The 576,716-nt window shown below is 44.1% G+C and overlaps 1 protein-coding gene across 2 annotated transcripts; it reads left to right on the plus strand.

Annotated features, from left to right (window-relative positions):
* The first annotated feature begins 86,582 nt into the window (after positions 1-86,582).
* On the plus strand, positions 86,583-448,554 carry RGS13 (regulator of G protein signaling 13). 2 transcript variants are annotated; one of them, XM_086964496.1, is made up of 5 exons: positions 86,583-86,701; positions 330,257-330,325; positions 395,654-395,715; positions 397,549-397,715; positions 447,050-448,554. In XM_086964496.1, the coding sequence occupies exons 2-5, from the start codon at positions 330,261-330,263 to the stop codon at positions 447,227-447,229; spliced, it is 474 nt and encodes a 157-aa protein (XP_086820622.1). In that variant the 5' UTR covers positions 86,583-86,701; positions 330,257-330,260; the 3' UTR covers positions 447,230-448,554. The 2 variants fall into 2 exon arrangements, with proteins under 2 accessions (XP_086820622.1, XP_086820618.1); XM_086964492.1 differs by lacking the exon at positions 86,583-86,701 and adding an exon at positions 302,149-302,336.
* The last annotated feature ends 128,162 nt before the right edge of the window (positions 448,555-576,716 follow it).

Below are 576,716 nucleotides of genomic sequence, written 5' to 3' on the forward strand. Positions count from 1 at the left end.
ACCCAGATTTACTTGCATCTTTTCTAAAATGTATATAACCATTTAACATCAGGTTTTCACCAGCCAAACAGGTTTCCTGGAAAATATTTAATTTTCATCCCACACCTTAGGGAGATCAACTGTCTTTAAAAAGTGACTTACCCCATCTACGTTCCAAGAGAATGCACACACGTTGCCTGGTGTACCTGGCACCTAATCCACACGGCTAGACAAAAACAGTCATCCTTATGGATTGAATTTAACCCCTTGGGTGCTGATGACGGCCCCCGTCCGTCATGCACCGCGGTGGTCGTGTGCTGATGACAGATGGGGGCCGCCATGAACCCGCCCACTGCGGAAAATGCCGCATAGGCGCAGAAACGCGGCCGCGCCCAAGGGGTTAAACAGGCAAAACAGTTAAAAAGGCCACTGGCTTATTATCCCTTAATGAGATATCCCATAGGGAGGGGCATTTCCAAAAGGCCTTCGACAGGTTAGACCTACTCATGGACTTACATTTGTTTGGTCGTTGTTTTCCATCCCTTCAGCCATTTAGGTTGATACCAGTATCGTTCGTTTTGAACCTTTGGAATGTATTTGACCCCTTTGAAGTTTCTTCATGGTACATTCTTTTCACAAGGGTCCTCCCAGTAGCCACTTTTTCATTTCTTACTACCCTAAGGGCCCTTTTGCCAATGTTGGAATCTCGAAATATCTTGCTGTATTCCCAGAATTCCTTTGTTACTCTCTCTTTAGACTGCTCTCCTTTCATACCAAGAGGAAAACATCCAGCATAAGTGATGGGCCAGAAGCCGAAGTCTCCATGCTAGAAGTTCAGAGAAGACTCTCTTGTGGAACAATTTGAGATGTTTTAACATTCCTTGGGGTAGTAACTCTTGCCAGAAACCTGCTTATATTCTAAGTTAATTTGACAAGAGAGTCACTCAGAAAGTCTGTGCAACTCTCCGTACCAAGAGTGTGAGCTCTTTTACACTGTGGATAAAAGAGGCACATCTATAGGGGCTGTAAAAACATGGTGGGAACGATACCCGAGGTTCTGCAAAAACAATGCACAAGAGTTCCAATCCATCCTGGTATTACACCAGAAGTCATTTTGATTGCATTGCCAATTGTGGAGATGAAGACATTTCATCAGCCCACAATGTAGAAGAAGGGAGTGACTCACCCACATTTTTAATTTTAAAATATTTGCCCACAAAAACCATCCTTTATTGAGAATGCAAAAGATACAACTGGTGCACAAACTTTGGAGGTGAGAGTGGAAGGAACTTCTTTCTGATGAACATCAACACCACTGCATTTACTCTCCAAGATCGCAAGAGCTTATCTTCAAGATCCTCCTTAGATAAGCCTGTGGTACCATTTATACCGGTACCTCATCTCCACAGATGGTTGGTATTTGGCTGGTCTGTGTGAGCAGCTGTTTCTAGTCCTGCACACTAATGCTTATTGAAGCTTTGAGCCTTTAATATCTGCAAAATGACTCATAATGGTATGAGCCCATGCTGTTTTAAGACATTTTAGGACAGATTGCAGTGGATTTTATGTCTGTATTTCTTTCATCCAAGAGTAAATAAATGTATTGTATAAGAGAAGTTCAAAAAAAGAACCCCTCTATGCCCAAACAGATGGTTAGGAAAAGCAGGGGTTGGTTTTCCAACTCACCTTACTTTGCTTAAATGTTAAATTAGGCTGAGGGAGAAGTCCAGCTAAAGGTGGAAAGAATGCCCTGGTAAACTTGAATGCCTCGTGGGGTTAGAGAAGAGATATGCCCGTGCCCTCAGAAAGGGTAGGCTAAATGTGGGCAGGGAATGCTCTCAGAAGGCCACAACCACAAGAATGATCTCGTGTTACTGCTGAACTAGATTCCATGCTTTCTACAGTGTGCTAGAAAAGCATAATTTCATTCTTAACATTCCCAAGTACCCTTCTTTTCTTGCTATACATAAACAAGTCCTAAGTCAAAGGCACTGAGCAATTCTGCTTTTCCCTGAACAAAAGCAGGTCATTGTAAAGTGGGTGGAGTCCAGATGCAGATTTTTCAAAGTATGAGGTACTTTTATTGATGCACAATAACATCTGCTGACCACTATAAGAACCTACAAGGCTCTTCGACCATGAAATGTTTTACGACAAATGCCATAAGTGAAATATTCAACGAACACCACAGTCTGGCAAACATTTGTTTTAACATTCTTCTTAAAAATGTGCCCTTGTGTGGCTCAACAGCCATGGCCATGTATGTGCAATTTATTAGGTCTGGCAGGAGTAATCCTGTCGTGAGGGCAATGTATGTTGAAAAAAAGGGACTCTTTATAAATGAGTATGTAAATATCACGTAGCAACAGAAATTATGGGGTTTTGATGTGTATTCATTTTTAACATGAACACGTAAAGGATTCAGTATTTATATTGAATGCTGACCCGTCAGGACTCCCTTCTTTGCTATTATCGGCCTTACCTGGTTTTGGGATAACCACTGAAGAATAATAGTAATGGTGCCTGGTGTGCAGCCTACAGACGTCACTTCATGAATAGTCAACTCAAAACTAGAAAACCATTTCTGCACTTGTTATTAATCAAAATCACACTGCTATTTTAGGGTGGTCGATGTCGAATCCGCCTACAGGAAAAGGAAGGTGGAGAGTACAAACAAACATTGTACAACATCGGCGGAGCACATATGGCAACTGTAAGGAGTTTCGTTAACGGTAATTGGTTTGTAACGAAAGCAAAGAGTTACATTGAGTGGTGGCATCGCCAAAATCAGCAATTATTACTGTTATATACAAATAAAGGATAATTGAACCTCACAGCTGGCACGTTTCGTCCTACTTGTTTGGACTTTTTGGAGATAGCATGCTGGGTAAAGCACATTATAAGAAATGGACACAACATATGAATTTAACAAAAAGGTTTTAAAATAAAATTCATTTTACAAAGTAGGAAACCACTGAACGTCAATGAGATAATACGAGGAGAGGCTGCCTGTTGCCTTGGTGACAGGTAGATTCATTTCTGTGTGGAAGTATAATTATACTTATTTCTTAGTGCTGAAAGAAGAGCAGTGTGACCTCAAGGAAAGTCTAAGGTGGAAGGCGAGATAATCCAGTGTAGAGAGGATTTATTAAAGAAAAAAGCTCAGTTTGATCTTGGGATTGAATCGTAACCATTTGTCTGATAGAGATTTGCGGAGCTCTCATTTACTCCAATTTAATACTCTTCTAAGTTGTATAGTGAATGATATTTTAAGACTTTTTTGTCGCAATTTACAATTTATTTGTATATTATGGTGATAACCGTAAAACCGTTGATTAAAATGTGAATAAGCAGGCAATACTTTTTTCAGAATACTTGTTGTAACCTATTGTTTTTGTACAAACCTATTGCCCTTCCTCTTTAGATTTGCAGTGCGCACAGTCCCAAATCAAGCTGGGATTTCGTTTTCTGAAAAACAAAACGAATGCGTTCGCATTATGGGAGTTTTTCCCATGCTTTGTGGGTCATTTAAACATGTTCACTGTTCTTTATCACCAGGTTTTCATAGTGGTAAGGGAGAGTAAAAACTGGCCATGTGACCATCCATCAACTTAGATGGGCGATATATGTGGGGGTATGTCCGTAACAGAACTGAGGTAGGCTCCATTGCTGATATACTTATGTCCCCCGCGTGCAACTCAGGCGGTGGACCTTCCGTTTCGCCAACACTGCACTCCTTTGCAGTTGCGACACAGTGCACCCTCTGTCAAACTCTAAATCTAGGCCTTTCTCATCACACTACTTTGTGCCAGATATACAATGACACACTGAATTCTAAGGAGAAAAAGCCACCACACTGAACCTCATACTGAGAACACTAACCCACCAAGAAATGCTACAATCACCAATGAATCACACTATACTGCATCTCAAGGACACCAATCCACCACAGTGACACTAACAAATTACACCACATTGCATCTTGGACACCCCAACCCACCATATAAAGGGCCTAATTCACAAGTGTAGGGTTTAGTATATGTTGTGAATCTTTACCAAGTATGGAGAGAAGAAACAAAACCAGTTGTCTAGTCAGAAATTATTTTCCTTATGTTTTGCATTGCTGCCACCAAAATTCCTGTATGCTCCTTACTGTGGAGGACCAATATTCTATGTCGCTTTATTCTTCCTTTGTAAGCCTGTACTTTTATAGTATGTTTGATTTATATTAGTCTGGCTTTGAGTTTGTAGTACACCTTTTAATTTCAAGTTACTGACTCAGACTTTTATTGTGTGGTCCTAATGATCAAACTGTATCTTAAGATTAAATTTTTTTGACCAGCGTTAAATTGGAAGACCCAGAGCGTTCTCAGGACACAACTGCTACACTGCACTGACCAAATGCCATATCTCAACATACTTCTTTATAGCCGTCAGACACTGCAGAAACTATCACACTGTATTACATTTTATGAAGATTAACTAAACAAACTGCACAGCTTCTAAGAATATTAATGAAATTCCCTGCAGAACATCCTAAGGATGGTAATCACCATAATGCACCACATTTTATGACACTAATCCACTACTGTACAACCAGTGAGCAATAACAACCTGCACATGATTCTTGGGACAATAACCAACTACACATTACTGTTTTCTAAGAGCACTAACCAGCCCCTCTGCACTGCTTTCTGTAGGGGCACTTACTAGCCAAATGACACTGTACACTAAGGACAGCAAATCAGTCAGTTTCCTGGGAATTCAAGCCCTTCCCTGTGCACTGCATCTTATGGACACTAGCTCATTCATCTACAGTGAATCTGAGGGACTCACACACACTATGGTGCATCATAGGGACAGAAAACCAGAGCACTGCAGTTGGGGGACACTGAAGTACCATAAAAATAACATAAAGGGCTATACCTACCAATAGCCCCAATCCCATTACCCAATAATCAGTCAGTTGGCAGTGAAGAAAGTTCAATCATTTAGTAAGCAAAAATACTCTATAGAGGACCCTCTCCAACCCTCACACATCAGGTGCGTGGAGAAGACTGTTGGCTCACATTCAAACATGAGGTTATATACTTTTCAGTTGAACACATATAATCACTGTAAAATGAAAAACACCAGTTGGCCCTCGAGCTCCAGGAAAGGACCATATATGGCACACATGATTAGTTCAAAGATTAGCTATTTATTACTGGGGAGGTCAGGAGGGGTGACTCCCTTTCGTCTTGGTGCCCGGGTGTGTAGGCACGGCTCCTCCAAGAATGCGCTTATCGCACCCAAAGCCAGATGCAACCTTGAGTCTCAGGACAATCGAGTAAACAGCCTAGGTTCAGCTGCTCCCAGTAATTCAGATGAACTGGGGCTTGACAACTGCTGGAGACTAACGGGTGATCACAGCCCGTGTTCGAGCATAGGTTCAGAAAATGGCGTCTGTATGGTTCTTGGCCTACTCTGTTGGCAGTGTTAACGCAAGTAGATGCTGTCCTCCCTGCAAAAACTATATATATATATATATATATATATATATATATATATATATATATATATATATATATATATATATATATATATATATCAAGAAAAGAGGGTACATATAGATGCATCATGCTAACATAATAACATAATATGGTCTGATATTCCTTATGTAGGGGAAATCTATTTTTTATCCCTCAACACTGATGCACTACTTATCCTCTACATTAAGCCACCTCATTACACTGCATCCTAGGAACACCCAGGGATCTTTTCAAGTGGCAGTTTTGGTGTATATGGCCATGATCAGGCCATTAAAATATACTAATGTGTGGTGTGGCTCACTGGTTAGAGGCGGCAGACCCAGGAGCAGAAGGCAGCTGGGACCAGGGTTCAATTCCCGATGCGGCAGGGTCGTGGACTTGGGTCAGCGGACTCGATAATTCTCGCTTCGGTGCCCCCTCTAATCAGGGGTCCCACTCAGAAACTCTGAGCATTAGCTTGCCTAATCTCCACAACGGCCCCATCAACGCTGGGGATGCTTGGCTCCACCTTGGGGTCTCCCAGCAGGGACCATCCCACAGGGAAAGCCAGGACGGGTTCCCCAGCGTTATACAGTGCCAGGAAACCTGCCGTTAGCAGTGCGCTTTACAAGCTCAAACATTAATTAACATTACTTAATTAAAACATTCATTAACATTAATGGGGGGTGTGGCTTGGTGCTGATGGGCATGGCTGCCTCTCTGTAGAGATCCGCAGTGGGCTGGGAGAGTCTAGCCCCTTCTGACCGGACGTTCCATCTGGCTCCACTCTACTTAGCCTCATGCAGGCATGAAGTCACCCACTTCTGTTTGCAGCTGCTGAAATCTTTCCTGGCACTAGCAGTGAGCAATATTTTTCTTTCTTTATCGGGTTGGCGCATTTCCTCACAGGACTCACACCCGCCATTTTGTTTTTCACTGCAGTAATGATTTCCCTCTACTAAGCGGGAGAGATGATTTTTCCACTCATTATTTTCAATGTCTTCTGCTCACAACAATGTTTTTTATCACACCTGAACCTAATCATTAAAAATGACTGCCTGAATTTTCATTAAGTGGATTCCTGTATCAATTCCTTCCTCAAAGGCATTTCTGTTCTTGTTTGGGACCCCTAAGGTCCTACTTCCTTACGTTTTTGCTGCATCTGTGTTTCTTCTAATCATTTTCCTTTGAACATCATTTTATTGAAGAAGACGAAGGAACATTATTTACTTTATAATCTGATTTTTCAAGGCACATCTCTCTAGTATATAGAGCTTGTTACTTCTTTAGCTCCTCTGTGTATGGGAAGAACAAAGTCTGTCCTTTGTGCTGGTAGTACCTCTGCTGCCCCTCTATCAGTGGTGAATTATAATGTATCAAAGCATTTCCTAAAGAGAGGGGGTTAGGGAATATCAGTGCCCGTGATCCTTGGTTTATGTCACAAGCAAAAATTAGGTTTACTGTTCCTAAATAGAAAGAGGAGATAACGACAGGTTGTGCAGGACTCAGGCATATGCACCGTGTCAGTCAGCAGGATTGTTTTATGTTTTACTATCTCCTTCCGAAGACAACAAGGATCCTAATTTAAGCAAAAGGTATAGCCCTGATTTCCTTAATTAATTTAGATTATAAGATATTTGCAAAAAATCTTACTCTACGTTCAGATGCTATCTTACCTCATCTAATTGAAAAAGAACAGTGTGGTTTCATTAAAGGTCGGCACCTTTCTGACAACACTAGATTATTTTTTAATGTTCTTAGTATGTCTAAATCATATAAATCTCCTTTATCAGCAATATCTTTGGATGCGGAAAAGGCTTTTGATTGGGTCAATTGGCATTTTATTTTTTCCACACTTTTCTGGTTTTGTTTTAGTTCTAAATTCATTAGTTATGTCTCTTTGTTGTATTCCTCTTCTAAATTTTCTATTTCAGCTAATGGTCTTATGTCCCCATTTTTCCTTCATTATAGAGGTGTTCGACAAGGTTGCCCTCTTTCTCCTGTATTATTTATTCTGCTTTAGAACCTTTTTTTTATTAAAAATGGGTTCCAATATAGATATTACGGGTTTTGTTTATGGTGATAACCAGCTCAAACTTTCTGTCTACCTTGATGATATTTTACGTTTTATTTCTCATCCACAAAAATCTTTACCAGCTTTTCTTTTAGACATGAAAAATGTTGCAATTGTTTCAGGGTGTAAGTTAAATGCTGATAAATGTGAAATTCTTACCTTAAATAGACTATGTGTTCAGGCAGATTTGGTTCCTCTTCTTTTCGCTGGAAATTGGAAAAAACGAAATATCTTGGACTGTGTTTACTGATTCCATTAAATATACTGTCTCTTTAAATAGTCACCCTTCGAGCATCCCACCGTAGAGTGAACCAAACAGAGGAACAAATCGCTTCCTTACCGGTGAGTGAAATTAAATTATAATGATAAAATGCTAGAACTTAGATGGAACCATTAAGTACAGAAGAAAATATAAAGATCACCCCTATCACTTTTTCCTTAGTGATTCCAATTGAAAAAAGGAGTCCTTAATAGTATCAACAAAGAGCAACCCACTATAACAAGTATCGGTGGCTCCTCTATACCAACACAAAAGGACAAGGCAATTATAATAAGGTAATGACCAGAGAGACTGAGGATTTTTATCTAACATCAGTAAACCTTTAGAATAATTGCATTTAATACAATGAAGTTTCTGTTTGTCCTTGAATTCTTTAAAAAGGTCTTGCCTCATTCCAACGTACAATAGCCAAAACGAGACACCATCATAAAAGAGGGTCTTGCCTATAATGAAGTCTTCTATTCGAAGGTAAATAAAGAACTTGAAAATTAACTCCAGGTTCATCAAATTCTAGAAGAATAGGCTGCATGAAAATAATGAGAGCCTTGTTTTCAACAAACTATGGGGTGTAGATAATGATATGCAGTGGGTGGATAACATAGGAATACACATGAAATGTAAATAAAATACAGGAATAGGTATCTGAAATTTGTTATTCTGTTTCCAGATTTTGATGTAACCCTAGTCAAAAAACGTCCTGAAGAAGGTGAAACCATTATAGCAACCACCGAAACGCCGCGTCGACTCCTGTCTTTTTGACTTTGCATGACTATGTATATTGTGTCATTTGTAAATCATAACAACATTGTTTTTATTGTTTTTAAAGTTTTTATGTTAGAATGTAACCCTGTTTAAGGGAGGTACCTAATAAATTGCTATATTTTTTATATACATTTTAGTTTAATTTGTTCCTTTCTGCATTACCCACTTCCATGAATGTTGAAATACTGCATAGATACCCTAGTCTTTCCTGAGAGTTCACCCTAAAATCCTGATATTACACTGTCCACATACAGTAGACCTATTGGTCAAAACAGATTGACCATTTAACACACAGGGTCTCCCAATATTTTCTTTGTATTTGCTCCCCTCCCTTTGACTGAACCAGGGGAACCTTCCAATTTAGTTTTTTGGTCTTTAAATAGTAGATCATTACTTACTGCATTAAATACATTGTGCTCTCGCTGGAATCCTTTATTTTTTTTATCTTGCAGAGGTCGTTTGGTCACTATAAAAATTATGTTAGTTCATATAATATTATTTTATCTCTCGAATACGCTGATGAATATTCTCCACTCTCACTATAAAAGAATTACCTCCATCCTATCTAAATTCTTATGGTATAACAAAAAACTACAGATGTCTCTTCAAAAAATTAGAGACTTAAAGATTCAGGGGGTTAACATTCCGTTTTTCTATACATATCATTTAGATTTTTTCCTTAAACAAACTTCCATTCTGTTACAAGAGGAAGATTCTTTACAATCTCCCTTATAGATTGATCTTGAAAAACTTTCTTTCATCCTTTCTCACTTATGGAAGTTTTGTCTTTTACGTCCAGGCCTTCATCCATTCCAATTTTTAAAAATATATGCAAAGTATTTCAACCTATTTTTATCTCCTTTAGAACTCCTAAATAATTGTTTTTACAATCATCAATTTGGCATAATATTCTTGTTAAATTGAATAATAAAACAATTTCTTGAAAAGATTGGTATGCTCAAGTCTTCAAATGGATTTACCAGTTTTCCAGAACAATGTTTCTATCCCTTTTTTAGTAGCTCAGTCTCGCTTTTCCTCGCCACTTTCATATCAAACCAAATACATATCCTTAATTTCTGTAATTCAATCCTCATATTATAATCTTCATATTTCTAATTCTTCGCCTCCAATATCCAGTCGGAATAAACTTTAGTATACATCCCCTCCTGCATCTCGATTATGTAAACATTTGACCACTCTCCCGGATGGTAGGGATAAAACAGAGGTGAAGCATTTTTGGAAAACTGACTTGCAAACTACATTTTCAATGTTGTCCTGGAACAAAATTTGGAATAACATAAGGAAATCTGCTGAAGCAGCTAACATTACCCAAACCTTAATTTTTATGTACAATAAGCTCTTAATCACTCCTGCTGCACTGCATAAGATAAGCCCTGCTATCCCATTTACATGTTGGTCATGCTCAGTTGCTCCAGCAGATCTTAAACATATCCTATTTGAATGCTCTCATGTTCATCAATTTTGGTTACAAATTTAGAAACAGATCAAAACTATTTTTCACACATACATTTTTTGTCAATTCTATTAATATGTTTTTAGGAAGCGTTTCAGAGGATTGGGACACTCAGTCTAAATCTGTTAGTATAATTGATTTAATTCTTGCGGTTGCCTTTCAACAAATTATAAAATCATGCAAAGATGCTTCAAAAGCATCTTTTCAGGCTTGGTGGTATGAAGTCTGTTATAATGGCGGACTAAACAGAGCATATGTTTACCCAATTACTCTTGCTATTTAAAGAGATCTCTTATGGTTACCCATAACACCTTTTTTGAACTGCTCTGCTCAAAGATCATATTTCTCTAATCCTCAGATTGAAGTCTCTAAACCTTCATTCATTTTCTTTAATACTATTGTTATTACCAATAAATGTTGTTGCCTCTGATTATTCATAGATTTTTACATTAAGGTTCTGTAATTATTAACATTTTCAAGATGGTATATGAGTATTTAATCCTCTTTTTTCTTTTTTCCCCTTTCTTTTCTTCTATATATTTAAATATTTATTTTTCTTTGCATAATGACTATCTTTTGTATTATTTTCTATAGTCAATGCACTTTTGTCTCAATAAATTATATTTTTTTATACTTAAGAAAAGTAATAATGCATGAATAGAGAAAACACAGTTTGTGAATTATTTTATATTTTTAAGTAGAGATAAGAACATTTAACCACACCAGAGCAATGGACATTTCATTTCTGGTGCAAATACAATAGTACATATTTTGCACTTTAAAAAGTGAATTCTCCACCTTTTAAATGTGGGCACTAAGGCATACTTACAGAGGATGTGAACAGAATGCTGCCTCTTGTTAATGAATTTCAAGCTTGATTGTATTAGACTGTGCTAATAATAGTCTCCACACTTCCTTACTGACAAACCTGATAAACATGTCTTAGAACCGGCGAAAGCTAAAGAACAAACTTTTAAGAATGAATTTTGCTTTCTTTTAAAAATATGTGATCCCTGTAACAAAAAGAGTAAGAGATCGAAGTTTTTCTTAGTAGTCTATTATAAGCACCACCAAATGTTTGGGAAAGGAAATACCAAGGTTGCCTTCTTTATATGCCACTTTACACCACTTTCTTCACCTTCCACTTTATCAATATTTATCTCAGTTTTGCAGCGTCTTTTTCATCACCACTTTCTTTTCCGTTTTTGCTCAAATTCTAATGCTGAAAATGACGTCCCAAATCCCAAAAATGAGATCCAATGCCCCGCACCTGCAACGACCTACATAAATTAAGTAGTCTCTTAGATTGCCTACTTGGAACCTGTTGAAATTTGAGAACAGGTGTTGCTTGCACTGCAGCATTGTTCAATAGCTGGAAAAGACTTAAAGTAAGCAGTGGAGAAATTTTAATGACACCAGCGTAATTTACAAAATGTTGGTAATTTCATGTGATGAAATTGACTTGAAATGACGAAGATTAAGCCATTACGCAATGTTGCACAATGGGACACATGTTCAGGGAGAAATTGCAAAGCTAGTGTTTTGAGTGTGAGCATCACTTCATTTACCATGGACATTTAAGAAACATTTTAGGTGAGTTTTTTACCTAAGTGTCTTGTTCAGGTGAAGATTGAGCGTGAAACTTCAAATCCGAAGGGAGTGGCAATTTTTTTAATGAGAATGGCAGTTCCTTTAATGCAGGTAGACAACACACGTTTCATGTAGATTTTCACCCAGGCAGACTGTTTAGGTAATTTGTGAGTGCAAAACTACAAATCTGATTACAAACGTCAGAGTCTGAAATGGGAGCTACGAGAAATTTTATTTTTTAGTTGAATTTTTACCTGAACAGATTGTTTAGGTAATTTCTGAGTGTGAGACTCATTCACAAAATTATGAAGTAATTTTTCATAATTACACTACAGCAAATTATGCAAGATAAGCTCACCTCTATTTACAACTAGCATTGGCAAAGCCAAAAGGTTTCATCTTTAAAAAGCCAAGCATTTGGTTTTGACACTGCATGTTTGCATTAGCAAGAAAATGCATGCGTAACAATGCATGCGCACGCATCTTCAGAAATCTTAGAATGGGTTCCTCTCAGCAAAGGAAACTCATTCCAAGATGGCTGCCTTCCATCATATTATGGCATAACGATGCATAAGCACAGATGTGTCATGAGCCATGCATGTCTATGCATCATAACGTGTCTGTTCGCAACTGCTTATGCATCATGATGCAGCAGAAATTTTGATTCATTTTTTATATACCAGCAATCTATCTGGGAGCGGTACTTTAAAAAAATGTATTACAGAAGAGTGAAATTGCATTTTAACTAAGGACTCGGAGCTGCTCAGCAGTTTCTGTATACTTTAAAAAAAAACATCAAAAATAGATGCTATGATAGAGCAGGCATGGGTAGGTAGAAGTAAACACAGCTATTCAACGAGTGCAACTGGGAGCACAACAGAGGATTTATATATATTTTTTTAAAATAAATAAAGAAGTAATAAAACAATAGAACACAAGACTGTTAGGGCGCAGAAAGCAATGTTTGAAGGGGGGGGTCAGTAAAAAAATGCAGCACACTGGATCAAGCAAGAAAGATCCATTAAAGCCAGATCAGTAAAGCATGTGCACTTCCATGGAGTGCTGAAAATAAATACAAAATATAGAGGCTCATTATGATAGTGATGGAGCAAGGTTTCATACGTAAATAGACTTGCTCGGATTCAATCCTCTCAAAATAATATGTAACCTATTAATCAACATGTTTTGTATTACTAATAATTGCACCACACAACATTTATAGAATGTAGGGGAAGCCTGCCTATTTGCTTTTTACTAACAGTAACTCGAGTGACCTAATATTGCCGCCGAAAATGCAGGAACTCTTCTACGCATGCGTCTGCCACATGCACATGGTGTGACGTATCTATGCTTTGGTGGGAATTTTTTGCAGCTGCGCACTAGTATTAAAGATGGCCGCTTTATGTCTCACATACTAAAGCACCTGCTCCTGCTTTAACTAGCTTTGTTAGTTCTGCTTAACTATTAATGCTATAGTTAAAATAAGGTAATGGGAATGGAGTAGAGATAAGTGGTATACAGTGCATTCATTTATTTTCACATTCTAATGTGTCTCTCTTTGACTTTATTATTAGCTCATATTTGAGCCTGAAAGATGATCCTAAACTCCATTTTGGAAAGGCTGCGTCTGCGAACTGAAACTCATAAATCCTTGAAAATGCTGACATTGACAAGCAGCCAAGCCCTGACTTACTTGTAATATTCCTGGGAAGATGACTGCCTGACCTCTCAAAAGGAAGAAAATATGAACTGAAGTTTGTCGTATGTGACACAAGTTCAGTAAACTTATTAGGTAGGAACTTGTTGTACAAAATGAACTGCACAATATTTTGCACCCATAGTGGTGTTGAAATTCAGACCCCAGACGAGGATGGAATCTATAAATGAATGTTAGCTAAACAGGAAGCTGAAATTAAAAAGATTACTATGAAAGATTTACCAGAAGAGCTGCAGAATACCATAAATCCTGATGTGTGAGATTTTACGGGAAAAGAAGTAGGACTAATGGCAAATGTAGACCCGATAAAAGTGACAGTGAAAGAAGGTGCAGTCTATCCGAATAGTCGACAGTACAAAATGAGCCAAGAAATAAAAGCAGGTGTTGCAGCAGAAATAGAGCATTTGGTTAAGCAAGGCATTGTAAAAGAAATAATGAGCAGTTCATGTAATTCACCTATAACTGCCATAAAGAAACCAAGTGGAAAATATAGGGTCATGCAAGACCTTCATAAAATTAATTAAATTATTGTCCCATGTTGTCTAGTTGTGCCAAATCCTGCAGTGATTCTGTATCAGGTACGGTGGGGAGCAGCCCAGGATGGTTTACTGTAATTGATTTATGCCATGCATTTTTCTCCATTCCATTGCATCCAGACAGTACATTTTTATTCTCGTTCAAGTTTGACGAACAAGTCTATGTCTGAAATAGTGTTCCTCAAGAAAACACTGAAAGTTCATCGATTTTTAATCAAATTCTGAAACAATTTCTTGAATCTTTGGTGCTGCGAGGACAGTCTGTTCTGGTGCAGTGTATTGACGACCTATTAGTCGCATCCAAAACACGAGAGGACTGCATTGTTGACACAACTGCATTACTGAATCATTTGGCTGAAGGAGGAAATAAAGTGTCACCTGAAAAGCTACAATTTTGCACCACATCTGTGAAATATCTGGGGCACCAGATAGAGAGAGGTGTCAGAAGAGTAACTTCAGAAAGAATCAAAATAATTAGAGACATGAATCTGCCTCAGACACAAAAGTAAATTATAATGTTTCTCTGAGTTGTAGGTTACTGCAGACATTGGATTGTGAAATTTGCAGTCCTAGCGAAGCCATTGATACAAATGACAAAGAAAAGAGTGAGAGACCCAGTAGAATGAGATGAAGAGAGCATGACTGCTTTTCTAAAATTACGATGCTGCTTATGTTCAGCTCCAGCATTAGGGATGCCTGATTATTTAAAATATTTTGCATTGTTCTGCGATGCACAAGACAATTGTGCACTTTCAGTTCTGACCCAAACTGCGGGTCTAATGCGACGTCCTGTGGCATATTTTTCAGCTACACTGGATCCCGTGGCATCTGCTTTGCAGGGATGCCTGAAAGCGGTAGCCGCAACCTGCATGAGTTTAGAACAAAGTGAGTCTATCATAATGGGACATCCTGTAACTGTGTATGTTCCACATGCAGTTGTGATATTATTGACAAGAACACACACTCAGTACCTGACTCCTAGTATGCTGACTAAGTACGAATTAGTCATTCTAGGTGCAGAAAATGCAACAATTGCCAGATGTACTTTCCTCAACCCAGCAACACTATTACCTAATTCACATTTTGAAGAGGTAAGGGAAGAAGTTGAACATGATTGTGTCAACCTCACAGAATACTGTACTAAACCACACCCAGACATACAGGAAGAGCCATTAAAGGATTCAGAGTATGAGCTATTTGTAGATGGCTCATACATGCAACATGAGGAAGGAGGATTGAGTGCTGCTTACGCTGTGTGCATATTGAGTGGTATAGTTGAAGCATCCTATTTACCAGGAGTCAAATCTGCACAAGTAGCAGAATTGTTCACTTCAATAAAAGCTTGCAAAATTGGGAAAATTTGGAAAGTGACCATATACAACGATAGTCAGTATGGTTACGGGGTTTTGTATGACTTTGGCCAACTTTGGATGCAAAGGGAATTCATGACCTCTTCAGGTACTCCTATTAAAAATTTACATTTTGTGAAGAATTGCTTGAAGCAATTCAATGGCCAAAAGAAGTGGCTGTGGTCAAGTGTGCTCCTCACCAATCTGGAAATGACAAAGTGACAGCAGGTAAGAGTTATGCTGATCAGGTAGCCCAATATTGTAACAATTACCAAATGACAGTAAACAAGAAAATCGATGCATGTGGAATCAGCTGCCAACAAAAGTGAGAGACTTACAAAATGAAGCAGAACAAAAAGAAAAGGAAGAGTGGGAGAAAATAGGTTGTCAGAGAAGGGCTGAAGATGGTGTTATTGTTTACTTGGATGGGAGACCTGCATTACCAGACTGTATACTTGCTCCTATGGCTAAGATGTATCACGGGGAAACATGCAATGATAAGGTTGTTCAGACACACTTGGTTCAATGCGAAGTTCAGAAATGTAGCAGAGAGTTTTTGCCAACGGTGCTTAATTTGTCAACAAATGAATCCTGGTAGGAAAACTGTAGTTTGCTCTGGGAAGATTGGAAAGGCAGAAGGCCCATTTATAAGACTACAAATTGATTTAATTCAACTAGCTCCTTTTCGAGGATTGAAATATGTCCTTGTCTTTGTCTGCCTATTTTCAAAATGGGTGGAAGCCTACCCCACCCGGAGGAATGATAGTTAACTGTAGCCAAGCTCCTATTTAGAGAGCTCATTCCTCGTTTCGGTTTTCCAGTAACAATTGAATCAGACCGAGGGTCTCATTTTAATAATGAAATAATTTATCTAATCTGTGAAGCATTCCAAATTGAGCAAAAACTGCACTGCGCATGCCGCCCAGAGGCTTCTGGAGTTGGAAAACAACTGAATGGCACAATCAAGTCAAGATTGGTAAAGATGTATGAATCTACCCGATTGGAGTGGCCTGATGCTTTACCTCTTGTTCTGATGGGACTCAGAAGCATTCCAGACAAGAACACAGGCTTGATTCCCCATGAGACACTAATGGGAAGAGCAATGAGGCAAGCGTGGGTACTAGGACACAAGCTTATAAATATAACTGATGATTTAGTACTACAGTACTGCAAAGAACTGGCTGATCAAGTGCGCTCTATCTCTCACCAGGTTGGGGAAGATGCTGTGGCCAGACAATCAACTCCAGCACATGCCCAGGTGACTGGGTAATGATAAAGGAACACGCCCGAGAATCTTGGCTAGCACCACTGTGGGGAGAGCCACAACAAGTAATATTGGTTACCACCACAGCTGTAAAGTGCAAGGGAATTCCAAACTGGATCCACACTAGTCACACTAAAAGAGTGACAGAACCTGATGAAGTAGAAGCTGAAGGTTGTACAGCTGAAGGGTTCCAAGAAATAGATACTGAAGTAGCTGATGAGGAACAACAGAGCACCAGTCAGGATGAATGGATTCCAGTAGTCAACATACCTGAAGAGATTGTAAGAACCAGAAGTCAAACCTATCTAGATAGACAGAGTGATAGTGAGGAAGAGACAGGAATAGAAGAACACACTCAGATTACAGAAATCAAAGCCAACAGTATCTCTGAGGAGGATCATATAAGGAAAGATCAATGAACTCAGACATCTGAAACACCCACCAGTACTCCTGAATATGAGAGACAGACAGGTATTAGAGCAAAAGTTCAGGCGGAAGACAATCTAGAGATTAAAAGACCTGAGCAGGACCAGATAGGGGTAGAAATATGTGTTCAGGAAGAAGAAGGTGAATAAAGTCAAGGTCAAAATCAAATTCAGCAAACTCCTGAACAAGGTCAAATTAATCTAGAAGAACACATCCAGGCAGAACTGACAAAAATAAGCCCTGGACAAATTCAGATAGAGAGGAATTCAGAAGACAGCCAAGAACAAATTGTGCCGCAACTGAATAAAAATAAAAGAGCATCTGAAGGAAATCAAAGAACAGTGCCAGCTAAAAGACTCAGAAAGGGAGAAAAGTGGCCTGGGTTTATCAAAAGACTAAAGTTTTGCCTTAAAATAATAAATGAAGAACCAGAACAAGTAAATGAAATAACAAGCCAAGCCGCACCATCCACGGAAAACTCAGAAAGGAGTAGTCCACGATTGAAAAGACTGAATACTAAATTCAAAGCACCTGAATGGACCTAAGTCATCCTTGGAGACTTCAAAAACGTAGAAATAAGTGATGAAAGTGATGACAAATTAATTATTGATCAGATTGATGAAGAAGTGAGACCAATCTGAAGGAAAGTCACAGATTATAGTCTGTGTAAAGCTACAAAGAGGGGTTAAAGCTCCTTAGTCACAAATGGCTGATTATAATGTTGTTGGAAAACCAAAAAGAACGTGTATAAAACATGCTGTAGACTATGTACATGTAGTATATTGATGGTACTCATAGCATGGCTAGGACTGACAATAGCTATATCTTATATATATATGAGTGAAGATAGACAAAATGACACTAGCACACATGGAAAGGTAGATAAAATTAAACAAAACAGAATATAATTAGAAACAGCAGAAGAAGTAGAACTACATTATAGTAGAGCTAAAAACAAAACAGATCTAAATGTATTTGCTAATTTGCTAGTACACTATATAGGAGCCATGGGAGTCAGTGATTGTTATGTGTGCATGAAATTGCCCACATTAGTAGCAGAAGGGGTTACCTATCATCCTTTTCCCCTGACCTATGGTATCTCATGTAGTATTTTAGCTAGTCTATTTTACAGAACTGGAAAGTTGCAGTATTACTATTCTAATTTTGATGTTGTTTTTTCTGAAGTACCCCTACATAGAAATATGAACCCTGTCCTTAGTATTAGAGACTCAACACATTTTATGGGTGCATATTTTCTTACAATAAAAGCAATATACATAGCAGAAACGCACAAAGACAATTTAACATGTAAGCTACATTGAAAAAGAGAAAGCATTTTTGAATCTAGTAGAAACAAGGAGACAGGATTTCCATAGAAAAGCCGCTGGAACGAACCGTAAGATGCCTAAGTGGGCTGAAAGTAATGAATGTACCGCAAATGTCAAGACTCATGCTGCTATGTTACTGGACTTCGAGAAGAAAGGGGAAATCTGTCTCCATAGAGAGAAAACTGACTATTATAATAATATATTCATTGGTTCCAGTGAATGTGAACACAATTTTAAAGTAATCGGAAGTTGGGGTTTTAAAGACGGAACTGAACCAGTATTTCCTGGAATTTATTATATTTTTGGGAACAAGGCATATAATAAACTGCCTGTTCACTGGTACGGGAGTTGCTATTCAGAATAGTATTCCCAAAGGTATATCATGTAAAAAGAATCACTGGAAGCAATGGAGAAAATAAGAGACTAACACAAAATTAAAGATTTAGTTTTGCTTCAATTGTAGAAGATATATTTACAGCCTGATTCATCAAGATGATATGCGCTCGCAAAGGGACAGATTCTGAGAATCTGGCCCTTTGCGAGTGCGATTTTCGCATTTGGGATTCATCATCCCAAATGCAAAAATCGCTATTACCGAAATCGCATATTTGCGAGGAATTGGATTTAAGGAATCTCTAATAGAGATTCCTTAAATGCAATTCATCAACCATTTAGAAATTGCGAAATCGCAATATTTGGTCGCAATTTACCACCAAGTCTGACTTGGTGGTAAATAGCGAAAAAGAGTAAAAAGCACTTTAGTGCATTTTTTTCTTTTGCATGTTACACACACACATGTCCTTTGAACATGTGTGTGCGCAATACCTGTTCAAATGTGCATTTAAGGGGTGCTACAGGGTGTCCTTTGGACACCCCTGGCACCCTTCAAATCGCAATCTTATTTGCGATTAGCAAATTGCTAATCGCAAATAAGGAATACTCCCCATTCATTCCTATGGGACTTTTGGCCCATAGGAATGAATGGGGAGCTTTTCCTTATTTGCGATTAGCAATTTGCTAATCGCAAATAAGGAATGTGTAGGAATCGCATATTTTTTTGCGATTCCTACATGAATACCGTTTTGCGAGTCTGGAATAGCGATTCCTTATGAATCGCTATTTCAGACTCGCAAAACGGCCCAATGATGAATCAGGCTGAATGTGCATTGATACCTTCAGTGGGAGTGGTTCTGAATACACAAAGAATTTGCAAATTGTCAACAGTAGTGGATCGCTTATCGACTGACACTGCTGGAGGATTTTTGATGATCAATACCGAATTTGTTGCGGTAAGGTCAATCGTTTTACAAAATCGACTTGCTCTTGATTTATTATTGGCAAAAGAGGGCAGAGTCTGCAGAATGCTGAAAACGCAACATTGTTGCATGTACATTCCAGATGAAAGTGTTGAAATTGGGACGTGTGCTAGAAATATTACACATTTGAAAGAAGAATTGAAACCACTGGAGGTTGATAGTGCATGGAAGAGGCTGACTAATGGTCTCTCCTCTGTAGGTAGTTGGTTTTCTAACATAGGGAAAAGTATTGTAGGTAGAATACTGATGCCAATAATGGGAATAGCCCTACTGATTTTAGGAATAATGATTTGGTGCAAGTACTGCAGAAACAAAAAGTCGTATACAGTAAACAAGAAAGGAAAGAAGATGGATTTTGAAGAAATTGAGCTTGAAGAATTGAATGGGAATTTATATAAGAAAATGAAAAATTTCCAAATGAATAATGAAAAGAGACCTAATAGAATAATTGAAGAAATAGAATTGGGGAAATGTTAAAGTTGGCATGTGGTTCTGTAATTAGTGATGGTATAGAATACCATCAAAGAGCGGATTGATGGACCGAGGTTTCTTACTTAAAGAGACTTGCTCGGATTCAATCCTCTCGAAATAATATGTAACCTATTAATCAACATGTTTTGTATTACTAATAATTGTACCACACAACATTTATAGTATCTAGGGGAAGCTCGCCAATGTGCTTTTTAAAAACAGTAACTCGGGTGACCTAATATTGCTGCCGAAAATGCGGGAACTCTTCTGCGCTTGCGTCTGCCACATCCACGCCGTGTGATGTATCTATGCTTGGGTAGGAATTTATTGTACCTGCGCACTAGTATTAAAGATGGCCACTTTATGTCTCACATACTAAAGCACATGCTGCTGCTTTAACTAAACTTTGTTCGTTCTGCTTAACTATTAATGCTATAGTTAAAATAAAGTAATGGGAATACAGTAGAGATAAGTGGTATACAGTGCATTAATTTATTTTCACATTCTAATGTGTATCTCTTTGACTTTATTATTAGCTCGTATTTGGCCCTGAAAGATGATCCTAATCTCCATTCTGGAAAGGCTGCGTCTGCACACTGAAACTCATAAATCCTTGAAGACGCTGACATTGACAAGCAGCCAAGTCCTGACTTACTTGTAATATTCCTGGGAAGGTGACTGCACGACCGCTCAAAAAGAAGAAAATATGAACTGATTGAATACATTGTATACGATATTGAAACATTTATTGCTGAGTGGAATAAAAGTACATGGGAAAGTAAAATTATGATCTCATACTGGTATGGTGTGGTGACCTCTCCTTGCCTTTTTGACCAATGAAATCAAGGGAAAATACGAATTTGCAACACTGGGAGGTGGTATATTGCCCTGGAAATGGTATAACTAAGGTAGGCTTGGCCAGTTAGATTGTCCGACTTGTTGCAGACCTGTCACTGACTCAAAGTATGCTGAAGGAGATCGAGAGCAGAGGTGCTAGTCGAGCACTCTGTCAGAAGAATCGGGAATTGCTGAGCGAGAAGAATCGATGACCCAGTTGGGGTTCAAGTGTTAGCCACAGAGAGAGAGGGGTGTGACGCTGCTGTTGCACTTAGCTGAGGTCCTGTCCTGAACTGCACCTGTCCTGTCCTAATCTGTACCTGTCCTGTCCTGTTGGCATCAGATTTGTGAGGAGCCCTGTTTCTTTGCCCATCCCGTGGCTAGGGTTGGTCTTGACACCATTCTAGGTAAATATAATCTGTGTGGTATGTCATTGTATTGTTTCCCTGTCTCACCCTTCCCAGGTATCAATGTCTAAAAGAAATTTAGTAATATATCTACACATCATTGCATTAGTTATTATTTTCCGAATTGAAAAGGCTTTAACTGCTCCTATATGGACTCTGATATTCAGGATTTTGCATTGATAAAGTGTTTTAAACTTTCCGGAGTCTGTGATGATTTATGAAGGTAAATGTTATTATCTACCTATTATGCTAACTCCCTTTCCGATCCTTTAGGACTTTGAATACAGGTGACAAGGATTGGTAAATCAATGCGTACAGGTATGAGTCCTAAAGTGAATAAAAATCCTGATAGGAAATAAAGTAAAGCGGGATTACCTGTTCAAAGTTTGTATGTTATGGGCCCATGAGAGTATGGTAATTGAGCAGGTAACTCCACGGGCATTAGTATTTCTTTTGTAGCAGAGTAGTGGTTAGGGTTTAGTTAAGATGGTGAAGGGACCGCCACCACCAGCCGTGCGGTGGCAGGCCCTCCGCCATCTGGCAGTAATGTTCCCCCTGCCAGATTATGATGGGATTACGATATCCCTTTCCGCCTGTCTTTTTGGGGCGGACATCTCACCGCGAAAGGACAGACAGAAAGGGATTTTGGGGCCCGTAGTTGGCCCTCCTTGTTGTGGGGGGGGGGGGTGTTGCTGCACCGGGGGGTACCCATGGAGCCTGCCACGCAGTACAGGGAAATGCAGTGCATGGCATTTTAACATTGCGTACGGTGCTACAGCCAGCAGCATCGTCCGCAATGTTAAAGGCCCTGGATGTGCCTGCCACCCGCTCGGGGGCATCCGAATTGCAGTGGGTGGACTGCTGCATATCTGCCCGCCATCGGAATGAGCTCCATAGTTCCCTGAATGCAAGCAATGTCACCACTGCAAGAGCACACAAAAAACAATCAGAACAGGGGTTAGCAACACATTTAATCTTAAGGTACAGTGTGACCATTAGCACCACACAATAAAAGTCTGAGTCAATAACTTGAAGTCAGAAGATTTATTACAAACTAATTAAACAAATTAACTAATAAAACCTAATTTCAACATGATAGCAAGGGAAGCAGAATTGACATCATTCATGACTGCATCCCCTTCCATCAAAGGAAACAATCCAATTGACATCACAAGAACTAAGCCCACAGTCTTTGACTGATAAACTCACAGTGACACTCACCATCTAAAAATACATTTCAGTTTATCGAATAACTTCAAAATCTCACAAGAAGCCAGAAGTGACAGTCATAAGAGCTGCAGTGGCATAGTTCATATGACCAATGTGCCAGGTCTTAGGAATGGAGAAGGGCACATGACATCTTCTGCGACTCTATCTGAGAGTATTCGGGTTTGAGGGGATGCTCATCCGAAGGTCAAACATTCTTAGGGAATAAGGATCACTGTGATATTTATAGGGGTATGAAATCCAACCGTTCTTCAGTCTTAATATTGTCTCTGTCTTCCAGCTATTTAGAGTCATGTGCCTTCACGATGCCTTGAGAATTCGTACCATAGAGGCATGACTGGCATAGGGACTTATACATGAGGTAGGAGACTTTGAATTGTGCATGACAATACAGTTGCAAACTTTCCAAATTATTTAGCACCGACTTAATAAGGTCACTCACCAACCCGAATGCACAATGCTACATTGTCCACATAGAGGCCAGACACAAATAGTATATTAATGCCAGGAATGAGTTCCCACAATCAAGCCTGAATAGCAAAAGAAACTGTGAAACAGATGAAAAACCAGAGGATAGGTATGATGTACATATACATGTACTATTTGTTACAGCAAGGTTTTTGGCGTGGATGGTCAGGCATCTATGCATCAATCCACTAGGTATTTCCTAACAAGAAAGTATAAGTTGGAAGTTCTAATATCTTCCTAGCACTCATGAGGAACTCATACATATCAGATTTACACTTTAAAAATTGATTGGTCCATACCATAAACTTCAGGAGACAATGGCAAAGAATTATGCTTTCATTGAAAGCTGCATAGCATCACTATGTTGATGAATAGTAACACTTTGCGCGATCAGATTTCCACGGGGACAAGATTAGGCCCAGGGCAAATTTATATTACATCAGTGGCTTTTTTGAAAATGTCGTATTTGCTTGTGCCACAAAAATGCCTGTCCGACTAGCACACTAGAGTTCCATCGAAGCCGACGATTGCTCCCAATGCCCCTCCGCCACAGAAGCCGCCAGAATAATATAAATCTTGGCAACTGCTGAAGCAGCAGGGAAAGGGGAAGTGGACAGAGAGAGACACAGCCAGATAGAGAATACGCTTCTCTGGTCTTCTATCTTCGCTGGTGTAGTGATACTGCACCTGTGGAAAGACAATACTTAACACTTGCACTCTAATTGAAACTCTATTCTTAATACCCCATGGGAAACTTGTGCTACCTGCAAAGCCTGGCTTGTAGCTTCTCCCCCATATAGTCTAGACTGACTTCTACACACAGTTGTTGTGAGTTTTCTGCGTCTGTAAATACATATGAGGGTTATCTATATGAGCTTCGCTACTTCACCACACCTTCCCAACCCAGAAACCTTAACTTACCAATTTGGTCTAGACTATGGCAGTGAAAAAAGTTCCAGTAGAATACTTCTTCTACTACTGTAAATGTTCAACCGAATAATACTGTTGCTGCCGTCACAAAATGATAACACCAGATAGCTAAGATACTTGAACCAGTCTTTGTAAATACCTTCTGAATATGCCTTCAAAATAAACAATGTCTTATTTTACCAGCTGGAGATGCTCAGGATGCTACACCCAGCAGCCGGTAACTCACGGTTCCCCAAGTTGCTCTCGACTCAAGGAAAACTCGTTCGCTGCTTGACAGTTCTTACTCCCTCGTTGCGCATGCGATAAAACTCTGTAGAATAGGTGACTTGAACTCTGACAAATTTGTTCTACAACTCTGAATTCATATAGCTCCAAAACAAGAACTGCAGACTTCAATAACGCACGCTCTAGGTGCGTAGTTCAGTTGAAGTGCGCAGTTCCAAATTCCTCCTCAGTTCTTAAGCGGATCAGCAGTCGCGCGACCACTACCGCTAGACTGCGACTTTTGGATTGCGTGTTCTGGACATTTGGCGGCCATACTGGTAGTAATCACCAGTGACCGCAGACACTGCCTAAACATGAATTTGGACACTATAAACATTTTCTTCCAGCGTGGCACCATTCTTAACCTACTAACTCTTGGGAGCTTTACCTGTGCTTTCCCCTTAAACCTGGTGGCTGCAATGAGGTTCCTTACAGGACCTCCCTCCAAAGGGGGCCCTCCCAATGTTGGTTTAGTAGGATAAGTTTTATGAAAAAGTCTCACTAGTCTTGGAGCATGGACATTAGTTGAGGGTTCCCAAGACCTTTCTTCTGGACCCAATCCCTTCCATTCAACTAGGTAATGCAGCTTATTCCTAGAAATCTTGGAGTCTAAGATCCTGCTAACCTCAAATTCCTCCTCAGACTCTATTCTAATTGGTGCTGGTTTCCCTTTATACCGGACAGGTGGAGGGTTTCTTTTTAGCAAGGAAATGTGAAAAGTTGGATGGATTTTTAAACTTTTCGGAAGTTGTAGCTTCACTGCCACTGGATTTATGATCTTTTGAACCTTAAACGGACCGATAAACCTTGGTTGAAACTTCCAATTACCTTTCAGCCTTAAGTGCTTAGTGGATAACCAAACCCGATCCCCAACTGCAAACTTACCACCCACACGTCTTTTCCTGTCTGCCTGTTGTTTATATGATAACTTTGCCTTGGTAAGGTTTGCTTGAGCTTGCTGATAAGTTCTTTTAATACCCGCTATCCACTCTACCACCATAGGACTCTCCTCAGCCAGTTTCCCTAACATTAAAGTTGGGTGTCTACCATAATTCAAGTAGAACGGAGTGAACCCAGTGGATGCATGTATGGCATTGTTATAAGCGAACTCTGCCGACCACAACAGGTCCGACCAATTCCCTTCCTGTTCCATCAGATACAATCTCAAGTATTGTTCTAACTCCTGATTTACACGCTCGGTCTGCCCATCAGTCTCGGGATGGAAACTGGTGTTGAGACGAACGTCCACACCCAGGCTTTGCATATAGTTTTTCCAGAACTTGAACACAAACTGAGCTCCTCTATCAGAGACTTTGATTTGTGGAACACCGTGAACACGAACCACATGCTGATTGAATAACCTCGCCAACTGGGGAGCAGTAGGAATTTTTTCCAAGGGAACGAAATGACTCATCTTAGAGAATGTGTCCACCAATACCAGAATGGCTGTATACCCTTGACTGTTTGGCAGATCAACTATCAAATCTAATGATACTGTGTGCCAAGGACCTGGGGCATTAGGGAGGGGTTGTAATAATCCCTGTGGGGACTGTCTGGTAGGCTTCCCTTTTATACATAACTCACAGGTTGCGACATACTGCCCCACATGAGCCACCATGCCAGGCCACCAAAATTATCTTCGTATCAACTGCAAGGTCTTCTTAGCTCCTTTGTGGCCCGCCATTGGATCATCATGACAACCTTCTAAAGCCTTTTTCTGTAGTTCACTGGTGGGCAAATACAAGGCATCATCGTAATACGGCAGTGAATCCTTAATTGATTTTTTCTCATCATCTGCCGCCCATTTTTTCGAGATCTTGAAGAGGACATTGCTGCCGAATTTCCTTAGTGAAATCTTCCAACTGAATTATTTCTACAATTTTCTCCAACGGAATTATTGGCTCTTCCACTGGAATTCTCTTGTCCCCCGAACAATTCATTCGTGACAAAGCGTCTGCTTTACCATTCTTTACTCCCGGTTTATATGTGATAACAAAATCGAATTCTGAGAAATACAAAGACCACCTCAATTGGCGTGGAGTAAGAGTTTTGGCGGACTTTAGAAATTGCAGGTTCCGATGGTCGGTATACACTGTCACCTTGTGCTTAGCCCCCAGTAAACAGACACGCCAATCCTGGAAAGCCTCCTTGACCGCCAACAGCTCCTTATCCGCAATCGGATAATTAAACTCTGTCTCCAATAGTTTTCTTGAGCGAAAAGCCACCGGGTGGAGTTGTCCAGTCTGTTTATTCCTTTGTGACAGAATTCCTCCTGTGGCGAAATCGGAAGCATCCGTTTCCACAAAAAACTCTTCCACAGGATTTGGATGCATCAAAATTGGTGCCGATACAAACGCCTTTTTTAGAAACTGAAAGGCTTCCTCCGCTTCGTCTGGCCAGATGAACGCCTTCCCTTTTTTCAAAAGTTGCTTGATAGGTTGGACCTTGGCCGAGAAATCTGGAATAAATCTCCGGTAGAAATTGGCAAAGCCAAGAAAACTCTGGATGTCCTTTATATTTCTGGGTGACAACCAATCCTGAATTGCTTGCACCTTCGATGGATCCATATCTACCCCGTCAGCCGACAGTATGAATCCCAAAAATTCCACTTGGTTCACATGAAATGAGCACTTCTCCAACTTGACGTACAGATGATTCTCTAACAGCTTCTGCAGGATAGCTCTTACTTGTGAAACGTGATTCTCCATGCAATCTGAAAAAATCAATATATCATCAATATAGACGACTGCCACACGATCCAAAAATTCTCTTAATACGTCATTCACAAAATGTTGAAAAGCTGCCGGAGCATTGCTCAAACCAAAAGGCATCATCTGATATTCGTAGAGGCCATACTTGGTGCGAAACGCCGTTTTCCACTCTTCACCTTCCGCAACTCTCACCAAGTGATAGGCACCGCGAAGATCCAGCTTAGTATAAACCTTTGCACCCTTCACTTGATCCAACATCTGAGAGATAAGAGGTAGAGGATAACGATTTTTGATGGTCACAAGGTTCAACGCTCTATAATCTATACAGGTGCGCAAGGTGCCATCCTTCTTAGGCCGGAAAAACAGCGGCGAGGAGACTGGCGATTGCGATGGACGTATGAATTCAATTTTGAGATAATCCTCCAAGTATTTTTTTTAAGAACTGGTTTTCCGCCTCGGTGAGGGCATAAATGCGACTGCACGGCAGCTTGGCTCCGGGTTCTAATTCGATCCTACAATCATACTCCCGATGGGGTGGAAGTTTCTCCGCATTGCCCTTATCAAAAACACTCGCCAAGTCCTGATACTCCACTGGAATTTCTTTGGTTTCCAAAACACACACTTGACGAGTAAGTTGGGCCAGTTCTCGAGCAGGCGTGCTTACTGTTTTTTGTGGACAAGTCGTAAAACAGTTTCAACGGCAATGTTCTGAGGACATCTCCACAGACCTGCTTGCCCAATCAATTTGTGGGTTGTGCTCAGTAAGCCACGGCAATCCCAATATTAATTGAAATTGCGTTGCATCAATCAAATTAAAACGCAGGAATTCATGATGACCCTGAAGTCCTACTAGTTCCAAAGTTTCAGTTTCTTCTGTAATTAGTCCAGACGTGAGGTTAGTGCCATCCACAGCCTTCACTACCTCACTATGTTTTTTCTTTAATGCATGTATGCCCATTTCCTTGGCATAGGACAGATCGCAAAAATTTCCAGTAGCTCCAGAGTCGATCATTACTGATACATCTTTCACCTCCCTGGTTCCGAATCTCATGACAAATGATACCGTTAAATGTGGCGCCGCCAATTGAAGAGTGTTTATTAACTGTTGTATTTCGGGAGCCGATTTCCCTTGATTTCCCACCAGAGCAGCTCCTTCTACTGCTGGGATTTGGCTTTTAAAGCCACACCAATTTTGGGTTTCTTGAGGCAATCTTTCACAAAATGTCCTGATATCCCACAATATAGGCACAAATTATTAGCGCTTCTTTTCTCTTTCTCCTCCTTGGACAAAGGCCCTCTAATCGAGCTGATCTGCATGGGTTCTTCCCCGACACCATTTTCTTTTTGTGAGACTTCTGATCTTGCTCTATCAAGCCGTGGGAAGTAGGGCCGAAACTCTTTCTTCTTTTCAGATTTTCTTTCAGACAGTCTATGTTCAAGCTGCAACACCAGGTCAATTAGTTCTGATATCTCCCGTGGCCGTTTTGGAATCTGAGCAAGAGCGTCTTTGAGTTCATCCCTTAATCCTCGGTAAAAAATAGCAGCACGTTTACTCTCTGGCCACTCTGTCTCCACAATTAATTTGTTAAATTGAGCGATATATACTATCAATTCCCGATTGCCTTGTTTCAAATCCAAAAGTTCGTTATCTGTAGCTTGTTCTGCTGTTCTTCGATCAAAAATACGTAAAAATTCCTTCTTAAATACATCAAAATTGTACAAGGCTGGGTCATCTCTGGAAATCAGCGGCATAGACCAGGCAGCGGCATCGCCACTCATGTAAGACAGCACGAACGCAACCTTTACCCTGTCATCCTTGAACACTACAGGTCTGCACAGAAAATGCAATGAACATTGGGTCATGAATATCTGTGCTTTGTGCGGGTCCCCCCCCAAACCTTTCAGGATTAGCCAATGGAACAACTGGCGCCACTGAGTGAATTACTTGCGTAGTCGCCTCTGAAGCGGAACCCCGACTGGAGTCTAAAGACCTAACCGCCAAAAGCTCCTCCATTTTAGTTTTAATTATATGGTTCTCTTGTTGGGACCTTTTTATTTCTTCCCTCAGTGCTCTATTATCCTCTGCGGATTGGGTTAACTGACTTTGCAGTCCATCCAAGATTCCCGCCAGAGTCTTAAGGTCTAACCCCTCTGCCATCGTGGCTCAGACGGAAACAGTGGCACTTCAATCTGTCAGACTAGCACACTAGAGTTCCATCGAAGCCGACGATTGCTCCCAATGCCCCTCCGCCACAGAAGCCGCCAGAATAATATAAATCTTGGCAACTGCTGAAGCAGCAGGGAAAGGGGAAGTGGACAGAGAGAGACACAGCCAGATAGAGAATACGCTTCTCTGGTCTTCTATCTTCGCTGGTGTAGTGATACTGCACCTGTGGAAAGACAATACTTAACACTTGCACTCTAATTGAAACTCTATTCTTAATACCCCATGGGAAACTTGTGTTACCTGCAAAGCCTGGCTTGTAGCTTCTCTCCCATATAGTCTAGACTGACTTCTACACACAGTGGTTGTGAGTTTTCTGCGTCTGTAAATACATATGAGGGTTATCTATATGAGCTTCGCTACTTCACCACACCTTCCCAACCCAGAAACCTTAACTTACCAATTTGGTCTAGACTATGGCAGTGAATAAAGTTCCAGTAGAATACTTCTTCTACTACTGTAAATGTTCAACTGAATAATACTGTTGCTGCGGTCACAAAATGATAACACCAGATAGCTAAGATGCTTGAACCAGTCTTTGTAAATACCTTCTGAATATGCCTTCAAAATAAACAATGTCTTATTTTACCAGCTGGAGATGCTCAGGATGCTACACCAAGCAGCCGGTAACTCACGGTTCCCCAAGTTGCTCTCGACTCAAGGAAAACTCGTTCGCTGCATGACAGTTCTTACTCCCTTGTTGTGCATGCGATAAAACTCTGTAGAATAGGTGACTTGAACTCCGACGAATCTGTTCTACAACTCTGAATTCATATAGCTCCAAAACAAGAACCGCAGACTTCAATAACGCATGCTCCAGGTGCGTAGTTCAGTTGAAGTGCGCAGTTCCAAATTCCTCCTCAGTTCTTAAGCGGATCGGCAGTCGCGCGACCACTACCGCTAGACTGTGACTTTTGGATTGCGTGTTCTGGACATTTGGCGGCCATACTGGTAGTAATCACCAGTGACCACAGACACTGCCTAAACATGAATTTGGACACTATAAACCTTTTCTTCCAGCGTGGCACCATTCTTAACCTTGTAACTCTTGGGAGCTTTACCTGTGCTTTCCCCTTAAACCTGGTGGCTGCAACGAGGTTCCTGACAATGCCCATAAATGACACAATAATTACAGTGAACGTGCTTAAATAATGTGAATGGCTAAAAAGCATCAAGCTGTTGCTTTTGTGTTTTTCACACTATTATTTTACTATGAAATACTTCCACGTTTCAAAATATGACAAGAGGGTGCATTTTCTGCTTAAATATGGCGCTAATTGACAGATTAGACAGGGGACGCTGTGCAGTTTAGCCGCTGGGGACTATCTTGACCACAAGTCTCTGTTTCCTGAGTGCTCCCAGGAGGAAGGAGCCCTACCTGCTATCCGTGCTCACAAGCGCCTGTCACCACCGCGGCAGGGGACGCTGTGCAGTTTAGCCGATGGGGACTACCTGACCACAAGTCTCTGTTTCCCGAGTCCTCCCAGAAGGGAGGAGCTCTACCTGCTGTCCACGCTCAAAAGCGCCTGTCACCACCGCGGTACTGGACGCTGTGCAGTTTAGCCACTGGGTACTACCTTTACCACAAGTCTCTGTTTGCTGAGTCCTTCCAGGAGGGAGGAGCTCTACCTTTTGTACTCGCTCAAAAGCAACTGTCACCACGGCAGTGCGGGACGCTGTGCAGTTTAGCCGCTGGGGATTACCTTGACCCCAAGTCTCTGTTTCCTAAATCCTCCCAGCAGGGAGGAGCTCTGCCTGCTGTCCGCGCTCAAAAGCTCCTGTCACCACCGCGGCGCAGGACGCTGTGCAGTTTAGCCGCTGGGGACTACCTTGACCACAAGTCTCTGTTTCCTGAGTCCTCCCAGGAAGGAGTAGCTCTACCTGATATCCACGCTCAAAAGCGCCTGTCACCACCGTGGCACGGGACGCTGTGCAGTTCAGACCACAAGTCTCTGTTTCCAGAGTCCTCCCAGGAGGGAGGAGCTCTACCTGCTGTCTGCGCTCAAAAGCACCAGTCACCACCGTGGCATGGGAGGTGCCCGGGCAAAGCCTGAGCCAAGGTCGGTCCTGTCCTTGCCCGTCATCGCCAGGGAGAGGCAGTGCAGTGCTTGTAGACCCCTGTCTGCGCTCAAAAGCACCAGTCACCACCGCGGCCTGGGAGGCGCCACGGCAAAGCCAGGGCCAAGGGCGGGCCTGTCCTTGCCAGTCATCACCAGGGAGAGGCAGTGCAGGGCTTGTAGACCCGGGCTTTAATAGGTAATGTTACACTTATCAGGACAGCCTGGGCTAGTCATCTGTGTGTCCTTCTACAGCCAGTTCACCACCAGTAACTGAGTTTTGTCCTGTGGGGTAGTCTGTGCATACATTTGGTTGGGAACGAACCTTTCCCCACTGTGTCCAAATTGATATTATAATCTCTAGTAACTATTTGTTATTTGCCATATATCTTAGTCAGGCATGGGCAAAAGGAAGGTGATGGAGGCTACTGGGGGAGGAGTAGTGGGGAAGCGCAAGAAAATCAAAAGGAAGGCCAAACATTCTTTGCCCATGAACAGAAATTGTGTTATGACACGTATTGAGAGTATTATTAGTGATTGCGAGGAGATTTTTTCTAATCCTGTGGGCACTAAGCGTGGTTTACTCGGAGCACACTCGGTTGGGCCCTCTGACATCTCTGAGGCAACAACATCTATTCCAGAAATGTTTAAGAAACAGACACACAAAAAATCCTTACCTCAAACCCAGGCGCGGGAGACCCCAATAGAGCACATTGTTAAACCATCATTGCTAATGCTCCCAAACAAATCTAACACAGTTGACTCTAAGGAGGGATTTGTGATCGAGTGTAGCAACCAATTTGCCCCACTTATGGCCACAGCTGAGCCAATTCGGCTTATCCAACCTACAACACAAAAAGATCTTATAGGTGCAAATGAGGCTTCTAATATGGAGGCGGTAGATAATGGTTGTAATTGCTTACACACGTCACCCTCTAGATAGCTTTAAAACCCACATCAGCTTGCTCATGGAACTTGCTAGCTCCTTGAAGCAACTGGTTGTGAGGCTAATAGATACATAATAGATACACTCCAAACAACAGTGCACAACGTAGATTGAGAATCCCTAAGACCAGTACAACCAAGATGACTCACTGATAGAAGTGTACCACCATTGACTCCATTTGGAGGCATGCGCTCAATTAACTTTTCATCGGCAGAAACAAAATCCAATACTACTAAAATGTCACAGTCTAACACCGGTAGAGCACATTATGAAAACCTATTTGAACCCAAATTGGCTGGCCCAAGTGAGAATATTTATCACAGCTCCTCTCACACCCTAGTACATCAAGGAATCATGGCATGCTGTTATCTAAGGATCAGGGTCTTTCAACCTCACATACGAGTTGCTTCCCCACAGCTCAAGTTTTTTTAATTAATGTTCCCAAAATAACATCAAACTAATCACGTGAAAATGAGCAGGATCTGATAAACAAAAGTATCCACTGGTTACAGTGATAGAGCGCGCAGGTCGCCCGACTCTTAGTTTACCAGATTTCACGCACTTGGGCCCATGACGTGTTTAAGACAGTATTTTTGTGAATCGAGCGAGTTTACACACCACCATCAGTAATTCTATGTGTTTTTCTTACCACTATTACCAGCGTACCTGACTTACCACAGGCACCTAATTTCCTGACAGATCAGGAGCTAGCAGTGGGACAGGAGATAAGAATAACCATAATAATTTATACATTTAATAACACTTTTATACCTTTATAATGACCACAGACACCTGAAGGGTTTTAAAGATTTTATATAGTAAGTTTAAAATCAGAATGACATGAGAATAAAACTAATACAGATTAGAATATCAATAATCAGGATTATAACTATAATATAACTGTGAATGAGCAAAAAAGCAAAAGCGCCTGTCACCACCGCGGTACTGGACGCTGTGCAGTTTAGCCACTGGGTACTACCTTTACCACAAGTCTCTGTTTGCTGAGTCCTTCCAGGAGGGAGGAGCTCTACCTTTTGTACTCGCTCAAAAGCAACTGTCACCACGGCAGTGCGGGACGCTGTGCAGTTTAGCCGCTGGGGATTACCTTGACCCCAAGTCTCTGTTTCCTAAATCCTCCCAGCAGGGAGGAGCTCTGCCTGCTGTCCGCGCTCAAAAGCTCCTGTCACCACCGCGGCGCAGGACGCTGTGCAGTTTAGCCGCTGGGGACTACCTTGACCACAAGTCTCTGTTTCCTGAGTCCTCCCAGGAAGGAGTAGCTCTACCTGATATCCACGCTCAAAAGCGCCTGTCACCACCGTGGCACGGGACGCTGTGCAGTTCAGACCACAAGTCTCTGTTTCCAGAGTCCTCCCAGGAGGGAGGAGCTCTACCTGCTGTCTGCGCTCAAAAGCACCAGTCACCACCGTGGCATGGGAGGTGCCCGGGCAAAGCCTGAGCCAAGGTCGGTCCTGTCCTTGCCCGTCATCGCCAGGGAGAGGCAGTGCAGTGCTTGTAGACCCCTGTCTGCGCTCAAAAGCACCAGTCACCACCGCGGCCTGGGAGGCGCCCCGGCAAAGCCAGGGCCAAGGGCGGGCCTGTCCTTGCCAGTCATCACCAGGGAGAGGCAGTGCAGGGCTTGTAGACCCGGGCTTTAATAGGTAATGTTACACTTATCAGGACAGCCTGGGCTAGTCATCTGTGTGTCCTTCTACAGCCAGTTCACCACCAGTAACTGAGTTTTGTCCTGTGGGGTAGTCTGTGCATACATTTGGTTGGGAACGAACCTTTCCCCACTGTTTCCAAATTGATATTATAATCTCTAGTAACTATTTGTTATTTGCCATATATCTTAGTCAGGCATGGGCAAAAGGAAGGTGATGGAGGCTACTGGGGGAGGAGTAGTGGGGAAGCGCAAGAAAATCAAAAGGAAGGCCAAACATTCTTTGCCCATGAACAGAAGTTGTGTTATGACACGTATTGAGAGTATTATTAGTGATTGCGAGGAGATTTTTTCTAATCCTGTGGGCACTAAGCGTGGTTTACTCGGAGCACACTCGGTTGGGCCCTCTGACATCTCTGAGGCAACAACATCTATTCCAGAAATGTTTAAGAAACAGACACACAAAAAATCCTTACCTCAAACCCAGGCGCGGGAGACCCCAATAGAGCACATTGTTAAACCATCATTGCTAATGCTCCCAAACAAATCTAACACAGTTGACTCTAAGGAGGGATTTGTGATCGAGTGTAGCAACCAATTTGCCCCACTTATGGCCACAGCTGAGCCAATTCGGCTTATCCAACCTACAACACAAAAAGATCTTATAGGTGCAAATGAGGCTTCTAATATGGAGGCAGTAGATAATGGTTGTAATTGCTTACACACGTCACCCTCTAGATAGCTTTAAAACCCACATCAGCTTGCTCATGGAACTTGCTAGCTCCTTGAAGCAACTGGTTGTGAGGCTAATAGATACACTCCAAACAACAGTGCACAACGTAGATTGAGAATCCCTAAGACCAGTACAACCAAGATCACTCACTGATAGAAGTGTACCACCATTGACTCCATTTGGAGGCATGCGCTCAATTAACTTTTCATCGGCAGAAACAAAATCCAATACTACTAAAATGTCACAGTCTAACACCGGTAGAGCACATTATGAAAACCTATTTGAACCCAAATTGGCTGGCCCAAGTGAGAATATTTATCACAGCTCCTCTCACACCCTAGTACATCAAGGAATCATGGCATGCTGTTATCTAAGGATCAGGGTCTTTCAACCTCACATACGAGTCGCTTCCCCACAGCTCAAGTTTTTTTAATTAATGTTCCCAAAATAACATCAAACTAATCACGTGAAAATGAGCAGGATCTGATAAACAAAAGTATCCACTGGTTACAGTGATAGAGCGCGCAGGTCGCCCGACTCTTAGTTTACCAGATTTCACGCACTTGGGCCCATGACGTGTTTAAGACAGTATTTTTGTGAATCGGGCGAGTTTACACACCACCATCAGTAATTCTATGTGTTTTTCTTACCACTATTACCAGCGTACCTGACTTACCACAGGCACCTAATTTCCTGACAGATCAGGAGCTAGCAGTGGGACAGGAGATAAGAATAACCATAATAATTTATACATTTAATAACACTTTTATACCTTTATAATGACCACAGACACCTGAAGGGTTTTAAAGATTTTATATAGTAAGTTTAAAATCAGAATGACATGAGAATAAAACTAATACAGATTAGAATATCAATAATCAGGATTATAACTAACCCTGGGCGTAGTTCGCGTAGCCGCACTCCGCGGAGCTACGCGAAGATGCACTTGCACTCCGCGAACTACGCATAACTCCGCGAACATGCGTAGTAGCTTGCTTGACCTGTTCGCGAGCCGTTTTTCATCTTCGGGAGCGCCGTGGAACTCTGGAACCTGCTCGACACCACATCTCCAGATGTCGCCTTCCTCACGGAAACATGGAGGAATGCCTCCTCAGCGCCCGACATCGCCGTCGCCATCCCGGACGGATACAAGATCACCCGGAGAGACCGCGTCAACCAGACAGGAGGAGGCATCGCCATCGTCCACAAGAACACCATCCGCATCACGACCAACTCAGACAACACCCTCACAGCCGCCGAACATCTTCACTTCCAGATACACACTGACCCCAAGACCACACTCAGAGGCACCCTCATCTACAGACCCCCAGGACCTCGCACACAATTCAGCGAAGACATCGCAGACTTCATCAGCCCGCACACCCTCGCCTCCGCTGACTACATCCTCCTAGGGGACCTCAACTTCCACCTGGAGAACAACAACGACAACAACAGCACCACCCTGCTGGACAACCTCGCCAACCACGGACTCAAGCAACTGGGGAACACCCCCACCCACTACGTCGGACACACGCTTGACCCAGTCTTCTCCTCCAGCAAGTACATCTCCTTCAGCCACTCCACCGGACTCCACTGGACAGACCTCAGCTGCGTCCACTTCAGCTTCAGAAAGACCACGACTCACCACCACCCGCAACAGGTTCCCAGCAGGAGCTGGAACAAGATCACCACCGACCAGCTCACCACTTCACTGAGCCAGAACCCTCCCGCCAGCTCAACGGACCCCACCCAAACAGCCAACAACCTCACACAGTGGATCACCAACTGCGCTGACGACCTTGCACTTCTGAAAAACCATCCCAGCAGGTCCGGCAGCAAGAAAGCCTCCTGGTTCAACGACGACCTCAAGAACTCCAAGAACTGCCATACCCTCGAGAAAGCCTGGCGAAAAAACCTAACTACAGACAACATGACCGCCCTCAAGCACGCCCCCCGCTAACACCACCAGCTGATCCACACCACCAAGAAGACAGCATTCAAGGAACGTCTCGACAACAACGCACACAACAGCAAGAAACTCTTCAGCATCGTCAAAGAGCTCTCCAAACCCAGCGCCGGAAACAACGACATCACTCCCTCGCAAGACCACCGAACCGACACCCCCCACGACCACCCTCCGCGACTGGACCCCGGTCAGCACCGAAGACACCATCCACACGATGAACACCATCCACTCCGGATCACCAACCGACCCATGCCCCCACCACGTCTTCAACAAGGCCGACTCCGTCATCGCACCCCAACTCCGGGACATCATCAACTGCTCCTTCAGCACCGCCACCTTCCCGGAGAGCTGGAAGCATGCCGAACTCAGCGCCCTCCTGAAGAAACCATCAGCGGACCCTGCCGACCTCACGAACTACCGCCACATCTCGCTCCTCCCCTTTCCTGCCAAAGTCATCGAGAAGACCGTTAGCAGACAGCTTGCTGCCTTCCTCGAGACGAACAGATCCCTCGACCACTCGCAGTCCAGCATCCGCGCCCACCACAGCACCGAGACTGCCCTCATAGCAGCCACTGACGACATCCGAGCCCTGCTCGACAACGGGGAAACAGCGGCCCTCATCCTCCTGGACCTCTCCGCAGCATTCAATACTGTCTGCCACCGCACCCTAGTGCAGCGCCTCAGCAACATCGGAATCCAAGAGAAGGCACTGTAGTGGATCATCTCGTTCCTCACCGGAAGAACCCAGAGAGTCCGTCTCCCCCGTACAGATCCAAGGCCACCGAAGTCATCTGCGGCGTACCACAAGGATCATCACTCAGCCCCACCCTCTTCAACATCTACATGAGCCCCCTCGCAGCCATCGTACGCCAACACAACCTCAACATCATCTCCTACGCCGACGACACCCATCTGATCCTCTTCCTCACCAATGACCCAGCCATCGCCAGAACCAACCTACACGAAGGGATGAAAGACGTAGCCGAGTGGATGAGGAACAGCCGCCTGAAACTGAACTCAGACAAGACGGAACGGAAGTCCTCATCCTTGGATTATCACCCTCCGCCTGGGACAACTCCTGGTGGCCCCCTGCCCTGGGCAGCGCACCGAAACCAACGGATCACGCACGCAACCTGGGCTTCATCCTGGTCTCCTCCCTCTCGATGACCAGACAAGTCAACGCCGTCTCATCATCATGCTTCAACATCCTACGCATGCTCCGAAAGATCTTCCGATGGCTCCCCACCGAAACCAAGGAAGATGGTCACACAGGCACTCGTTACCAGCCTACTGGACTTCGGAACACCCTCTATACCGGAACCACAGCCAAACTCCAGAAAAGACTCCAACACATTCAGAACGCCTCCGCACGACTCATCTTGGACATCCCCCGACACAGCCACATCTCCGGACACCTGAGAGACCTTCACTGGCTCCCCGTCAGCAAGAGAATCACGTTCCAACTCCTCAACCGCGCACACAAGGCCCTCAACGACCTGGGCCCCAGGTACCTCAACAACCGCCTGACCTTCTACACTCCCACCCACCAGCTACGATCGACCAGCCACGCCCTCGCTGCCGTGCCACGCATCCGAAGATCCACCATGGGAGGAAGATCCTTCTCCTACCTGACAGCCAAGACTTGGAACTCCCTCCCCATCCACCTCCGCCTGACCCAAGACCACCTCTGCTTCAGTAAGCAACTCAAGACATGGCTGTTCGAGCAGTAGCGGACCCCCCCTCCCCCAAGCACCTTGAGACCCTCTGGGTGAGTAGCGTGCTATACAAATATCCTGATTGATTGATTGATTGATTGCCTGCATGCTCGGGATGTGTAGCTCGCGAAGTTACCCATGAGGTTTGTCCCGCCCGCTCGCGTCCCCTTATTTCCGGTCACTACTAACGTGTTCGTGAGTTATTCTGTGCCAGATTGCAGTTTCTGCGTGTTCGGCAACTCGATCTTACCGACAAGCATCCTCGCGCACGCGAAAATGCTATTGAGCGCGCGAGAACTACGCTACGCAGCAGTTTGCGGAGTATTCGACAACTTCGCGTTCTCCGCGGAGCGCGGAGTTGCCGAAACTCCGCAAACTCCGCGAACGGAGCGTAGTTCTTCGCCCAGGGTTAATTATAACTATAATATAACTGTGAATGAGGGCAAGCACCATTGAGTGCGAGTGGAAAACTACTGGGTAAGGGTAACAGGGAACATGCTATTCAGTTTCAGGCTTATACTAAGGTAAGTGAGTTTAAAACATATTAGTCAGTGAATTGCTAAAGTCCTACCAGTGATTCAAACTGATCTTAGTCTAACTGCTAATTTAAGCTTAGATTCTAAACACAAGTAAAATTAGAACACACTAATTAAGTAAAACAATTTCAATAATGTCCTACAGGTAGGGGGAAAAATGGAACATAGCTAATAAACAGTTTTGCATGTAAGCCTTTTGGAGATGACAGAGAGAATACCATGGGCAAGGATGCTTTATTAAAAGGAAAGAAGGAAAAAGAATAGATAGACGGACACCCACAAATGTATATTTACCTAGGACAGGAATGAGGACTAACCCTGGCCACTGGTCAGTTTGGGAAAAGGCGAGGACAAAGGACCCTCAAGGACTTAGGATGCCAGTAGGTGAGCAGGTACAGCTCATGGACAGTCAGGACAGGATACCCCTCAGGATTTGGGTCAGGACTGGGCTCACCAAAGGGCACGACCAACACCGGCAGCTTCAGATGCAACGCCTGCGCTACTCCCTCTCTGCACGGAATCCGCCAGTAACCCCGATTGGGTTCTCGAATCTCCCAGCAAAGTGCTTCGCCAGCACTTAAGACTATTTCCACCCCTTGGAGTTTGTGGAAAATTTCAGACAGAGTGCTCCGCAGCTCTCTGTATCATTCACCTATAGAGTTCGTAGGGTCGGTGACAGGTCAGCTACTCAGACAAGTCGGACAATTTCTCTAGCTAAAACTAGGCTATTTATACTGTTTTCGAGTCCCTAGACCACCCACAAATGTTGCAAGTGACAGGATCCCCAACTTAGGATTGGTCAGGAGAGGTGGTTAGGTCATTGTCACCACCTAAAATTCTGTGTTCCCACCATGAATATTCAATTTTCGTACCCACCCCTTACATTCCAGTTCCCATGGCATGTGTGTAAAGAGAACAATGGAGCACACAAACATTATCTCACAATTTGTTACAATTCAGGGACAAGTCGAAGTCTTCTCCCAGGCCAAAGAGCAGGTTTCCAGGAGCATCTCAGCTTCAGAAGCCAGCTGGCTTGGTTTTACTTCTGCGCAGTTCGGGCTTTCCCTCATCACGTGATTAGGGTGACATGGGTTTCAAAGATGGAGCGGCTCCCCACTCCCAGGCCCACAGATACGCGGTACATGAAAAGTAAGCGAAAACAAATTAGAAACACAGAAAAAATGAATACACTGTATACCATGATTAGCTACTCTGCACCCCTTACTTTATAATATCTATAGCATTAGAGGTTACGCAGAAATAGACAGTTGAGCAAAAGCGGCAGTAGCAAGCGGAGAGCATGTTAAAGACAAAGCGGCCATATTAGCAGTAATGCGCATGAGCGAAAAAATCCCTCCAGAACTACGAGTGCGTCACATCACATGGGTATGACCGTCGCATGCGCAGACTAGATTTCTGCGAAGCAGCGATTCTGTAGTATGCAAGCCTCATTAGGATTAATAGACACATAGGCAAGCATCTCTGGGACACCCGCGTGTAGTGTGAAAGTGCAATATTAATGACAAACAGGTTGATTAATGACATTATAGATTAAACGAGGTTCTTTAATGTGAGCAAGTTGCTTTACGTGCGAATCCTTGCTCCATCAACAGTATGTGAGGAGTTGTAGATCAGTTATAAGAGAGGACATATATTCTGCGACAAAATATGTGATACATGGCTCAAGCACCGATTATGTGAGTCTTGGGCTTAACACCACTGCTCTTGTAGATAACTTAGTATCTTTTGACCTTAGAACATCTCACCTGGCCTCTTCTAATATAAGAATAAAACATAGCCCCCCTATACCTCAAAGTAGAACTGATATACAGTCTAAAATCCCCACAACAAAAGAGGGCTCTATCTTGGACATTGTAGATTGATGCCTAAAGAATGGTCCTATAACTTTGCAGTATGAAGCTGTGCTTGATACAGGGCGAACACAATGACTAGTAAAATGTGCACGTCACTTCAATAGAGGAATATAGCACTATCACCAATCCCAGTATTACTAAACGGACGTTTTCTCTAGCTTCCTGGAATATAGCTGGATTGAAATCTAAGCTAGCATGATATCCGGACTTTTCAGGAAACCTGGACAACAGCTCTGACCTTTCGCCCTAGGTATTTAAACTTTTTGAAACCAGCCATTGCCGGCAAAAAGGGAAGGCCTGCAGGTGGGCTTACTACATGGGTTAGGCATCATCAAGGCTACAGGGTTGAGGGGATCTACATTGCTACTCCATACATTCTGGCCATTATTACACACCCCAACCAAGGATTTGGGGGCATATTACCAACGTTAAGCGATACTTATCGCTAACGATGCTTAGCAACAAATTTTTTAACGCTAGGCATCGCCGGAAATTATCTCAGAGATAACTTGCTATTAGCAAAGTTTATCTCAGAAGTGATAAAAATCCTCACGCTAACTGCCAATTGAGAGATTATTGCTGGAAAACCAATGATAATCTCTCAAAGTTTGGCGTTAGCTTGATGATAGGGGCTCACAAACTTAGCCGTGATATCCACCTTCCATAGGATTTCATGGCTAAGTCAGGAAAGTACCAGGTGTAAAAAAAGCAGTGCTAACCGCGGTTAGCACTGCTTTTTTTTAATCACTATACTGATAATAGGAGAAATGTCGCTTAACAACATTTCTCCTATTATTTTTCTCTGGAACGCCCCCTTTGCATCTCATTAGAGATGCAAGGGGAAGCGTAGAGAAAAAGGGTGTTAACATGCAAATTTGCGTGTTAGCACCCTGTTGCTGATAGGGAGTTAATTTTATCTCCGCTTTCTTGGCTTTTAAAGCCAAAAAAGTGGAGATAAATCCCTTGATAATGTGCCCCTTGGTTTGTTAGTTGTTATTATTTATGCCAGAGGGATGGCTGGAGGGATACTCTCCAACACAGTTACCCTGTTAGAGACCTTTTTAGATGAACCGAGAAGAGACTACAATATGGTGATAATGGGTGATTTCAACTGTACCTTCGAGCCCCTAACACACAAAGAAGGTGCTAATGGTAATGAAGAGGATGCACAGTGAGGCATTCCATCCTTAACCTTCCAGCCAATAAAGAAGTGGATCGAGGCAGTCCTCCAATTGAATAGCCTGTGTCTTGAGAAGGGCTTAAGGACAGTAAATGGCAGGTCTTTATATGACTGCAGTGGATCACCTACATAATGCAATGGTATGAGAAGTAGTCGGATTGACTATATTCCTATCAATATGGAGATGTGGTCATGTGTTATACATATGGAGGTCTCAAAAAGAAGTGAGAGTGATTAAGATCCACTTTTGCTAAAATTACAGGTTCCGGGGACAGGCTTACAGCCCCAGATAATTGAAAAGGTGACAGCAGATGTCTTCCTTGAGAATAATATGAGAAGGGTGAAGTGGGCAACAATATTAGAGAATTATAAATCCCTAGAGCACATGAAGAATTCAGTGGAGCACACTCTCAAGACTCTTTCTTCTGAAACCCAGGTTGATATTAATGCAGCGATTACGAAGGTGCATGAAGAACTATTTATAGCGCTCAAGAGTTTTTTTTATCAAGGCACGCAAACCCAGTAACACAGTCATTGCAAAACCTTCTAACTGGTACAACAATGATTGTAGAGTGGCATATCTGAAATTATCCCAAGCCCTTAAAACAAAATCAATGGAAAAAGGAAAACTTGCCAGGGTAAACTACAAGAAAATACAACACAAAGCCAAGAAGGAGTTTGATGACAAACGATGGGAGGAACTCCTGCACGCAAGTAGAGAAAAAAGGATGCAGAAATGTTGCCAAACAGTAAAATGGGGTAGTGGGGAGCATAGACAAGTCCCCGTCAATTATGTAGCACCAGATGAGTGGATTTCACATTATCAAGCCCAATTTGCTGCTGCAACTGATAGTACGACTCAATGTCCAATTCTAAGATCTGATAAAATTGTAACCTTTGATCTAGGGGAGGTAGAAAGAGCTCTAGACGCGATACCCAAAGGTCAAGCACCAGGCCTGGATTGCATCCCGGCTGACTTGTTGCGGCATGATAGAGATAACTGGCTAAAATATATTTATATTCTTGCTAATGCAATTGCCAGTGGGGCTCCAATCCCAGAATCATATTGTGGGGTGGAAATGTTACCAATATATAAAAGGGGGATCGCACATGCCCGGGTAATTATAGGCCAATAAGTCTAATCGACTCCTTGCAGAAGATTATGGCCAGGCTTGTGTTGAGTAGGATCTAATCATGGGAAGGTGAAAACAATGTTTTATCCCCATTTCCGGGTGGTTTTCGCCAAAAAATGAGCACAATAGATCAGGTCTTTAGGTTTATGATGGTGTACTGGCACACAGTAGTGATTGCGGGGGGTACCCTTTTTGCGGCTTTTAGAGATCTTAAATCCGCGTTTGACTTGGTGCCGGGCAACAAACAATGGGGAGTACTTACAGATCTTGGGATGCCAGTTGAACGTCTTGCCTTGATCGTCAAGCTCCATGAGTCTAACTTTGCGCAGGTACGCTGGGGGTCACAGGGCAAGGTCACAGACAGGGTTGAGGTATCAAAAATGGTTCGGCAGGGGTGCGTTATGACCCCTACACTCTTTTCCTTGTTCAATAATAGGGTTGTACATTAGTTCTCGTCACATCCAACGGATGCCCCCTCTCTCACGGGTGTGAAAATACCGCTACTTATGTTTGCGGCCGGCACCCTTATCCTAACTAAGACACAAGTTGGGTTGCAGTGTGGTCTGAATAGATTTGAAATATTCTGTAGGGACCATGAGCTGGTGGTCAATGTTGATAAAACTACATTTATGACATTTCACAAACACAAAATGGTACAAGGGAGAGTATTCATGAATATTGTTCAATTGGAGAACACAGATGTGTTTATTTACTTGGGGGTGACCCTGGCCAAGAAGTTAAGTTGGAAACCTCAGATAGATCTAATGACGCTTAAGCATGTCTAACTAGCAGGTGCCCTATTGAAAGAACATAGACTGTCCCAAACGAAACCAGTAAGCCCAGCACTAACAATTTATAATGCAAAGGTTAGGGCCTCTATCCTATATGGAGCGGAGTTATGGGGCTTCGAAAATGGTTCCTCTCTAAATGTAGCGCAGAATACGTTTTTGAGAACTCAAACAGGCCTCCCCAAATCTGCCCCCCTCAAACACCTGTATCAAGACCTATGTAGTTGCTCCCTTGAGGACATTGCCCGATTCAGGCCACTAGCATACTGGAGAAGGATTTGGACCGCTCCGGAGCTGGTTCATTATGCTGATGCTCTGAAAGATGTAAGAGGAGCAGATGCTTCAAACAGTATTACATGATTACAAGAAACTGGTGGAAATGGGGTATAGACATCTGTGGGAGAATATGGAAAGTAAACTACTTCCATCTAAAAAAATATTTATTGGGCATTGGTAAAAACAAGGTCCATGTTATGCACCAATAACTCTTCACTTTCTGGTGTTTGGATGGAACATAAACAAGATACTAAGCTTGAGAGTTATTGGACTTTATACTAAAACCCCCTAGACAGAAAATAGTTCCACCAATTTAGGGTTGGCTCTCTTCCGATGGCAAAGTCCATCGTCCACCAGACGCGATTCATGTTTAAAGCAGGATGAAACAGTTCTCCACATCTTGTTAGTATGTCCAGCCTACAAGCGCCTCAGGAACAAATGGCTCAGGCCCATTTGAGTTAATATGGGCACAAGATCAAGTATTGTTGCATATTGTATACTGAAATCCAATACACATGAACCCATAGCAGTGGCAACAGCCAAATTCCTGAGCTGGATGTGGGAAATCAGAGCTAAGTGCCTGAAGAAATAAAGGAACATCGAGGCTCTTCAGGAGCCAGGGGTGGTTGAGCCCACATAATTGTTCGCCCACTAGGGTTTAGTGTTCATTAGCATATGTAGATAACTCTAAGATGGTTTGAATTAATAAGTGTTTTTATGACCAAGCACATATGAGATAGTTAGATCTTGAGATGTGACATTGATCGTTGTATTTTATAGTTTTATTGTTTTTAATACTAACTTATTAACTTATTCAATAATCTCTTATGGATTTTTTCCTTTATGAGTCACAGTCTTTCTAAAATCGGTGTATTTTTGTATGAATCTTTTAATTGTTGTGTTGTTATTATATGTGTCTTTAATGATTGTATGAATCAAAATAAAGACTAACAGCCAGATTCATCAATGTCCTGATTTGCGAGTCCTTAATAGCGATTATTAAGGAATCGCTATGAATGACTCGCAAAACGGGATTCATGTAGAAATCGCAATATAAATTGCGATTTCTACAGCTTCCTTATTTGCGATTAGCAAATTGCTAATCGCAAATAAGGATTGACTTCCCATGCATTCCAATGGGCCTAGAGGCCCATAGGAATGAATGGGGAGTAATTCCTTATTTGCGATTAGCAATTTGCTAATCGCAAATAAGAATGCGATTTTAAGGGTGCCAGGGGTGTCCAAAGGACACCCTGTAGCACCCCTGAAATGTAAATGTAGACTGATGTTGCGCACACACATGTCCAAAGGACATGTGTGTGTGTAACTTACAACTTTGAAAAATGCACTAAAGTGCATTTTTCAAAGTTTTCGCTATTTACCACGAAGTCAGACTTCGCGGTAAATAGCGGCCAAAAATAGCGATTTCGCAATTCAAAAATGGTTAATGAATTGCATTTAAGGAATCTCAAATAGAGATTCCTTAAATGCATTTCCTCGCAATTTAGCGATTTCGCAATTTGCGATTTTTGCATTTGGGATGATGAATCCCAAATGCAAAAATTGTGCTCTCAAAGGGCCAGCTTGTCAGAATCTGGCCCTTTGCAAGCCGATTTTACAATGATGAATCTGGCTGTAAATTGATTGACAGATTTGCATATTATATAATTACCTGTAACTTCACCTACTTTTTCTGAAATACCTTGTAATCATGCGAAAACAAAAAAAACTGGAATTTTCCTCACCTCTAGACAAAGAACAGTTTAAGATACGTCAGCAAAGTTATTCCTCACAGCGGTGACCTTAAAAGCTTTGGGAGAGTTGCCGACCAGTACAAAACCCAATCATTCAATGACGATTTGACAGATGCAAATACGGTGCCAGCCCCCCGTACCTGCACCCCACACACCTAGGGCAGATTTATGTTAACTGGCGCATCCCTCGGGATGCGCCAGTTAACGTGCGCCACAGTGCGCACACACCTACGCCACCCATGGTGCGCCTCATTTATAATGCGGCGCACCATGGTGCAAAAACGGCACAGATGCGTGACGCATCTGTGCCGGAAATGTGGCGCATTGCTGGAGTCGCGTCGCAAGCGCGACGCAGCTCCAGCAAGGCTCGGGGGTGCCCCATCTACACAATGCTGCATCAAGACCTACGCCTGCTTCAAGCAGGCGCAGGGTTTTGACGCAGCATTGGCCAGAAAGTGACTGAGTGAAATCTCATAGATTTCACTCAGCCACTTTCAGGAGGCGTTCCTGCGCAGGAACGCCCCCCCTGCGCAGGAACGCCTCCTTATGGCGCAGGGCTTTACAACGTGACGCATCTCCTAGATGCGTCACGTTGTAAATAGGGCACATTGTTTGCGCCGCAGTTGCATCAAATAAAATGACGCAATTGCGGCGCAAGGGCATCATAAATCTGCCCCTAAATACCTGCAGTTTCACTCTATCAGCAGTACGAGCCAGGACACAATTATATTTTATTTTATTTGGAGTATATATAAAACGAGAACGAGCCCCAAATAGAAGCAGCATGTTGTGCATAACAACAGGAAGTAAGACATGCAGGTATGATAACAGGTACTGAGGACGATCTTAAGGGTCTATCTGAGAAATAAAGTGAATGCCCTTCACCTGAAATTGTAAGTTAACTGCAAGTTTGCGATTACGAAGGGTTCTCAAATTAGAAGGTTTGGAAATTGCACCCAATTACAAATGCATGCAAATAGTGGATATTCTGGCAGATGCATCAATGTAGCCTTTTGCTATTCCTAAATGGCGATTTTTAAGGAATCGCTATTTAGGAATAGCAAAAGCCTATGCATGTAGGAATTGCTATTAAAATAGCAATTCCTAAACATTCCTTAATTGCTACTCGCAAATTGCTAGTCGCAATAAAGGAATGCTGTCCCATTCATTCCTATGGGCCTACAGGCCCATTGGAATGAATTGGAGATTGCATGAGCAATTTGCGAGTAACAGTAGTTACTCGCACATTGCTCATGCAATTTTAAGGGTGCAAGGGTGTCAAAATGACACCCTGTTGCACCCCTGAAATTGATCTCTGCACATATGTTGCACACACACATGCCCTAAGGGCATGTGTGTGCGCAACATGAAACTTTGAAAAATGCACAAAAGTGCTTTTTTCTAAGTTTTAGCAAATTACCATGAAGTTCAACTTCATGGTAATTTGCTACTCCTATTAGCGAATTTGCTATTTTTTTGACTTTCATGCATTCCATTTAAGGAATCTCAATTTGGGATTCCGTAAATGCAATCGCAATTTAAGGAATCTCAAATTAGAGATTCCTTAAATTGCGATTTTTGCATTTGGGATGATGCATCCCAAATGCAAAAATACCGAGAGCAAAGGGGAAGATTCTGAGAATCTGCCCCTTTGCTCCCGGTATTTACTTTGATGCATATGCCTGATAGTTCTGCATTTCCATATGTACAAATAGCGCATTTGCGCTATTTGTTACGATGATTTGTGCAAGACTTCCTCCAGCCACCAATGATGGGAGTAAACAGTGTATTTTGCACTTATATATTAATCCTATTTTGGAGATAAATGGAAGTTTGCACCTCAAAATGGGATTTTAAACTGAATCATGATTGGCGCCTACAATTTTCCCCTCTTAGCCCATTGTACATGTTCCTTTAGAGTGCATCACAAGAGCTTCAAGGACATCAAATGCATTTATGCATGTACTTTCAAAATTAATTTCTGTTCTAAGGGTAGTATTTTTAAAATGGCCATAATCTACGACCTATTTTATATTTATAAGGCTTTTGTAGCATCGAAAAGGCAGGCACCCATGATTCTTCTCCTGAAGTGTTCTCTCGTCCTTTGCTGACTCCTTTGCCTTCCTCCTTCCCATCTGTGGCACTTGTCTGAGGTTCTGTGGCACTTCTGACATCTTCCTCCTGCTTCGATGGCACAACCCCCTTGCCTCAAATATTTGTGCCGCCATTTTCCACAGATCCACAAGTATGTTGCTGAAAAGTAGAATACCTACTACAAACATCAGTCTACTCATCAGAACACTTTGATATCAACATAAAGAACCATGTTGACAAATTAGTAATCTAATGATGGGCACACATGAAGCATTGGAAGATAATATAATTCCTATGGCAACCACAACGGTAAATATCCAAATGTTTGCAGGTGAAACTATTGTGTACAAGAAGTGCCAAACTCAAATGTTAAATTCCAAAGTCAAATAGCATAAATCATCCCACACTGTTGTGTCACACAACAGAACACAACACTAACACCAGCTCACATGCCCGGAAAATATCTACAATTCTCTCAGAGCTAACTGAAGGATCCGACTGTTAGAAATTGGGTCTCTAGTTGGCAGAGGTTTGCACCTGACCAAGCAGGGACCACACTCCTAGTCAGGGTAAGTTAGATACACACTTTAAATTAACCTGTGCTCACCCTCTGGTAGCTTGACACAGAGCAGGAAGGCTTAACTTAAGAGGCAATGTGCAAAGTATTTGTGCAACACACACATACAGTAGCACAATGAAAACACCAGAAAAAGATTTCACCCAGGTTTAGAGTGAAAGGGAATATGTATCTCATTAAATTAAGACCGAAATGACAAAAGTCCAATCAGTCAAGGTCAAGATATACATTTTTAAGGAATAAATGAGAATATAGTGCTTAGAAGTCACTAGCAATCAAAAGGTTACTTAAAAAAACATATAACTGCATCCTCGTCGAGTCACACCCAGTATCGTCATCGCGCCACACAGGCTGTGGGATCACTGTAGTCACATAGCCTCTTGAATGTAATCCGTCGATTCCGACAAGCACAGTGGTGATGATGCGTCGGTTTTGTAGCCTAACAGGTATCAAACCCACTTTTGAGGCCCAGGACTGAAGGGGGCACCTCAGGCAATGGTAGGACTCACAAATGGGAGAGTCCAGCAGCACCAGCAGGATTTCAGGAACTCTTCGGTGTTCCTGAGACTTCATAAAACAGGTGGCAAGCCAGCCAGCAAGCCCTTGGAGTCACTCTGGGTTTTCAGCTGACATGCGCCCATTCCATGTCCTTGGCAAGGCAGAGATCAGCAGGTAGCAGGGCAGCTCAGTAAAGCAGAGAAGCAGTTCCTAACAGCAGCCAGTCAAAGCAAAGTGGCAAACCTTACAGCACAGAACTCTTTACTCCAGCAGAGTTCTTCCCTGGTTAAGTTGTCTACTGATTTGGTAGGATTAGAGCCACAAAACGTATACCCAAAAGTGCCTTTGGTGTAGGCGGTGACTTTAAACAACTCTCTGTAGAGGTCTAGGATCCCTTTCAACCCTGCTTTGTCTGCAAGGCTGTCTGTGGGAGGTGAATCAGTACGTTGTGAATGGTCATGACACAACAAATTGAAGTTTAAGTGTCAGCCCCCCTCCCATTCCTCCCTGCCCAGGAATACTCATCAGAATGCAGATGAATGCAGATGAGTGCTCAGAATGCTCAGATTGCAGATGAGCCTCACCTTCCTGTGTTTGTGGATGTCTAGAGGAAATGCTCAAAGTACATCAGCTTGGATGGAGCTAAAGTTCAACCAGCAGAAGTTACAGTTTTAGAATTTAAAGGATGCTGATGGGATGTCAGCGCTTATGTCAGACACATGTTTGAATTCCACTGTGACATAGGGAGCCACAGGGGCTATAGCCAAACAGGGTGCTGCCTCAGCTTTTCCAAAAGTTGACTCCCTGAACATACTTGAGTGTCTCTCAAACCCCCATGAACTTTTCTCCATCCAAGATGGCACTGGTAAATTCAACAGTGCACTTCCAGGTTGAGACAAGCAGGAGTTTTTGAACAACGTTTGCCCATTTGCAAATTGTCGAGCAATTTTGTGTTTTGGTGGGCTTCCTTGCTCTATGCACTAGATTTTACTCTGATTCCTCTTTGAAAAGCACCATTTTTATCTTGTGGCACTCCTCCCAGGTTTCCAAATGCCATATAGGGGCACCGACATCCTGAAGGTCATCCAAAGACCTTTGTTAATCTGTCTTTCTTGCTGTATATAGATTTAGCTACCCAAGTACTGAGCACTGTAGACTCTAGACAAGCAGCTGACTGCTGGATCTACCTCAGTACCTTGATCATGACAGAACGGTTGTTTGTATATTGGTATGTGACAAAAAGAGCAAGACCACATAGTAGCCATGTACAGCTCCTGGCACTTGTATAGGAACAACCTAAAGAGAGTACAATACACATGTGTTGGAATTTTGAGTATGTATCAAGGAAATTATGAACTCATGATTTGTAGATGTGTAATGAAATAAAAACAGCCATCGCTGACATTTTAAATTAATTAATTTGCTCAATGATTGTGTCTATTTCGACACCATAATCAAAATCTTAACATCAATATCATAAAGATTGACTTTCACCTACAGTCGATCATGCGGAATGCTGCAAGAGTTTACCTTACATTTTAGTGTATTCTACCATAGAATATGTACATGTAGATGTTGTCAGTACAATAAGTGAATTTTTTGTACTATTTACTTATTTATAATATATGCATAGTGCGATCAAGACCCTTGAGGGTATCAGAGCGCTTTACAATGTTCAAGATGACACATATAAAAATAACATCATCATCAAGGATGGGACATGGAATGGGTGAATCCCCTCAAGAGAACACCTAAGGTCCTAGACATGCAACTACCTAAAAGATAAGTACAATGTCTGAAACAAATAAGGATACAAGCAATTATAGGGTAAATCTTGTTCAATGTGTTCATTAGTACCTTTTTGACATCTTTCTTGAATGACATAGTTTATTTATTTATTTTATTTATTTTTAAGTTTTTATAAAGAGCTAACATGACCCTTGCGGGTATCAGAGCGCTTTACATGGGTCGAAAGTAGGAAACAAAAAGAACACAGGATTACATACTTAAATCTTGTAATACAAACATCAGTTGATTGCCATATGTACAATGTTTCATGAGAATTTCCTTAAATGTAAGAGTTTTTACTTCTTTTTTAAAAGAGGTAAAAGAAGGATTCTGTCATGTTTCCGGGGGCCGGGAATTCCAAATTTTAGGAGCGATTCCAGAGACGGCACGTTGTATGTTTTCTTTTTGGCAAAGCGTTGTGGTTTCAGAAGAAGATTGCTGGTACTTTTGGAGGATCTATTGCCACTGGAGAGCGCCAATTTCTGGGCCAAGTAGCTCGGAGTATATTGATGTAGGACTTTGTGAGTTATGCAGCCGACTTTTTGTTGAATTCTGGTGCCGAAAGGTAGAAATTGAAGTTAAGAGTTTTGTGAAGCGCTCGATCACTGTGCGGTTTCTTTGCGCTGAGGACGGATAGACTCAGATGGAACAGAGGGGGCCGCCTAGGGCGAAAAGGCACGTGAGAAGAGGAAAGTCTTGAGGGCTTTACGAAAGTCGGGATAGATTGGAATAGACCTGATAGTGGATGGGAGGGCATTCCAGAAGGGCGGAGCCAAGGTGGAAAACCTCATGCCCCCAAATATTTTTCTCCTAAAGCGGTGGACACATAGTAGGAGCTGGGAGGAGGAGCGCAGGTCTCTGTTGGGGACATAGGCTTTGATTTTAGAATTGATAAAAACTGGTGCAGTGCCTGCCAGGGCTTGAAAGATGGTGCAGCCCACCTTGAATAAGGAGCGCTCAAGGATGGGGAGTCAGTGCAGGGTTTTTAACAGAGGGGTGACATGGTGGAATTTGGGAAGTTTTTAGATCAGTCGAGCTGCCTGGTTTTGAATCAGCTGGAGGCGCCGAAGATCACAAGCAGGCAAACCTGTATACAAAACATTGCCGTAATCAAGGCGTGACATGATCATAGCAAGGAGAATGAGTTTAAGGGCTGCATAGGAAAAGAAGCGGGAGATCTTGCGTATGGTACGGAGTGTCAGGAAACATGATGATACCACAGTGCTGATCTGAGAGCGCATTGTGAGATCGTTACTGACTTTAATCCCCAGGGTCTTTACAGAAGAAGAGGGTGAGGGGGGGAGCCAAGGGAAAGGGGCCAGAAAGTAGAGGTCCGGGGACTGGAGGTGTCACCTGTGAGTACCAACTCGGAATTATCTGGGTTTAACTTGAGATGGTTGACTTTCATTCAGTCGCTGATAAAGGTCATGGTGGTTTGAAAATTAAGAATAGAAGCTGGGAGAGGAGAGAGATTGACGATCAACTGGAGGTCATCGGCATAATTGAATACCGTGACATCCATTTGTTGCAAAGCAGATATAAGAGGGAGGATGTAAAGATTAAAGAGGAGGGGAGAAAGAGAGGAACCCTGGGGAACCCCACAGTGAACAGAACGTGTAGATGCAGAGAAATCTGTTAGCTGAACAGCCTGTGTACGGTTCCCTAAAAAGGAGGTGAGCCAGGCCAAAGCGGGTCCCCTGATGCAGGCGCCTCCGACACGGTCGAGAAGAATGGAATGGCCGACCGCGTCGAAGGCGGCGGACAGATCAAGGAGAACCAGTGCCTGGGGAGAGTCGGTGTTAGCACCCCCTCTGAGCTCGTCCAGGACAGAAAGAACAACAGATTCTGTGGAGTGTGATGGACGAAAGCCTGCCTGATGGGGAGCTAGAAAGCGGCTCTTCTCAATAAAAGCACTAAGGCAGCTGGTAACATGGAATTCCAAAATCTTTCCCAAGAACGGAAGCAGGGAGATAGGACGGAAGTTAGAGAGAGAAGTGGGATCAGCGCCTGTTTTTTTTAGCATAGGAATTATTTTGGCTGATTTGTACAGATCAGGGACAATTCCCTGCATGAGCGAGGGAGTTATTGAGGAGAATTAATGGAGGCTCAGGGCAAGCATAAAAGATCTCTCTTAGTATGTTAGGCAGCCGTCAGAGGAGGACCCTGATTTAACCTTCGTTAACAAAGTAGAAAAAGCTTCCTTAGAAATCTAAGGAAATTGATCTAAAAAAAAAAAGGGTTGAGCGGGGGTTGGGGACATGACAAGGAGGGGGAGGGCGGGGGAATATTAGACTTCATAGTTGCAATTTTCTCAATAAAATAATCATTAAGGGAGTCACAAAGGAATTGTGAAGGAACTGGCTTGAGAGTTGCTCTATCAGAGGAGGCTAGTTCATGGATGATAGAGAATATTTCCTTAGGTTTGTTTTCAGCAAGAAGGATCTTGTAGGAAAAATGTTCCGATTGTGCATGTAAAATAGCTCTTTTATAGGCCTGGAGTAGAGTAATGTACTGTAGTTTTAAAGCAGGACAATATCCACGCCTCCAGAGATGCTCCGCCTGCCTCAGTGCGAGTTTTTTATTTTTAAGCTCGATGGTGAACCATCTGTTAGCCTCGTGGGCGTGTCGAGTTCTGACGCGTTTAAGAGGAGCCACTTGGTCGTACGCTGCAGAAAGCCAGCTGTTGATGGCAGCAGCCTGGGAATGAGGAGAAAGGTCAGCTAGATTGGGAAGTGAGGCTGAGAGGGAAGAACAAAGTGTGGCTAAGTCCACATGGTTCCAGTTGCGTGCCCAAGTGTTACTGGGAAGTGGGGACTTCATGGCGAGTCCTTGGTCAAGGGAAAGGGAAATAAAGGAATGGTCAGACCAGGGGAAGGGAGTGACCAAGGGGGGGAGATTGGTGTATTGGCTGAGCATACCTGATCCAGGATATGGCCGTGAGTATGCGTTGGGAGGTGAGAATGTTAGATGAAGTTCAGATTGCGGAGCAACTCTGTAAAAATCTTTGGACATATGGTCTTCATGAGGGTCGGTAGGCCAGAAATTAAAATCGCCGAGTACCAAAACAGAGGAGTTGTTGACTACCAAGGTGGCAAACAGTTCCTCTACTGCGGAGATGAAGTGGGGTATTGGCTGCGGCGGTCGGTAGAAAAGTACACAAGTGAGAGGGACCGTAAAGGAGACAGATCGAACAACCAAAAAGTCGACAGCGGTAATGGAAGGGAATGACAGCAGTTGCAACTGAAGATTAGAGCGGACAATCAGAGCCACCCCACCTCTGACCTTCCCCACAGGGCGGTCAGTGCGCAGAGCATAGTAGGAATGAGGAAGAGCCGCTAGTAGCCAGTTAAGAGCTCTAGGGACGGGGGTATTATGACAATTTCTTTTTGAGCCCATGATGAGCCAAGCCGTTGAGTTGAAAGAGGCCCTTAGAGGGGCGTTGATGTTCTTCGAAGACCGCAAAGTGTTGCACTCCCATAGTCTATTCTTGGGATTAATAATGCTTGAACTGCTAGTTTGAAGTAATTTGCGGGAAGGAGTGGTTTTAATTTTCTCAAGCTGTTCATCTGAATGTTTGCACCTTTTGTTGCAGCACTGATATGTTTCTGCATATTTAGATTTCTGTCAAGTGTTAATCCCAGCAATTTTGCTGAGTCAACAATATAAGGTTGGCAGTTTAGTGCTGTTAGTTGTTTAAACCATTCTTCGATGTTGGTAGTTTGGTTGGGAGGACTATTAGGAGGGATTCAGTCTTGAGGGTGTTTAATTTCAAGTGGTTGTCTGCCAGCCTAGTCTGGGTTTTTTGAAGAGTTGAATTGAGAGTTGTGATATTGTCCAGAGAGGTGATCTTTAAGTATAGTTGTTTATCACCAACATACATGTAATAGTGGATGTTGAGGAACTGAGAATTTTGGTGAGTAGTTCCATGAAATGGTTGAAAAGTGTGGGCGAGAGGGATGAACCCTGCGGTACTCCTAAAGTGACTGGGATGGCCATAGACAAGGATTGATTGATCTTGAATCTTTGGGATCTATTTTGGAGGAAAGAGGTGAACCAATTTAGAACTGATCCTGATAGGCCCATTCTATATTTCAGAAAGTCCAGAAGATTGTCATGTTTGACGGTGTCGAATGAGAAGAGAGATGAAGAAGGATTAGCAGACAGGCTTTGTTTTGATCAACCATTTTTAGTGCTTCTTCTATTATGTGAGTCATGGCCTATTCAGTACTCTGCCCAGCGCGAAAGCTGGATTGGTATTGGTTGAGCAGGTTGAAATGGTCAATGTGGGTTCCCAGCTGGCTGTGTAGACATTTTTCTAGGAGTTTGGCCAGAGTTGGGATATTAGAGATTGAGCGGTAGGTAATTAGGTCTATATGTTCTGCTCTTGGTTTCTTTAGGATGGGTGACACCTGCCCAGATTCAAGGCTTTCAGGAATAATTCCTTGAAGCAGAGAGGTGTTGATAATCATGGTCCATAGAGGCAGAAGCAGGAGTATGAACTCTTTTAGGTAGTTGGCAGGAAGAGGATTGGTGAAGTGGTAGAGGGGTTGAGTGACATGAGCGCTTTTAAATGTTGCATCTTTTGTGTAAAGATTGAAGGAAGACCATTCTGCATTATTTTAGAGGGCAAACTTTGGAGTGAGTGGGCTGGGGGATGTTAGAGAGAGAGTTGGGGTGCTATTGGGAGTGCATTTGAGAGTTACTAGGGCCTAGGGCAGAGGTCTTCAAACTTTTGAGGCGTAAGGACCCCCTCCTGACAAAAAATTCTAAACCTGTAGGCAGGGCTACTAGAATTATGAGGCAAGTGAGGACCAAATTACGCGACAGGCTTGACTTAATTGTGTGGGGAGAAAATGTAAGTGAAGTTATGTGATGCCGCGTATTTTGGGATAGCATTGCTTCATTATTTTGACATTATTACACACAGTAACACTGAGGAAAGATTTCACCCCATCAGTACCAGTTTATAACCAAAATACAGCATTAACATCAGAAAGATTTCTAGTCAACCTTTGAGAAGGGCCTTCCACTCCGCAGGAATACAGGCTGCCACATTGGAAGCTCACCTGGCCCTGGCATGGAGAGGCAGGGGTCCCTTAAAAACCTGGCGGTTTTGTGCAGAGTTAAGCAGTTTACCCATGCAGCTTTCCTCTCACCCCCTCCCTTCCATCCCTCTCTCCTCTCCTAACCCCATATCCTTCTCTCACTTTGCAGGCCATTTTCTTTCACCCCATTTTACAACATCTGAACTCTCCCCATTCAACCTCTCACTTTAACAATGCACCTCATCTCTCTATAGCACCTTTCTGACAAACATTTCATTTTTTATAGCTCTACTCATAGTTTACTCACACTCAGTTCTGTGATCTGCATGGTACACGTTTTGTGTAGCAGGCACATTAACCCTCTGCACACTGTGTGGGTGAAAAGAGTGCCCATGTGAGTGCACGGTGAGCGATGCAACAGTGCGAGAGTAGGGTAAGAGAAGTGACTGCAGGGTGAGTGAGGTGGGGTATGGATTTGGGTGCGGATGCCAGTTCATAATGGAACAAACGAATGTATGATTACTGATGGAATTGTTTGAGTGAGTTGCTTATTGAGTATTGAGGGGGTCAGGTGAGTGAAGTGTCACATGAGTGCAGGATGAGTAGTGTACTCGTGTGACTGCAGGGTGAGGTATAGGGTGAACAGCGCAAGTGCATTGTGAGTGCAGAGTGATCACTGTGAGTGCAGGGTGAGCAGGTGAATGGTGTGAGTGCATGGTGATCAGTGAGTGTGCATTGTGATTACTGTGAGTGCAGGGTGAATGGTGTGAGTGCAATGGTGATCAGTGTGAGTGCACGGTGAGGGTGAAAGTGAAGGGGCGAGAATGAGGAGCGAGTTGTCTGAATGCAGGGTGCATTTCCATACACTTGAAGTAACTCAGCATGTTCTTGACGGCGGCGTAGGGTTTAAGATCTAAGTTAAACTACTGCAGCATTAATCGGGGATCGCAGGTGGAGGAAATAAATAATGTGCTGATCCTGCAACAAACTTACAGTCCTACGGTTAGGGTTGCCAGCAGATTATTTTGATGGCTCAGTCTGTAGAAAAATAAGCAGACACCTAAAGCTGTATTTTAAGCACTTATCTGTGCATACTTTGAACAACAAATATAAATGGAAAGCACTTTTAATTGCGTTCTAGGGCTGCCTCAATGATCCCTGACTGACAAAGAGAAAAAAGACAGAAAAGTCACATAACTAATGCATAGGTACTTTTGTATTTAAATGTCTATTTAGTGTCAAGAGGAGATCTTTGGAGGCTCTTTAAACAAAACAGGCAGGCATTTTTCGTTTGGCAAACCTTACTTTATATTCCTTTTCATTAAATACATTTTCACACTACAGCAGTAATTGTAAAATACAAATGTGAGGAACAAGCACAGTGGGGGCCCAGGGGGTACTGAAACCAGGAAAAAAACGAAGCCTCTGTAATCAGTTTACAAAGGCATGTAAATATGCAAATAGTCTTTAAAGACCTGTGAAAAATTCAGGCATGTTGGAGATGACTCCAGATACTGCCCAGCCCAGCCCACAGCTCGAGTTACACTGCAGCAGCAGCCGGGCTGAGAGACACGACGAGGGAGGAGTGGGGCTGAAGCCCTTGGTCCTGGGAAGAAGTAGGACTGTGAAGGCGCGACCCCCTTTGCATTGCTCCACGGGCCCCCTGGGGGCCGCGCCCCACAGTTTGAAGACATCTGGCCTAGGGTCTGTTTTTATGTTTTGTCTTTTAGTAAAGAAGGAGGCAAACTCTTCACAGCTGGGTTGAGGGCTAGGACCAACGTGTGGGAGTTAAGGTAAGCCTTTAGATTGTGCTTTGATTAGTTCAAATAGTTCTTGGGGCCTATTTTTGGCTTGGTCCAATTGGTTCCTAAGAAAGATTGCTTTAGATCTTCTGATATTTCTGTAATAGGAGTTTCTAGTAGCTCTTAGCAGCTTAAGTTGGTCAGGGGATGGAGATGATCTCCATTGGCGCTCATTTATTCTTAGGGAGCATCTGTCCTTATTGAGTCTGCCGTCATACCATGGTTTGGAACCTTTTGTGGATACTCTCTTCAACTGTAGTGTGGCAACGGTGTCTATTACCATGGTCATAGAGGTAAAGTAGTGGTTTGTCAGTGCTTGGACATCCAATAGATCTGCAGGGGGCAGCAAGAGGCTGGCATTAGAGAATGAAAGTAGATATGTGCTGGAACTTGTTAGGTTTCTTTTCCATGTTTTGGGTTTTGTGGGTTGGGCTGAATGTATTTTTAATGATTCTTTAAAGAAGAATGTGATGCAATGGTGGTCGGACCAATCACAGGGGAGGATGTTGTTCAGTTGAATGGAGTTGGCATTGGAAATTACCAAGTCTAGGATGGAGACCTTGTCATGTTTGGGGCTGTTGCACATTTGTGTGAGGTCTAGGTCTGTGAGGAAGTCTTTGACTATGGGGTCATTGGGGTCATTCCAGTGAAGACTGAGATCTCCGAGGAATATTTGGGCACTCTGTAATTCAGTGTTTGTAATCTATGAATTGTTCAACGAAGATGAGATTGTCTCCTAGTTGAGGGCTTCATTCTAATTACAGGGGGTAGTGCATTCCAGATTCTCAGGGCAATGCTAAAGAAGGCTTTATGGGTTATACAGGCAATTTTCAAATGAGGCTTTGCCTCATATGAAAGAGATTTCAGATCAGGAATGATGTTAATATTTCTATTCGATCCAGTATTGAGCCTAGCAGCAGAGTTAGGAGATGCCCTAAGTGCTGTCAACTTAGCTCTGGGTAGACCACAAAGCGTTGCACTCCCATAGTCCAACCTGGGAATCACTAGTGCTTGAACAGCTGACTTGAAGTCATCCGGGGGTAGAAAGGGTCTTATTTTTCTTAAGATGTTAATATGAAATTTGATTTTTTGGTGGCGGAGCTGATGTGCTCCTGTATGTTCAGATTCTTGCCCAGCGTTATTCCTAGAGATCTTGTTAACTCTATAAAGTGTGGTACGCAGGTCCGCGCTGTTAGTTGTTTTATCCAATCTGTGATGTCCTATGAATGATTAGGTCATTTTTAGAGTGCTTACTTTGAGGTGGTTACCATCAACCAGTTTAATGATTTTTGTAGGGCTGAGTTTAAAGAATTCAGTTAGAGGTTCCAGCAATAAGTTAAAGAGATTGGCTGAGGTCCAAGACCCCATGAGGGACCCCTAAAGTGACCTATATGGGGTTGGATAGGGACATATTGACCTTGATTATTTGAGTTCTGGTTCTGTTGTAGAGAAAAGAGGCAAAACAGTAAAGAACTGACCCCTTTAGTCCCATCCTATGTTTGAGTAGGTCAAGGAAGTTTTCATGTTTAACGGTATCGAAGGCTGATGAGAGGTCAAATGAGGATAAGAAGGCAGGATTCATTCTTATCCAATATTCCTAATGCATCATCAACTGTGTTTGTGAGCGTCGATTCAGTGCTGTCGCCATAGTGGAAGCCAGATTAAAATGTATCTAAGAGATTGAATTTATCTATGTTATTGCACAGTTGTAAATGTACACAGTTCTCAAGCAGCTGTGCTGTGCTGTGTAAGAATGGGCAGAAGTTGTTTACGTCTGAGAGGTCCACCATTGTTTTTTTTAAAAAAAGGATGTTACCTGCCGAGTCTTAAGGAAATCAGGGATTGATCCTTAAAGTAGTGAGGCATAAACTATTTTAGTCCAGAGAGGGATTAAGGACATTTTGATCTCTCAAAAGACTTTCATTGGTAAAGGGTCTCTAAAGTGGTTTGAGGGTTTTAGTGCTGTAGTATTTTAAGAATGGTGCGTTCCTCAAAGGATTTGAATGTGTTCCACAAAGCATTGTTTTTAGGCATTTGAGCTGAGAGACATTCTGCATCAGCAGTCTGGTGTGCTACAATTAGAGGTGAAAGGAAGGTGCTCCGTGGCTGGCCAAAGGTCATTTTGGATCTTTCTTGTCTTCCCATGAAGAAGGAAGCAAAATCCTCACAATTGGTTGTGGATAAGATCCTGTTGGGGACGTGTTGGGTGCTTATTGCACTGTAGCTTGACCAGTTCATATTGTTTTATTGGACAATTTCTAGCTTTATCTAATTGGCTTCTAAACAACTTCCATTCCAAGCTTCTGATACGTTTGTTGTAGATGTTGCTCATGCATCTTAGTAGTTTAAGGTTTTCGAGGGACGGGGAGGATCTCCATGCTCGCTTAGCTAATCTAAGCTAATGTCTTTCTGCATTAAGACTGCCTTTTGACCAAGGTTTGGAGTCTTTGGTGGACATTCTTTTTAGCTGAAAGGGTGCTATTGAGTCCAACATGTATATCATGAGTTGTTGTAGTAGTTTATGAGGTCATAGACATCTGCCAAATCCAAGGGAGGAGTCAAGATGTTATTGCTGAGGGATGTCAGATCGTTCCAGTTAATACTCTGAATGCTCCTGTTCCATTGTGTGGGTTTCTTTATTTGAGCCTTTCTTGTCTTTACTGTTTCTGTGATGAGGAAAATGATGTGGTGATGATCTGTCCAGTCACAAGGGATGATAGTTTCCATTTGGATGATATTACTCTATGCAATTATCAGGTCCAAGGTCGCAACCAAGTTATGTGTAAGACTGTTGCAGAATTGAGCCAGGTTCAGATCCTCTAGGAAGTGTTTAAGGCCATTGACTGCTGGGTCATTAGTGTAATTCCAGTGGAGGATGAAATCTCAGTGGAAGATGTGGGTGCCATGTTGCCATGCATTGATTGAGATGGTTTCCACAATTTGTTTTATAAATGGGATGTTATCACCTGGTGGTTGGTAGGTTGTGTGCAATTTGCACACTGGACTGTTGTTGCTCAAAATGTCAATGCAAAGGTATTCCCATGAGAATATGTACATTTTATGTGACTGTTTCATTTCGAGATTGTTTCTGTGTATGCAAGCAATTTCTCTGCTAGGTCTAATTAGTTTTTCTAATCTACTGATGTTGTGATTAGGTGGCACTAGTAGGTCCAGAGTAGGAGTGGAGGCATAATTTAACCAAGTTTCAGACAGAATTAGTATGTCTATGACCTGTGTAAAGAGGAGTTCTACAATGTCCTCAGCATGTTTCACTGCTGATCTCCAAGCATGTATTTGAGGTGTGGTTTGGTGTCAGCAAAAGATGACTGAGTGATGGGCTCTTGTTTACGGTTCGACTTGTTTACAGCTCTGTGTGGGTTAGTAGGAACTGTTTGGATTTGGGCAGCATCACTACTGTTTATGGAGTAAGTACAGTTATATGAGAGCAGTAGGAAGTGAATGTCCCTATTGGAAAGGGGATCCTTCAGTCTAAGGGGCCAAGAATAGGCATCGGGGTAGGGTATTGTTTGCCATCTGAGGTGGGAATACGAGACAGTAGAGATCCCATTGTCTGTAGGATGTGATTTATGTCTAGTGTTGTAATTAATATCTAGGGTGTGGTTGAGTCTATTCCTCTTAAATGTTATGTTGTTTCCTCTGTTGTGTTGCTTATAAGGCTTTATAGATCTGACTTAAGCAGTTGTAGGTTGTGTGCCATAACATTAGGTCTCGCTTCTAGAGATGTGTGAGAACAGGTGGGTGAGGATTGCGTCCATAGGCCATGAGGGGGGTGCACATGCCTATGTTTTTAGTGTGCATCTGGCCTGGGAGAATCAGATGTTATGTTATGTTATATGCTGTTTTATACCGCGCTCAATTACTACCGGAGTATCCTGGCACGAATAGACCGCTGGGGAACCTGTCCGAGCTTTCCCTGTGAGATGGTCCCGACTGGGTATCTCCAAGGTGAAACCAGGCATCCCCGGCGTATGTGGGGGGCCGTTGTGGAGATGAGGCAAGCTAATGCCCAGAGTTGCCGAGTGTGATCCCTGGTTAGAGTAGGCACCGAGGTGAGAATTATCGAGTCCGCTGACCCTGGTCCATGACCCTGCCGCGTCGTGTGGGGAGTTGAAGTGGAGAGCAGGTGAGCAGGTTAGGTTGGAAAGCTTGGGTCTTCTGGTGTATTATATTGTTCACATTATTGTTTTCAGGCATGGCAGAGGCAATCGTTTGGTATACGTGGGGTTCCCTGAGCGCACTTGAAGTATCCACAAGTGTGTGTTCAGATGAAATGGAGCTAATTGTAGTGAGGTTGTTGTTTTTGTGGCTGTGAGTCTCTTTTGATCGCTCCTCTAGATGTGTTATAAGGACTTCTTCTATATTGTTGATTCATGAATAAAGTCTCAGGTTTCCCATGTTGCAGATGAAGTGTTGAAGTTGTATGAGTTTTACACCCTGGGTAAACTGTGGGTGGAAGGGGCACTTCGTCCGGCTAGTACATGAGGGGGCAGTATTGGTTGATTCTGAGGGACAGCTGAAGAGACAAGACCGCTTTGGTCGGTGGCCTGATCATTATTAGATACAGGATTATTGGTAATGAGAAAGGTTTAATCAAAAAATGTTTAGGTGGTGATCTAACACTTGTATGAAGATAATCACATTAGTGTATAAAGTGATGGTGGCATCAGCTCTGTAAGCTTGAGAGACCAGGAACCTAGAGAGCAAGGCTTTTCTCCATTGTGCTCTTCTTTTTGTGTAAAATATCAGATCGCTAATTATAGCCCCTTTTTGGCGCAGAAATAGGGACCCAAAATCAGCATTTCTGGTTGAGATTTGAGAAATCTGTGTTTTTGTGTTTTGGATGAGTTTTTAGACAGATTAGGAGGATATATAAGTTTAAAGGCACTGAAGCCTGTCTGTTCCAAAATACTCTCAGGAGCTCTGGTGGGTTACTCTCCATGTCTAAGTGACCAAATTGAGAAACCGCTTAATGGACGGGGTCAATTGGAATCGAGTTCTAAATGTTAGTGTAGTGTTCAGCTTTTTTTGTGCCTTAGCCGCATCCACCTGGGTTTGGGTTGATGATGGTTCTGCTGCATAGTAGTCTTAGCCACCAAAGGTGTCCTGAATTGGGTTAACAATGGTCCTGGTGGGTGAAAACCACAATCGCCCCAGGCAGCAGGAAAAGCAGATAAAAGCTAATCAAATATTATGATGTGTGTAATGGGGGGAGGATACAGAGGCACTGTCCAATTTCTCCTAGGAGCTCAGGCCCTCTGGAAATGCATCTACATGTTCAACAGAAAGATATGGTATGTGTTATGGGGATGTGGAAAATATAGTTTTTGCAGATCACAAATTTGAACAGGAAGAACTTTTTACTTTGTAGCACATTTAGCAAAAAATATGGTTGCCATGTCATCCTCTAGAATGTGCATGTGTGCATACGTTCGAGATAATGTCTGGTTCTGTATCATCCATAAGATTTTCTCTCTATGTTATATTTGAGATTGATATGGACACATGCATATTGCCTAAATGTTGACTATACACAAAGCAGATGTACAATAACAGTGGCTTTGTTTACAAAACAATTGTGTCCCAGTTCCTTACATGAGTTAAGATGGAGATTCAATTCAATTCAATTCAGTTTTATTAAAGTTTTGGGATTCTAATGAGGTCCACTTAAAAGGATACATGCCAATTAATACATAAAATACAATAAAGCCATATAAAAATACAAAATAATAAGGTGGTCCGAGAACAACATTTTTCGACATATAGCAGTATCAAAAAATAAAAATTTGAATTTAGCAGCCAATATGAGGAAACAGCAGTATCAGGGGATAAAATTTCAAATTTAGCAGCTGACAATGAGAACACAGATCATATCATGAATTGTGGAAGTAACAAATAGGTAGCAACCAGGACACCATAGATCACCTTCATGGATCAAAGTTTACAATTAGCAGCAGAAAATAAGAAAACAGGACATATCCGAAAATATTCAACTGACATATAGAAAGCAACCGATTCAAATTGCAAATTTGCAAATTAAAAATTAAAAATTAGATGAACACAGAGCCTTTAGTGTAGAAGACACAATAGTGCGAAATACCTTCAAAATTAGGAGAAGATACAACATCTAGATAGGAGGTCAATGATTCAGAAGTTAAATCCCACTTGGGAAATATACAGTTAAAAGATATACATAAATTAGTTAACCAATTTTACAAATACTGCTTCATTTTTAGGATTAAAAAGAAAATTGCGAGCAGAAGCTACATTCTTAATACCATTTGGAGATTCACTGACAATGAAATAGAGGTCATGTAGGATGCTAATGTGAGAGTGGATACCAAGCTTCTTGGTTTAGAGTTACAGATCGCCAGCCTCCGTGAACACTGGTGAGGACTTGATTTGCGGGCAGAGTCATTATTAATTTCACATTCATTGAGACACAGGATGTCATTGGAAATTAATGTTTCTTCTAATAGGATCAGCTTGCCAGTGGACTCTGCAATTGTCCAATTCTGTGGCAGAATATTCATTGAGTAGAAGAAATGAGGGAACAACAGCTGTGAAAGCCAGACTTCTGTCAGAGGAGGATTGAAGAGGTATCTTGGATTTACATTGTCCCTGTATGATTGCAGAGTTAGCCTGGACAACGATGATGCCACAGAATTGAAATATGCCATCATGTCCACCACAGCCCCTATCCATTCTAGGATATTGAGCATCAGCATCTCACTCTCCAGCCTATCAATTTATTGCACTTCCTTTGAGCTCAGCAGTTGTTACTAAGACAGCATTTGTGTACTCAGCAGTTCCCTGTTATATACAAAAAAACCCACTTGGAGAACCAGTAGTTACTGCTCCTCCAAGCACACTTTGGCAATAGATTAATTTCCCACCTCAGATACATGTAGCATGCCAGGCTGACATATTGATACTTGTCCATGGTCTTGTTGGGTTGCTGCCATGTATTAAGGTACAGCGTACCTGGACTTATCAGCTGTGGTAAGTATCGTGATGTTGGTAATGGCAGCTAACACTGATCACAGGTCTATGCAAATAACTATATTGATGTTTCTTGTTTTCTTGTTAGCAACATGATGCCCTCTATGGCTGACTAGAGGCACAGCTAGGTCCACCCTGTTTGGTACTTATGCTTTTTCAGGGTAGGCAGACAAAATATCGAAATTAAAATATCGATATACAATAATATCGATGTTTTAATTTCGACAGTATAGAATATCGATGTCCAAAATATCGACAGACAGAATATCATTTTTTTAAGGTATGTATGTTACTAATATCGAAAAAAAATTTAGTGTTATGTATTTTATTATGTTGTTTATATGTTTGTTAAACATGTTTTGTAATGTATGTTTGAAAATTTGTAAATTTGTTTACATTTTGCGTTTTAGTATCAGAGCGGGTTGTGGGTTTATAGGGGAATAGGGTGGGAAGTAATTTAATAATAATTAATTAATTAATATATGTTTGTAAATATTTTTAATTAATAATTAATTGGTAATTAATTAATATTAATTAGTTAATTAATTAATATAATTTTGTACATATTTTTAATTAATAATTAATTGGTAATTAATTAATATTAATTAGTTAATTACATTAATTAGAGTAGTTTTTTTATATATATAATATTTTGTTATTGTTAATTAATTGGGAAAAAATAATATTGATTATTAAATTTAATTAATTACAGCTAATGTGCTAATATATTTACTTTATTGTTATTGTTAATTAATAATTAATTGGTAATTAAATAATATTAATTAATTTGGGGTAAAGGAGTATTTTTAGGGTTCAGGGTCAGTTTTCAGTTTTTGGGTACTGGGGTATTTTTAGGGTTCAGGGTCAGTTTTCAGTTTTTGGGTAAAGGGGTATTTTTAGGGTTCAGGGTCAGTTTTCAGTTTTTGGGTAAAGGGGTATTTTTTGGGTTCAGGGTCAGTTTTCAGTTTTTGGGTAAAGGGGTATTTTTAGGGTTCAGGTTCAGTTTTCAGTTTTTGGGTAAAGGGGTATTTTTAGGGTTCAGGGTCAGTTTTCAGTTTTTGGGTAAAGGGGTATTTTTAGGGTTCAGGGTCAGTTTTGGGTTTTTGGGGTACAGTCGTACAGGGTAAAAATAAAATAAATTTAAATTAAATCAATTAAATGAAATTAAAAAAAATAAAATTACATGAAATTATTAAGTTTTTAATTTATTTTAAATGTATATGTATTAGTTTAAATTTTTAATTATGTTTTAATATTTTTATTTAAAATTTGTAAAATTATATGTATTTTAAAATTATTTTTACATTATTATTATTACATTTAAAAAAACGATATTTTTAATTTCGATATTTTTGTACTACGATATTAATTTTTCGATATTTTTGTACTTACCTTTATGAAGATATGACTCCGATATTTTTGATTTCGATATTTTTGTGTCGATATTTTTGTATGTAGATATTCTGTCTGTCGATATTATGTCAGACATTCCTTTTTCAGATTGTCAAACAGACATACATGTGCAATGAAAAGAATGATATGGCTATCAGTCATGGTCTCTGTACTAGGATATATATAGCATGGTGAAGATAATGGGCAACTTCAGAACTCTAGATGCATGCTTTCTGAAGAATTTTAATATTTTGTCAGAGTGTTGCTTAGACACTGATGTGCAGGATCACAGTTCTGGAGGGGGTGAAACGTTCTTTCTATATATAAAAGTGTCAGTTACTTCATAGTGTTGTAGCGGTCAGTAGGCATGCAACTGTTTGGCTACAACGGACAACCCATTACAGCCACAGAAATGTGATACAACATTACCATATGTAACACATTTCTAATTTTGCAGCTCACTAAACAACCATTGGTTGTCCTTTATTCTTTGTGATATGCACTACTTACATCATGTGTAATACACTCTACGCACATATGCATATGTCAGTATTCCTATGATCTGACGCAGACAATAATCATTTACATGTGCCATGCCAAAGAGTCAGACCTTACCTGAAATGCTGAAATATTTAAGTTGCGAAAGCAAAGTTACGAACATGATGCCTGTATAAAAGTAGGATCTACTTCAATGGTTACCCCCACTTTTTGCCTAGTGCTAAGCTGTATTTCGATTAGTCTGACTGGAATCCTACTAATCAGGACCCCAGTATATCTGCCTTTGCCATAAATTGTTGCTTGGAGTACTTAGGTACACTCCAGATTGTATACTGTGGTACCCTTATCAGTCCGTAGTATATGGTACTAAGGTACCCAGGGCATAGGTACCCCAGAGGTCTCCCTTGGGCTGAAGCATGCATTATGCCATCCATGGGAGACCATGCAAAATGGATCCACAAGCCTGCCATTGCAGCCTGTGTAAGCTGGTGTGCGCACCACTTACTTAAGAAATAGGTTTCCTATATCTAAGGGTCACTGCACTTAAAACCTATAAGTCACCCTTATATCAGGCCTTTGCAATCCTGAAGGCAGGGTGCTTGGTTCTAAGTGAGAGGGTGCCCCTGCATGAGCAGGACATCCCTGCAGCCTACGGAGTCCATTCTCCTGGGTTGTCAGTGAAGTACCCATATACAATATAGAGGGGCACCGCATAATTACGTAATGACCACATCAAAAACAGCTGCAACGAATCCTATCATGTTTGCTATCAAACATGTTGGAATCAAACCCCCACACCGTAAACAGTGTGAGGGGTATGATTCCAAGCAGAGAGGTATGATTCCAAGCACTGGAAGAGCCCTCTGTTAGGCTCTTAGTGTTTCCGATACCAGCCTTTTAGACCCGGACAGCAAAAAATGGTTGCTGCCCTCCTGTTGCTGAGAAAGCTCAAGCAGAGGAAGGTGGAACAATAGGATTTAGTGTATTGGGACCGGGTGGATGCTCTTGCCAGCACCAGAAAGACTGAATGAGGGGCACACCTGGTGTCCCTGTTCATAGCCCAGTTCAAACCAGTTCTGGGAGCCGTTGGATCCTGCTCTGTTGCAAAACTGGACAAAGGACATGGAAGTAACCTCCCCCCCATCCAGACCCTCCCCTGGGAGGGTCCCCTGAATCTCCCCAACCCTTTCCCTAAAGTTCTTAAGGCTTACCTGGGTGTAGGTCCCTGGATTCATCGTGGGATAAGATTCAGATCAGACACCGTCATGGCACTCTGGACTTCGCAGGACTTCGTTTGGGCCTGACTGACTCTCTCTTCCAGTCTGTTGCATCGTCTGTGCCTGTGGATCATACAGGAACCTTCCAAGGCCTGTGAAGCATCAAAGACACCTGAATAAATCTCCCTTGGAGTGAAGAAGTCACTCCCCTGCATTTGCAGGCACTGCAACAGTCTGTATATCCTGAGGTCCTCTGGACTCTCTGGTATCTGCAACATAGGTGGTGGTTTTCCATAGCTCTTGAGGCCTGCCCTGCCCTCTCACCACTTTGAGGCCAGTATCCCTTGTGGGGGTTGCAATAACTGGACTCATGTGCACTGCGTCCAACTTGCTGTTGCAAATGCTTCTTGGCTTCTTTGCAAGAAGATCTTTGGGTTCCAAATAGCCCCAACCTCCAGTGATCAGAATCTTCAGCCACACCGCATTGTGTGCATCGTGGCCAGTATCTTTTAATGAGCTGCTTGAGGTCCTCTCGCGACTTTAGTTCCTCTGGCCTGTGGGTCCACTTGAGGGTCTTTCTTTAGGGGTCCTTTGCTTGCTCGGGCCTGCCCTAAATGCCCTGCTGTTGGCGAGTCCCCTGGACCTTGCTGGTCCTGATGTTGTTCCTTAATTCCTGCATTGGTTGCATTTGCCAAGTCTTGTTGGTGCTCTCGCTGGACACCGACCCCTCAGCACTTCACATCCTTCAAGGAACAGCCAGTGTGCAGCTCTTGATCATCCTAAGCGTCTCTTGGTCCTCACAGTTCAAGAGTCAAGGTCATAGTCATCCATCCTGCAACATCCGACATCGGAAGGCCTTTGTCTTCCAACTTTCCTGGTCACCCCTAAGTGACATAGACTCTGCCCCCTTTGCTTGCAGGTACTTCTCATCAAGAATCCATCCTTTGATTCCACCGGACACTTCTTCCTTCTTCCACAGCAGCACTTTCCTGAAGTCCTCCATTGGGCTCGACGGCAGTTTCCGACACCACCTCACACGTATGCACCTGGCTTCCCTGGTGTAGGTAACGTGGGTACTAGGCTATCTCAAATGTTCTGTCTTCCACAGGGTTTCTTCAGGGTCCTCTGAGAAGGGTCCTCAATCTTAAAAATTCCAACTGCGACTTGCACATAGAGTTGGACAGAGCACGCTGTCGTGTTCCACACTGCACACGGGATCCCTTTCTACTCACCTTGGGGAGGGTCCTTTGGATCCCAGAACTTCTACCTTCTCTCGACAATTCCTTAACTTGAGTTGTGGATCTTATAACACTTTCTTAGTATATGGTTTGGTCCCCCCTGGGGCCACTGTGAGTTTTGTGCTATTTACTGTGTTTCTTTGCTAGAGTATTGTGTGCATTGTGTTTATCTCTGTGTTGGAGATATTGTAACGTACTAGAGAGTATTATATAAAAAATGCATATTTTTTATAAATACTTGGTGTGGTTCTTTTTCACTTAATCTGTACTATAAGGTGCATTCTGGTAAAAAAAAGATGCTTTACACTCCTTCTGAACTAAGCCTGAATGCTGCTCTACACAGCTACTACTTAGAGAGCTTTCTAAGGTTATCTAAGACCTCTTAAATCACCATAAGTGATGTTTAGACTGGTGCAAGGTGCCCATTTACATAAGTGGACATCATATACCAGGCCAGCTTCTCACATTGCCTCTTTACCAGGGGCCACATGACAGGCATGTGAGCACATCTGTTGGACACACCAAATTTAAATGAATTACATGTTGCTATGGCGAGGCTTTAAATGTACATAATATTCTTGCCTGACAATTTAAGGGTTGCATATCCGTACTGCATTTGAATACTGTGTATTGACTTTGACTGGAATTGACATGAAATATAGAGCATGTCACACAATGATATACTTGCAAGAGATTTTATTCATTTCTTTGTGTCCATTCACTCCAACAGCCTTTTATTTACATCAGTTATATGATGCTTATGGTGGATGACATAGGCCATGATGAGTAGGTGCTAGTGGATGGCATTGGTCATGATGTCTAGCTGCTAGCCATGGTGGACAGTCCCTGAAAACAGGCAGTCATGTTCGCCCATTGTTAGTATGGAGGACATGGAGTCATGCCAGACAGAAAGACATGGCGGACGGACATGGCAGAAATCATACAGTGGATCGCACCCATAATTTGGTGATATCCTCTGAAATGTCCATCTATGTATGAAGAGAGGTGAGCTATGCATGTATGATATTCACGTCACTGTTGGAGTGTTTGAAGGTGGGGTGAGATATGCCTGTAGAATAAATATTTTCTTTCTGGGGTGGTGGTTGTGATTTTGATGTCAAGCATGTGGTGCGTTGGTCATAGTAAACATTTGAGGTGTCCCCCTACTAATCATTATTATCCAATCCGCCATCACTGCCAACTGTATTTTCCATCCTCCTGATGCCTGTGACCTTGTCCTTCAAGGACATCAAAATGAGGTGCCCTCTATGTAATTGTGCTCTAGAGCGCTACAACTTGGATGCTCTGCCTCTTAGACTCATTCTAGTAGCAGCAAGGAAGTGAGTGCCTTTCACAGTTCTGTGCAACATGGACTGTTCATTGGTAGGTTGAAATTATTTGTGGGTGATACAGCAGATACCGTTCATTCTTGATGTTATGCAAGTGTGTTTCATGGCAGAAAATTCTAACGCAGATGCCAGTAACCGTGTAGTGGTTTTTCCACTCATATGTTGTCTGGTCTGACAGGGCTTTCATCAAGCCACGGTGGAGGGAATTTTAATCTACAGGACATATGCTCCACAATAAAGGTTGGGATGGAGGCTGATGATAGCAGATGTGCTCCTTGTTGGTAAGTTGGCCATCGTAAATATCCTTCAAATGAGGGACATATTGCTGTGTCCCCTAAAAGATTGGAGTCACACCTGGCAAAGGGCCCAATTTAGCATTTGGTGGATGGAATATGCATTTGTAAACATGACATATAGTCCGTCCAGCTTATTACAAGTGTCTTAGGATATAATCAGTACCACTGAAACTTTGCAGCAGGGAAAAGCCATATTATGCAGGAGCATTGACTAAATTATGCAGCAAGAAAAGGCAAATGATGTGGCAAAATGTGGCACATTTTGTGATAGTATTGCTTCATATTTCTTAAGGTTTAAACATGCTAACACTACCTATGGAAAGGTTTTACAAATTCCACACCCAAATATTGCAATGAGCAGCAGAAAGTTGATACTCAACCTTTACTAAGCGCATTCCAAAACATGTCACTGCATTTTTAGTAACTTTTGATCGGTTGGAGCTAGAAATATTTTTTTTGTTAAAATCTGCGGATTATGCAGGAGATGATGGATTATGTGGCAAACTGATATTTGTACAGAAAATGCTGCTTCACCTGCGTCACCTAGGATACCACCCACACCTCTCAAATCAGCCACTCAACTCCAAATTCATACTGCTTGTTGGAACAACTAGGTTTTCAGTTGTTACCTAAAAGCCAGTATATTCGTGGCTTGCCTGAGCGAGAGAGGCAGCTTGTTCCAGATTCTAGCCACTTGCACTTGGAATGAACGTCCGCCCGCCGGGCTCTAAAACACTTTGGAATGAAAATTAGATGTTGGTGTGCTGACCTAAGGGATCTGCCAGGTACGTAATATGAAACTCTTCTGCAGATGTAATGCACCCCCATGCCATGCAGAGCTTTGAATGCTAGGACCAGTGCTTTGCTATTTTACAATAAATGTATATTTATGCTTTATTCTCCAACAAATAAATAACAATTATATCCATATATATCAATAACTCACGGCCACGTGTCAGAAGCCTTTTTGAGTTTCCAAAAGGGCTGATTCATTGAAATGTCCATTTATAAATGCAAAAAGGCATTTTGACATGCACCGAACGCAAATAGTTAGTATGCAATATGGTATTAGGAAGGGGGAGTGTTGAGGGCGTCCATGCCTAACATGTATGAATGTTTTGAGACAGAAATGTGGTCACAAAGCATTAACATTTTTCCACCAAATTCAATTTCGTGGTAATCCATTAGCAAATTGGAAGGGGTCCCCTTCCCATTAGTGAATATTTGTAAAAAGCATTTTTTAAGAGCAGGCAATTGTCCCACGGACCACTGCTTACTGCCTAATCTTAAAAAAAAATATTTAAATGATTCATTTTTGTTTTTGAAACGCAGCTCGTTTTCATTTAAGGAAAACAGGCTGCTTTAAAAAAAAAAAAAAACAAGATTGCTTTATTTTAAGGAAATCATAGTCATGGTGGCCCCAGCAGGCCACCATTCCTGTGATTTTAGCGATTACCAATGGATTGGAAACTGAAACCTAGCTCATTAATTTTCATGAGGTAGGCCTATTTGAGACCCACTGGAAATCGCGCATGAAACAATAAAGAGTTTCATACATTTGAAATAGAGATTTCCTAATTGAGATTCGCAGGAAATCGCAATTAGGAACTTACAGCCTGATTCATCAAGCCGAAATCGGCTCGCAAAGGGTCAGATTCTGAGAATCTGGCCCTTTGCGAGCGCTATTTTTGCATTTGGGATTCATCATCCCAAATGCAAAAATCGGTAATAGCGATTTCGCTATTTTTTTCGAGGAATTACATTTAAGGAATTTCTATTTGAGATTCCTTAAATGCAATTCATCATCCATTTAAAATTTGCGATTTTGCAATTTCGGCCCGCTGTTTACCGCGAGGTCAAACCTCGTGGTAAATAGCGAAAACTCAGAAAAATGCTTTCAAAAGCATTTTTCTGAGTTGCATGTTGCACACACACATGTCCTTTGGACATGTGTGTGCGCAACACCTGTTTAAATTAGCATTTAAGGGGTGCTACAGGGTGTCCTCTGGACACCCCTGGCACCCTTTAAATTGCTATCTCATTTGCGATTAGCAAATTGCTAATCGCAAATAAGGAATACTCCCCATTCATTCCTATGGGCCTTTTGGCCCATAGGAACGAATGGGGAGTCATTCCTTGCTAATCGCAAATAAGGAATACTCCCCATTCATTCCTATGGGCCTTTTGGCCCATAGGAACGAATGGGGAGTCATTCCTTATTTGCGATTAGCAATTTGCTAATCGCAAATAAGGAATCTGTAGGAATCGCATTTAATTTTGCGATTCCTACATGAATCCCGTTTTGCGAGTCTGTAATAGCGATTCCTTATGAATCGCTATTTCAGACTCGCAAAACTGGTCTTTCATGAATTTGGCCGTTACTATTCCAAATGTTCATACTTGTGGACCTTAGATGCAAGTTTGAATTAAAGGGTGAGCCCTTAATATACCTAATCATATCTCATTACACATCTCTAACCAACTAGTTTAATCTCTGCCTATGTTATATTTATTTGATTTACAGCATAGTTTTGTTTAGAAAATATATGCAGAGCCATGTGCAGCACCACATACCTTTGTGCCATAGATACTAAAGTTAAAGATGTGTTTATCAGGATCCCTCTAGCAACTGGTCAATGTGTCTTGCACCACCCCGATTACCCCCAGAATCTTTTATAACTTTTTCTTACCTGGTAGTCTATGGATCAAAGAGGGTTTTGCCAACGCTCATCTCGCGTTTCTATTACACTGATTTCAGGAGGCACCTAGAAGCTGGTACACTTGTATCCTTAGTTCCACTGGTACAAAACTATGAAAGGTTGTTTATCTTTATAGAGTAGATCCACAGCTACCTCAATAATAAGCTGGTGTAGAGAGTGGAAAAAATCATGACAAATGAGCAAAAATAACGTAAAGGGCTAAGAGGCCCACATTAATATTGAACAGGCCTAAATTGAAGGCCCTCAACTACTGTCATGCACTAAAATTAATTGTACTCACAACAGCCACATTAGCATGCAGCACGGCCTGCACTTTATGTAACATCACATCAATATTTAGCAAAAGCTACGCCACACAAGCCAACATAGCAGTAACACAGCAAAGAGCCAGCTCTGTTGGTTGAATTCTCACTGACTCTATATGCCAAGCAATGATCTACAATTCTAGCAGAGGTGCTCATTGCACCATTGAAGTAGAACCATTGGCCCTCTTCCAAATTCAGAATGAGGGTCCAAGTCATTAAAAATGCTTTGACTGGACATTGAGTTCATTGCTTATAATCACTTTCTTTTGTTTTGACATATTTGAGGTCCAAACACTCTAGCACCTCCTGGAGCAAAATGTAACTCCACACTCTTTCTTCCTCTCAAGAGACAAGCAGACAAAAAAGTAAGATGATTATTCAATAGCAGTAAAGTCCTACCTGAGACCTGAGACCTGTGACACCAGTGGCAAATGATAATACAAAGTATTAATGGCCTTAAGAGGTTTCTGCAGGACATTCACTCCATTTCCTTCGGAGTCTCTCTGCACTTGCTATCAAATATGTTTTTACTGTGTGCCAGAATCGAATTGTAACATAGATTTTATTTTGTCATTTTGGTCCAAATTGCAAAATTGTAAAATGTACCTGTCAGGCTGTTCTGTTTTGTTGAGCCAGAACTCTCTCTCTAAATCGATAGCGGGAACTTTACGGGTGCGGGTGGCAGCAAATTCCGGGTTCTGCAACTGGCCTTCCAGGACGCCATCTTGGGAAAGGGCGAGCTCTAGTCTTTAGGGCTGTTGAACTGTTTAAAAATGCATGCGGCGCATGCTTGCAGCGGACGCGCCTAAGACAAGCCTGTGCGTGCCCGTCCGCGTCCTGGTTGCTGCCAGCGCCAGCCATGCTGCCGGTTGGGAGGATGGCCGCAAGGGATGTATGACGTTAAAACACATACTTTTACCATGCATACCATTAAAACGCAATATTTACAACGCAGGATCCTTTACAACGAATACCTTTACAACGCATGACATTACATCGCAGATACTATTACAACGCATGCCATTACAACTTAAGTATAGGTAAGTATATTATTTTTTAATATTATTATATTATTTTTTTTTTAAATGTAAATAATAAATATTTAATTAATTTTATTTATTAAATACATTTTATATTAATGTCATTTTAATTTTAAAATAATATATATATATATATATATATATATAAACTTTTTTAAATAAATATTAAAATTAGTAAAATAAATTTATTTAATTTAATTTAAGTATTTTTTTAAAACTGAACCCTTAAAATACCCCTGTACCCCATAACCCAAACCAAGCCCTGAACCCTAAAAATACCCCTATACCCCATAACCCAAACCAAGCCCTGAACCCTAAAAATACCCCTATACCCCAAAATCCAAACCCAGCCCTGAACCCTAAAAATACCCCTGTACCCCAAAACCCAAACCCAGCCCTGAACCCTAAAAATACCCCTGTACCCCATAACCCAAACCTAGCCCTGAACCCTAAAAATACCCCTGTACCCCTAATATTTTGGTAATAAAAAAAAGGTTAAATAAAATGATATACTTACCTATACTTACGTTGTAATGGCATGCGTTGTAATAGTATCTGCGATGTAATGTCATGCGCTGTAAAGGTATGCGTTGTAAAGGATACTGCGTTGTAATGGTGTGCGTTGTAACAGTATGCGTGGTAAAAATTGCGTGGTAACAGTTGCATACCGGCTGCTAGGGTAGGTTGAGCTACACGGGTATTACCTTGTGAAATATTGATATTTATAGTTGTCCCTGTATAGGTAACTGGGATGTTTTGGCTAGTAGGGACAAGGTATGCCCGACTTGTGGGTTTAGGCTGACTTCAGGCATCATTACTTCTGCTCATATCAGCACCCCTTCCCATGAGTCCATGAGGGTTCCCTCAATCACGGCTGCTCTGATTAACGTCATATTCCTCAGGAAACACTAGGCCGAGGTCTTTGATCTCCTTGATGTCAGTTCTCCTGATCTTTTGTTCATCACGGAGTCCTGGCTAGATGCCTCGTCTGACCCCATTGTCACTCTTGCTACTCCTGTCACTTATAAGATCATTAGAGCGGATCGCCTAGAAGGTAGGAGTGGTGGTTTAGCCATCTACAAAGGTAAGTGGGAGCTGCGGAGGGAGGATTTCACTGCATGGGGGGGCCTGTGAAGCCCTGGATTTTAGTATTCGATTTTCGTATCTCTTCACGTTGGGGGCTCACTTATTTATAGGCCCCCAGGGCAGTCAAGTCCATTCCTACTGGCCTCTGGGGAGGTTATTACATCTAGAGCACTACGATTCTCCAATTGTGCTATGCTGGGTGACCTAAACATCTATTTCGATCAGGCTCAAGCTACAGAAACGTCAGACTTTTGGGATACTTTGCACTTAGCACAACTAATCCAGCGGGTCGGGCTCTCTACTCATCTGATTGGGCACATTTTGGATCCAATCTACACCAACTTCCCCATTGTGATGAGGAACCCATGTCAGGTCTCCTGGTCCGATCACTTTCTGATATATTTTTCTTGGGAGGTGCGTGATGCTAAGCCTCCATTGTGATCCGTTGCCCCTGGTGCTTTTATTCATACTTTGGAATCATCTAGACCCACTCTCTCGGGTGACCTGGAGAGCCGACTAGATGAGTTCACCAGCTGGGTTTCAAAGGCTGTCAGTTCTTTTTCCCCATTGAGTTCAATGAGGCCTGTCAGGGGTTCTCCTTCTAAGCCCTGGTACAAGCTAGCACTTAGAGAACTGAAACATGAATGCAAGACTCTGGAGCGAGCATGGCATCGCAGTGACTACTGCCTGGCTGCCAAGCTGAAGCTCAGAGCCAAGCAAAAAGTCTATTATGAGGCCAGAGCTCAGGCAAAGAAGGAATTTCTCACAGCACGCATTGACTCTGCGAAAAACAATGCTAAAGAATTTTTTTCAATAGTACAGAGCATTACGTCGCCCCTAGCCCAGGGGAAGCCATCTCCTTCTTCAGATGCCTGGTGCAAGATTCTGTCTACGTTTTTTTGGGACAAAATCCACAAGATTCAGGCATCTTTCTTACCAGGTGTTAACGAGGCCAAGGCTCTGCCCCATACTCTTCCGTTGGACATTATATATGGCCTGAATGCCTTTATTCCAGTGAACTTCGGTGACTCACTTAAAATCCTCAAGGGTCTAAAGTCGGGCTCTCCCTCTGACCCTTGCCAAGACTATTAATGCTGAGGTTAATAGTATTGTCAGTCTGTCCCTCGGCACAGCTAGCGTCCTGGTGTCCTGGAAAGAGGCCAGTATCCTACCACTCCAAAAAAAGCCATCTCCAGACACGCGCAGTCCAGGTAATTACAGGCCTATCTCTCTTCTACCTGGTATGGCCAAGGTATGTGAGAAGGTTGTCACCAAACAACTTACTGAGTTTGTCAAAAGAGAGGGTCTGCTGCATCTCGCTCAGTCAGGGTTCCATGCAGTTCATAGCATGGAATCAATGCTGGTGGAGGTTGTGGAGGCCATTCGGGAATGTTTGGATGCCGGCGGGAGGGCTGCATTGATTCTGCTTGACCTCTCGGCTGTGTTCGATACGGTCCCCTACTCTCTTTACTTTCGCGTCTGGCCAGCATAGGTGTGTCGGGTCGGCCTGGAATTGTCTCAGGTTCTTTCCTGAGGGTCGGGCCCAGCAGATCTGGCTGCCTCCATCGGCCTCCCTCCATCAGGCTGTTACAACAGGAGTCCCTCAGGGGTCCTCTCTCAGTCCCCTTCTTTTTAATATCTACGTGACTCCCCTGGTTTATTTGGCTGAGATCTTGGGAGCTAAGGTGATAGCTTACGCCAAAGATACGCAGTTACTCTTCACCTCGGACAAGGATGATAATTCGGTCACTGGAGTCCATCATTGTCTCTCTTCCATTTTTAGGTGGCTCTCGGGAGCACAGCTAAAATGCAATGAGGAGAAATCGGAGAATTCCCTCCTAGGTTTTGGGAAACTCTGTGACCTCTGGACTTCCCTGTGCCATCCTCTGACGGGAAGCCGGCGAAGAACTTGAGGATCTGGTTTGACGAGAGTCTTTCCTTTTCTGTCCACATCTCGAAGCTGGCTGGTACATGCTTTGGCCTTCTCAAGACTTTGAGAAAATTCTTTCCTCTCTTGCCTCAAGCAGCAAGAGAAACGTTTACTCGCGCCATTATCCTGTCTCGGCTGGACTATGCCAATGCACTTTACATTGGTATCCATGGTTATCTGATTAAAAAGTTGCAGGTTGTCCAGAACTCAGCAGCCAGACTTAAGCAGGCCTTCTCCTCCAGACATAGCGTGCAACACCATCTGTACTCACTGCATTGGCTTCCCATAGCAGAGTGGGTTAAGTTCAAATCGCTGGTCCTGGCCCATCGTGCCCTTCATGGCATTAGTCCATCCTATTTGCAAAAGCGCTTTGTATTCTACATGCCCTCAAGACTGTTGCGATAGGCATCTCTTTGATTAGCAACGGTTCCCCAATTTCAATTTCAGAGGCTGGGCAGCAGGTCTCAGACTCGGAGGGCGGCGGTAGGGTGGAAGGCCCTTCCCCTGGCTCTCCGCACGATTGAAGACCTGGCTGCTTTTAAGAAAAATCTCAAAACGCATCTTTTCAACTGCTAGATTTTTGCTCCCCTTAATTCAGTGCACCTGGACACTCATAAGTAGCCATGCGCGGTACAAGTACAATTAACATAACATAACATAACAGGAATAGATTAAACTTTCCTGCTCATTACCTCTCATGCAATGCACATGAATGTCTTTTGGGAGTAGCCAGGGGTCGCAGCTCCGACCTCTAACTTGCTCTCTGCCTCTCCTGGCACTTCCTTTGCGACCTCTGGCCTCGGAGGAGCCAAAACATTTGTCCAGGTGTAGTGAGGAGCAAATTATACGTCGGAGCTGCGACCTCTGACTACTCCCAAATGACGCCCATGGCAACGCAGCACTGCAACTTTAGATGTTGTGCTGCAGAGTGTGAACATTTTGTTAATCTGGGCCCAAGACTGTATGGCCCAGATTAGCCAGCATTTTGCATTTGGGCTATTGTCACAAAGGTGACACAAAGCTGTGCAAAATGTATTTTTTTTTCATTTACTTTCCAGCGCAAATCTTGTTTAGCCCTGGAAAGTTGCCTTAAAGTAACACAAATCAGCACAAAGTGCTGCTTTACATTACTCTGTGTTAGAAATGGGATCTCTGGTTGGCTAAGGCTTGCTCCAAAGCCAGTCAGAGACCACCACTCTAGTCAGAGCAAGGGAGTTACACGCCAAAGACAACCCCTGCTCACCCCCTTGGTAGCTTGGCACAAGCAGTCAGGCTTCTCCTGGAGGCCATGTGTAAAGCATTGCGTATGCACACTGCCAACACACTCCAAGCACACTACAACAGGAACTCCACAAAAGGTTATATCAAAAATAGCCTTTGTATTCTCAAAACACATTAGAATAGTAAACACATAATGTACATGGTGCCACATGGCACTGGGTCATATCTACAAGGGATTATTTACACCTGACAGGGCCCACTGGACCACTGTCAGAACCATCACAAAGTGAACTTAGTAAAAGTAAAACAGGTCATAAACGTACAACCAGTAACCACTGGTAATAATTGTACTTAGCATCAGCCTGTTACATAAACTACATTATTCACATTATCACATCAGGCGCGAATTACATTCTGCGCCAACCTCACCAGCATAAACACATTATGCAATCATCTTACAAGTCTAAACACATTAGATCCTAACCTCCTAAGTATAACTTACATTCGGAAATAATCACACAGTGGAACATAATCTCACTAGCATAAACCATAATAGGCAAAACAACCTCATAATCATAAAAACACAGTTAGAGGTGTCAAACAGGGTGCATAAAACATAGTAGATACATTACATTTCCTAGCACCCTATAAATCACATCAGGGCCTGGGACCCTACAAACCTAACAGTCCCCCTGGCCAAGTGGCCATCTCAGAAAGGGGCTCAAATGCCCTGTGTCCAGAATGTCAGTGCTGCTGCCAGCAGCTAAATCCAATTGCACCATTGCGCAAACCTAAACGGTGCAGATGGCACTAAGTGCTACACAGCTGTGAAGAAAAGGGGATGGCAAAGGAGTGCATCTCACTCCTACCTTAAAAGACATGTCCCCCTATGAAAGAATAACCTAAAAGCTGCAGCTGCCCACTACTTGCTGGGCAGCTGTGTATCTCAAAATGAGGACGGGCACCACTGTGCCTTCTGGAACAATTTGCCAACGTTGCAGCTGCCTACGCTGTTTCGGCACAGCTGTGAGTAGGGAAAGGGGCTCTGCCCCCCCCCCCCCAAGATGTTGCAGCTGCCCTCTAGCCTAACAGGGCAGCTGTAGAAAAATGGCCAGAAATGCCCCTAAACACTGTGCCCCTCAGGGGCCCTCTCAGGGGCCCAAAACTAATGTTCCCTCGTTGGAGAGCGCTGGCTCCTAAAACAAAATATGCCCCACGAAGGAACCACACAGGCTCTAAAACAACACAGGCCCACAAGGTGCAGCCGCCCTCTGTGAGTGAGGCAGCTGGGACAAATATGCAGCTATGGGGCCTGGGCACCTCTGTGCCCTCATGTTGGAGTGCACGGGCTCTACAACAACCCATGCCCATGTTGGAGCGGCCCACTGTCAAGCGAGGCTGCTCAGCAGATTGGCACCGGCACTGGTGTCTCTTCTCTCACCTCCCTTAGAGCCATCACTCACCGGGCTTCCCTGGCACCAATCGGGGTCTCCGTCTTCCTTGCTAGGACTTCACATGGAGCTTGTGAGGCTCTGGATGGCTGCGGGAACACTCAGTTTCTCCCCATCGCGGCGCAGCCACACGCCGGGCTCAGTCTTCCACACAGGAGCCCCACCAGGATTCTCTCCACGTTTCAATGTCCAGCGCGGGGTGGGCTTCCACCTGGATTCTTTGGTTCCTTCACCCGGGCCATCCTGTGGCGGCATCCATGAAGGCAGGGCCGGCTCCCTCCAGACTCCAGCAACCTGCGGGACTCCCACAGCTCACGGGAGCCCCGGTCACTTCCGGTTCGCGCTCACCAGGCCCTGTCCACAACCAGGCAATAGGGCCGCCTTGCAGCAGCCAGGCAACTTTTCTTCGGACTAGGGCTGCGGCAGTTATTGCATTTAAGAGACACGGGGTGGGCTCCCGCTCACCAATTAAAATCAACAAGCGGGGTGGGCTCCGGCCATTTCAAAGGTGCACGATGCAGGGTGACACCCGCCATCGATACCAAAAAGCGGCAGAAACACGGGGTGGGCACCCGCTAATGAGCTCACCAGCGGGGTGGGCTTCCGCAAAAGGCACAATGCGGGAGAATCCCAACGGTGCGGATTCCCTCTAACAGGGGCTGCAGCTATGCCACGGCAAAGCCCACACTCAGCTGGGAAACTTAAAAGATAGTGCTCCCAGGCGCTAGATGAAGCAAAAGTCCAGGAGTAAAGAGAGTAAGTCCTTAAGGTTTTTAGGGGGCATAGCTGGGCCCAGGAACAGAACAGCAACCTTTTCATGGGGTCACAGCCCCTATATTTATATGCCCCTTTTCCATTGTGTCACAGCACAGGGATTGGGGATACCAGTTAGAACTGGTTTAGGGGAGCTTTGGAGCACTTTGTTTTGCTCAGCTCCTCTCTCCTTTGTCAGGTGGGGGCTCAGGGATTAGACACACCACATGGGGTTGGAGCCGACATTGTGGAGGAAAGGCACAGTCCTGTTCAGGTCCCAGGTGCAACTCCTCCCTCCCATCTACATGCAGATCTCCCTATTCACCACTGGGCGGACTCCCCCTGGCGCCTGGAGCCACCCACACCTCTCAGCTCCTCTCAATCAAAAGCCAGACATGCAATTCACATCAGGCAGGCAGACACTCAGTACACAGAAATGCCAACTTCTAAAAGTGGTACAAAAGGGGGTGGTAAAAAAGGGGCATTTTTCCACTAGTCACCATAAATCTGCGCACACCATTGCGCAGCATTTATTCACACATGTTCATACATACCAAACTCGTCCCTGCACTCCTCTCATGGACACACACATCCTCCATGCATTCCTATAGGAGGGAAGGCCAATCTCACCACACGCACTCAGAGAGCGCACGTACTTTACACTGGGCCACAGTACTAAAGTGCGCAGAGGCCAAAAATCACTACCACTGTGTCAGAGCTGAAGGCAAAAAGTTCAGGGGTGAACCGGCCAAAAGGGCCAAGTCCAACACTCTGCGTCATGGGGACTTTCCATTGGTGGTACATGGGTGTTCCCATGTAATCACAAATGGCTTTTTAACAGAAAGCCCTTTCTACTAACAATAGTAGAGAGGGTCTTGCTCCAAAAAATACGGCTAATTCAAAGCAGGTATTAAAAAAAATGTTTTTCTTTCTGCTAACTTTTCCTACTTTGCATGTGTGCTGCTCTGTACAGCACTCTTCGGGAGTTAGAAAAGTTTTAGAATTTGAGTAGGCATAGTATTGTGTACTGTAAGGGACGTCCTCTAGTACAAAACCTATGCTAGACTTATCTAGTTACCTTTGCACTATTGTGTGGGATGATTGGCAGCCTAATTGTGTGCCAGCCCTAGGGAGAGAGCAGGATAGTGCTATATTTTTGTAAAAATAGTGCTTTCCTGCGCTCTCCTTCTCATGCAGTGCAGCAACTTTGCTTTTCGGAGCTGCATTGTTTGAATGTTTGTTAATCTGGGTCTGCATGCCTTTAGACAATCTGTGGCTAGAGATATGACATCTGAAGGCCATCTGAAGGCCAGTAAAGGTACTTCATAAGGTTTTTCATAAAAGACGCATGTAAGGCAGGCAGGCAATGTGTGTGTTTCAAATAGTACCTGAAATTTGAAATGGGGGCAGTCCTTTAAAGTACCACTGTGCCGTGGGAATGTGAGTATATTTCAGTTGGCTGAGTGAAAGTGGCAAGAGGGAGAGTTTAATTATATTGCAGATGTATCTGAAAGCCACTCAGAAAATGCACTTCCAAAGGAATAATAGAGTACCAAGTTTTCTTCTCAGCTACAAAAATCTCATGCTGCTGAATTTTTAATTGGAAGCTCTGGAGCTGATACTGTCGAGACAGAGTTCTCAGACTTAAGTTGTGTGCAATGGAGATTTTGAGAACTGCCAATGTAGGAGCTTCTGACCGCTGATCAATCTAGACACCTTCTGTCATAGCTTGGTCTAAAATGGCCGCAGGTCATTGACCTTTGGCAATTAGTGGGAGATAACTTTGACAATATATTGCCTTTCCCTAATCATGTTAACACTGTTTGGGGTCTGCTTCTCTGTGATCAAGTTCCTAAAAAGATTTTTGACTTCCTTTCTCATCTCAGAAAGAAGGACAGATTTTCATGCCTTGATCACTTCAAGACTTGATTACTGATTTAGTATTTTCTTGGGTTTGCCCAAATATCTATTACAAAAGCTGCAGGTGGTTCAAAATGCGGTAGTTAGATTAGCTTATAAACGTCCTCGCAAAAGCTCTACTGCCGAGAGTTTAAGGGAACCAGCTTCCCGTTGGAAAAAATCATTTGAATCAAATCCTTAACTATTGTGACACTGCATTTCATCAAACTGGACTCATAATTCCTTCAGAATGTTTTGTTTCCTACTCTCCCCATACAAAGCTTAGATCTGCTAATAACAAACTTCTAATGATCCAGAAGTCTAGGCTACAACAATCTCCTGCAGGCTCTAAAACAAGCTGCCATCGTTGACACCTTCAGAAAGACCCTCAAAACCTTGCTTTTCGCTCAACCTTAAGTATTCTCTCACAAATTCTCGTAGGGACAGGCTTCTTTGTTCATTGACTCGAGCACTGAGATGCCTTTGGGGTGATTGTTGCGATTTATAATACCAAGGGCCAGATGTAGGAGCCCTAATCACGGTCGGAAACGGCTGATTTCGGTCATTTCCGACCGGTATTAGGCTTTTCAGATGTAGGGGGCCTACCGAATCGGTAATTTTACCGATTCGGTAATTTTACCGATTCGGTAAATATACCGATTCGGTAAAATACCGAATCGGTATATTTATCGAATCGGTAAATCCATATGTAGCTGACACTCCTAAGAGTGCCACAGGCCCTTAAGAGTCGGTATTTTACCACACAATCCTATTGTGTGGTAAAATACCGAATTCAGGTGTGCATGCACATCTGTGATTGTTGCGCTTTATAATACCAAGGGCCAGATGTAGGAGCCCTAATACCGGTCGGAAACGGCCGATTTCGGCCGTTTCCGACCGGTATTAGGCTTTCAGATGTAGGGGGCCTACTGAATCGGTAATTTTACTGATTCGGTAATTTTACCGATTCTGTAAATATACTGATTCAGTAAAATACCGAATCAGTATATTTATCAAATCGGTAAATCCCTATGTAGCTGACACTCCTAAGAGTGCCACAGGCCCTTAAGAGTCGGTATTTTACCACACAATCCTATTGTGTGGTAAAATTCCGAATTCAGGTGTTCATGCACATCTGTGTATGCACACCTGTGCGATGTGACACACAAGCCTGTACTTGGGGTGCTAGAGGGTGTCAAAGTGACATCCACTGTGGAGAAGTGTGGCTCAATGGTTAGAGGCGGCATACCCGGAAGCTGAGATCGGCCCGGGACCAGGGTTCGATTCCCAACGCGGCAGGGTCTTGGGTCAAAATGTCCGCGGGCCTGATAATTCTCGCCTCGGCGCCTACTCTAACCTTGGGTCCCACTCTGCAACTCTGGGCAATAGCTTGCTTAATCTTCACAACGGCCCCTTCAACACGGGGGATGCCTGGTCTCACCTTGGGGGTGCCCAGAAGGGACCATCTCACAGGTAAAGCCAGGACGGGTTCACCAGCGGTATACAGCGCCGGGACGCCTGCGGTGTGGGCAGCTGTGCGCTTTACAAGTATACAACATTTACATTCACATTTACCCTTGCTGGATTCGGTATTCACCGAATCGGTAAATACCAAATCTTACAGATTCGTTATTCCTAAATTCGGAATTACCTAAATCTGCCCCCTTCCCATTTACAGACTCTTAAATACCGATTCGGTAAAATTCGGTATTTAAGAGCCTGTAAATGGGAATTACCTACATCAAGCCCCAAATTCGTAAATTCAGTCATTCATGGCTGTTCTTGAATGGCAAATCTAGTAGGGAGTGGTGGAATTCACAGAATTTGATTCAACATAGTCACGTGGAATTACATCAAAATGCAGCCAGATTCCGCAATGGTCAGACTAAGCATTTGGCACTATTTTCGTGTAAAATGCACCCTGGCGTCCAAAAATGAATGTGAGGATGCATTTTGTCTAACGAAATAGCAAAACCAAATACCAGTTTGTGTCCTTGCATGCTCCTCAGTGATTAAATGATTTTATCACTGCAGAATATGCAAGGCCTCCGAGCGGTGTGCACGGATTCTAACTTTAGAAACCACTGTATAATTTTTAATTCAGCCGGCAGAGCGGCAAAAGTTTAATTTATCAATAATTTAACATTACAGAGTAACACAGAATTACTAAAATTCCTCTGGTTCTGCTGGCAGAATTGAAAATTTTGCCCAGATCGAAAGACTAGTTAGTCCAGAGAAAAGGAGCATCTATGGAGCAGTAGAGGGAGTTCTCAGGCTAAGCTAGTGCTCCACTGTGAGTTAGTGATGCAACACCTAGAAATCTTATAGAAGAATTAACACTCACTACAGATTTCAAGATGGTAGTTCTGAAGGCGTTTGATAGGTATTTTGTTAATGAATTATCAGGCAGTGAGTTGATGGAAGAAAAACAAGCATCGTTTCTAAATGAGATCTGGATCAGTGAAAAGTTGTGGTTGGATACTGGCTTTCAATTGCTTGGGGTGAAAATAAATGAATATAACGGAGTTCCGCGTGTTACTGCAGTCTTGCAATTCTATAGCACTATTCACATCAGCTGCTACTTTGACTCAATTCACTGACCTCAGAAGGATGAAATGCAGATTTAGGGACATTATGATTTGAAATGTAAACTGCAAATTACACAAACTTTCAGCAGTCAGCTATCATTCCACTGAACTTTCTTTCCTGTCAGCTTTTTAATGTGCACGTGTGTGAAGTACATGCAAGTTGAATTCTACTGCTTCAAGCTCTCTCATAGTGGATGGCTAGTGGGTGCTAGCAGCGCTATTTCGCAGGATGAAATCCCTGAACAGGAGGAGTTGCATGGATCTAATGGTGTGAAAGGGTATGAAATAATAGGTGTGCTTACTTCACACCAGTTCTGTGAGGGAAGTTTTGGAGGGAGGTCGGATCCAGGCTCTGTTGACCAAACTTGAAAAAAACAGGTGAGGAGTAACTTTTAAGCGTTCTTATGTCCACACAGATTTACTAAGTCAAGTACCATTATATTTTGTGTTAAATACCTAAATTCGCTGTGAACCCCTCAGCCTATATTTATTTGTAACACGTTATTGGACAAACAATTTGATTACATTGGGCGGCCATTTTGGTTTCATGGGGTGTTCTGAAAGCTCATATCTCACATTGTTCTAGTTGCCATTTCGCTCTGGAGTCGGGAACAAGGTGCACATATGAGGATTCAGGGCACCCTCACATTCTCTTCTAAACATGGTAGTTAGTGTGCCTGATATTTTTGTATACATGCAGATTAATTTGTTGTTTTCCATGGTTGTTGGCAGAAGAAGGGGCATGGGAAGGAGTGGACATGTTTCCATATATTGTGCTTATTTCAGCCCTTGGTTCTAAAAAACCGGAAGAAAAAAAACTAGGCAAACGCCCAACCCGGACTTTCTGCAACTGATATACGTGTCCAATAAAATATAGATTGCAAATGTGTCCAACCCTGAGCAAACCAAGTGTCTCAGCACTGTCTGAAGCTCAGTGTGTTGTAGTTACAACTGTATTTATCTTTCCAGCTGTGAAGACACGCTTGATGTTGTCCAGCCCTTTCCGAACAAGGGCGAAGCTCAGCACACATAGGCAGGACTGCTACACGGAACAATTCACAGAAGGATGAGGTGAACCAGGGTGTTCAGAGCCAGAGGAGTCAACACGCCTGATCACATGGCTTTTTCACAGGTTTGTTTGCTGACATTTCACGTCGTAATAAACGTTGTGCTTTTTAAACATCCTTTGTGTATGCCTATCTGGTAATGTTTGTAGTGGTCTCACAGCTTTTCTATCAAGTGCTGTCTTGGCGGCGCCTACATTTTTCACTGAACCAACAGAACCATTCTATATATTTTCTGTTCTGTCGGAAACTTTGAAGGACTGCATTATATTCATAATCAAGGCTGAAGATTGAGTCACACCAAACAGGAAAATCAAGGTACAGTTATTAATGAAGTTCTTTCCAGGGAATTGCATTTTGATACCATTTGCATAACTCTGCTGTGAGTTGTTTGGTTTGCACTTGATTGTGACGCCATTTTGTTTTTGACAAGCGATGATATGATTCACTTGCTCTTCGTCTGAGCTAGCGTGAAGTATAACATCTTTTTTACAAACTTATTTATTTAAAACATAATTTTTTGGTGGGTCATTATGTTTGTAGAGAGTGTCGTTGTGATACTGTTCGTTCATTTGCAAAAAATACATTGTAATTTATTAAACTCCAAGGGATATTTATTGTGACCGCATGAAGCTGGCGTTCACATTTATTGGCATTACATCAGTCAATTGTTGGACGTTATATTATGCTATGCTATTTTATGTTATAATAAGTTTTGTTCTGGTGATTTGTATAGCTCACTAATCACCTGAGACCGTATCCAGGCTGGACTCTTTTCTTACAGTTGGGTTTCAGGTGACCTATATCGACATCAGTAAATTATTAGAATATCTTGTTTAGTCAAGGCACAGATTTCTTTACATTGAAAAGAACTACAGAAGGGTAGCTCCAATTCTTGAATATAATCTTTTTTAACAACATCATTTGTGAATATTCAAAATTCTTCCTTGTGTTTTAGGGATATCAAGAAACGGTCTGTTACCCCGAAGGCATTTGTGTATTTTTTAACATAATACATTTTGATTGTAATCTTGTGAGCATTAATAGTAAAAACATATTTCCTTTGGGAATGTGTGACATTTGCACAATTTCCTTTTCACACGAATATGCAAAAGTTCTGAAAAAATGTGCAAAATGATGCTAAATAAGACAAATCTATCATTTAGAGCTATATTTTAGTATGAAATGTATCCTCCCATCATTTTTTGTGTTGCAAGTACACATTTTGTGAGAAAAAAAAACAGGAAAAACAGAAGTGGTGGGAGAAGCATCCTCTGATGTTCTCGTCAATCTCATTATTCCTGTGAGCTTGCTGTAAAACTTTACCAGGAACATTGTTTAGTTAGGAGATATGGAGTAATGGTTTCAATTTGGGAATTTCAAGTAACAAGCATAACACGAAATTCCCCAAATTACTTGAATTGTCCTAGTGTAATTTAACTTTCTCCTGGGCCTAATTGCTGTGCTTTTTTTTTACAAAGAGTGAAAGATATCTCTTGAAACCAGCATAACATATTATTTTGTGTAATACCATTAATCAAGCATTCAATGCTGAGCCTTGCATTCACACAGTGTTAAGTTGACATGAGCTTATTAGAAGTTTAAACACCATTTTTCCTTTCTGCAGCCTTTTGCACACGGCACACACTTTATTAAATGTTTAGAGTTTAGCAGAGTGTTTTGCTTCACACGAGAATAACATGTTTTGCTATATTACCAGCCTTGCTTGGTAAGCTTAGTCTGAACAGTGAGTGCCGAGGCCTTCTAGGTTATTTCATTATTTTTTTTTTAAAAGATTTTTATTTGCATCTCATGGCACAAGTACATAATCATTTAATCAGAAAAAAACATGATAAAGTCACTTATTCCATCAAAGGAGAAAGCAAAGCAACCATAATCAATTTTTCCGCAAAGTAAAACGTATCTCCAAGAAGAGGGCATAACAATAACAAAAGACATAAAGAGAGACAAAGAAAAAGGGAAATATCATGACATTATCAATCCCCAAATCCTTTCCACTTTCAGCTTAGCCTGAATACCCCGTGTTGTAGCCAAAGCAGATTCCATATGATAAATTTCCTTAGCTAGGCTCCACTATTCGATAACTGTCGGCGGGTTGTGTTGTATCCAAGCCCTTGCCATTACTAATCTCGCACATGCGAGCACGATATTAAGTAAGTGAATGTTAGTTTTATCCCCCCCGGAATAACCGACAAGCACGTCTACGGGTGTCAAATCAATAGAGCAAGCTAATTTCGTAGACATAACTTCAGTCACGTCATTCCAATATTCACCTAATTGTGGGCAGGAGAAAAACATGTGAGTTATGTCCGCTGCACTCGTATTGCACTTTGGGCATTTTGTGCGCTCGTTAAAGTTATTATTGTTTGCCCATCTAAGAATCCTATCTGGTGTATAATATAGTTGACATATAGTTTTGAATAATTGTAATTTTAAATTGGAGGAGTGTATAGATCGGTGGAGGCTGTTTAGTGAAGAAGTAATTAGATTAGGAGCCACAGCAATTCCCAGTTTCCTAGTACATTTTTCTGCAAGTTTGACAGAGTCGTCGTTTCTATGGCTGATAAAGATTTTATAGCCTAAACTAATCCATGCTTTATCATTTTCTTTATAAATACAGTCCCACAAATCTGAATCCTGAATTTTCAATAGTCCTAGTTTCCGTACCAGATAGTCTCTTATTTGAAAGTATTTAAAACGGACTCCCTCCGATATGTTATAACAAGCTTTCAGCTGTTCAAAAGAGCAAAATCCGTTGTGATCAAACAGATCTCCCAAGCTTTTAATACCCACTTCGACCACCTAAGGGCCCATAGATCATGGAATATTTCAGGTAAACCCGGGTTAAACCACAGTGGGGTTTTATGATGAAAGTTAGAAGTCTTGCATTTGACCAAAATGGAACGCCAAATGTTAACTCGTATAGTCTTAAATTTAATGCGTTTAAAGTAGTTGGGGTCGTTTATTTTGTAGAGGAACATATTTACATCCTCCCCTAACACAAATTTGTGGAAATACATACTTTTATCTGGAATTATTAGGCTTTGGAAACAGGTCAGGAAAGCAACCAGATAGTAAGCTTTTATATCCGGTAGGCCTAGTCCTCCTTGGATAAATGGAAGTTTAAGGAGTGAGACAGCGAGGCGGGCTTTCTTATACCCCCAGATGAAACTGCTAATAATTCCGTCAAATCTATTAAAATAAGAATTTTTAATCCGTAGAGGAATTGAGCGAAAAAGATATAGATACTTAGGTAGTATTTTCATTTTTACTAAATTAATTTGGCCTATAATACTTAATGGTAGTTTATGCCATTTCTTGAATAATATACCTGTTTCCTTTAATAGAGGCTCGTAGTTTAACGCCAATATTAAATTAACATCTGAAGAAATCTTTACCCCCAGGTATGTAGCCAGATCACATACCCCTTGTAGTGGATTTGATGGTCTGTAGTTCATAACAATTTGAGTCTTAGTACTATTTAATCTATATCCAGATACTGAGCCGAAATCCCCAGCTTCTATTAGAATACCCTTTAACGCTTCTTCGACATCAGTGGAGTATATCGCTATATCTTCCGCATATACAGTTATTTTGAGTGAGTCTGCTCCATTAACAAAAGGGGAAATCTGATCCCTACCTTGTAGTGCGATCAAAAATGGTTCCATTATAAGGGCAAATAATAAAGGGGATAGAGGACACCCTTGTCTGGTCCCCCGTTCAATCGGAAAGGTAGAGGAGCATTTGCCCATATAACAAACTTTACCAGTGGGTTTATCATATAGTGCCTGAATCCAGTTCAAGAATTGACCCTTTATACCAAAAGCAAGTAATGTGGCCCATAGAAAGTCCCACCCCACTCGGTCAAATGCCTTTTCTGCATCTAATAATATCATACCGAGTGGGGTTGACTTAATCTGCGCCACATCGAAAGCCATAATAGCCATATTAATATGAGCCGTTGTGTCCCTTTTAGGGATGAAGCCGTGTTGTTGAGGTGATACCATTTGTGCCATTAATGGTGCCAGCCTAGTAGACAGTATTTTTGTGAATATTTTAGCATCGCTATTTATGAGGGATATAGGTCTATAGGACCCTCTTTCAACAGCTGGTTTGCCTTTTTTTAGGAAAAAAATGATTTGTGTTAAGTTTCATGACCTGGGTGCTTGCTCCCCTTTCCCAATAGCCTGAATCACTATAGACAGGAGTGGTATTAATTCCTCCGCGCATGTTTTAAATAGCTCTATAGGAATCGAGACTTCCCCTGTGGCTTTCCCTGATGCCAGAGAGTTGATGGCTATTCTAATTTCTGTCAGTGTAATGTCCCCAGCTAATTGATCAGATTGCTCCGGGTCAATAGGCAAGACTTTATTTAAGTTTAGGTAGTTCTTAATTTTGTCATTATCCACCTCTTTCTCCGGGGTATATAGTTCCTGGTAGTATTGTGCAAACTGGTTTAAAATAGCCTTTGTGTCTTGAAAGATTTGATTATTGGCCCCCTTTATTTCTTTAACGGCCGTCTATGCTCGATTCTCAGCCACTCTATATGCTAATATTTTCCCTATCTGTTCCCCACCTTCATATTGGCTTAGTTGGTATTTCTTGATTTTAATTATGCTTTTTTCCTAAGAACCTTTTTTAAAGCTGATTTGAGATCAATTAATTTGAGACGTAATGCCTTCTCGTCATCTCCTTTTATAAGCGCTTCAGATAATAAGTTTCCCGTATTAAGTATATTGTTGTCATTTTCTCATCTTGATTCCTACGTTCCTTATTTTGTTGTCATATATACTGCTGGGAAAACCCACGGATGCTGGCTTTACATGTATCCCATACTATCCTTGGTGCTGCAGAGTGAATATTGAATTCTACAAACTCCTTTATAAGTTCTTTTAGTTGGCCTAAAAAGATGGTATCTGAAAACAAATATCTAGGGAAAGAGAAAACACGGGGAGCTTGTCTTTCCGTTGTTATCTCAAACGTAAGCATAATAGGGTTAAGATCGGAAGTGACTCTAGGGCAGATTACCACAGTGCCATTTTCAAGGATAAAATCGGAGACCCAAACCATATCTATGCGTGAGCATAGCTTGTGTGCGGCAGAGTAGTACGTGTAGCCTGCTACATTGGGGTATAGATATCTCCAAGCATTCTTGATTAGATGAGTTGCTGCTAGATCTAAAATTGCGGCCCTAGTCTTCTGCATCCTTTGAAAAGATCCCCTTCTGGTTGTATCTAGGTTATAGTCCATAATGCAGTTAAAGTCTCCGAGCATAATGAGTTCCCCTTCCCACACAAACAGTTCCAAATTAATTTGATCAATAATCCGGGGTTTGTCCACATTAGAAGCATAAACGCCACAAATAGTGTACTTAGAGCCTTCAATTATTACTTGTGCCATCGCCCATCTCCCAGCTTTATCAGTCAATGACTTATTTACCTCTACTCTAAGTTGTTTATGTCTTAGAATTGCAACACCCCGGATAGAACCATTAAAGTTCGTAGATACTAGGACCACATAGCCAAGCTGTTCAAGTAGTTTCCTATCTTTGTATGCTATGTGAGTCTCAGTTAGTACTATAATTTGAGGGTTATACATTTTGAGCTCTTCAAACACAAGGTTCCGTTTAATTTTACTATTTAAACCAGATACGTTCCACGCTAAACACTTTAATTGAAACATTTAAAATAATAGATTTTACTATCCTTGATTACGATGTATTCTAGTGCTTTCCCTTTACTTCCCCCTTCACTTGTCTCACCTGAATTTGTAATATACCAAATGTACCAAAAAATATCAGCCTTGCTTATCTTCCAAACCAGTCCTTTTATCAGTTTACTTGCCCTCGAGATGCTTTTTTCCCCTGAGCCACAACCCCCCACCACCCCTTTCTAACCCCACCCCCTCCCCTTCTGTTTCTTCCTGCGGGCCCCCCCTTTCTCCTTGCTGCCGTTGTAATGGCAGCATGCGCAGAGTCGTAGCGCAGAGGATCCGGTACTATGACCAAGCTAAGTAACCTATACTATCCCACAGTCATTAAGAAGAAAAAAAAAGCATAAGCAATATTGAATCAATAAGCAATCAATAAGCAATATTGAATCAGCCTAAGCTGCAAGTTAAGTAAGAAGACAAATAGGTGAATTCAAAAGTTCAGTGATTCAGTAATTCATCACGATATAACCAAAAACTTCAGTGGCAGTGGACTATGCAGTTTCAGCTACAATATCAATATCAATGTTCAGGTCCATGTCCACTTTTCTCCACTTTCCATTTGCCTACAATGTGCTCCACCTCCTTTGCTTCAGAGAAATAATATGTTCAACCATTCTTTAGAACCGTTAGTTTAGTCGGTTCTTGCAGAAATGCCTGACCGCCCAATTCTTTTATCAGGTCGATAAATTGTCGTAGCTGTTAGCGCCGATCCATAGTTAGCTTGCTTAAATCAGATCTAACAAAAAAAGTAATTGAGTCCGTGGTCACTGGAGTATTTGGTCTTGCCTTTAATGAGATCGCTTGTCGTAGTAAAAAGTTACCGATGTAGATCAGAATAGGTCGTGGGTATTGATTATTTTTGTTCCTTTGAACCAATGGGAGTTGGTGGGCCCGTTGTACTTGCGAGTCCCAGTCCCAGTCTGAGAGCTCAGGAAACGCCTTCTGAAATAAATGCACTATGTAGGCTCTAGCGTCCGCCCCTTCCGCTCCCTCTCCTATGCCAAAAACGCGGAGGTTCCGCCTCCGCTGTCTATTTTCTAAGTCTTCAAGTTTGGTCTGCATATGAGAGAGTTGAGTCTCGTGTCTATTCAAGACTGTTTCAGAATGAGCTCCTGTTTCCTCTGTTGATACAACCCTCTGCTGTAGTTCTTCCATATCCTGAGACATAGTCCCAAGTTTGCAAGACATCTCGAGAAACGTAGATTGAGTTTTGTTGCTATCTTCTCGCATCTGTTGATAGTGATATTGAGTTTCCTGTTTTTGCTCATTAAGCAACTGCAAAATCATCTGAAAAGATGAAGAGACTTCCCCAGGCAAAGTCCAGTCAGCAGGTGTATTCCTTTGAGTGAGAGTGTTATCGGTATGATCAGGCCTTATATGGTTTAACATATTGCCCTTTACTGGTTCAACCATTAGAGATGAGCATGAAGATGAGGATGAAGATGCAGGTAATGCGACTTGCACAGGGGTAGTCCGAGATGGTGTTAGTACTGATGTTAATGGGGGAGTTACCCCTGTTACCCCTGAGTAAGCATGGGCGGAAAATCCGTTTCGCTCGCGGATTTTGCGGATTTTCGGTAAATTCGCAATCCGCGAGATTCGCGAATCTCCCGCAAAATCCGCAAATCCGCGAGCAGCGGATTTTGCTCGCACTGCTCGCACTGTTCGCGTGAGTTCGCGGCTTCCCAGTACAACTTCGCGCCCCGCGAATAAGTGCAAAATTACAGAAATACGATCTTAGCAAAACTGAAACTACTTACCAGGTTCAAAAGTTCAGGCTCATCATTAGTAGCCATTTCCTGTAGTGCTTCCTGAGGGGCCCCTCCAGAGTTCAGTTGCCAGTTGCAACTATTATGTGACCCTGCTCTGAACCTCAGAATAGTTACACATATGCCACAAAGGTCCTGAATTACAGGTAAGGGAGACAAGCAGGAGCCAGGCTGGAAGTTCAAATCCATTAATCAGCCCCTAATTCATTATTGTCAGTTGGGGCAGGGCAGGTGTTGTAACTAATTTTGCAACAATGAAAGCACTTAGCAAGTGCAAAAGATCACTAATCAGGAAGCACTAAGGAAGCAGGTGCCAGCTAAAAAAATATTCTGTGACACATTAATCAGCCCCAAATTAATTCAGGTCACTTGAGGCAGGGAAGGTGTGCTTGCGTTGCCACAATAATGTACACTGACTGGACAACCAGAGGGTGCTGTGATGAAACAGAGGGTGGCATGGGTGGGCCAGAGGGTGGCATGAGTAGTCAGAGAGTGGCAGTGGTGACAGAGAGTGGCAGTGATGAAGAAGAGTGCCCCAAACAGGCTGGACACGTAGAAACAACAAGTTCGCAAAACTTGCGACCCAACAGGTAAGTTCGCAATTTGCGAAAGTGTACAAAACCCTCGCGAACTGGCAGAAACCCGCGCAAACACAAAAAAAAAAAAATCCGCGAATTCGCGAGAATTCGCGGATTTTGCGGATTGCGAGTTCGCAAATCCGCAAAATTCGCGAACGCGAGATTCGCAAAATTCGCCCATGCTTACCCCTGAGCCCCCTATATGTGTGTCAGAGGTCAGAGGAGGACCTCCTGCCATTCCTGTCGCTTCCTTAGTTGCATCGGATCCAGTAACAGCATCCTCCAGTATATCCACTGCCGCTATCCCTACCGAGATTGCCCCCCTTGGTGTAGTGCCTGTTTCGATCGGGCTGTTCCCGGACAGTCTCAAGGCCTTTGTTTTAACACCCCCTTTTGCCTGTACCCACTTTCTTATAGGACTGTTTTCAGCAATCATTTTCACCGTTGTTAGATTTGGTTTGCTCGTCATTTTTGTAAGTTTATTTTTTACTTTTACTTTCCCTTTCCTTATACCGTTGGTGTTTCCTTTGGCTGAGTGCAATGGCGTGGAATTACCCTGGTCTGGACAATCACTATAATTCTCATCCGTATCCGACCCATCTAATTACTCAGTCGGTTTAATCTGATCGTCTTGCTTTGCCGCCCCTATTGCCTCCAATTCATTCCCCAGTAGTTGGTCAACCTCTAATATCGATTTTTCATCTTCAGTCAGGTCACAATCAGAGATATCTTCTATGGCCTCTGCTGGTACAGAGGTAGAGGGGCTCGATGACGGCGGTGAAGAATTTATATCCTTTAAAGTTTTAGTGTTGAGCTGCGACCTGGCGTCATCATCAGTTGCAGGCAGGGTGACTGAGTGAGTCTGTATATCATTACCGCCAGTAGAAGCAGCAGGAGCATTTAGAACAATATCAGTGTTGGTGTCGGTAACAGTGTCAGTGTCAATAACATTATGCTCCCCCCTGCTAAGTTAGCTTTACCTTTCGGTTGAGTTAAAGAATCAGTAGTAGCAAGGCTTGGTATGCATTTGTTAGGTGCCACATTAAGGATCAGGTTAGAGTTCAGATTCAGATTTTGCGTGCGGGGAAGCGTCTTACCAGCATTCAGGCCAGATTTCTCCTGTCTGCTCCCTTTCTTGCCGCCGTCTGGGATTAAATCCGCTGCCGCTACTACTACTGCCACTGTCGCCACTGTTGCTGCTGCTGTTGTTATAGGGGGCAGTACTTCGGGTTCCACAGTGTTTCCTCCCGCCTGCTTTGTAGTTCTTGTGCTCCTTACAGGGTTCTTAGGTGCCATCATGGGCAGAGTTGTTGCGACAGTTGTTGTAGGGCCAGACCAGTCAAAACCTATCTTCCAATGAGCCAGGAAGCCTAGCCGGGTAAGTATCGTCCACCCCTGTGAGGTCTTCGAGGTCAGCCGCTGGAGATTGATTGTCCGGAAAATCTCTCTGACCCGGTTCTCGAGGGATCGCAGTCGTAGCATCCGCCACAGGTGCTACTCCCACTCCGCTTGTTCCACAAAGCAGTTTTCCTTCCCAGGCTTCTTTTATAACCACTGTGGGTAGATTGTGGAAAGGTTTTGGGTGAGTCTGCGATTAAGCCAAAGGTTGATACACACAAAAAAAAGGGGATTGGGAGGGGAAGATTTGCCAAATCCAAGTACTCTGTTTGTCTCTGCTTTTAGCTTGTTTAATCCAGTTCATGTGCTCATTCTGCCGCTCACTCTGCCATTCTGCAGCTTTTCTGCGTTTCTGTGTTATCTACGGCACCAGCTCTGGCTCTGAAACCGGTTCGCCCGGTTCACCCAAGAAAAGAAAGCCAGCACGCTCCCGCAAGCTTTCCCGCGTCTTGCAGGCAAACCGTCTCCTCGGTCACGCTGAGCCTCCGCCGTTCAGTTCCGTGTGTTTGCCACTGCTGCAAATCCGCTGTGTTGTGAGTCAAGTCAGCTCCGGCGCTCCGCTCTGGTGCTCGGAAGTCGCAGGGCTTTGCCTCACTCCGCCTCTGCCTTGCTCCGCCTTCACCTCCCCGCTCCGTGGCTCCCTGCTCCGGCTCCCTGCGCGGCTCCGGCACCGGCTCCTCCAAGAAGCTGCTGTGTAGCCGATACGCTAGTACGTTAGCGGGTAAGTCGGTTCCTCTTGAGCTCCCCCGTGTCTTTTCCGCTCAGCCCCAGCTTTGACCGCAGAGTGTAAAGTCGAAAAGAGTCAGCTAGCGGCCATAGCACTGCTGGACCTCTGCAGCTACTCTCTGCTCTGGCGGCATCAGTCCGCCATCTTGCCTATTATTTACTTCTAGGTTATTTCAACACAGTGGTTGTTGTTCGGACTGATCAGTGCACGTTCTAGACATAACACATATACAGCTGTGGCCACCTATGAGATTGGCGCTGTTTAATAATGCACTGCGTAGGCATGATTACACACACTTGGAGAACATTTGTATGCTGAGAGCTGGTGCACAATCTGATGAGATCCATTTCTGTTAATACCAGAGGTATGGGGCCGCCTTTGTAATCCCAAGAGACCTTCTCTAGATATAAAATAACCTACTAGCTGTTTCCATTTAGCATTATAACATGCTTTCTCCTTTTGTGTTTTATGGAATAGTAACTATGCTGACAATCTTGTTTCTGATAATATGTCTGCTTGTATTATCTAAGATGCTGCTCATGAGAACACAGCGTTAGAAATAAATATTTCAAACATGCACGTGTCTACTTTTACTCCCTGTTTTGAACTGGTATGAGAGTATAACGAAAGAGTGTTCATGTTTACCACATTGCCTGAGGTAACCTAAGTCTCATGTTCTGGGTTGTCTAATCATTGGTATTTTGGAAGAGTCAATGAGACACTGATGCTAGTCTGGTAGGGGATTTTGGGTACAAAGGTGAGTTTTGGCACACCCTAATTCACTGCGGTCCCAAGTCTCTATGCACAGTTCTGTATAGGAGCAGAAACCCTGCAACATGGCGCCCAAAGATGGTGGTATTATTTCATGACGCTTGAGTAGTACTTCTATCAGTCCTTAGCCCCTTCACTATTGTTTCCCCGGTTAACAGTGGTGTTGGATAAACCTACCTATAGTTACATAGGTCTTTTCAAGCTTGAATCTATCAAAATGGTTTCCTTTTGAATTTCTACCCAGTTGTGCTACATTGTTTTACATTGTACCTCTTCTCCTCTGTGTCGCTATGGCTAACGTTGACATACTGCAGCATATTCACATTGTGGTCCACAATCATTTGCAGGCTTATAACTTTGGATTGGAGGGCATGGCAGTTATTTTGGTGGTGAGTGCGGAGGATGCTTACCCGTTTGAGATTTTCCACTCATGGGTGACGTTTCCTCCAGTGGATGCAGCTACGCAGGTGTTTCACACTTACACTCACACAGCCGTGCCCATGGAATACGTTCCTTATAGGACACAGGAGATTCCAATTTTAGCGTGGCACCACCGTGTTTGGTTTGATGGCGCCCTTCCCCACAGTGTAACGGTAATTAGATTGGGTCCTTTGTCCATTCCAGGCGCTCCTTGGCCTGTTTTGTCTGGATTTACCCCGCATCTTCGTGCGGGGAGTCGTCCCCGTTGCTGAAATACGGCCCCTGTATAACTCTGCAATCAGTGTTTTCCGGGCCCTAGTTCAATATATCGCCCGCAATTTCCAGGGCGGGGCCCCTGATGTTGCGGCTCTTCCAGCTGGACCGAGCGGAATGAAGCTTAGTCCTGTGATGGTTAATGCGGTTATGGGCAAGCGTCCCCAGGATAAAGATGATATGCTTTTTTGGCTTGCCGAGAAGTTTGACCAGCTGGAGGCGGTTTTTCCTAATTCGATTCCCGTAGAAAAACAAAGGATTCTCACAATTAGTTTACCCAAGGGCTTGGTACCAGAAGCCGGTGACTGCGAGTCATGGGGTAGACTTTTTGCGGCAGTGTGCACGAGGTGCTTCGGCACTCTGTCAATGGCTGTCCTTCCGACGGTCATTAAGCGTGTTCAAGATGAACACGGACCGGAGGCTGCGCTTGAGTTGGGAATGAGACTTGTAGGCACATTTGACGTAGTTTCCGATCTTGTCCTTTCTAATATAAAGGGAGATGCAGTGAACTTTCAAGTGGCTAATGCCTTGCGCTATGTCCCTGATGCCGAAAAACCCTGGCAGTTACCGAAAATTATTGCGGAGGCTTATAAGATCATTAGCCGCAATAGTTTAGGTGTCAAGCCCTTTTCTGCTAAAGATAAAAAGCAACCTCAGGGTTCGAAGTCTGAAACGGACGTTCAACCCAAAGCTCCAAAGCTAAATTGGAACAGAAATAAGAAACAGGGGAAACAGCAAGAGAAATAGGAGTCCCGTCCGCCATCACCAGTGCCTGCGTCTACGGAGCACGTTTATGATTTGTGCGACCGTACTACGATTAGGTCACCTGATCGATTTCAGGTTCCTGTTCTACGCTCTCCTCGTTCTTTACAGGACACATCGGCCTCTTCCTCTGGTGGTGGAGGGGCGGCAGAGGTCGGGGTGGCCAGCAGAGTCGCGACCAGCCCTGCCCGAAAGACGGAAAAGGCAAGCAGGACGATTCTTCACAGAAGAGACCCCAGTTTCAGAAAAAGAAAGCTGCCGCTTTAACAGCGAGATATGCCACAGATAGTGAGAACACAGCTTCGGAATCAGACATGGGCACTGACGTTGTTGAACAGCTCGGCGGAGATTACCATAGTACGAGAAGCCCTGCGTCCACTACTGAAGGTGACAGTGACTGACCAATTTGTTACTAGAGTAGCTCCCCCTGATAGGCTTTTTGAAATTGATCTTTTGATTGAAGGTGACATACAACGTACCATAAAAGGGCTATTTTGGGAAAATCTTACAACTACCTATGACATTTTGTTAGCGGAGGCAGACTGACCCCCACCTTTTGTTCTCGCAGCTCCGAGAGGGGAGGAGGTGATCCTCCCTAGTTTCGCGCACACAGTGTCTAAGAGCATGCACTGAATTTTGCAGAAGAGTGGGCTAAGGCCCTCGCGCCGGCTTTGTACCATACTTACTGTGGTTGGGATAAATTCTCCCCCCACCCCGAGATTCCCTTGCGGTCTATGCCACAGCCTCAACCTCAATATCCCATGCGGCATGAGGCAAAAGCTTCCGTTGCGGAAATCCTTGACCAATTGGAATATCAGGGAGTGATTGAAACGTGTGTCACTGATGAATAATCCACTTTTTACTGTGACCAAGCCTGATGGTTCGTACCGTTTGGTATTGGAATACCAGCATTTAAACTTGCATTGCCGTACCTGTGCAGTACAAAATACCCATGGCTCTGCTTTAGTGGATGGTCTTGTGCGTAAACGGTTCAAAACCACACTTGACATATCCAACGATTTTTTGCCCACAATCTGTCTGGTCTGAGTTCCCAATGGACCAGTTTTACAAGTGGTGGCAAACAACCCAAATTTAAACACCTGGCCATGGGCTATAAGAATTGTCCGGGTGTGTTTGCTGCCCGTATAGTCTCTCTCTTGGAGAGAGTAGACCCAGATGCATGTTCATAAGTGGATGACATCTATCTCACAGACGACGAAATTTGGGCGCATCTGTGCGCGTTTAACGCATTATTTGTAATTTTGCGGACTTCAGTTACAAATTCAACTTTGCAAAGTCTCACATTGCAGAGTACACAGTCTTGTTCCTGGGCTATAAGCTCAATAATGAAGGTTGAGGATTGGCTCCTCACATCTTGGAGAAATGTGCACAGCTGCGAGCTCCTACAACACTGAAAAAATTACAGTCCTTTCTGGGATTTTTGAATTTCGAGCGTACATATATTCCCGAATATGCCCAGCGTATCAAGCCATTGTATGCTTTGATGCAACCTACGTTTACCAAATCATGCTGGCTGCCTGAACATTCAGCCATTTTGCAATCTTTGCAGGCTGACCTTCTAGAATCTAAATTCTTACTGATTTGTGATAACCACACCAACCTGGTGATAAGAATCATCCCTGGGGCGGTGGGTTTCACATACCTTACTTTCAACAAAGGTGACACAGTACCTATCGCTTACAACTCACACTTGTACACTTCGGCTGAAATGCGGTTTTCCACTGTGGAAAAAGTTTTGATAGCAGTGCAAATGGCGATTCTGAAGGAACGTGCACTGTCGCAGGGAAAACGTATGTTGGTTGTAACCCCGTATCCTGCCCTAGAGGAAGTGACGAAAGCCAGTGTACCTAATTCTAAAGCTTTCCACCCACGGTGGATACAATGGGCTTCGTAATTGAGATCTTCGGATGTCACATTCATTTTTTATGCCTCCTTGCAATCACAAGAGTTTTGCAGTATGAATTTGTTCATCCTGCTCCGTTTACTATGCAGCCTTTGGAGGATTTCCACTGTATCATTTACACTGATGGTTCAGCGCAAATTGCGCATGGATCTAAGCACGCATACGTTTCAGCTTGTGCCATTGTGGTTGGTACCATGGTGAATGATGAATTGAAGTCCGATGTTGTACATACGCAGACATTAGGGGACTGTACCGCCCAATTGGCAGAGGTCCGTGCTCTGATGCTTACATTGGAGTAGGCAGATCCTGGTGTGACTACTCTCATTGTGAGTGATTCTTACTACTGTGTCCATTCTTACAATAAAAACCTTTTCTTTTGGATTCAGAATGATTTTCGTGATTCCAAGGGTAGCACAATAAAACATAAAATGATCTGGGTCCGAGTGGCTGAACTTAAAGAGCAGCTGCCACTCGTGTATGTAATTCATACTCTTGGTCATCAACGTGTGGGAGTTCATGCTGTTGGCAATAGTGTGGCCGATGAGGCCGCAAAGACAGCAGTTTCGACATATTTGGTTGCAGCAGTTACACGTTCCAAAAGTAAGATTGATGATGACATCTTGGCAGCAATTGCCACTACTGAGAAAGAAAATAATGTCCTACTGGGTTTCCTTCAAAGTATACTTATCATTTAAGTCCTGATAATGTTCCTTATGTGAAAATACCGGACGTTGGTGAAAGATTCTTTCCAAACGCGGACCGCAGGTCCACACTGATTACAGCTACCCACGAGGGTGTTGCGTCTGCGCATGCAGGCGTTTCGGCTACTGTGTCTCAGTTACAACAACGTTTCTGGTGGCGGGGACTGTACAAACAGACACGAGACTAAGTCCTTCAGTGTGACACTTGTCAGCAGATAAAGCCTTCGACTGCAATGCATCCGCCACAGACACAGATGTACATTTCTAATAGACCACTTGGTTGTGTTTATTTAGATCACTGCAACCCTTTTTCCTCTGATACTGCGTATAAGTACATCTTAGTTGCAGTTGATTCTTGCACAAGCTTTGTTTGGGTCTGGCCACACCACAGTGCTGATTCGCGAACTGTCATAAGAGACTTGCGTGTCTTTGTGGGAATTTATGTCTGTGGCATCTTCCATTAGGATCAGGGTCCGGCGTTCCCCTCTAAGGCGTACAAGGAAGCCATGAGTTTGTTGGGGGTCCAAATCAAGTTTTCGTCTCCATACAGACCTTTGGGTAATAGTGTTGTGGATCGAATGAACCGAGATCTAAAGCAGTCTTTGACAGCCAGGGTTATTGGTACTGGCAGGAACTGGCTAGCCCATCTCAATAGCGTACAACGTGCACTTAATAATCTCCCTAGAAGGTCTCTGGGTGGGCGAACCCCATACAAAATGCTCTTTGGTATCAAAATGTTCGTCCCGGACCTTGAAGGTCTAAACCAGGCGGCCGCTGCTGCCCCCTTTGACGTAGATAAACATTGTCATGTTTTACAGAAACTACAAGAGACGAGAGACAGTCTTGCAAAGGAACGCTTGCCCTCCACATCTGATGCTGCGTTGCAGATTCCGGTAGTTGGCTGGCTACCCTGAGTTGGAGAACTGGTTTGAGAGAAGATCGAAAACAAGAAAGAATTTGGTCCCTCTTATCGAGCTCCTGTTCCTGTACTTGGCGTGCAGGGCACAAGAACAGTAATTTTACCACCACTTCCAGGTCGTAAAGAGAAAAGGTACATCTCCATTGACGGTGAGCTTGGGGATCAACTCCTCTAGCATAGCTGCACATGATCCCGCTGTGTCTTCTGTCCCCTCCGGCACTCCCAGGATCCTTACGTTGCCTCTTCTTGCTCTGTCGTCCTTCTCAGCAAGCTGTTTTTGTATGGCTTTCGTGGTTTTCTGCAGCTCGGCTATGGCCTTGGTGTTGTCCCTTGTCTCATCCTCCACTGCACTTATTCTACCTTCTGTCATCTCAATTCTTGTCGTAGCTTTGTGGAGGTCCGCTCTTATAGCCGCCATCTCGAGCTGCATGTTCTCCACCTTGAGTTTTGTATCTTTCCCCACTTCGATCCCTTCATTTACTCTCCGCAGGATCGCTTCGAGGGTGGCCGTCTCGCTCCTATTGTTTTTCAGAGGCGATCCTTGGTTGTCAATCTTGGGCTTTTTTTGCTCTCCAGCTGCCTTACCCTCATTGCCTGCCATTGTTGCAATACCCCTCCTTGACAGGACGTTTCCTAGTCGCCCTTCCGCTAGGGACGTCTTTGGTAGGCCCGTTGTCTTTGACGCTGGTGTCGCGATGCCCTGCAGTCTGTATCTGCTAGGCTCTCGGATGTGCCTCGTTCTGGTCTTTGCCTTAAGACCTGCCAGCGTGTGCCTTGTCCCGTTCACGTTTTGGCCAGCTCGGGTTCACTGCCTAGCGTCTAGTGTTCTGGGGAGTAGGCTGGTGTTTGGAGCAATGCTTGTTATCTGATCCGCCTGCTACCTCACCACTCTCTCATGCACTTGCTGTGTGTGTTTTATTGTTCTTCTAGCTTGACCTTGGCTTTGTTGTGGCGCTTACCAGCCTCTGACCTCTTCACAGCTTTAGGCTAGTTGCCTATCTGCCTTGTCGTTGCTACGTTGTGGCCTTAGGGGGTCTTACTCTTTGGCGAGCTCTCTGCGTGTTTCTGGCTTTGCTCGCTTCCTTGTTGGTCTGACCTGGTCTACTGACCGTTGCAGGGCAGGCTGTTGCAGGCTGTTGCTGAGCTTGTTTGCTCGTTCGTGACTTTGCCCCTTAAAACGCCTCCCCACGCTTGGTGCAGCGCTCGCCCTGCACTCGCGCTGTCTTCCCAGTGTTGCACCGTTTGTTTGCGTGTTTTTTCTTATTCCTTATTGCACCTTCGTTTTCGTTTCCCGCTTTCTTCGCTTGCCCCCGTCAGTAGCCGCCCTCCGCCGCGCGCGTGCGGCGCTTGGTAATGCGCTGTCAGGCGTTAGCGGACCTCTCCTCACTTCAGGGCTGTAGCGCGACTCACCACTCTGCTGTTTCTTTTCCGGCGCTCGGGGACTGACGTGCATCCGCTTCCGGTCTCGGACTTCCGTCTGGACCGGAGAAGACTTCCTGTAATGGCGCCTTCTCTCCTGCCACTTCCGGTGCCTGTCCTCCTGTCTCTTTTTCGAGTCGCTCAAGGGGTCGCTGGTCTGGCGGGCTTACCTTGTTACACCGCCTTGAGAGTCCGCCTTGTCTCCGGAGGTGGGAGAGTCCGTGCCGCTTCTCTGGTGAGTGCACTCGGCTCAAGCGCTTTCTGTGCCCCCCCTGTTTGCTTCCTGCTTTCCCGCGATTTTCGTGTTTCCTTTCTTTCCTCCGCAGCTCTCCGCTTGCATCTCCATTGACAATGTCAAATTACACAATGTGGCTGACTCTTCTCAGTATGAGGCTTGCGGTCTCCTGTCCATCTATATTGAGACACTTTGTTTTGGCTCCGGCTCCTAACACCAGGACTGACGTTGCCATCAAGATGCCTGTGGTTTCCAGTCCTTTATTGAGTTCCCCACCTGCTGGTCATCTTGATGATACTCAATATACTCACCCCACAGATTTATTGATGCCCAATTTGCAAACTTGTTTGGCTACCGAGTCCATATTTTCATTTGACACTGACTCTACCACATCGAAGACCCCTTAAAAAATTTCAGTTTTTGCTACATGGTTTAAAAAACATTTTTTGATTCCTCCTTCGACCTACATTTGGTTGGTGCTTTTTTTAATTTTTTTGTTCATGTCAATTGGATTCATGGTGTATTTTTTCCATCTTGTCAATGGACACTAAGTGGAGGAGAGAACATCTATTCGACACATTAATGGAACTTTGGCAGCCCATTCCTCATCACACAGATTGAAGAGGGACCTGACTTTTGTAAACATTGCTGCTTGGCCCGTCTTAGATGGGATTGTATGGGATGCTGTCAGATTTCAAATCCATGGTCCCACAGAGGTTATAAATGTCCAGATTGTCCTAAGGGTTTCTATGGGGGATGTGATTAAACAAAATATACGTTCTGATGATTGGGATGTTCAGGCCGTAGAGGCTTTGTTTTACGATTTGAAATATTATGCTGCTTTTGATGCTGAGGATTTATATTTAGACTCAACGAATTATGGTGATTTGTTTTGTTATCAACACTTTGGCAATCACTACCTGCATAAGGCAAACACCAGGAGGAATATGGTTAATTATACCCAATGGGAACATTGCCCCGCTCCTGTTGAAGGTAGCTCCAGTTCTCTTTTAAACAGGTTCACCTATTTTACTGATTTTAATCAGTCAAATCCAAATGCATTTTATTTTAAAATGACCGAGAAGTATACTTCCAAAGTTAGACTTACCCACACAAAATTACTATATTCTAAGTCCTTTCTTGACCAATTGGCTGTTGGGAGCTATGAACTGTGGAAGGATACAATTGATCTTAAATCTGTTTGGGGTTCTAAAAATTGGCAAGTGCAAGGCACTGAGGCTTTGCATTGTGCATGTCTTATCCCGAACCATATGTTGTTTTTGAATTCTACAATTTCACAAACGACTTGCTTTGGATTGGCTACTACTAAAAAATTAAATGCTCCTACTTTTCCAGGATTGAAAGAATACCCCGGTTGGAATAATAATACTAACTTATCTATTAGAGATTTGCAAACCTTGTTGCTTAATTCTTCTTTTAACATATCCAGTTTGGATCCTAATGGTTGGATACTGTGGCACAGAGGTGCAGATTCTTGCCAACATCATTTTCTGGTTTTAGCTCAAGGCTACACACAGGTTAGAGTGGATCCTCGTTTTGAAAGTTGCCATTCTGTGACTACCTATTCAGTAGGCAAATTATGTCAGAGTTGGCTCCAACATTCCACATTAGCGTCAGTTAATCTACATTTGTCTAAATTGACAGATGATGTTGATCTAACTGATTTTGTCAAGGGCCCAGCTTCTGGCAGATCAAAAAGGTGGATATATTCTATTTACAGCGAAGTTTGGAAACTGTCCCAGATTGAGGCTGCTTCCCGCTTATGAGCTACAGATCAAGCAAATTTAGAAAAAGTGCTAGCAGTTGTAGATAACAGCATTAACACGCGTTCTTCCTGCATTTACACTTTAGATAATATTGTTTCATCTGGTGTTGGTATTGTGCAAGATGATGTCTCTGTTTTGTATCATGGTCAAAATCAATTGCCTTCCATTATGCAATTTGCATTGACTTTGCAAACGTTGAAAGCAGGAAAAGTGCCCTGGCACTACATGAACACATCATCTTTAATTGGCCCTTTTTTTTGACTGACAAGCAACGTTTTATGTCTATGAAGGATGCAAATTTTTCTATGCTACATATTGAAAAGTTAGAACCTTTACCATTTTCTATAGTCGAGACAAATTCTGCTGTGTGGCTAGTCCATGGGTTGATAACATTACCTTTCCCTCTGTTCAAGTTCGAAGCTTGCAGGAAGTACTACGCAATAGGCAGATATGAACCTCTGGGCACCGCTTATCTCCATGAAGCTTGGTCACTTCCTTTTACCTATAGGTGCCTGAGGGAGGGAAAAGAGGTTTATTTGAATGGTAAGGATTGCACAATAACACCGGATCACTCATTAGTGTGTAGGAATATCCAATTGCATGGCTCATGCAATCAAAATGCGCCTAATCTAGCCTGTGTTTGGAGAGGTACACCAACGCCTGCTATCCTACTGACATTCACAATACTAGCAAACGGTAGTTATTTACTTTTAAATAATGAGGATTGCTGTGGGATGTTAGCAGGCATTCCTTACGTGGTTACAGTCAGTGAACGAGTAGTCTGCTGTAAAAACGTCACGTTTCCTCCTCCACATGGGAAGCTGGATGTTTCCATCTGGCTGTCGATTCCGACCTTGAAAGCCGATTTCAACAAGATGAGTCGCTTAAGAGCTCTTTTGTCTCAAAAAGAAGTTGCCCTCACATCTGCTTGTGAAACATTTGTCCTTCACGTGGCAAACACCCGCACAGAAGTGCATGCTTTATTAAATACGGATTTGCCCTTGCATTTTAGTGAGTTAATTCACACTATCTTTAATGCTTCCTCCACCACAGGGCTGGCTCACTTTTTTTAAAGTTGTTAGTAGTGGCCTTGTGACTTCTTTTCAAACTATGTTTGGTGTGTTCCCAGCATTGTTTTATTCAATTTTTTCCAGCCTCTTTGGTGGGTTTCTCTTGATGCTCGCTTTGGTTGCAGGCGTACTTCTATTACTTTGTTTATTTCAAAATGGATGCAGGTCCTGTGTTGCAAGACGATTTGCCACGTCTGTGGCTGCTCTGCAACCGAATGCTTGATTTTTATGGAGTGCTGCCTCTTGCTACATTGAGTGCAGTTTATGGATTATCGCTTCGATTTTCCTTTTTTACATGCGTTCAACCTGTCTTTCATTGCCTGAGCTGCGATTTCGACAAGGGCCCTGGATATGTGTCTCTGCAATATGGTGTCTCCCGAAGCCGATTATGATCAGCTGTTAAGCCCCTTAGTTGCTCATGAATTGTTTTGTTCTGGCGGAGGGATTATGGCCTTTGCAGCGATGCATGGAGTCCTGGGACATTGGAATGTTTTTGCAGCGGTACATGATTTCTTGGCACGTACTTTTATTGAAGAAATTCCGAGTTGTCCTCTGATCGTGCTAGAGGCTCCAGTTACTGAGGAACATGCATGTTCATTCCCATTGCTGAACTGGATGACTGAAATGTTTTCAAACTTCCTGTTGGAGGCTGTTGCAACGTACTTTACATATACATTGTTGGAATGAGATGTATCGTCGCTTCTCTCTTTTCCATGACTGAGGTCTCATATTGGACATCGGATTTTTACATTTTTTTTGTCTTCATTTATTCACCCCTAGGCACTATTGACTTCCCTATGCCTGTGAAAAAAATTCTTGAATAGATGTGTTTTTAAAATTTGGAGTTTGCTCCCGTTTTTTCGCTGTGGCAATTTGAACTTGGTTCTGACTCTTGTTCCTGAACTCTGCCTTCCAAATTTGCCCCCTTCTTATCCGTGCTCAAATAAAGAGAGGGTGTCGTGGGGCTGAGCCTTGCATTCACACAGTGTTAAGTTGACATGAGCTTATTAGAAGTTTAAACGCCTTTTTTCCTTTCTGCTGCCTTTTGCACACAGCACACACTTTATTAAATGTTTAGAGTTTAGCAGAGTGTTTTGCTTCACAGGAGAATAACATGTTTTTCTATATTAGCAGCCTTGCTTGGTAAGCTTAGTCTAAACAGTGAGTGCTGAGGCCTTCTAGGTTATTTCAACACAGTGGTTGTTGTTCGGACTGATTAGTGCACGTTCTAGACATAACACATATGCAGCTGTGGCCACCTATGAGATTGGCGCTTTTTAATAATGCACTGCGTAGGCATGATTACACACACTTGGAGAACATTTGCATGCTGAGAGCTGGTGCAGAATCTGATGTGATTCATTTCTGTTAATGTGAACAGGAGTGTGATCAGTTGAAAACTGATAACATCCCTTAGAGCACTCCAGATTATGGTGAAATCCTCCTCTGTTATTCAAAAAATAATTTTAATGGTTTTTTGAAGAGTTTATTTTCTCCTTTTTGAGTATAAATACTGTATCTCCAAAGATCAATAAAGTTTCCATTGAAAACATGTATTCGATTCCATTTCATACATAATCAAATCAGCTCCAATGCATTTCGGGCTATGCCCTTCGTCTGGGAGCATTGTAACGACCGGGTTTTTGGACCAGATAGAATCAGCTCACCAGGACACCACCAACCCAGCCGAAACGTATTCACCTCCCTCCTCAGTACCTACTTACCAAGGCACCTGGGTACCTACCTAAGGATGGGGAATTAGCAATATACAAGCTTAGATCTTCTAAAACACCACACTCATACCTTATAGTCTCGCGGCAACATAGGCCCAGACCAGACTACCCTGAGGCAGTTCCAATTACTTACCATTACACACTGATCACAATCAGTGCTTGCACAAGCCACAATCCTGTGGGTATAGGCACTGTATCCCCCCGGTGCTCTCACTCTTTCACACAAGCCACAATCTTGTGGGTATACACATTGACCACAGTCAAGGTTCTCACTAACGCCACTTTCACTGTCGGCGATCTCACTACGCACCGTATCCTTCTGGTGCTCTCACAAGCCACAATTCTGTGGGTATACACATTGATCACCATCAATGTCCTCACTAACGCTGCTACTCAACGACGATCACTGTCCTATGAATACCTTCAGCTCTCTCTCTCTGTTGGGGAGTTTCTCTATATATCTAATATCTCATGGGGATGTAATATTATAGATTATGTGATAGATAGACAGTTCAATCCTCTCACACAAGAATGGCCAAATTACAATATGCAAAGGTTATTGTCTAATTCAAGTGCTCCATGCTCCCTTGCTCAGTTACCATTTACCCGGACGGGAGACGCATCCGTCCACATAACAGCATCTGACTAGAAGAAAGGTTAACTTTATTATGAGAAAACAACTGTTACACAATGGTTCACTAAGAACTGGGGTCCCTTTATTAAACAATAGTAAATTATAACACCAATATAATACTGCAATATAACATATAGCCTGAAAAGCAAAAGAAAGAATTAGAATGTGTGTGCACACTAATAAGAACGGGTCAACGTCACCTTATGAGTACGAAGTCTGGACTCAGTTGTCATCTGGGTTCCCTTCTCGTCTGTGCCTTGGCTCATCTTAGGATCACCCCTGCAGTCACGGTTACACGTCTGCACCGCTATGCTCTGTCGCCTCTGCTCCCCTCCAAGTCACTGGAACCTCCTTCTTATTCTCTGTTTCGTTTGTTTCACTCTCGCTGTTCTGCACTACTCCTCTCTCCTCTCAATCACGGACTATCTTCACCTTCCAACTTCGATCTTTAACTTAGTTTCTACCTCTCTGGAATTTGTTCGCTCCGCTAGCTTCTTCACTCTGCATGCTCTGATCTCAGTATCAATATTTAACAACAAGGGGTGGTGATGGACAGAGTTTCTGAATTAAGCAGAATACTCTAACCCAGTCAAGAGATCAGGGCTATATCCAACACCGTTTTTTAGCTCACTGCACCATCCCAGCTCAGAACCTGGCTATATGCAAATTAGTCTGTTCCTGTCCCAGTGAATGATGGGAACAGGGCAAACCAAACTACCAAGCCAATTCTTACACTGGGAAGGAAACAAGCTTCCGGGGGCCGGTTTCTGGCATTACATTATAATCCTATCCCATATTTTTGGGCGCTCTGAACTGACATTCCATTTGGCCCATCATTATGAACTCCATATGTAGTACCTTTTAATTTCCTTTATATTGTCACTATAATTTTCACATTACAGTATGATCTTTATTTAGAAGTTATTATTGTATTTTTGCACATTATACCAATGTATTTCTGATGCATTCTTGATGCACACTAGCGCGACTAACCTCAGTCCTATTTCTATAACCACGTTCGTTTACCCACGTGATCGCATCAGTTCCTGGTTTCTTTTACGAAACCCAACTAGGACCTTCCTTTTGGAGTCAACATTCCCGCGAGCTTGCCGACCATGCTGTCTTCCATTTAATACACCAGTAAGTAAAAACTGCTAGACCGCTCCCGCACATGACCGCTCGTCCTATTTGGTTACAATTGCCGCCTTCAAGGCGTTTAATCTTTACATTACTGCTTGCGTAAACGCTTCACAGCGTGACATTTACCTTTGTGGACCGTGGGACCCTCACTAGTAGCATACATCAGATTCTAACACTTGATGAACCGGTTTTACATTGCATGATACTGCTGCTTTACAACCCTACATTACCGTTATTTAAACGCGGTACTGCATGTTAATCACCCCTGTCGATCACGAAACCTCCCGCAGCATGATTCATTAATTTATTTTCTTTTACCTTTACCACATTATACTCACTTTATTCAATGTAGTTTATTGATAACATTGCTGGATTAAGATTATACTTCTTTGTTACACTTATTACTATTTATCAGATTACACTTGCTATGTATCTATTTACATGTGTGATACTATACTTAGAACCATATATGTCGTTTTTTGTTTAGATGCTCCCCGACGAAGGGCATAGCCCGAAATGCATTGGAGCTGATTTGATCATGTATGAAATGGAATCGAATACATGTGTTCAATGGAAACTTTATTGATCTTTGGATATACAGTGTTTATACTCAAAAAGGAGAAAATAAACTCTTCAAAAACCATTGAAATTATTTTTTGAATAACAGAGGAGGATTTCACCATAATTTGGAGTGCCCTAAGGGATGTTATCAGTTTTCAACTGATCACACTTCTGTTCACATTTCAATTCACTCGCCCAAGGGTGGCGGGCGACACCATAGGAGCACCTATTTGAATGCTCAAAAAGTACTATTGAACTTTATATAAAGACAGGCAGTGCACGAGTCAAACACATTTCATTCCATTTTTGTTAATACCAGAGGTATGGGGCCGCCTTTGTAATCCCAAGAGACCTTCTGTAAATATAAAATAACCTACTAGCAAAGGAGGGTGAAATATAGGTATATTTTAAACCTGTTTCCATTTAGAATTATAACATGCTTTCTCCTTTTGTGTTTTACGGAATAGTAACTATGCTGAGAATCTTGTTTCTGATAATATGTCTGTTTATATTAGCTAAGATGCTGCGCATGAGAACACAGCGTTAGAAATAAATATTTCAAACTTGTACGTGTCTTCTTTTACTCCCTGTTTTGGACTGGTATGAGAGTATAACGAAAGAGTGTTCATGTTTTCCACATGGCCTGAGGTAACCTAAGTCGCATGTTCTGGGTTGTCTAATCATTAGTATTTTGGAAGAGCCAATGAGACACTGATGCTAGTCTGGTAGGGGATTTTGGGTACTAAGGTGAGTTTTGGCACACCTTAATTCACTGAGGACCCAAGTCTCTATGCAAAGTTATGTATAGGAGCAGAATCCCTGCAACACTGCATATCATCTTGCATCATCACTTGTTCATATAATTATTGTGACAGCAAAGTGAATTAAGTTTAGTGCATTATATCTAAAAGATGCATGACAAAACACATTATGCAATACGTACCTGTGATTTTGAGAGCTTTATATGAATTTCAACACTGTTTTGGCATCCTCAAAAAGCTTTCCAAAGGCACTCTACAGGATATTGAAACAGAACACCTGAAATCATTGACAAATTAGGATTGTTGGAAGAGGGGGTCCTTATTGCTGACCGCTGCCACCAAATGCTGGAGGCGGACATCCCCGACCCCTCGCTTCAACGTTAGGCTAGGTAAGGACACTATCTGAGATATCCCTGCTCACCCCTTAGTAGCTTGGCATGAGCAGCCAGGCTTATCTCCAAGGCATGAGTGTTCATCATGTGCACCCAGGCTCACAGCAACCCCAAGATGTCACCACAAATAGACTCCACACGAGTTTTGATAAAATGATTATAATCTTTATATAAGCAATTATACAATACAACCACACAATACAAAATCAACATATAAGAATGGGTAATATTCTTTCCGGTGGGTTAGTAGGTTCTTATCCCAACCACCACTTCTAACCAACAGTTAAGCTCACTTCTAACTGTTTCTAACAGGTTAGGCCAGTCGTATTGTTGGAATCAAACACGCTGCAATAGGAAACAAATACTGCAATGCGTAACAATATTCTCTTATGCTGTGCAACAGAGAAACAATGCCATACGTAGCGCCACAGACAGGTACTTGGCAATTGAAGGAATACTGCAATGCGTATCACTACCAGCATGCCCTGTACCAGGAGAAAACAAGCAATGCGTCACGCTACAATCCTGTATGGTGAAAGGAGGAAATAATACACTGTGCCACGGTATACTCTATATACTGTGCACTGAGAAAATAATGCAATGCACCACGTTACAATCGGGTAAAATGCAAGAAAAAAATAACGCAGTGCGTAGCGCACCAAGCATGTAGTTTGTCATGCACAAATGAGGTCAGGCGTCATACAGAGGCGTTTTAAGGCAAGGGCAAAGTGGGCTCTGGCCCAGGGCAGCAGCCTCTCAGGGGGCCCCTGATAGAGCCAGCTGTGTTCTGCAGAGTCTTGCCCTGGTGATACTGAATACATCTTAAGCAGATTGTTTAAAATACCAATTTCCTTCAATTTATTATAATGTGGGTTATATATGAGAGTCTTTTACAGACATTATGTAGAGAAATGCTGTGTTTCATTTCCTGCAACATCCATAAGATGTTTCCTTCAGATCAAAACAGGACCTCAGATATAAGAAATGGGAGGGTGCCACAGAGATTCTTTGCAGTAATATTAGTGTGCTGCTGCTGGGTTACAATATTGAAAGCACACTATCATTATCCCTGAATATTAGATGGAAACACATTTCAAATTTGGACTAGTGCGACTGTGCACTGTCAGTGACTTGGCCAAAGGGTGCACGAAAGAGCTGAAATTGGATCATAAATTCAAAGAAATTCCAAGCAGGGGCCCCCAAAATGTGTTTAGCCCAGGGCCCACAAAACCCTTAAGATGTCCCTGGCATCATACGACAGTTCAATAGTTTGTTAGCAGCAATAACGCAAAGTGTAATACAGCAGTTTTACATGCTCCGCTACCAGTGCCCCCATTATGGATCAAATGATGTTACAAAAGTACTGCTTCCCACTCTGCCCCAGCACTACCCCTCCTGGGTCAGCACGGGCCGGGATCCGAGCTGAAGCAACGGCTCGCACAGGGGCCTGAAACGGGAGGCCGAGAGAGTGTCCCTACAGGCCCGCACCCCACCCCAGGTGTTGATCCACGTTACCTGGGGGGCACGACCCCACTGTCAAGCCCGACATCAGCGACTTGGGCCTTGATCCAGAACTCCGTCACGGGTTGCAGTAGACTCGGGCCGGTGGCTCAGCTGTTCTGGAACTTCCGGTCCGGGCCTCTGCGGTTGAGTCCGAGGGCCCAATGGCTTGGCTCTTCTTCCAGCAGTCTCAGTCCACACGAGATCCGCCCTCAGCACTGTAGAGACTTTACTTCCAATTTGGTGCACCCTCTACTCAGGCACTCCTCACCAGAGCCTCAGGTTGCACTTGGACACGCACACCACACATCCAAGACTAGCCTCTTTTATGGTGCTTACAACGATCCAACGCTCTTCACCAACGCTCTGCTTGCACTTCAACACACACCCTGCTCGTTCAAGTCTATCCTCTTTTCCCAGTGCACACGATGTCCAGTCGCTCTTCACCAATGCCCTGGCTGCACCACAACACACACTCTGTGCGTCCGAGTCTCACCTCTTCTCCTGGTGCACACAATGTCCAGGCGCTCCTCATCATCTCCCTGGCTGCACCACGACACACACCCAGCACGTCCGAGACTTACTTCTTCTTTTGGTGCCTATGAGGCCCAAGCGCTCCTCACCAACACCCGGGCTGCACCACGACACGCACCCAGTGTGTCTGAGACTCACACCTTCTGTTGGTACACACGATGTCCAGGTGCTCCTCACCAACGCCCTGGCTGCAACACGACACACACCCAGGGCGTCCGAGTCTCACTTCTTCCTTTGGTGCATACAAGATCCAGGCACTCTTTACCAACACTCGGGCTGAGCCACGACACACACACTGCACATTTGAGCCTCGGCTTTTTTCTCCATGCACACCACGACCATGCGCTCCTTACCAACGCCTTGGCCTGCACTTCAAGATGCGTACCCCGCTTCCGGGTTGTAGCTTAATCCTGCGTGTCCACGATCACACAGCACAACTTCTGAGGGTCTCAAGCTGCAACAGCACGCTCACACCGCGTTGCTTGGGACTTCTCTGGAAACTCTTATGATCCTGTATTTCCAAACAGGGAGCCAGCTCACCCCGGGCCCTTGGAGGTTACTAGACACAGCACAAAGCACAGTCTTCTCACAGCAGGGGGACCCAGCACCTCCAACCAAAGTCCCAACAGCCTTTCCCTTAGTTAGAACAGCAAACTGCAGACCAGGCCCAGATCGTGAAGCAAGGATTGGTCTGTCCACAGCAGTCTATTCAGTTGTTCCTTCTTTAGAAGAGCTTCCTCTGGACCACAAAATGGGTCCAAGCCTTTACAGTCTCAATCCATATCTGTTTAATTCCCACTTTCAGGGGTTTCAACTCTCCTAGTTATATCCCTTAATGTCTTTGAAGTCCGTATGTGCTCAGAGGTCTCTGACCCGCCCCTTAAAACAGTTCTGGGTGTCTCTCTCCCAGTGTCACCTCTCTCTCTTTGATACTGGGGATCTGGATCCTTTATCACACAGCAGGAGATGGGTCAATTGGTTTATAGCACCCGCCCAGGCCTTTTCACCTCCCAGGCTTCTCCTCCCCCTACTCTCCAGACGCAGGGCAGCCTGGTGCCTTCTCAACCCCTCCCTGGGCCAAGACCTCTCCCAGCTCCTCACTCCTTTCAGTTCCCAGACAGACAATCCACATTCCAGAGACCACAGAAATGCTCAGAGCACAAAACTCAGCCACTTTCTAAAAGAGTGGTTTATGAACACACAGTGACAAATCCACCTTCACAGAAAGATGTGTTATGACACTGTGAGTTCGTACATACTAATCTTCACCTCTCCAATATAAACTGAAAGTAAACTAGGCTAACAAACAAAACACACAGCCTCTCCCTTTCTTTCCTATGGGCAGGACGGCCTTACAGCAGTGAAAAACGAAATGGAGAGTTTTTCACTGTCAGAACATTGCACACACCTCAGTATATGTTCTGCCTTTTACCTACACTGCACCTTGCCCAGGGGTTACCTGGGACCTACCACAGGAGTGCCCAATGTGTATGTAAAAGAGAAAGTCAGGCCTGACAAGTAGTTGCACTTGTCAGGACAACATGCTACGAGCAGGCCCTACACTGAATGCCGAAGTTCCCTTCTCTATATGCCCTTGCATTACTAGCCCTTGCACACAGAGTGCACATCACTAAGGACTTTTGCTAGTAAGGCAAACATACCAATCAAGGTCAAGCGATCACCATTACATTTTAAACAGGGAACTCTGGTACTTTGTCACTGGTCAGTAGTGGCAGAGTACCCCCAGCATCCAAAAGCAAAGGTGGTAGAGGCAAAAAAGGCAGGTGTAATCACACCAAGATATGCCAGGTCTAGCAAGGATATTCTCAGATATCTCTCCTTAAGGACATTGGTTGTGCTTAAAAGCTTTGTTTTAAGTCTCATTGTACCTAATAAAATATAGGATTTCAATTTAGCATGTGCTGGAGTTTCATGATATTTTGACTCTGAGTAGAGATTGTTAGTAACTAATACCTTCGGACCACTATGGTCAAATTTACAAGTTTGAAGACAATGCAGATTCAGGTATAAAAATGTTGTTATACCATCTGCAGTATTATACTGGATTATATGCTGTATGAATGCAGCTGTATTTTCTGGGGAAAATGTCACTAGGTAAAACCTAGCAAAACTTATTTTTTAAAAATTATACAGATTTTCTTAGGTGTGGAAATAGGTGCCCCAAACCCTCTGCAGATGCAAATGACCTCAATAACTTCCGCCCCATCACCAATCTGCAGTTTCTTTCAAAGATCACAGAAAAATATGTTGCAAAGCAACTCTCCCAACACATTATGGACAATAGTCTCCTTGACATGTTCCAGTTGGGCTTTATTCAAAACTACAGCACTTAAACAGCCCTGCTACAAGTGATCGATGATGCTCTGCATATTCTCAATTCAGGGGAATCGTGCCTTCTGATTCTTCTTGACCTCTCTGCAGCTTTTGACACTGTTAATCACAACACCCTCCTTAACATTCTTCAAGAGAATGGGCGTGGAAGGCTCAGTACTCAATTGGATTGCCTCTTTCCTCTCAGACAGATCCCAAATGATCAAGATTGCAAATAGTCTCTCGTCTCCACTGGTGGTTGGTCAAGGCGTCCCTCAAGGTTCTATTCTTGCTTCCACTCTGTTCAATCTCTATCTGGAACCATTAGGGAACCGTCTAAGCAAATCTGGAATCCTCTACCATCTCTATGCGGATGACACCCAGATCTACCTCAAGGTGTCTCCCCCTCATGATCTCTCACTACTCAGCTCTACTCTCAACACTATTAACAACTGGATGCTAGTTCACCAACTCATTCTCAATCCCTCCAAAACTGAATTCATCCTCATAGCTAGCTCTCTCTCTCCGCCTCCTGTTCAAGCCTGTATGGATCAATCAAATCTACTCAACAGTAAACCCATCATAGTGGACTGCGCTAAATCCTTAGGTGTCATACTTGACAAAAGACTCAACCTAATCTCACACATCAACTCCATGGCCTAGAGCGAAGGTTATGAACTGCAACTTTTATGGGGATTAGTCGGTTCTTCCTGGAGAATGACCTAAAAACCTTGGTCCAATCGCTAGTTATCTCTAGACTTGACTATTGTAATTCCCTTCTGACTGGCCTTCCCAAATCTCACCTCTCCCACCTCAAATCCGTCCTCCATTCAGCAGCTCGCTTCATTTCAGGGTCCAAACGAAGTGACCACATCACTCCTATCCTGTCTTCTCTCCGATGGCTTCCCATCGAGGCTAGAGCTATCTACAAAACAGCATGCATCACCCACAAAGCTTTGCACTCTTCCTCCCCTCGCTATCTGGCAAATAAACTCAAACTGTCTGGAGGCTCAAGACCTTCTCGGAATGCGGAAAAGTTCCTTCTTGAACCCCCCTCCTTCAAAAGAGAAAAATTGTCGGCACAATCGTTCACCCTGGAACTCGCTTCCTCCTTCGCTCCGTGCCATCACCTCCATCCAGATCTTCAAAGCGGACCTCAAATATCTTTTATTCCAAAGACACTTTCAGAACTAATTCCCTCTTTCTTAGACCCCGCCAGGAAGTTCTTCAGTCATTGTAAATTTGTCACATATGTTTATATTTTTGCTTGTACATCCTGGGCTTGCTGCGTTTGAAATTGTGTTCCTTTTGCCTGCATTGTTTTGATTCTATGGCCTGCTATTGTTCGCCAGGAAGTTCTTTAGTCATTGTAAAATTTGTCATATTTATTCTTACTTTTGCTTGTGCAGTCTGTTCATGCTGTGCTTGAGATTGTGTGCCTTTTGCCTGCGTTGCTTCGACTCTATGGCATGCTATTTTTGTTTGTTCTATTCCTGCAACAGTTATCTCATGTAACGTAACTGGTTCTATTGTACAGTGCTCTGACACCTTCGGGTAAAGTCTGCGCTTTATAAAAATAGATTAAATAAATAAATAAATAAATTCCATAGGGGGAAACTCTGAATTCTGATTCCAGGAATACCGGTCGCCGTGATATTTCTGGATATTGAATTATTTCATCAGTATTCCCTCTAAACCTGCACTGGTGACGGTGTCTACATTTGTAGCATTAATATATTTTAGTACTTGACATTCAGGTCATCTGATTTTCCCACAACTTCAATCAATCAGTGTTGGATTCATTTTGGCATTTGAATCCAGAAACTACTATCCTATAATTGATTTTCCCCACACCGCTGTTTATGCCCAAGACCAGAAGGTGATCCTAATAGTGGTGTAGTGGCCCTTAAAGCTGATTCAAATACAGTGTCACCAGGCTGTAGTAGTTCTCTGGACAGGAATGTTTGAAATAAGTCTAACCCCTAGGAGTAATAATGATGAACATAGAGACAGATGTTTGTAAATGGTGATCTGGGTAGACAATGGGCAGACTTTTCTAGATCTACGGCAATATCATTTCAGCAATATCCATAGTTACAATGAATGAAGATAGTATTAGGTAATAGGTAACAACAGAGCCAGGTGATGACCACATTTTTGGTTCTTGAATAAGGAGCACATTGAGGACTGTTTCGAATTTTTGGACAGAGACACATGCTTGGTTTACTTGTTCAATTGAATTCTAGTTCTGGGATTCTACACAATGAAATTATCTGAATCTAGATACAGGGCATGGTGAGTGACTTTGGTAATGTGACGAGGAAGGATTTGGTTGATTGATTGGAGTGGAATGTAATAGGTAATGGATTTGCAAGTGTATTCATCTGGTTGTTAATAGCCTGGAGTTTTTAGTAGGCCCTATTTTTGCTAGAAAACAAGCTTCCAAAATGGCAAAAAGCCGAGGTAGATGTGTGCTTTGGGAGGCAGTGAACTTACCTGGTTACCTTTATGGAGTGGGATGATGGAATATTGTGGGAGGCCCACTAGTAACATGTAACAATAGTCTAGATAAATGTGTAATTGTGAGTTGATCAGTGTTCTTGCTGTATAGAATGGAATGAAGGGGTGAATCCTTCATATATTTAGAACTTGGCAGGGTGCTGCGTTAGCTGTGATGGTGAAAAATGGTCAGTGAATTTCTGCTTCCAAAACCTTTTACATTACAACTTTCGGTATAATTTTATAATGCTATCAGGAGTGAACCAAGGAAAAGGTTAACATAATAGGTAGAAGGGGTTCTTACTATTGCTGAGAAAAAGAGGTTGCAAAAATAAAAATTGATGGACAGAATGCAGAACAATGTTATACATTCACTCCAGTACAGAGATCTGGGCCTAAATCCATTGTTTTTTTGCTCACCATGCCATTCCAGTTTGGACCCATCCATATGGCAGTTCGGTCTGCACTGTTCCCAAGAGGCACAGGATCAAGACTGATTTGCAAATGGCTGGGTCTAAACTGGGGTGGCATGGTTAGAAAAAGAACAATGGATTTAACCCAGATCTCTTGACTGGGGTGAATATATGACTTATCCAGCATTCCGTCTATCATTTGGTTGCGTAGCACTTTTCACCCTAAGTGGGATGGGTGTGCCCAGATGTGGTTCCCTTGCTCACTGTGCCACTGGATTCAAGCTAGCCTGGCTGATGAAGGGTAATACCCAGAAACCGGTCCCAGGATGCTTGTTTCCGGTCCAGGGAGGACCTGGCTTGGCAGTTTAATCCGGACTGTTCCCATGAGCAGGGCCAGACTGGCTACCGGGAGTTTTGGCATGCTGCCGAGCTGGGGGATGATGTCACTGCACTGGGGACTAATTTAGTTGATGGAGACCTGCGTGTGCTTCAAAATAAACAAAGTAAAAACAATATCAGCCCCCAGCTCAGCAGCATGCCAAAATGCCCGGTAGCCAGTCCGGCCCTGCCCATGAGGCATAGGGTCAAGACTCATTTGCATATATGGTACTACCCAGAATCCGGTCCCAGGATGCCTGTTTACAGTCCAGGGAGGACCTGGCTTGGCAGTTTGGTCTGGACTGTTCCCAAGATTCACAGGCTCAAGACTGATTTGCATATATCTAGGTCTAAACTAAGGGTGGCATGGTGAGCAAAAGAGGCATGGATTGAACCTAGATCTCTTGACTGGCGGTGAATGCATGATTTATTCAGCATTCCGTCCATCATTAGTTTGTATAGCATTTTTCACCCTAAGTGGGATGGGTATGCCCAGACATGGGTGCCTTGCTCACTGTGCCACTGGATTCAGGCTAGCCTTGCAGATGAAGTTAATACCCAGAAACCGGTCCGAGGATGCTTATTTCTGGTCTAGGGAGGACCTGGCTTGCCCGTTCGGTCTGGACTGTTCCCTTGAGGCACAGGGTCAAGACTGATTTGCATATGCTTGGGTCTAAACTGGGGTGGCATGGTGAGCAAAAGAATGATGGATTTAACCCAGATCTTTTGACTGGGTGTGAATGTATGATTTAATCAGTATTGTGTCCATCATTTGTTTGCATAGCACTTTTCACCCTAAGTGGGATGGGTACGCCCAGATGTGGGTCCCTTGCTCACTGTGCCACTGGATTCAAGCTAGCCTGGCTGATGAAGAGTACTACCCAGACACCGGTCCCAGGATGCGTTTTTCCGGTCCAGGGAGGACCTGGCTTGGCAGTTTGGTCTGGACTGTTTCCATGAGCAGGGACAGACTGGCTACCGGGAGTTTTGGCATGCTGCCGAGCTGGGGGCTGATGTCACTATGGTGGGGGCTAATTTGGTTGATGGAGACCTGCGAGTGCTGCTTTGAAATAACCAAAGCAAAATGACTTTCATTCAGCACACGCAGGTCCCAATCAATGAAATCAGCCCCCAGCTCAGCAGTATGCCAAAACACCTGGTAGTCAGTCCGGCCCTGCCCATGAGGCACAGGGTCAAGACTGATTTGCATATGGCTGGGTCTAAACTGGGATGGCTTGGTGAGCAAAAGGACAATGGATTTAACCCAGATCTCTTAACTGGGGGGGGAATGTGTGATTTTTTCAGCATTATGTCCATCATTTGTTTGCGTAGCACGTTTCACCTTGAGCGGTATGGGTAAGCCCAGGCATGATGAGTGCCATGCTCACTGTGCCACTGGATTCAAGCTAGCCTGGCTGATGAAAACTAATACCCAGAAACCGGTCCAAGGATGCTTGTTTCCGGTCCAGGGAGGACCTGGCTTGGCAGTTCGGTCTGGACTGTTCCCAAGATTCACAAGTTCAAGACTGATTTTCATATAGCTGGGTCTAAACTGGGGTGGCATGGTGAGCAAAAGAATGATGGATTTGACCCAGATATTTTGACTGGGGGTGAATGTATGATTTTATCATCATTCTGTCCATCATTTGTTTGCGTAGCATTTTTTACCCTAAGTGGGATGGGTATGTCCAAATGTGGGTCCCTTGCTCACTGTGCCACTGGATTCAAGCTAGCCTGGCTGAAGAAGGGTAATACCAAGAAACTGGTCCCAGAATGTTAGTTTGTGGTCCAGGGAGGACCTGGCTTTGCAGCTCGGTTTGGATTGTTCCCATGATTTATAGGTCAAGACTGATTTGAATATGGCTGGGTCTAAATTCGGGTGGCATGGTGAGCAAAAGAACAATGGATTTAACCCAGATCTCTTGACTGGGGGTGAATGTATGATTTATTCAGCATTCAATCCATAATTTGTTTGTGTAGCACTTTTCACCCTAAGTGGGATGGGTAGCCTTCAAGATAAAGGACTGGTTGGGTGTTGAATTAGAGATGATTTGAGCAGAACATATACCTATTTTCAAATGTTCTTAGCCTAGTGAGGTTTCTAACCTCCACAGATTTGCCACATAAGGAGCACAGACTGAATTGCCAGCACATACAAACAAAGCTGCAGAAAATGCAAAGCCTGTAAATTCTCCTTGAAGCTCCTAAGTGTCCGAATAGACAGGATTGAGGGCGTGTTATGGGCTTTTCATTGTCCCCCTGAGAAACAATGGATACCCAATTAAAAAACAGGCAAATGTGCTCTTATAGTTTCTGATCTAAGCCAATTGTTTAATATTGCTTACAGCAATGATCCTACACCTCTTGGCATTGATGACAGATTATACTCTCTCTGCAGAATGCCTTAATACCCATTTGAAGGTGCAAAATACTATTTTCAGTCCGGGATATGGAACAGCATTGTACACAGAGAATTAGTGGGATCAGAAATCCAACCATTAGGGGAACAAACACGCAAAGAGGTTTTAATTTAGGAGCTAATTTGTCAGTATTAATATTAATAAGGTGCACCCCTAATGGAAGCCAAACTTTACCCCTTTACCAATGTGGCTGTCTACTGTACCTGCTCCATCCTACTCCATTAGACTTTACTCATTATCTGCACAAATAAGAACCTATCTCATTCACACTAGGAGAATGCCGAGATCAAATATTGCTTGAAGCAGTTTTCATCTTTCCGCCTTATCAAAGGCATTCTTTAAGTCGCAAAATGTCAGCTGTAATAAATTAGGTTATTGGTTGAGGGAGGTGGAAGCCTCAATCGCTGTCAGGGTGAACCACAAAAGTCAGTAAATTAACCTGTGCCTATCTCTATGGTTGCTTGGCACAAAAACAGGCAGGCTTAACTTAGAGTCAGTTTGTAAAGTATCTATGCAGCACACAAACAGTAATGAAAGTGAAATGACAACACAAGAAAAGTCCCAAACCAATTTAACACAATGGAGTAAAATTAAAAAAATAAAATGATGCCAGAACAACAAAAATTCAATCTGTAGAACCAGACATATTCAATTTTAGAATTGTTTTTGAAAATAGCACCTAAAAGCACAAAGCGCCACTTAACGGTCATCTGCTCATGCTAGATCAGGGAAAACCAAAGGTTAAGGCCTACTGGGAAGGAGCGAGGGTTGGATAAAGGGACTGGGTTAGTCCTGCTGAAAGTTACCTTTAAAGTCTTGCACCAAGAGTTCCGTTTGTGGTGGAGGAGGCCTCAAGGAGGAGGCTGAGCATCACGGATGGCTATCAGTGTAGTGGGAAGAGCCCATCAAGTGTTGTGGATATTGATTGATCGAGCTTTGCATTGGGGGTCTTCACATGCTATTATTGCTGTAGCTCAAAGGGCAGGTCTTTCATTGCCGGTCATCACTGGTGATTGCTGTTGGTGCAAAGAGCAAGCCTCACCTGAACTTCACGCTGGTAGTTGCTATGGGTGGCAGGGCACTAGTGCAAAAGGACCCATTCGCATTCATGAGGAGAACAAACTTTTCATCTTTTCTTTAGCTGAAGTACACTCTGATACCATCCAAAAGTCCAGGAACTGGGGAAGCACATCTAAGAGATAAGGAACTCACTCCAGCAGAGACCAACATGGCTCAGGCAGATCCAGTTACAGGTCCAAGCAGGTCTAGTTGCAACATATGAGATGGGGAGTTGCATGAGGCCTCTAAAGCTTGTAGTGTCCCTGTAGTTCACACTGTAGGTCACACAACTGACCTTCTGAGTCACTTCAGCTAACCTGGGATGAAGGAAAATTGGTCCAGTCTCTCTTCTCAGAAAGCAAGGCAGTCCTTTAAACCTTGCAAAATAAACCATTTCCCAGGCCTACACCTTCCTTTTTACAACATATACCCCACCCCTAAGGTACGCATAAAAGGCTCATGGTGCAAGGTGCAGTGTATTTAAGAAGTATGTGCTTAATTTTGACCTCTTCTAGCAGTGAAAAACTCCTAAAGTCGTTCTTCACTGATATGCAGCCTATCTCTCCCTTTGACTAACACTGGGCTACCTGATTACATTTAATAAGTGCTAACTTTAGGTTGGAAGCAGATTGAGATTTGCTATTTACACTAGAAATGAATTGCAGTGTATAACCCCCTTTAATGGTAACATCAGATTTTAAGTAAGAATGCTGAAATGTCCACTTTTAGAAAGTTGGCAATTTTTGTCTAGACCATCAATGATTTCTACCAGTGTCCTGAGTCACATGACTGTGGATGGCTCTTCTGTTGGGATTTGTGTTTTGCTCCAAACAATTACACAAATGAGACTTAGATGTGGACCGTATCAGCCATCCTGGCAAGATGACAGGGGAGGGACTGTTTTCAGCCCCACTTACACTTCAAAGGGGATTGCCTCCTGCACACACATAAAGGAACATAACACCATTCCAGCCCTGCCCTTTGTCTCCCCCAGACAGTTTGGAGACTTAGCATCAGAAAAAGAAGAACTCTCCAGAACCAGATGTTGGGGTGGGACAGGGAGTCTCCAGACACAAAGGCTGGAACAAGTATAAATATTGGACCTCCAGAGCCACTCTTCAGAACACTCCTTGAACCTGTGGAATTTACAGAAAAAGGACTGCCCTGCTGCCTGGGGACTACCATGCAGCTTAACCCCTTGCATGCTGCCGCGATTCTGCGCCTGTGCGGCACATTCCGATCACGGGTGCGGTCATGACGGCCGGGAGCCGTCATCAGTACACGAGCACTGTGTGCCATGATGGCTCCCGGCCGTCATCAGCATGCAGGGGGTTAAGGAGGGCTTTGATTTCGGCGTGCTTCCAGCTTTCCGGGAATGTCGCAGTTTCAAAGGAGATGTTGATGACCTTCCGGAGTTGGGGTGCGATGGCTGCGTCTGCTTTGTGAATACATGGTGTGGGCACGGGTCAGACGGAGATCCTGAGTGGATGGAGTTCATGACCTTCCGTGTCTCGTCGCCGTTGATGTTTGAACAGGAGGTCAGGTGGTTGGCGCTGGTGGTGTTCACAGGGGAGGTGGAGTCTGGCGAAGTCGGGGCGGTCGTGGTGTTGAAGCTGTCATGGATGTCAGCGATCTTGCGGTGGAAGAAGATGGCTAGTGAACCGCACAGTTCTTGTGAGGGCATGATGTCGTTGCCATTGGCGCTGGGGTTGGAGAGTTTCTTTACGATGCTGAAGAGCTCATTGCTGTCGTGTACGTTGTTATCCAAGCGGTCTTTGAAGGAGGATCTCTTGGCTAATCTGATGAGGTGGTGTTGTCTGCGAATGGCATCCTTGTGGGCTGCGTGGTTGTCCGGTGTGCGTTCATGGAGCCATGTCTTCTCCAGTTTACGGCATGCGCGTTTAGAGGTCTGGAGCTCGACGGTGAACCAGGTGGCTCTCTTGTTGGCTGTTGAAGGTTTCTTGAGCGGGCGAGGTGTTGGCGCAGTCGTCGATCCACTGTCTGAGGTTTCAGGCTGCTGCGTCTGGGTTGGTGGGGTCGGTGGGTGGGTTCTTGGCAAGGGAGGTGATCAGCTGGTCTTCTGTGACTTCGCTCTAGCAGCGGCGAGGCAGCTTTTGGGTGCGGTGGTGCGTGGTTGGTTTCTTGAAGGTGAAATGGATGCAGCGATGGTCAGTCCAGTGGAATTCGGTGGTGTGGTTGAAGGCGATGTGGGAGCCTGTGGAGAAGACGGGGTCCAGCGTGTGGCCGGCGTCGTGGGTTGGTGCGGCGACGAGTTGACTGAGGTCGAGGTTGGTGAGGCTGTCGATCAGGGTGGCGGAGTTGGCGTAGTTTTTGTTCTCGAGGTGGAAGTTCAGGTCCCCAAGGAGGATGTAGTCCGTGGAGGCGAGTGCGCGGGTGCTGGCGAGGTTGGCGATGGAGTCGCTCAACTGATCCTGAGGTCCGGGTGGTCTGTAGATGAGTGTTCCTCTGAGGGTGGTGTTTGGGTCGGTGTGGATCAGAAGTGCAGGTGTTCGGCGGTGTTGAGGGTGTCGTCTGCGTGGGTGGCAACCTTGACGGTGGACTTGTGGACGATGGCTAATCCTCCTCCGATTCCGTTGGCACGATCCCTGCGGATGATCTTGTAGCTATCTGGGATGGCTAAGGCGATGTTGGGCGCCGAGGAGTCGTTCCACCAGGTCTCGGTCAGGAAGGCCACGTCTGGGGCGGAGGTGTCGAGCAGATCCCAGAGCTCGACGGCGTGTTTGTGTGCGGAGCGGATGTTGAGGAGTATGCAGTGGAGGTGGTTGGGTCCAGTCCTTGGAGGTTTGGTGGTTCTGTCGCAGGTGAAGCTGCAGGTGTGGCAGGAGAAGGGTCCCTGGGTCCGTTTTGGGGTGGCCTGGAAGCAGGTGTGGTTTCGGCTGGCATAGAGTGCATGAGGGTTCTGGCATCGTAGTGGATTCTGGTGTCGTGGCATTTGCGGGGTCCAGGGGTTCTTGCGCTGGGTGCGGTCCAGGCGCGGACGGCCGCAGATGGGCTTGCCTTAGGCACGCCTTTGGCGCGCCATCGGTGCGGCCGCTTCTCGGCCTGCATATGATGTGGCTTGGGAGGGAGGAGCAGCTGGGAGGCGGGATCGGGGAGGCGAATGGGTGTGCGGGGGGGCCACAGGGAAGCAGCGGCGGGAAAGGGCCGGATCAGGAGCGGCGGGGGGGGCAGGGGGAACTAGCTCACAGGGCAGAGGGGAGGGAAAAACCCAGGAAACAAGGAGGCAGCAGGGAGGCAGGAACCAGGCAGTCAGGTGACGAGCAGCGGCGTGGGGGTGACCTGCCTGCGAGCAAGGTCAAAGGTCACAAAAAAACACAGAAAGGTAACCAAAAACGGAGGGAAACGAGTGGCACAGAGGCAGAAAGGTCACAAGAAAGGGCAGAAAAGGTCACAAAAAACGGGGGGAAACGAGTGGCACAGAGGCAGAAAGGTCACAAGAAAGGGCAGAAAGGTCACAAAAGACGAGGGAACGAGTGGCACAGGAGGCAGAAATGTCACAAGAAAGGGCAGAAAGGTCACAAAAAACGGGGGTAACAAGTGGCACAGAGGCAGAAAGCTCACAAGAAAGGGCAGAAAGGTAAAATAAAATGGGGGAAATGAGTGGCACAGAGGCAGAAAGCTCACAAGAAAGGGCAGAAAGGTCACAAAAAACGGGGGGAAACGAGTGGCACAGAGGCAGAAGGGTCACAAGAAAGAGCAGAAAGGTCACAAAAACAGGGGGAAACGAGTGGCACAGAGGCAGAAAGCTCATAAGAAAGGGCAGAGAGGTCACAACAAAATGGGGGAAACAAGTGGCACAGAGGCAGAAAGGTCCCAAGAAAGGGCAGAAAGGTCACAGAAATGTTGGGGCAGCTAAGCAACAGAAGGCAGAATGGGCAGAGACACACAGGGGCCGCGAGGGGAGCAGAAGGAAAAACTGGGCAGAGAGATACGGGGGCTGCGAGGGAGATAACGGGCCCAGGCGGTGCTGTGCGGAGGGGGAGCGACCTACCTGGAAGGGTCAAGGGTCGCTGTGAACATTGCAGAAATTCTGGGCAAGGGAACTTGATAAACCACTACCTCTTTATTTAGGGCCCTGAGATCCACATATGGCCTCTCTTTATCAGCTTTACATGCTACCAAGATGGATGCCAGCCACTCCGTGGCTTCTGCTGGTTCAATATCATCTTGTTTGCATACGTTTTCTAACTCTCTTTTCACAGCATCTTGGACATTTACCAGGAGCCTTCCCACCTTGGATACTACTGGAGTAGTATTATTTTTCAATTTTATTTTGTCAATGCATGTTTTAAGACACCCTAACTTCTCACTGAAAACTTCTAGGAACGTGTTCACAAAGCCATTTTCTTGGATTGTTTATATTTGTATTTGCATTTGAGGACAGGCATTTGGGTCTAGATCTATTCCTAAGCTCTTTTGGACAGGCCAACCTAAAACATTGGCAGTCTTCTCAAATACATATACTTTTGTTTGGGACTTCTCTTCCCTGCTACTGAATTCTCCTGATGAAGTATGGGGATGTTTATAGGTTGGCGCCCATACCCACCAGGCTGTATGTTCATTCTGTTTAGTGGGGTTCTATTTACTTTTCCTGAAAGAGCCTTTTCAGAAATGGCAGTTAGCCTAGAACGGGACTCAAACATTGTCTCTACGTTTATTTCTTCTATTTTCACAATATCGTTGGGATTCCGCTCATCTGTGTGATCCATCTGCAATTCTATTTTATTACCTATTTCTGATACCTTGGAGCTTTTTTTCCATACTTCTTTCTTTCACAGCATGTAAAAAAGTGTCCCTTCTTGCTCCAAAACCTGCATGCAACCCTCCACACAGGAGATTCTCTCTAATTAGCCATATGGCCTGTCATTCCACCTCTGCAGCATTGCCCTTTAAATATCTTGTAATTTGCTTTAAACTACTCTCTCTTTTTCTGTTTCACAGTATTTACCTCCTCCTTTTCTTCACCTCTGTTACATTTAGCCTAAACAGTTCTTTTACATGGGATAACGTGTTCTACGTGCTTCGAAACAAAGAGAACTTAATTCAAGGGAAGGCATCTTTGAGCCATAATACTAATTTTACTCTTTCGATGTTGCATGCTAACAAGAATTGGTCATGAACACGTGTATCTAATATTCTGAGGTCAGATACAAACTCCTCTATATTTTCACATTCCTTCTATTTTCTTTTCCCAAAATAATATCTCTCCGGGGTAAAAAATTGGTTATCTAGTTTCTTTAAGCCTATTTCAAATGTTTTTAAATCCATTGCACATCCTCAGATAGCTCCGGTAAGTGTCCTAAGGTTTCTTGCCCGCTGCACCCAAACAATGTAACAATAATGCCACTTTTCTATAAATACTCACATTAGGACCACACACCATGAGATAGTTATTGAAAACGTGCTACCATTTATTTGGCATAATTTGTGGTTCCCTCGGAGTAGTCATAAAGAGGAGTCTATGATAGAGCAGACAGGAGCCGGTTAACCATTCCTGCACAAATTCCCAAACAGGCAGGATCACAAGGTAATAAAAGACAGACTCCTCAAAGTGGTACTTTCCTTTAAACTTATATGACAGTCTAGAAAGACACAACGATACTGTCTCACCAGTGTAGCTCAGCTTTAAGTCATCTCACAAGTTTTCCTTAGCCCAGCTCAATGTGCAAGAGTGAAGTATAGCTCCTCCAATCATAAGGAGTGCTCTGACTGCACCAGCGTGTTGCAGTGTCGGCCATCAGCAATGCCATCCTCATTGCCAGTGTGGGAAAGCGAGATGGCATCATCACAAGGAGCCCAATGTAGTGAAGACATATGTGTTTTGCCAGCCACCCCAACCACAGCTAAGAGAACCAGATCTGAATTACGGTTAGCCGCTGATGGAAACCCGGTTAGGGAACATTCCATTGTAAATGAAGGGGGTAAGAAACAGGGGAGTAGACACTTGGAAGATACCATAGTCAGCCAAGCCTCTTCTGGATGAACATAGGTAAGCATTGGCTTGCCCTTGGCCTGGGCCTTGCTCTGGCACTTCCCGCACAGTAGGAGAAGAGGTGGTACCTTAGAGAGATTAGAGTCTATGGAGTTTGGAGTTCTGACGCAGAATGTCAGTGTCCTACATAGGCGGAAAAGTGGTGGAGCTTTATAGCACTGGCACAATTAGGTCTAAGGTCCTCTGCCTCTCGCAGTGTCTCCTGGGACGTTGAGTCTGTTAGAACTGGGGGTCTCTAGTTGGCAATGGTATACACCTTTGACCAAATAGGGACCCTTGCTTCAAAGTCAGGATAAGGGGATTACACTCCTAGATAACCCCTGCTCACCCCCCTTGGTAGCTTGGCACGAGCAGACAGGCTAACCTCAGAGGTAGTGTGTTAAGCATTTGTGAACACATACAGTAATACAGTGAAAACGCTACAGATGGACACCATACACAGGTTTTTATAAAAATCTGAATTCTTTATATAGACTTAACACAAGACCATGAACAACAAAAATCCACAATACGTACTCAAAGTTGACTTAAAGATTCAAGTTGGTGATAAATGCGACACAGTCCTCACAAAAGTACCTGGATGCGTAACGCAAAACAAACAAAAGGCTCGCAGAGTGGGAGATGCGTCGGTTCCGTGCTTCGGGAGACCATGTGTCACTCCTCAAAGCTTGCGCAGAGTAGCGGATGCGTCTTGATCCTTACCGGAGTGGAGGTGATGCGTAGATTCTCGTCCTGCGGCCCGGCTGCGATGTACAAGATGGTGCTTAGATGCGATGCGGCGACCCGGTGCGATAAAATGGCGCCCTTGATGTGACGATTTAAAGACGATGCGTGCACGCCCTGACGGCTTTGCAGTGAACTCTGTACTTTGGAGCCGCAACAGGCCCTGCGACAGGCTTCTCTGGTGATGCGACGGCAAACAGCTGCGATGAAGACATGCTTCTCTGGAGATGCGATTTACAAAAAGGGGGGTGGTGATGAACAGAGTGTCTGAGTTAAACAGACCACTCTTACCCAGTCCAAAGATCAGGGCTTGATCCATCACCGTTATTTATCTCACTGCCCCATCCCAGCTCAGAACCTGGCTATATGCAAATCAGTCTGTCCCTGGCCCAGTGCATCATGGGAACAGGGCAGACTAAACTACCAAGCCAATTCTTCACCAGAAAGGAGACAAGCTACCGGGGACCGGTTTCTGGCATTTCAGCCTTCTTCGGCCCGGCTTGCTTGAATCCTGATGGAGCAGTGAGAAAGGGACTCATGTCTGAGTATACCCTGCCACACCTATAGTGGCCAAAAACGATTTACAAAAAGGGGGGTGGTGATGAACAGAGTGTCTGAGTTAAACAGACCACTCTTACCCAGTCCAAAGATCAGGGCTTGATCCATCACCGTTATTTATCTCACTGCCCCATCCCAGCTCAGAACCTGGCTATATGCAAATCAGTCTGTCCCTGGCCCAGTGCATCATGGGAACAGGGCAGACTAAACTACCAAGCCAATTCTTCACCAGAAAGGAGACAAGCTACCGGGGACCGGTTTCTGGCATTTCAGCCTTCTTCGGCCCGGCTTGCTTGAATCCTGATGGAGCAGTGAGAAAGGGACTCATGTCTGAGTATACCCTGCCACACCTATAGTGGCCAAAAACGATTTACAAAAAGGGGGGTGGTGATGAACAGAGTGTCTGAGTTAAATAGACCACTCTTACCCAGTCCAAAGATCAGGGCTTGATCCATCACCGTTATTTATCTCACTGCCCCATCCCAGCTCAGAACCTGGCTATATGCAAATCAGTCTGTCCCTGGCCCAGTGCATCATGGGAACAGGGCAGACTAAACTACCAAGCCAATTCTTCACCAGAAAGGAGACAAGCTACCGGGGACCGGTTTCTGGCATTTCAGCCTTCTTCGGCCCGGCTTGCTTGAATCCTGATGGAGCAGTGAGAAAGGGACTCATGTCTGAGTATACCCTGCCACACCTATAGTGGCCAAAAACGATTTACTAAAAGGGGGGTGGTGATGAACAGAGTGTCTGAGTTAAACAGACCACTCTTACCCAGTCCAAAGATCAGGGCTTGATCCATCACCGTTATTTATCTCACTGCCCCATCCCAGCTCAGAACCTGGCTATATGCAAATCAGTCTGTCCCTGGCCCAGTGCATCATGGGAACAGGGCAGACTAAACTACCAAGCCAATTCTTCACCAGAAAGGAGGCAAGCTACCGGGGACCGGTTTCTGGCATTTCAGCCTTCTTCGGCCCGGCTTGCTTGAATCCTGATGGAGCAGTGAGAAAGGGACTCATGTCTGAGTATACCCTGCCACACCTATAGTGGCCAAAAACGATTTACAAAAAGGGGGGTGGTGATGAACAGAGTGTCTGAGTTAAACAGACCACTCTTACCCAGTCCAAAGATCAGGGCTTGATCCATCACCGTTATTTATCTCACTGCCCCATCCCAGCTCAGAACCTGGCTATATGCAAATCAGTCTGTCCCTGGCCCAGTGCATCATGGGAACAGGGCAGACTAAACTACCAAACCAATTCTTCACCAGAAAGGAGACAAGCTACCGGGGACCGGTTTCTGGCATTTCAGCCTTCTTCGGCCCGGCTTGCTTGAATCCTGATGGAGCAGTGAGAAAGGGACTCATGTCTGAGTATACCCTGCCACACCTATAGTGGCCAAAAACGATTTACAAAAAGGGGGGTGGTGATGAACAGAGTGTCTGAATTAAACAGACCACTCTTACCCAGTCCAAAGATCAGGGCTTGATCCATCACCGTTATTTATCTCACTGCCCCATCCCAGCTCAGAACCTGGCTATATGCAAATCAGTCTGTCCCTGGCCCAGTGCATCATGGGAACAGGGCAGACTAAACTACCAAGCCAATTCTTTACTAGAAAGGAGACAAGCTACCGGGGACCGGTTTCTGGCATTTCAGCCTTCTTCGGCCCGGCTTGCTTGAATCCTGATGGAGCAGTGAGAAAGGGACTCATGTCTGAGTATACCCTGCCACACCTATAGTGGCCAAAAACGATTTACAAAAAGGGGGGTGGTGATGAACAGAGTGTCTGAGTTAAACAGACCACTCTTACCCAGTCCAAAGATCAGGGCTTGATCCATCACCGTTATTTATCTCACTGCCCCATCCCAGCTCAGAACCTGGCTATATGCAAATCAGTCTGTCCCTGGCCCAGTGCATCATGGGAACAGGGCAGACTAAACTACCAAGCCAATTCTTCACCAGAAAGGAGACAAGCTACCGGGGACCGGTTTCTGGCATTTCAGCCTTCTTCGGCCCGGCTTGCTTGAATCCTGATGGAGCAGTGAGAAAGGGACTCATTTCTGAGTATACCCTGCCACACCTATAGTGGCCAAAAACGATTTACAAAAAGGGGGGTGGTGATGAACAGAGTGTCTGAATTAAACAGACCACTCTTACCCAGTCCAAAGATCAGGGCTTGATCCATCACCGTTATTTATCTCACTGCCCCATCCCAGCTCAGAACCTGGCTATATGCAAATCAGTCTGTCCCTGGCCCAGTGCATCATGGGAACAGGGCAGACTAAACTACCAAGCCAATTCTTCACCAGAAAGGAGACAAGCTACCGGGGACCGGTTTCTGGCATTTCAGCCTTCTTCGGCCCGGCTTGCTTGAATCCTGATGGAGCAGTGAGAAAGGGACTCATGTCTGAGTATACCCTGCCACACCTATAGTGGCCAAAAACGATTTACAAAAAGGGGGGTGGTGATGAACAGAGTGTCTGAGTTAAACAGACCACTCTTACCCAGTCCAAAGATCAGGGCTTGATCCATCACCGTTATTTATCTCACTGCCCCATCCCAGCTCAGAACCTGGCTATATGCAAATCAGTCTGTCCCTGGCCCAGTGCATCATGGGAACAGGGCAGACTAAACTACCAAGCCAATTCTTCACCAGAAAGGAGACAAGCTACCGGGGACCGGTTTCTGGCATTTCAGCCTTCTTCAGCCCGGCTTGCTTGAATCCTGATGGAGCAGTGAGAAAGGGACTCATGTCTGAGTATACCCTGCCACACCTATAGTGGCCAAAAACGATTTACAAAAAGGGGAAGGGTATACTCAGATGTGAGTCCCTTGCTCATTGCACCATCAGGATTCAAGCAAGCCGGGCCGAAGACGGCTGAAATGCCAGAAACCGGTCCCCGGTAGCTTGTTTCCTTCCCAGTGTAAGAATTGGCTTTTTTAGTTTGGTTTGCCCTGTTCCCATCATGCACTGGGACAGGAACAGACTAATTTGCATACAGCCGGGTTCTGAAACTGGGATGGTGCAGTGAGCTAAAAAACGGTGTTGAATCTAGCCCTGATCTCTTGACTGGGTGAGAGTATTCTGTTTAATTCAGAGACTCTGTCCCTCACCACCCCTTGTTGTAAATATTTTTGTCCACCCTAAGCGTGGAAGGGTATACTCAGATGTGAGTCCCTTGCTCATTGCACCATCAGGATTCAAGCAAGCCGGGCCGAAGACGGCTGAAATGCCAGAAACCGGTCCCCGGTAGCTTGTTTCCTTCCCAGTGTAAGAATTGGCTTTTGTAGTTTGGTTTGCCCTGTTCCCATCATGCACTGGGACAGGAACAGACTAATTTGCATACAGCCGGGTTCTGAAACTGGGATGGTGCAGTGAGCTAAAAAACGGTGTTGGATCTAGCCCTGATCTCTTGACTGGGTGAGAGTATTCTGTTTAATTCAGAGACTCTGTCCCTCACCACCCCTTGTTGTAAATATTTTTGTCCACCCTAAGCGTGGAAGGGTATACTCAGATGTGAGTCCCTTGCTCATTGCACCATCAGGATTCAAGCAAGCCGGGCCGAAGACGGCTGAAATGCCAGAAACCGGTCCCCGGTAGCTTGTTTCCTTCCCAGTGTAAGAATTGGCTTTTGTAGTTTGGTTTGCCCTGTTCCCATCATGCACTGGGACAGGAACAGACTAATTTGCATACAGCCGGGTTCTGAAACTGGGATGGTGCAGTGAGCTAAAAAACGGTGTTGGATCTAGCCCTGATCTCTTGACTGGGTGAGAGTATTCTGTTTAATTCAGAGACTCTGTCCCTCACCACCCCTTGTTGTAAATATTTTTGTCCACCCTAAGCGTGGAAGGGTATACTCAGATGTGAGTCCCTTGCTCATTGCACCATCAGGATTCAAGCAAGCAGTGCCGAAGACGGCTGAAATGCCAGAAACCGGTCCCCGGTAGCTTGTTTCCTTCCCAGTGTAAGAATTGGCTTTTGTAGTTTGGTTTGCCCTGTTCCCATCATGCACTGGGACAGGAACAGACTAATTTGCATACAGCCGGGTTCTGAAACTGGGATGGTGCAGTGAGCTAAAAAACGGTGTTGGATCTAGCCCTGATCTCTTGACTGGGTGAGAGTATTCTGTTTAATTCAGAGACTCTGTCCCTCACCACCCCTTGTTTTAAATATTTTTGTCCACCCTAAGCGTGGAAGGGTATACTCAGATGTGAGTCCCTTGCTCATTGCACCATCAGGATTCAAGCAAGCCGGGCCGAAGACGGCTGAAATGCCAGAAACCGGTCCCCGGTAGCTTGTTTCCTTCCCAGTGTAAGAATTGGCTTTTGTAGTTTGGTTTGCCCTGTTCCCATCATGCACTGGGACAGGAACAGACTAATTTGCATACAGCCGGGTTCTGAAACTGGGATGGTGCAGTGAGCTAAAAAACGGTGTTGGATCTAGCCCTGATCTCTTGAATGGGTGAGAGTATTCTGTTTAATTCAGAGACTCTGTCCCTCACCACCCCTTGTTGTAAATATTTTTGTCCACCCTAAGCGTGGAAGGGTATACTCAGATGTGAGTCCCTTGCTCATTGCACCATCAGGATTCAAGCAAGCCGGGCCGAAGACGGCTGAAATGCCAGAAACCGGTCCCCGGTAGCTTGTTTCCTTCCCAGTGTAAAAATTGGCTTTTGTAGTTTGGTTTGCCCTGTTCCCATCATGCACTGGGACAGGAACAGACTAATTTGCATACAGCCGGGTTCTGAAACTGGGATGGTGCAGTGAGCTAAAAAACGGTGTTGGATCTAGCCCTGATCTCTTGACTGGGTGAGAGTATTCTGTTTAATTCAGAGACTCTGTCCCTCACCACCCCTTGTTGTAAATATTTTTGTCCACCCTAAGCGTGGAAGGGTATACTCAGATGTGAGTCCCTTGCTCATTGCACCATCAGGATTCAAGCAAGCCGGGCCGAAGACGGCTGAAATGCCAGAAACCAGTCCCCGGTAGCTTGTTTCCTTCCCAGTGTAAGAATTGGCTTTTGTAGTTTGGTTTGCCCTGTTCCCATCATGCACTGGGACAGGAACAGACTAATTTGCATACAGCCGGGTTCTGAAACTGGGATGGTGCAGTGAGCTAAAAAATGGTGTTGGATCTAGCCCTGATCTCTTGACTGGGTGAGAGTATTCTGTTTAATTCAGAGACTCTGTCCCTCACCACCCCTTGTTGTAAATATTTTTGTCCACCCTAAGCGTGGAAGGGTATACTCAGATGTGAGTCCCTTGCTCATTGCACCATCAGGATTCAAGCAAGCCGGGCCGAAGACGGCTGAAATGCCAGAAACCGGTCCCCGGTAGCTTGTTTCCTTCCCAGTGTAAGAATTGGCTTTTGTAGTTTGGTTTGCCCTGTTCCCATCATGCACTGGGACAGGAACAGACTAATTTGCATACAGCCGGGTTCTGAAACTGGGATGGTGCAGTGAGCTAAAAAATGGTGTTGGATCTAGCCCTGATCTCTTGACTGGGTGAGAGTATTCTGTTTAATTCAGAGACTCTGTCCCTCACCACCCCTTGTTGTAAATATTTTTGTCCACCCTAAGCGTGGAAGGGTATACTCAGATGTGAGTCCCTTGCTCATTGCACCATCAGGATTCAAGCAAGCCGGGCCGAAGACGGCTGAAATGCCAGAAACCGGTCCCCGGTAGCTTGTTTCCTTCCCAGTGTAAGAATTGGCTTTTGTAGTTTGGTTTGCCCTGTTCCCATCATGCACTGGGACAGGAACAGACTAATTTGCATACAGCCGGGTTCTGAAACTGGGATGGTGCAGTGAGCTAAAAAACGGTGTTGGATCTAGCCCTGATCTCTTGACTGGGTGAGAGTATTCTGTTTAATTCAGAGACTCTGTCCCTCACCACCCCTTGTTGTAAATATCTCTGGAGATGCGGCATGCTTCTCCGACGATGCAACGACAACAGCTGCGGCAGCGACATGCTTCTTCTCGTTGCGTCGCGCTTCCAGCTCCGACTGACATGCAGGCTGCTGCAGATAGAATTCCCAGCAAGGAAATTCAGTGGGGAACTGGCAGTGAAGTCGTGTAGCCCTGAGACTTCAGCAGGAGGCAAGCTCAATTTCAAGCCCTTGGAGTAATATTCTGCAAGATGATGAAAGTTCTGTAAAAGTTCCTTCTCCTTTCCTTGGCAATAAATAACCCACTGCAGGCCAACTCAGTAAACAGCACACTGGCAGAGGGAAAGTCCAAACTCCTGCAGCATCCTTGGTTCCTTGGTTCTTTTCCTTGGCAAAATGTTTGGCTTGTTCCCAGACGTGATCTAAAGTTCTTGGGTCTGGGTCCCAATATTTATACTACTTTTCTCTTTGTTCTTTGAAGGTAGAGACACCTCTGCCTAGTCCAAACCAGTTCTGGTCAGTCCTGGAGAACTTTGTTGCCAAGACTCCTTCTTTCCTTTCACACAGTGTAGGCCAGGGACATCAGACACTCCACAGGAGGTGGAGCCAGCATTTTGGAGGGAAGGCACAGCCCTATTAAGGTCCTAGGTGCAACTCCTCCCTCCCATCTGTATGCAGATCTCTCTATTCAGCACTGTGCTGACTCACCCTGTCTCCTGGAATCCTCCAGCCCCTGTCACTCAAATTCCAGACAAGGAATACACAACCTAGCAGTGGCAGGTTTGGATAGTTAGGCAAGAAAATACCTACTTTTTAAAAGTGGTATTTTCAAACACAGAATGTTAAAATCAACTTCACTAAAAGATGTATTTTAACAATCTGAGTTCAGGCATACTAAATTCGTATTTCTACCATGTTCCCTGAGTCAGTTAGGATTATAAGATGTAATAATCAAACTGCCCATTCTGGCCTATGGAGAACAGTAGCCTTGCAAAAGTGAAAAACGTAAATGGCTGTAATTCACTATTAGGACATGCCACACACACCAGGGCATGTCCTACCTTATACTGACAATGCACCCTGTCCTTGAGCCTACCTTAGGGGCGTCTGATATGAAGAAAAGGGAAGGTTTAGGGACTGGCAAATGGGTGCACTTGCCAAGTAGACATGGCAGTCCCAGACTTCATACAGGCCTTGCAATGGCAGGCCTGAGACACACTTTACAAGCTGCTTCTGTGGGTGGCACAACCAGTGCTGCAAGCCCATCAGCAGCATTTGATTTACAAGCCCTGGGCACACATGGTGCACTGTACTAGGGCCTGATAAGTAAATCAAATAACCCAATCATGGAGTCACTGATCAATACATCAATTTAATATAGGGAGTACTTGCACTGTGGCACTGAATAGCAGTGGCACAGTGCCCAAAGCATAAAACCAGCAAAACAGATCAAAAACAGAGGAGGCAATCAGTAAAAAATGGAAGGGAGATTCACAGCAATGATGCCAGGTCCAACACGTGTCCCCTCCAGCTGAAATGTGGGAGAACTACCCTTCCTCTTGGGAGTTCTCATCACTAAGGCGGAGGAAAAATCTGGACAGACCATCAGCATTGGCGTGTTCTGTTCCAGGGCAGTGTTCCACCGTAAAGTCCATCCCTTGTAGGGAAATGGACCACCTCAACAACTTTGGGTTCTCGCCCCTCATTTGCATTAACCATCTGAGGGGCCTGTGGTCGGTCTGAACCAGGAAGTGAGTCCCAAACAAGTATGGTCTCAACTTCTTCAGTGCTCAGACCACAGTAAATGCCTCACGCTCAATTGCACTCCACCTCTGTTCCTGTGGAAGTAATCTCCTACTGATAAAGGCTATATGTTGGTCCAGGCCCTCCAAATTAATCTGTGATAGAACAGCCCCACATCATGCTCTGATGCATCCATTTGAACAATGAATTCCTTTGAGAAGCTAGGTGCCTGAAGCATGGGTGCTGTGCATATGGCAGTCTTCAGGGCATCAAAAGCTTTCTGACAGGTGTCAGTCCAGTTAACATTCTTGGGCTGCTTCCTGGAAGTCAGCTCAGTCAAGGGTGCAACAATGTTGCCATACCCCTTGACAAACCTCCTGTAATACCCGTGAGTCCTAAAAAGCCTCTCACCTGTGTCTTTGGGGGTTCCCATGCCAGGATGGTATCAATCTTGGGTTGCAGGGACGCCACCGGGCTGCTCCCTACCTGGTGCCCCAAGTACACCACGGAACACTGCCCGATCAGCCACTTACTCGCCTTGATCGTGAGGCCAACCTTTCGCAGTGCCATCAACACTTCCCAGAGGTGGCGCAGGTGTTCTTCCCAACTTGTACTGAACACTTCAATCTGTTCCTAGAGGGAGGGCTCCGGGGCATGATTGCATTCCAGCTGACATTTTCACCCATGATATACCAAACTGGGCTGAGTATATACAGATTGTAGCAAACGCTGTGACTAGTGGCGCACCAACGCCAAGTACGTGGGCAGGAGCGGTAATACTATCAATTTTTAAAAAAGGAGATTGTTCAATGCCTGGGAACTATAGGCCCATTAGCCTACTAGATAGTACACAAAAGGTCCTGGCAAGAATGATCCTAAATAGACTCCAGTCCTGGCTGGACGAATACAACATCCTGTCCAATCTGCAGGCTGGGTTCCGGTCGTGCACAAGCACTGTAGATCAGGTGTTTAGATTTATACTTGTATATTGGCGTACTGTGGTAATAGGGGGCAGCACTTTATATGCTGGTTTTGTTTACTTGAAGTCAGCGTTCGATCCTGTTCCCCGAACTAAGATGTGGCAATGCTTCTTGAAGTTAGGTATTCCCTGGGAGATTGTGGTTCTGCTGGTTAGGCTACATACTGCAAGTTATGCGCAGGTGATATGGGGTGCTGAGGGAAGTCTCACAGATAAGTTTCCAATAGAAAAGGGGGTCAGGCAGGGGTGCGTCCTGGCCCCAAAGTTGTTCTCTTTATATATAAATGGGGTGGTGAGTTATTTTAAGGATTTTCCCACCGACGCCCCCTCTCTAGCAGGGACAAGGATCCCCCTACTTATGTTCGCCGACGGCACCCTCATCCTCTCAAAGACTAGAATGGGCCTCCAAAGAGCCCTCACTAGGTTTGAGGTGTTTTGTATGGACCATGAACTAATTGTTAATGTGGAGAAAACAAGGTACATGGTCCTTCACAAGCACAAGCGGATTGTTGGTAGTGTCGGTATGACGGACGGGCAATTGGAACAAACTGATACCTTTTCTTATCTGGGGGTTCACATAGATCGCAAAGTAAGTTGGAAACCACAAGTAGACCTCCTTACAGCTAAGCGTGCCCAATTGTTTTGATTAAAGAGCACAAATCATCACACACGAAACCAATAGCCCCGGCACTCCAAATTTATAATACTAAAATTGGTGCTTCCATTCTTTATGGGGCGGAAATATGGGGCTATGTTAATCTGGATAATTTGGTTTTAGGGCAAAACAAATTTTTGCGGTCCCTAACTGGGCTCCCTCAGTCCACTCCACTCTTACCTTTGTTCTTGGATCTGAGCTGCCACTCCATTAAGGACGTGGCAAAGGTTAGGCCAATTGCTTAATGGAGGAGGATATGGGTGACTCCTGAGCTAAAACATTATGCGATGTCACTAAACAATGTCAAGAACTCTGATGTTTCAAATAACATTTTATGGCTTAAGTGTGTGAGGGATACACTTAATGAGATAAGTATGAGCCGATTATGGACAGATCCAGTGAACAGGTCAACACTTTGGTCTATTTTACTGAGTTATGGTTTGGACCAATTATTGGTCCATTTTTTAGCTTTTATACACACTGACCTGAAAGCACGAGTGAGGATAGGAATGGGAGGGGAACTTTCAGGACCAATTAAGATAGGAAGGGGAGTAATACAGGGGTGCGTTTTAGCACCTCTGCTTTTTATTATTTATATTAATGGTCTGAGTAACCATTTGGAAAGGTCTACCCCTGACTTCCCGATAATAAATGGCAAATCGTTACCCGTACTTCTTTACGCAGACGATGCGGTCATAATGGGCCGCACGCCTAATTCTCTGCGCACCCTAGTAAAAAGCTTCACAGAATACATGGATGGACTAGATTTACGGGTGAATTTTAATAAGTCATTTATTATGTCATGTGGTCCAGGGAAACGTCAACTTAATTCCATACTAGTAGGGGATAACAGACTTACTTCCACTCAAAATTTCCCATATTTTGGGATGGTCTTTGCTGCGAATGGCTCGTGGACTGGGCATTTGGCCCAGTCAACGAGCAAATTCTCAAAGGCCATCAATTAAATTTTAAGTATTCCCCGATCTAAGAAATTAGGTGCCATTGAAGCAATTTTAAACATTTTTAAATTACAATGCAGGACTAACGAAGGACTCCTGAGGCGGAAGCCGGGAGCGCCGAACTTTGCTTTTTAAAATATTTGTGTGATACTTTGCTTTTATATGTACCTGGCATAGCTGCACTCTCTGGCATTTCCCTCAAACAGCGGGCTTACGCTGCAACGATCCATTACTTCAGGGCGCCATTCACGAGGGCGAGGTGTGCCACGTGACACGCCCCCTCGGTTGGCCACGCCCCCTCACCATCTCTATATATAGTGCGTGCAGCTGTCATAGCGCGACACTAACGAAGGACTCCTGAGGCGGAAGCCGGGAGCGCCGAACTTTGCTTTTTAAAATATTTGTGTGATACTTTGCTTTTATATGTACCTGGCATAGCTGCACTCTCTGGCATTTCCCTCAAACAGCGGGCTTACGCTGCAACGATCCATTACTTCAGGGCGCCATTCACGAGGGCGAGGTGTGCCACGTGACACGCCCCCTCGGTTGGCCACGCCCCCTCACCATCTCTATATATAGTGCGCGCAGCTGTCATAGCGCGACACTAACGAAGGACTCCTGAGGCGGAAGCCGGGAGCGCCGAACTTTGCTTTTTAAAATATTTGTGTGATACTTTGCTTTTATATGTACCTGGCATAGCTGCACTCTCTGGCATTTCCCTCAAACAGCGGGCTTACGCTGCAACGATCCATTACTTCAGGGCGCCATTCACGAGGGCGAGGTGTGCCACGTGACACGCCCCCTCGGTTGGCCACGCCCCCTCACCATCTCTATATATAGTGCGCGCAGCTGTCATAGCGCGACACTAACGAAGGACTCCTGAGGCGGAAGCCGGGAGCGCCGAACTTTGCTTTTTAAAATATTTGTGTGATACTTTGCTTTTATATGTACCTGGCATAGCTGCACTCTCTGGCATTTCCCTCAAACAGCGGGCTTACGCTGCAACGATCCATTACTTCAGGGCGCCATTCACGAGGGCGAGGTGTGCCACGTGACACGCCCCCTCGGTTGGCCACGCCCCCTCCAACGCCCCGACCACCCAGCATAAATCATGTGTCTTGGGAGGAAGCGCAGCGGACGAGCGCAGCGGGCGCGACGACTGCGCGCCGAAGGCGCGCCTAAGGCAAGCCCGTCTGCGCCCGTCCGCGACAGGCCGGGACTAGGGGCGCTTCACTCTGCCCCACCCATCACCTACACCCCGGACCTACTACGTAGCTACCAGGACCCCTGGCCCATCTCGGCCACAACCAGCTTCCTTATCACCACTCTTGGCATAGCTTCCCCTACTCCTCTTTCTCACTCCCCTCCCACAGTCACTTCTTCTCCCACTAACTGTGGAACTGCTACTCCCCTTACCCCTAAAAACCTCACAGCTATCTATCTTAACACCCGATCTGCGGTCGCCCATGCGCACGAACTTTCGGTCCTGCTGGACCTTCACACCCCCGATCTCCTCTTCCTTACTGAGACTTGGTTCTGCGACGACTCCCTCCCCGCACTTCTTTCCACCTTACCGGCCTCCTACTACGCCCTTAGGGCTGATCGTCCATCAGGCAGAGCCGGGGGCGGCGTGGCGGTCGTCGCACGTACCGATCTCCCCTTTCAAATCCTATCCCTACCTACCATTGCTACCACTGAATTCCTAGTGATCCGCACACTCTCCACCTCTCCCCCCCTAACCGGCTTCCTCACTTACCGTCCCCCCCAGTCCCCCCTGCAGTTCCTCCCCGACTTTCTGGAGGTCCTGGCCACTATTACTGTCAACAATTCCTCTATCTTACTCCTTGGCGACTTTAATTTCTGGCCTTCCGATCCTGCCGAATGTCCTTCATCAAAGGAATTCTCCGAAACCCTTCACTCTCTCAACTTTACATCCCATGTCCACTCCCCTACCCACACCAAAGGTCATCAGCTTGACCAGATCTGGTCCCTGAACTGCCCTGTGGAATCACTCTCTATCTCCCCTTGCCCTTGGTCTGACCATCACTTGATCTCCTTTCTCCTTCCCATTCTTCCCCCAGCTAAACCCCTCCGACCCAAAAACACCTGGGTCCGATCATGGAGTCGTGTCAATCTTGAAAATTTCTCCTCCCTCCTGACTAATTCTCTTCCCTCTCTCCAGGGCCTCACCACCGCTTCCCAGGTTGATTCCATTAATCAATGGCTCACTCACAGCTGCGACTCTGTTGCCCCGCTCAAACGCATCACCTCCAAACGCGACAAAGACGCCAATCGGTGGTTTAATAATGAGCTTAAAACCACCAAATTAACTGTCCGTCGCGCAGAGCGGGCCTGGAGAAGAAACTACTGCCCCACTTTGAAACTGGAATACACTAACATCCTGAGCCAGTATAAAACAGCCATCTTGGAGGCCAAAACTTCCTACTTCTCTTCGAAAATTCTAGCAGCAGAGAACCAGTCCAAAGAGATTTTTTCCATCGTCCACAACCTGGCGTTCTCGGACAGAACTACTCTCAAACCAGCCCCATCCGAAGATCTCTGTCTCTCTCTTAACGATTATTTTATTCACAAAATTACCACCATTAAGGCCAACATCCCCCCTCCCTCCTCATCTTTTGTTGATCCTCAATGTCCTCCCCCAAAAGGTGCACTAACCTCCTTTCCCCCTATCACTCGGGAAAGTCTGACCTCTGTAGTGCCACTGATCAAATCCGGCTCTCCGCTTGATCCCTGTCCTGCCCACATCCTCCGCCACGTCTTTGCCTCTTGCCCAGACCCTCCCCTCCACCTCCTCAATAGTTCCCTCTCTCAAGGCATAGTTCCCAACTCTATGAAATCCGCGGTCATTGTGCCCATTCTGAAGAAACCGGGGGCAGATCCTTCTGTCCCGGCCAATTTCCGCCCCATTTCCCTCCTACCTTTCCTGGCTAAGGTGCTTGAGCGCCATGTCACCTGCGCTCTGAGTTCCTTTGTGGAGGAACACGGTGCCCTTGCCCCCCGTCAAGCCGGTTTTCGCCCCGCACACTCTACGGAGTCTGTTGTTATGTCGGTCCTTGACACCCTCAGGGAGGGTATGGACACCAATCAGCACCAGGCGCTTGTGCTCCTCGATCTCTCAGCCGCTTTCGATACGGTGGACCACAACACCTTACTCTCCCGTATCGCGGCGGCGGGGATCGGGGGGAGTGCCCTGGTTTGGTTGTCCTCCTTCTTGAGTGACCGCACCCAGGCTGTCCGCCTGGGTGACTACACAGCGGACACCCGAAGAGTTCAGTGCGGGGTTCCCCAGGGTTCCTCTCTCTCTCCCCTCCTATTTAATCTGTATATTGCCCCTCTTATTTTCTCTCTTCAACAGATGGAGGTCACCGTATTTAATTATGCGGATGACCTCCAGCTGGTCTTCAATCTCTCTTCTCCTTCTGCCACACTTAACTTTCAAACTGTTATGCTTCATATCAGGGACTGGATGAACCACAACCATCTTAAACTCAACCCTGATAAAACAGAACTGGTGTTGACGGGTGGTTCATCCAGTCCCTGGTCCCCTCTTTTCTGGCCCCCTTCTCTTGGTCCTTCTCCTGTTCCCTCTCCCTCAGTCAAAACTTTAGGCATAAAACTCAACTCTCAACTCACCCTTCACTCCCAGGTTAGCTCTGTGGTATCTTCTTCCTTTCTCTCACTGCGTACTATTCGCAGGGTGTCCCGATTCTTCACTTTCTCCGCACTTAAACTCATCATCTTGGCCATGGTGGTGTCCCGCCTGGATTACGGGAACGCCCTGTGTGCCGGCATTCCTGCATACAGCCTGCGTCGCCTTCAACAAATACAGAACCAGGCGGCCCGCCTGGCCTTCAATCTCCCTAAATTCCATCACTCTACCCCTCTTTTGAAATCACTGCACTGGCTCCCCGTGCGAGCTAGAATTCAATTCAAGCTCGCATGCATTACTTTCCTGGCCCGCTCTAGTTCGGCGCCAGCCTTCATCTCCTCTGAGATCGTCCCTTATGTCCCCACTAGGGCTCTACGATCCTCCACCCAGTCCCTCCTTACCATCCCACGCTTCCGGAGAAAGAAGTGGGGTGGATCTAAATTTGCTGTCCTCGCCCCTACCCTCTGGAATTCCCTTCCCCTTGAACTTCGCTCCATCCCCCTCTATTCGCAATTCCGTAAAAGCCTCAAAACCCATCTTTTTACAAAATCCTTTGACTAATTGCCCGCTTTGACCTCCCTACCTTCACCCTCAGTCCCTGTTAGCTTTAGCGCCAAGAAGCCGCTGGTATACGTGCGCTTAACAAGAACTTTTAAACTCAAACTCAAACTCAATGCATCCCCGTAGCTACCTACGGGGCTGAAGTTTGGGGAGCGGCGAAGAAGGAGTGTATACAGCGGGAAGAAAATCGGTTCTGCAGAAAGCTGCTGGGAGTACCGATTTCTACTTCCAAATATATTTTGCACAAGGAATGAAATGTACATTTCATATCTGATTTTATTAGTGCTCGACCCGTCCTATTTTGGCACTCTGTTTGGAGGAATCAACTAGCGACCAAAGAAATTATAACTGATTGCTTAAAATGTGAAAGGGGAATGGAGATCCCCTGTCTCTCCGGGGTCTATAAAAGTCTGTGCAGTATTGAAAAAGGTAGCATCTTCACTGACCCAAGTGAAGTTAACTTGGTACATAAGAAAGAATTGAAGAAGGCACTCTATGCACTTTATAATACGGACAGAATTAGGAAAGAATCTGAGAAAACCACAGTTGTTACTTACATGGGCAGGGAGTTATACAGAAATCCCCTGGCGTTATACTTGACCTTGCCCATGACAAGTTGGGAAAGATGTCTTTTGTTCCGACTGAGGGCTGGAACTGTCAGATTCTTGTTAAATTTTCCTCTGGGCCATCACTCAACCTTAGATAACATGAGTTGCCCCTGTGACGGGGTAAGCAAATAAAACGATTTACACTTTTTCTTCGCTTGCAGGTTTTATTTGAAATATGTAAAATGGCTTCTAATTCCCCTCTTTAAAAAACATAGACCTATTACCCTGGAGGAATCATATCAATTGCTGCTTTTTCTGGACAATGAGGAGATAATCTGTCGCACTTGCACTTTCTTGAGAATTGCTGCTCGAGCCCGGAAAATGATGGACAATGCCTGAGTCTTTTTAATCTGTATAATTATGTCTTTCTGATTCAATCAATTTAATATGGATTTTATGATAATTGTGTAAATTGTGTTTTGTGCTTTTATGAATTCTTTGAATTCGAATAAAGATTATGAAATGAATGAATGACAGATCCAGGGGCTGCTGTATTTCCATCTAAGGCAGAGTTTAAGGCAGCATATTGGAATATGGTTGTATCGACGCGTTATGCGTCTTCCACTGGGCTGTCTCTGTCTACAGCATTTCTTGATCGAAAACATGAAGCCAAGTTTGAGGGCTATTGGGACTTAATTATTGTTCCTAACCATAGAAAATTATACCACCAATTTAGGGTGGGCTCTCTACCCACCAAGGAATTCACAAGGAAATGCAAAGGTACAAACAACAGTGCCTGTCCCTATTGTTTAGATCTGGTAGAGACAGTGGCTCACATTTTAATTGCTTGCCCAGCCTATCATAGACCTAGGCAAAGATGGTTGAAACCTGTTTGTCTGAACATGAGAACCAGGATGAGCAATGAAGCTGTTAGGATTCTAACCACTTCATTGGAAGAGCCGATAGTGATCGCTGTCGCTAAGTTCTTGGGACGGGTGTGGGATATTCGCTCAAATCTTAATTCCAATATCTATCAACGGGTTCCCATAATAACCATTTAAAACTGGATACCTTGTGAAAAGTAATCCCATGTAATCGTACTCTGCACAATGCACTTTAAAATTCTTGCCTGAGCTTTTGCACATAGTTTGATGGCATTTCTGTTTTGCTGCGTTGGAGAATGAAATGCTGTAAATGCTCCACTGATTAGGGTTCCTCTATGTTTTATTATTGTTTTAATGAGTTTAGTGTATATTCTTGGCATGAATTTGCACAATAAGTGAATTGACGGTTATTTATTCATTTGATGGATTGTCTTATTGTATTTTCACCACTCTTTTGTCATGTATCAACTTTTGTGATTTTTTTAATCGAAATAAAGTTTATGAACTGAACTGAGCAATGTCATCCAGGTAGGCGGCACTGAAATCTTCCAGTCCAGTCAATACCTGATTGATCAACCTCTGAAAGGTGGCAGGGGCACTCGTCATCCCAAAGGGCATAACCCGGAATTGGTAGTTCACATCTGGTGTGGAGAATGCTGACCTCTCTTTGGACCCATCAGTCAAGGCGATCTGCCGTTACCCAGACGTCAAATACAACGTGTTGAGGTACCGTGCAGCCCCTAACCGATCAATGAGCTCATCAGCTCTGGGGATGGGGTGCGGGTCAGTCCTGGTGACTGAATTGTGTCCTCGGTAGTCCACACAGAACCGGCGTTCGGTGTGGCACCAGGCGCAGCAGCCTTTGGGACCAAAACCAATGGGCTGGCCCATGGACTGCTAGAGGACTCAATCACCCCTAAGGCAAAAATCTTGGAGACTTCCTCCTTGATGTAAGCTCTGACCTCTTTAGTCACTCTGTAAGCTTTGTGCTTCACATGAGGACTGTCCCCGGTGTCCACATTATGGACGCACCACTCTGTGATACCAGGAATCAAGGAAAACAAATCAGAGAATTTCCCTTAACAGTTGCCGACAATCTTGCTGCTGATCAGGGGTCAGTGTGGCAGAGATGCTGACACCACCCACTGACCCATCTTGCTCTGTTTCAGACAGGATGTCAGGAAAAGGCTCGGTTTCCTCCTCCATTCCATCATCTGTCACTAGGAGCATGCCCACTTCGGACCTTTCTAAGTGGGGCTTCAAGTGGTTAACATGCAGGACCCTCAAAGGGTTGCTAGGAGACTGCAAGTTCACCAAATAGGTTAAATCACTTTGGCACTCCACCACCTCAAATGTTCCGGTCGACCTGTCCTGGAGCGCACAAGGCTCTACAGGGGCCATGACCCAAACTTTCTGTCCAGGCTGAAGGTCAATCAGAGTGGCATTCTGATCGTACTGCTGCTTCATGTCCTCCTGGCTGGATTCCAGATTCCCCTGAGCGAGTTGTCTAAATCGCCGAGTCTGGTTCCTGAAGGCCAGCATGTAACTGTATACATCCGGGGGAGGTTTCCTGGGAGATTGCTCCTAACCTTCCATGACCAGACTCAAAGGTCCTCTTATCGGGTATCCATACAACAGTTCAAAGGGGCTGAACCCTAGGGACTTTCGTGGCACCTCACGGTAAGCAAACAGAAGGCATGGCAAGAGGACGTCCCACTTACGCCTCATAGGTTCCTCAAGACCCATAATCATGCCCTTAAGGGTCCGGTTGAATCTCTCAATCAGCCTATTACCTTGAGGGTGGTAAGGAGTGGTGAACTTATAGGTAACACCACACTCCTTCCACATAGACTTCATATAACTGTAAATTAAGTTTGTACCTCAGTCAGACACCTCCTCTCTGGTGAACCCCACACGGGAGAAAATCCCCATCAGTGCACGTCCCACCACGGGGCTTGTCACTGACCTGAGCAGGATGGCTTCCGGGTACCGGGTAGCATGGTCCACAAAGACCAGGATAAGCCTGTTGCCCATGGCTGTCTTGGGATCCAGTGGCCCCACAATGTCAATGCCCACCCATTCAAAGGGGGTACTGACTACAGGGAAAGGTTGGAGAGGAGCCTTGTGCTTCCTTCCCCTTTTCCCACTTGCCTGGCAAGTTTGACAAGTCCTACAATTAGTATCTGAACTCTTCTGCGTCTGAGGCCAATAAAAGAGGGTGACAAGCCTTTCAAAGGTCTTGTCCTGCCCCAGATGTCCAGCTAAAGGCATGTCATGAGACAACCCCAGTAGGAAGGCTCTGAAGCACTGGGGTACCACCAGCACACAGGCTGACCCAGGCTCAGCAACCCTAGGCTCGCTATACAGGAGGTCATTCTCCCAGTAGATCCAATGTGATCCAGACTGATCACCTGCTGCCTGGTTCGTGGTCTGTTGCCTCACACCCACAAGAGAAGTGCACTTCTTCTGTTCTGCACAAAATTCCTCCCTGGAGGGCACTCCTTCTTGCTGCTAATGGTTTAGCTCAGGTAGGTCCCCCAGTTCAGCAATTTGCTCCCCTGTAGGTTCCAGGGTATCCCCCTCAAGATCTGCCTCCTCCTGGACGGTGCGAACAATGGGGGCTGGTTTCCTGTGCCCCCTAGCTCTTCTCTTTAAGGCAGGTTCCTGGGCCATGCTTTCAGGCTCCAGGATCTCTTGAACACCCTTAGCTGCCATAGACTGAGTGGTCACACACACCCACTCAGGCAGACCCAACATCTCTAAATGAGCCTTCTTCTCCACCTTAGCCGAGGGGAAGCTTTCCAAATCATTGCCCAACAGACAATCAACAGGCATAGCTGGTCTCACAGCTACTTGAGGAGTACCAGAGACCCCCCCACTCAAAGGGAACCTGAGCCACCTTGCAATGGCTCTCTGTATTGTCAGCAGCAACAACTGGGAAGAATGCATTGGGGACCACCTGCTCTTCAGACACCAAGTGACACTTGACAGCTGTCACACTGGCTCTGGTGTCTCTAAGAGCCTCCGCTCTATGGCCATTGATGGTCATCCACTGCCTGTACTTTTTAGTGTTATCAGGCAGATGAGTCTTAGGGACCATCTCAAAGTCTCCTAATGAGACAAGGGACATTTCTGCGGGACCCCACCCACCTTGGGTGCCCATCTGCTCCCCGCCCAGGGCTACACTGGTCATCTGACGGGGTGGTGCACGGGGTGGCACATACTGACCCTTTTGGGGACACTTGGATCATACCAACGGTGTCCCACCTGCTTACACTGGAAGCAGGTAGCTGGCCCCCTGTGAACAGGTTTACCCGTCAGGGGCTCTGACTTCTTCTCAGGGGAAGGCTGGGAACCCTTCCCTTGGTTCCCTTGGGCATTACTTTGGGGCCCTTTATGGAACTCCCTCTGATACCCTTACCCCCCCCCCCCCCACTCTTCTGCTGGAGACCCTGCCCACCTTTTGCGGAGTCTCCCACATGACCCTTCTGGACCCTGGTACTGACCCAGCGGTCCCCCTCCTCAACAAGCTTCTTAGGGTTAGTCAACTTGCTATCAATAAGGTGCTGGCGTAGCTCTGGTAAACAATTAGCAGACAAGTGCTCCCTTGCAGTTAAATCTTAAAGCGCTTCAAAAGTATCCACTTTACTACCCTTCACCAAACCATCCATAGCTCTGCAAAAGAAAGATACATATTCTACCCAAGTGGTTCCCTCCAGCTTCTTACAAATCCTAAACCTCTTTCTATAGAGTTCTGGGGTCAAACCATACCTTGTCATCAGGGCTTCCTTCACATGGGCATAAGACATGCCATTTTCACTGGGTAGGTCTAACAAAGTATCCCTCCCCTCACTCACAATGTGGCCCCACAACCCCGCTCCCCAATCTTTCTCAGGGACCCGGTGGGCCAACATTGATATTTCATAGGCTGCAAACCACTGCCCAATATCTTCATGCTTATTGAAATCTTTGATGACATCCTTGGGGATATATGCCCTGCCTTCTGAAGGCACAGATGGTGCACTGCTACCAGAGGGATTGATCTCTATTCTCTACTTCCCTCTGACCCTCCATCTTAAGCTTAGCCATCTTCAGCGTGTGTGCCCTATTTCTCTTCCTGTCTTCCAGCTCTCTGAGGGACAGGTATTTGGAAGAGAAACTACTACTAGGTGGGGACGGTACCCCTCCCCTGGCTGGAAACACTGACCTATCCAGTTGCCCATCTGCATACCCAGCTGGATCCACCACCAATTCAGGGGCATTTCTTGCTTCTACCCATGCCCTCAGCGCCTTTTGGTAGTCATCCTGTTTAGAAATGCCTGGTGTAGCAACTTTCAATTTCTGACAGAGATGCTAGAGCTGCTTCAAAGTGTAAGTTTTCAACCTCTCTTCCTCAAAATCAAGATCTGTAGGTGCAACAGATGCTGGTCTACTCATGGTAGTAAGAATTGGGAGTTTTCAGGAAAAATAACAGACAAAAAGAAAATCTTTGACCAAATAGGGACCCTTGCTTATAAGTCAGGATAAGGGGATTACACTCCTAGATAACCCCTGCTCACCCCTTGGTTGCTTGGCACAAGCAGACAGGATTATCTCAGAGGCAGTGTGTTAAGCATTTGTGAACACATACAGTAATACAGTGAAAACCCTACAGATGGACACCACACAGGTTTTATAAAAATCAGTATTCTTTATATAGCATTAACACAAGACCACAAACAACAAAAATCCACATTACTGTACTTAAAGTTGACTTAAAGATGGTAGAAGTTGCTTAATTCAAGTTGGTGATAAATGCGACACAGTTCTCAAAAAAGTACCTGGATGCGTAATGCAAAACAAACAAACAAAAGGCTCGCAGAGTGGGGGATGCGTCGGTTCCGTGCTTCGGGGAAACGATGTGTCACGCCTCAATGCTTGCGCAGAGTAGCGGATGCGTCTTGATCCTTACCGGAGCGGAGGTGGTGCATAGAGTCTCGTCCTGCGGCCCGGTTGCGTTGCACAAGATGGCGCCTAGATGTGATGCGGTGATCCGGTGCAATGCGATAAGATGGCGCCCTTGAGGTGACGATTTGAAGACAATGCGTGCACGCCCTGATGGCTTTGTGGCGAACTCTGTACTTTGGAGCCGCAACAGGCCCTGCGACACGGTTCGCCGGTGATGTGACGGCTACCCCCGCGTTAGCGACATGCGTCTCCGGTGATGCGCCGGCAAACAGCTGCGACGAAGACACGCTTCTCGTGAGATGTGGCGGCTGCATGCTTCTCCGGCGATGTGACAACAACAGCTGCGGCAGCAACACGCTTCTTCTTATTGCGTCGCGCTTCCATCTCCCAGCAACACCCATGATTCTGCAGATAGAATTCCCAGCAAGGAAATTCAGGGGGGAGCTGGTAGTGAAGTCTTGTAGCCCTGAGACTTCAGCAGGAGGCAAGCACAAATTCAGGCCCTTGGAGTAATATTCTGCAAGATGATGAAAGTGCTGTAAAAGTTCCTTCTCCTTTCCTTGGCAATAAAGAAACCACTGCAGACCAACCCAGCAAAAAACACACTGGCAGAGGTGCAGTCCAAACTCCTGCAGCTTCCTTGGTTCTTCTCCTTAGCAAAAGGTTTGTCTTGTCCCCAGAAGTGATCTAAAGTTCTTGGGTCTGGGACCCAATATGTATACTACTTTTCTCCTTTCTCTGAAGGCAGAGAGACCTCTGCCTAGTCCAAACCAGTTCGGGTCAGTCATGGAGCACTTTGTTGACAAGACTCCTTCTTTCCTTTCACGGTGTAGGCCGGGGACATCAGATACACCACAGGAGGTGGAGCCAGCAATGTGGAGGGAAGGCACAGCCCTATTCAGGTCCCAGGTGCAATTCCTCCCTCCCATCTCAATGCAGATCTCTCTATTCAGCACTGTGCTGACTCACCCTGTCTCCTGGATTCCCCCAGCCCCTGTCACTCATACTCCAGACAAGGAATACACAACCTAGCAGAAGCAGGCTTTATAGTTAGACAAGAAAATACATACTTTCTAAAAGTGGTATTTTCAAATACAGAATGTTAAAACCAACTTCACTAAAATATATATTTTATCATTCTGAGTTCATACTAAATTCGAATTTCTACCATGTTCCCTGAGTCAGTTAGGATTATAAGATGTAATAATCAAACTGCCTATTCTCGTCTATGGAGAACAGGTAGCCTTGCAATAGTGAAAAACGAAAATGGCTATAATTCCCTATTAGGTCATGCCACACACACCAGGGTGTGTCCTACCTTATACTTACAATGCACCTTGCCCTTGGGCCTACCTTAGGGGTGCCTGATATGAAGAAAAGGGAAGGTTTAGGGACTACCAGTCGCTCCTGAGCTGCCAGTTGAAGAACCTTGATTTAAAGAACTTATTTTGAAATATAAATTAGACTAATATCTAGGTTGGATGAAGCCCCATATCAAAATACAGGGCCTCATTTATGAGGCCGTGCGTCACTTTTACGCTGCCGGTGTGTCACTTTTTGTGACGCACCGGCAGCGTAAAAAATGTGCCTTGTTGCACCATATATTCACAAAGTGACGCATCTAGGTAGATGCGTCACTTTGTAAACCCCTGCACTACATTATACCTACGCCAGGTATAATGTATGCGGGGGGGCGTTCTGACGCAAGAAAGGGTCATAGAAGTGACGCAGTGAAATCTATAAGATTTCACCGCACCACTTCTAGGACACAAATGCGTCAATTTCTTACGCCTGCCTCACAGCAGGCGCTTTCACATGGGGGACACATTGCTGGAGTTGCGTAACTTTTGTGACACTCCAGCAATGCGTCACTTTTGCGCCATACAGATAAGTCGGAAATACTGACGTATCTGTAACTCCTTGCGACATGATGCGTCATACTGTAAATATGACGCGTCATTGGTGTCGCAAGGAGGGCGCAGTGAAAAGTGACGCATCGCTGTTTTCACGCAGCGATGCGTCACTTTTCATAAATGAGGCCCACAGTGTTTATTCCTCGTAAAAAGTTTTAAGGCATACACATTCCGGGAGGAGATTACCCAAAGTGGACGGAGATTTTATAACATTTCCATGCTACTAGATCAAGATTGGAAGATTATTCAAATTCTACGCAACTTCCCCTTCTCTTAGCCCTGTTTACAGATGCAGAAAAAGAAGCTAAAGGTACTGTTACCTAACCAGCTGTCTCTACTATACAGTTATTGCTCTGGACCAGCTGGCATCTTGCCTAGTATCACTATTTTGCTTTCAGTCATCAGGACTGATTACAATGTGTGCTTTGTTTTAGTGTGTCACGCCTTATCTAGAATAAGACTTTCAGATAATTGTTCCAAATGGAGAGTAAATGGAAGAGTCAATTTAATGAATTCCTGTTCAACAATTCTCCTCACGAAACAGTCTTTTGTCAAATTACAGAGGCTATATCACCTGACCTGGCACAGTGATCATTGTGGAGCCCTAGTAGGCTGCGCTTGATTTCCCTGGTGTTTATTAGGCCTGGGTGAAATTTCCTTTATGCTTTCGTATTATTGCATAATTTACCATTATGCTTGTTATGAGATATTTCTGAAAATAGTTACATCTTTACGCAATATCATGTAATAACATGCTGTTTACAGCAAAAAGTTTGGTTAAGCGCCTAGGAACAACGTACACAACCAGAACACGAGCCGTTGCTGTTTTTGTGCTATATTTGTATATACATACTAGCGTCCAAATTAGATACAAGTGAATGTTTTTTAGTAAAATGTTTGCATTTCATGTAATCAATGTAGTTTTGCATAATTTTGCAAAAATGTCATGCAATCGCCTAAAGGTAATTATGTACATTTTGCACGCCCCTACCATTTCTTAAGGAACTTATGTATGAAATTGCTACAGGTGCCTGAACTCATGAGCCCAGGTAGAACACAGTTAATTTCTTTCGGTTGCATTTTTCAGGGAAACTATGCCTTTTCGTCTGACAAGCCCAATATCTTTTGCCACATTTAGCTGACACAAGAAAAAAGTATCAATCAATCAATCAATAGCGCACCGCTTCGCCTCTGCAACTCGATACAGGTATTACACGGGTCCAATCCCCCACAACCTGTTTGTTGTCTGTGTCTGTACGCCGTCTGTGAACTTATTAGTCCTGACTGCCTCCGTTCTTGCCTTTTCAGAATACTACCTTGATTTGCAGTCTACCTCTACTCGTGCAGCCTTCGTGCTGGCTGTGCAGGTAAATTGCCTTCACCATTTTGTGTAGAGATAGAGAGGGCTCTTTTAGTGTGACAATATATATTTGACACCATCCCTTAATTCCTTTTACAGATACGTTCTTATCCAGTCCCTGTCCAGAGGAGAACCTACAATATTCCCGGTTCGAAACGCGTTGACCTCCAGCCTGTGACAAGAAAGAAGGGTGCAGCTAGGGACTAACTAATACCACTTTTGTGGGCCTTTGCTGGCAATCTTATAAATATTCCATCACAGGTGCTCTGAGACAGGCAGGCAACTTTATTCCATCTTTAGATCCGCCTGTCCACTGGTATTCTAGTCAAAGGACTGGTTCCTTCCCATGTGTAAATATCGTTCTCTGTGTAAAGGTTGTTTATGTCGCAATCAGTTTGGAATGTAATTATTTTTGTATTAAGCTTCATGTTGGTGTTGTGAAATCTTGAGTATTTACCGTAAATGTCTGTATATTTGTATATATTGTACACATAATTGTACGTTTTTTGAACTGACTGTTTTGACAGAATTTTCCTTTGATGTCATTTTTGGATGAACCAATGAAATTTGATTATAAATTTAAAAAAAATCTTTTGTAATATAAAACTGTTGGCCATGCAGTACATACGGGCTGTGTGGGTCCTGATCTTCCTTGAAATAATCCTGATCAGCCATTTTGTTCTGTTTATTAACTATTCAATATCTTTTGGGGCCAGGCTCATGAGGCTGAGCAGTCTGCGGTTAATTCTTAACATAGACCCTGGGGTCTATAGGAAGTTGAATGGTACTAAGAGGGTGTTCCTTTTAAATGACAGTTTCACTCACCCACCCGAAGGTGGTATGCTTCATCATCTTCGAATTGTGAATATAGTCACAATGGGAGCTACAGCCCCCTCTCTGAAATGGACAAGCTCAGGAATGTCTTCTTTGGTAAAAAGAGGGATACTAAATCATGTGTGAGCAGGGCCTGCTGATGAGTGAAAAGGAAAAGTGCAAAATGTGAGATAAAAGTACCTCCAGGGTGCGCAACAAATTTTATTGAGGTGCCCCTGGGACAAAATTAAAGTAAGACTATGATAGAGGAGATTTATTCTTTCACAGAGGAGTAAAATTGGTCGGCATGTTTCAGCCTCATACCCTCAGCAGAGGTGTGGCAGCTTTCATCTGTACCTTATGTGTGTAATGTAATATATATGACCAAATGCAATGTAAAGTAAGCAAAACATAATAGTAGTGATATACAGTCAGTCAGTCAGTCAAATACTTTATTCGCTAAATTAATATCATAAAAAGACATAGTACAATACAACAATTAATTACACAGAAAAAACATCATAGACAAATAATTCATTATGTCAGTGTAAAACAATATAAATATGTCTACAAATATGATAAAAAGTTGCAGGGACTTTTGTCCTATAATAAAATCATGGAATAAAAAGACAGACAATCTAATTCATAGGATATCGTCAGGGATAGGTGTGACCTTGGCAATCTTATTCCTTATCCGAGTAGCAGCAACTAGAAAACTAGCAACATGAAATATTATTTGTGGGGTATTTAATTGTTTTAAATACAAAAGGGCTGGCCTGACCTGTATAAAACAAAAACGTCGTTCTGATTTCTCGATAATGTTCACAGAACATAATAAAATGTAAGGTGTCCTGGTTCGAGAAATCATCATATTGACAAGGATCTGCCCGCTCTGGGGGCACCAATTTTTAAAACAGCCTAGAGAGAAATGAATCAGATTAAAACAAAATCTAGTTAGAAGGTGCCGATGAAAGGGGTGATTAACTATGGTGAGGTAAGGTTCAGGGCCTGGGGAGCTAATTAGGGCATAATTAGTTCTGACGGTTGTTTTCATCAACTCTACCTCTTCCCGCTCCAGAGAGAGTAAGTTCATCATAGCATTTTTGGTCAATCCGATGTCCTTCCTCACTATGGAATCTGGAGATGAAAAGAGTTCAGGACGTCCCAACTTGTGAAAGCCCGATTTTATATAGGTCAACCAAGGAATTTTATTAGACTTATCCAGCTTCAAACAGTATAACAGTATGGTATGGTTCAAAGTAATTTCTTGGTTCAACCATGTTTTCAACCAACATATTAGTGGAGCTATTTTGATTTGGTCTGTTACGTATCCAAGCCCCAGCTCAGTATGAATAGAGAATGTTGGAGAAGACTGAGGGACAGTCAGAACTGATCTGAGGAATTTATTCTCAATGATCTGGATTTTAACTTGGGGCGAGTAGCCCCATATCTGACAACCATATGTGGCTACCGCTAGGCATTTGGCTTTATAAACCTTAATAAGGGCTTCTATCGGCCTAGCACCTAACTTTTTTGAGAAGCCCAAAAGTGAAGATGCGGTTCTAGTGAAAGCCATACTACGGCTGTTTTTTTCAGAGCCCCAGTTACCACCTTCATCAAAAAGAACTCCCAGGTATGCGAATGTGGGTACCCTACGAACTACTTCCCCACAACAGTAGAAGGTTTTGACCTTTGAGTCCCTACGGGCCTTTCCTGTAATCATGACTTGAGACTTTTTTGTGTTAATTTTCAAGTTTAATTCCTCCATAAAGCTGCCAAAGGCATCTAACAGTTTTTGCCGACCCACCCCTGTGCGAGCCAGTAGGACGGCATCATCCGCGTACAGGAGAACTGGAATAACCAGTTCCCCAATACACGGTACATCATGTGACACGTCATCCAGAGCAGTCTCCAGGGCGTTAATGTATAGTGTAAACAGGAGGGGGGCCAGAATACACCCCTGTCTGACCACCCTCTCTGTCCTGAAAAGACTTGTACATCGCCCCTCAGTATTTACTCTAATTGCAGCTAAAAGACCAGAATGCAGGTCAGCTAGAAAGTGCACTAAAGGTGGGTCGATACCCATGTTTAGTAATATTTGCCACAGCTTTGACCTATTGACTAGGTCAAATGCTGAGGAGAGGTCCATGAACCCCATATAAAGTGACCCCTCCTTAGCTATAGTGTACTTGCTGATTTAAAGTTGGAGGTTAAGACATTGGTCAAGGGTACTCCTTTTGGCTCTAAAACCGTATTGTGCATTGGACAGGACCCCTCTTTCAGACAACCAATCTGTTAATTTACGTAGGACCACACGGCCCAATATTTTTAAAGACGAATCAATAAGGGAAATCGTCCTGTAGCAGGACGGGTCCTGTCTGTTCCCCTTCTTAAAAACTGGAATTATAATTGAGGTGGCCCAGGTAGCTGGCAAACTATTTGGTCCCAGAGAATTAAACACATTTAACAAACTTTTGGACCAAAAAGTGTGGATCAGCTTTAAATAGATCAGCAGGGACCCCGTCAGGGCCCGGGGCCTTATTCTGTGACATTTCTCCGATGGCCCTTTCCACTTCGGTGACGTCAAAGACCTCCGCGGGGGTAGCATTCTCTGGGAGACTATTGTCTGTTCTATGGTCGTCTCCTGGCAGCCTGTAGATTTTCTCAAAATGAGCAATCCAGTCACTATTGGGAATATTACAACTCAAGGGGGAATTTTCATCATCTGAGAACAGGGGTTGGTTTATTATGGCTCAGAATTTCCCGCTGTCTCGCAACATTTCGGGAGATAGAAGTTTAATTCAGGCCTCCTCCTTCAGTTCCCGTTTTCTAGTTAATAATGCCTGTTTATAAGCTGATCTAAGGCTGGCTATGATGCCCCTGTCCTTTGGAGAAGCTTTTAGTGCTTTAAGAAGGGCAGCATGGGCTCTGGTACAGCTGCTATTGAACCACCTCTTACCAGTATGAATTGTCTGCCTTCCCTCTCTCTGTAGGCTTAGATTATTTGTTGACAGATGATACCAAAGGCGTTGATTGTATGTGCACCCTGTGACTCAGTATCCAGACATATATTAACCTCCCTTTCCACCTTGGGTAAAACCTCACCTAAAAAGCTTTCGGGGACCACTTTATACCATCTCAGTCTTCTACCTTGGTGTTTCAAGGTCACATCTTTCCCCACCTTTTGCAGAGCATCCTTAAAACAAAGGATGTCTCCCGGTTCCATCTCTAGTATCACAGGGTTGTGATCACTGTAGACAGAGACCTCCGTAAGATAACTTAAAACTCTACACAGCATGAAAGATGTTAGGAAAATATAATCTATGATTGTCCCTATGTCTCTCCCCTTAAACGTTGGGGTCCTAGTACTAGCCTTCCCACAGCAGGACTCATAGGGGTTCCAGCTAGCTAAAAATAGTTCTAGGTCCTCACCCTGCTTTGAATGTTCAAAATGAGACAGGACTGAAAGCGGGGGACCCTCATAGCCTTCAGAACCACACAGTTTATCACAGGGGTGAGTATTGAAGTCTCCCAGAAATATGATCTTGAATGTATTGGACTTTAATGAATACGATAAAATAAACTTTTCTAATAGCGCTAAGTTATTGTCTCCGATATCCATAGAGTTATAAAAATTTATAAATAGTATTTTTTTTGTCCCCAATACTGACAATTCCACTATTAGACTGTTATCAGAACCCATATCGAGTTGGGTAAACAAGCCCTTTATTTCTAAGGAGAACAGGCTTGTCAGGCCCCACTTAGCTCTGCTCGCCCTACTACGTTGAGCTGGGATGGAAAAGTGCTGGTAACCATCTAAGGAGAAACAATTTGTTGGGTCCCAGGTCTCCTGAAGTGAAATTATGTCAAACGTTTTCAGGAACCCCACCCATTTTTCATCCTCCATCTTTGCCCTTACACCTGCTACATTCCAGCTTACAATTCTGCAGGGCAGGACTAGCTTCATCGTATGGGTTGCAATGTCTATGTTACCATTTAGTCAGTCGTTTTTGTCCATTCCTGATAAGGGAGAAAAACGATTGGATAATGGCATTCCCAGATTACTGGGGGTCTTCACAGCCGGCAGTGAGTTCCCTGGTAAGTTGTGCTGTGGGTAACATGGGGCGTTTAGGGGGAGTATAGGGGTCTAATTGGCTGAGCATCCAAATTCCGCCCCATTCGTGTAGATGGTGGATAGAAAAATCCCAGGGGAAGAGGCCTAATACCTGAGTTTGTCAGTTCGCCATGTCCTGTGCCTTAAAATGAATGACTGTTTGGGCTGGACTGTTCCCATGAGGCACAGGGTCAGACTGATTTGCATATAGCCATGTCTGAACTGGGGTGGCAGAGTGGGCTAAAGAACGATGATGGATTAAACCCAGATCTTTTGACTGGGTGTGAGTGTTTGATTGATTCAGAAGCTCCGTCTATCACCACCCCCTTTTGTACCGCTTTTGGCCGCCATAAGTGTGGCAGGGTATGCTCAGACGTGAGTCCCTTGCTCACTTTGCCAGTGGATTCAAGCAAGGCGGGCTGAAGACGGCTGGAATGCCAGAAACCGGTCCTCGAAGCTTGTTTCCGGTCCAGGGAAGACACGGCTTGGTAGTTCAGGCTGGACTGTTCCCATGAGGCACATGGTCAGACTGATTTGCATATAGCCATGTCTGAACTGGGGTGGCAGAGTGGGCTAAAGAACGGTGATGGATTAAACCCAGATCTTTTGACTGGGTGTGAGTGTTTGATTGATTCAGATGCTCCATCCATCACCACCCCCTTTTGTACCGCTTTTGGCCGCCATAACTGTGGCAGGGTATGCTCAGACGTGAGTCCCTTGCTCACTTTGCCACTGGATTCAAGCAAGCCGGGCTGAAGACGGCTGGAATGGCAGAAAGTGGTCCTCGGAAGCTTGTTTCCTGTCCAGGGAAGACATGGCTTGGCAGTTCGGGCTGGACTGTTCCCATGAGGCACAGGGTCAGACTGATTTGCATATAGCCATGTCTGAACTGGGGTGGCAGAGTGGGCTAAAGAACGGTGATGGATTAAACCCAAATCTTTTGACTCGGTGTGAGTGTTTGATTGATTCAGATGCTCCGTACATCACCACCCCCATTTGTACCGCTTAAAATTAATGACAACACTTTGCTTCCCAATGGGCCACAGTATGATGAGTTCCGGAAATGTGTTATGCCCCTGCCCCTGCGATGGACAAAGCAGGCAAAATGATTTACACTTCCTTTTTAATTGTAAATTTTATATGAAATACATCAAATGGTTTTTAGTCCCATATTTTAAAAAACAAAGACCAGTTTCCCTGACTCAATCCTACTCCATGCTTTTAAAACTAGAAAGCGATGAATTGATTTTTCGTGTAAGTTCATTTCTGAAAGTCATCTTCTTTACACGCAAATCGATGGAATCTCCCTGAAATGCTTATGTGCCTTACAGTTTCCCATGCCTTCGCACTTTAGTAAATTGGACTGCACTTTAGCAATTGAATCTCATTGAATGTTTACATTAACGCTTGTATAATATTTGCAGCCTTTAATTATTAGTGGAAGTTTTGTAACTATTTTAAATGTATTTTTGTAAAATGTGTTGCTTTTATGGATTTTTTGCAATCCGAATAAAGTATTTTTGAATTGAATTGAATTAATGACAACACAGTCACCTTTTAATGTTTTCGCACTTGGACCCACCCACCCCACTCGTCTAACCATTCTTATGCAATCAGCTATGTCAGCTTCCCCACTAGAATACTGAGTACACCAATTCCTGGTTATTCTCATTAGTTCCTGGGTACTTTCTACCGCATTCGACTTTAGAGGAGGTACCCCTGTTAGGACTGCCACTAAGGGTGCGGCCTGAGGTCGAAGATGCAGCTTAGATTGTCAGGGAACAAGGGATGACTCTTTAGCAGGCTGATGCAAGAATCCTGGGCTATGCCTATTGGCCTTTTCTGGTATAAGTGCCCTAGGGAGGGAGTGTTTGCCATTTACAGTGGTTGCCATATCTACAGCCAGAGTATTAACATTTAAGAGCGGATTACCCAAAACACAAGTCGCAGCGATATTTCTCCGACTAGGAATGGTAGTGATGGGGTTCTGCATGGTGGGTGCTGGGCTCAGGGACCTGTAATATTCTTGAATAAACATATCTATTGCCTCGCATCTCTTCAATAGTCCCGCTACACATGTATTTAACGTATCCACTATGTCTTTCGCAATACTTGTCAAGACGGGCTCCAGGTGTGAATCAATTAGACCTTCAATTTTCAAACTCAGTCTATTTGTTAACTCATCATCCATGTCTGGAAGACAGTTATTTGAGTCCTTGGTCTTCCTTTGGCATTTCTTCGCGGCCCTGCCCCCTTTTCCTTGTTGCCCAGATATGCTCTGGGTGTCCTCCTTATGGGGCGACGATGCCTGGGTACCTGTACTCGTTTCAGGGACAAAAATTAGCGAGGAACCAGGGCCAACCACGGGGCCCGGCTGTGGGGGGACAATCTGGGGTGTGACTCCCTCTTCACCAGGGTCAATTTTGCCCCCTGCTGAGGTGACATGCCTAGCTCTTTTTCTACGTTAGCGATTTCCTTACAAATCACTCCCACAGCTGAAGTCAGATAGGAGATAATTGTCTCTGCTTTTCTGGGCACCTTGGCTTTCTGGCCCCCAGGCCCCTCATTACAGACTTGTTTCCGCTTACCCATTTGAACTCCTTAAGGAGGTGGCCCTGCCCGGCCTCTTCTGGCCCCAGACGGCCCGCCCTTTGCCCGGGCTTAGCAGTGGGCGGTGCTGCAGGCTGTGCAGGCTGGGAGCTGTAGTTCCCCCCCACAGCAGCCGTGCAATGTGACGAGCAATGGCGGCGGGGGAAACACACAGCGTCAGGGCCCCAGCGACGAGTGTGCAGCCAAGTGATGCGGTGAGTCTTCTGTGCTCCTCGCAGGATTAGTGATGCCCCCCAGTGATATACAGAACCTGTGGTTGGCGTAGGGGGCTAACCATTCAAGATGCCACTGGTGTTTAGCCTGCTAAAGTCAGGTAACAAACCTCTGCTTAACCTTGGCACAAAATCTGGGAAGCGCTGAATTCTGTAGTCCTCAATCTCTGATTGCGCCCAGTACTTTTCGTTTTTCTTTTCATTCCTCACCATGCTCTGCTCACACAAGGCTTAGTATGCTTCTCTTTACCAAATAGAACATCCCTGCATTCCTTCCTCTTAGAGACTGGGTTTTAGCCAGCATTGTGACTAGGCTCAGAATGTGAGGAGATTACCCTATGGTGAAGCATGCCACCTTTAGGTGGGTGAGGGAAACTGTCCTTTAAGAGGGGCATCCCCTTAGTACTATTACACTTCCTAGAGACCCAGGGGTCCCTTTTGAGTTGTTGGTTCTTGATTAGAGGAGGTGACCCCTGCAAGTCTCTAATTCTCCTCCTGCCCCTTTTTAGGTTTCGCTGGGGAACGGAGCTGTAAGCTCCGCCTCCAGAGAAATCTGTAGTTTCTAGTATGGGTGCCTTGAACACGCCCCTCTGCTTCATTGGCTAGCTCCATAAATGGAGGCTAGCCATTGGAACAGAGAGGCGTCCGTCATGGCCGGACCAGATTCGGGGGCGTTCCCGAGAATCTTTGGCTTTTGGCTACGTCATGATACGTCAGCCAAAAGCCGGGAACGCCCCCGAATCTGGTCCGGCCGGGCCGTGCTTGCTGCTGTCCTGCCTTACTCTGTGTCCCTCCTCCCGCCGTCCCCCCTCCCCTCGCTGTCCTGTGCACGTTTCCCGCGGTCCGTGTCCTCTCCCGCCCCCCTCGTCCTCTCCCGCCCCCCCTCCCGCCGTCCGTGTCCTCTTCCGACGTTCCTGTCCTCTCCCGCCCCCGTGTCCTCTCCCGCCCCCCCCCCCCTGCTGAATCAGAAATGCCCATTGGTCATCCGGTGCCCCGGCAGGCGAGAAGACAGGAACGGGCCCAAGACTGTCCCTGTGTGCTGAGCAGCTGGTCTGAGAGGCTTGGGAGCGAGGGCGGGCGTGTAGGGCCTCGATGGCACGCAAGGCTTAGGCTGTTGGACTGATAAAGGAGGCTGGAGGGTAGAGTCAGCCACTACTCCCGAGAATCCTCGTGCGACACGCCGGTAGAGGGGCTCGAGCCCGCCTGGTCAGTGCTGAGGTGAAGAGGAAGCCGTCCTACCTTCGTACAGGCGGGCAAAACGTATGTCAGTGATCTGTGTGTACCGCAGCCCTGCTCTCCGCCTCATTCGCTCTCTGCCCCGAGGTGTCATTTCTAGACTGGAAAGTCCTGTTGCACCAGTTCGAGGCAGTGGGAGGCGATGCATACCTGTCCCAGATATGACACTAGATTCCAGCCTGCGTCCTGCACAAGGCCAAGCCTTCGAGGAAACCCGGCAGGCCGCGCCCAGGCCTAGTCCAGACCTGTTGGTATAACGCACACACCCTGAATTCTGGGAATTGTTGTCCGAGAGTTCATGTGCATGGGCTTCAAAGTGAATCTGGTAGTACACAAATAGAGCCATGTATGGTGCGCTAAGCTGTGGCACGTTGTACTAAGCCGAGAGTGTATTTCTGTGTCGGTTGTCATAGGTTAACATATTGCCGCACGTTCAATGCTATGTTACGTTAACATACTATGTTATAACACGGTGTTTTGTTATTTAGCCTTCATTCCAGGTATGCTGGATTCTGTTTACATAATATGTCAGACAATCTTACTATCTAACGTTTATTTTATGTCAAACTATTAATATGTTAACTTAGATTAACTCACTACTTTATGGCATTGTGAGTGTTGTGCTTTTTAAGTTAACAAGGTACAATATGTTAGCAGGTAACGTCACCGTGGCATGTTTTGTTAGTTTAGATTAACATAAATTACACGTGTTTTTCCCTGTGCCCCGTTCCCGCCCCCCCCCGCTGTCCGTTCCGCCCCCCTCCCCGTGTGTCCATTCCGCCCCCCTCCCCGTGTGTCCGTTCCGCCCACCTCCCCTTTCACTCTCCATTGCTTGTTTCTTCTTTTTTTTCGGGGATTTTGGCTCTTAAGAGAGGGGCTGTTGTGCTGAAGGCCAGACTGGTGTGTCCCCGAAGGCCCGGGGAGTGGACGCAGTGTCTGATTCCCTTTGCCGAGGACTAACTGGATTGCCGGTGTTTGCCGAGTGGATGGCCCCACTGGCTGTCCAAACAGAGCTGTGTTTGCCAACTGTGAGCATATTGCCGCCTCTGTGAGTCACCCCGTCGCGGCGTGAAAGCAGCACTCTCTTGTTTAGAGGCTGATAATAGCAGCACTCTCTTGTTTAGAGGCTGGGATGAACAATGTCACCTAACGGCACCAGGGAGCATCGTCTGATCATCTCGAGGCAGGGGTCCCCTGTACCCTGGGTTAGAGGCTGGCGCTGGGCGTACCCTTGCATAGGTAATTATATAGCGCTTTCCATACCACGAGAGTGACCTAAAGCGCTTATGCAGAAGCAGAGCATTAGTACCAAACTCATTCATAAGCCAGGACTGACTAGGACCCTGTGCTAGTGAGACAGGGCGAGCAGCTCTCGGCTGGGGAGGTGCTGTCTGAGGTGAGCTCCACAGCACAGAGGCACAAGGGAGACCCTCTCAACAGGAGTGTCAAGAAGAGGTCAGCAACGTTGTGAACTAGTCAGCTAGAGCGACAGCGCCCTCAAAGAGGGACAGACACCAGCGACAGCACCCTGAAAGAGGGGCAGACACCAGCGACAGCACCCTGAAAGAGGGGCAGACACCAGGGACAGCACCCTGAAAGAGGGGCAGACACCAGCGACAGCACCCCTCTCACCCTGAAAGAGGGGCAGACACCAGGGACAGCACCCTGAAAGAGGGGCAGACACCAGCGACAGCACCCTGAAAGAGGGGCAGACACCAGGGACAGCACCCTCAAAGAGGGGCAGGCAGCAGGGACAGCACCCTCAAAGAGGGGCAGGCAGCAGGGACAGCAGCCAGACGGAGAGTTGACAACCCTTTTAAATGGGGTCAGAACCGCAGTGGCCCGGAGCAGAGAGACGTATGCGGGGACAGGAAGCGGGAGTAAGCATGAGCACCCACGTGGCCTGGAAGAAGAGGTAAGCAGCACCGAGGACTGGAAGCGAGGGGGGGGCAGCACAATTTGTGACGGAGCAAACAGCGGAGCGTCTCGGTCTCAGAGTCTAAGAAATACACTAGAACCTTAGCTCCCATCCACGCGGGACTTTTTAAGAAATATTATCTAAAGCGAGAAAGAGGGTCGAAGGGATTATATGGGATAGTTACAATAAATCTATTTTCAAAAGCTGAACAATGTGCGAGGCCTCGAACAGTGCCAGACATTGATTCCAGCTCGCATTTGTTGGAGCTGTCTTCTTAAGTCGCTTTTTTTTATTTTGTAATCAATGCACTTTCTGCTTAAAATATTTTATATTGAAAGATTTAAGCAGACACGTTTTACTTTGTACTTTTCCCCTGTTTGTAACGAGTGCCTCCGGGGGCCTCTTCTTGGAGTGTCACGTGTGGGCAAACACCTGTGCCCTCACCTCACGTGCCAGTACGTTTGGGGGCAGAGCTGCTGAGAGAAGCGCCCCGCCATCTCCTTTCAATCTGCCTCGGAACGCCACTGCCTGCCTGTTTATTTTTGTCAATCATGTGGCTTTAAATTATGCTTTCCTAAAAGGAAACATATGCCAGCAACAAACACGAGGGGGCACGCGGCCATTCCGGACTTCCAGGGCATAAATAGCGCCCAGATGGGGAGGATGGAGGCCATGTTCACCTCTGGCCCGGACTGTTTATCGTTTAATAATCTGCAGTCGGAGCCATAAAACAGGCGTGTGCCTCGCGCCCTGGCACCGGGCACCTCTAGAATGCCCTTCTGCTCCAATAAGCAGCATTCATGAATACGTAACATCGAGTGAAGTCTGCCGAAGCGCCGCCTCGTATTTTCTGCATAGATTAATTACAATGATATGCAGCTACGAGTGAAGCATACAAAAAAAATGTGTCTGTGCATATATATATATATATATATATATATATATCTTGTGCTGCAATAAACAGCCGTGGGTGTCTCTTACAGATCTGTCTATTGCTTTGCCTTTTGCCCCACAAACTTTACTAGATTTTTCGGCTGAACGCTACAAGTGGTGTTTATATATATATATATATTCTCCCCAACACCTTCCCCGACAAGGAAAGTAAATAGCCGCACACCGCGATGGAGCCTGCATCAATTTATTTTCAAGGGCAGCCCCGTCATCCTGACATGTTTCGCTCGTTCTCCGTGAGCTTTTTCAAAGGTTTCACTCCGCTGCCATTAAAAACCAGGTATGGCGAGGAACTACATCACTTCTTTTTGTTTGTTGTTTTTTTTCAATGGGCGTTGTCCTTCCCTCGCTTTGAATTGTGGTCAATGTAGTTTCTAATTTTAAAGTTTTTGTCCCTCCAATGGGTTTGTAGCTCATACCTGTCTTCATGTAAAGTCCATCGTGTCCCTGGATAATTCATTTTCAAAATTATCCTGGGAACCAGTGCCAAAGACAGTCTCTGGCGGCACCCGCCTGACCTAATTGCTTGCGCATTCCAAAAAACAGGGTTCAGGTTCGGTCAGGCTATGGCGCTCTTATGGCGGTGCGTCGCATACGGCTGAACCACGCCGTTTAACATTCTCCCCAACACCTTCCCCGACAAGGAAAGTAAATAGCCGCACACCGCGATGGAGCCTGCATCAATTTATTTTCAAGGGCAGCCCCGTCATCCTGACATGTTTCGCTCGTTCTCCGTGAGCTTTTTCAAAGGTTTCACTCCGCTGCCATTAAAAACCAGGTATGGCAAGGAACTACATCACTTCTTTTTGTTTGTTGTTTTTTTTCAATGGGCGTTGTCCTTCCCTCGCTTTGAATTGTGGTCAATGTAGTTTCTAATTTTAAAGTTTTTGTCCCTCCAATGGGTTTGTAGCTCATACCTGTCTTCATGTAAAGTCCATCGTGTCCCTGGATAATTCATTTTCAAAATTATCCTGGGAACCAGTGCCAAAGACAGTCTCTGGCGGCACCCGCCTGACCTAATTGCTTGCGCATTCCAAAAAACAGGGTTCAGGTTCGGTCAGGCTATGGCGCTCTTATGGCGGTGCGTCGCATACGGCTGAACCACGCCGTTTAACATTCTCCCCAACACCTTCCCCGACAAGGAAAGTAAATAGCCGCACACCGCGATGGAGCCTGCATCAATTTATTTTCAAGGGCAGCCCCGTCATCCTGACATGTTTCGCTCGTTCTCCGTGAGCTTTTTCAAAGGTTTCACTCCGCTGCCATTAAAAACCAGGTATGGCGAGGAACTACATCACTTCTTTTTGTTTGTTGTTTTTTTTCAATGGGCGTTGTCCTTCCCTCGCTTTGAATTGTGGTCAATGTAGTTTCTAATTTTAAAGTTTTTGTCCCTCCAATGGGTTTGTAGCTCATACCTGTCTTCATGTAAAGTCCATCGTGTCCCTGGATAATTCATTTTCAAAATTATCCTGGGAACCAGTGCCAAAGACAGTCTCTGGCGGCACCCGCCTGACCTAATTGCTTGCGCATTCCAAAAAACAGGGTTCAGGTTCGGTCAGGCTATGGCGCTCTTATGGCGGTGCGTCGCATACGGCTGAACCACGCCGTTTAACATTCTCCCCAACACCTTCCCCGACAAGGAAAGTAAATAGCCGCACACCGCGATGGAGCCTGCATCAATTTATTTTCAAGGGCAGCCCCGTCATCCTGACATGTTTCGCTCGTTCTCCGTGAGCTTTTTCAAAGGTTTCACTCCGCTGCCATTAAAAACCAGGTATGGCGAGGAACTACATCACTTCTTTTTGTTTGTTGTTTTTTTTCAATGGGCGTTGTCCTTCCCTCGCTTTGAATTGTGGTCAATGTAGTTTCTAATTTTAAAGTTTTTGTCCCTCCAATGGGTTTGTAGCTCATACCTGTCTTCATGTAAAGTCCATCGTGTCCCTGGATAATTCATTTTCAAAATTATCCTGGGAACCAGTGCCAAAGACAGTCTCTGGCGGTACCCGCCTGACCTAATTGCTTGCGCATTCCAAAAAACAGGGTTCAGGTTCGGTCAGGCTATGGCGCTCTTATATATACACACTGACAAATATACATATATACACATACGTGTAGCGTTGAGCCGCAAGATCTAGGAAAGTTGTGGGGCAAAGCAATAGACAGATCTGTAGGAGACACACAAGGCTGTTTATTGCAGCACAAGATACGTTTCTGTAAATTATGTAGTATTATGACAATTCCGTGGCTGCTGTCGAACCTTCTGCAGGCAGAATACAGAAATGTATTGTGGGATTTTGAAGTTAGTAGGTTGCTGTACGCACATACTGCGAACTTGCGCTCTGGCGAGATTTTGCCTGAATTACGGGGTTGGTGGCCCCCGTTTATTTCCCCGTTCACTCCGGGCGTAGCTGAGGAGAGGGGAAAACATTTCCCCTAACGCAGGTGCCAGATTTGCTAGTCGTGTTTAGGGAAGTGATTGGAGTGGGCGATGGGAGTGTAGGCTTGGAGTGCAGGCGCGGGGGGGAAGTGAAAGAGAAAGTGGTTCTGCGCAGACAGACACTCACCGGCCGGACTTGGTGATCATCATCTCGGTGCCCCGCTTGTGGAACTGCTCTCAGAGACTTTAGTGGCAACTGGAGTGAAAGACACTGAATTTCTATTACATGTAAAACACAGTAATAGCGAGCTGTTACATAAGTAGAGCACTTCTGCCACTTCAAAGCACTGTAATTTGCAGACACTGGTATTACCCAGATCTAGAAGCACTCAGTTTATCGACTTTGGAAGGATGGAAACTGAGTCACCCTGTGTTTGGGGTGAGTCTGAACCATCCCGTGTGGGCTGTAATTGGCTCTGAGAGTCACAGACACCTTCCTCGCCAGACATAGCAGGGAGATAGTCAGAGGTCCGTTCATCCTAGGGGTGATGGGGAACAGAAAGGAAACAAGCTAGAGAGAAGGGTCATGGTGGTAGAGGTCGGAGCCCCCATGTAGTAGGGTCCCAGTAGGGTCACGCATAAGAACCAATGCACAGTTCTAGAACTGGAGTAGGGTAAACCAGTCCCCATGGGTAATGTATACAAACCAGCCGAGTAATGTAGCAAACAAGCAAGTCAGAGGACTTTCCCTCAGAGGACTTTTCCACCCAAGGTTGTGTATTTTTTTGGAAATTAATTTAATTAATCTACACTATTAATTTTATAAATCGTGCTTCTAAGTATTTTGGGCCGCTGCATAGAGCCCTAATTAATGTGCGTCTATGCAAAAACGTGCGGGCCTTATTTATGTCCTCCTCTGTGATAAGGCACTGCACGTCTTATTTGTCACTGAAACATGACTTTCTGGCACTTCTAAGCCAGTGACTGAAATGGCGATCCCTTTGGGATATAAAATATGTAATCCGGTTTGCCTTAATGAGGGGTGGTGGCATCGCAACTGTAAACTAACAGGACTACAATTTACTAACCATCATAAAGGCAACATCATGTACAGTCAGATATTACAAAGGGCTCCAGGAGAACGTTGCCATCTATTTATGAGACCCGCTCAGTAAAGGCAGGCGGATGCAGTGTGAGAAGATTCAGTGCAAATAACACCTTTAATCATGGCAGCTGTAACGTGAAGGATGGTTGTATGCAGCCTGTCAGTTGGACTTTCCTCCCAGGAGCTGGAACCAAGCTCCAGCCTGACCACGTATGCTGGAGATAGGGAGCGCACATTCTAAGGCTTGTCAACAAGAAGTCTTTGGTTTGATCAGGTGAAGCACCTTCACAAACACCAATGCACTGGAGTTAATTTGAGAAAGAGTAACAGCTCACGCCATAAAAACAGTGACAACAAAGGCAACTCTGTTCTCAGGAGTGCCCCTCCTGAAACATTGTAGAGCGGCAAAATAGCGAATTAATCTCTACAGATTTTTCTGAAGTAGTAGTATGGGTAATTAACGTCCTGGAAACTCTGTATAAACTCTGAATAATTATTTGTTGACAAAACCACAAAGCAGGTCTCTTCCTCCTTGTTTCGAATAGTCTATGCACTGAAAGGGTTATTGGTGTGCTTACAGAGCTAAACATCGAAGAAACAAATTTAAAAATAAATAACCATTAATCGGTGTAACAATTTAAAGAACATGATCAAGTGACCTGACATTTTAAATCGAGATCTTCCATCACACCATACTCTCTCATCTAATCTTGGGTTTTCGCCATAGGGATGCTCTGAGTGTCAGGTGCATCCGTGAGACCCCCGCTGCATCCCATCTGTTATTCAGCTCCAGCCCCTGCCGAGCCTCAGCCAGGCTCCCTTCCAACCCTCTCATCCTATCCTTCTCACATCTCCTTCACTTCGTCCCTCCTTCTCTCCACTACCCGGTTTCACTCAGCCATTCTTCCCTCTGCAGCCAGCTTGTCCGGCCCCCTTCCTTCAGCTCTCCTGACGTTTCTTCTCTTCATCTCCTCCCTCGTCTCCCCCTTCCATTCCGGCCCCTTCCCTTCGTACCCACTTCCTACGACCCTCCCTATCCCTACACCCAATAACTCTATCACTCCTCGTCCTTGTAGGGAAGGAAGGGAGAGAATCGGGTGCTAGAAAAGTTTACGCTATATAAAACTGCATTAAGTAAAATAAATACTTGCACCCATTCACAGCATTATCTGAAAAGGTGTGGGCAGAAGGTGAGGTGGGGAGCTAGAAGGGGGAAGGAAAGGAGAGAATCGGGTGCTAGAAAAACTCGAGGAAGATTACTTCATATCATTTTTTACACCTCGTTTTATTTTATTCTAATTGTAACAGATCTTTGTGTATAGTGCAGAGTAGTGAGTGTGCAGAGTAGTGAGTGTGCAGAGTAGTGAGTGTGCAGAGTAGTGAGTGTGCAGAGTAGTGAGTGTGCAGAGTGACTAGGGAGTGCTAGAGAGTGCAGAGTGACTAGGGAGTGCTAGAGAGTGCAGAGTGATTAGGGAGTGCTAGAGAGTGCAGAGTGACTAGGGAGTGCTAGAGAGTGCAGAGTGACTAGGGAGTGCAGAGTGACTAGGGAGTGCAGAGTGACTAGGGAGTGCTAGGGAGTGCAGATTGACTAGATAGGGAGTGCAGAGGGAGTGCAGAGTGACTATCTAGGGAGTGCAGAGGGAGTGCAGAGTGACTAGCTAGGGAGTGCAGAGTGACTAGCTAGGGAGTGCAGAGTGACTAGGGAGTGCAGAGTGACTAGGGAGTGCAGAGGGAGTGCAGAGTGACTAGGGAGTGCAGAGGGAGTGCAGAGTGACTAGGGAGTGCAGAGGGAGTGCAGAGTGACTAGGGAGTGCAGAGGGAGTGCAGAGTGACTAGGGAGTGCAGAGTGACTAGGGAGTGCTAGAGAGTGCAGAGTGACTAGGGAGTGCTAGAGAGTGCAGAGTGACTAGGGAGTGCTAGAGAGTGCAGAGTGACTAGGGAGTGCTAGAGAGTGCAGAGTGACTAGGGAGTGCTAGAGAGTTCAGAGTGACTAGGGAGTGCAGAGTGACTAGGGAGTGCTAGGGAGTGCAGAGTGACTAGGGAGTGCAGAGTGACTAGGGAGTGCAGAGTGACTAGGGAGTGCAGAGGGAGTGCAGAGTGACTAGCTAGGGAGTGCAGAGGGAGTGCAGAGTGACTAGCTAGGGAGTGCAGAGGGAGTGCAGAGTGACTAGGGAGTGCAGAGTGACTGGGGAGTGCAGAGGGAGTGCAGAGTGACTAGGGAGTGCAGAGGGAGTGCAGAGTGACTAGGGAGTGCAGAGTGACTAGGGAGTGCAGAGGGAGTGCAGAGTGACTAGCTAGGGAGTGCAGAGTGACTAGCTAGGGAGTGCAGAGGGAGTGCAGAGTGACTAGCTAGGGATTGCAGAGGGAGTGCAGAGTGACTGCCGAGATTAAGCTAATGGCAATGTAAATGACAATGCCATTTATTTATCTGTTTTCAAAACCAACACATAAATACAAATGTTGTCATTTACAATGCCAATAGCTCTAACTTTTCCAAAGGCGAAACCATTGCATTGTAAATGCTTGTTGTGTTTTGCTGTTAATTCCTGTCAAACTCACCTTGTGTCAAAGTGGTGGCCTAGATCCTAGATTGACGGCCAATCTGAAATGAAAAAAAATGAAATCAGGTGTCACCTTCACTTTTTTTTGGTCTGTTCAAGGATGTGATGTGTGATAATCAGGCAGGGATCTATGGTGGAGTATTCATTTCTGAACTCTTCTTCTTGTGTGGCCATGAGAATGTTGTCTCCTGCTACCAATTTTGGAAAAGTTGAAGATTTATTGTGGGAATATTTTCCCACTAAAGCCCAAATGTTTGTTAGATTTCTAGTCATCAGGACTATATCTAGCTTTTTAATTACATTTATTCCCATATCTGCTGGCATGGGATCCTGACCGAAAACACATTCCCTTTTTCAGTCCTTTGAAGTTCGTGCTTTAGGGCGTTTTGATGCTGGATTTACAAGTGTCATTACTGAAGCCGTCCAGTGCCATCAATAAACCTTGCGTCCTTAATCTTTGCCTCTCTATATGTAGCTTCCTATCCTGGGGTGTAGTCTGTGGTGCTTCTGGACAATAACAGCAGAGCCTCTTTTTGCACATGTATGTGATCATGTTCAATATTTTCACCAAGGGTGTTACTGTGTGTTTTCTTTCTTGCTGAGCATTTACTGTACTGTTGCTTTTAGCTACTGATTTGCATTCTTACATTTTACAACACTGTCAGCGACTATAGTGGCTTTCGTGCCTTTAGCTTCCTCTTTTACCCTGGCTGCATTCCCTATTTAACCAGGACTCTATGGAGAATAATTAATTAGGCTTTGTCCTTTGATGTTTGCCTACTCTTTCCTATGCAGCAACTTTAATGCCTCGAGTACTTGCTCAACTCTTAGATTCTTTAGGGCCTGATTATGATGTCATTCAGAATTTTGTCCGACAACCATCCTGGTGGTGAATGGGATCACCCGATTAGATCTTGGTGGTCCTGCCATAGGGAATACCTTGCGTACGCCTTCAAGGCTGCCGCAATGTGTATTGCGGCATGTGCTGCAGGCTGTAAGTACAAGCCTCAGTACAAAAAGTACACATTTTGCATTTCCCTGCACTATGTAGCAGGCATCATGCGGTTCCTTGCCACATAGTGCAGGGATATGTAGGGGGCACCCATATTGGATGTCCAGGGGTGCAGGGGGCACACAAGGGGCCCCCAAAATCCCATGGCGGTAGGAGCGCCTCTAACGGACTGACAGTCGCAGTCCCATAGCCATCATAAATAGGTGCTGAATTACTGGCTTCAGTAGCTGGTGTTTTGCTTTCATCGTTTTCTTTTAGTTAGCATTCCTCAGCCTAAGACCTTCATTTTAACTTTGCTGTAAATCTTAACATAGTGCCATAACAGTAAAACCTCTGTGCTTGGTGATGGGCATTGTGTGTCAGTTTAGTATTACATATATCCATACGGACTGTCTGTTCCCTCTCTGTGAGGTATGTCCACATCTTATAAAGTCACTCCAAGTCTTCTGTTTGATTTGATTATAGTTACAACTTTAACCTCAGTGTCCTGCTTGCAAGTTTTTGCCTTGCTGGTCTTGTCTGGTTCGCTGAAAGTTTGTTGAGTACCACATACGTTTTCTACCTTTCTACCATTTCTTTAGTAGGTTCATTACAATCTCAGGGCTAACCCCATGTGGGTGGAAACGGCTATTTTCACCAGAAACAAAATCGATGGAGGGTGGTATTTGACCTTTGCACTAGTTTTACAGGTGTTATTTTCACACGTTCAACTGCAAGTTATGTACTGTGGGGCCGATTACAATGTCAGGCAGAAAGTTTCCGCCCGACTGCTTCTCGGAATTGGTTCAGACCGACTCAAGATCGGTGGTTCTGCGTGACCGATTACAATATTTCCGAACACCGTTTGGTCGGACTCCCATTGACTCCTATGGGAGCCCGTGTTCCACACTGGCTAATATGGGGAAAATGGTAAACAACGTTAATAACTAAACTTTTTTCACGCATGGAATCACAATGCGGTTGTTACAACGATGGTGTTGTGATTCGGCATACCATACTCTGCAAGTCAGAAAAACGACTTGCGGAAGGGGGGTTTTGGATTTAAAATACAACACCTTCCCTATGGTCCGTACAGACTGGAATTGGAATAGTAAATTATACTATTCCAACATCCAGCACCCCCTCCGCAAGTCGTCGTTCCGACTTGTGGAGTAATGGTATGCAGCATCACAACGCAGTTGTTGTAAGGACCGCGTTGTGATTCCATGTGGGAAAAAAAACTGCGGGACAAAGACATATATTCGGGGAAAATGGGTGTCTGTGGAAAACCATGCACCCTGTCTCGGACACCCCATGATGTCTGGCAAACATTGCATGGTTTTAAAGCAGGCCCTTTGGGAATCCCCACAGCCCCAAACCGAAGGCCTCAGGATGAATGGGGGCCTGCTAGGGGCCCCAAAGTGAGTTTTCGACAGCCTTTTCAAGTCGAACAGACTAAGGGGCATATGTACAAGCCCCTATCGCCACCACAACGTCACCTACATTTATTGTTGTGGTGGCGATAGGGGCTGTGCCTTATGTACAAGGCAGCGTTAAGCCACTTAACGAGGCTTAACGCCTCCTTGTGCATAAGCCCCCTTTTCATACTATGTTTAGTGTGAAAAGGGTGGGCAGTGGGTGTTGCGATGGACGTTCCACCGCAACACTCATTAATTTTGACGCTGCCCGCTATGTACAAGGGTGGCGTACATAGGAGCCAGCGCCAAAATTAAAGCCAGGTAAAAACTGGTCTTAAAACGAGGAGAAATGCATTTCTTTGTTTTAGCTTTTTCCATGTGGGCTGCCTTGTGTAGCACACATGGAAAAAGCAAAATGCCATTGTGTCCCTTCCTGTACATAAACAAACTTTAAAAGAAATGACATTTTGTCACTTTCATGTGTGCTGCATTAAGCAGCATGCATGAAAGTGACAGGATGGCATTTCTAGGATTGTTCATATGCAGGAAGGGACACCTTCCTACAAATAAACAATCCTCCCCTGCATGCAGACACCCTTGCACTCTGGGGTAAGGGAGCCTGCGTTAGCGCTTAGTTTCTAAACTTTTGTACCGCTTTTGGCCGCCATAAGTGTGGCAGAGTATGTTCAGACATGAGTCCCTTGCTCACTTTGCCAGTGGATTCAAGCAAGCCGGGCTGAAGATGGCTGGAATGCCAGAAACCGGTCCTCGGAAGCTTGTTTCCGGTCCAGGGAAGACATGGCTTGGCAGTTCGGGCTGGACTGTTCCCATGAGGCACAGGGTCAGACTGATTTGCATATAGCCATGTCTGAACTGGGGTGGCAGAGTGGGCTAAAGAACGGTGATGGATCAAACCCAGATCTTTTGACTGGGTGTGAGTGTTAGATTGATTCAGATGCTCCGTCCATCACCACCCCCTTTTGTACCGCTTTTGGCCGCCATAAGTGTGGCAGGGTATGCTCAGAAGTGAGTCCCTTGCAAACTTTGCCACTGGATTCAAGCAAGCCGGGCTGAAGACGGCTGGAATGCCAGAAACCGGTCCTCGGAAGATTGTTTTCGGTCCAGTGAAGACATGGCTTGGCAGTTTGGGGCTGGACTGTTCCCATGAGGCACAGGATCAGACTGATTTGCATATAGCCATGTCTGAACTGGGGTGGCAGAGTGGGCTAAAGAACGGTGATGAATCAAACCCAGATCTTTTGACTGGGTGTGAGTGTTTGATTGATTCAGATGCTCCGTCCATCACCACCCCCTTTTGTACCGCTTTTGGCTGCCATAAGTGTGGCTGGGTATGCTCAGACGTGAGCCCCTTGCTCACTTTGCCACTGGATTCAAGCAAGCCGGGCTGAAGACGGCTGGAATGCTAGAAACCAGTCCTCGGAAGCTTGTTTCCGGTCCAGGGAAGACATGGCTTGGCAGTTCGGGCTGGACTGTTCCCATGAGGCACAGGGTCAGACTGATTTGCATATAGCCATGTCTGAACTGGGGTGGCAGAGTGGGCTAAAGAACGGTGATGGATCAAACCCAGATCTTTTGACTGGGTGTGAGTATTTGATTGATTCAGATGCTCCGTCCATCACCACCCCCTTTTGTACCGCTTTTGGCCTACATAAGTGTGGCAGGGTATGCTCAGACGTGAGTCCCTTGCTCACTTTGCCACTGGATTCAAGCAAGCCGGACTGAAGACGGCTGAAATGCCAGAAACCGGTCCTCGGAAGCTTGTTTCCGGTCCAGGGAAGACATGGCTTGGCAGTTCGGGCTGGACTGTTCCCATGAGGTACAGGGTCAGACTGATTTGCATATAGCCATGTCTGAACTGGGGTGGCAGAGTGGGCTAAAGAAGGGTGATGGATCAAACCCAGATCTTTTGACTGGGTGTGAGTGTTTGATTGATTCAGATGCTCCGTCCATCACCACCCCCTTTTGTACCGTAGTTTCTAAACTTAGCGCCATCACAGGGGGAAACGCAAGGCTGTACCACATTCTTGTAAATATTGTGCAGCTTTGCGTTTCAGAAGTGGAGGAGAGAGGCGTTTTGCCAGGAAGCCTAACAACTCTCTCCTCCAGTACCTTGTACATATCCCTCTGAGTTGGAAATGCTGTGGGAATCTGACATTGATTCTCAGAGAGATGGTTGGACCTAATTCGGAATGTCCAAATGGTTTCCCTTCCGACCATGAACATTGTAATCGGTCGGGAGGATTGGATTCCGACCGAGTCGGGCAGATAGGTTCCGACATGGTCTAGGATCATAATCGGCCCCTTTGCTCAATTTGTAAGGCAAAGAATTTGTGGACAAATAGAGTGAACTTCTTATATACACACTCTGGAATGCATTCCAGGCTACCCAAATTGGAATTTCACACTCTTTGTCAAAAAGATTCTCACCAGGTTTTACCTTCCATAAATGTGTTGGCAAATAGAACATGATACTTAATTTGTTCATGGAAAAAAAGCACAAATGTGACTACGCCTGAGCAAATTCCAACCTACTTGGAATTCTGATTTAGGTGCAAACAGCAATTCTCACCTGAAAAGGAATTCGCTCTGTAGTAATTATGGCCTTCTGATTTCTTGGTCCTCCTCTGGATATACGTTTCCATGTCTTTGTGCCCATTATGACGTGTGTGCCAATTTGGCCCTGTCTGTTAGTTTATCCATGCTTTGTTCATGTGGTGTAAGGCTTATCTAGACCAGTATCAAACCTTCATATCATGTGGCTGCATTGTATTCTCAATGACAGGCAACCAGTTTTTTCAAGTTGTGCAATGATTGTGCCGCTAAGCATAACAAGGGATTCAATACCTTTTAATGAGAATTGTGACAAGTGAAGTTTTAGAAGGAGATATTCACAGCAGTGTTTGTGACTCGTTTCATTGGTTTTAAGATTGCTGTAAATGAAACGATAAAAACATATTGAGCTAATTTCATACGAAGATACTAGAAGGGTGACTATTTTTAATTATAGACCTTGGTTTACTTTATGGTATTGCATTGGTCACATAATACAACACTTCTGCATAATCTGCACATTTGAACCAAATTAATTAGTTTCTAGCTCATTTCAAAAGCAACATGTGTTCTAGGGAAATCCCTCCGCAAACGTTGAATGGACGCCTTTCAGGTGCAGATTGCAGTATTTGGTGGTTAAACTGGTACTAAACTCTTTTCATAAAAAAAGCTAGCATGAAGAAAATGACAAAAAAATGAAGAAATACTATCACAACATGTGCTGCATAATGCTGCACAATTTGGCTTCTCTTGATGCATAATTTATTCAGCCGAGTGGCATGTTTTGTCCTAGCCTGCCACAACTCCAGGGTACATGTTTTAATTCATAACACAAGGATTTTCAATTCTCCAACTCACTCTTTAAAGGATCTTTCATCCTAAACACTGTCACAATTGTATCTCTCAAATTACCTCTGGCATTGCATCCTTTGCCCACTCTTGGTGCCTCTCTATGAAATGTACACCACTGTAATTAAGACAAAACATCCACAATACTATTACTCACACCAGGAGTATGTCTAGCTCCAAATATGATGTTAAAGGTCAGACATTCCAGTATAAGTCCTCTCAGAAACCAGAGCGCCTCTTCATTGTTTTACTACTATCTGTCATGCAATGCCACAAGGGTTTTATTACCACATTCAAGGTTACTTTGTTGTTTTCCAATTCCTTTCCTAGCAACTCCATTGCAATCTTTAGTGACAAATTGCCTGATTCAAATGTTGGCTAAGAGGGAGCTCTGTCCCAATGGCGACCATGTTCCCTCCCCACCAACATAATTGTCCGCCTGCTCAATTTTGATTTGAACAGACCATAGTCTGGTGATAGCAGAGAGTATACCATCCCCTCCATGGTCAAACTACAACGGTCCAACAGAGTAATTCCCACCTGAGTTTTGACTGTATATCTGCCCCTACTAATTTAGATGGGTGGACATACAACCATTTTTCAATGCCCCTGCCAGCATGACAGAGTAATTTACTCCTTCGCCCTGTTGAAGCTAACCTTGTCTGCCAAACTATAAATTAGGGTCAAAAATTCTAGATGTTCCTTCCCTTCGGATCTCATCTATCTTGTCTATGTTCTTCACATCATCAACACTGCCAGGGCACATTAAAACCTCCAGAGGTCTAATGTGTGAGAGCTGATTGGACCCTCCTATTCATTTTCACATCATCACTCAATTAAATATTTTTAAAGCGCATTTACCTTGTACATTTACATTGCACATTTACATGCACATTTACCTTTACTCCTCTTTTAGTCTTACCCATTCATGCAACCCAACCTCTTCTACCACTGCAAAATCTGGCATGCAAATTCGAGAAGCCACAGCACACCAGTATTTTCTTCAACTTTGGTTTTTCAGCTACCAGTGACTCCTATAAGAATCCAATGAGAACTGCACCATCACACTTGGGAACTGTGCCTCCATCTTCACACATCCAGTTCAATTCCAAGAAATGTCAATCTTTTTCAGGATCCTTACCTTTTCTCAAGGGCCACTGCCACACTAAACTCCACCATAAAGCTTTGGAAATCTTTACACGGGCTTGCCAAGAAGAAGAAAGTATTCAAGTAATGCAATAGCCCTGTCATTACAGTGTCTGCACTGAAAGCCCACTGTTGTCAGAAAGAACTTGAACAAAGCACATGATATGAACAACCCATAAGCAATATCTCAGCCACATAAATGTGTCCCTCATGCTGCCAACTCAGTGATGTAATAATACACCTGACATTTAAGGGCCAATTACGATGTCTGGTGGAAACTTTGTGTCCGACACGGACTCGGAATCGGGACCAAACGACTCACGGTCGGTGATTTCACCAGTCCGATTACGATGTGACCGAACACTTTTCGATCGGATTCCCATTGTTCCCCATTGGAGCTTGTGTTCCACCCAACACCCGGCTTTAACACAGTCTCCTATGAGGAAATGGGGGGTGTGCGCTAAACCCTGCATCCTGTCCCAGGCCCCCGATGGTGCTTGCAATAAGTGCAGGATTTTATGCGGGTTCCCTTAGGTACCCCCCACCCGGCCCCCAACAGGAGGCCGCAGGATGAAAAGGGCCCTGCCAGGGGCCCCTAAAGTCACTTTCTGACAGCCATTTTATGTCAGACAGACTTACGCAGAAATGCTGTTGGAAATCGACTGTCCATAGGGGTGTACGATGCCGTTCGGACCAACACAAATCCTCGGATAGCAGATCAGAATCGATTCGTAATGACCGCGTGGTTTGCTTTCCAACTGCAAACATCGTAATCGGTCAGGCGGATTGTAAACTGACCAAGACGGTCGGAAGGACTTCAACATGGTCAAGAAGAATCCGACTGTCGGGAGGAGGCTTTCAGACAGAACTCATAATAGGCCCATTAGTTGTTAACACACGCATATGATGGGCATATGAAGCAGTTTCTGTCCATGCACCGCAGAAAAAACTGTGAATTCTGGATGAAAATGGAAAACTGGAATTTGGACCCTAGACTTGAATTTTCTAAATAAAAAGCTGATATTTGAGGTAATAATATTTTGTTTGGGGAATATGATAAGCCAAAATTAAAATATGGTGTTTGAGAACTAAGCAATTATCCTCATTAGGATGACGGTCAGCAAAATTGATGCATGTTCTCTAATGCCTTTATTGCTGATATTTGAGTGAAAAATTAAACTTAGCAGTAGAAATTCTTTGCTGTTTTTTTCTTGGTATTAAGGGGTGTTGTTGAAATAACAGTTATGGCTGGTTAGTGAGGTATTAACTAGGAAAAGATCGGACTGGACAGGAACATTGCGGCCAGCTAGGTGCCGGTCACGGGTCGTGAGCCCAGATTGCCTTCACTACCGGGATGCTGTAGCACTTCATTTCGTGCCATTCCCTTCACCGCGCTGACCCCACCACTGTGCTGACTCACGCTGCCTCTGTTGAGATGTAGTCCTTCCACTCCAGGGACCGCGGAGACCAGAGATCGCCGGAGACCACGGTATCCACGAGCATCTGCACGCCGCCGCCAAGGTCTGCTGCTGCCATTCCCCCGGATGAGAATGGATGAATGCGGAGCTCTCTGGATACTGCCGCGGCTCTGCCAGCTTCTGCTGCAGCATTTATGGTGCTATTTTAACTCTCGATGCCGCTTAGGGTGTTTTGCAGCTGGCGGTCATAGTACTGCCTGCACCCTCCAGGTCTCAGCCCTCCCCCCTGTCCCGATGCGTGTTCTGCCTGTAAGCCACCATAAGGTTGGTTGGGAGGGGTAGACCTGGCGGGCGGAAAGGGAAAGACAGAAGGGGCATGCTTGGGACAAGCAGAGTGAAAGGACTGTTTGAAGGTCTGTTTGAATGATTTTTTTTGGTGAAAACTGAAAAAAGGGGGAAGAAAAAAAACAGAGGAAACAGAAATAGATTTTTTTTCTTTTGTTCTGAGAAGCTGTTGAGAAGCTACTGACAAGTTTGCGTCCAGGAGCAGGTTTTGACTTGACTTTAAACGTTATATTACTGAGCTGTAATACAGGGAGAGATTGTATCATAGACCTTTGTATTGAATCAGTATTAGCCATATCAGTCTTTATTCTTGCCCTTTTTGATGCTTGGAAGGCGGGTTGTCACCTTCCATAGAGCTGCTGGGGCTCTGGTAGAGCTCCGTCGTGTCCGGTGCAGCATACATGGGGAAGACATCCTCTACAGCTTGGGCTTACTCAGGGTTGCTGCTCACATTACAACTAGTAAGGGTGAGTCCCGGTCAAAGCAGGACCCCTATTCTCAGCTAGGCTCAGACCTAATTAGACTGACAAGACTGATATTGTGTTCTTCTTCCGAATCTTCTGCTTATCTTTTGGAGTGTCGGAAGCAATCTTCAAAAGTAGGATATGCACCACACCTTTATTCCATGGAGGTAGTGAGTCTACAATCTGCTCAACAGCTGGATGCACCAAAAGCTGTGGAGAAGCTAGAAGCGGTTCAGGTATACACAGCTAAATCTGACATCTTAGCCTGTTCAGGTCCTATTTCCACTCCCAGTGTCTCCATCTCTCCCTCTACTGAATTGTCCCGGGGGAGAAGGTATAAATTGAGAACACGCAATTTCTTGGGGGAGGACCAGGCAACACAGCAATATCGAGTTACGGAGAACGATCAAGACAAAATTAGACAAAAAGTTAAACAGAGGCAGGTAGTGAACAAAGCTAACAAATCAGTTAATAAATCAGCCAAGCTCATGCCTGCAAAGGGCCAAAAGAAGAAAAAGAATTTAACCCCCATAAAAGTTGCTCCTTCACTCCGGTCCTATTTCATGGCCAACCCTCAGGGCAATCCGGACCTCATCAGGCGGGGTGGTATTAGTGTCACAGAAGAGGAAAGTGGTGGGTGCCGGACTCTTCTATCACACTCTCTAACCGTTTTGCACCTCTGAGTGCTTTGCCTGTAATGAGTGGGGAGGAAAGACATTAAGAACTCGAGGAGGCAGGGCCTGCCCCGCTGGAAGAGGGACTCCAAAGCACAGAAACGGTACAGAGATCCCTTCAGATTGAACCCGGCTCGAAAAAAACCTAGAAAGATCTTGGTTTACATACAGTCGTACACTCTTAAGGAGCAGTTACTGGGGGTGGCTCTTAAGATTAAACCTATTCAGGTGTTAGGCGCCTCCTTCAGAATCCGTTCGGATGTCTCCCGGGTCACAGAGGACAGGAGATGGGAGCTTGGAAAACGGATGGATGCCTTAAAGGATTTAGTTGCGCTTTCCAGCCTTCCTGAAAGTAGTTCTTGCAAATAAGATGCATAATTTTAGGTTCCCTGAGGAGGTAGATAGCTTTTTGGCACAATATAATGCAGCTGTTTAAGGAGGGGGTTAGTGAACCAGCATCCAATTTCTTACTTTAATATTGTATCAGACACAATGAGACGAGGGACTCTAGGCTCAAATAGGCAATATTTATTGCCTGTAGGTAGTATGGGAGGGTTCCCGCTGGATGGGGGGGGGGGTATTTTGGGGATGGTGGGGTGTTCTGGGAGTTTTCACATTGTTTGGTGGGGAGCATTGGGAAAAATATAAAATACAATTTAGTAAAATCATGTGACATTATAACCTCTAGTAGCTACTGCTGAAGGTGGAACCAGATTTATGTTGGTAGGAATGCAACAACTTGAATGTCTCAGCTGGAATGTTAATGGCTTGAGAGTAATAAGAAGACAACATCTGATTCTTCAGTACTTACGGAATAGCTGAGCTAAACTCCTTTTGCTTCAGGAGACTCATCTTATACAAGCAGAGTGCAAGGCACTATTTGGTAAATATAAATCGGTGGACACAATTGTAGCCTTGGATCAGCAATGTTATTCCAAAGGGACTGCGATAATTAAAAAAAAAAAAAAATCTGGAGTCGAGGTAACTAAGTCCCAGGTAGTTTGCAGAGGACGTTGGGTCATTGTTGAGATTAAGTTTAGGGGGGTTAAACAGACCCTGGTTAGCTTTTATGGGCCTAACAAAGATGATATCTCCCCTTTGAACACTCTCTGACTGGCCCTTGCTCACTTTGAAGCTCAGCTGATCCTGGCTGGAGATTTTAATGTACTCTTAGATAATAGGTTAGATAGGTCCTCCCCTCGCACTCAGATAGCAGTCCCTCATGTAAAAGCGCACCTCCTCAACATTTTTGAAAACTTTTAACTTATGTGATGTGTGGAGGAAAACACATTGAGAGGTTGAGTATTCCTTTTATAGTAAAAAGAAATCTCACCAATCCAGATTAGAATATGTATTCATGGAGCAGGCGGAAATACATAGGGTCCTTTTTATTAAATACATGCCCATTCATTTATCAGATCATGGTGCATTGGTTTTCAATCTAGATATTCCTCTGGATCTTTCAATAAGGAGATGGACACTGATTAGGAGGTTTCTCCTACTATCTTCGACGCCAAGCTTTTTGAAGTCTGAAACTGAAGTATTCTTCCAGAACAATCTTGTGTCTGCCCCACTGTATATTGTCTGGGATGCCTTTAAGGCGTGGCTTAGAGGGACACTAAAAGGGGCATTTTCAGCTTGGACTAGGTCAGAGAGTGAAGAATTGGCCAACTTAGAACTGCAGATAGCGAGGACCGAAGCTGAGCTCAGGGCGAGACCTCCTGAAGACCAGGGGAAAGAGCAGAGGGTAAAGATAGCGGAGAATTGTCAACTAAAATTCAAGCTTAAAACTGAAGAAATTTTGTGCCAAAAGTGGGAGTTAAGCAAGATGAGGGAATTTGATCAAGGGGAGAACTTCGGTAAGCTTCTGGCCATGAAGTCAAGGTCTGATAGAGCTGACATGTATATTAGTAAGATCAAGGTGGGTACACAATTGACAGAGGAAAAAAATGAAATAGCACAGGTTTTCACAGGGTTCTTTCAAGATCTATATCATGAAGATCTCCAGGGGGTGGATGAGTTCACAGACAGCTGGCAAAAAGGAGAAATTATTGCCTCGGTTAGCAGAGGCAAGTCAAGAATTTCTCTATTAAGACATGTCAGGGAGTGAGATATTGGAAGTGTTAAACCTCGCTAAAATGGGGAAAGCTGCTGGCCCAGATACACTTCCGATTGAGGTATATTATATGCTGCAAGATGAGATTATCCCAGTCTAGTTAAAGATGTTGTATGAAATATTAAAGGGTACTTCTCCACTACCTGAGACATGGTCAGACGCAGTTATTACCTTGATATTAAAGCCGGATAAGGACCCTTTCGAGTGTCAATCATAGCGTCCAATTTCATTATTAAATGTGGACTATAAAGTATTTGCAGGGATTTTGAATAAACTGCTCTGTAAAAATATACCTCAGATAATCCATGAAGACCAAAAGGGTTTTCTTCTGGGTAGGCAAATGTCGTAGTTGGTTTATACTTTGATCGGTTCAGTGGACCTGGCATCGTCTTTGGGTACCCCTCTGTCAATTATTACAGTTGATGCGGCCAAAGCTTTTGACCGGGTCAACTGGCATTTTCTAGACAGGACCTTCAATGTCATGGGCTTCACCTCGGGCTTTCGAGAGGTAATTAAAAAAATGTATAGCTCACCACTTGCTCGCATTTTAGTCAATGGTAGCCTATCCCCGATGGTAAACATAGAACGTTGAACAAGGCAGGGATGCTCGTTGTCTCCCATTCTATTTGATATCTACCTGGAGCCTTTCGCTCAGAGTTTAAGGTTAAATGATAAGATTGTTCCATTTATAGTGGGTGGGCTTGTCAGAAAAGTGCCTATTTACGCAGGTGATCTAGTTCTGTTTTCATCTTGTGTAGATACTACCTTGCGGGTGCTTATACAGGAAACTGATACTTTTGGGAAGTTCTCTGGTTATCAGATAAATAAAGATAAAACGAAGGTCATGGCTTGGAACATGGCTAATCAGGGGGAAGTATACGAGACAGAACTAAGATACCTCGGGATCACAATAACTCATGACCCTAGGAAAATCCCAAAGATGAATCTAGACAGAATTTCAAGGGTAGTGGTGATTCTTTTAAAAAGATGGCAGGGCACGTGGCCAAGATGGCGACGTGATCGGACGTGCCTTGCCGGAGCTCCCACCGACAGTGGGTGCACCCCCGAGAACACAGGGAACAGCAGGAAATAGGTGGTCGGCGAGTTTGGGAGGATCGGCGCGGCCGGCGGGTGGTGAGTCGGAAGCAGAGGCGGAGGCCTGCATGAGCAGCGAGCGACACAGAGCGGCGGCGGCCGCCTGATCTGGTGCCTGCCCGGGTGACGGATCGGAGGCACCATCGAGAGCGGGGGACCGCGAGGAGGCGATTGTTGGTGCGGCTTGCGGCCGGCTGCCAGACTTTGGCCGCGGAAGAGTCGGCAACCCGGCTGCCTGCCATCTTAGGAGTGTCGGAGGCTGCAGAATGAGAGGCCCTGGGGAACGCTCCGGGGCTGAGGTGATAGCTCTAGTCTACAGCCTGCCTGTGGGGAAGCAGATCACTGCAGCGGCCCAGCACATTGGGAGACCTTAGAGGCAGAGCGGGCACTCCAGGGGCAGGACAGAGGTGAGCCGCCATTTTGTGACGGAGCAGGTCAGAGGTCCCCGCGCAGCTAGGCCTCAGCATCGGGAGGGCCGGCAGAGACTCGTGGTGACCTAGATTGCCAACTGCCACGGCCCCTTGGTGGCGGACAGTGACTGGCAGGCTGCAGGGGCCGGGGGGGGGGAACCCTGGAGGACACAGAAGGGAGCTCTTTTGACTCGGCGGCCGGGGAGCTCGAGGCACCTGGAATCACCGATGGGGGGACGTTCAGCAGCGTAGCCCCGCAGAAAAGTCCCAGCGGTAACAGTGGGGAGTAGAAGCTAGTCCCCCCGGTCTTTGAGGGGCAGAACGGACATATGGATTTAGCTGAGTGGGTTCACAGCCACAGGTGGACTGCAGGGGCAGCTTAGAGAGCGGCTGGGAGCGCGGTCACCTGGAGCTACGGGGCCACGTGCGGCAGCCTGGCGAAGCAGAGGAGCTGGGAAACGGTGAAGGCACTCAGGGACGGCCTTGAAGGAGCACCACGCGAGCCCACGCCTGGGTCTTGGGCCTCTATAGCGAAGCAGGCCTAGCACACAAAGTAATCCCCTTGTGAGTGGGCGGCTGTGGATCTATCGTCGGGACAGTGGTTTTGTGGGTGCAGGAGGAGGGCAGCAACACCCGGTGGGCCCAGGTAGTAAGCAGGGCCCTTAAGGAGTCCGGTGGCACTGGCCCCTAGGGATGTCCACCATGAGGGTGAGGAAGGAGAAAACAGTCAAAGACCTTTTCGCTAAGGCCCAGACAGGTCAGCAGGCCAAGGACAAGGCCGCCAACACAGCACTGAGGATGTCGGAACAGGCGGAGGCCTCGAAGCCGATCACTAAAGCGTTCCTGGAATCGCTCTTTACCACTTTGCGGGGGGACATACATGCCCTGCAAAAGGAGTTCACAGAGGAAATCAAGAAGGTCCGCCGAGACGTGGATGGCATAGGAGAACGGGTGGCAGACCTGGAGACGAAGAGCGACTCCAGGGATATCGAAATGGAGGCGCTTCGCCAGAAGATAGTCTGGATTCACGACCAGCAAGTGGATCTCCAACCACATGTGGAAGACTTGGAGAATTGCTCCCGTCGCCATAATGTCCGTATCCGGGGGGTGACGATGATCGAGGACACCAGGGACCTCTTAACCGGAGCGTTGTTTCGCCACATCCTGGGATGCCCAGCAGAAACGGACATAAGGATTGACCGCGTTCACAGGGTGGGTCCTCCGCGCGCCTCTTTGGCCCAACTACCAGACATTCTTGCTTGCGTGCAGGACTTTCGCACCAAAGAAGAGATACTGTCGAAGGCACGACAGAAGCACCATCTGTCCTTCCAGGGGCAGTCCCCTGTCCTATTTCAAGAGTTGTCTGCTCTTACCCTGCAGAAACGACACTGCTTTAAACCCGTCACGTCCTACCTTCAGCAGCAGAATGTCTCCTACAGCTGGGGCCATCCCTTCCGTCTGATTTTCAAAAAAGATAACAAACTGCATCAACTCCGGTCTCTGACGGAAGCATGCCGATTACTGGGTCTCGATCCGCCAGCTGAAACAGAAGAGGTGGAGGGGCCTACAACAGAGACAAATAATGGTAGACCACATTGGAGCCAACAGTCCAGAAGACATCGGGTCCGAAAACTGCCAGCAGCAGAGATCAAAGATGGCCAGAGGGCTGCGGTGGAGGCAGTGTCATCGGGTGCCGAGGCGTCTCATCCCAGTTGACTTTGGGGATAGCTAATTCTGGCAGGGTCTTCTATGTTTTATGTAGTATGCTGTCGGCGGGGGTGGGAGGGCACTCCTCGATCTGACAGACTACCCCAGTGTTCCCTTTTACCACTCATCTTCGGATGATGGACAATGTTGTTGACTATATCCTTTTTGTTGGGGTGGACTTTCTTGTTGCTAAAATGTGAGGATTTCGGGGTAGGTTAATAGGGTTAGGGGGGTTCCAGGTCCACGAATGAGTGTATGTGTGTGTGACGGGCTGCAACAAGTGGCGGGCGTGTGCTGGAGGGTAGATGCATCCCTACACAGGGCCACAGGGAGTCCGGGGTTGATGAGTGATCATGCCAGCGACTGAATTGCGTCTTCTCACCCTGAATTTCCAGGGCCTAAACAACCCCGTGAAGCGGCGGGCGGTCCTCTCTTTCCTGGAGAATTTAAAGGCCGACATCTGTCTTCTTCAGCAAACCCACCTCCTCGCCAAGGATTGTTTCAGGATGAAATTGCGCTGCTTCCCGCTTCAGTTCTTCTCCTCGGGGCCCAATAAGACTGCAGTGGTGGTGATTTTGGTGGCCCAACACTTTAGGGGGAGGGTTGGGAGAAAGGTGGCGGAAATACGAGGCAGACTGCTCTCCTATAGCTTCTCCCTGGGGGATTCCTCCTTCACTGTTAGCTCAGTCTATGCACCCAATGAGGGACAAGAGAATTTTTTTCATCAGGCAATTACTGAGGCAGCGGCTGCACCAGACAGGCATGTTTTGATCGGGGAGGACCTGAAAGTAGTGTTTGACAATCTATTGCACAGGTCAGGGCAGCGCACTACGCAGGCAGGTACATTATCCCGAGAGGGGCAGGCTAGATTGGACGAGCTGGGGTTAGTTGATCTGTGGCGCAGCTTTCACCCAGGAGCCCGGGACTATTCCTATTATTCTAATGCCCACAAAACCTATGCGAGATTAGACTAATTCCTATCCTCCAGATCACTCAAAGCACTGGCGACAGAGGTAGAGTTCGGCACCGCGGCGCTCTCAGACCATGCACCGCTATCGGTAACGTTCTCCTTCCCCCCTGTGACCAGAGCTGCGCGTTGTTGGAGACTGCGCGACACATTGCTACACCGCAAAGACACCGTAGAGAGAATCAAAGGGGCTATTAAGGACTATTTATCACACAACCACACCACAGACACATCTCTGGCTACAGACTGGGCTGCGCTCAAGGCGGTTCTTTGCGGGGAATTAATAGCGGTTTCCGCAGCGGAAAATTCAGAGAGGCGCGCAAACGTGAGGAACTGACATTACGGACGAGGGAGCTAGAGCAGATGCACCAGAGGATGGGAGAGCCCCAGGTGTGGAGACAACTCCGCCAGATACCACAACAGCTGGCACCCTTAGATTAGGACAGGGCAGAATTTGCGGCGCTCAGGACACAGCACATGTACTACACCGGGGGGACAGGAGCGGGCGCCTGCTCGGACGAGCGCTACAGGAAATTCAACAGCGGCACATGGTATAAGAGATCGTAATACGGGATGGGGCACGGTCAACTGACGATGGTGACATAGCAAAGGCTTTCAGCGACTTTTATACTTCCCTCTATGCGGGGGCACGGCTCGATCCGGCAGACGGTGAGACTTTTCTAGAGTCGGTCCCCGTCCCGGCCCTTTCAAAGGACCAAGCGGAACAGCTGGACGGTAAAATTCAGCCTGAAGAGGTAATTTCGCCGATCTCACTCCTTAAATTAGCCAAGACCCCAGGCCCGGAAGGGTTCACAGCCATTTTCTACAAAACTTTCTGCCCCCAGGTAGCACCATTATTGACAGCCTTATTTAATTCATTTGAGGAACCCGGAGCGATCCCACGGGATCTGCTAGATGCCACCATTTTGGTCATCCCCAAACCTGGGAAGTACCGCACACAATGTGGGGCATATCGCCCCATATCTCTCCTTAATGTCGATATCAAAATTTACACAGGCATTCTGGCTGCACGGTTGGTTCCGCTTATGCAGGGGCTAATAGAGCCAGATCAAGCGGGATTTATCCCAGAGCGCCAGACAGTTGATAACACCAAAAGGGCCCTGCACCAGCGGGGAATACATGTTGCTCGGGATTGACACAGAAAAAGCGTTTGACCGGGTCCACTGGCCATACTTGGAACGAGTCTTGATAAAAGCAGGGATAGGTGTGAAATTCAGAGCCTGGGTGCTGAACTGCTATACCTTCCCCACAGCGACGGTGAGGGTCAACGGTTGCTCCTCGCCGCGTTTTCCTATTGAACGGGGGACAGGGCAGGGGTGCCCACTGTCGCCTCTACTATTCGCGCTTTATATGGAGCCATTGGCACAGGCATTGAGATTAGACCCGAGGGTGCAGGGGATTAAATTTGGTGCGTACATACACACGATAAGCTTGTATGTGGATGATGTCCTTCTATCACTAGGCTCCCCCAAGTCCTCATGTGTGGAGATCCTGGAGAGTTTTGCTGGAGTGGGGGGCTTCAAGGTTAACATGTCAAAAACGGAGGCTCTAGATCTCTCGCTTGACGGGTAGACAAGAGCCTACTTGCAGGCACATTTCCCCTTCCGGTGGGCGTCGGAGGCTATCCCATACTTGGGAATCCAGCTGGCGAACACTTTGTAAGAAACGGTGCATCTCAACTATGCCAGGGTGAGTCAGCCTCTCCGCATGGAGCTCAGCAGATGGAGGCATCTTCCTCTGTCCTGGCTAGACAAGGTGGCTGCCGTGAAAATGACAATTTTTCCGCAAATTCTATATGTCTTTTGCGCTATCCTGCTCCGTCCTCCTGAAGGATGGATCAGACAGACACAGTCAGAATTCACCCAATTCATTTGGAATGGCAAATGCCCGAGATTGAAACTTATGCTGGTCATGCTTCCGCCGGAGAAGGGGGACCTAGGTCTCCCAGATCTACGGCTCTAATACCAGGTGGCAAAACTCTGGACCTTGGTGGAATGGAGCAGGTGGGAGTCAGAAAAACACTGGCTCTTCCAAGACCAGGCGGTGGCGGGCGACCCCTGCAGGAAGTCCCTTTCCTTCGCAAGGCGCATCGCCCTGCTAATCTATATGCTTCATTTATCACACGAGTGCCCATGGAAGTTTGGGACCAGACGAATACGAAGCACGAGTTGACCACCTTTCCATCCCCACTTACACCGCTGATAGAAAACCCAGACTTCGGGCCGGGAAGAGACACTCAGGCCTTCGCTAGGTGGCGTCCGGAAGGGTGCAGATACTTGTTCCACTTGTACACGAGAGAGGGAATAGCTCCCTTTGAGCATATACGGCAGAAGTACGGTCTGCCGGAGACGGACCGGCTCCGTTATCTACAAGTGCGGCATTGGGCACTCAATCCTCAGATACGGGCGGAGGTGGATCAAAAACGTAGCCCTTATGAATATTGGCTAATCACGCGGACGGCAGACAAACGGCTCATCTCAGACTTATACTGCATGTTGATGGAGCGGTTCACTCATGTGTATAATCCAAGCAGGGCCCGTTGGGAGAGGGACCTGGGTCGGGTGCTCAGTAACAAGGAATGGGAGGGCATCTACTACCGCGCGAGACATTCAGCTTACCACATGGGACTGACAGACTCCTTTACTAAACTGGTGACATATTGGTATTACACACCGGAGAGGTTGCACGAAATGGATCCCACGAAGGATGCCACCTGTTGGAGGGGCTGTGGCGAAAAAGGTACCTTAGTTCACCTGTTATGGGAATGCGCCCAGATCCAGGGATATTGGAAACTGGTTCTAGACAAGGTGGATGTTGACTTTGATACGGAAATCCTAAGATTCCCTGCTTATGTCTTGCTGGGGCTACCTATTGCTCTGACCTACCCATTAAAATTGCGTAGGGGTAGACTGATTGCTATCGCCTTGGGCTCTGCAGTTCAAAACGTCTTATCTTTCTGGCGCACCACACACTTTCCCACTTTCTAGGGGTGGTTGTTTCGCCTTTGGTCAGTGCTAGGCATGGAAAAACTATCACTAATTAAAGCGGGGGAGGGGTCCAAGTATGCAGAGATGTGGCAACCATTCCTATCCCTGTTGGCTACGGAATTCAGAGAGGTGACGTGTCCGCGGTATCTGCGTTCATTACGCCTATCACGGGTTGACCCTTGAGATGTTCCGGTGTGGATGGTTGTTTGCATGTATGTGGATTCTGGACCTGAAACGGGGGAGGTGGGTGGGTAGGTTGGGGGGCGGACAGGGGGTGGGGGTCGGGGTTGGTTCAGGGAATTGTTTCTTCTCCTTGTTGCAGACTCAGCTCTACAGTTCTACCGGGAAGGGGTGGGCCTCGCAGGCCAGTGGGGCTGTTCAATCGTAGCTGTCATCGCATTTTTCTGCCTCTTCCGTCGTATTGCATATTCTTAATTTGCAGAGTATTATTGTTTATATGCCAGCTGCTTTTTTCAATAAAAAGATTTAATACGAAAAATATGGCAAAACATACCTTTATGGCAATACGGTCGAGTTAATCTGATTAAGATGTGTGTTCTCCCAAAGTAATCTTATCTTTTAACACCTTGGCTGCTTGAGGTATTTATCTCCTGTGCTGGGCGATAATAAAAACGGGTGAAGTCATGACAAGCTGAGCTCGTCATGAGCACAGGAGCACTGTGCCTCATGACGAGCTGAGCTCCTCATGAGCACCCAAGGGGTTAATAATATACCTTTGGAATTTCCAAAAGCTGAGATCCTTAAAATCCAGGGTAGAATTCCCTCTTTTATTTGGGCAGGAAAGGGGATAAGACTGTCCTGGAAAAACTTACGAATCAATCATCAGAGGGAGGGTGGAAAAAAGAAAGAAACACAGTTGTACCAGTTTAAAAAGTTTTTTTGTATTTCAAACAAAACAGATAGTACTGCAATTATCTGCGACATACACATAATATATTAAAGTGCAATGTGTCCCAAGTGATATTGTGAGCAAAACAAAAACGTGTAAAATTAAGTGAGCTATACAAGTTTCAGCTGTGAATATTTACAAGGAAGGAAACTTGACCAAAAACAATCATTTTAACCAATTATTAAACAGCGGCTGTCTCCAATCATAGACACTGTATTAGTCTGGTTCATTTCCTAATACGTCGTCGGCGTTTCGACCCTTAGGGTGGGGGTCTCGTCAGGACTGGGCACTGGGGGACATCTAAAAAGAAAATTGTGTGAAATTGTAATTTTATGTGTAGTCGCCATGAATATTATGTATTCATGGGAAGAGGATAGAAAATATACCTTGCAATGGGGCCCATGCGTGAAGAAGTAAAGTAAATTTACTTACAGTGAACCCAGCCGGGCACTGTTGAGAAGTAAAAAGAGGGATACAGAGTTAACAACACATCAGGAGATGTAATTTGCGTGAGGACAAGGTAGAACTAATCCAAACGCTGGACTTACCACTGGGAATGACAACCGGTAGTCGTCCTATTTGAGATATGGCATTCAGTGCCGTCAGTGCAAAGGGTATTCAGGGAAATGCCTGTAGAGAAAAACACTGTTTAAATAAAGTATTCGGATTGCTAAAGTTGCCAAAAGTCCCTGTCTTAGATTAAAACCACCATCGTACCTGTGCGCTGTTACAGTTCAGCTCAATCGCTGCTTCCCATCGTCTGTTAGGTTACAGAGTTTGTGTTCTGCGGTCTCACGTCATCACGGATATAACGTGATACGTAAATTGCGTGCGCAGTCGCGGTAGAGGATGTCTCGAGTATGTCGTTTACAAGTCCGGTCTCACAGATTTGCGCATTACAATTACTTGACATGTTATAATGGCAGCATGTATGGGCACTATAAAAATCATATTGTAATGGCAACATGTACGTCATCACGGATATAACGTGATACGTAAATTGTGTGCGCAGTCGCGGTAGAGGAAGGACTCGAGTATGTCGTTTACAAGTCCGGTCTCACAGATTTGCGCATTACAATTACTTGACATGTTATAATGGCAGCATGTAAGGGCACTATAAAAATCATATTGTAATGGCAACATGTACAGGCACTATAACGGTCATCTCGTATTATTAAAGCAAAATGTACAGCACGTATACACTATTACGGTATATGTACAGGAACAATATTTTTCGGCCAATGCATACAAAAACGAGAGGGATTAGTTACGGTAATCATATGTTGAAATACTGCACTGTAAATGGTGCTTTACGTACCTTTGGATATCCACATCTATATACATAGGTTGTAGTAATCTATACATTGTCTAGTATACAGAAGAGACACGATCTCAAGAACAATGTAGAACCATACAATACATACAAATACAAATTTCATCATTGTAGTACACAGAGCTAAAAAATAAGAATTTACAAGAACGTAGGGATTGCAAGTGACATCTATGTTTTAGGTCAAAGTAGAAACAAAACCCCTCTATTCATCAGCAGAGTTCAACCCTTCATTTATTGAATTGATTTTATCAATCCAATGACATTTACAGCGTTGTAATATTTGTGCAATGTCGCCCCCTCTCTCGGGTACTGTTGCAATGTCTACGACTTGCCACCTCATCTCATCTGAAGAATGGTTAAATATTTTGAAGTGAGCAACAAGGGGTGCTGTCAAGACAGATTTCCTTACGCGGCTGCGATGTTGCCCTATTCTGGCCTTTATCAGTTGTTGAGTCTGCCCGATATAGGGTAAGCCGCACGGACACCAAATGCAATACACAACATTTCGTGAGTTACAATTCAAAAAGAATTCAAGTGTATGCTCACAGTTCCCATGTTTAAAGATATTTGTTTTACATGTTAGTGGGCAGATCACACAGTTGCCACATGGGTGATGGCCAAGGATGGGGGGAAGATTCCAAGATGATTCAAGCGTCCCACTTTTCTGAGCAGTTGTTTCGGTAGATGACCTAACCAAATGGTCCTTAAATTTTTGCTCTTTTATACGCAAATAAAGGTACATCAATTTGAGGATCAATACTTTTAATAATGTTCCAGTTTTTCGTGATCGTTTTGCGAATCTTGTTAGTATGGACCCCAAATGTAGCGACACATACAATTTTTTTCATTTCTTTCTTTGGTCTAGTGACCAATAGTTCCTCTCGTGGGCAGTACCAGGCACATTTTAGTGATCTTCTCACTAATTTGTTTGGATAGCCTCTCTTTAGCAATTTGTTTTTTAAAATGTCTGACTCTTTCATGTAATCGTCTCGTCATGCACAATTTCGACGAATTCTCAGAAATCGCCCAAAGGGCAAGCCATCCCTGTATTTTTCTCACTAGGTTTTCTGTGGAGAGATGTGATGAGTTTGTCATCTACGTTCTGGATATTTAGATCCAATAACGGAATGGTGTCTTTATGTAATGTAGATGTGAAAGTGAGATGGGTTTGGACAGTGTTCAGATACATAATGAATTTTGTAAAGTCTTTACCATTCCGTTCTTGGATAGTACATGAAAAATACATTGTTGTCATACAAGAGTCAACACCGTAGAGCATTAAGGGATGGCTTGCCCTTTCGGCAATTTCTGAGAATTCGTCGAAATTGTGCACGACAAGAAGATTACATGAAAGAGTCAGAAATTTTAAAAAACAAATTGCTAAATAGAGGCTATCCAAACAAATTAGTGAGAAGATCCCTAAAACGTGCCTGGTACTGCCCACGAGAGGAACTATTGGTCACTAGACCAAAGAAAGAAATGAAAAAAATTATATGTGTCACTACATTTGGGGTCCATACTAACAAGATTCGCAAAACGATCACTAAAAACTGGAACTTCATTAAAAGTATTGATCCTCAAATTGATGTACCTTTATTTGCGTATAAAAGAGCAAAAAATTTAAAGGACCATTTGGTTAGGTCATCTACCGAAACAACTGCTCAGAAAAGTGGGACGCTTGAATCATCTTGGAATCTTCCCCCCATCCTTGGCCATCACCCGTGTGGCAACTGTGTGATCTGCCCACTAACATGTCAAACAAATATCTTTAAACATGGGAACTGTGAGCATACACTTGAATTATTTTCGAATTGTAACACTCGAAATGTTGTGTATTGCATTTGGTGTCCGTGCGGCTTACCCTATATCGGGCAGACTCAACAACTGATAAAGGCCAGAATAGGGCAACATCGCAGCCGCATAAGAAAATCTGTCTTGACAGCACCCCTTGTTGCTCACTTCAAAGAATTTAACCATTCTGCAGATGAGATGAGGTGGCAAGTCGTAGACATTGCAACAGTACCAGAGAGAGGGGGAGACATTGCACAAATATAACAACGCCGTGAATGTCATTGGATTGATAAAATCAGTTCAATAAATGAAGGGTTGCTGATGAATGGAGGTGTTTTGTTTCTACTTTGACCTAAAACATAGATGTCAATTGCAATCCCTATGTTCTTGTAAATTCTTATTTTTATGCTCTATGTACTACAATGATGAAATGTGTATTTGTATGTATTGTATGGTTCTACATCGTTCTTGAGATCGTGTCTCTTCTGTATACTAGACAATGTATAGATTACTACAACCTATGTTTATAGATGTGGATATCCAAAGGTACGTAAAGCACCATTTACAGTGCAGTACTTCAACATATGATTACCGTAACTAATCCCTCTCGTTTTTGTATGCATTGGCCGAAAAATATTGTTCCTGTACATATACTGTAATAGTGTATACGTGCTGTACATTTTGCTTTATTAATACGAGATGACCATTATAGTGCCGGTACACAGTCAAAATATCAAATCTTTAATTTCGACTTACACTTATATCGAGTTGCTAATATCGAAGGGACAGAATATCGATGTCCAGAATATTGACCCTAAGGTAAGTAATATCGAAATTACTTATATCGATAGCATATATATCAATGTAAGTAATATCGACATTACTTATATCGATAGCATATATATATATGTAAGTAATTTCGATTTACTAATATGTGTTAAAAATTTTAGTTAAGTATTTAAAATAATTGTTATAATATGTGTTTAATATGTTTTTATAAATAAAAAATATATAAAAGTAAATGATATGTTTTACTACCAGAGCGGGTTGTGGGTTTTTAGGGGAATAGGGTGGGAAGTAATTTATTTGTTATTAAATAATTATTTTTTAATGATTAATTTATTTTGCAATTAAATATTAATTGGCAATGAATTATTTTAATTGATTAATTGATTAATTAATTGATAATTCATGTATATTTTTAAGTAAATTATATGTTTTACTACTGGAGCGGGTTGTGGGTTTATAGGGGAATAGGGTGGGAAGTAATTTATTTGTAATTAAATAATTATTTGTTAATGATTAATTTATTTTGCAATTAAATATTAATTGGCAATGAATTATTTTAATTGATTAATTGAATAATTAATTGATAATTTATGTATATTTTTAACTAAATGATATGTTTTACTACCAGAGCGGGTTGTGGGTTTTTAGGGGAATAGGGTGGGAAGTAATTTATTTGTAATTAAATAATTATTTTTTAATGATTAATTTATTTTGCAATTAAATATTAATTGGCAATGAATTAGTTTTAATTCATTAATTCATTAATTAATTGATAATTTATGTATATTTTTAAGTAAATTATATGTTTTACTACTGGAGCGGGTTGTGGGTTTATAGGGGAATAGGGTGGGAAGTAATGTATTTGTAATTAAAAAATTATTTGTTAATGATTATTGTATTTTGCAATTAAATATTAATTGGCAATGAATTATTTTAATTGATTAATTGAATAATTAATTGATAATTTACGTATATTTTTAACTAAATTATATGTTTTACTACTGGAGCGGGTTGTGGGTTTATAGGGGAATAGGGTGGGAAGTAATTTAATTGTAATATTAATTAATTTTGGGTAAAGGAGTATTTTTAGGGTTCAGGGTCAGTTTTGGTTTTTTGGGTAAAGGGGTATTTTTAGGGTTCAGGGTCAGTTTTCAGTTTTTGGGTAAAGGGGTATTTTTAGGGTTCAGGGTCAGTTTTCAGTTTTTGGGTAAAGGGGTATTTTTAGGGTTCAGGGTCAGTTTTCAGTTTTTGGGTAAAGGGGTATTTTTAGGGTTCAGGGTCAGTTTTCAGTTCTTGGGTAAAGGTGTTTTTTTTAGTTCAGGGTCAGTTTTCAGTTTTTGGGTAAAGGGGTATTTTTAGGGTTCAGGGTCAATTTTAGGTTTTTGGGTAAAAGGGTATTTTTAGGGTTCAGGGTCAGTTTTCAGTTCTTGGGTAAAGGGATATTTTTTGGGTTCAGGGTCAGTTTTCCCTACTGTTGCACCCACTGGAGTGGGAATAGTAATTTTAACCCCTACGCTATCCAACACTTTCCCTACTGTTGCACCCTCTGGAGTGGGAATAGTAATTTTTACCCCTACACTATCCAAAACTTTCTCTACTGTTGCACCCTCTGGAGTGGGAATAGTAATTATTGTTAAGTAAGTATATAATATATATGATTTGTTAATATTATTTTTTTTAATTAAATATGTATTATTTTTTTTACCATTATTAAATATATTTAAATATGTTTAAGTAATTTATAAGTATTATTTACAGTATTTTTCATGTTATTTTAAACCCAAAAAAAACGATATATTTGACAACGATATTTTTTAACATCGATATTATTTTTTCGATATTTTGGTACTTACCATGTTGTACATAGGGCGTCGATATTCTTGCAATCGATATAATTACGTCGATATTTGTGTAGGTCGAAATTCTGTCTGTCGAAATTCTGTCATAGATCCTATAGTGCCTGTACATGTTGCCATTACAATATGATTTTTATAGTGCCCTTACATGCTGCCATTATAACATGTCAAGTAATTGTAATGCGCAAATCTGTGAGACCGGACTTGTAAACGACATACTCGAGTCCTTCCTCTACCGCGACTGCGCACGCAATTTACGTATCACGTTATATCCGTGATGACGTGAGACAGCGGAACACAAACTCTGTAACCTAACAGACGATCGGAAGCAGCGATTGAGCTGAACCGTAATAGCGCACAGGTACGATGGTGGTTTGAATCTAAGACAGGGACTTTTGGCAACTTTAGCAATCCTATTGCTTTACTTAAACAGCATTTTTCACTACAGGCATTTCCCTGAATACCCTTCGCACTGACGGCACTGACCGCCATTTCTCAAATAGGACGACTACCGGTTGTCATTCACAGTGGTAAGTCCAGCGTTTGGATTAGTTCTACCTTGTCCTCAAGCAAATTACATCTCCTGATGTGTTGTTAACTCTGTATCCCTCTTTTTACTTCTCGACAGTGCCCAGCTGGGTTCACTGTAAGTAAATTTACTTTACTTCTTCACACATGGGCCCCATTGCAAGGTACATTTTCTATCCCCTGCCCGTGAATACATAATATTCATGACCACTACACATAAAATTACAATTTCACACAATTTTCTTTTTAGATGTCCCCCACTGCCCAGTCCTGACGAGACCCCCACCCTAAGGGTCGAAACGCCGTCGACGTATTAGGAAACGAACCAGACTAATACAGTGTCTATGATTGGAGATAGCCGCTGTTTAATAATTTGTTAAAATTTATGTTTTTGGTCAAGTTTCCTCCCTTGTAAATATTCACAGCTGAAACTTGTAAAGCTCACTTAATTTTACACGTTTTTGTTTCGCTCACAATATCACTTGGGACACATTGCACTTTGATATATTATGTGTATGCCGCAGTTAAAATTGCAGTACTATCTGTTTTGTTTGAAATACAAAAAAACTTTTTAAACTGGTACAACTGTGTTTCTTTCTTTTTGCCACCCTCCCTCTAATGATTGAATTGCTATTGAGCTTGTTATACTGACCGAGTATCATATAAGTAATATGCCACAGGCCCCATTGTTTTCTGGATAAACGCATTACCCTGGTTCCGTCGTGAGTAGGGTTTCCCTTGTTCTCTTTTTCGCTGGAAAAATCTTAGGCGCAAACTCACTCAGGTTTACCTGACTTTCAGCTTTACTTTTGGGCTTATCAACTAAAGAATGCCCGGATGTTATTGCATTTCCCGGATGATTCTCTGATTGGTATTATGTTCAAACCCATGTTGGAGGGGTAGGGGAATCGGGTTTTATGTATAAATTTGGCTCCCCCAAATTCTACAAAAAGGTTCGGCTGAAAACGCTGGGGATGGCGGCCAAACTGTGGTCGGATTGTAGAGTCTGTCTGGAGCTTTCTTACTACAGCGAATAGGCCCTGGTGTGAGTTTCTCCTGGAACACTGGAGTGCCTTTTAGATGCCCTAGCTTATCCACTAAAAGCGGCAGGAGTTTTAGTATGGGGGGACCTGCTAGAGGACAGCAAATGTCTTCCTTGGGAGTACTGGAATCAAACCACTGCTGGAACTTTGTCCAGATTTAAGTACTACCAGCTTTTGTCATGGTGCAAATCTCAAAGTTGGTCGTGTAGTCTGGATGTCGATATGGATCATGATTTGCAAAATTAATCCCCGAGGAAGAAAGAAGTTGCTCTATGGTATACCTATCTTCTGGCTGCAGCAGAAAGAAGAATGGACAAGCCGTACCGGGTCTGGGAGAATTACTTGCCATGCGAAGAATGGAAGGAGTTATGGCAAGTATCTATTGACATGCGTTATTCAGTGATTATATCTGCTGCTCTCAGAAGAAATAATTTCTTCACACTCCATAGGATATAAAGGACCCCGCTTAAGGTCTATAAAGTGAAGGGAGGAGGTGCCGCAAGCTGCTGGAGGTGTGGTTTTCAGAGTGCGGATGATGTCCATATATTCATGTCCTGTCCCAGAATACACAAATTTTGGTTGGATGTCGGAAAGACCATATCCAGGGTTCTAGGTGCAGAAATGGAGGTAAGCCCATTTCTCATATTTTTTGGTGTGGTGGTTATGCCGGGTGGGATACAACCTCAGTCTGAGTCCCAATGCAAATTGGTGTTTTACTTGATATTTTTGGCAAGGAGGGAGATATGCCTGTTGTGGCGACAGGAAACGCCTACTAGTTGGAATGATTGGTGGAATTCTGTTAAATACTATCGAGCCATAGACCAGAGGGTTAATGTTTCTAGGGGTAGGACTGATCCTGGGGTGTTTTGAAATTGGTTGTATGAACCCCCCCCCCGAGTAGAGTGTAGATCATAGTTTATGGATTTTAACTGATAAACCTGGATTTAGGACATCTTCCAATGATTAATACATCTTGGTCAGCTCAAGTTGAGTATTAACGGGCAATGCCCGTTTTGAATATATCAGCTGAGACTAAGTATCCACCAAAATCTTTCTGCGCCAATGGCGGGTCAAGTCGAGAGGTGGCAGTAGCTACGAAGGTCATATGAGGAAAAAAATAAATCAATATTAAAAAAAATGTGAGAGTGTAAAAAACAAACTCTGCAAAGATCTGGAACTCGCGGTCTTATTGTGTTGTTCACACACACTCACGCTGTATTGTTGCCACCAACAGCATGTAATTCCGTGACATGGCGTAAAGCCTCAATTCACATAAGTCCAGAGCAAAATTTCTAAATTTATGCAAGACTTTGCAGGAATAATGGAAATATCACTGGGCCCCTACTATTAACTGAGCTTCATATGAATTATGTCTAACTTCCATTTTGTGATTCTGCAATTTCAAGCCGCACCAGACCGGGAGACCTACCAGCTGGACGCTCAACAGCTCCTGGGGCCCAAACGCTGTGGACTCGCCGTGGTCGCTTCACTCCACCTGGCGACTGGCGGCTGGAGACTACAGCTCCCAGGGAGCCTAGCACCTACTTCCTGCCGCAGCGCGGCCGGAGGTGCTACAAATCAGGACGCTCCCTCGGTGGAGCGGGGGGCAATTTCAAGCCACACCAGACCGGGAGACCTACCAGCTGGACGCTCGACAGCTCCTGGGGCCCAAACGCTGTGGACTTGCCGCAGTCGCTTCACTCCACCTGGCGACTGGTGGCTGGAGACTACAGCTCCCAGGGAGCCTAGCACCTACTTCCTGCCGCAGCGCGCCCGGAGGCGCAACAAAATCAGGACGCTCCCTCCGCGTCGCGGGACGCGCTCGGGCGACGCCGGGCTGAGCCCGGGCAAAGGGCGGGCCGTCTGTGGCCGTCAGGGGACGACAGAGGACAGGACAGGCCATACCCTTTGGTCGTCACGATGGGGAAACGCAAGCTATTGAGACAGGAGAATGACTGTGAAGGTAAGAAAGCAAAGGTGGCTAAAAAACAAGATACGATAATCTCCTACCTAACCTCTGCCGTGGGGGCCCTAAATGAGGAAATTGCTATTGCTGAAAAGGAATTAGGCCTGGGTGCTACAGACACTTCTCCCACCGTGCCAGACCATGCTCTGCCAACAGCCTGTGCCCTCCCCATTCCCCTTGAGCCTGCTGTTACCATCATAAATCCACCTCTGGCTCCCATATCCTCTCAAGAAACACAGTCTAAGGATCAAGATAATCCTGGACAATCACCAGCTCAAGAGCAAGGGGATGAAGGGAAAACACCGGCACGTAAAAAAGGGCAGTAGGAATAATAAATCTATCTTGGAACCGGACTTACCTGACATATTTGAATTGAATACTCACGATACAAGGTCCCTGGACTATTTGGCTGATATAGTGGATGGGATGTTTGAGTCTCGTTTGGAGCCGGCTCTCGTAGCCATTGCCAAGGATATTGTGGACACCCTTAACTCCTGTGTACATAAACTATTGGACAAATGTAAACACATTGATAATTTTATAAAGGAGTATAAAACAGATCCCTGTAGACCAACGATCTTGAAGGATGGGGGGGCAAAACCAAAAACCTTTTCTAGGCCATGTGTAGGAAATGAAATACCTGGGGGGCAAATTTGTGATGACAAAACTGAAGAGCCACAGGTAATCATAGGTGGGCAGTCTGGTCCTCCTGCAATTGCACAACCCTATATAGGGCACCAGAAGACCAGTTTCCCACCGATTATTACCAGCAAACCTACCGTGAACAGGAGCCGAATTCTGCATCTTCCACCAGATGCAGCACCCTTAGTAGCTGTCCTAACTGGTATTCCTCCCTGAAACCCGGAACGAAAGAAACTGATTATGATCTGTTGACTAGGGCACAAACATGGTGTTCTCAATTCTGTAGTGGCAGAGACGATATTTCTAAGAATATCATCTCAGCAAGGCGGGCAGAGTGGGTAGGCAGGCGGCGTAAATGCTTACCAGGGGACTGTGTGGTTATTAATTTTAATTACCCCAATGTTGCGAACAGAATGTTTTGGGATGGGTCTGAACTCACGGGTACATGTATCAGGCCTTTACCACTGGGTTATTTTTATCCACCCCAAACTGAAATTCAGCACAATAGGCCGGCCCCCGTCTCACTAGTGATCACACTATAGGAAGTCTTACATAAACAATTGTTCTTACCATGTTAGACAGGCTAACCTAAGAAAGGGGGGTTGGAATACAGTTCCCTTCAGTAAAAAACCATCACCTGTCATTGCTAACAGTACACATATACCCTTAGAAAGTAGATTTACTCCACTGACAAATATGGAAACAAATGATTGACTAGCTAATTATGATTTAATTAATGTGGATAGTAGATCGAGGTCAGGTAGCAGATGCACACGTAAGATTTTAAGTTGGAACATTGCAGGTTTAAAAAATAAATGCAATGATGCATCATGGATTAACTTCATTCAAGGCCATGAAATAATAGCCTTTCAAGAAACTTGGGACCTAGATAATAGCTTTTGCTTAGATGGCTTCTCCTCCTTTATTGTGAAGGCTGTCCCAGGCTTGGGAGGTCGACCCAAGGGAGGACTGCTTTTGCTGACCTCATTAGACCTGGTAGGATCATTTAAAAAGCTTGACTTTGCCTCTGATAACTTATTAATTGTGGAATGGGGTGGCCCAAACCATACCACCATTTTGTTAATCAATTTTTACAATGTCTTAGAGAGAGAAACACGAAACCTGCATCTCAGCGCTGTAGAGCGTTTCTTAGACGAATATAAAAGTCTGCATAGCACTTCATTCGAAATTTTGTTAATGTGAGATTTTAATATTCAACCTTGCAGATGGGATTGTTTGGCGGAACAGCAGATGGGCCCTGTCGGGTCCTCCGCCGTACATTTTGAACACACTCAACAGGGGGAAGCCCTGGAGGCACTGCTAGACAGTTTTATCCTTTTTGAGGTAGATGGGTTTAGGGGTGAAGATAGGATAGCGACATTCAAAGGGAGAGAATCTGGTACCATCATTGATTTTATATTTGTTTTAGTAGGCCTGATCCCTGTAGTTACCTCATACAAAGTTGAGGACTCTGCATATTGTGATCATAACCCCCTTATCCTGGAGTTGGATTTAAGGGATGTAATAATCAGACGAGATATCACTGGTATGACTACAAACACCCTGAAATTAAAAGATCAGTTCAGGAGGCTTAACTGGGCAAAGATAGTTCCTGACTCGTTTATGTCAGAACTACTCATCGAGGCAGATGCAGATTTTGCAGTCTGTCTTGACATTACGGCTTGTGGAACCAACATCATTGAATCCTTTATTTCCATCTGTAATAGGGTCAATCAGGGCTTAAAAATCAAATCCAAGGTTCAAGCATCCTACCACTCACGTTGGTTTGATGGCAATTGCTCCAAAGCGCATAAAGCACTATTACATGCCCTGAAACAGAAACCAAGGAATAGGGAGGATGTAATTAGCCTGAGGAGCGCTTACAAGCAAACAGTAGCTGCGAGGCAGAAGGCCATAAAAACTGAAGCATGGAACGAACTTAGCTCAATAGATACCCAGAAGGATAGCGGTAAATTCTGGGTTATAATTAAGCATCCGTACTTCTCCTGTACTGAGAAAGCTGCCCTGGACTGTGTGATTGCAGATGATTTATGGGTAGCTCACTTTAGTAAGATTTATGATAACGAGGATGCTAACACAATTATACCATCTGATCCCATACTCACACATAGTTCCCGACCGTTACAATTTGAATTGGCTGATGTTAAAATGCAATTTTGGACACATCCAAAAATAAAGCCCTGGGCCCTGATGGGGTGCCAGCAGACTTATAAAGGTCACAACCCACTTTATGGGCCAGGGTCCTTACAAATGTTTTCAATTCAGCTAGCATTAAAGGTTTCCCCCCATCCTGATATACATCAACCATAATACCGGTGTTCAAAAAAGGCCTGAGATGTGACCCCTCCTGTTACAGACCAATTCCTTAATCGACTCTGCCGTCAAGATCCTGGGCAGAGTGATTCTTTCAAAACTGGAGGATTGTCTGAAAGATGGAGGGGTCCTCTCTAACCTTCAGTATGGGTTTCGGGCAAAAAGAGGCACACTAGACCAATGCCTCAATTTCCAGATGCTCATCAGTAAGTATACTAAGGCAAAGGATGGCATGCTTTATATGGGGTTCATGGACCTATAATCGGCCTTTGACCTGGTAAATCGGGGGAAACTGTGGGAAATTCTGAAGAATTTGGGAATTGATATATCCTTGGTGAATTTCCTAGATACGCTTCACTGAGGACTGAAGGCGAACATCTGAGTTAACAGGGAAGGGGGGTGTACCCGCAACTTTGACTCTAAGTGGGGGGTAAGGCAGGGGTGTATCCTGGCCCCTCTGCTTTTTACCCTCTACATAAATTCCCTATATAAACATCTGGAAACGGCCACCCAGGATACCCCCCATGTGGGTAACTCTGCAGTTCCGGTCCTCCTCTACGTAGACGACGCGGTACTGCTGGCCCGCACAGGACTGGGGCTGCAGAGACTTTTAGATTCTTTTGGTGTCTTTATGGAATCATTAGATCTGAGGGTGAATAGCAAGAAATCCCATGTCATGGTGGTTGGAAAACGCCCAAAAATATACAAAACACTGCCCTTTTCCTGTAATGGTGTAGTTTTATCCATTGTTCCAGTATTCACGTATCTTGGCGTCATTTTTGACTTAAAGGGAAGCTGGGCCCCACAAATAAATGCGAAATGCTTAGCGGTCGCAAGATCGTCCTCTGCCCTAATGGACTTTGCAAGGCGGTTTGGATCTAAGCCTATGGAGGCACTTTTATTTATTTATCTAAATGCCTTTCTATAGCGCTGTACGGGGCATCACTATGGGGCTATCTGCAACAGGATAAATGACAAAAAATTGAGAACAAGTTTTTAAGGATCCTGTTAGCTGTCCCTCAATCCACGCCTGTGTTTACAATACATACTGAGTTGGGACTGAGCTACATCTCCGATCTCATACGCTTAGCCCCAATAATGTGTTGGGCTAAAACTTGGATAAATAAGGAGATCTCACTGAATCACGCTATTTTAAAAGATGTAATGGCACTTGAAAAAGCACATAAAATACCCTGGTTATCTTATATTAGAGATGTCTTTGCTAAACTGGGGCGCCCAGAGCTTTATTATTCCCTGCATTTGTTGCAAAAAAGTGATCTGAAGTGGATAAAGATGAACTTTATGAGGATGGTTGAGCAAGAGCGGAAATATGTGGAAATGAATAAACCTCTTGTCAGATCTACTTATATTTTAAAGACTACTCCACACCTGGAACCGTACCTCAGAATTGTATCAATACCACATCATCGACATCTCTTAATTAGATTTAGATTAAATATTGTTCAGTATACCTTGGGTATTTCATATGTGTGGGGGAAACCAGACCTTACACCCCCCTGTAGTTGTGATAACGTTTCTCCCCAAACCCTTCTCCATTTCATTATGTTTTGTCAGCACTATTCTGATATCAGGAAGCAACACCTAGTGCCTCTGTTAAGAGAAGCAGGATTTACCCAAGTTAAACCAGCACTGATGTTTTTTTACAACTGTTAAGCACCCCGAAAGTGATGTTTGGGGTTGCTAGCTTCCTGGTGGCTGCTGTACGTAACAAGAATAAGAGAGTGGCACTTGGAGACTTGGAGAGGTGTGAATATCCCTCTGTTAATGAATTTTGGTATTTTTAACTTTCAGATATGTCCATTAACACCATTTCGCTTTTGTGTATTTTTTATACGTTATATGTATAATAGTGTATATTAATCATGATAATATTTTAATGCTTTTTAATATTTTTGTATAATGTAGTTCTGTGACTGCTTTTATGATTTTAATTAATCGAAATAAAGTGCAATCGACTTGACTTGACTTGATTCTGCAACCTTCAAGTAGATTCTCAGATATTTGAATGGTAGAGACAGGAGCAGAAAATTAAATGAGGTGGAAAGAAACAAATCTAGAACAATTACGTTCACATCTTGACATATGACAGAAGGCCATATGAAATTTCATATCGTTATTGTACTAATAATCTAGAATTGATTACTCTAATTCTGCAAATCGTAGGATGCCAGTTTATCAAATTCAGAGATTATAGTTGATACAGAATGTTACTGCTACATTAGACTCTGTACCTTCAATCTATTGGCATATTTCTTCAGCACTGGCTGTAGCACATTGGCTTTCTTTTAAAGAGAACATTTTTTTCAAATCATTGTGATGCTGCATAAGGCTGTCTACTCCTGTCAGTCATTAAGTTGATGGAGCAGGGTTTTTGCAAAAAGAAACCTGCTCAAATTAACTTCCCCGTAAAACATACTAACAGTGTGCGGTAAAGATTAAAATACGAAAACACAATGAAACACTTGGGAAACTGCTTTGCGCATGCATGCACTAATGTGAAATTATGCATGAAAGAACCAAACCCTATTTACATTGTGCTTTGAGAGAAACGAGAAATAATGTATGACTAGGCCGCATCTTGCATTAAAATAATAATTGATGCCACTTTTGCTTTAACTCCTTGCATGAACTGCAAATTTTCGCGCTGTGCGGTTGATTTTAAAAGTGGGCAGGATTCAGGCCGTCATGAGCATGCAACGGGTTAAGCTTCTGCTAGGAAAATATTAACATGGGATAGTGCAAAGGTGGGTGGTAAACAGTGAAAAGTATATTTCTGTGTAATTAATAAATTCCTGTCTTTTGTTCATCATAGTAAGGTGAACAGGCCTAGAAAAATGCTTAAATTGACATGATAGTTGAGCTGGTGAGAAACCCTGAAATAATAAATAAAATAGACAGCAAAGGCTGAGCACAGCAGTAGAGGCACAAAGGTCCGAGGTCGATATGCTGAGAAAGACATTGTTTGCCTGCCAAAAGGATGAGACTGGCCTTGGGGTTCAAGACTTCTTCCACTGACATGGCTCTGAGACACAAGAAAATTTATGAAATAGATACATGTATTAAATATATGAATGAGGCAAAGCTTATGTCATGAGAAGGGAAGTGGAGCTTGATGGTGTGACAGATCACCTCCCAAATCCACCAATAAGCTGTCGAATTTCGTGAATTGTTTAAACTGATGTGGGATGGACATGTAGGTTTTAGGGTATAACTGAGGTGCTTTTAGGGGTGTGGTTTAGCAAGATCATCTATAGGAGAGAAGAGAGTAGAGAGGGGTGATGCGTCGCTGTTTATCGGTTTGCCAAGAGGCCTAGCTGTTCCTGTCCTTATCTGGTTTCCTGTCCATGAAGTCTTTGTTCTTTGATTCTATTTCAGGGGACCCCCACTTCTTCCTTGGCCAGGGGGTGGTATTCCACTGATTCTTTGGGTTAGTATTATCCTTCTGACTCGTACTTTGCATAATCATTTGCAAATGTATTTTTGGCTCTGAAACTTATGTTTCTTCATCTATCCTCCCCATCAAATGTTTACTGTTTCACATCATTTTGCTGAAACTGATGTCTCTTAATCTATCGACTCGTTCATGTGCATATAGTATATTGACGATGAGTAGAATACTATTTGCATTTCTTGTGAATTTCATTGATTGCATTTGTAACCGTATGCAATGAGCATTTTATTATTAATTTGAGATACACTTTATTAATGTTATCGAGAGTCTGTGATTATTTGGTTGACAAAATAGTTAGTTTGATAGTACTTTCATTACCATCAACTTCTCAACTAATTGGTCCATCGACCAAGAGGAAAAAGAGTTGATATAAAGGTATAGGTATTTATTTAGAGATGTTAAATGTGAATCAGTGAGGGAAACTAATTTGTTGTCATTACAATTTTACCCCAAACGCATCAGGGATTTGGGTGAATGAGTATGGTCCGTTTGTATGTTATCGAGTATTGATCCCTGATAAGGTGTCATGCTGGATCAGTGTCACCAGTTTGAATGGTATTGTCTCAATCGATCACTCACGTCGAAAATTTAATTTCTCTTGGCCATTCCCAATTTTGTTCTGAAAACAATTGGTTGCAGGTCTTTTTACATTGTTGCAGCTCAAAAATGTCCATTACATTTCCGTCAAAAGTCAAATCTAATGAAATTTCATAAAGTATTAAAGACTTGGCTGTTTCCATTTATCTAGGATTGAGGTAGGTTTCTTACATTATCTCTTTCCATGGCAGACTGTGTCCTTCTTGTGATACTTTTATTGGTTTGACTAGCACGAAGGTACCTTAATTTGGTAGTTATTGTACATTAGAACTTCAAAATACAAATCTTTATGAAAAGTTTGTTGGGGCTCCCAATTGCCTTTGGTGGAAGTTGGGTTTTGCTTGCTCACTCGTTAAATTTCTTATTTGGAATCCCGGTTATGTGAGTAAAGACAGCGCCGGACCGACTTTGAGATATTAGCTGGAGTGATCAGGCAGCATTAATGTGCTTGATGTGATATGTGCATGAACTAATGGTTGATGCCCTTCGGAATACTACATTTAATGCCCGTTTAATATTGAAGATTCGTTGGCTCTCTGAGCTTCACGGCCGGAGGTAGTTCTTCCTTAAAATTGAGTTTGGAAGAAAGAAGAATATGGTAGTTTTTGTGGACATACATTTTTTTCTAATTAGGGATTGAAGTCCAACATATTCTTTAAGAAGATCCTTTATAACGAGTCTACCGTGATTATCAATGCGGCATCACACACTCGCTTCTAAGTCCTGATGAAGACCCCATAGCGATGGTCTAACTACATCGCACTATACATAGGGGTTGAAACGTTGACATGCTTAAAAATCAAACGTCTTACTCCCTGCTGAACGCTGAATGTCTCAAAAAATGTAGAGTTTTAGCAAAGGACAACTATTATATGAATTTAACATTGATACTGTGAATACTGAGCTTTTGTTGATTGGATTATCTTTGTGCTATGTGTATGTAATTTTTTGTACAGTTCACCACATTCTCACTATCAATTGTTTTGTAATTGTCTGTGGAATAATACTGTGTGTGTATATATATGTCATGCCTTTGTAAATTTATATATTGAATTATTTGCACTTCACTATTTTGTCAGTGTCTTTCGTAATTTTTGAAAGATTGGGAGTATTGCTTTTCTATTTCATTAATTGAATAACCTTCCCACTAGGCGGGTGGCCAAATAAAAGTTATTAATTATTGGTTTCTGATAATATGTTGTAGCAAAACCATTGTTTGTTTATTGCTCTCACTGAATTGGACTGTGTCTGTCCTCAACTAAAGTTCTAAACGTTAACCCTGAAAACTTCAAAACCTAGAGACACATTACAAGGCTACCTGTCTTGACCAAATTCAAAGTGATGGGCGTAAGGATGCGATGATAGCTATTGGAGACAGCCCTAAGTCATAAAAAGGGGAGTCAGGAGGGTGCTCTGAGGTAATTTAATTAGGTTCCTTAAAAATTAGTGTTCAGACACCGTCATTTCCCTAAGGTTCTCATGCCCCCACATTTCAACTCTGTATAAAGCGGAACTAACCCCTTTACCCTTATAAACCGCTAGGACAGGGGCTATCGGTTTAGTGAGGGACCTCGAGTGTTCCAGGCACAGAGCACCAGTGAGCTGACGATGTTTCAGAGTGGTCAGCTCAATCTGGTGCTTCCAGCATAAGTCATTCTGGATACACACACCTAGGTAACTGAAGGCCTGGACCCTCTCCAAGGGGCGGTCATTCATGGTAACTGAACCTTTAAAACTTTTTGGAGCATTAAAAGTCATAAACTTATATTTTAGTAAATTAACTTCTAAACCCCGTGTGGTGCAAAATTCATCAAAAAGCTTCAGGGCCTTTTGCAACCCACTTGGGGTTTTTGCTACTATGAGGCAATCGTCGGCGAACATTAAAATAGGAATTTTAGCTCCTGCAAGAATTGGGGCATCAACATTGGAATTAACTAATATTCTAGCAACATCATTAATGTAAAGGGAAAATAAAGTTGGGGCCAAAATACAGCCCTGCCAGACTCCAGATTCGACTGGGAACTGAGTTGTGACATTGCCAGGACTACCCCATCTAATCTGGGCGGAATTTTGGTCATGGAGTTTTTTAACCAATGAGAGTAAAGGCCCAGGTAAACCTATGTCTTTAAGGACGTTCCAAAAAGTTGAGCGGGGAACCAGATCGAAAGCCGCTCTCAAGTCTATAAAAGCGGCGTATAGACTGCCGCGGCCCAATATCACAGTCTTCCAGTACAACATTGTAAAATTTAATACCTGGTCGACAGTGCTAATAGATGTTCTAAAACCTGCTTGTAAATTGGACAAGATATTATGGTCCCGTTCCCATGCCAGTATTTTATCTAGGATCAGCCTGCCAAAGATTTTTTGTGAGGTGTCGATCAGGCTGATCGGCCGATAATTTCCAGGCAAGGATTTGTCCCCCTTTTTGAAGAGGACAGTTCATTTACCAGATATTCTGAACCCTCAAGCTCATTGTCTGCCTGACATCAGCTCATTGATGTTCTGGATGAAACAAACTTAAATCATTAGAGATGGAGTTCCTTCTACCATTACCAAATAGCTCCGAGGCCCTCTCTCCAGACTGCATTGCTTAGTTACAGGCCTCGTAAATCTTGTGCTTGTGAAATCAGCGGCTATAACGTTAGATATGTCTTTAAATCTTGACCTTAATTAGGAAATCGGAAATCGTTCTGGAATTCAGCTTACACTCCCCTGTAATATCAGACATTTAATTTCCCAAAATTACTTTATATCCTCAGAATAGGCATTGGAAATGTGCTGCTCAGAATACATGAACGTTCTACTAAACAGACTACCAAATTCGAGCCTTACCCCGATCAAAGCTATCCTTCATTCTGTTGCTGGGCTAATCACCCTTAAAAGTTACATTGACATAATCATTCCATCTAGAGGTCCCTAAAACTGCTAATTCTTCTATTTGTCTCTACTACTACTCTAGGTGGTAACATTCAAGATCATAGACTTAATTCCTACCCGCCACCCCTATCCTCTACAAAACTTGGAATAGTCCAGTAATCTCAGAACAGTACTTATTTTGTAAAGGAAGAATGCAAAGGACCATGTTTTTTACTCAGACGTTCACAGCCCGCGAGTGTGCTGAATACCAAGGATGTACAATGTTGATTCAACATGATACCTCTTTAATCCACCACCAGGCACCCTATGCCCCTTTATTTCACTCTTGCAGGTCCCTGATTTCTCCCTTTGTTATGGTTTCTCTTTTTTTGTCTGTCTCCTTCTTTTGCTCTTTTGTGTTTTTCTCTCTTTTGCTCCGGGTCGAATTCTGATGAGTCAAACAAGTGCCAAGTCCCCAACATTTGTGCCGGTGGACTCAACCTATAACCACCAGCTCAAAACAAGCACCGACTCAGAACCATAACAAGTTAGTCTACTCTATTTTCCCAAATCCTCACTAAAAACGTATACTGTCAAGCAGACTGATCCTGAGAGAATGTACCTAATATTTGCTTTGTCCCCTTCATTGACAAGATTTTCCCGTACTTCAAACTTAAAGAACTATCATTAAACACATGACCTAACATCATGGGACATTCTGACTTGGTGCAAACATATTCTCACTATGGAGTAGAAAGACTCTTCATGCCTTACTTTTGAATTGTATATATATCTTTTCATTTCCACTGCTGCTACACACAAAATGTCAAACCACTGCTAAATATAGCTGAATGCGTACCTTCCTATTGTATAAATGATGCACTATCTCTGCCACCTTTCAGATGTTGGGCACATTTTATGATCCTCACAATGAACCTCTGTTGTAAAGCGCCTTGTCACTCTTTAGGGTCTCGCAGAGTTATATCAAACGTACTAAAGAAATAGATAAAGTAATAAATATATACCCAGTGAAGGGAGGATACCGCCCAATGAATGAAACCGATAGTTGATGGAGAACGAAAGTGAGAAATAAAAAATGCAAAAGAACTCCGCGGAAATTATAAAGATACTATTAGATAACCGAATCTCTCTGTATTGTGTCACTTTGAATGTAATGGAAAATTTAGTGTTTGGTTTTCATGAACCATACAGATATAAAAGGACACAACTCATAATTACAACACCTGGAGACTCTCCAAGGCAAAAACTAAAAATAAGTTAGAACCACCCAGCTGGAGTGTGGCAGGGTATTAAACTAAATGAATGATCATCATAAAAGACTGAATACATAAAGGGCATAAACATACCAGCACAAAACACATTGTTATATTAAACTGTCTGCTCTAGCAACAAACTATGAACTCAGTATGTGGCTTTTCCTTCAGACTTGTGTTATAGATGATCTAAACGTTGTGATAGTGGAACCTGATATGTGATATAATTGACGTGATAGTGGGACCCAACCTATTAAAATCAGATCCAGAGATGCAGAAACGTGTACACAGCAATTTTCATAGCCTCATTCAATAATACATTACATTCTACAGTAATAAAAATAATATTGCCATCCTGTCCAAACGAGAAACAGGCAGCACAAAAAAAGTAAATTTTGAAAATAACTTTACATTTGAGTTGTCAATCAGTGACGTACATGTAGGCAGAATTGTCACTTAGTGTTACAGGGCGGGTCTTAAGTTGGTGCAGGGAACCATTCTATTTGATTGTTGTGCCTTTGACCCCTTATAGGTTCCCATGACAGCTTCCTTGTCAGTGTCACTTGCCATATTATTATGTGTCAACTGCTCACATAAATCCTAGGACCTTGAAAAAGGATCAGAGGTTAGACATATAGGTTTAACTATATGTATCACACCTTCCTTTGGTGGGATCAAGCACAGAAACCCAGTACTTGTACAGTCAGAGCCTCATTTGTAATAGAATAGGTGGTGGGGCCAAACGTTCTGCTCAGAAACCCAGGGCCATTCCTACAGAATGTCGGTGTTGCTGAATTTGTCGGCTATCTAGTCTAGATTCCACCTCATGCTTCTATCATTCACCATCAGGTAATTTTAATCCCTGCTTTCTGGCTTTATCACTTTTGTCGGGCTTTCCCTTCTTCCTCCTTCCCTTGTTGTGTTTTTCATTATCTTGCTTTGGGTCACTCTAGGTCAAAGTCTGGTGTTGAAAGATAATTTTATGTCCCCAAAATTAAACGTTGGCGAACTCCACCAGCAACCTTCTCTAAGCGCTAACACGATCTCCATTTTAAAAAACTTCCTCTCCAGCCTCCTATGAATTCAAGGAAGCCATCAGTTACACGTCGTAAACACATATATCCACCCTAAGAATAAGCTGACCGGGTCAAACGAACTAGTTCAAGAGATAACAAGACTCATGGAGGATGGGGAAATGGATAACATACTACTGGCCGGCGACTTCAACCTCCATCTATTTGGTGAATCAGCAACCGATGACATGACACAGGAAATGGATACAGTATGGAAAATTACAACTCAATCAATCCCCTCCCGATACAAACAAGCCAACACTGCCTCTCAGCTAGTAAAAGCTCTAGAGCAATTGAACCTGCACGTTCTCAATGGACGATTCAAAGAGGACATCCCTCCAGCGCCAACATACTACTCGTCAATTACCTCATCCTACCTTGACTTCATGCTAGTAACTCTCCCGCTGTACGACAAACTACAATCATTCAAGATAGGAGATAGAGCTCAGAGCGACCATTTGCCGCTAGAAGCTCAACTAGCCCTGACCTGTAAGAACGAAGCAGCAGAAACAAGAAGCATGTGTACAGAATACACCGCTAATTATAGGCGATTACGATGTAAGACCATGGATATGGAAGCACTCGCAATCAGTGCAAAAACAATAATACATAAAATATCCAATACAACCGACAACCCTCTCGTTCTTTGGGAAGACTTCACAGCGGCATTAGGAGAAAAACATGCCACAGGGAAGAAAACTCAAAAAGGGAATACCACAAGGTTTACGCTTGGCAAAGTAACAACTGCAGAAACAAAAAATATCAAGCTTGAAATAAAAAAGACCCTCAGGCAACTCCGCCAAGACCCAAACAACATGGAAATTCAACTGCAGCTTCGCGGGTCAAAAGCATTGTTACAAAAGAAAACTTGGGAAAGGAAAAGGCAATTGAACGAAGAACTTTGGGCAAAAATCTTACATAATTCAAAGTAGAAGAACAGCTCTAGTTTTTGGAAGACCATCCATAGGCTCCAACAGCCGGACCACAACGGCATCAACTCTGAAATACCGGAATCCGACTGGGCCAAATACTTAACAATTCATTTTTACACAAGCGACCCTTCAATGAAGAAAGTCAAAGGGGTAGATTCGGAGGAGGGAGCTCTCCACCAAATGGACATAACTGTCACACTCATCAAAAAAGCAAACCGGGGGCTCAACAAGAAAACAATCGGGTACCACGCTCCAACAGAGGACGAAGCCGGTCCAATGAAAGCTGAGCCTAGAATAATTGAGAATGAACCATCAGCTCAGGAAACAGCAGATATTATTCTTAAACAAATCTCCAAGGGAAAACTTGAGGGGGCTCCAGGACCAAATGGGATCCCTCCGATATTATATAAACAGGATCCAGCTTTTTGGAGAACTACCTTGACTCCAGTATTCAACGAAGTAAGGGAAAAAGGAAGAATACCAGCATCTTGGAGTGGCTCGATAATAAGCCCAATGTTTAAAAAAGGCGCCAGGATCGATCCAAGCAGCTACCGTCTGATTGCCCTGATAGACGTAGAGGCAAAGTACTACGCAGGCCTCATCTTGAAGGATCTAATAACATGGGCAACAAAAAAGAACATCATTCCAGCTACACAGACGGGCTTCTGGAGGGGCCAGGGTACCCTAACTAACATCATGGCGTTAACCCTACAGTTCGACGCAGTAAAAACGGCAAAAAGCTCCCTGTACGTGTGTTTCATTGATTATAGCGCCGCATTCTACCATGTAGACTGGCACAAACTATGGCGGAAGCTGAGCTCATGGGGAATCCCTGGTCCCCTCCTACAGCAGCTGGTAATGCTACACACCGACACTTGGGTTCAAATAAAACTGGGATCTGGCACACATCTATCAAGAAAAAGAAAAACAAGCAAAGGACTAAAACAGGGCTGCGTCCTAGCCCCAATCTTGTTCAATCTCTTCCTCGCGGATCTTCCAGAAGAGCTAAAGACAGTAACGTCACACGCACCTCGGTTAGGAAATATTACGCTCTCAAATCTGCTTTACGCAGACGATTTGGTCCTCATTAGCCGGTCTCCTATCGGGCTTCAAAATCTTCTGGACAGAACTAATGAATTTTCGAAAGCAAATTCTCTAACAATCAATCTGAACAAAACCAAAGTCATGCCAATGAACCATAATAAAAAACGGAAACCTACATGGTTCCTGGACAATCAAAGATTAGAACTGGTGACCTCACATAAATACCTAGGAGTCATAATAGATGGTAATGGCTCCTTCAAGCAACAACTAGAGGCCATTCGCCGGAAGGGTATGACTTTCCAAATATCAACAAGGCCCCTGCAGAAAGCTCTCCCTGACAGGACATTAGCCCCTCTCTTACAGGTAATAAAAGCTCGCCTGCAGCCCATGCTCTCCTACGGCAGCGAATCAATGAGAGGTAGAGATGCAAGCACTCTAGATAATACAATCAGTCGTGCATATAGGGCAATATTCCATCTTCCTAAAAACTCTTCGCTCGCACAAATTCGTCTTGAATTCGGACTGCTGAAACAATCAGTGGAGAGGAAAGGTCAATATATAAAAAGCTGGCATAAAATCAAAGAGGCAGAGCAAGGATCCTTAAATGCCAACCTATGGATTGAACTTACCGCCAAAGAAACTTCACCAGCAAGGGCCTACCTAATCAACTAACTGGAGAGCCTAGGCCTAAAAACGCCCTGGGAAACAAGAATGGATTTTGGGACCTTTAAAAAAGCTGTATCAAAAGTCATCAAATTGGTCTCCTCACTTGAGGACAGAGCCACCCTATCCAAAAGAGCGCACGGATGGGTTGTGCTCGAAGGGTACAGAACCACAAAGCCACAAGAGTATCTATCAACGGGCCTCAAACAAAAAACAAAAAATAAGTTCCTAAACATGCGCTTAGGCAACATACCCATAGCACCTCATCTGGTACCTTGGAAAAGGCCTAATCCATCAAACGCATGTCGCCTTTGCCAAACTGCGAAGGAGGACCTTATACACATCATTTGTATCTGCAAAGCTCTCGTGGACACAAGGCGTTCCATGCTTCGGCCCATTTGGAACCAGAAGGGCGTAAAAACCTGCAGGAAGGCAGTGATGCTCTGTTTCAACCCTAAAGAGACCCAGTTAAACTGTAGAACAGTCAAATTCTTTGACATAGTGGCCAAAAAATTAAATGAAACAACACTTGGGTGGAATAACTCAATCGCAACAGGAGAATAGCGGACTCCACTAATGGCCTTAAAAAACCACAAGGCCACATCTACCAAAGCCACGGCAATCACAATAAAAGATGAATTCACTCATAAGACCAAATGAAAAGACAGTTGGGTGCAAAAAAATAATCATATCAAGAGAATACAGACTTCTCCAACGGCATTACAAATCATAAGAACTACAAGTTTTAAGGGCATGGCCAACAGGAAAAAGTCTCACTAATTTACTACAGACTCTTAGTGATTTTATTAATGTGTAATACTTTTTTAAAAAAAAGTTTTTTTTAGCAGTCAATGACTTTTTATCTATTGCTTAATATTGTGAGTTTTTATTAACTGTGCAATAAATAAATTCAAATTCCTATGAATTCAAGCAGTAGTTCACTTGTGCTGGTGGGTGCCAGTTTGCCCCCCTGTCACTTATTTATGGGATTTGGACTGTTTGCTCCCCTCCCAGAGCCAGGGGTCCCACTTGTCTTCTTGGTTGCACTGCATGCACCTTATCACCCCCTACTTACCCATGTCCAGACACACTTAGACTCCATTGCCTACATTGGTGCCCCATACCCCTATTCACTCCTTCAAGTTCCATAACCTTGTAAATGAAGTCGACTTTCGTCCTCGTTCCTCTTTATGGATTCGGAACTCCTTGGTAACTTGCAGTAGCCATGTAATAGCCTTATAATGTACTTTACATCGCCATCTTATGGTGACAGATTCATCTTTTGGACACACACTTTATAATGTCAGGAGAACTCCTAGATGGCTGTAGTGGACCTTACTACAATCAGTGTTTCCCAAACTGCGAGTGGCCAGCCAATTTCCGATGGGTCGCAAAACAGCATTAAACAAAGATGCCTTTATATTTTGTATTTATCTTGTCACATTCGCTATTCCTGAAAGATAGAGTTCAAATGTCAAGCTGTGTCTTCTGACTAATTGCTGCCTATTTTTATTACTTGGCAATTGGTATTTACTTTTCTTTTTCTGCCTACAAAATGAGAAGAGCTTTTAAAGTGAACTATATAACATTCTTGCTGGGTTCAGGGAACATGAAAAGAAAGGCTGTAGTTTTGAAAATACACAACAAAATCGAGATACCTGTAAGTGGACTGGACACATATTTCAGAATACATCAGCAGTTAGGAAAGCAAAAATAAAGCACATTTTTGGTATTTTTGAAGTGTGATGGAAACAAATATTTGAATAGGATCAAAACAAATCAAGACACTTTTGCTTGGTCAATCCATCAATCAATCAATCAATCATTGCACTTATAAAGCACGCTACTTACCCGTGAGGGCCTCAAGGCGCTGTGGGGAGGGGGTGCTGCTACTGCTCGAAGAGCAGGTCTTGAGGAGGTCTTGAACGTGAGCAGGTCCTGGGCCTGCTGTAGGTGGGTAGGGAGGGTCTTCCAGGTCTTGGTGGCGAGGAAGGAGAAGGATCTGCCACTGAAGGTCGTTCGTTGGATGTGGGGGACAGCGGTGAGTGCGAGGCTGGCGGAGCGGAGCTGGCGGATGGTGGTGTAGAAGCTGAGTCGGCTGTTGAGGTAGGCTGGTCCGGTGTTGTGGAGTGCTTTGTGTGCGTGGGTGAGTTGTTTGAAGGTGATCCTCTTTTTGATGGGGAGCCAGTGTAGGTCTCTCAGGTGGGGGGTGATTTGGCTGCGGCGAGGGATGTTAAGGATCAGTCGGGCGGAGGCTTTTTGAATCCGTTGAAGTCGTCGCAGGTGTTTGGCCGGATACCTGCGTAGAGTGGGTTGCTGTAGTATAACCTGCTGCTGACGAGGGCCTGGGTCACCGTTCTTCTTGTTTCTGAGGGGATCCCCTTGTAGATCCTGCGGAGCATACGCAGGATGTTGAAGCAGGAGGAGGAGACGGTGTTGACCTGCTTCGCCATGGAGAGGGAGGAGTCGAGGATGATTCCCAGGTTACGTGCGTGGTCGTTGGGTGTTGGTGCTGTTCCCAGCATGGTCGGCCACCAGGAGTCGTCCCAGGCGGAGGGGGTGGTTCCGAGGATGAGGACCTTCGTCTTTTCCGTGTTCAGCTTCAGTCCGCTGTTCCTCATCCATTCGGCGACGGCCTTCATTCCCTCATGGAGGTTGGTTTTGGCGGTGTGTGGGTCCTTGGTGAGGAAGAGGATCAGCTGGGTGTCGTCTGCATAGGAGATGATGTTGAGATCGTGCTGGCGGGTGACGTGAGCGAGGAGGGACTTGGTAGTATACAAATGCTAAATAGTCATTGAAGACCGATTTCCAAACATTATCATTTGTTTGAAGTACAGTTTTACAGTTCTACTAAAACTGTAGGTTTGTGAATTTAGTGGCCATTTCAATGGATAATGTGCAGTCTGTAAATGACAGTGCAATGCTATATGATGCTTTAGTAATATATTTGCAAAGTTGTGATTTAAAATGTACCTCCAGTACTTACTACACCCTTACCACTCTCCTGCTGAAGAAATGTGCTAGACTTTGCGTGAAACTGGGATTTTTCACAAGTCTTATGACTTCAGTGATGTAATATTGATGTAGGCACTGGACGGATAGTAAGCTGGATGAGTGCAGTGGGCTGGGCGCAACAGGCGACGATCGTACACCGGAGGCACTGCAGAATATTAGACCGGAAGGTGCCGGGGTACAAATGAGGGGATCGTCTGATCCCACACTATTGGCCCCTCCTTAGTAAAGCTTCCACTAAAGGTTTGGGTGCGAGGGTACCAGACAGCCATCCTACTATTCCATCGAGGGACATACATATTCCCAGCACTAGCACACTACAGGCCCCAGGTGGGAATATAGCGCAATATCATCTACTTAGGGTGCTATCCTGGAATCTTGCTGCGCTCAAAAGTAAACTTGCTTGCCCAGACTGGGGGCTTTTTATGGATAGACAGGACATTTGTATGTACCAGGAAACCTGGGCTAGGGAATACCATCAGAGGGTAGGCTTTGCCACATTTAATATCCCATCTAGCTCTGGTGGGAGAGGTAGACCATCAGGGGCCTATCTTTCTGGGTAGCCACACACTTGGGCTGCAGAGCTGAACAGCTGCCCATCCCTACAAGCGACATCCAGTGTGTTGTACTTACCTTCCCCTCAAATATACGAATCACCCATACCAATGTTTATTCTCGACCTGTTGCCAATAGCCAAGAATCCGCCACTGTAGACCAATTGTTTTTTTTACCCTCACAATTGACCCAGCTATATGGTTGATTATAGTTGGGTATTTCAATTGTCAATTGAACCCCTTATTGATCTAAGTAACACTATTCCCTATAAAGAAGATACACAATGGTTAATTCCAGATATGCAAATCCAACCTATTAAAGTCTGGACCCCGCTGGCACTTCAGATCAACTCAATTACACTAGCTTACTCACTAAGAACGTGCAATAGCCGAACAAAATCAGACACTCCGGGCCAACTGACATTAAATAGACCTGGCCAGGAATCCCTGCTGGATTACATTTTAGTAGAAACTAGACTTTGGCAAAGGGTTCATGACTTCTCTGTGATACTGTGGCAGGATAGCGACCATAACGCCGTGGTCTTAGAATTGAACCTGCCGAACTGGGGCGTTGTTAATCTCAAGTGTACTCCCACAACCCAGAATAGTGGTTTAATACTTGCAGAGAATAGAAGGAAAATTAAGTGGGGGCAATTCCAACAGTCACCACAAAAATTGGCTACAGTCTATCAGGCTGTAATCCCAAGACCCAAAAAAATGCAGGGGTTTGTACGTGTTGAAGATTTCCACCCCAACGTTAAAAAGGTAGCAGAAATACACTCTGAGCTAACCTCGAAACTGACAGATTTATTCTACCCAGTTATGGTTTGCAGAGTAAAGGCAAGGTTCAAAAGTACATGGTTCAATACAAAATTTTGGGATGGCGAAGCAGGCCCTACTGAATGCTGTTAAAATCAAGGACAAACAACAAATCAGACAAAATAGGGTGGTGTACAAGGAGACCATCCAAAAAGCAAAAAAGACTGGGAACTGGATAGATGAGAAACCCTTAAAACTGCAGTAGCCAACAAAGATCTGAAGACCTTTTGGTCAATAGTTGCTTCTGGCGACAAGGAAGGGAAACCAGCCATTGAGGCAAATAAAACATCCGAAGCCTGGGAGAACCATTTCCAGTCTCTATACTCAGACAAGGAAGCTTCAACTGCAAATGTTGAATCCTTAACAACATATCCTGAGTTTCCCCAGGAGTTGGTTACAGGGATTAACTTGTCTGAGGTGTTAAATGCTATTAGCAAGCTCCCCTCTAATAAAGCACCGGGCTTAGATAAACTACCTTGCAACATTTTTTACGGGAAGAGCCAAAAATCTGGGGACCATATTTGTGGGTCCTATTTTATGCCATTTTGAGTGTCATGGACCCCCCTGATACTTGGCTTGGGCAGAAATTGTCCCAGGCTGTCCCCTTCTGCCTACAAACTACAGGCCGATTAGCTTAATCAATGTCAGTCAGAAACACTTTGCTCAGGTACTTCTTGATCGCCTCCAAAAATGGATCGATGAAGAAGAGATCCTGAGTCCCTACCAATCCGGCTTCAGTAAAAACACTTCTACCGTCGACCAGATTTTTAGACTCCAACTTCTCTTCTGGAAAACGGTTAGAATAGAGGGTGGCATTCTCTATGTAATATTTGTAGCTCTGAAGTCGGCTTTCGATCTTGTACCAAGGGACAAACTCTGAGAGGTACTTAGAGAGCTGGGAATCTTATCTTGTCTCCTTAGTATCCTAGAGAGGCTTCATGCAAAAAATTTCGCCCAAGTGAGATATGGTAAATACAGTGAATTAACGCCACGTTTTCCTGTCAATAAAGGGGTATGACAGGGTTGCGTTCTCGCACCCACTTTAGTTTGTCTATTCATAAACTGACTCATAGATCAACTTAGAAAGGTGAAGGACAACAATGCGCCCAAGCTTGCCTCAGGTATAGTTCCCGTGATGATGTTCGCTGATGATACCCTTTTACTTTCAAAGACGCGAATGGGAATTCAACGCATCCTCGATAGCTTCGAAGCTTTTTGCAAGAACAGGGGGTTGGAGATCAACACAATGAAGATCAAATGCATGGTCTTCAATCGTGCTAACAAGTCTCTCCCCAATCCATCTCTGAATGGCATTCTGCTTGAAACAGTGTCAGTCTTTGATAACCTGGGCATCACCTTGTCAGAACATCTAGAATGAGGCCCACAGATTACCACGGCAAGCCTCAAGTTAGCTCAGACAGTGGGAGGGCTCCCAAAATGATATAGAATGTCCACATTCAAACCAGCAGGGCCAATAACTAAAATTTACAAAATACAAGCAAGGGGTGCTACATTGTATGGGGCAGAATTGTGGGGGCACTGCTCGAACATTAGTCCAACCATGGTAGAGAATAATTTCATGAGACAGTTGCTAAGCCTCCCCCCAGCACCCCCTCACCCCATTACGTTTGGATTTGGGCATAAGGCTAATTAGTGAAGATATTGCCCTCAGACACGTAACCTTTTGGCGGCGGTTGTGGGCAACCCCAGAGCTGACTACCTATCGAAGAGAAATCAGAGATCTCTTGAGCCTACCTGGCATTACGAAAATACCCTTGTGCAAGCACATAAGGGAGCTTTGTACCAAAGTGGGCAAAATTGATCTATGGACCACACCCGAGGAATCATGTCCCCTGATTTCACAGGTGGAATTGGTAAGATCCCACAGAATATACAAAGTTTCTGTCACCCAGAAAAGCTCGTCTTGCAGCCGCTTGACAGCCGATTTATGCAGATTAAAGAAAAGTATAGCCTGGAACTTTTCCTGGACAATCCAATCAAATTTGGACAGGAAACTGTGTGTGCAGTTTAGACTCGGGACCTTACCACTCCATGTTTTTACAAACATTTTGTCTAAAACCCGCTCCCATGGATGTCCTTCTTGAAGCTTCAAGAAAGAGGCAGAACTACATGTTCTCTTCTTCTGCCCCATTTCTAAAATACCCTGGCAGCTCTGGCTTATTCAATTATGCAGGAACTTAGGTTTTGCGCATTGCGCGGAGGCATTGAGAGTATTAAAGCATGACACCCATCCCCCCATTGTTTTTGCTGTATCTCGTTTTTTAAATTCAATGCGGCACGTACAGCGGACTTTCTTAAGATAATATCTATGATTGCATCATTTTTAACTTTAGTTTTATCATTTTATCTTGGTTTTATTGTCCCAATTTTTATTGTATATTGCCTTGTATTGTGGACCATGTTCGTTTACAGATAAGTGTACTGTATCCCATTTTCGCATCAGGACCTGGTCAGAGGAGAATAAGCAATGCACTTTATTTTGGTCCAAGGTTTTTAAATGTACAGTTTTGTGTTAGTATTGATAGATGAACTAATTGTAAGATTATGTATCGGTCTGTATTTAACTGTACATATTTATTGTGTTGTTACGACAATGCACTTTTATGGTCCTTGAGACCGAAATAAAGTTATTGAATGGACTGAAATATTAATGTCAGCACACCCCCTATGAAAATTCTTCCAGCACCCCCGGTGAACAGGTGCTGAACTACTGAACTATGTCACTAAGTCCAACTTTAAAACAAACCGGTGCAAGTTTTACCAAGCAAGACTCTGGGTGAACTTTCCAGTACTGTTTGCCACTGTTTATTTTACTTCGCAAAGGCATTTCAACAGAGAATGCGCCCACAATACGTGATCATGCACAATCATCCCACTTGTGTATGACTTTCACGCATAAATTGAGAAATACAGATGTGGCCTGACAGACAGAGCTGCTGACTTTGAATCTGCAGAAACAGATTTGAGTATGGATGCTGTTCTGATCAAATAACTTAGGGCCTGATTTTGGTGTCGGTGGAAAAGCATCCAACTAACATCAACGGTTTCAATTCTGACTTCCTAATTTCCATCTAGGCGGTTGGAATACAAACGGGCCAGTCATTCCTGCTGGCTTCCAGTGGGTTCAAAAAGACCATTGGCCTGTCGGAACCAGAATGCAATGCCTATACTGCGCCGTTTCCGCAGTCGGGTTACCATTCGGTTTCCGACAGGCTTTCCATTTTGAGCTTTCTGACATGGCAAGCATGTTGGAGAGCGACTTTGGGGGCCCCTAGCAGGGGAGGCCCCCTTCTCCCTGCGGCCTCCGGATATGGGCTGAGGGGGCACCCACGGTGCCTGCTGGGTGGTGCAGGGATTAACAGAATCTCCCATTTCTTTATGGCAGCTTGTGCTATGGCCGGTTTACAACAATAGCATAAGCTCCTATAGAGAAATGAGAGTATGTGACCGCACCATGTGAGGTCGCATTGTAATACTGCGGTTGGGCCCGCCAACCAGAGGTCGGTCAGTCCCGAATCCGCGATGATGTTGGTTGGAGGCAACTCCGATTGACATCATAATCAGGGCCTTAATCTCCTGTGTTAAAATGTAAATAATGTGAATTTATGTAAGGTAGTCTACTTCTCATATAAAGGGCTCCAATTTTCTTGGGGAGTGGTCATGCTCTATAAAACACTCCGTAGTTATAGTTAGGATTCCGAGGTATAGGAATTCCTCTGAATTTTGGTTTCTAATAACTTTTACCCCGTTGGATGAACCGTCGTGAAACATTCCATCCCTTTAGCTTTTTCTACATTAGCATAGGAAGAAATGTTTGGCACAGATTGGTCAAGGGGGTGCAAAGATAAAAGGGGGTGGTCCCCAAAAAATTTTCCACCAATGCATTTTCCATAGACTTTAGAATCTTGTATAGCGTGAAAATGCTTGAAATGATTTACATGGAATGTGGCAGGATTACAAATTATGGTTCACAGATTTTTTTGGGTACTACAGGCAAGAAGTGTAAGTATTATTTAGGTTATTAGGCATTTTAGCTTAGTGCTATCTGTTGTTACAGTACTTTTGCAAAATTCTTCAATTTTGTGAAAGTACCGCAGTACATAGCGAGGCAAGTCATTATGAGATTGGTTAACGACTGCCTTTTTACAAAAGTTAAAGTCAGCTATATTGTTCTGAGGTACACTTTGGAAGTGTTCTCCGGAACACCTTTAGATTTAGGTAAATATTAGGTTTGATATTTTTCCCATAAATAGCATCAGTTTATTTAAGTGATATTAAATAGGAAAAAATATGCATATATTTCTATATATTTTAATAAAATTGTATCCAGTACAGTGTTACTGTCTCAGGAGTAACAACATATTTAAAATATATTAAAAAGATAAATATGTTAAAAAATTAAAATACACTGTACTACACTATATTTTAGAAAAATAGTTTAACTACAGTGTATTTTCTATTTTTAACATTTTAAAATCTTCATCAAACAAGTCTGCAGAGTACCATGCTAATACCTACAAATTACGCCACTACTTAAAAGAAATCAATTACCGTGCTACTCATACATTGTTTACAAAAAGATGCACTTCTCCCCAAACTGCTATAAAAATATATAGAAAATTATAAATACAGTTCTTTACCTAGTATCACTTTATTAAAGTGATATTAGGTAGCGAACAATAATAACACCTACTAATTACCTATATCTAAGACACTCCTCAAGAACACAGCGAAACACAGAATGCAGCCAAACTGTGCTAAAAACTACATGGTTGCCTTTTAGGCTTTGCAAACACAGCCATTACCTAATCATATACTGCCTTCTCATTCGCATGTGCTTCCATATACCACAGACATATGGCTGGATACACCTGCACAATATATTATTAAGTTTACTGCCAAAATACATCTACATCCGTTCATACACTTTCGTGCTACGTTTGTTTTAATAACCAATTATACTCTATGCCACTCCACTCTACAAAACTCCACTATACATTACTCCAGCATACACTACTCCACTCCATGCTAATCAACTATATGCCACTCCACTCTACTCTACTCCACTCTACTTCACTCCACTCACCACTACTCCACTGTACGCTATGACACTTTATGCCACTCCATTCTATGATACTCAAGTCTACACCACTAAACTGTACGTCTCTCCACTCTCCGCTACTCCACTCTACGCTAGTCCCCTGTAGGTAACTCCACTCTACACCACTACACCATGCGCTATTCTACTCTATGCCACTCCACTGCACACCAATTCAGTGTACATCAGCTAGTTGTATGCCACTACACTATAAACCACTACATTTTTTGAAAATCCACTGTATACTATTACACTGTACACCAGTCTACTCTACACCACTCCACTATAGGCCACTACCCTCTACCCTACAACACTCTACGCTGTACGACACTCCACTGTATGTACTCAGCTCTACACCATTCCACTAAATGCCACTCAAGTCTAGTCACTACATTATATGCCATTAAACTCACTTTACACCACACCACTGCACTCTATGCTACTCCACTATATGCTACTTTACTCTAAGACACTCCACTCTACACCACTCCACTCTATGCTATTCCAAAGTACGCTATTACACTGTATGACACCACAGTCTACCCCACTACACTCTACCCCGCTCCAATCTACTATAGTCCACTCTATGGTATTCCACTCTATAACACTCCACTATACGCACTCCAATGTATGACACTCCACTCCTGTCTACGCTATTCCACTGTACACCACTACACCGTAACTCACTCCACTCCTTTCCACTATTTTCTAGTCCACTGTAAGCCACTCCGGTGTATGCTACTCCACTATATGCAACTTTGCTCTATGTCACTTCACTCTGGCTCACTCCAATGTATACTATTCAACTCTACACCACTCCACTCTGAGCATTTAAACTGTGCGACACTATGCTGTACCTCAGTCGACTCTGTGCGAGGCCACTCTACACCACTCCATTCTATGCCACTCCAATCTATGACACTCCACTCTATCCCATTCCACTCTAAACTATTCCACTGAAAAATATGAAAAACTCATGAAGCTTATCAAAACAACTGTCAACGCTGTGTTTCAGTGAATAGTAAATGATTCGTCACCTTCTTCAGGACAAGTATGGCACATTATCTAGACATCACTGTGAGAAAAGGTAATTTTTTTAGAATTTAAAAACTATTACTTTGTAAACAGATACATTTTACAGCAACCTAGTAAATAATTATGATACTAAAACGTCCTAAAAAACATTCAGAAAGTTCATCGCAATCCAGGTTTTGCTGGTTATATATGAATAGCTTGTAGCTACAGTCAATGTCAATCCATTATATGCCACTACACTGCACGTCAATCCACACTGCACTACTCAACTGTGCACAATTCCACTGTAGGACTGTCCACTATATGCAATTCCACTCTATGCCACTCCACTCTACTCCACCCTACTGTATGCTACTCCTTGGTACACCATTCATCTACACCACTCCCCTCTTTGCCTCTCTACTCTCCCCCCACCTCTCTACATGACTCCACTGTATGCCTCTCCATTGTATGGTACTCCATTGTATGGTACTCCACTTTGAGCTATTCCACTATGTCACTCCACTGTAGGCCACTCCACTCTACACCACTCTAGAATAAGCTATTCTACTGTATCCCACTCCAATGTATGCCACTCCACTGTATACCACTCCACTGTACGCTACTACACTCTCCACTATGCCCCTTTACCTCACTGCACTGTATGCTGTTCCACTCTACGCCACTCTACTATACTCTGCTCCACTGTATGGTACGACACTACACTCTATCCCACTACACTCTACAGCACTCCACTTTATGCTATGTTACTCCACTATATGCCACTCCACTCCACCACACTCCAATCTATGCCTCTCCTCTCTTTACTGCTCCACTGTAGGCTATCCTACTGTACGCTATTCCACTTTATGCCACTCCACTCTACAGCACTCCACTTTGTGCCATACCACTCCATGTCAGTCCACTGAACGTCACTCCAATCTACTGCACTTCACTGTACCCCATTCTACTCTACGCAACTCCACTATATGCTATTCCACTGTATGCAACTACACCTTACGCCAATCTATGCTCTACTATTTGCCTCTATGCCACTCCGTTCTATACCAGTCTACAGTACGTCACTCCAGTGTATGCTATTCCACAGTATGCTATTCAATTGTACCCCACTCTACTCTACGTCACTCCACTGTAAGCCACTGCACTCTATTCCACTCCCCTGACCGCTATTCCAATCTGTGCGACTCCAGTATACACCACTCCACTGTATGACACTGTACTCAATGCTACTCAAATGTATGGTATTTCAGTGTATGATACTCTAATATAAGTGTTCCACTTTATACCACTCCACTCTATACCACTACCTTATATGCCACTTCATTGTACGCTATTTTACTGTACTCTACTCCACTCTACCCACTCCACTCCATGCTAGTCCACTCTTACCCACTCCCCTGTATGCCACTCAACTCTACACCACTCCACTGTACAGCACTATACTGCATTCTATTCAACTGTACACCACTCTACTCTATGCCACTAGTCTATGCCACTCTACTGTAGGCCAATCTACTCTACGCCATTTTACTCCATTCTATTCCACTGTATGAATTCCACTTAACACCATTCCACTTTATGCTATTTCACTCTATGCCACTTCACTATATGACGCCACTCCACTGTACGCTATTGAATTGTTCGCCACTCCACTGTATGCTACTCCATTTAAAACCACCACCCTCCACACCACTCCATTGTTCAAGTTCAAGTTCAAGTTTAGCATTTGTATAGCGCACTACTCACCCAGAGGGTCTCGAGGTGCTTGTGGGTGGGGGGGTACTTTACTTATCGAAGATCCAAGTTTTTAGTTGTTTTCTGAAGGAGAGGTGGTTCTGTGTAAGGCGGAGGTGGGTGGGGAGGGAATTCCAGGTTTTGGCCGCTAAGTAGGAGAAGGATTTTCCCCCCATGGTGGACCTATGGATGCGTGGAACTGCGGCGAGGGCTTGATTGGACGATCGTAGTTTGCGGGTGGGGGTGTAAAAGGACAGGCGCATGTTGAGGCATTCGGGTCCTAGGTCGTAGAGGGCTTTGTGTGCGTGGGTGAGGAGATGGAACGTTATTCTCTTGTTGACGGGGAGCCAGTGGAGGTCTTTCAGGTGACCCGAAATGTGAGCTTGGCGGGGGATGTCTAGTATGAGTCTGGCTGAGGCGTTTTGGATGCGTTGGAGTTTTTACTGTAGTTTGGCTGTGGTTCCGGCGTAGAGGGTGTTTCCGTAGTCCAATCGGCTTGTGACCAGTGCATGGGTGACCGTCTTTCTTGTTTCGGTGGGGATCCAATGGAAGGTTTTTTTGAGCATGCGTAGGATGTTGAAGCATGATGATGAGACGGCGTTGACTTGTCTGGTCATCGAGAGGGAGGAGTCCAGGATGAAGCCCAGGTTGCATGCGTGGTCCGTGGGTATGGGTGCGGTTGCCAAGGCCGGTGGCCACCATGAGTCGTCCCAGGCAGAGGGGGTTGAGCCTAAGATGAGCACTTCCGTTTTGTCCGAGTTCAGTTTTAGACGGCTGTTCTTCATCCATTCGGCTACTCCTTTTATTCCTTCGTGTAGGTTGGTTTTGGCGGTGTCTGGGTCTTTGGTGAGGGAGAGGATCAGCTGGGTGTCATCTGCGTAGGAGATGATGTTGAGGTTGTGTTGGCGAGCGATGGTTGCGAGGGGACTCATGCAGACGTTGAAGAGGGTGGGACTGAGTGATGATCCCTGTGGAATGCCGCAGATGACTTCAGTGGCTTCCGATTTGAAAGGGGGGAGGTGGACTCTCTGGGTTCTTCCGGCGAGGAACGAGATGATCCAGTCCAATGCTTTTCCTTGTATTCCGACGTTGTTGAGGCGTTGTATAGGGGTGCTATGACAGACTGTGTCGAATGCTGCGGAGAGGTCAAGTAGGATGAGGGCAACTGTTTCTCCGTTGTCCAGTAGTGTTCGAATGTCGTCTGTTGCAGCGATGAGGGCAGTTTCGGTGCTGTGTTTGGCTCTGAAGCCGGACTGTGAGGGGTCGAGGGATTTGTTAGATTCGAGGAAGGCGGCGAGCTGACTGTTGACGGCTTTCTCAATGACTTTGGCAGGGAATGGGAGGAGCGAGATGGGGCGGTAGTTTTTAAGTTCAGTGGGGTCTGCTGTGGGTTTCTTCAGAAGGGCGCTGAGTTCGGCATGTTTCCAGGTTTCCGGGAAGGTAGCGGAGTTGAGGGAGCAGTGGATGACGTCTCAGAGATGGGGTGCGATAATGGAGTCTGCTTTGTTGAAAATGTGGTGGGGACATGGGTCGGTTGGTGATCCTGAGTGGATGGAGTTCATCAGGCGGATTGTGTCTTCAGTGGTAATTGGGTTCCAGGCGCAAAGGTTGTTAGAGGGGGGTTTTGGTTCAGAGGTGGGTGGAGTGGACTGCTCTCCGGAATGATTTTCAAAGCTGTTATGTATGTCGGCGATTTTGTTGAGGAAGAATGAGGCTAGGGAGTCGCAGAGGTCTTGGGAGGGAGTGATGTCGTTGGTGCCTGCGGTGGGGTTGGTAAACTCTTTGACAATGTTGAATAGTTCCTTGCTGTTATGGGCATTGTTGTCAAGTCGATCCTTGAGTGCTGATTTCTTGGTGGATCAGATCAGTTGGTGGTGTTTGCGGGTGGCGTTCTTGAGGATGGTCAGGTTGTCAGATGTTGGGTTTTTTCTCCAGGCTTTCTCGAGGATGCGACAGTGTTTCTTGGATTTCTTAAGGTCATCGTTGAACCAGGGTGCTTTTTTGTTGCCTTGCTTGATTTGATGGTTTTTCGAGGGTGCTAATTCGTCGGCGCTGTGGGTGATCCATTGTGTGAGGCTGGTGGCTGCTTGATTTGGGTCCGATGATTTGGCAGGAGAGTTTTGGTGAAGCGATGTGAAGAGCTGGTCGGTCGTAATTTTGTTCCAGTTTCTTTGGGGAATTGGTTGTGGGTGCTTGTGGGTCGTGGTCTTTTTGTAGTTGAAGTGAATGCAGCTGTGGTCCGTCCAATGGAGAGCTGTGGTGTGATTGAAGGAGATGTGCTTGCTGGAGGTGAAGATTGTGCTCCACTCAACAACTCTATACCACGATAACAACATTTGATGCCCCTCCACGGTACCACACTATACTCCACTGTATTACACTACACTATACAACAATGTCAATACCAGTTTATAGCACTTTACAATACTGTACTCCCCTCTACCACACTCAATGCAACTCCCTCTGTGCCACTTCACACCTTATTAATTTACTGTACTCTTTGAGACGCTGCTCCACTGTACTCCACTATACACCACTCCTACAGTCTGCCACTTCACAGTATGCTACTCTATGCCACTAAACTGTATGACAGCCTATCCCACTCTACCATACTGTACTGCACTCTACTTTACTCCATGCCACTCCATTGTACCACGCTTTCATCCATTTTGTGACACTCTATCCTACTCCACTCTATGACACTCTCTGACACTGTACAACACACCACTCTACCCCACTGCACTACACACCACTGTACTCTACAGCATTGTACTGCACTGAGTAAACATAAGAGACACTAAGAGACTGATGGCAATTATGTACTATATACGTGTTATTAACATTAACACTTTATACGATGCCATTCCACTGCACACCACTTCACCGTACTCTAGAACACAATATTCCACTCTATGGTGCTCCACTCCACTGGATTCCACTCTGCTGTACTCCACTGCACAGCAATTTACCCCACTCTATGGCACTGTACAACACTCCATTCTACACCACCCCACTGTATCACACTCTACTCCACTGTATGCAACTTTGCTCTACACGACTTTACTTTACTGTGTGCCACTATACAACACTGTAGCCAACTCTATCCCCAACACCACACTGTACAACCCTCTACTCGACTCTGTGCTCCTACACCCCAGTATACAACAGTCTACTCCACTCTATGACTCTGTCCAAAACTCTATAACAAACCACTTCACTGTAGTATATAACACACCACTCCAATTGATAACACTTTACTTGACTCTATAGTGCACCTGTCTACCCTAATGCACTCCATGCCACTATACTATATAATACTCCAATGCACTATATATCTGTTTACTCCGCTGTATGCTACACCACTCTACTCTACTCCAGTCTATGCTGCTCTACGACACTCCACTCTACTCCTCTCCACTCTGCGGCACTCCACTCTGTCCCACTCCACTGTACTATACTCCACTCTATGCCACTCCACTCTACACCACTCCACTGTATGCTAATCTATTGACTTCCACTCCACTGTACCATACTCCACTCTGGACCTGTCCCTTAACTTTACTAAATAAAATCTGATGGAGTTAGGATGTTGAGGGACTAGGTCAAAAACCTATAAGGCAGGTACTCTTAGTCTAGCCAAAGTCCCGGCTTTCACATACCTTGGCGTTTGATTCAATGCCAAATTAAATTGGAAAAATCTAAAGGAGAAAAAGCTAAGGGATCTGAAAACATCTCTGGGAGCTATAGCAAATTATGCACATAGATTAGGCACATGGTCCCGGGGGTGATTTTAAAATTATATCAGTCCTTTTGCATATCAGAGGTTCTGTATAGGAGTGAGATCTGGGGTATATGACCATGATAAATTACAGACCGGACAAAATACTTTTTAAAGACGAATTCTGAAAGTCCCTCAAGGAACCCCTGCGTATTCGATATATGAGGAACTAGGGACCATGTAGATAACTAACTTGGTGGCGGTTAAGCCATTGTCATGCTGGGTTAATGTGTGGTCCAATGAAGAGGCATCTTTTAATCGAGCTGTAATTTTGGATTGACTCTCATTTGACTAAGCTTTCACAATTCCTTGGTTAAGGTATGTAAAGGAAGCTTTACTGGTCCTGGGAAGAGTAGTCATTTTTACAAAACATGACACAGTGAAGCAACAGGATAAAACATTGTTACATTTTTGAAAAAATGGGGGTACCCCTAACTAAATTCCTAAATCAGGGTGCATCAAGCAATTGAAATCAAAACAATTTAGGAACATTGAAAATAATATTGCGTCCTTAGATGCATACACAATATTCAATACATATACCGTTAGTTACAAAAATATATATATTTTTTATTTTATATAATAGTCACTTTTATATGTAATTTTAAGAACAGAAACAGAACAATGTACTAGAGGTAATGATGGCCGCTGTATTTAAACATGTGTAGTGTTTAGACATTTGATTTCATCAATCGTTCTGGACAAAAAATTCAATGATTTCTTTTATATCTGAAATTCATTAAACATTTGTCAGAATATTATACAAATTCTTGTATAATGTTAAACTAGGGTACATATTCATTACGGCATGGCTCTGGAATTTTTTAGATCTTACACGCGTTTAGGCTTGGAGCCTTCATCAGGATGCCATGTACTTATATCATATGAAACCTAAACAGGGTACATGTAAACAAAAACATGTATCAGTGTTGCAACTTGGTCCTATTTACAAAAGTGTGACCCCAAAGTGGAGTATTTGTAAAAGTTTATAGTTAGATTTAGCATATCATTTTAGAAAACACTAGTCCAAAAAATTACACAAACATTTTAGAAAAGAAAAACATCATAGGTGCAATCTCTCAATACATTATTGTGACTAAAACACCTCATGACCATCACCAAGTGCAGAATTTTATAGAGAGCCTTGGAAATGTGCTGTGAACTGAATATCCAAGATATTTGGGGACCCATTATGATGTTGGGCGGATTGCCCCCGCCAGCCTGGTGAGGGCAATCCACCCAATACCACGCTCGTTTTCCCCCGCCATATTAGTATGGCGGGGAGGACCTCGGCGGACGGCAAGACCGTCCGCCACTTTTCCGCCCTGGTCGCCTTGTGGCCGGGGCGGAAAAGGGATAATATGGTGGCAGTGTCCATTAGACACCGCCAGACATATTACGATGGGCCTGGGCAGGTGCCTTTCCGTGGCGGAAAGGCATGCGGTCTTCACTTGGGGGGCCCCCTGCGGGCCCCCAAAGGGAAGGAGGTGTGGGGGGTGCACATGGGGGGTACCTGTGGTACCTCCCTGCATTTGCATATACAATGCGGTAGGCACCGCGCGGTGCCTGCCGCATTGTGTATACAAATGCATACATGCATTTATGGCATTGTGGCGGGCGGTGCAAAGAGCACTGCCCGCCACAATGTTATAAATGCAGGATGCACTGTGGCGGCTGCATCTTAATTCCACCCACAGGACCCCCGCCCTTATGGCGGGAGGTCCCTAGTCCCGATAGGATGGCGGGCAGACTAAGTCCGCCCGTCATCCTAATGACCCTCTAGGTGTCAAGAGAGAAAAAGAACAGTTCTCAATACAGATAAAAGAAAACTTATAATCTGACCCGATGCCTGTTTATGGAATTTGAACTTTCTTATGGAGTTATGTGGGGTATGAGATAAAATTTAAACAAAAAATGGTATGTACCTTTTATTGCATATTGGGTTCTTTAGACCTCTGTAAAGATTTGAATACGATAAGAATCTAGTACGTGAAGTTCTATAAATTAAAAAAGAAGGAGTGATATTGAATAAATATAAAGAGGTATGGAAGAGCTACGAAAAGTTAATCCTCAATATCCTGTCATTACCTTGAATTGATCTCTAGTCTCAAGTGGGTAGTTTTAATGTTGTCCTGTGTGATGTCCGCAATTTCGTGCCTGTTAATTTAGTTAGCAGGTCACAGTGTGTCCACTATGTAAATAGAAATATAACAACCATAAATAAAAATCAAGTATTAGAACATGAAAAAGATAAATGTGCAAAAACGGCTGTGCTGGTGGTTGAATCTCACCATAGAGAATATGCAATAGGTTATAAATTCTCTGTTTGGTTTATCAGATGGTTATAGATGCTTGGGTTTTTTATATTAGCTGGATAAGAGGGACTACTGAAATGATTAAATCGAGTTGTTTTTAACCAAACAAACACTAAAGCCTGTCTTTGAGGTCCATATACATTATGTGGTTAACCTATCAAATCACTGTCATAGTTTATATATAAAAAATGCCGCATTTTAAAGATGAGCTTCACAAGTATTTGTTTAGAATTTAAAAATATTTTAGTGGCGCATATGGCATATAAAGATTCTTGGGTTCTTTATATTAGCTGGATAAGAGGGACTACTTGAATGGTGAAATCCAGTTGTTTTTAACCAAACAAAGGTAAAAGCCTGTCTCTGAGGTCCATATACATTATGGGTGGACAGTGATTAACCTATCAAATCACTATCATTGTTTATGTATAAGATGTCGCATTTAAAGATGAGCTTTCAAATGTATTTATTTAGAATGTAAAAATATTTTAGAGGGGGGAATATAGTACAAAAATTAATAAAGAATGCAAAGGATACCTGCTAGGACATGTACCACTGTCGATACTGCCTCGTCTAATATGGCAAAGGTGGAAAATAATACACAGTCCGAAACAGCTACTGTGAAGAAAGCAGACCGATATGCTATATAATCTATGTAGTATTGATAAAAGATGCAGTATGTGTAAATCCTGTGGAGATGCTTACCGGCTATGGAGATATACCTGAGAGGATGTGGTATTATATTCACAGTTACGTGTCTGGGCTCCGTTACATGAACTGGAAGGACAAGACCAGTCTGTCCACAGCCTACGATGTTAAAAAAGGAATATAATAGATCAGGCTACTTTGCACCGTCCCTAAAAGTAAACGGTGTATACTCTCATGTTTAAAGATAAGTAATATTGTAGCGGGCCTCCCAACTTACTTTATTAAAGAAAAGTAGAACCAACGAAGGAATTGTGGATTCGCAAGGACCAAATGATTGGCTCTGGGTTTGTCATCCGAGCGTGGTGTTGTCTCGCTTAGTGGACGCCATCAGTAAAAATGACAGCTGTAGAGTGCTAAGTCTCAGCTCGGCTTTAAAAGCCGGTGATATCGAGAACCGCGCCAACCCTAATGAAAGTTATCAGTGTGACCCGGAAGTTTCATCTTTTAAAGTGCGAGAGCTCGTATGCTTACTTGCCATCTATGCATGTTTGGCGGCCATCTTGTTGTAGTTTTAACTAAAGTTAAAGTATTACACAATGACCTGAAAAACAAAAGAAGTCAGGTTTCTAATAAACGTTAATGATTCTACATTTGTGTAAGGATATTTTACAGCAATCGTTACTATTATCAAAGTTATAGATGTAAACAATACAACAATGTGATAATCAGATTTTTGATAAACGTGATTAAATCTAAGATTATCTATTGACAATATTATCGAAATAGACGATGTTGAAAATGAATTAATGTGATAAGCAAGGGTGGGTCTCTGTGTGTAAGGACACAAGGCTGTCCATTATAGTCATTTAGTGCACCTTTCCTCTGGACTTATGGCACACGGAACAGTTATCATTAAGAGATAGAAATATTTCATGGGTAAATTGTTTTGGTCACAGTTTTGTTACATCATTATTTCATACGATATTTCGAAGTTTCTCTCCTCTGCATAGATACCAACAAAGCTTTGTTTGTAGACTTGTTTTTTTAAAATGTCGTGGCAGACCTTGAGGGCCTGGAGCATGGTAAACCCACGGCAAGAGAACTTGTTTTAGTTAAATCAGTACAGGGCATGGAGACTTACCTCGCCATTTTAACCAGTGCCCATGATAGATTGTTAATCAAACGTTTTAGATTAAACATGTTTCATCAATTAGTGGCCACTCCTTCTAGATTTGTTTTATGTGTAGAAGACAAGGACCACTGTGACTGCAACAATAGATCTCCAGAGGGCACTCTACTCTTTGAATTTTTTGTAAATATTTGACTTATCCCAGGCGATTATATCTTAATCACTATGTAAAAGAATTAGGATTCAGTATTGTCAGAAAAAGAATACCTATACACTCAGTTATTTATTTTGAAAAAAAAGTAACCTGTATTAAAACACAAATAAATAGAAATGTAAGTTTAATAGAACAAACAGTATAATATAATAAACGTGGGTTGGACTCCAGTGGAAGTAGCGTAGAAAACCTGCACGACAAAAATAAAACATAAGTATGTGTGCTATGTGGAAGAGGTAAAGGAAGGTAGTCCGAATAAAAGGTCGATAGTGAGAATGGGAGGGAGAGGGAGTGGGTGGAAGGGAGAAGGGGAGGGAGAGTCAAAAGAAGAGAGGGAGGAGGAGACAGAGGGGAGCCTACTGCACCCAGCCCTCAGTGTTTACCCTCCCTTCACCCGTTTGTCTAGGACGCTGGGGTCCATGAGAAAGAGTGTGGTCCAGCAAGTCCTTAAAATGAAACATATGAGGCCAGAGATTAGGGGCCATATTATCAAAGAATGGCGATAGCGTTATCTCCGCTTTAGCGTCAGGAAACTGATGGTAAATCAGCGCTAAGGGGCTTGATAATATGCCTTGGGAATTCCCATAGAAGCCCAGGTTATGGTGTGAACCTGGGCTTCTATGGGAATTCACAAGGGCATGTTATCAAGCCCATTATCATCGCTTTAGCGGCAGTATCCTGTCGCTAAAGAACTTTGATTTTATGGCCCTGCATTTTTAGCTACGGGAAAATCCCCTGCCTGCACCTGTGCTCAATTGTAGGTCCTGAACACTGCGGCTTCATTGCTCACCTGCTACCACCGGTGTTTCCCAGGACGTGTTGGTGCAAGCGTCATTTGAGATGTCATCAGTGATGTCACTGACCATGTCATGAATGATGTAATATGTGACATCATCACCAGTGGATTGCTGGCGCAAGAGTTACAGTTAGTACAACTATATATAACGGAGGATTTTCAAAGGAGTGAAATGTCCAGCTGACTATAACACCCCTAAAACCTATGTTTTTTTCTTTTTTTTTTTTTTTTAAATTTTTGAAGACCTTTATTGTGCATTGTGCAGAAAAAACAAATACAGGCCTACAACCTTCCGGCCGGCCACAATACTTATAAGCACAGGTGTCAGCATTATAGTCCTCCGGCGGCATCAAGCAATATGAGAACAATTAATAACAGTTACACTGGAAAGGACGCGCCGCCATGGAGGAGGATCAGTAAAGGTCAAATTTAAAGTTTTTTAGTGAAATAAAATCAGTGTAGGATAGGTATAAAGGAGATCCGAGTCCGTACGTGAAGTCCACATGAGTAGGCAACCGGAGAAGCAACATAAATTACGGGAATCTTAGGCAAAGCGGCAACACAGTAAAAAACAAATCAAATCACCCATCAGGAGCCAAGCTCATGCCACTCCCAGCGCCACCCACTCCCAACCATCCTCTATCACAGACCCAGAAAGGAAATTAGTATCAGAAAGCGCAGAAAAGGAAGAAAAAGGCCCATAGAAACTAAATACGAAGAGAAAATCTACCCCCCCACCCTGCATCAACGCGGAGGCTACGGCCTACCCCCCCCCCGACAATGTGCCTGTCGCCCCATAAAAACCCGAAATATAGGTAAAATAACGAAGAGAGAGGAAGAAGAGAAAAAATAATAAAAATGGTGCCATGAAATATAGAGAGTGAGAAAAGGACATCCTAATCTACGACCCTCAAAAACTACAAGGGAAACGGGAGGAGGAGCCAGTCAAACCATTCCCAGAACCCCAGCCCAGAACACCATCCCCACATAATATGCGATTATTGAATGCCAGGTATGAACATAAAAGCAATTAGGGAAAGACATTTCAACTTGTGTGACTTAAACAAGGAAACACCACTTCTACTCCCGGTCCCACCAGCCCAACGTCCGACAATACAAAGAGCGTCTAGCCCTGACCCGACCTCGGACAGACCCAATAGTGAGGCACATGAAGAAAGCCCGCCCCCATCAAGACAAAGAACCAACATGGCCGCACGTCGAAACCCTTAATACAAAATGGCCATTGAACGTCACCAGTAAATCTTTTCTCCGGCACAATTGAGTTCCACGGTCCATCTGGGAGACTTAGGGTTTCTGGGGCGCAGGGCGAAGGCAACAATGAGAAATCCACCGTGGGGGCCAGCTGCTGTAAGACACGGGCATGAGGCAGCAACACTGTTGCAGGAGGCAGATCGACACGTCCCGGAGATGAGGGAAACAAAGTAGCACAGGCAGAAACACTTGCCGGCCCGTGGCAGGCATCCGTAGCAGCAGAATCATTCACGACTTCACTGCCAGGGCTGGGAGGCACTGAATCCCCCGTCGGTTCGGCCGATGAGCAAGCCAGATTGAGTTGGTCCTTCACAGCACGATCGCCGCGTACATCAGCCGCCATTTTATCAAAGCAATCACCCAGCGCTTCAAAGCACGTACGCATCTCCAGTCTAAAATCAGCCAAGGCGGTCAGGATAGCCTTGCAGGAGAGCGGCGGCTGGAGCCCTCCGAGTTCATGGCCTCGGAAAGGAGCGAGCATACTGGCCCCCCTTGCTCGTCGGGGGACACAGTCAGCAGACAGGGATGTGCACACCCTCCATGTCTCTGCGGCGGCAGACCCCATTCCAATGTGCGAGACTCAGAGTAAGCCGTAATTCAAACGTTCCACGAATAGTCAACAGCACAGGGCTCCAAGCTCGATAAATAAAGAAGGTCGGGCTGTATGGGGACTGCAGCGCCACAAATCGCCGAGCCAAGACGGGGTAGTAAGCATCCAACCCTCCACAAACATGGCCGTGCGCTCCTGATCTCTCGTCCCCCGCAGCAGGCAAAGCCGCGTTGCTTGCGAGGCGTCCCGGAAGGCAAGCAGTCCACAGGGATCCGATCGCAGCGTTCCAGTGCGGGCAGCCCAGTCAGGATCTCAACCCGGGGGGAGAATCCACCCTTGCAGAGTCGGCGGATCGCGGTTGAAGCGGCCGCCCCTCAGCCTCTCAGACTCGGGGGCGGTCAGCGGCGTGTTCCGGGGCCAGGGCTCAGATCCGTTTACCGCATATCTCCGGCTGCCGGGTGAGCTGATGGGTCCGGGGAAGATGAACGAAGTCTACACAGCGTAGCGCACCTTCCGCTGTCGAAATAATCAGGATAGGAGTCAGGATAATGGTGCGGAGGAAAGGCAGTAGACGGAGCCGGGAGCCTACACGTCTTCACCAGTCGCCATCTTGGCTCCTCCTCCACCTATGTTTTTTTCAGTGAATTTCTAAGGATTTTATAAATGATAATTCCTAACTATTACCTGCTTGAAACCTATGGTTTTTTCAGTGAATTTCAATGTTTTTTTAAAAGTTAATTCCAAAGTATAACCTGCCTGAAACCCAAGGTTTTTTCAGTGATTTTGAAAGATTTATTTAATAACAATTTTTGTATCTAATAATTGTTATATTTATTTCTTTGATACTGATTTACAAATGTATTTTAAACATATATATATTTTTTAAATGTAATATATATATTTCTTTATATTTGTTAAAATATTTTTATAATATTTTGTGTTTTCTTTTTTTTAACAATTTTTTTTAGCAGTCCCACACCCAAAGCAAACCTCTCTTGATTGCTGCGCAGAACGTAGGCGCCATTTTACAATTGTTCTGTAGGATGCGCGTAGGGTGTGCGATGGGTGCATATTTTCATGCGCGATTGCTATGCGACCCATACATGACTTCGAACACATACGCTACATATGAGTATCACACCACACTGCACGAATTTCCGCATGATGCCATGTACGCGTTCAACGCAGTGGGCACACGACTTCCGCGAAATTTTTTGTTATAAAGAAAGATATATATATATATATCACCTTGGGTGCTAGGGGTTTTCCCCTCCTGTGCTGATGATGGAGATTTCCCATTGTTCATGACAAGGTCAGCTCGTCATAAGCACAGCGCAGGTAATGCCCATGACGAGCTGACCTTGTCATGAGCATGGAAGGGGATATATATATATATATATATATATATATATATATATATATATATATATATATATATATATATATATATATATATATATATATTTGTATTTAATATAAATATTAAGGGGAAAAATAATATTCTTTTAGTTTTCATAAATTTATATTACTTTTAAATGCAATTTTGAGAAGTCGCGCTAGATGTGTGCTGCGTGTACGCAGCCAACGCGAATCCCATGTGACCAAAAAAAAGAGATTTCATTGGTTCACACTTACTGTTCTAACTATTGAAGAACCCCACCCATTTTAATTGCTCTTCTTAGACCTTCCTTACGAGAAAACCTATCCTTAAAATAGAACATCACTTTTTGTTCATTAGAAACCTGAACTTCTTTTTTGGAATCAAAAATGGCTACACCACTGCAACAATCATCTGATTCTGATGATTTCGTTACTGAACAATTTCTACCAGAACCTCACACTCCCAAAAGATACACATCCATCGCATGGAAATGTTTTACTTTTCCAGAGGGGCAAAAGAAATATAATGCCACCAAAGTAACATGCAAGATTTGCCAGGCAGTACTGTCCAGAGGAGATCCATACTAGCAGTGCCTGTGGCACTGCTAGTATGCGCAAGCACCTCCAATCCATGCATCTTGTCAACTATGCTCACGAAGAATGTAGAAGACTGCGCCAAAATGTACCTCCACCACCGGCAATACCAAGTACCTCTGCAGCATCACCTTCAACATCACCACCAGACATACGTCCCCAATTTGTGAAAGTTAGAATGCACTGCGTGAAGTGCAATTGTTTAGTTTGTTATGGGGAGCAATCAGTAGACCTAGTTTGCAGAGCAATTGATAACCATCAATGCTAGTTTTTTTTATCCCTCAAAGTTCATGGTTTTGTTCATCCTGTTGACTTTTTTTTCTTTTTAAAAAAAACCCCAAAAAGTTCTAAAAATCAAAAAAATATATAAAAGTACAAAAAACAATAATAAAGTTCTTTTCAGAACTAACTACTCTGGTTAAAGAAAGAGCTCAATGTATATGCTAGTGTGTGAAAGTTCACATAAATGTATTCATACTGCATAATTGACTAAAGAATGCATTTGTCATGTGTGGTAAATGCATAACTTCAGAACTATAAGGAAGTGCTGTAGCATGACACTGTAAGCTCTTTAGCTACAGCGTGCTGAGCTACTGCCGAAGCACAGAGATGCAACATATGTACATAAATATTTTGGAAGTCTATCCTTCCCTCTGCACTGCTGCTTGAACTGCAGGCATTTGGTGATACAGGTACCATTGCACAATGGTGTAAGAATATCTGTGTCATGTGGAGTTTGTTTTTGTGCAGGAAGACACATCTTCCTGCACAAAAACAATCAGTGAAGGAATTTTTCTCCTTCAATGTATGCTGTGCATTGTAGCATATATTGAAAGAGAAAAAATGAGCAAAAGTGAAAACAATTCTCCTAGGTAGTGCATTGGTCTTTGTGTAGAGTAGGGGGTCATTTTGGTGGTAGATTTAGCGTTTAGGGTAGTACACTGGTGTTTGTGTAGTGTAGGGGATCGTGCTTACGGTAGTGTTTTAAGGTTTAGGATAGTGCAGTGGTGTTCATCTACTGTAGGGGGTAGTGTTTTAGGGTTTAAAGTAGTGCAGTGCTATTTATGTAGAATAGAAGTTCATGCTGAGGGTAGTGTTTTAGGGTTTAGGGTAGTGTAGTGGTGTTTGTGAAGTGTAGGGGTTGTGCTGGGGGTATACATTAACATTACACTATGACCACCCTAAGCACAATTATCAGTAGTAACCACCAAAAAATTCCAGGTGACGTTATCAGCAGAATGCTAGGAAAACGTTTATCAATATTAAATGCTTCTAATCAAGTAAAGTAAAATTCAATTCATCACATGCAGTGTGCCACAAATGGTATTACCACAGCGGTAAGTCTCCCCAACTTATATTTAAAGTGGATAAACATATTTCATATGACAGATCCATAGGCCAATGCTGCAGCTTCCACATGCTTCAACACCCACCACATACTCAGCAAGACCTTCATATAGACCCACCCCCCGAATCAAGGAAGACCATCACTCAAGCACTCATCACCAGCAGGCTGGACTACGGTAACGCCCCCAATGCCGGAATCAACAAATCTCTACTCCATAAACTTCAGACTGCCCAGAACATCGCAGCCAGACTCATCCTCAGTATCCCACGACAAGACCACATTACCCAGCATAAACGAGCACTCCACTTGCTCCCCGTCAAAAAAAGAGTGACCTTCAAGCTGCTCACACATACCTATAAAGCCCTCCACAACACCGGACTCCAATACCTCAATCTCCTTCTACATTCTCAAAATAAACCTCCACTCCGCTGACCAGGCCTTGGCCGAAAACCTCTGTATCCACAGAACCAGACAGGAAGCACACCCTTCTCATACAGCATGGCCAAGACCTGGAATGAACCCCCCTCAGCATCAGATGAACCCCTATACTGAAAGCATTCAGGAACAGCCATAAGACCTGGATTTTCAAATCACCAAAGCTGCACAAATCCCCCCACATACTCCCCCAATGCCTGGAAACCCTCACAGGTAAGTTCTGCGCTCTATATATCCCTAATTGATTAATTGATACGCCACCACAGTGTGTGTTTGAGTGTTATCAACAGCCCCTGCCATTGGTTTGGCCGTCTGTAACTCTTAAGGGTAGTGAAATGAGCAGTACCACATTCTTAAATATGCACAGAATCTCTGAGATTGGCTTGGTTTGGTTTCACCTCTGAGAGCTACATTCAGGGTACTGGTGAGCTACCAGTAGCTCCTGAGCTACTAGTTGGAGACTCCTGGTATGTTTAGTGAGTGGGGAATTGTAGTCCTGAAGCACAAATGTGAAGGCTATTACACCACTACATGCATAATACATAGCACTTGAATGACTACATTCCCTAAAGCCTGGCTCACTGCATGAGTACATGCTTACTGACTGAATGATTACATTAATATAAGTAAAGACACTGGGTGCATTCTTAATTGGTTGACTTTTACTTTAGTGAATGAATTACTACATGGTACTAAAAGACTCATTTTGAAATTGCAACAGCAGTCACACTGTGTTTGCTGGAGTATAGAGATAGTGACTGGGGAATTGTAGGCCTGAAGCACAAGTGTGAAGGTGGTTACACCACTACAATCATAATGCATAGTAGTTTGAAGCACTGCATACACTAAAGCCTGGCTTACTGCAAGAGTATATGTACTTATGTAACTGCAAACACATCCACCAACCAAATCATTCTCTTTCAATTTTGCCAAATGGACACTGATTCATAGTGTGATTCTAGACAAATAACAGTATCCCTTGCAGTGTATAAAGAAAGATTAAAAATATTAGATAAATAAATATATTAAAACTTGGAGTAATGGAATTAAATAAATTAATTGTCGGATATAAATTAGAATAACCATAGATTAATAGAGAGTATCTCTGGCACGGGATGCAGGGAAAATAGGGGTTTAGGGTAATGAAGAATAATAAAAAAAAGTTTTACAAAAAAAGAGAAGTTACTAGAATGATAAGTCGAAAAAAAAGGGGAATGCATGTTAATACTTGTATTAAAAAAAGTAACCCATATAAACGCTTTAAATAAAAAACTAATTTAAATAAAGCATTTTAGAAATTTTACAAAAGTTAAAATGTACGGAAAGAGGCACGTTTACATAAACATGTGACTTAAAAGAGGGAGCAGCAGTAAATTGCTCCCATAAAGTGTTAAGTAACCAAAAAGAATATAAACCACACCCATGGGATAATTAGTTTTGTTTTAGAGAATCAATGCGGGGCGAAGAAACTACGAGCAAGGTAATGATTCGGGGCTGTGGAAGCCTCTTGAGAATATCTTTCATTTCCTCAGAGGGAACATATTGTTATTGTATATTTAAAAATACATTAAACATTATCTTCCTTCCAGAGGAGTTGGATGAATTTCGACGGAGGAAGGAAAGAATATCGAAGAGAGGTAAGTTATCTGAATGGGTATATGTTTGATATTTTTAAAAAAGAAAACAAAAAAATGTAAATGATTATAGAATGTGGTATGATTAAGTTTAAATGGAATATGAAAACAAGTTGACGAAAGAACCATTACAAGAAATATAAGTTAATTAAGGAATTACTACATGCAAAGTAATAATTAGGAGCGATGCCATCATCTTTAATTTATCTTTCATTTCCACAGAGGGATCATATTGGTAATGTATATTTAATTTATATATAACTTTATGATCCTTCAACTGGAGTTGGATGACTTTCAACAGAGGATTTCAAAACGTAATACATAATATTTTTTTAGTATGCAAGTATTTCTTAATGATTGAAAAATGTAGTATAAATAAACAATTGACGAAAAAATGAAATACTTTGGAATAAAAGAGAACACTCTTTATCTTCTGGAGTGAAAATTGGCTTAAAGTATTTACACTGAGTAGTGCTTTCACCAATTTTCACTCGTGAAGAACAGGAGAATTATCTTGGCAAGCACTTTTTTTGAAAAAAAATATATTTGTGGCTCCAAATGTTAATAATGTTTTCCATTTTTTAAAATGATAGTTAAATGTAATATTGAAATGAAATGTACATAAAAAAAGATGAAGTAGTGAGGGAGTGTTTGTCGTAGCACTTCTATTCTACTTTATCTGAAAGTAAAAAAAAAAAACAAATTTAAATAAAAATGATGGGGCAACATTTATATAATGTTATCATAAGGACTGAGTGCTTATAATAGAATAAAATAAATGTGGTCCAACCCATGATACCAATGAATGAAAAAAAGATTTTGCATTTCACCCATGTGATGAATATAAAAGACTCAATAAAAATATTTTTAAAACTTGTGCATTTTTCTTTCAAGAGTGGTTTGAAGAATTATACATTTAATGAAAGGACAAAGTACTCCACACTAAAGTAGAAAAGTCAGCACAATTATGATAGAATAGAACTTAGAATAATATTTTTAAATACCTTCACAGTCAACAAACTCGTAAGCACGGTAGACAGTTTAAAATAAAAACACCCTACCACAACTGGGGGCATATTATCAAGAAGGGTTTGAAATGCATTGTAAAATAAAATGCGTCACAAAATGGGCTACATACATGGTGAGGGTATTGTTATGTCACATCGAAGAAACAAACCAATCAACATTAGGATCCGGAAGGTAGAGTTAACCACTCAACAGCCAATCAAACGTTTTTCAAAATCTGCGCAAGGAAAGGGATTGGTCGGTAATACGTCTTCTTACAATGCTTCACAACCAATGAAAAAGAGGTGTAGAAAGTTTCTGTTTTTTAACATACGAGCAAATCAGATGACCTTGCAAGTAAATGCTGCGAGAGGTAATTATTAAAGATGACTTGCTTTCGCAAGACCCCGAAAGGCTTCTTGCAGAATAAGTACGCACTTATCTGCCAGACCCCATTTAATAATTAACCAGGCTCTCAAGCCTAAACATGTCGGAAATCATCTCTCGTCACTTTCTCTTCTTCCAGGTTCACCGTGACAGTGCGTCTCCTTCTCCTTTAACTCCTTTCTTTTTCATAGTAATTGTTACTCATACACTATCCAACAAATACCCCACAGATGCAACCCCCTGGATTTGCAAAAGTAATTGTTACTCATACAGTATCCAACACATACCCTACAGATGCACCCTCCTGGAGTTAGAATAGTAATTGTTACCCCTACACTAACCTGTACTTACCCTACAGGTGCACCTTGCTCTGTCTTTAAAAATACAAACCAGATTTACAACACCCTTGAACCACTTTCGTGTCAGTTTTCCCATCTTAAAAATAATGCAATAGTAACGCAATGAACTTGTAAACCTGCCCCTATCCACATTATGAGCAAAACAAGTACAGTACTCATTCACTTCTTTATCGACCACAATTAGACAGTGTTATTTCACGATTCACAATGAACTTCAATAAATAGTTTGTGCCTATTTAAATGGAAGATTGTCGACATTACAAAATTTAGTGGCATATTTACAAAGACGGAGTTAAAATTGTTGTCGCTTTAATGCCTGCAAAGTACAACAAAAACACCAAAAATGGATTTCAAAATCCTTTGTTATCTTACCGTAACATTTTCTCAACATTGCTGTTTCCTATACAAGACTGAGAGCCACCCCCAGGGGCTATAAAACAAATGGTTGTGGGGGGCTCCAAGTCCACCCCTATAAAAAGTGTAGGGACCTCAATGACCCCCCTCAAGCCCCGGGAACCACCACCCCTGGGATTTTGTGTATTGTAGGAGGCAGACTGCGTGGCCCCTGCCTGGAGCCCTCGAGGGCCCAGGGGAGCACCACGCACCAAGGCCGGCTCCTGCAGTCTCCCGGGGTACCTATCCCCAGGACACTGTTGTTTGCTATGAGAGGGCGGGAGTCTCGCGGCTCCCGTCCTCCCATACCAAACTTAATTTGGATTTTGAAAGACACAGCAGTGAAATCTATTCTCACTTTCAAAATCCAAAACAGATTGCTTTTCCATATGCAACTTAGCATCTCCCCATGTGAAAAAGCAATACCGGCTCCCAAAGGACGTGAAGAGCCACCGGGACCGCGGGGACATTGTGGCTCCCCCCACGGCCCCCAACATTTTTTATAAGACCCGGGGGGATAAGGTCCCCGGGGATATTAGAAATTACTGATAAGGGCTATTTTTTTATGGTAAAATTAAAAGTCGCGCACCCAGCGCAGTGCTCTGTGCTACCCCCTGGTGTATATGCGCTGGATGTATGACTCATAATCTGTAGGGTCAACGACTCCAGTGCCTTTGGTGCACAACTTCTACGCGTTTGGGAGCCAGCATTGCTTTTCCATATAGGGAGCTACTAACATGCATGTGGAAAAAGCAATCTCATTTACTTTGCAATGGGAGGGCGGGATGGAAACCCCAGGACCCTGCAGGAACCGGCCCTCCCACAATACATAAAGCCCTGGGGGTGGTGGTCCCCGCTGCTTTGGGGACCTTGGACCCCTCCCCCCACCATTTTTTTCTTTTTAGCCCCAGGGGTGATGATCCCTGGGGCTGGGGGGCCCCTCCAGGCCCCCCATAAAATTAAAACATTTTCCCCCCAGTATTTACCCCCCGGGGGCTAATTATAAGAGCCCCCCATAAAATTTTATAATTTTGCCCCCGGTATTTACCCCCCTGTAGCTAATTATAAAAAAAGCTCTGTTTTATTTTATTTATTTTACGGCAGAGTCCGCGCACCCTACACGCACCTGCAGGGTTTAAAAAAAAGAGGGGTCCTTCTGGGACCCCCTAAGCAGGTCTAGAGGGTAACATTATTTCTATCCTACCCCCTTTGTACATTTTGCACACATATTCCACTGACTTCCTCATCCTTGCTTCTACCGAGGCACAAAATAGCTGCCAACAGTTCCTGGTTTCGAATGTTGACAACCACTTGACAGCCAATTAGCATTCAGCGCATGATCAGAAGGGTGCGCTTATATTACAATGACAATCCTCGCACACTCCACGGATCCACCACGCTCATAGATATATAAATGACTTTAAGTGTAATTTTCTCAGGAACTACTGAACATATTGATACCATTTAAGCAAAAGGCACAAGTCTGAACTGAGAGCTACCTCTTTTCCAAATTTGGTGTAATTCCATTAAGCCGTTCGGGCTGTAGCTGTGGCTAAAGGTCCTATGGGAAATTGCATGGGGAAAACACGTTTTGGGACCCCCCTTTTTCCTCAGCCCCTTCTTGACGAATCAGCGTGAAACTTTAAGGATAGGAACAGACTAGAGATGGCCAAAAGTTTGGAAAAGTTCGCAAAGATTCATCAAGCAGTGCCAAAGTTATTGGGAATAGAATCTTGTGGATTTCCTATGCCTAACTATATTTACCTACTGGCGACCGCCAGTAGGAATATATATATATATATATATATATATATATATATATATATATATATATATATATATATATATATATATATATATATATATATATATATATATATATATATATATATATATATATATATATCCAGAATGCCGCGTCTTCACCCAGCGCACAAAACTTCGGAGAGGAAAGGATAGCACGGACACGGACCAAGTAAGTGCTGGCTTTATTTTTGTTTAACATTGGGTTAAATTGCTTTAAATCATGGAATCAATTTTCACAAATGTATAGAAATGTGTGCTAATATTTTGTATGGACACGCTGGAAATTTGAAATGCCCACTGGAGGGCTTAATTATCGTTTAATATTGTTTAAAGTTGGATAAAATCATGAAATTCATTTGTACAAATGCACAGAATTGCGTGAAAATAATGTGGTATGGATACATTACACTTTAAAAATTATCACTAGAAACTACATGTCCCACAAGGCCTGTGTGAGACACAGGAAGTGATGTAACTTCAAAATATTTTTTTCATTTTATTTAAATGCAAAAAACATGTCGACTCAGTTAACCTGTGAGCAAGGTCTCCGTAGAGACCGAAACGCGTAAGGTGTTGCTGGTTGCTGGAATAAAATTTACAATCGACTAAAAACCAGTGTGGTTTGAACTTTAATGACACACGGGAGTGCACGAGGAACAAACTTCTCTGCAAGGAGAAAAGCTGAATTTATTGAATCGCGGCGGGTCCTGCCGCGCCTCGCGTGCACCGCCCTAGAGCACCCGGGAGCCTCCAACTTGGGCCAGATGGAATGCATTTCGTAAGAAGGCTCGGGTGAACGCCGACAATTGGATTGACACTGAATTGACGAGTGTTGCGAAGAAACGCTGAGGAGACCCTGCAGGCGCAGGCTGGAAACAGGAGACGGCGGTTCCGGAGGGAGCGAGTTTCTCCGAAGTACCCTGCAGCCGGTAAGCGACCTCAGCGGGACTCGCCTGCAATCATACAAGATTAAATAACGCATAAACTGCTAAACTGTCCGTTGGTCTCCAATTTATGTCACAGAACTTTTATAATTGTACGAGTGAAAGAAAAACTCGGGGAACTGGTTTCCTATAAATTAAGTTCGAAAGAAACCTGCAAAGGCTTTACAGTGACAGAGGGAGCCGTGTGAAAGATGAAACAAAAGTAAAAACAAACTGTGTTTATACAAAATAATAAGCAGAATTGTTGAAACAGCTTTAAAATACAACAAACCAGCACATCATGGATAAAAGGGAGGTATCACGGAACACTCTGATCCAAACATGCTTTGAAGAAGAAATAGCAACTACCAGTGAAGGCGGTGGCGCTCGCAAATCAGATGTTAGAAATAAACTACGTGCATGGGAAAAATTGTCCAAAAAAGAAATCAATAAGTGGTGGGAAGTTGCAGCACTTAAAAAATACCTAGATGTTAAACGCATACCGCGTGGGTTACGCATCAATCTCATGCCTAGCCACGAGGACACAAGCAATGAATTACTAACCGAATGGGGTGAATTCATCCTGAAATCGTCACTAGGATTAATGGAGATTCTAGTTAAACATGTAGAGATCGCGTTGGACAAAATCACCAAACAATTAAAAGAAATGGAAAAAGAATTGGCCACAATTGAGCTAAATCCGGAAATGAAAAAATTCAAAGAAGACCTGGAAAAATACATTGAAAAACACAAAGAAAATGTAAGAGTTAGAAAACAAACTAAGTTCCAAAGGGACAAAGAGGATTACGATGATGGTCGCATTTTTACTTATGCCAAAAAATATGAGAGATTTAGAAACAATGAATATGGAAGCATGTCCTCAGTTTCTTCCCTCGCATCAACAGAACCTAGCCTTAGCGGAGGGGAAGAGGAACAAAGAGAAGCCAGAGCAAGGAGTTCTTTTTTAGACGATCTGAAATTAGCATTCAATCAAAGGACTTGGGAAAAAACAATGGGCCCTCCGAGAAATATAAACCAGAGAGGAAGAGGGAGAGGAAGGGGACGGGGAAGCACACCCCAAAACAAACCAGGAGAGGCAAGCGAAAATACGGCACAAGCTTCTGGCGCAGACCGCGTAGGAACCATGACACGCAACATGAGAAAAAAGTGGAATACCTAAACAAACATCAGGAAACCGCAGAGAAAGATCAAGAAATGGCATTATCAAATGAAAAACAAAACGAAGTGTCCAATGACCAAGAATTACAAGTAATCAATCTATCATCTAAACAATTAAGTGAATTGGAATTACAGGTTCTTAAACGAGGCATGATTTTCTGTCCAACGAGTGGTATGAATTTGGCTGAAACACGAATAGATCTCTACAAATTCGTGAGAAAAATCAAACTTGCAAAACTATTCATTGATAAACCAGACATGGCAAACTATAGAAGAAACATAATCCAACCGACTATGCAAACACCAATACAAGATGCTGAATATTTCGTGAACTTGATGGAACTAAGACATGGAAGGGGAGCAACTTGGTACTCCGATCGACCGCACAATTGCGCAATGCCATTCTGGCGATCAGTTTCTGCTTTATGCTTTTCTAAATCAATATTTTCCATCGTTAATTTTTCACCATATGCTTTCTCTCAAATCTTCAATCTTTTCCTTTATTCCACACACGGGTAATTTTGCCATTTTCTAGCTTCTAATGTGAATGCTGTGCCCATCCGGACCTCTTGCACAAACATGACCAATGCAAGGGATTCATCCAAAACAGCGTTTATTAAAACCAATGCATTTCGAGCATCACATGCTCTTCGTCAGGGTACGTTGCAATCAATACAGAAATACATATTTCATTAGCTGCATAAACGGTATTTTATGTATTAAATCATTATTTTTTAAAGTTGATACCAGATACTTCCTTTTACACTTCCTTTCAGTATTACCAGTCAAACTCTCCTTCACACATTTCTTTTAAGGTCATCAAGCGTTACTCACTATTTTTCCCATATTTACACAAGCTTAGTGGTGTCCCTTTTATCTAAAAGCAGTCTCTCCATCAGCATCCGTTTAAAAGCTTCTGTCCCTCTGAACATTACCCCCTCCATAATCCAATTTCCCTTTCTGTAATCCTCTGCATGTTCCATGTCAGACTAAGAACGGTCTGCTAACGCCCCATCATTCACTACCTACATAATCACATGCTTCCCTACGCATTCATCCATTCAAAATGTACCACATACACACCAATGTCTCTTCCTTTTATTAATGCCTAAAAACAAAGGCCTGAAGAAACTCTCAAAAACCACAATCGTCAACTAAGCAATCTCACGCTCATTCTTATCTGCATCCAAACGTGTCAATTACTAAAATCCACTCGCTCCTTTAGTTGCAAACACACATTTATCTGTAACTCGTCTGAATGCTTAAAACAGAACCGTCCTCGTACCTGCTACAAGCAATCTCTCCGCACGTCGTCCAAGTACGTCACTACAACTGAACTGGTAACCACCCTTATTTAAACCCATCCTTCTCAACACACGCATTCTGATTACAACACTGATTGCCAATTAATAATCTCCAGCTGTTGAAGTTTTGTTCGAGGCTACGGATGTATTTAGGACTACATGACCCATAATTCAATTTAAGTGCTAAACATTTATGTCAGTTCTGAAAGAAGTCCGCTCATGTGCGCCACTGCTGAAATATTCAAAAGTACTCTGTTGATCTCCAAATTCTCCGTATCCCAATAAACTCAACGTTATCCATGAACCCAGATGGTTGCTCCGTGCGTGTAAACATGCTATTTAACTTCTTTCTCTCCATTTTTCTTGTCAGTTCTGGTGGGTGCTACCCCATCGCTGGGTTTCAGTACAATGCAAAAAGCCTAGCCTCGAACAAAACTTCAACAGCTGGAGATTATTAATTGGCAATCAGTGTTGTAATCAGAATGCGTGTGTTGAGAAGGATGGGTTTAAATAAGGGTGGTTACCAGTTCAGTTGTAGTGACGTACTTGGACGACGTGCGGAGAGATTGCTTGTAGCAGGTACGAGGACGGTTCTGTTTTAAGCATTCAGACGAGTTACAGATAAATGTGTGTTTGCAACTAAAGGAGCGAGTGGATTTTAGTAATTGACACGTTTGGATGCAGATAAGAATGAGCGTGAGATTGCTTAGTTGACGATTGTGGTTTTTGAGAGTTTCTTCAGGCCTTTCTTTTTAGGCATTAATAAAAGGAAGCGACATTGGTGTGTATGTGGTACATTTTGAATGGATGAATGCGTAGGGAAGCATGTGATTACGTAGGTAATGAATGATGGGGCGTTAGCAGACCGTTCTTAGTCTGACATGGAACATGCAGAGGATTACAGAAAGGGAAATTGGATTATGGAGGGGGTAATGTTCAGAGGGACAGAAGCTTTTAAACGGATGCTGATGCAGAGACTGCTTTTAGATAAAAGGGACACCACTAAGCTTGTGTAAATATGGGAAAAATAGTGAGTAACGCTTGATGACCTTAAAAGAAATGTGTGAAGGAGAGTTTGACTGGTAATACTGAAAGGAAGTATAAAAGGAAGTATCTGGTATCAACTTTAAAAAATAATGATTTAATACATAAAATACCGTTTATGCAGCTAATGAAATATGTATTTCTGTATTGATTGCAACGTACCCTGACGAAGAGCATGTGATGCTCGAAATGCATTGGTTTTAATAAACGCTGTTTTGGATGAATCCCTTGCATTGGTCATGTTTGTGCAAGAGGTCCGGATGGGCACAGCATTCACATTAGAAGCTAGAAAATGGCAAAATTACCTGTGTGTGGAATAAAGGAAAAGATTGAAGAGAAAGCATATGGTGAAAAATTAACGATGGAAAATATTGATTTAGAAAAGCATAAAGCAGAAACTGATCGCCAGAATGGCATTGCGCAATTGTGCGGTCGATCGGAGTACCAAGTTGCTCCTCTTCCATGTCTTAACTACAGGTGCCTGTGGGTTTGGCACAACATTGACCAGCACGCAAATGAAGAAAAATACAGGATTTGATAGAATGGTTGAGAATGTTAAATTTAGGTGTGCACCCCACACCCCCCACTTCTTGATGGAACTAAGCCAGACCCCACAACAGGGGGGCGGACAAGTACAGACACATTGTATACAATTGGGAGCGGGAATCTCCAAAATGAAATCACAGTCTAAATTTTACCCTCAATTACCACCAGGGAATAAAATAGACTTTTTTCAAGAATGTGTCGTAAAGGATCTTTATCTATTAAAAGCTCCGTCCGCCAAAGACAATTTAACTAAACAAGAATGACAAGCCCTTAATTCACTTCAAAAAGATGACACCATCGAAATTAAAATTGCAGACAAGGAGGCATACATGCGAGAAGCTCATTCACAATTACAAAATAAGGAATATTATGAAAAACTAAAAACCAACCCCTTACCTAAACTGAAAGAAGATCTAGACAAAAAATTGGACACGTGGTTTAATCAAAAACTGATTGACAGTGATGAGTACAAATATCTCCAAACAAAACATCCAAAAATGGCCACAATATATTTTTTACCGAAGATTCACAAACATCCCACTAGACCACCAGGAAGACCAATAATCTCAGCCAAAGGAGCACTATTAGAACCCATTGCAAACTACATTGATGTATTTTTGCTACCATATGTCAAAGGCTTAACCTCGTACATAAAAGATACAGGTGACATGTTGAGAAGGCTGCAAGACACTCCATGGTAACCCTCATACAAGCTGATCACGATGGATGTCGTATCTTTGTATTCCAATATTCAGAACGAAATTGGCTTGGAAGCCTGCAAATCTTTCCTTATGGACAGAAGCATACAATTTATGGATCATAACAACATGCTTATGGAGATGATCTCAATGTGCCTGGAGCAAAACATTTTTCTATTTGGTAATGAAATCTATCGTCAATCTAAAGGCACAGCGATGGGCTTTTCCTTTAGTCCATCATATGCATGCCTTACAATGGGACAATGGGAAAAGACATGGGCATGGAGATCTGAAAATGATGAAGCGGTACAAAAAACCATAGCGTGGTTAAGATATATAGATGACTTGCTGTTAATCTGGGAGGGAACAAATGAAGAATTTGAAACCTACTCCAAAATTCTTAACAATTCAAATTTTGGTTTAAACTTTACGTACACAATCAGTGACTCAAGGGTTGTGTTTCTAGACACGGAGATTTTTGTGAAAGACAATGTATTACACACAACATTACATCGTAAGAATACCGCAACAAACGTGGTCTTACATGCTCAGAGCTTTCACCAACCAAGTCTAATACAGAATATTCCATACGGAGAATTTCTCCGAATAAAGAGGATTTGTTCCAATGATGATGACTGGCAAACACACAAAAATCTAGCCAAAAAATGATTTGAAAAACGAAAATATAATCCAGCATGGATTCAGACAGCTTTAAATCGCTCCTCCAACATTAAAAGAACTGATTTCCTTAGAGAAAAACAAAAATCAGATAATGGGGAAGAAGAAAAAATTCGATTCATCACCACACATTCTACGGCCAATCAAGCAATCACCAAAATTCTTAGAAAAAACTGGCACATATTACATATGGACCCTAAAGTTGCTGAAATAGTGGGGGATCATCCGAATGTGACTTATCGAAGGGCAAAAAACTTGAGAGACAAACTTATCCATAGTCATTTTCAAGAACATAAGAAACCAGAAGTATGGCGGAGACCCAGAGGATTTTATAAATGTTCTGGATGCAAAGTTTGTTGTATTGCCAAAACAACCAAGGAACTAAAGATGGCAAATAAAAAACTATGGAAGATTGATCAACTAATCAATTGTAAAACACAATTTTTCATATATGCCTTAGAATGTCCGTGCTCCTTAAAGTACATCGGAAGCACAAAAAAAGAATTAAAACTACGCATTTTGGAGCACGTTCGAGCTACTATTAACTCGGACCACAGCAACGCAATGGCAAAACATATGGAGAAGGAACATAAAGGAGATTGGAAAGCTCTAATCTTTTATGGAATCGAAAGTGTCGGACCTAACCAAAGAGGTGGAGACCGTGAGAAAGTGATGAGACAGAAAGAATCAAAACATATTATGAACTTCCGAACTCTGAGCCCCTATGGGCATAATCAGGACGAAGAACTACATTGCCACCTTTAAACTGTATTTGAAGAACATTATTCAAACATTTATCAGAACAAACTGATACCTACCCTGCCTAATTTTAATCTGCACTAAATTGTTCTTACATGTAATCCTCACTCCTTATTTTATTATTTTTTCCTTCATCTAGGACATGTAACAATAACTTTGATATAACTGAACGATGTGGTAGAGCTTTCCGACCAAATTAGCAACTAATATCAACTGATTGGTGGGCCTGATATGTGCTGAGCGCTCATGCCCACTTGAGGGCTTTATTTTTGTTTAACATTGGGTTAAATTGCTTTAAATCATGGAATCAATTTTCACAAATGTATAGAAATGTGTGCTAATATTTGGTATGGACACGCTGGAAATTTGAAATGCCCACTGGAGGGCTTAATTATCGTTTAATATTGTTTAAAGTTGGATAAAATCATGAAATTCATTTGTACAAATGCACAGAATTGCGTGAAAATAATGTGGTATGGATACATTACACTTTAAAAATTATCACTAGAAACTACATGTCCCACAAGGCCTGTGTGAGACACAGGAAGTGATGTAACTTCAAAATATTTTTTTCATTTTATTTAAATGCAAAAAACATGTCGACTCAGTTAACCTGTGAGCAAGGTCTCCGTAGAGACCGAAACGCGTAAGGTGTTGCTGGTTGCTGGAATAAAATTTACAATCGACTAAACCAGTGTGGTTTGAACCTTAATGACACACGGGAGTGCACGAAGAACAAACTTCTCTGCAAGGAGAAAAGCTGAATTTATATATATATATATATATATATATTCTGCAAAGTTCAGCACGAGCACAGCAAAAACCACAGTTACGCCACGCCACGCCACACTGAAAAAGTCGAGTAAAGCCACAAACTCCGTGCTCCGTTGTTTAGTGCATTTTATTCGTGAAGAATAAGCAGCCACCAGTCGCCATGACGCGTTTCGCCTCAGCCGAGGCTTGATCACATGTCATGTGAAGGAGGAAGAAGGTACTATTTAAACAATATTTCAGTCACATGACTAATAGTACTTCCTGTCAACATTAAAGGGGTATGCATCAAAGAACAATGCTGGGCACAGTGCCCTCATTAATCTCCCAATGATAATCCATGTCAGTATATTAAGATGTAAATCAATATTCTATATACAACCAGTCACTTGTTATGGTAGAGCTCACATTGCTATATGTTTGAGGCATGAACACAATGTAATTCATTATTTACAAAGAAGATGTGTTAAGAAATGATGCCAATTGTTCTAAATACTATATGTAGAAAAATATATATCTGTAAGTAAATCTAAATATTTAAATATATACATACATACATATATACATGTAGAAAATCTGATGTATAAAAATAGAAAAATATATATATATATCTATACAATATCTCTAAGTTCATATATATATACACCATGTGCAAATTAAGCATAAATATTCACACCACTTCAATTCGTAAAAAGCGTTCATTATTGACAATGCCTCACAAAGCATGTACCTGGTTTATTAATCGCAAGGTGAACTACTGACTGATAAGGGTTTTATTGAGCCCTCAATATTAAGATGTTGACATAGTTAACAAATTCTACCCCAGTGGGCAAGGAATGCACAGTTATTAGTCATATTAAGACAGGGTCTATTCATTATGTACCTTCTAACAGGTTGCTGAGAATAAGAAAGAAAATGTAAAGTGCTCGTGCAAAAAATAATATAACTAATTCAGTGTTATTTTCTATTTTAAAATATGCAGACTGCTGCAACACAACTTATGTGATTGAATCATTTAAGCAATATAATCTCCAACTAAGGATGGGAAATCCGGAACCTACTATAAACAGGTATAGAGGTCCTCTGTGCTGTTAAGCCCCCCCGGATGTTTACTGTTTAGCTCAAGTATATAGCGGGTTTCCAGAAGACGCAATTTACTGTTTCTGTCACCCCCTCTTCTCAAAGGTAGGATTGAGTCCACCAAATAATACTGTAGCTTTTCGGGGTTGCTGTTGTGGCATTTCTCGAAATGTCGAGCTACCGGATATGCCTGGTCCTTGCCAGATATAGCCCGCAGGTGTTGAAGGATGCGCTTGTGTGCTGGAAGGCGAGTACTGCCCACGTATTGGAGGCCACACGGGCACACCAAGATGTAAACCACAAACTCAGTTTTACATCCCAACTTCTGCTTGATCTTAATGGGCTTCTCGTGGAAAGGGCTCGAATAGTGGGTCTTGTTGATGGCATGCTTGCAGGCCTTACAGATCTGGCACTTTTTGAAGCCTGTGATGCGTTCCCACCATTTTTTAGGGACATCTAAAGTATTGTTGACAATAGCGTTACCCAGGGACGGAGATTTTCTAAATGTGATCTCGGGTTGATGTTTTACTAGATCACTGATTGTTTGATCTCCCCGTACGAGATTCCAATTTCTGGAAAAGATTTTTCGAATTTCAGCATGCTGTTGGCTATATGTTACTATAGCCCTGCACTGGATTTTCTCTGTTGGCATTTCACTAATCTTGGGCACCTCAGAACATTTTTGTAGCAGATGTTCCCTAGCTACCTTTGAGGTTTTTGAAATTGCATCATCTATCATTTTGGCACTGTACCCCCTGTCTAGAAAACGCATTCTGCACTGTAACTGTGCTGCCCTACATTCATCATTGTTGCTACAGATGCGTTTTATTCTTAGCATCTCCCCGTAGGGGATGCTATGAATAAGATGACGGGGGTGATTGCTGGAGGCATGCAGTACCGTGTTTCCAGCAGTGATTTTTCTATGTAGCTTCGTCTCAATTCGATCATTGGCAACATAGACCTCTACATCCAAAAAGTTCACAGAAACATCACTTATAGTAGAAGTGAATTGGAGATTGAGGTCATTCACATTCAGTTTGTTGACAAATTCGGTGGCACTATCCATGGAACCCCTCCAGATAAAAAACAAATCGTCAATATATCTGAGGTACAGAATGGCATGCTGTTCCATAAGTTGTCTGTGCTGCCCCATCAGGGTTTGCTCCTCCCACAGTCCCATGTGCAAGCACGCGAAACTGGGGGAGAAGCAAGAGCCCATAGCCACCCCTCTGAGCTGTTGGTAAATTTGGCCCCCGAACATGAAAAAATTCTGTTGCAAACAAATGCTAAGCATCCCCATTAACATTTTGTTATGCTGTACATTGTATATGGAGCGTTTGTTTAAAAAGAATTGAGTAGCTTTCAAGCCATCTACATGTCTGATAGATGTATAAAGTGAACAAATGTCTAGTGTCATTAATAGATAGTTCTCACTCCAAGCATGTTGAGACAATTTTACCAAAAAATCACTCGTGTCTCTGATGTACGAATTTAGTCCCTTGACCCATTCTTGAAGAAAGAAATCAATATACCTGGATAGGTTTTCAGTAGCACTATCAATAGCCGATATAATCGGTCTCCCTGGTGGCATGAGGGGGTCCTTATGAATCTTTGGCAGGAGGTAGAATGCTGGAATCACCGGGAATTCTTTTTTGAGGAACTTGAATTCCTCCATGGAGATCAGACCACAGCTGCGCCAACCCATCAATTTTGCATTCAGATTGTCCCAAGCCATTTTTACCACCGATAGATTAGTTTTGCGGTAACAAGCAGTGTCGCTGAGTTGTTTTTCAGCCTCGGCTATATAGTTACATCTAGCCCAGAGGACAATATTGCCCCCCTTGTCCGCTTGCTTCACAACTACGTTTTCATCAGACTTAAGTTTTTTCACCAACATGTTATAAGTCTGGTTTTGTCGTGCAATGGCTTGGTTCTTTTTGTTCGTGCAAATGTAGAGTTTCTTCAGATCCTCCACCATCAGATCTTGATATGTGTCCAAGTTGTCATACACTGAGATGGGATTAAATTTAGATCTCGGCCTGAAGGGTGTGATTGCCTTTTCTCTTTCGACACTGATGGCAGTATTGGCAGTTGGTATGCACTGAGTCGTCTCACTCTGCTCATTCTGTTCCATTTGTAGTTCCCAGATTTCTTCCAGGGAGGAGGCATCCCCAGCTGTGAGAAGACCGGGACTTGATGTTACCGCAGTTTCGTCTTTGCTCGATTTCGGTCGCAGGCGGTGAAATTTTGTCAATTTTAACTTCCTTACAAATCTGTATATGTCCATACGTGTACCGGCATAATCAAAGGTCTGAGGTGCACAGTAGGAAAGCCCAAGACCAAGTATCTTCGTTTCTTTTGGGCTTAAGACAGTGTTAGTTAAATTGACTATTGAGGGGCTCCCTGTTGGTTCCCCCGCTTTTTGTGTGACCACTTTCGATTTGTTTTCCCCTTGGTTGCACCACCCTTCTTTGTGGCGTTTGCGTCGCTCTGCTCGTTTCCTGTTTGCGCTTTTCCTGGTTGCGCAAAAGCAACTCGGGGTCTTAGGGTCTCTCGCCTGGCCTCGCACAAACGGCTTACCTCTTGTGCAGGCGTTAGTACTGTAAACCCCAACGGTGTGTTTCTTGTTTCACCTTCCAATTCACTTCCTTCCGTCGAGCTTAGACTTACTGAGGAGGCTGAACTTACATTGCCTTTGCTGTAATTGGCACGTTTGAAATTGCCCCTCGGATTTTGCTGGTCATCATTTTTTTCAAATCTGCGAGCAAACGTAAAAATACGTCCATTAAGGTAGTCCAACCTGTCCCTTTCGAATTTAAACGCTTTGCGTTTTTTGATAATGTCTTCCTCCTTTTGTAGTCGGCATTCCATTTCTTCCCTTAGTTTCTTTGTGTTGGCTTCATCTTCACCCAGTTTATCTATTTCCGCCTCTACCAGTACAATTTCATCTTGGATTTTCATCCGGTCGCTCTCGGCGTACTTAATTAGGATTTGCATCAGTTTCGCCGAGGATTCCAGGTTTGACGCCGCCCACTCCTCGAGCATACGAGGATCCGGGGCTTCGTAACTGGGGGCTAGGGTGATGCGAAGACCACGCGGTACACGGCCAACTTCTAGGTACAATGATAGTGACTTGTTTTCCCACCATTTGGAGGTTTCCTTCTTCATAAGCTTTTCCAGCTTGCGGAACAAATCGCGCGCCGTCGGATTTATGGCGCCAGCAGAGTTTCCCATCGATGTGGAAGCTGTTGCCCCCCCAGCCGGGGTGACAAACACAAGCTCAGCAGCCTGCTCCCTACTCCTTAACACGGCGGCCGACATGGTGAATTTCGGGCTTGTGAACCACACTTAAACAACAAGCGTTGCCAGTCAATAAGAGAGGCTTCCCAATGATAGCAAACGCGCACACTCCTCACTGCGGTATATTAGCCGCCGTACCTTAACACGGATGTCGGGGTGTCCCAGTAGTGTTCAGACCCTGGACTCCTTCAGTCAAGGTTCGGCGTGTGCTTCCTCCGCAGGGGCTTCTCGCGGCTTCCTCCGTCTAGAGTACTGAATCCGGCTCCGGGTCACGGAGCCAATCACTTCCTGCCGCTTCTCGCCACTTGTTGAGGAGGGGCTTTACTCAGTGCCTCGGAAGTTGATCAGGCACAAAATATTCTGCAAAGTTAAGCACGAGCACAGCAAAAACCACAGTTACGCCACGCCACGCCACACTGAAAAAGTCGAGTAAAGCCACAAACTCCGTGCTCCGTTGTTTAGTGCATTTTATTCGTGAAGAATAAGCAGCCACCAGTCGCCATGACGCGTTTCACCTCAGCCGAGGCTTGATCACATGTCATGTGAAGGAGGAAGAAGGTACTATTTAAACAATATTTCAGTCACATGACTAATAGTACTTCCTGTCAACATTAAAGGGGTATGCATCAAAGAACAATGCTGGGCACAGTGCCCTCATTAATCTCCCAATGATAATCCATGTCAGTATATTAAGATGTAAATCAATATTCTATATACAACCAGTCACTTGTTATGGTAGAGCTCACATTGCTATATGTTTGAGGCATGAACACAATGTAATTCATTATTTACAAAGAAGATGTGTTAAGAAATGATGCCAATTGTTCTAAATACTATATGTAGAAAAATATATATCTGTAAGTAAATCTAAATATTTAAATATATACATACATACATATATACATGTAGAAAATCTGATGTATAAAAATAGAAAAATATATATATATATCTATACAATATCTCTAAGTTCATACATATATACACCATGTGCAAATTAAGCATAAATATTCACACCACTTCAATTCGTAAAAAGCGTTCATTATTGACAATGCCTCACAAAGCATGTACCTGGTTTATTAATCGCAAGGTGAACTACTGACTGATAAGGGTTTTATTGAGCCCTCAATATTAAGATGTTGACATAGTTAACAAATTCTACCCCAGTGGGTAAGGAATGCACAGTTATTAGTCATATTAAGACAGGGTCTATTCATTATGTACCTTCTAACAGGTTGCTGAGAATAAGAAAGAAAATGTAAAGTGCTCGTGCAAAAAATAATATAACTAATTCAGTGTTGTTTTCTATTTTAAAATATGCAGACTGCTGCAACACAACTTGTGTGGTTGAATCATTTAAGCAATATAATCTCCAACTAAGGATGGGAAATCCGGAACCTACTATAAACAGGTATAGAGGTCCTCTGTGCTGTTAAGCCCCCCCGGATGTTTACTGTTTAGCTCAAGTATATAGCGGGTTTCCAGAAGACGCAATTTACTGTTTCTGTCACCCCCTCTTCTCAAAGGTAGGATTGAGTCCACCAAATAATACTGTAGCTTTTCGGGGTTGCTGTTGTGGCATTTCTCGAAATGTCGAGCTACCGGATATGCCTGGTCCTTGCCAGATATAGCCCGCAGGTGTTGAAGGATGCGCTTGTGTGCTGGAAGGCGAGTACTGCCCACGTATTGGAGGCCACACGGGCACACCAAGATGTAAACCACAAACTCAGTTTTACATCCCAACTTCTGCTTGATCTTAATGGGCTTCTCGTGGAAAGGGCTCGAATAGTGGGTCTTGTTGATGGCATGCTTGCAGGCCTTACAGATCTGGCACTTTTTGATGCCTGTGATGCGTTCCCACCATTTTTTAGGGACATCTAAAGTATTGTTGACAATAGCGTTACCCAGGGACGGAGATTTTCTAAATGTGATCTCGGGTTGATGTTTTACTAGATCACCGATTGTTTGATCTCCCCGTACGAGATTCCAATTTCTGGAAAAGATTTTTCGAATTTCAGCATGCTGTTGGCTATATGTTACTATAGCCCTGCACTGGATTTTCTCTGTTGGCATTTCACTAATCTTGGGCACCTCAGAACATTTTTGTAGCAGATGTTCCCTAGCTACCTTTGAGGTTTTTGAAATTGCATCATCTATCATTTTGGCACTGTACCCCCTGTCTAGAAAACGCATTCTGCACTGTAACTGTGCTGCCCTACATTCATCATTGTTGCTACAGATGCGTTTTATTCTTAGCATCTCCCCGTAGGGGATGCTATGAATAAGATGACGGGGGTGATTGCTGGAGGCATGCAGTACCGTGTTTCCAGCAGTGATTTTTCTATGTAGCTTCGTCTCAATTCGATCATTGGCAACATAGACCTCTACATCCAAAAAGTTCACAGAAACATCACTTATAGTAGAAGTGAATTGGAGATTGAGGTCATTCACATTCAGTTTGTTGACAAATTCGGTGGCACTATCCATGGAACCCCTCCAGATAAAAAACAAATCGTCAATATATCTGAGGTACAGAATGGCATGCTGTTCCATAAGTTGTCTGTGCTGCCCCATCAGGGTTTGCTCCTCCCACAGTCCCATGTGCAAGCACGCGAAACTGGGGGAGAAGCAAGAGCCCATAGCCACCCCTCTGAGCTGTTGGTAAATTTGGCCCCCGAACATGAAAAAATTCTGTTGCAAACAAATGCTAAGCATCCCCATTAACATTTTGTTATGCTGTACATTGTATATGGAGCGTTTGTTTAAAAAGAATTGAGTAGCTTTCAAGCCATCTACATGTCTGATAGATGTATAAAGTGAACAAATGTCCAGTGTCATTAATAGATAGTTCTCACTCCAAGCATGTTGAGACAATTTTACCAAAAAATCACTCGTGTTAACCTGTGAGCAAGGTCTCCGTAGAGACCGAAACGCGTAAGGTGTTGCTGGTTGCTGGAATAAAATTTACAATCGACTAAACCAGTGTGGTTTGAACCTTAATGACACACGGGAGTGCACGAAGAACAAACTTCTCTGCAAGGAGAAAAGCTGAATTTATATATATATATATATATATATATATATATATATATATATATATATATATCCAGAATGCCGCGTCTTCACCCAGCGCGCAAAACTTCGGAGAGGAAAGGATAGCACGGACACGGACCAAGTAAGTGCTGGAAATTTATTAGTGCAAATTCAGTAACTAACTGGTGCAGTAGTTTACACAACAACTGAGAAAGTAATACAGATATTCACACAGTTTAGTCACTATCCAATATATTTAGTGAGACACTATAAATTAGTCAAGTAAATAGTCAATCACACTGCTACTAAATCGTACTTCTAAACACTTATACATCCACTCATTCTTCAATGCAGATTGCTATATATATAATACATATTTAAATATCGATCCAAACCACATTTCCTGGATGATGTCATCAGTGATGTCATCAGTGATGTCATTTAAGATGTCATCAGTGATGTCATCAGTGATGTCACTGACCATGTCATGAATGATGTAATATGTGATATCATCACCAGTGGATTAGGGCGCGAGAGTTACAGTTAGTACAACTAACTATAATGGAGGAATTTCAATGGTTTTGTATGAGTGAAATGTCCAGCTAACTATAACAATCCTAAAACCTATGGTGTTTTTCAGTGAATTTCTAAGGTTTTTTAAATGCTAATTCCTAACTATAACCTGCCTGAAACCTATGGTTTTTTCAGTGAATTTCAAATGTTTTTTAAATGATAATTCCTAACTATAACCTGCTTGAAACCTATGGTTCTTTCAGTGAATTTCAAAGGTTTTTTAAATGACTATTTCTACTTATTATGTTGACCACTTCCCCATATTTTAAACAAGAAACCAAATCTGCAGTGCTACCTAAAAGATCAGGCAATAGTTCCACTCACCACTAACAAATTAACATCAACATGTAACTACTGTAAGAACGTTTACCATGTACTACGTAAATTACATCCAACTCACACCCATGTTTAAAGAGCAATATGTGTTAGAGATTGTAATTATACACTTCCGACACCCAACAAAATCACAATACTCAGCGCCACTACCACTACAACCACCCCCATGGACCCCTCCTTCCTACTACCTCAAAGGCAGCGTAAAACAGGACAATGACCCTTTCCAAAATATTATATCCCCTAAACAGCACACTAGCTTAATCTACAGAGATGTGGCAACCAAGTATGTATAAGGAAAAGAACTCGAATATCAACAATAATGTACACAACGCTAAGACTTCCGGTAAAATACTATACACAATTCACTATAGAAATCAAAAACTTTTCAGAGTGTAGATATACCATTGATACTTGTAGTGTACTGAATAGTGGACACAACCAAATTATCTCAGATATGAGTAACTGTGATGGGCTTGGATTAGGTACAGGAAGTGATGGCGCTCAAGTGTGTATGTTTACAAGGTCCAATATCATATATCATAAATCCACAGTGCTAACAGGTCAAGGGGAACAAACCCAGTAGAAAACCAACACCTGCAAGTGTGTTGATCAAGACCCACACATCACATATGAATCAAAGTCTTGTGCACACGTATTGAGTGTGGTGAGGTTCTGGTGTCAGAACCAAATGTTTACAACAATTATACTGTATGTATTCAGATTTTGTTACAATAAGTGAAAAAACATTGTTCTATAACTGTACTGACTACTATCTTCTATGTACACTGTGCACAGTAGGGTTCACAACTTTAATTTACCTTTTCATCTACACTACAGACATCATTAAATTCAGCCTCGATTTATTTAAAGCAGAGAAAAAAATAGTGCTGCTGCACTGCTAGTATGTGCAAGCACCTTCAATAGCTGCATCGTGTTACCTATGATAACAAAGAATGTAGAAGATTGCGCCAAAAGGTACCTCCACTCCGAGCAATACCAAGTACTTCTGGGCTATCACCCACAACAACGCCACGAGACATACGTCCCGAAATTGGGAAAGTTGCAATGCACTGCATGAAGAGGATTCATTTAATTTGTTATGGGGAGCAATCAGTACACCTAGTTTTAACAGCAATTGATAACCACCGATGCTAGTTTTTTTTTTCCCCCCTCAAAGTTCATATAGTCCAGTATGCAACAGTGAATGATTTCAGTGCAATCAGTTCAGACCACGCATCATCGCAGGGAGAGCACACGATAAACACCAGACGTACCACTAATTCAGTACACCGTAAAGAATCGCCACGTGCCCTTGTTAAGGTAAAATTCAATAGTCAAAACACATTTTTACCAGTGTGGTCTGCCTGGACCACGCATCATCGCAGGCTCCACACAAATCGCCCCTACCTCAGTGCACCACAACTCATGAACACTTTATGAACCTTCTGTGTATTATTTGACATACAATGCGCCTACCCTTATACAGCAAAAGTCATAAACTATTTACGAATAAATATCTGTATATGATATCATGATTACTATTCTACTTCTTACCAACAACAACGTAATAAAATGGAGTCGACCACACGTGCCCATACCCACTTCAACTATCTATCTGTGTATTTATTGTGTTTCTAAAATGCTGCTTCTCCGCCCTATCACATTATATTGTGCTATAAATAGCGTATGCAACCATTTTACCTGTGACAGTAAGTGTGGGCTATTCCTCCTTTTTTAAAATTAATTTCATTAGCATATTTATATAGCGCAAAATCAACCCAAAACTAATACATTTTCAGGCACATGTACATTTCATCGTTACTCTACATCAACAGGATGTGGACGGAACTCCGAGGCTCGAACTCTGATTTCCAGCACCAAGTTCTACAGTGTACCTGAATAACCACATACGTATATATATATATTCACTGAAAAAACCATAGGTTATAGACCATATATAGTTAGGAATTCGCATTTACAAAACCTTATTTTACTCACACAAAACCATTGAAATTCCATATATAGTTAGTTGCACTAACTATATATTGCGCACCCGCAATCCACTGCTGATGATGTCACATATTACATCATTCATGACATGGTCAGTGACATCACTGATGACATCACTGATGACATCTCAAATTACATCACTGATGACATCTCAAATGACATCACTGATGACATCACTGATGACATCTCATTTGACATTACTGATCACATCACTGATGATATCATTCATGTGATAATACGATGAACCTCTTCAGACTCTAATATAACCTTAGATACAATCAGTGTAAACAGACACTCACAGACTGTCACTCATCCATGGAGTTACTCACACACCTAGTCAGTCATGCAAAGAATCAATCACACCTCCATTTCCTCAACTATACAGTTATACAAACTTTACTTATTCAAACATATACTAACACATATTTACTCTCTTATACAATCCCTGATACAAGTTCACAATGATCCATACAGCCACTCACACATTCACTGGCTCTTATGCACAGTTATTTATATATGTCAACTCTCACATGTACTGTGTTTTACATATGTACTTACTTTGACATGTAGCACTGAGATATCCATTCACTCACCAATACACTCATGCACACAGTCAACCGCCCATACAGCTGTTTCCACATGCACTTTTGAAACCATACATCTAGTGAATCAACTGCTCACACATCGATGCACAAAGTCATACACCTCCCAGCCACCCACACACACACTCAGTCTCCCATACAAATACTTGGGCAACCAATCAATAACCCATATAGTTACTCATATAGCTACTTATCAACACATGCAACAGTTTACAGAACAACAGACATAATGATGCACAAATTAAGACAGTTTAGTCACTAACCCATGCACTCAGTGAGACACATTTAATCACTCACTCATACAGTCAGTCATGCACCTACTAAATCCTTCATCCAGACACTTATACATCCACTCATTCTTCAATGTGTAAGACATATTTTAACTTTACAGAAACATACAGTCACTGGATGTTGTCATCAGTGATGTCATCAGTGATGTCATTTGAGATGTCATCAGTGATGTCATCAGTGATGTCACTGACCATGTCATGAATGATTTAATATGTGACATCATCAGCAGTGGATTGCGGGTGCGCGATATATAGTTAGTGCAACTAACTATATATGGAATTTCAATGGTTTTGTGTGAGTAAAATAAGGTTTTGTAAATGCGAATTCCTAACTATATATGGTCTATAACCTATGGTTTTTTCAGTGAATTTTCAAGGTTTTGTAAATGCTAATTCCTAACTATATATGGTCTATAACCTATGGTTTTTTCAGTGAATATATATATATACATACATATATAAACATATATCATCTGTATATCTATATCAATACAAACATAAATGCATGCATACATATACTTATATGCATACAGATGCATGTTATTTACATGAAAGTTGAAAAAACACTAATAAAAGCAAAGCTAAAAAGCCACCTCATTACAAACAGAATGGCTTTAACTTAAACAAGGGCGAGATCTATTGCATTTTCAATGCTTGTTTACTTTGGTTCCATCAAGAAGGCATTCAGATGTGTCACACATTTGCCATAAATTCTGAATGTTAGCACTCTAGTTGCACATTAGATCACTGTAGTAAAGCTACTGCTCACCAGGGACGTCTGCTGCTGGTATTCAAAGTGCATGTTTCAGTCTGCATGTCAGAATTTTTTTAATGAAATTGAAGAGGGTTTGAGAAGTCACTCAAAATGTGCCCTAATTTTTCTTTCTGCAGCACTAATCATAATTCATATGGCAAAATATACCCCCTCATTTTGTTCCTTTTTAAATTAAATGTTTTAAGAGTTACCACTTTATTCCAATCAAGATGGCTTCAGGTGTGCCATACCTTTGTAATAAGTAGGACTGTTAGCGCTCTAGTTGTTCTTTAGAACACTCTGGGACATTCTGTCATTGGGCTATACTTGGGCTACATCTGGGTGATTTTTGGGCTACATTTGGGCTCTTTTGTCTCTGGTGGCCATTTTGGGAGACTGCATGTCAGAATTTTTTAATGAAATAGAAGAGGATTTGAAAAGTCACTCAAACTGTGCCCTAATTTTTCTTTCTGCAGCACTAATAATACCTTCTATTGCATAATATACCCCCTCATTTTGTTCCTTTTTAAATTAAATGTTTTAAGAGTTACCACTTTATTCCCATCACGATGGCTCCAGGTGTGCTATACCTTTGTAATAAGTAGGACTGTTAGCGCTCTAGTTGTTCTTTAGAACACTCTGGGACATTCTGTCATTGGGCTATACTTGGGCTACATCTGGGTGATATTTGGGCTACATTTGGGCTCTTTTGTCTCTGGTGGCCATTTTGGGAGACTGCATGTCAGAATGTTTTAATGAAATGGAAAAGGATTTGAGAAGTCACTCAAAATGTGCCCTAATTTTTCATTCTGCAGCACTAATCATACTTTCTATGGCAAAATATACCCCCTCATGTTGTTTCTTTTTAAATTAAATGTTTTAAGAGTTACCACTTTATTCCAATCAAGATGGCTTCAGGTGTGCCATACCTTTGTAATAAGTAGGACTGTTAGCGCTCTAGTTGTTCTTTAGAACACTCTAGGAGGCTGTAGTAGAACACAAAGGAATCAACTGACAGTCTCTGTCCTTGTTGGATGTACATGTTTTACTGAGAATGTCAGACTTCATTTTCACATGACTGAGAAAGATAATGTGAATTTACAGAAAATATGCTTTCAGTTTAGCTTATAGATCCCCTTCCAAACCACTGTGGGAAAATCATGAGATATTAGTTTTCTTTCAAACAATATTTTTCACATGGTAAAATCACCTTAGAACCCACCACAATTCCTAAAACGAGTATGGTACCATCAACAAATGATTTATAATGTAACTAAAGTCCTAAAAACCTCTATTAACTACAATGCTTTTTAATGAGGTGCTATCATGTATATTGGTCCCAAGATGGCTGCCAACACTTCTTGGATGAAGTGCTGACAGCCAATCAGATCAGATGTGTGGTTAGGCTCCGCCCAGATATATATCTTTTTTTGAACCTAAATTACTAAAAATCCACTGGAGCACATATATTGAGACCTATCAAAGGCATATCGGGCTAACAGTCCCTACAATTTTGCCAAGTTTCGTGCAAATCCATTCAGCCGTTCGAGCTAAAAGTGAGGCCAACCGCCCTATGGAAATTAACATGGGAAAAACGCGTTTTGGGACCCCCCTTTTTTCTCGGCCCCCCCCTTGATGAAACCCCCCCAAATTGTCAGGGGCTGCTCAGAAACAAAATGTCCCATTTTCCTGAAAATTTCAGCCAATTCCGTCCACAAACGCCAAAGTTATTAGACATAGAATTTTCAAAAATCCCATAGAGAAAAAATCTTAACTATATATACCTACTGGCGACCACCAGTAGGTAATATATATATATATATATATATATATATATATATATATATATATATATATATATATATATATATATATATATATATATATTAGCTGCCCTTCATGTGCCAAAAACTGCAACTTGAACCTTTCACAGCCCAGTATTACTACAGCTACAACACTCCACTGAATGTACAACATACATTCATAATTGCAGAAATGCGTCATGTCCACCATCTTTTATGTGTGCAACTATGAACGAATATAGAGTCAGTGATACCCCATACCTTCCATGTTGGCCAAGTTGTGGGACTTTACAGATATAATGAAACATTTGTGTCTAGAAAACGGACACCTGAATCACTTGATTTCTCATATAGCTCATGACAGGACCACGCCCATAGTTACGGAATCATGGTTCAGAGTCTCGTGCAGCACTGGCATACGTTAGGCCAGCCCACTCCACTTACGCTTCCAGGAAAACACAACATCGAAACATTGTCCAGATTTAATTGTAGTTATTTTTTAGTTCCAGGTCTAGTTGTCAGAACAACACACACACACTCCCTCATGGCTGGTAAACACTCACACCACACCCATCCAGAGCATCCGTCACTGCACACGTGACCGTAACAATAAAAAAGATGGGGCGCACGTGCTCTATGCCATTTTACAATTGCTCCCATCTCAAGTGCTGTGATGGCCCGTCCTAGTGGTTCAAACGCCTCATGTAAACCCGAACCACCGAGAAGGGGGGCCCACCACTATGTGTCTGGCCTCTTTGGTCACTGAGTTAGTGATATCAGAAGCACTGAGTGGGTGAGGAACCTGCGATGATGGGGGCACGAGTATGTCGTTAGCCATACCGATATCAAGGCTTGGCACCATATATGAGACTTGTTAGTGGCAGAGCGAGACCACATAATGCAGAAGGTGTACTGTCCACGAAAAGGTGAGCAGTGAGGTCTGGGTGCCCATCGAAGGGCTGTAGCAGGCTGGATACAAAAAAGCGGCGCAGCGATTTAAACAAATCAAATTACATGTATATATTTTTTTCCAATAGCAGGAACTTTTTTATAATTGCTCAAACGTCCGGAATATAAACTATACAAATAGTTCTTTTAAATGTGAGAGGGAACATGTGTGAAAGGCCGATGTTATTCAACTCCACATTAAGATAGTAACAATTACCAAATATAACATCTTTCTTTTACTATCTTTTATATGTAAGCTTCAGGGTGCATTATTTCCCAGCACGTGGTGAAAAACACACTGGTGACAGAAAGTTGAGCTGCAAATATTCTTTGCATTCACTCTCTCACTTCCTCTCTCCTTTGATAAAAAAATTACAGGTTGCGTTTCACAAATTGGCATCCCCCCAACACCTCTAAAACTCAACGTTCGAGGATTCTGCGATGATGCGTGGCCTTCGTAACAGAGAAGGCTGCTCGACACGTGGTGCACCCTCTTTGAATCGGGCCAATGGCACAAGGTGAGTAAAAAGCTTCTTTCCAAAACAACGACAAGTCATCTGTGAAAGGAGAGAGTGGGTAGTGTACAGCAGCTTCACTGTGTAGGAATGTACAATTACCTCCAAGCAGTGACAATAGATAGATTACAACAGTCTGAGAGACAAATCTACAAGCCCCATACGCTACTTTTGTATGTACTATACCATGACTAACTCTATATACTATATTTCATATCACTAAACTGGAGGGTGCACTATGAACCAGCACATACTTGGACACACAACCAAGGCAAAAGGTGAGCTACGAGTATTTTCTTCACTATTAACTGCTCCATCTATAACTTTCTCTCTCTCACAGTTTTAATGTTGTTTTCTCTCTCCCTCTCAGATCATTTCTGTTATGTTATGTTATGTTATGTTATATTAATTTATTGTGCGCACAGCTACTCCAGCCAAGGAGCGTCCCGGCGCATAGACAAGGAGAAACATAACACAACAGGAAAAGATAAAACATAAGAGGAACAGCTAAAACAAAAATGTTTTTATTGCTCTCCGAAAGGACATAAGGTCCTCTAGCAAACGAATTTTGACCGGGAGGGAGTTCCAGGTCTGTGCAGCTTTCACGCTGAAAGAACGACCCCCCATGCGGCTGAGTCTGAATCTTGGGACTACAGCAAGGGCCTGGCCTTGGGAGCGGAGGTTACGGGTGGGGACATAGAAAGAGATACAGCTGGACAAAATTTCAGGGCCTATACCTCTCAAGATCTTGAAGGTCAGACAAAGGATCTTAAAGAGAATGCGCTTCCTTACTGGAAGCCAGTGTAGGGAGCGGAGGACATTCGCCACCGGGCAAAATCTGGGCAGGCCGACAATAGCTCTAGCCGCAGCATTTTGAACCCGCTGCAGGCGAGTTAACTCAGCCTGGTTGGCCCCAGCTAGAAGAGAGCTAGCGTAGTCCAGGCGAGAGATGATAGTTGCCTGGACTACAAGCTGTCTGGTTGGGGCATCAAAAAATTTGAGTACTGGTCTTAAGCCTCTCAGCAGACCAAAACAGCAGGCTGCAGTTTTTTTGGTATGTCCTACAAAAGTAAGGCCCGCATCCAACCAGACCCCCAGATTTTTCACCTCCAACACCGGGGTCGGAGTGGGTCCCAGCACTAAAGGCCACCATTGGTCGCCCCACAACTCCACTCCCTTCCCGACAATCATTACCTCCATTTTAGTGGCATTAAGCTGGAGACAGTTTCCTGTTAACCAGCTAGCCACCGCCTTCAGTCCAGACTGAAACCTGGGGGCATCTTGTTCCGCGTCCCCGCTGAGAGTAACCGCTAGCTGTGTGTCGTCGGCATATGAGACCAACGTTAGGCCCCACTGCCTAGCGACATCAGCCAGCGGTTTCACGTAAAGGTTGAACAACGTGGGACTCAGCGAGGACCCCTGCGGAACCCCCATGGCCAGAGGCTGGAAACTGGACTTGAAGGCAGGGATGGCAACACAGAAGGAACGATTGTCAAGGAAAGAGCGGAACCATTGCAGCGCCTGGCCGCCGATACCGATCTCCTCGAGCCGGTGCAGGAGGATGCTATGAGATACCGTGTCAAAGGCGGCGCTGAGGTCTAACAATATCAGCGCCGCCGTTTGACCAGCATCCAACCTCGCACGGAGATGTTCCACCATCACAAGAAGAGCGGTTTCCGTGCTGTGTCCAGCACGGAAGCCATTTTGTGTGGGATCGAGGGCGTTGGACCGAGCTAGGTGTTCTGACAGGGCCAGATTGACATGGGCCTCTGTCAACTTTGCCGGCCAGGGTAGCAGAGAGATGGGACGAAAGCTTTCAGCCTTAGACGGGTCCAAGGAGGGTTTTTTGATAATTGGGGACACCACCGCCTGCTTCCATTTAGTTGGAACTACACCCGACTCCAGGGAGAGGTTGACAAGGGAACGCACAACAGAGCGCCCCATAAAGGTCTGATCTCGAAAGAGAGCAGGTCTCACTGGATCAGATGGGGATCCAGATTTAACTTGCAATGCAAGTTTATCAAACCCATCTGCGGTAAGAGGGGGAAATGAGAGCAGGGTGATCTGATGAGGTGTCCCATTGGATCTTCCCGACTCGACCCCAATGCTAGGGAATGTCCGATAGATTGCTTGGACCTTTCCCTTTCTCTTTTAAAGTTATCGACACTGCTGTCCACTCTGACGTGTAAAACCAAAGCTGAGTTCAACTTGTGAACTCTGTTGGTCACAGTGTTTACACAATGTAAGCAGAGCAACTTAGATATACAATGCTTCCGATTAAATGCATTACAAATGAAAGACCTTATTTACAAGCCCCTTGCCCCACTTTTGTGTCACTTTCAACATGAGAAAAGTAACACATAACTGGCGCAAGAGACTTCTAAATAAGCCCAAAAGAATATTGTCCTGCATAATGACTTGATCTCTCACCTAATTCTGTCTCATCTCTGAATCATTTTAAAGACCTGTTGATCTATAAAGTAAATCTGACGCAGTTGGCACTTCCATACAGACACCGCTTGAACGCAAGCCTATAAGACAAGTGAAATGTATCAGGCACACTGCACACATTAAAAGAAAGAAATATCTTCAACTGTTAATTTGACTTGTGATGCTTGACCTCATTTAGTCACATCCAACTAATTTTGAACACTAATTTTGTTTTTTGTTTTGCAGATTACCTACCTTACTTCTATTGGAGTCCATACCACATTTTGTTTATTATATTGTTTTGTTAAAGTTATGTTTCTAGTTATTTATTGTATTGTTATCTTTAAGTTACGTTTCCAGTTATTTATTGTTTTAATAAAAGTTAATTTAAAATAAAGTATATTTTTTGGGGGGAGAGTAGCGGTCCCCAATAAAAATGATATTTATAATTTGAAGTATAATTCTGAGGCTAACTCTTTACCAGATCTTTACCAGAGTCTATACTACGACTAACTGTTCCTATGGAAAAGTTTAAAAACTCCAGCACAGTAATTTTTTTCCATTACCAACATAGAGTGGTGAACTTCTAACCTCTGTGCTCATTTAAGTATTCCATGAACTGTTACTATGGTAACAGGCAGAAAGATGTTTGGGGTGGAGTTGAAAGGTCCTGGCTGTACAAAAACCGTTATATTAACCCTGGATCCTCAACATGACCAAAAAGGAAAGCAACCGACCATAACTTTATACCATTTCACCTCGCAACGAGGGAAACTAACAATACTCAACCAAATGGACCCAGACATCAGAAACCAACTCCATGTTGGACAAAAATAATTGAACACCCGGACTTACCCATATAGGTTAAAGAAAACAAACCTCTGATAACTGGGAATGTGACCGCTGACAATCTTAGTTACGACAAATGGATGAGAACCATAGGGGAAAAAATAATCTCAAGAGGAGCAAATAAATCCAAACCTAAACAAGGGAACATTTCAGCGCCCTGGTACACAAACGATTTAAAAGATACACTACGTACAGTACGCAAACTCGAACGTATATGGCGTAAGCACTATAAAAAGGATGACCAGGACAGTTTTAACACAGCCAGACGAAACTACCATGCAAAAATTAAACAGACTAAATAAACTATTTCACAAACAAGATAGAAACTCCTCAGAACAATCAAAAAGAGATATTTCGTGTAGTGAAAAGCTTTCGTGACCCAAGGTTTCTGTCACAGGAAATACCCCCATCACAGAGTTTCTGCAATGAGATCGCAGACTACTTTGAACAAAAAATAGTCAACATTACAAAACACTTCCCTGAAATCATCATAAACACTGATAACCTAGCCTCAGAAACTAATCCAGAGAAAACCAGATGGAATACTTTCACTACAACTGATTTGCTTGACATATCTCATACAATGTCCAAAATTAAATCAGGCTCACCACTTGATCCCTGCCCCCCTGCACTGGTCCACGCAATTAAAGATGAGCTCAACCCCATGTTTAATGCCATTGTAAACGCCTCACTCCAGTCGGGGGAAATCCCCAGCACATGGAAGACGGCGATAGTAAAACCCCTACAAAAAAAAACGTTACATGATCCATCTGTCCTAACCAACCTGAGACCCATATCACAACTCCCCGTCCTATGTAAATGTGCTGAAACCCTGGTCAATAAACAACTTTCAAAATTCCTAGAGAAAAACAACATATTACATCCAAACCAGGCAGGTTTTAGAGCTAACCACTCTACAGAAACAGCACTTCTGTCAACAACAGAAACCATAAGAGCGGCACTTGATCAGGGGAAGAAGGCAGTCCTAATTCTCCTCGATTTATCCGCAGCATTCGACACGGTGTCCCATGCCATCTTATTACATCGCCTAGCTGAGGCAGGCATAGGGGGCACCGTGTTGAAATGGTTTAAAAATTTTCTACTACATAGAAAACAGATAACCAGATTGGTACACTTCTACTCAGAGGAGAAGGAGATCAGGTCAGGGGTGCCTCAGGGCTCTAGTTTGAGCCCTACCCTGTTCAATCTGTATATGGCACCCCTGATCAATCTAATTGCTGCTCATAATGTAACCACAGTTGCATATGCAGACGATACCCAACTGGTCCTGGTTTCAGATGAGGACACAGAAAAGGCCGAACAGATACTGAAAGACTGCCTAACCGCGACTTTTGGATGGATGCACAACAACCATCTTAAGTGCAACTCTGCCAAGACAGAGATCCTGCCTTTCGGAAAAAACAACATATTTTCCCCACTCACCTGCTGGCCTTCAGATGCGGAAGCCCCCCCTAATACCATCAGTGCAACACGTAATCTAGGAATAACATTTGACGACATGCTATCCTTCAAACAGCAATCTAAAGAAGTGGCTGGCGTCTGTTTCAACATAATCAGAGGCCTCTGCAAGTTCTTTGATTACCTGCCACTGGCCGCCCGTCGCACAGTTTCAATTGCTCTCATAACATCGAGAATTGATTACTGCAACAGTCTGTACGCAGGGGTGGCAAAATCTACTCTACATAAACTGCAGATGATCCAAAATGCGGCGGCCCGGCTTGTTTTGAGATGGCCTAGAAAATCATCTGCATCAGCTGCCCTGAACACGCTGCACTGGCTCCCCATCCAGAAACGGATACTATTTAAAATCCTTCTGATCACATACAGAGGTTATCATAAGTGCGGACCTAAATATCTGTCCAATAAATTTCACAGATACCTTCCAAATAGAGAACTCAGGTCAGCTACGGCCAATCTAATGATCATACCCAAGTTCCGACTGGCCACTAAAGGTGGAAAATCTTTGGCAGTCCTAGGCGCTAAAGCCTGGAATACTCTCCCAGCTCATCTTAGAGCATCCCCATGAGAAAAAGGTTTTAAAAAACTACTAAAAACCTGGATCTATGGACTATCGGAATCAAAATGCAAGACCTTAGTCTAAGGACTTTATTAAGCTCAGTTAGAACCTCCCAACACTCCATACTGCAATGAAGTCAATAGCGCCAAGATGCTCCTTGGAGTGTACGTGCGCTATATAAAAAACCCCAAACATCAAACATCAAACATGTACCAGATTATCAACCCCCTTGCACCACTTTCGCGTCCAAGGCCCCCCCCCCTCCAAAATTAGAAGTGTGTGGCCTCAACGACCCCCCCTAAAAGCCCCGGGAACCACCACCCCCGGAAATGTGTGTATTGTGAGAGACAGACTGCGTGACCCTATGCCCAGAGCCCTCGAGTGCCCTGGAGACCGCAACGCCCGACGGCCGGCTCATGTAGTGTCCCGGGGTGCCTACCTCCAGGACACTGCTGTTTGCTTTGAGAGGGAGTCTCACGGCTCCCGCCCTCCCATAGCAATTTGCATTTTGAAAGACAGAGCAAAGAAATCTGTTCTCACTTTCAAAATAAAAAGCAGATTGCATTTCCACATACAAGTTAGCATCTCCCCTTGAGGAAAAGCAACGCAGGAAGCCACCGGGACCATGAGGACATTGTAGCTCCCCTCGCGGTCCCCAACATTTTTTATTGATACCCGGGGGATAGGGTTCCCGGAGATATTAGAAATTACTGATAGGGCTATTTATTTACAGTAATATTACAAGTCGCGCACCCAGCGCAGCACTCAGTGTGGCCCCCTGGTGTGCACGCACTGGATGCACAACTCATAATCTGTAGGGTGCGCGACTCCAGCACAACTTCTACACGTTTTGGAGTCGGCATTACTTTTCCACATCACGAGCTACTGATATACAACTCCCCATGTGTAAGCTCCTGCGCCACATTATTCCTACGTCAGGTGTAATGTATGCAAAAGGGACGTATTGACACAAGAAAGGGTCGTAGAAGTGACGCAGTGAAATCTATGACATATCACCGCGTCACTTTTATGACGCTGTTGCTTCCAAATATTTCGCCTGTTTCACAGCAGGCATGCAGGCCCTTTCACATGGGGCTTGGCCCCATGTGAAAGGGTGCATTGCTGGAGTAGCTTCATTTTTGTGACACACTCCAACAATGCTTTACTTTTGCGCTTACAGATACGTCTGAAATACTAACGTATCTAAAAGAACTTCCAACATAATACGTCATAAATTTAATATGGCGCATCATTAGAAGACTGAAGGACTCATTTATGAGGCCATGCGTCACTTTAACGCCACCGATGCGTCACTTTTTGTGACGCACCAGTGCTGTAAAAAATGCACCTTATTCAGTCATATTTACAAAGTGACGCATCTAGGTAGTTACGTCACTTTGTAAGCCCCTGCGCAACATTATTCCTACCTCAGGTGTAATGTACGCAAAAGGGACGTATTGACGAAAGAAAGGGTCGTAGAGGTGACACAGTGAATAAACTGGGGGCCTCATTTCTGAAAAGTGACACATCGCTGCGTGAAAACAGCGATGCGTCACTTTTCTGTGCGCACTCCTTACGACATTCCAGATGTGTCATATTTAATGTATGACGAATCATGTCGCAAGGAGTTACAGATACGTCAGTATTTCTGACGTATCTGTAAACACAAAAGTGACGCATTGCTGGAGTGTGTCACAAAAGTGATGCAACTCCAGTAATGCGTCCTTTCACATGGGGAAAGCCCCATGTGAAAGGTCTTGCGTCAGTCTTACGCCTGCTGTGAGGCAGGCGCAAGATTTTGACGCAACAGCATCCTAAAAGTGACGCAGTGAAATCTCATAGATTTCACTGTGTCACTATTACGAATCTTTTTGCGGGGGAACGCCCCCTCTGCATACATTATGCCTGACGCAAGTATAATGTGGCGCAAGGTTTTAAAAAGTGACCCATCTACCCAGATGCGTCACTTTTTAAATATAGCGCAACGAGGCGCATTTTTTACACCGCTGGTGCGTCACAAAAAGTGACGCACAGGCGGCGCAAAACTGTCGCAAGGCCTTCATAAATAAGGCCCTGGATTTTCCCCATGCTTCGCTCCCCGGTGCGCTTCCCGGTGCGCGTACCGGGCGCTCTCCCCACGCAAATCGATTTTTTTTTTTTTTAAATGCCCCGCGGGACCCTATTTTAGCCCCCACATCAAACCTAGGGGGTCAGGAGGGGGTCTACCCTGCCCCCTTATAGTCATTTCTCCCTTTTTTAATGTCACCTCTTGTGTCTCGATCCTACCAAGACACAAGATGGCGGCCGCTCCGGACTGTTTCGAATTCCAAATAGAATTTTGAGATTTAACATTGAAAGAAATCCTAACTATAACTACCTACTGGCGACCGCCAGTATGTAATATATATATATATATATATATATATATATATATATATATATATATATATATATATATATATATATATATATATTCATATTCCCTTACGCCCGTGACCAAGAGGTAGGCTTACCTCGAAACGCGTTGGGGCTGTTTATTTTTGCCAATTAAACCTTGAGCACTTAAAACTCAATTTGGGCTTCGACTCTGGTTTCTACATACAGGACCATACCAGTTTTCTTGACTTATTTAAAGGATCGGCGATCCTGTCGAGCGCCCGCCGTGCAAGCGGCAGAAGCACGCCATCTGTTCGTGTAGTATATATATATATATATATATATATATATATATATATATATATATATATATATATATTCACTGAAAAAAACATAGGTTTCACACCAGTTATAGTTAGGAATTTGCATTTAAAAAACCTATTAAATTCACATTAAAAAACATAGGTTTCACACCAGTTATAGTTAGCTGGAAATTTTACTGATATAAAACCATTGAAATTCCCACGTTATAGTTAGTTGGACTCACTATAACTTGCGCGTGCAATGCACTGCTGATGACGTCACATATTACATCACTCATGACATGGTCAGTCATTTTGAGGAAATTTTCAGTCAGATTCGACAACCAGCGCCAAAGTTATTCCAAATAGAATTTTGAGATTTAACATTGAAAAAAATCCTAACTATAACTACCTACTGGCGACCGCCAGTAGGATATATATATATATATATATATATATATATATATATATATATATATATATATATATATATATATATATATATATATATATATATATATATATTACCTACTGGCGGTCGCCAGTAGGTAGACTCTTGCGCGTGCAATGCACTGCTGATGATGTCTTATTAAGCCAGTTAACCAATCAATTTTTTAAAACCATCCATTTAGACACTTATTTAAACATTTATTCTTCCATCAACTTTTACATATACATATATAAAATATATTTATTTTTCAGAAAGACACACATTCACTGGATGGTGTCATCAGTGATGTCATGAGTGATGTCACTCACCATGTCATGAGTGATGTAATATGTGATGTCATCAGCAGTGCATTGCACGCGCAAGTTATAGTGAGTCCATCTAACTATAACGTGGGAATTTCAATGGTTTTATATCAGTAAAATTTCCAGCTAACTATAACTGGTGTGAAACCTATGGTTTTTTCAGTGAATTTAATAGGTTTTTTAAATGCTAATTCCTAACTATAACTGGTGTGAAACCTATGGTTTTTTCAGTGAATATATATATATATATATATATATATATATATATATATATATATATATATATATATATATATATATATATATATATATATATATATATATATATATATATATATATATATATATTCATATTCCCTTACGACAATCCCTCTCACGGATTAAAGTTGAGGCGAACACCAGGGGAAATATAGTCTTATACTTTTATTCCGCAAACAAAAACACCTGACAGACGCGTTTCGGCTACACGCTAGATTGTAAAAAATATATATATATATTCCAAATAGCACCAATCGACCTCATTGTACCAAAGAAATTAACATGATTCCTTACCTCTTACTCTGCTGCAGATTTGGTTTTTCAAATTTGTTAAAATCGCTAGTATCAACACCAAGGTTTTTCAAAAGCCTTATGACTTTAATGAGCAGATGCCTCAGGTCAACACTCTGCTCTGAAAAGTGTTCCAGCTCTAGTGCAATTCACACTCTGATGGCAGATCAGTTACACAAACAATGCAGACACCTGTAAATTTATATATATCTGCGTATAGCATTTATAAGGATTACACTGTTTGTACAAGAGTGCAGAGCTGTCTTGAACTTGTGTTGCAGAGATGTCTTCAGTTCTAGAATATGTTCTTTTAAGTACTAAGGCCCTGATGTACAAAGTTATTTTGCATTTGCAAAGTGTGCACGTCACAAAATCAAATAGATTGCAACTGTAAAATTCCATTCTAATATTTAAAAAATCTATTTTACGAGTCAAAAATGTAATAAATGGGATTTTACTACCCTGTTCACATCACAGATAACAAGGGCTGTGAAAGGGGGGGCTTCCTATTTGTGATTTGGGAAAGAATGTATCAATGGTTTATAACCACAAGTACAGTTACAAATCACTGATCAGTTACTTACAGCTCGCAGGGGTGGTATCTGCCTCCCAAAGGGAAGATGTCCCATGGGGCATCTTTGCCTTGGGAGTGGTGACGGTGGTCTCGAGGGATCAGACGGTGGTCCAGAGTATCGCTACCTCCACCCCCAATGCCTTCAAGTACACAAGTTGTTTGAAAAACGAATGTTCCCTTTTGGGGAATGCAAAGGACTGAGGTCAGCTGTTATCCGCAGGCCTCCATTTCTGTATTTTCTGGCAATCAGAATGGTTTGCAAACTGTGATCTGCCTATGCAATATTCATGTGCAGGTGGTTTTGCGACCCCCTTCGAATATGCAATTTGCAATGCAACTTATTAGTAGATAGGTCACATTGCAAATTGCATTCTTGCTCACAAACAAGTTCCAGTGGTTCGTGAGTTAGACTAGCACATTATGCCCTTATTTATCTCTTCGCTTTTGGAAACTCAACAATATTTTCAGTCAAAAGAGCTATTAAGCTTTCTTCGAAAAAAATATCAAACTTAACATAAACTACCATGAATGAAATATTATTCATGTAGGACCTTGAACTGACTGGAAAGTAGCACAATAATATCCGCTCACAGATTCACTGAACGGGTAGGCCTGTTATATATATATATTCACTGAAAAAAACATAGGTTTCACACCAGTTATAGTTAGCTGGACTCACTATAACTTGCGCGTGTAATGCACTGCTGATGACATCACATATTACATCACTCATGACATGGTCAGTGACATCACTCATGACATCACTGATGACACCATCCATTTCTGAAAAATAAATATGTTTTATATATGTATATGTAAAGGTCGATGGAAGAATAAATGGTTAAATAAGTGTCTTAATGGATATTTAAAAAAAAATGATTGGTTAACTGGCTTATTAAGTGTATCATAGTGAATACATATATTAGCAAGTATTGTTTCCATATTTAAATGATTGTATCAGCGTTTCACTTTGTATATAAGTGGGTGCATGGGTTGATGAGTAGCTACATGTGTGTTTCTATGGCTTATTAGATGTTTTTTTTAGTATCAGTATAAATGTCTGTATGATTTGGTGGGGGTGTTACTTAGCACACTGATGCATAAATGACTGACTCACTGTTTGTATGTGTTTTGAAGACAGCATATGTGCCAGACAGTATGGGTGAGTGAGTGTGTATATGTATGCGTTAGTAAGTGAATGACTGTCTCACTACTGTCTTTATCAGTAACTACATATGTTTTAATCTAGTATATGTGAGTATTGGTGTATATATATATTTTTTTTTTTAATATATTTTTTATTTTCACCATTGCACAGTTAGCACCTTGCGACGCACATTCTCCAATAGTACAATTAATTTTTTACAGCACATTACATATCAAATCATTTCCATCATAAACAAAATTCATCAAAGCATCCTACTAAGGTCAGTAAGCTGATATCATCTCAAATTTCTACAACACATGCAGCAAATTCATCCAAGACTCTCCTAACTTAATCAGTCAATCCCAGGCCCTCTCTCCATCTTATAATAGGGTCCCATATCCTTAACCCCAAGCTCCTCCCTTTTCTACCTTTCCTGGCATATATATTTTTTTCCAGATTGTAAGTTGACAAAAGGTTGGACAGACAGACTTGCATTGCTGCGGGGTTTTTATCAAGCCAGGCCCTGGCTATGCAGAGCCTATAAACTGCCATCGCGACAAAAAAAAACTCCCTCTGATTAATATTACTATCTGTGGCTATCCCTAACAATATCTCTGCTGGTGTTAAGGTAATCTGGATATCCAGGGAGGCATCAAGAAACTTCTCTATCTCTTTTATCGCTGTTTGTAATTGCGGACATGCAGCAAATACATGTATTAGATCTGCATCGGGGGAACTACATCTTGGACATGTGATACCTACGCTACCCCCCCCTTTTGCTATCTTTGCTGGAGTGAAGTACAGCGAGTTGAGGATTTTATACTGCTGCGACTGCAGCGGCGCTGAGCAGAGCAGAGAGCGACCTAAATCCAGTGACTCTTTAAACCAACTAACCTCTCCTTCCAACTTGTCTGCCCACTTATCACTATACTTATCCATATCATCTGGTTTTTTCTGCTAACAGGCTTGCGTAAAAGCTCCGAATAGAGCAGTCCCCCCTAACCTTATTTTCTCCAGTATTTCTACCTTACCGAACCCCACACGCCCACCCTGCTTATTTCCAAGAAAACTTCTTAACTGCAGAAATTTAAAAAAAACCCTCCTGTCTAATCCAAATCTGCTCACTAAATCTGTAAAGTGGAACACCCCCTCCGTACTCCTCACATCTCCAATCTGCACGATCCCCTTCTCCGTCCAGCCCGCCATTGTAATATCCCCAAATATCTGCATTGGAAAGGAGACATTTTTAAACAACCTGGTATACCAATTGTATCGGCCCAGGCCAATTTTCTTCATCACAGCATTCCAAATCTTAATTGCGGCTTGGACTGTCTTGAATCTGGTTCTTTTATAATATGCGAAATAAATACATTTAAGAAAAGAGTTCTCAACCTCCGGTCCCAACACTACAGAGTATATCCTAGATGAGTCATTTGTTGTTCTGACGTCCAAACCGCCCCCTCCTATCAGCCCCCGCATATATTGCAGTGCAGATGCCCAGTAATATAATCTGAAATCAGGCGCCCCCCAACCTCCTCTATCTCTAGGCAGCGACATAAAACGATATGCCCTGCGAGTCTTGCCATGAGCCCAAATAAATCTATTCAAAATGCTTTCCAGATCTTTAAACCATTTTGCCTCAAAAAATAACGGTATTGTCCTATAGAAATACAAACATTTTGGCAGTATTAACATTTTTAGGACATTGGTGCAGCCCACTAATGACAAATGCAAATTGTTCATTCGATCCAGATCCGTCTTGACCTTTAGCATCAGGGGCGCGAGGTTATTCTGTACCAGTGAGTCTAAATCAGCTGTGATTGCAACCCCCAAATATACCGCTGAGTCCACAACTCTTTGATCATTAAAAACAATATAGTGGTTACATACTATTTGAGTTTTGGAACTATTTAGACTGTACCCCGATATTTGCCCAAATCTTTGTGCTTCGGACTCAATTTCCCCTATGGCCATGCTGGGATTGGGTGTCAAAATGGCCACGTCGTCGGCATAGGCCAGCGTCTTTACCTCACACCCATTCAGCCTTATTGGCGGAATACTTGCATTGCCCTCCATTTTCCTTATCAATGGGTCCAGATAAAGAGCGAAGAGCAATGGGGAAGATGGTCAGCCCTGTCTAGTCCCTCTCCCAATCCTAACTGCTGCTGATTGTCCTCTATTAACTCTGATCCTTCCTGACGGATTCTTATACAGAGTCTGCATCGCGGTTATAAAGCTGATCCCCATTCCATTCCACTTTAGTGTTTGCCACAGGTATTCCCAGGAGACTCTATCGAACGCCTTTTCAGCATCCAAAAAGAGTGCCGCGATAGGGTCCCCCAGGACGCCCGCCGCATCAAAGGTTGTGATCACCTGCCTGATGTGTTGCGTAGTACTTTTGCCTGGAATAAACCCATGCTGAGTGTGGCTTACTAATCCCTCTATCACCTCTGCCAGCCTTCTTGCTAATATCTTGGAGTACACCTTAGTATCTGCGTTCATTAGTGTATTAGGCCTATATGACCCTGGGAGTGTCGAATGTTTACCTTTTTTTAAGATGACAATGATATCCGCTTCCCCCCATGAATCAGGTATCATGTCCCCCTTCTGTGCCTTCAACATGACATTAAACATATCAACTCCCATAACTTGGTGAAACACTTTGTAAAACTCCACCTGGAGTTGGTCTGGGCCGGCTGCTTTACCTGATGGTAACATGCTTAATGCCGTAAGAAATTCCTCCAGGATAAAAGGGGAATCCAACCTAACCTTTTCTTCCATAGATATACCTCGAGGGGTAATATCCCTAAGATAGCTTTCAACCTCGCTTATAGTTCCTACCCTGCCCCTGGTATATAGCTCTTCATAAAACTGCCTGAACACTTCCCTTACTTTAGTTGTTTCAGTGACCATGATTCCGTTCCCATCCATAATCTCCACAATGTCTGATGCTGCTAGCCTCTGTCTAGTACGCACTGCTAATAAGTGGCCCACCTTCTCACTTAGCTCGTAAGCAGCTTCCCTCTTAGTTAAATAATTCTCTGCTGCTTTTTTTGAAATACTTTCTGCAGCTTCCGCTCTAAGAGCCACTATTTTAAGCAGATGTTCTTCTATTGGCGCCTTGTCTCGCAAATCCTGCGCCAGTTCCTCCTCAACCCTTATCAACTTTTGATAAACTTCCTTAATTTTAAGTTGTGTCCTTTTCTGAGCTGAAAACACATAGCTCATTGTCTCACCCCTTACCCCGGCCTTAAAGGCATCCCATACCACTCCCGAGGGAGCCGTACCTTTATTGATGTCCCAATAAGCCCTAATCCATTCTGTCATATAATCCCTGTATCCTTCATCCTTCAAAAGGGCTATATCAAATGTCCACTGTGTATCTTTTCGCCGTGCGTGGCCCATTCTAATAGTTAAAATCAATGGGCTATGATCCGAAACAATTTGGGCTGTTTTTCTATTTGTGCCTCTGCCAGCAAGGGGGTTGATATCAGAAAGTAATCCAGCCTAACAAGTATCTTATGGGGGGCCGAGTAGAATGTACTACCATCTATTCCTGGGTTCAACTTAACCCATGGATCCACTAAAGAGTTATTTGTCACCATATCTGTCAGTGCCTTATGGGTTCTCTTTTTTCTCCCTGCATATACCCTCCCCGTCTGTACAAATGAGCTACTGGGATCGTGAACATTAAAGTCCCCACAGCATATAATTGGCTCGGGCCACAGTGCCAACTCAATGTCTAGAAATTGGAATATCTCAGGATCATCTTCTGTGGAACCTTTTCCCCCTTAAATCTTATTTCCAATATTACCCACCTTCCCCATTGATCCTCTTTTTTCTTTATCACCTCTACGTCAGTGGATCTCCCTAATACAGCCACCCCCCTATGCTTCGTACCTTGCTTAGTGTTTGCCAGTACGGCGAACCCTAGGTGCTCCAAAAGATAGCCCTTAGAGGCTTCAACGTGTGTTTCCTGGAGGCAAACCGAATCCAGCTGAAGTGTCCTAAGTAGTGCCGCAACCCTAAGTCTTTTACCAGAATCGTTCAGACCGCAGATATTAATAGTAGCAATCCTGCAACTCATTAAAATACATCATAACTTTTTTCCAACCCTGCATACCTTACCCGGGCGAACGCTTTGCTTTGATAATATATCTGATAATTATCGTGTATCCACCAACTTATGTCTACTGCGTACTGTAAAATGTGAACTCCCTGCGCGCTGGACTGTGCTTTCCTGTGCTGCTTCTTACACCCTACATCTCCTTTTTTTATGTTTTTAGCCCTCTTTTTACCCCCTAATCCCACCCTGCCCCCCTCAGTCTCCCACCCCCCTCCCCCCCTTCACTGGAAAATAGGTCAATGAGACCTATGTGTAGCCGCAATAGCTTGTGGGGATCGCTCCTCTCTCCCCCCACAACCCACCACCCAGTGTATCGTATACCCCTCCTCTGTGTCTTTATCTTAATCATTTCGCAATTTTGTGTATGCCCCCTCGGTAATAGTCCAGACAGCGACATACCAAATTATAGAACCTTCCTCTACCAGTGCATATATTCCCCACTTCATCTCATTCCGGATCCGTGGAGTTTAACAGCTCTATGTTTCTCAGCCCCCTTTCTGTGATTTAATCTCCTCCAAGAACTGTTGGGCCTTAATCTCGGACAGGAAGATGTTTGTTCTGCCCCTTGTAACTACCTTTAGCCTTGCAGGGAACAGGAGAAACGCCTCGGAGCCTAAGGCCTGGAACGGTTTAATTAGCTGCCTAAGTCTCCACCTTCTCTCAACCGTTACGTGGCAAAAATCGGGCCTGGCAAAGAAGGTGGTTCCCTCAAAGGATCTTTTTCTGTCGGGTCTAGCCTTATCCATTATTTCCTCTCTGAGTAGGTAATTACCGACATATATCAAGATGGCTCTAGGCAGCGCATGTTGTCCTGCCTGCCCCTCACCACCTCGGCCTTTTCTGATGGTGAAGGGGAATCTGTGAGCCCGTTGTATCTCCCTTTTCCCACTCCCACTGTGATTCAGGGAAGGCACCTCTTAGCAAATTAACCATAAAGTGCATAATGTCCTCCCCCTCTGCTCCTTCCGCCATGCCCAAAATGCGAATATTATTCCGCCTCTGGCGGTTTTCGAAATCCTCCAACTTCCATTGTAAATCATTTGTCAATTTTTCCTGCTCCAGCTTGAAGTCCTGCCATGCCCCAACATCATCTTCTAACTTCCCAGTCCGCTCCTCCACCTCAGTCACTCTCTCGGCGATACCTTCATAGAGTTTATTAACCTTCCTGAGGGTGTTATGGATCTTTTTTGTGGCTTGCCTAGCCCTTCGACTTTCTGACCTTGCTTCCCCTTGCATCTGCTTAATTGTGGTACAAATCATGTCAAAGGGGGCCAGATACTGCGCCGGAATAGGGGTATTACCAGAGGCCTGGGAGTTACTCTCCTCTAAGTAGATCTGCGACGTTGCAGAATAGTCCCAGTCTAGCTTCTTCCCCCCTACTGTGGGTGATTCCGTGCCTCCACCATGCCTCCTCCCCTTCACCCGTCTCTTTTTCTGCGTGCTTTCTTTCATTGATATGCTTGATCCTGAGCTTGTCTCTCCGTCTAGCTCCCCGTCCTCTGAGGTGTCGTCACTTGTCTGAGTAGCATCGGTGTCCTCATTCACTGAGTAAAAGCATTCTCCTTCCAGTGAGGCTCCCTCTCTTTTCTCCAGTCCCAAAGCCCTACTATCAGCAACTAGTGGTGCACTTTTCCCTGCTAGGCTAAGATTACTGCCCCCATTGTTTATTTCTTTTTTCTTTTTGTTGCCCATTTCAGCCTCCAGTTGTATTAGCGCCTCCATCATATCTGCGCTTCCAGCTGACTCGTGTCTATAGGCCCCCCGATCGTGTCTGGTTCTAAGTCATTTCTAAACCCCTTGGCCTCCTTCAGCCCGCTGTTGCTAGGGCATGTAGCCTGCGTTACCTGAGGTGCTGTGTTTCCTGTATTGCCTCCATCTCCGGTACCGCTGTAGCTACTGACGGGTGCTGCGGCCAAATCTCGGGGTTGCCTAGCAACCGCTGACTCCACGCCGGGAGCGTCTGCCGTTGTGTCCTCGAGGACGTTTCTGTGTGCGGTCTGCTCCGTGTCCGGCTGGGAGCTCGCTCTGGATGTAAATGCCTCTAGCAAGGTAGGCTGCCTTAGTGCCGCTACTTTTCCTTTACTTGAGCCTTGCCTTGCATCTGTTAGAGTGTCTTCGGTGGGGTGGTCCGGGTCCTGCCCAGGCCGAGGCCGATCTATCCTCTCCGCTGCCGCTACCGCTACGTCCGGTTTCAGACGAGTCTCCGCTTTCTTCCCCTTTTGAGCCGGGGGTATAACTTTTCGTATAGCGCCAGTCCCACGCTGTTGCAGTCCCAGGGCTACATCGCTGCTGCTTTTTTTTACATTTGCCGGGACGCTTCTGCCACTCATTCCTTGCTGGTGTGTTGGCGTATCCTGTAGCGCTTTTGTCTTCTCCTTGTCCTTGTCTGCTTTAGTTAAGCGTGCCGGCATCCTTGCCAGCTGCACTCGACCCTCGGCCTTCCACCCAGTTAGTTTTAGCAAAAACCAGCTGATTTTAACTTTAGTTGCTGGGTATGTTGTGCGTACCCTGGTTAGTCTCGCTTGCAACCAGATAGCCAGCTCCATAAGGAGGGTATATCGTCCTTATTCCGCAGTCATCTGGGTATCACGGGGAGAGAGGTCTGGAGCGACTTCTCACCACAACCTCACGGCGGCCATCTTGCCAAGAGTATTGGTGTATATAAGTGAGTATATGTGAGAGTGAGAGATTGAAAGAGTTCTTGTTTTAATAAGTATGTGTTTCTAGAAGTGATTGTTTAAGAGAGTAATTATGTGTAAGTTTCCTTAGAAGTAAGGTGGTAGTGTGTGTATAGCTGTATATGCAAATAAATGGATGTTCAATAGTTTATTTGCATGTGTGAGTATGTGTGTGAGCAACTTTTGGAAGACTGTCGGTGTATTAACGGATGTATAGGTGTCTCACTACATATGATGAGTGAGTATATGTATGAGTGACTATATAGAAGTGTTGGTGAGTGAGTGGATGTGTATATAAATGGTGGAATTACTGAATTGGTTGTTGTAACTGGTATAGGTATGTCCACTTTTTTCAAAATGTTAGTTTTTTTTTTCAAAATGTGTTTCAAGGGTTACTTTACAGTGAAAGTAGGTCAGTCTCTCTGTCACAAGGATGGTGTCATCAGTGATGTCATGAGTGATGTCACTGACCATGTCATGAGTGATGTAATATGTGATGTCATCAGCAGTGCATTACACGCGCAAGTTATAGTGAGTCCAACTAACTATAACGTGGGAATTTCAATGGTTTTATGTCAGTAAAATTTCCAGCTAACTATAACTGGTGTGAAACCTATGGTTTTTTCAGTGAATTTGATAGGTTTTTTAAATGCTAATTCCTAACTATAACTGGTGTGAAACCTATGGTTTTTTCAGTGAATTTCAAAGGTTTTTTATGCTAATTCCTAACTATAACTGGTGTGAAACTTTTGGTTTTTTATGTGAATTTCATAGGTTTTTTAACTGCTAATTCCTAACTATAACTGGTGTGAAACCTATGGTTTTTTCAGTGAATTTCATAGGTTTTTTAAATGCTAATTCCTTTCTATATCGAGTTTCTAACCTATGTTTTTTTTTTACAATTTGCTGTTTTGTGTAAGTATTAATTTTTAAGTTTTTTTTTTTTATAATTTTTTCCCGGGGCGCTCTGGGTGCGCGCTCCGGTAAGCTCTCCGGAAAGCGCACCCAGAGCGCTACTTTCGTTCGTGAAAAAAATATGAATGAAAAGTTAATAATAACGCAAAACATTTCGTACCATACAAATAAAAGCAGGTTTTTTTTTATAAGGAAATGAAAATGATTTTGCATTTCCGTAAAACTTCGGCGCGCAACGTAAGCGCCCCCGGAAGCGCCTACGTTCGCGCCGCGTATGCGCACCCGGAAGCGCCTACGTTCGCGCTGTGTATGCGCCCCGGAAGCGCCTACGTCCGCGCCGCGTATGCGCCCCGGAAGCGCCTACGTTCATGCCGCGTATGCGCCCCGGAAGCGCCTACGTTCGCGCCGCGTATGCGCCCCGGAAGCGCTCCGGTGCGCGCAGCGTCAGCGCGTCAAGTCATGTGACCTTGAAATAACACTTTTTATTGGTTGCTAACAGTTTTTTTTACAAAGAATGAAATCCCCACCCATTTCCTTCACTTCTTCTTTCACTTTTGTGACTGAATGACCTGTTTTTTGCTCCTGGATCTTTCTTGGTTTACCATGGCTGCCAGAGAATCCAGCAGTGATGAAGAAAATGATTTCATCAATGAAGAGCCTCCTCCCTCAAAGGTGAAGGAACATTTTATTTGGAAATTTTTTAAAATACCACCTAACCAAAAAAAGGTGAATGCTCCAAAAGTGGAGTTCAGGATCTGCAAACAAGTCCTGTCACGGGGTGACCCCCCCCAAAAAAATACTCATTTGGGAACTTTACGATGATCCGGCATGTGGAGAGGAGGCACCCCCAGAATTTTGCCCGGGAAAGTTTCAGGGCTCTGGCACAAGAGGTTCCCAGTGATGGGGCCTCTACATCCACCGGAGTAGCAACTACTTCTGGGAGGGGGCAATCGCAGGAGCTCGTGCCAAATATCCAACCTGCTTTTAACCATGGTGTCCTGAGATGCAGATACTGCAATCAACTCCTTACCTTTGGGGATCAAAGTGTCCAGCTCATGGTTCGAGCATTGGAAAACAATCACTGCCTTTTCCACCCCTAATTTTTTTTTTTCTGCTCCTGTTGAGCAGTTTCTATTCCCTGTTTTTGTTCCTGTTTTGAAAAAAGAAGAAAACAAAAAGTTCTTTTCAGAACTACCTCCAATTCTCATCAAAGAGCTATATTCTTTAAAAAATGAAAAAGAGTAAGTGAAATGGAGTGCATTGATAATGGAAAGGAAAATGAGTAAGAAAGAACAGAAAAGTTTGAGAGGAGAAAGGAAGTGAAGTAGGGGGACTGAAAGAAGGTGAATGTTGGGAAGGAAAGTAAGGAGAAGAAGAGTAAATATAGGGAATGTTGATATTCAAAGAAAATGTTGAAAAGGAACGGGGGTGTGGAAGGGTAAAAAAAGATGCATTGCTGGAGTTGAAGGCTGAAGGCCCCATTTATGAAACCATGCGTCACCTTAACACCACCAGAGCGTCATATTTACAAAGTGGTGCATCTAGGTAGATGCGTCACTTTGTAAGCCCCTGCGCCACATTATTCCTACATCAGGTGTAATGTATGCAAAAGGGACGTATTGACGCAAGAAAGGTTCGTAGAGGTGACGCAGTGAAATCAATGAGATATCACTGCGTCACTTTTATGACGCTGTTGCGTCCAAATCTTACGCCAGTTTCACAGCAGGCGTGCAGGCCCTTTCACATGGGGCTTGGCCCCATGTGAAAGGATACATTGCTGGAGTTGCTTAATTTTTGAGACACACTCCAGCAATGCATCACTTTTGCGCTAACAGATACGTCTAAAATACTGACGTATCTGTAAGAACTTCCAACATAATAAGTCATAAAATTAATATGACGCATGAGTAGAAGACTGAAGGACTCATTTATGAGGCCATACGTCACTTTAACACCACCAGAGCGTCTATTTTTGTGACGCACCAGTGCTGTAAAAAATGCACCTTATTCAGTCATATTTACAAAGTGACACATCTAGGTAGTTGCGTCACTTTGTAAGCTCCTGAGCCACATTATTCCTACATCAGGTGTAATGTATGCAAAAGGGACGTATTGAAACAAGAAAGGGTCGTAGAAGTGAAGCAGTGAAATCTATGACATATCACCGCGTCACTTTTATGACGCTGTTGCTTCCAAATATTACGCCTGTTTCACAGCAGGCGTGCAGACCCTTTCACATGGGGCTTGGCCCCATGTGAAAGGATGCATTGCTGGAGTAGCTTCATTTTTGTGACACACTCCAACAATGCTTCACTTTTGCGCTTACAGATACGTCTGAAATACTAACGTATCTAAAAGAACTTCCAACATAATACGTCATAAATTTAATATGACGCATGAGTAGAAGACTGAAGGACTCATTTATGAGGCCATGCGTCACTTTAACGCCACTGATGCGTCACTTTTTGTGACGCACCAGTGCTGTAAAAAATGCACCTTATTCAGTCATATTTACAAAGTGACGCATCTAGGTAGTTACGTCACTTTGTAAGCCCCTGCGCAACATTATTCCTACCTCAGGTGTAATGTACGCAAAAGGGACGTATTGACGCAAGAAAGGGTCGTAGAGGTGACACAGTGAATAAATTGGGGGCCTCATTTCTGAAAAGTGACGCATCGCTGCGTGAAAACAGCGATGTGTCACTTTTCTGTGCGCACTCCTTACGACATTCCAGATGTGTCATATTTAATGTATGACGAATCATGTCGCAAGGAGTTACAGATACGTCAGTATTTCTGACGTATCTGTAAACACAAAAGTGACGCATTGCTGGAGTGTGTCACAAAAGTGATGCAACTCCAGTAATGCGTCCTTTCACATGGGGAAAGCCCCATGTGAAAGGTCTTGTGTCAGTCTTACGCCTGCTGTGAGGCAGGCGTAAGATTTTGACGCAACAGCATCCTAAAAGTGACGCAGTGAAATCTCATAGATTTCACTTCGTCACTATTACGAAGCTTTTTGCGGGGGAACGCCCCCTCTGCATACATTATACCTGACGCAAGTATAATGTGGCGCAGGGTTTTAAAAAGTGACCCATCTACCCAGATGCGTCACTTTTTAAATATAGCGCCACAAAGCGCATTTTTACACCGCTGGTGCGTCACAAAAAGTGACGCACAGGCGGCGCAAACCTGTCGCAAGGCCTTCATAAATAAGGCCCTGGATTTTCCCCATGCTTCGCTCCCCGGTGCGCTTCCCGATGCGCGTACAGGGCGCTCTCCCCGCGCAAATCGAAAAAAAATATATTTTTTAAATGCCCCGCGGGACAATATTTTAGCCCCCACATCAAACCTAGGGGGTCAGGAGGGGGTCTACTCTGCCCCCTTATAGTCATTTCTCCCTTTTTTTATGTCACCTCTTGTGTCTCGATCCTACCGAGACACAAGATGGCGGCCGTTCCGGACTGTTTCGAATGTTTACAGACACCCGTGAGCCAATCAGCTTTCCGTGCGCAAGTCACGTGGCGCGCCCGGTGCGCTCCCCGGTGCGGGTACCGCGGCGCGCTTATAGATATATATATTTTTTTGAACCTAAATTACTCAAAATCCACTGGAGCACATATCTTGAGACATAGCAAAGGCACATCGGGCTACCAGTCCCTACAATTTTGCCAAGTTTGGTGAAAATCCATTCAGCCGTTCGGGCTAAAAGTGAGGTCGACCGCCCTATGGAAATTAACATGGGGAAAACGCGTTTTGAGACACCCCTTTTATCTCGGCCCCCGCTTGATGAATCCCCCCAAACTTTCAGAGAAGGACCGGAGCTCGAAGAGGCCATTTTGAGGAAATTTTCAGGCAGATTTGTAAACCGGCGCCAAAGTTATTCCAAATAGAATTTTGAGATTTAACATTGAAAAAAATCCTAACTATAACTACCTACTGGCGACCGCCAGTATGTAATATATATATATATATATATATATATATATATATATATATATATATATATATATATATATATATATATATATATATATTCATATTCCCTTACGACAATTCCTTTCACGGATTAAAGTTGAGGCGCAAACCAGGGGAAATATAGTCTTATACTTTTATTCCGCAAACAAAAACACCTGACAGACGCGTTTCGGCTACACGCTAGATTGTAAAAAAAATATATATATATATTCCAAATAGCACCAATCGCCTCATTGTACCAAAGAAATTAACTTGATTCCTTACCTCTTACTCTGCTGCAGATTTGGTTTTTCAAATTTGTTAAAATCGCTAGTATCAACACCAAGGTTTTTCAAAAGCCTTATGACTTTAATGAGCAGATGCCACAGGTCAACACTCTGCTCTGAAAAGTGTTCCAGCTCTAGTGCAATTCACACTCTGATGGCAGATCAGTTACACAAACAATGCAGACACCTGTAAATTCATATATATCTGCGTATAGCATTTATAAGGATTACACTGTTTGTACAAGAGTGCAGAGCTGTATTGAACTTGTGTTGCAGAGATGTCTTCAGTTCTAGAATATGTTCTTTTAAGTACTAAGGCCCTGATGTACAACGTTATTTTGCATTTGCAAAGTGTGCACGTCACAAAATCAAATAGATTGCAACTGTAAAATTCCATTCTAATATTTAAAAAATCTATTTTACGAGTCAAAAATGTAATAAAAGGGATTTTACTACCCTGTTCAGATCACAGATAACAAGGGCTGTGAAAGGGGGGGCTTCCTATTTGTGATTTGGAAAGGAATGCATCAATGGTTTATAACCACAAGTACAGTTACAAACCACTGATCAGTTACTTACAGCTCGCAGGGGTGGTATCTGCCTCCCAAAGGGAAGATGTCCCATGGGGCATCTTTGCCTTGGGAGTGGTGACGGTGGTCTCGAGGGATCAGACGGTGGTCCAGAGTATCGCTACCTCCACCCCCAATGTCTTCAAGTACACAAGTTGTTTGAAAAACAAATGTTCCCTTTTGGGGAATGCAAAGGACTGAGGTCAGCTGTTATCCGCAGGCCTCCATTTCTGTATTTTCTGGCAATCAGAATGTTTTGCAAACTGTGATCTGCATATGTAATATTCATCTGCAGGTGGTTTTGCGACCCCCTTCGAATATGCAATTTGCAATGCAACTTATTAGTAGATAGGTCACATTGCAAATTGCATTCTTGCTCACAAACCAGTTCCAGTGGTTCGTCAGTTAGACTAGCACATTATGCCCTTAATTATCTCTTCGCTTTTGGAAACTCAACAATATTTTCAGTCAAAAGAGCTATTAAGCTTTCTTCGAAAAAAATATCAAACTTAACATAAACTACCATGAATGAAATATTATTCATGTAGGACCTTGAACTGACTGGAAACTAGCACAATAATATCCGCTCACAGATTCACTGAACGGGTAGGTAGGCCTGTTGTGCTCTCGCTGTTCGACGAAAACATTTGTTAGAATGTTTCAGGTACTTGTCAGAGAGTGCTCACTTCTAATATTGTGCTCTCGAGGGAGCAGAATTAAACCCTGTATGTCGTGATCATGCGTTTCACTTCTCTTCAGTTTCACTTCTAGAAAGAGCATTTCACAACAACCGAAGCGTCTGACTGCGGTCCAGCCGTACACGCGCTCAAAGCAATGAAAGCCACGCGCACTAGTACGGTTAATGCAAGAAAGCGCTGGCCATTGACGAATACAGCTGCTCCTAAGGTGATGACCCCATCAGTGTCATCAGATAAGGGTGCACGGTCATTGCATACATTTGCTTATTCTTTAGGCCCCGTTATGAGGCTAGCAATGTTTATGGGCATTTAAGGCAAGCGTCTTCCTTCTGTTTAATACATGCGTCATTTCCGTCTGGTGCTTTGCAGAAACTTTGGTAGACATCAGCCTTTGGGCCCCGTCTTCTTCATGATATCCTTGTCTGTTCATGATACACACCAGGAGGGTTCTCAGCACCTTGAAAAACACCTTAATACCGGCTGTTCAATATTCTAAGCCCTGGGCCATTCCGGGATCAGGGTCATTCTAGCTCTGTTATGCCCACGGGCAGCTATGCGCTTTATAAATGCTACACATAATAGAGTATGTGAATATCAAGAGGACAGGCAGAGACATTCGGGTGCAGAGACCTCTCACGGTAGTTAAGTCAAAGGAAGATTGGTGAAACCATGGGAAAACAGGTGAAGACCTTAATGTGGCACCAACCCCACCAGGCATGGAAACTGAGAGAGGACTATTACCACCACTAGGAAACAGGCACACACCTTCATGTGGCCCAGGCAACCTCGGATATGTTTGCCTAGAGAGACTACTGCACTGATAGAAAAACAGTAACAGACCCTGATGGAGTGTATGGATCTCTTTACATAGAAACCCAGACTGGAAGGGTATGTCCACATTAAAACTCACACAGATCTTCCTGAGGTATAGGTTCCTCTGGATTGGTAAGCCGTCGAGGCCTGGTAGACACACAGGGAAGAAATTACAGACCAGTGCCAGATTAAACCCTGTGGAGGCCCCTAGGCAGTTGAAATTTTGCGCGCTCCCCTCGCAAATTATCTCCTAATACCGAATGCACCGGATATTTTTACAAACTAACAGATGCCAGAAGATGATCTTTTAAAAGACAGAATGTTATGTGAATCTGATGTCTCTGGTTTATGTACTTTAAGTTGTTAATGGGTACATTACATTAATACATTATTTTTTCTATAGTCTTAAATGTAAAATTTTAGTTTCTTTGAGTTGATTCATTTTTTCTATCTTTTGGAAACAATATTTAAGAAGGCTTGAGTGTAGTTTTCTTTTAAGTTCAAATCAATATGATTTTGGTTCGTTGTTGCAGGCCCCTAAAAGGAGTGGGGCACATAGGCCGGTGCCTCTTTTGCCTTTTTGGTCATCCCGAACTGTTACAGACCATAATGAGGCACAGTCACTCTTTTATTCCCAGAGAGGGACTGGTACATCTAGCATGACACTCTCACAGGCCATCATGGACCACAGGTCCATCAACATATGAAAGCACCAGAGGACTGGTACACCCATGGAAAGCAGTCCCAGACCATGGTGTGGTGTATTTGGGTGTGTAAGCCAACAGGACACAGTTGCAATCATATGAACAAACTCCCAGTCCTTTATGGGAGTACAAAATCTTTTGGGTCAGTGAGTCTTGCGAAGACTGTCACGCTTAAGAGAAAATAGCCCCAGAATGTCATTGGGCAGAGACCCTGTGTAGAATGGAAGCAGATGAGTGGTACAGTAACAAGAAGATTTTCACGTACCTTGATGGCCTAGGTTGGTTTGTGTGAGCCTAAAAAACAAAAGAGGACTGGTACAGGCCCTGAAAACATAAGACACAACGTCTCTGATTATGAGTGAGTCAATGTTTTACGACCACCTGTGCAAACTACTGTTTGTGCAGAATTGGAATTCCGAGTTCTTTGTTATTTAATGGACCCGGTTTTTACCAGATCCATTAACCCTTTGGGCGCGGCCGCGATTCTGCACCTGTGCGGCCGTTTTAATGAGTGGGCGGGTACATGGCGGCCCCCAGCCGTCATCAGCACACGCCCACCGTGATGCATGACGGACGGGGGCCATCATCAGTATGGAAGGGGTTAAATACCTCACCTTTGGATAAACGTTGCTGTGGGAAGTCCCATAAATCCACATGCTATTCCCCAAAATCTCAAACCGGAAAAATAGCATACCCCACCAAACATCTGGCCACTCATAATGAGGGTGAAAGACATGAGAATCGAGAAGAGTATGGCCGAGGGTGTGGTCAAAAACAGGTAAATACCAATCTATTGTCTTTTAAACGTGAGACAATGTGAAGACGACCACTGGTGAGATGTGATGACCTGCGTTCCCCTTTAACTCTTAAGCCCCTGGATCAACACATCACAAATACATTTTTCACGTGGTACTATCTTTAAACTGTCATGAGAGGATGTTCACTGCCAAAACAACTAATAGGAGAACTAGATCTAGGACCACTGTGCTGAGCCAACTTGCTCTACTGGGTACCTGTTCTCATGCTCCTAAAGGCTCTTGCCAAGGTGGATGTACCAAACCATGTCAACTCAAGTGAAGTGCAGTGCTAAAGTGTGTGAAAAAGTTAAAAATGTCTATTTGGACAAAAAATATGTTTAATGGAGATTGTCCGAATGTCTTGTTTAAAATAACCTGATAGTATGAGAAATATTACTATCTTCTGGCTATGGCTAATGCGGTCATTAGCCATAGCCAGGAGTTCTCCTTGAGCTCCAGATGACGAATCTCCGCCAATAAGGGTGGGCCGATGGACTCTGTATTCTAGCCAGGTGGTGGGCAAACTATTTGAATTGGGTCCCTGCACCTTAGTAGCATTCAGCACTTCTCTGTTCCTTAATACTGACTGACCACCTCCTATTAGTTGTTTTGACTGTGATTGGGGAGCAGAGGTGTTTTTAGTTATTAATCAATTCCCCTGAGACCCTCATTTACTAGGATGTTCACTGCTCCAAGAGTGCATAAACGAGCTCTTAGCGGCATAGGAAAGATGAGTCCTGTATGGTTAACAGAGTACTACTTTTGTCATCCAGACATCTGGAGCCTTAGCTATTAAGAGGCGAAATGCAAATACATGTCTGAATTCTGAAGCGCTCAAGCAGATACATCTAGACAGGCATCAGGTTAGACAGCCTCACTGTGAAGACCCCAAGCCAGCCCTCAGTACGTATGGAGTGCTCATAGCGGAAGAGTGCGTTGTCGGCCACCTCTCCTGCTGAGCTCTCACTGTTGAGCTCACAGTTCTTCCCACAGGGCATGGCTCCAGTCAGGGTTAGACAGCCCCATCTCCAAAGATAACTTTTGAATTGTGTGAGAGCAGCAGCAGTTATTTCACTATGCGTTGTATGAGGTCACTGCATTGGCAGAATGTAATATGCTAAGAAGCTCGTATTATTGGTCCGGAATTTGGAACTTTTTTTCAAGGTAAACCCACGACAATTCCAATAGAGCCACACAAAGTATGAAGAAAGAAAGAAGGCACCTTCCTTTATGGAGTAATGCTTCTTGAGAACTGGAGAAGGAACATCAGTCATCCTCTAACTTGAACGACCAATTAACGTACACAGGAACTAACCAGTTGTGCATTTCACAGATTTGGGCAGCGATTATGAGTGCTCTGGAATGGGGAGGGGTATTTCTCACATCTGGCTTGTTTCATTAACCTGTGGTGAGCTACATACTACATTTGGTAGTATCTCCTTTTCTGAGCTTTCTCCTGAAAACTGAGAATTACATGCAGAATTGGTGAGATCCGCACCAAATTCTGCAAGTCTCAAAATTTACCCCAAATTTTTACACAGGTAAATTAGGCAGGTTTGACTTGTTGAAATTTATCTGGGCAAAATTGAGAAGGGGCGAGGTGTTTGCAGCTGAACTTACAATCCTGATAAGTGTAGTAATAAGAGTTATCTCACATATTGGAATTCATCCCCATACTTGTATTTGCGGCTTTAGTACATATGCTTCGGGGGCTTGTTGATGCAAAAGGGATCTCAACCCTGCCACCATAGAGTGATACCTAAGACCTACACTGGCTCCCCGTCAACAAGAGAATAACGTTCTGTCTCCTCACCCACGCACACAAAGCCCTCTACGACCTAGGACCCGAATGCCTCAACACGCACCTGTCCTTTTACACCCCCACCCGCCAACTTCGATCGTCCAATCAAGCCCTCGCCGCAATTCCACGCATCCATATATCCACCATGGGGGGAAGATCCTTCTCCTGCTTAGCGGCCAAAACCTGGAATTCTCTCCCCACCCACCTCCGCCTCACACAGAACCACCTCTCCTTCAGAAAACAACTAAAAACCTGGATATTCAACAAGTAAAATACCCCCCTCCCTCAATCGCCTTGAGACCATCTGGGTGAGTAGTGCGCTATACAAATGTTAAACTTGAACTTGAACTTGAACTTGACCGCCGGACTTGCGGTGGCGGTCTGTGTCCAACCTATTTCTAGGTGTTTTTAGGACCAGCTATCGCTGCACCGGTTGCACCAGGGAACAGCCTTTCCCTGTTGGTGGTGCTGCACAGAGGCTTATATAATATGCAAGGCTGGACCGCCGCGTTCTGCCCAGCATATTATGAGGTTCCCCTCCGCCAGCCATTTCATGACTGGCTTACTGCTTCGAAAAAGATGAGGGAGGGGAAACAGGGGGATGTTTGCCCCCCTGTTTGAATGCACCCCAAGTTCCAGAACGGCATGGACTGTGAAGTCCATACCGTTCTGGAACTTCTTTTGCTTTCCCATTGCGGTGGCTGTGTTCAGGGCACCCCGTGGGAACGGCAACAGAAAAGGCAGGAAAAGTCCACCAGACACGAGTTCAACTCATAATCTGGCGGGCGCCCCTTAGTTATCACACAACTCAAGTGATTGTTTGCCTCCTGGTTGTGGTCCAGTTCACACACAAGAGAGGGCTCTAGTTTGCAGTCACGGGTTGAGAAACGTTACTGTCAGGAAGTGCAGGCTCACTGTTTGATCCCAATCGCCACCAGGCATCTCCCTCATTGGCCTAGCTAGAAAGTCATGCACAAGCACCGCCCATGAAATGTCTTCTCTCAGAAGATTGGGGGCTGACTCTTCGGCTGAAACTTGTCGCAGATGATGTTGGAAAATATTTCCATGCCAGCATCATCATCTGATGCAGCAACGATCATTTTCATAGAGTTGATGTAGGTCTGCCTTCCACTGCTTCCTCTCGCTGAGATAGTACCCGATGGCGTCAGGATAAGGAGCCCTGTTTATCTGTGGGTTGCGTCAGAGGCCAAAGGATGTACTTTTCTGTTGTAACCACAATAGCCATTTGCATATGTATATATGCAAGACTTGACAGTCCAGGGAGGGAAGTGGGTGCGTGTGCTTTGGTTGGCACAGACAGGACTTGGTCGGGTGTGCATGCTGAATGCAGAAGCAACTCTTGGTGTTGGAAAGGTTGTAACCATAAAATGAAGATTCGCGGCTCAGGGAGGTGAACAAACAGAAGGAACAACTGCAAAGGCGGAAAGACCACGGACAAGCAGTGAGTACGAGGCGGGCGGGTCCAGTTGAGAAATACATTGCACGTCGATAGTTCCCTAAACAGCACAAAGCAAAGGACAATGGCTAACCTAAAAAAAAAAAAGAAATAACGAAAATAAAAGAAGCACAGACGTTTTTAAGTCTGCCAAGGAAAATTAGATTTATTCGATAAAAAATCGAAATTATTTTTAGAGAACTGAAAGTTTTCCAGCCGCAAAGCAGGATGGTGTGATAAGAAAATGTTCTGCTCTCCGGTTTTTGCTGTTTTTATTGTCGACGCACTTGGGGTCATTGGAGTTGATTTTTTCAATTTAGAGGGGTCTAAATGGAAGTCGCAGCTGTTATTAGGCGAGTGAAGGGGCTTGAATTCGTGAGATTTTGCTGAAGGGTCTGGAATCTGTTGCGGAGGTTCGTTTGCAGGACAGAGAGAACTGCGATCATTGCGGTTTGTTGTGTGTGTGTTTTTTCAAGCCTAACACTCCCATGTGAGTTACATTCTTTAACCATGCGGACGTTGCGCAATTACTAGATGCATCCTTCAAAAATACCAAGGGGCTTATATACAAGCCCTTTGTGCCACTATTGCGTCACCTTTCCCAGTTTAAAAATGACGCAAGGGGCTTGTAAATCTGCCCTCAAATGTGTAGAAACAGTCAAACGTCTCAAGCCGCACACTCCACCTTCCTGAAGTCGTGGCAGTGCCTGGCAACGTTTCTCAAACTGCACCTTTTATTTACGAAAAAGACATTGTGTAGAGTCCAAAGTTCTCTTGGTAGCTGAATATTTGTTTCCTGGGGAAAGTTTTGCTTCGATAACATTTTCATGTAACTTTTTTTTAACACAATGCCATTTTTCTACAAAAGATGTACGTGTGTGCTAAAACCCCTTTTTGTTTAAAGAACAGTCATTATAGTTGTGTCCCGCTGCTTCAAAGTTAAGTGGGAAACATTGGATTAAAACTCAGTTTCAGGTAGAAAATGTTGCCAGTGGAAAAATCTCCCTTTTTTTCGGAGTCCATGAGCCATGATCATGCGTGAAGGTTTCATCTCTCTTTAAACAAATTGTCTCATGATGAAGTTTGTTGGCAGAAAATTGAACACAATATATAGGAACAATTTCCGAATGCCTTGAAGACCATGGGATTCTGTGTGTTTTCAGTGGTGGCTGGTGACTTTTGAAAGTGGTGGGGCGTAAAAGTTGGGGATGAGTTTTGAGTCGCTGCCAACCACTGTATTTCCATTTACTTTCGCCTTGTCATAATTTTGAAAACTCTGTACCCCCATGATCTGGGCCCCACTGCACCCATTTTGCTTAGAATCACAATTACAACTCAAATACTTGACCACTGTCCTCTGCGGAGAGGCAAATGATTGGATGGCCATGTATTTTGAACACCTTTTTCATCCCCTGACAAACCCTGTGAGAAACTCACAGAGACTTCAACCCTCACCGCTTTCAAATGCCACCAGCCACCTTTGCTCACTGCAGCCTCCTTTCTACAAAGAGGTCCCTGAAGGCCATCTCAGCTACGAGCATCCAGGGGCCTGCCTCGCCCAGCTCCTCATGCAGCCCAGAGAGCATGATTCTAAGCGGCAGTGGCAGCATCTGAGGCAGCTTTGTAAAGTTCTCCACCTTTTCCCTAAGTCAACTCACACCCCAGTGGTGCAGGCCCTTGTTCTACCTCGACTGACAGTAAGTACATTATACCTAGGGCTATCCCAAAAGACTATCCAGACTACAACGGGCCAAGAACTAGACAGAAAATCTGTTAACCTCATGCGCGCTAGCGGAATTCCGCTCCTGCGCTGAGATTTTTTAAATCGCACTTTACGTGACGAGCTGGGCTCATCATCAGCGTGCGAGGAGGCTACGCCATGACGAGCCCAGCTCGTCATCAGCCTGGAAGGGGTTAATGAGTAGAACGAAATTCAATTCAGCATCCTCAGCTCTAATCTGTCCCGCAGCTCCTGACCGCACCATGACCAGCGTCGGATTGGTAACACGGGTATTCGGGCAATGTTCGAGGGGCCGGTGTCCGAGTTCCTGCTCTGGGCTGCTTTTGTGACCAGTCTGGGGGCCGATTTGGGCGCTGGATCTATTGTTGGAATACAGGCAGCGGCCCAAATGGGCGCTGTGTCTATTTTTGGAATACAGCCAGCGGCCCAGTGGGTGTCTGAGTGGCCTTTCTAGAGGCGGATGGGCGCTCATTACCTCCTGTTTAGCAACGGGCAGAGGTGTCACTCCCTTTGTCTCACTGGTTGTCCCATTAATGTATGCACATACTGAGCAGGGCAGGGGGCCTGAGTAGAAGAGGCCTCACATATTTCCAGGTGAATCACCAGTGTAAACTAATGAGTGCATTTTTTTTAACCCCCCTCCTTCTTTTTAATACAATTGTGCCGAAGCAGTGATTTGAGGAAAGGTATTATGCAAATGGGGGCCGATTTTTTTGTGTGTGCCCGGGCCGATTTTTAATCCCAATCCGACCCTGACCATGACACCCAGCTGGGCATTTGTTGCCCTTTCTATAAAGCATTTAATCAGCATCATCAGTGAGAAAGAATACATTGGAACAAATATTTCCTGTTTCCACTGCTTGCAGGCCTTCCTCTTCTACCAGGCTGCCATAGTCTGATTGGTGAATCAACTCCCGGGCGGGAAACAACACTTATAACGCAACTTTTACAACGTACTACCTTTACAATGAAACCTTTACAACGCAACATCCATTACAACGCATGCCATTACAACGCAACCATTACATCGCATGTCACTACAACGCATACCACTACAACGCATGTCATTTCAATGCAGTCATTACAACGCATACCATTACAACGCATACCTACACTATCCAACATTTACCCTACTGTTGCACCCCCTGGAGTTAGAATAGTAATTTTTACCCCTACACTATCTAATACTTACCCTACTGCTGCACCCCCCGGAGTTAGAATAGTAATTTTTACACCTACACTATCCAATACTTACCATACATGCAATGTAATGGTATGCGTTATAATGGTATGCGTTGTAAATGTGGTATGCGTTGTAAAGGTAGGTGCAAAGAATTTGTTGTAATGGCATGCGTTGTAATGGAATGCATTGTAATGGATTTAGCAGTGTAAAAAATGCGTTGTAAAGGTATGCGTTGTAAAAGTATGCATTGTAACGACATACATCCCTCCCGGGCTCTGGTAAAGAATCTTCCAGGCGCTGGGCCATGAGCAGAAAAGTCTCAAAATTAGAGTTATTTGCTTTCACACTCGATTTAAAAATATCTCCATATCTCTGACACTACACAGCCCCCCCCCCTACCCTCGGTGATCGGTGACAAGCAGCCCTGCTCAGATGTCCCACAATCCAATCAGTCTGAGTTTGATGATTTCCCTGCTGCTTCCCAGTGCTTTGGCGAGGTCTTGCAGTGCCAGCACATGCAGAACAAAATAGTGATGACTTGGGTGATTTAAAGCCCCACCTTAAGTATGGTGATACACGCAGTTGCCCTTGTAACCACTATAGTATACACGGATTTCAACAGCAAACACATTAACCTGCTAAGCTATTTTATTGGAATTTGAGTCTGAACGGAGTGTACAAAGACCTCTGCAGATGGCATACATATTACCAACTTAAGGGTCTTTGTGGGATCACACCAGTGACCTGCGGGTGTCTTTCTCTAATATCACCCCCCCCGCCCCCCTCCCCCCCAACACTCTCTAGCAAGCACATAATTCTGCTTGGCTGTCTTGGCGAGACCAGGTGAAATGCATACTAAGAGCATTACTTTACGTGATGTGGCCCTGTGTAAAGGAATGTTTCTTTAGGGAATTCCGCTGAAATAAGAAGTTTTCTCTGAGTGTAAATCTGCGCTGAGGGTCATGCGCACATGCACTCACAGTCATGCGATACAAAGACATACTCACAGCCATGCACAAACACGCAGTCATGCATGCACACACACACACTCTATTATAATAAGAGTGTTACCTTGGGACATTTGACCTCTGCACCATCCTTCCTCAGAGATTCTGTCTCCCATGGAAGGCCACAATGTACAAGTACAAGCAATCACGACCGGCATTACGGGCGGGTGGGGGGTGGAAATGTGGCGGCCAGCGGGAGGGGTTTAAATAAATAAAAAGGGGTTTAATTAAATGAAAATATAAAATTAAACTTACTTAGCTTCTGGATGGGTCTGACTCCCGCCATCCTGCGCCAACTCCTGCAGCTCTCTTCGTCATCTGTAAAGCAGCCTCCTCCCTCCCCTCCGCCAATCGCAACGCAATGCAGGGTAGAGCGCCCCAGCCATGCCATTTTCTCCTGAATAGAGAAAAAGGGAGAGTGGGCGGTCAGGCTCGAAGGCAGGGGGGGAGTGGCTTACCCACTGTTGTGGATACTGACTGTTTGGTCGGCTCCAGGGGCCGACCAAACAGTCAGTCCCCCCACAACAGGAGGTAAGCCACTCCCCCCTGCCCTCGATCAAGACCGCCCACTTTCCCGCCCCTAACCAGGCACTTCTGCTTTCTCGCAGTGCTAGAAGCAGAAACATAAAATGGTAGTTTCTACCAGTTTATGTTTCTGCTTCTCGCACTGCGAGAAAGCAGTGGGGCGATGCCAAACGCCCCTATGGAGGAGCCACCACTGTGTGTTTTAACAGTCCCCAATCACCTATGCTGATTGAGTGTCAGTGGTGAAACCCAGTTACCTCGCCAAAGCCACACAGCTTCTGCTCTTCCGAGAAAGATCCGGAGTTCACACTCTGTAGCTTTTCACACTTCAGCACTTGGTCAGTGCTAGGATGTCACCCTCGAAGCGAATCTCCATACAGTCAGATTATATTATAAATAAAAATGATTCACCTCCTTATAAAGTGACAGAAAAGTTATTTACATGAAATTGTTCTTTCTATTAATGAATCTGAATATGAAAAAAAATATCTCCTAGTGATATTTCTTAGGTAGAGGGATATAATCCCTGCTATAGGTCAATACTTACCCAGTGAATTGAACGACGTATCTGGTAGAATTAGGTGTTCTCCAGTGCAGGCTCAAAGATGGGCATATACTAAACTGTAAAAGAAGCATTAGCAAAGCCAATTGGTCTCGCCTATGCAAGAACTATTAGCTTTGCCAATGTGTTTTAGACAGCTTTTAAACCAGCTTGGATGCTATTCAGAATGGCTAAACATTAGTGTCATAGAGGAGAGTAGCATGGAGTAGAGTGGAGTAGAGTGGGGAAGAGTGGAGAAAAGTGGGGAAAAGAAGAGTAGAGTGTCTTAGAGTGAAGTAAAGTGTTGTGGAGTGCCATGTACTGGAGTGTTGTGGACTGGAGCATCATGGACTGGAGTCTGATGAACTGGAGTGTTGCAGAGTGGATTATAGTGGAGGGGCATAAAGGGGAGTGGCATAGAGAGGAGGGGTGTAGAGTGGAGTAATGTGACATAGATTTGAGTATCGTGGAGTGGACTGTCATAGAGAGGAGTGTCTCAGAGTGGCGTAGAGTAGAGTACCTTGGAGTGGTGTAAAGTGGAGCAGAGTTGTAGAGTGTAGTGGCGTAGAGTGTATTGGTAGAGTGCAGAGGCGTAGAGTGGTTTAGAGTGGCCTAAAGTGAATTGGTGTAGAGTTGTATAGAGTAGAGTGTCATGGAATAGATTGTTGTAGAGCAGAGTGGAGTGTCATAGAATGGAGTGGTGTAGAGTGGAGTGCTGTAGAGTGGAGTGGAATTAAGTGGTGTAGAATGGAGCGGCGTAGAGTGGATTAAAGTGGCGTGGTGTATCATAGAGTGGAGCTTCATATAGTGAAGTGGGATAGAGTGGAGTGGAATGGATGTCATTGAGTGGAGTGCTGTAGAGTTGCTTAGAGTGAAGTGCATTAGAGTTGTGTGTGGTAGAGTTTAGTTCAATGTCGTAGAGTGGAGTGTTGTAGAGTGGAGTAGAGTGTCGTAGAGTAGGTTAGGTTTTATTAACTGTACAATTAATTAAAATCTTTACAGTAAAAGAGAAAGTACAAAGATCGATAATTCTAAAAAAACTTTCTTTCATGTTTAAAAAAAAGAGTAGAGGAGTGTACCTATGCTGATTAGGATAATGGTATATAAGGAGAAAACAATATGGGTAGTGAGGAATACAACTCCCACAGTCTTAGTCTCATTGATTAAGAGTTCCCAGCAATTGTATTGGTTCAGATAAGTCTTTACGTTATTGATTACAAGGGCGAGCAGGTGGCTTTTTCGGTGAAACAACGGGTCTGGTTCAGTTCAGCTCATGTCAGTTCTTGTTGTGGTGAGTATCCTGGATGAAGAGATAGATTGTAGTGGAGTGGCATAGAGTGGAATGGCTTAGCGTGGAGTAGCTTACATTGGAGTATGCATTGCGTGTTAGCGAGCTGCCATTATAGACAACACATTTTCCATTGAAATGGCCTTTACATTGGCACATACAGTTTTACTGGATCTGCACCCAGCAAGACCATCACACAAACCTTCTCACTTAGAAGTCAGAGGAAGAACAGTATAGAGCAAGCTCCCTCAGAACACAGAGCCTGACATTTGACTTGTGATAAGAATAAACTGAAAGGCCTATTTACAGAAAGCAAGCCATTGAGAAAGAATACATTAAAAAGATGTCCCATGGGGGGACAAAGACATGCTGGTAGCCTAAAACAAATAAAGCCAGCAAATAGAAAGCCAGAATTTGTGAGTTACAAACCACAACATCAATGGCAAGCTATGGGTGGAATGCATTCCCACTGAAGCTTTCAGAATGGCCACAAGAAGTCTTTTCACAGCGAAACAGATGTGCTGCTTGGTTGGCTTCGACCTAAAAATGAGTTTGTATAAGCTAATTCTGCATCATCGGCAGCAAGGATTTCAGAATATCTGCATTGCTGGATGATTTCTGGATTAGATCGTACATGGTTCCCTTGCTTAGTGGCATCATGTTGAGCTTAAGATATCAGAATATGAAAAACAAAGTTCTGCAACGTGCAAAATGGGGATTTGCGCCCAATTTCTCCAGGGTGAGTGTATTTTGTGCTTTTTCTTTTGCCAGTAATATTGGCTAAGCATTGCTACACTGTAATTGCAGAGCCAACAAAGTTCACATTGTTCCATGGCATTATAGCTGCAGTCACTTCAAGTACATGACATAATGTGGGCTCTTCTTCTATAAATGATCCGAACTACAGGCTCAATCCATACCGCTCATAACTATAATTTAAGGAGCACATCAAACATCTGATATAGCTTATGGCTGGAGAGCTATAATTCTACTAGAGCATTTCAGCCATTTAGGGCAGAATAATGTAATTACAAAGAGAAAAGGCAGAGAAGAAATCTGGAAATTTAGGTTAGAAATCCTAAACGTGCCACAATGAGTGCTCTGCTGCTCTATAGTCTTCAGTGAGGAACACGACATTCTAATGTTTTAACCACATGCGTGCGGGGGTTATTTTTGCGCTACGCGGCTTTTTTCCAAAAGCCGCGTAACATGACGAGCTTAGCTCGTCATCAGCACACGACCACCGTGGCTGATGACGAGCTCAGCTCGTCATCAGCATCGAAGGGGTTAATTAAGCATCAATCACCGGGAGGGCAGTGCCAGGTGGCCAAAGAACAGCGGTAAGCCAGAGGGCCTGATTTCCAATGGACTCTTGTGTACGTTTATGTTCCTTTTGGAATTCACACACTCCGATTTAATAGTAAGTTTACAATTGCAGACTCCCCACAGTCGGGCGGAGAACTCCGCACATAAAAAGATACAGCATGCCTATTTGGTTTTATGTTCTCTACCCCAACAGTGGTAAACTTACTAATAAATCAGAGTTTGTGAATTCCATAACAAACATAAACTTACACAAAAGTATAAGTTTGCCTTTCTGAGTCTGACCCAGGCAGTCTGAAGCAGAGCTGAGTGCCCACCTCTATCACATTCCATCTTCCAGCCAGAACAACTATTAGTGGTGTTTTTTCATATTTTATTTTAAATATCAGGAAAATTAAACAAAATTGAGCAATGCATGAAATGTACTTGGCTGGCGTTTCACATTAAAAACTGTATGTGAGGGCACACCTCGACTTCATAGTTACCTGAGTTAATGGTATGAGATAGTTTCTAGGACAAAATGTCTTTCCGCCTGCAAGCCATTTTTGATCAAACCAATCCCCCATGGGCACAAATCATGGAAATGTGAGTGCTTGTGAAATGGTTAAGAAATATATAAAAAATGTGCATAGTTCAAAGTTTGACATTTTTACCAGAATTCACCCTCATAACTACAATTTTGCAATGGCCTAGTAACTACTATGGTTGCCATGTGATTTGACTTGCACTGTTAGTCTTATAAGAATTGTATGCAGATTTCACCGTATTAAACGTGTTAATCCCCTTCCAGGAATCGGTGCCAAGCCTGAAGTGAGGACTCACTTTCTGTCGATTATCACATTTGTGACCTTGTCTATTTCAGAAAAATACTGACATGTATGCTTGTCACAACTTCTGACCGTTGATTTAAGCAAAAGCTGTAATATTTGCACTGCAGAGTTCTTCAAACGCCTAGAGCGTGTTACACAATTTCCCAGTTTGCACCCAGTGAACCTTTTGAAAGGTGAGCTGGGTGCAAACAGTGATAATGCGCCTCATTATGATGTATGCGGTGCCCCAGGGCAGCCACAAATTCACACTGCATGCAGGGCACTCATGTGAAAACAGAGCTGCTCCGTGTTTTCACAGTGCAGGTGGCCCCTGCCTGCACTTTCAAAGTGGATTAGGGATCCCCTTGTAGGTGGGTCTATTCAGTGACTGCACCTGCCTACAAGGGGATGTCAGTGACTGCACCTGCCTACAAGGGGATGTCTGGGGGTCCATAGGATCCCCTTTCCCCTGCAGAGTCTGCAATATGGGGCAGGTGCAGAGTCAAAGGAATTCCTTCATTTGAATAGGGCACGTACCTATACAAATGAGGGGAAACCCTCTGAAAGTAGAGCTGGCGCTTTAAGTGCACGAGCGCTATCGGTATTATAGATGGAGATGCACTAGCGTCTGCGCCACCTTCTATTATACCAGAGTGCCCTGGGGGACGCAAAGTGGGTGCAAACGCCTGTTGCTCCCCAGGGCACCTTCTGTTATAAGGCCCCTAGAGGGCTAACATTAATTTTTTATGGCAGAGCAGAAGGAGGGGGCCATATACATCATGCTGGAATATGAGCTGTAGAATCAACAGTATTTTCCGAGGAGCAAGTCGCAGAAAAAGAAAAGCATAGCCATATATTTAACTCTGGCTTGCTATTTCAAGCCTAAGCTTAACCATGCCCAGAGCCCCGGGTTGATTAACCACACCCCTATGCTGGACTGCCATACGCAAGCCCACTCCGCTTACACTCACAGGGGGTACGACACAGCTATATTGGCCCAGGTCTACCCCACTGCCTGAGGTGGCATGGTTGTTTCCGCTGTACACAGCACAATGTAATGTGGTAGGGTTTGGGGCCCTCATGCATACATAATGACCACACAGACACACTTAGATAGTTTGTGGGACTGGCTATGGGCACATGCGCCCAACCCCTTTTATTGCCAGGGTCACATGTACAGTGACACCTGTTCTGGATGGGGGTGGGGTGACTGGAAGCCACCCCTCAGTGGCTGGTTGGTGCTGGCAACAACTACAACAGTGATCAGATAATCAGAAGTTCAAAGTTCAAGCAGCAAGGGTCCATGACTTGAGCTGCACATAGTTAGTGGCCCCGGATGCACTGCTGCCAGCACAGGCACACCGCCACGAGACGGTGATTTGCGGTGAACAAAGGTAAGGCCATGTGAGCTGAGCGGGTCCTCGCCGATGTCGAAGGTGAATTTCACGGAAGGTTGTGGGGGACAGTGGAAGGAGTCCTTCCAGGGCATGATGCAGAGGGCAGAAGCCAGCAGAAACAGGCAAATGGAGAAGGGGAATGACACAGCCTCATTTTTAGCACCAAGTCAGTATCACCTACGTGATGATGAAGACAACCCCCAGGCCATAGACTCAGACGCCACCAAAGTTCAACCAGAGAGTGTCCATGAATGTCGGGGCACAGACTTAGTGGCACCGGAGCTGAAAGGGTATGCTGTCTGGGTTGAGGCCTGTTCAATTCTATAAACTTGATTTAATGATTTGATTTAAAATTATTTCTAAAGCGCACGTATACCAGCGGTTTCTTGGCGCTGAATAAATCATGACTCAGTTCCAAATGTGTGACCTACTCGACCGCCTTGTATGGTGGAGGCAGTGGTCAGCTGGGACCCACAGCCATGTGTCGTTGGCTCAGGATGCACAGAGTTAGTGACACCAGAGCAGATGTTGGTAGTGTTCGATCGCCTCTGTAACGATGATCTTTTTTCCTCGGACTGGAACGCTTCTTCCTCTTACTCCTCTCCTTGCGTACAACGATATGAACTCAGCCATTGAGAAATCAAGATTCAGTTCCAAATGTGTGACCCACTGGATCACAGTGTGGGCCGAAGGCAGTAGTCAGCAAGGGACCACAGACATGTGTGGTTGCAATGCTATGCACAGATTTGGTGGCACCACATCGAAGGGAGTATAGTGATATTAATGCGGCCATTGACATATGAACTTGGCCATCATGAAATCAAGTCTCAGTTCCAAATGTGTGACCTACTGGACCGCAGTGTGCGCCGGAGGCAACGGTGGAGTACGTCAACAAGAAAGGAGTACTGCGGGCCTGTGTTGCGGAGGCCGTGATGGTTGGAGGAGACTGCCAAGGTCACGGGCCTCGGGCTTGGAGCTTGCACCGGCACATGGTTGGCCCTCTTTGACACATGCCGGTGTTGGAAGGTGAGAATCCAGATAACGATCTGGGGATACCCAATGCACTACTTAAATGTCGCTGAAAGCGCTTCAACAAACTATGATAACAATACTTTACAGTTTTGTTGACAGTGTGAACATAATTGACAATTCCTTTACAACAAAAGTAAACCATGTATTCAAAGAAACCAAGACTCCAAACTCCAGGGAAGGAAATATCGCGAGTTAGTTTTATTCGCAATCTTCTTGAATGAATTTCACAAAAATAAAGATGATGGTGCTTTAAATCAGCGTAAATAATTGATTAAAAATCCCAATGCATTTCGGGCTTTTACAGGGAAACCCTTCATCAGGGAAATCTGTCAATAATCCAACAAAATATATGTCAATCGCTCACATCATTATAAACTGGGCATGTATCAAATACAGGGAATAGCGTTCAATATTGTGTCTCATGCTGACAATTAGCAGGAAAAAAGTGTAAAAAGAAATAAGTGTAAAAAAGAAGATAGCCCACTGCACCACCAAAGTGCTCCGACTCGAGTGAATAAAACAATACAAATTAAAAAACTCGAAAATGGTGTTCGTGCAAAGCTTAACACCAGCACCACATCCAAGGAAAGGACACATTGTGATCAATACCTCCAATAAAACGAAATAGAACTCGCTAATGGAAAATGCGGCCAATTACATATGAACTTGGCCATCATGAAATCAAAACTCAGTTCCAAATGTGTGACCTACTGGACCGCAGTGTAGGCCGGAGGCAGCGGTGGTGTACGTCAACAAGAAAGAAGTACTGCGGGCCTGTGTGGCGGAGGCCGTGATGGTTGGAGGAGATTGCCAAGGTCACAGGCCTCGGGCTTGGAGCTTGCACCGGCACGTGGTGGGCCCTCTTTGACACATGCCAGTGTTGGAAGGTGAGCAGTCAGGCTTGGGTGCGGTGGGGCAGGCAAGACGAGTCTGGGGACCAGAGGCCTGTGGTGCAGCATGCGCACAGGAGTGCAGGAAACACCACTCATGATGGCATTCGCCACATGGCTGGGTGAGAGGCGCCGCCCTGGCAGACATGTTGGCCATTCCGGAAGAGAACCATGCCCAGAACCACGTGCTTTTTATTCACACCCCTACGCTAGCCTGGCATACGCCAGGCCAGCCCACTCCGCTCACGCTTACAAGTGGGGACATAACAAGATACTTTTCTTCGATCTTCCCCACTGCCTGGGGTACCATGGTTGCGTCCAATGTCCACTACACTCCAAACACCTGCAGTATATGTTGACATGGACATGTCTGTGGTCTGCATACTGCAGTCTGGCCAGCACATCCATGCCACACTTGGCATTGTGTACATTCTCATTCATGGGTCACAAGCCTCCTTCGCACATGCCTGGTTCCCACCTCTCCCCACAATATGCTATTGTGTGGCTGAGGTGCCATGCAGTTGAAGGCTCATGTACATGGCTAGCCCAGGTTACCACAGCAAGTTGTGCTGCTTTGTATGGTGTGTGGGCATGTTATTTGGCATGTTGTATGTGAGTTTGTAACGTGTGTATTAACAGAGTTGTAAGTTGCATGATTGTGGAGTTGGGGTGTGTTCATTTGGTACTTACCAACGAGCAGTGCATTTCCGTAGGTGCCATCCTGGAAGCGCCGTTTGATGATGGACTGTCAGAAGATGTAGGAATGTACACACGCCTTGGTAGTTGATGATGACATTGGTGAAGATTTCCCGGTGGTCCACTATTGCCTCCACATTGATTGAATGTGTGTGCTTTCTGTTGCGGTAATTGTGTGCAGTGTCGGCAGGGGGCACAAGGAGGACATGTGTGCAGTCAATTGCCCCAACACATGTGGGTAGCTAGCTATGGTGTAGAAGCTTTTCTTGGTCTCCAGCTGTTCCTGTGCAGTGTGGGGGAAGTGAAGGTACTGGGGTACCAAGCTGATGACGGCATCCAAGACAGCTGTGAAGAACTTGATAGGGCTGGATGTGAGACTCCTCCGACTCTGGCAGTTGTTGGTTGGAAGGTACCAGAGGCCAACAGGTGCAGCACAGCCAACAGCTTTGTCTGCGGAGGGATATTGGTTGTCCGCTGTGTTGGTACCATCAGCCTATGGGCAATGATGTTCAGGATGCGGAGGATGCTTGTGCCTTTGAGCCTGTAGTGGGCAATGACATCCACTGGTGTTAGGTCTGTGAGGTCGGTGCGTTTTCTGAAGGTCGGCTGTCTTTGTCTGCGCTGCCTCTGTGGTGGTCCATGGGTTGGGTGGGGGGGAGTCTGGGGGGTTTGCAGGCCTGGGTGTGGTGGCGGTGGTTGTTGTGGCCCTCTTGGGGCTCCGAGCTGCATGATCAGTAGCTCCATGGCATTCTTTGTTCTTCTGGTGTGGCTCTGGGCTGGGTTCCCTTTTATGGTGCAGGCTGTCGTTCGACTTTACACCAGGTAAGAGCAGGTGTTAAATGCCTGCTGCTAACGCGCCTTATTACCTGTTTTGGGATCTTATCGCTGATCTGGCTGGTCATTGAGAATGTTGAGAAGTGGTGTTTTCACAGCTTTTTGCACAGGAATGCCTACTGTGCATCTCATTAGCGTTAGATGCCGGGGTCATCTGTGGCGATGTGTTTAGTGGCTACTATTGCAGGTAAACTGGTGATATTGGCTGTTAGCACCAGCTTGTGAATGGGGTGATACATTTGTCGCCACTTTGGCTGCAATAAAGTGTCAATAACTTGGCGATAAGTCCTTGAGAATATGCCCCTTGGTGTATTTTGTTAAAGAGGTTTTTTTGATTATGAACCAACCCGGGACAGAAAGACACTGGGAAGACAGAAAAACCCTGACCTCAGAGACACGAATTGCCGCCAGAAAATCGGCCCCAAGCAAAAGCCGAAGGAGGAGAGAGAAGGAATGGAACCAGACCGCACTGAGCCAAGAGCGACAGCAAACAGGGCCCAGAACAGAAAGCAGCAAGCCGGATCAAATACACCAAGACTGCCCAGCGGACAGCCAAAAGTTAAAGTGGAGCAAAAGCCCAGAGAGAGAAACTGAACAAACAGAGGGCATCCCCACCACCACAGCAGAAAGTGAGACGCAGTCCGACAAACACAGACACACCGCAAGGTTGAAAACCACCTGCAAGAGAGCCGAAACCACCAGAGGAACGGGGCAGCAGAACCAGACACAAACAAACAGACTGGCAAGAGTCGCAATAACGGAAATGGCTGCAAAGGAAACCAGCATGCCGAAAGAACAACCAAAAACACGAGGGTCACCACAACCACACCAGTAGAGAAACCTTTGGGACACAGACCCCAGTCACACAAGGGACCCCCTGGAAGGGACTGTGACACTAAGGAGAGAACCCAGGCAGGCACAAGGCAAAAAAGGACCCAGGAAAGGCACCAGAAAACGACTGTGAGAAGAGACCCGACCAACAAGGGAACCCAACCAGCCAAAGGAGAAAAGCAGCAAGCCCTTAGGGCCGCCCATGTACGGAAGGAAGGGAAAGCAACACAGCATCCCGAGACCGAACAGGAACCAAGCAACCCAACCCAGGAATGTACCACAAGAAGGAAGTGAGCCGCCAAAGTTAGCACCCAGGCCCCCACACAGCCAGCCAGCCAACAACCAGGGAGTGCTCCTGTGTGCTCCCAGGAGCACACAGGGAGAAAAAACTACAGTCTGAAGCACACCAAAGGTGAGAAGGACAGAAGGGCAGGCCAAACGAGCCCGAGCCATGACAAGACCCCCAGGGAGCCACCCGAGCCAATAGGCCCTAGGGCCCTGAGACCAGGGACAAAAGACGAGGACACAAATCCACACCGGAAGCGTAGGGCCCCACCAGTGAGAAGAGAACTGGGAGCACCAGCACCCCGGTCACCCAACAGCACCGCAGGAAACAACAAAACCAGCAAGGAGAGGGGCAGGACACAAAACCCGCGCTCCAATAGGCAAAACACGGAACGAGCAACAGTTCCCAAGGCAACGACCGCAGCAGCAGACACCAACAGAGACGCATCCAGGCAAGTACCACCAACAGGACAAAAGCCCCGGCCAGTCCAAACATGCCCTGAACCCCAGGAAGAAAAAGGACCCCAGGAAAGCGCAAAGCCGGGAGCTCTGACGAGAAGGCCGAAAAGCCAACACCGGAGACCCAACAGAACCAGGGAGTGCTCCTGTGTGTTCCCAGGAGCACACAGGGAGAAAAAACTACAGTCTGAAGCACACCAAAGGTGAGAAGGACAGAAGGGCAGGCCAAATGAGCCCGAGCCATGACAAGACCCCCAGGGAGCCACCCGAGCCAATAGGCCCTAGGACCCTGAGACCAGGGACAAAAGACGAGGACACAAGTCCACACCGGAAGCGTAGGGCCCCACCAGTGAGAAGAGAACTGGGAGCACCAGCACCCCGGTCACCCAACAGCACCGCAGGAAACAACAAAACCAGCAAGGAGAGGGGCAGGACACAAAACCCGCGCTCCAATAGGCAAAACACGGAACGAGCAACAGTTCCCAAGGCAACGACCGCAGCAGTGGCGTCACTAGGGGGGTGCGGGGGTGCGGACCGCACCGGGTGACACCACCCACATGGGGTGACACCAAGGTTGCGCTGTGTAACACAGCTCTGCAGCCTCGCCTCTGCTCTGTGGGGACGATGGGTAGATGATGTCACTTTTTGCTACCCCAGGCACGGTAGTGCACTGAAGTCCACTCCAGCAGGAATTGTATGACGATATCACGGTGGAATAAGGACGTCTGTAGGAAAACATCGGGAGCAAGTCAGGAACCTTCAAACTGAAACGCAGTTTGGCAATTATGTCGGAGCGGTGATGATGAGAGAGGGTTGTATAAGTATGACCAGGCGGCAGTGTGCGGGACCATGTGATGTATTCGTGATGATGAAGAGATAAAACAAAATATGGAAATGTGTGTCCTGAGCCACAAGAACAAAGAGAGGGAGCCGTTATTTTCGTATCTTGGCTTCGTTAGAGGCAAGGACAACGCGTGAATTTTAGAGAATATTACTTTTATTATGTACGGAAATGAATATTGATACATAACTTAACAATGACTTTTTTCAAAGCACAATAAAAAGCTGCATAATTTGTGGACTTCATAGTATTACCATCAAGCCAAAAGACATCCATATTATCTGGTTCGTTACAATTGCAGTTTGATTCATGCTGGGAAGGATTCCGATTTATGATATGCAGGTCAAGGGCACATCTTTACAGCAGAGGGACAACCAACTTTATTATTCTCCAGGGTCTTGTTATCTACCTTTTGCACAAGGCCATACGCAACAGCTGCATTAACCAACTGAACAATCTTACTACGATTTGTACCTGAAATCTGCAGAACAGTGCTGTACAGAATACACTTTAACATTGCAGCTAAACTGCAATGCTCTTATCACAAGATGCATGTAAGTGATGTGTTGTGTGTACGCACATATGTGTATGTACTACGTGCACACCCAACACATGCATACATCTATGTAATTTTGTACATGTAATCGGTTACAAAAGCGTTGCAGTTTAGTTCCAATATTAGTATGTCTTTTGCACAGTGTTGTAAAGCGGCCAATTAAAGAAAAGCGCTTAAGAAAGTGTGACAGTGGTACATTAGGAGCTGCAGATTAGGGAATTGCCTTGCAGCACACTGAGTACAGGTGCCTGGGGACAACATTGACTGAGTAGATGAGGGCAGACTGACAAGGGTCTTCATGGGCAGTGAGGGGCTCGGGGTTCTAATGGGCGTGTTTTATGGACTTAGAAGCCTAAGGTTATTTTATGAATCAAGAGAGGAATTGAGGGCTAGCAGAGGTACTTTGGAAATATCTGACTGTCGGCCGGGAGGGACGGAAGGCAAGCTGAGGTGATCTTTCTGTGTGATTGGCTTCAAACACAGGTGGGGGCCCCTCAGAGGCTTTGGAGACTGGTACAGAGAGGCTAAAGGTCAGTTAAATCTTTCTGAAAGTAGGGGTGGGTTAAATTGGGAGAAGTGTGGTGCAGCGGCTAGAGCAGCTTACTCCAGAGAGAGAGGCTTGTGGCTCGATACCCAACGCCTGCGGCAGCTCAGCTCAGCATCATGTGATTATGGACAATGACTCACTTAATCTACGTGATGACCCCCAGCACCTGGATACCCTCAAGGGTGATAAGTTTTACAAAGCTGGAATTAAATGTGAGGGCCAGCAAGGGCTTCCGAGAGTTAGTTAGGGGTTGACTGAGGTCTGCTAAGGGTCTCTTTGGGTCATCTGTTGTCAGTAGAGAGTGAAAAATGATGGTCTGAGACCATGGTGACAGGGTCTGTGAGAAGATGGAGGCAGAGTAAATGGATCCAAGAAGCCGCTGTTGAACGTGCGCTGTACAAATGTCTTTTTCATTCATTTTCATTCATCTGTGTAATGAGCCGTGGTAGAGTGGCCTTGAACACTGTCAGAGGATCAACTAAGGGTGCTGATAGACACTTGGAAATGTAACAATCAGCTGAGAGTTTATGATGAGAGTTGAAGGTAGGCTGATGGTGCCTCAGGACAAGCAGAGGGCCTCTTAGGGTTGATGAGTGCTAGCATTTAGTTGGCTGAAGTATAGCCTGTCAACTCTTAGTGTTAGCTGAGTGTTTATGGTGCCCAGTTGATGGTTTGTGAGAACTTGCTGGGGTGCTGCTGATACCAGCTAAGGGCTAGAGAGCCATGACACAATTTGTAATGACAAGTCGGGTACCTTCTTTACAACCAGAAGAAAGGTTCATTAACATGTCCCTGCCGACCAGAGGAGACCAGTATCCCCATGTTTGTCTAGCTTCTTGTTGTGTTCCAACTTACACCTGTTCGCTCTGTGAGGTTAGCTTGCTTTGCTGCTGCTTTTCCTCTGCCTGTTTTGTGTCTGAGTGCATCATGCACAGCTACTTCTCTGTACCTGCTCTGTGTTGTGTTTTGTGGAAAGGGTGCCCTTAAGCTAGCATTCTGTACCTGTTCTGTGGGTATGAGGGAAGTATGTATGATGTAAGTTTCCACTGCTGCTGTTGCCTGGTGTATGCACTGTTGGGCACTCATTACATTTAATGTTTAGTGGGTAGGGTGGAGGTGTGTACCACTGAATATTATATTTATTCTGCTTCTTTGAGTTTAGCCCAATCCCATTTAATATTTCAACAGAGTAAGCCATTTGGTGCCCCCAGACACTATTTCTTTACTCAATGGGAAATCACCATAAAACATTTTAGTACATTCTTAGTATCATTGGGATGTTACATTTAATTGAATCAGAGATAGTGAAACTGATTCAGATTATTGAATTATTAACGAGGATTTTGAATTATTGTTGTAAATTAGTGTGCATACTCTTTCCTAAGAAGAGCTTGCAAGGATATTTGATGGTATTTTATGTCCAGCATAAAAGGATAGTATGTGACACGCTGACAACTGAGCGCCCTATTTACAAAGGCTTGTGACACTTTTTATGCTGCTGTTGCACCACAGTTTGTAAAACTGCTGCAGCGTACAAAATGCGCCACATTTACAAAGTGATGCATCTAAGCAGATGTGTCACTTTGCAAAGGCCTGCATACATTATACCTGAGTCAGGTATAATGTATGCAGGGTGTGCATTCCCCCGCAATAGAGGGTTGTAAAAGTGGTGCTGTGAAATCTATGAATTTTCACTGCAACACTTCTAGGACACTACTGCATCAATATCTTATGCCTGCCTCACAGCAGGCATAAGACTGACACAGGCCCTTTCACATGGGGCTTCCCCCATGTGAAAGTACACATTGCTAGAGTTGTGTCTGTTTTCATACACACCCCAGCAATGCATCACTTTTGCACCTACAGATACGACAATAATACTGACATATTTGTAACTCCTTGCGATGTGGAGCGGTGTACATTTATTATGGCGCATCTACGGTGTTGCAAGGAGGGCAATCTGAAAACTGCTGCATCGCTGTTTTCACCCAGCGATGTGACCGTTTTCATAAATGAGGCCCTGAGTATTTATCATCATAAAAAAGTGCTTGGCACTGACCTACGTCCTTTATCGAGCACACACTGCTTGACTGTGAGGTGAAGGAAATTCCTATTGGGAAGCAGCCTGTCAAGCACAACAAACTGAACAAATACCAACTAAGCATGAAACACATGTCCGAGAATATCCAGCACTGGCTATACCAACACTAGGCGGCAAATGCTTGAGAGACAGTGAGTATCAACACTATTGAGGACTGCATTTAGCAAAATGTCTTTGGAGTTCTGGTGCAGGCAATATGCTTCTCTGCTCAACAGTTTAATTTGTTTTAGTTAATGAACCCTGGGGATGTTCCTGTGTGCTTCAATGCGGTAAGTCGTGAGGGGGTGACACCATGAGTTACCCGCACCGGGTGACACCAACCCTAGTGACGCCACTGGACCGCAGCAGCAGACACCAACAGAGACGCATCCAGGCAAGTACCACCAACAGGACAAAAGCCCCGGCCAGTCCAAACATGCCCTGAACCCCAGGAAGAAAAAGGACCCCAGGAAAGCGCAAAGCCGGGAGCTCTGACGAGAAGGCCGAAAAGCCAACACCGGAGACCCAACAGAAGCAGTCAGCACCAGATGCCCAAGGAGAACTCCCAACCAGGCAATAAAGAGGCCCGTCCCACAAACCACCTCATGAGAGTATAAAACACAACATATGTATGCGTAAAGAGCATGTGAACCACTACGGGTATCCAGGCGCTAAATATCAGAAGTATGTTGTTAACCAACAAAAAGGTACTCATATTATCGACCTCAGATGCACTAAACGCTGAGTGGAATTGCTGGGATCCAAACCTGCAACCATGAGGCCGAACACAGGCCCCAGCAGTAGACAAACAGTCCACTGAGCCACCAGACCCATACCGATAAGAACACAAGCAATCAGGGCGGCACAGCCAGAGCTAAAGCGATCAAGGCAAGGACAGCACCATTGTGCCAAAAAATCAACAGCGGCGAACCCCGCAAACACCCTGGAGCATGAGGCAGGGGGCAAACAATCCAGAACAGCAATAAAGAAGCACCAGCAAAGCAGGGGAAGACCCAGAGAAGTGAAGGAACGGCAAACAGCAGCCAGACAGGAAACCCGTAATCAGGGGAACCCACCAACACAGTACAGAAAAGGGAACCCAAGTACGCCCCCCAGAATGGCAAAAAGCCGCTAACACTCGGGAAGGAGGCCCCAGAACAGAAAGACCACTGGCTGCACCAGGAGACAGGGCGGGCAAGGAGCCACTGGGGCAATAGAAAAGGAACTAAGGCAAGGCCAGAGGCCCTGAGACCAACAGGAAGGAGAGGATCCACAAAGGACAGACAGGGGAAACACCTCCAGAGGAAGGCCCCTACCAAGGCAGACAACCCCAACCAGAACAGCCGGGGGGGCAAACGAAAACCCGATGAACAGGACCAGCCCTAGAAAGACCAGCGAGAACGCCAAAAAAGCGATGCCGCAAGAAGAGTCCAGACCACACACCCCAGTAGAGGCGGGCGCCAAACCCCCGGCCGGACCAAGCAGGCACCACCCAAAGGTAGCAGAGCAATCAAAGAGCCACAGCTCAATGGACAGGAGCAGGGGAGACCGACAACCGGAGCGGCCGGGTAGAGGGCAGGACCCAAGGAAACGTGCCATCCAGGGCGAGAGGAGAGGCAACAGAAAGGACCACAACGAAGCCCCGACCCCCAGAAGGTGAGGAGAAGCATGGTGACAGCAGTAATCCAATAGGAGGCAGGTGCTGATGCTGCCCAGTGACGGAAGGACAGGAGCCAACCACAGCACCTCCCGACAGACACGACAGAGCCCACAGCCCCTGGAAACCCCTGGAAGTCCAAACAGATACGGACCGGGACAGACCCCGCACAACAATGAAGAGCAGGCAGGAACAGGAGTCCACAGGAAGGAAGGACTGCAGGCCCAGAGCCCAAAGAGCAAGCCCGAGCCAACAGAGCCCCAAAACCAGCCAGTGAGCAAAAGCTCCTATGTTGGACCACTACCCCAAGGGAACCCCCCAAATGGAAACCCAGGAAGGGTGAAAGCAGGGACACGAGCACCAGCAAAACACACCATGCCCCAAAGCAGTAAGAAGCAGAACATCCAGAAACTCAGGATGACGAGCGAACGCTCCAGCCAGAGGGCCATACCCCAACACCCCAAAGCGCACAAAGGTCAACACACAGCACAGAGCAGCAGGAATTTCAACCCCAGGATATCCAGGGCGAAATCAAAACCACACTGCAGACCAAGCGGATGCCGGAACTTGCAGAGCAGCCAGCAAGGCAAACACACATAAAAACCCATGCTGCGCCACGTGTCCCCCGGGCGACCCTTGACCTTCCAAGTAGGTTGCAACCCCCGCTGCAGCTCCATCTGTGCCTGTGCCCTGCATTTTGGTTTTGTTTTCTGCGCATTCCTGGGCGCTGTTCTTCCCTCGCCCCCGTGCCCACTGCTCACTCCCGCCTCTGCTGCCCCTGCGGCCCCACCCCTATGCCCCTTCGCCATCCCCTGCCTGCCGCCTCCCGCCTCCCGCCTCCCAGCTGCTTCTTCTTCCCAGCTCCCCTTCAAATGGCGGCAGCTGCGTGGACCCCGCGGACCTGCCAGAACCCCTGGACCCAACAAACACCACGACACCAGACTCCACTATGACGCTAGCAGCATCCACACACTAAACGCCGGCCCAAACCACACATGGTTCCAGGCAGCCCCGAAACTGCCCCACGGACCCTTCTCCTGCCGCACCAGCAGCTTCACCTGCAACAGAACCACCAAACCGCCAAGGACTGGACCCAACCACCTCCGCTGCAGACTTCTCAACACCCGCTGCGCACGCAAACACGCTGTCGAGCTCTGGGATCTGCTCAACACCTCCGCCCCAGACGTGGCCTTCCTGACCGAGACCTGGTGGAACGATTCCTCGGCGCCCGACATAGCCATAGCCATCCCGGACGCTACAAGATCACCCCCAGGGATCGCGCCAACGGAACCGGAGGAGGAATAGCCATCGTCCACAAGTCCACCCTCAAGGTCGCCACCCATGCAGACGACACCCTCCACACCGCCGAACACCTGCACTTCCAGATCCACACCGACCCAAACACCACCCTCAGAGGAACACTCATCTACAGACCCCCCGGACCCCGGGCTCAGTTCAGCGACTCGATCGCCGACCTCGCCAGCACCCACACACTTGCCTCCACAGACGACATCCTCATTGGGGACCTGAACTTCCACCTCGAGAACAACAACAATGCCAACTCCGCCACCCTGATCGACAACCTCGCAACCTCGGCCTCAAACAACTCGTCACCGCACCCACCCACTCCGCCGGCCACACCCTGGACCCCGTCTTCTCCACAGGCACCCACGTCGCCTTCTACCACAGCACCGAACTCCACTGAACCGATCACCGCTGCATCCATTTCACCTTCAAGAAACCAACCGGGCACCACCGCACCCAACAGCTGCCTCACCGCTGCTGGGGCAAAGTCACCGAAGACCGGCTGATCACAACCCTCGCCCAGAACCCACCCACCTACCCCACCAACCCAGACACCACAGTCCGCAACCTCAGACAGTGGATCGACGACTGCGCCAACATCCTCGCCCCGCTCAAAAAACCCTCCCACAGCCATGCCAACAAGAGAGCCACCTGGTTAACCGACGAGCTCCAGACCTCCAAACGCACATGCCAGAAACTGGAGAAAATATGGCTCTACGAATGCACACTGGACAACCACGCAGCCCACAAGGACGCCACCAGCAGACATCACCACCTCATCAGATTATCCAAGAGATCCTCCTTCAAAGACCGCTTGGACAACAACGTACACGAACTCTCCAACCCCAGTGCCAATGACATCCCGCCCTCACAGGAACTGTGCGACTCACTAGCCACCTTCTTCCACCTCAAGATCGCTGACATCCACGACAGCTTCAACACCATACCCGCCCGACTATGCCAAATTCCACCTCCCCTGTGAACATCACCAGCGCCATCCGCCTGACCTCCTGGTCCAACGTCAATGACGAAGAGACATGCAAGGTCATGAACTCCATCCACTCAGGATCTCCGTCAGACCCGTGCCCACACCACGTATTCAACAAAACAGACGCAGCCATGGCACACCAACGACAGAAGGTCATCAACATCTCCTTCAAAACAGCGACATTTCCGGAAAGCTGGAAGCACGCCGAAATCAACGCATCCTCAAGAAGCCCAGGGCGAACCTCAAAGACCTCAAGAACTTCTGGCCGATCTCCTTGCTCCCATTACCCGGAAAGGGTCATCGAGAAAATCCTCAACGGGCAATTAGCCCGCCACCTGGAAGACAACAACATCTTGGACCCGTCCCAGTCCGGATTCAGACAAAACCACAGCACAGAGACAGCCCTCATCGCCGCCACAGACGACATCAGGCGCCAACTAGACAACGACGAAACATCAGCCCTCATCCTCCTGGACTTGTCGGCTGCCTTCGACATGGTCTGCCATCGCTCTCTAAAGACACGCCTCCTAGAACCCGGAATCCATGGACCATGTCCTTCCACACCGGCAGAACCCAGAGCGTCAGCCTCCCACCCTTCCGATCCGAAGCCACCAACATCATCTGCGGCGTCCCCAGGGCTCATCACTCAGCCCAATGCTGTTCAACATCTACATGGCCCCCCTCGCACAACTGGCCCACCAGCACGACCTCAACATCATCTCCTACGCTGATGACACCCAGCTCATCCTATCCCTCACCAAGGACCCACACAGCGCCAAAACCAACATCCACGAGGGAATGAAGGCCGTCGCCAACTGGATGAGGAGCAACTGTCTGAAGCCGAACTTGGACAAGACAGAGGTACTCATCCTCTGACCCACCCCCTCAGCCTGGGACGACTCCTGGTGGCCGACTACACTGGGAACAGCACCCCACCTCCCTCTCCATGGCTAAGCAAGTCAATGCCATCTCCTCCTCCTGCTACAACACCCTTAGCATGCTCCACAGGATCTACAAGTGGATCCTGACCGAAACAAGAAGAACAGTGACACAGGCCCTTGTCAGCAGCAGACTGGACTATGGCAAAACACTCTACGCAGGAATTCCAGCCAAACACCTACGACCTACGACGACTACAACGCATCCAAAACGCCTCCGCCCGACTGATCGTCAACGTACCCCGCCGCAACCATATCACCCCCCCTCCTGAGAGACCTACACTGGCTCCCCGTTGACAAGAGGATCACCTTCAAGCTCCTCACCCACGCACACAAAGCACTCCACAACGCCAGACCAGCCTTCCTTAACAGCAGACTCAGCTTCTATACCCCCACCCGACAGGTTTGCTCAGCCAGCCTCGCCCTCGCCGCTGTCCCCCGTGCCCAAAGAACGACCTCCGGTGGCATATCCTTCTTCTACCTCGCCGCCAAGACCTGGAACACCCTCCCTACCCACATACGGCAGACCCAAGACCTCCTCGCCTTCAGAAGACTCCTCAAGACCTGGCTCTTCGAGCAGTAGCAGCACCCCCTCCCCTCAGCGCCTTGAGACCCTCACGGGTAAGTAGCGTGCTCAACAAGTACTTTGATTGATTGATTGATTGATTGCACCCAACACACAGCCCGAAGGGAGAAACAGAAACGTGACAGTAGGGTGAGAGTACAAACAAAACATGCTCCACAGACACCCACAGTCCAAAACCAGGATCACAGTCACGCAGCATGAGGAAATCATGAGGCGCATACGTGCGGGACAAAGAACAAAGACCAACATCCCCAAAGCGACAAGGAGGACAGCGTGAGGAACGCATGTACATCCAGTCCGCAAAGCTGAAAACCGAAGCCAAACTCACCAGCCAGGAGCAACGTGTCAGCATGGAACAACCTGGGCAGACAGAAATGGGCCAATAGTAGGCGAATGTGCCTGCGGCGAAGCATAGCCCGTAGAAGGAGATGCACAGACGTGGAACACATGCAGGAGCCCAGAGAGTGGCCTACACACTCCCGGACCACGAACTCCATGGGGACCCGGTACCAGCAAAGCAGGGGAAAAGTGACAGGGCCAAATACAGCCGCACAGCACCGCCGCGGCGTCTCGATGGACAATGTAAGGTACGGAAGCCCACAATAGGGTCACCGAAACAGAAACAGAATGCCGTGCAGCACAGCCACCTCCCGCTGCAGCACCTCGAGGGGCAGGCGGGCGGGGAGAACCAATGGGTGCCAAAGGGTGCTGGGAGAACACTGCGCTGCACAGCCGCCGCCCGCCGCAGCGCCTCGAGGGGCAGGCGGTGAGAACCAAAGGGCGCCGGGAGAATGCCCGCAGCAGAGCCGCCGCCCACTGCAGCGCCACGAGTGGCAGGCGAGCAGCGATCATCAACGCAAAAAGCAGAGTTGCAACACATAAAATACAGCCTGCCGGCAGATCGAAAGACAGGATTGTGAGAGCCTCACATTTCAGAGGATCGAATGGCAGTCCCGGGCAGCATTGGGAACAGCTGCGAAGCACAGCTGCCGCCGCCGCAGCACCTCACAGGGCAGCAGGCGAGTGGGTGGCACAAAACAAATGCGGCCAAAATCTGCCACAGAAACGCAGCGCAGTACCTATGCCGAAGCGCCGTGATTGGCAGGTGGGCGGAAAAAATCGGGCACAGAGCAGGACCAGGCACAAAGGACCAAGCGAGCAGGGGCCCTGCAGAGTGACGACCCCCACCTTAAGTACCCTGGCCTCTCACCCCCTGTTAACCCTTGGCTCGCTGGAGCAGAGCCTAACCGGCCCAAACACACCGGGGGAAGGAAGGGATGGAGGGGAAAAGGTCCAAGATCCACTGGTCCGCTAGAGCAGGACCTACAACCCCAGACCCAAGCACCTGCTACAGCAGGCACCACTTACCTGATGAAGCATCCGGAGAGCGAATGCGGGCAGAACTAAAAAAATCAGGCTGATGGGTTGGGCCGGCCCACCTCTTATAGAGGTCAAGGGTGTAATGGGTCGGCCATATTGAGAAGGGATGGGAGGCATGGGACTTTTTGCTTTGGAGGGTTCTGGTGTGGAGCTGAAGCTCACTTTGTTCGTCATGTGGCGAGGAAGACTAACAAGGAGGTAATGAGTTCCTGAGTGTTATGGACGGAATACTAACTCCAAATAAAAACATGTGCAAGTAATGTTCGAAAGTTAACATTTTTTAATATGCGATACATGTGAAAAAATTACACCTAGTACCTGATGCACCTTAAGGCAGTGATCTACATGAAGATAATTGTACTGGAGTTATGCCTTGAGTGCAAACGTAAGACAAGATTCCACTTGATAGCCTATACACAGTGGCACAATGCTAAATCGCATAACACGGCATGATCCTACATGTGTTTTTATTGCCCTCGCTGCTTAATGCGCTGTAAATGTGTCATTTTGCTAAATTAGTCCTTTGAACCACAAAAGTCTGTCTGTATCCATACTAATATTAGCAAAGCTGCACATGCAGTTCACATTGTCCTGTGAGTTTGGAAATTGGCGCTTCAATACTCTTTAAGCTGCAGGTGGTAGACCTCTATTGCTAATGGAAGGAGTTGCCCTGTTCTCCCTCTTGGGTGTTAGAAATCTTGGGCCAGATTTCCATGAAAGTGCAGCAGCGCCGCACCGCAAGCCTTTTGGCTGCGCCACGCTGCGGCACTTTCAAAGCACGTTATTGCGACATATTTACAATAATATATTGCATTCCTGTTCTGTCCCCTGTGCTGGTGCACAAACAGCTGCCATGCGCCAGCACAGACACCCTTGCACCATGGTGCAAGAATGGCTGCGTCATGGGGAGATTGTTTTTATGCAGGAAGGGTACCTTCCTGCACAAAAACAATCACTAGATGCGTTTTCCTCTTGTTGTGCCTCGCTACGCCATCCCTAGGGTGGTGTAGCATTCTGACTCAGTTCTAGGTTTCCGATAATCTGGAAATGTGTCAGGTTCCATGGGTGTTGCCTGGGAACAACCACAGCAGCACCCATGGAATGCCCCTTTCATTCAAAGTATTGCATATATAGGGACCATATTTACAAGGACAGGAAAAGTCACACAGGGTGGCTCTTCCTGTCCTTGTAAATATGTGGCAGTGAAATGCGCGATGCACTGGTGGCGCAAAAGGCTTGTAAATCTGGCCCCTAGTACTCACTCTAAACCCTATTTATTGGTTCAACGAGAATGACAGGATTCTGCTGCTTTTTGTTTCAGTGTGATAACACAATGAGATTCGAAGAGCGAACAGCGCAAATAAACGTAACAGTTGTGTGTGACGATCATGTGCAAATGATGACGCTTCCAGTGAAAGACTTCTGAACATGTTCCCTTAGAGACAAAATAGGCGGCGCTTTTACCATCCAGCACTCACACCTCCTGGTCCACCCATTTTCATCCGGAATAAACACATTTACTGCAGCAAAATGCAAAGCAAATCTCGACCGTCCCGCATTACTGACCACATTTCACATCTATTTCAAAAGAAAGCTTCAGAGGAACACGTCTCTCGTGTCCTTCCCTACACGTTGTCCCAGAAAAAGGAACATTTCTAGTCCTTACTCTATTAAAAAAGGTTTGCAAAACATCACAGCTACTTATCTTGATTCCACCTAAAACTTATTTCTTCCACAACCGTTGTGTTCTTCTCTTTATCTCATATGTTCTTGTGTCTTTATCTCACATTTACATATTTTTTTCGTCCCTGTTTTCTGCCTGAATTAGCGTTCTCCTATCTTTATTTTCCGCTCGTCTTCTACCTTGCTCTCTCTTGTGCCAGGTTCAAATCTGATGATGACAATTACGATCTGTTACCTGAAATAAGTGCCGATACCCACTACTGAATGATACCGCCACAAATTAGGCACGGGACTTATTCTGTTCGTGCATTTGAGGCCCATTTTTGTCTGACCTCTGTTTCTTCTGTGTCCGACCATTTGAGTGTCTAGATATCCGTGCTTTACACATATTTATCAGGATGATAATGACTGTTTCTTGAGACTGAGTCCATTGGAAGGTATCTGATATTAGCATCGTTTGGTTTGAATGAGCTATTCTTATAGGCCTTCTCACGCCTCTAACGAGATTCCTTTTCTTATTTTAGGAGAATGAGTCCAAAGATTTGCTGGCTCTGTAAATTATCACAGGACGGTTCAACTGGGGTCTCATCAAAGTAAGTCGCAAAAAAAGTCCTCAAAAATGTACATTGGTTTTGTGGAAGGCCACTAATAATGTTGTAAGCTTCTTTGTGTGGACTGGAGGAAGTGGAGTGTCTTTTGTTATAGAATATCTATTTGCCTACATTATAAGTAGCATATAGGACCTGTAAGGTATTTGAAACAAGATTCTGTTATCATATTAATAACAATATCATCAAGGGGTCTGCTTGGAAAAAAAAAACCTGTTTTTGGAGCACAGACACTGGCCTCCGGGACTCACGGCCAATTTAAAGAAAATAAGTCAACTTTTTAGGTCTCGGTGACCGGAAGTCCGAGAATTAATGTTTCTTAGAGTGGCTGCTTTAGCCCGCCTCTTTTTTTGGCTCTCCTCCATTGGCTGGCTTCCTAAACGGAGGCAAGCCATTGGAGGAGAGAGTCGTCCCTTCAAAGAAGCTCCGTCTTTTTCGGATTTGGGGGCGTAGATTTTGCTGTTCTTTAGACAGTGACGTAGTCCGTCACTCAGGACAGCAAAATACGCCCCCAATCTGAAATATTTCAGAAGCTTTGAGGCAGCCATTTCTGCCCGACCGCCGCTGCCTCCCCCAAACAGCCGGTGAGTGCCTTTTTACTTGATTTCTCTGCTGTTTTCTCGAGCGTTCCCCATTTGATCTAAGTAGTTTCCTGTCTGTAGTTACCGGCAAAACTAACTGAAAACGGAAATATGCGAGCCGAAACATTACAACATACAATTTTATTCAGATTGCTCCATGAAAGCACAAATCGTTGCCGCGTTATGCAGGCCCGAGAATAGACGAGCGTTAATGTAACCTATACCCTTGCTATGCTGTGATTCCCCCGGGCCTGTAGAAAATGCTTCCACAGACTAAAATGCGATAGTAAACTTTGACTTCAAAGAAAACAGCCTGTCGCTTCACAAAATAAATCCTCGGTAGGAGCCTTGGGGCGGTGGACACATGAACAGCGGGAGAGCAGATTAACACACTGAAACTCCAACCCTGTTTACAACACCGATTTTTAACACTAGTTTGTCTCATTTCTATTGGCCTCTTTAACTGTCCTTGCACCCCTAGAGAATACGGCTTTCGGCGCGGAATGCGTTTTTCATGCCTTTAGCACAACCAATGAAAAACTAGAGCTTTTGTTAAGTTGCGCGTTGTGTTACGTAAAACATTAGTCGAGCCTCCCGAGGGCCACGGGCCCTTTTTTCGAAAGCTAATGGCCTTCCTACATCGAGTCTTGGTCCAGCTGGTGTTTCATATTGACTCCGCACTGCATAAATGAAAGAGTCAATAGTCAGCTGACTCGCAAGCGCCACAGACATTAGCAAGCTTCAGGGCAGTGCAGCACACTTGTGGCTGCCAGGATGCTGTGATTATTTTAAATATAGTAGACTTCAGTGATGTACAGCTAGGAGTCAGGGACTCGAACAAAGAGGTAACGTCATACCCTTCTGGACGGTACGGAACATATATTGCGCTTATTTAACCTATATGCACCACTGACAGAACCCCGGAGCACCTACATCCTGCGCCATAAATAGGTTTGACTGTAAAACAAAGTCTGAGATTCATGGTGTGTGAGGGCAGCGCTCGCGGGTCACGCGCCTTCGCGAGCAGTTGCTTTCTGGACGCTGAGATTTGCAATGTGCTCGCCCACAAGCCTTCAAAGGCCTGACTTAAGCAGAACAGTATGTCCCGAAACAACACTAACTTAATGATTCACGATTCAATTCTTTGCCATCACGGTACCCTTTAATTTCAGGATAATTACCAGCCGGCCCCGTCTAGCGTCCCATAAAGCGCCCTGTTGCAAGGTTTTGCAGGCACTTCTCTAAGGGAACAGCCATGCAGGTGCTGCAGTGGGCAGGAGTGGGCAGAGAATATTGTATAAACGGCTCATGGGAGGGTTCAGAAGTTTTTTTTTATTTCGGATTTATAGGCGGCCTCAGTCCGGGGCGTATGCAAGTTATCAGCCTGCTGCCAACTTGGTGGCTCTGACATGGTGGTCCAAGCCCACTTCCTATTAATCAGGCGCCCATACACTTCAAGGTAACTGCGGAGCCTTTGATGGAAGCATCAGCAGAGAGGCCAAAGATTGCATGTACATCTGACTGACCTTTACAGTCTTTTCGATGTGATCCCACCTTCTGATGCACATGCAAGTATGTAAACCTGCGCGTGGTGGTTTGCTATATATGAATTTTTAAGTGCATTTTTTCTAAACCATGGCAGTTCTTATTTAAAGTGTGCTGTGCTCAAACAGCAGTTTAAACCTCTGTTCATACAGACTTATTCTCTCATGTTACACTTTAATGGAAGTACTTTGAAGTGTCTTTTAGACATCCCATAACCCTTTATAGGAGGAATAAATAAACAATATTTAATACATTTCTGAAGGGGCCTTGTGAAGTGTTCTATAATACTTAATGCAACATTGGCGCACCAACACATTCAAGAAGAGGATTGTGGGATCTCCACGCAGCAACTTAGTACAGGTTGGACATGTGTTTTGAACCCCTGCAAAGCCCAAAATCCTGGAGGTGTCTGTGATGGCCCTTTGGGTCACAGACTGTATTCTCCGAAAGGAACCAGACTCTGGCAGCAGGTGAGTGCAGATGTAAACAAAAAATGGTATAATGCGGAAACTGATTATTATATCCTTGTTTTTCCAATGAATACCTAAATTAGTCAATGGAGATATATAGACAATTTACACTAATGTATTTTAAAATTTTTATCTGAGCCTACAATAGTTCACTTCTGGAGTACCTTCCTGGGGTGTATAAATGATGGAAGACACATTAAACATACATCAATAAAACAAATAAACAAACATATAAGTCCCCTCATGTGTGTGCATTCCACAGACTATCCTCTATATGGGCTATGTAAAAAGTCAAGAATGCTGCCATATCTGTTTAAAAACAACTGGAAGACCGAAGAAAGAAAATCTCTAGTTGGAACTTGTTGTTTGTTATGTGATATGTGTTTTATGTATGTGCAACTAGGTGAGAAGATTGTCCTTTTTAGGTCTCGGACCTAAAGGCTGCGCTTGCGCAGTCTGGGGTCGGAGAATTAATGTTGTTTAGTAGCGCTTTTCCATTTATTTTTTTTGTAGGTGTCTCTATGTGTAGGTGGCTCTGTCTGTGTGAGGGTGGCTCTGTGTAGGGTGTAGCTATTGGCATCGTAAATGACAATGCCATTTATTTAACGATTAAGCTATTGGCAATGTAAATGACAACGCCATTTATTGACGATTTAAAAAAAAAAAAGAAATGTCATGAGCAATGCCAATAGCTCTACCTTTAATGATGCCGAGACCATTGCATTGTAAATGCTTGTTTGGAAATGCAGCACCGTTTATTTTGAAGAAAATGGTCTGCATAAAAAAATAATAATAATTACTTCATTTAAAAGTAATTACAGGCCTGGTGGTCTGGTGACCCTAGCAGGCCATCATTCCAGTGATGTATCGAGTGAGTCCCAAATTGTTACCTATCTCATAAATAGTATGAGGTAGGTCAGATCAAGACCCGCTCCTACTCATAATTTTATGAACCAGCCTACTAGTACATCAGTACGTTTGTAAAATTCTACATTGGTCGCCAAAATGCTGTCCACAAATTGCAACCAGAATTTGGGATATCTGGCCCTAAATTGCTTTGTAATGGGGCACTGTTTAACCCCTTCGCCGTGGGGGTAATTCCCCCGCGTTGTGGGGGAGGAGGGGCCGCGTGTGGCGCCGCGGTGCTTGTGGCGTGCCCAGCTCGTCATGAGGCACAGTGAAGCTGTACTCATGACGAACTAGGCTCGTTACGATTCCGCCCACTCATTGATTCTCCCACACAGGTGGGGAATCAATTTCGTGTGGGCGAGCAGCGGCCGGGATGACGAGCCCGGCTAATCATGAGCACAGCTCCACTGTGCCTCATGACGAGCTGGGCTCGTCATAAGCAGGCTAGGGGTTAAAGACGTTTTGTTATTCATTCTCATTTTTAAAGTTTATTTTTCTCCCTCTGGTAATCCTCAGGCACCCTTGAGTCTGAAAGAGAGAAATTGTGGCAAATTCAAAGTGATCCACAAAAATCTCATACCTGGCATCGGTATGCACCAGGTCCATGTTGGGACAAGAAAACTAGTCAGGGTTAGCTAGATACATACGAATATATAACCTGTGCTCAACCTCTGACAGCTTGTCACAGAGCAGTCAAGTTTACCTAAAGAAGCACTGTATAAAGTATTTTGTGCAACACACACACACATACACACACACACACACAGACACACACAATGAAAACATCACTAAAAAAACTCCACACAGAATTAGTAGAGTAGTGAATATATCTCTGAGTAAATCAAAACATAAACAACAAAAAGTCAATTAGTTGAAAATTGTTACAATTTTTTAAAACATAAACCAAAAATAGTGTTTTTTAAGTCAATATTGCTAAAAGGTTACTTTAGGCCGCAATAGATCAGGATAAAACCAAAGTTAGGACAGACCACAAAAGAGGGCAGACCAGCTACAGGACTCAAACAGGTCTCACTGACAAAGTACTTTGGATGGAGCAAAGCATTATTATCGAGAGCACAATGCATTGGTTCCAATTCACACAGGTGGATTGATACATCGAAGTCGAGCCTTGCAGTCGGGACCTGGGATCAGCGATGCGTCAGAGTTGAACCTTGCAGTCGGGATCTGGTATTGGTGCTGGAATTTCATTGAGCCGTGCAGGGATGTAGTCAAATTGGAACTGCATAAGTTTCAAAGGGCACTGCATCAGTTCTAGGAAGAGATCAGAAGGGCATCTCAGCAAAGCAATGAAGCAGTTCCTTAGAATAGCCAGGCAATCAGTGTGGCAATCCTTGAAGCACAGCAGTCCTTAGTCCTGGCAGCGTTCCACCAAAAGTAGTTAGAAGTCAATAGCGCTATAGGGTTACTTGAGGTCACGCTAGTCTGGGGTAAATCCAAGATTCAGGCTGACTACTATGGAGGGCAGGCTGGCTGCAGGACTCAACAGGTTTCGCTCACAAAGTGCCTTGGATGGAGCAAAGCTTTGTCTGACAGCACACTGCGTCAGTTTCAATTCATGCAGTCGGGTCGATGCGTCAAAGTCGAGCCTCACATTTGGATCGGCACTGCTTCCTAGAGCTATGCAACAATGTCTTCAGATTGGCACTGTGTTTACGTCAAAGGACACTACATCAGTTCAGATCGATGCAGTGGTGACGATGCATCGGTTTTGCAGCAAAGGAGTGGTAGATTCCACTTCTGAGGCCTAGGACTGGCATGTAAGGCAAGGGTAGGACTCACAGATGGCAGAGTCTAGCAGCACCAGCAGAGTTAAGAAAAGTATTTTATGACCCTGAGACTTCAGAAAACAGGAAGCAAACCAGCAAGCCCTTTGATTCACTCTTAGTTCAAGTGAGATGAGTCCAGTCCTTATCTTTAGCAGGGCAGAGACCAGCAGGCAGTAGAAAAGCTCATCAAAGCAATGAATCAGTTCCTTAGAAGAGTCAGTCAAGCAGACAAGCAGAGTGACAATCCTTGTAGCACAGCAGTCCTTACTCCTGGCAGAGTTCTTCACAGGTCCATAGTGTGTACTGTCTTGATAGAGTTAGAGCCCCAGTACTTACACCCAAATGAGGTTTTGAAGTGTAGGTGATTTCAAAGCAGCTCCTTGAAATACACAGGTGCCCTTTCATCTAAGTCATGCCCCCCAGTCTACCTGTGGGGGTAAATAGACCTTTGTGTGGGGACAGGACACAACCTATTCAGATGTGTCAGCTCCCTTTCCCTTTTCCTGCCCAGGAAGATTAACAGAATGCAGATTAATTCAGATGAGCCCTTTGTCACACACAGCCCTTCCTGTTTTTGTGACTGTGTAGTAGGAATGCACAAAGTGTAGCTGTCACCCAGCCCAAACATGTACTAAAGATAGGCTGCCGGCACACAGAGTAAAGTTAAGAGCAAAGAAATGGCCACTTTCTAAAAGTGGCATTTCTAAAATAGCAATATTAAATCCAACTTTTTGTCATTACCATTCCAAAGATATGAAACATGATTTCACTACTCTTCTCAAATCATGAATTACAGCTTAAAAGTATTTTTGGGAATTTCCAATGCAAGCCTATGAGAGGAGTAATCCTCACAATAGTGAAAAACGAATGTAGCTGTTTGTCACTATCAAGACATGTAAGACTTAAGAGTATATGCCCTACCTTTTATTACACAGCACCCTGCCCTTAGGGCTACCTATTGTCTAGATACCTGTGCCTGATGGCCATAAATTCAGACAGGTTTCTCTTTGGTGTGCTTTCGGTACACCCCACAAGCCACATTCTTGTGGATGTGGACATTTGAGCTAATCTCGCCTACTGTAGTACAATCAGCATTCATCAGTCTGAGGTCTCCTTGGTCATCAGAAGCCAGGCAACTAGGACTTAAAAAAGGAAGTAGCAGCAGCTGTGAAAGAGATGTGGGCTGATTAGCAAAATGTTTTCGTCTAGCAGTGCAAAAACAATTAAAAGATTTTTGTTAAGGCAGTCAGGAAGCAAATTTAGGGATCACTGGTCTATGTTGGTAATCATTTAGCAATCAGAAGAAATCAATTGCGACCTAGAAATATTAGCAATTGAGGAGGGAGAATAAGTGGCTATACATCTGAAAATAATATCCAGGGGAAAATTGTGTTACATTATAGTAATTATTTAAGGTCATTTTTTGTTACTCTTCTTACGCGGAATTCCCAAAATTATGCTAGTATGCCACATCTCATATTACCATACTGTTGCGCCGTTCATGTAAATAATTACAGCGAACGCATGGGAACAATATAAGCAACAATATGTGAGGGGCTGTTGTTAGAGGTGCTTTGCTTTTTTTACACTAATATTTGAATGTGAATGCATCCTCACATCCAAAGTGGACAGAACATTTCAAGCTAACATACAGTGCCAAATGTGAACTTAATTTTACTTTATTTTTCTAAATGTTGTTTAACTATTCCACATCAAATTATGTGAATTACATTCACCCCTATTGAAAAGGTCTCTCCAAGTATTCACATGCAAAATTTTCTTGACAGTGGGTCCTGTCAGTTGCCCTTTAGCATTATTTTTGTCCAAGTGGGACGGTACATCCCCCCAAGTAGTTCTTAACTAGGGGGGGGCTGAAGGACCCATCAATAACTAACTGGGATTGGCATTGTGAATCAGATATTACATTTTCTGATGAAGTTCACAGAAATTTGTATTAGATGATGTGTTTTTAGGGAACTATTTAGGTGAAAGATTACAAGACGTATATCTGTTGGATAGTGTTCTGGTGATAAGGTTTATTGAAATGCATTAGCGAGAGTGCATTGATTAGAGGGCAACGAAAGAAGCATATAGAAAGTGTTAGATTTGGGGGTCTCTAGTTGGCACAGGTAGGTACTTGTGACAAATAGGGACCCTTGCCTCTAGTCAGGGTAAGAGTGTACACTCCTTAAATAACCCCTGCTCATCCCTTGGTAGCTTGGCACAAGCAGACAGGCTTATCTCAGAGGCAGTGTGTAAAGCATTTGTGACCACATACAGTAACCCAGTGACAACACTACAGATGGACACCACATAGTTGTATATTAAAAATAAGTTTTCTTGATATATACTTATCACAAGACCACAAACGACAAAAATCCACAATATTATACTTAAGATGGTAGTTTTAACGTACTCCTGCTTAGTTCTTAAGATACGACATGTTGCGTTAATGTACCTTGCGATGTGTTGCGCTTCCACAACAGAAATGTTGCAGAGATGGAAATGTGGCAAAAGTTCTGGTGCAAAGAAATAAAGATGGCGCTCTCTCATTGATGCAACACACTTCCCAGTGATGCAGCGGCATGTACTGCGACTTTGTTCCTCTTGTCCGGCGATGCAAGATACTTTACACAATGCGAGCCGCGACAGGCCCTGCAACACTCTTCCCGGTGATGCAGCGGCGTCTGCTGCGACATCGATCCTCTTCTCCGGTGATGAGCCGTGACAGGCCCTGCAACACGCATCACAGAGATGCGGCGTTGTCGATCCTTCTCTCTTGCGACACCCTTCCCGGTGATGTGTCGGCGTCTGCTGCGACGTCAATTCTCTTCTCCGGTGATGCAGGGCGCTTCGTGTTGTGAAGCGGCAGTGGCATTTCGGTGACACGCTTCTTGATCTTGAGTTGCGCACCCAGCTCTTTGCGACACCCAAATCCCCCCACAAAGTCCAGCACAGCTGCAGGCACTTCAGGAAGACTCTTGGGGAGCTGGTGGGTGAAATCTGTCGTACCTGAGACTTCAGCATGAGGCAAGCTCTGTTCCAAGCCCTTGGAGATCCTTCACAAGTTGAAAACAGAGCACACAAAGTTCTTTCTCCTTTCTTTGGCAGTCAGACAACCACTGCAGGCCAATCCCCCAAGCCGCACTTCAGCTTAAGGATAGTCTCTCCTCAGTTTATGCAGGTTACTCTCCTCAGCAAAGGTTTCTTCTTGTAGCCCAAAACTGATCTAATTTCTTGGGATCAGGGTCCCAATATTTATACCCCAAATCATTTGTCCTATGAGATCAGAGGGGCCTTTGCCCAGTCCAAACCAGTTCTGAAGCACTCTGTTTGTAAGACTCCTTCTTTCCTTTCACAGTGCAGGGCAGAAACATCAGACACCCCACAGGAGGTGGAGCCAGCATTGTGAAGGGAAAGAACAGGCCTGGAGCACTTTGTTGACACGATTCCTTCTCTTCTTTCACAGTACAGGGCAGAGACATCAGCCACACCCCAGAAGGTGAAGCCAGCATTGTGGAAGACAGGCACAGCCCTCTTCAAGGTTCAGGGGCATCTCCTCCCACCCATCTAGATGCAGATCTCTCTATTCACCACTGGCTGACTTACTCTGTCTCTTGGAATCCCCCAGCCCTGTCACTCAAAACTCCAGACAAGAAATACACAACCTAGCGGAGGCAGGCTTTGGATAGTTAGACAAGAAAATACCTACTTTCTGAAAGTGGTATTTATAAACACAGAATGTTAAAACGAAATTCACAAAAAAAATCATTTTAGCATTCTGAGTTCAAGCATACTAAACTTGAATTTCGACCATGTTCCCTGAGTCAGTTAGGATAATAAGAATGTAATAATCTAACAGCCCATTCTGGCCTATGGAGAACAGGTAGCCTTGCAATAGTGAAAACCAAAAATGGCTGTAATTCACTATTAGGACATGACACCCATACCAGGGCTTGTCCTACCTTATACTTACAATGCACCCTGCCCTTGGGCCTATCGTAGGGGTGTCTGGTATGAAGAAAAGGGAAGGTTTAGGGACTGGCAAGTGGGTGTATTTGCCCAGTAAGCATGACAGTACCAGACTGCACATAGGCTCTGCAATGGCAGACCTCAGACACATTTTACAAGGCTGCTTCTGTGGGTGGCACAACCAGTGCTGCAAGCCCACCAGCAGCATTTGGATTTACATGCCCTGGGCACACTCAGTGCATTATACTAGGGTCTGCCAAGTAAACCAAATCAGTCAATCACGGAATCACTAATCAGCACATTAATGTACAGTAGGGAGCACTTGCTCTGTGGCACTGGACATCAGTGGCACTGTGCCCAAAGCATCCAACACCAGCAAAAACACATGAGGCAACAGCAAAAAATGGAATGGAGACCCACGCCAATGGTGCCAGGTCTAACAGAAAGGGTGATGACAATTTTAATCACGCTATAAATCATTTGTTATTTGACCCATACTAATTTTAGGAACTGTGGTGAGTTCTAAGGTTATTTTAACATGTGGAAACTGCTGATCCTTTGCTGGTATTTGATGAACCACGTTTGAGAGAAAACAGTTTTCTCTCAGGATTTACTCATGGAAATTATAGCAGCTGCTCTAAAAGCTTTTTTGAAGGCAACAATGCTATAAATTCACAAATATCTTCCCTGTCAATGTGAGATAAATGCCTGACATACTGAATAAAACATACTTCCAACAGCAGTAACCGTCTATCTGTTGATTCTCCATTGTTCTACTACAGCATCACCATTTTCTTCTAATGAACAACTAGAGTGCTTACATTGCATATTGCAGACAAAAATAAGACACTTTTCAATGCATTTTGCAGTAATAGGAGCTGTTGAATTTAAAAGTGTTCCTATAGAGAAGACGGGTAAATGAGCTTTGAAGTGTAAACGCAGATATGAAACCAAGTGATTTAAAACATGTGGGGAAATAGTTAATGAGAGCTATCCCCATTGAAGTCCACCAACCACTTTCCACATCAGTGTACTCAGGTTATAAAACTGTAAAACAATTTGGAAGACATCAAGGACTTTTTCAATCTTCCATTTAAATATATGGGAGCAGTTTTTGAGTGTTACAAGAAGCTATTTTAAACAAAAAGGTTTCTGTTTTAATCTGTAAATACCCTTAGAAAGAATTGGTGTTTGGACATTTAATATTGTTTTCCTTTAATGTTTTCCTACTCCCTTTCATCAGTAGTTGCATGTAACTACAGAATGTTCAATGGCTGCAAAATATTTTTATTGCGAGTTGTTAATAAGGAAATGATTAAACACATTTAAAACTATATATTTATTTGCTATAAAAATAGTATAATTTAAAAATGACTGCTTTTGATATTAACTCATTACAATATATTTTAAAATAAGCACCATTGAAATTAGGCAGATAATTGAGGATCCTATTTTAAAACAAAATGAAAACTGTCCTAGACTACACAATTTTCAGAGAGTCTAAACAATTTATATATAATACACACAAATGGAAAGAAATGTTTTCGTTTACATGTTTTTTCCACGAACTTGTAGCAGCAGAAACATTTCTTTGCACACATTCATCCTTCTGTGCACTAAAGTGAATGATTCGAAAGCTGTCTTCTACTGCAGCATGTTTGCCAGTGCAGGCACATTCTGTATGTATGCTAGATGAACATTCTATTTCATTATTAATATACTTTTAATGCTCACAATCAGCTGTTATGGGAGGAAGGCATGCAATCTGTAGGCTGCAATTGTAATTAGGCTTTCTCTCAGGTATTAGCTATGAATCCCCTGGCTAGATATCTACTGGCTAGTAGCTAATCAAAATAGAATTTTTTTGGTAGTGTGCAGTTGTCTGCTGGTTTCCAATTCTCAATTTTGAATGTCTTGAATACAGACTGTTCTTATTTTGATAGGGTTGTAATAGAGGATTCATTGTCAGTATCTCACATATACAGAAGCCATCACAAGTCCCACGAGGGCATGTGTTGCATACTGTCAAGAGATAAAGGGTCTATAGATTTGAAAATGGATTCGAATGAAGAGAATTGTGTTTTCATTCTGTCTCAGATTTTTAAATCATCTAATCAGTACCTTGAATTGATAACGTGGAAGACATTCTATAGAAATATCTTATCTTCCAGCAGGATGTTCGGTCTTTGTTTTCAAGAATAAGTGGCTTGTTAGCATTTGGGAATATAAAATGCTCTTTCCTGAGTATGATATAACTGTTCTTGTCTAACAATGACACAATTCTAAAGAGATATTTTGATATTATATTTAATTGTGGGGTCGTTTGGCTAAGAACACTGCTTGGTTTGTTTTTGTTAGTCATCAGTCATAATTGTAATTGCTATATAAATGTTCAGTGGATATCTTCCACAGTTAACCTTTTGGTGTATATATATGTATTCTCGAGTTGTGGATACCTGGAAGCCACATGATCCTGAGATTTGGCTTGTCAACCTGAATCCACTTGTATAGTTTATTAAAATCATTCTATAGAAGGTTGGTGTATCTTTACACATATGTTGCAATATAGGATGCTTTTTCAGAAATATATGCATAAGCTGATATATCTCAACAATATGTTTGAAGCCAATTTAATTTATTTTATCTGTTTTGTCCCACATTGCTCAGTATGAATACACAGGCTCCTCTGTTTTGTCACCCATATGAATTATCCTTTAGCTATACATTCAAAATGCCTTTTGCTGTGTTTGATTGCGCTACAAAAGTAAGCTGTAGCCTATGTCCTTTTTTTACATTTCATTTGTTGTGACACTGTGTCTGTGTTTTGTGCATCAGGGATAATTACTTTGGAAACGTCTGTTTGAGCATCATATCCATAAATGTTAAATCAGCTTTATACCATCACACTATACTACATATCTTGATGCCCTCCCTTTCCATACTTGGTGGTTAGCACATCCAGCAACACCAGTCACAAAGACATGCCACACAGACACACTACAGACTAGATTAAAAAGAATATATCATGGATGCACCATATATTCACAAGTCTCTTCACTTCAAATAGTATTAGTGAACAGGACATACGACAAAGACACACCACAAAAATGATTGGCATGACATCTCACAAACATCCAACAGGGAACGGCTTTGATTTGCGCTCAGCTCACACTTATCTTCTAACTGCACTAGCAAGCAAAGGATATTACACTTTGATACAACTGGACACATTATGCCCCCGATCGAATAAATGCCCAACACAGCTCAGAAATGCCACATAGATAGAGGCACTATCCACTGACTAACTCTAACCATCAAGAGGCAGCAAACCAACAAGCCAACAAGATTAGTGATTAAATGGCCATGGTCTTTGGCCACACATCTCCCACAGCATAGTCGCACACCACCTCTGAATCCAATATCTTTCTGATCACACAACTGATATAAGGCTGTGTAGGATCCTTAGGGTGTCTTCCACCAACATTTTGCCTGCTTACCTCTGCAATTTTCTGCATTTGTTTGTCCATTTTAGAACTCTGAGCACTTTACCCCTGTTAAACCAGGGCTAAAGTAAACTTGCTTCTCCCCTAAAACATGTTGGCATTGGTGAATACCTGATTGGCATATTTAGTTTACCTGTTAGTCACTTGTAAAAGGTATACCATGTACCCAGGGCGTATAACCTAAATGCTTCTAGTGGACCTGCAGCACTAGTTGGCCCACCCACACAAGTAGCTTTTCAAGCCTGTCTCAGGCCTGCCATTGCAAGGTCTGTATGTGCAGTTCATTGTCCCTTTGACTTGGCATTTAAAACCATTGCCAAGACTTAACTCCCCTTTATTACACATAACTCACCCTACGGTAGGCACTATGTGATCCTTAGGGTAGGGTGCTGTGTAACTACAAGGCAGGACATGCATTTTAAAGTTTTACTTGTCCTGGAAGTGAAACACAGGAAAAATCGTTTTTTGCTGTTATTAGGCCTACTCCTTCCATAGGTTGGCATTGAAGATTTCTTGAAGTGGTGCCCTTCCCTCGGGAAAGGATCTCCCCGTAGACTCTCACTAAGTGAAAGAAATGCTTTTCCACAATGTGTTCCAATTGATTTTAATAAATTCAAAATTAATTCCCCAAGAGTATTCTTTTGTCAAAAGTGCAATAACTATTCTTCAACAATCATTGTTGTATTTGTATTCCATTTTTCAAAAAGTTCATCAATCCAATAAATACAAACATCCTGTTAATTCTTCACATGGTTGCAAATTACCCCTTTGCATTTCAGGACCAGCCCTTCGTCAGGGGGTTTTCCTTAGACAAAAGTAAAAGACTTGAGTGTAACACGAGTGCGACGGAGCTACCTATCATATTGAAGATTTCTTAAAATACCTTTTAAGCTGTAATTTTTGGTGTGAAAGAAGTAGCTTCATAATAAAAATCTTTGGAATTGTAGTGATAAATTGTCTTCAACAGTAGAGTTGGATTTGATATTACCATTTTAGAATTGCCACTTTCAGAAAAAGGGCTTTTCTCTGCTCTTTGTTTCGGTGCCTATAGCCTGTCTTCAATACACGTCTAGTCTGGGTGATAGCTACACTTTATGCATTCCTTTTAGACATCCACAACACAGAAAGGGCTTGGTGTGACATGGGGTTCATCTACATACTGATAGCATTCCTGGGCAGGAAGGAGGTGGCACATCTGAGGAGGTTGTGTTCTGTCCTCACACAAAAGACTGACTAAACCCACACTGGTAGTCTTGAGCCAGGACTGGGTTAAAAGTGATCATTGTGCACTTCAGCGAACTACTTTGAAGTCACTTCCTACAACAAGGACGTGCTCACTTGGCTTCTGTTTTCTGAAATCTCAGGGACACAAAAGACTTCCTACAATCCTGCTGGTGCTGTGTGACTCTGCCAGCTGTGAGTCCTACCCTTGCATGAGGTGCCCCTTCCAGTCCTGGGCCTTTAAAGTAGGTTCTGCGGCTGATTTCTGCAAATGCCAACGCATCACCTTGACTGTGTAAGAATTGCCACCACATCGCCTCCTTGCCGCAGATGCTGTTTGATGACGAAGAATCTACAGCATGTGTGGCTCGATGATGACGATCTGCATGGCTCAATGATAACTCAATGGAATTTGCTTCAGCAGACTTCAACAACTACACAGTGACTCACTGCATGGAAATAACAGGTGCATCATGCCCTCGGCATCAATGCTTTGCTCCTTCCAAGGTAAATTTTCAATAAACTCTGCGTGGGTTCTGTAGCTGGCCTGACCTCCATCGCAGTCACTCATATCTCAACTTCTACTTATCAGATTGTTGTCATTTTGGGCTTGTATTATTCAGATATATATTTTCTATGTTTCATAGCCTGTGTGGAGTCTTTTCTTGGTATTTTCATTGAGTTACTGTCATTTAAGTTCGCCGCAAATATTTTTATATTGCCTCTTTAGTTAAGCCTTACTGCTCGCTCTGTACCAAGCTACCAGAGGGTGAGCACAGGTCAATTTAGGTTGTGTATCTGACTTACCCTGACTAGGGTGGTGTTCCTTACTTGGACAACTTGCAAACCTCTTCCAACTAGAGACCCCATTTCTAATAACCAGTCTTTGGGAAGGAGACAACCTACCGTACGAAGCACATAAAACTTTTGAGCTATATATACTCTGGATTCATGCTTGAGAAGTTTCAATACCAAACATTGCTGCTCGGCATCCCTAAAGCCTGGTGGACTCCTCTCAGAAGACCATGATCTATATTTGGAAAGAGGCATGTCTAGTTATGTATGCTAAGCCTGGCATCATTGCCTGCAGACCACCTACAAACCCCTCCGCCATCTAACTTCAAAGACCTTGGGGAAAGAGGATTGGGGTTTAGGTCTAGTTAGTGTTGTTTCAGCTGTAGGGGTATATGACAAGCAGGGCAACCACAGTATGATGAGCTACTTGCACATAGGATACAAAAAAAGAGTCACAGAGACAACAACAGAAAGTCCACAAATGGGATCAAGGACATGATGTACCAAAGGAAAAGGTTCAGCAAGTTGGAGGAGGGATTAGTGGTAACACCAGAATGGGAGACTGCCGCCACCACGGAAAAAACAAAAGTTGCATAGCCAATAACCTTCAGCACTCAACAGAGGCACAGAGATACAATAGGAAATGCAGGTCAGCAGGGCAAATAAATAGCATCAACATAAAGTCCAATACACAACTTCAACCTTAAGGGGAAAGTAGGATTTTGTCTACTCACATCCTTACTAAGCATATCATTGTGTGATGCTGAGATGACCCTCACATGGGTAAGCAGAAGAGAACAATTAAAGATACATTATGATGAGAGGCACAAAGAACTGGTGTTTAATTTGGAGAAAAATATCTATAAAGGCTTGAAGTATGTACTAGTTGCCCTCCACCAGCACTGCTGATTACCAGGCATGAATACCAAACGCTGCCTAGTCTTGATTCCACTTCATGACGCTTTTTTTCCACCACTGTACACTCCATGTCCCTCTAACTCACTCTTGCAGGTTTCTACACCCCTGCTTTCATTTCTTTCTATAATTCATTCTTTCTTGGTTTGTATTTATTTCATTCTTTCTCTATTTGGAAGTCTGGTGATGAAAAATAAGTTATTGCTAACAAATTTGAATGCTTGTACCACAACAAGGATGTATGACGTTACAACGCATACTTTAACAACGCATAGCATTACAACGCATTTTTTACAACGCAGGATCCTTTACAACGAATGCCTTTACAACGCATGACATTACATAGCAGATGCTATTACAACACATGCCATTACAACGTAAGTATAGGTAAGTATAGGTAAGTATATTATTTTATTTTTTAAAATATGTAATTAATAAATATTTACTTAATTTTATTTATTAAATTATTTTTTTATTAATGTATTTGTAAATATATATATTTTTTTTTAAATAGTGTAGGTGTTTAAAAATAATATTTTAACTCCAGGGGGAGTAATAGTAGGCTAAGTGCAGGATAATGTAGGGGTGAAAATTACTATTCTAACTCCAGGGGGGTGTAATAGTAGGGTAAGTGCTGGATAGTGTAGGGGTAAAAATTACTTTTTAAAAAATGTAAAATAATTTTTTTTAATAAATATTAAAATTACTTAAACTAATTTATTTAATTTATTTAAAGAACTATTTTTAAAACAGACCCTTAAAATACTCCTGTACCCCAAAACCCAAACCTTTCCCTAAACCCTAAAGCTACCCCTGTACCCCATAACCCAAACCTAGCCCTGAACCCTAAAAATACCCCTATACCCCAAAACCCAAATCTATCCCTGAACCCTAAAAATACCCCTGTACCCCAAAACCCAAACCTAGCCCTGAACCCTAAAAATACCCCTGTATCCCAAAACCCAAACCTAGCCCTGAACCCCAAAAATAACCCTGTACCCCAAAACCCAAACCTAGCCCCGAACCCTAAAAATACCCCTGTATCCCAAAACTCAAACCTAGCCCTGAACCCTAAAAATACCCCTGTACCCCAAAACCCAAACCTAGCCCCGAACCCTAAAAATGCCCCTGTACCCCAAAACCCAAACCTAGCCCTGAACCCTAAAAATACACCTGTACCCCATAACCCAAAACTATATCTGAACCCTTAAAATACCCAAACACCCCAAAACATATACCTTAGTACCCCAAAAAATATACTCCTATACTCATACTTACTTTTTAAAATTACTTAACTTAATTTATTTAATTTATTTTTGATAATTATTAAAATAATTAAATATTTTTTTTGAATTAAATAAATGTTTAAATAAAATAATATACTTAACTATACTTACGTTGTAATGACATGCGTTGTAATAGCATCTGCTATGTAATGTCATGCGTTGTAAAGGCATTCGTTGAAAAGGATCCTGCGTTGTAGTAGTTGCATTGTAAAAGTAGTCTGTTGTAATGGTTTCGTTGTAACGGTTGTACACCCACAACAACTGTAACTACTGGCTCTTATTAAAGCGCTGTGACCTCAATCTTGACAGAGTTAGAATGAGCTTCTGTTTCAGACTCTGTTCTCAGAAAAGAAAAGTACTCAGTCTTCAATAAATTATGCTTAAATTAACATCTATTGACTACAACCCATAAACTTCCGTAGGTATCTATGTTTCCCTTTGAAGAAAGATGGACACACTTTATAATTTTCCTAGAGAGTATCCTTAGACTATGATCCTCGCCAAATATGCTCAGTGGCATAGCTAGACATACAACCACCCGGGGTGGCCCCTAAGTTTGTTGCCGTGGTGCAGTTAAGAGTGTGGGAGTGGCATTCGGTGGCTGACTAGTTCGGGGGGGGGGGGTGTCATAACTAACCAACAACCTGTTGCCGAGGGGGGAGCATAAGGGGTTAGCGGATGACAGACAATGTGTTCTTGGGGCCGGTTGGCTGCTGACCCACAGCTACATCACTGCATATATTCCAAAATAAAACTAAACAATGACAGACCTAATGTATGCATGGTGAAATTATTAAATCACTACAGGTAAGGTAAAGCTTAATTTCAATTAGAACATTGGAATGTTGGGAGCTCCATTGAAAACAATGGAGTGCTCTGGGCTTATAATGGCTGGTATAAGCCTGGAGCTCCAACATTCCAATGTTTCTTTGTTCAGCTCTGGCTGTGAACAAAGGCTTCAGGGAGCCTGAGGGGATTCCAATCCCCTCACGCTTCCAAAAGGCTTTGTTTTTTTGTTAGAACATTCTGTCCTCTAGTGACAGAATGTTCTAATAGCCTTATAGCCCTTCGTAGAGGGCTTTACCGCTATTAAAGTCCCTCTCCCTTGTTAAAGGCCCTCGCCTTCGGCTCGGGGCCTTTAACGCTGGAGAGGGCCTTTAATAGCCGGTAAAGCCCTCTACGGCGGGCTATAAGGCTATAGTGATAGATTACTCATACTTTACCTTGATAAGATAAGATTATGATTTAAAGATAGAGGAGAAAAACTGATGAATAAATATTCTTACTGTGCACAGAATGAGCTCAATGGGGAGGGCATTAGCCTTAGCCAACATTTAAATGACACCCCTCTCACGTACAGCATATTGTGTTTATGAGTGTCCTACTGTGCAATTGGGTACTTAGAAGTTAAAGAGCTGCCAGGGATTTTACTTCTAAAATTACAACTCTAGTAAAAGATAAGTGAAATTATTAATGTGTTCAAATGCTCATGATTCACTTTCCTGTACGTTTACACTTCTGTACCCATACACACCCATGCAAGCTGCATTTTCATATATCACAAAAAAGCAGAAGGTCAGAACTTTAGAAGTCCAGCACCAAACGTCTCTACCTATTAGGCCTTTCAAATCAACAATATGTGTGACCCACGTACATCTCAAACAGGTGGTAAAAATACCACCACTATCAACAATTACAAATTGACCCTGCACCCAAGACGGATAAGTATTCGTGTTATGTAATTATCCTAGTATATGACATATAGACAATAACACAATATTTTGAAAACAGAATAGCTTCCCAGAGAAAATTTTCACAGAATCATGTGTGATGATTGTAGTTAAATAGAGTCCTTTTATTGAGAACCATTTTTTCTTTTAAAAACATCGCACACTTGCTTGCCAATGCTTTTCATCCCTCTTGGGACTTCTTCAGGACTAGGAGCAATTACAAAACACTATTTACAATATATACACATTAAAGCATACAATATACAACACATATACAATCCAGTATAATTCAATAATAAACTATCATCTTATTACTGTTGGTCGTCATAATTTTTTAAAATGACTCTTATCATATAACAATTAAAAACACAGGGAAGCTATTCAAGATCTCACATATTAGTTACATCACAATTCTATGGACAAGGGAGGGAGCATGGCTAATCAGTACCAAATCCATTATCATAGATCCTACACTGTCCTCAAAACTAGCAACATCATCTTGTACATCACATATATTCATTGTACTTTATATCAGCAGAGTTAAGTTAAGTCAACATTGGTCACTGATCAAACTCTAACATGTTTATATTCTCTCACCGACGATGTAAAATTTGAAAATAAGTAAGTTGCCCCTATTGATCACCATCTACACAAAAATGAAGTCTGATAAGCAAGGACTTCAGAATATATTATAATAAAATGTGCAACTATTCAAATATAAAATGGTGAAATCCATACCTATCACTCTATGTATACATTTTATAAGTACCCTTTCTTTTTAAAGAAACATATGATATTCACACGAGCTATAAATGATATTGATCTAGTTATAAGTGAGACTATGCATACATATATGTAATTGTACAAATATTGATGTATGCAATCTTTTGAATTTGAAAATTACTGATAAATTGGATAATGATTTGACAATACTGTTGTTTCTTGTTTATAAGGTTAGCATTGATTGTGCTGGCCTTATAAATGATTTAGTTAGCTAATTGTGTCTGTTTTATTAATGACAATGTTTTGTGCTATATTCTGTGCTTAAAATAGTTTAATTATACAAGACTAGCAGGATGAAAGCAAATTACTATCCATATAGCTTACTAATATCAATATACAAAACATGTCCAGTTTAGATATACTCTTATACCAAAGCTGCTGTTAAGGTTGGCTTGAAGTCACATCCAACATCAACAGCAGACACAGACTTTGAAAACGGTATGAAAGAGAGCACATAAATACAAATATCTATGTGAAGAATATACACATGTTAGAGTTTGATTAATGACCAACGACCAATGTTGACTGAACTTACCTCTGCTGATATAAGTACAATGAATATATGTGATGTACAAGATGATGTTGCTAGTTTTGAAGACAGTGTAGGATCTATGATAATGGATTTTGTACTGATTAGCCATGCTCTCTCCCTTGTCCATAGAATTGTGATGTAAATAATATGTAAGATCTTGAATAGCTTCCTGTGTTTTTAATTGTTATATGATAAGAGTCAAGTTCAAAAAGTATGACGACCAACAGTAATAAGATGATAGTTTATTACTGAATAATACCGGACTGAATATGTGTTGTATATTGTATGTTTTATTGTGTATATATTGTAAATAGTGTTTTGTAATTGCTTCTAGCCCTGATGAAGACCCAAGAGGGATGAAACGCGTTGGCCAGCAATTGTGGGATGTTTTTAAAAGAACAAATGATTCTCAATATAAGGACTCTATTTAACTACAATCAAGACACATGATTCTGAGATAATTTTCTCTGCGAAGCTATTCTGTTTTCAAAATATTGTGTTATTGTCTATAAGTCATATACTAGGATAATCACATAACATGAATACCTATCCATCTTGGGTGTAGGGTCAATTTGTAAAAGCTGCATTTTCATAACTATATAAGAAATGTCTCTAAAAGTCAATAAAACCAAACCCTGGAATACCTTCAGGTAAAAGAATGGCGAAATAGTTAAGTGAAACTATATTATGAAAGCCATATTTCTCATGGCACCATTTTTAATTAAACAACAAATGTGCCATGAATACCATAACATGTTTTTTTCTGTGTGATGAGACTTATATAGATTTGCCTAATTTATTAGCAGACAGCTACAGATGATCATTGAAGCCATTTATGAAACTTTCAAAACAAAGTCACCATCACGTGGTTTAAAGTAGTTGTCAATAATAAGAGCACACAATTGTCCTACTTAAAAATAATAACTTACTGACTAGAGATCCACACAATGTCTGAATAAGTCTTAAAATACAATAAAATGAAATTACTTCAAAGGGCCTTCAGTTCTGTTTATACTGGGAATGCTCCATTATAAAATGTTATGTTAATAGCAAAGTTACACAAGTTCATGATTATGGAAATTGCAGGTATATGCTCCTTCACTGTATTTCTGCTTGACATAACTCAAAGCTTGAAACCAGGTTGGATTCTAAACCGTATCCGCACTGTGCCTCTCATATCACAACTCTTAAATGAATATCAAATCTTCAGCTAAGTTAAAGTCACACTTTGAAGGGGTGTGACAATGATGTGGGTGCTGCCTATTTATTTCGAAGCATTGTTTGCAACTCAAATAAAGGCACAGATGTAATTTGAATTGTAATTCTGTGGAAGTTTGGGTTGTATGCTTGTTTTTTTAAATATATTTTCTTGCTTTTTTTTACACAAGATGCAGCTTGGTAACTAAATCAATCAATCAATCAATCAATGGCATTTATAGAGCGCGCTACATACCCGTAGGGTCTCAAGGCGCGGGGGTGGGGGGGTGCCGCTACTGCTCGAACAGCCAGGTCTTCAGCTTCTTCCTGAAGGAGAGGTGGTCTTGGGTCAAGCGCAGGTCGGTCGGGAGGGAGTTCCAGGTCTTGGCGGCCAGGTAGGAGAAGGACCTTCCTCCTGTAGTCGCTCTTCGGATGCGGGGTACGGCGGCGAGGGCGTGGTTGGCTGATCGGAGGTGGCGTTTGGGAGCGTAGAAGTTGATTCGGCTGTTGAGGTAGCTCGGGCCTTGGTCGTGTAGGGCTTTGTGTGCGTGGGTGAGGAGGCTGAAGGTGATTCTTTTGTTGACGGGGAGCCAGTGAAGGTCTCTCAGATGTCCGGAGATGTGACTGGTTCGTGGGATGTCGAGGATGAGTCTGGCTGAGGCGTTCTGGATCCGCTGGAGTCTCTTCTGGAGCTTGGCGGTGGTGCCGGCGTAGAGGGCGTTGCCGTAGTCCAGTCAGCTAGTGACGAGGGCCTGGGTGACGGTCTTCCTGGTCTCGGTGGGGATCCACCAGAAGATCTTCCGTAGCATGCGTAGGATGTTGAAGCACGCCGAGGAGACGCTGTTGACTTGCCTGGTCATGGAGAGGGAGGAGTCCAGGATGAAGCCCAGGTTGCGTGCATGGTCTGTCGGTTTGGGTGCGGTGCCCAGGGCGGGAGGCCACCAGGAGTCGTCCCAGGCGGAGGGAGAGGAGCCCCGGATGAGGACCTCCGTCTTGTGCGAGTTCAGTTTCAGGCGGCTGGTCGTCATCCACTCGGCTACCTCTTTCATCCCTTCGTGCAGGTTGGCTCTGGCGGCGGCGGGGTCGTTGGTCAGGGAGAGGATCAGCTGGGTGTCGTCGGCGTAGGAGATTATGTTGAGGTTGTGTTGGCGTGCGATGGCCGCGAGGGGGCTCATGTAGACGTTGAAGAGGGTGGGGCTCAGAGAGGATCCTTGAGGGACGCCGCAGATGACTTTGGTGGCCTCTGACTTGTACGGTGGTAGGCGGACTCTCTGTGTTCTTCCGTCGAGGAAGAAGATGATCCATTCCAGCACCTTGTCCTGGATTCCGACGTTGCTGAGGCGCTGTACTAGGGTGTGGTGGCAGACAGTGTTGAATGCCGCGGAGCGGTCTAGGAGGATGAGGGCCGCTGTTTCTCCGTTGTCCATCAGGGCTCGGATGTCATCGGTGGCGGCGATGAGAGCGGTCTCGGTGCTGTGATTTGCTCGGAAGCCGGACTGTGAGGGGTCGAGGGATCCATTCGTCTCGAGGAAGGCGGCCATCTGCTTGTTGACGGTCTTCTCGATGACTTTGGCTGGAAACAGGAGGAGCGAGATGGGGCGGTAATTCTTGAGTTCGGTGGTGTCCGCTGTGGGTTTCTTGAGTAGAGCGCTGAGTTCGGCGTGCTTCCAGCTCTCAGGGAAGGTGGCGGTGTCGAAGGATGTGTTGATGATGTCTCGCAGGTGTGGTGCGATGACTGCGTCAGCCTTGTTGAAGACGTGGTGAGGGCAGAGGTCGGTCGGTGATCCGGAGTGGATGGAGTTCATTGTGCGGATGGTGTCTTCGGTGCTGATCGGGGTCCAGGCGTGGAGGGTGGTGGTGGGGGGTGGTTGTTCGGTCTTGGTGTGCGTTGGTTGGTTGTTGAAGCTGTTGTGTATGTCCGCGATCTTGTTGTGGAAGTATGAAGCGAGGGAGTTGCAGAGGTCTTGCGATGGGGTGATGTCGTTGTTTCCTGCGCTGGGGTTGGATAGCTCTTTCACGATGTTGAAGAGTTCCTTGCAGTTGTGTGCGTTGTTGTCCAGCCGGTCCTTGAAAGCAGTTTTCTTGGCGGCGCGGATCAGCTGGTGGTGCTTCCGGGTGGCCAGCTTGAAGGTGGTCCTGTTGTCCGGTGTAGGTTCCCTTCTCCAGACTTTCTCGAGGGCTCGGCAGTTCTTCTTGGAGCTCTTGAGTTCGTCGGTGAACCACGGGGCTTTCTTGCTGCCGGGTCTGCTGGGCGGGGTCCTCAGCGGGGCGAGTTCGTCCGCGCAGCTGCTGATCCACTTTGTGAGGTTGTCGGCGGCCTGGCTGGGGTTTGCTGAGCTGGCAGGAGGGTGCTGGCTCAGGGAGGTGGCGAACTAAAGGCCCTCTACATTCTAAACAAGTATCCTATGCAACAAATTCTGTAAATTCCCAAATATTTCTGCTGAACTGGATCTACACTGTAGAATATACAAGGGCTTTTGAATGGCTACATGATTACATTTCAAGGGCCAATCAACTGCTTGCACTTTAGATATAACCTACATGAAGTCATTAAAATCTGTTTCCTTACTGCCAAATGATTAGATCACCTGGCAGTGGTAAGAATATAATTGATTATGTAGAAATCTTTATCACGAAAATTGTATGATACCTACAGATATGAACAGAATAAGTCTAGACAGGGTTGATAAAATGGTTTTCTCGCTTTCAAATGCAAAAAATACCTCATAAGTTTAACTTTAGAAAAGTACATTTAAAACTTAAAATCACAAATTGCAGCCTGTTATATTCGGTGAGTCCAGAAGACTCAATAGACATACAGCAAAAGAATCCTGTATGAAAAGATATATAAAATATTTACTCTCACTCCAGTTTCCCTAAGACTGTGCTGGGCATGACCAACGGCCAACGCAGCCCCGCCCACTGGGTGAAACGCCCGCACCGCGGTGGAATGTCCGCCGCGGTAAACAGGTTAATATTTTAGATCACACAACTATTCAGAGGTCTTTAGAAGTAAATGCTGCAGAGCATTCGCTAACACAATGGCGGTTTCGAAAACAGTAAAATGAAAAAGAATAGAAGAAGAAAGATAAATAACTTAATAATAGCTTGTTTCAATATAGTTCTTTATAAAGCACTTCTGCCATTCCCAAGCATGTCATACACATTTGTGTGTGAGTGAGGGCAGTTTTCTATTGCACAATTTGTGCCACTGCATGCCTATCACATACGTTTCCTCTCTACCCCTCTTGGTGTTAGCATGAGTTTAGAGTGCAAGGTATGTTAAGGAACTCATAAGGCCATAATGAAGAGTATCGCTAAGATAACACTCTTTGCACTCACGGAGGTGGAGATAACACACAACAGAAGAGCATATACTCACGATTCCCATTTGAAATAACAGCCTTAAACAAAACATGCGTTATAGCTACATAGGGGGCGAAACACATGCTGGCCCAGACTGAATGTACCTGATTTAATCTGAATACGTTTTAAACCAACATTAAAGTACATTTTGGAATAAGTCATGAAATCAACATTGTTCAATATAAGTGATGTAACTTATAAGAGTACCTAAGGAGAATAAAATAAATCTTATTAAAAAAGGAAAAGGCTAATTAAAAGAATTTCTTACGTGACTGCACAGGATTGTAATGAGACTTTTAATTTTGGGTCTGTGAACTTGGAAAATATAAGAGGTATAGTTATCCCTAATTTCCAGACAAAGGGTATCACTTAACAGGACAGGAGTGTCTTCGACCATCCCTCTTGCTCAAAAAATCTAATAGGAGTGAACCTCTTTTTAACATTAGTGTGCTATATCCTATTGGAGTGTCAAATCCTGCTTGATAGGCCTGCTGGAGTTTTACATATAACATTTCAAAAGGCAAGAACAGAATGCCAAAACAATTCTTGTGTATCCACTTTCTTGTTGCTGAAAAACCCTTCTTTGTTTCTGGGTTTATTGTTTTTCTGAGTTTATTGTGAGTAAAGTGGCTGCCCCAAACTGGATTATAGTGTTAAATGTGGGAGGACACTAGGATTAATATAGTACAAATCAACCTCACACCTCAAACCTCAGAGCTCAAGGTTAGTGTGGCCTAAGTCTTATGCCTTTTTGAAAATGACCTAAGAAGGTAGTGTTGGTCTAGGAACTTTTACCTGTTTGGTGTATATGCCCAGGAGTCATTCCCAACCAGTAGCTCCTGCCAGGCATAAACGTGGGATCTTCAAAATACTCCTGGACCTGACGAAGATCAGAAGAAGACTGAACCTACTCTCTGTGACCTAAGAAGAGCCCAGATAGGGCTGGACCTGCATTTCTTGTGCACAAGACTAAGAAGTGGAATCTGTACTGTCTTGTGATTTAGAGATTATAGAACCCTTTTGCTTCCCTAGGACTCCGCAGACCAGTGACATAAGAGCTTGGGTGCGGTTGATAGAATTCATGATGTAGAATGTTCAGTTAAAGGTTACATGATGAGGAATAAAGACATGTAATACCAAGCTCTGTGTGTGGCATAATCTTTTACATGCTCTGGGGCTGGAGAGAATGCTGCAACTGGTGACAAGATAGGGATATGTAACCCAAAGAACTGACAATGCTCTTACAGAGAGCTTGCCATGGTCCAGCAAACTGCTCATATGTGCCACACGTGCTTCAGTCGAAGTGAAGATTGACAGTTGATGTATGTGGAGTCAAAGTGTTACTCCAGCCAGTGTAGAGATTTCCAAGAAGATGAAGGCCTTACAGAAAAATGTGTATATTATCGGCCTGAAATCTGCTGGTGAAGCTGTGAAAAAGGTACTCCGGCACAACGCAACACAGAGCCATAAGCCATATGGAACAATAATACTAAAGTCAGTGACAACCAGTGACAGAGAAACACCAAAGGCAGTGACAACCAGGTACAAAGAGCACTAAAAGAAAGAATAGTCAAATACTGAGAGTATAACTATACTTATCAGAACCAGAGTAAAGAGAGCCATCCGACTTCACCAGTCGGTGAAGCCACCCAAGTGAATGCACAGGGGTTGTACTTACAGAGCAGTTGGTCCTCGAAATTACCATCACAGAATGCACTGGGTACGTACAGCCAAACTTAAAGGTCACCTAGAAGCTAGAGGCTCCAATGGACACACAACATCAAATCGGCTGTGAAGACATAAAAGTCAGCTCACAGCTAGTGCTTGACGAAGGTGCCGGCCTAAGTAGACAGCCATCATAGTCAGAGCAGGCTCTGCTCTCAACAGCAGGAAGTTCCACAGGTTATGATGCTGCCTTCCTGAAACCACTGCTTCCCTTTGATACCGTGAAAAGGCAAAATATTGGTGCTAGATGGACTGCATGGATTGAAACTTTTGATGAATTCATTGCTGCATTAGAAGAAGCAGATAACAAAAAGATCACTGAATATCTCAAGAATCTTGCAGGTGAAGGAATAAAGAAAGGAATAAAGAAAATACCACACCCTGATAAATTTTCATACTGTCAAATCATAGAAGCGCTAAATATCAAGTCTGATCCAATGGCTAATGTCGATTACAAAAGATTCCTTTTTTCAACCAGGAGAAACCGAACGCTGGTGAAACAATTGACGCGTCTGTTGAAAGACATGGTACACTCATAAAAGATTGTAAATTCAACAAATTTAATGATGAAGAAGCCATATGTCTCAGAGTCATAGATGGTTGCCTTTTTGATTAATGCAGACAATGAATGATGAGAGAAACGTGCAATCTAGAGCGAGTACTCATGACTGCAAGAGCCAAGAAAAGTTCAGAATGACAAGCGGCTGACATAGAGGCTGGATGAGCTCAGAGTGAGTCAGCATTGAACATGAAGAGTAAGCATAGACACAAGTTCCAGGGCCAGAAAGTTATGTCTCCAAAGAACAAGAAACTGTGCTTCAGATGCAGATTTTCTGTCCCACATGAAGGTAAATGCCCTGAAAATGGACAAATATGCAACAGGTGTGGGAAAGAGAACCATTTCAAGTTCAAAAAGTCTTTATTTCGAATATCAATTCATAAAAGACAATACATAGCAAAACACCATTATTTTATAAAACCATTGCATCAATCATTATCTAAAAAGTATCCCTCAGTTTAAAAAGATATTAAACAACCAATTCGATAGACAGTTTAATAAAGACTTCAAGTTATAATAACAATCCACTATGTAAAAAGTAAAAAAGGATAAACATTTAAAAGACAATAGGGTTTCTAGTTCGAATAATCCAGGCCCAGCCTAGATACTTGGCCACACCAACCACCACCATCTCAGATGTGTTTAAGCGAAATATCCTTATGGCTTCTAAGAACCCTTTGATTTCAAGATTGTTACATATGGGTTTAAGCCATTTCAGCCGCAGAACACAGTAGACTGGGCATGCAAAGAAAAAGTGACCCAAGCTTTCCGGGTGATTAGGGCACCAAGGACAAGTATGGTTTGTGTTCCCAAACCATTTGCCGGAAAAGGAATTGACTGGGAGTGATCCAACACGGAACTGATGGTATAGTTTCCGGTCGAGGGTTTTAGTGATCACATCCCAGTAGGATTCTAGAGCGGGGGACAGTTTATGAACCAAAAAATGCCCAGTTAGATTATAAGCATCCGACTGGGCCACAGCTAGATGTTTTATTGAGGCCCAGTATAAATCCTTAAAGTCCTGTTTGGAGGGAAAAAGGGAACCCCCCGGGTTGGACCAAAGGTGGTTAAGACCCATCTCATCCAGTACAGATTTTACTTCCCTTAACCAGGGGATTTGGGAAGCCCCCCACAATGACCTAACTTCATCCAATTCCTTGGCGAATAGGCTAAGTTCTGGAGTAGTCCAGAGCCGTCGCCATAAGGCCACCAGGTGGAACCGAGCCATGTCATTGAAGGGTTTGCAACCCAAATCTAGCCACAATGGTTTGGTGGGTGTGGATTGAGGTAGACCCACCAAATTACGCAAAAATTCGTTTTGCGCCTTAACGAGGAGAGACAGATCTTTGTACCCCCACACATCAGCGCCATATAATATGGCAGTATTAATTTTAGCTTCATAAATTTTTATCACCGGGGCAATACGTTTGGTCAGTGACTTTTTTTGCTCCTGTAATAAGCAGCCCGAGAGGCGAACGAACTTTAGATAAAGGGCCTCAATCTGGGGTTTCCAGCTAAAACGGTAGTCCAGGGTCACACCCAAATACATCATTGAATCCACTTGTTCAATCAGGGTACCATTCAAAGTAATAGAGGTTTTAATGGGACTTTTATTACTAAATACCATGAATTTTGTTTTGTCAGTGTTGATCTGCAGATCATTAACCCTGCAAAACTCAGCAAACCTGCCGAGGGCTAGTTGCAACCCTCTACGAGTTTTTGAGAGAAGCAGGGTGTCATCCGCAAAAATCAACATTGGGTATTTAAACCCACCCAGAGGTGGTGCATTGGTCGGGGTATCAGAAAAGAATTTTACAACCTGATTGAAAAACAAAAGGAATAAGGTGGGTGCCAACACGCATCCCTGTTGCACACCGCGTGTAACTGGGAAGCTGTCAGTCACCTGACCTTGTTTTCCCCATCTCACTTTGGCAAAATTTTCATCGTGAAGTCTAATCACTAGATCAAGAAGTTCAGGTGGTAAACCCATGAGTCTAAGGGATTTCCACAATTTCTCTCTGGGTACTAAATCGAAGGCCGATTTGTGGTCCACAAAGGCGGCATAAATGGCTCCTCCACCCAGCTTGACTACCTTCCAAAACAACATATTAAGTCTAAAGACCTGATCTAGGGTACTGGTGCCTGCTCTAAACCCAGCTTGCATAGGGGACAGAATATTTTCTTGCTCCATCCACCCCTGGATTCTCACAAGTACCATCCTGGCAGCTATTTTTTGGATAGAATCTATCAGGCTTATGGGGCGATAATTCCCCGAGGCTGAGCGGTCTCCTTTTTTATATACTGGTAAAATCTCCGCCCCTTTCCAGGAATTCGGAATCCTTGCCCCTGCAGCGATTGCATTCACAAGCATAGTTATGTAGGGAACCCAAATGTCTAAATTCATTTTAAAAAGATCAGAGGGTATTGCATCCATCCCTGGGCTCTACCAGAGTGGACTGTACCCAAAGCGTACTTTGTATCAGAAATATTAAAAACAAGTAAACAATCAGGATTAGAGGGCAAGGCTACGTCCATCTCTTGATGGGGATTCTGATCCACATCCGGAGCTCTAAACTGCGATGAGTAGAAAGACATCCAGTCTTCAACTGAGACATGATTCCCGGGGGTTCTAGAATCTTGGTTCATACCCCACTTAACAATTTCCCAAAACTTAATTTGGTTTGATGTTAGGCATGCCGAAAGGAGCTCTGACCAATGGCGATCCTCCCACTCCTTCTTCGCGGCCCATAGCGTTTTTTTATAGGATAGTCGGGCCGTTCTGATAACTGCAGTATCTCTAGATTTTATCGCTAGGATCAGTCTACTATGAGCTACCCTACAGTTTTTATTATACCATTTGGTCCGAACTTTATCCTTCCTTACTTTTAAAGGGGTTGTTAGTAAAGTTTTTAATTCCGCGAAGCACTGATCGTGGAGATCACTAATCTGGGGAATGGTCTCCTGGGAGGATGATGCAACTTCCATAGCGGCCAGTGTCTTTGCCACTTCTTTCTATAAGCCTTTAATTATGGAGGGGTCTGCAACTACCCTAGACCATTTTACTCTTTTTCTGTCATTACACAGTAAAACCTCTGACGTTGAGCAGGTGGTAATAGAAAGGCCCATCTCCAACGCCAAAAAGCTTAAGGCTCAATGAGAGGGGGTTATGGTCGCTCTCTGGGCGTACCACTACCTCCATATCGATAACCTGGGACCAGAGCTCAAGTTTAATAAGGAAATAGTCGATACGACTTTTACAGACCCCATTATTAGAGGTCGGTTGACCTGATTTATCGGAGGGCGTGTGTCCATTAGCAGCACGCAGCCCCCACTCTAAACATAACCCCTGCCAGTGAAGTGCTGCCTCGTGCCCTTGACGCCCCTTGTTATTGATAAGGGCGGGATGTCCCATACCATATCTTCATCAGCCCCTAGGTCCTCCCCCACACTGTTCAGAGGCTCAAATGAACTGTTCAAGTCACCAGCGACCAAAACCAAACTGTCACTGCCTATTCTCCTAAAGAGTGAGTCCAAGTCATCTATTACTGACTGTTTGCGACCTCCAGGGCATCCTCTAGCATAAATATTTATGAGAACTATGTCCTTATTATTACCACTACTACACTTAACACACAGGAGGTCCGGATTGTCTACCGAAATCTCCAATAGACTAAACCCCAAAGACTGTCTTATCCATACCACTAACCCTCCTGAGGGTCTACCCTTAGGGCCCTGAATAGCCGGCTTGTAAAAGTTAAGGTACCCTACCCTATGAATCGGGGTAACTGCCCAACTTTCCTGTAGGATGACGATATCAAAGGAGTCAATAAAATCAACCCAATCTTCACTATCTATACGACCCCTTAGTCCTGCCATATTCCAAGAAACTATTTTTGCTGTCCCCACTTGATTGCTAGATGGGGCTACCACTAGGGTACATTTATGCTCCACCAGTTCAGCATTCACCCTCAACAGGGAACCAGATCTCTGGGGAGGTGAATTAAGGTGTACTTCAGCATAGTCCTTACTATTACCCTCCTTAGTGGTCGGTTGGCTACAACCCATAGAAACCTTACTACTGGGACTATCTGGACCATAAACATACCCCAGTCAATCGACACATTCCAACCCAGACAGTGGATCAAACCTGTTTGAGAGACACGGGTAAAAAGGCGAGTTGGGAAACCTCTCCTCCACATTTCTCCCCACCAGTCTATGATGAGGAATGTTTCTAGTAGGGGGCGGGCCATGCCGTTTTGGGTAGAAGTAAGACAAGCTTAAGGACTGTACATCCCCTGTTCTTCCTAATTTTGCCTCTCTACGAATATAGTCAACTACCCATGGATCCCGGAAGTTTATTAAAATACAATCGCCTTCCAAATCCTTTGGGCAATAATCAGTATCTTAGTGGAAGATGAGGGTGGATGAGGATGATTTTTGTTAAGCCAGAAGGCTACTTTGTTCATAAGGTCTCCATGTGATTCTGATTGTCTATCCCTTAAGGGTGCAACACCTGTCAGGACAATGGTGTAAGGTGTGGCATCAAAAGGTAGATCTGCTGGGGGAGGCCCTCTTCTAGTAACTCTCTTCGAGGGTTGTGTGCGCCCTGCTGCGACACTAGTACTGGATTTTTGGTGGGGAGTTGGTTTAGAACTGCCTACCCCTGAGGTGGAGGCCTGTGCGGAACTCGCAGGTCTAGGGGCAGATAATAGCGGTAACCCATGGGATTTAAATCTAGCCTTGTTGGGTAAAGCAGTTTGGATAACCGGGGTGGAGGGTAAATTTGGTGCACTAAGCGTCTTCGAGGTCCTGGCCTTAGGAACTGGTCTCGAGTCGCTAACATTTGACGGTGCCCCCGTAGAAGTAGCCTTGGTAATAATATCAAAGTGGCCTGGGGGTTTTGGGTTAGTAAGGCCAGAACCACTAGAAGAGACCGATTGCTTGGCCTGCTGGCTAACCAGTTTTTTAAGTATACAAGAATTATCTTTAATGTTGGTCTCTAGGTTGTCAATTTTTAAATTCATAAGTCTAGTTCTCTCTAGTACCAGGAGTAAAAGTGTCTTAATTAGAATTTCCATTTGTGCTAGCAAGTCGGCATTATTCACATTCATATTTACTATGCTAGTAAGAGGAACCCCTGTAGTAATAGAAGCAGAAGTGATTGTGCCACCCGATGGAATAGTGGGTAAGGGATCATCCCTTGAAGGGGGGGTTTCAGACACACACAATGATGGGCTAACAGTTTTGGGTGCCTTTGAAACTCCCCCTTTCTGCTGGCATTTATTACGCTTCCTCTTACCAGGACGATTCACCTCCAGAGTCTCCTCATCAGAGGAGGAGTCTAGTAGTGAGGGTGTAGCAGAAAGAGCACTATCCTCTACACCACTCACGGATGAATCTGAATCACCAGGGTTATCATCAGAGATACATTGCAGTACAGGAGAACCTTCAATATCATTATGTATCTCAACAGGTACAAGAACCAGATTAGGGGGAGGTAGTTGGTTAGGTGTGGGGCTTGGAACCGTAACAATGTGCCCCTAAGAAGAACGTTTCCCATTTATTAAATCTAAGGACAGCCTTTTTTCAACGAAAGCAATTTGTTTTTCCAATATACCCGTAGCTTTTGTTATAAAGGCATCTAATGGGCCTGAAACCACCCCCTTTGAAGTCTGAAGTGCAACAGCACGATCTCTCCCCGAACGTAGGGGCATTATAGTAATTAAACAAGCTATGCAGCCAAGATACAAAACTTGCAAACCCAGATGGTGCCCAACAACAACAACAACAATATGGGCGACTGAGGCACTTGACCAACTAAATGTCAGAATCACCGGGGCTAGTCCAAGACCAAGGGGGGTGGCCCAGCCCGGCCTCCTTCGGCCCCGGATGGCCACAGACGGTCCCGCCCTTGTCCCGGGCTTCTCCCGCGCAGCGGGACTATTCCAATATACTTATAGGATCTGGGTGAGGGGGAGGAGCCTGCAGGGAGAGCTGCCCAGGTGTAAACGATGAGGGCGGGCGGGCGGGCGCTCCTGGGACTGGAAATCCTGCGCCTCCGCTCGCTCGCAGCCCCGCTGGCCCAGATGACCATTGACCCCTTCGGTAGTAAATTGCACACAAACAGCTGCCCTCACGACGCGGGACCCGCGGAGCGGGTACCGCGAGTAGTTGGTGAAGGCAGAGGGAAGCTACAAGTAATCAGCGTCTGCCGTGGAGTTGCTGCCGGTGAAAACGAGCCACAAGGTATCCCAACAAGGGTCCAATCCTACTGCCTTTTTAAAGTTCCAAGGGGGGAGGAGCCTGCAGGGAGAGCTGCCCAGGTGTAAACGATGAGGGCGGGCGGGCGCTCCTGGGACTGGAAGTCCTGCGCCTCCGCTCGCTCGCAGCCCCGCTGGCCCAGATGACCGTTGACCCCTTCGGTAGTAAATTGCACACAAACAGCTGCCCTCACGACGCGGGACCCGCGGAGCGGGTACCGCGAGTAGTTGGTGAAGGCAGAGGGAAGCTACAAGTAATCAGCATCTGCCGTGGAGTTGCTGCCGGTGAAAACGAGCCACAAGGTATCACAAGAGAACGATTTTGTGACAGTTTATAAAGCAAAGGAAAGGAGTGTGTCATGTCGAGAAAACTAAATAGACGCTCAAACTTCACATAAGTTACATTCTACTCACGTCCACAAGGCCAAGCGACCACTTCAGTTGAGGCAAATGGAAACTAAACAAAGTTGATCATCAATTAAATATTTGTCCAAAAGTTCCTCAACATCTTTGTTAAGCAACAGTGAAGAAGGTGAATGTGCATTGTCAATGTCAACTACAGAGCAACATGTGCATGTCAGATTGGCTGAATGCAAGGAAGAATACAACTTGAAGAAAGATCAACAAGGGAAATCACAAAATTCATCTAGACACTGTCCTAAAATCCCACTAAAGGTGAATTGCTGTTCCATACCTTTTATCATAGACAGCGGTACATCGATAAACATCATGCCTGAGGAGAAGTGCAACAAATTGTCTCCAGTGTCCCGTCTCACACCGTTGAAGACTAAGATGCATACATGGGCTGGATTCACACCAATAAAAAGCCAAGGTTCACTTGCAGCAACCATGCAGCACACAAAGATAGATGAAAGTACAAGCACTACTTCATGTACTTCAAGGTACTTATATCTGTAAATTACAATATAAATGCTCATCACGAAATAGTAAGTCAGTTTCCCTCATTATTTCATGGAATAGGAAAACTTAAGACAATGAAAGTGCAACTGAATTTTAATGTTGCTTAGTAACATAATCAAACTGAATTTCATGTACAGGAAACTGTGGAAAAAGAACTTGAGACATTACTAAAGCATGATATCATTGAGCAATCTAGTTTTCCAATACCACGTGTTTCTCCCATAGTGGTAGTGACTAAAAAGTACAGTGAAGGAGCTGTATGTATCTGCGTTGATATGCATGAAGCTAACAAGTCAATTAAAAGAAAACTACATCTAGGTCCAAATATTGCAGATATGATCACACAGCTGAATGGTGCCAAAGTCTTCTATTGCCTTGATCTGAATAAAGAGTATCATCAATCAGAACAAGAAGAAAATTGCAGGTAGATTGTTAGCAGCTTCTGAAACTGAGAATGAGAGTGTTGGCGTTTTCAGAGGGGGAGGAGTTCTCCCACTTTCCTGTGGCTGGCAGTCAGCAGCTTGAGCGTAGCGGTGCAGAGCTGTGGTTGGAACCGGACTGGATCCAGGCAAGAGCTGGTGGCCAAAGGTATTGGGGACCAACTGAGACAAGTCGGGTTGAGCGGGTTGAGTGGCGGTTGTTCATTCCCCAGGCCCCACTCCCTGTTGCAACCTCCCTCCACTAAGTACCGAGCCAAGCGCTGAGTGGAGCTGGGCAAGCCATCCTAGCCAAAATGTACAGTGTGCAGAGTGTGGAGTGCGTAGTCGGCAACTGGAATCCCTCCCGCCCTCTCCTTAGACTTCGTTTCTTCGTCTTCAACACTTCAGGTGCAAGGGGGCAGCAATTGACACGGAATTCACTGCAGATAAAGTCGCAGATAATACCCCGGGAATCCTGACCATGGGCACCTGCACGACACCACCACCTTCACAGCTTGTTACTGCCTGTTATCACCTGTTACTGCCTGTTATCACCACCTGGAGAGTAGACCAGAGGAAGGCAATGTGCCCTTGAGCAAGGCACCATGTATTAAACATTAAACATTTAATGTACAAGTAAACAGGCACGCACCACAAAGTTTCTCTGCAGGGCAATAAAGAAGTGCGAGTGAGAGTGAAGTTCTGGTTCCGGTCGTGTGTTGCGTTGGAGTTGCCTGCCTGCCTGCCTGTGCGATCTGAGCGGCTGTAAGCCAAAAGCAGGTTGAACGGCTTAGTGCCCAGGCCGAGCAGGGCGAGAAACGAGAAGGGGGAGTCACCTGGAGTTACTTGCGACTCGCTCGCGACCTGTGCCTTGAACTCTGAACCCTGAACTCTGTGCCCGATGAAGCAGAATGAGCAGCGTTTGCGATGCACCAAGTAGGCGACAACAGGAGCTGCCTGGAGTCATACGTGACTTGTTCAAGACCTTTGCCCTGAACTCTGTGCCTGTGTGCCAAAGCGCATGCCTGTGTCCGCATCCAGATCAACTGTGTGACCTCTACGGCCCCCCACCTGCAGCAAGAAGTAGCAGGTGGCGGTGGAGGCGGCAGACAGTTGAGGTCAGCAGTGGCCGAGGCATTGGAGTGCCAGAGCACCGGAGCAAGCTGCTTCATGTCCTGTCTGTCTGTTTGTGCTGTGTGGCCTCTGCTCCGTGACCGAGAGGATCAACTGTGCGATCTAGTGACCTTGCATCCCATACGGCCCCACACGGCCCCGCTCGCAGCATGAGGCGGAGGCTGAGGTTGAGGTCAGTGGGGGTTAAAGGCAGCAATCAGTGGCGGTGGTGGCTGCGGCGGCGTGCATACGGAAGCCCCCATGAAACCTGAAGCTGTGGTTCTCTGAGGACTTTTATGGGCCTATGGCCTAGTGGACCTCCGGACTTGTGGACCTGTGCTACTCGTACTTTTCAGCACTTCCCAGTAAAGGTCAGTTGGGAGCTGAAAGCACTGACTTATCCACTCCCATTTCCCTCACGCAGCCCAGTAAGTTATAGTAACTTACACAGGGCACAGTTAATGACTGTGGACGAGGTGGTGGGAGCTGGTGAAAGTGGAGTCATTGTAGAGAAGCAAAGAACTGGACTTCTTATTCTTCACACTTCCTGCCCAGTGTGATTTCAGTGGATTATCAGAAGACCATAATAAAATGTAATTAGGTATCTTAGAACGCCATCCGGATGCTTGCGCTCAAGCGTATCAGAAAAAACAACAACAGGCCAGTTAGGGCCATCAGCCAGCTCAGTAAGTTGGTATTCACGCCATAGTGGTCCAGTTAAACACCCAAAAACCATCAGGCACAGGAGAAATAGGGATCATATTTCTCATCTGAAAATGTATCCATCGGTGATGTCAATGTTTACAAAAGGTGTAAGGTGCGCCACGCGTGATAAGGGGCAAAGGAAGAGAAAAAGTAGATCCAGGAAGATGTAGCAATGGACACTCATGTAACATCAGAGAACGGGGAGGGCATTCAGTCCACTAATATGGAAGTTAAAGCAGCCCTTTACCCTGCCGTGATTATTCAACAGAACAATAATGGTGAAAATACTCAGTTGTTGTCATCTCCACAGCCACCAGGTGAAACTGTTGTTTTAAAAACAGGAGGGGAAGATAGCAAGATGGAAATGGATCTGGGGGTAGGCATATAAGAATGCTTGTTGAAAGAGAACTTAAAAAGAAAGGGAATTACACCATTATCACCACTGGCAGGGTTGGTATCTCTGTTCGACAATTCTCATGTCAATACAAGAAGTAGGAATGGATTTAAGTTAGGTCTCTCCCAGTCCAAATTGGGTGAACTGTGGCTAAAGGTGTCACCGTGTACAGACCTTAGCTCTAGCTCTGAACTGCCGAAAATGGAGGACTACACTCTACGAGATATTGCTAAAGAAATGGAAAAGAATGAAGAACTGATGGCGCATATGAAAATAAACAGGCGCCATGGAGATGGATCCGGAATTGGGAGTGTCTCCGGTTTTATTAGCCGGTCAATCATTCATGCCTGCTCTGTATATTAGTACCCCAACTAGTTCATCCCATGTTAATTTATTAGTATTTTCTGATGAAGGGACATCAGGACTGTTACTGGATTAGGGGGCAGAGAACATCATGAACTCATTTGATAATGCAAGGAGGGGGGGGCGGCATGGAGATTTTCTATGCATTGGAGAGAGTTCTCTCCTCAATTGTATCTTTGTTAGAAAAAAGTATAGTAAATTATAATCATATATTGGAAGTCCTCTCTACCATACTAATAAGGATCCAAGAGGTCAATCAGATCAATAAAGCTATTAAGAAATTGGTAAAGGTCTCTGAGGTACCCAGTCGCTCATGTCAGATATGTAACAGGATGCTAAAAAGTGGTATTAAATTAGTGGAAGGGGAAATGAAGGAAACTAATGAGGGTGCTAAAGGTGTCCCAGCTCAGAGGTAGCCCAATTGTAAGTTTATCCTCAGTTAAGCAACACCTTGAGAGTGCCCAGCATAGTAGCCAAGGGGGAAACTTAACACCCCATTATGGGTCTACCCGATTTTTTAAAAAAGTAGCCCAAACAATCCATGTCAACAGTTAATTGAAAAATCAGCAAACACTTTAGATATTGTACCCTTAGGGGAGGCCCCCGTATTGAGTGAAAGTAATATCAGACGAACAGGATTCGACGTATCCCAAAACGGAAACAGAAAAAATTGTGGTTCCCTCCCGTAAGTGAGGAGTTAAATAGTACAGACTCTCCTCCAAGTAGAAAGGTCCCAGGGACTTTGGGGCAACTCATATTGAATACGGGCAAGATAATGACAATCAGTCGATCTGTTCGAACTTGGTGCTAACTTACCCACAGCACCAAGAGGGACGGGAAGAAAGTGGGATTAAATATGAGATAAGTAGAGACCTCACATCTGGAAACGTATTGGAAAACTCACATGAGCCTGAAATAGATCAAGATTTCGCTACTGGAGGTGCCCCTCCCCAAGTGCGGGGGTAGCCAATTGGGAAAAATCCCATCCTGGAATGTAGCGGGGGTAGGAAAAAGGAGCTGCAAGCTTAAATCATTATTAGAATATATCCCCAAAATAATTTGACTCCAAGAAACATGTCTGGGGGAGGATTTTCAGTTTCAGAACTTTTATGTGTATTGTTGTACAGCAAATAAATCTGTAAAAGGGATTGCAAGTGGTGGTTGAGCTTTTTTACGCAGTTGTGCCATAACATGGGATCCTGTGATCTATAAGCACCCCTCAAAATGCTGTATTCGAGTGAAGATGAAGATTGGTGAAGATAACTTGGGGCAAGCAGTTTCTCTTTTACTGCTAAAAGTGTATATTCCTCCAGGGAGAGCGTCAAACACATTGGTTGATTCAATCTATACTTTTGTGCAAAGGTTAAGTAACAACAAAGAATACTCACATATAATGATGGTGGGTGATTTTAACGTTAACTTATCCAACAGTGCAGTTATGTCTTTTTCAAACTTTGAATTGGAGGAGGTATGGTCCATCCCAGATTCTGTATTGCCGGTCCATCTAAGATCAGATAAATGATGCTTGTTATTGCTGCATAATCTTAGAATTTTAGACCTTGTAACGTTAAATGGTAGATTTCCAGAGGTCTCCCCTGCGGCTTATACCGTTCGGTTGCATATGGTCAGTCCCTAATTGATTACATGGCAGTAATCTTACCAACTATTTAATGTATGTACACAATTTAAGGTATTTTCCACAAATATGAGTGAACACAGTATTTTAGCTGTAAATATGGATTTAGAAACTGAGAATCCTGAACTCTGAAATCAGAGGGATGAAAAGTTCTAATATAATTCTCAATAATGGGCATACTTGCTGGTCAAATAATTTGCTTCCAAATTTTAAGAGGGTCTTTGAAAATACTGCCTTTATTTCCACACAAGAAAGCCCGGTTCACAGGCTTGAGAGAGTCTTGGCAATTAGAACCCTTGGAAGAAAAAAGCAAGCAATCAGTTTGCACCATTAGTAACAATACCATGGGAAATAAAAAAACTGAATCGGGAAATGAACGGCTTAATTAGAGACCAATTTAGGCAGTCCACGATACATAGGCAAAGAGAAATTACTAGACTGAAACAAGTATTGAAAAGGAAAAATACATTGGATCGTAGAAGGGTTGAAGACTCAAAATGGGTTAGACTTTGAGAGGTTGCTCTTTCTGGATATACTAGGAAGTATTGGGCACTGATTGCAAAATGTTGTGATGGGAGAAAGAAGTCAAAACCTATTTTAATCCCAGAAGCAGAATGGTCCACGTATATTTCCCAGCTTTATGCTTCAAATCTCGCAGTTGGGCAGAATCAAGAAGTTAGCATTGTCCCGACTGCGGGGAGTGACTATGGTGTACCGTCCTGCTTGGAGATTGAAGGGGCAAGATATTTTAGTGCAATGGGCCCAGATGACGTACCAATAGCCATAATAAAACAGGATGGTGAAGAGTGGGCGAAATTCCTGCATCCGTTGTTTCTCCATTGTTATACCCATGGTGATATCCCACAATCCTGGAAGGGAAGTATATTAGTTCCACTTTACAAAAAGGGTCCAAAATATTACCCTGACAGTTTTAGAGATTTCTCTCCTTGATACGGCTGGGAAATTATTTGCAAAGAGCATTCACACTCATTTGCAAGAGTGGGCATTTGGAAATAATTTCATCCCTTTGGAACAAACAGGATTTCGTAAAAATACTGGCGCCTTGGATAATATTGCCATTTTGCAAACTTTAACTGAAAAATATCCAGTAAGTCGGGGAATGCCGTTATATTCGGCATTTATAGATTTCTCCACAGCATTCGACAGGGTAGATCGGGGGAAGCTGTGGAGGAAATTGGTCACCATGGGGATACCAGGGAAACTTTTACGATTAGTAATTACTTTTCACTCCTCCACTTGGACTCAGGGTTTATTAGGGGGAACACAAAGCCTCTCGAGATAAATAGTAACTAATAATGGGTTGAAGCAAGGGTGCCTTTTGGCCCTTTACTTTTTTCGATATGTATTAATTATTTGCCAAGAAGAGTGGGGCTCAGTAAAGGGCATCCCCCTAAATTAGGAAATTTAGAGCTTAGCTGTCTGCTCTATGCAGAATACACCATAATAATGGATTTAACCCAAATTGGAATACAAAGATGACTTGCCGAGCTGATCAGGTATATAGAAGAGTACTGTTCAAAAATAAATATTTTAAAGAGCAAAGTCTTGGTTTTTAGTTATCAAGGATGTAAGACCAGAAAAAACTTGCACTGGTTTTTGGGAAAAGAGAAATTGGAAGTAGTAAAATTGTATCCATACTTAGGAAAAATATTTACAAACAGGTGCTCAGCTAGTAGTCATATGGATCACTGCAAATGCAAAGCAAGTTCACAAGCCTTTGCAATCAACTGTTTGTACACACACATTGGAAAAAGACATTTCTCACATATTATATCAGTCTATAAAATAAAGATCCCACACACACTGAGCTATGCCAGTGAAACAATAGATGCGCAAGAGTGGGAAAAATTCTGGAAAGTGGAAGTGTAAATCTGGCACCAAATATGTAATTTGAATCGCGCTGCACCTATTGCAGCGCTTAGGCTCGAATTTGCTTTACTCTCCACTTATGTGCTATGGATGGCCGTGTGCTTAAGATGGAGCAATGCATTGCTAAATATCTCAGAGAACCTGCTATGGGTAGCACTGCACAGAGACATTTTTGTAAATATGAAAGAAAAGAATGCTCTTTTCAGGAATTATTTAAAAGTGCTAACAATGTTCGGTTTAGATAAGGATGGGGCGGCGTAAAAGGGCTTTGAAAATCAGAATTAAGAAAACAATCTATGGGGTTTCTTGTGAAAGAGATAATACAATGTGCACAGAGAATAGTAATAATGGCTGTATTGTGGGGAGTAGTGTTGGCAAAAAAAAACAACCTTATGTTTTATGGAATCTTAAACGTACGTAGGTTGATTCTGCTACTTAGATTGAACTTACTTCCCCTAAGAATTGTAACAGGAGCCTGGGAAGGTATTGCTAGACACAAAAGATATTGTCATTTATATAATTCCTGTATTCAAGACCTAAATCATGTTTTATTCAATCAATCAATCAATCAATCACCAAATTTGTAAAGAGCGCTATATACCCGTAAGGCGCTGAGGGGCGGGGGGTGCTACTGCTCGAACAGCCAGGTCTTGAGTTGTTTCCTGAAGGAGAGATGGTCCGGGGTCAGCCGTAGGTGAGTGGGGAGGGAGTTCCATGTCTTGGCTGCCAGGTAGGAGAAGGATCTTCCTCCGACGGTGGATTTCTGAAATCGTGGGACGGAGGCGAGCGCGAGGCTGGTGGATCGTAGAATGTGAGGCGGCTGTTGAAGAACTTCGGGCCCATGTCGGGGAGAGCTTTGTGTGCATCTGTGTGAGGAGTCTGAACGTGATCCTCTTGTTGATGGGGAGCCAGTGAAGGTCTTTCAGGTGGGCAGAGATGTGGCTGTGGCGAGGGATGTCCAGGGTGAGTCGTGCTGAGGCGTTCTGAATGCGTTGGAGTCTTTTCTGGAGTTTGGCTGTGGTTCCAGCGTAGAGGGTGTTCCCGTAGTGCAGGCGGCTGGTTACGAGGGCCTGGGTGACCGTCTTCCTGATTTCGGTGGGGATCCATTGGAAGATCTTTCGGAGCATGCGCAGGGTGTTGAAACAGGATGATGAGACGCCGTTCACTTGCTTGGTCATCGTGAGGGAGGAGTCTGGGATGAAGCCCAGGTTGTGTGCGTGGTCCGTTGGCTTGGGTGCGCTGCCCAGGGCAGGGGGCCACCAGGAGTCATCCCAGGCGGAGGGAGATGGTCCGAGGATGAGGACTTCTGTCTTGTCTGAGTTCAGTTTCAGACGGCTGATCTTCATCAATTCTGCGACGTCTCTCATTCCTTCCGGGAGGTTGGCTTTGGCGGTGGCGGGGTTGTTGGTGAGGGAGAGGATCAGCTGGGTGTCGTCGGCGTAGGAGATGATGTTGAGGTTGTGTTGACAGGCGATGGCTGCGAGAGGGCTCATGTAGATGTTGAAGAGGGTGGGCAGAGTGAGGATCCTTGCGGGACGCCACAGATGACTTCGGTGGCCGCGGATCGGAATGGGGGAGGCAGACTCTCTGGGTTCTTCCGGCGAGGAACGAGATGATCCACTGCAGTGCCGCTCCTTGGATTCCGGTGTTGCTGAGGCGTTGTATCAGGTGTGGTGGCATACGGTGTCAAAGGCTGCTGAGAGGTCCAGGAGGATGAGGGTAGCCGTTTCCCCGTTGTCGAGCCGGGACCTGATGTCGTCGGTGGCTGCGATGAGAGCGGTCCCGGTGCTTTGGTTTGCTCGGAAGCCGGACTGTGAGGGGTCGAGGGATCCGTTGGTCTCGAGGAAGGTGGAGAGTTGTCGGTTGACGGTCTTCTCGATGACTTTGGCTGGAAAGGGGAGGAGCGAAATGGGGCGGAAGTTCTTGAGGTCCGTGGGGTCCGCGTGGGTTTCTTCAGGAGGGCGCTCAGCTCGGCATGCTTCCAGTTCTCCGGGAAGGTGGCGGATGCGAAGGAGCTGTTGATGATGTTCCGGAGTTGGGGTGCGATGATGGAGTCGGCTTTGTTGAAGAAGTGGTGTGGGCAGGGGTCGGTAGGGGAGCCGGAGTGCATGGTGTTCATCATGCGGGTGGTGTCTATGGTGCTGACAGGGGTCCAGGTGCAGAGGGTGGTGGTGGGGGGCGCTGGTTAGGTGGTTGGGTGCGTGGTCAGCGCGCCGAAGCTGTTGTGTAAGTCGGTGATCTTGCGGTGGAAGAACGAGGCGAGAGAGTCGCAGAGGTCTTGCGAGGGGGTGATGTCGTTGTTGCAGGCGCTGGGGTTGGAGAGCTCTTTGACGATGCTGAAAAGCTCCTTGCTGTTGTGGATGTTGTTGTCCAGTCGTTCTTTGAATGCTGTCTTCTTGGTGGTGCGGATCAGCTGGTGGTGTTTGCGGGTGGCGTTCTTGAGGGCGGTCATGCGTTCTGCTGTCTGGTCGTGGCCCCAAGCTTTTTCGAGGGTGCGGCAGATTTTCTTGGAGTTTCTGAGGTCGTTGGTAAACCACGAGGCTTTCCTGCTGCCAGGTCTGCTGGGAGGGTTCTTCAGTGGTGTGAGTTAGTCGACGCAGTGGGTGAGCCACTGTGTGAGGTTGCGGGCTGCTTCCTCGGGGACGGTCATGATGGTGGGCGGATTCTGGCTGAGGGAGGTGGTGAGCTGGTCGGTGGTGATCTTGCTCCAGCTTCTGCTGGGAACCTGTTGCGGGTGGTGGTGGGTCGTGGTTCTCCTGAAGTTGAAGTGGACCCAGATGTGGTCTGTCCAGTGTAGTCCGGTGGAGTGGCTGAAGGAGATGTGCTTGCTGGAGGAGAAGACAGGGTCAAGCGTGTGGCCGGCGTAGTGGGTGGGGGTGTTCATCAGTTGCTTGAGTCCGAGGTTGGCGAGGTTGTCCAGCAGGGCGGCAATGTTGCAGTCCTTGTTGTTCTCCAGGTGGAAGTTGAGGTCCCCTAGGAGGATGTAGTCTGTGGAGGTGAGGGCGTGTGAACTGATGAAGTCTGCGATGGCTTCGCGGAATTGTGTGCGTGGTCCCGGGGGTCTGTAGATGAGGGTGCCTCTGAGGGTGGTCTTGGGGTCTGTGTGGATCTGGAAGTGAAGGTGTTTGGTGGCGGTGAGGGTGTCGTCGGAGTTGGTCGTGATGTGGATGGTGTTTCTGTGGACGATGGCAATGCCTCCTCCAGTTTGGTTGATGCGGTCCGTCCGGGTGATCTTGTAGCCCTCCAGGATGGCTATGGCGATGTCGGGGGCTGAGGAGGCATTCATCCAGGTTTCCGTGAGGAAGACGACATCTGGTAATGTTGTGTCGAGGAGGTTCCAGAGTTCGACGGCGTGTCTGTGGACGGAGCGGGTGTTGAGCAGGAAGCACTTGAGGTGGTTGTTGCTGGTGCTCGGCCTGGCGGGTGCCGGGCAGGTCCTGAGGCAGGTGAATTGGTAGGCTTGGCAGGTGAAGGGTCCGTGTGTGCGCCTCAGGGTGGCTTGGTAGCAGGCAGTGTTTCGGCCGGCGTTGAGTGCGTGGAGGGTGGCTGTGTCGTAAGTTCGTCGGGTGCGCTGGCATCGACGAGGACCAGGGGTCCTGGCGCTGGGCGCGGTCCAGGCGCAGACGGGCGTAGACGGGCTTGCCTTTGGCGCGCCTTCGGCGCACAATCGGCACGCCCGCTGCGTGCATCCGCTGCGCGTTTGCTGTGCGGCCTCCATATGAGGGGCTGAGGGAGGGAGGAGCAGCTGGGAGGCGGGAGCGGGGTGGCGAATGGGAACGGTGGGGGGCAGGGCCGCAGGGAGCAGCAGCGGGAAGCAGAGGGCGAGGCAGGAAGCGGGAGGGCCCAGAAGGCAAAGGGGGGAACGAGGGGTGAAATCAAAAAAATGCAAGGCAAAACGAGGAGTAACAGAAGGCAGAGGGGGGGCGCGAGGGGTGAAGAGTCAACGAAATACAGAAGGCAAAATGAGGGTTAACACGACAAAAAAATCACAGGCAAAAGGTCACAAGGCAAAAAGGAGAACGTGGAATCCAACAGCGGTCACAGTGCAGCACCCAGCATGGGGAGGACCACGCGGTGGCTAGGGGGGCGACCTGCCTGGTGACAGGGTCAAGGGTCACTCCCTTTACCACCGTGCGGCCTCCATATGAGGGGCTGAGGGAGGGAGGAGCAGCTGGGAGGCGGGAGCGGGGTGGCGAATGGGAGCATCTGCGGGAAGCAGAGGGCGCGGCGGGAAGCGGCAGGGCACAGAAGGCAAATGGGGAATGAGGGGTGAAATCAACAAAATGCAAGGCAAAAACGAGAGGTAACAGAAGGCAGAGGGGGGCGCAACGGCTGCAGAGTCAACGAAATACTGAAGGCAAAATGAGGGTTAACACGACAAAAAAATCAAAGGCACAAGATCCCAAGGCAAAAGGGAGAACGAGGAATCCAACAGCGGTCACAGCGCAGCACCCAGCACGGGGAGGACCACGTGGTGGCTAGGGTGGGGACCTGCCTGGTGACAGGGTCAAGGGTCGCTTATTCATTTGTCCCGCATAACAACCAACACTTCGCAGACACCTAAGGAATTGTTTTTTAAAGTATAATATCGGCACAGCAGAAGAGGCCCGGAATTGTCTGCTGTCTCCCCCATCTGAACTTATGTGTTTTACATCTTTTAGCTTTTTAAAACAATTTTTAAATATATACTAAAGCAATAAGGATCTATTTAATATGTATGCTCTGAGCACTTGAACTTTCTCGACCCTTCAGTCTCGAGGCTGATTTACCATGTATGCAACTGAGCATGTGCACTTTTACAAACTTTTTTGCTGCTAGTCACATGTGGTGTATGATCTCTTGCACCTTACTCAACCCTTGTTTTGCTGCTAATTATTGTGTGCCTTACACTAAAAGCGGCCCTTTTAAAGTATTTAAATAATCTTGCACTGTTATTACACTGCTGGTTATATTGTACTGTTTAGTGAATAGGCAAATTATTGTTTTTCATTATATGGTTACTCCGTTATCTAGTACTGTATAGCAAATTGTTAAATCTTTGCATTTTATAATAGGTTTTAATTTTGAACGTTTTATGATAGTATTAGATTATAATTCCGTATAAATCTGTAAGTATTCATTCATGGTAATCCGACTAATTTGTGGTTCACTCCTCCTGGCACTTGAAAACGTATAGAATGGCTGCTACTGATATGTTCATTTGTGTTTTATATGAAATTATATGTTGAAATTAGTATTGGCAATTTTTATGGAGTGTAATGGTGCTTTTAAGATGTACTTTTATGTGGAATTCTTCGGAATTTCGAATCATAACAAATAAATTGATTAATTGATTTGATGTGTTACCTTTTCTACCCATATAGGTTTGTTCAGAAATAAAAGATTATGTTTTGGTGTGTCATCAGCTACAGAACTGTTTCAAGATGTCATTTTCTGCATAATACACCCTGTCATGCATTATTTCCATTACAGTGATGATACATTGGTCTTTAGGTCCGAACAAAAGGTACATGATAAAGCTCTTACACAAGTGTACTGTTTACTTGCTGATGCAGGTCTAACTTTGAATACAGAGAAGTGTGAGTTCCACTAAACAAACAATTAATGTTATCCCCGTGCACTCAATTATTCGCTATTTCAGTGCAATACTTTATTCAAGTTTAGGTTAGCCGCTCATTTGTCACACGGCGTCTGTCTGTGTCTTTAAATATCATAACGTGATGTGGGAAGGGTCACCTACCCACTAGAAATGAGCGCACATTGTATCATGAAACGTAAATGTTTCTTCACCAAAACTTCAAGTTTATTTGTTAAATGTTCATCATTCAATCAAAATGCTCGATTCAATTCCATTTTTAGAATCAATTTCATATGCTGGCATAATTCACATCTTATGTCTCAATTAATCCAAATGGTTCACAGTTTTCCAATACCCAATGCATTTCGGGTCGGCAGAATCGGACCCTTCATCAGGGGTATGTCAAAGAAATGAAACAGGACCTGTTCATTCACTTCACTAAACAATACATAATGATAACATATACAATAAATGCTAAACGAGTATACATTGCAAACAGGGATCCCACAAATCAGAGACTTAGAGCTGAATATTTCTGGATAAAAAAATTAAACGCCACTCCCCCGATGGGGTTAAATGATCGGATTGAATATTCGTGTTTTTTGTAACACTATATGTTCTAAACTAGACATTGACTATAGACTGATTCTGTATCCCGCATGAACATTCCGTATTGACCTCATGTTCAGTTATTTTGAAGTTGTTTTGAATTTATATGGCTGCTACAAACATACATAATGTTATGATAATGTTTTAATTCATTCTTGCTTTAGCATAATTTAATTGATTCATTGAAAACATGCATTTCCGTGTTTATCAACACTCTCGCATTATAAGATTAGTGCTTTTTTGTTTCCGGCATTCTCATTGGTTGTCATTCCGATCACGTGATTACGGCCAGTCCGTTTTTTATTCCTTTGAATTTTGTGCGGGTAAACTCACTTCCTCGATGAGCTTGTCCCGAGAAGAGTATCGACACTGCTGGTTCCAGTGCGCTGTAAGTAAAATGTACCCGTTGATGAACACTGTCATCGCTTGTGACTGTTTGAGGTTATATCGTTTAGAGCCTTGCTTGTGAACTTGACAACGGCACATATTTTGCATGTCGATAAACCCATTTGTGCATAGTCTATCTTCATATAGCGTCTCGGTTGAGTACTGAGCTTGAATTATTCACCATTGGAAGAGATTGTATTTCCACGTTTATGTTATTATTTAATCAGCAGCGTTTTCCGCATTTTTGAATCATGTTTGCAATGTATACTCATTTAGCATTTATTGTATATGTTATCATTATGTATTGTTTAGTGAAGTGAATGAACAGGTCCTGTTTCATTTCTTTGACAAACCCCTGAATCGAGCATTTTGATTGAATGATGAACATTGAACAAATAAACTTGAAGTTTTGGTGAAGAAACATTTACGCCACATGATGTTACAATGTTACGCTGTTCTCTTGGCATAGCCAGGTACAGCTTTGATTTTGCCACATAAATTGCCCCATTGAGACTTAACAAAAAGAAATGCTTCATTTCAATGGACACATGAATGTGAACAAAGCTGCAAAAAAATCAAACATGCAATTGAGAATACCACTGATATGGCCTACTTTGATCCAAATCTACATACATCAGCTGTTGTTGACGCAAGCCCCGTAGGGTTGGGCATGATCCTTGCCCAACACAATGGACATCCAAATGCTGAAAGGCATATTGTAGCTTATGTTAGCAGAAGATTGTCGCAATATGAACGTGCCTATTCACAACTGGAAAAAGAAAGCCTAGCTGTGGTGTGGGCTTGTGAACATTTCCACATGTTTCTACCTGGAAAGCATTTCACTCTAGTCACAGATCATCAAGCGTTGCTTACTAAACCCTGCTGACTACTTTTAATGAGTGTCAGTACAGCGTCGCAGTACTACTTCTAAAATGGCTGAAGCCTACAATACCTTTATCATAAAGTCCAGCATACCTGCTGCTATATCAGTGGCACAAATCAATTCTGTCATGAGCACAGACAGTGATATGCTAATACTAAAAAAAACATTATTGCACATCAATCCTGGAAACGGTACACTCAACATCTTCTAAATGACAGTGAATACTAGAAATTCAAAAATGTCAAAGATCAGCTTTCTGTTTACTCAAACAGGTATTGTCTTGCAAGGTTCGAGAATTGTCATACCGTAGTGTCTCAGACAGCAAGTCATTGAAGTAGCACATAAGGGACATAGTGGAATTGCCACCACTAAGCAGGTTCTCAGAGACTGAGTTTGGTTTCCTCATCTTGACACAATAGTTGAAAGGGAATTAAAGGCCTGTCGTTTGTGCGACTTTTTATCTTCTAAAACAATCCATAATCCATTGAACATATCTGATCTTCTGAAGCACATATGGGATAAAAAAGAAAAACATATTAGATGTAGACTAGAACATCCAATCAACAGCGTTAGGGTAGAATATGCACTTTGTAAACAATCAGCTCTAGTATTACCGCTGCAGTAAATGCAGCGATACAGTAAGTGGTGACGATCAGTATGAGGAGAGACAAGCAAATGCGGTGATGCATTGTTTAAGTGCCAGCATGTACTGTGAGGAAATGCTGCCTTGGCCTCAAAGTAAAAGGGCCATCTTCGTCTAATGCCAGACACACGGATGCACCCTTTACTGAAGCAACACTATTGGATAATACCCAAGGAAAAATGGCCACCAGCGTCCTATGGGGTTTGTTGTGAACGACCCTCCAATCAGTAGGCAGTACCTGGACTCACTGCCAGAAGTTGAGCTTTGCCTTTGTCATGACTCCGCAGCGATACCCTGCTCGTGGGCATCCGGTTTGTTTGTAATTTCGAACAACGTCTGAAAGTTGAAGATTGCTGCATAACCCCACTCCTGGTACTAAAATGTAGTGTGGAGGGTACCAAAGGTGCAAAAGCGCTTTAGACTAACTCCAAGAAATACTCCACAGTTAAAGGTGTAGATTGTGAGCTTCTTTAATCAGTAGCCCCACAACAGCACCGATCACCAGGCAGGTCAAGGAACAATCTTGCAAATGACACTTGCCCAATCATTCCAGAAGCAATCTAGCAGCCTGTACCAATACAATTCTAGACTTGAACATTACATCACAACACTAGCATACCGTAGATGATTACAACAGCGTAAACCTATGCTACATAGTAGTCTCCCCTTGTGACTGCTCTTGATAACCAAATATAGCATATTAAATATTTGATCTTGTTTTCCTCTTTTTAAAAGCTACCTTTTTCCACTATGCACCATGGCAGAAAGCATACACACGCTATTGAATGAGTTTACAAAAAGCACAGTGAAAAATAACATTAACACTTTATTAGGTGCGATCACACAGCATATGATGCCATATATGTACATGGATAGGCTAAATGTGGATACATACATATCATACACTCGCATACACATGTGTAGCATGTACTATGAAGCAACATCACACAAGGCACTGTGAACGATATAATAGACATTCTATGTATGGAATCACACAAGGCATGCGGAAATAGAATATGCACTCTCTATGCAATGAGATCTGACAGGGACAGACAGCATACACGCTCAAGGAGTGGACATGCTTAGAAAGATTTGAATGCATCATTTTCTTTATGGGGAAGGGCTAAGATTGTAAAACAGCGCTTATTCTCAGATTTAAGAATATCTTTGGAAATCCTAAGTTTATGGAGTGACTAAAGCGGGTGTGTATGGCAAGTAAAAACTCAAGACTTTCAGATAGAGGTCTGAATCCAAAGATTACGAAAGTCATCTTATTTATTTATTTATTATTATTATTTATTATTATTTATTTATTTATTTTATAGCATTTGTAAGGCGCGCAGCTACCCACAAAGGGTTTCCCGGCGCCAGGAACGCTAGACACTCAGAGATCACTGGGGAGAGAACAGACAAAGCAATTATTTATTAAAAAGCCACGTTTTTATGTTCTTTCTAAAATTCACATAGCTTTCTTCCTTGCGAATGTGGGAGGGCAGTGTGTTCCACAGCATTGGCCCCAGGTAGGAGAAAGATCTCCCGCCTATTCTGGCTCTTTTACACCTAGGTACTGCAAAATTTGCCGCTGTACCTGAACGCAGGTTACGATTTGGGAGGTAGGGCTTAGCAAGGGCCTAAAGATATTTAGGGGCAGTGCCAGCTTTGATTTTAAATAAGTAGCTCAAGGCTTTGAAACGAATACGGTTCTCAACCTTGAGCCAATGCAGATCATTGAGATGTTGGGTGATCCTAGCAGATCTGGGGATTTTACAGAGCAATCTAGCCGCAGCGTTCTGCACTAGTTGCAGACGCTTTATCACTGCCTTATTTGAGCCCAGGTATAAGATGTTGCCGTAATCAAGCCGAGATGTCACTAAGGCATTGACCACGGTCTTCTGGGTAGTAGGTGGCAGCATCCAGATGATTTTGCGTAACCATTTGATAATGGTGAAGCATATACCTGCCACTTTGTTTGCTTGCTGGGACATAGATAAGCAGTCATCAATGGTGACCCCAAGGTTTCTAACCTGCGTGGCGGGAGATGGAAGTTTACCCAATGATGGTGGCCAATGGGAATCATTCCAGAGATCTTTGCTATTTCCCAGCAGGAGCACCTCCGTTTTATCTCCATTCAGTTTAAGCTGGTTGTCTGACATCCAGCAAAAAATTTCTTGGAGGCCTACTTTTAATGCAGATGGGGTAGACGTGTCAGATTTGGAGAGTGAGAAAAGGACTTGTGAGTCATCTGCATAAGTCATTAAACTTAAGCCAACATTTTCTACAAGATTGGCCAGTGGACGAAGGTATAAATTAAAAAGCAGAGGGCTCAAAATTGATCCTTGTGGCACTCCATGAGGAGAATGGAATACCTCAGAGCAAGCCTCCGAAGAGGAGATCTGAAAAGTACGGAGGGAAAGGTAGGATTTCATCCATTTCAGAGCTTTGCCTTCGACACCATTCTCCCCCAGCCTGTCCAGCAGTTTGGAGTGAGAAATGGTGTCGAAAGCCGCACTGAGATCTAACAAGACCAGTGCTACTGTTTGGCCGTCGTCCATAAGCTCCCTGATCTTTTCTGTGACCCCGAGCAGGGCCGTCTCAGTAGAGAAACCACTCCTAAACCCCGATTGCGACGAATGTAGGAGGTTATTGTTTTCTACATAGGCTGAAAGTGCCTTATGGATATGTCTCTCTAGAATCTTGGAAAAGGCGGGTAGCAGCGAAATTGGGCGATAATTGGCCAATGTCATCGGGTCTGCGCCAGGTTTTTTAAGTAGGGGGCTGACCATAGCATGTTTCCATAGAGCAGGAACTGTAGCTTGCTCTATGGAAGCGTTCAGTATTTCTGCTATAGGAATCAAGGCAGCATCCTCTAATTTGTTTACGATACTGACAGGAATAGGGTCACATGGGGAACCCGATTTGATGGATTTAAGTAATTCCTTCAGTATATCTAACTTAATAGGAGGCCAGGTTTCAAGATGACAGTTTACTCTAGGTACTAGAGTGGTGTTTCCTTGCTTGTCTGTTGACTTGTTAGCATTTTTAATATTCGAGACGATGTTCTCAATCTTATTCGTAAAGAAAGAGGCCAAATCCTGGCATTGCTGGGTATTTAGAGGGGTAGGTTCTGCTCTAGCATTTTCCCCAGCTAACTCTTTTACCGTATTAAAGAGAGTCTGGGATTTGTTTACGGCCATGTTGATTGTATCGGTGACATAGCAAGCTTTGGCTTTCATGCAAGCTGAATGGTAACAATTTCTGGCCTTTCGGTAAACTTCTTTTTGATAAATGTCGTAATTTTTTCGCCACTGTCTCTCTAGGTTCTTGCAACTAGATTTTTCTTTCTTTAAGGCTTCTGTGAACCAGGGGGCAGGAGGGCGATGGACTTTCCCTTTGTAACGGGCTAGGGGAAGGCACATATCAACGGCGCTAGTTAGCCACTTTTGTGTTAGATCTGCAATACTATCCATATCTCCATCCAAATTTGGATGATTTTCTTTCAAAGCGTTGTTTAACTCCTCCAAATTTAAGAATTTCCAGTTTCTTCTAAAAGATTCTGTAGGAGTTGAGATAGGACCCTTTTTGGGCTCTAGCAAAATGGCAAAAGTTAGAAGAAAGTGATCTGACCAGAGAACAGGCGTGGTGTTAAGCCATGAAAGTTCTTTCATGCTTGATATTATAGGGTCCAGCAAGTGTCCGGCTTTGTGAGTTGGACCGCTGTTACGTAGTGTCATGTCCAACACCATGAGGTCATCTATTAGATTTTTACAGGTCTTGCTTTGGGCGTCGTCTAGATGAAGATTCAAATCTCCTAGTACGGTGTAATTTTGGGCTTTTAGATGTTGGGGTAGGATAAAATTTGCCAGGTCATCTGACCAGGATGGATTATTAACTGGTGGTCGGTAGATTAATAGTCCGGAAAAAGTGAAATTTGGACTGAGGGAAATTTTGAAAGAAGCAGCCTCGCAGTTAGGAATAGCTGCAGGTTCAAAAGTGCACACATATTCTCTGCTGTAGATAATAGCAATGCCCCCTCCTATTTGTCCTACCCTATCTCTCCTAGCTATAGCATAGCTCGGGGGGAGGGCGGTTGCAACATCGGGGCCCGATCCATCGTGGAGCCACGTCTCCGTTAAAAATATAGCGATGGGCTTTCTGTCAGTCAATAGGTGAAAAATATCTAATTTATGTTGGGGCAGGGAACGGCAGTTTATCAGAAAGAATAAATATTCTTTTGAACTGACTTTCTGTTGATAGGATTTAAAAACAGTCTCCTGTGGGGTATCAGGATAGGGCTGATAATTAGTCAGGGTAAGAGTACACTCTGGGCATGTTTGTGCACCAGCTAGTAGAGGATTCAAAGTTATACAGGTGTCATGGCTAGAGGGGCGTAACGCCCTAAGTTGGTTACCTGTTAGCATATCTTGCATTGGTATTGCAGGTGGGTGGTATTAAACCGATAATATGGAATCATAAATTCAATCTCTCATGCTATCCTTTAATAGTCTCAACATTTTTCATTGAAAACACCCTAATGAGTACCAAGAAAATGGTCATATAATGTTGAAAAATAGAAGCTATCAAAAAACAGCCATAAACACAAAGAAACACTGACACCTGAAAAGAATAAATGGAGTATTAAACCCTACGTTGCTTTAAAGGTGTACGGTAACAAAATATAATTTGAATATCTTTTCCTGAATATCTGTTACAAATATATCACCCCATTGAAGTTAATAATAAAGCCTACGCCGATTGGTGGAGCAATTTTGCAAATTATAATTTGGTCATATTATTTACTTTGAACATTATTGTTGACATTGATATTCTGATATTCATCCCTTAGAAGATTCACTTGGAAATAATTACAAACAACAGGTTGGTAGATGATGTTGTAGTTGGTGGCATTTATTTATTATTTATTTATTTAAGAAGCTTATAAAGCGCGCAGCTACCCCCAGAAGGGGGTGTCCCGGCGCTGTGAAATACATGTAATTCAAGAGGAGGAAATACCAGGTGCATATCCATCATAACCCGGAACCACCGAGAGCCTCAAAGGATAAATAATCTTAAAAAATAGTAAACAGCCAGGTCTTGAGTTTCCGTCGGAATACTTGCTCTGACTCAATGAACCTGAGGTCCAGAGGGAGGCTGTTCCAATACTTAGCCGCTGCCACCACTCCTGGTGCGACGAAATCTGGGTGCCACCAAAAGACGGAGGCTGTTTGATCTCAAGGATCTGACGGATACGGATAGTTTGAGTCCTTTACTCAGGTTGGCAGGGCCGGTTCCGTTTATAGCACGAAAGGCAAGGATCAGAATTTTAAATTGAATGCGACGGGAGATGGAGAGCCAATGTAATTCTTTCCGGTAGGCTGCTACAGAGTTACGAACAGGGATATTTCCAATGAGTCTAGCCGCCGCATTCTGAACAACTTGCAGCCTTTCAATAAGGTAGAGGGGGGCACCGGCATACAGGCTGTTGGCATAATCTAGATGTGCCGTGATGAGAGCATGGAAAATCGTTTTGCGGGACACCAAAGGGAGATAGGGAAGGATCTTCCTAATCATGCGCAGTTTGGCAAAGCAGGCAGAGGTGACTCTGTTGACCTGAGCTTTACAGGACATGGAGTTATCAAATAGGAAGCCAAGTTTGCGGGCAGTCTGGACAGGGCTAGGAGGGGGGTTCAGGACAGTAGGCCACCACAGGGTGGCGGGGGGGCAGAATTATGGCTAAAGAAAAGAACCTCAGTTTTGTCAGTATTCAAAACCAGATGGTTGGAAGCCATCCACGAGCAGATGTTGCCAAGGCAGTTACCAAAGTTAGAGAAGTGGGAGTCAGAGTGGTCTCTAAAAGAAAAGACAAGCTGAGTATCATCAGCGTAAGAGACCACTCTGACTCCCCAAGACTCAACTACCCTGGCAAGCGGGCCAAGGTACACATTAAACAAAAGAGGGCTCAAGGCCGAGCCCTGGGGCACACCGCACAGAAAAGGTTTGTTCTCCGATTCAAAGGGACGAAGGAGAACCCTTTGAGTCCCACCTGAGAGAAAAGATTTAATCCAGGTCAGGGCAGTGCCTCCGATCCTCAGCTGCTGCAGACGAGTCAGGAGTATATCATGGGACACTGTATCGAAAGCAACAGACAGGTCGAGGAGGACCAACATGGCCTCCTCACCCCTGTCCACTGACTCTTGAATTGTCTCCGATACCTCCAGCAGCGCAGTCTCAGTGCTGAATCCGGTTCTAAATCCGGACTGGGAGTCGTGCAGCAGCTGGTTAGTTTCTAAGTAATGGACCAATTGTTTCTGAACCACTTTTTCTAAAATCTTAGCGGGTTTAGGCAGAAGGGATATTGTGCAATAGTTACCGAATTGAGTGGGTTCCGCATCTGACTTTTTTAGGATGGGAAGTAGCAAAGCTTGCTTCCACACTGAAGGGAACTGACCATGGGTCAAGGAGGAATTCCATATGGAAAGGAGAGGGTTGATTAAAACCGGGGCAAGATTTCCCATCACTTTGGCAGGGACTGGGTCCAGTGGAGATCCTGATTTAACCTGGCTGATTAGTTTCATGGCAGTATCAAGCCTGAGCTCTTCAAAAAAATTAAAAGAGCAATGCTGGGAGTGTGACTCAGCTGTCCAGGGGCTTGATGTAGCTGGATCAAATGAAGAAGATAGTTTTATAATTTTATCCTGAAAGAAATCACAAAGTCCATTGCAAAGGGCCTGAGTGGGAGAGCTCTGGGTCTTCAAGGCAGGGGGATTCAAAAAATCCTTCACTATTTTGAAGAGAGTTTTGGTAGAGTTCTCTGCTAATTTAATGAGCTGTGAGAAGTAACATCTCATCGTGGTCCGTTTGAGTTTTTGAAATTTGTTCAAGGCCACCTTATAAACTGCTTTGGCAGTAGGATCATAGGACTGGCGCTATTTACGTTCAAGCTGTTGCATCGACTCTTTTCCTCTCGCAACGTGGGGGAGAACCAAGGAGCAGAAGGACAAGATCTCGCGGAAGTGATAGGAGCTAGTGGGGAAATAGCATCCAGTGCGGAGGTAAGGGCGGAATTATATCTAACAACTTCCTCATTAAAATCTACAGAAGGATTGAACTGATAGAAGAAACAAGGGTCAATGGTGTCACAGGTAACATTAGACCATTTGCGCCTGTTTTCTCCATTGATAGAGGAGGGGGGAGGCAGAGAAGGGATAGTGATTTCAAAAGGAAGGAGAAAATGGTCAGACCATGTAAGGGGCAGGGCAGAAAGGGAGGTTACGCCGGGATGATTCGTGAATATGAGGTCAAGGGTATGGCCAGCTTTGTGTGTAGGGCCCTTAACCAATTGAGACAAAGTTAATCCTTGTAAGGTTTCGAGTAGGAGAGATGCTTGTGCACAGGAAGGATTGTCAACATGTAAGTTGAAATCCCCCAACACCGTAAAATGAGAGTGTTTAAGGGAGAGATCAGCAATAGTGTGCACTAAAGTGTTCAGAGAGGAAGTAGAAGCCGTAGGAGGATTATAGACCAGGATGCCGGCAAAAATAATAGTGGCAGAATCCATAATCGTGAAATACATGGCTTCAATAAGCCCGAGGTTGGTTAGTTTCTTTATGCTCAAGTTAAGGTGAGATTTAAGAATAACAGCAAGGCCTCCTCCAGGTTTAATATTGACTCTATTGATACCCATCAATCGATAGCCAGGGGGAGTGGCCAGGTGTATGTCAGGTTTGGAGGTATCTTTAAGCCATGTTTCAGTAAGGAAAAAAATATCCCACTTCTGAGTGTCCAATGATAACCATATATCAGTGGCATGAGCAGGCAAAGATCGGCAGTTAACTAGGGTCGCCTTTAACTTTGGGGAAGACTGGGGTTTAGTTACCTTCCGGGAAGGAGGGTCCAGATTCCACTGGAGGGTAATGGCATATTTGCACACTGTGCAGTTGTAAGTAGCATTTTTAGTAGTAGAAGGGCCGTAACACTGCTGCAAATGTGGGCATAGGCATATGTTTATGGCCATTTACATCCGTACAAGCAAACACAATATTGGAAATATAAAAGACTGAGTTAAGGGGAAGTCTCGGTTCTACGCTAACAAAGGTTGTATCAAAGGAAATGTGTCCTCCATCTATGCCAAAGTGGCTGAAAAATGATTATTCACTACCACAGCTGGCCCATCTGAGAAACAAACTAAAACGTTGTGAAATTCACATTAAAGGAATACATAAGACGTGGTTGAAAGATAAGGTGGGTTTAATAAACCTCATCCATGAACAGCCAAGATCAACTGACAAAGTCAAGAGTTCTCATTAGGAATCAATGTACAGGGTTCTGAGAGCTAAGAACACTGGTAAAGGCTCTCAGGTCTTAAAGGGAAAGAAAGGAAAATATCACACATCTCCCTTCCTTACATTATAAAAAAAAGAAAGAAAAGGGCAATTTTCATAAAATAAAACTTCAGTAAAACAAATAAACAAAGACATGAGAATGAGCAGAAAACTTCATATGAAGCAACATCAGAATAGCAATAAATAAAGACATTCAAAAAACATTAAAATGGTTAGAAGCACTATAAACTCCATGTGAAATAACAACAGGAAAATACTTAAACATAATCTTTCTAATAGCAAGGAGCTCTGCGAGTTCTTTGACTCCTTTTGTTTGAAGTCAAGGACCTGTCAAGAGAACTGTTAGCAACGTGGTGAAATTTGCCACATGAGCCATCGTTGTAGACAGATTCATCTGAAAGAGACAATTTGGGATTAACAACAACCACACAACTCTTGTTCCAGATTCTCCCATCTTCCGTCTTAATAGCATTCTTAAAAATCTTAACAACAGCTCTAACATCAGTGTATTTCGACCACGGTTTACGACCTACCGGAGTCTTTATTTTTACAAAATCACCCAATTTGACCTCCTGATACCCCACACACTTTTTCTTATCAAAATATTCCTTGCGAGCAGTTTGTTTAACTAACTCTCGGGTCCTCCATTCTCCAATGTCATTGTGAACCAGACCTTTATTTAAACACATCCACCCAGGACACCACAAAGTATTTGGAACTCTCCCTTTGAACAACTCAAATGGAGACCTCCCAGTGGAAGAATGAGGGGCAAAACGATAAGTATTAACCCTGTCCTGAAGAGTTGACTTCCAATTCAAACCAGAAGACCGAGCTAGCTGTATTGACTCTTTAAGAGTCTTGTTGACTCTTTCAACAGCGCCATTAGTTTCCGGATCGTATAGGGAACACCTTTTATGAACCACACTACATTTTTTTAAAAAGTCAGCAAACATAGAGGAACAGAATTGTGGTCCATTGTCAGATAACAAGCTATTAGGAAAGCTTTCTTTATTAAACACACCTTCTAAGAACTTAATGATAGAATCAGAGGTAATTTCCCTGACCGCAAAAACTTCAATCCATCTAGAGTAAAGATCAATTAGAACAATAAGGTAAGGAGTATCAGAAACTCCAGTCAAAGGACCCAAAATGTCAATTGCAACTTCATCCCAGGGATGACTTGGTAAAACCCTTTTAACCATAGGCATTTGTTTTGTCTTTAAAATCTTGTCACTAGCACAGCATTCAACACAATCCCTGACCATCCTCTATATTTCTAAGTCCATGCCGGGCCACCAGAATTGCATACGTAGGATCTCTTTTGTTTTCCCAATGCCTAAATGACCGCAATGGGCATGAGACAACAATTTTTTTCTTAGACTACCAGGAGGAACAAGTTTAGTACCACGAGTTAATAAACCTTCACTCACAGAAAGTTCATCCGATACTGACAACCACGGCTTTCCCAAGCGAGTATTGTTCTTTAAAGAAAGAATAACTTTACAAATCTCCTCATCTTTCTCTAACTCCATTCTCCATTCAGATTCATCTATTGCACCATCAGTCTCCTCACACACATTTGTGTATTCATCCGACTCACAGATATCATCCATTTTAGAATTTCCAGTATCAACCAACCTAGACAAACAATCAGCTGACTTATTAGCTACCCCCGGAATATATTGAACTTCAAACTCATATTCCTGTAAGGAAACAATCCATTTTCTGATCCTCGATGATATAGCGTCAAGACCTTTTTTAGAAAAAACTTCTCTTCTCTTAAAGGCTTGTGATCAGACAGAATACAAACCTTTGTCCCCCAAATCACATTTTTAAACTTCTCTATCACAGAGTAATTACGCTCCGATCATTTAAGACAACGAGAAGAACAGCAAATAAGAGAATCTTCCCATCTTTCTTCTGAACAAGCACCGCTCCTAGACCTTTGTCACTCGCATCCGTAAATAAAACAGTGGGAAGGCCTGGTACAAATGCATGAAGAGAAGGAGCTTTGTTTAATTCTTTCTTAATACATACAAATTCACTCATGCACTCTGTCGACCACTCAAAAACAACATTATTTGCCGTCAACCTCCTTAGATTATGACTCTTTTCTGCAAAGTTTGCAATAAATTTTCCATAACACTCAACCATCCCCAGAAACGAGAGTAATTCCTCTTTACTAGTGGGTTCTTTCACTTTGTCAATAGACTCTAGCAAGTCTTTCTTTGGAAAAACACCATTTCCAGTGATACGGTGCCCCAAATAGTTAACTTCCTGTACCCTGAACTTGCATTTAGCCCTTTTTAGAGACATTCCCGCCCCATCTAAACGTTTCAAAACAGCACACACACGACTATCATGTTCGAGAATGTCATTACCATAAATCAAAAGATCATCTTGATAACACTTAACGCCAATCAACCCTCTTAAAATTTTGGACATAATGCGTTGAAAAACTGAGGCCGCAGAAACAAGACCAAAAGGCATTCTCTTAAATGTAAAAGTGCCCATGGGTGTAATGAATGCAGTCAGATCCTGAGAGGAATTGTCTAGCTCCACCTGATGGTGAGCGGAAGCTAAGTCAAGAGTAGTGAAGTATTTTGCACCTTCTAAAGTGCCAACCATCTCATCTATGTTAGGAAGGGGAAACCTATCCACCACAACTTCTTTATTTAATGATCTTAAATCTATGCATAGATGAATTTCCCCTGTTGGCTTTTTAGCAATAACAACGGGGGCAAGCCATTCAGTTGCTTCAACCGGTTTGATAATGCCATTTTTTACAAGTTTATCTAATTCTTCTTGAACCTTACCTTGCTCCATTAGAGGAATTCTCCTAACTTTTGCCACCACAGGAAGAGCATTATCTTTCAACTTAATATGATGTTTGTAACCACGCAAACATCCCAAATCTTCTTTAAAAACATTCGGGAACTGTTTTGCCAAAATATTTGACAAATTATCATCACTCTTGTTAGGTACAGAATTAGACACCTCTTGAATCTGAACCTGGGGAGAGGCATTAGGATCAAGTTTAACACCAAGTTGACGTTGATGCAACCACCCCAATAACGCATCACCTTTTTTTGAAACATAAACTTTTCCAACAATGATGTGAGAGCCCAATTCTATTTCAGCCATAAAGTATCCTAACATTCTAATTGGTTTCTCACTATATCCTAAAGGGGAGATATCACATTTCAACAATTTTACTTTCTTTGCAAAAAAATGATTAAACAGTTTCTCATCAATTAACGTTATTTTAGAGCAAGAATCACATTTAAAATTAATCATGGAATCTTCTACTCTAACCAGATAAGAGGGATGATCTGATTTGTCACCATTCACCTCAAAACATATAGATCTAACTTGAGGTTGAGGCCATCTTCTCCTAGAGCCATCCCCTTTGTATGTTTTTGTTCTGCAAAATTTGGCATAATGCCCTCTTTTATTGCATAAATTACATATTACTTTCAGAGCGGGACAAATAGGTGAATTTGCTAAATGACTAACTTGACCACATCTAAAACAACAAAACTTGGTATTCAAAGCAAAATTAGAAGAGTTAGATAACATGCTCTGCTTTTCTTGTAAAGTTGTGCCTTCTTGTTTCTTTATTTGACATATAGTCTCATCAACTTTTAGTTCATCTTTTGACTCAGAAGTAGATGGTTTCTCTTTCTCTTTCTTTAATTCACCAACACATTTATTCATATGTTCAACTTGCTTTGCAATAACGAGAACTTCTTTGAGAGGAGGTTCATCCTTCAACCAGAGTTCCTTCCTAATGTCATCATGTGCGCATCTCAAAACAAATTGATCACAAATTCTTTCGTCTAGAGTTTGACCAAAGTTACAAGAAGATGCCAACTTCCTTAGAGAGGATATATATTCTTCTACCGTTTCTTCTTTTTTCTGTTCTCTTAAGCCAAAGTGGTATCTCTCCATTATAGTACTGAGTCACGGTAAGTAGTGCCTATCAAGTTGTAGAATGGCAATGTCATACTCATTCAAGTTTTTTTGTTCGGCAGCCGATAAATCAGGTAAATGTTCAAGAACATCTTGACCCTCTCCTCCAAGACAATGTAGAAGAAGAGAATGTTTTCTTTCTGCACTTAGATTTGTTCCACAAACCCTTGCATATTTTGCAAATTTTTTTTCTCCATTTTTCCCATTTTACATTGGGTTCACCAGGACTTGTAAGAAAAAATGCAGGTTGAGTAACATTTTGCATTTTATATTAAGAAAAAAAAATATGTAGTAATATATTTCTCAGGGTTAATGCTTTGTCTTTCTTATTAAAGAAAAGAATATTTAATTGTTTGTTAAACTTGTATTTTTCTTTTTCTTTTTTTTTTTTAAATTGTGAAGATACATTTTTAGTGTTTAAGATTGAATAGAATTTAATCCACTTTAAACTTGCTTTAATTATTATATTCTTATTTATTTGAAGTGAGGAAAACGTCATAAAGAAAGTCTCTCACTAAGCATGTGCCTTTCAATAGAAAAAAAGAACACTCGTGATTTAATAATTGCCAATTGTCTTTGAAGCGCATCTTAAACTGAAGCGCAACGTTCGAGAGACAAACAGAAGAGAAGCAGATGACGCGCACAATGAAGACGTCAGATGAAACGCAGCGTGAAAGACGTTTTGCTGGAACGCAGCATTCGTTACGTTAGTGCGAGCATACACACGTAAGCAGAGCCTCTTCACGCGCTCAGTCTCTCGCGCTCTCTATCTTCTTTAAAATCCTTTCCTCATATTTATTTTACTTAGTCCCGTTTTTTTTTAAGTATACCTCCCGCTCTCCTCACCGTTACAAGAAGATTAATTCTGCCGCTGTGAAGTCAACGCTTCGCTTCCTTTCCTAATGAAACAGCCGCTGGAGGAGAGACAAGGTGGTTTTTTCTTTAGTTGTTGTCGTGTTGAGGTCGTTTCCGATCGTCGCCAGTAAAACGTTGTGAAATTCACATTAAAGGAATACATAAGACGTGGTTGAAAGAAAAGGTGGGTTTAATAAACCTCATCCACTAACATCCCAGATCAACTGACAAAGTCAAGAGTTCTCATTAGGAATCAATGTACAGGGTTCTGAGAGCTAAGAACACTGGTAAAGGCTCTCAGGTCTTAAAGGGAAAGAAAGGGAAATATCACACAAACCTTCGTGGATGTGCAGTGGGCAGGAGAATCGCATAGTGATAAGGAAGGTGTCTGGAAGGCAAGCTTGAATGTACACAGTTCTAAATTATCCACAAATAATACAGGACACAGGAAACCCCCAATTATGTGGCAATGATACTGAGTGCTAGAGAAGGGAAGGAAATCAAGGCGATGTACATATTCTGTTGATATGGCCAAATTTGGAAAAAATCTCAGTGCAGGTTTTAGACAATGTAGAAAATACTTTGGGAAAACGGTTACCGACGCGCTCTGGAACAATGATCTTGTAGGGCCGCTCAGCTGGAAAATAAACATGTAAACACGTACAGATGAAAAGTTTCTTTAATATAGGTAGCCAAATAAGATTAGGATTATATATAAGATTGCTATATTTTTCATTGTTTTTTAGATGCGGATTTTTAACGTTGTATAATCATTTGAAATGTAATGTTTTGTTGACCTTTATAGGAATTCTATTTAAAATCAAGAAATGAAATGTGCTATCCAAACAGTGTATTCTTAAAACAATCGGTTTAGGAGTTTCAAGGTAGCTTCCTATTAAAATATATTTACGGCTTGAATTCAAGAGAAACATATTTAATAACACGGAAGGCTTCTTTCTTAATCAATTGCATCAAAATGAAAGTTAAGTAATGTAATGCCACTCAGAAAGGTAATGTGGATATCGAATAGACCGGCATACAAGCAAGATGAGAAGGGTTGCTCAATGTAGGGTCTCACTCAATGGTTTAGGATTAATGTTAGTTTTCAATGTTTTGAGTTTTTTAAAGTTTTGTCATTTTTGATACAGGAATGTCCTAGGCATGGCAAACAGTCATGTGCCTCTGCCCTCAAATGCCTACCTGTATGTAGATCAGGTATCCTGACATTCTATTTTTACCCTAGTGCCATGCTAATCAAAGCATGCAAGAGGTCCAGGACCTGTCCTTTAATCTTGAGGGGCACGCATGCCCTCAGTCCTCACAGTGGACTACTACCCCTATCATGGGTATAGCATAGACAACTGTAGTAGAAGCATTCCATGGTGAGGAGAAATCTACAGCGTGACCATACCTTTTTATCTGATCCATCACTTTGAGGCCTACTGGTCCACCTGTGTAAAGTTCTGCTACCATGTGTGTACCGGGGCCTTGGTCCGATATCCTGTGCATGTGTCGTGAGTGTAGCAGTTGTATGGTAAGTAAACATATAAATAAATAAAACGAAATTCGTTCCACGCACTGCATCGCATTTGGTGATGCAGTGTATGCAACGAAATTCGTTTTATTTATATATATGTTAATTTACCTGTTAAGGTCCGCAATCCATGCATTACTACCCCCACCCTACCCCTCCCCGCCCCACGTCACCGCCTGCAGGTACTCCCACCACCGGCCGTGGCTGGCTTTTGCTCAGAGGAGGTATGCACATGCATGTGACATTATGAAAGCAGACAATTCATTTCGCTCATATTCAACTATGATAACATAAAAACTCAAAAAAACGACTCTTGTCACTAAAAAGCAAAATCCTGGGTTTGGTACCCACAGAAGAACCTTGCATGAGCTAAGTTAGGAATGTTAGACTGACACTGTGGAAATGGTGGATCTCCCAAGTTATAATATGTAAGCTCCCCTGCAGTGTCTCATAAGACACCTTAACTTGTTCTATCTCTTGGATCATTCATATGCAACTACCTTAAAACTGAAATTACAGATTTAGAAACATACAAAGGGCACTTGGGTGTTACGGATACCATCATCTTCAAAACAAACTTCCCTAACTTCGCAAACACTCATAAAAATTATCTGACCATTCAGATACTATAATAAATTACTACAGGAGGACAAGCTCAACAATGAACCAAGATACTGGAAGACTAAGATCTCTCCTTTCCTCTGCATACCTCCCTTTGTCCTTCTTTACCTTTCGGGAGTAGCAGAGTTGTGAGTGGGACCCAAAACCTCTCCTCTACTCCCTCACTTCCTTCCTGTGTCAAGAATGCCCAGTAGTCCACTCTGTGCTAATAGGAGGAGTGTCTTGCTCTAACTACCAGCAATATTTCCACCATCCTATGCTTCTTGTGTTAGACAACCTCACGCATGTCTTTCTTCCATCAGTGGTCCTTGCCAGGAACTCAAGCTGATTGTCATCTCTCACGACCAAATAGTCCATAGATATAACTAATTGGGGCACCTCTATCCACCATCCTATTTTCTATCTAAGAGCTCCAAGTGTGAGAATTAAAAGTACTTGATCAATGCTTGAAAGTGTGCTATTTCTTGGGCCTGAATTCACTTCCTTCTCTGCACATGCCCTCTTCCTCCAAATAGCCCAAATCAATAGACCACTTAACTCCCTTGCAAACCCTGTCTTACAGAATGGTGAATGTATTTTTCACCCATTGCCCCCCCCATATACAGTCCTGGAATTTCAACTGACTGCCAACAATGATGACCATTGCACATTATAACACCAGAGACAACACACTATCCTTAGGTGTCTAGGCCTCAGTCTCCTTTTATAACGTTCTTATATATTTGACAGAATATCATTTCTACCCACTGATAGTTTCTATGTATTTTTTCTCACAGCTCCATTAGCTGTGTTTGTCTTTAATCATGCTCTGAGAAATGTTTTTTTTCTAATTTCCTAGTGTCTCCTCCAGGGTTCCACAGTATGAACATTTAACAGTGTGGTACCACTAATCTCTAGACCTCTCTCCTAGGGATTTCCCATTTGCCTTCTCCTATCCTATATTTCAGATGTCTGGCACACAAGACCAGCTGTTCCAGAAATACTTTCTTCCTGTAGCACATATCAAAATATTCCAAGCAAGTCATCAATTCACTGAATGCTCTCTACAATGAGACTAATCATTGAACAAACCAATTGCACTATGCACTAGGATGAGAGACCCAAGAGAACAATGCCAAATGCTTACTGAGCTTTTAAGGCAGATGAAGCTTGGTAGCTTATGGATGTGAAACATTTGCCCTAACATTTAATTACTTTGGATATGTGTAGGCTTGTTTTCATCCATGATGCACTTGGTGTTAACATATTGTTTACTCCTCCAATGTTGAGGTCAATAAGTAGTCTGATAAGCTCTCATTTCTTCGTCTCTCAAAAGGCTTTCCTCACAAGAAGTGGCCCAATGGTCCCAGTCTTTCCAGAGTCTGATGACTACCAAATGTAAGTAGACCCTAATATCAGCTACAATATGAGTTTTCATCCTGACATTAGTCCTCTGAACATACTGCTGAAATATATCGATCTTTTAGCACTATCTTGCTATGGATGCTGTACATGGATTTCTTATTCTGCTTGTTATTTATTTACTGCATAGCTCACAATATTATAGCGTCAACTACATTGTCCTTTAAAAAGCTATGGTCATGTTTGTGTACTACTTCCTTTCTAATGCAAAAAGGTTATTGAAATAGTTTATAATTAAATGAAAAATATATCATGTTTGCAAATATTTTTTAACTCAACATTATATTTTTTTATATTCTTAACTAATTTAAAGAATTTAAGTTAACCTTATTTCCTATGGGGTTAACATGTACGTCCCTGCCTTTATTATTTTCAAGGGTACACTATTGCAGTACCAGTGGTTGGCCATTTGTGGTGTTGGACTTACTACTGTTTTTTGAGTGGTAACTTACACTGATACTTTTGGCACCATGCCCTTTTCAGGGGCTCGAAACATGTAAGTTTCATTTTTGAATAACTTTACACTTGGATTTTGTAAATAGCTAAAAATAGTAAAGTTACTTAAAGGTGTATGAGTAAGGTCACCTGTGTAAATTGCTCACAACTGTAACTTACTTTAGTGAATAGTCCACCCATATGATTTTGATGTGTTTAATTTTGCATTAGAGGTCCACCTTTTATTCTTCATGCCTGCATCCATGTTATCTCTTTCATATATAAAAGTAGGACACTAAGGGCCTGATTCACAAAGGTAACTTACACTTTTATATAAGTTAACTATTTTTTGCTACTCACAAACTACGAGTTAACAGTAAGCTTACGACTATGATAGCTCCACTGATCATCAGAGAACTTTGCACAAAAAATGATAGGATGGGCCTATCCTTTTATGTGCTGAGTTCTCCTCCTCGACTGTGGAGTCTTTGTAGTTATAAACCTGCCATTAACTAATAGTGTGTGAGCAACAAAACAATAGTAAACTTACACACAGGTGTGCGTTCACCGTTATGAATCAGGCCTCAAGGATTTAAGAAATGTTATGATGATGGTGTGATCACATATTATAATGAATAAAATATCCTTTGCCATAAGTTAAGAGGATATTGCAAGTCACATCTGACTATCATGACCTTCAATTGGAACCCGACCTTTGGTCTTGTTTCTCTATTTGATCACAGAATTCCTTAATGAGTTACAGTATGCTTAAATTATATGGAAGGAGATACTTTATCCCATTCATAAGAACATTCCACCCACTGACAGTATAATGTTTTAAATTTAAAAAACAGAAAGATTGACATCGGAATGTTGGAGCATAAGGTCTGTCCAAGTTATTATTGGCCCTGCACCACTTTAAAGTTACCCTTTTTCCTGATGAAACCCATGACTTTGAGGGTCTCTCCTTAAGAATTCCATAAGTGATGATAATTATGTGATAGTGGTATGCAATGGCAGACCTACCATCAAGTGTTTTTTTTTTCCTCCAAGTAACTCGCACCATGTACGTCGCCTTAGTTTTAGGGGAAAATTGTATGCTAACACAGTTACTAGATTTAAATAAGGTAGAAAATTGAGTCTGGATGGGGAGACACCTCCTCTGACAGACCAACTGACTGGGGTTTGCGCTAATTTAAAATGATCCCTTTAGATACAAGCATGAGTTGTTTACAATAGAATTGCTGACTTAAGGGCCCAACCTCTGAGCCAATGCCGGCTGCGTATTTAAAAATAAAATCACCTGAAATTGTTTAATTAACAATGCCTCTAAGACATAGTTAATGATGGCCATCTTTTTCTTTGTGCTTGCAGATGGACCAATGGTGTACAAAGCCTACTTAAAGACTGAGTACAGTGATGAAAACCTGGAGTTTTGGACTGCCTGTGAAAAGTACAAAAGGATAACATGCCGATGGAAAAGGAATGCAAGGGCAAGAAAACTTTTCAAACTCTACATTCAGCCGAACTCGCCTAGAGAGGTACTCATAAGTGAATGAATACACCCAGTAAGGATGAACATTTAGTGTTGTATTTCAGACCTGCTGGCGGTTTAGGATACAAAGACATCGAAGCATCATGCTGGTTATTCCCTCTTGGTAAATATCAATCCATGCTTCATGTTACTTCAACCCGTTGGCTCATGCTAGCTGCCTGATTCTCCCATACCTCCAAAGAACTAACCTACTAAATGATGGACTCCCAATGATACTTAACCTAGGGATGGAATTACTGTGTTCTGGCTCCTTGAGGTTTGAGTCTGGGTTATTATCACTCGATTTCAAGGATATTTTTATTTCTGTCCTAAAACCCTAGGGCCTCTGTCTTGTAAACCACAATAGTTTTCACACTTCTGTATTTTTCTTTTATGCAATTTCAAGAATAGAGCAGGATGGTCTTTCCTAAATAAACATCATAATTCCCTTCTGGCCTTGGGGTCCTTGAGTATGTGATGTGCAGTGGCAAGGATAAACAGACTTTCCAATACTGGAGTCAGTGATGAAGTTCGGTGGTGACAAATGCTAAAACCACAGTTGATGGACAGAATGCAGAACAATGTCATACATACACCCCAGTACAGAGATCTGGGCCTAAATCCATCGTTTTTTGCACTCCACACCACCCCAGTTCAGACATAGCCATATGCAAATCAGTCTGACCCTGTGCCTCATGGGAACAGTCCAGCCCGAACTGCCAAGCCATGCCTTCCCTGGACGGGAAACAAGCTTCTGAGGACCGGTTTCTGGCATTCCAGCCGTCTTTAGCCCGGCTTGCTTGAATCCAGTGTTGTGGAGTGCATGGCACTCACGTCTGAGCATACCCATCCCACTCGGAGTGACAAATGCAAAAAACACAGTTGATGGACAGAATGCAGAACAATGTCATACATTCACCCCACTACAGAGATCTGGGCCTAAATCCATCATTTTTTTGCACTCCACACCACCCCAGTTCAGACATAGCCATATGCAAATCAGTCTGACCCTGTGCCTCATGGAAACAGTCCAGCCCGAACTGCCAAGCCATGCCTTCCCTGGACCGGAAACAAGCTTCCGAGGACCGGTTTCTGGCATTCCAGCCGTCTTCAGCCCGGCTTGCTTGAATCCAGTGGTGTGGAGTGCATGGGACTCACGTCTGAGCATACCCATCCCACTCGGGGGGACAAATGCAAAATCCACAGTTGATGGACAGAAGGCAGAACAATGTCATACATTCACCCCAGTACAGAGATCTGGGCCTAAATCCATCGTTTCTTTGCACTCCACACCATCCCAGTTCAGACATAGCCATATGCCAATCAGTCTGACCCTGTGCCTCATGGGAACAGTCCAGCCCGAACTGCCAAGCCATGCCTTCCCTGGACCGGAAACAAGCTTCCAAGGACCGGTTTCTGGCATTCCAGCCGTCTTCAGCCCGGCTTGCTTGAATCCAGTGGTGTGGAGTGCATGGGACTCAAGTCTGAGCATACCCATCCCACTCAGGGTGACAAATGCAAACACCACAGTTGATGGACAGAATGCAGAACAATGTCATACATTCACCCCAGTACAGAGATCTGGGCCTAAATCCATTGTTTATTATTTTTTTTTCTTGCACTCCACACCACCCCAGTTCAGACATAGCCATATGCAAATCAGTCTGACCCTTTGCCTCATGGGACCAGGCCAGCCCGAACTGCCAAGCCATGCCTACCCTGGACCGGAAACAAGCTTCCGAGGACCGGTTTCTGGCATTCCAGCCATCTTCAGCCCAGCTTGCTTGAATCCAGTGGCGTGAAGTGCATGGGACTCACGTCTGAGCATACCCATCCCCCTCGGGGTGACAAATGCAAAAACCACAGTTGATGGACAGAATGCAGAACAATGTCATACATTCACCCCAGTACAGAGATCTGGGCCTAAATCCATCGTTTTTTTTGCACTCCACACTACCCCAGTTCAGACATATGTTATGTTATGTTATGTTATCGATATTTGTCATGCGCACAGCTGCTCCAGCTAAGGAGCGTCCTGGTGCAGTGACAAGGAGGGACACATCATAACAGGAACTAAAACAGAAGACCTTTAAGATGATTGGCTAAAACAGAAAGGTTTTAATAGCTTTTCGAAAAAGCGTGAGGTCCTCTAGCAGGCGGATTTCAACCGGAAGAGAGTTCCAAATGGTTGCAGCTTTGACGCTAAAAGAGCGTCCTCCCGCACGGCAGAGCCTGAATCTAGGGACCACAGCAAGAGCCGGGCCTTGAGAGCGAAGGGCGCGTGTGGGTACATAAAAGGACAGAAAGCTGGACATGATTTGGGGGCCTATACCTTTCAAGATTTTAAAGGTCAAACAAAGGACCTTGAAATGGATACGCTTCCTCACTGGAAGCCAGTGCAAGGAGCGAAGGACACCAGACACAGAACAAAATCTGGGCAGGCCAACAATAGCTCTGGCCGCAGCATTTTGTACCCGTTGTAGACGGGTGAGTTCTGCCTGATTGGCCCCAACCAAGAGAGAGCTGGCGTAGTCCAGGCGAGAGATGACAGTGGCCTGGATTACCAGCTGCCTCATTGGGGCGTCAAAATATTTGAGGACAGGTCTTAAGCCTCTCAGCAGGCCAAAACAGAAAGCAGCTGTTTTCTTGGTGTGGCCAACGAAGGTAAGACCAGCATCTTGTGCGGAGGGTCCCTGCACGAGCGCCACTTCCTGGTTCTGCACCACTTCCTCCCTGCCTCTCCACCGTGCAGGTGAGCGGTCTAGTGGTTCACGTTGCCCAGCATAAATGACGGGTTGGAGGAGGCGCAGCGGACGAGCGCAGCGGGAGCGCCGACTTCGCGCCGAAGTCACGCATAAGTCAAGCCCGCCTGCGCCCGTCTGCGGCCGACCGAGGCCAGGGGCCATTCATGCTGCTCAACGCATTACTTATACCTCCCTGGAACTTTGTTCATATTTCTCTTGTGCTCCTCCTTCCCCTCACACGATTGCCATTGCTCGGACTCATGATATCTTTTCCCCTCTCTCCTCTAGCGTCCCCCCGGCTCCTTCCTCTACTACCCTGCTCCCCGACTCTGCCACTCTCATATCTTCCAGGCCTAGCTCCTCTGGTATGCGCTCCCTCTCTGTAGTATATCTGAACACCCGCTCTCTTCCCAAACACCAGCTTGAGGTCTTCCAACTGCTCGAGGCCGGCACCATTGACATCCTGCTCCTCGTTGAAACTTGGCTACATGCGGACTCCTATCCTGACATCTTGGCCGCTATACCCTCGGGCTACTATATCCTTCATTCCAACAGGACCTCTGGTAGACCGGGTGGGGGAGTTGCTGCCATCATTCGCTCCAATCTGCAACTCACTTCTTTAACTACCACCCCTATTTTGAACTCCGATATTCTTATGTTGAAATTCTCCTCTCCCAAACACTCCTTCATTTGTGTCTTAGTGTATCGTCCCCCCGTTAACATGCCCTTTTTCCCATCCTTGTTCAGTGATTTTATTTCACAACTAACCATTAATTCTGCTAGGATCCTGATCATCGGCGACTTTAATTACTGGCCATCCGACCCTCTTGAATCCTCCCTGTCACTTGAATTTTCTGGTTTTCTATCTGCCCTCAATCTCTCGCAACATATCTCTGTTCCGACTCACTCTAAGGGCCATATCCTGGATCAGGTTTGGACCGCCAATTTGGACATTTCCTCTCCTTTGGTGTATCCCTGTACCTGGTCCGACCATTTTTTCATTTCCTTTGCCCTACAAATCTCTGCGCCTACCCGCCCCCCTCCAGCCTCCAATTTCTTGGCACGTAATTGGAAGCACGCCGATACCTCTCTGTTCCACTCGACCCTTGCTTCCACTCTACCCCCCAGCCACTCTGACTTAATAATAATAATAATACTGTGTTTTATAGAGCGCGAACAGCTACCTCACGAGGAGGTGTCCCGGCGCTAAAACGTACCACAGAGGTCCTGGGGCAGGAGTGGGAGACCTATCGAGGCTGGGAAAAGAGCCAGGTCTTTAGCAGCTTCTTAAAGCAAGGTTCAGATGGAGCCAGCTGGATTGCTTGAGGTAGGGAGTTCCACAGCGCAGAAACATTTGCTGAGAAGGTGCGACCACCAAGGCGTGCCTTTTTTGCTCGTGGGACAGCCAGTAGGATACGGTCATTAGACCGTAATACACGGTTTTGGGTATACCTAGGAAGGCGTTTTTTTAGGTAAAGTGGGCAGGAGCCGTGCAAAGATCTAAACGCGAGTGTCAGGGCTTTGAATTTTATCCGGTTGGCGACAGGGAGCCAGTGCAGGGTTCGAAGATGCGGAGAGACTGACTGTTTGAAAGGAATTCGCAGTAGCAGCCTCGCAGCCGCATTTTGAACTACCTGCAGTTTATGGATTAGGAATTTTGGGAGGCCCAGATAAAGACCATTGGCGTAGTCCAGCCGTGAAGTGACAGTTGCATGGACTACCATTTTTCTGCAGCTCTCGGGTAGAAGTTTCAGAAATTTTCGGAGGTTTTTTAATTTACTAAGGCAACAGCCGGCCACTTGTTGGATATGGGAAGAGAAAGACATCTTATCATCCCATCTCACTCCAAGGTTTTTTGCCGAAATGACTGGGCAAGGGGGAGGAGCCCATTTCCACCGGCCACCATAGCTCTGGGGCGGGGACAGGGCCTTTACCGAAGAAGATGACTTCGGTTTTATTGGCGTTTAATTTTAGTTTGTTGGTATTCATCCAGTGTGCAATGTCCTGGAGACAGCCTTTAAAATTTGCAAAGGATTCCTGTGTCATTTCCGTGTAAGGAAATACCAACTGGGTGTCGTCGGCATATGAAATTGCCTTAACGCCCCAGTTGGCAATAAGCGTAAAGAGGGGGGCCAGGTAGATATTGAATAAGAGAGGGCTGAGGGCCGAGCCCTGCGGGACTCCACAGTTGAGGATTTTAGGTGTGGAAGAGATCGTCCCGAGTGCCACCTTCTGCGTTCTCTGAGATAGATAGGAGCTAATCCAGCTCAGCGCGTGGTCTTGAATGCCTATCTCTGCCAGCCGACTGAGTAATCTGGCGTGGTCCACCGTGTCGAAGGCGGCCGATAGATCCAGGAGTACCAGCATAGCTGAACTTCCTGCATCCATCGACCACCTCACTGACTCGGCTACCTCTAGGAGCGCTGTTTCAGTACTGAAACCGGGCCGGAAGCCAGATTGAGTTTCATGGAGAATGTTGCTGGTTTCCACAAATTTACTCAATTGGCGTTGTATCACTTTTTCCAGCATTTTTCCCGGAGCGGCTAGAAGGGATATTGGGCGGAGGTTAGTCAGATCATCGGGATCCCCATTTGGTTTTTTCTTTAGGGGGAGGAGCGTGGCATGCTTCCAGACGTCAGGGAAGATTCCTGACGTAATGGAAGAGTTCCAGATACTTTGGAGTGTGGGCGCTACAGAGTCCGCTATGGTGCTCCAAAGTTTAGCCGGACATGGGTACTCAGGTGAACCGGATTTGCAACGGATGAGCTCTTGCCTCACCTCGTTCAAAGGGACATGCGCGAACTGAGTGAGGGTTTCTTCTGACTCGCTATTGTACGCTGTGTCCTGTTTCTCAGTATTTATTGCTGGACCAAAGGAATCATATACTTTCTTGATTTTATGATCGAAGTATTCAGAAATTTGCTCACAAAGTAATGGTGTGGGGGTAACCTCTCTTTCAATACATTGCGGTTTAAGGAAGGACTGTACAACTTTGAACACTTGTTTGCTGGATTGTTCTGCCTGCCTAATCGAGTCCGCATAGAAGCGCTTTTTATTATTCCTAATGGCTTTCTGGAATTTTTTTAATGCATCCTCATATATAGTTTTTTCTTCTAGACCGTAATTTTCTCTCCAGAGTCTTTCCAGTTTTTTACAGGCCGATTTCTCCTCTCTAAGTTCCTGCGTGAACCAGGGGCTGAGGGGGATTCTCTTTTTGATAGAGCACGAGAGGCAGGGGCAATAGAGGAAACCATTCCTCCTATCCAATCATTAAGTAGCACTGCGTCCCTGTTTGGGATTATTTGTCAGAAGGGGGGTGGTACGCGCCAGAGCCGGGAGCATAGCCTCGGGGGTCAGTTTTTTCCATTGTCTTTTCATAAAGTAGCACTTACTAGACACCTTGATATCGCATCGGATGTTCAGAGTAAATGTGATAAGTGAATGATCTGACCATATCAGAGGGAGAGGTTTTTCAGGTCGCACATCCTTAATATTAGTAAAGATGAGATCAATCGTATGTGTGGGGCCCTCATTGATCAGTCTGAGGCCGGCCGCATCTAACGTTGTTCGGAATGTCTCTGCCAGGGCACAGTCTACTTTATCCATATGGATATTGAAATCACCTACCACTAGAAAAAGGGGATGAAGAAGTGAACTCTGTACTATCGTATCTAATAGGGTAGTGAGGATGGGATCCGCGCTGGCCGGGGGGCGATATATCACTAGCCCTGCTAGTGAGAGCTGAGGGCTTACTTGGAAGCAGAAGTGAAGACCTTCAATACCTTGAATCGACGTGGCAGCCGAGGATGTCAGTATTAGGTGCTCTTTGAAAATGATCGCTACACCACCGCCTCTTTTTGTCCCAGGCCGGTTGGCGAGGCCTATTTTAAATCCCAAAGGGATGGCCAAAGCGATAGAGGACAGGCTGTCCTCTTTAATCCATGTTTCAGTTAGGAACAGGATATCCCAATTCTGTTCTTCTAATAAGATCCAGATCTCATCAGTGTGTTTGACAAGGGATCTACAATTGAGAAGGCCCGCTTTGATGTTAGTTTGAGGGGGGGTTTTAGGGTTGGGCTGTATTGCGGGGGCAGCGCTGTCGAATGTTATCCCGCAGTTGCTACAAGTTAGGACGGGGTCAGGAATTGTTGGGTCTATAGAGTGAGGGCAGCAGTCGGATGGTAAGTTGAATACCTTTAAATCCTCGCCGGACCATACTATCTGTCCTCCAGATGTACCGTTTTTAGCAGCATGTCTGGCCCCGGCCGCAGTCTGGTCGCGGACGGGCGCAGACGGGCTTGCCTTAGGCGCGCCTTCGGCGCGCAAACGGCGCTCCCGCTGCGCTCGTCCGCTGCGCTTCCTGGCGAGGCACATAATTTATGACTGAAAGGGAGGGCGTCACGGGGGCGTGGCCAGCTGAGGTGGGCGTGTCCGATGACGCGCCTCGCCCTCGGTAGTAGCGAAGACAGGGGAACGTTGCAGCGTGACAACACGCTGTTCAAGAAGACAGAGTAAGTTTTTAAAAGGTGATTTACACAGTATCACAAGCAATAATTAAAAAAAGTGACAGCACACTCCCGGCTTCCGCCTCAGGAGACTCGTGGGTTCGTGGGAGTCGCGCTTTGAGCTGCGCGCTCTCTTATCGTCAGGAAGGGGGCGTGGCCAGCTGAGGTGGGCGTGTCCGATGACGCGCCTCGCCCTCGGTAGTAGCGAAGACAGGGGAACGTTGCAGCGTGACAACACGCTGTTCAAGAAGACAGAGTAAGTTTTTAAAAGGTGATTTACACAGTATCACAAGCAATAATTAAAAAAAGTGACAGCACACTCCCGGCTTCCGCCTCAGGAGACTCGTGGGTTCGTGGGAGTCGCGCTTTGAGCTGCGCGCTCTCTTATCGTCAGGAAGGGGGCGTGGCCAGCTGAGGTGGGCGTGTCCGATGACGCGCCTCTCCCTCGGTAGTAGCGAAGACAGGGGAACGTTGCAGCGTGACAACACGCTGTTCAAGAAGACAGAGTAAGTTTTTAAAAGGTGATTTACACAGTATCACAAGCAATAATTAAAAAAAGTGACAGCACACTCCCGGCTTCCGCCTCAGGAGACTCGTGGGTTCGTGGGAGTCGCGCTTTGAGCTGCGCGCTCTTTTATCGTCAGGAAGGGGGCGTGGCCAGCTGAGGTGGGCGTGTCCGATGACGCGCCTCGCCCTCGGTAGTAGCGAAGACAGGGGAACGTTGCAGCGTGACAACACGCTGTTCAAGAAGACAGAGTAAGTTTTTAAAAGGTGATTTACACAGTATCACAAGCAATAATTAAAAAAAGTGACAGCACACTCCCGGCTTCCGCCTCAGGAGACTCGTGGGTTCGTGGGAGTCGCGCTTTGAGCTGCGCGCTCTTTTATCGTCAGGAAGGGGGCGTGGCCAGCTGAGGTGGGCGTGTCCGATGACGCGCCTCGCCCTCGGTAGTAGCGAAGACAGGGGAACGTTGCAGCGTGACAACACGCTGTTCAAGAAGACAGAGTAAGTTTTTAAAAGGTGATTTACACAGTATCACAAGCAATAATTAAAAAAAGTGACAGCACACTCCCGGCTTCCGCCTCAGGAGACTCGTGGGTTCGTGGGAGTCGCGCTTTGAGCTGCGCGCTCTCTTATCGTCAGGAAGGGGGCGTGGCCAGCTGAGGTGGGCGTGTCCGATGACGCGCCTTGCCCTCGGTAGTAGCGAAGACAGGGGAACTTTGCAGCGTGACAACACGCTGTTCAAGAAGACAGAGTAAGTTTTTAAAAGGTGATTTACACAGTATCACAAGCAATAATTAAAAAAAGTGACAGCACACTCCCGGCTTCCGCCTCAGGAGACTCGTGGGTTCGTGGGAGTCGCGCTTTGAGCTGCGCGCTCTTTTATCGTCAGGAAGGGGGCGTGGCCAGCTGAGGTGGGCGTGTCCGATGACGCGCCTCGCCCTCGGTAGTAGCGAAGACAGGGGAACGTTGCAGCGTGACAACACGCTGTTCAAGAAGACAGAGTAAGTTTTTAAAAGGTGATTTACACAGTATCACAAGCAATAATTAAAAAAAGTGACAGCACACTCCCGGCTTCCGCCTCAGGAGACTCGTGGGTTCGTGGGAACTCTCAAGCAGTTGCAGTGGACCAATGGCTGTCTCTAGCCAGTGACGTAGTCGCTCCAGCCAAATCCATTAAATCGAAGCGACCCCACGACGCCCAGCGCTGGTTTACTGACCAACTTAAGGCCAGCAAACTCCTTCTTCGTCAGGCTGAGCGCCGATGGAGGCGTAATTATGATCCTTCACTGAAAACTACCTACACTGACTTACTCAAATCCTACAAACAATCCATCACTTTGGCTAAATCTGCTTATTTTTCTCAAAAAGTAATCAATTCTGCATCTAAAACCAAAGACATTTTTTCAATTGTAGCTGAACTCTCCCTACCCGACCGCGTAACACCTCAGCCTCAGCCATCACAAGCTTTGTGCGATTCCCTCAATTCTTTTTTTATTGATAAAATTGCCACGATTAAAAATAATATTCCCCCCACCACTATGTCTCACTTGAGTGCCCTTCCTCCCTCGAATCCCCACTCCCTGAACGTCTTTCCCCCGATCTCTTTAGACACCTTCCGCTCACTACTCTCGGCTGTGGACTCAGGCTCCCCCAAGGATTGCTGTCCTCCCAAAATTCTTAGAGACGCCTTTATGGCATGCCCTGACCCTCCTCTGGACCTTCTAAACTGCTCACTCTCCTTAGGCTCTGTCCCCAATGCTTTCAAAAGCGCTGTGGTGGTACCTATTTTGAAAAAACCCGGTTCCGACCCCGCGGTTCTGGGCAACTACCGACCTATCTCCCTTCTCCCTTATCTGGGGAAAGTCTTGGAAACCTATGTCACTCGCTGTCTGAGCACTTTCATCGAGGAAACTCATTTCCTCGATGACCAACAGGCCGGATTCAGACCCTCCCATTCCACGGAGGCAGTGGTGATAGCGGTTATGGACACGCTGAGTCAGGGGGCCGATAAGAACTTGGCCCAGGCCCTGGTGTTACTTGATCTTTCGGCCGCTTTCGACATGGTCGACCACGACATCTTGGTCGAACGTGTCAGAAATGCTGGGATCTCGGGCCTGGCCCTGTCCTGGATTGTGTCCTTTCTCCAACTCCGGACCCAATCTGTACATTTATCTTCCTTTTCTGCTTCTTGCACTTCACTTTCCTGCGGTATCCCCCAAGGTTCTGCTTTATCTCCCCTTCTGTTCAATCTTTATATGCAGCCTCTGTTGGTCTCCCTCCGTCACTCTTCTGTTACCACTTTTAATTATGCAGATGATCTGCAACTTATTTTCCCTATCGACTCCTCTCCTCTCTCCTGCTCTAAATTCCAAACCACCATGCTCTCCATCTACGAGTGGATGAACTTCAGCCAGCTGAAGCTCAATCCTAGCAAGACAGAGCTGGTCCTGATTGGTGGGCCTTCACATCCTTGGACTTCCAACTTTTGGCCCCCTGCCCTCGGCCCCCCCCCTGCCCAGTTGACTCCGTGAAGAGCCTAGGTGTCGTCATCTCCAGCGACCTCTCGATGCGGCCGCATATCAATGCTGTTACCTCGGCCTGCTTTTTCCACCTCCGCAGGATCGGTAAGATCCGAAGGTACCTCTCTCCAGAGGCTCTTATTCTTGTCATCTTGGCCCTGGTTACCTCACGTTTAGACTATGCCAACTGTCTATACGTGGGGATCCCAGCTTACCATCTTCAACGGCTTCAACTGGTGCAAAACCAGGCAGCCAGATTAATCTTCCAGCAACCCAAACATCAACATGTCTCCCCGCTGTTAAAAACCTTGCACTGGCTCCCGGTTGCGCAACGCTGCATTTTCAAACTTGCTTGCACTGTTTTTAAATCTCTTTTTGTTTCTGCTCCAGCTTTTATTTCTTTCTGCCTTCACCCTTATGTTCCCCCTCGACACCTCAGATCCTCTGCCCACAACCTGTTGGTCACTCCCAGGTTTAGACGCAAGAAGCACGGCGGTGCTGCCTTTTCCTTTCTTGCCCCATCCACTTGGAACTCCCTTCCCCTCCCTATTCGACTCATCTCTAACTACCCCACCTTCCGTAAATCTTTAAAAACTCACTTGTTTCGTCTTGCCCACGGCTAGCTGCCTACACCCCCCCACGCCATAGCCCACTGTCTTTGAGCGCCAAGAAACCAATTGGTGTATGTGCGCGGTATTAAATTTTTATTAACATAACATAACATAACATCCAGCCAGACTCCCAGATTTTTCAGTTCCGACACCGGAGTCGGAGTTGGTCCCAACTCTGGCGGCCACTATTGGTCACCCCATAATTCCTCTCTCTTTCCGACAATCATAACTTCTGTCTTGGTGGCATTGAGCTGGAGACAGTTCCCCGTCAACCAGCTGGCCACAGCCTTCAGTCCATCCTGAAACCTGGGGGCATCTTGTTCCGCATCCCAGCTGAGAGTAACCGCCAGCTGTGTGTCGTCGGCATATGACACCAAGGTCAGGCCCCCCTGCCTGGCGACCTCAGCCAGCGGTCTCACGTACTGGTTAAATAACGTGGGGCTCAGCGAGGATCCCTGCGGAACCCCCATGGCCAGCGACTGGAAGTTGGACTTGAAAGGAGGGATGGCCACACAGAAGGAGCGATTGTCAAGAAAGGAGCGGAACCACTGCAGAGCCTGGCCCCCAACGCCATATGCAAATCAGTCTGACCCTGTGCCTTATGGGAACAGTCCAGCTCGAACTGCCAAGCCAGTGGTGGGGCAGACTTCACATTTACGAATGCTGCACTGATTTAGCTAGGATGCTGTGGGCCCTAATGTAATAAAGGAACATGAGCCCTAAACCCACTGATACATAGTGAAAGACATTCATAAGTAATTTCCAGCATGCCCCCGCACAACTGGGCCCTGCTGCAACTGCACCTGCTGCACTATTGATAGTTATGCCCTATAAATACTGACCTGACCAATGTCTGAGGTGCCTCTCCCAAGTAAGATTGGCATGTAAAGTACGTAATTCCTCAAAGAACTGCAGACAAGTAAGTATGCTGGGGAAACATTCCAGCCTGTCAGGGATACAGGTAATAATGTGAGACTGATATTGCACCCTCATTTTGGGGGTATGGTCTTTGATCCTATTTGTTGTGTTGCCAATTTCATTAAGGTTAAATTGCCGTCACAGAATATTTCCCCAAAGGCGGCTCCATATGTGCCTTTGGAAAGACACTAAGAAGAAAAACAACTGCTTCCATGGCAAACAAGCATTTGCAATGCAATCGGTCTCATCTTTGGGACCTTAGTTGCATTTACCTATGCAGCACATTATTGTGCATGCAGTAAAATTTACTGTTGAGAATCCCACTTTTTGTGACGGAGGAATATACTATGTGTAGCCGAATCACAGTTTTAATGCACAGAGCATATGGCAGCAATGCGTAAGTAAAAACAGTGACAAACACGTCCTAATGTTTGAGTCAGTTTCACACAGGTCTTGAAGTGTAATGGAAGAAGCCGGATGTTTTTAAAAAGGGGAGTTAAAATTCTGAGTATTCACACATTTCTACCGGTCTCTCTCATCGCATCACGGAGCAGTCAAAACAACTGCTTTACAAACTTGCCTTGCGGGAAAGCAATATTACTGGCAGGAGGGATTCATCCACTGTGGAGTGTTTAGGTACTTGAGTACGGCTCACCAGCATGTTAGCCAGGGTTGGCACCTCGGCTGGAGGGTGGCTAACTGACAGCTGATTAAAAGGGTAGCAAAGAGTGCAGTGTATGTTGGCACTGTGCTTGCAGAATGGGGTAGAAGCAGATATTCTTCACTAAAATGAACAGCATTGCCAATTTCTTACAGTTCACATGTGGATACACCTGCCCACTTAAGCCGCACAGGCAGTTCATCCCACTTTATATTCAGATTTGAGTCATGTGATCCAGACTCCACCAAAACATCTTTGAATCCAGATCCTATGATCCATCACTGACCTTTAAAAGCTTCTCTCTACCTCGACTCGTGCTTTTACCTCAGGTACTTTACTTCTGCTCTTTCACTCAACAGTTTTTCTCATGCTGTCATGTTTGGGCCTCTGTTTATAATATTAAAATAGAACCTCCAAGTCCCAGAATGCAAGCTGCTCTTGGCTAATATGCCAGAGCTGATTGAAGGCGTCACACGCATAAAAAAAGTCGCCGTCAGCTGCGCGTTCACCCTGGAACACAAGAAGTTATAAACAAGCATTGGCATAGCCAATAGGTCTCGCCTTTGGGACCTTATAAGTGTTTAGTTGTCCAGCAGAATATCCTTGGTGCAACAGCATCAACTGTTGCGTGGCTAAACACTTATAAGGTCCCAAAGGCGAGACCTGTTGGCTATGCCAATGCTGGTTTCACAGTGGAAGCATCAGCTGGTGAGCAATTCAAACAGGGAACAGAGCTCCTCCTGCAGGCAGGTGAAGTGAATGACTGCGTCCGCCTGAAGGGGGATGTTTGGGGTACCCACTGGATGGCCTTTCAGAGGGAGGCACAGTAAAGTGTGCCTCCTGATGACCTCTTCACTGATGTCCATAATGCGGTTTGGGTGCAGAGGCAAAGTAGTTTCCTCATTGCATGAGACTACACCCCGATTCAATCAGGGAATGTCACCTTTAGATAGCACTGGCACTTACCATGTTACAGAAGGAGCTGCACAAGTGTATGTTGCCCCTTTTGTCAAACTAAAGTGCCCACATGGGCGTGAGAAGTGGCTGCAAATGTCCTTTGTGTCTCTGGGTTGCATTAGATAATACAGCCCTTGATAACCCATAGTACTTGTAACTCTGGTTGCTTTACTTTTTCGGCCTTCCATTTTCTCTTCATCTATAATTTAGCCCACATGTCTTCCTTCCTCCCTTGACCGTTACATTTTAAAATTCAAACTAGTGGTCCATATTTTGCAAAGCTTGAAACCTCTCCTTTCTTGTTTTTGTAGGAAGAAAAGCAGTTTGAAACATAATAAGGAACACTTCTGTAGATTGTGCCATAACCTTAATATTTCATGCTGAACACTGTACAATTTAGGGGGTTCCTTTTCTCTTTTTGCTTATAAAAAAACGTAAAATAAAGTATTTGAAACAAGCTACTAATGTATGCTTTGTTATTTTTTCATATATGAGAAATCTTTGGGCAAGGCCAATGGCTGGTCCTTCTTGGAGAACATGAGGAGGAAGCATGCCTCAAAAATGATTCTCTATACACTTGTTAATGTTCACACATCATTTAAGATCTATTTCATTTTAATCAGTTTTTTCAGTATTTTGCCAGAGAAAGTCACCATATTTCAAAACAAAAACCTTCCATTAATAGCTTGCACCTCCAATGAAGGAAAGATCCAAGGGGCATGGTATAGTGATGCAAGCTGCTAGGCCTCTTTTGAACAACTCAACTTTTGAATGCAGAATATTGACAGTTTTGCCAGTAACTTATTTTATTGCAGATGCCTTTTATAACAGTGTCTGACATATTGCATCCCACCACAATTTCATTTTTGACATGGAGCCAGTAACCTCCCTAGTATTTGCTTACCATCAATTGTGGGTTTTACATTTTTTTGAGGAACCATGAATAGAAAGTAACATTTGCTGAGTGTGTTCTTGTATAACAGAAACTTCAAAAAGTAAATCAACCCAATGCTGACATTTAATCTTTCAGAGTAATCCCCAACAACTCATGGAGTAATCTACACTTACTGTGCAGTTGATACAAGATCATCCTAATCAATGTAAGCTCATCCTGAAGTGGTCATGAGATCATACTAAAGTAATCCACACTCATTTAAAAGTTGTCTTAAAAACATCAGGACCTAATAAGTTATCATGAAATTATTCTAGAGCAATTCTCGCTCATCCTAAAGTTGACCTGGAATCATCCAGGTGTAATCCTCTCTCATCCAGAAGTTGTCACTTAGTATTCTTGGGAGGTAGGAGACCATCACTTTCAATTGAAGTCATCAGAGCATCATCCTGGGGTAGTTTTAGTGATGCCTCTAGAGTCAACTCATTTACATATTTCACCCGATACACATACTTCAGGGTGGCTTTGAATGACTTTACCAGATCATTACAGGATTATTCCAGCTGAAGTCATTGGATTACTTCATAATGACTCCAGGATGAACATGAACTTCCTTTCTGACTTGGGAGAACTCATGACCACGAAGCGTGCCAACAAAGAGTCCCTACATCATCCCTTTCCAGAATTGGTCATGAACCCCAGTGCCCTTGAAGCCCAGGCGAGTCAGACAAGATAAGTGGAGCAAAGATGCAGGTAGCCACAACAGCCTGTCATTGGTGGATATCTAACAATAATGTGTTTGATAATACACTATCATCATGCTTAATTCCTTACAAGGGAGTTGGAAGAGTGAACACAAGCTTGCTCACTGGCACTCCTAGGAAGAAAAATTGTGATAAAGAGAGAACATCCTTCTGTGATGGCCAAGAGTAGTGAAATGCATTTATTTATTGATTTATTGGTGCGTGCTTCCAGTGTGCATACCTCTCTTATCAGATTCAGGAAGGCCTTCAAAACCTGGCTTTTCAGGCAAGGCTAATTTCCTGAACTTTTATTGTTTCTCTGTTTTGTGGCTGGTGCAGGGACGAGACGCCTCTAAGCATTTGTTTGTGCTTCATAAAAATATAAATAAAATAAAAAATCACATGGTGCTATGCTGTGCACATTGACTCAGAATTATCAAACATCAAAGACAGGAACTTTCAAGGAAAAAGATACGGATGTCAAAGCTGCACAGTTTGTTGGGGATATTTGTCCTTGCAGCGAGATCACAGAGTAAGTACATTGCTGCAGACAACAAAACATGTTGCACTAGAGTCAGTTATCAGAAATACTCTTGCCTCATTTATGAAAGCCTTGCGCCACCGATGCGTCACTTTTTCCCATGTTAAAAGTGTCGCACCGGCGGCACAAGGCCTTCATAAATAAGGCCCTCTAATCCTGTCTGCTGTAGAAACATATAATCTGAAAGTCCCTGATTCTAATGTTGACAGGGCCAACTCTGCATCTAACCGTTCTAACGTTGACAAAAGAAGCACAGAGTTGCTTAAACGTGGCTTACTATTCGCAAATACCTATAAAATGCATCTCACTGGCTTCTATAACAGGGCCATGTTGGCTGCTATGAAACGGCAATACCTGCCATAAGTGCTTTATACACATTTAAAGCGTTTTTTTTTTTTAGTAATGGTTAATGTCCGCAGGTATGCAACGTTTACAACGGAATTTTTACAACGCACTACCATTAGAACGCAGGCATTACCACGCATACCATTACAACGGATTGCGCTGGGGGGCGCTCTAGGATAGGGAATAAGTATAATTTTCTATCCAACACCTTCCCTAGTGTCCACGGGGACTGGAGTTGGAATAGAAAATTATACTTACCACTATCCAGCACCTCTAAGCGCTATGCGTTGTAACGGTATTCGTTGTAAATACCGCGTTGTAAAGGTATGCGTGGTAACAGTATGCGTTGTCACGTCATACATCCATGTCCACATATTGTAACTACCTTGCCTACATAACGCTTTACATACTTCAATCAAATGACCTTGCATTCTATGTAAAGTGCTCAAATACCTTTGGGTCTAGCTAGCGCTATATAAAAGCTATGAATAAATATGGGCCGGTTATGTTTAAGTCGAAACAGCTGATAAAGAGATATTTAGCTAAACATTAATAACAAATGAATTGGTAGAGAATGGCTCTACTCAGTGTGCTAACTCTTGGCGCTTCGGTAACGAAGGAGATAAGTAGGCTTTTCAAAAAACTCGACGCGAGTTGACCTCTGTCCTTTACAAAGGTTGCAGTCTATTTTTGGAAGAATGAGAATTGGCTATTATGACTTCATCCCAAGTGTGGGATAATCCTGGGAGGTGATGCTAATAAGTCAAGCATAGATACTGTGGTGTTGTTTATGCGGGTGGACCCTCAATTACGCGAGTTCTGCAGGTCAAAGCGGGGGCAACGTGGTAAGACTGGATGTTTGCCTCAGTTCCGAGCTACAAACCTCAAAACCAAGCAGGTTCTCATTCGCATATATTTTGCAGATATAACTGCGACTGATTTACCTGCCATATGGTATACCAAGAAAGACTCATCATTGGAAATTCTGTGTAACGAAACTTGAGGGCCCCCCCTGCAAAGCACATGGAGGCCCCCCCACCCCCCCACCCCCGGCGGTGTGGCCCACCATGTACACCATCACATTTCATACTGTCATGCAATAAAGTTGTTAAGTACCTGCATGGACGACACCATCTTTTCCCACAATCTCTGGTAGATCCATGCCTATACACCGCGATATTAGGTGCACTATGCTTCCACCATGCTGTCAGCCCTCATGAGTGTTACTCTACAGGTCTTATACAGGCCAAAGTATGAACACCTTCCAACAATGCACTCCAAGGACACCAGGAATCCAATAGAAATTGAAGTGGTTCATGACCATGTCAGGGGTATGCAGCACTATTGAAATATTGCAGAAAAGTGATATAGGACTCGCAAACTGAAATAGAAATAGCTATATGAAGACCAATATAGTACTACGTTTTGAAAGAAATGTACCACAGCGATAGTTCAAAAACTCCTCCTTACCTCACAGCAAGTGGCCGACATTTTACTAAAAACGAAACTGAAACGAGAGGCGGTGTTGTGTGTGTGATAAATTCACTGCCTGTGCCTGCAGCAAATGCCACTTTAAAAGATTGCTTCACTCGTGGTGCAATTCTGCAATTCAACTGGGGGGCCCTTGTGCATAGATGAAATTTGCACTAACTGATCACACAAAAAACACTTTTCCACTCCTCTCTCTCAGTGTGAATGTTAACTCAAGGGCCAGTACTACGTTGCATCACCAGTACTTGTCCTAACTTGCAACAGTACATCTGTTCGATCCGATTCCATACATATCGACGCACAGGCTCAGGGGGTTCTTTGAAAACGTAAAATGCAACTGTGGGTTAGCGGCAATGCACAATAATTCCATAAAATGCATATCTGAAATTTATATCATCTTTCTATCTTCCAATGTCCTTTGATCTAAATTAAAATTATTAACATTGATCCTATTAAAACATATTTAATCTCTTAATAATCTTGTGACAACAAAGTATTTGTGGAACAACTGATTAAGCGCACTCTTATAAATAACATATTTCTAGCTGAGTCCAAACCTTCACAGTCTGAACAAAAATACAAGCAATACCAAACAATACCTTTTCCTCAGTCTTACTCAATTAGGTACAACTACCAATCAAGCAAAAGTCTCCATTCTAAACTTGCTCATTACAAACGAAGGGAATACTAAGATTGACCGTCTGTACCCTGTAGAATAGTCTGACCACTTCATCATGCCCTTCTCCATCTTTTCCCAACATTCCACTAAACTGATAACAGCTGGGCAGCCCAGAAACTCTAAGATAACATTACACAACATGTGTATTTGTAGAATGCTCGTTCACCCTGGGGTCTCTTGATGCTGACATAACAGATCGTTATCGATACCCAACTCATTAGTACTCATTTTATCTACACGAGGATATAAAGCTGAGTGAACATGAAGGGGATTCCAACCTTTGAGAATGAGGTCAAACAGATCTCTGGAGTGGATGCATTCCAACTCATCGTTTTTGTGCTCACCGTGCAAACATTCCTCCCTTCACTTTTTGTATGGTTTCTATATAAAATTGCCTCCAGATAAACAGAGGGAGTCTGAACCATCCAGGAGAGACTGCACATAACCCTCAAATGTGAGTTTCAGTTTTGTGATAACCTACAGAGCATACTTCATGAGTTTTAATGCAAGGGCAAATTTGGCGAATGTCCCAGACACCCTCCTTAATAGGGGAAAGTGAACTGCTCTCTGCTTTATTTCGTCTATCTTTGTATGTAAACATTTCTCCCACACCTCCTCCTCCCTTCCACCTGTCTCAACAATCAGCATATGAACTAGATGCTGAGTTCTCTTTGTTAGCACATCCACGCTCCGGTAATTACCGCCTGAGCACTGCTGTCTTGTACCACAGACAGACCACGGGTACGACCTGATACACAAGGTGTTCTACTACCACCTTAGTTTTGGTGAACCCACCAAGAACATTATCTGTTAAGTGTGTACCCTTGTTTTGTCCTCCCCAGTATGTAAACCCAACCCTACATGTTTTTTTCTTACAGGTTTTTCTCCTGAACCAGGAAAAGACACTCTTTTACACCAGACCACAATTTGTGGTCTGTATTTGAACGAGGGCTGGACGCGCCTTAGCGTGTGCGGACCACCCCGCTCAAAACACACGGTCCTGACGAAAACCAAAAAATCTTTTTCAAATGGTTGAAACATGTAGACCTACTTTTAACTTACTCACATAGCACACTACGCTATTTTTAGATTTATCACACTTCTCTGGACACCAAAGTCTTCCTAAATAGGCACTGGTGCCACACAGTTTTTTAATAGGGTTCAAGCACTCAAGAATAAAGTCTTGGTGTGAATAGTCTTGGCCCTTTTTAATACACGTATCACAATTACCTTTTGCACATATAAAAAAACAAGAAACCCGCTCCACTGTAACCAGGTGTCGTAGCACACCCTATGGGCACTCGGCCTATGGGGTGGAACCCCAATGATGAAGCATGTCACCAACCAGGTTGGTGAGTGAGGGGTCTTCTTCAAGGACAACTACTGTCCTGTTAAGGGTTGGGGCAATTAGTGCTAACCTGAGCCTTAAGCTCCAAAATACAGAAGAACTCCTTCTTTGTATTTTTCTTTAAAGGGGGTACTCCTCCATTGTTGTTTAAAATAAGCTCTCCACTACAGCCCTGAGCCCAGCCCTGCCAGTGCTAAGACAAGGGATATTTCTCTACCACCTGCCACCAATGACCAATGCTGCCTGCACCCTGCCCTGAGGCTGAGTGCATTGCGGGCACTGACGGGCCGGGCAGGCTTCCTTATCATTGATCCTCCGCGCCTGTCCGGCTCCGAGTCCTGAGCAGGACACACACACACACACAACGAGATACTCGCTCACCTTAGGCCTGGCTGGCCTGAGGCTGGTCTGCTGCAAAGGCGAGCGGGGCAGGCACACTGGGCAGCGGAAGACAGGGTGGCAACTGACTTGGCGAGGGGCTAGCCACCAGACCAGGGCCCTGCATGGGCTAGTAGTACTAGTGGTACTACTCTTTAGTACCACGGCGGCCGCACCCTTCTTCTGGTTCTTGCTTCTTTGTTCTTCTAAAGTCACATGCTTCACGCATACAATGCACATGACAAAATTGGCACTATTAGTCACGAGGCGAGCACCACCCCACCCTAAAGACCGCGGCACCGCGCGCTCAAACGCACATAGACAACTGTGCGCCACATGGGCCACGGCCACGCCCACGAGCACGGACCATTTATTTTATTTTAAATTATGTTGTTCAGTTGTTGTGAAGATAAAAAGCAGTCCTGCCAGCGCAGTGTACGCGCGCCAACTATTTAATAATTTAAAGGCTCGGGCAGGCAGGCAGGGCGTGCGCACGCACAGCACCATAATTAGAGTTTAAAAAAATAGAGTCATGTCGGTGTCACCGTCGTTGCGCACACTGTTTGGCATGGCTAACTGGCTTACCGTGCTGCGTCTTAGTTCCTTACTGTGCTGAGAGTGAGGGGGCCCCTAGATGGAGCGTGGGGGCCCCCTTCGGGGGCCTGTGTTAATAAGTCCCAAATTTTTAAATACAGGCCGTCACCGTCTGAAAAGACATGAGGGGGCCCTTGGAGCATGGGGGCCCTGGGCCTGCCGGGGGGGCTGTGTTAAAACGCCCCAGGCCAGTCAGAGTGTTTCATTTAACCTGCTACTGTCTGCTAGCCTTGCAATGCTGCCTTCCTTGCAGCCATCTTCTTCGGTTTTCCTCTGCTGAGACTAGTGAGGCCAGGGGGACCCCTGGCCTGCTGGGCCCCCCGCACCGCGGGGGCTGCGGGGGCCTGTGTTACGCCGCTGGATGCTTATTTAGGTGCAAAAATAATTTTTGGCAAAAGTACCTCTTTTGGGGGGAATGTGTAAAAGTGCATTAGCAACACACACAATTAAAGAGCTGTACATAAATGTCTCTATGCCATAACAGTGAACGCCAATGAGAACACACTTCAAATTAGATCGCACCTTTTCCATGAACCCTGACAAATGAAAGGTTGAGTCAGTCGACTCAACCTTGGAAGGACAGGAAGCTCTGCTACAGCAGGCATGTTAATCTCCGGAGATGCCTCGATGACGCCTTGGTGATGCAATAGGTATAAAACAAGCTATGCTGCTAAATACATCAAGTGTTCACTACAAGCACGTATGGCAAATGTTTATCACATCACTCGGATGAACAGGTCAGGTTTTCAGGATATTTTTGGTATTCAGTTTTAAACTGTCAGAGTATAACGGCATTGGCCGTGCGGCCGTGAAAGCGGCGCGGCCACGAAAGTGACGCGGCCGCAAAATCAATCGCGCTGAGAAGCAGCAGCTGTTTGCGGGTGTGCATGCGTGCCTGTGCAGTCTGCTCTTTTTCAAAGCACATACTCATGCTTGTGGCACGTTCCTGCTCGCTCCTGCAAGGTGAATGCCACCACAAGCACGAGTATGTCCTTCGAAAAAGAGCAGAACGACAGCTAAAGGTCTCCTATGCAGCACATGCGCTCTGCGTAGGCGATACCTAAAAACTCTTGGCGCCATCTTTAGTGAGTGCAGAGATACAGATATCTGTGAGAAGAGTTGCTTAGTTTGTGAGGTGCCCAAAGTTCTGCTCAGATGCCCACAGATAATTAAATTAAACATCCGCACTCCAAACTACAAACATGATAGTCGCAAACCTACTTAATGTCTCTAAACCATTACCCCACGATAGTCTTAAGCCACTTTTTGTCTCTTTGATCCATTACCTGACACTCACCCTTTATCAAACTTTTGCAGGTTACAGCATTGTCACTTTTCGGCGGCTTGTCCATGTTTGCCTTCCTCCGTCTTTCAGATCTGTTTGTTTTTTCCCCTCTTTTGCACTCACTTAGTACCTGATGTGGAAATTCTGTGCCAGTGCCCCCTACCAGCTAAAATTAAGCACGTGTCAGAAGACTGCTTCCCTGTCTATGTGCTTCTCTACATTAGGAGCAGCACTGCAGCTTTGTATTTTACTTGTCTGCTCTTAGCCATCGATCAGCATTATCAAATGTAACAATGCATAGAAACAGTCCCAGCTTTCCAGCAATATTATTTTGCACATTGGTACTTACCGGGCTGCCTGGTGACACAATGTAACAACTGAGACTGCACATAATGCAAAGAGCTGAATCGACCATGGGTTGCTGAAAAAGGTTTGCAACTTTATCTTGTGCATGATTCAAACTCATCCCAGCCAAAACACAAGAGCGGAGTGCGGTGGGCTGCCCGACCACTAGGACAGAGTGTACCCTGGCAGTCGGATGTCGAGGTCAACTAGAAAAAGAGAAATAAATAAACCAGATGGAGAAGAGCGTTCCACCGACGGTAAGAGCGGAGAGTGGTGCTCGCTTTGAGGGTGGCGTGTGCTGCCCAACAGATTTGATCCAGTGGCGAGGGCTGCAACATATTAGTGCAAAACACAGCAGAAATTATTCCCCAAATCATGACTGTTTTGCTAGAGCTAGCTTACAGACTTGGGAGAACAAAAGCCCTACGTGAACGCATACAGGATCTTGTGCTGCCGTGCCATGCAAGCACCCTGTTGGCGATTTAAAATATAACGAGGAATGAAAACAAGGAGGAGGGGCCATCACACTCTATAGAATGTGATGACCAAAGAAAACGTTCTTTGAGTCAAATTGCCAGGGACTGAACTAAGCAGTCAAAGGAGCCTTTAAACAATTGCACCAATAACAAGCCAGTATTTCTGAATACCAAAGATAGTAACCAATGGCAATTAGTGGGTTTGACAAACACCACAGAGCAGATATAACAGGTCGATCGAACCTTGACCTAAAAAGTAATATAACATTTTAAGTGTGTTGCATAATATGATAAGTATTTAATATACTGAACTGAATGCAGTAGGATCCATTGGAAAACCAGGAATGGATGGAATTAGACTTTGAAGATCAGAAAACCAGCGCAGGGGGAAATCTACTTACCATAAAAAGTAGAATAGAGCATTGGAGGGCCGTCTAATGTAATGGCATAGGGCAGGACAAAATAAAATGAAATAAACAATAACAGAAAGAGCACAAGAGATGGAAACATGACAGAAAAGTCAAACATAAAAAAATAGTAGGACAATATATTAAGCATGATCTGTAGTTCTTTACTTATTTTGAGTGCTGAAGCAGTAGTAAAGTTACAGGTGCAGAGTCCCCACACGCATGGTGGAATATCCGCATTCAAGGCAGATTCTCTTCACTACAGTGGACATGTCATTATTCCCAGGGACCGGGTACTGTTAATAGTCTGTATCCTCAGCCTCAAATGCAAAGGTTTCACACCAGGGCCCATATTACAGAAGAATCCCGGGGGCGCAATGGGTGTTTGCTTCTGCTTTGTGCCACACTGGGGCACTGTGGTATTACGGAAGGGGTGGCAGATGCTTGTGCGGCCCCTTCTGTAATACAGATAGGGCTGGCACACATTTAGCGCCAGCACTATCAAGAAAGTGCATTTGGGCGAGACCTCATGCAAATGAGAGGAACTCTTTATCTCTGTCCCCATGCCCTATTACTGACGTAGGGCAGAGGCAAACACGCCTTTAGGAGGCGCACTGAAAGTGCACCACAACGAGGTAACACACGTTCAGTGCGCTTCCTAAAGGAAGTCCTCTGGAAAGGAGAAAAGGTGTCCCATGGACCCTCCAGACATCCTCTTGCAGGTGGGTGCAGTCACTCATTTCATATTCTTGCAAGGGGATTTCTCTCCCCTCTGAAAGTGCAGGTAGACTGCTGCCTGCACAGAGAAACATGGAGCAGCTTTTAAAGAGCTGCTCCGTATTTCTCTTAACTGTGCTGCCCTGGGGGCAGTGCAAGTTTGCAGCTGTCCTGAGGACAGCACATTCTTCCTAATAGCACACATTTTCCCTGTTTGCACCCAGTGCACCTGCTTTAAGGTGAGCCATTGCGAAAACAGGAAAGTGTGCCTTTACGCGTACTGCCTGGTTCACGCCGGCTATATAGGAATGTATGCACTATGTTGGTTTGTACACAAGAGTCGCTTGGACGGAAGGACTGTATTGCCTACACCGCGAACATGCCACATCGTAAAAACCTGACAAGACTGTGTGCATTGAGTGCATTTTTCGAGAGACGTGGCGGCCATGTGAACAATAAGCCCCCGAACATAAAGAACGCCTGGTTAAGTGAAGTGGACACTAACACCGGGCACCCCAAGCGATCACCCGTTGCTTGTGAGTGTATCTAACACATCACCTCCACCGGTCCAGAGAGACACTTTGAATTTAAGTCATAAGAAATCGTAGTGATCCTGAGGAGAACCCCGCAATCAGGGCGTTCGAAACGCGTAGATCTTTATGTGGTTTTTGTCAACAAATGCAAAAGTCTAGAGATATTAGATCAATTTCTGACTTGATTTGAACTTTTTCGAATCATTGGAACTTCGTGAAAAGTTGTGACTTACCCAATCTGTCTAAACTACTTGTTAAGTATATAGCTTCTTGTTGACATTGACCTATACCTCAGAGTGAATTTTTGTTATATGTGTGAATGTTTTTGTAGCGTCTGAAGTGTGAAAGGTATGGTATGGATGTGTTGTTTAGCAGTCAGAAGAGTGTTGTTGTAAATTTTGTATAAACTGGTATATTTTGTATATTTGTATATTTTGTACATGCACAAAAAAGACTTTTAGAAAATGAGAAAATGAAAAAAGCGTTCTGACAATAATAAACAAGTATATTAAAATAACAATAGAATAAATAACAGACTGCTATGTTTAATTCATAGCTGATCTTTGAAAAATAAAGAAAAAAAGTATTTCCAGTATTGGCATTTGTTTTGTTTTTGTGAGGTTTGTACACAATAGCATTAGTTTGTGGTGCCACGTAATGCCTTAACCATGCATAAATTGCAACGCAATGACTTTTCCACAATTTGCCTTTACTAGGCCTGGCAGTAAAATTCCGCTCCGCTCGCGGAATTTGCAGAATTCATGAACTTTGAGAGATCTGCGGAGAATGCGGAGTTCGCAGTAAATTCTGCCTTGTAGTGGAATTTATTTCCGGTTGGCACCCTCGAGTCAGGTTTTTGCTGTGCTGGAGAACACAATGAGTCTTGCGAAGTGCTTGCAAGTGCCACCGAGATTTGCCGGCCCCCTACAAGCACCAACGAGATTTGCTGACTGCCCGTGAGCGCTCAGGAGACTTACCGGATGCTTGCATGGGGTTTTGGCCACACCTGTGACATCTGGCACCTGTTTTCTGAAGACAGAAAGCACAAGAGACTGGCAGTGACCGCAGCTGCATCCACGAACAGATTTTCTCCTTTTGGTGCAATTTCAAGCTCGAGAACGTGCGGCATGTTTCTGAACATCAAAAACAAAACACAAACAGGTGCATTGAGCATCTCTACCAGCTTCGGAATTCCGCTGAGTCTCACAGATATTTTGGGGCACTCCAGGAAATTCCTTGTAGCAGAACTTAGTGAGCTTCGCCCAGGCCTAGCCCTTACCACACATGTTTTACCATGCATAGGCCTTTATCACTTTACCCGTGGCTAAGGAAATAGGGTGGTAAGGGTGGTTTTAGGGTTTAGTGGTTGGTAAAGGATTTGGGTGGTAAGGGAGTAGGATGATAAGGGTGTTTTTTGTATTCATGGGTTGGGAAAGGGAATTGGGTAGTAAGGGTTTTTAGGGTTTAGGGGTAGGTAAGAGAATTGAGTGTTAAGGGTGTTGGTGGTGTTATTATCAATCCATGTCATATGTAAAACAAAGCATCCTAGTAAAAACAATTTGCACACATTTTATCTTGGAAAGTGGTGTTTTGAGCTGTATAATACACCTCTGTCATTTCACCACACCCACCCACTCACAAACCTGCAGTTTACTAAACACTCTTATTGTATTGAATGGTATTCGCAGAATATGCCTGGAATGTGCGCGTGGCGGTCGAGTCCAGAAATTTCTGTCAGGTGGTGGGGGGGCCAACATCTAAAGAAATTCAGCTGGGGGGGGCTCAACCTACAAAAGTTTGAAGACCTCTGCCCCAAAACTTTCCAGACAGCAGCTGAAGTGACCAGTACACTACTTTTGAAACTTTCGTGAAGATTGGTCAAACAGAGCCAAAGTTATTAGCAAAAGAAAAAAAGCTTAATTTATGGAAACTAAGCCCTAACTCTTAGGTCTCTCTTCCCTACCTGTGGATATCACTGGGGCATTTATTAACTTTCAGAAACACCGGGCTGCCATAAAATCGCCTCGTAGTCCTCCCGCCGCCGATCCTGTCACCTGCGGCCGCCGAGTGGAGGACTACGTTTCCCTTGCTGCATTGCGGCAGGAGCCGCCATCGCCAGACACCGCCCCCGGAGGTGCTACTAAAGCGCGCGTCACCGGCGGAGCAGGTGTCTCTCTTCCCTACCTGTGGATATCTCTGGGGCATTTTTTAACTTTCAGAAACACCGGGCTGCCATAAAATCACCTCGTAGTCCTCCCGCCGCCGCTCCTGTCAACTGCGGCCGCCGAGTGGAGGACTACGTTTTCCTTGCTGCATTGCGGCAGGAGCCGCCATCGCCAGACACCGCCCCCAGAGGCGCTACTAAAACGCGCGTCACCGGCGGAGCGGGTGTTTCTCTTCCCTACCTGTGGATATCGCTGGGGCATTTATTAACTTTCAGAAACACCGGGCTGCCATAAAATCGCCTCTGAGTCCTCCCGCCGCCGCTCCTGTCACCTGCAGCCGCCGAGTGGAGGACTACGTTTCCCTTGCTGCATTGCGGCAGGAGCCGCCATCGCCAGACACCACCCCCGGAGGCGCTACTAAAGCGTGCGTCACCCGCATCACGGGATGCGAGCGGTATGCCGGGCGAAGCCCTGGCACAGGGCTGGCCCTCTTAGGCCCTCAGAGGCCAGAGGAGGCAGGGCTGGGCCATCTCCCTGTCGTGTTGGACATTGGACCCCATAAACTGGTATTTAGATTTGCGTCATCTAATACACTGTTCTGTGTATCATTATTGACTTCTTTGTTGCACTATGGTGCGGACACTTAGGAAGGACCGCAAGGTCACTATTGCATCCACTGGGGGGTAGCAACTGGCACTATTGATCAATTCTTGACACGGGCAAAGGTGGTTATAGAGAAAGAGATAGCGCTAGTGGAGAAGCGCTTGTCGCTAGACCTTTTAACTGGGAAACGCTCCTCGCTTGGCAAGATAGGAACATCTGTTACACCTGAACCTGTTCCAAGCACCACTCCACTAGTCACTCTGAGCCCAGTATCCAGTCACACACAAGGGAAAATTGAAAGTACTGAGGCATGTTCCCTATTAAATTCTACTCCTATCAGTTTGACCTCTCGTGCTTCCTGCGTTTCATCACCCGTATCACTCATCTCACCATTGCATCCATCTTCGCCCGCCACCTCTGTACATGTTAATACAGAGACGCGTGAGACCACCAATATTAGTACTGTTAATTCACCAGCATTATTGTCATCCCCACCTGTGATCTCTGGGCATGCTCATTTAGAACTACCAGAGAACACGAATATTGGTACCATCAGTACTACCGACCCACCAGATAAAAAGAAAAGAGGCGTTAGTCCACCAAAGAAGGTGACAGTAAAGAGGCGTAAAAAAGTGCAAAGGGTACCCCGAGAGCCTGTGCCACCTGTTACTTCACCTCTAATAGTTAATGACAACCCCCATCTAGTCCTGCAAGGGTGTAGTGAAGCACGGCTAATGGAGAAAATGGAAAAGCTGGTTAGGTCATTAATGTTACCACTAATTGAAAGGACGAAACAGATTAATTCTAAATTAGATCACTTAGAAAAATTAGTCTCTGGTAATACAACCAGACTAGACACCATTTCAGCAGTTTTAAAGAACCCAAAGGCCCCACATCCAACTACCGTAATACCAACTACTGTCCCAAGTACTAAAAATGTAACTACGAAACCCAACACCAACACAGCCTTGGTCATTCTACCAGCGACAACCATGATGCATAAAAGTACGCCAGATCCCAACCTAAAGGGGTTTGCCAGAAACACAGCCGCAAGGGTCGGTGCCACGCCTAAGAACCAATCTGAGTCACGCATTCCTACAACACACAACTTACCCAAAGCACAGGGGGATACGAACAATAAACATATTCACCAACGAGCCCCCTGTGTAAATCTTCCACCGGAAGCAATACCTTACACAATCATCATGGTGGGAGTACGCGAGATTGGAACCAACAAGCGGGAAACACATAGGGACTTGAAGCACAAAGTCATCTACTGGCTCAACACCAACAGAACACTCCCCCCCTTCTCCAACACAGAGATACTCAACATTAGGAGGGTAAACTGGGTAGGGAATACTACCAAGGACCTGGAAGGTGACTGTGTCATTGTGAGTTTTAAAGATCCCTGGGTGGTTGATTTTATCCGCAGGGAAACAAGGTTCGGCAGAGAGGGGGATATCCACACATTAGACCTAAATTATTTTTACCCTGGTATAAGACATGGCCCACCCTTCCACCTGCGCCATGCATATAGAAGGGAGCCATATGTAGCAAACACTTTCAACAGGGCTATGTTCCACCTACCCTTATCAAACCGATTCGAGCCGTTTTCAAATTTCGAGGGGGTAGACTGACTGTCATGTAATGTTGATTCGTCTGTAACTAGCAAATTTAATAAGATGTCCCCGAGGACCACCAATCATGGAAACTTTAAACGATGGGCAGGAGAAGGGCAACGAGGAAGGTCAAGAAGAGGGGCAGGATGTGGACATGATTTATCAGCGCTCTATTGAGGGAAGAATAGTCAACATAAGATCTATTATAATTGATCTAGCCCAGATTGCGGACCCCCCTGTCAATTTGGAGAAAGACCAATACCCATGCGATCCGGTAAAAACCTTATGTACAGAGGCGAACGTCCCATCACAACACAACAACACGCCCACTACTGATACTATACACATAGGCAGCCATAGGTTATCACCATTCCACCAACCACTATACGTAACTGGAGTAGGATTGAACTTTATAACCTGGAATATAGCAAGTATTAATAGCAAATTTGATACTCCATTTTGGAATGATTTTATCTCCCAAGGGCATGACATAATATGTCTCCAAGAGACATGGTACAGAGATCAAATTACTGTTGAAGGTTATACATCCTTTTATATAAACGCCGAGGACACGGTTGCTGGCAGGGCAAAGGGTGGCTTATTGACCCTGATCTCTACTGGGCCCACAGAATTCAAACTAGGTAAACACATAGAAGTCGGCCCTCATGCCTTAATAATTTGTCTTGAACATCAGCAAACTAATGATTTGATGATTGTTAACTTCTATAACAACATTTTTAACGCAAATAGAGATTTTGTGGTACAGGAAATAGAAACAGCAATAGACAATCTTCTCACCAACTACAGAGATTGCCCTGTTATTCTTTGGGCAGAAGATTTTAACCTGCAAGCTTGTGGGACGCCAGGCTCCTGAAGCAGCCATATTTAAGAGGGGCAATTCTTTCCGTGCCCAGCGGACGTGCCCAGCGAATGTGCGCCTAAGTTAAGCCCGTCTGCGCCCGTCCGCGCTGAGGATGCGCCAGGGGCCAGACGGGCTGGACCTCGCTTCCCCCTCCATGGTAATTGTGAGTTGTACTCTTATTCTACTCTTTTGGCTCTTAGACCTGTCCCAAGTTTGTGCCATTTTAGCTTACCCCCAGATGATATGGATAATATCCACTGTTGTAAGAGGACTTTACGTCTCAGGAGCCCTCGCTATCCTCGTCATAAAAATCCTGCCACAATCGGAAATCAGCTGCCTGCTCTTAACTCTCTAAATGAGGTGGGCTTGCTGTTAAATGCTAGATCTCTGGTGCGAAATAATGTTGCTTTTAACGATTTTGTTTCTCAAAACAAACCACCCTGGGTTTTTATCCCCGAAACCCGGGGCTCTGAAACCACTGGCCCAGATCTCGTGGACGCAGTTCCCGAGGGGTATTCCCTGTCCAGACTTGATAGGACAAGGTGTAGGGGTGGTGGGCTGGGAATCTTGTTTAGAGACATCTTTACTTGTTGTACCAAGCCTCTCTCTTTACGATCAGACACCTTTGAGGCAATGTATTTCTCCATTAACTTCCTCCCTTCTGAGTCTTTCTCTGGAATTCTCTGCTATAGACCCCAGGCCCTAAAACGACTTTTCCCTACGAAATTCTTAAACTCATTGAGCCCTATGTTGACAGGCCCCATTTTACCATTCTGGGTGATTTTAACTTCCATTTAGAGGCCACAGATTCGAAGGATACGCTAGTACTTATAAACGGTCTAGCTGCATGTGGACTACACCAATTGGTCAATGGCCCAACACATCTGGCCTCTCATACGCTTGACGGCATTTTTTCTAATGATGCCAGACTTAGGACTGGCACCCCTATTCCCCTTTCTTGTTCCGACCATCTGGCAGTTCCCTTTCTTTTTAAAGTAAACTCCAACCTAGGCAACAAACCGAAGACTGATGTTTGGTCCACAAGAAGGAACTATAAAACTATAAATGATAATACTCTTTCACCCTTCATGAATGATCTCAGGTGTCCTTCTCTGGAGGATCCAAAAGGGCTGCCTCTGATCTTTCTAATGCCCTAGCTATTGCTATGGACTCTCTTGCCCTGGCCAAACGACATTACTCAGCCCAAAAGAGCCCCTCTCAACCTTGGTTTTCTGACCGCCTAAAAACCATGCGTCGGAAATGTCGGCAACAAGAAAGGTCCTGGACTGCTCATCCTCATCCACAGGGGAAAGCCCTGCATAAATCCCTTCTTAGAGATTATAAGAAAGCGATAATGGAAGAAAAAAGGCATTATTTCACTAACCTGACTACATCCTTAAAATCCCCTAAAGACCTTTTTAACATTATCGACACCCTCTCGGCACCCAAACTGGCTGAACCTACCATCGAAACTCAGGAACTTTGTAACAACTTAGAGAGTTTTTTCCATGATAAGATTGCTGATATCTATAGTGCGCTCGAAATTAGAAACCAAGAGCTAAACACTAAGACACTAGGATCTTCCTTCTCAATCCCTGATAGAAATGAAAAGACTGATGTTTTGCTGAAACCTTCACTCACATGTTTTCCCTCGCTGTCTATAGAAGATCTCAATCTTTTATTCGATGCCACAAAGTCCTGCTCGCCTCTTGACCCCTGCCCGTTAAAAATCTTAAAAACTTGCAGAGGGTCGGTGCTTGCTCCGCTATTGGAAGTTATGAACTTGGCGATCCAAGAGGGTATCTTTCCCTCTTCCTGGAAAACCGCCATGGTTAGGCCTCTGCTTAAAAAACCCTCCTTAGACTCAGGGATCTTGAAGAATTACCATCCTATCTCCTTACTCCCGGCCCCAGCGAAGATTCTGGAATCTTACATAAATCAAAATCTGTCCACTTACATTGAAAATTCCAACATGCTTGACAGCTCCCAGCACGGCTTTCGATCAGCTCACAGCACTGAGTCTGCCCTCACTGTTGTGACAAACAAAATTCGATCTGAGGTTGACAAGGGACATCCTTCGCTGCTTGTGTTATTAGATCTCACAGCAGCTTTTGACACCCTGTCCCCGTCAATACTGATCTCCAGGCTCAAGGATATCGGATTAGGAGGTTCTGCCCTCAGTTCGCTCTCCTCCTTTCTCCATCACAGGGAGCAGAGAGTAAAAATAGGCAACTTCCTCTCAGATCCCAAAAAGGTGCAATGTGGGGTTCCTCAGGGCTCCTCATTGAGTCCTTTACTGTTTAACATCTATGTTACCCCACTTGCACAGGTGGTAAGATCCTTTGGCCTGGACGTGCTGTCATATGCTGATGACACACAGATCTTGGTATCCATCACCTAGCCAGTCTGTGAGATCGCCTCCAAGTTTAGAGCTTGTATGGAGGCAGTCTCCAATTGGATGATGTGTAATTTCTTGAAATTAAACGGCGAAAAAAACGAAGTTATGGTCTTCGGAGAGAGCCAAGATCTCTGGTCAAAGGACTGGTGGCCTCCATCCCTGGGAGATTGTGCGACTCCCACTCCTATTGCTAAGAACCTTGGAGTACAAATTGACCCCGCCCTTTCTTTCGACCCCCAGGTAAATAGGACAGTGTGTACTTGTTGTGGCACCATTAGAATCTTAAAGAAAATTGCCCCTTACCTGTCCTTGGCAGCCCGGAAAAAAGCAACAGCTGGCCTAGTACTAACGAGGCTAGATTATTGTAATGCCCTTTATGGTGGCATCAATAAAGGCTCTATCCATCGCCTCCAAATGGTGAAAAATATGGCAGCCAGATTGGTTCTGAGCCTTCCTAGGAGAACGTCTGCAACAATGGACAGAAGGGACCTTCATTGGCTTCCGATTCCATCTAGGATCTCTTTCAAAATTCTCTGTCTGGCCCATGGTGCTATCCATGGCTCGGGATCTGAAGGCATTAGATCTCTTTTGTGGGCCTACACCCCCATTAGAACGCTTCGTTCATCTTCAAAGAATAGGCTGGTGGTCCCTAGGTTTGCTAAGGTTAGATGGGGAGATAGAGCCTTTTCCACCTTGGCTCCCAAACTGTGGAACTCCCTTCCCCTTGAGCTACCAGTCAATCCTCCTTAGCAATTTTCTAAAAACTTCTCAAGACCTGGCTTTTTTCTCAAGCATATTAGATTCTTGCTCTCCCAATGGCCTTTTGGTCTAGTTATTTGGAGTCTGGACTTTCCATGTCTGTCTGTATTGGGCCTTGATGCCCCTTGGGGCTAAGTTTTGTGCGGTATAAAAATGCCATTCATTCATTCATTCATTTAGATGCCCAAAAGGGGATCTGCGGTGCCACTTATGACCTAGAGGATAGAAGTACACAAACTCAAAATCATTTTCACATGATAAATATGGGTTGGCTTTGAATAGCTTGGTCGCCAAATTAGATCTAGAACTTCTGGACTGCTCCAAAAAGAGGGGAGACATCCGATGTCCAACATTCAAGGGCAGGAATTTTAATTTCAACAATCTATTATCGAGTGGTACTGCGTACCGTAATCTATGGATAGAGGAGCAAGCTGTGAGTGATCACAACAGTATCTCACTAACTTTACTCGGCTGGGGTCCTAAAACCCAAATATATAGTAAGCCGACACAAGAAATTATGGCCTCTAGACCAAATGGCCCTAGAATTAAGTGGGCTAAAATCAACCCCTACAAACTACCAGTGGAAATAAAAGATAAATGTGGAGAGGAAATAAGCTATTGCCTCAAAGATGAGTATAACCCGGTAACTATGCTACCCATGATCAATACGATCCAAGCTACTGTAGAGGGCCTATTGACTGGCAAGAACCGTAAACACAGAGCCAAACAATCGGGCTGGTTTGACAAAGACTGTATAGAGGCTCTATCCTCATTAAAACACGTGATGTCAATCAAACCAAGAGACCCGGAACAAATTAGGGAGAAGCGGCATGTTTATAAAACCAGGCTAGCAATAAAGGAAAAACAATTACAAGAAGAGGCATGGGAAAATTTAGATATGGCGGCAACTTTAAAAAACAGTAAATTTTTAAGGGAGACAATTAATTGCCCTTTTCTAAAGAATGACACCATACCTGCAGTAACTTCTAATGTTAGTTGTACAGATTGGATAGAACATTATTCCAAGGTTTTTAATTCAGATGATTTGATTCTATATAGTTCTGGCCAATGGCCGATCATCGCGCTAGCTATTTCCCTGAACGAGGTCATGGCAGGACTTGAGAAGAGCAGTGGTGGCAAGGCCCCTGGACCGGATGGTGTGCCCATAGATGTATATAAACATGAAAAACACCTATGGGCACCCATCCTTGCACGTTTTTTCAATGCTGCTATCGAATTTGAACTTCCTCAGACATGGGGTCAATCAATCATTGTGTCACTTTTTAAGAAGGGTTCTAGGGCTGAGGCATGCAACTACAGACCTATCTCCCTCCTCGATTCTTCTATCAAAGTACTAAGCAGGGTCCTCCTGGCCAGACTGGAAACTTGGGCAGAAGAGGAATCCATGTTATCACCAGTACAGTATGGATTCAGGAGGGGGATTGGTACGATGGAGCAATGCGTCAACCTCGACCTCATAATCAACAAATATACAACAGTTAAGGAAGGAAGCCTTTTTCTATGTTTTGCCGATCTCAGTTCTGCTTTTGATTTGGTTGAACACTCACTTTTATGGCCTGTTTTAATAGATATGGGAGCTCCTAAAGAAATCATATACTTTCTCGCTAGATTATATGAAATACTAACATGCAAGGTACGTTTTGGGACGGCCGGCGAATGCACCCCTTATTTTAAAGTCAACAGAGGCATAAGGCAAGGATGCGTTTTAGCACCACTTCTGTTTTCATTGTTCATCAATGAGATAGACATGATACTTAGAACTACTGCGGTGGATGCACCATGTATTGATGGTAAGCCCATTCCAATTCTGCTTTATGCAGACGACGCAGTACTTTTATCGCGTACTCAAAATGGTCTGCAATATCTCATTGACAACTTTTCTGCTTTTATAGTCAAACGGAAACTGGTAATTAATAAGGGCAAAACGTTTACAATGGTATGTGGGAAAAAGACCAAGCAAAACAGGACCTTCTTTTTAGACAATGTCAGGCTAGAACCCGTCAAGAAATTCTGTTACCTAGGGATAACTTTTTCTGGGGACGGGGGCTGGACTAGAAAACAGGAGTCTGTACAACTAAAATTGATGAGGAACATCAACAGTATCTTTAGATTCGCAACTAAACTGGGGAACCGCAGAATAAAAGAAATGATCCACATCTACATTGTGAGGTGTTTGTCATCTGCACTGTACGGGGCAGGCATGTGGGGACAAAACACCAATAGTTGTAAGCTGCTTCAACATCAGGAAATCTTTTCCTTAATCGCTTATTATGTACCCCGGCATCCGCTTCCATAGAGATCTTACAGGGAAGTAGGTTTAGCCTACATCGGAGATTTGGCCGCATTATGTCCCCTTCTTTCCCTATGGAGATCCATTTGGTCTAAAGTAGAAACAGAATTTACACAAACCGTAATTAAGGATTGTTTAAATTTAGAACATCATATGCGTATCCCCTGGTTTAGGCATATCTGGTTTTGGTTCAAGGCAGTCTTTGCTCATGATCCATTTTTGAATCCAGAACTGGGCATCGTGGTTTCTAAAAAGAGCTTAAAGATCTGTTCCTGGAAAATGCAAAGAAGGTTAGGACTACCAGATATGCAAATCAACACACATACGCTTTCTATAACGAACATAATATCACAGAAGGTCTCCAACAATATTTGATAACCGTCACCAGAAGTTCACACCATTTTGTATTGACCCGGCTGAGACTAGGCACCGTGCACCATCTAGTGTCCTTCCCCCCATACTGGACGGAGTAGCACTTTACTCTGCCCATGCGACGGGATTTCTAAACAGAGCTGTTGCCATTTTATGCTTTTCTGTAAATTTTATATTCCTTATAGGAAAATGTACCTTAAGCCTTTGTTTTTAAAACATAACAATAGAACTACTAAAGAAGCCTTGCAGTTAATGTTGGATCTGAATAGCACGGATGTATGTTTCCATGTAGCCATTTACATTTTAAAATGTGTTTCCAGCAGAAAATCGATCATTTTATGATCTAGATTAACATGACCCCTGCAATTTTAATAGTTTGTATGTTGCTATTTGTACTGGTTTTATTTTGTATTCTAACTCAATTGACTATTTATTTAGATGAAATAATCATATATTATTATTTTTAACATGATTTTAACTAGAAATGATATCCTTAAACGAATATGAGCTATTCTAATCTTATCTGATAAACTTTGGGATTACGCACTTCGTCACTTTATTTAAAGGAAATAATGTAATAATGCAATTAATTGTTGGTAAAGTGTCTTGAGTGAAACACCGTAACTCTGTCCTCTAAAAATTATTTCATTTATCTAATTTTGCGGAGATTTAGTTCATGTCCTTGTTCTAGTATGATAATGGATCTTTTTTAAATAAGGTTTATGATGTATTATTTGTATTTCTTTTGTATGCTATATGGTTATATTTTATATAACGAATAAAGCATTTTTAATTTGAAATGACAGACCACTTTCCAAGATAAAATGTGGGCAAATTGTTTTTACTAGGATGCTTTATTTTACATATGACATGGATTGATAATTAACACCACCAACATAAATGTGACAGGTGTGCCTGTTAGTCAGAGACGGTCAAACTGTGAATGGATTTTTGCAACTGCCCTCCTCAGGTTGTGGTCCACATCCAGTCTTGAACGGTACTTAGTATTTAATACCGCAAGTGCTGAGAACCCAATCACACATAAATAGGACGAGCTGAAAGGCAAGAGCGTTTTGATAGCAGTTTCTCCCAAAGCTGAATATTCTGCAGACATTTTCAACCAAGACAGGGACTGTAAGGAAGACCGTGTTGTCAGATGTTTCGAGCACTCCCTAGCTCAGAGCTGGTACACGAGAAACAAATCTTCTCTAGAAATCATTAACAAACGTTTTAAGCAGCATTATAATGGGATAATTGTCCACCAACCAGTTATGGATCTGAAGACAGTTGAAAGTCCACAGTGAAGGCGCTGAACAAACCCCTAATTGAGAATTCCTTAGTGGTATGATAGGTTGCTTTCCTGAAGTAGTGGGGGTTTGGGACACGTCAGGCTTATGTTAAAAAAAATAGAACTAATAGTAAATTAATGATGTTTTCTAGTTTATTTCAGAGTAATGTTGTCTGACAGACTTTGTGATGGCAGGGACATGTTAAGGATTTTGGGTGCCCTGGGCCAAAACAATTTTGGGGGCCCCTGTTCAGTACAGGTTTGAGTTAAAATGATTTATTTTCAGTTCTGCCTTACCCTATTTAGCCAGTCTACTAATGGTGCACAGGCACTGTAGTCAAAATTCTAAAATCGTTTACAGCTAATATTCAGAGATAGTGATGTGTTTTCACTGTTGTAACAAAGCAGCCGCCCACTAATTTTACAGTGAAAAATATCTGTGATATCCCCCAATTTCTCATATATGAGGACCCGCTTGGATCTAACTTTTTTATGGTTAACTTTTTTATGGTTGGTGCATTAAACAAACACATTTCTCTACAAATAGTAATAGACTCCCTCACATCAATTACATTAAAAAGAAATTGAACAAAACGGTGTTTGCAAGAATCTGTTTAGGAATTATTCCAGTCCATCGGGGCAAAAAGAGTCTCTATCAAGGGGCCCCTGGAAGGCTGGATTGTAGTGCATTTAGATGTTTCCTTTTGTAATTTAGAACAACATGCCCATACTTGTGTGCAGGGGTGAGTGAGGCAACCATATGAATTTGGGTGCCCATGTTAGTGCAGAGTGGGACGAATGAATGTATGGTTAGTGGTGGGCTTATTGGAGTGAGATTGCAGATTGAACAGTGAGGGGGACAGGTGAGTGAAGTGTCACAAGTGCAGGTTGAGTAGTTTATTCGTGTGACTGCAGGGTGAGGTACAGGGTGAAAAGCGTAAGTGCATTGTGAGTGCAGAGTGATCACTGTGAGTGGAGGGTAAGTGGGTGAATGGTGTGAGAATATGGTGATCAGTGTGAGTGCAGGGTGAGCGTGTGAATGGTGTGAGTGCATGGTGATCAGTGTGAGCGCATTGTGATCGCTGTGAGTGCAGGTTGATCACTGTAAGTTGGTGAATGGTGTGAGTGCATTGGGGTCAGTGTGAGTGCTGTGTGAGAGTGAAAGTGAAGGGCGAGAATGAGGAGTGAGTGGTCTGAATGCAAGGTGCATTTACAGACACTTGAAGTAACTCGGCATGTTATTGACGGCAGCATAGGGTTTCGAATGTGTTAAACTATTGATATTATGGCAGTAACCAGGGATCAGGGTGGAGGAAATAAATAATGTGCTGATCCCTCAACAAACTTCCAGTTTTATGATTAGGGTTGCCAGCTCATTATTTGGATGTCACAGATGGTATAAAAATAAGCAGTCACCTAAAGCTGTATTTTCAGCACTTGTCTGTGCATACTTTGAACAGTAAATATAAATAGAAATAGAAAGAACTTTTAATTGTTTTCTAGAGCTGCCTGAATGATCAATGACTGATAATAAAAGGGAACAAAGATTAAAAAGTCACATTACAAATGAATCAACAAAAAGAAGGGGGGACGGGGAGCTTGTTAACATTACAAATGAATACATACTTCTTATTTATAACCATATTTAGCAATTTGCAAGCTGTTTAAACAACACATGGCTGGCTGGCATTTTGCGCGCCTGCCTGTGTAATTTTAAAAGAAACTTTCAGGGACGTTTTAGGATGTTGTGGCCTGTGGGCCAAATGTATTTTTGTGGCCCCTGTTCGGACCAGCTTTGATTTTATAATCTAGTCTCAGCTCTTTCCTGCCTTCTTTGGTCAAATACTAAATGTGTGTACATCGGATATTCAGGGATAGTGATGTGTTTTTCAGTATGTAACACAACAGCAGTTCACTAATATTACTGCAAATATTCTGTCACACCCTTCTATTTCTCATATGTGAGGTCATGTATTGATCTAAAATAAACTTTTTATATGGATGTCGCATGACGCATAAACACATTTTGTCTGCAAAATGTCTGTAATAGACATTTGCACATTAAAAATTAATGATTGAAAAACGCTAGTTACAACATTGTGTTTTAAAATGATTCAAGGTCATGAGGGCAAGACTCTGTAGAATAGAGCTGGCTCTTTCACCCCCTCCCCCCACCCCCCCCACACACTCCCACCCCCTTTGAAAGTCTGGGGTCCTGGGCCAGAGCCCACTTTTTTTTTTAATTACATTTTTTATTTTACTGAGTTTTATATAGCGCGAACTTGACCAGGTATCAGAGCGCTTTACATAGCACCAGTTGCATTACATGAGGACATATTCATTTTGTTTTGTTAGGCCCGGGGAGATTGTGATTTGCCCAGAATCATAGGATGTTCAGCTTAATTGCTGAGACTCAAACTCTGGAAACTTTGTCTCTTTTCTGGGAAGAGCTAACTCTCCCAGGAGGGGGTTAATTCATAGAGCTGAAATGCTTCAGCTGCAGTGGGAGGCGAGGGGTCTCCTTTGCTAAATCTGAAAGTGTGTCTGTTTGTTTGATTTCGGTTTTAGCAGAGGAGACTCCTTGCCTCCAACTGCAGCTGAAGCTGTCAGCTCTGTAAATTAACCCCCTCCTGGGAGAGTTAACATGACAAAAGAACGGGCACCTCCTGCCCCATGATCTCCCTTTCCTCCCCCTTCCACATACCAGAATCCTCCAAGAAGACTTGCACGGAGGATGGAGGGACGCAGGGAAGAAAGGTCAGATTGAAGTAGAGTGCGCGCCCCCCCTGGGAAGGTGTCATGCCCCCCCAGGGGGGCGCGCCCCACAGATTGAAGAACACTGTTTTGGGGTGATCTGTGAAATGGGGCAAAGATAAAGCGGGAGTTCTTTAGGGGATTTGACATGACTACAGCCCAAACTGCTAAGCAGAATACACCAAATTTGACAGAAAGTTTGCTCTTGGTCCAGAAAGAGAACTCTCTGTAATTTAGTAGTTTTGGAATTTTTAAAGAATAAAGAAATTTGTATATTTAGGGACGTTTTGATCTGACAGACTTCATAGTGATATTTGATTTGCTGGCCAATACTTCAAACAGGATGTGTTGGCAGCCATTTTGAGATTCGGAGTCAGCCGAGTCCAAAGAGAAAAGTAAAAAAAAAAAAAAAGAACTGGGCAGGGTAGGAACACCTGACACCTTTGGCCTGGTTGTGGGGCCCCATAGGAACCCCACTGGGCCCCCAAACTTTTTTTTCTTAATTTTGCGCTCTCATGCACTTTTTTTAATTTGCACACCAGGTGGGCCATTTCCCAGGGAAATAACTTTCATAAAATAGGGGAGAGAGCGCATGTGACCCCCCTTCCCAGACCAATTACATCCCTGCAGAATACCACCCCTCAGGGCCAAATCTATAGTAAATAATCAAAGACAGGGCCATGTAGTGCCCGTTCCGGGTGGATTTCGGCCCCATTGACCCCATCCCCCTGGCCCCAACCAAAATGTAATAAGGGAAGGGAGACTGAGAGGCTCCCCTCTAGGGCCATTTTTGGAACCAACCCCATCCCCAGGGCCCGGCCAATGTGCTTAGTAGTGAGGGGGCTGAGAAAAAAAGTTGGGTCCCCGAAAGTGTCTTCTCCATGTTAATTTCCGTAGGAAACTTTAGCCAAGGCTACAGTCCGAACTGCTGAACCGAATTACACCAAATTTGGCAAAAAGGTAGCGCTTGGTTCAAAAAGCAATTTTCTTTTAACCTCCTCTCGCTTCAATAAAGGAAAGGATAATTGCTTTTGGGCAAGGGAAGCTGCATGTTAGCAGCTTCTGTTGCCCAAAAGCAATGCCGGCTCCCGCAGGAGACGGGGAGATGGCGGGACTGTGGGGGCCATTGGGACTGCCCCCACGTTCCCCAACATAGAGGCCAAGTCCCAGGGGATGGGGTCCAAGAGGCCAGAAGTGGCCTGAGAGGGGGGGCCACATGGCCCCACTCCCCTTAAAAAAAAGAAATGTAGATATGGTAATGCCTCGGGGGATGTGGTTCCCAAGGGGAATGTAAATTAATAAAAGTGAACAGTTTTTTTTCCCCAAAAAGTTTGGAATCGCGATCCCAGCGCAGCTTTCAGCGTGACCCACTAGTGTGAACATGAAGGGTGTGCAGCTCTCTGAGCGGCACTCGAGTACTTCTCCGTTCTTTAAAACTCTGAGGGGTATATTCTCAGGTGCACATCGACGAGTTAACGGCACTTTATCGCAGCCAAAATGGTGATAAATTTAACGCACCATTGACAAGCTGGTACAAACAGCCCATATCACCAGTTTACCAGCTATAGCAGCCGCAAAAAACATTGTCACGGATGACCCCGGCAAATATCGCTAATGAGATACAGAGTAGGCGTTCCGTGCAAAAAGCAGCAAACACACCACTTCGCAACATTATCAATGACCAGCAAGATCAGCAAAGAGAACACAAAACAGGCGATAAGGTTAGTTAGCACCAGGAAATTTACACCTGCTTTGACCTAGTGAAAAATAGGACTACAACCTGCAACATGAAAGGGAGCCCAGCCCACAGACATACCTGAATGACAACAGATGCCATGGAGCCAATGATCATGCAGCTTAGACACCCAAGAGTGCCCCGACACCTCCTGCCTCCACCTCCTTGTCCGCCATCCTCCCCTGAACCCCCCACAAACTGATGTGACAGCAACCTTCTGAAATCTGGAACGTAACAAATCGGCTGATGTCGCACAATTATAACAATCAAGATGCATGTGAGGTTGGACAATGAGAATAACAGTCATTTATGGATTTACATATAAAACATTTTATGTATAGAAAACAACAAAATAAAAGTAGATACAGAAGCATTCAGCGTGTGTGCAGCCAGCGATGATGCGTGGTATCGGAGGGCCACACTGGGAGCATTGTCTGTTGCCTACTGGACTGCGTCATTTGCAATCACGACTCAATCTGAATTGTTAGCCCTGCTAACGGCAGTGTAGGCCGGAGGCAGCAGTCAGCAAGGGCCCCCAGGCAGGTGGTGTTGACTTGAGCTGCACAGAGTTAGTGGCACCTGAAGCACTCAGCGTGTGCGCAGCCAGCAATGATGGGTCATGCAGCCAGGCCGCAGTGGATGCAATGTCTGGTGCCTACTGGGCTCTGAAATTAATAAATCAAGAATGAATTGGAATGTTGAGCTCTGCTGACCGCAGTGTAGGCGTATGGAACAAAAGTTGAAATATATATGGAATACATTCTCAAAATATGTAGGTTTCAGGGACGTTATACTTAGTTGTCTATTGGACTCTGAAAGTAATGAATCAAGACTCAATTTTAACTGTGAGCCCTGATGGTCGCAGTGTAGGCCAGAGGCTGCAGTCGGCAAGGGCCCACAGCCACATGGCGTTCACTTGAGCTGTACAGAGTTAGTGGTACCTGAAGCGCTCAGCATGTGCGCAGCCAACGATGATGCATGGTCCGGGCGGGCTGCACTGGATGCAATGTCTGTTACCTACTGGAATGCGTCATCTGCAGTTGTGACTCTATCTGAAATGTCAACCCTGCTAACCGCAGTGTAGGCCGGAGGCAGCGGACAGGAAGTGCCAACAGCCACGTGGTGTTTACTTGAGCTGCACAGAGTTAGTAGTACCTGAAGCACTCAGCATGTGTGCAGCCAGCGATGATGCGTCGTGCTGGCAGGCCGCAGTGGATGCAATGTCTGTTGCATACTGGGCTCTGCAATTAATAAATCAAGACTGAATTCAGATTTTGAGCTCTGCTGACCGTAGTGTAGCCGTATGGAACAAAATTTGAAATATGTATGGAATACGTTGTCGAAATATGTAGGTTTCAGGGACGTTATAGTTAGTTGTCCACTGGACTCAATTTTAACTGTGAGCCCTGATGGCCGCAGTGTAGGCCGTGTGCGCAGCCTGCAATAATGCGTGGTCCGGGCGAGCCACACTGGTAGTAATGTCTTTTGCCTAATGAATTCTGCCTTAATAAGGCTAAGTGGCAATGACTTGTGGTGCTCTGAGATAGTGGCACCTGAAGTACTCAGCATGTGTACAGCCTGCGATGATGCGCACTACGGGTGGGCTGCACTGGGAGCAATGTTTCTTGCCTACTGGACTGTGTCATCTTCAATTCGGTCTCAATCTGAATTGTGAGTCCCGCTGTCCGCAGTGTACATGGAAGGCAGTAGTCTGTACAGACAAAACTCTGTGGTGCTTTGCCGCTGGGTTCGCAGAGGGCCTGCTTCAAGGAGGCCGGCAATCACAGCGGCCTCGTGGCAGGGTGAGGGCCACCGCTCTGGCAGATGTGTTGGCCTTCCAGAAGGGAAGCATGCCCAGAGCCACAACTTATTTATTCACACTTCTACATTAGAGTGGCATATTTTGGACCAGCCCACTCCGCTTTCGATTCCGCTTACAGGAGGTGACGACACACCTACATGATCGAGATCTTCCCCACTGCCTGAGGTAACATGGTTGCATTCACTGTCCACAACAGTACAAGCACCAGCAGCGTATGTACACATGGAGAGGTCTGTGCTCTGCATAGTGAGGTCTATCTAGCACATTACCGCTACACTTGGCATTGTGTGCATTGGTATTGATGGGTGATTTACCTCCTTCACTCATACTTGGTTCCCACCTCTCCCAACATTCCACTATTGTGTGGCTGGGGAGCCATGCAGTTTTGGGAAGGTCCACTCTTCCGTTCTACGCTGCCTCTGTGGTAGTGGGGGGGTATGGGAGGGGTCCTGGGGTGGTGGTGGTGGGTGTTGTGGCCTGCTTGGGTTTCGGAGCTGCATGATCAGTAGCTCTATGACATGTGTTGGTCTTTAGATGTGGTTCTGGGCTGGGCTCCCATTCATACTGTAGGTAGTCATTCTGCTTTACACCAGTAGAAGGCAGATGTTAAATTCCTTCTGCTAACACGGCTAAACCCATGTTTTTGGATCGTATCGCTGATTTCGCTGGTTGTTAAAAATATCGGCAAGTGGTGTTTTCATGTTTTTTTTGTACTGGAACGCCTATTTTGCATATCATAGTAGCAATGTTTTTTTGAGGAAGCTATAGCTGGAAAACCTGCGATATTGGCACTTTTCACCAGGTTAAGAATGGGATGATAATTCTTCTGCTGCTGTGAAGTGCTGATAACTCAGCGATAAGTTTGTGAGAATACACCCCATCGTTGTTTTCTATTTTTTTATCCAGATTTGTGCACCCAGCTGCTTTAAAAAAAAAAAGCACAATTGTTTTAGCCCTGGGGCTTTTTGTTGAATCCCCTGAGTAGGCCTAGGGGGGTCAGAGTGTTTGTACCCTGCCAATTTTAGTTTGTACCCTGCCCACTTTAGTTGATTTTTCATCTTTTTTATTGTGATTCGCATGTTGCTACAACAAAGTCCTAATAAACACAAGTGCTTGTTTTAGAGTCATTCTATAATCCAACAGTTGGGACTTATCGCAGCGTTGTCGGCAGTTTAGCGCACCAAACGTGGCAAAAGAATAATCGCCCCATTCTGAAGTTAGTGCACATTGCCCACAGGTTGATGGTACCAACACAGTGGACAATCAACAACGTTACCCATACAAAGATGCTGGCTGTGCTGCCCCTGTTGACCTCTGGAATCTAACAACTGCGAGAGTTGGAGGAGTCTCCCAGCCAGCCCTATTTAACTTCCTCACACGTCTTGGTCTACAAAAGCATGTTAGGGCGCCTGCATCCCCTCCACCCGCTCGTCCCAAAACATAGTATTCCTGCTCAATCAACCTCAACCCCAGGCGTTGCTTGAAGCCTCTGTGCTCCAGATCCAAGATTGTAGTCACTGAAATAGGGGTGCACCAGGTCATGAAGTCTAGTAGTCAACAGTAGAGGAAAAACAGTACTTTCTTAGACAAACATAAATTAGCAACTTGAAAATATCAAACAACGAGTGGCATTGCCAACGGGAACATCAACTTGTCGATCAAAATAACTGTAGATCATCCTGGAAATCTCAAAACTCTGTATTCAGAGACCTGTTGGATAAATGAAGATAATGATCAAGCGTTAGTATGGTCACAAACGTAATATGGTTAAATGTATTTCACTTGAACAAACCGGAATGCTTACAGGTATGATCATTCCTGCACAAAATGACCGTAACAGAAGCTTGTGTGGTCGTAACCTTCATAGGACAGAGAAGGAACGTTACAACCACACAAACATTTGTTATGGTCTCATTATGCAGGATTTATCAGACCTGTAAGCATCAGGGTTCATTTCAGCTTGATACTCCTGCATGTTTACTTCACCTACACTGCGCAGAAACAACTGGAGACCAAGCAAGGAAACCACACCATAGCAGCCTTCCTGCACTTGTTGGGGCAACTGACTACACATGTACTACTTGTACCCTGTGCCGTCACTGCACACAATCACTGCAACAGAAACCACACGCATTCCAACAATATGCAGGCAAAACTGGACCACCGGGGCCTGTACACTAATGATGTCGCAAACTTCTCAGGAAGTGTGCATGATTCTTACATCTTTTGCAAGCATTCCAGTCCTGGTTCCCAGACAAGTCCGCCGCCCAGCGATGACCGCCCGACCCTACGCACCCAGACCTCAATGCTTACCTGCCGCCACTGGCATGTGTCCAAGAGGGCCCACCACGTACTGGAGCAAACTACTCAGCTATCATTGGATTCCGCAGCAGAGGCCCCTGCGCATCCTGCTGCACCGCACCGAGGAGTCTGTACAGCCAGCTGCCTTTGGCTTATATGTGGTCCAGCCGAGCTCACAATTCAAATCGGGTCTTGATTGCCAGGATAGCGTATCGAGGCCACGCATCATCGCAAGCTGCACACCCGCTCAGCTCTGGTGGCACTAACTCAGTGCAGCTCAAGTCATCGCCACATGGTGGGAGGTCTGTGTCGGCCAAAATACCTCAGCTGCCACCAACTCTGTGCACCTCAAGTGATTATGACGTGCCAGGAGGCCAGTGTCTGGCAAAGTGCTTTGGCTGCCACCATCTCTGTGCACCTCAAATCATTGCGACATTGTGGGAGGCCCGTGTTGGTTAAAGTGCCTCGGCTGCCACCAACATAATAAGCACATGGATACAACCAGATAGAGAGTGGAAATGGCGTCGAGCACGTGCCCCCAACCATTTTTATTGGCAGGATCACATGTCCTGTGATGCCTGTGCTGCATGGGTGTAAAGCAGCAGTGAGGGAGTGGCTGTGGCAAGCTGAGAACTAGTCCTGTGATCAGCAGATAACTACAGGGAGGACCTGGGACATGTAGTGTTGTAGTTCCCTTCCTGTAAGCATAAGCAGAGTGGGCTGGCTGAAACATGCACCCTTTGCGACTTTACCAATATGGCGGTTTGAATCCGCACACCCACCGAGATAGGTACAACAACAGACAGACTGGTTTTGTACGAGGGAAATGCCCAACCAACTATAACGTCCCTGAAACCTATGGTTTTTTCAGTGAATATATATATGTGTGTGTGTGTGTGTGTGTGTGTGTGTGTAGGGTTTTCCCTTACATTCTGTTGTAAAGGCATAAATGGTAACGGTATAAGCATGGTAAAGTTTTGCATCGTTAAGGCACTGCGTGGTAAAGACATTACATTGTAATTAATGCATGGTAAAGGGATGTGTTGTAAACACATGCATACTAATGCTAATATCATACATACGTATGTGTGAAAAATCACCTGGGCTAAGATGTGCAGTTTATAGGCACACTCCAATATTTTGGATTGTATCAATAAAACACTGCTGTTTCTGTATCTGTTTAATACAGTTGTGCGATCGTCTCAGCTAGCTAAGAACTTGGGGATCAAGATCGACAACGGTCTGACTCTAAGATCACAGGTCCTTGCCCTTACTGGCACCTGCTTCGGTTTGCTCCGTATGCTCCGGAAGTTTTTCCCCCTGCTTTCCGAGGACCACAGGAGGATTACGGTACAGGCCTTGATTGGTTCAAGACTGGACTACTCAAACGTCTTATATCTTGGCCTGCCGGAATATCTCCTGCAACGTATGCAGGTTGTCCAGAACGCGGCAGCGCGTGCCATTTTTGGCCTGCATAGGCGAACTAGAGTCTCTGGCTTATTGCAGTCGCTTCACTGGCTGCCTATTTGCCAGAGGATAGCTTTTAAAGCCTTAACACTCGCTCATAAGGCCTTTTATGTAACAGGGGCTAAATACCTGCAGAAGAGAGTTTTTTCCTATTGCCCTCCCCGATCTTTGAGGTCTGAGTCTCTGTTCCTGGCCACTGTCCCTCGTGTGAGGAAGGCACGTATGGGAGGTCGCTCCTTTAGGCTCCGGGCCCCTCAACTCTGGAACTCTTTGCCCTTGGCTTTACGCAGCACTTCAAATCTGCTGGCTTTCAGGAAGGGCCTGAAAACCTGGCTTTTTGCCTCCTAGATCTTTGTTTTGCTGACCTGTCTCTTTTAATCTGTCTGTTATGTTTTTGCGTTTTCAGCCTGTCAATAAAGTGCTGGGACACTCTTTTGAGTAGCCGAGCGCTATAAAAGACACAAAATAACATAACATAACATAACATAACATAACATAACATAACATAACATAACATAACATAACATAAAGTAAATATTGGTCTGTTTGTGTAACATACTGAAGTGCATGGACAATATGTTGATTTATAGGTATTTTATTTGAGCTCATCCTCATAATGTACAAATTCACAGGCATAAAATTGTGGTTTACATGCATACCCTACTGTTTTGCATCCACAGCACGCGGTTCATATGCGTAACATATTGGTTTAGATACATAATAGATTGGTTTCCACTTCTATTGGCTGATATGTACGTGGCTATTGTTTGTCAGACATTGCACAGTGTTCAAAAATTTAAGGGCTCAAATGCAGGTCTGGCTAATTATCAATGGCTGATACTATTGCAACCATTATTCCCCATCGCTGTTTTTTTCTAGAATAGCAGTAAAATACCATCCAATGCAAAATACTTTATTGACATATGTTAGAAAAGATTTGCCAAGAGAAAAGATAGGGTGTCACATATGCGAAACTGCTGTATGTTGTGTTTCCAGGATGTCTCATATCAAAAGTCCATTATGACCATATAAATGTGCTACTGTATCCAATGTTGTCCACACCCACCACAGACCCCACACATACCTTCCTCCTACATATAGACATACATAAGCTAGGTAGCTAGAGCCACAACTCACCTCCACTTTTTCCCAGAGCTACACTTATTTGGTGCTAGGGTGTCTCTTCAGCTACCTCACACTGTCTATGATCGGTCAGTGTGATCCCTGACTTTAGTGACTTGTGTCTTGACCTGACGGTTCCTCGTGAATAGGATCCAAACACCGGACCACTTTCATACCTCAGAATTATTATAGTCAGAATATAGTATGGCACAAATATTGTGTGCTAAGTATTGTTTAGAAGAATCTTATCTCACTGGCTGGGGAATTTCTACTATGAATTCCAATAGGTGAATATTTTTATAAACAATATTTAGCACATGATGTCTGAGTCAGAAAATATTTTGATTATCTGTTGGACCTGGCCCTTTTTGCAGGGTTATCGGCAAACTTTTTGCCTTCTTCTTCCTATTTTTACTGACCTGTCTTGTTGGTTTTGGGACTCTAGGCTCTTTACCACTGCCAACCAGTGCTAAAGTGCATTTGCACTATGTCTAAATTGTACTTGTCATTGGTTTATCCATGATTAGCATTTTGATTTACTTGTAAGTCTCTAGTAAAGTGCACAGGGTGTGCCCAGGGCCTGTAAATCAAATGTTGCTAATGGGTTGCAGCACTGTTTGTTTCACCCACATGAGTAATGAGTAGCCCTGCAAGCATTTCTCAGACCTGCTACTGCTGTGTCTGTGTGTGCAGATTTAACCTGCCATTTCGTCCTGGCAAGTGGTCCAAACATTAGCTTTCACTACATGCAAGTCACTCCTAAGGTAGGCCCAAGGCAGCCTTTTGGGCAGGATGCAGTGTATTTAAAAGGTAGGACATGCACTGGTATGGACTCCTTTTGAGATTCCCTTGACAGATAATGCCAAGCTAACAAGGGGTGAGCTGGGATTATCTTAGCTGTTTGACTCCTTCACCCTGACTAGAGTGAGGGTCCCTCCTTGGACAGGAAGAAAACCACTGACAACCAGAGACCCCATTTCGAACATTACCATATTCTGGTACCACACAATAGGGCACACAACATGATAGCAGAAGGCTGGTTTTACAGAGGCTTTTTAGGGGATGAGATAGTATATTGGCCAGGAAGATAAGTTGTGTTTAACAAATTCTTTGACAGAGTTTCCAAAGCTTGGATGCATTCTCAGAGCCCATGTTTATTTGCACCTATATAACAGGTCTTAAACCCCACCGTATTTGTCGGCGGACAAGGAACACTGCCACCTGACATTTCTTTCGATTCCTATGGTGGTTTCAGATAGTTTATTAGTATGCAGATCTTTCTATAAGGAACACTAATAGTGCATTTGGTAACTTTGTTAGCAGCCACGCAAAGCAAGAAAGTAGTGACGATGCAGGAAAAATTCACCCTCCTGGCTTTTCAAATGGGCAATGATTGCACATTGATTGAAGTAATGTAGGGATGATTGCCTTGCACTATCACTCCTGAATACACCCATTGGCATACAGGCTTCGGCTTTACCAGTATTTGCTACCCTAGACCAATCTATACCTTTCCACAAACAACAGTGAGTCAAGACTATCTGTAATACCAATTCTCCTTTTTTTCAGATTAACATAGACAGCCCGACGAGAGAAGATATCATCAAGGAGCTGCAGCACTCCAGTCCGTACTGTTTTGAAGACGCCCAGAAGATTGTTTACCGCCACATGGAGAGAGACTCATACCCCAGATTCCTGCAGTCATCAATTTATCAGAATTTCCTCAGCAACTACAGCCAGAACACATGACAAGCGTGTCTGACAATCTTCTGATGGTCTTTAGAAAATGACCCTTCAAATCACTAATATATGTATAATGTCTCAAATGTTGAAGCATTAAAAAGATAATTTGATGCTGGAGCTGTACTAAAAGCCATTGCCTTTGGTATGGCTGAACATCAAACACAGTGACCAAGACTTGATGACTCTATTTTACTGATGGATCAGGCGAATGAAAAGTTTAATCAAGTCACTAAAGGAAAAAGGAGGTTGGTGGAGAATCACTTGGCACTTTCTCCTAATCATGGCTGGAAACACACTCAAGACTGCATGTGGTCCAAACGTTCAACATGACATCCAGAGAACAATATCTTTAGAAATCTAATTGTGGATGGCCAAGTAGTGCCTTTTAAAGAAAATGAAAGTTTCAACAGGTTTTACAATTTAGAACGTTTTTCTGATTTTGGAGTCACAACCCCAACATCTAACATGGAGATAGGAAAATTAATTTGTGACCGCCTATATGAAGATGGCCGCTGCCTTTTTTCTCCAGTTCCCACCGCGTCCTATACTTCGTGCTTCTGAGCCAGAAAATGAACTATGGGTGAACCTATATCTTATGCAATGTCCTAATGATTCAGGCCTCAACTGTGTAGCCCATGCAGTTTTTGAGTTGCCACGGTACAGAACATGGAGACAAGAACAGTGCCCTTCCGCTTTGTATCTAAATCTGGCTAAAACCCTTGGTCCCCTCTGCCCCCTAGTGTTCCTAGTGCCCAGGAATCCATTTGAGATGCACCGGGGCTGAACCAACACCTCATGTAATGACTGGCTGATCCATGCCTCGTCGTTGGTAGCTGCTCTCAGGATTCCTCTACAGAACACAGGATTATCATAGCTGACACTGCAGTACACCCTTGACCTCATATGAGTTTCATGAGCTCCTATCATGTTACGTTCCATAAAATATATATCCTGTTAGGGATTAGCACCAGTAAGGGTTTTGATTGGTAGAATGAATTTTGGTAAGTAAATGATGCAAAACACAGTCGGAAAAGCTAGAGCTATTTGTGTCCCCTGATATCACAGGGGCTCGACTGATTCTTCGTTCATGCCCATCGCCCTTATTTCCTTGCTGAATAACAGACTGGCTGTAATTGCTGGTATTTGCTACTGTATTTCCAAAATACAGGATTAACCCTTAAAGAAGCAAAGCCAAATATCTTGTACAAAAGTAAGTGTGTCCACATCTAGGAGAATTAATCTCGCGTTTGTTCTTTAACCCAGTACTCTGCATTCAGATAGATTACGCGTGTGCACTTTTTGTTTTATGTAAAACATTGTCCCAGTCTCAATTTTGACTCTCATTGTTTTTGTTTCTATGTTTTGTCAGACTCATAAAAAAAGCTGTATAGTTTATCCCAGTAAGGGTAGTAGACTGGCACTTTATAGATCTTTAAGAAGCTTGATTTACCTTCTTTTTCCCTAGAATATTACAAGATAAAGCATAAAGTAAAGGTGTATAGAATTAATAACAGTAAAGGTGCAAACTAAGTCAGGCACTATGAACATGTTTAGAGTTTCAAAGTAAAGTACAATACGAAGTTCATCTTTCAATACGTGTCAAAAACACCCGGTCTGTGTACCTCTGTAAAGAAAAAGGCATTAAGGGGCATATTTACAACAGAATGGAGAAGCATGGAGTTAAGCAAACATTACTAACGCCATGCTTCTTCATTCTGAAAACGCAGGATGTATGACGTTACTCCGTATACCGTTACAACTACCTACCATTACAACGCGACTATTACAACGCATACCATTACAACGCATAGCGCTTTGGGGTGCTGGATAGTGGTAAGTATAATTTACTATTCTAACTCCAGTCCCCGTGGACCCTAGGGAAGGTGTTGGATAGTAAATTATACTTATTCCCTATCCTAGAGCGCCCCCCAGCGCAATGCGTTGTAATGGTATGCGTTGTAAAAGTCGCGTTGTAATGGTAGTGCGGAGTAAAAAATGCGTTGTAACAGGTGCATACCGAAAACGCAGGGATGTGCCATATTCAGCATGGTGCCAGTCTGTCTGCTTTGGAGGAAATTATTGTTTATGTATAGGAAGGTCTACCTTCCTGCACATAAACAATCATTCGTGGCGTTTTGAAACTTCTATGTGTGATGCTTAATGCAGCACACATAGAAGTCGCAAAACATCATTTTTGGGGGGATTGTTCATTTGCTGTTTCTCTGTGTGCTGCACAAGGCAGCACACATGGAAACAGCAAAAACAGGGAGAAATAAAGCATTTCTCCTCGTTTTGCCTATTTAAGACCAAGTTTTCCCTTGTCTTAACTTTTGCCCTGCCGCCTTGTTACGCCACCCTTGTAAATAGGCGGTAGCGTCAAAATCAATGGGTGTTGCGGCGGAACACCCAGTGCAACACCAATTGCTCTCCCCTTTCACACTAAATAAAGCATGACAGGGGGCCTTATTTAGAAGGCAGAGTTAAGCCACATTAAGTGGCTTAACGCTGCTTTTTAAATAAGGCTAAGCCCCTATGACCAACACAACATCACTTTTAGTGACTTTGTGTTAGAGATAGGTGCTTGTAAATAGGCCCCTAAGTTTGCACATCTGTGAACAAAAAAGATACAAAGTGTAACTCTAAAGACAATTCATACAGCTTGCACATGTGTGAAATAAATGGATACAGGGTGTACATCTGTAAAGAAAAACATTCAATGTGCATATCAGTAAACTAAAGGGATACCAGGTGTAACTCTGTAACGAAAATCCTTCTAGTTTGCACATGTGTAAATTGAAAGGAAAGATGGTGTAACTCTGTAAAGAAACGGCATAACGTTTGCACAACTGTGATCTAAAGGAATACAGGGTGTACCTCTGTAAAGAAAAGGCATTTAGTTTGCCATCTGCAAGCTAAAGGGATACCAGGTATAACACAGTGAAGAAAAGACGGTTTGCACATCTGTAAACTAAAGTGATATCTGATGTATCTGTTTAGAAAGCCATTCTGTGTTTATATTTGCAAACTAAAGGGTTACAGTTTGTAACTCAGTAAATAAAAGCCATAACGTTTGTATATCTGTAAAGTAAATTCATGTAAATCTCTAAAGACACTGCATACATTTTGATCTGCAGCTCGACAAAGCAAATAGTAGCATCATACACACCTGTAAAGTATATATGTAAAGTTAATGTATACAATATCATATTTGCAATGTCAAGGGATATTCAACACGAAAAAGGGGAGAGGGCCAAAAGTGTTTAAACTCTACCACCCGGACCCCTAAGAACTCAAATGTACACACTAAAGGGGGTGTATAGAGTATGCAGCAAAGACGAATACAGGACAGGCAAATCGCTCTGTTGGAGAAAACTGCCCTCACTCACACACCGAAGTGTGTGACATGCTTCATCATCGGGCCTGCTTACAATACGCCCTGGTGTAGCCACACTCAGGGCGGAGCATAAGGGACGGGGAAAAATAATAAATTCCACACTACAAGACTTGGAAACATCCAACTTAACACAGACAAGATACTTTTCCACTCTCTCCAATTGTGAGAAGGAGGTACTTCTGGAGCTGGGGAACAACAAAGAAATCATCCTAAAGCCCGCGGATAAAGGCGGGGCTACGGTAATTATGGATACAGAAGCCTATCGACAAGAATGTATCCGCCTCTTGGCCGACTCAAGAACTTACCAAAAACTGAGGGAGGACCCTTGAATGTTTATAGCAGGTTTGGGTAACCTACTGTTAAAGAAGTTCTCTTAGAGCCCCAAGAATTTAAAGATTAGTTATAAGAAATAGTTGGAACCTTCTTCTTTGTTTAATCATGGAGAAGTTGGTAGCAGTCTCTTCCCAATTGCAGACACACACTCATTGGAATGCTAAGACAACATCGCTAGATGTTAGGGAGAGGTTGATAGAGAAGGCAGAAGCACTCTTTGTAGTTCTCAAGGCCTCAGAGGCTTTTGATGCCATCCAAAATACAGTCCTCCTAATTGGGTTGCAACGGGTTGCAAGAATCTCTTTAGTAATTAAGGCACTTTTGACAGGTAGGGCCTCCCAAGTGGTGGAAAAAGGACCCAGAACACTAACTATAATTTTTTACTATGGAGTACCACACGAATCTCCTCTTTTCCACATGCTTACAATTGCACAATTTACTGGCATCATGGATGCCAGTTTTCACATCCATGTGGATGATAGATTACTGGTGCTCCATCTATTTGGTATTTTTGCCCCGATTCAAGAGGTCTAACTTAATTGAGGAGATTAAAATGTGGATCCAAGAGAGCTGGTTTGCACTGAACACAAGCCAAAGGGAATTGGTGCTTGTGGATTCCAAGATGGCTGTAAAAACATGGTTAAACCTCTTAAGAATTTTGAAGGTTAGGAATGACTAAATCCTACTCTCTTGCAGGTTTTGGACTCTGGGCTGTTTGAAGCCACCTTTGAAAGGCCAACCAGTTAATGCAGAGCTGCAACACTCAAAATCTTTCTATCAGAAAGTAACTGAGCTGCGATTACCCTTTTCAATGGGACTGCAAAAAGGCCCTGCATTATTTGCACATATTACAGGATGCTGCAGCTTGGATGGTGACTAATCTGTACTATCATGAACATGTCAGTGTAACGATTTAAAGCTCCTCCTGGCTTGCAATGGAAAACCATGTGACATTTCAAGTTTTCTTTATGTTCCATAGTAACCTAGATTAGGGAGCCCCCCTATGATTTTGATAGGATATGGTAAGGCCTTAGGTTATGTGCTGTGTGCTGAAATTACAAGATAAACACTTGTGTGGTAGTTTTAAGTCCAGGAAGAAACCTCCAGGAGGGTGTACGATATAGCCTCATGCAAGCAGTGTACAATGAGTTCTCAATTGAGCCACACCAGGAAAGGTATCTAACTATGTTCAAAAAGCGGATGTATGATGTTACAACGCATACTTTTACAACACCTACCTTTACAACGCAATTTGTACACTGCAACATCCACTACAACGCATACCATTACAACGCATGCCATTACAACAAATTCTTTGAAACTACCTTTACAACGCATTCCACTACAACACATAATACATTTACAACACATACCATTACAACGCATAAAATTACATTGCATGTAAGGTAAGTATTGGATAGTGTAGGGGTAAAAATTAATATTCGAACTCCATGGGGTGCAACAGTAGGGTAAGTGTTGGATAGTGTAGGGGTAAAAATGACTATTCTAACTCCAGGGGGTGCAATAGTAGGGTAAGTGTTGGATAGTGTAAGGGTACAATGTGTTGTAATGCTATGCGTTGTAATGGTATGCGTTGTAATGACTGCGTTTTAATGGCATGCGTTGTAGTGGTGTGCATTGTAGTGTCATGCGTTGTAATGGTTGCGTTGTAAATGCATGCGTTGTAATGGATGTTGCGTTGTAAAAGTTTTGTTGTAATGGTAGTGCGGTGTAAAAGTTGCGTTGTAAAGGTTGTTTCCCTCTAAAAGCACCTCGAAACCCATCTTTTCTAGTGCAGCTCAAAAAGGTTCCTTTTTGGTACTTGCTAGTAACTAGATACCTCAGGGTAAAATTACCATATACTTTTTTATTACTTATTCTTCCTCTAACTATTTATATAGGTGATGTGGAATGGTATTTGGCATTACAGGTCTAAATGAATGTTAGTACAACATGACTAATCTCATTTTTCAGGCAATAAACCACAACCATTCAGACATACGTTTCTCCCCACACGTCATTACATATTTACAAAAGGCATACATACATTACATATGTATTTGTTTTTAATTTTCGCTTACTTTGTTGGTATAGTGCACACTAGGCCCAGGAGCATCAGAGTGCTACACATAGACAAAAAGGAAAACAGTAGCTTATAAGAGCACAACAAATAGCAATAAAGGAATGTGTTCAACAGTATCGGCCTTTGGAGGTACACAAATACAAATACACGCAAATAAAATTAATTGTATACAAGTCATAATAAAATGGATGAACTAAATAGGTCTGTTTGGGTGGTAAAGTCACTATACAGACCATTAACCAAACCTTTGTGTCTGCATTAGTCAAACAGAACAAGAAAGCCAGCAAACATCAAAGAAATCAAGACTTAGGGCCATATGTAGGTAATCTCTATTTACCGATTCTTAAATACCGAATTTTACTGATTCGGTATTTAAGAATCGGTAAATATTATGTAGGTAATAATTTGGTAAATTTTACTGAATCGGCAATATTCGGTATTTAAGAATCAGTATTTACCGATTCGGTAATACCCATTCATTCCTATGGGCCTGGAGGCCCATAGGAATGAATGGGAAGCCATTCACCATTACCAATTAGGTAAATACCGAATCGGTAATAGGGGGAACATATTCAAGGGTGGCAGGGTGTCACATTGACACCTTGTTGCAACCCTGAATCGTGCATATGTGCACATGTGGCACACATACATGCCCTAAGGGCATGTATGTCTGCCACATAGCACTGAAAAAAAAGCAAAAAATACCTTTTTTAAAGATATTCGTTATTTACCACCAACTTATAGTTGGAGGTAAATAACGAATCCTGAATGCAAACATGCACTCACTTGAGTGCCTCCAACATAGGTTTCAGGATTCCGTAATTTACGGATTCGGTATTTTAAGAATTCAGTAATTTACCGATTCCTTAAATTACCTATTCGGTAAATTACCGAATCCTTGAAGCCTGCCTCCTGCATCTCAAATCCCTAAATACCGGTCGGTAACGGTGAAATTTACCGAATTTCACCGTTACCGACCGGTATTGCCTCACCTACATATGGCCCTTAGTGCGGAACTACTGATCAAGGAAAAACCATGAATTTCTCTTTTGAAGGATAGAAAGGATGTTATACTTTGTACAGGAGGTGGGATAGCATCTGGAGAATGATTGATTCAGAGTATGTTCCTTGTGAAAGACAGGAAATTCCAGATGTGGGATTCATAGCTGCTGAGGTGTAGGTTCCCCTAGAGATTTTCAGTTTCAGAGTCTGATTGTGAGGGTGGTCAGAGTTAAGGAGTTGGAGTACCAATCAACAAAGTTTCTATATTGTCCTGCTATCCAACAGAAGACAGCATAAAGAGAACAGAATAGAGGAAATGTATTTGGAGTATTCAATACCAAAGATCAAATGAGCTTCTGAAATGTGTTTGGAGTATCCAATCCCAAAGATCAAAAGAGTTTCTGCATGTAATAAAGCTTTAGTCGTAAGAGTATTCAGAATGGCAGCAAGAATGGTATTTCCAAAAAGGAGGTGAGAGAACCAATGCTTCAGTCACATTTTTTAGATTTTCTTTGTGTTCTTTAAGATCTTGAGAGCTTATTTGGGTGGTACTTGGTGTCCCAGAGTGCAACGCTGCTAATCACCCACATCTGCTGAGGGCGGAGGCGTTCCCATGGCGCTACAAAGCTCTGCCTCGTGCCCCGCAGCGCGGGGTCTGTCTGTTAGTGTTTGGATGTGGGTCAGCTGTTTGCTGCAACATCGGGGACCTTTAAACTCTCACCTTCACCGGAGAAGCCCCAGAGTTGCACTGCGCCGTCTACTGCTGCTGATGGTGCAGGCACCCTGAAAGCTACACTCTGGTGGGACTCGGTGTCCCAGAGTGCAACGCCTAATCACCCACAGCTGCTGAGGGCGGAGGCATTCCCATAGCGCTACAAAGCGGGACGTGCCGGGCGAAGCCCGGGCCAAGGGCGGGCCCGTCCGAGACTGAGCGAGACTGTGCTGGGCCACCCCTCTTGGCTTCCCTTTAGACATATTTTTCTTGCCCACTCGTTGTATCCAGACAACTGCTACAAGATAGCAAATCGGGGGGTCCTAAATCTGCAAATTCCAAAGCTGGTGGAGCCTCAAGTGTCCAGTGTTTACAGCACTACAGAAGGTAACAACATAAAAATGATTGCCAAGGATTGATGAGGCTTGACTATTAGGCAGCCATGGGCAAACGTTCCCCCCCCTGTCGATAAGGCCAATCACCAGGCAGGAAGCTTCTTTGCCAACTCCCACTGCTCAACCGACCGCAATTGATAAAATGCTTCAGCAGGCCATAGGAGCAGTGTCTAGCGAAATTGAGCGCACTGAGAGAAGTATCTCTAACACCGATCATCCCCCATAGCTCATCACCCACGGAGCCAGAGACTTCGCATCTATTCCAAATACCGAATGTGCTCTTAATTCTGGAGTCCCCGGGCTCTCTAGAAACCATAGCCCCTAGTAACACCACTAAAACTATTGTGGGAGGTGGGGCAAGCGAAAACAAACAACACACAAGGGAGGAAGACAGGTGAAACAAACCCCCGGGATGGTACCAAATCTGCCTCCAGGGGGAAAAGCCACTGATGAGAGCTGGCAGAAAACTTCGGACCTCCCACCATGGCCAACTCAATTGCTAATGAAACTTAAAGCACATTTTGCCTTGTCTATAAAATCAGAACTCAATGCTGTAACAAGATGCATTGACAACTTATCAACATTGTTGGACTCGTGGGGGAGCAAAGTAGATACTAATTTTAAGACAATTGAACCTATCAAATCTTCAATCTCAAAGTTGGCTCAGCAATTAAATCAGGCAACCCCACTTGCTCCCAATGTACAACCCCCTCCGTTAGGGCACAATCCAATTGTACAAAACAATACATCTACCACGATTAAACCATTAGCCCGACAAAAGCAGGACCTAGTTAATCCCCAACAGAGGTCTTTGCCTCACACTGATACCACAAATGACAGCAGGCACACAGTAACAACATTAGGCCCAATAAATAAACATCAAATACAAACTAACCAAGAGGTCGACACCAGGGTCACAGCACTCCCTAAACTATGGGAAACAAAATCCTCACTCCCCTGTAAAGATCTGCCCCCAGCCTCCATTCCCTATCTTGCTATTCTAGCTGGCGTACCAGAGCTGGGCACAAGTCGAGGGGAGATACACCCCGAACTAAAAAATAAAATCATTTTTTGGCTAAATGAATATAGGCCTCTCCCCTATCAGGAACACAACGAAATTCTATTCACACGCAGGGGTAGTTGGCTGTGGTGGAGATGTAAGGATATCGCGGGGGACTGCGTAGTGATTAATTTTAGAGATACCTGGATGGTCCACATATTTTGGTTTGGGTTACTCAAGGGAGTCAGGGGGTATCATGTCTTTGGGATATTTCTACCCTTATAGGCCTATGCAGGATAAAGAAGGAACCATGTACAAGAACTGGGGATTAAGAGATCAGAATGGTGCCACGTCAAACATGGTCTGGGCTGCCAAAAAACAATAGCGTACAACATCCCTGTTAAGAACAGATTTAGCTGTCTGGATCTGGTAGACTGACTAAATCCAAATAGCAGACGGCTCATTTCTACTGAAAATATGAAGGATAAACAGGGAAATATACAATACATTGAGTCCCAAATGAATGGAGAGATGATGGAGGGAAACAAAGCCTCTGATAAGATGTGAGAGACTACGGTCATAACCAGCATTCCCAGCCCTCTGATTAAGACATATTAGGCTGACAAATGTAGTCCAGGGGAGGGGCCAGGGATTTATGATATGGACAGGCTGCAAGCCCCACTTGAGGAAAGCTGTACCCCCCAGACCTTGCTAGTTATCACAGACGAACCACAGAACTCACAGATTCTATCCTGGAATATAGCTGCCCTATCTCAAAATTGGACCTCCCAGACTGGGGAGAATATATAGATAAACATGAGCTATGCCTGTTCCAGGAAAAATGGTCAAGGACAGAATACCACAGAGTGGGCTATGCCATATATGGTATTCCAGCCGTCCAGGGGGCTGGGGGAGACCATCTGGGGGCTTATATACTTGGGTCAGAATACACATGAGATGCAACGTTAAAATCCTAGAGACTTCTTCCCCTGACATCTTGTGCATTCTTCTTTCGTTTTATAACTAAGATTGTACTAATTAACGTTTACTCACGACCAGTGAGGCAGGGGCACACCTCCCACACACTTGATTGCCTTGCCACATTTCTCCACACTCTACCAGAGAATAGTCAAGTAATTATTGGTGGAGATCTTAAGTGCCAATTTGTGCCCCTCAATGGCATCACTACACCAATAAAAGTGAGAAAGACTCGGTATGGATGATCCCAGAAACTAACATCCAGCCAATAAGGGCATGGACTCCCCTAGTCTTACAGATAAACTCAGTTATACTTAGCCATTCACTAAGCGCCTGCAATGGCCGATTCCCCTCCGACAGTCCGGGGAATTCCACTTTTAAAAAGTCAGGACAGGCATTTATAATAGATTTTATCTTGGTAGATGTACAATTATGGCATAAGACTAGAGATTTTAGGGTCAATTCCCAATATGAAAGCGATCACAACCCGATGGCCCTAGAAATAGCCCTCCTAGTGCTCAAGTACCATCGAAGTACATCCCCACCCCAAACTAAGTTTTGATTGAATGAGGTGGGAGGGTAAGTTGAGGGTCTTTTGTACTACCAACAGAAAAAGTGGCCACCTTGTATCAACAAATTGCTCCTTTTCTAGAAACTGCTTTCCAACTGTCTGCAAATAGTTGGAGCTCGGCATCGCAATTGGCGATGGAAAAAAACCACCAGGACTTGCTATCCACACTGGCACTGTTTTTTTATAATAGTGATAAGACTAGGCAGAATCCCAATCCCGAGCATCCATGGTACAATAAATCATGCAGGGAAGCCAAGCAGGCCCTAGTAGCTTGTATTAAAAAAATTATGAACCACAAACAAAAGAAGCCAGGGTCCAATATAAAAAAACATAGCTGGAGCAAAAACCAGTTGGGAAGCTGACATATGGGAAGCTACTAAATCAGCCTTAGATAACCACGATATGCGAGGCTTCTGGAACTTAGTCAAGACAGGGAAACCTGAAGGCCAATCGGTCTTTGGACCTAATTTGGAGAAAGAAGTCTGGAGGTTCCACTTTAAAACCCTATATTCGAGGTCTGCAAAAGGAGCAGAAGACCCCAGTGAAGTATCAGCCACTGTAGAAGTAAATTCCCCAAACTCAAATGCACCTCCCTGCACAATGAAGAAGATTACAGTGGTTTTGGGAGACCTACTTCCAGCTAAGGCATCTGGGCTAGATAGGATCACTGGTGATCTATTTCAATCAGAACTAGCAGTTTGGATACCATATTTATGGTCATTATTCAATGCCATCCTACAACGCATGGCGCTGTCCCTTACCTGGGCAGGGCCAAAAATTATTCCCAATGTTAAAAAAGGTACACCACTCAATCCAGCAAACTACAGCCCAATAAGCCTAATAGATGTTACGCAAAAAATCTTCGCCCATGTACTTCTGGGCCGTTTGCAATGCTGGTTAGAAGAAAAAACTTACTAACACCCTTACAAGCCGGATTCAGGGCCAAGACCTCAACCATTGACCCGATCTTTAGATTGCAATTGATCCATTGGAAAACTGTGGTCTTAGAGGGTGGCAGCCTCTATCTCACATTTGTGGATCTTAAATCCGCATTTGATATGGTGCAGCGAGATCAGCTATAGGGCATACTCCTTGATATGGGAGTACCAGATTATCTTTGTCATCAGCGTAAACGTCTGCACCAAGATAATAATACGAGGATCAGATATGGCAAAAAAGATGAACTGACCGCTCCCTTTCGGGTGGAGAAAGGGGTGAGACAGGGATGCGTTCTAGCCCCAACATTGTTGTCCCTCTTTTTAAATGGTTTAATTGAAACTTTACTAGTAGGTAAAGACAGAGACGCACTGAGGTTGGCGAACCGCAAAATTCCTGCACTTATGTCTGCGTACGACATGCTGCTACTCTCTAAATCACCTATGGGTATGCAGAGTGCACTCGAATAATTTAGCGCTTTCTGCAGGAAGAGGGGTCTGGAGTAACCCCGGGCGAAGGACTTCGCTGCGCCTACGAAGTGGGCATAGTGTTACCTACTTCGACCTTTGCAAAGTAGACGAAGCAGGCAACACTACGCCCACTCCTTGGGCGTAGCGAAGTTGCCCGCCACCCGCCTCCCTCCCGCCCTCCCGAACCTACCTAATTTTAGTAAATGGGCAAATAAAAATAAATAAAAGGCACTTACCTAATCCGCTGCATCCCGGGGCTCCCTCTGCTCGTTCACGCCGCCGTCTTGATACCCAATGCGCATGCGCGGCCGCCTGTGCATGCGCATTTTTCGCATTGTAGGACAAACTACCACTGAATTGGTAACAGGGCAGCATAACTCCCCAAGGGGCCCTGAAACCCAACGCCAAGGGGAGGGGAAGCAAGGTTGTTGGTCCCTCATAGCACAGAGCTCCAAGTTATAGATCTCCCACCGCCATGTTGTCCATACACAGTGGTATTGACAGGTGTCCCCAGGCGTGACAACACCAATGAGGAGACCACCCCCCGGTTGATTAACAAAGTGGCGCACTGGATATGCAAGTATGCTGGATTTAACATCAAAGAGCATCGGCATATCCTCATAGCTAGGTGAGTCGCCTGGATAGGGAAATCAAGGAAGGCATTTCCGGGAGATTGTGTTATTATCACATTCAGATAACCAAGACTGGCAAAGGGTATCCTCCTGTATTTATCCAGTATATTTGCCTTAGAGTCCACCATTAAACCTTTGTCCCTGGGATACGTTTATAGACCAGGGCCTAATATAAATTATGCTCAATCCCAAGTGGGAAATGAACAGGGACCCGATCGGGGTATGGGGTGGCGCGTATCCTCAAATGTGTTTGCCGCACTGAGGGATTTGAATTACATTGATTGACTGCCATACAGGGAGGCTCAGGGGGAAGTCAGCGAGAGGCAGTTAGTAAACTCCGGGGTGGCAGAGAGGAGATCGAAATCCACCCCAGAGATAATCCTCCCACCCCCACCAGCATCCAGTGAAGTGATTAATGGGGAGGCAAATCGTGTTGAGGTTCTTGTAAGACCGCAGAGTAGCAGTGGTAATGAGCGGTGGCTCACCTTTATGAGGGAGTTCCATATAATATGTCTACAGGAGACATTGGAGATAAGTAAGACCTTTTTTATTGAAGGTTATAAATCCTTCTTTTGCCTGGCAGTTAGATCAGTGTCTGGAAGAGCCAAGGGGGGCTTGATTATATTTGTAGATCTGAGACTACAAGGCAAATGGAAGAATCTGGCCTGGGAATCAAAGGTCGTTCAAGCTTTAAAATTCACTAATAACTCTGTCAGACTAATTCTAATACATTTTTACAACACAACATCAAACCCACAGGATGGGGCAGTCTTCGTGAATTAAACACATAGCTAGACAAGATACGAGGGAAGGGGTCTCAACTGTTATTAGCTGGGGATTTTAATTGTCATCTCTGCCCTCAATTGAGGGTGGCACAGGAGGATTGCTATCTTGCCCATTAAAGAAAGGCCCTCATATGGAGCACACCCAGGTGGGACGAGAACTCTCTGACACACTACACTCATTTTGCTTAACTCACATGATGGATAAGTATCTTAACAAAAAGAATAGTCTGATCCCCCCAGACATATAAAGGGAGAGATTGTCATTCTTTCATTGATTTTATTTTTGTTACACTCCTATTAAAAAGGGATATATTGTGATTCAATATTGAACATAGTGTCTACAGTGATCATAACCCACTTACCCTAGTGCTCAAGACACAGTCACAGCTATGAATATTGAAAAAACAGGCAGGGTTCATGGAAGTTGTTGCCACGGACCAAGGTAGAAGGCTTAGAAGGACTCAGGTTGACACAGGCTCTTTTAATGCCTCTCTATTTGACAAAGGACAGCAGGAATATTGAAGTGCCTAGATCTAGGGGTGGATAGTGAAGAAATAATAAAGGCCTTCAAGAACATCGCACATCTAGTAGCAAACTTACGGAAGGCACCGTTAAAGGGGCCCAGCGGGGATGCTCCAAGGTGGTTTGACAGTCAATGTTCAGGGGCCCTGAGAAAACTGAAAGGAGCACTTAAACAGAAACCCAGAGATAGGGCTCTGGTGGCTGCTTGTCGCGCAAGCTACAAGGTAGCAGTCAAAGGAAGAAAGAGGGAATTACAACGCGCTACATGAGAAGAACTCTCAGAAGCGGCAGTATTCACGAACTCTGCCCGCTTCTGGAATGTAATCAATAATCCCTGTTTCTCTGATCCAAACAAGCCGGGGCTAAGCAATAACATTCTCCCAGATCAATGGCGAGAGCACTTTCAGGGACTGTTTAACCACATTGCCATCCAGAATCATCAGCAAACCTCAAACATACCACTAGTTTGCACTTCCGTTTTCTTCACGTTGGAAGAAGTAACATCAGGCATAGAGGGGTTTATGAGGAATAAGGCTCCGGGGCCGGACGGGATCCCACCCAACCTTTTTAGTTCCAATATTGAGGTCAGGGCCCCTCTCTTAACATGGGTATTGAACGCAGCAGTAAACACAAATATCCCAGATTCTTGGTCTTCTGCTATTATCGTCCCGATTTTCAAGAAGGGGGATAGGGATAGCCCACAGTGTTATCGGCCAATATGAATATAGCTGATAGATGTTGCAGCTAAGGTCTTGTGGTGGGTCCTTATAATAGGTTGATGGATTGGGCAGAGGAGACTCAAATTATCATGAATGTGCAATATGGGTTTCGCCCGAGAAAATCCACCGTAGATCAGTGTCTTAAACTATATCTTATTACTGCTAAATATACTATAGCGAAGGACGGGGCATTATACCTAGCCTTTATGGACCTCACTGCGGCTTTTGATCGCGTGAATCACAGCAAGTTGTGGGCTCTAATGAGGGACCTTGGGGTAGATATAGCTATAATAAATATCCTACACTCATTGCATTCCAACACAACAGCAGCTTTAAGATACACAAAGAAAGGGGAAGTTACAAGGCTTTTTAATTGTTCTAGTGGGATGAGACAAGGATGTATCTTAGCTCCATTCTTGTTTACCATATATATTAATGGGCTCTATGCTACCCTGCAAAACATTGAGGCTGATATACCTAGAATAGGGGGTAGAACAGTCCCTATGCTGCTGTACGCAGACAACGCGGTGCTTCTGGCCCGCATCCCCCACTGCTTACAGTACATAATAGACGCTTTGAAAAATTCATGGAACACCTGGACATGTCCTTGAATCTTGCAAAATCATACATTATGGAGATGGGAAAGAAGCCCAGCAAACAATATAATTACTCTATAGGCTTATACACCATGGGTAAAGTCCCAGCCTTCGCCTATTTGGGTGTTATAGAGGATAAGTGTATGACTTTGAATAGATCCAAGGGCTCAATTGCAAACTATGCCCAGAGGCTGGGGTACTGGATTCCGGGTGTGATTTTAAAATTGTATAAAGCAGTTTGCTGTGCCAAAGTCCTGTACGGCAGTGAGATGTGGGGATTTGTTAAACCTACTACCCTGCAAAGGGTCGAGAGCAAATATCTAAGGCGGATGCTGAAAGTCCCACAGAGCACGCCAGCATATTGTATACATGAGGAGCTGGGTGTTAGTTACATCGCAGACAGTATAGGAGGGAAGCTTTTAGTAGGTTGAAGATTTGGACCAATTAAGAGGTAAGCCTGACAAGGTTGGTAATATGGGATTGTCTCACCCTGGAACATGCGCGGAAAATCCCATGGCTGAAATATGTCAGGGACTCCTTTGTCAACCTAGGGCGCGTAGACTTATTTGACAAACCTGAGACTATAAAGTTAAAAGACATAAGCGATATTAAAACACTGTTCCCAATGTTTGCGATGGCACAGCGCGAAACTGTTGAACTGGGGAAACACTCGGTGAGAGATTATATTTTAGTTAAAACGCCACAGGGCATAGAACCATATTTTACATTTATGACTAATGCCCATGATAGTTTTTTGGTAACCCGTTTTAGACTAAATTATATCCACCACTTATTGGCAGTACCAGCAGGTTTTATTATAAATTCAGAAGAGAGTTCCTGCAGCAGCGACATGAAGTCTCCGTAGGACACACTTCACCTAGTTTTATTATGCCCGTACTATGCCTACCCCAAGAAACTGTTTCTGAAAGAGCTGTTAAGACGAGGTAGATTCAGGCAGGCTCGGGTAGATTTGCAGTTTTTAAAAATGTCAACTGATATTTTTACCCTTTATTGAGTGATAAACTTTTTAAAGGCCGCTTTAAAGCTACGAATAACAAGGGGGGACTGAATACATGAATGAGGATATGCATAGTAGGTTAAGGACTTTCCACGGATGATATTATATTTTAGCCCATTTTAGCAAAACTGTATTTCTGTGAATCATTTTTTAATGACTGTTATTTATATGCTTTTCTGGTTTGTTTATCAAATCGAATAAAGATGATTATATAACTGTTCCTTAAATTTAGACACTGGGTGCTCCTGCTTTGAGCATTCACTACCAAGTGGCACGGAGCGCCCAAACTACAATGCCCAGGGTGTGACACAGTTTACGAATCAGATCTTCATGTTGTTCTCTTTTGTTCTGCCTATAGAAGGCCATGGTCCAAGTGAGTCCTTCAGCTCTGCAGAAATCTAGGGATTAGACAGCACATCAAGGCCTTTAGACTCCTCAAACACAAAACGGATCCATACCTCGTATTTGCCACTTCCAGGTTTCTATTTTCGATGTGGGCATCGGTTGGGGCATCTTAAAGAAAAAGAATCTTAAACTCTTAATTGAATGTGTACTAAATAGGCTTTCTTGCCACCTTGTATATCCCCATGGCTTGAATATTGCCTCGTAAACTTCTAGTTCTTTCTGGGACGTTTTGCATATCCACCTTTTTTAAAAATGTTTTATACTTTAAATGTTTCTAACGTGTCTTTTAAAAATTTGCCCTTAGGCCATCAGTCAAAGTTAGAATTTTATTATATATCAATTAATAGTGATGGATATTGCAATTGTCTTCACCATGATGTAAAATACATATTCTATGTTGAATAATGCTTGCACTATTTCACTATTGAAAATTGACAAGAGAAGCACAGGAATTGCTGAATTACAAACTCTGTATAATTTGCATCTGCACTCCCTGTCCTATGATGTTATTTTAGTATAACATTTGTAATTTGTTGCTTTCTCTTTTGTATCGTTTGTATCAAATGCATCTGTAATATTTGTATGCGCTTTTATGGCAGTACGACCAAAATAAAGCTTTCTTTGACTTGACCTGATAGGACTACTTTGATTTTGTGGCTCAATTGAAGTTGCTAGCCAGGCTGTGAAAATGTTTTAGATCCTAAAGCAAGAGTTCAAAATAAAAGTAGGGACTTGACTTCATCAATGACAGATTGTGAGCACCCAAAAAATGCTGATAGAGAAAATCCAGTCTTGAACTTGATGAAAGGAGATACAAAGAAAGTCAGTCTTATTGGCAAATTCGAAATTAGGAGTTGTCATCCGGGTTTGAATACTGTCATTTGTTTATGCAACTAAGGTGATATCTGAGGAGACCTTCAAAATGAGCTTGATGTCATCACTGCTTTGGTGGAAAGAAATCTCTGACTATCTGATAATTTCCCTCATGGGTTCCAGATGAAGGCTGAAAAGTGATGGGGCTAGCATAAACCCACGTGGAGCACCCTGAGGCAGGTGAATGAGTTGTCAAATTTGATCCTTTGGAATTGGTTAGTAAGATGTGATGTAAACCCGTCAAGAGCTTTATCGCTAAAGCCTAGGTGTTATTTCACAGTAAAAATGAGGATATTATAATCTACAGTGCCAAATGCTACAGACAGCTCTCATAGGGTTAGGAGGTAGGAGTCCCCATTGTCCAGAGTGCGCATAGCATCATCAATAATTTCTAAGAGAACAGTTCCAGTACTGTACCTAGTGCTGAACTCAGATTTGTATTTTTCCAATGACAACCCCACTTTATGGAACCATTCTTTTTTATTGAGAGGTCCATGAAATGAACATAGCAGTACGCCTACTACCCTGGGGCCAGCTGCATCTCAAATTTGACTGAAATACACAGCTTTAATGCCAACAACCCAGTGGGCAGTCAGCGATCGTAAAACACATAGGACCAAAATGACAAGCAAGAAAAGCAAACTCAGGAAAACCCCTTCAGGTGTGGATTAAGAACAGAGAACAGAAAGAAAAAGGAATGAACACCCTCCCTCCACCCCGCATCCCTTCCCCCTCTCCTAACTTCTTTACAGCAGTGCAGCACTGGTCCATCTGTAAGTTTATCTGCGACCCACAGCCTATGGAGGCCTGCTACTCAAGCAAATTACTGACTATTGAATCAATAGTACCAGTTAGTCTGGGATACGTCTCAATATCTTTAGGTATTGAGGATAGGTGGCCTCCCTCATTTCAACTGAGAGTATCTGGGCAAATGGGGCCCATAGTTTTCTATAGATTTCCGCCTTGTGGTCCGACACCAACGGCAGATGCTCCATTGCCAAAGTAAGCTATAGTTTATGTAGCCAGTGTGTATGCTCCGGGACGTGCGCAGTTCCCTACCTAGCCAAGAGCACCTTGTGCGCCGCTAATAGCGCAAGTGCAATTTGACGCTCTCTCAAGGAGCGTAAGGAGAATGTAAGTGGATTCGGTAGTCCTAAGAGCGTGTAAGCTGGGAAGCGTGATATTGTGGTGCTAAAGGCTTTGTCGATATCATCTAAAACTGTCATCCAACAGCGTTCTAGCTTAGGGCAATGCCAGAGAAGGTATGCAACCGTTACAACGCAACTTTTACAACGCATACTGTTTCAACGCACACCATTACAATGCAGGATCCTTTACAACGAATGCCTTTACAACGCATGACATTACATATCAGATGCTATTACAACGCATGCCATTACAACGTAAGTATAGGTAAGTATATCATTTTATTTAACCTTTTTTTAATTACAAAAATATTAAAAATAAATTAAATACATTAATTGAAGTAATTTTATATATATAGTTTGGGTTATGGGGTACTGGCGTATTTTTAGGGTTCAAGGCTAGGTTTGGGTTTTGGGGTACAGGGGTATTTTTAGGGTTCAGGGCTGGGTTTGGGTTTTGGGGTACAGGGGTATTTTTAGGGTTCAGGGCTGGGTTTGGGTTTTGGGGTACAGGGGTATTTTTAGGATTCAGGGTTGGGTTTTGGGTTTTGGGGTACAGGGGTATTTATAGGGTTCAGGGTTGGGGTTGGGGTTTGGGGTACAGGGGTATTTTTAGGGTTCAGGGTTGGGGTTGGGGTTTGGGGTACAGGGGTATTTTTAGGGTTCAGGACTGGGTTTGGGTTTTGGGGTACAGGGGTATTTTTAGGGTTCCGGGCTGGGTTTGGGTTTTGGGGTACAGGGGTATTATTAGGGTTCAGGGCTGGGTTTGGGTTTTGGGGTACAGGGGTATTTATAGGGTTCAGGGCTGGGTTTGGGTTTTGGGGTACAGGGGTATTATTAAGGTTCAGGGCTGGGTTTGGATTTTGGGGTACCGGGGTATTTTTAGGGTTCAGGGCTGGGTTTGAATTTTAGGGTACAGGGGTATTTTTAGGGTTCAGGGCTGGGTTTGGGTTTTGGGGTACAGGGGTATTTTTAGGGTTCAGGGCTGGGTTTGGGTTATGGGGTAAAGGGGTATTTTTAGGGTTCAGGGTTGGGTTTGGGTTTTGGGGTACAGGGGTATTTTTAGGGTTCACGGCTGGGTTTGGGTTTTGGGGTACAGGGGTATTATTGGGGTTCAGGGCTTGGTTTGGATTTTGGGGTACAGGGGTATTTTTAGGGTTTTGGGGAACTGGGGTATTTTTAGGGTTCAGTTTTTAAAGAAATAATTTAAATTAATTCAAAAAATTAATTTTAATAATTTTATTATTTATTAATAATAGTTCTTTATTAATAATAGTTCTTTTAAAAATAAACTTAAAGTAATTTTTTACCCTACACTATCCAGCACTTACCCTACTATTACACTCCCCTGGAGTTAGATTTTAATTTTTAAAAACCTACACTATTTTTTTAATATATATATATATATATATATATATATATATATATATATATATATATATATATATATATATATATATATATATATATGTACAAATTAATTATTTAAAAATAATTTATTTTATTAAATTAATTAAATTTTAATTAATTACATTTTTTTATAAATTAATATACTTACCTATACTTACGTTGTAATGGCATGCGTTGTAATAGCATCTGCTATGTAATGTCATGCGTTGTAAAGGCATTCGTTGTAAATGAATCTGCATTGTAAAAATTGCGTTGTAACGGTGTGCGTTGTAAAAGTTTGCGATGTAATGTCATACATCCCCCAGAGAAAGTGGATGAGGGAGCCCATCTGGCCGCAGCCTCGCCAGCATTTCCTGGACCTGCTCTTGTCCCAGCTGTGTGTGCGCGCTGGCCTGAGGTACCAATATGAGAGTACTTTGTAAGCAGATTCTGCCCCTGATGTGCTGTGCTCTATATGGGTGGCTCTATAGTGGATTTTGTCCCATACCTTGTCCGTGACAGCCCGCCCAAGTTCCTCCTCCCTCCTCTGCTGGCCTTTAGTTTGTCCCCCCCCACCCGTTTTGTCAACATCGAGTAAAGCTCAGAAATGAGATGCTTATCGTCCGTTTTACAGACCAGCCATTTTTCAAAAAACACTGGCTCTCGGTAAACGGGCCCCGAAACCCAGTGACACACCTGCCGGTATTGAAAGGCGTCTGCCTAGGAGAGCCCGTATTCTTGTTTCAATTGGTTGAAGGGGATCATGCAGTTCAGATCAAAGAGCGTCCCGATCCGTTTACAGCCCAGCTCTCAACACTTATCAAAATTCACAGAGTTGTTGCCTGGCGGAAAATCAGAGTTCCCTGTGATTGGGGACATTTGTGAGGGAAATGTTGTCAGGGAACTGACCCCGCCACAGCATCCCAGATTTTCATCGTGTGGGACATCACTGGGGAGGATTACAGCCTTCATGCTCTATGCTTGCGGGGGAGCCAGATTTCCCTCCAGATGTTGACCCCTGCTACAGTCTGGTCCATTAATGTCCAGTATTTTTCAGAGAAGGGTCTATTCCATTCTAGTATGTACCTAAGGTAAGAGGCCTGGAGGTATCTATGAATTAGTGGGATGCCCACCCCTCCTTCCCTTTTATGTTATGTCAGCTGTGCATTGGAAAGACATGCCTTCTTACTGTCCCACATGAAATTATTAATGGCTAACTGTAGCAAGCGGATATCTTTAGGGGGAGGCGCTGCCGGGATGGTCTGGAAGATATCTAGGATGCACAGCAAGATTGTCATCTTAACCGCAGACACACTACCAAACCAGGAGTGGCCCAGTTGGGTCCATTTGTTCAGTGCCTGCGACATTTGCACCTCCAGAGCTGAGTAATTCATTTGCAACGTCTTCGGTACTGTGGTGGCAAGTGAGATACCCAGGTAAGTGATAGACTGATCTGAGGGAATATCTCTCTAGGAGGTCTCTGAGGGTGGGAGCCACAGAAAGGTTTAAGATCTGGGATTTTCTCAGGTTTACTTTGAATCCCGAGACCTCGCCAAAGTGGTCAATTTCCATGATCAAGGCTGGTAGTGAAGTCGGTAGCTGCGCCAGCAAGACAATCATGTTGTCTGCATATAAACTGATGGTATGCATGTCCGCTCCAGATTTCATGCCACTAATCTGAGGGTTGTCCCACACCTTCTGTGCAAAAGGCTCCATAAAGACAGCAAAAAGAAGTAGGGACAAGGGACACCCTTGTCAGGTGCCTCTGGCTATGGGGAACCGGGTGGATGACTAGCTCTAGGGGCACTATAAATGCTAGAAATCCATTGGATAAAACCCTCCCCAAAACCAAAATGATGCAGCGTAGGAAACAGATAGGACCACCTTACACGGTCAAATGCTTCTTCAGCATCGATGGCAAGGAAGGCCGCCTCCCTGTCCGATCTGTTAATAAAAACCATTAGGTGAAGCAACCTTTACGTGTTTTCTCTGCTCTGTCGGGTGGGTATGAATCCCTATTGGTCCAGGTCAATCAGCCCAGCCATAAGCAGGTTGAGTCGGCCCACTAGTATGCCAGCGAAGATTTTCGTGTCATTGTTTAATGAGGAGATCGGGTGGTAGGAGGCACACTCGCTCGGGTCCTTCATTGGTTTCCGGAAAACTGATATCGAAGCTTCCAGCATCGAATCTGTCAAACATCCCGTTTCCCAAAAAGAGTTAAATACTTGGGTCAGTAGCGGAGCCAGTTCTGGGCAGAATAATTTATAAAATCGGGTCATGAACCCGTCCGGGCCCGGCGCCTTGTTCCTTTGGGGGTGTGCAATGGCTGTGATCACCTCGTCCGGATGAATAGGTTGGTCCAACTGTTCAGCAATGGCTTTCATCAATCTGGTGACTGGGACATCCTGCAGGAATAAGTGAGGGGACACTCGGGATGTGTCATCCTCCGCAGAGAGCTATCGATAGATAGATTGACATTCTCTGGCTGTGTCTTTATCTATCTGTACCAATGCCCAAGATGCTGTTCTGATGGAACAAATCACGGTTCACATGGTTTTGGCCCGTAATCTTTGCGCTAGCATTTTGCCTCATTTATCCCTGCTAATAAAGAATTTGTGTAGAAGTCATAGAAGTGCATACTCTGCCCTGTCAAGGTCTAGACGGGATAGCTGGAGACGTTTCCTTTCCAACTCCCTCCACACCCGCGGCGCCCCAGTCCTTTTATGGATTGCCTCTAGCTCTCTTACTTCCTGCTGAATGCTTTGCCTCTTCTCCTTGCGCTCTCTGTTCTCTCTGGCAGAGATAGCTATACATTCCCCTCTAACAACTAATTTCAGAGCTTCCCATTATGCTGCTAGGGGAGTTGCGAAAACAAGAACAATGGGCACCCTACTCACTAGGAACCAGGGTATTTCATGTGTAACAGAAACAACGGTTCTAGTGGAAAGTTAGCTAGGGGAGTGGCCCCGGTGTAATTATTCTACAGATAGTCTGTGATACGGGTGCAGACCTCCTTGACCACCTGTCGGGATTGTAGTAGGGTATCCCTTAGTCTCCATGTGGAGCGTGTGTCCTCTGCCACAGAGTACCCATGATCATGGAATGGTCTGATAAAGAGCGGGGTTCAATGATGGGGTCAAATGCAATCGAAGCCAGTGCCGAGGAGGCCAGGAAGAGGTCTATGCGTGCATTGGTTTTTGTGTGCTGCCTAGTAATATGTATAGTCCCTGTCCTCTGGGTTGTGGGTACGCCATACATCTAGGTCCCGCCAACCAGTGTGTCCCCTCGTCGGACAAGGAGCCCATCTGTGTGTGCCGCTGTCCAGAACAATCCAAAGTTGTGTTCTTTACCAGGTTAAGGGCACCACCCGCCAAGATTTCTATGTCAGCATACACCAAGACCTCACCCAGGGCCTTGCAAATCAATTGTTCTTGCTGTGTATTCGGGGAGTAAATGTTAGCAAGAGTAAATTGCAGAGTTTCCCACTAAATCCAGACCACTAAGTGCCTCCCCTTCATTTCTGCAGTAGTGGCCAAAAACTTGCCACTGAATTTCGCACTGAAAAGGATTGCTACCCTGTTGGTCTTTTGGCCCGTGTTGGACGACCAGACCTGGAGGGGGAAACACCAGGAGCGCATGTGGTGTGTATCGTGCTGCAAGAAGTGAGTTTCCTGCAGGAGAAAAATATCCCCTTGGGAGCTTTTGGGCAGGGACAGAATTGCAGATCTTTTCACAGGGTGATTCAGAACCGGACATTTAGGCTTCATATTTTTAGAGCTTTACCCATCAGCAGGAGGAGTGTGGAGGGGCCTATCCATGTGTCTGCATCTATAGGTGTGCCTACGCCGCCTGACCCACAGGTGCATCTGCTCAGGTAAGACAGGGACTTTGTCAAATAATGGTGAGGAAAAAGGATATACTGATAGTGTCAACCAGACTAACAATTTAAGCCCAAACAGTTCCCAAAAATGTCCCTCCCATAAAAACATAGACAATTAGGTCCATCTCAACAGGAGACAACAGTTTGCCTGAGAAATAGTACGAGACGCGTGGTCTCGACGTTCCGGGTGGATCTTCAGTTGTAGAGAGGTGGAGTCCCACGACTGATACTCAGAAGGGAGTAGTCCGTTGGTCAGGAGTTCTCAGGTGCCAACTGAGAGCAAGCCATCCAATCCCTTTGGCGCCTTTCAAGGGGAGACGGTAACTCAACAGGAGACAACAGTTGTCTGAGAAATAGTACGAGAAGCGTGGTCCGGACATGCCGGGTTGATCTTCAGTTGTAGAGAGGTGGAGTCCCACAACTAACACTCAGAAGGGAGTAGTCCAATGGTCAGGAGTTCTCCTGTGCCAAACTGAGAGCAGGCCGTTTGATGCTCTCGGCACCTTTCAAGGGGAGACAGTGTCTTAACAGGAGACAACAGTTCATCTGAGAAATAGAACGAGAAGCTAGGTCCGGACGTACCAGGTGGATCTTCAGTTGTAGAGAGTTGGAGTCCCACGACTGACACTCAGAAGGGAGTAGTCCAATGGTCAGGAGTCCTCTGGTGCCAACTGAGAGCAAGCCGCCCGAGGCCCTCAGCACCTTTCAAGGGAAGACAGTGCTTTCAGGTGAGTTAGCCAGGGCATTGATGACAGCCTTTCTTTCACTGCAATCGTCTCTGAGTCAGGTTTGTGGCTCGCGGGGGCCCCCACCCACCGCCATCGGGGCATAGGAGTGCTCATGGTCTCCCTGCGCCTGGAAGTATCTGTGTGTGGAGGCTCCTCGGGGAGGCCCAGCCCCTCAGTGGCTTCTTTCAGTGATTTGGTTTGCCATCATTTGTTCTTGAGTCTAAAGATGATGCAGAAAGGGTGGCCCCATGAGTGGCCCCATGAGTATGTTATTCCTCTTTCTCATAGGTGTGTGGTGATCGCTCAAAAACCCCTCCTTTTGGCGAGTGTGGTCAGGGAAAGATCCTAGAAGAAAGACAGCGTGTGACCCCTGAACTGGATCTGGAGCGCTTTCCGGGCTTTTAGGAGGATGAGTTCTTTGAGTTGAAAATCGTGTACACACACAAGGATGTCCGGAGGAGGAGCTTTGGTACTTTGGGCAGGCCCACTTGGCGTACACTGTCCATCTGAATTTCCCAGGGACATTTGTCGCCCAGGACTTGTGTGAGGAGTGCCAATTCATATTTGCGGATGTCATCACCTTCTGCTCGAGAAGGGGCCCCTCTGATGTGCACATTGTTGCAGCGTGATTGATTTTCCTAATCCTCTGCAGACACTGGCAGTTCAATATGCTGCTCATGGAGGCGCAGCAGCTCTTGCTGCAACATTTCCAGCTCTTCTTCCCTGTTAGTTTCACGTTCTTGCAGGGAAGCAACCTGGTCTCCCACCTCATCCAGATCCTTTCTAACATCCTTCAGGTCTGCCGATAGCTGAGTTTGCATGGTGAGCAGATCCTCATGGAAGGATGAGAAGAGTTTATACTTGAAAGCTTGAGTTGCAGGGGCATTCTGGGCTTCTAGGTCCCACTTCGGCCCTTCACCATCCACTGCTTTACTCGTTGTTGAGGATGTGGTGGGCTTTTTTAGCAACATTTCTTTAACAAACCTGTCTTTCTTAATCCTGGCAGAGGCCATTGTGTACCAGTAGAGTAGCAGTTGTGTGAAAGGCATTGGCGGTTTGTGCTGAATGTTCTGGGTGGGGAACCCTCTCCCAGCTTCTCTGTGTGTTGTCAACAGGCAAGGTGTCCCAGTCAAATCTAGGTCTCCCATATTCAGATTTTGTCCCCTCACTTCGGTAGTACAGGTCATAAGTGTGGCCAAGGCGACTTCCGCAATGCGAACTGCAGGTAAGAGCTGCTACAGGAGTCTCCCCCACATTGTCATCCCGGGCACCGCACGTTCACTCCGAGGGCACCACGAGGATCGCCAGCGGTGAAAGGGGAGGGTGGTTTGCGCAGCCTGCACTGTTCGACGTTCCCATTCTCCGCTTCTCAAGGTGCTGCTGGTGCACTGTTTGTTCTGACCAGACCCAGGCCTCAAAGATTTTGGCCCTGCCTAACCCTGTGGGTAGTACAAGCTGACTGTGAGGGGAAGGCTTCTACTCCAGTGCCAACTTTAGGATAGAGCTGCCTCTGGGGGCCCTCCACAGCACTGACCTGGGCTATTCAAGTAAAATCAGGGAGGGACACCAAGCACCGCAGGCGAGGCTCACAGATAGTGTTCTCCTCTGGAAAGGACTCACTGGCCCAAGTGTATTGTGCCTCTATCAATAGCTCGCCCCAGCCTTAGGTCTAAGGCCCTGTGGTGCATCGGGGGCTTGTCATCCAGAGGGGCCCTGGCTATTCAATCAATGCAGGTTTCCACATGTGCACTTCCCAGCCTGGATGTTAGCAGCAGGGCCCACAGTTGTCCTCTCTGTTGGGGTACCCAGCAAATCCTCTATTTCAAGGGGGCCCCGCCGAGCCTCCTCATCAAAGGGGTCTCGCCCAGTCCTGCACCCGCCTCAGGATCGCTGTATCCAAAGATCTGCGCCAGTTGCGTGGTTTCACTACATGCCAGGCATATGGCCACAAGCTCTGTCAGGCATTCACTGCAGCTGATCTCCCTTGCACTCTGCGCAGTGCCGACAGCCAGGCCAGTCCCAGAATTTCACAAGGCCTCCCGTGCCGCCGGCCCCCTCCACACTCTCAGCCCAGCCCCCTCCACCTACTCTGAGCCCAGTTTCACCGTCCCTCTTCGGCCCTCAGTAGTGGCCCCCGCTCTACTCCGGGTCAGTCGCACACCCGGGCCACGCTCTAAGCTAGGCCTCCGGCTCTGTCAGGCCTCGGCTACATTCCCTTCCCACCTTTTTACAGGGAATCAATGCTCTCCAGGTAGCAGCCCAATTAATTTTCCTTCTGCTGCTACTCTGGATCCACGCAGTGAATCTCCCACAAGGCTGACCTGCCAGGCGAGTCCGCTGCTCTCCATCAGTGCCTTCAGTGCCAATCGCCCTGATCATCTGCCGCAGCTGAGCCGTAAATCCTGCTAGAGGCTCACGGGATCATGCCCTCATACATATATTTCGTCTCCCTTCATTGCAGGTATCGGCATCGGGCTGCTAAATGTAAGCTTTGCGTCTGTGGGGCTGGAGAGACTCACAGAAGCGTCTCACTAGGCCGCCATCTTGGCCACGCCCCCGACAACCCCACTCCAAACAATCTGGAAACACACCTTGGTAAAAAAAGAGATTGATCAGATTCACCAACTAATGATTCAGGCTGAATCTCTTTTCTTTAGTGAGGTGGGCTGGTATGAGATTGTAACATGATTCAAGGATTACATTTGCAATGATTAATAGGATTTCAGGCTGAGAAATTTTTGAAACTTATATGAAGCATTAATTCTGGAAGGGGATGGAGAGAGTCTTCCATCACTTTGACCTTTGAAATAAAGAACCAACTGATTTTTTCTCAGTTTTCTTTTGGATTAGTAGTGGCTACAGGGGACCATAAATTGATGAAAGGGTTTAAAATCTCGAAAACTGTTTTGCTCAAATTGGTGTCGATTCAATTCCATCTTCAATCTAAACAGATTTGCGTTTAAAACCATGCTTTGTGAAACCCATGATTTTCAGCATCATAATCTTGCAGCGCAAAGTAGATCTAGGTTGACTGTGGACATGTTAACATGCCGGGATCATTTAATTAATCTGAGCATTTGTTTATGAATAATTAGGTCCCTAGAATACCAGGGAACAGACTTCTTTCTTTCTTTCTTTCTTTCTTTCTTTCTTTCTTTCTTTCTTTCTTTCTTTATTTCTTTCTTTCGTAAAGATTTGAAAACATTTAGGCTTGTAGTATGGTTTGTGTAGCAGTGAAAACTAGCAAACTTCAGAGGGTTATATGGTTTGAATTGGAACAATATCGTTGATATAGATGTGTTCTTTGATTGAATTACTTATGTTTTTTCCATGTGAATGTTACAGTGTTTATACTACCTGAACTTTAATTTTATTTTAACTGTGTTTTTTCAGTGAATTTCTGAGTTTTTGTAGGAGCAGCATTAGTGGTTGAACCAGGACCTATAGTCAGGGCTTGTCCCTAGACACTACTGTGCCTAACTCCTACCACCCATGGCTGTCTTCCATGCTTGGTGATGATTAGATACAGGCGTCGGGTCCTGTGCACAACCACCCATGCATCCCAGCATTTGAATGCATGGCCTGGCACGTAATCCTAACGTGTGTAGAACAGCATGTGCATCCTATTAGGTCCTGCGTCTAGCACATACCATGAGATGTAATACCTTTTTTTAAATTATTGTTTTAATTTGTGAATTTCTTGAAACTTTTATTTCTTAGCTCGCAAATGTTTATTTATTTATGAGTAAATTTTATATATACGCGTTTTTATTGTACCTAAGTGAATGACCTGTGCCTTTGCTCATTCACACTCACTCTCCCTGTCCTTAAATCTTGCTTAAAGAGGTGGCTTATGTGAATTCATTTTTGTTTCTATATTCCATTCATTTTCGTTTCTATATTCCACAAGGTCATTGTTGGAAATGTGCCCTTCCTGCAGGGGTACCAGGATGTATTTGTCTTTTTACTGAATCCTACTTTTGTTGGCTGTAGAGCTCCATACCCCTGCAAAACATTAGTAAAGTGCTTGCGCTCTCCCTTTGCAACCTTGTTAAAATTGGCATACTCCTAATTGTATTAAACAAAATGAGAGAGAAAGGGTATTTAAATAAATTTAGGGAGGAAACTCCTGGTCCCCTTAAATCAATATTAAACAACAAATGGGGGAGTATCTCCTAGAGGCTGCCTACTACCTCTATTTTAAATTAGCGAGGTGCATGTAGTGCCGCACAACGTGGGACAAATTTTGTCTTTAGAAGATCCCTCACTCACCAACCTGGTTGGTGACATGCTTCATCATCGGGGTCCCACCCGGACAGCTGAGTGCCATCCGTGCGTGCTTCGACACCTGACAACAGTGGAGCGGGTCTTTTATTTTTTATATGTGCAAAGAGGTATAGTGAGTGATTAATTAAAAGTTGTCCAACACTACTCACTCGTCGAATTTATTCTGGAGTGGTTGGGCAACGGATAAAATAATGTGGGACACCTTTGACTGGTTAGGTAGGCTGGTGGTGTCAGAAAAGTCGTGTTGTGAATTAAAATGTTGGTATACATGTTTCAACCATGATGCAATTATAAGGTTTTCGTCAGGACCAGTGTTTGTAGTATGGGTGGTGTACACACGCTAAGGTGTACCCTGCCCTTGACTACGTGGAAAAATAGAAACCACAAAATCGTGGTTTTGTTTCAAAATTTTGTTCTTCTCCAAGATTTTCGGAAAAAAAAACTGGAAGCGCTATAATTGTCGTCTTCATGGGCGTCCCTGTTCCTGCAATAAATGACTGCCACTATTTATGGGTTGGTCACCAAGGTAAATTCACCTAGCAGGTTGGCCTGTGCGGAGCCCCGTTTCCGAAAATCTTGGAGAAGATCCTTTTCTGCCTACCTTCCGGAACCCGGAACCAGGGCAACTTTGTGGTGGTGCCGTAGAGGCACCGCCGTAGTGCTTACGTTTAGGCCTTCTGCCTGTCTTTTTGCAGTGGATATTCCCCTGCTAAAAGACAGGTGGAGACAGGCTTTGGGGGCCGTTGTGGTCCCCCGCTGTGTGTGGGGGGTGCACTGGGGGGTACCCATGGTACCCTCCTGCAGTTCCATGCACCAAGTGGCAGGCACCGCATGGTGCCTGCCATGTGTTGCAGGAAAATGCTGTGCATGCTCTTTTGACATTGCGGATGGTGCTGCAGCCAGCAGCACCTTCTGCAATGTTAAAAGGCCAGGATGCGCCGGCCAGTATGGCAGGCTAATCCTATCTGCACTGGTGGGACTGCCGCATGTCTGGCGGTGGTCCCAGCACCATTATTATGGCAGGCGGACATCAGTCCGCCCATCATCATATTGAGGCCCTTAGTTCTCTCAGAAGAGGTGTGCCCAGATGTTGTACCATGCAAACACAGTATTTACGCTCACGGAGTGCTTTTTCCATCTCCTTGGTGACTGGGACATCCATTGCGTAGCAGTAAAATGCCAATCAGGATACTTGATATTAGAAACAGGATTAGCGGACGTCCTCCAAAAATGCTTCAGAATACGGAGTGTATAAAGTTTGGTATAACTCCGAGAACTGTCTGAAAGGTGCTTAACAGTCCTGAGCACTATGATCTTAAATAGGTGGACACTACCCGTCATATCAGACATGCTAAAGATACGATTTACCATTTCTGCATAATAGAAGGGGCAGTTCGTATTGCAGGAATGCTTGTGTTTTTAGACTTCAGTGGTACCTGTATTCTACGTCTGTTGCCATGAGAGAATTTACCCATTGTATCTATCTCGGTTGTAAGGCTTTTGCATTAGGAACACTTGCCTTTGTCACAGCCACTAATGCCGGTACTGGAGTCATGACAATTAATTGTTTCTCCTGAGCCAGTGCTCTTTCTCTCACTACAGCAGTCTGCAAAACACATCTCAGTATTTGTGTACAAATGTGCCGTGTATGCTATTGGTACTATTTCACCTTCATTGTATGTTAGGTAGGTGCACCCTAATTGACCTGCAACTATACAGATCACCAGGTTGTGGCTATTCATTCGTGTTTTTTAATGTTAGGCGCTATCATGTCCACTTGTTGGGAACGTAGGATATCTGTTAGTTCCTATGCCCATTTCCTAACTAAACAATCATGTCTTATAAGATTGGTGAAAGGTTTAACCCTTTCTGCATAATCCAAAATGTATGTTCTGCCAAAATTCAGGAATCCCAGGATTAATTGTACATTTTTCAATTACTTTTGAGGTTGAAGCAGTGCACACCTTGCTAAAAAGTTAGCTGCTGAGCTTTTTTCTTCACTTGAGAGCTCATATCCCAGAAATAGGACATTGAGGTGGGCTATCTTTGATTTCTTAAAATTTTATGGATAGCCTACAGAGGTGAATCCCAATATTATAGTATTTACTCTGGTCAAGTCTTCCTCCAGGTCATCATCCGTTAGAAAAATATCATCTACCTAGGACAATGCCTCTTCATCTAGACTGTAAAGTCATTCAGTTACTCTGGCTGAGAACAACCCCGGGCTGTTCTAATATCCCTGGGGGAGTCGACAATATTGACTCTGGGCTCTGGGAGCCTAACGCACAGAATACTGTTAAATACCTGCTTCAGGCGCTATATTTTGGCAGAAGAATCAAGAAGAAATCTCTAGTATAGTTTTATATTTTTTCCGCACAATGTTATTCATTGTTGCGGCTCTTTGTGCATTTTGTACTGCCAATATTTTTGTAAAAGTGTTTAAATGTCTGTAATCTAAAACTAGACACCATGAGTTGCCAGGTTTCATTACGGGAAAAAAGGATTATTCATTTGAGAGGTACACGTTTCAATTACCCCTTGGTATTAAAGTTGATCTAAGATCTTCCTGACCTGCTTTTTAGATTCTTGCCTTGTTGGATACTGTCTCTGTGGAGTCGGAGTAGTTTTCAATGGTAATATGTGGTGGGTTGAATCTTCATCCCATCCAACATGGTTTCGATATAATGCAGGGGCTAGGGCTACTGCCCACTCCCGTGCGTATGTGTATTTTAGATACTTGGGAACAGGGTCAGAAAAGGCTGTCAAAGTTACTGTTTCTCCCCTAGGGCAATCCATAACAAATGCTGGCGGCCAATCTTGTTCAGCTAAAAGAACACCATAGCCAAACTTCAAGTTGTCCTAAAAGAGGCTTCTAACTTTCCTTGGCTTGTACCCTTTTATCTGGAGTGTTATTTCATATAACGTATGCGGGACGCCTACCCTTGTATCAGGTGTATTTAATGTGATATATTCATTCAAGTATGCTGTCACCAGAAATTCCATCAGGTTCTGTCAAGCTATTGTTTATTTATTAGTAAATTTTATATAGTGCAAACAAGACCCTTGCGGGTATCAGAGCGCTTTACATGTCAGATGTAGAAAACAAGAGTAGACATAGCAAACAAAGTTATAAGTGAATCAGATATACAATACACATAAACGTAAAAAAACTAGCAGAAAAAAACAGTATGGAGGACAAAAACAGAACTAGTAATAAAATACTGCATCAAGTCAGTAAATTCATGTGAATTTAGCCATGAAGATCGCTTTCACTTCTTTTTTGAAGGAGGCAGTGGAAGGGTTCAATCTTGTTTCAATGGGCAAAGCGTTCCAGATCCTAGGAGCCATACCAGAGAAGGATCAGTTATAGGTTTCTTTCTTAGCAAATCGTTGTGGTTTCAGTAGAAGAGTCTTGGCACTTCTGGAGGCTCTCATGCCCGCAGAGAGCACCAGTTTCTGATCCAGGTAGTGCGGGGAATTGTGGTGTGGGGCCTTGTGCGTCATACAAGTGATTTTCAGATGAATTCTAGCTTCAAACGTAGCCAGGTGAGGTCTCTAAGGTCTGCAGAGATATGAGAGGTTCTCTTTGAGCCTGTAATGAGTCTCACAGCTGGGTTGATAGCGGCTCTTAGTGGGGCTGTCAACAACCTTGGGAGGCTGCATAAGGTTACCGCCCCATATTCCACTCCAGGGATTACTAGGGCTTGAACTGCTTGTTTGAAATCGAAGGCTGCTAGAAATGGTTTTAGTTTTCGAAGGGTCTTCATGTGGAAGTTAGCTCCTTTTGTGGAAGCGCTGATATGCTTCTGCATCTTTAGGTTACTGCTCAGAGTTACATCTAGCGATTTCACTGATTAGACGATGAGAGGTCCTTTGAGAGCTGTTAAGTGCTTCAGCAAATCCTGGATAGTGGGTGTTTTGTTAGGGGGAGCGATTAAAAGAAACTCCGTTTTGAGGGAGTTTAGTTTCAAATGGTTTTCGGCCAGCCATGTTTGGTTTTTTTGTAGTGTGGTGTTCAGCGATTTGATGTCTTCAAGTGAGTGGATTCGGATGTAGATTTAGGTGTCGTCTGCATACATATGAAAGTGAATTTTGGTGAGGCTGAGAAGTTCGGTGAGTGAATCCATGAAAAGGTTGAAAAGGGTAGGTGAGAGGGAGGAGCCTTGCGGAACTCCTAACATGACTGGCAAGGAGTTGGACAGGGATTGATTGGGTATAGTGTCAAAGTATTGAGTTTTTTATTTTGACTTACATTAATATCGATTCAAAAATATAGAATGGACACAATATCGGCTGGACATAATATAGACTACAAAAATATCGACTAGAATAGCATTAATATTGATTCCAAAATATAGAATGGACAAAATATCCAATGGACAGAATAAAGACAACAAAAATATCGAATTATAGGTAAGTAAGTTAATATCAATTTTTTAAAGTGTTTTTTTTATGTTACTATGGGGCCGATTCCGATCCGGTAAAAAGCGCTCCGAATAGCCGTTCGGAGCTTTTTTCCCGTACGAACCGTACCCTGCAACGTCCTCCATATGTATGACGAAGTACGATTCGTACCAGGAGCTGGACTCCGTACGAATCGTACAGAGAGCGTACGACTCTAATCTCTGTACGAGTCTCACTCGGAACCCACTGTACGCGACATCTGTACGGTTCGCGGCTGGTTTATACGGCCCAGCAAGTACGATACGTGTTGGGTACGCACCGTACGACCCTTTTACTACGGGAGCTGAAAACAGCCATAAAAGCAGAGTTCGCGATGAAACAGGTACGGAACGCCCCCCCCCGGGTATGGCGCGTACCCCATGTTCGCTGGGTGTACGGCGCGTACCCCCCATGATCGCAGGGGTACGCGCCGTACCACTCATGTTTGCAAGGGTACGCGCCGTACCCCTGAGATCAGGGGGGTACGCGTCGAACGGTGTGTATGTGATTGTGCGCTTTTCCGTACGAATCGCCCTTACCTGACATGGATCGTACGACTCGCGTCCTGATACCCTGGTCCGGATCATACTCGTCGGGTCGTACGGCATGTGTACGAGCCATACGGTTCACTGTTTCAACCTTGCAATAAGTTCGGATTGCGACGATTCGGACGGATTGACAGAATACGGATCGTACTACGCGACACGGACGGATGGGTACGAATCGTACGGCGATGGCTCCGGATCAAAATCATACGGACGTTTTTTTCCAGGATCGGAATCGGCCCCTATATGTGTGAAAAGTGTATATTTATTTTATAATATATTTTAAATATTTAATTTTATGATATTTTATTTTTGCGTAATATAAATCAGTAGCGGGTTGTGGGTTTATAGGGAAATAGGGTGGGAAGTAATTTAATTATAATTAATTAAATATGTTAATTTATTTATTGGTATTTATTTTGAATTAATTGTTAATTATTATTAATTGGTAATTAATTAAAATTTAATTGGTAATTCATTTTAATTAATTGAATAATTGATAATTATGTTAATTATATTAATTTATCTTCTGTAGCGGGTTGTGGGTTTATAGGGGAATAGGGTGGGAAGTAATTTAATTATAATTAATTAAATATGTTAATTTGTTTAATGGTATTAATTTTAAAACAATTGGTAATTATTTATTAATTGGTAAATAATTAAAAATAAACTGGTAATTAATTCTAATTAATTGGTTAATTGATAATTATGTTAATTATATTAATTTATTTTCTATTGCGGGTTGTGAATTTATAGGGGAATAGGGTGGGAAGTAATTAAAATAAAACTATGTTAATTTATTTATTGGTATTTAATTTGAAATAATTTTAATTAATTATTAATTGGTCATTAATTAAAATGTAATTGGTAATTAATTTTTAATTGATAAATTGGTAATTAATAAAAATAAAATTGGTAATTCATTGTTAATTAATTAATAATTGGTAAGTAATTAAAATATAATTGGTAATTAATTTTAAATAATTGATTAAATGTTAATCATGTTAATTGTATTAATTTATTTTCAGTAGTGGGTTGAGGGTTTATAGGGGAATAGGGTGGGAAGTAATTTAATTATAAATAATTACATTTTTTAATTCATTTATTGTTTATTTTTGTAGAAATTAATTAATTTATTATAAAAAACTAATAAATATTTTTAAAAAATGTAATTGGTATTAATATTTAATTAATTTTAATTCATATATGAAGTATATACGTTCCCTACTGTTGCACTCTCTGGAGTGGGAATAGTAATTTTTACCCCTACGCCATCCAACCCTTTCCCTACTGTTGCACTCATTGGAATGGGAATAGTAATTTTTATCCCTACGCTATCCAACTCTTTCCCTACTGTTGCACTCTCTGGAGTGGGAATAGTAATTTTAACCTCTACGCTATCCAACGTTTTCCCTACTGTTGCACTCGCCGGAGTGGGAATAGTATATTTCACCTCTACGGTATCCAAGGTTTTCCCTACTGTTGCACTCTCTGGAGTGGGAATAGTAATTTTTACCACTACGCTATCAACGTTGTCCCTACTGTTGCACTCATTGGAGTGGAAATAGTAATTTTTACTCTCCCGCTATCCAACGCTTTCCCTACTGTTGCACTCATTGGAGTGGGAATAGAGATAGAAAGTCGATATTTTGGCATTCTATATTTTTTACTTGATATTTTTGTATATCGATATTTTTTACATTGATAATGTGTCAGTGATCCGATTGATTGACCTTGAATCTTTGGGATCTATTTTGGAGGAAAGCAGTGTACCAGGTAAATACAGCTCCAGACAGTCCCATTCTGTGTTTCAGGAGTTCTAGCAAGTTGCTGTGTTTGACGGCGTCAAAGGCTGATGACAGGTTGAGTAAGATTAGTAAACAGGCTTCGTTTTGGTCCAGGATTTTTAGAGCGTCGTCAATTACACATGTCATGGCTGATTCGGTACTGTGACTTGCTCGGAAGCCTGATTGAAATTGGTTAAGCAGGTTGAATAGTTCAATGTGTCTGTTCAGCTGCATGTTAACACATTTTTCCTGGCTAGCATAGGTATGTTAGAAATCAGACGATAGTTATTTAGATCCGAAGGGTCAGATGTTGGTTTCTTTAGGATAGGAGATACCTGACCTGTTTTCACGATGTCTGGAATGGATCCTTGAAGGAGGGAAATATTTATGATCTTGGTCCAGAGAGGTAGTAACAGAGGAATTTAGTCTTTTAAGTAGTTGACCGGAAGCAGGTCTGTGAAATGATTGGAAGTTTTCAGAGCAGTTAGCGTCTTTAGAATGGTATCTTCAGTGTAAGTGTTGAAGTAGGACCAAGTTGAGCTGTTTTTGAGGTTGAATTTTGAGGGGCCGTTAGCTTGGGCACCTGCAAGGGCCAGTGATGAATTCTTTTGCATCTCTGAGAGGGATAAGAGATCCTTGAGTAGGTCTGATTTTATGGATTCTGTTTTTGAAGCGAAGAAGGAGGCAAATTCATCACAATTGGATAGAGTGTCTGGGATAGCCTTACGGATAATGGGTGTTCTCTTGGTTTGAACTTTGATAAGATAGAATAGCTTTTTGTGGTGGTTCTTGGCTTGGTCTAGTTGAATCCTAAAGAAGTCGGTTTTAGATTTTATGATCTTAGTAAAGTAGGAGTTTCTGGAGGTTCTTAGTAGCTTGAGGTGGTCAGCTGAGGGTGCGGATCTTTAACGTCATTCAATTACTCTAAGTTAGCATCTTTTTTTTATTTAGCCTCCCATCATACCTAGGTTTGGATACTTTTGTGGAGGCTCTTTTCAGTTGAAGAGGGGCTATTCTGTCTAGTAGGTTGTTCATGGAGTGAAAGTAGTGATTGGTCAGCCCCTGGACATCGGCTAGGTCTTCCAGGGGACAAAGTAGGTTTGAATTAGAGGATGCTAGAAGGTCAGAGCTGACTTTTTTCAGGTTTCTCTTCCAGATTTTAGCTCTCAGGGGTTGTGTTGGAAGTCGTTTGACCGATTCCATGACTTGGAATGTAATAACATGATTGTGAGAAGTTGGCCTGATATGTGATGCTCACTAATTCTAGTGATCACCTTGTATCATGCCAAGCAACCCTTATGATGATCGGTTGTAAGTCAACCTTATAGACCAGTTATCCTAGTGGTAACGTGGACAAAGCAGTCTTAGGCTAGACTCTGAAAGGCATGTGAAGCCAGCTGTATTACCATACACAACCCCTTGAATACCAGATGAAAGGACACCACACAGATATATATTGAAAATATATATATATATATATATATATATTTATTAACTACAAATATCCCCTGAGCTCTTTATGAGCACAGAAGCACAAGCGTTAAACAAAACACAGTTTAAAATACGCAAAAGTTCCACAATATGGATGAGCCCTAGGGGCCACCTAAACCATATACTAAGAAAGTGGTATAAGAGATACCAATCGGAAAGGAAACAGGCCTAGGGCCTTGGGAATCGCTGGAGCTGTTCGGGACTAGCAGTGACTAAGTCGGGAAAGGCCCGCGGGACTCGGGTGCAGTGTTTAAAGTGCACACACTCACCAATGCAAAGTCTATGGTGCATAAAAGTTAGAAAGTCAGTTAGTTAGGAACCTTCCGAGTGACCTAGAAAGCTGAAACTTAAGACACAGGCCCTAGAGGTATGTACCAGTGTGGGAACACTGGCATTGCTGAGTTACCTCACCCACAGGAAGCGGGTGCATAGGGTCGAATTAGTGTCGGGTTTCGTCACGCTGGTCAATGGTACTTGGAGCTGAAGATGCTGCAGGCGGCTCGATGTGAAGAGTTCCGGTGGATCCAAGGGTGGATCTGAAGTTGTGAAGACCTGAAAGCAGAGGGGACAATGTTCAAAGTCACTAGCCAGTGACTACAGTGGAACCAGATTGGAACCAGGCGATGTCGGGTACAAACAGGCGTTGAGGTGTAGTTTCTCTCTGCAGCCACGTGGACACCAGGGGTCGAGGACCTCCAGGCGTCGGTCACAAGCTGTCCCACGCAGGCTTCTCACTGTTGGCGGTGTCGGCAACTTGATTGGAGCAAACAGGCCTTGGCTAATGCAAGCCACGCAGGAATCAAAAAAGGCTTATCACTCGGACCAGCAAGGTGAGAGCGAGGGCTCCCTTTTACAGGAGCGAGGGCAAGTCTGGAGAAACTGGACCCGCAGTGTAGTTTGTCAGTTTCTTTGCCAAGATGGCAGCTGACCACATGGCTAGTGGCCGGGATGGCGCGTTGAGTGGCACAATGAATAAGGGCCCCATGCAAATCGTGGAGATGCTGGGGGGCTGATCTTCGGTGCAAAAGCTGCTCAGTGGTAGGGGTTCTTAGTCCCCAAAGCACAATGTCGAGGGTGCCTCTGATGCTGTGCAGTCAGCTTTTTGAGTGTCTTCCAAGAGGTCCGGTCCCACGTCTCTCGGTGCCTCCACGGGTCCCTTCTTTGCAGGGACTGTGGATCGAGCTGTGAAAAGTCTAGGAGTCTGGGTCTTGTCAGGCTCTGGGCTTGGGCTCCAGCGGAAGGCGGCAGCAAAGCAGACGTCGAGTTGCTGGTTGGTGCCTGTGTTCACAGGTTGGCCACTCCTAGGCCACAAGGGAGATGCTTTTCAGTCTTCTGTGCAGCAGAATGTCAAAGTCCAGTCGTCTTCTTCGTTTAAAGTTGATTTAGGATGATCTGAGGTGCTCTGGCACTTCTCCCACTCTTATTCCCAATCTGAGCGGTGGATCACCTGCTAGGTCCCTCCTCTGGGTGGGACCAGGAAGGGGGGCAGTTACACCCCCTTTCCTTTGTCCAGCTCCTCGCCAGGCCTGGGTCTGGAAAGTCCCAGGACCGGTTTGGACTGGCTTTTGCACGGGGACACCTTGTGTGCCCCGGGCATGTCTCAATCTATTCAGCCCTGTCCTACCCAATACACAAAATCCTGTCTGGGGTGGTGCTCGCAACTCCCAAGGCAGGAAACCCTTTGTCCAAGTCTCCCTCACTGGAAGGACTCCCAGCAGCAGGAGGTCAGACTTGTGTCTGTGGTGGCAGCATCCATTTTGTGATGCTGAGGCTCTGGTTAACTTTAACCGGGGTTAAGGCTACACACATGTCGTGTCCCTCTAGAAGGGTGGAATGTTATCCCCGTCGACAGAACTGTTGAGGGGATAGTATTCCAAATCGTATGACACCTTACTCGACATGTTTTGATAAAGCCAAACCAAATTTAGCATATAACCGCGAGGATTATACTGCACTTAAGAGTATATGGTATGGTAATATCCTGGAACAGCTAAGGGAGTTGTTCCTGACAGCTGCAGACAGGCTCAGCTCATGCTAGAGCACCATCTCACATGAAACCACGCACTCTGCCCCCAGGATTGCAGGGGCCTTCCATAGGAATGGCTTATAGGTTAACAAGTGTCCAGTTAAGGTTAGATATAGGGATACTATATCTAAGCAAGAGGTGATTACACCAACTTAACCCAGCTGCATGATCAGCCAGTTGTGTCAATTATGGAGGCCAGGCCAGGGGTGGCACAATACATGCTGCAGCCCCTGGTAGGCCTTGGATGCACCTATGCCCTGGGTACCTATGGTACACTGTTACAGGGGTCTATAAGGTGAACCAGTTCCAATTATGTTATGCACCTAGGGTACATGGAGTCCATTTTAAGGAGAGAGCAATCAGCCTGGGGCCCTGAATAGAAGGATCCCAGGCCAACTATGTCAAAAACCAGCTAAACACCAGGCAAAAAGTTTGGGGGTAACCATAGTTAGATATCCACCTTCCTACATAATCCCCCCCAAACGAAAGGAGATAAGGCTATCCTTGACCAGGTAAGCCTATATTGCCTAAGGGGCCATATAAGGAAGTACCAGCTCTGGCTTGGTTACCCCCTGTCTCATGGTCCACTAAGCAATCCCTCACCCTAAGGGTATCTGAGGGTCTCCACCCTAGGGAATCTCTACATTTGGTGTGTCTTTGCAAAGTTAAAGGCTGGTGTTGGGACGGAGTACTGAAGTGAGATTCCTCTGTAGGACTCAACTTCCTCCAATCACTCTCCACCATGTGTGCCTTTCTTTCTTTGACTGAGTTGCACTGTGCTCTCAGGGTCAACCTCTGGCTGCCTAAAGCTGGAGGCTGGGTCCCTTTGTTTGGGTTACTGGAGGGACAGGTCAGGTTTGGGGCCTTGGGGTCCCAGGTTTGGCTGTGCCCAACAATATCCATCTGGGGGAGGACCCTAACTACTTTTAAGGGGGATCCCTCAGGAGTTTTTAAAGTTTGCACCTCACTAGGGCTACTAGTTTCGGTGCCCCTAATCTGTTGATGGGGGTGCTTTATTTGACAGGGGGCCCTTTGGGGCTCACTGTCCTTCTTGGCCTCTGCAGCCCTGGGCTGAGTAGGGCAAGGTAGAGAGGGGCAGGTTACCTGCTGCAGACTGGGTCCCACCTGAGAAGGGTCCACTGCCATCAGGGGCTTTGTCAGGCTAGGCCTAACAACCTCTGGGGCAGTTCCTTTATCAGGGGTAAGATCAGTTCCCTGAGGAGGCTGATCCTTTCCTAATGTCTGGTGAGGGGGAGATTTCTCTTCCTCCTCCATGCTCTCAGTTTGGGTGGAGTGATCCATCATTTCAGGCTTCACTACCCATGTATCAGTTTGAGTTTGGGCTGTGGCCATCACAGCCCCACCAACCTTTTCAGGAGGAGACTCAGTTTGGGTATGGGCTGTTATCATAACAGCTCTGCTAATCTTTTCAGGAAGGAAGTTAGCTAAAGATGGGGCTGAGGTTTGCTCAGCCCTCCCAACCTTTTCAGGAAGGACATCTTGGATTGGGCCTGTAGCCATTACAGCCCCACTAACCTTTCCATGGAGATTTACCATTCTAGAATGGGTTTGCTGTTCAACCTCAGCCCAGGCTGAGATTTCCAAATCATTACCAAGCAGGCAATCTACAGGCAAGTTTGCTGGCACTGCCACTCTCTTTGGGCCAGTTACACCTCCCCAGCTAAGATTGACTACTGCCATGGGATGATTGGTTTCTATGCCATCAATGTTTGTCACCTGATATGTGGCATCAGGTAAAGGTTGCCTTGAGGGGACTAGACATTCAGCCACCATGGTGATGCTAGCCCCTGTGTCACTGAAGGCCTCAACTTTCAAGCCATTGATGAGGGGCTCCTGTCTATACTTGCTCAAAGTGTTTGGGCAAGCTGTGAAATTGGCAAACCCCATGCCAGTCTCATAGACAAGAGTATCTGAGTTAGGGGACCTGGTTAGGCCAGAATCCACCTGTCCTCCAAAGGTAAACCCACCCAAATTCTTGGGGGTGCTCCCACCACCCGGGGGACCACTGCTAACAGTGACAGGAGGTGTTGGAGCCTTACCTGGAGGTATATTCTCCTTATTGCCATTCTTGGGACAACAGCTGTCTGTTTTCCAATGCCCAACCTGTTTACAGGCATAGCAGTAAGGTTTCTTTTCTGTAGAGGAAGTGTTGTGGGACCCACCCTTTCCATTGGAGTTTTGGGGCCCTGGGGAAGTCTTCTCTTTGGATTTATCCCCACCTTTCTCTTTAGGCTTGGTAGTCTCTTTCTTTTGGTCACCACCCTGGTTCTTAGGCCTGATCCTGGTTCTGACCCATTTGTCTGCCCTCTTACCCAATTCTTGTGGAGAGGTCAGATCAGAGTCGACCAGGTGCTGATGTAGAAGCTGATTTTGACAATTATTTAAGATTTGCTCTCTCATAATTAAATTATATAATCCTGTATAGTCAGTAACCTTACTTCCCAGAAACCAGCCCTCCAGAGCCTTAGTGGCACATTCAACAAATTCAGACCAGTCCTGAGTCTGTGTCTTCTGGGTGTCTCTGAACATTAACCTGTACTGTTCAATGGTTAAGCCTAGCCCATCAATCAGAGCACTCTTCAGGACCAGGTAGTTTCTAGAATCCCCATCACTAACTGTGAGGAGTCTGTCTCGGCCTCTACCTTCAAAGGAGAGCCACAAGATTGCTGCCCACTGCTCCTGAGGGATCTGCTGTACTCTGCAGGCTCTCTCAAGTGCAGTCATCCATTTGTGGATATCATCCCCAGCTTTGTAGGGGGGCACAATCTTACTCAGGTTTCTGGTATTAAAAGACCTGTCTTTATCCTTAGGGATAGTGCTGCCACCAGTGGATCCTAATCCACTCTCTCTAGGCTGTCTTGCTCTAGCAAGTTTCTCTTGGCCAGGGCAACTTCTAATTCTTGTCTCTGGATCCTAAGCGCAGCCTCTCTCATTTTGGCCTCATGTTCCCTTCTCTGAGGGCTAGTCATCTCCCTTCTGGAGTGACCATGAGAACCTCTAGAAGCCTGGGAGGTATTGGATTCACCTGAGTGATTCCTCCTCCTCCTACGCTCCTGGTTAAGTCCACTTGGGTGTCTGGGCAAGGTCAGCCTTGCTTCAGTCCTAAATACATTTAGGTTAGCCTGGTTAAGCCTGCTGACTAGAACCTGACTATTTCTGCCATCATCAGAATCACTGCGCCCCTCCTTCTGTCTCCTCTTCTTCTTCTTCCTCCTCCTCATCTACCTGAGGAGCTCCAGTGACTTGGTCATCCTCATCTACCAGGACTATGGGGACAGGGGGATCAGTACTGTCATCTTCAGTGGGAGAGCCTCCTTCAGCATTCCCTGTGGGGTCTGCTTTAGAGGTCTTTAGAGCCTCAGACTGGTCTAATAGCTCTCTAAGGTGATCTGTAGAACTGGATGGCCCTGTCTTCAGACCTCTTAAGGCACAAAGCTGCCTTAGCTCCTTAAAGGAGAATATAGCAAATCTGGATGGTGCCTTTGGAGGGTCACTCTCAACAGAGACATTCCCAGTGGAACCCTCTGCTCCAGACATTGCTCTAGTGTGGGTGGATATTTTGCAATCTACCTACACTGGTGTTTACCTACTAAACCTATCTAGTAGTTGTAGTCAGGGTGTGCTACTCCCTATCCTCTACAACAACTAAGTTCAGTAGAACTTAAGTATACTAGTCTTGTTTTATATGTACCTAACAGGTACCTGTATGATCTTTCAAATGATAATCTCAAAGATTGTAATGGTAGAACAACAGCAAGCTCAGATCCCAATCCGCTGCTCACCAATGTGAGAAGTTGGCCTGATATGTGATGCTCACTAATTCTAGTGATCACCTTGTATCATGCCAAGCAACCCTTATGATGATCGGTTGTAAGTCAACCTAATAGACCAGTTATCCTAGTGGTAACGTGCACAAAGCAGTCTTAGGCTAGACTCTGAAAGGCATGTGAAGTCAGCTGTATTACCATACACAACCCCCTTGAATACCAGATGAAAGGACACCACACAGATATATATTGAAAATATATATATATTTATTAACTACAAATATCCCCTGAACTCTTTATGAGCACAGAAGCACAAGCGTTAAACAAAACACAGTTTAAAATACACAAAAGTTGCACAATATGGATGAGCCCTAGGGGCCCCCTAAACCATATACAAAGAAAGTGGTATAAGAGATACCAATCGGAAAGGAAACAGGCCTAGGGCCTTGGGAATCGCTGGAGCTGTTCGGGACTAGCAGTGACTTAGTTGGGAAAGGCCCGCGGGACTCGGGTGCAGTGTTTAAAGTGCACGCACTCACCAATGCAAAGTCTATGGTGCATAAAAGTTAGAAAGTTAGTTAGTTAGGAACCTTCCGAGTGACCTAGAAAGCTGAAACTTAAGACACAGGCCCTAGAGGTGTGTACCAGTGTGGGACCACCGGCGTTGCTGAGTTACCTCACCCACAGGAAGCGGGTGCATAGGGTCGAAATAGTGTCGCGTTTCGTCACGCTGGTAGATGGTGCTTGGAGCTGAAGATGCTGCAGGCGGCTCGATGTGAAGAGTTCCGGTGGATCCAAGGGTGGATCTGAAGTTGTGAAGACCTGAAAGCAGAGGGGAAAATGTTCAAAGTCACTAGCCAGTGACTACCGTGGAACCAGATTGGAACCAGGCGATGTTGGGTGCAAACAGGCATTGAGGTGTAGCTTCTCTCTGCAGCCAAGTGAACACCAGGGGTCAAGGATGTCCAGGAGTTGGTCATGAGCTGTCTCACGCAGGCTTCTCGCTGTTGGCGGTGTCGGCAACTTGATTGGAGCAAACAGGCCTTGGCTAATGCAAGCCACGCAGGAATTGAAAAAGGCTTATCACTCAAACCAGCAAGGTCAGAGCAAAAGCTCCCTTTTACAGGAGCGAGGGCAAGTCTGGAGCAACCAGACCCGCAGTGTAGTTTGTCGGTTTTGTCACCAAGATGGCTGCTGACCACGTGGCTAGTGGCCGGGATGGTGCGTCGAGTGGCACAATGCAAAAGGGCCCCACGCAGATTGTGGAGATGCTGGGGGGCTGATCTTTGGTGCAAAGGCCGCTCAGTGATAGGGGCTCTCAATTCTCAAAGCACAACATTGAGGGTGCCTCTGATGCTGCGCAGTCAGCTTTTCGAGTGTCTTCCAAGAGGTCCGGTCCCACGTCTCTCGGTGCCTCCATGGATCCCTTCTTTGCAGGGATTGTGGATCGGGCTGTGAGAAGTCTGGGAGCCTGGGTCTTGTCAGGCTCTGGGCTCGGGCTCCGGTGGGAGGTGGCGGCAAAGCAGACGTCGAGTTGATGGTTGGTGCCTGTGTTCACAGGGTGGCCACTCCTAGGCCACAAGGGAGATGCTCTTCAGTCTTCTGTGCAGCAGAATGTCGAAGTCCAGTTGTCGTCTTCGTTTAAAGTTGATTCAGGATGATCTGATGTGCTCTGGCACTGCTCCCACTCTTATTCCCAATCTGAGGGGTGGATCACCTGCTAGGTCCCTCCTCTGGGAGGGACCAGGAAGGGGGGCGGTTACACCCCCTTTCCTTTGTCCAGCTCCTTGCCAGGCCTGGGTCTGGAAAGTCCCAGGACCGGTTTGGAATGGCTTATGCACGGGGACACCTTGTGTGCCCCAGGCATGTCTCAATCTATTCAGCCCTGTCCTACCCAATACACAAAATCCTGTCTGGGGTCGTGCTCGCACCTCCCAAGGCAGGAAACCCTTTGTCCAAGCCTCCCTCGCTGGAAGGACTCCCAGCAGCAGGAGGTCAGACTTGTGTCCGTGGTGGCAGCATCCATTTTGTGATGCTGAGGCTCTGGTTAACTTTAACCGGGGTTAAGGCTACACACATGTCGTGTCCCTCTAGAAGGGTGGAATGCTATCCCCGTCGACATAACTGTCGAGGGGATAGTATTCCAAATCATATGACACCTTACTCGACATGTTTTGATAAAGCCAAACCAAAGTTAGCATATAACCGCGAGGATTATAATGCACTTGAGAGTATATGGTATGGCAATATCCCGGAACAGCTAAAGGAGTTGTTCCCGACAGCTGCAGACAGGCTCAGCTCATGCTAGAGCACCATCTCACATGAAACCACGCACTCTGCCCCCAGGATTGCAGGGGCCTTCCATAGGAATGGCTTATAGGTTAACAAGTGTCCAGTTAAGGTTAGATATAGGGATACTATATCTAAGCAAGAGGTGATTACACCAACTTACCCCAGCTGAGTGATCAGCCAGTTGTGTCAATTATGGAGGCCAGGCCAGGGGTGGCACAATACATGCTGCAGCCCCTGGTAGGCCTTGGCTGCACCTATGCCCTGGGTACCTATGGTACACTGTTACAGGAGCCTATAAGGTGAACCAGTTCCAATTATATTATGCACCTAGGGTACATGGAGTCCATTTTAAGGAGAGACCAATTAGCCTGGGGACCTGAATAGCAGGATCCCAGGCCAACTATGTCAAAAACCAGCTAAACACCAGGCAAAAAGTTTGGGGGTAACCATAATCAGATATCCACCTTCCTACAATGATGGTCAGACCAATCGCAGGGGAGGATTGAGTTGAGCTGTGTGGAGTCCACTTTAGAGATTACTAGGTCGAGAGTTGCACCTTTGTCGTGTGTTGGGCTGTTACATATTTGGTTAGGATTAAGGTCTGCGAGGAAAGCTTTGAGGCTGTTTACCCCTGGGTCGTTCTGGTCATCCCAGTGAAGGTTGAAGTCCCCCAGAAATATTTGCTTATTTTGTTGGCTGTCATTTGACGCTAGAATATCCATGAGGTGTTCTATGAATGTGAAGTTATCTCCAGGAGGGTGTAGAACGTGTGTAAAGTACATATTTGTTTGTATTTACTAGCGATGTTTACACAGAGGCATTCACATGAAGATAAAGCGGGGGCATTGGAGTTGGTCACTGTTAGACTGTTCTGATGTATGCAGGCTATCCCACCGCCTGGCCTATCCGTTCTGTCTAGTCTGGTGATGTAATAGTGTTAAATATTGGACGGATTTGTTAGCATGAGCTGAAAGCCATTTTGTATTTCTGGCAGCCATTTTAGTTATGAAAGTAGATTTGGGGTTGTGAGATGCACTCCATTGCACTCCTGCTTTTTATGAAGCGCTTATTTTAAGTATCTGTTCAACAGTTTCCACAAATCTACGTTTCATGAACCTTGCCGTCCTTTGGTGAGATTGCACCCACAAATGATGGACAAACAGTGAAGTACAAAGATGGAACTTTTTTTGAATAATTAAGCATCCTTTACACAGGAGAATGTATTTCCATATAGAAACGACAAAAATACACAGCAATCAGAGGTGTATGATTGAATTGGGGTAGCATGTTAATTGGAATAGTGTTACATTGATTTAAACAGCAAAACACTGCAAAATATAAAGGACCTAGCGTATGTAGGTAGACCACAATGTAGATATAGTCAGTATGTATAGGTATATACACGAGCACATCTTTTTCATAAATATCTGAGGTCAGAGAAGGTATGCAACCGTTCCATTTTTGATGAGGTTTTTAGCATACAGCATGCTGGTAAACTTAGTCTCTTTAAGTCTTGTTCAGGCTGTTAAAACTAATTGGCAAACCGGTGTTGCTCACACCTAGCCAACGTACAGTGATATTTGTAAGGAGTGGGTGGAGCTATATATGATGGCGGGAAGCAACAAGCAGTTGATACGATCTGTCCCTCATGGGAAGTGCTGCGGCACTCGCTGAAATGAAAAAAGAATGGTAAACTGAGTAATCTGAGCTTTCGATCATTGTTTTAAACCCACACATATTACGGTAAGCGTTATAATAATAAATGCTAGACCATTGTATGAAAATAGCCGGTGAGACATTGGGCTTTGATTATACCTAAGGACTGGGAGTTCGTTAAATAACTACATAATGTGTTTGTATAACATTGGGACTGTTAATACCTATGATTATAGCCAGAACTGAACAAGTATAAGTCAGCTAGTTTGGTAAAATAGTAGCTGGTGCAAACAATGTCAGAAAATGATTTATGGGTTGTCATGTAACAAGTATGTTATGCATGTAAGAAGTTATGTTAACACCGCAGACTAATGGCGATCTGTTAATGATTTTTCATAGATACCCCCGACGAAGGGAAATCTTTCCCGAAATGCATTGGGTGCATTTTTAATAAAATCGTTATATATGGAAAGACTTCCTGTTTATGAAGTTTTTTTGAACATGGTCAAGAATGGATAAAATAAATCGACAAACAATTGAAAAATGCTGAAAAAAAATGGAGAAAAAAGAGAAAGGAATAAACAAGGAGTACACATACCAATTTGATTTATTGGATCTATTTAGTGACGGACCAGGCTGTGCGGCTTGATAGGGGAGTGTAATGGGTCCCTGTGTGTTTTTGTAGCCATTTTAGTTAGCCATGTGCTGCCACGTGCTCGCCATGTGCTCTGTCCTCCCTCAGTGTTGACTGCTCTTGTAATCTGACTAGAAATGAACTATATTCATCATCTTCCACCTTCGCACATGCTTAGTTGAGCTTGTAGCTGTCCTTGCAACTGTTCCTAGTCTGTAAATGTCCGGATGTGTTCACCAGAATTAGCAACTGTTAGCACCTCCCACTTTGTTGAGCAAGCAGATCTTGCATGTCCATATTAGTCATTTTGCATCAATACATGAGCCAGGACTGCCCCTTGGTCTTATGCTGACTATGTAACCCTAAGCATATATAAGGCCCCTGTTTTCTGTACTCCTTTACTGCCTCATTCAGTTGCTAAGGCTTCTGTGTGACGTGGTCTCCCTCATTTGAGGTTAATAATGATGTTACTTTTATATTTCAGCTTCTGTGCCAATTTCTTCTTTGTTGGTTTAAAAGGAACAAGTGTCAGTGGGACCCCTGAGAAGTTTTCTATTTTCTACAATACTTAGGGGGTAAGAAAATGTCTGTGATGGGAGTAGATGCTACATTTAGCCATGTTTCCATCAGGATTAGAATGTCTGGTTCGTTAGTGAGTAGCAGGTCAGCTATATCGGCTGCATGTCTAGATGCAGATCTGCAGTTTAGGAGAATACAATCTAGCCGCGTCTTGTTGGATACTGTGGTGGGTTCGATTCTGAGGGGGATTCTTGTGAGATTATTTTCAACTATGCCTCTGGAGTTGTATCTAGTGGCTCTGTGTGTTGATCGGGATAGATTGTATTAGGGAGTCTGTATGTAAGTTAACTGGATGCACAGCGTTACGTGGAGGGTGAGATGGGTCGTAAGACCGAAGAAGGGCCCCTAATTCTTTAGCAGATAAAGGGTTTATCATCCTGATTGGGCGGGATATGGCATTAGGGTGAGGCAATGGGCTCCAACGTGGGGACCCATGATCCTGGGAGCTTGCAAGTAGATGTTGGGTGCAACTAGAGTTCTTGGAGTGTAGGAAAGATCTGAATTCCTGTTTAGTGTGTGTGAACTTGGGTTGCTGTAAAATCAGGTTGTATAGAGTTTGGATGTCAGTTTTGACTTGCAGAAAGGCTGATAATGTCAGGTCAAGTCTGGGGTCAGGCGTGAGAATGTCCTTGTTAGATGGAGGGACTGTGGGAGTAGGCGGAGTAGTTGCATCTTTAGTGCCGTTCAAGGGGGAGTCGGTCGGGATCAATACCAAGAACTCTTTCTGTGTGTATGTCAATGGAGGGGGGAGTGAAGAAGCAGGATGGGGAGGGGTCTACAAGTCGGCTATGTCAGCATCTGTATTGTTACTTCTGCCGCACTTTCTAGCATCGTCAGAGCCCATTCTCTGTTCAGTAGTTGAGTCCTCAGAATTCTGGGCATGTCTGATCGTTAGACCTGCAACTTTCTTCTTTTTGAATTGAGGTTTTGTTTTTGGTTTGTGTTTTTTTTTTAAGTATACTCTGGATTTTGTACGCTCTTCTTGTCTGTCTGACTGTCCTTCCCTCTCTGAGTTTTTCGTTGAAACCTGAAAGGAATGAGAGGAACCTGTATCAGTATCCTGATATCTGTCAGGTTTTCTAATATTGTCCGTACTCCTAAGGTTATACTTCCTTTCGGAGGGCTCCTGTGGAGAATTGAGATCTAGATTCTTTATTATGTTTCTTTTTGTTATTGTCCCACTTCTTCTTCGAAGAAGCAAGTGCCTGCTTGAAGGTGTCCTTTTCTGGACCACCCATCAGCTGAGAGTTTACTGCTCCCCCCCCCCCCAAACAGTCTGCTATTACTGCTAACAACAGGATACCATGAGTTCTGGTATATATGGCAGCGACTACTGTACCCCAAGAGGTACAATCCTCTCTTTGTGGTGTTATCCCTATGGGCAAGCAGAGTGTTAACATTCTGTGTTTTTCAAATGGGCTTGTATTCAGGAGTACTGCTTCTAGCTGTGCTATTTTTTGAGCTACCCAGAATGGCATATATTCACGTTTTGCAGGTATTTTACCGATCACTGCATTTAACATTTGTGGTGTTATTTTAGTTGCTGAACTCTGAATTGGACCTGTTATTGTAGCCATTGCTGGCTGAACCGTGAGTGTTTAGAATCATGAACTTTGTCATATTTCTGTCCAGTTAAATTAGTTCTTTAGTAGTGTGAGTAAGTTTCCTCCTGACATTGTTTCAATGTCAGGATGTGGTGTGTAGGCTGCTAATACCGGCCATGTTGCTCCCTCACTTCCGAGAGGGCCAAGTCTTACTCTATTCAATGTATGGGGAGGGCACCTTTAAACCAGTATAACTGTTCCTGATAAGTTAGTGGAACTTCAATGTCCTCATAGGGACAATATTCATCCGGTATTTCATCTTCTGTGTAGTAATGAAATGTCTTTGATATTGCATTCGTAACTGGGAATGTAACCTGTGACTAGAATACCTCTTATCTATGTGATTTGTGTGTCTCAATCACGAATGTTACTTGTCCACCCCTGGCTGTTATACCATGTGCACCTAGTTTTATGGTAACGCCATTCCAAACATTTTCTGCAATGTAAATTGCATCTGCATCTTCTTCTCCAGCTGAGAGGTGTAGATCTCGTACTACGTTATCTACTGGCTCAGTCACTGTTTTAGTAAAGAAGAGCTTTCCAAGGGAACTATGATAATGTGTTATGCACAATTTAGGAACAATGTGTCCTTCAAGCTTGATTAACCAACTGCCAATAAATAGGATTTTTCCTACTCAGCTGCGGTGGATTTTGTACCCTCCCACTCCAGACGTCTCTAGGGAAATGTGAGATGGGCTCTCTGAGAATAGAATGACTGACCTACTCAGTTTTGACTGTTAAATAAGTAGCCACCCAACGTTGGCGGTGCCATTTCGTGTAGTTCTTATAAAACCTATACAGGATCTGCGTGTTCGGACGACATACACTGTTGGATTGGTGTCAGACTGATTCTAAACACTCCCACCGGGTATGTTGTGCTTCTGTATCAGCTAGCTCTCAATTCCAATAGAATATCTTCTTACCAAGGAGAAAATAGTTCTTGGCAGCCATTGAACATGACAGCGGCCCAGACTGGAAGGAGTGCTGGGGTAGGCTACATACTATCCGGAGTTGGTGTAACCGACAATACTCTTTAAGTGTCTGCCTCCTCCAGTTCTGTTGTCATGTGCTCTCAACTCTAATTGGGTTGAGCTAGATCTACTAGTACCACTTTTTAGGGTTCTGTATAGGTGGTCATACTTTATCCTCAATGAGGCCATGACCACCACCAAAAAGTGGAGGTAGATCAATGTTTATGTATTGGTCCTGAAGAATTGCCAACAACTGTATCAAGGCAAGAAACATGTGGTCCTTTTTCATCAGCACACGTCCCCACACACCTTAGAGTGGGAGGGTGCGTCTTTGTATTTTTAACCAGGGCAGTGGCCACATTTCATTAAAATAATTCTGAGTGGACCCCTGTTCCCTGTTTTAACTCAAACTACACTGAAATCATCACCTACACCCGCCTTTAAATCTAGGGCCCTTACATGTACTGCACCCAATGGCTTGAGAGAAGATCTACGCCAAGTAGGCCACTTTCAGGGCGCCTGATCGGGTATTGCACCGCCGACCGGAGTAAGAGCAGGCCGGATGATGAAGCAAGACACCCGCTTGTGGGTTGTGTAAGGGTCTTTTTCAGTATAGGAGGAACCCTTCCTCTTGATTTGAGTTCTTGTCTGACATTGGGGTTCATTTGTCCTCACACTACTGACCTAGTTTCCACCTGCTCTCTTTACAATTTCAATAGTTTTCTCCCAGGAACGTCATACTATATTTGTTACACACATTGAACATGACAACCCTGATCCCTCAGGACCGGGGAAATAGTGTACTACATTTCGCTCAGTCACTCATACTCACTTAGTCTCAGAGAGATACACATAATAAACGGTCTGGACGTTTTTTAATAAGCATTTATTGAAAAGTCCTTATTTTAGTGTAAAGATAGGTACTTGTGGAGTCTTGCACTGACTTTCCATGTTAGTGGCACAGTTCCAGGGCAAACACTCCTGCTCAGGGCTGTGAAGAGCCCAAAATCTTGACTTTAAGAGCTTGAAAGGCACAGCAAGGGCCCAGGACCTGAGAGGCACCTCTTGAGGGTCACGAATTTGCTAGAGATGGATCCAGGAGCTGGTCGGAAGCCTGTTGTGTCCCTGAGGCTCAGATCAGTTGGCCTTGGACTACCCCTTTGAGTCACTCTGGGGTCCTGGGTACAAGATGGAGTTGTAGGTACAGTTCTTCCCAAAGCAGGCAGCAGATCAGCAATGCAAGGCAGCAGTTCCTTCAGTCCAGCAGAGTAACAGCTCTTTCAGCAACAAAGCAGTGCTTTTTCCTGGCAGGGTTTCCACAGATCCTGAAGTATACCGAAGTGGTGATGTCTGAGGTCCTTCTTTTATATGCAGTTATGCCTTTGAAGTGGGGAGAAGCTTATAGAGGCATGCCTTTGAAGTGTACGGATGTCCTACGTTCCCTGCCCTGGCTCCGGACTAACTACAGGAGGTATGCAGCACTTTATGTGGGGCCAGGACAAAGCCATTAAGGTGGAAGTGAGATTGGGCCCAGTTCTACCCTCCCATCCTGCCAGTGATCGCCCACTCCGATTTATTATTTATTTGTTTGATTAATTAAAATCTTACAAAAAGTAGCTAAAATATCAACAATTTTAAAATTATAAAGCAATCCATAAATCCAGTTAATTTCCTAAAGCTTGATTATGTATTATACACATTAGGTTATAAAATAATCAATCATTTGGGATTATTTCAAAGACTTGATTATATAATATACATATTAACCGGTCCGTTAGTTAATCAAGCAAGAACCTCCAACTTTTATTTGTACAGCACAAAGGAATTTGACAAATGCTGAATACATTGATAGATCTTCTGAGTTTAAACATGCAATCAGGGCTTGTCTACATGTCCTTACACCACGTATGTTAAACAGACTCTTAAGTATACTTTTTCTTTCGATTTCCAGATCCGGACAAAGACACAGTCAGTGTATAATGTTTTCTTGTCCTGACTTACAAAGCCTGCATAGTTTGTCGTCTTTTGATCTTTTCCATGTTGGTAGGTGACATAATTCTGGCAAATAGCCAAATCTAGCGTTAATAAAGATTTGTTTATTTTTCTTGGACCATGATGTTTCCAGGTAGTTTTGCACCTTTTTTTCCTTAAATCCGTTAACTATCGGCCAAGCATGATTTCGTTTTACAAAGATATCTTTATCCTTTATCAAGGAAAGATGGTTGGTGAGTTTATTTATTGTTTTTTTGAAGCTCTCCAGTGCGATAGTGGTGTTCCAAATGGGTGTTATACCAAATTCTTCAATTGCTCTATTTAAGTAGGAGCAGACATGTAATTTACTGTTATTTTTTACTTCTTGCCACAGTAAACGGGACATTTCGTTGTCCTGATAATTTTTATTCTATTCCATATTTTCAGTAAATACCATTTCCTTGCATACCATTGGTTGTTTAACCCAAACTCCAACCTCACCTGGGCTTGTGAGGTGTTCTTTGGGAGAGAGAATAAGATTCTGTACATTTTGGCAACATCCGTATTAATGATCTCAACGTCTTTCCCATTGAGTGCCTCACTATCATATGTTAAAGTAGGCAGTAGTTTTGCAGCAATTATTTTTAATAAAGGGTGATAAGCCAGGTCTCCTATGGTTTTCTGAATAGTTCTAAATGCCCCGACAAGGGAGTTTGCTTTCCTTGTAATATCCAGTTTTTGTGTCTGGAAGTTGCCATTATTGTTAAAAGTGACACCCAAGTATTTGTAGACAGCTACTTGCTCCAATTTATTGTCATACAAAAACCATTTGTGTTTAAATTTAAGTCGCACGTTTTTTGTGATTACCATTACCTTGGTCTTAGCTTCATTTATTTGCATACCGTTTTCCTTTGAATACTTAAAAGTGCCATCAATTAGTCGTTGCATTCCAACATTGGTATGACTTAGGAGTATGATGTCAGCCGCATATAATAGGTTAGATATTTGTTTATGTGCTAACCTTGGAGGGTGTGTATTGATTTCATTTAACTCAGTAGAAAGATCAGCTAAAAATAAATTAAAAAGTAAGGGGGCCAAGACACACCCTTGTTTAAGACCAAAAGATATAGGAATTTCATTGGTTAGTGTTTTTCCCTCACCAATCCTCACCCTGACCCAAGTTTCGGAGTGCAGAAGCCTTATCATCTTTAACAAAGTATCCGGGATTCCTTGATTCTTAGGTTTTTCCCACAAAAGTTCTCTTTCAACACAGTCAAAAGCAGATCTAAAATCTATGAAACACAGGTATAAGGGTTGTTTAGATAAAATTGCCTTATCAATTAATACAGATAATGTTAAAATATTTGTAGATGTACCAAGGCCTTTGTTTGGTTCAGGGACAATACCTGTTTCTCCTTTGCCCAATCCGTTAAGGTCATCAATAGAATCCCAGCAAACAATTTTGCATCCGTATCCTGCAAGGTGGTTAAGCGATAGTTTTCCGGCAATTGCCAATTACCTTTCTTAAAGATAGGTGTTATTAGTGATCCTTTCCATGACTTCGTGATTTGTCCACACTGGCCATTTCTCTAAAGATATCGGTTAAATAGGCAGAAAAAAATCTCGTGCCTCCTTGTATAATGCAAAAGGGATAACATTGGGAACGGGGGCCCCGTCCTTTTGTTTCTTTACCAATTTGGCCACTTGAGTTTGGTTATAAAGATTTCACAATCACCTTCTAGGTCAACTTTTGTATTGTTTTCATGATTAATGTATTGCTTATATGCTGTGGGTTCAGGATTTAGATGTTTTTTAGGAAACGTCACCCATTCTTCTTCAGATAAGCTAGATCCTATAGCAGATTTATTTGGTCTGGTTAGGCCATTAATTAATCTCCAGAACTCCCACAAGTTTGTTAATGTGCTTGCATGAACATTTTTTGTCCACAGCTCTTGTCTGGCTTTGTTTTTTTCATTTCAAAATATTTTCCTTAAAGTATAGTTTGTGTTTCTTAATAATGCCACTATTTCCTCTTTGAGTGGAGACTTGGTTAGCTGTTTCCTAAGTTTTTTTCGCGTATATCTCATTTTCCTTACAGTATACTGAAGAAAGATGTTAGATTCGCTTGTTTCACTCTGGGTCATTTTTTTCCTTTGTACACTAGTTGTTTTTGTATTGTATGCCACTACTTTCTGTGTAAATTTTTCCCATTGGTCCATGATGGTTGTCGTCCTTGTTTCTTCAAAGCATTCCTTCACTAGATTTTTTGCCTTTGCCATAATCTCATCCGCATTTTCAGGTTTCCATATAAGTTTCCAGTAGTTGATGGTGCAAATCTGGCAATGGATTGTCAAATAGTTTTCAGATTTTGGGCAGGATAGCTTTATGTCAGTAATTTGTTGACTATGGTCGCTGTCCGAAACTTTTTTCAAGTGATAGGATGTCACTTTGTTGAAGGTACACAATGATGTTAATGTGTAATCAATGTGTGAATTACCGTTACTTGAGTAAAAAGAACAAGCAGGTGGACAGTTCATTGTGAATCTACCATTTAGTATTCTGAGATCCAGTACTTCCATGTCCATTACCAAATTTCTCCCTATTCTATTTTGTTTATTAGATGTTCTAGGTTCCATTATTGGTTCCGGGATTTCCCATTGTTGATTTTGGGACTGGACAAAGTCATCCCGCACAAAGGGTATTGACAAGTTTATAATAAAGTCATCTGTTACAATAGTCAGCCAACGGCTCTTCCAAGATTTGCTCCAATAGTAAATTGTGTATGGCAGTAGTCATCTCTTTCTTTGCAGTCTAATTTGGAGGTATGTATATATTGACTAAAATTAGAATTTTATATGACCTACTTTTACAAGATTTATATCGTAATTTTACTGTGAGAAAATGTGGGTTGTTCGTCTGTATTTGCTCATGTTTAGCATCTAGTTCAATTGATACGAATGTTGCTAGACCTCCACAGGGACAACCAAATTTCTGATATTTAATTGTAGGTGCAAAATATCCCTTGTGGTGTTTTAACATAAATACGTCCATTGCCCATGTTTCCTGCAATAATACTATTTGATTATGATTCGATAATCCTTGTATTTGGGCATCAAATCATTTTTTACAAATCCTGTTACTGTTCCATGAGCATATCTTTATTGTAGAAGTGGCCATACTCTGTTCTTGTAGTTGTGCTTGTAATGAAGTTTGTCAATACTCTTTATTACCGTGCAAGGATGTCATGATCCATTTTTAACTAACCTAATTTTTATCCTCTCTCTTTAGTATATTGGACCATTTTTTATCTTCAAGGTTTGTTTTGCCAAGAGGATTTTTTAGTATGGAAAAGACAGTGTCGATTTGCTCAGGCTGTTTTTAGTATGGAAAAGACAGTGTTGATTTTTTTCAAAATCGCCCACTCAGCCACACCTAAGCCCCCATTGTGTGTGGCGGTCTAGAAGGAATACACAAAGCCAAACTGCCAGCTACACTCATTGGACCAGAGACAGGCTGTAGGCTCCAAATGGCTAAGGCAAGAAAATGGCACTTTCTAAAAGTGGCATTTTCAGAATTGCAATTTAAAATTTGACTTCACCATAAGTTAGTATTTTGTGCTGTGATTCCAGTGTCAGCAAACTTAAAGGGGCTGTTATTTCTTCCCATGTGGAAACTACACTTCTAAAATATTATAAGGTAACTCCAAAGTTATCCTGTGGGAGAGATAGACCCTGCAGTAGCGAAAATGAATTTAAAACTTTTTCACAACCAGAACATGTAAAACTTAAAAGTACCTTTTCAACTTTTGAAATACACTGCACCCTGCCTTTGGAGCTGTCTGTGGCAGGGGTGACATATATGTATGAAAAAGGAAGTTTTGTGCCTGAAAAATAGGTTTATTTTGCCAGGTTCAAATGGCAGTGTGAACTGCACACACTGGCTCTGCAGTGGTATGCCTGAGACATGTTTAAAGGGCTACTTAAGTGGGTGGCATAATCAGTGCTGTAGGCTCAATAGTTGAATTTGTAGTGCACTTTACAAGAGACTTATAAGTAAATTTTAATTAGGTATAAACAAGAGACTTAATATACTTAAAGTAAATTCTAATTGGGTATAAACCAGTTCTATCATGTTTTTAGGAGCGAGCACAAGCACTTTAGCACTGGTTAGCAGTAGCAAAGTGCACAGAACACTAAAGCAAAAAAAACGAATTCATTTAAAAAGGGGCAGAAGAAAGCAAAACGTTTAGTGGTGCCCCCGCAGCTGGGCCCATTTTCAGCAAATCCAATTTTTTTTAACTTTTGAGTCTTTTCTGAAACATTGGCTGGAGGTCTTCCTCCTCTTAGGGTATTCGTTGTTAAACTGACACAACAAAACTAGTCATGTCTTTATAGAGTCTTATACCTTAAAATTGAATTTGCCCTTATTCGACTGCTTCCATGTTCCTTTTGCCAGAGTCTCTCATTGACTTGTTTGCGCAAAGTGAAAACGTTTCTTGGTAAAAAAAAAATAATATATAATTTCTCGATTTTGCCACATCAGATTTCGATGAACAGACCTTTTTTAGTATTCTTTATTTCCTTTTGTGCGCACTCTGGTGACATTAGCTCACAATGTACCACTGTGCTATTTCCATGAAACGAGCGCCATAAATTTCCCTGCGCCAGCAGCATGACATCCCGGCCTGATGGCAGGTTCTCAGGCATTTTACAGGGCTGGTACTGTGCGGCTCATATTTAATGTAGTTAAATAAAAACCAGTGATGAAGTGATTGTCCGTGTCCAACGCCATTATAAAAAACAACCATAAGTCAAGAGATCTCTCCTAGGAAAGATGTGGGAGGGTGGCGGCTATGATTATGTGTTCCAACCCCTGTCAAGTCCTCTCTCCCTCAGATTTTCTTCCTTGTCACATTTTGATTTAAGTCACACAATTGCTCATTCCTCAAGAAAAACGCTTTCAATTGGAACAGAACAGGACTTTATCCCAGATAAAAGCTTTTAGATTTTGGGTTTGGCTAGTCTTGTTTCGGGTGGTTTCTGTCTTCTCTGTGAAAATCATATTGGTATTCTGTGAAGGGTCACTTTACATAGAAATGGGAGGCATTTTCAATAGTTTTGAGCATCCCAAAAGTCACATCTTGTACCAGCACATAATTTTCTGAAAATGTGGCAGAGAAGTGGACTCGGGTGTGTTGGTAAAGATGCCACGAAGTGCTCATTTTGGAAAGTGTAGAGGGTCAATATTTTTGTTAGGAGTATGCTACTGGGGTTGCCGAATGCCAGGGGAGCCTAGTAGTGATTACACTAGTAGAGAAGTTACAGCATGACGTCATGACAGGTGCGCGTTGTCGGACAAGGATAATCCTTTAAAGAGAGTCATTTTCTCTCTGGATTTTCTTCTCTTTTTGAAGCTCAGGAGCAGCAACATTGTCGTGGTGTCACCAGGGCTTTAAGTGGAAACTTTTTCAACATTATATATAAGCCATAGTTGTTGCTTATTTATCTTATGCAACTAACAACCACTGAGAAAGTCAATAGTCCTGACTTGTTGTAGGTATGATGTTACTTGTTGTATCATATATCTGGATGCAATGACAGAAACAGCAAAATACAAGTCGGTGGCACACTATGCTAAGCACATATTTTAAGCTTACATGTTTTAAGCCACACCCTAAATTACAATGGCCACGCCTCTTTGAGAGAAACCCCCCCAGTTTTGTCTTCCCACTTAAAGCCTTGGACCTAGAGAACCGACTCCATCAAAGGCCTACATTGTTATGCGTATCCCCTACAGGCCTACAATAGAACTGACCAGCCTACAATTCTCATGAATTTCCTACGGGTAAAGGTCTCCCCTCATTCCATCCTCCAGGCAGCACCAAAAGGAGAAGCACAGACTCCAGTGGACCCAAACGCGTTCTAACAGCATTCTGAGCGAACACATTTATTTCAAGGGATAACTGTGAGGCAAGGTGGCCTAGTGGACGGACCTGATGAAATGAAGAGTAAATCCAAGGATGTAGGTTAAATCCTTTAATTAATCGAAGAGCACAGTACAATCAATCCAGCAAGTTCAGCATCCAGGAATAACTGATCATTTGCAAAGGATGCAGAGTATGACATGTACAACACTCTATATTCTATAAATGACCTAACAGGAATACATTCAATTAAAGAGACAGTGTAAGTTAAGAATGCAAACACAACACATCCCCCTTCCATATATATATAAAAAAAAGGAAAACAAAAAACGAAATAACGGAAACTTAGGATAAGAAGAAAATGATATAAAAAAAAATACTACTACTTATTCTCTATAATGTAGTCCTTAAGCCAGAGAGGAACCACCCTCTTCCTTGAGGAATGACGGCACAAGGAAGAATCCTCACTAACAGAAACGGAACTTCCTACCTCAGGGGTAGAAACTGATTCCTGTGTGATATTGTCAGTAAGTTCCACAACACGACTACTAGAAGGAACTTCAACTGAAGGAGGGGAGTTAACCGTTACAGGACTACTGAGCAAAACATCATTCTCATTAGAACTATCTACATCTAAATCCTCTGGTTTCAAAAGAGTATGAGAATTGTCTTGGGTGAGGGAACCAGATTTACATTTTGCAATCCTATTCAGATTCCAAACCTTCCCATCGTTAAGTCTAATAGAATTCCTTAACACTTCCACCACTTGAAAAGGTTCAGAGAAGGAAGAAACTCCCTTCTGAACCTTAAAAGGTTTCTTAACTTTAACCTAATCTCCCACAGCTATCTGAGCTTCCTTAGATCCATGTTTCAAATCATGATATTTTTTACTCTTGGTATGTGTCAGTTCCAAACGTGCCTTAACTAAGTCATGAGAACAAGGTTTCCGCCTTTACTAGAGAATAACCAAGCAGGAATGGACTTGGAATGTGGGTTCCTACCCTTCATTAAAACAAAAGGGGAAACACCAGTAGAGTCATTATTAGTAATACGGTAATTCCAAACCACCTTTCCTACTTGAGTAGTCCAATCCATATTATTACTTATTGACAACTGAATAGTATTCTTCAAAACTCTATTGAAGCGTTCAACAACACCATTACCACCTGGATTATACAGTGAAGTTGTTCTATGTTTAATACCAAGCTTATTGAAATACCTTTTCGCTCTGATAGATAAGAACTGGACGCCATTATCCGTGAGGACACAAGAAGGAATACCTTCAGTAATAAAAGTTTCATCAAGAAAGGAAAGTACAGAATCCGTATCAGCCCTTTCGACAACCTTAACCACAGGCCATTTAGAAAATAGATCCATAAGGACGATCAAATAACGATTGCAACTATCCTGTTCCTGAAGGGGACCCATAATATCCACAGCTATACATTCCCATGGATGCTCAGGAGATGAGAATTCCAGCATAGGAGGACGGAAAGTACGTAAAGTTTTATCCGCAGATGCACAAATAACACAATCTCTAACCACTCTTTCTGTCTGGGAATCACAACCAGGCCACCAAAACAATTGTTTAACCAAGGATTTTGATCTTACAATACCAGGATGTCCCTCATGACAAAGTTCAATAATCCCCTCACGTAACCCACTGGGAGGAATTATTTTTTCACCCCTCAAAAGTGTTTCATGTGCAATAGAAAGTTCAGATCTAACCTCCCAAAAAGGTCTAATATTTTCATCCAACAGATCCTTTTTGCTAGGCCAACCATTGACAGTATAAGAAATCACCTTTTGTAAACACTCATCTGTAGAATATTCACCACTCCAATCTTCCTTACTGAAAGCAGAAAGACCCTCATTGTGTACATAAGCTACCTGTAACTCATTCCACTCATTATTGTCACATTCTTCCAGCAATACTGGCATTCTTGATAGGAAATCAGCAAGAACGTTACTTTTCCCCGGAACATAAACAATCTTATAGATGAAATTCTGTAACCTCATTGAAATCCTAGCAAGTCGTGCAGAAGCATTGATTACACCTTCAGTAGTCAAAATTTTCACTAATGGTTTGTGGTCACTGCGTAATAAACACATTTTCCCCCAAACAAAAGACTTAAAATGATCTAATGCCCAGGCACATGCTAATGCTTCTCTTTCAATTATTGGGTATTTCTCCTCACAGGGGGACAAGGACCTCGAAGCATAGGCTATCACTTTCTCCATTCCTTTCTTATCTACTTGCATTAAAACCGCCCCAAGACCCTTGTTACTAGCATCAGTAGTTATTATATTCTGAGAGATGGATCAAAACTATGCAAGGCAGTGGCCTTAGCAATCGCATGCTTAATGTTCTTAAAATCCTCATCACAAGAACTAGACCACTCAAATTTAACACTTTTTTTTAAGAGCTGACGAATGTTATAAGTAACACTTGCAAAATTAGGAACATATTTTGAACAAAATTCTGCCATTCCTAAAAATGATTTTATGTCATCTTTACATGTTGGAACAGGAGCCTCGGAGATAGCAGAAATCAAAGAAGGCTTGGGTTTAACACCTTCTCCGTCAATGACATGACCCAAATAAGTTACGCTCTTCTGCGCAAATTTACATTTAGAATGCTCAACTGTAAGACCCTTGCTCTCAAGAATACTCAAAACTTTCTTCAACCTAGACAAATGTTCACTCTCATCATCTCCAAAAACAAGAATGTCGTCTTGAAAAAATCTGACACCTTTTTCCTCCTTGAACAGTTGATACATTAAACGCTGGAAAACAGCGGCCGCGGAAGCTAAACCGAAGGGCATCCGCTTATAACGGAAACAACCAAAAGGTGTTACAAATGATGTGAGGTTCATTGACTTAGGACACAGTGAAATTTGGTGATAAGCAGACGATAAGTCTATAGTTGAAAACCATTGTGCGTTGCCAAGACTAGCAACCATCTCATTAATTTTAGGAAGTGGGAACTTATCCACCACTATGTTGTTATTTAGGTACCTTAAATCTACACACAACCTAATTTTTCCATTGCTACGTCTTGCGACGACAATCGGAGAAACCCATTTGCTTGCTTCAATTGGTTCAATAATGTCGGTTGTCTAATTCTTTGCTGACTTCATCTCTTACTAGAATGGGAACATTCCTACATTTATGCACTTTGGGGCAAGCATCTTCCTTTAATATAATTTTGTGTTCAAAACCAATTAAATTTCCCAAAGTTTTGCTGAAGACTTTTGGAAATTTCCGTAAAATCTCATCAGTAACAATAGAACTGTCATCCACAACTAAAACTTGTTCCTTGCTATTAGGATCTAAGATAATGTGAAGTTGTTTTTGGTCGAACCATCCCAAAACAGGTGGCCCTTTACTTGAGATGTACAGCTTACCCCTACACTCTCTGCCCTTGAACCTAAATGTGAACCAACGGAAACACCTGATTTTGGAAAGCGGGAGCCAGGTTTGACTCCTGGCTTTGGCTCAACATCCTGCGATTCTAGGCAAATCACTTGGAGCCTGTTTAGACTTTGCCAGAAGGGTTACCCCTTCACAAATGTGACACATATCCTGTCTGCATTATTACAAATTCTATAGTGCTACACACACTTGTAATAAAGTAGATGGAATATCTGTCGCATTTATGATAGTGTACGCCATCAGCTAAACTCAAATCAGAACCTTCTTTTGCCTGCACCTAATAGAAACGCAAATAACGGTGTGGGTTTTCTGATCCTGTTGTGAAGTGCTTTAACACCCTTGGAACACATTCATACTCTAAAGGTAAAAAAAAAAAAACAATACAGTACATGGGATAGCGCCTGGTTGGTTGCAAGGTATAATAGGATTTCTTCAGTCTCAACGGGTTAAGAAAATCTTGAGCCAATCCACCCAAAACATTTGTGAGGAAACAATGTTCATTTTCCTTAAGGGTAGGATTTGCTGCAACAGCGTAAAAATGCTCATGGGTACTGTGAACCACGCTACATTAGTGGACTATTTCATCAGTTTATTTTCACAAATATCTTTGAAATGTATGACAAGTTAGTCATGACATTTGGCATAGAATCATAATTGTGATGTCAAGAATTTTTAGAATGAAGGCTTTCTACGTAAAAATAAAAGTGGTCTGTTCTCAGCAAAACATACCCAAAATACTACAAATGTAAAAGTGCTCCCAGAGCTGACATTGTGTTTCTTTGTTCTGAATTTTTGGACCATGCACAATAAGCAAGCACTGGGAGTGACTAACTAAGACTCAAGGCATGATTTAGATCTTGGTAGACAGGTAACTCCATCACAATCGTGACAGATATCCTGCCACCGAAATATAAATCCCATTACATACTACTGGATTTATACGTTGTGACAGAGTAACCCGTCCTCCAAGATCTATATCAGGCTCTGAGTCTAAATCATATTTTTTGGATGAATGGTGTCTTAAGTAGTTGAAGAGCTGCAATAGCACTATGTTACCACCTTAGACAGTGGTAAATGGTTGCTTGTCAAAGGAAATTTCAAGGATTCACTGTCAGAATATAGGCACCTAAAATAGCTCCATACCACAATATATAGTTATAAATATAGATGTCAAAACCATTGACATCCTATATTTACAATGGTAAGTACAAAATATTGATGTAAAAAAACTAGTTGTACAAAATATCATTTTGTATATAGAAAATAAAATAATACAAATTAAATATATTAAATAATTAAATTAATTTAAAAAAATTAGTTGTAATATACATTTTAGCAAATATTACAAATACACTCAAATAAAAAAGTTAAACACACACATATAATATATATATCTATATATATTGTTAAAAAACTGAGAAACTATTAATTTGAATTCATTTTTTAATTTTAAAATGATATAAAAAACGTAACAAATAAAAATATATATAGTTATACCAATAACATAAAATATATTACAAAAACATTATATTATAAATTAAAACACTGAACAATTTAAAAATATTTAAATTTACATTTTCCACTCTAGTCAATGCAAAAGTAGGGAAACTGTTGGATAGCTGAGAGCAATGTAGGTGAGTTTAAACCTACTAGCAAAATAAGGAATCGCAGAATTTGCAATTCGTTATTTTGATCTTGGATTTAAGGAATCGCTAATTGCGATTCCTTAAATGTAATGTAGGTAGCTCAAAAGAAAAGTGCACTTTAGGCTTAAGGAATCGCTAATTACCACCAACTTCAAGCTGGTGGTAATTAGCAATTTCCTGTAAACAAACACTTTTTTGCTTTTTTTAAAGTGCCATGTGGCACACATTCATGCCCTTAGGGTATGTATGTGTGCCACATGTGCACACATGCACATTTCAGGGGTGCAACAGGGTGTCCTTTTGACTTGACTAGCTCCCGCTATTTGCGATTCTTTAATACCGAATCGCAAATAGTGAATATCTTCCCATTCATACCTATGGGCTTCCTAGCCCATAGGAATGAATGGGTAGGTATTCCTTATTAACAAATCTCAATTTGTGATTCGTTATAAAGGAATTTTAAGGAACCGCTAATATTTTAGTGATTCCTACCTACATTCAATTTAGCGAGTCCTTAATAGCGATTCGGTGAAAATTGCTATTAAGGACTCACTGGGGGGCGTGGCTTGGGTGCCGCGCAAGATGGCCGGCTAGGTGCGGAGCTCCGCCACATCGTCGAGCTTCACAGCATACTTCCCGATGTGAACGGGAACGTCCTTGAGCCCCGCTGCTGAATTCGGCTGGCGGAACTTCAGTGGAGTGAGCGGAGCAGCTTTGCGGCTCTTGGGGTGCAGTTTTTCGCCCGTCCCCGCGATGTTTCTGCAGGCCCTCACGGAGCCGCCATTTTGAGGCTCCCTCAACTCCCAGATCTTCTACCGTCGCACTTCGCCACCACACAACGTGTCACTGGACACCAACGACCCTGGCAGCGCCGATTTTAGGGGTGAGCAAATTTATTATGTGGAGAGTCTCTGCTACGTTTCTCTTCTTTTTTCTACATTCAGGAGGAATTCCTCAAACGCATTGACGTAGCGCCTCACCTATGAGACCTGCTTTCTATTTCTGAACGTCTTCAAGTCTCTGCGCTTCTCCTACTGCCCCTCCTCATGGCGTTTTGCTAATTTTTTGGGACTTTTCTGGACATTTCTCCTACGCCTCAGCTACTCCATGACGCGCTTCTATTTACTCCCATTTTAGCCACCCTCTCTCTTTCAGTCGCCAGTATATTCTTACTCTAATTCCCTGACGCCCTCTTCTACAAATTACAAGCGTTTCTTCAGGAGATAGCTTCATTTTCTCCTCTGCTTCTGCTGTACTTTTGTTTTTTGGAACGTCTTGTACTTTATGGTGCTTCACTTACCTTACATTCCAATGTTTTTCTGAAACATTTTAAACGCACCTTTATATACCTCTCAGGGAATTGATTATTGGCACAAGAAGACATTTCTATGGTGAGACTACGTAAGCCTCAATTTGTCTTTACATCCTCGGTGAATATTTCGGTGGGTTCTTCATCTGGCACACATAAATCGAATTGCACTACAAAAATGTCGTCTCCAAAAACATCTTTGGCTCATACATCTGCTGGTAAGCCCTCTCCACCTGTTCCATCGGGCAAACGTCTTAAACAAAACTCTCCTACACCAGAAGATAACCCTTCAACCTCTACTACTGATCAAATTTTGGAGGAGCTGCGAGCAATGCGTCCCTTTGTTGAAAAAACAAGTACGGATATGCAGCTTTTGAAGGACAAGTGGGAGTCCATGGATGCCCGACTTTCTACTGTTGAACAACACATCCCTGAGCTTCAATCCAACACGCAACGTATCGTTGCATTAGAAAAGACTGTCCTCTCTCTACAAAAGCATACAGAGGATTTGGAAAATCGCAATAGGAGGAACAACCTCCGTATTTACAATTTGCCGGAAAATCTTGAGGGTGACAATCCTGTGTCTTTCTTTACCACCTTTCTACCGAAACTTTTGGACTTGCCCCCTCTACATCCATTAGTATACAGAGGGCTCATAGATTAGGCGCAAGAACAGATTCTTCTTCTAAGCCTCGTGGAGTCATCATCCTATTTTTGAAGTACACAGACCTCCTTTTGATTCTTTCAGCAGCGAGAAACAAAAAACAAGTGACTTGGCAAGGTCAACGAGTTTATTTATCTCAAGATGTCTCTAATGTCACTGCCTCCAGACGTAAAGAATTTCTAGCTATGCGTCCTTCTCTACACTCTCTAGGAGCAAGATATGGAATGTTTCACCCTTGTACTCTCAGAGTCACTTACCGGAATAAGACTTGGTCATTTCAAGATCCTGGTGAACTACAAAATCTTCTCTTTTTGCAGAGTGAAGAAGGGATAGATGCCTCCTCCTCTACTCCGAACAGTGGCTGAAATCTGGCTTTTGTTGTCTCCATGTCCTGTTCTCTAGTAGCGTCTCTCTAATTTTCATGTACTTCTCTATACTCTTTATCTTTGTCTTAATTTTCTCATCTTGCTTATCTTCTCTCTTCATATCTCTTCTGCATATCTTATATATACTTACTTTCTCTTTCTAAATTCTGGATCTATATTTTATGTAGCATGTTCCATATGTTAACAATTTCTCCTTTTTTCTTCCCCAGACGGATATGTGTATCGGACGTTCCCTTCACCATCTTGTTTCATCCTTTGTTCCTTTTTGTGAGGTCTCTGTGTGGTTTCTGCTCCTGATCCTGGTCCATCCGTCTTGTAACGCATCACCATTTCCCCACCTTCCCCCCTGTGTGTACTTCCCCTTCCAGGTATGTTCATTACAGTCATCCCGTTGGATTTGTACTGTCTCTTATGCCTCTTCTCTTTTCTTCCTTCTCCCTCTTTTGCTGATCTTCTGTCCCTTTCCCTACCCCTCTCCCTTTTCCCTTTTCTTTTTCATCCTCTACCTATCCTTCCTTCTATCTTTTTGATGATCTTCATGGTTATTACCTTTCTAAAGTTTGAATTATTAAATGTACAGTATGTTTTTGCATTTTTCAATTTTGATCAGTTTACTACTCTTTCACCTTCAAAGTTGTTTCATGGAATGTGAAAGGATTTAATCACCCTGTCAAATGGCAAAGAGTACTCTCACACCTATCCTCTTACAATCCAGATATTGTTCTTATTCAAGAAACCCACCTCTCAGATATTGAATCCTTAAAACTAAAGCGATTGTGGGTTGGAACTGTTTTATTCTCTCCTGCTTCTCAAAAAAAGAACGGGGTTGCTATTTTGATTCATAAACGCCTTCAGTGTAAAATATTACTAGAAGAAAAAGATGATGAGGGACGTTGGATTTTAGCTAAACTACTCATTAATGCTATCCCAATTACTGTGTTCAATGTTTACGGCCCTACATGTTTTGACTCCTCTTTTTGGCCCTCCATTACAGCAAAATGTGTTCAATATAAAGATGATTCTTTCCTGTTAGGCGGAGACTGTAATCAGATCATTGACCCCTTTTTAGATCGTAGATCTTCTGTTCGTTTTTCTCCTCACAAACCGCATAAGCAATTCCTTGACACTATTACTCAGATGCATCTTGTGGACTCATGGAGACTCACTCACCCAGATGTTATGGACTTTTCCTTCTTCTCCCCTCCTCATGCTTCTTTCTCTCGTTTGGACTACATCTTTCTATCTTCTTCTCTATCTCAACACCTTCTATCCTCTTCTATTGAGCCTATTGTTATCTCTGACCATGCTCCTATTATCACTGTATTTGACCTTCTTCCTCCTACTCCTAAATCTTCTCGTTGGCGTTTTAACCCTTCTCTTCTTACTGATCCTCTTTTCTCCTCCTCTTTTCGCTCTTTCGCTTCTGAATTTTTCCAACTTAACTCTACACCTGATACCCCTCCTCATATTCTATGGGATTCCTTCAAGGCCACAGCCCGGGGTTTTAATATTGATTTTGTCTCTAAAAAGAAGAAAAAGTTCCTTCAAAAGCGTAAAGTTACCCTTGTACACATTAAATCGCTGGAACATCACTTCTATACTTCCTCTCCTAAGCATATGTCTCCTGAACTTCTTAAGGCTAAGATTGCTTTTAACAAACTTACTACAGATTCAGCCACCTCTTTTCTCCTCCGGAGCAGTGCACGATACTATGGAGGTCGCAATAAGTCAGGTAAATTATTGGCTAATTATCTAAAATCGCGTAAAGAACGAACTAATATTGATTCTATCTATTCCCCCTCTAATACTCTTCTACATACAGATGCAGAAATTTTGGAACAATTTCACTCTTTTTATGAATCTTTATATACTCCTGAGAACCCTCCCACCCCAGAGCTTATTCAATCTTATTTTGATAACCTATCTCAGCCAGATACCTCCCACCTTAATTTTTCGGCCGTTGATACTGATCTCACTATTTCTGAGTTGTCCACTGCCTCACTAAAAACAAGACTCCAGGACCTGACGGCTTTCCAGTTGAATTTTACCTACATTTTTCAGATCTCCTCTTACCTAAACTTCTATCTCTTTTTCAGTCTTTTTGTTCTACTGGATTGGCCCAAGGCTCATTTCAGGACGCTACCATATGCCTTATCCCTAAAGAAGGTAGAGACCCCAAGTTTTGTAAAAACTATCGACCCATATCTTTAGTTAATGTAGACTATAAGATTTTCGCAAAAATATTAGCTCTTCGCCTCGACCCGCTCCTACCACATCTCATCAGGAAAGAACAATGTGGTTTTGTTAAGGGCCGCCTTACTTCGGATAACTCCAGACTCTTCCTTAATGTTTTAAGTAAAGCCCCTTCACTATCAATTCCCATTGCAGCCATTTCAGTCGATGCTGAGAAAGCCTTTGATCGGGTTGACTGGTCTTTTCTCATAGCTTCCTTAAAATGGCATGGCTTCAGTCCTAAATTTATCTCTTATATTTCTTTGATATATTCTATGCCCAAGGCCTCCGTTCTCGTCAATGGTCACCTCACTGCCCCATTCACGCTTCAACGTGGAGTTCGTCAGGGCTGTCCTTTGTCACCTCTTTTATTTATTTTGGCGCTTGAGCCCTTCCTCACTTCCATACGCAACAATCCCTCAATTTCTGGATTCCCGTATGGTGACCAACATCTTAAATTATCTGCATATGCTGACGATATCCTTTTATTTATTTCAGACCCGATCACCTCTGTTCCCTCTTTATTAAGTGAATTTGAAAAATTCTCTTTGGTTTCAGGTTATAAAATAAATTCTGATAAAACAGAAATTCTTCCTTTAACCAAATTTTGCCTTCCCCACTTCTTCACATCCACCGGCTTTGCTTGGAACTCTAAGAACATTAAATATCTTGGTGTTCTTTTCTCTAATTCTATTTCCTCTTCTATTCAACTTAACATGAACGCGGTCATCTCTAGAATAGACTCACTACTCTCTTCTTGGAATCCTTTATTTCTTTCTTGGTTGGGTCGTCTTGATTCCATCAGGATGATGATTGCCCTGATTTTGATCTACTTATTATCCATGCTTCCAATCCGTATCCCAACTTTCTATTTCCGCCGCATTGATTCTGTTTTGTCCAAATTTCTCTGGAAACAGAAAAAGGCTCGTATATCTCTCTTACACCTTCGTAAATCTAAACTAAACGGTGGAACCAACTTTCCAGACTTTCGCCTCTATCACAAGTCCTTCTCACTTCGACAAGCTTCCCGTTGGTTATCACAGGAAATCTCCCCTTTCTCGCCCCTCTGGCTTTCTGTCGAACAGGAATTTTTGCTTCCTTACTCTTTACAAGAGGTAATCCGTTTCACTTCTAAAGCCCCATGTCTTAACCCCCTTTTTTTCAAACATACTTCTTCTCTTTTGCGGCCTTTAGTTTCCTCTACCTCGGTTTCTCAGGACTCCTTCTTATCACTACCTATTTGGTACAACTCACTCATATTAATACATAACAGACCTATTGCATGGCCCTCATGGAGAGCGAAAGGTATCATCTGGGTTCGTCATCTTTTTGATGGCTCATCCCCCTGCTCGTTTCCTAAATTCCAATCTCAATTCCATTGTCCTCCTTCTTTTGCAAAGAAATTCTTCATTCTTATGGAAACCATTCTAGATTGTTATTATTCTCTTCCTTCTGAAGGTTTACCAGCCTCGTCTCCCTCTCTACTTACCGTCCTCTCTACTGTTCCTAAAGCTTCCCTTATTTATCGGTATTTCTCAGCCCCTGACCCAGATCGTCTCAAATCGAAATTGGAATTGTCTTGGGAGAAGGACTTGGGTTCCTCATGGTCGACTTCTCTTTGGGACAAAATATGGGCCAGGTCTTTGAAGATTTCCCGCACTGCCTCTCTTACTCAGTCCCTATTTTTCTTTTATCACAGACTCTACCTCTCTCCTCTTTCTATTTCTCGCTTTCAATCCAAATCTGTATGAATTTGAATTTAAAAACTTTTCTATAGCGCACTTTTACCATGCGGTTTCATGGCGCTGTTAGATTGTGAGAAGCGGCAGGAGCAGAGGGAGATTAAGCATTATAGGCTCGAGAGAACAAAAAAGTTTTGAGACCCTTCCGGAACTCCATATAGGAAGATGACATGCGGAGTTCCAAGGGGAGGGAGTTCCAGAACGAAGGAGCAAGCACTGCAAATTTCGTACCACCAGTCTTTTTCTTACTGAAGCGGGGGATAGTTAGCAGAGCCTGATGAGTGGACCTAAGCTCTCGTCCAGGTATGTAGGGGGTGATGGCCGAACAGATGAATTCCGGGGCGGTGCCTGTTTTAGCCTGGAAGGTGGTGCAACCAAGTTTAAACAAGGCACGCTCTTTCACCGGCAGCCAGTGCAATGCCTGCAGTAAGGGAGTGGCTCGATGGTATTTAGGCAGGCCATGAATCAGGCGGGCAGCCTGGTTCTGCACTAGCTGCAAACGGCGAATGGCGTAAGCTGGAGCGCCGTTGTAAATGATGTTCCCGTAATCGAGGCGCGAGAGCACCATGGCCATCACTATAATCTTTAGGGCGGGTAAAGAAAAAAAACGAGAAATCTTTCTGATGATTCGGAGGGAAAAAAAACAGGAGGAAACAACTGAACTGACCTGGGAGTGGACGGAAAGTGAAGGATCCAGGAAGATGCCGAGGGTCTTGACCTTGGGGACTGGGAGTGGGGGAACACCAAGTGAAGGGGGCCAGTGAGAGGGGGACCAGGGGCTGCAACCACCTCTAGTCAAGACTAACTCCGTCTTGTCTGGGTTGAGTTTGAGGTGGTTGCAGTTCATCCAATCCTGGATGAGTAACATGACGGATTGGACATTTGAAGCAGAGGAGGAGGGGTGGGAAAGGTTGAATATTAGCTGGAGGTCATCGGCGTAGTTGAACACCGTGACCTCGAGCTGCTGTAACATAAAAATGAGGGGGTAGATGTATAAATTAAACAAAAGAGGGGAGAGGGAAGAGCCTTGGGGAACTCCACATGCGACCTTACGAGAGGCAGCAGTGAAACCAGCAAGATGGACTGCCTGAGCCCTGTCACTCAGGAAGGACTTGAGCCAGGCGAGGGCCAGGCCCTCTATACCCGCCGCCTTGACACGGGTGAGAAGGATGGAGTGGTCCACCGTGTCAAATGCGGCGGATAGGTCTAAAAGAATGAGGGCCTGGTACCTAATTGTTGGACCTGTAATGCTCCCAATGCAGATCTTCTACACCTTTTCTTCCTCTGTCCCTCAGTTCGCATTTTTTGGACTCAGATATTCTCTCGTCTCTCCCGTATTTTCAACATCTCTATTCATTTTTCCACCTCTTTTGTTTTTCTAGGTAGCCTTTCAGACAATCTGGAACTCCCTCCACATTCTCACGGTCTCTTTGATCTTATGCTAGCCCTTGCACTGCAGCACATTGTTTCTAACTGGAAATCCTTGAACACTTTGTCTCTAAATTGCTGGTGGAATCTAGTATGTCAATCGCATAGGCTTGATGTTGCTTTTGCCTCCTCCTGCAAACCCTCCCGAAAAGTTGAACTTTACTGGTTACCTCTCACTTTATATTTGGATCAATCTGCCAAAAAGACATACTCTTCACTATCCTCGGATAATTTCAAACCCCCTTGAACACATGTACTCTTGCTTGTAGTTGATGATATTTTTCAATTTCACTAATGTGATTTTTTAGCTTTATTCATGTTTCCTTTTTGCTAAAAGTTCTTATTTCAAGTAATTGCTGAAATATTGTGTATTTTACTGTACTTTCTGACTGATATTCATTGTATTTTATATTTTTTATTCAGTCTTTATGATATTAACATGGTTTTATTTCCCTCCCCCTCCCTCCCCCCCCCTCCTCCCCGTAAAATAATTCAAAATGCTTTGCCTTCCATTGTGATATTGGCTACTTATGTTTAGTTTATCCCAACCTTTGCCTTTCTCTTATATTTTGCTGATGTCACCTTATTGTACTATCTGATTTTACTCTAATAAAGCTTTCAAACATAAAAAAAAAGAAAATTGCTATTAAGGACTCACTAAATTGAATGTACCTACATCTGGCCCAAAATAAATAAAAAGAATGATAAAAATGTATATATAAATATATGTAATATAACAAATTTAAATAAAACATATTATAATGTTAAATACATATCACAAATATCTGCAAATATTATATTTAAATAAAATAAAAAATACATTTAAAACAAGATATTTTTATTTAGAAATTATTGATGAACAAAAACGTTATTTATTATATGAATTTTGTTTATTTACTTCCTACCCTATAACACAACACAATCCACAATCCACATCTAAATTAAAAAAGTGTACTTCCATAATTAACATAATCAATGATCAATTAAAGAAATATTATTAATTAAAAAGAAAATTAAAACACATAAAAAATAATTAACTTCCCACCCTTTACTCCTATAATCCCCCAACCCACACCTTATATTAAACTGTAAAAAAATAATCACACAATTAAAATTGTTTTACAATTAGAAAACTAATAGCATTTAACAACTAATTATGAATTAGGTAAAATTAATTTACTCCACACCCAGTACCACTATAAAATCAAAACCCACATTAAATTTTTATTTTAACAATGACCCTAATTAATTATCAATTAACTAATTATTATTCAATTCAATTCATTTATTCGGATAAAAACATGTCCATAAAAGAGAGATTTATATACAGCACATAAAAATACACAAATTCATAATATTCATAAAGCCAATATAAAACACCGATACAATGAAGTATGTTTCATACAGTGCACATCCTGTTGCGTGCACAAACAGCAATTTTCAGGAAAGTGCCCACAAGGATTACCAGTTCATCATCTTCCAAATTAAGGATAGTCCTATATGCTGCTTCAAAGTGAACAAGTCAATATTTTTAGGAAAAAGGTGCGAAAAACCATTTGGTATACTGTATATAGAACTTACAAAAGAATACAAAAATGTAGTGTAGTTTGCCCACTTTAGCCGTCACACGGGCATGGCCAGGAATCTAGATTAGCATGAAAACGAAGAGGGAAACAAAGTAAAAGTGTCACTGTGCCAGCCCTTAGACAGAAAAGGAGTCCCCCCTTCCCATTGGCCTATAGGTAAATATTATTTATTATCAACTAAATATTAACTAATAAAAAATAAATTACTTCTCACCCTTTACCCCTATAAACCCCACACCCGCACCTGTAATTAATGACACAATTTGCATATTTAATTAAGTAATTAATTAATTATTAATTAGCAAATAATTATTATTAGTTGAAAATAAATAGCTTCACACTTTTTACCTTTATAAAACCAAAACCCACACCTCCAAAAAATTATTAAACAATTAACAAAATTAAGTATTAATTATTTATTAATATCCACTAATTATTACTTACTTAAAAATAAATTACTTCCCACCCTTTACCCCTATAAACCCCAAAACCTGCACCTAAAATGTTTTACACAATTACCATACTATGGCGGAGGGACCTCCACTGACATGCTGTCAGTGGCAGTCCATCCGCCATCACAATGCAGTTTTCTTCCCTGCCATATTATGATGGCGGGAGAAGTGTGGCAGTCAGAAAGACAGACCGCTATGGTCCAGAAGGGCAGATCAAATTCGACCTCCTGCTGGACCAACTGCTAATGCTTGCATTGCGGCAGTGCCTGCCAGGCAATGCCGTAGAGATTATGATACCCCTTTTGCCCAGTTGTTCTGCGCTAGTCAACCCGCCGCAAAAAGGTTGGCAGAAATGGATTTGGGGGCCCACAGCGGGCCCCTCTTAATACCTGGGGCAGGGACATGTACCCTGGGTGGGCACCTATCGTGCCTTCCTACATATCCCTGCATCTTTTGGCAGGCACTGCATGGTGTCGACCACGTACTGCAGGGATATGTCTGCAACCTATTTTTTGTATTGCGGCGGGGCTGCTGACCGCATCCCCCCCACAATGGAAAATATAGGTAATGAGACCACCACAGTGGCGATCTCATCATAATTTGGAAGGTGGGTAGGCCGCCTAGTAGGTGGCCGGTCTCAAATCTGATACGATGGCGGACAGACTGAAGTTCATCTACCATTGAAATGACCCACTTAATTACCAATTAAATAATTAATTGACATTAATTAACAACCCATGAATAACCAATTAAAAATAAATTACTTTCCACCTTATACCCCTTTAAACCTCACAACCCAGACATAAAATTACAAAGAAAATAAAAACGCAATTAACAGTATAAAATCTCAATTAAATAATTATTAATAAATACTAGATATTCATTAATTTATTATAATTAAATTACTTCCCACCCTATTCCCCTATAAACCCACAACCCCCTACAGAACTAAAAAACGCAAAATTAAATAAAATAAAATTGATTACTACTAAACATTTAACACGTATATTAAAAAACAAACAATACTTATACAAAATAAATACATCACATTCTTTTAAAATATATACTAAAATACATAACATTAATTTACAAAATCGATATTTTAAATAAGGATATTTTTGAAAATTATATAAATGACTTCTATAGTTTTGAGAATGATGTTTCTTACCTTATTTTTCTTTTTTTCTGAGGTTTTCTGTAGTGTAAACTTGACCCAAAGGTATCAGAGCACTTTACATGAACACCAGTTGCGTTACAGATGGAACACATTCAGGGAGAGATTAAGGGGCATATTATCAAGGAACTGAGTTAAAATTATCGCTGTTTTAGCGGCAGAAAACTGCAGTTAAAGCGGCGATAATGGGCTTGATAATACACCCTTGAGAATTGTAATAAAAGCCCATGTTCACAGCAGAACATGGGCTTCTATTGGAATTTTCAAGGGCGCATTATCAAGTCCATTATCGCTGCTTAAGCTACAGTTTTCTGCAGCTAAAACAGCGATAATTGTAACGCCGTTCCTTGATAATATGCCCCGATGTGAATTGCCCAGAATCACAGGATGTTGAGAGTCCATGCCAAGACTCAAACCCAGTACCCGAGCATCAAGGTCAACAGCTCTAGCCGTAAGGCCACATCCTTCCCCCATTCTTGACCATGATATTCTTGCTGTTGATATTGCTGTGTCACGATATATCCGACTCAATATTTGTATAGGTCGACATTTGCAACTCGACATTTTGTCTAAATACCCATTTCAAAGCAAGTTCTGCTTTTTTTTTAATTCAAATAATTTTTATTGGGTGTTTCAGTATCAAATAAAATGCAAATGATACATACATTGGAAACATATATTATTACGGAAGAAACATTACAATAAAGCAAAAGGATAATTAGTAACGCACAGTAGGGTACAAAATAATACATACTTCATTAGACGGCGTATCTGGAAAATTATAGTGGGGTCGCATGAAATAGTTTTCATCAATAGAATTTGAGATAGTACAGAATAAGGAGCAGCAAAGTTATGAGGTTGGGTCGCCGGGTTCCAGAGTAAACAGATCTGGTAGGGTAACTCCACACAACCGGATTGTGGTGCTGTCAGGTGGGGTCAAATGCTATGGGGGGAGAGGAAACCTAAGGTGGATTATGGGTGGTAAAATAACTGTCACGGGTAGACGACATCCTTCACAAGTGCTGCTTTTTGATGTAAATGTACAAGCATTGGTTGACAGGTTGGTTTTCATTATTTGGTGGTAAAGGTGTTTGCAGATTGACAGATTTAAAGAGAACAACAGAACATAACACTATATAATGCACAGAGCAACATAACAACACATTTAAAGAATAACAATGCATATTACAAGAAAAGAGTAAAAACAGAACTCAACACAAGAACTGCAGTACAGCACAAGAAAAAACAATGCAGCACAAAAACACACCGCACTGAAAATAACAGAACTCATCAGCACCACAACAAAATGGCTCTACCATTCTTGTCACACATTGCCACCTGAACTAAATGCCCCAAACATTCTTTTTTTTTTATTGAGTTTTCGTGAAATATTGCAATACATGAATAACAAACATTACCAGCATGTCAATCATTACACATTGTGTGATACAGTGTGCAGCACACTACATTTCCCAACATATTCTTCAAGATCATATAACCATGTTGTGTGGGGATATCATGTGCTCGGTTTATACATCAGTCGTTAACAAATCAGGGTGGCTATTGAGATAGTTTGTGAGAGGTTCCTAAAAGTTAGCAGGTTTTGATGAGGTGGGTAGTTTCTCTGCATATAATAGAAAATTGTCCCGGCAGTATATAAAATCCATTATCCATTGCCCTAGAGTAGGTCATTTTTTGCTGTCCTAATGGATCGCCGCTCTGCGTTTCGCAAGTAGCAGTGCTATGGGAACAAATATTTATTTGCAGATTTCAATGGTAATACATAACTCAACAGACATAACTGCGGTGTACATATCAGTTTACAGTTCAAAATCTTACCCAGCAGATCTATCACCTGTGCCCAAAATGTTAGTACCTGTGCACATCCCCAGGCCCGGTGAACAAAGTCAGCCTGGTCCTGTTTGCATCGTTTACAATTTGCGTTATCTCCTAAACCATATTTGTACAATTTATTCGGGGTGTGATAGGCTTGATGTAGGTACTTGTAATTGAAAAGGCGTAAATTCCCATTGGGAGTGAGTAACTCTGTTAATGCACAGCATGCCTGCCAGTCCTCTTCATCAAGTGGAGTATCCAACAATGAAATCCATTTTTCACGTGCTGTTACCATGCCCTTCCCAGTTTCTGATTGCATAGCCTTGTACAGTTTAGTCACCATATGGTGCATAGTTGGACTGGTTATGAGTAGTTGCAGTAAATCTAGCTGGGATTCTGTGGGGTACAAAGGGTACAACTTCTTCATCGCGTCTCGTAATCTATGGTATGGTGAATTTAATTAACATGGATTGATTATTTACATATGCCAGATCTGCAGGAGATATGAATGATCCATTAACATAAAGGTTGCCCATCAAGGTAATGCCCACTTGCTCCCAGTAGCTCCATGCGACCTCTATCTTGAGTGACCGACAGGGAGGGATGCTGTGCCAATCGCATATTTGGGACATAAAGGGGAAGTTTCTTTGCCTTTTGGCCTAGTTTTAGCCATGCGTGTGATATAGTGCAAATTGTGTTAAATTTCCTGCCTGGTTAAGTGTGGTGATTGTGTATCAGAATGGCAGCAAGGTTAATAGGGTTGGCGTCTCCATCTTCTACCGCTATGTGCTGCATGTATTTGATTCGATGATACCAATAATGGGCGTATTGGGCTTGTGTACATAAATAATATAAAAACAAGTTATGGACCCCAAATCCGCCCGATGCATATGGCAATGACAGTGTGGGTAGGCTTATTCGCACTTGTTTGCCTGCCCATATTAATATCATCAGAAGCGCCCTTAGTTTGCTAAATATTGGGGTAGGTGGGGGTATTGGAATGTTTGTGAATCGATATAGTAATTTGGGGAGGATTATCATTTTTATCAGGGATATTCGGTCCGCCAGTGAGAGAGGGAGTGTGATCCATCTGCTTATTTGAGTATCGATTCTATCAACAGCAGTGCCATAATTTGTTCTTAGTACAATTTCTGGGTCACGGTGGATCCAAATACCCAGGTATTTAATGGGGTCTGTCTGTCAAACCAATGGAAATTCCAGTGGGTGAGGACGGGTGGTCGCTGTTAATGGCAGTATAGCAGATTTATCCCAATTTATTTGCAGGCCCGAATGTCTACCAAATTGAATGTATTCTCTGAGAACCGGGTTCAGATTTATACTCGGGTCACGGATATAAAGCACCATGTCATCCGCATACATGGAGATGCTAATAGAACGAAGATGGAATCTCAACACAGTGTGCGTGTAACATTGTCGTATCTTACAGGTCAAGGGTTCTATCGCAATGGAGAACAATAAAGGTGATAATGGGCATCCCTGTCTTGTACCTCCCTGGATATTAAGTACTTCTGAGATGTGACCCTTTACCTTTATTCGTGCAGTCGGTTTAGTATATAATAATTTGATCCAGTTTATTAGCATGGGCGGGAGCCCCATCCTTTGTAAAATTTAAAAAAGATACATCCACTCAATGGAACCAAAGGCTTTGGCTGCATCCAGTAGGACCGCTGCCGCCCCATTCCCGGGGTTCAGCTGGTGTAGTAACACGAATATGGTGCATAAATTGTGTGAGGTCTAGCTATTGGGAATAAAATTAGACTGGCCTGGGAGGACCATGACCAGTATTAAGGGCTGCAGTGTTGTGGCAATGATCCTAGCTAAGATCTTAGTATCAGTATTTATTAAAGATAGTGGTCTGTAGGACTCCCCACTATCTGGCTGTTTGTCTGGTTGTAATAAGGCTGCTATCAGCGCCTCTCGCAGTGTTGGAGGAAGAGTCTGATTATTATAGGCTTCATCGTACATTGCCACAATATGGGAGATGAGCAATTCCGCATATGCTTTATAAAATTACCCAGTGTAGCCATCCGGTCCGGGGTTTGCCATTAGCGAGAGACTTGATGGCGTTCTGTACCACCTCCAGCGCAATGGGTTGTGCAAGTATTTCACGCTGACCATCAGTGAGCCATACCAGTGCTATATCTTCTAGGTAGCCATTAATTTCTTGTGTATTGGCAGTATCTTGTGCGGCATACAACCCACTATATGTTTCTACGAAGGAGTTCAATATATTTGTTGTCATAGTGCAGTGTGCCCGCCAAATCCTGCATTTTTAATACCACATGTTGTTTATGTTCAGTATGTATATTTTGCTCCAGATGGCGACCAGGTCTGCCCCCCTCACCCATTCTGCAAGCAGTGTGTCTACGGGAGATATATTTCATTTTGTCCTCAGCAAGTTTGTTATCATTTGTAATTTCGTCTCTGAATTACCCCAGTAACACCGCATTGCAGGTCTTCTTATACTAGTTGTTTTATATGAGCTTCGCTCTTGCTTAACTGTGTGAGTACATCTCGCAGAATACCGGCTGTTGTACTGAAGCAAATACCTCTCAAGGTCGCCTTAACGGCCTCCCAGATAGTGCCTGCACTATCCACTGAGCTGGTGTTCAGAGTAAAGAAGTCTTCAATGGCTTTAAGTATGGTTTCTTGATATTGAGGATCCAGCAGGGATGCTGCATTGAATCTCCATATAAATGGAGGTGGGGTATATGTCGTTATGTTGAGCGTGAGGACCACAGGCTTGTGCTCTTAAAATGTTTTAGGTAAGTGTTGTATGTTTTGTGGATGATTTGGTGAGCAGCCAGTAATCAAGCCAGGCCCAGCTATTGTGCACCTTTGAGGAGTGGGTGCTCTCTAGCATCAGTGGAGTGCGCAGATGGCAATGTCTTGCATATGAAACTCTGACATCCAATTTAATATAGTCGTGACCGCACGCTGATGCTGCTCTGTAGTGTGGTGCGATCTGTCATAGGTGTAATTCAGGGTCTCATTCAAGTCTCCACCCCATATTATTTCCATAGCTGGAAGAGTTCTGATGATGTTCCATAAGTAAGTAAAGAAAACCGGATCATCAATATTTGGACCGTAAGTATTAATGATTCCCACTCTAGAGCCACGTAGAACACCTGTAATTATAACATAGTGTCTGTATTCATCTTCTAGCATTTGCTCCTTTATAAAGTGTGTCCCCTTGCGGATTAGTGTTATTAATCCTCTGGCATATGATGAATATATGGAGGCTGCCACTAATTCCGCCCATTTTTCCCCCAGAGTGTCAACGTTGTGTTTAACGAGATGCGTTTGTTGAAGAAGAGCTATGTTTATGTGATGCCTGTCTAGATAAGCAAACACCTGCCTAATCTTACGTGAGTTGTTCAGGCCACACACATTCCACGTGATTAATTTCAGTGGTGTGGAATTATCAGGCATGTACATAAGTGGAGTGCATTCGGGCCTGCATGATATATTGAACAGTATCCGGAGTGTACATATAAAACAGCGACAGCACAGTCCTGAAAAGTTGCGCAGTGTGTCTTTGCACAATTGCGTCACATGCTCAAGACAATGTAGATGGCTGGTAAAGAACAACACAAAACCCAACTAACCCCCCACCCACTTTATCATGCAAATTATGCCAAAGACATTTCCCAAACTTCAACAAGAATGACAACGGAATGTCAATGAGGTTTACCCGACAGGGGGCAACTAGGTGCTCGCTGTTCCATTCAGGTATAGATGGGGCCAGAGCGGCACGTACATAGAATTGTTATGATGTTTAAAGAAAGGTTACACAAATAGTAAACATTAGTAATATACCTTATAAATGTCATCTGGTGCCCAGAACTAGAGGCACTAATGAAATGTCAATATTTAACATACTTTAAGTTAGCACAGTAGTTCCAAGTCCATAAGAGTTCAATAGTCCTGACAGGTTCGCTTATACAACTGTAGATGTTATGAGGAATGTGGCAGTTTACCCCATCATAGTGGTTGCGTAAACTTCCAATCATAGACGTCCAGCTGTGAAGTGAACTGTGTAGCAAAATCCACCTGTGTGTTGCTTCAATCTGAATCCGGTTGTGAGGCTTTGCTTCTATCCTTCGCAGATTCCTGTCAGAGATGTTTGACAAATTCCTACGCCGCTTGGGGTGTTGGCAACAAAGGTCTCACAGTTTTTTTTAACCGGACCGTACTCCTTGCTTGCCAATTGGACAGTGAGTGTAAAGTCAGGCTAGAAGGCCACCTCGCAACCATTGTACATCAGCGGTTGTTTCTCCCTTGCAAGTCCGAGTGCTGTGTCCCGTCTCCATAATTTAGAATCCGGGCTATTATTGGTTGCGGCGGGTCACCCGGTGGTGGTTTTGGGGTGAGAGATCTATGCGTCCTTTCTGCAAGCAGCATCAATGAAAACTGTTCTGCCCCAAACATGTCCTTCAACATTTTTTCCATGTAGTCTTCAAGCTTACCAGTGTTATACTCTATGGTATGCCCCGGACGCGGGACCTGGATTCTAAATCCTCATTATTCACTTTTATGATTTCCAATAGTTTTGCCATATCTTCACATTTTGACGTGGTTGCGTGTGATTCATCTTCGACCGCCGTTATCCTCTTCCAGCCATTCCCCTTGTTTATCAAGTCGAGCAGAGACGTGGTCCATCTTTATTGTGAGAGAGTCTATTTTGCCATCTATGACTTGAAGACTTTGCTGTGTGGCCTGCAGAGCTGCCTCCATTTTGGAGTTGGGCTCTTTGTCAGTCTCCAATTCTGCATCCGCCAATGTGCCCGGGAGTCTGGGGGTACGCCATAGTTCAAAAGGCAGTTTGCTGTCTGTCAGTTTTGCCCATTCTTAGTCACTTATTCTGTAGTTGTGAGTGTCTGGTCCACTGAGCAGTTGGGCATTAAATTCTTTATTGAAGACTCATGTGCGATTGAAGACAGAGATTAATGTTGAAAAGAGCAGGAGGTGCTGGAGGATTTTTTCCGTACAGGCCTGCAGGGAATTATTGACCACCCATGGAGCAGGACGCAAACCAAACACCATGTCACCCCACCACTCTACATTCTGTGTGTGCTAGTACCACCTCAACATCTGGTCGGTGTTCATGTGGTTCGCCATAAGTATGAGCTGACGCGGGGTGTGAGTTTCACCAGCTGGTCGCTAAGTGTGGTGGCGTAGTTGCAAGCCCAGCCATTTACTGCCACATTCATCAGTATTGCACTGACTTTTCAGCAGGATTTCACTGTTTTTCTTTGTCTACTTGCCGATGCCGTGAGCTGACTCATCACATCTCTCATGCACTGGCACCTCCTAGGGGCTCCAGGCTCTATGTTAAATGTTACAGCGTGGAGCGCATAGCATGAAGATCACGGGCGGAAGCAATGCGCAGATCTGGGGAATACGGGCTCAGCAGGGGCAGTGCGGCATTCGTACCTGAGAGAGGAAGGAGTATGAAGTCGCGGTATGGATCAAGCAGGTAGCACAATGTAAGCCGCCATCTTTGACTCCTCGGCATCCTACGATATTGTACAAAGTTTCCCATAGCTCCACTCATCCTACATGGAAGGTCCTGTATCTCGATCCGCACTTACAGCATGCAGTGCCGAGATCAGTATCAGTGGGTTTCGCCACATTCCAGGCAAGGTTGTTTGGCGCTCGGCGTTGGTTCTCTGTGCCATTTTCTTAGTCTGCCACACTCTCTAGCAAATGACCAGTAATCCTCCTGAATAACGAGGTGACAGCTGGTCAATCCTACATCACTGTGCTCCGCATGTGCTCCAGCCGTCAAATCTTCTGCCCCAGCACGGCTATTGTTGGTATATCCATTGTTTTTTAATGATCTGCCGCTCTGGTCATCAGAGCATCGCTAGCAAGCGGCCATTTCATATCGGGCTCTCTAGCGTCCCTGCCCCAAACATTCTTGACATAAATATCCACTTCCAGAATCCTGTTTTCATATAATGGTGGTAAAAGTGTTTGTTGTTCAACAGATCTAGAGAAGAACAGAACATAACACAATATCATTTGCAACATAGCACATCATCAAAACATAACAGGTCACATCACAAGAACTGCAGTATAACACAACGGAGACGTCTTCACCAGTCTACTCCGACAGCCGTGAGGGCAACAGCTTTTCCCTCCAACACTTTTGCTGCCATCCCAGCCATGAGGGGAGTGGCTCAGGGGTCCACTTGCCATCGGGCCATGCCGTGAGAGGAATGGCCCTCAAAGACTACAAATCCCAGCAGGCGCTGGGTGACGCTTGATGATTGCGTCACTGCAGCGCAGGAGGCCAATTAAATATGGAGCAGCCCTCCCGCACCGCGAGACGTGCTCACAAGTCTGCTCCGACAGCCCTCTGGGGAACGGCTTTCCTCTCCAAAACTTTTGCTGCCATCCTAGCCGTGAGGGGAACGGCTCAGCGATCCACTTGCTATCAGGCCAAGACATGAAGGGAACGGCCCACAAAGACTTCAAATCCCAGCAGGCGCTGGGTGACGCTTGCTGATCGTGCCACTGCAGCGCAGGAGGCCAATTAAATACCGAGCAGCCCTCCCGCACCATGGGACATGCTCACCAGTCTGCTCTGACAGCCATGAGGGGATCGGCTTTTCCTTCCAACACTTTTGCTGCCATCCCAGCTGTGAAGGAAACTGCTCAGCAGTGCACTTGCCATTGGGCCACACCGTCAGGGGATCGGACCGCAAAGACTACAAATCCCAGTAGGCGCTGGGTGACGCTTGCTGATCGTGTCACCGCAGCGCAGGAAGCAAATAAATACCGAGCAGCCCTCCCGCACCACAGAACGCGCACGTTCCTGCCTGGGTAAAACCAGGCCAAGGGTGGGCCCGTCTGTGCCTGTCCGAGACCGGACAAGGCAGGGCAACACCTCTTGGTCCTACGATCCTGAGTTATTTACACCAGTAAGGAAATAACTTTACCGTATTCATCGTTTGGCCAGTCTAATATAAAATTTATGGGGAAAAGAAAACTAGCCTTACACAAAGTAAAGCAGGAAAACAGCTCCTATCACATACTATTTAAAAAGTGCCAGGGGGATCATAAATGATGAGATAGTCCAAGTAGAGGAACAACTGGCAGCTACCAAAACGGCCCTAAACATTGCACAAAGGGAAGCCAAAACCACATCTGATGATTATGCCTGTGGTGATAATCTTGGCCCAGAGAGCACGAGGGATGGAGTTCAGGATCATGATCAAAGAAATAATAGTAAACAGAGTGACGGTCGTGATACCCCCAAGGCTAATCCCCCAAGAATAGTGGGCCCATGTGTATTACATTCCCCATTGGACATTTTTACAGTATCTGACGCAATTGATTACGCTTCACCACCGGCCAAAAGTAGCAAACAACACTGTGCATCTGTAAAGCCCAGCTCTAAGCCCTGGCCCAAGAAATCTAAACTTAAATGAGAAAAAAGTACAAATCATGATGAAAGGGGCATAGGGACTGGAGACGGGGACTCATTATTAAATATAGCTGATATTGATATCCTTTTTAAGAAATTGCATGGGAAAATTGACACTATTGAATGGCGTATCATGGGCGAAATAAAATCTATACAAAAGGACATTTGCCAACTTACTGAACTAATTACAGGTCTCAGACAACAAAATATCAGTAGACCATGCGAGACTTTTCAAGCAAACCATACCTGACAAAAGTAAAGTAACTGTCAACGAAACAGGGAAGGTGGCATTTGATAAACACCTGGTGAATCACATGGTGGGGTCATCTGGTTTAGCCAGCCCGAGTTCCAGAAACAAAGTGGCAAATAGGAATTTCCAAAAACATCTTATTAATGAGTCTGGTCCTGAAACTGATCAACAGTCAAAGAAGTACCAGAGTGTTTCCTTAAATTTACCCCCACAGGTCACCCCCTATGTTATTGTTTTAAAAAATGTCCCCCAGTTACCTGAAAATCATATAGAAACATGGGGATCTCTGAAAAATCGTGTGGTTCATTGGTTTTCTGTCAATACCCATTGTAATGCTGGGCTTCTGACCCGTGAAATAATAATGCTTAGAAGAGGGATTCGGGTGGGTAGCACGGAAAAAAGCTGTGAGGGGGGCTGTATCGTAGTAAACTTCTGACATCCAGATTTGGTGGCTCGTTTACTAGACGAGATTTTAATAAAACAAAGATGGTCAAAAGAATATGAGCACATAACGATAACTGCAGTACCCCTTGGTTATTTGTATTGACCTGGAATGCAGCGACATCTAGCACCCAGCAAAGTACGATATAACACCAATAATGAAATAATCCAACTCATGCCAAACAGGTTTGAATTCCTACGAAGCAGTAGTGAGGTAGATTGACTAAACCCAAAAACCACATCAGTGGATGATCTTCAGCTGGTCGAAAGATCTTTGGACAGCCTTGTATAATTAACTTGTTTAGATGTACCCCATTAGGATGAAGAAAATACTCTTCCCCCTACAAGTTTAAGAACGTGCCGCAGAATGTAACTTTCCCACCCATTTCATTAGATTGGAAGATGCGCACGTGACAGAATATACATTGTTTGGTACCAATAGAGAACCCACCCTGTTTAGCAACTACCCCGGTACAGACTTGGTAGATTGTCAATCCGTTGGATTGTTGCAATTCCTTTCGTGGAATGTAGCAGGGGTTAAAAATAAATTATCCGAACCATCATGGCTAAATTGCATACTAAATCGAAATATGATTTTAATACAGGAAACCTGGCTTGTGGACCTTTTTCATGTAAATGGTTTTAAAACCATCTTTACTAAGGCGATTCCATCTATGGCTGGGAGAGCTAGTGGAGGCTTGGCCGTATTACTCTCTGTAACCTCCCCACTGATTCTAAAGAACATTTTCACTAATTCACAATACTTTCAGTTTTTACTATTTGGGGGTTGATTCCGATCTAGGTCAGACAGCTCCCTGAGAGCTGTTCGTAGCCTTACCTTACGGCTGAATTGTATCAGGAGCGGGAAGTACGATGCAGAAAAGTGTCCAATTCGCGACCGACACGCACGCTCCTAATCCATCCACCTTTTCCGTTCGAGCCTGACCCGTAAACGCATAATTCGCATCGCATGGCCCCATAAACACTGCAATTTCCGGCCGGACAAGTATGATGCGTACTACCTGCACGCTGGATCGGTCGCCACGTACAGCACGTCATATCATCCGGTAAATCTGCAAATCCTGGCTTTCCCTGTGAGGCGTCCACTCCTGGGCACCCCCAAGGTGGAGGCCAGGCATCCTTAGCGTTGTGGGGCCCGTTGTGGAGATTAAGAAAGCTATTGCCCAGAGTTGCAGAGTGGGACTCCATGATTGGAATAGGCAACGAGGCGAGAATTATCAGGTCCTTGGAAATTTTTTTTAGCCCAAGACCCGCCGAGACGGGTAATTGAACCCTGGTCCCGCGCTAGACCTCTGCATCAGGGTCTGCCCCTCTAATCATTGAGCCACACTTCTCCAAATCAGACACCCACCATAAAAACAAACGACAGGTACCCGCCAAATGTCACACACACCCTGGGGGTCCTGACCCTGTTCACTAGCAACAGGCCTCCATAGGGATCCCTTGGCCACCACCACTGCCACCCCTACCCATATGTGTCATGTTGCCCACCACTACTGCCACCCTAACCCATATGTGTCATGTTGCCTATCACTACTGCCACCCCCACCCATAGGAGCATGTTACCTGTCACTACTGCCACCCCCACCCATAGGGGCATGTTGCCTATCACTACTGCCACCCCCACCCATAGGGCCATATTGCCTATCACTACTGCCACCCCCATCCATAGGGGCATGTTGCCTATCACTACAGCCACCCCACTCCCACCCATAGGGGCATGTTGCCCACCACTACTGCCACCCCACCCATAGGGGTCTGTGTGTCTAACAATATTGACACCCCCACCCATAGGATGGATGATGCGCCACACATCCATCATACATCAACCTCAGATATGTCAGCCAAATACATTCCCCATAACATCATGACAACAGTGTGTAGTGTTTGACAAATACCCCAACGGTAAATATGAGTTAGAACACACAATGTAACTACCATCACATGTGTGACCAACACCAGAGTGTGGGCTACACAAGTCAAGCTTCACAATAGCACTGTGCCAATGTGCTCCAAACCACCATCACTGTGTAGATCCTATGTAAAATGTGTGGGCACAAACTGCAGCAAAAGTTGAGCATTGTGGCAAAGGGTATAAATTCCCCATTATCACAGTGACCTAAAAGTCAGTGTCATCATGGAAATAGCTTCAAATGCCAAACAGCTTGTATGAGTCCTGGTCGCAGAACATGACACACATTTTGTGGCAAAGTAGTGGTTGTGTCACATACCCACAGAGTTGTGGTGAGGCAAACAGTGCTGTGAAAACACAACATGCACTCGGCCATGTGCAGACAAGCAACACCCAAGGGGGCCTGCCATTGCATACAGGTTACAATGACACAAAAGCAGAAGTGACCATCATAATGTATACACACATCTCCAAACTAGACACACAAAGCAATACATCCTGTGTAGACTGTAGGAGTCAGTCCACAATATTCAATTATATGGCAGCAATGGGACAGAAAACCAGGAACAATACAGAATGATGCATAGGAACAGCAGGGAAAATAAACTAAACAACATCCAGACAATTGCCCACAACAGCAATTCCAATGCACTGGTGCAGATGCACTAACACCAACAGGCAACCTCACACTGCACATCTCACACAGCATGTGTATGTGTGTGTCTCAGTATCCCCAGGCAACTACACTACACATGAGGGTGGCTGAACCACAATGACATAGATGTGGACACAGTGCCACATAAAAGTAAGCCATCAATTGTGCACCCCTTATTGGGCAATCAGGCATCGTGAGATGATAGGGATACCAACAGACACATGTGACACCAGCTGGAATGAACATCAACTGAAACAGCATGAGACAGACCCACAACAGCACTACCACCAGGGACCATAAATTGGGGTGACACAAGCCTGCATGAAAAGTCCACTGTGATGTCAAAGGGAGATGTCGTGCAAACTGGGAAACACAGACCGGTGTCCTGTGACACAAACGTACATCACACCACACAAACACCAATCACTCAGCATGGCAGTTCAACCAGGGACAAATGGGAGGTAGGGGCCCAGACATGCAACAATTCACATCTTTCCACCCTCAACACCACACACCCTGAACTGCACTGATGTGCATCACTGAAGCCCACATGGACCGGTAACATTGCACTGGCACCCGTGATAAACACAGTAATGTTGTGAGGATCTAAGGTGCACAGAGTCATCACAAAAAGACAGTCTACAAACATGGCGAATGACAGACACACTGCCCAGTATGCGGTACATGGCCAAGACATCAGACCTCCATTGACCTTAGGAATCCCTGACACAGTCCGAGGACAATGCAGAAGCCAAGGAGAACCACAAGGCACACATGCAGAAATCTGCCAACATTGCACCTCTGAACCTGACGGGTGGGAGCAGACCTGTTATGTTTCTATCTAGGACCCTAATTCGATATTCCCGATTCACGCCCCTATGTGGTTATAATCAATAATATCCTCATAAAGGCATGAGAATCATATCCATATTCAGCGATAGCCCATGCAGTCCAAAGCACATCCCTGGCTACTCCCATCGACTCCTAGAAAGCACAACGCGTTCTTTAAACAAACCAAGCCTCCATCAGCCCGGGAAATTCCCCCCCTGCTTTTGTTTTGATTTGAACAAGAACTCCTGAAGTCCAGAAAGAACTGTTAGTTCCTAATGACGTCTTATGTCCAACCTTACGTCAAACTCAGCACCTTTCAGGTATAAATATACCAACAGTTGCCTTAAGCAAACACACGGTGGTTTGGAGCAGAGCGGCCATCTACTTGCCCGAGAGCCCAGCTGATGCGAGAGCCCACGGAAGCCGTCCCTCCCGTTTGACGCACTAAGAGAGACGCCGGCTTTTTCTCCAGCCGAGAAAATCCAGCTCCGGTGTTTCCAGCCTACTCTTGCGGGTGGCCTTAAGCAAACACACAGTGGTTTGGAGCAGAGCGGCCATCTACTTGCCCGAGAGCCCAGCTGATGCGAAAGCCCACGGAAGCCGCCCCTCCCGTTTGACGCACTGAGAGAGACGCTGTCTTTTTCTCCAGCCGAGAAAATCCAGCTCCGGTGTTTCCAGCCTACTCTTGCGGGTGGCTGGGATATCGAGTCCTGAGGAAAGAGATACCAGACCTCCCACATTCTATTACCAAGGTACGGAGCTGACTAAACCCTTGAGAGAATTCTTGATGCAGATTCTTGGCAAAACTATCTTAACCAACTTAACTTAAACTTCTACTTACTTACTCCTTCCCAAGTATTAGGCTTAGGTCAGAAACACCGGGGTAGGCGTAGTTAGAAGCACCAGTTGAGTACGTTAGTCAATGTTTTTATGTATGTATATATTTTAAACCATATCAATGATTTTACAGTATTATTTCGTAATACTACTTTTACAGTACGCACTTTACTTCATGATAAGTATTGCAATTGTGGCAATTCATTTCTCTTGCATGAGAAAGAAGACTGCTCAATAAATAACACCTTTTATTGAAAACGTCCATCTCTCTATTTCTCTGCAGTCTGGTGAAACTAAGTATGCACGATTGACTGAGTGAAATAACTGCCTATTGTTTTCACATGACTCTAGAGATACACTCTTATTCTGAGGGAGCAAAGTTGTCATGTTTATGCGGTTGTCAGAAACCGAATCCCTTCTTGTCTGAGTCAGGGAAGTTCACCCCTCCCTATTCATTCAAGAAAGTTTCTAGTGACCTCTGAGCTAGCTGGCGCAAACCTGAATTAAGTTTAACATAATCAGTAGAGACCTAGATGACCTCAGTCCTACGTCTACACTGCTGTTTATGTTATTCCATGCGCAGAGCCTATTGGGAAAATCGGAACAACACTGCAGACCCACACACATGTCTGAATCACTGAAAGGTACCACCTATGGACATCTACATGATATTGCAAACAAACAAATGCTCAGGGGAGCCCTGACTGTGTAACATCTGCATCTGACCACAACTTCACCACTCAGAACTGACAAATCCTAATGATGACACAAACATGAACAGTAGTGTGTCTTACACCCACATATCTGGGAGGCCCAGACACAGATGTGTGATAAACACAGGACAACTCAGCAAGCATCACCAACACCAACATATGAAGGGCACATAGCCTGTGTAGAAAAAGTGATGGGAACACACACAGACATGCCCACACAACACACACCATGGGCACAGGCAATGTCACTGAACAACACACTAACTATATGGGACTCAACTCCTGTGGAAGCACATCTGTGCCAAACACAGTTCCAGCACCATCCACTGGTACAGTCACCCATCATGTACCACCAATGTAGGCACTGGTCACATCCGCTTGGGTACGTTAGTGTCCCTTAAGTCATCTGCACATTCACAATACATATGTCTAGCAAGTTGCACAGAGGACACAGTTGACTCCAACACCAATGATGCCCACACCTGCATGTCCAATGGAGATGGGCCCACAGTCAGGGAAAGATACAACTTGGACAATGGGAAGCATATCATATGTGCATGGGTGCAAGTCACAGATGTGGCCATGCAAATGAAATGTTAACATCCCTGTGCTAAATAAGTTAATCATGACACACCCAGTTAGCTGCAAAGGATGACATGGATACCAACCTGAACAGGATACATATCTCATGGACCACATGGAGTACATCACATCAACACCTCAGTACCGACATTGAAAATCCTGCATCAACACAGCAAGGTCATGGTAAACATTGTCAACATAATGTACAGCTAAATCAAATGCACAAGGATAACAAAAAATGCTTTATTCAGCAAATTCAAAAATGAAAGGGAAAGTCCAACAAAAGACAAAGGCCAATGTCCTTTCAAAATCCAAAGTCCAAATAGGGTGTGAGTGACACCTGTCACCCGTTGCTTGCCTGCACTGCTAAAAACTGGGGAAATCCACTCTGAGGGGCATACATGGGGGCAGGAAAGGCACCACAGGGACAGGAACATGGGTTCATAAGAAGGAGGCTGTGAGAGGGTGGTCGGTGCAGGAGAGTCACTGGCAGCTGCAGTGGAGGTGTCTGACATGGTGTGTGCCATCACAACTGTGGGGCACAAGTCTGATGGGGTGGGTGCAGGAACTGCTGCAGTGGGCAGGTCAGGTGTAGTGGACAGGGTCCCCACTGCAGTGCCCATGTCAGACTGGGTGGTTGTGGACTCCACTGCAGTGTCTTACTCCATGGGAGCAGAATGGGGTCCAGGTGAGGTTTGCAGGACAGAGGGGGGGGCACGCTCCCCACAACAGTTGCACAGACAGGCTGACCGGGGGTGGTGTCAGTGGAAGAGCAAGTGGTAGGGGGGGAGGGCCCGAGCATTTTGGGGATGATGTATCTGTGGGTGGGGGAACCTGGGGCAGGGTATGGTGGGGGAAACTGATGAGTGCTGACCTGGGGGATGGTGGAAGGAGACTGTGCAGTGGAGCTGTGGGGTGGGGGTGGGATCTTGCTCTTCCAGGTACAGGGTGACTTGCTGGTGGGGGCCTCAGTCTGCCTGCGCCTGGGGTAGGGTGTCCAGTTGTGAGGGGCACTCCCCTCTGTGTGTGGGGACTTCCTCTTCCCCCTGTACCCTGGATCTTCTGGATCAGTGGGGAAGAGGCCAAGGTCACACAGGAAGAGCTTCTTTGGCGATGGGGTTGCAGGTGAGGCAAGGCAAGGGCTCTTTGAGGGAGAGGGATCGGAGGACTGTGGAGTGGTTGTGAATGCCTGTGTGTGTGTTTGCAAACTGTTAGAAATGGAATTTCCGGTTGGCTAAGGCTTGCGCCAAAGCCAGGCAGAAACCACCACTCTAGTCAGGGCAAGGGAGTTACACACCAAAGATAACCCCTGCTCACCCTCTAGGTAACGTGACGCTGGCAGCAAGGCTAATCTCGGAGGCAATGTAGGTTAAGTGTTTGCACGCGCACTCAGCAACAACACCCAAGGCCCACCACAAAGGACACTCCACACAAGGTTATATATAAAAATAACCTTTGTATTATACCAAACACATTAGATAAGAAACACACACTTTACAATGTGCCAGAGGCACAGGCAGAATTTACAGGGGATTATATACATGGGACAGGGCCACATTGACCACTGTCAGGAATAAGCACTTTTTGAACTAGCACTTGGTAGAATTAGCACTTTGTAGGAATAACGCTTAGCACATAGAACATGTAATAACTGTAACACCAAATAGCAAAATGTAGCACACAACCAGTAACCACTGGTGAGAGGTAAGTAAAACCTACGCAACCATAACCACCTTAGGAAAATATCACGCAGGGAACCATGAACTGACTAGTATAACTTATACTAGGAAAAACAACCACCTAAGCATAAAAACCCATTCAGAGGTATAGGCACAAAAACATTATACATGATGCGGAAATCACATAAGGCAGGTAATTACATTTGCGCAAAAGGATCACATAGGGCATAAACAAGTAAATTGCCCCCAGGACAGCTGGCCTCTCAGGGGCTGAAACACCTGGTGTCCAGCAAAGTCAGGGAAGGCTGCGCAGGCACTCAAAGAGATTGCGCAAAGCCTAAATGTAGCAGCTGCCCACTAGATGCTGGGCAGCTGTAAGAACTGAGCCTGGCACCAGCGTGCCTCCTGGCTCTCTGTAGGGTTTAGGGAAACAATAGGTCCCAAAACAATGTGTGAGCCTCGTGGGCTCTGATTAATAAAATGCTGCCCACTGTGGGGAGACCGGCCCGCTGCCAGCTGGGGACGCTCTACCACCCTAAATGCCCCTGTCATTGGAGTCCCCCCCTCTGGGGACTCCAAAACAAAGGAAATGCCCAAGAGCTTCTCGTGGGCTCTGCATACAAAAATGCAGGCTTGGAGCCTCCTGGGCTCAAGAAATCAAGGTACCCTTGAGCCTCGTGTGCCAGAGATCAGCAAAATGCCCCTGTGATCATTGGAGTCCCGCTCTGGGGACTCGGGGAGCAAGGGCCTTTGAGCCTCACGGGCTCGAGAACTCAACGGCCCCCTTCATCTGGCTCACGGAGCTCTTGAATAAAATGCCTGCGGGGTAACGGGGGAGTGGCCCACTGCCAACTGGGGCCGCTCTAACCTTCCTGACACTGCCCCCAAGATCAAACTAGTACCACTGAGGGGGGGGCGGGCACCGGCAATGTGCCCCGATGCCCCCCTCTCCTCAAAGCAAGAACACCACGGGCCACCACTCAACGGTCGGGTTGCTGGGGCTCTCCTCTCTCCACGGGGAGCCCCCTCCTGATGGCAAGACTGCTGGCGGTTTCCTGGGCATACGCAGGAGCACGGGGTAGGCTCCCGCTGCTTCCTTCTTCTTCTCCGGGGCCTTCTCCTCGTCCCGCGGCTGCGGGGAGGGGCTTCCGGATCACCTCTGGCCGGCAGCCAATCACAGAGCGGCCCGGGGAATGACGTCACGGAGGTGTCCTGGGCCGGCAGCCAGTTACAGCGCGGCCCGGGGATTGACGTCACGGGGGTGTCCCGGGCCGGCGGCGTTGAAATCTTTGGGGCAAACAAGGGGTAAGCACCCTCTTTTTTTATTTTTTTATTATTCCCCCATAGGGACAAGTCATCAGCACAAAACAAACAATATATACATATCTCATACATCATAAGATATACATTAAACAATATTTTGTTCTATAGAATTAAATGATTAGCTTTTCACATCTCCAAATGTTCTTTAACTGCACCCCAGATTAATATTCCCAATTTCCGTTTCCTAGCCCCCTTCAAGGCATACAGACTCCATTCCAATTCAAAAAGATTATAAAACTTCGAGCGCCAAAATTCAAATGCAGGGGGCTCTTCTTGTAACCAATCAATAGCAATACACAGGCGAGCGGCAGTCATGGCCACAAATAACAAGTATCTAAATTTGAATAATACAGTACCCTGTTTCACATTTTCACCTATGCCTAGAAGCATCAAAGCTGGAGAAATCTTCACAGTAGATTGTGTAATCATAGAAAGAAAATTTTCCATGTGAATCAAAAATTGGCGTAATTTACAACAACTAAAAAATATATGAATACTATCTGCGTTGTCAGATTTACATCGGAAACGTTTCCAATCATATTGTGAGCCCCACTTCATCATACGCTCTGGAGTATAATATAAACAAGAAACAGTCTTCATAAATTGAGCCTTCAAATTAGCAGATAGGAAAGCTTCCTTAGACAATATTATTGCATCTTCTATTGATAAAGAGGGTTCCCCCAGCTGATCCTGTCAATACGAATTAAACTTCAGCAAATCATCAGGTCTATATTCCATTAACAAATTCTACACAAGTTCAATTTTCTCCCCTTTGCGAATCGCCTCTACTACGGGGCTGGTCCCTAAAACAGATGTGTCTTCTGTTATTAAAATCTCTTAATTGAAGATATTTGAAAAAGGATGATTTGGTCAATTGATATTTTAAAATCAATCTCTCATAAGTAACAAGTGACCTGTTCAATTCAAGCAGATCCCCAATTTGCGTTATCCCACGATGTGTCCAATCTGAAGCGACCCGATCCTGAAAAACAGAGGGTAATATTTTCTCTGCATTGAATGGTGTATAATATCACACTTTCCCTATATTAATCATTCTAGCCACCTTTCGCCATACTGTAAAAGCTGATTCCACTACCTTATAACGTGTTCTCTTGTAGTTATTCCCCTCTAGCTCTTTGAATAAACTACGTTTAGCGTGAATTCCCAGAAATAAATAATATATAGAAGGTTCTTCTGCCATATCCTCCACCGATTTCCCTGTTAGTAACAATTGCAATCTTTGTAAAAAACAAACATAGAAATATAACAAGAAATCAGGAATAGCCCGACCACCTCTCTCAACCGGGAGAGTCATCAATCTTATTGCCCTCCGAGGTTTCCCGGGAGACCATAAGAATCTTGTGCAAGTGGACTGTAGCGGTTGTATATATTGAGATGGAATCTCTAATGGTATAGCTCTAAACATATAAAGAACTTTTGACAAGATACTCATCTTAATAATGTTCCCTCTACCTATAATTGTTAATTGCAATCGTCCCCACCTTTCTAACGACTGCTTAATGTGTTGGAATGTACTGGTCCAGTTGGCTTCCACAATATCATTCATAGAAGTTTTAATTATTATACCAAGATCTGTTCCTTCGGATACGACTCTGGGATCACTGAATCGCATATTCTGAGTACATAGTACTTGAGTCTTCCCGGAGTTTAATTTATAGCCTGATATTAAACCGAATTCTAAGGCCAGCCATTCAATCTCTATTAATGCTTCACATGGATTGACAGTCATGACCGCCACGTCATCTGCATATGCGAATACCGTGTGTGCAATATTTTGCACTATGAATGGCTTAATTAAAGGGCTGTTAGATAATCTATTAAATAAAAGATTAATTAGTAAGGCAAATAATAATGGGGAGCAGGGGTACCCCTGCCTTGTACCTCTTGTAATATTAATCACTGCTGATTTCCTCCCCATTGCGGCAATTCTCGCATTTGGAGCTGAATATAACATCTGAATTGCTGTCATAAAATTATCACCAAAGCCTGATTTTCTCATAACCTCCCATAAATAATGCCATTCAACATGGTCGAACGCTTTCTCAGCATCAAGTAATATTAAAGCTAATGCACGCTTTTCAGCCTGAGCAATATCCAACAGGGTAATAACTTTATTTATATGAGTCACAGTACCTCGTTTAGGAATGAATCCACGTCTGAAGTAATCGAGTCCCTAAGAGCTATTAATCTCGAAGCACTTAAATTCGGCACAGTTTCAGGTTATAAACTGAATACACATAAAACCCAAATAATAGCTAATTTTGCCCCCCGACACCAGTACTAGAAATCTGTAAGGTTGCAACCTATCTTGGAGTTAAAATCACCTCAAACATTAAAGAACTTAACGCTATTAACTATAACGATCTAACGAAAACTACCATCTCGACTCTGAAAAAATGGCATCGACTTCCACTAAGTCTAATTGGTAGAATAAATTTGATCAAAATGAAAATCATACCCAAATATTTATATTTGTTTAGATCAATCCCTTTGTTACTGAATAGGCTTTTTTTTAAACAATTAGATGGGATTTCTGGTAACTTCATCTGGGGGTACAAGAAGGCTAGGAGATCATTAAAGGTATTGAAAAATCAGATCGGGTCTGGCGGCCTAAATTTTCCTGATTTGAAATTATACTTTTGGGCATCATTTGTAAGACGCATACGGTCATTATTAAATATTGAGGATACGTTATTTTATTGCTAAAAGGCGACTCTAACCAATTTTTACTTCACATAACAGACCCTAATTACTACAAACGGGTCAAGTTCAAGACCGCACGTGACATAATAAGAGTATGGAAGGATATTCTCGATTACTGCAAAACCACTATATATCACTCTCAGCTGATTCTATGGAACAATCCTGGCCTACCTAGTATATTCAGCGATGGGGAATCCCGTAGATGGCAGCTGAAAGGCGTAACAGTTTTGGGTGATCTGTACAATTCTCAAGGCATGCTAGACTTTCCCACTCTAAAACACCTATATGGTCTGTCTGAAATACATAGGTTTAAATATTTACAAATCTACGATTTTTTAATGCGCAAAAATAAAATCAATAGCGTGTCGAGTGGCGGTATCTGGGATTGCTTAAATTCTAGGAAAGAGAAATCAATCATCAGCTCGACCTACAAATTTCTCATAGGCCTCAGACCTGACGACAGTGATATACTTGCTAATAAATGGAACTCCAAACTTGGAACAAATTTTACAGGAAAACATATAATTCAATCCTATACTAATATTCATAACTCTGTACGGTCATCTAGTTTAAGACTCCAACAATACAGAACCACCTACATGCTTTACTATACGCCAGAAATTTTTTCGAAATGGCCCGCAAGCAATGCCTTGGGAGATAAAACCAAATGCCCGAAATGAGCAGAATATGCGGCGGATTTGGTACATATGCTGTTTTCTTGTCCAATACTTGGGAAATATTGGGAAGAAGTGGGAAAAAGTTTGGTTGCTAAAAACATTCTTAGCTCCCCTATAACGGCGCCTATGGCATTATTTGGCCTACATCTGACTAATCAACCCCGCCCTGCATTGGCATCAATACTAATTTCATGTGCTAAACTAATCCTAGCAAGGGCCTGGATTAGCCTTAATATACCTAACGCCATGGAATGGTGGTATTTAGTCATTGAAATCAAAACAATGGAGTGTACTCTAGCAGAATTAAGAGGCATTCGGTCGCTGAAGAAATTTGAGAAAATTTGGGGGGTCTTAGATTCAACTGAATGACAAGTGGATTCTGCTGGTATATCTTAGCCTCTCTATTATGATATTTGATTTATAGATTTCTGTGTATGTATGTGATATATTTGACCTTATTAATAGGATTTTTTTTTTACCTTTCTCTTCTGTATTTAATCAAACTTTTTGTAAAAACTAAGTTCATCCAAATCAAATCACAGTATGATGTGAAATAATTTTGAATGTATTGTTGTCTCGTACCAGGTGAAAATAAAATAAAAAATATAAAAAAAAAAAAAGGCAATGAATCCACGTTGATCTAAGGAAACCAACGAAGTTATAACTTTTGAAATTCGATTAGCTAATATTTTTTAATATAACTTACTATCACAGTTAAATAAAGAGATAGGACGATATGATCCTGGAAGTTCTGGAGGCTTACCCTTTTTACTAAACACAACGATCAAAGCATCATTCCATGACTTTGGTGATTTACCCTTCTGTGCAGCTCTAAAAGTATCCAACATAATATATTTCAATTGTTCAAAAAAATAATTTATAGACCTCCCCGGGAATATAGTCTGGTCCGGCTGCTTTACCATTCCCCAAGCTTTTTACCGCTAGGTCCAATTCTTCCATAGTAAATGGACTATCCAGCCATTCCTTATCGTTATCATTCAAATGCGCACACTCCCCTAAATCAAATCTTGCGCTTGTTCTGTCAACTTTTTGTTGTGTATACAATTCCGCATAATACTGGTGGAGTATATCAAGGATTTTATCTGGGTGCTGTTGTAAATTACCATGTTGATCCTGCATGTTAGATATAGACCTAGAAGTTGACTGCATCTTTAACAGTAAGGCCAATGATCTCCCAATTGCCTCACCTCCTCATTCGTGCACGTGTCGTTTGTGTACCAAGTACTTTCTCGCATTTTCGTTGCCCCACACCCCCGTTATCTTAGCTTGACATCTAGTGACCTAATCCTCTGCATCTGCTATATTCCGTTGGAAACTGCTTTTTTGAATTTCCCTAAGTAAATTCTCCTCAGAAGTTCTAAATAGCATATATAAATCTTGCATTTCCCCTCTTAATTTCATCTGCCGAAAGAAACCATAGCTCAACACCTCCCCTCTGAAGCACGCTTTAAGTGTTTCCCACACTATATCAATACTAGCAGTACCTACATTAAAGTTGATGAATTCCGTTATCCAGTTTGCCATAGTAATCTTAAACTCTACATCTAAACATAATTTCCTATCAAAAGAAAAAGATCTTGTAACAAAATCAGTCGAAAAATCCGGTATGCTTAACATAATTGGTGCATGATCAGATGTTATTTTAGGGAATAGTTCAACATGAGCTTCAGCTAATATCGATAAGGGAGAAAAAAATAGTTCAATCGAGCCATTTTTTTATGTGGAAACGAATGATAAGTATAACCGGGCGAAACAAATTTCAGATTACTCCAGGTATCTACCAGTCCATGATCTGTTACCAAATTATATAAAGCCTTGAAAACCCGTGGTTTACGACCGACATATTTATCAGGACCTCCCGCAAGCTCCATGTTTTTTAAGTTAATATTCATATTTCCACATATTATCAAAGGAGTTACCCAATTTGCTAATTCCATGTTCAAATTTACTAACATCTCAGGTTCAAGTTTAACCCATAAACTGAGCACAAAGGTATATGAGAAGATTTAAATTTTATCTCAGCAATGGCCCATCTTCCCCATTTATCAGTTAGGCTTCGAATTATTGTACACAATCGTGGTTTGGCTAAAATCATAACGCCCGAGTCATAGTAGTCTGTTGTGATGCACCAATTAACGAATAACCCAAATCGCCTACTAAAGAACGATTGCTCCACGGTAAATGTGCCTCCTGGAGACATGCAATATCTGGTTGAATGTAGCGAAGCTCCAAAGCAACCCTATTCCTTTTTTTCAGGTTATTAAGACCAGACACATTTAAGGAGCATATTTTAATACTACGGGGTAGGCACCCTCTTTAGATTTACGTGAAGGCAATGCAAAAATAGCGGCAATTCTGCAGGGTGGGCACCTGCTTTTATTATAATAAGAATGCGCAACATAAGCGGCAGGCAGTGCGGGGTGGCACCCGCTCTGCAAATCAGCAACAAGGGGGATCCTCTCTCTTCCCCAGCAGCGCGACGCTGCAGAGAGCCTCCTGAGGCAAGTCAAGCGCCCCTAGACGCTGCGAGGAAAATAAAGCGCTCCCAGGTGCTTGATGCACAAAACTCCAGGGCAAGTCCTGTGGAAAGGCAGGGGGGTGGGTAAAGGCTGGGCCCAGGGGCTAGCTCACAGGGCCCTACAGGCAGGGAGGCAGTCCCAGTGGCGGTCCTCCTGGCGCCCAGCAGCAGCAGGCCCCCTCCAAGTCAGGATCAGGTAGAGAACATTCTTTATGAGGTCACAGCCTCCCTCTATACACTAAATTCCTTTGTCCTTAGGTGCAGGGTGGGGGGAAATCCAGTCCCAGCTGGTTTTGGAGCACTCTGTTATGCTCAGCCCCTCTTCCCATTCACTGGCTAGGCTAGGGACATCAGACGCACCACAGGGGGCAGAGCCAGCACTGTGTGGGGAAAGCCCAGCCCCATTCAGGTCCCAGGTGCACTCCTCCCCGGCCATCAACATGCAGATCTCCTATCCACCACCGGGGCAGACTCATCCTGCACTCCACATACATCAGGAACTAACATGGACACATACATTCCCCATGCATTCCTATGGGAGGGCAGGCCGATCTCACCACACGCATTCAGAGTGCGGACGCACTTTACACTGGGTCACAATGAAAGTGCGCAGAAGCCAAAAATAACTATCACCAAGTCACAATGGAAAGCAAAAAGTTTAGGGGTGAACCTGCCAGAAGGGCCAAGTCCAACACAACCCCCTTCCAGCCAAAACGCAGGGTAGACCAATCACCACCGTGATGGGCTTCCCTGCTTGGGGCAGGGAAGCCCATCTCTTTTAGGGTTCCTCCTCCCCCTGTTCTACGCCACGGTGAACCCATGGGATTCCTTCTTAAAACACTGTCTGGAAAAACTGGGCTACCCCACTGGTACTCCCAACCTGTCCGTGGCCAGGACCAGGCCCTAGGCCACCCAGGTGCCACTGGTCCTTGCCTATTCACAGAGTGGGGGGTAGTAACCCTAGGTACATAGTAGCCGCGCAAAGAACACATCTCGGGTCACCTGAAAAGCCTCCACTGGCTCCCCGTCAATAAGAGGATTACCTTCCGGCTCCTAACCCACGCACACAAAGCACTCTACGAAATCGGACCCGAATGCCTCAACACACGACTATCCTTCTACACCCCCCCCCCGCCAGCTACGATCCTCCAACCAGGCCCTTGCCACTGTACCTCGCATCAACAAAACCACCATGGGAGGCAGATCCTTCTCCTACCTGACAGCTAAAACCCGGAACTCACTTCCCACTCACCTTCGCCTTAATCAGAACCACCTAGCATTCAGAAAGCAACTTAAAACGTGGATATTTGACAAGTAAGTCCCCACCCTTCATCAAGCGCCTTGAGACCCTCTGGGTATGTAGCGCGCTATATAAATTTATTGACTTGACTTGACTTGACTGTAAGTAGGACAGGGCTAGACTGCCACTGGTTCTCCAGCCTAGGGTCTGCACCCTGAGGCGGACCAGGAGTCACAGGGAAGGCTCTCCTCCCCCTACCTCTCCTTCTAGGGTTCCTCCTCCTCCTTTGAGAGGTACCCTTAGAACGCCATTCTCCCAACCTAGGGTTTAACCCCTCAGATTGCACTGGGGTCAGAGGCGGGCTCTCCCACCCTCTGCACCCCCTTCCAGAGTTCTGCACCCTCCCAACTGGAGCGGCTCCCCTGGAAGATGAACCGGTCAGGACGCTGGTTACAGATTTCCTACCCTTTGGGTCAGGCGGATCCTGAACCTGGCTTCCCAACTTCTGGTCTAAAACCTTTGGTGGAATACTTGCCTGGCACTCCAGGACTTCTGGGGACTTACACACCATCCCCCTGAGGCTAACAAATGACTCATATGTTGTGTGACTGTCTGTCTGGAGCAGATCTCCCGTCCCCTGTCCACCTGACAGTGCGGGAAGATCCCCCAGAACAGAAGTGGTGTCACCATGGTCACTACACGGGAACTTAGCCCAACTGGGTAGTCCCTGACCCACTGGTTCTTCCACTGGGGAACTCATCCCCCAATCACTTCTCACTTCGAACTCCTGTGCCCTCCCAACTGGAGTAGCACTGCAGGACACTAGAACCACTGTAGCTCCACTTACAGATGCTCTAGGTCCTCTATACACTAGGAGATCCTCCTCAAATGGACAAAAAGGACAGCCTAGGTCCCCAACCTGTTGTTCCCTTAAGAAGCCACCCTGATGCTGAGACAGGGCTTCGGGCATCTTAGGACTCTCGGTAACACACTCACTCCCGCTCCACTGAGACAGGTAGTAAGCCCCTACACCCATCTCGCTACCCTGGGACCTAGCTGGGCTACTCTGAACCTCTTCCACCATGCTGGGCTGGAAGATACCTGAACCACTACTTTTGGAATCACTCACCAATGACTCCTCAGAACCTCTAGCACTTTCCAAGCGGTCTGCTTCCCTTGCCAAGAACCCTGGATCATTAAACCCACATTCCAACAGGTGTTGACGCAACCCTGGCAAACAACCACTGAGCAGGTGCTCTTTGAGAACCATATCGAACAGTATGTCAAAATCAGATTCTGTGTGAACCAATGCCCAATCAGACAGTGTTCCATAACATTCATCCACAAAATCCTCCCAAGACTGGTGAGACAGTTTCCTATTGACCCTGAATTTCAACCTATACTCCTCTTCTTGGGAAAGAGGTACCATACTCTGGGAACTGGGAATGGGACTTCCTGCACTGAAGTCTATATCGCTGCCACCAATGGACTCAACCCTCCCTGGGGAATCCAGAAAATTATAACTGCGCGCAGGGGATAGTCTACCCTCCAGAGCTAATTTCTCTCTGGTGAAGGCCCTCTCAGCCTCCTCTAGCCTCTCCTGCGCTAAGACCCTCTCAGTCTCTAGCTTTTATTGCTCAAGGGCCAACGTCTTAAGACTCAACTCATGAGCCCATAATGCCATTTTCTCCTCTAAGGCTAACTTCCTATTCTCCTCTGGGGACAGGGAAAGGGATGAGGTGCTGCCTCCTACACTGGACCCAGCAAGGGACTCCCTATCTATGGGGTCGTCACTATCTGCTGGCCTCCATGCACTGTCATCTTCTCCCTCCTCTTCAGACTCTTCAGGGCTCCCCACAGACCCACCACCCTCATGGCGTGAGGCCCGGGGCCTTTCCTCACTGCGCTCAAGATCCCATTGATCCTTTTGCTGTTGGATCAGGCTGTTCCTAATTTCGGACTGGGTGTCTGACTCACCCACCTCTATGTCTCTCTCTTGACAGAACATTACCAACTCCAACATACTGTATCTAAACAGAACACAGAAATCAAAAGCAGACTCCATCTTGGCAGGATGCTCACAGACACGTGTAACACAGGGGACTTAACTGTCTGAGCTGAAGCAAGAGTACACAATTCACAAAGTATTCAGCAAGCACCCTATCCCAGAGAACTCACACTCACTTGTCTAGTGCCACACACCATTCATCCACACACAACCCCCCCCTCGGACTAGTAAGGCCTTGATAGTTGGGCCTGTCTGCCGCAGTGCCCCAGTTTCAGAAAAATAAAGTTGCAGCTTTAACAGGTAGATATACCACGGATAGTGAGAACACAGCTTCGGAACCTGACGTGGGCTAGATGGCGTGGCTGAAATTACCATAGTGCGGGAAGCATTGCATCCACTTCTGAAGGTGACAGCAACTGACACGTTCGTTGTTGTTGAGACGGCTGACACTTGAGTGGCTCCCCCTGACAGACTTTTTGAAATACTCCTATTAATAGAAGGTGACATACAATGTACTGTAAAAGGGGTCTTTTGGGAGAATCTGACTACTACCTATGACATTTTGTTGGCGGGAAGCATTGCGTCCACTTCTGAAGGTGACAGCAACTGACACGTTCGTTGTTGTTGAGACGGCTGACACTAGAGTGGCTCCCCCTGACAGACTTTTTGAAATAGTCCTATTAATAGAAGGTGAGTGACATACAATGTACTGTAAAAGGGGTATTTTGGGAGAATCTGACTACTACCTATGACATTTTGTTGGCGGAGGTCGACGGGCCCCCACTTTTTTTTTAGCCGCTCCACAAGGGGAGGAGGTGATCCTCCCTAATTTTGCGCACACTGTGCCAAAGAAGCAAGCTCTGCATTTTGCAAAAGAGTGGGCTAAGGTGCTTGCACCAGCTTTGTACCGTACTCACTGTGGCTGGGACAAATTTCCCCCTATCATGAGATACCACTGCAGTCTATGCCACAGCCTCAACCCTAATACCCCATGCGGCGTGAAGCGAAAGCTCCCGTGGCAGAAGTCCTTGAACAATTGGAATATCAAGGTGTGATTGAAACATGTGTGTCTCTGATGAATAACCCTCTTTTTACTATGACTAAGCCTGATGGTTCGTACCGTTTGGTATTGGATTACCGGCACTTAAACTCTCATTGTTATACATGCGCGGTGCAAAACACTCACAGCTTTGCCCTTGTGGAAAGTCTCATGCGAAAATGGTTTCAGACCACACTGGACATATCCAATGGCTTTTTTGGCCATAACCTGTCCTCTATTAGTAGTCAATGGACAGATTTCACCTGCGGCGGCAAACACCGCCAGTTCAGAAGATTGGCTATAGGCTATAAGGACAGTCCGGGCATCTTTGCCGCCCGCATAGTCTTTCTTTTAGAGAGATTCGACCAGGATGCAAGTTCGTATGTGGATGACATTTATCTTACAGACGACGAACTATGGCCGCAACTGTGTCGCGTTGACCGCATAATTTGTAGGTTTGCGGACTTTGGTTACAAATTCAACTTTGCAAAATCACACATTACAGAGTACACAGTGTTTGTTCCTGGGCTATGAGCTCAACAATGAAGGTCTGGATTTAGCACCACACCTCTTGGAGAAATGTGCACAGCTGCGTGCTCCTACAACGCGGAAGAAATTACAATCTTTACTGGGCTTTTTGAACTTTGTGCGTACTTACATTCCTGAATATGCCCAGCGTATCAAGCCTCTTTATGCTTTGGTACAACCAACTTTCAACAAATCGTGCGGGCTGCCTGCTCATTCAGCCATCTTGCTATCTTTGCAGGCTGATCTTCTAGAATTTAAATTCTATTGACTCGTGATAATCAGACCAACCTGGTGATAAGAATCGTACCTGGGGCAGTGGGTGTCACGTACCTGCCTTTTAATGAGGGTGACTCAGTCCCTATTGCTTACAAGTCACACTAGTACACTTTGGCTGAACTGGTGTTTTCCACTGTGGAAAAAGTTTTGACAGCAGTGCAAATGGCGATTCTGAAAGAATGTGAGCGGTCGCGGGAAAACGCATATTGGTTGTTACTCCATATCCTTCCTTGGAGGCAGTGATGAAAGCCAGTGTACCAAATTCAAAAGCTTTGCTCCCACGGTGGATACAATAGACTACGCCCTTTATATCTCCGGATTTCACGTTCATTTTTTACTCCTCTTTGCAGACTCAGTAGTATTTGCAGTATGAATTCATTCATCCGGCTCCTCCGACCATGCGCTCGCTGGAGGATTTCCATTGTATCATTTACAGTGGTGGTTCGGCGCAACCAGCGGTGGTTTCAAAGCATGCATATTCCTTGGCCTGCGCGAATAGTGGTTGGTACTATGGTGAATGGAGAATTCAAGTCCGATGTCGTGCATACACAGACATTAGGGGACTGTACCGCCCAAATGCCAGAGCTTCGTGCTCTAATGCTTGCATTGGAGTAAGCTGATCCTAGTGTGACTACTCTTATCGTAAGTGACCCTTACTACTGGGTATAGTCTTACAATGACAATTTGTTCTTTTTGACTCAAAATGACTATTCTGATTCCAAAGGTAGCACAATAAAACACAAAATGATCTGGGTTTGATTGGCTGAGCTTAAAGATTGGCTGCCACTCGTGTTTGTGATTCATACTCTTGGTCATCAGTGTGTTGGAGTTCACGCTGTTGGCAATAGTCTTGCTGATGAGGCAGCAAAGACCTCAGTAGCAACATATGTAGTTGCAGCAGTTACACGTTCCAAAAGTAAGATTGATGATGACATCTTGGCGGCTATTGCCGCAACAGAGAAGAGAAGTAATTAACCTAGAGGTTTCCCTTCAAAGTACTCTTATCACTTAAGTCCTGATAAAGTTCCTTATGTGAGAATTAGCGATGTTGGTGACAGATTGATTTCCAACGCAGACCGCAGGTCCACACTGATAACAGCCGCTCACGAGGGTATGGCATCCGCTCAATGCCGGCGTCTCTGCAAATGTATCACTTTTACAACAGCGTTATTGGTGGTGGGGATTGTACATACAAACGTGTGATTATGTCCTTCATTGTGACATTTTCCAGCAGAATAAACCTTCAACTGCTGCACGCCTGCCCCAGACACATTTGTATATATCTAATAAACCACTAGGTTGTGTTTATTTGGATCACTGCAGTCCTTTATCCTCTGATACTGCGTATAAGTACATCTTAGTTGCAGTTGATTCCTGCACGCGCTTTGTGCTGGTGTGGCCCCAAAGAAATGCTGATTCTTGACCTGTCGTAAGGGATTTGCGTGTCTTTGTGGGAATTTTTGCATGTGGTACCTTCCACTCAGGCCAGGGTCCAGCGTTCGCCTCTGAGGCGTACAAGGATGTGAGGTTCCGTGACAATTGTCAGTGGTGTTTTCGACTCGCACGAATATGGTCGAGTCTGGTATCTATGAACCGCAAATGACGAGTTTAGTAAGTGTGCGCAGTTTCGCTGTGCTAACTTAAACCGTTCGTTTGTAATGTGGGTTTTTCATCTGTACCCACGGGTTCCATCTTAGATACGGCATCCATTTTGTCTCTTGCCCTCAAGTAGCCAGCGAACGGACGTTGTCCGCTTCGCGACCCTGGGACTCCCAAGATATCTGCGGAAGACACATGTTCTTTGTGAGTGTCTTTTATGACGAGGGGGTTGCTACTGTAAGGCAGATGGCGCCGCTCGAGGCTCATCTTGCCGCACGGACTTATTGTCTCAGCCGTGCATCTCATTAGGCACGTCCCTTTGATGCCTGTATCTCGTGTTTCCCGTTACCTCCCCTTTTACACCCTTTCCGATCTCCCCACTGTCTCCGTCTTCCTCTACACCTGTCCTTGTTCCTATTTCGATCTGTTTTACTGCTGATTGGAATTTGCTAATGGTGGGAAGATGGTTTTTACAGTTGGGAACCACCAAATGTTTCCGCACTTATGTTCCGGACCTCATGTGTTTCAAAGTGACCAAAGTGACCCCTCTGGGGGATAATGGTGGGAACCGGGTTGTAAACTTTTGTGTTCAATGTTATCCTATGGGTAAAAACTGTATAAAAGGAGCGATCCACAGAACCAATTTGAAGCAGTCTCCCAAGTTGCACGCTGTGTACTTGTCGTGATCTCTGTGTTCCCTGCAGCAAATAAACCTTGAATCTTTGACGTCGAAGGAAGTGTCCCGTGTCTCTGTGATTCGTACGCCGGAGCAGGTTACCCACGAAGGTTTCAGGTGTTGTGCCCTGGCACCGCTGGGTCTTAAAGAACCCAGTCCTTCAGTTGGCGCCCAACGTGGGGCTGCATCAGTGGTACCGGTCCAAGCCCGACGATCGTGAGGAACTTCGTGTGAAATCTCCGAGGGAAGGTGCACTCCGCTTCATCGATCCTGTTGTCGAAATAAGTGGCCCGAAGACTTTTCCCGCGAAGATTCCCGCCTCCGGACGGCTGCGACGGACTGCTGCCCTGACTGTAGACCTGTTTTGGCGCCTGGCGTAGACCTTGCTATAGCGAGACGATTGACGGGCCTTCCTGGTGACGCCATCGATTTTTGAGTTAAGTATTTGTGGGTCGCTCCCATAGTTCTTGGTTGTTGACACTTTAGCGAGTGTTTTTGTTGTTAGCGCTGTGTGAGTGTTTTTGTCGGTGACACTTTGCTAGCGTACTTTGTTGTGTTGTTTGACGACTGCAGCCGCCAAAAACCGAGGGTTTTGTTCTTTGCTGGGACTTGGTAAATCCCGTAACCCTTGAAGTTTATGAAACTCGGCTAGTGTGCAAGATGCCTGGTCGTAGTACTTTGTTTAGTTGTTTCAGGCCTTGTGGTATGGATTCCCGATTGGAGGACTCGTGTCCGATACCTCCGGTTGGAACTCCCACGTATGAGCTCTATAGTAAGCATGGGCTAGGCCCAGTTACCTTTAACGATTACTGGATTAAATATACGAAAAAGGACGGCGACCTTCGTTGGCCACCTCATGGTAGCTTCGAGGCCCCGATTTTAGATAATCTAGAGATTAAATTGTTCGAAAGAAAGTCAAGGCCGGCCATGTTTGATGCCTTTCGGTTGTGGCGCAAAGAAGCCCGACAGAAAGAAATCAGACAGACTAAACGTAATCAGCGAGATAATGTTGCTACTATAGTGAAGAAAGCAGAGCAATTTCAGCGAGATAAGGAGGTTAAGGATAAGGAAGTGTTTGACCGATTACAGCATATGACTGTAGATAAATGTTACCCCGCTTTGCCTACGGAGTCGGAAAAGAAGGAAGAGCCAGTTGAGGATCCCTTAATGTCTTATCTTATGAAGTCGCCACCTCCGTACGTACAGGGTACCGCAGCTCCTGTGGTCCCTGCCGTACCTATTCTTCCGCCTATACCTCCTCCGCCTGTTCCTCAACCTGCACCCGTTCCTCCGACTGTTCCTGCTTCTTTGTCTGTTTCTATTCCTACTGCTCCTCCGTTTCCACATACTCCTGTTCCCGCTACTGCTCCTGCTACTGCTCCTGTTTTGTTAACTCCTGCTGTTGCTATTGTTTCTACTCCTTCTCTTGTTAGCCCTGTGTCTTATTCTTCTCCCTCTACTCGTAGTCGCAATTCTCCTCTTGCGGCTAGTTTCTTTCATTCGCTCGGACCTGTTCATGGGTCCGCTGGTTCCGATGGTCCTCAGAGACGTAGTCAGCTTCCTGGAAACAGAGAACGCGTTGCGCTATATAATATGGCGATGGGTTGGATGGTAAATCCTCAGAGAAGTCCACCCCGTGTTGTCCTCGAAACATTTTGTCAATTCAATATACCAACCCAGAGATATGTGTTTAACGAAATGTGTAAGTTCCTTTATGATCAAATAGCGGCTGATGCACCTGACGAGGTGCTCACCGCTCTGTCTGATCTCCAGCTTCAGTTCGCAAATGGGCTGATAGTGGATACTAACGTTCGACGTGCTGTTGAACGATTGTTATCTCTTCGTCCGGCTCCCATCCCTCATGCATTGTTCGTTGAGGATATTGAAAAACAACCAGACGAGTCTGGCCAATATCCTATGCGTGAAGTTCCACCGGTTTGGATGCCAGGTAACCCCGCAGCTGCCCCTCCGGTCCCGCCGTATTTCCAGAGAGTATGGATACATCTCCCGTGGAAACGCTCGGAAGTGTTACAGGTGAAGCAATCTTTGCCTGACCCTCGCAAAAATCCTGCAGGGTATTACAAAGAATTATCGCAGCTCGTAGATGCTACGGTTATGAATCTTGCCGATATCGACATGTTGTTTGGCAATGTCGTACCGCAACCGGTATGGGCTAAGATTCGTCAGGAAGATCACGCAAATGAACTAGGTGGTGATTGGGCGGCCATTGTAGCGGCAGATGGGTTGCAAGTTGGTGGCGCTAAGCCTGAACAGTTGATTGCTGCTCTCCCTCAAAGAATAATAACGCTAATGAAAACTCTTATGCCAGCTATGAAGGTGAACTGGGACAAGTTGTCAGCCTGTAAGCAGAAGAAAGATGAGAGTGTTTCCGACTTCTTTACGAGGTTTGAGGAAGCATTCATCGACCATAGTGGACAGGATATGGGTACTGAGGGTGGTCAAAGGTTGTTTGTGGATAAATTTGTTTCGAATGTATTGCCCGACTTGAGCAATAAATTGAGAAATTCGGAAAGTGCATGGGCCGTTTCTACTTCGGCTCAGATATTGGCTACGGCACAATACTATGAGAATAGGGAGAAAGAAGAGAACGACCGTGCTGATAAAAAGACGAAAGAGCTCAAAACTAAAGTGTTGTTGCAACAAGCGTATCCTCCGCGAACAAATCAGAATACTTCGCAACAGAATAGGTCACAGCCACAATCGAACAGATCCCAAACCCGTAATGACTCCTCCTCCCAAAGATCCTCGTTAGGGTACAATCAATGTGCTTATTGTAGACAGGAGGGACACATTAAATTCAATTGCCCTGTTTTGAATGAACGTAACAATGGTAACTCATCTAGAGGAGGTCGTGGTGGTTCGCAGCACACATCATGTGGTAGAGGTCGTGGTGCTCAGAATGATCGCTCAGATAACTCATCCAATTCTAATAATTGTTTCGATCAACGTGGATCATCGCAAGGACGATCTGCGCAGTACAATGTAGACGATTATTACGTCGATCAGGGAACTGACGACAGTAATTACTAGGACAGCCATAGACAAGGAGAGGGAGTGGTATCAGTTCCGGTTGATCAGAGAGGGCCTTACATCGCAGTTGCTACATCGGGCGTCGTTGAGCCTTTTCTGTTGGACACTGGTGCAGCGAAAAAATCTATCATGTATTCGAAACTCCCTGGCGCACCTTTGTCTGGCTTAACAAATGTTTCCGTTGGATTCTCTGGCGCCCCCGTTAGCAATCCAGTTTCGCGCCCTTTGCCCCTTAAAATTGGGCCTCGTGAGCTAGAAGCTCCGTTGATTTTGACTACGGGTTGTGGTGAAAATCTTTTGGGCCTGGATTTGCTTAAACGTTTGTATGCAACTTTGTATTGTTCCCCTGCGGGTGTAAAGCTTACGTTAGGAGAAAGGGTTGTCTCTCCTATGTATTTGTCCCTCGATAAACTCCCACCGGAATTGAGTTCTCTTCCTGCGTCTTTGTGGGCAACAGGTCCAAATGACGTGGGCCTACTTGATATCTCCCCTTATGTTGTTCAGTTGAAATCTAATGTGCGGCTGCCACGTATTCCCCAATATCGTATCTCCCTTGATGGTGAACGAGCACTGTTGGCGATCATCTATGATTTGATCGAGAAAGATGTTATTGAAGAGACTCGGGGAAACGTGTGCAACAGCCCTGTACTGCCCATTCTTAAACGTACTGATCCTTCAAAACCGCCTGTTTATCGTTTTGTTATCGATTTACGGGAGGTAAATAAAATTGTGGTTCCTCAATTTCCTGTTGTGCCTGACATCACGGCATTACTGACTCTGATTCCAGTTTCTGCATCATGGTTTTCGGTGATTGACTTGAAAAATGCGTTTTTCAGCATCCCGATTGCCGAGGAGAGCAGGGACCTTTTCGGTTTCTCTCTCGGTGGACGCAGCTTCCGGTTCAAACGCGCTCCTCAGGGCTACTGTGAAAGTCCATCTATTTACAGTCAAGCCTTGAAGGGTCAACTGGATGCGTTTAGGTTGCCGGTTGGTGCGGCCTTGATCCAATACGTCGACGACTTATTGGTGGCTGCTGATACTCAGGACATTTGCAAAATTGCTACGGTGTCGTTGCTGCAACATCTCTGTGAGTTAAATCACAAGGTGTCACCTTCTAAACTCCAATATTGTTGTCAAGAAGTAACCTATCTAGGTCACTTATTGTCAAAGGAGGGAAGGAGGTTGACCCCAGAGAGAATTGCAGCAATTGCGCGAATGGCTGTGCCAACAACCCAAAGAGATGTGCGTGCCCTTTTAGGTATCACGTCGTACTGCAGGCAATGGATTCCAAATTTTTCATTGCTAGCGAAACCATTGGTGGCTGTTACGTGTAAGGATGTTTCGACTCCTTTACCATGGACGGAAGAATGTCAGAAAAGTTTTTCTGAACTACGTGATTCATTGTGTTCGGCTCCTGTGTTAGGTACCCCTGATTACAGTAAGCCGTTTACGTTATATGTTCATGAGAGGGAAGGTTGTGCCTTGAGTGTCTTAACGCAACCTTTTGATGGTAAGCAACGTCCATGTGCATATTTTTCCTCGACCTTGGACCCAGTAGCTAGAGCATTGCCGAGTTGTTTACGAGCAACAGCGGCAGCTGCGGTCTCCATCCGACAATCAGCAGGATTGGTCATGGATAATATGCTTACGGTGATGGTTCCGCATGCAGTCGATACTCTTTTGAATCGAACGAAGACTCAGCATTTGACGAGTGCGAGGTTGTCTGGGTACGAATTGACGCTCTTGGCAAGCCACATTCAGATAAAACGTTGTAACGTTCTGAACCCGGCAACCTTGTTACCAATTAGCACAGAGTCAGATGAAGTAGCAGAACATGACTGCTACTTGAGGACTGAAGAGGAAACAAAAGGTCGAGTGGACCTTAAAAACACCCCATTGGAAGATCCGGATGGCACCTTGTATGTGGATGGGTCATGTTTTAAGTTGCCGAATGGCGATGTGACTACTGCTTATGCTGTTGTAACATTGAATACTGTTGTTGAGACTGCAAGGTTGAATCAGAATTCTGCCCAAGCTGCGGAGCTGATTGCTCTTACTAGAGCGTGTGTGTTGGCGAAAGGGAAACGTGTGAATGTTTTTACCGACAGTCAATACGCGTTTGGTGTTGCTCACAGCTTTGGACGATTGTGGAGAGAGAGAGGTTTCTTGACGTCGCACGGTACGAAGATACAGCATGGCCAGCTTGTGAATGATCTTTTGGATGCATTGACTTTGCCTACGCAAGTTGCGATTGTTAAATGTAGTGCGCATCGTAAGGTGACGGATGATGTTGGTCGTGGTAACGCGTTTGCGGATGAGACTGCTAAGGAGACTGCCCGGAACCTTAGCACTCGAATGTATGTGACGAGTTCGGTTAGGTGGCCTGCAGAATCGAGTATGTGTGAGGACACTATCGAAAGTGTGAAAGCAATTCAGAATGAGGCCACCGAGACTGAAAAGACGAAGTGGAAAGAAAGTACGGGAAAGTTGGATGCGAATGGTTGTTGGATTGATTTGTCGGATCAAAAAAGATGGATGTTGCCGGATGCGTATGTGCTGGCCGTTGTGACAATGGCGCATGGGTTAGCACATATTAGCGCGAAAGGTATTTGTAAGTTGCTGGCTCCTGTGTGGAAGAATGATGCCATTACGAAATGTGCTGAACGTCTGGTGAAGAATTGTATGGTGTGTATAATGTACAATCCTGGCAAAGGAACCCCAACTCCTCCTGGCAGTTTTGCTCCCCCTTCGTATCCCTTTGAGGTGATTCAATTGGACTTCATCCATATGGAGCGATGCAATAACCTGAAATACGTTTTAGTTGTGGTTTGCGCATTCTCCCGATGGATCGAGGCCTATCCCCTCAAAGACAATACTGCTTTGTCTACTGCGAAAATCCTGCTGAAGGAATACTTTCCTCGGTATGGAATGCCTAGAGTCGTGTGGTCAGATAACGGAAGTGAGTTTGTTGGAAGTGTGATGAAGAGTGTGTGTAAGGGCCTTGGAATTAATCAGAAATTCCACAGCGCCAATCATCCCCAGTCAGCTGGATTGGTTGAAGGGTACAATGGCACCCTTAAACTAAAGTTAGCGAAGATTCAGGCTACGACTGGTCTTTCGTGGCCTGACGCTTTACCTTTAGCATTACTGTCAACTAGGGCGACTGTACACTCCCGAGTAGGGCTTAGTCCCTATGAAATAGTGTTCGGCCGTCCTGCGAATGTGTGGGGGGTTCCTAGGCCAGGAATGTTTTCTGATCTTGAGTACCCAATGTTGATCGATTATCTACATGACTTGACTGCTAAACTGAGGTTAATTCACCAACAGGTTTACGACGCATTGCCGACGCAGACAGAGGGTCCAGGCCACCAGCTCCAGCCCGGAGACTGGGTGGTGACAAGGAACTTTTCACGCAAAAATAACTTGGACCCGAGGTTCACCGGACCCTACCAAGTGCTCCTGGCCACGAGGACTGCCGTTCGTCTTGAGGGACGTAAGAATTGGGTGCATGCTACGCACACCAAACGAGTCCCCATCCCTTTGCCGGCAGACCCGTGGGTAAGGAGAGGCATTGCGTCATCTGAAACAGAAACATTGCCGGCGTTTGTGCCTTTTAGCGACGCACAGCTTGTTGAAGAATCCTCAGCGCAGCAGAAAGACACTGTTGAACAATTAGCATCAAAAGACTCAAGACCAGAACACTCAACTGATCAGCAGGACGCTGTCTCTTCAACGGATCCTTTGTTTGACGAGCAGACACGTCCTGGGAAAACTCGATACTTTTTGCGATCTCGCACTAAGGACAAATAAAAAGATCTTGCCTTGCCGTATTGACAACTGCATTATCCCGTTTTCCCGTGATCAGTTTTGAACTTTCGTATTACTGTAATTATTTTTGTACATATATTTTGAGCTTCACTCCTTGTACCTTTTTGCCTTTACAGCTGAGAGACTTTGTTTTTGCATACGTACATATTGTGCATTGAAGGCCGTAGGGCCGCGCGCGTACTTCCTTCTGGACAGTAGGTCTTGACGCTAGGTTAAAGGCCGTCGGTTCCTGGGAACTCCTAGGGATTGACTATTACTGCACAGAACGAAGTGCGTCAAGAAACGTTGCGGACGGTCGTAGGGAATGGCATTCTCGAAGCTGAATGATTTGGAGGGAGCTCAAGTTCACAGATCCAAGCTGCAGCAACTCAGTCGTACCAAATGTTTTATATTCCAACTGTTTGTATTGTTTTTGACTACTTCCGCATTATTGGCGGGTGGGGTGTATTACACGATGTCTTACTTCTTACCTGCTACACCTACTCCTACTCCTTACCCTAATCTTACCTCTACTGCTTCTCCCCATTCCTTTCATATGTTACCGGAACACGAGCAGGCTAGACGTGTAGAATTCCGCAACAATTCCTTTATTCAGCTTCTTCATCAGCATCAGTTAGTGGTTAACACTACTAATTGTTGGGTGTGTGGGTTGATGCCACATACTACAGATAAGGGAATTCCATATCTGGTATTACCGTATAGTTCCCAAGGGTCAGCTCGAGCATTTCAAACAATGTTTCGAAGCGCACTGGGTTTCCACCCCATTCGAGAACCACGTTCCCCCTACTCTGGTCCTACCTCGTATCAAAAGCCTTTGTCGATAGCAATAGAGGATTTAGATAGTGATATCTATGATCCTTCACTTATTCCCGAAGAAGAGGTACAAGCCTATAGAGTCCTAAGTAGAGGTGAATATAGTGTGTTCACTAGCGAAAAGCAGCTTAAAAGCTCGCCTCCGATATGGGTCGTACCCCACACTGGTAATTTTTGTCTTATGGGTCGTGGCCGAAGATCGCAAGCCCGACTTGGAGCAAGTGCTTGCACTGAAAATTACATTCTGCCGATGTTCTCGTCCCCTGTGTTTCTGGCTGCCAAGGGTACATACTTTATCTGCTATGATCGTGCATACACATGGTTGCCCGCTGACTTCATGGGCTCATGTTTCATTGCAAATCTGTTGCCTCCGACGTTTACTGTAGATGCCGATTATCATAAGACTAGAGTTGTACGAGGCGTAATTAGCGAAGAGGATACTGCCGGTCAAGAGGCAGGAGACTTTTTCAAGGGTTTCCTCCCGTTTTGGGGACCTATGGTCAATAGTAGGAACCTGAGACAGTTGACTCGGGTGGTAGAATCAACAGCTAATATTACTGCCAGTGCCCTTGGTAATATCACCACAGAACTTCAGGCGGAGAGACTTATGACGTTACAAAACCGTATGGTTTTAGATGTCATCTTAGCAGATCGAGGTGGGGTATGTAAGGTGATCCATTCGAGCTGCTGCATTTTCATTCCAGATAATGCTCCTACTGTCTATCAAGCCATCTCGAGGTTGCACAAGATCTCCGAATCCATACACGTGGATGTAGGGGATTGGACGCTACTTGGATGGTTTTGGGGCCTGATGTCGACTTGGGGTTGGAAAATTCTGATGATCATCGGAGTCGTTGTAGTGTTCCTGTTCACGTGTTGCCTTTGTGTGCAGTGTGGTCCTGCCTTATGTGGCCTCTGTGCTACAACGTGTATGAGACAACCATCTGTTACCAAGGGGACTCGGTTGGACAGAGCTATGCTACAGCAACATCTCGATGGTCTGATGAATATCGAATATGATTCCGACTAGTGCTTGCCTACATGAGGGCAAAAGGAGCGTCTGAGGTTCCGTGACAATTGTCAGTGGTGTTTTCGACTCGCACGAATATGGTCGAGTCTGGTATCTATGAACCGCAAATGACGAGTTTAGTAAGTGTGCGCAGTTTCGCTGTGCTAACTTAAACCGTTCGTTTGTAATGTGGGTTTTTCATCTGTACCCACGGGTTCCATCTTAGATACGGCATCCATTTTGTCTCTTGCCCTCAAGTAGCCAGCGAACGGACGTTGTCCGCTTCGCGACCCTGGGACTCCCAAGATATCTGCGGAAGACACATGTTCTTTGTGAGTGTCTTTTATGACGAGGGGGTTGCTACTGTAAGGCAGATGGCGCCGCTCGAGGCTCATCTTGCCGCACGGACTTATTGTCTCAGCCGTGCATCTCATTAGGCACGTCCCTTTGATGCCTGTATCTCGTGTTTCCCGTTACCTCCCCTTTTACACCCTTTCCGATCTCCCCACTGTCTCCGTCTTCCTCTACACCTGTCCTTGTTCCTATTTCGATCTGTTTTACTGCTGATTGGAATTTGCTAATGGTGGGAAGATGGTTTTTACAGTTGGGAACCACCAAATGTTTCCGCACTTATGTTCCGGACCTCATGTGTTTCAAAGTGACCAAAGTGACCCCTCTGGGGGATAATGGTGGGAACCGGGTTGTAAACTTTTGTGTTCAATGTTATCCTATGGGTAAAAACTGTATAAAAGGAGCGATCCACAGAACCAATTTGAAGCAGTCTCCCAAGTTGCACGCTGTGTACTTGTCGTGATCTCTGTGTTCCCTGCAGCAAATAAACCTTGAATCTTTGACGTCGAAGGAAGTGTCCCGTGTCTCTGTGATTCGTACGCCGGAGCAGGTTACCCACGAAGGTTTCAGGTGTTGTGCCCTGGCACCGCTGGGTCTTAAAGAACCCCGTCCTTCAGTTGCCATGCATTCATTGGGGGTCCAAGTCAAATTTTCATCTCCATACCGGCCTGAGGGCAATAGTGTTGTGGAGCAGATAAACTGAGACTTAAAGCAATCCTTGATAGCTAGGGTTTTAGGTACAGGCTGGAACTGGCTAGCCCACCTCAATAGCATTCAGCGTGCACTTAATAATCTCCCTAGAAGGTCTCTGGGTGGGCGGACCCCATATGAAATGCTCTTTGGCATCAAAATGTTTGTTCCAGACCTTGAGGGTCTAGACCAGGCGGTGTTTGCCACGTTTGTTGACGTAGATGAACATTATGCTGTTTTCCAGAATCTACAAAAGACCTGTGGTAGTCTTGCAAAGGAACCCTTGCCCTCCACATCTGATGCTGCGTTGCAGATTCTGGTGGTTGGCTGGCTACCCTAAGTCGGTAAACTGGTCCAAGAGAAGGTCGAGAACAAGAAAGAATTCAGCCCCTCGTATTGTGCTCCAGTTCCTGTGCTTGGCGTGCAGGGTACAAGAACAGTCATTTTACCTCCACTTCCTGGTCAAAAGGAAAACAGGTACATCTCCATTGACAATGACAAACTACACAGAGTGCCGATTCTTCTTAGAATGACACCTGAAGGTCTCTTGTCCAGCAATGCTGAGAAACTCTGTTTTGGCTCCGGCACCTACCCCCAGACCTGATGTTGCCATTGAGATGAATACAGTTACAAATCTTTTATTAAATCCACCGGCTGGTGATCCTGTTGATGATACTGAGTACACTTATCCCACAAACTTATCTATGCCCGATTTAGAGACCTGTGTGTATCAATCACGTTTTTTATTAGACACTGACTCTGCCACATCAAAGTCTCCCTCAAAAGCTTCCATTTTTTGCTGTTTGGTTTAAAAGACATTTTTTAGTTTCCCCTTGGACTTACATTTGGCTGGTGCTTTTTTCAATTTTTTATTCATGACCATTGGATTTGTGGTGTATTTTTTTGTATTTTTTCGTCTCGTGAAAGAACTGCAATTAGACAAATTGATGTAACTTTGGCACCAGACTCCTCATCACACATCATGAAGAGGGACCAGACTTTTGTGAATATCACTGCTTGGCCTGTCTTAGATGGGATTGTGTGGGATGCTGTTAACTTTCAGATACACCGCCCCACAGAGGTTATTATTGTCCCTAATGTACTTTGTGTTTCAATTCTGGGTGTGGTTAAACAAAATATACGCTCTGATGATCGGGACATCCAAACCGTAGAGGCCCTATTTTATGATTTGAAATATTATGCTGCCTTTGATGCTGAAGATTTGTATTAAGATTCTGCCAATTATGCTGACTTGTTTTGTTACCAACACTATGGCAATCATTTTCTGCACAAAGCAAAGACATTTAGGAATGTGCTTAATTACACACAATGGAAACATTGTCCCGCTCCTGTTTAAGGCAGCTCCAAAACTCTTTTGAATAAATGTTCTTACTTTACTGATTTTAATCAATCCAATCCTCATGCATTTTATTTTAATATGACTGAGAAGTCCTCTTCCAAAGTTAGACTTACCCATACTAAATTATTATATTCAAAGTCCTTTATCGACCAATTGGCAATAGGAGACTATGAACTGTGGAAAGATACGATTGATCTTAAATCTGTTTGGGGGTTCTAAAAGTTGGCAAGTTCAAGGCACTGAGGTGTTGCATCGTGCATGTCTCATCCCGAACCATATGTTGTTTCTGAATTCGACTATTTCACAAACCACCTGCTTTGGATTGGCTACGTCTAAAAAATTAAGTGCTCCTTCTATTCCTGATTTGGGAGAATACTCCAAATGGAATAATCACACCAGTAGGTCCCTTAGTGATTTACAGACTCTGTTATAAAACTCGTCCTTTAACATTTCCAGTTTGGACCGCCAAGGCTGGTTATTATGGCAAAAAAGTGCAGATTCATGCCAGCATTGTTTTCTGGGTTTGGCCCCTGGCTATACACAGTTTACAACAACGTTTGGAAACTGTCCCAAATTGAAGCGGCTTCTAGGTTAAGGGCTATTGATCAAGCTAATTTAAAAAAGTGCTTGCAGTTGTAGACAATAGCATTAACACACTTTCTTCCCGAATTTACACAATAGATAATATTGTTTCTTCTGTCGTTGATATTGTTCTACCACTACCTGAATTGCAGTTTTGAATGGGCTCTGGATTTGTGTCTCTGTAATACGGTGTCTCCTAACCCGGATTATGATCTACTAATGAGTCCCTTAGTTGCTCATGAACTAGACTGTTCCGGTGTCGGGATTATAGCCTGAGCGGCAGCGCATGGAGTCCTAGTAAATTGGAATGTATGGACTGCAGCCCGTGACTTTCTGGCACGCAGTTATCTCGAAGAACATCCAAGTTGTCCTTTGATGGTGCTAGAGGCTCCGGCTGTTGAAGAATATGTGTGTTCTTTTCCATTACTGAATTGGATAGCTGAAATGTTCACTGACAATAACAACAACTTCCTATTGGAGAGGGTTGCAACGTACTATGCCTATAAACTGTTGGATTGAAGTGAAACATTTTTCCTGCTTCATAGACAAGTACTGGACTCATGATTTTTTTTTTGCTTCATTTTTTTCTATGCATTATATGTGTTTGACACTATACACCCCTGTTGGGTTTTTAATTTTTGTGGTCACTAATTCGGAATTTACTCCCAATTATCCAGTTTGGCGATTTTTTTAACTTGGTTCTGTCTCATTCGAACTTGAACTCTGAGTTCTAAATATTGCCCCCACTTCTTGTGCGTTCTCCATTCAAGGGAGGGTGTAGTGAGGGCGGGGTCTTGTTGTGCACATTGCTATGCAGATGCTTATTAGAAGTTTAAACGCCATTTTACCTTTTGCTGCTTTTTGCTGGTTGGTTGGTTGATAGCTTTATTTCGATATTTGGAATATCTTAAAAGCATTTACATAACAAATTTAAAAACAGTGCATCAATAAGAAAAAAAGACTGACATTAAAAACATCCAATGGGGAAGAATAGTAAATTGATCATAATAAGTTAATTAAAAGGAATTACATTGAAATAGACAGTCTTTTTAAGCGAACCAACCAAGCCCATTTTAAAAACTTAGAGACAGCACAAACAATATTGGGGGCAGTGTCCGTTTGTAAAATCCGTAGGGCCACCAAACAATCTCGAATCCCCAGTTCTCTACAAATTGGTTTAAGCCATCGGGATCTTGGTCGCGCATAGTCCGGGCATTCAAAAAGAAAGTGTGCCATGGTTTCACGTCTGTCAATACATAAGGCACAGTTACATGAAGTCTGGTTAGATACTTTCCATCTAAAAACAAGATCCGCAAGCGGTAGGGTCCCTAATCTAAATTTAATGTAAAGAGCCCGATCCATGGGGATGGTAATAATGTCAAGGTATGGCTCAAGGGCAACAACGTCTTTGATTTCCAAGAAGGCTGCGGTGGATTTGCAGTGTCGCTGGTTGCTAATGAGCCTGGCTGAGACCCATTCCCAATAGAGTTTTTTCAAGGTCTCCTTGGGGGGTGATGAATGTGTAAACCAACAGGAGCCCAAGCCCAGATCCCCAAGCAAATGTTTGATGTCTTTAAGCCATTTGATCTTTTGCCAACCGTCTGAATGCATCACCTCCGCCAATCCGTCTGCATAAGATTTAAGTTCAGGGACTCTCCACAGGCGAGCCCACAGCAGGAGTGGTCGAAGGCGTGCCTGATCCTTGATTGCCTTACAACCTGCATCCAGAAGTACTGGGACTGTCGGAGTACTTATCGGAATAGCCAACAAATCCTTAATGAATTTGTTTTCTGCCTTGGTCAGGGAGTTCTTATTGCCCAGGCCCCATAACTCTGCTCCGTAGAGTGATGCAGAAACTGCACGGGCTTTGTAAATGTCTAGAATCGGAGCTACACAATGTTTCGATGAGTTGTTATACTCCTTTAGCAGTGCTCCCCCCACCCTTTTGAGGCCCAGAGTCAATTTGTTTATGTGGGGGGTCCAACTCAGTGTATCGCTCAAGCGAATTCCCAGGTAGTCAAATTCTAAAACTCTTTCGAGAGCAATCGAGTTCAGAATAGGCGGGCGACCAAGTTTTCGCGGTGGGTGCATGATAAGGTACTTTGTTTTGTCCACATTAATGATGAGTCCTCTTTTTACACAAAAATCCTGGAAGCGATCTAGAAGCTTTTGTAGACCTTGAGGGGTTTTCGAAATGAGAAGGGTGTCGTCGGCAAACAACAGGGTTGGGATCTTTACGCCACCCAGAGTGGGGGCGTCTGCTGGATCTTCAAGCAGGTACTCGACCACCCCATTTACATAGAGAGAAAATAGGGTGGGAGCTAAAACACAGCCCTGTCGGACACCCCTCTCAACTGGAATTTTGTCGGTCTTTTCCCCATTTAAACCCCACCTGACCTGGGCATAATTGGCGTTGTGAAGTTTAATAAGAAGGTTTAGAATATAGGGGGGTATTCCAAGACCATACAACACCCTCCAGAGTTCCTCCCTAGGAACCAGGTCAAAGGCAGTCTTTAAGTCTATAAAGGCCAAGTAAAGACTGCCCTTGCCTAGTTCCACCACCTTCCAGTATAGTAACAGGAGTCTGAAGACTTGCTCAATTGTTCCAGTGCCTGAGCGAAAGCCTGCTTGCATCTCAGACAGAATGTGGTTATCATCCACCCATTGGAGGATCCTTCCCAGGATAGCTTTCCCCGCCAGCTTCTGTGTGGAGTCTATAAGGCTAATCGGCCTATAGTTCCCGGGGAGGTCCCGGCTGCCCTTTTTAAAAATCGGGACTACCTCTGCCCCTCTCCAGGACTCAGGAACTGTTCCTCCCTCAATAATGGCATTCAAAAGTACAGAGATCAACACCCCCCATTCGACTGGATAGGCTCGAAGGAGGTCCCCGGGTAACCCATCCGGGCCAGCAGCTTTTAATGGCAAGATGGTTTTTATCAGGCTTGTGACCTCCCCTGCAGAAAAGTAATCCAAATCTCTATCCAAAGTGTAGGGGGGGAGAATGAAGGGGTCATTTAACAATCCTTCTGTAGCTGAGTAGAGAGCCTTGAAGTGGTTGGACCACGATTGGGCGGTGATAGTACACGTCCTCAAGGTGTCATCCGGACGGTTCCTACTGCCCACCAGGTTCCAAAACCCTTTCGCATCTCTCCCTCGACTAGCAGCCAAGAGGTCCTGCCAAAAATTGTCCTCCCACTCCTTTTTGGCATGTTTTTGACAGTGGGAGTATAGCCTTCTCGCCTCTCTGGTCCTAATTGGGCATTTGGATTTGGCAGCTTTAACAGGTAGTTTCTTAGCTTCCCTACACTTGGAATTAAACCACCCTTGTCTAGTCCTGAGGCGAGGATTCTTCGTACTAGCACTTCCTCGGAAAATAAAAAGATCACTAAGAGCCTGTATCAGGTTGCAAAACCCTGCAGGCACATCCGCCAGCCCTCCCTCAGGACTAGCGAGGTTTTCCAGAGCTGCAGCTACTAGCTGTGTTATGGAAGATGTCTTATCCGCTGAAAGTGATAACTTAGACCACTTTAGCCGTCGGCTGCAGTTGGAAACCACAGACATATCTGGGGCGGGGGGGCAGACAATTCTACTCTCTAAGTGATCTAGCCATCTATGGTTCAGGGTGAGAGAGAGGAGATTGTGGTCACTCTCAACAGAGGGTATAATCGCCATGTCCTTTACCAGACTCCAGAGATGGGTGTCGAGAAGGAGATAGTCGATTCTTGACGTGTGACCTGGCCTATTGTAGGTGTGGGCTCCCTCTTTATCAGAGGTGGTCCTGCCATTAAGAGCCCTCAGGTCAAATTCCATAGTTAAGGAATTGACCTGTAGCACCACATCCGTCCATTTTTTGACTGGGCTGAGATCTAGGGCTGGGATCCCCCATTTATTGTCATCTTCCTCCTGGTCCTGGGTGACTTCAGGGCCAAGCGGTTCGAAAGTACAATTAAAATCACCCACAACTAGGGTACGGTTCTTGTATGGAGAGGATCGAAGCGAAGCCTCCAGACAAGCAATGGTAGGGGATTCTCTACCCCCTTTGGTACCGCGGGCATATATGTTGAAGATATTGACAACAACATGGCCCCTGGAGTTTTTAAGTGTAATATTAAGAAGATCATGACAATTGGTGTCATGCTCTTCCACCCTGCAATTTAGTGCGGAGGACACCCAAACAAGGAGGCCGCCCGATGGACGTCCCCTGCCTGACTCGGAATGAAAAGCTGGTAGAAAGTGGGTGGAATATCCAGCCTTATGGAGAGGCTCTTTACTCCAAGTTTCCTGGAACAGGCAGATGGAGTATTGCTCCACCTGAGCGTTCCAATCTGGCAGGGCCAGCTTCCTGTGCAGACCGGCCACATTCCAGCTGAGAACCCTAATGAGTGGGTCCGCCACAGCCGAAATGTTGCAGGGCTCGACAGGGCCTGGATGGCCCGACTCGCACGTAGAGGGACAAATGGTCACACATTCCTGTGCCGTCATCCCCGACCTAGTCTCCCCTAAATATGCTGGTGCCACCCGGTGATCTAAAGGAGTCGGGGGTTCTTGGGGTTTAGCAATTGGTACAGAGCTGGCGTCAGAGGGCCAGGATGTCTCAGCCTCCTCTGGGGGGTCCATACGTCAGTAGCCCAAATCGCCCCAATTAGGCAATTGTGGAACTGCATGCAGATGTGGAACATTAGTTACTGGGTGCCAAAGGCCATAAGCATAGTTTGGAGTTGGAATCACAGGGAAACAGTTTATAGGATTCAGGGCCGGCCGCGGGTAAAAGAATGTCAGATCTACCACCTCAACTCCCGGGCCGGACGTGACCTGTCCTTGACTGGAAATAGCGTGGGCAGCTCTTATGTCCTGAAAGTTAACCACCACACAATCCCCCTCCACTGTTTTCTTCTTATATCCAATCCAACCCACCCTACGCACACCAAGAATCAGGCCATCCACACCCACCGGAAGGGGTCTATTGGCTTTCAACCAGTGGATGACCTTATTCTTTAGGGCCTGGTGCGTTTCCTGCTGATTGTCCTTCAAAGCTGGGACTTTAATAAGAACAGCTACATATGGATGGCACTCAGGTGGGAGGTTGACTGGGGGACATTTGCGTACAACCTTTTCAGGTATAACCGGTAGATTTGGGTTATTAGAAGGATTCGTGGTTGCTTTTGCCTTTGAGACTTGAACTTGGACTGCTCCTTTAGCGGCGGTGGGTAGGGCGGGAGGTAGTTTAGAAATGGATCCTAACCCTCCATTTTGCTGCTTCTTGGGAGCGGAGTTAGGTTTAACTGCTTTCGCTACTGGGGCCTTACTAGCATGGACCTGTACAGCATGGGTGATAGTGGGCTGTTTACCCGGTTTTGCAGTTGCCATAGGAGCAGGTATTAGAGCTGAACCGCTGGCTAGTGCAGAAGCGGGTGGAGCCGGTATATGACCATGAGGAGGGCCTACCGGATTTACTTTCCCTTCACTCCCACTTGCAGTATCATCTCTAGATTTTGATTGTAATTTAATGAGAGACTTCAGGGAGAAGAAGTTATCCCGGGTGGTCTGTTCAAAGCTATCAAGCCTATCCCCCAGACTCTTAACTTGGACAAACAGCGGTGCCAACAGAGCCTTAACCTGATTCTCAAGGTACTCCATGGAAAACCCCTCTTTTGGTGGTGGAAGAGGTGCCATGGACGAGTGCTGGGGCGATGCTGTTTCTAATGTTGAAACCACAGGAGGTATGTTCCCTTGAATTGCTGGCTCTCCTACTTCTGGTTGCATAAGAGTCTTGTGAGGCTGTATCCTTGGGCGCTCATAAAGCGCCGAGTAGCTTCCTTTCCTGGTGCTAATAACCCTTTTCCTTTTCTTAAGGGTGCAAGAAGCTCGTGTCGGGGGCGCTACGTTAGGGCTTATTATAGGAGCCTCATTGGGAAGTTGTAGATTATTGCTAGGGATGCTATCCATAGATAATATAGGTAGTGAAAGCCTCGGTCCCCTGTCAGCTGGACTATAGCTCCGGGTAGGTGAGTTAGAGATTAAGCTCTCTATCCTATCAATGCCTGCATCTATTGCTACAATCCGTGGCTCAACCAACACTATCTGTGTTAAGGGAGAAGTAGAGTAGTTTGAGGGTGGAGACAGGGCATGTGCAACTGTTCCCAGGGAGGAGCGTTTGGACGTAAAAGAGTCTAATGAGAGGCGGCGTTCTGTCATCACAATTTCCTTTTCGATGACCGCGGCCACCCTAGTGATGAATTTGTCCATTGTGCCGATTATAGTATTCCCTGTGGCACTTTCTCCCCCACCCCTCAACGCTTTACCAGAGCGGGTTGACATGGTGGACTTCAAGAAATTGTAGCACGGGCGTTGGATGTAAGAGGGGTGGCCCAGCCCAGCCTCTGTCTGCCCCTAACGGCCACAGACGGCACGCCCTCTGCCCGGGCTCCGCCCGGCGCCGACCGCGCGCCTCCGCGACGTGGAGGGAGCTCTCTCCTTTTCAGCGCCTCCGGTCGCGCTCCGCCGGAAGTGGGCGTGGTTCTGCCTCAGGGCAGGCTGGGAGCTGTAGTTCTTCCCTGTCCGCGGCCGAGTAATGGAAACTACTCGGCGGCGGGTGAACAGACAGCCTCAGGGACCCAGCGCTGCCAGGGAACACAGATAAGCCAAGCAATCCCCTCCGCAATCTTTCAGGTGTTGGAATGCCTCCCGCTCCTCAGTGGGAGCTCTCTCCTTTTCAGCGCCTCCGGTCGCGCTCCGCCGGAAGTGGGCGTGGTTCTGCCTCAGGGCAGGCTGGGAGCTGTAGTTCTTCCCTGTCCGCGGCCGAGTAATGGAAACTACTCGGCGGCGGGTGAACAGACAGCCTCAGAGACCCAGCGCTGCCAGGGAACACAGATAAGCCAAGCAATCCCCTCCGCAATCTTTCAGGTGTTGGAATGCCTCCCGCTCCTCAGTGGGAGCTCTCTCCTTTTCAGCGCCTCCGGTCGCGCTCCGCCGGAAGTGGGCGTGTGTCTGCCTCAGGGCAGGCTGGGAGCTGTAGTTCTTCCCTGTCCGCGGCCGAGTAATGGAAACTACTCGGCGGCGGGTGAACAGACAGCCTCAGGGACCCAGCGCTGCCAGGGAACACAGATAAGCCAAGCAATCCCCTCCGCAATCTTTCAGGTGTTGGAATGCTTTTTGCACACGACACTGCATATAGCTGTTGTAAATTAGGTTGCGTGAATTTCTTCTCATGAGAAAGACTTGTTTTCGGCATCCCCAGACTTACATCGCAACCCTAGTCTGCACAGTGAGTGCTAAAGCCTCCAAGGCATTCATAACAAGGTAGCTGTTGTTCGGGCTGATCGGCTCATGTTTTAGACATAACATACATGCATCTGCGAGCCAACGGAGATTCTGGCACCTTTAATATTGCACTGTAGGCATGATTTTAGGCACTTGGAAGAATTCCATTTTCCAGAGAGACAGAGAGTTTTGCAGATCCTGATGTGATTCATTCCTGCTGATCTTAAAGGTATGGGGTCCCTCACACAAGCCTAAGAGAACTTCTATATTTTACAAAAAATATTTCCTACCTAGGCAGGGTGTTACACCAGGCACTAAAAGACCTGTTTTCACCATCATTGTAATATGATTTCTACTTTTGTGTTTAATGGAATTGTAACAACGCTGATCATATTATTTCTAATAATATGTCTGCTGATGTTAGCAAAGATACTGCATCTTAGAGCACGTCTTTAAAATAAATATTTTAACCTTTCCTGTGTCTCTTTGTACTCCTTTTGTGGACTGATATGAGAATAATAAACGAAAGAGTGTTCTTGCTTCCCACCATTCCTGAGTATAAGCTAAGTCGCTTGCTCTGGGTTGTCTAATAATTGGTTCCTTTGCTATAGGACAAAGAGCTAATGTGACACTGATACTAGTCGGTTAGGGTTTCTAGGTACTGAGGTGAGTTTTTTTGTCCACCAAAATTAAGTGAGGTCCTGGGTCTCTTTGCATAGTTCTGTGTAGGAGCAGAGTCCCTGCAACAAGGGCACTGGGTGGGAAGAATGTGGGAAATATTTGTTAAAAAAAGGGTCCTTACTCACCTCAGAGATTTTACATGCATATAATTGTTTTATAATTGTTTGTTTTGGATCTTTTGTGTCTGCATGGCAAGGGAATCTTTCTCGGGGTGGTGAAAAAGCTGTGGAATGGCTATGTGTATAAAAATACTATCTTGTAATATAACTGGGTCAGGGACAAGGGGTAGATGAGATAGACTATTCAATATTTAAAGGACTCCCCAGCCCATGTGATAATTTTGCAGGAATGCACATGACCGAATCAGAGTGTATAGATCTTTTTAAATCTAGAAAATGGGTACAACAAATGGTCTGTACCTGTCACAATGTGGGAACAAAAGGTGTAGCAATACTGATCAAGAAGCATCCATTGCTGGCAAATAAAGAGAGTGACATGGACAAGGCAGTGAGATGGGTAATTAGAGAAGCTGAAAATGTATGATCAAGTGTTTACCATTGCAGGTTACTATGGTCCCAATGTCAACGACACGGAACCCATAAAGGAAATGTTGTTGAGCTATTGATTGTGTTTCCAGGTTTCCATCATTTTGGTGTGTGATTTTAACCACAATTAGACAGGTCGGCAAAAAGTAAAGTGAGGTTAAATGTGAAAATGCTTTTATTGAAAAATACCATGATAAAGCAATTGGGGCTGTGTGAAGTATGGTGAGGGAGGTGGGATAAAGAAAAGGGTACACCTAAGATAAAAAAAATATGGTCATCAGTCAAGAATTGACTATTTTTTAGTAGATCATAAATAAGGAAGCAGGTTAACGATTTCCACATGTAAGGGCCCATCTGCAAGATCACTGAATTTTTTTTCAGCTTTAAATTAGAAACTATGAGGGAACAGTGGAGGTGGACATTGTATCACACACTCCTGTTGAATGAGGACGCAGTAAGAATGCTTTGGTTAGAAACAGGGGAGTTTTTGCAGATAAATTTGGGTTCCGCATCTGTGGGTATGGTGTGGGACTTTTTTAAGGTGTTCTTAAGAGGTAGAATCACCAACTTAGTCTCTTTTAAGAAAAATACCAATAATTTGGAGATTAAGGAGTCTAAAGCACAGGAGTTGGATAGGAAATTGACAAAACACAATTTGGACACCGGCGAGATAGAATCATCGAAAAGTCGGTGCAAGTAATAGAGGAGAGGCTGGTGGCAGTTTTGGAGGGTAGAGTCAGTAAAAGGAGGGAAGCCAGAAAACTAGCCCACTTTGAGTGTGGAGAACACAGTGGGAAACTATTAGCTTGAAAGACAAAATCAGATTTGGTTATGAAATTCTTCAGTGAACTAAACTGTAATTAAACAGTAACCATTTTACAGAGTAGTGAGAACATTGAAAATGCCTTCCGTCTATTCTTTGGAGAACTCTGCATGGAAGATCTAGTGGTTACTTAGGAGGGGGTGAAGAGTCGGGCCTCTGATGAAGATTTAGGTTGTTTAAACAATGATCAGAATGTTTTGCTTAATAGCCGTATTGAGGTTACTCTGAGGTTGAAATGGAAAATAAGACCAGCAAATAAGGGAAGGCAGCAGGCCCAGGTGTTTCTCTCAAATTAGACAGGGTATTGGGAGATAGTGTACTGCCAGTTATGATCAGGTATTAAAGGAGATCTCTGAGAGAGGGAGCCAGTTACCTTCATCTTAGAATGATGCCATAGTTACATTAATATTGAAAACAGGAAAGTATCCGAGAAGTTCTGATTCTTACATACCGATCTCGCTCTTAAACGCAGACTGTAAAATCTTTGCAAAGGTTTTGTTGGAAAGGATGGATGGTGTGATCAGTGGTATCCTGCATGATGATCAAAAGGGTTTCCCTAAGGGAAGAGATTTGACTCATGCCTGACCAGATAAAAAGACTAGCTAAGACTTATAAGGTGTTGCTGGCTGTAGTAATGTTGGGCGCTACAAGAGCGCTTGACAGAGTAAACTGAACCTACCTGAAAACTTTGCTTAAGTCGTTTAACTTGGGGGACAATGTTTGCAGGATGCTACAAATGATATATCAGGGTATTGGTTAATGGAAGTTTGACATCACCTTTCTAGATATCTAGGGGAACAAGGCAGGGTGTCCATTATCCACTTTATTGTTCAATATGTATATTGAACCACTAGCTTGTAAGATATTGACGGAAAAGAATATCCCCCTTTCAGCTGTAATAGGTGGCAAAAGAAGGCGCCCTGTACGCAGATGACCTCAAGGTCTATACATTAGATCTGCAGGGCACCTTACCAACCCTGGAGAGGCTGACCACTGAATATCGCCAGGTTGCAAGATTTTCAGTTAACAATTCAAAGACGGAAGTCATGGTCTGGAATATATCAAATGAAATTGGGATAATTAAAGAAGATATGAGGTATCAGGGGGTAGGAATTGTACAGGACATAAGGGAGCTGTCAGAAGGGCATTCATTAAAACTATGAAGGAGTTGGGTACCCTGATGAAGAGTTTGGAACATCTGCCAGTCACTATATTATGGTGAGTTAACCTAGTTAAAATGTGTATAGTACCCAAATTTATGTTCATTTGTAATCCTATCCCTCTGATGTTTAAGCAGAAGGGGCTAGTGAGGTTACAGGGGAGGGTTAATAGCTTCATTTGGGCCTTGAAAGAGGAACGTATTACCTGGAAAAAGCTGTGAAGGAATAAAGAAAATAGGGGTCTGGCACTTCTGGATTTCTAGTACTATGCATAGTTTTCTTTAATAAAAAATGGGAAAATGCTGTTAACCAGCCTGGAGACTTAAGAGATAGGAATCTTGTTCAAGGCAATGTTGGTGACCATTCAGGGTGGAGATTTTGGCTATGTGTATACATTTGGAGATTTTATAAGAAGATGAGGCTCAAGGTGCAGCAGGATATGGCAGAGCTCTGGAGTCATATCCGGAAAGATACTCATCTCCCCTACTTCAGTAGATATGCACCAGTTTGGGATTCCACAGGCTCCCAAGACCAGACTAAGAATGAATTGGCTTTGCCCATCAGAGAGGCAGGCTTTTATAGCTGGGACCATTTGTTTCAAGAGGGAGTATTTTAGACTTGGGACACGCTCAAGGAGTTAGCCGAAGGAAGAATATCAAGGTTTAAGTACACTCAAGTTAAAAGCTGAGTTCAGTTGAGGGGCATCAAGGTAGAGGGTTCAAACAATCTGAAAGGGAAAATCAAAGAAGAAGGAAGTGGCTCAATGATGTTGGACCTTGCGGATAGAGATTTGTTGCTACTAGAGGAGCTGTGGGGAGAGTACTTGTCAGGGATACAGTTAAGAGATATATGGCAAGTATCTATGAATCTTTTATACAACA

This window comes from Lissotriton vulgaris, chromosome 1_1 (genome assembly GCF_964263255.1).
Source record: "Lissotriton vulgaris chromosome 1_1, aLisVul1.2, whole genome shotgun sequence".
Classification (NCBI taxonomy): Eukaryota; Metazoa; Chordata; class Amphibia; order Caudata; family Salamandridae; genus Lissotriton; species Lissotriton vulgaris.

Coding starts and splice junctions, on each gene's coding strand:
- RGS13 (XM_086964496.1), top strand. CDS start 330,261: ATGAGTCCAAAGATTTGCTGGCTCTGTAAATTATCACAGGACGGTTCA. Junction 330,326..395,653: donor TCAACTGGGGTCTCATCAAA/GTAAGTCGCAAA, acceptor GTCTCTCAAAAG/GCTTTCCTCACAAGAAGTGG. Junction 395,716..397,548: donor GAGTCTGATGACTACCAAAT/GTAAGTAGACCC, acceptor TTGTGCTTGCAG/ATGGACCAATGGTGTACAAA.